Source organism: Bos indicus, chromosome 1, assembly GCF_029378745.1.
Source record: "Bos indicus isolate NIAB-ARS_2022 breed Sahiwal x Tharparkar chromosome 1, NIAB-ARS_B.indTharparkar_mat_pri_1.0, whole genome shotgun sequence".
In the NCBI taxonomy this organism is placed as follows: Eukaryota; Metazoa; Chordata; class Mammalia; order Artiodactyla; family Bovidae; genus Bos; species Bos indicus.
In genome coordinates, this window is record NC_091760.1 from 46440814 (window position 1) to 46955102 (window position 514289).

Here is a 514289-nt window from a genome sequence, read left to right on the forward strand (position 1 = left end):
AAGGCAGTGGCACCAAATTTAATCACTGTATCCTTTACCTGCAACACTCACAGTAAGAAGGGGGAAAATGATACCACAAAGATGTCCTTGACGAAGTAGTAAAAGTTATTCATTTTATTATATCCTATCGGAATACCAGACCACCTGATCTGCCTCTTGAGAAATTTGTATGCAGGTCAGGAAGCAACAGTTAGAACTGGACATGGAACAACAGACTGATTCCAAATAGAAAAAGGAGTATGTCAAGGCTGTATATTGCCACCCTGTTTATTTAACTTATATGCAGAGTCCATCATGAGAAACACTGGACTGGAAGAAACACAAGCTGGAATCAAGATTGCCGGGAGAAATATCAATAACCTCAGATATGCAGATGACACTACCCTTATGGCAGAAAGTGAAGAGGAACTAAAAAACCTCTTGATGAAAGTGAAAGTGGAGAGTGAAAAAGTTGGCTTAAAGCTCAACATTCAGAAAACGAAGATCATGGCATCTGGTCCCATCACTTCATGGGAAATAGATGGGGAAACAGTGGAAACAGTGTCAGACTTTATTTTTCTGGGCTCCAAAATCACTGCAGATGGTGACTGCAGCCATGAAATTAAAAGACACTTACTCCTTGGAAGGAAAGTTATGACCAACCTAGATAGCATATTCAAAAGCAGAGACGTTACTTTGCCAACAAAGGTTCGTCTAGTCAAGGCTATGGTTTTTCCAGTGGTCATGTATGGATGTGAGAGTTGGACTATGAAGAAGGCTGAGCGCTGAAGAATTGATGCTTTTGAACTGTGGTGCTGGAGAAGACTCTTGAGAGTCCCTTGGACTGCAAGGAGATCCAACCAGTCCATTCTGAAGGAGATCAGCCCTGGAATTTCTTTGGAAGGAATGATGCTAAAGCTGAAACTCCAGTACTTTGGCCACCTCATGCGAAGAGTTGACTCATTGGAAAAGACTCTGATGCTGGGAGGGATTGGCGGCAGGAGGAGAAGGGGATGACAGAGGATGAGATGGCTGGATGGCATCACTGACTCGATGGACGTGAGTCTGGGTGAACTCCAGGAGTTGGTGATGGACAGGGAGGCTTGGCGTGCTGCAATTCATGGGGTCGCAAAGAGTCGGACACGACTGAGCAACTGATCTGATCTGATCTGATCACTTGCTACAAGTGTTTTTAATATCCTGTGAGAAAATGAGACACATATAAAGCACTTCAGCTGCATACTGAAGGACCCTGCTGTCATCAGGAAAAGTGTTATGTGAAGTTGTGAGCTGTTGTTTGTTTAGTCGCTCAGTCATGTCCAACTGTTTGATACCCCAAGGACTGTAGCCTGCCAGGCTCCTCTGTCCATGGGATTCTTTAGACAAGAATACTGGAGTGGGTTATTTCCTTCTCCGAGTTATGAGCTGAGGTAGATGTTTTTTTTGTGGAGTACTTTATTAGTTTTCTATTGCTACTATAACAAAATGCTGCAAACTTGGTATCTGAGAACAACACAAAGTTACATTTCTGTAGGTCAGTAGTCTGATGCAGATCTCACTGGGCTCAAAGTATCAGCAGTAAATTCCTCTGGAAGCTCTAGGAAAAAAAAAAATCCCTCCCCCCCCCCCCCCCCCTTTTCCAGTGTGGAGTCTATCTGCATTCTACAGTTCATGGCTTCTAAGTTCAAAACCAACAGGATAACATCTCCCAATCTCCTGCCTCCCTCTTTCACTTATAAAGACTCTTGTGTTACACTGGGTCCAGTCTCGTCATCCAGGACAGTGTCTCTATCTTCAAATCCTTATCTGAATCACATCTCCAATGTCTCTTTGGCCAGCAAAAGTAACATATTCACAGATTCCAGGGATTAATCACAGACATCTTGTAGGGGCGGGGGGGGGGGGGGGGGGTTATTAATCTGCTTTCCACAAACATTATTTTCACTTGAAAGAATGAATAATAGCCAAACTGTGATTATTCAGATTTGGATATTTGGCAGATACTTTCTCAAAATCAACAAAACAAGCCTGTGACTTTTAGGAAAACAGCCTACAGTACTTATTACCAAAAATCAAGTTCTCAAGTGAAAATTGAAATTTAAGAAAACCTGTGTCTACCACAATGAACTTAACAACTTCCCAATACTTAAGGGCTTTTCTAATGAGGTTGGTAGTGTGCTATTTTGGATAATGAATAATGAGATATGTCCACATTTGGAAGACCTGAACCAAATGAACCAACATTTTTCAAAGATTTACTGTATGATATTATGAAATCATGCATGGGTAAACAAATATTCAATGTGTAAGAGGCATCAATGGATTTTAATGTGACAGAATATGAAAAGTTTGTTGATATGGTTTTAAATTCCCCATTGCGACCAACCTCTAAGAAACTATAACTTTCACATTTTGATATAGTATTAAAGAAGGTTACTCACAACTACCGGAAGATGCTATCAAAATACTCCTCCCTTTCCACCTGTGTATCTGTGTCATGCCAGATATTTTTTGTTGTTGTTGTATCTCAATTTTTAAAAGATCACTACATTAAGGACTGAATGCAGAATGAGATAATAGAATCCAGGTATCATCTATTAATCCAGGCATTAAATATTTGCAAAAATGAAAAACAATGCCACTCTTCTTACTGATATTTGTTTGGGAAAATATAGTTGCTTTTTTCATTAAAAATAATTGATTATGTTGATATGTAATGGGTTTATCATTGTTATTTTTCAATGAATTAATAAATATTTTTCAATTTCTCAGTTGTATTTTCTAGTATGGTAAATATTGAGAGCTCTAATTCACATAAACAAAAGACACTCAGAGTCCGCGATAATTTTAAGAGAATAGAGTGGTCTTGACACCACTTGACAACCACTAACCTACCCTAAGCCTACCAGAGTAGGAAATGGAAGTGAAGAGTAGGATACAGTGGTGCCATTCTAATAATGATTTCAAGTGACCCTGAGAAATGCAATTTGCACCGTCTTCTCAATGCCCTGTCCCCAGGGAGAGGGCAGCCAAGCACAAGGGCAGCTGAAAAGGGTTGAGGCGGTAGACACTCTGCAGTAAGCATTCCCCTACCCCCACCAAATTCTGGGAGAATGCAGTAGTGTTCCCTACATGGGTGCCAGCACCTGTGACACTGCCACATAGAAGTCATCAGCCCTGGTCCAGGGTCAGCTAGAAAGGCAAAGGCAACTTACACTGTGTGATATCTGTCCCTTTCCTTCTCTTTCATCAGAGTGTCAACCACCTGAAAGCTAGAGAACCAGAAGGAAAGAGGGAGAATCCCAGAAGAAGACCACACACCATGAAAATGAGAAGGGTGCAGGACTAGAAGAGAAGACCCAGACCCACCCCACTGGCAAGTTCCTCCAGACACAACCCCACCAGTAACAGAAGAGATGGAAACTTTAAAATTAGAGCCTTTCATGTGACAGATTCTCAGTAACCAAACGGTCTGGAGGTTAATGCACCTACCCAACATGTCATGAAGGAATCTGTTAATCAGTGAGTGAGCAGTTAGGAGACAGCCCCCAAGAGCACCCTCACTTCTGACACCAGCAGCAGAGTTCAGGCATCCCCAAGACCACTGTCACTTCAGGAACTAATTACAAGTTCATGGATCTCCAATGTCAACTACAAATGGGCCCTTGCCAAGAGCATTTACCAATACCATGAAATTAAAAGATGCTTACTCCTTGGAAGGAAAGTTATGACCAACCTAGATAGCATATTAAAAAGCAGAGACATTACTTTGCCAACAAAGGTCTGTCTAGTCAAAGCTACGGTTTTTCTAGTGGTCATGTATGGATGTGAGAGTTGGACTGTGAAGAAGGCTGAGTGCCGAAGAATTGATGCTTTTGAACTGTGGTGTTGGAAAAGGCTCTTGAGAATCCCTTGGACTGCAAGGAGATCCAACCAGTCCATCCTAAAGGAGACCAGTGCTGGGTGTTCATTGGAAGGACTTATGCTGAGGCTGAAACTCCAATACGTTGGCCACCTCATGCGAAGAGTTGAGTCATTGGAAAAGACTCTGATGCTGGGAGGGATCGGGGGCAGGAGGAGAAGGGGACGACAGAGGATGAGATGGCTAGATGGCATCACTAACTCAATGCACATGAGTTTGGGTGAACTCCAGGAGTTGGTGATGTACAGGGAGGCCTGGCGTGCTGCGATTCATGGGGTCGAAAAGAGTCAGACACTACTGAGGGACTGAACTGAACTGAAACAACAATAGCAATAAGGGTATTTACCATCTTCTTCTGTGGAGATTGAACCCCGTGCTGCTGAAGCTGTTGACCGTCAATACCCCCTGAGGGAGTTCAGGGCAGAGTGAGGCACTCTGTCCTCCAGAGAATCTGGTGGGACAGATCGTTAGACAGTTGGATATTTTTAGGTGCAGATTATATGATCCCAGTCCCTCAGTTCAGTTCAGTTGATCAGTTGTGTCTGACTCTTTGCGACCCCATGGACTGCAGCACACCAGACCTCCCTGTCCATCACCAACTCCCAGAGCTTACTCAAACTCATGTCCATTGAGTCAGTGATGCCATCCAACCATCTCATCCTCTGTCGTCCCCTTCTCCTCCCACCTTCAATATTTCCCAGCATCAGGGTCTTTTCTAATGAGTCAATTCTTCACATCAGGTAGACAAAGTATTGGAGTTTCAACCTCAGCATCATTCCTTCCAATGAATATTCAGACTTGATTTCCTTTAGGATGGACTGGTTGGATCTCCTTGCAATCCAAGGGACTCTCAAGAGTCTTCCCCAACATCACATTTCAAAAGCATCAATTGTTTGGCCCTCAGCTTTCTTTTTTTATAGTCACATGCATATATGACTACAGGAAAAACCATAGCTTTGACTACCCGGACCTTTGTTGACAAAGTAATATCTCTGCTTTTTAATATGCTGTCTACGTTGGTCACAACTTTTCTTCCAAGGAGCAAGTATCTTTTAATTTCAAGGCTACAGTCACCATGTGCAGTGATTTTGGAGCCCAAGAAAATAAAGTCATTGTTTTCATTGTTTCCCCATCTATTTACCATGAAGTATTGGGACCAGATACCATAATCTTTGTTTTTGAATGTTGAGCTTTAAGCCAGCTTTTTCACTCTCCTCTTTCACTTTCATCAAGGGGCTCTTTAGTTCTTCTTCGCTTTCTGCCACGAGGGTGGTGTCATCTGCATATCTGAGGTTATTGATATTTCTCCCGGCAATCTTGATTCCAGCCTGTGCTCATCCAGTCCAGCGTTTCTCATGATGTACTCTGCTTTTAGTTAAATAAGCAGGCTGACAATTTACAGCATTGACGTACTCCGTTCCCAATTTGGAACCAGTCTGTTGTTCCATGTCTGGTTCTAACTAATGCTTCTTGACGTGCATACAGATTTCTCAGGAGGCAGGTAAGAATGCAGAGTTCCCAAGAACAGCAAGGAAAGAGAAGACCTCAATGATCAATGCAAAGAAATAGAGGAACAGAAAAGAATGGGAAAGACTAGAGATTTCTTCAAGAAAATTAGAGATACCAAGGGAACATTTCATGCAAAGATGGGCTCGATAAAGGACAGAAATAGTATGGACCTAACAGAAGCAGAAGATATTAAGAAGAGGTGGCAAGAATACACAGAAGAACGATACAAAAAAGATCTTTATGACCCACATAACCACAGTAGTGTGATCACTTACCTGGAGCCAGATATCCTGGAGTGCAAAGTCAAGTGGGTCTTTGGAAGCATCACTACGAACAAAGATAGTGGAGGTGGTTGAATTCTAGCAGAGCTAGTTCAAATCCCAAAAGATGATGCTGTTAAAGCGCTGCACTCAATATGCCAGCAAATTTGGAAAACTCAGTAGTGGCCACAGGACTGGCAAAAATCAGTTTTCATTCCAATCCCAAAGAAAGGCAATGCCAAAGAATGTTCAAACTACTCACATTTGGACTCATCTCACATGCTAGCAAAGTCATGCTGAGAATTCTCCAAGAGAGGCTTCAATAGACCTTTCAAATGTTCAAGCTGGATTTGGAAAAGTCAGAGGAACAAGAGATCAAATTGTCAATATCTGTTGGATTACTGAAAAAGCAAGAGAGTTTCAGAAAAACATCTACTTCTGCTTTATTGACTATGTCAAACCTTTGACTGTGTGGGTTACAACAAACTGAAAAATTCTTAAAGAGATGGGAATATCAGACCACCTTACCTGCCTCCCAAACCTTCATCTTCTCATATCTAGAAAAGCACTAAATCCGTTCGCGGAAAAATCAGATCCTTGTGACTAAGAGAAAACCTCTTGTAAAGTAAGTGCTTGATTGCACTGAATTCCCCATTCGCCAAAACCTTATACATTGAACTTTCCCCACTACCTCTATGGAGCGGTCTCTCAGAGCTATCTGAGGTGCTGCCTCCCAGGCTGCAGTCCTCATTTTGCCCCAAATAAAACTTAACTACCAACTGTCAAGTTGTACATCTTTTTTAGTTGACATCAATACTACTTCAGATTCAATAATTCACTAGAAGGATCCATCAAACTCACTGAAAGCTGTTGTACATATGGCTTCATTTCGTCACAGTAAAACAATGCAGATTAAAAAAGCCAAGGGAAGAGATGCGTGGGGCAGAGTCCCGGAAAGTTCCACACACAGAGCTTCCAGTTGTCTCTTTCAGTGCATTCATGGACAGCATTAATTTTCCCATTAATAATGTGTGACAATACGCACAGAGTATTACCAACAGACTGCTGCTGCTGCTGCTAAGTCACTTCAGTCATGTCCGACTCTGTGCGACCCCATAGACGGCAGCCACCAGGCTCCCCCATTCCTGGGATTCTCCAGGCAAGAACACTGGAGTGGGTTGCCATTTCCTTCTCCAATGCATGAAAGTGAAAAGTGAAAGTGAAGTCGCTCAGTCGTGTCTGACTCTTAGCCACCCCATGGACTGGAGCCCACCAGGCTCCTCCATCCATGGGGTTTTCCAGGCAAGAGTACTGGAGTGGGGTGCCATTGCCTTCTCCTACCAACAGGCAAGTTAACCCAAATGTTGGTATCCAGAGTCTTTACTCAGGATCACATGGCTCACCTCCACCTCCAGCCCCTTTTGAGAGTGATTTGACACCACATGACCCAAAGTCCCCACCACAGACCACATGGTTAGACTATCTGGTGTATCCCAAGGTCTCCAGATAAACAAAGACACTTTTATCAGGTAGAATACTTCAAAGGCTTAGAGATTACCTCCCACAGTTCAGTTCAGTTCAGTCACTCAGTGGTGTCCAGCTCTTTGTGACCCCATGAATTGCAGCACGCCAGGCCTCCCTGTCCATCACCAACTCCCGGAGTTCACCCAGACTCACATCCATCAAGTCAGTGATTCTAGCCAGCCATCTCATCCTCTGTCGCCCCCTTCTCCTCCTGCCCCCAATCTCTCCCAGCATCAGAGTCTTTTCCAATGAGTCAACTCTTCGCATGAGGTGGCCAAAGTACTGGAGTTTCAGCTTTAGCATCATTCCTTCCAAAGAAATCCCAGGGCTGATCTCCTTCAGAATGGACTGGTTGGATCTCCGTGCAGTCCAAGGGACTCTCAAGAGTCTTCTCCAACACCACAGTTCAAAAGCATCAATTCTTCGGTGCTCAGCCTTCTTCACAGTCCAACTCTCACATCCATACATGACCACAGGAAAAACCATAGCCTTGACTAGACGAATCTTTGTTGGCAAAGTAACGTCTCTGCTTTTGAATATGCTATCTAGGTTGGTCATAACTTTCCTCCCAAGGAGTAAGTGTCTTTTAATTTCATGGCTGCAGTCACCATCTGCAGTGATTTTGGAGCCCAGAAAAATAAAGTCTGGCACTGTTTCCACTGTTTCCCCATCTATTTCCCATGAAGTGATGGGACCAGATGCCATGATCTTCGTTTTTGAGGGCAAAGGTCAGACCTTTCTCCCAGCAGAGTTAAATTCTTTACTACACAGCAGGGAAGGGAGATTCAATTCAATGAAGCTGGTGAAACAACAGGCAAAAAGCAAAAAGACTTCATATTCATGCTCCACCCACGGACCACAGGGACACGGTCTTATCCTTCTTACCCATGACCTGAACTTTCCTCCCCGAGCCTCTCTTGGCACTGGTGAGAGTGATTGTGCATTGGTGTAGCCTGTACATACCCCTCCCCACCTGAGAACAGAAAATACCAACTAGACAGAATGAAAAACCACATGGGATAGAATTCCAACATAACATCCTCTCATTTTTATTAACCTCTTCTTAAAATGCAAATACAGTGGGAAAGTTAGGACACTGGTATCTATCATTCCAGCTTCCAGATGCATTAGTTTTATCTGACTGATTTTCATCCTGAATTAAAAGAGTTGTTTGGGAGAAAATAGATTAAAATATGGTGAGTTGTGGAAGGCCTCTCATTCAAGCAGTTGAGTCTTTGAAGCCACTACTGTTGTTAACTTTTCTTACTAATAGTGTCCAAAACTCCTAGAACTTTTCAAGAGCTAGGAAAGAAACTTCTCAAGTGATAATCACTTACTGGTATCCACCTGGAGCATCATACTGAGAAGGATTCTAAAGTCATACCTGAGCTCCATTCAAAAAAGTGTGGTAATCCATTAGTAAGGTCTGTAAAGCCACAAGAGAGGAGAGCAGAAGGATCCATGCCTCATATTTCTTATCCTTATCTACTCCTTTGACTTCAGCCCTTCATGCTGTTTTGGAGGGAAGCAGTACCATTTGTAGACCGTCAAAGTAAAGACTCTTGACTCTTCATCCTTGCACCACTCACTGACCAACCCAGCCATCCGGTCCAAGTTTCTGTCTTTGTGATAATGTTTAACTCCCAGTGGTCCAGAGACTGTGTATCATCCATCAAGCACCACTGGCTCTGAATTCAAGGGCAACAATTGTCCCTTCCTAGTTGTGCTGAGGGCTAATTTATCAGGGTGTTCTGAATGCCCAGACCCAAAAAGGAGATGGCAGAGGTGGGCTTAATTTCTCCAGAGCAGTGCTGCATACCTGCCTCTAGTGATTGAGAGGCATCAAGTTTTAGCTCCAAGGCTCTGACCATATCACCACCAGCAGCAGCACAGCTATAATTTCTGTGTTTATTATGTGAAAGACATTAAGCTAAGCACCTTTAACGTTCTACCTACTCTGTAAGTTACATATGACTACTAGCCCCATTTTACAGAGAAGAAAACGGAGATGCAAAGAGGTTAAGTATCTTGCCCCAGGTTTAGCAAGCCTTTGAGTGGTTCACATGAATCCAGAATTTCTACTCTAAATATATCACATTTTATTGCTTATATCTTGAAAAAAGTAGTCAGGCACCATTGTGACCTAGGGTTTTAAGTCATGTAGATTACATATTCTACTCTATAATATACCTGAGTGTTTTAATACAAAAATCCTATTTCCCAAACATCTTAGTACAGTTGATTCTCCAATAGGAGATGATGTATTTATCCTGAGACTCAGTATTCCTCCTGGAGTTCAGGTACAGTGTGAGAGAAACAGCAGCAGGACATTTGATTTTGCTCTTCCTACACCTGATGATGGGGCTTCCCCAGCGCCTCAGCTGGTAAAGAACAGTTGATTCTCCAATAGGAGATGACGTATTTATCCTGAGACTCAGTATTCCTCCTGGAGTTCAGGTACAGTGTGAGAGAAACAGCAGCGGGACATTTGATTTTGCTCTACCTACACCTGATGATGGGGCTTCCCCAGCGCCTCAGCTGGTAAAGAACATTCCTGCCAATGCAGGAGACGCAAGAGACACAGTTCCATCCCTGGGTCAAGAAGTTCCTCTGGAGAAGGAAATGGCAACCTACTCCAGTATTCTTGCCTGGAAAATTCCATGGACAGAGGAGCCTGGTGGGCCACAGTCCATGGGGTTGCAAAGAGTCAAACGTGACTGAGTGTGCATCCACACACACACCTGATGATAAAACCTGTGAACTCAGAAAGCAGATGCTGTTATGGTGTTCTTTTCTGTCCATCCTGCATGTGTCTCTAAGAACAAGGGTGTGGAGGGCTCAAGAAAGAAAGAGGGGCTAGGATACTCTAGGTAAAAAGAAAAAGAGAAATATTTTCACTTGAATAATAAATATACAGATTGAAAGTATTTGAAAATCACTTCCTAATTTCACAGAGAAAATAAAAAGAAATAGTCATTATTAATTACAAGGAACCTACTAAGTGGCTCATGTAAATGGTCATGAAAGTAAAAAAAAAAAAATGTTTAAAGCTCTAGGCCTCACTTCCTATTCCACAGTTCAAGACCCTTGAGCCTTTGTCCTGTCACCTTTCCTAACATTAGTGACATGCTTCACATCTAAGTACTTGGAGATAAAAGTTCCACATCATCTCAAATACCCATAAGCCCAAACTTGTGGAGTTAACAGCAACAAAACATTGTATTGCAAATTACATATAATTACAAGCATGAAATAACACAAAGCATACGTCAGTAATATATTTAATATTGAGTCCAAATTCCATAAAGATTCCCTGGAGATTTCTGGGTCAACTCTCTGTGTCTGCCACACGATACAATACTGCATACTTTCAGTTATGTGTCATCTCCAGTATTTGATGAGTAACCTTCTGAAATGTATATAATTACTCCTAAGTGAGACATGTGGACAATAAAAACTGAAACCTAAAGGCTGACTTTTACTTGGCTTTAGCAGGTGACATCCTATAGACAAAATAATCAAATAAACCAATTAACCAACCAGGACAACATTTTTCTTTTTTTTTTTCTATATTCAAGAGTGCAGGAACATTGTCCCATGAACAGAGAGCAGCAACATATTGTCTACATATGGTTTTGCTCCTCCTTCCAAGTACTGAGCCAAAGCCAGACCTACCTAAATGAGGCCTACAGCAGAAGGGCAAGCTTGCTCACAGAGGAGGAGAGTGAAACGACCTGTGGAATCCCTGCTCTCAGCCTTTGACCAGCTGACTGCAGAGGCCAGGCTTGAACACCATCACAAAGAAAACTGGCTGTTGATTTGGACCTACCACTGGTGCTATCATCAGCAGTGGGCAAAGGCAGGCCTGCCACCAGGGGATACAGAGGAGGAACGGGGAGTGACAAGCTCAATACTGACCAAGTGCTTCCCAGGCAGAAGTGAAAACACGAGAGCAGGTCTTCAGGTCACGTCGTCACTCCTTCCAGCCCCTTCATCACACCACTTTCCACTGCTGGAGACCAGGTAGCACCTGGTCAAACTGAATACCTGACATCCACTTCTAACAGAGTATATTAGTTTGCTAGTGCTGTCACAGCCGAGTAATAGAAACCAAGTGACTTAAGCAACAGAAAGTTATGTCTCACAGTTCTGAAGCCTAGACGTCTAAGACCAAGATGCTGACAGGGTTGGTTCTGCCTGAGGACTGTGAGAGGGACTCTGTTCCAGGTCTCTCCTCTGGACTCTGGTGCTTGCTCTGGTGGTTGGCATTTCTTGGCTTACAGATGCAACATTCTGATCGCTGCCATGGTCTTCACACAGTACCCTTCTTTTATGTCTCTGTGTTGTTATTGTTGTTCGGTCATTCAAACATGTCTGACTCTTAGTGACCCCAAGGACTGCAGCATGACAGGCTTCCCTGTCCTTCACCATCTCTCAGAGTTTGCTCAAACCCATGTCCATTGAGTTGATGATGCCACTCAACCATTTCATCCTCTGTTGCCCCCTTCTCCTCCTGCCCTCAATCTTTCCCAGCATCAGGGTCTTTTCCGATGAGTCGGCTCTTTGCATCAGATGACCAAAGTATTGGAGCTTCAGCATCAGTCCTTCCAGTGAATATTCAGGGTTGGTTCCCTTTAGGATTGACTAGTTTGATCTCCTAGCTGTTCAATAAGGATATAAGGACACCAGTTGTATTAGATTAGGACCCATCCTACTGATACCATTTTAATTTGATCATCTGCAAAGATCCTATTTCTAAATAAAGTCACATATTCAGGTGTTAGGACTTCAACACATTTTAGGAGAGGACACAGTTCAACCAAAAACATGCAAGATCAAACCATCTCTAGTAAAAAGTTGAACTGGACTCTGTGACTCGGCTTAGAGCATGAATACTCCCTTCTCATAAAATAGAGACTGCCTGGACACAGGAAGGGGAGGGTGAATCAGAGCACACATTAAGGTGCAGTTACCTGTCCTCTAGCAGTAACATGCGATCCAATCAATGTCTGGGTTCTAATAGGCAAGGTTTCTTGGAAGCATGTTAAACTTAAGTGGCCACATCAGAGATGATTTTACCCATCTCAAGTCACGAAAACACTTGGAATCTGTTTTGTTCAAATGGCAATTGCCAAGATGCAAGGATGTATATACTTTTGTTCCTGTCCTGGCCCTTTTACCCTTAGTTCCATCCTTATCCTTTTCGTTCCCCTGTGTTCCATCTCAGGGGGCTGGCTGCGCAGGCTTTGTTTCCCAGGATCCTGGGACAGGTGGATTCTGGCCAGGGCAGGCCAATGCAAGATACTGAGAACAGATTCAAGCACAGGAGGAAGGGAGAACCTCTCCTCCTCACATGGCTTGTAGCAGCTGCACCTCCTCCAGACTCAGGATTTCTCTGGACAGTCCAGTGTTTCTCACACTTCTTCCAGATGACCTGACCTCCTAAGCACACTACACCCCCTTCTTGACCCTCCAGCCAACACCCTCCAGGGTGTTGGTGGATTCTCTGGGTTGCCTCAACGACCCTTATTTAGCTCTAGATTTTCCATCACCAGTTTAATCAATTCCCTGAATTAAATCCCCTCTGTTAGAGTCTGAAAGTAGCAATACCCCCAAAGCAATAAGCACATTTGGAGCCAGGTCTGTGTCTCCATGTGTCATTCTCCACTATAAGGAGTCAGAGGTATTTAGAGACATGGCTGGTTTCAGGGCTATGTCAGGGAAAGAATTAGATGAGGAAGCCAGCATGAGGGGCTCCCAACATAGAGACAATTTGAACATCAAAATAATGATAGTAACATTATAATTATTGAACAAATTATGAAACCAAGATTTTGTACTGATATGAATGGATTGATTAATTACTAAATTTTGATGACAAATTGGATATTTACATAGTCTGAAAGTAAACTATCTCTTCATATACTTAGTAGCTATAAAGGTGGAAGGATTAGCTTTATGGTAGAGAAGTCTGATAGACTTACAAGAATGTGATCAAAGGAAACATGATCCAGGATGAATCCATGAACACAACAAATGAAAAATGTGTGCTACCTGACAGGATGCATTGAGAACACAGCATCGCTCCAGTGTAACCTGAATCAAATCAAGAGGAAACATCAAAGTCAAAGATATCCTACAAAATAAATGGCCGACAAAGAACTAAACAGGCATGTCTCCAAAGAAGACATACAGATGGCTAACAAGTACATGAAAAGATGCTCAACATCACTCATTATCAGAGAAATGTAAATCAAAACCACAATGAGGTACCATCTCATGCCGGTCAGAATGGCTGCTATCAAAAAAGTCTATAAGCAATAAATGCTGGAGAGGGTGTGGAGAAAAGAGAACCCTCTTACACTGTTAGTGGGGATGCAAACTAGTACAGCCACTATGGAGAACAGTGTGGAGATTCCTTAAAAAACTGGAAATAGAACTGCCTTAGGACCCAGCAATCCCACTGCTGGGCATACACACCGAGGAAACCAGAATTGAGATACATGTACCCAAATGTTCATCGCAGCACTGTTTACAACAGCCAGGACATGGAAGCAACCTAGATGTCCAGCAGCAGACGAATGGATAAGAAAGCTGTGGTACATATACACAATGGAGTATTACTCAGCCATTAAAAAGAATACATTTGAATCAGTTCTGATGAGGTAGATGAAATTGAAGCCTACTCTACAGAGTGAAGTAAGAAAGAAAAACACCAATACAGTATATTAATGCATATATATGGAATTTAGAAAGATGGTAACGATGACCCTATATGTGAGGCAGCAAAAGAGACAAAGATATAAAGAATAGAGTTGGACTCTGTGAGAAAAGGCGAGGGTGGGATGATTTGAGAAAATAGCACTGAAACATGTATATTACCATATGTTAAACAGATCACCAGTCCAAGTTCGATGCATGAAACAGGGCACTCAAAGCCGGTGCACTGGGACAACCCTGAGAGATGGGATGGGGAGGGAGGTGGGAAGCGGTTCAGGATGGGGGACACGTACACCCATGGCTGATTCATGTCAATGTATGGCAAAAGCCACTACAATATGGTAAAGTAATTAGCCTCCAATTAAAATACATTAATTAAAAAATAATAAATGGCCTAGAATCTTCAAATGTGACAAGATCATGAAAGTTTATGGTTCTTTCAAAGTAAAAAAAATAAACCCCTTTGTTGAAAGCTCAGAATGACTTCTGTTTTCTGTACATTTGATTGATATTCTTGCTTTCTGAACAGTAAGCTCTTACAGGCAGAGAGTGTTTTTATATCTTCCACAACTCAAGCCCAGTGGTGTACACATAGTTAATACCAAACATGTATTTGTTGACTTGACCAATGAAAGAACTCAATAGTCAATTTAGTGAATATGTAAACTTCAACTAGCAAAGTTAATTAGTCCAACTAACTAAATTGGTCTGAGGGCCTGAAGGTCAATTATCCATCCTTATGAGCTACAGTAACATGCTGACTCTTGGGCTTCATTGTAACCCCAGCTTGAGCTTGCACTTGCATTGGATATTAGGATTTAATAGCATGCTTTTATTTAAACCCTCACTTTGTCTTTTTGTCTTCACAGCAACCCTGCAAGATAGGCAGGATAGTTTACTTCTACTCTATAGATGAGGACAAAGGAGAGAGAGTTAAGTGATTCTTTTGATTCAGCCCAAATTACCCCAGTTAGGAAGTAGCAGAGCAGAGATCTGAACTCAGCTAGTTTAACTCCTGGGACTAAATAAGAAGGGAGTGTTCCTGTAAGGTGACTCATCCAGCCAATTGTTCCAACAAGGATCTGAGTGGCCAAGAGTGTCAACAGCTTCATTTCCACATATGAAGAACCACATGATTAGATGATAATGTCTTAAAAAGTAAACTCCTTCCCTCTTTGACAGAGAATCTGACTAGCATCTTAACACAGACTTACAGGCCCTTCAGGTAATATAGGTAATAACAGATTTATAAACAATCACACTGTTGAACGTCCTAGACATCAGAAATGTGGTGCAGAAAAACCTGATCAGTGGTTTTAAGATGTCTAAAAAGGCATCTTGCTAATAAACATTCTAAAGTTTAAAGGTAAATAAATTAGAAAACACAAACATTGGCTTGATATTAAAGCATGTTAGCTACAAGGGGATCTTCCCAACCCAGGGATCAAGTCCGGGTCTCCTGTATTGCAGGCAGATTCTCTACCATCTGAGCCACCAGAGAAGCCCACGTAAATATTTACACTTTGAAAAAAGCATGCATAGGTACCAATACTTAAACTAAATTAGGTTCTGTTTTACATGTTGCTTTGCTTTCCAATTTTTTCACAGTGAGCACGAGCATCTTTTACTTAATTATCTGCTTTATCATTGTTGTATTTACAACACTAGTTAGATCACTAAATCACTTGTTGACTTAATGAATCAATAAATCAAAAATAGAGTAATAAACTAAAATGTGGGGTCAAATTGTCTACAATATTAAATTTTTACTTCACATACTTCTCTTCATGTTTAAATTTTGGAAGTCAATACTAATTCAGATTGCTATACATTCCAACAAGACATTAAAAAGCAAAATTGTGGACACTGTTGAGCTAATATTTAGTACATCTAATAACTCTTCTCTAAAAAAGAAGAGCTTGTCAAAAAAGGCAAATTAAGGAATGTAGTAAAAAATGGAAACTTCAAAAAAAGAAAAATATAGTCCTGCTTAGCTAGAATTAGGAATCTAAGCACTGACCTTACCTTTTCCCTTGTTCTCTTAAGTGAAATTAACATAATTTCTAAGAATCTTTAGGTGTGACACCAGACTTCCCTAATGTGGAGTGCAAGGTGGCCCAGTCATCTGACAAATCCTATGGGATTAAAAGTGGAGCCTGAGAAACATACACCAAGAAAACTTATGCCCCCATAAAACAACTTGTTCACTCTATACTATGTTCATATCAGAACAAAGACAACCACGAAATCATAGAATTTTGGATCTGGAAACGATCTTAATGCTACCAAGTTCAACCTTTCCCCACTCCCACCCCTACTTACAGATGGGGACTTTAGGGCTAGAAATGGTGAGGGACTCACCCAAGTAGCAGAATTAGGAATAGAAAAATAGCTGTTCAATGTCCAGATCCAGGACTCTTTCAGCTTCCCCATACTTCCCATAATTTAATTTAAGATACAAATATGGTGAAGAGTAAGGTCAGCAAACTTTTTCTGTAAAGGGCTAGATAGTAAATTATTTAAGCTTTGTAGACCATATGTTCTACAATGGTCACTCAACTCTGCCACTTTAGCATGAAAGCCACTACAGACAAAATATAAATAAATGTTATGTCTGTGTCCCAATAAAACTTTATTTACAACAACAGGCAGTGGTCTGGATTTAGCCTGTGAGCAGTAGTAGTTTGATGGCCCCTGGTCTAAAGGAACAGCACTGTACTTCCTTAAACTTTGGATTCACTGCCTTCAGATTCATTGTTCAGTCTATGTATGTGTGAGTGCAGAACAAGAGTTGCATTTTGATCTGTATCCTAAAAGCCTCTGCTAAGTCACTTCAGTCGTGTCTGACTCTGTGCGACCCCATAGATGGCAGCCCATCAGGCTCCCCCGTCCCTGGGATTCTCCAGGCAAGAACACTGGAGTGGGAGAAAAGTCAAAAAACTCTCCCCAATCAATGTCATAAATTATTAAAATCACATACTGACAAACACACCTCAAAGAAAGAAAAAGTGAAGCGTGGGAAAACAGGCCAATGAGTGAAAGTTCTGATTATTAATTGGCTGCTTCTTTTTGCTCCTAGTCATTTAATTAATGAGATAAAATCAAGTGGCCAAACTTCCATGTTTTTTGGTATTTAGGGTAGTCATTAATTACCTACAAATCTCTGCTGCTCTCTGGTGGTAACATGAAATTGTTAGAAGACACTCCAGTAAAGTTAGTATAGTTGAATTTAGAAACTGAATTTATAAAATACTTTAGGATAATTAAAAAACTCAATGAGTGAGATGGAGAATTTTCTTATTAGGCAGAATTTTAACCAAATTCCTAAAATACTTTTCATAGAATATAGCATTTTCCTTGGTCTTAAATCCTCGTTTTTTTCTACTGGGACAATCACTAGTTTTTCTGACACCAGAAGGTTCCGTATTTTTTTTTTTCTCTAAAGTAGAAGCATCATAATTGATGAACCATGGCTCAGAAGAAGCTTTAATTCTTTCAGAATTTTTGGAGAGGGCACAAAAAAGTACAGCAGAGAATCAAAGGAGATTAAGTATCTGCCTGGCAGTTGGCTGCCAGCAAAGCAGTTTTCAATGCAAATTACAATTCCAGGTGACATATAGCTAAATGACAGCAGATTCTACTTATCTTTAATGCTGGGGGGTGGGGGGAATCTTATTTCTAATGCCTCAGTCACATCAGAGAAGCAGAGAACCCAACTTCAGTTTTCTCATCACTGAAAACTGTTCTTTGGGGATGGATTCACACTCATAACAGAAAACAAAGTCAGACCTCAATATTCATATCAGTACATTGTGGCTCCTGGTCACTCAAGCCAAACAAGGAGCAGAGGGATTGCAGAAACCAGGTAAGAAAAAGAATAGTAAGGACAGCTTGAAAACTCTGTGAGCACAGGGGTCAGGTGCTCCCAACCCACTGTGGTTAATGCACTCCACTCCAGCACAGAGACTAATATATTGTAGGGATTCAAGATGCTGTTACTGAATCAGTGAAGAAATACATTAATTAACCATTAGTGCTTATGAGAGTGGTTATAAACTACCTCGTACTCTACCTAGTACTTAGTACTCCAGATCCCCTGGAGAAGGAAATGGCAACCCACTCCAGTGTTCTTGCCTGGAGAATCCCAGGGTCGGGCGAGCCTGGTGGGCTGCCGTCAGTGGGGTCACACAGAGTCGGACACGACTGAAGCGACTTAGCAGCAGCAGCAGCAGTACTCTACAAATGATCATTTTATTCATATTAAAAGTAGAGAAGAGGTAAAAGACAAATCAGGAGATAATGGCAGAAAATGGCATGGCTAATATGGAAGGAAGTTCTTTCCAAACTCATAATTCCAGGACTTATTTCTCAGTATAAGAACTTTGGAGTTGCAAAGGATTTTAAGGCTTTTCTTGTGCAAAAATCTATCTGATGGTCTTTATTCACAATATTCCCACCAAGTGATGGTCACCCAGCCACAGTTCAAACACTTCCAGGGACAGGGAACTCTACATCTGCAAAATATGTTTTGTATTTTGGGAGGGAAAAGGAGTTGGAGCAGCCAGCAAAGGGTAGAAAAAGATTCAGAGCTGTGCTGTTTAATACGGTGGCCACCAGCCACAAGTGGCTATTGACCATCTAAAATGTGACCAGTTTGAATTGATTTTGAAAACTTAGTACTCCCAAAAAAGATGTAAAATACTCTATTCATTCTTTATAATGATTACATGGTAAAATCATAGTATTCTGTATAACTTCAGTTAAGTAAAATACATTATTATAAAATTAATGGCCCTGTTTCTTTTTACCTTTCCAATGTGGTTGCTAGAACATCTGCAAGTACGCATATAGCCCACATTATATTTCTACCAGACAGCACTGGTCTAGAGAACACATTATGTCTTTCTCTTGATTTAGCTAAAGAAAAGTGACGTCTTTAGGAGGCACTGATTTGGAAACTTTGGTCCACTTTTAGTATGGAAATCAAAATATTTTCAATGTGAATCTTGTCTGCTCTCTGGTGGTGCTTTTGTCCATGTATATTCCCTTGGCTATGAGATGGAAATAATAGTTTCTTCTCTCTACCTCCACAGAGAGCCATAGACTCATTATAAAACTCTCACAATTACAGACTCCCGTTATCACAGAGATGGTATATAAGAACTGCCTCCATTCAGTAAAAGGAAGAATCTTCTAACAAAGTAAGGACGGTCAGCTTGGCTAAACACTATCCCAGATAGCAGACAGATCCTACATTTTATATTACTGAAAGACTCATAGCAACTAACAATAGGAAAGGGGGAAAACGTTCTTAGGAGTTCCATGATAGGAAAACAAAAACAATAAATCTTAATCAATTATTAATAAAATGTACTATTATTTTACCATATGACTACAGCTTATGTATACACAATCAAAAGTACTAATTCTTCAGTTAAAAGTGCATATGAAGGGATTTCCTTGGTGTACCAGTGGCTAAGACTCCAAGCTCCCAATGCAGGGGGCTTGGGTTTGACCCCTGGTCAAGGCCTCTTGACTGGCACAGTGGTAAGGAGTCTGCCTGCCAATGGAGGAGAGGCAAGAGACACAGTTTCCATCCCTGGGTCAGGAAGATCCCCTGGAGAAGGAAATGGCAACCCATTCCAGTATCTTGCCTGGAAAATTCCACGGGGAGAGGAGCCAGGCAGGCTACAGTCCATGAGGTTGCAGAGTCAGATCTGACTGAGAAGGCACACAAGCAAGTGAGGAACTAGATGCCACATGCCACAACTAAGAATTTGCACATAAAGATCCTGCCTGCTGCAACAAAAAACAGAGCCAGTATGCCACAACTAAGACCCTGTGCAAACAAATAAATTTTATAAAAATACAATAAAATTTACATATCTTGAAAAAGTTCAAACCTTCTTAGGTGGTTTGTTGAATAGTCTGGAGATAGTGGGTAAAATAATAAAATCAGTTCACTTTACTCATTTTACTCCCTGTCACAAATACGTGCAGGCTTTATGAGTGATTCCCACTAGCTTTACGCGCACACACACACACACACATGTACGCACAGGCTAATGACCTAATTCCAAGGAGTTTCTCTTTTCTACCACTCACATTAAAGAGATTTGGGGTGGGATGAGAGGGATCTGTATTGATTTGGACAGGGTCACTTCTCCTTTCTCATAGTCTCTGGAGGGTTATCTGTCCCCAAGCCGATGCTCAGCTATGAGTGTCTGGAACAACAGAATCTGACAACTGATGTGTCAGAACTGTCAACCTGTGAAAAGTGGTTTGAGACAATATTTGAGTTGCCATGTGTTCCTAACATTACTTGCATAGGAAATGTAAAAAATGCATTTTCTGATATTTATGGCTATTAATGTCAAATTTAATAAGAAAATGATTAGAATTGTGATTTTCTTTGTCTTTGAAGGTTTTTAAGATCAGAGAAAAACCTTACCTATTTGAACATAATATTCCTTTTAGGGCAATGAAATACAAGTTCTCCAAGCTCTATCCAGCTACACAGACTTAAGTCACTAGGCTATTTCATGTAGCCCTTTAATGACTAAGAATCTCCTTATCTTGGGAGTCTTTTCTCTGGGTATCTCTCTTTATTTGAGGGCAGTGAGTTTGACAGAAATATTGAGTTAAGGACTGTTTCATCAGTATAAGTTCTAGACATTCCAGGAAATCTAGTTTGATTTTCTGAAGAAAGGGAAAATAATCCAGTCTTTTATGAGGAAGAGGGTTAAAAAAAACCAGCAGTGAGGTTTCTCGTTGCCAGGCACTCATCTCTTCTATGGACCAAGGTCTCTGACCACTTATACTAATTGCAATGGAAGTAGAAACTTCTCTCACTCTGTTCTATTTGGCCACATGGTATACTGAATAATTCTACAAAGCTTAAAACAATCTAGATCAGTGGTTCTCAGGGAGCACCAGAATTAGCTGGAGGAGTTGTTGAAACACACACACAGTGCGTGATCCATTCTCCTAGTTTCCCGGCAGGTCTGCAAGTTGGGGGCGGGATATCTGATGCTCCGCTTCTCTGACATTTGTGTAGGCAGTACCAATGCTGCTGGTCTAGGAACTACATTTTGAGAATCACTGATCTAGAACAGATTATTCCAACAAATAAATGCAAAGATACACATGAGCAAGGGCTGTTCTTTCAGAATTCAGATTGAGATCTCCCCTCTAAAAATACTTTCAAAAAATTTATTGAGGTCATTTTTCAAAATAGTAAACCTAAGCATCAAAGTCTGGTTCATAAAGATGGTTTTCGTATGCTTGATTAAATAACTTGTGAATGCAACATAACATTTGATATGAAATATACTAATTTTCCATTGTGACTTTCTACTGGAAAAATAAACTGTATTGCTTCCATTTTTTTAATTGGAGTATAGTTGTTTTACAATGTTGGGCTAATTTCTACTATACAGCAAAGTGAATCAGCTATACATTCACATATATCTCCTCTTTTTTCGATTTACTTCCCGTTTAGGTCACCACAGAGCATTGAGTAGAGTTCCTTGTGCTACACAGTAGGTTCACTAATTATCTGTCTCACAAATGTTATAAACAGTGTATACATGCCAATCTAAATCTCCCAATTAATCTCACCTACTCTTTTCCACCTTGGTATCTATATGTTTGCTCTCTACATCTGTGTCTCTATTTCCTCTTTGCAGGTAAGATCATTTATACTACTTTTCTAGATTTCACATATATGTATTAATATGATATTTATTTTTCTCTTTCTGACTTCAGTTTGTATGACAGTCTCCAGATACATCCATGTCTCTGCAAATGGCACAATTTCATCCCTTTTTATGGCTATTATTCCATTGTATATATATACCACATCTTCTTTATCCATTCCTGTGCTCTTCTCATCAGGTGGCCAAAGTATTGGAGCTTCAGCTCCAGCATTAGTCCTTCCAATGAATACTCAGGGTTGACTTCATTTAGGATTGACTGGTTTGATCTCCTTGCTGTCTAAGGGATTCTCAAGAGTCTTCTCCAGCACTATAGTTCAAAAGCATTACTCCTTCAGCACCCATGGACTCTAACACACCAGGTTCTCTGTCCATCACCAACTTCCAGAGCTTGCTCAAACTCATGTCCATCGAGTCAGTGATGCCATCCAACCATCTCATCCTCTGCCGTCCCCTTCTCCTCCTGTCTTCAATCTTTCCCAGCATCATGGTCTTTTATAATGAGTCAATTCTTCACATCAGATGGCCAAATTATTGGAGCTTCAGCTTCAGCATCAGTCCTTCCAATGAATCTTCAGGACTGATTTCCTTTAGGATTGCCTGGTTGGATCTCCTTGCAGTCCAAGGGACTCTCAAGAATCTTCTCCAACACCACAATTCAAAAGCATCAATTCTTTGGTGCTCAGCTTTCTTTATGGTCCAACTCTCACATCCACACATGACTACTGGAAAAACCATAGCTTTGACTAGATGTATCTTTGTTGGCAAGTAATGTCACTGCTTTTTAATATGCTATCTAGGCTGGTTTTTCTCTCAAAGAGCAAGCGTCTTTTAATCTCATGGCTGCAGTCACCATCCACAGTGATTTTGAAGTCCAAGAAAATTAAATAAAGTACTCCTTGCAAACTGCTTGGCCACTGCCTCTTTGGAGCACACCTGTCCAACTTCTACCTATGTGAAGATGAACTACTTCTGACTGTATTGCTTTTCAATCATCACACAGACTGAGCACATTAAAAAAAATAAGCTGAGAATGAGGCATGATTATAAATAAATGTAATTAAGGCCAAAAGAGAGAGAGAAAAATAGACCTATGAATTTTATGGACAACAAACTAAGCCTGAGCCACAAAAAGTGATGTAGCTGCTGCTAAAATGAATCCTTCTCAGGTACGGAGATGTAATGCCCATCTTAATAGGAGACAGACTATGTCTGGAATGCTAGAGTAATGCTGTTAACTCCATTTTAGGAAAGTCATCAACACACAGGAGAGCCCACAGAGGTGACCAGGATGGTGGAAGCTCTGAAAAGTTTGTCTTTGGGGGAATATTTGAAAGAATCTAGGGTGCTGGAGAAAAAAAAGAGTTGGATGTGGGGTGGGGGAGGGGCACAGGGGCACATACACAGTCTCTGGAAATACTTGAAGAACTGTCACAAGAAAGAGAATTTACACTTTTTTTTTCTCAGCAGGTGAAAGAATAGGAATCTATGAGAATATCAGGTAGATCAAGAACACACAGCTTTGAAGTCAGATGGTGGTGGATTTAAGACCTTGTTCCAGCCACTGTTGAGTGTATAGACTTAGACAAGTTATTTAACCTCTGTGAGCCTCAGTTGTTCATCTGAAAAGAGGGATGTCAGAAGTAGCTACTCCTGGGTACAAATTAAATGAGATAACCAGCACAATGCTGACAAGTGTTCACATACTCGTCTGCATCAATGAATTAAACAGAGATGTCTGAAAATGCAATGAGCTGCCTTTGGAGGAGGAGCTTGAGGACACGCTAAAAGATCATCTGCCAGGGATGAACCAGTGAGAATCTCACATTGGGTTGAACTAAGTAACCTGTAAGACCAGTGCAACAATTCTTTACCGCTGTTAACCGGCACTTAAATTTCTCTCTTCTGTGTCCCCACCCCCTTAGTGCAAGACTTCTCACAGTTTCTCATCATTAGTTATAAACACATCCATCACCTACCTAGTCTGAGTGCCTCAAGGTCAGACTACGGCTCATCCAAATTTGTTCCCCGTGCACCCTGCCCAGCACTTGGCATAGAGCAGGCTTTCTATAAACACTTGCTGAATGAAGACACCCAGGACTAGGCCCTACCCGGGCTTGCAGCTGCTTTTCTACCTGTGTGGAAATTTCTCCAGAAAGGGTCTAGTTAATATTTAGTCCTGGAAGTTTTAGAATTCTTGCAATTATGCTGGAAACATCACTCAGTAGACCTTAATTTTCTGGGTGAATAAAGTCCTCTAATTGCACAGTATCCAGTTTGGAAAAGTTCCTGATGCCCAGCATGTGACTGCCCCCTCCCCAGGCGTCCAGACCATGGCTCTCTGAGCTCTCCTGAACACACTCCACAGCCGCATTTTCCAGCTGAACTACTTTCCAACAGTTCAGTTCATACCCATGGAAACCCTTATGCACATCTTCCCCCTTTTCTGTTCCAGAAGTTTCTAAAAGTAGCAAGAGGCATAATAATGCAGTCCAGCCATGGTATGTCAAAAATAACAAGACCTGCTTATTTACCAAAAAAGCATGTTTGCGTAAGTATCAACTGATTCCTTTAGTGCCATAGCTCTTCTCTGGATAAAACCAAAGTATCTTTCAGGACCTCAGACTTATTAACCTTTAATATGTTTGTCTAAGTACTTACCAAAATATTAATTTTCTTTTGGTTACTCAACAAAAACTTGATGACCAAGTAAACCGTGTTCTGATGGCACAACAGAAATGAGACAGCTTCCAAATGAGCTTAACTTACAGTCATGGAATAGCACAGGCTATCAGAGAAAGTATTTCAACTTATCATTCATTGCAGGAAAAAAGTTTCACACTTTATACTCCGAATAAAACCTGTTCTGAAAGAACCAAAACTCTCCACACCACCTAAAAACCCAGAATGGGATATAAGTAAGAGCAGTCCATGAACTGCCAGTCCTGTTAACCCACAACACATCACCATGTGATGCTAAACATCCTGCCAGGGGGTCAGTTCCAACACCACACACTCTCTTCTCTGGAATGTGGTAAAGGAAAGTCTGAAAGCAAAGCCAATCTTGGCAAAAGCTCTTGTTCTTTCACATCTTCCAGAGACGTGAGGCTCCAGGAGCACTCAACTCCCCACCCCTGCGCATGACTAAATCAGACTCTTATAAACTTCAGAACAACAATTTCCTTCTGGTTCAAACAGTACGTGCAGCACCCAGAGCACAGACCCTACCCAAACTGCAAAAACAAGAAAGCATATGTTTTCCATCAGCATTGAGTTCCTCAGCAATAATTTCTTATTTCTTTATGATATTCTTGAAGCCCATTTTTTTCTATAAACTGTGTATGAGTTTTTTGGTGAGGAGAATATTTTTTTAAAAAGCTTTTCCTAAGACAGTATCTGTCTAGATCTCCGTATAACTTTCTAATTCTTTATGTCATTTGCTGTGCTTCTGTGTCACATCCTTACTGAGGAATTATCTACTCTGGCAGGAATATCTATATACACTCTGTTACATTTGGACAAGGATAATCAAAAAGACTTCTATATGCTTTTCTCTGTGGGACAGCAAAGAGTCAGACACAACTGAACAACAACAAAATGGCTTTTCTGACTATTATTGAAAGAATAAATCGGGAAATGTGAGACAAATGGTAAGCACCCTGGTACCTACTGACTCTGCTGATGTTTATGACTTATTATTACTGTGATGTATGTGGTAAATCATTAGTAGGCTTTATAGTTTTGTGTTTCTCTTCCTCTGTGCCATGAATTTAGGGTTACATGGGTTCAGAGTAATTTTGCAAAGTGACATGACTTTCTAGACAACACTGTTAAGAGAGGGTCTTGTATGCAGAGTTCATTAGTCAGGGCCACCTGGCAAAACCAATTTGACATTTGTGATGACACAAGGAAAGTCCTTCACAATCATTACACCTCATAGACTGTAATCAGGAAGGACCTAACATAAGTGCTGCCCACAAAAGGCAGCAGGGTGAGCAGAACACAACAATTCCCTGGTGGCTGAGATGATAAGAGTCTGCCTACAATGAGGGAGACCCAGGTTCGATCCCTGGGTCAGGAATATCCCCTGGAGAAGAAAATGGCAACCCACTCCAGTATTCTTGCCTGGAGAATTCCATGGATGGAGGAGCCTGGCGGGCTAAAATCCATGGAGTTGCAAAGAGTCGGAAACGACTGAAGCAACTGAGCACATGAGCAGCATGCATGGAGATCATTTAAGGAACACCAGCCCACAGTCACACCGGGCAAGGGCCTCCAGTGCTCTGCCTCCATATGCAAGGGAGTTTAAAAGAGGAAGGAAAGACCACCCGGACAGAGGTGGGCTCTTTACAGTCACCAACATAACCTCTGATTATACAGTGGAAGTGAGAAATAGATTAAAGGGATTAGATCTGATAGACAGAGTGCCTGAAGAACTATGGATGGAGGTTCCTGACATTGTACAGAAAGCAGGGATCAAGACCATCCTGAAGGAAAAAAAATGCAAAAAGGCAAAATGCTTGTCTGAGGAGGCCTTACAAATAGCTGTGAAAAGAAGAGAAGCAAAAAGAAAAGGAGAAAAGGAAAGATATACCCATTTGAATGCAGAGTTCCAAAGAATAGCAAGGAGAGATAAGAAAGCCTTCCTCAGTGACCAATGCAAAGAAATAGAGGAAAACAAAAGACCAGAAAAGACTAGTGATCTCTTCAAGAAAATTAGAGATACCAAGGGAACATTTCATGCAAAGATGGGCACAATAAAGAACAGAAATGGTATGGACCTAACAGAAGCAGAAGATATTAAGAAGAGGTGGCAAGAATACACAGAAGAATGATACAAAAAAGATCTTCATGACCCAGATAATCACGATGTTATGGTCCCTCAGCTACAGCCACACATCCTGGAATTGAAAGTCAAGTGGGCCTTAGGAAGCATCACTATGAACAAAGCTAGTGGAGGTTATGGAATTCCAGTTGAGCTATTTCAAATCCTGAAAGATGGTGCTGTGAAAGTGCTGCACTCAATATGCCAGCAAATTTGGAAAACTCAGCAGTGACCACAGGACTGGAAAAGGTCAGTTTTCATTCCAATCCCAAAGAAAGGCAATGCTAAAGAATGCTCAAACTACCACACAATTGCACTTCATCTCACACGCTAGTAAAGTAATGCTCAAAATTCTCCAAGCCAGGCTTCAACAGTTCATGAACCATGAACTTCCAGATATTCAAGCTGGATTTAGAAAAGGCAGAGGAACCAGAGATCAAATTGCCAACATCCACTGGATCATCGAAAAATCAAGAGAGTTCCAGAAAAACATCTACCTATGCTTTATTGACTATGCCAAAGCCTTTGACTGTGTGGATCACAAGAAACTGTGGAAAATTCTGAAAGAGATGGGAATACCAGACCACCTGACCAGCCTCTTGAGAAATCTATATGCAGGTCAAGAAGTAACAGTTAGAACTGGACATGGAACAACAGACTGGTTCCAAATAGGGAAAGGAGTACATCAAGGCTGTATATTGTCACCATGCTTATTTAACTTATATGTAGAGTACATCATGAGAAATGCTGGGCTCGATGAAGCACAAGCTGGAATCAAGATTGCCAGGAGATACATCATTATGCAGATATGCATAAAAACGATATGCTTATCTCCTCAGCTATGCAGATGACACCACCCTTATGGCAGAAAGCAAAGAGGAAGTAAAAAGCCTCTTGATGAAACTGAAAGAGGAGAGTGAAAAAGTTGGCTTAAAACTCAACATTCAGAAAACTAAGATCATGGCATCTAGTCCCATCACTTCATGGCAAATAGATGGGGAAACAGTGGAAACAGTGAGAGATTTTAGTTTTTTGGGCTCCAAAATCACTGCAGATGCTGACTGCAGCCATGAAATTAAGACACCTGCTCCTTGGAAGAAAAGTTATGACCAACCTAGACAGCACATTAAAAAACAGAGACATTACTTTGCCAACAAAGGTCCATCTAGTCAAAGCTATGGTTTTTCTAGTAGTCATGTACGGATGTGACAGTTGGACTATAAAGAAAGTTGAGCACTGAAGAATTGATGCTTTTGAACTGTGGTATTGGAGAAGACTCTTGAGAGTCCCTTGGACTGCAAGGAGATCCAACCGGTTCATCCTAAATGGAATCAGTCCTGAATATTCATTGGAAGAACTGATGCTGAAGCTGAAACTCCAATACTTTCATCTGATGCAAAGAGCAGACTCATTAGAAAAGACCCTGATGCTGGGAAAGATTGAAGGCGGGAGGAGAAGGGGATGACAGAGGATGAGATGGTTGGATGGCATCACCGACTCAATTAACATGAGTTTGAGTAAACTCCGGGAGTTGGTGATGGACAGGGAGGCCTCGCATGCTACAGTCCATGGGGTTTCAAAGAGTTGGACACGACTGAGAGACTGAACTGAACTGAACATAATGTCAGGAATCTTCACAGCCCTTCCCCTGGTGTTGAGGGCCCTTGAATGTAGCCAGTCAGACTGCCCAACATAAAGCTGAATTTGAAACCATACTTAGAAATGTCCATAAGTAAAGTGGAAGTCACTCCAGTAGTGATAAAACCTGCTCAATAAAGGTAACTTTTACATTTTTTCACAAGCCTCTACATCAAAGATGTTAAGATCAACAGTCATTCTCTTTGTAAGAGATTACAAAACACTTTGGAGAAGGCAATGGCAACCCACTCCAGTACTCTTGCCTGGAAAATCCCATGGACAGAGGAGCCTGGTGGGCTGCAGTCCATGGGGTCGCCAAGAGTCAGACATGACCGAGCGACTTCCCTTTCAGTTTTCACTTTCATGCACTGGAGAAGGAAATGGCAACCCACTCCAGTGTTCTTGCCTGGAGAATCCCAGAGACAGAGGAGCCTGGTGGACTGCTGTCTATGGTGTCGCATAGAGTCGGACACGACTGAAGTGACTTAGCAGCAGCAGCAGCAGCACAAAGCACTTACAGCTCACATGCCTAAAACTCAAAGTGAGATTATACAGGAGGGCTCCTCCACAAGGAAGATACCCCTTGCAAGAGGTGTTTCCTTGAGAAAAACAGTCTCACAATACTAGTAATTAGTGTGCATACTAGTGCAATAGTCCAGTTACAGAAACTGGTAACAAATCCCCCAACTTATTCTATAAGAATCCCAAACATACAAAAGAAGGAAATGATTAGACAGGGACTTGCCCCCACCTCCTTGAGGACATCACCACCAGATAATATCAGAAAGATCATCTGGATCTACTGAAGTGCATCTAGGATAAGTCATTCCAAGACTCACATGAAATGCCTCATCCCACTGACTTTATGGAGTCTAGCCTTAAAATCCATCTCAGTACACCAGAACACCACTTTCCGTATTGCCTCCATATGTCAGGTACCATGCTACATAATCGGAGCCTTGGGGAGATGATAAGAGGGATGAAATAATATTTTTTAAAGTGGCATCAGAAATCCTTTTAAAGAGGAGACTGTTTCTGTTTAGGAAAATACTTTGCAGAGCTTCCTGGAAGGTTTGATGTCATCCTGAAGATATGGGCTTATAGGAGCCTAGGAAACAAAGAAACAGCTAAACCCATTTCAACAGAAACTATGGGGTGAAGGTAAAAATGGAAAATAAAAAAGACAGGAGGATAGAGAGTAAATGGAATAAAGGGAGACCAAGAAACCTGTGAAGCAGATTAATAGTGACAACAGAAATAACTGGAGGACTTTCCAAAATAGAAGAATTTAAACTCTGTGTGGGTGTATAATAAAAACCCCTTTTAAACATCTGATTCTTATAAAGTCATCTACCCATATTTTTTTTAAAAAGTAAGGAAACTGTGTCAGCTTATCTGGATCAAGCCTTTACTTCAATTCACTTGAAAAAGTAAAAGTGAAAGTCACTCTTTGCAACCCCATGGACTATACACTGCATGGAATTCTCGAGACCAGAATACTGAAGTGGGTAGCTGTTCCCTTCTCCAGGGGATCTTCCCAACCCAGGGATCGAACTTAAGTCTCCCACATTGCAGGCACATTTCTTTACCAGCTGGCTACCAGGGAAACTCAATTCACTTAATCCTCTCTAAAAAGAAAAAAGAAAGGGAGGGAGAGAGGGAGGAAAGGAGTTTGAAACTGAACCTGTAATCAATTGAATGTACCCAGAGGATCACACTGGTTATACCATGTACAAATAATGACGGTAAGTAAGACTGAGGGGAAATGAGCCATGGGAATGAAGCCCTAAAGTATCAACTCCAGATTGTTAACCTCCCTAATGCATCAGCTCTGGATTGTTATTCTTAGCATCCTTGCAAAGTGTGACCATGCCCAAGTAGAGCAACAAATACAAGACACTGTAATAAGCACACAAATATTTCTCAATCTGTGAAGAACATTCCCAGTTAAGGAATTCTTCACTTGGAAATTCTTTTTGCCCCTTAAAAATTCTATTGCTTTATAGAGACCCTGCTAAAATTCCAAATTTGCTAGTCATAAAATCCATATTATTATACAGGTTTTTCAGTTTGTGGTATAACTTTTCATAAAAATTATCTCATTTAATACCTGTGAGGTTGGTGTTATTATGGTTCTCAATTAACAGATAAGGACATTGAGGCCTACAGAGGTAAATTATCTTTCCCAACATCATGTAGCCTATAAAGAAGTCCCTGGTGGCTCAGATGGTAAAGAATCTGCCTGCAATGTGGGAGACATGGATTCGCTCCCTGGGTTGGGAAGATCCCCTGGAGGAGGAAATGGCAACCCACTCCGGTACTCCTGCCTGGAGAATCCCATGGACAGAGGAGCCTGGCAGGGCCCACAGTCCATGGGGTTGCAAAGAGTCAGATGACTGAGCGACTAAGCACAATACATAAAGAAGTCAAGACTTGAACTTGTACCTTCTGAGGATAAATCCTTTGACTTTTTTTCTACATCATGTTCTCTGACCAATAATGAGAAGAACAAAGTTCAAGTTTTAGAAGCAGCCATATAATATTTCAAAACACAGGTGAAAGCAAGAGATATGTAAAGCCATACCTATGCAGCCTGTATTCATCCCTCAAAATAAAAGCAGTTTTCAGGCGTCCTGCTCCCACTCTATTTCTACCATATTCTCCTTTCACAGAAGTCAGGTGCTGCCAAGTCCTCACTGCCTAAAAGGAAAGGCTCTCCTTGGCAGCTCTTTGCTGGAGGACAATTCCCAAAATGTCGAGAGACTTTTAATTTCAAATTCTAGACTAGCTTATTAGTATGAATATAAATTTCTGTTTCTTACTACTGATATTTCATCTAATAGTGCTGGAAAACGAGCTCTGCCACAAAATACCATCTGCCATGAAGCCCTGTTCTTAAATAATGCCCCATACTGAAAAGAACTGCATTCAGATTGACAAAGGGGCTTTTGTGGTTATCAAAGAAAGAAAGAATTTCCAAAATAATCCTAATATCACTACTTGATGGTTTAGTCTATCATCAAGCTGTTGGTAGGTGTTTTCTCTAAAACTAAGCTTTTTCTTTTAGAACTATGCAGGTTACTGTGTGTCTTTTATTCAGTGCCCATGACCTCTTACTTACATATAAATCTCAAAGGATAGAATTTCTAGCTGATGCCACAAACATTACCATATTAAGTGCAGGCCTTTGTTAGAAATTCTTCTGTAAGCAAAACCATCCACTCACCTTTGCAAGTTGATCAAATCATTACTTGATTGACAATGTCTTAAGCTGGATGTAGAAAGAAAAACTGGCAAAGAAATTTGAATTTTCATAAAGACTGAGCATGAAGCACCTTTCCATAGAGGATGTCTTTTATGGGAAATGATGTAGTTATTTACAAGGCCATTGTTTCTAGCCCATGTTGAAAGTTTTCACATAAATATATTACCTTCAAACTACATCTGGAAACCTGACATTGATTTTTATATGAAAAGATGATAAATCACTGTAAAACATGCCAGGCCTCTCAGTAGAGCCCATGAAATACACACACATTTCCATGTAAACTAACCAAGGAAGCCTGATCAAGAATGTAATATTGATTTGGAACAATCATTCCAGGGAAGAAACTTTTGATAGCATAAGACTTATACTCAAAACAGTTTAAAACAATCCTGGCTCCATCTTGCAGTTATACAAAATGAATCACAGAACTTTAGAATAAAAGAGACTTCATCATCTGTTCAACCTCCTCATTTCAGTTGGATGGGAAAGAGGCAGGATGGTGTTTCTATTTGTTTTTTATGTGCATTCCAATTTTTTTTTACTTTTTATTACATTTTTAAACACACCTAAAGGTAGGTAGCCAAGTACAATAAACTCCCTTGTGTGAGTAACAGTCAATCTAGTTGAGTTACCAATCTTTTAACGTCCTTACCTTTTACAATGAGTAATTTAAACCCAGAGAAGTAACGTGACCAAGGTCACTTAGTTATTTTGTGGCCAATCCATGACTTAAACTTCTAACCAGCCCCATTCCTCAACTAGTATCTTTCCCACTCTTTCCTCATAGCTCTTGCCATTTGTAATACATGCGTTGGTCAGATGCTTTCATTTCTATTTTTATCACCACACCCACAAGCAAAGTACCATTATGAATGAATGATGTAGAAGACTAATGCCACCCTAGCCTAGGCTGTAACACCACCCTGACCAACTAAATTATTACAAACACCTCTCCACGTTCAACAACAGGAAGAAGTTCTGCTGCTGCTGCTGCTGCTGCTAAGTCGCTTCAGTCGTGTCTGACTCTATGCGACCCCATAGACGGCAGCCCACCAGGCTCTCCCGTCCCTAGGATTCTCCAGGCAAGAACACTGGAGTGGGTTGCCATTTCCTTCTCCAATGCATGAAAGTGAAAAGTGAAAGGGAAGTTGCTCAGTTGTGTCCAACCCTCAGCGACCCCATGGACTGCAGCCCACCAGGCTCCTCCGTTCATGGGATTTTCCAGGCAAGAGTACTGGAGTGGGGTGCCATGGCCTTCTCCGGGAAGAAGTTCTGCTGACTTACAATGGAACACTTTTCAACAGCTCTAGCAACTATCTTCTCCCAGATCTGCCTGAGAATGTTTCATAGAAACCAAAATACACTGTCTTTGTTTTCTGCTACATCTATTTGCTTCATGGGAAATAGATGGGGAAACAGTGGAAACTGTGGCAGATTTAATTTTGGGGGGCTCCAAAATCACTGCAGATGGTGATTGCAGCCATGAAATTAAAAGACTCTTACTCCTTGGAAGGAAAGTTATGACCAACCTAGATAGCATACTCAAAAGCAGAGACATTACTTTGCCAACAAAGGTCCATCTAGTCAAGGCTATGGTTTTTCCAGTGGTCATGTATGGATGTGAGATTTGGACTGTGAAGAAAGCTGAGCACCGAAGAATTGATGCTTTTGAACTGTGGTGTTGGAGAAGACTCTTGAGAGTCCCTTGACTGCAAGGAGATCCAAGCAGTCCATTCTAAGGGAGATCAGTCCTGGGTGTTCTTTGGAAGGAATGATGCTAAAGCTGAAACTCCAGTACTTTGACCACACCATGCGAAGAGTTGACTCATTGGAAAAGACTCTGATGCTGGGAGGGATTAGGGGCAGGAAGAGAAGGGGACAACAGAGGATGAGATGGCTGGATGGCATCACCGACTCGATGGATGTAAGTTTGAGTGAACTCTGGGAGTTGGTGATGGACAGGGAGGCCTGGCGTGCTGCAATTCATGGGGTTGCAAAGAGTCGGACATGACTGAGCAATTGAACTGAACTGAACTATCTGCTTACATTCAACATAAGAGACCAGATCAAATCAACGTAAAGTTATATCATTACAATTAAGTTTCCAGATCTTGTGCTGTCCACTCCAACCTTTAAATCAAACCGAACTACTTATGCAGCATTCAGTTGGCAGTCTATAAAAACAAGCCAGTCCTAGCTTGTAAACCTGCAATCCTCTTGTTTTGTTCCTTAATCTTGCTCTTGCTTGACTCTATGCCAGTTTGAGCCAGTTTCCAACCCCTATCTTACCATTTGTACTTTATGACTAATTTTGTCTTAACCAACTTGGTATCTTTGTTGTGCTTTCAAAAATCAATTCACTGTTTGATTTCTCTTGGCCTTAAGTGCCTTAATCCACCCATTCTCTTGCCATTCCTTTGGAATCCAAACCCCTACAGAGAGGAATTTAGTGGTATGAAGCCAAGGCTGCTGACAGATGAGTGTGTGGCAATTTCATGTTTATGGGCTGGGAAGTCATTATTCCCTCCCAGGGAAACTTGGCTACCATTAAGGTTTAACAATGCTTTTTCACACAGACCAACTGAGAGGTCATCTCATCCACCAATATGAAGAAAGAAATCATTGTTTTCTGCCTTTTACAATTGGCAAAGGTAATAGAGATACTTCATGTCCCTTTTGTACTCATCTGATAACCTAGGAAAGCCTCAAAAATAGATTCCAACAGACATATTAAAAGGATTAACCTTATTTGTTGATTTTCTTGCCAAGGAGTTCAAATTTCCTTTTCTGCATGGAAGCGTTTGTCATATTTGAGGTAAAATTCCCCAGAGTAATGTAAAAGTAGTACGTAAAAGAAGACCTATTTATCTCTACCCCATGCTCTACAACCCATCACACTCCCTACCTTTCACACATTAAGATATTACTTTATTTTTTTCAGTTTTTTCCTATTCCATCTTTGACATCTATATTTGAAGAGTAAATAAGTCAATAAATAAATATACAGTTAAGGCTCTAAAAAAAACACACTAACCCAGCAGAGGTAAGACATAGATCTGGATTTGTGTGCGTGTTTGTGTATGTACGTGTGGATGTGCACATATGCATGCATGGATGCTCACATACATGTTTTGAAAGCAGAAATTAATTTGTATTTATTCATTCTCTGAAACTTCCAACCTCCCCCATTTCAACAGCATAAGTTTGTAAATTGGTGAGTTCACGACTGGGGGCAAAGTCTGTTGCCAAAAAGCAGACCAAACTAGTCCACCTGGGAACAAAAAAACTCATGATGTTTGTCTTGGTTGCATCTAATGAGCCTGGAACATAAATAATTATTTAATCTTAAAAGAAAATATAATATCCTTCATGACTAAACTGTTAACCTACCATTTATTCTCTTCTCACTTTTAAATCTGCCACCTAGCACTCTAATATAAACAAAACAAAACCTCAAGAGAAGAGCAGGCCAATAAACAAACAGAAACCATTTCTAAAGCTGGATACACATTCCTTTCTGTCATAAAGTAGTACCCAGTCTGGGCTTCTCTGGGGTTCAGATGGTAAAGAATCCTCCTGCAATGCAGGAGACTCAGATTTAATCTCTGGGTCAAGAGAATCCCCTGGAGAAGAAATGGCAACCCACTCCAGTATTCTTGCCTGGAGAATTCCATGAACAGAAGAGCCTGGCAGGCTACAGTCCATGGGGTTGCAAAGAGTTGGACACAACTGAGCTACTAAACAGATAGACATAGTACCCAGACTAAGCATTTCTGTTTCTATTTAAAGACTCCATAATGCTCCCTGTGCCTAGAACTTGAAATTTTAGAGTCATCTGATTATTTTCCTTTTCCTATACTTCATATCCAACTATTCTATAAACATTGTCAACTTTGCCCATATAAAATGTCTTCAATGCATTCATTTTTCTAAAATCTTCCATATCCCTATCCTCATTACATCATGCCGGGACTATGGCAATAGCCATTTAACTGTCCTCCTTTCTCTGTTCTAATACTATACACCACAGTGTCAGGCGAAGGGGAAAAAAAAGCCCCCATGCTGCCATCAGCATGTTTCTTACTTCCAAAGCCCTCCCAGCGTCTATCAGAGTAAGTTCTCAATGCTCCATCTTGTGCTCCTACCCACCAAAATGTGTCCCCACAGCTTCCCAGCCCAGTGCTCTGCCCAGGTAGGCCAGTCTTCTCACCTGCCCTGAACAGCTACTCTTACACTACTCACCCACAATGACTATGAGAATCTAAATTGAAACTGGGGCCATGTTTAGGACTAATCTTCCTGGTTCAGCCTATTAACCCCACAAAGAATTCTTTCTTCTTCTGACTCTCCTGAGCACTAGAGGGAGCTTGCTCCACCCAATCTTGTACTTGATTTTATTCCCTGTGTTTGTGTCCTGTCTTCTCAACTAGATTGCAGAACCTCTAATCCATTTAAGGTGCCTAACATCTACCCTGTTTAACAGTTGCTATGGGAAATGACAGGTCTGAAAAAAGTAATTAAAAAAAAAAAAAGAGTAAAGATTGTGCTTCATACATCTTTGCCTTTCCCACAACAATATGCTGAGTGTGCTGCAAGTATTTAACAAATAGTTGCTTTTAAAAATATTACTGAAGCAATGAGCTAGGAAAATCTCTAAAGAAAGGTCAGTCTTGAGATGTAACTAAAGAAATGGAGATGAACACAGTTTCTACCATAATAAAAGTATCAAGATCAAATGAATGTTACTCATCACTATATCAATATTTTGTATACTGTGGGCTTTTCACTTCACATAGATTATTTATGAAGCCTGTTGTTGTGTGTTAAGTAGCTTCAGTCATGTCTGACTCATTGCAAGCCCATGGACTATAGCCCACCAGGCTCCTCCATGGACTTCTCCGGGCAAGAATATTGGAGTGGGTTGCCATTTCCTTCTCCAGGGGATCTTCCCAACCTAGGGACTGAATCTGGATCTCCTGCACTGTTCAATACAAATTTTTAACAAATACAATATATGTTTTTCTAAACATTAAAATTGGCCATATATTCAACACCCAAAAGTTTATAACTCAGAATAAAAAACTAAGAATATTTTTAAGTAATTGAAGTAAAAATTCATTTTTAACAGCGACCTAGATGACACCACCCTTATGGCAGAAAGTGAAGAGGAACTCAAAAGCCTCTTGATGAAAGTGAAAGTGGAGAGTGAAAAAGTTGGCTTAAAGCTCAACATTCAGAAAACGAACATCATGGCATCCGGTCCCATCACTTCATGGGAAATAGATGGGGAAACAGTGGAAACAGTGTCAGACTTAATTTTTGGGGGCTCCAAAATCACTGCAGATGGTGACTTCAGCCATGAAATTAAAAGACGCTTACTCCTTGGAAGGAAAGCTATGACCAACCTAGATAGCATATTCAAAAGCAGAGACATTACTTTGCCAACAAAGGTTCGTCTAGTCAAGGCTATGGTTTTTCCTGTGGTCGTGTATGGATGTGAGAGTTGGACTATGAAGAAGGCTGAGCACCGAAGAATTGATGCTTTTGAACTGTGGTGTTGGAGAAGACTCTTGAGAGTCCCTTGGACTGCAAGGAGATTCAACCAGTCCATTCTGAAGGAGATCAGCCCTGGGATTTCTTTGGAGGGAATGATGCTAAAGCTGAAACTCCAGTACTTTGGCCACCTCATGTGAAGAGTTGACTCATTGGAAAAGACTCTGATGCTGGGAGGGATTGGGTGCAGGAGGAGAAGGGGACGACAGAGGATGAGATGGCTGGATGGCATCACTGACTCGATGGACGTGAGTCTGGGTGAACTCCGGGAGTTGCTGATGGACAGGCTGCGATTCATGGGGTCGCAAAGAGTCGGACACGACTGAGCAACTGAACTGAATATTCAGGTAAACAGTATGTAAATATCACAAAACTGACTTATACTAACTCACCTTTGATTTAAAAAATAATAATAGATGAAAGGACACTCTGGCCAAATTAATTTGAACAAAGCTTATAACAAAGCAGTGACTAGAAAGTCAGGCCTGGACATGCTCTCATGCTGGCTACAGAGAGCCCCTCCATGCCCGCAGAGGCCCAGTCTAACCAAGGCCCTGTAGTCAGTCTAAGACCCAGCTTACAGACACGAGGAGAAAACTGGCCAATGGAAAGAAGGTTCTGTGGCTTGACTGCCAAGAAAGGGTGATAAGAAAAGTCTTGAAACCTCAATGAAATAAATCTACTTCTAGAAATCTTTCTTAAAGGAACATGCAGAAATACAGAAAATACAATCATTCTGACAATTTTTAAACAATAGGAAATAATCTAAAAGTGACCAAAATATATGAACGAATGGCCAATGTAAGTTTTGGTAAAGCCATCCCAGAACTCTCAAAGCACATGCTGAAAGTGGCCAGAAAGGTCACCGAGACAAGTGAAATAGGCTAGGTGATATGAAATCTCCTGATTTTAAAATATATTGGCAAGTAGTTCAAATACTCGGAGAAGGCAATGGCAACCCACTCCAGTACTCTTGCCTGGAAAATCCTGTGGACAGAGGAGCCCCTTAGGCTGCAGTCCCTGGGGTCGCTGCGAGTCAGACACGACTGAGTAGCTTCGCTTTCACTTTTTACTTTCATGCATTGGAGAAGGAAATGGCAACCCACTCCAGTGTTCTTGCCTGGAGAATCCCAGGGACAGGGGAGCCTGGTGGGCTGCCGTGTATGGGGTTGCACAGAGTCAGACACGACTGAAGTGACTCAGCAGCAGTTCAAATACTCAAGAACATCACAAAAGCCAAACAAAACATATCCATGGGCCACACTTAGCCACACACCACCAACTTGATTTCTGTGGTGAAATCTTTTTGAAAATTATGATTAAAGAATGTTTAATGAAAATGTTCTTTGTATAACATCAGATTAAAAGGGGGAGGGGAGTATGATCCTAATAACGTAAGAGACATATATTGTGGGAAAAAAAGACCAGCAAAAAATCATTATAGCTGTATCTGGAGAGACTGTGGATGATTTGTTTTATTTATACTTTTCTATATTTTCAATATTTTCTTCAAGTGAGTATTTATTACTTTATAATATAATGTTGCATCGCTAACTGGGTGATGTCCCTAAAGGGGGGCAATTCAGAAAGGTTGACATTTTTTTCCCAATTCATCATGTTAAATTTTGTATATAAAAGGCTGTTTGTAAGGCCCTAAAATTTTGAATTGCTGTGAGGCTGAAAAATTTAACATCATTAATGAGATGTAAAGTATTGCTGAAAGAAGTTATGAAAATAATGCAAATACATACTATATATAAAGCACTCAGCCCAAACACACTCAACAATGGTATTCAGAAATACTTCCCTTTGGTATTTGCCAAATACCTTGTCTTGTCTTGTATGCTGACCTCAGGTCACCCTGATTCTGAAACCATTATCACATGGCTTAATTACTAGCTTTCCTGAACCTTCTCCCCAGCTTATTTCTCTGCCCCTATCACCACCCATGTCTCAGATTCTCATCACCATGACTGACAGGAAACCATATCCCTGAGCCCTTCAGAGTCTCCTTGACTAAGCCCCTAACCCCTGGTTATCATAATCCAATAATAAAAATGTGATTCTAACACCTCTAGGGAAGCTTTGTCCAAATATTGGCTAGAAGCTTGTAAAGTATGTGTTTACCATAGCCTGCTTTCCCTTCCCTTTTTGCTCCCCAATTAGCCAAAGTTTACAACTTATCCTAGTCTTTATTTTCCACTCTGCACCTTGCTGGAACTCTTTGGAGAAAAAGTATGTGTAGATTTAGAAGAGCATGTTCTCTTATCCTCAGGAATGAATGAGATGAGACAGTGGATTAATTCTGAGATAATCAGGCAACTTTTCATGAAGCATATTCACATAGATTTGCTTTTATGTTTTGATTAGGCAAATATGGAAGTTATTTTGCATTCTTCAAACTCAGATTGAATAAGAATGGGAGGAAACTTGCCTACCTGTCAGGAAGGTATAAAATTTCATTATGGGTCAGTGAGCATTGCCTGTGGTCTTATTTTTTGGTAATTCCAGAATCACACAGGACCCTCAAACATGTAGCAGACCTTTGAAGACAGGCATATGAAAGAGAACCACAGTATCATTACAAAAAACATATTTCTTTGGAAAAGTAAATTTGATGATAATATTCACATGTAGACCTCCTGATTTTTTTTTTTTTAAGTGTTCATCTAAAGAGTATCTATGGACTTCCTTGGTGGCCCAGTAGTTAAGAACCCACCTTCCAATGTAGGGGACGTGGGTTTGATCCCTGATTGGTGAACTAAGATCCCACAGACCTCAGGGACAACTAAGCACACATACCACAGCTAGAGAGCTTGTGCGCCAACTGCTGAAGCCCACACACTCAGGAGCCTGTGCTCCACAAGAGCAGTCCGCACATGGCGATGAAAATACAGTTCACCAAAAATAATAAATGTCTAAAAAAAAAAAAAAAAAGAAGAGTGTCTAGTTTAGGGGCTAGGAGAAAAGATGTCATCATTTATATGCCACATCTCTACTCGATACTTTTAAACAACAGGCTGTACCCTTTGGCCTCTGTTTGCAGCCACTCAACACTCTCCCATCTACCCAGCACTGGGCTGCACAGCCTCAGGCACAAGCTTTGTGTGGTGATGACTCTGAAGCACAGACACTGAGCTCACATAGTAACCACCAGTACAAACAGGTCACTAGGGCCAAGGCAGAGCAAGATGCCAGAGCTAGAAGCCATCAGCAACTCAAAACATATGGAAGGACAAGAAAGCACATTAGGGAGAAGGGCAAGGTAGAGACTTTCCATGTTCCCTTCAACACAGAAGCACCTCCCTCCCCAGTGGTGGCTGAAATAGGAATTAGATATCCAGGCCTGCCTGCATGGCTTGTGAGTTCTGTACAACACGGTCTAAGTTTTGGCAAGTTGACTAATACTAGAAAATCAAGTCTCATGACCACCTCTGTTGGCTAGAATTACTGTATTTTCCAGTCTCCTAGAAAATAAAAAGGCAACTGGAAGAAGGAAAGTTCCCAAGATACTTTACTTCCTGTTTCTGCTTCTGAGGAATAGTTTTACTAGGGAATAGAATTATCTACCCCTTAAATCAGTATAAAATTTGAGAGGTTAAAAACATGTGCCGACTTACATAATGTAGCAATAAAAGATGGCCTCAACAATGAATATTTTAGGTAATAATTAATTCAACCCGACCTTCCATTCTAAATCAAGCTTTGTACTAGAGACAAAGCTTTCTAAGATAATTAGATGGAAACCCTGGAACAACTGATTTGCAAGGTAATATGTTTATCTCTGTCAGTTGCCACGTAACTCTCATCTATACCCCGTCAGTTCTGGAACAGACAGAAGAGCCTGGCCCTCCCGTGATGCGCTGCTGAGCCCTCCCAAGTGGGGGTCACTGTGAGGTTCTGATGTAAACGTGGATGTGGAGAGCAGCACAGTGTATATATCAGGCCAGGGACAAGAAGAAACGATGAAATGCCATCAGTCAGTGTGACTCCCACCTCAGTGCTGAAAAAATACTGGCAAAGTCAGTGTTTTTATAACATGCTCACTAACATTATCATATACCTGCTCTCTCCATCTCACTGAAAAGAATCACCTGACATTATAGATCTTTCCAAACTATCAATTTTATATTTTAAGTCAAAATTAATTTAAGACTGTCTTTAAAATAGAATAATGTCTAAACCTGCTCATTAATGGAAAGTCCGTTTAAGTTTGCAGCTTTGCAATTCCAAGTTAAATTCTGATTTTGAAACATTGCTGGCAAATATGAAAGTAAAATAAGAAAAAGTGAAGCAATGGAAAAATCTCTCCTGGCTCATAGTGTTGAACAGAAGGTATTTCCAATCCTCAACATGTGTTTTTGAACTTTCTTTTATGAGGAAGAGAGATCATTCCACTACTGTCATGGAGAACACTTCATAAGGAAAATAAATTTCTCTAGAAATAAGTTCTATTTACATCTACATTTTTAAGAGAGATACGCAGCATTTTAAAGTGGTGACTCCAACCCAAAGTCTCCTTACCTGGATACTTTCAGGAGTATCCTGGAAATCCTGCCCTGGAAATGGGCCATTAAATCTATTTTCCCAGTAGTAACTGCAACACAAATTACTAATTGATTATTCATCTAAAATGAAATTGTCACTAAATGGTAGAATGAGATCTAGATGCTCATTTTATCTGCAGCATTTCAAATCCAAATAGTATAAAAAGAAGAAAAGGTCAAGAATTATTTTTTTCTTTAATTCAGATTGACTTTCTCTCATAAGGAACTAAGATACCAGAAACCACAGAATCTTTACAGAAAAAAAAAAGAAAAACTTCACAAAAGCTTTCTGTATAAAAACTTTAAAACAGAAAAGTCATGTCCATTGTAAACTAAAAAAGGCAGGGAGAAGGTCATCTTGACCAATTATTGCTAAAAAGCAATTAGAAATTAAACTAGTATCTGTTTTTGTGCTGTGCTTAGTCTCTTAGTCGTGTCTGACTCTTTGCGATCCCATGGACTGTAGCCCGTCAGGCTTCTCTTTCCATGGGGATTCTCCAGGAATACTGGAGTGGGTTGACATTCCCTTCTCCAGGGATTCTTCCCAACCCTGGGATCAAACCCAGGTCTCCTGCATTGCAGGTGGATTCTTTACTGTCTGAGACACCAGGGAAGCTCAGTATCTGTTTTTAGATCTTTATAATTTAGTTTTTCTTCAAATTGAAATCTGTGTTTTAGTTTTCTGTACTTCCCAAGCAATAGCAATTTTAAAATCTGAATCAAAAATGAGCTTCCCAGGGCCTCCCTGGTGGCTCAGTGGTAAAGAATCTGCCTGCCAATGCAGGAGACACGGGTTCAATCCCTGGTCTAGGAAGATTCCCCATGCCTCAGAGCAACCAAGTCCTTGGACCACAATCACTAAGCCTGTTCTCTAGAGTCTGGGAACCAAAATGACTAAACCCACATGCCACAACTATTGAAGCCCGCACACCTAGAGCCTGTGCTCTACAAGAGATGTCACCACAATGAGAAGGCCCCGCTCACCACAGCTAGAGAAAGCCTGACCACAGCAATGAAGGCCCAGCACAGCCAACACAAATAAATAAGTTTCCTTCATTCACATAGGAAAGAAAACATCTAACATTTGTCTTGTGACCACATAAACTTTTGATGTTTTCATACGAGCAGCAGTATCACCTTCCTTGAGCATGTGACAGTTACCTGACACCAAGCAAAACTAAGATCCATCCCCTTGGAGCACGGAGCCATGTAGATGCTTCCAAGCCCCTACATCCTGGGAGGGAAGGATAGGACCTTCTTCCTGGAGGAGTCTGGCATGACACCTTCTCTTTTCAGGGCCTTTCCCCCGGCGCACAGGGACAGCGGTCACTCTGCTGGGATTAAGTTACTTAAATGGGAAGACAAGCCATCTTTCCCACATGGTAAGCCTTGGGAAACAGAGGAAATACCAACACTGGTCGCTGCTATGTATAGGATGAACGAGATCTACTTTGAAAGTACATCATCTCTAACTTTCACAAAACATAATTACTAGAACCTAAATAAAACTGACAGGTTTATCCAAGTATTCATTCTTCCTCAGGGCAGTGTTTTGTTGTTTTTTTTTTACAAGGGAAGAACTGAGTCACACGTACATCAGTGCCCTGCCCCCTCATGCTCTTATTTTATTCTGCCCTACACAATAAAGAAATAAACAAGTAAAAAAAATAAATTAAAAAAAAGAAATAAACAAGTAATACATTTTTTAATTGTTTTTTAAGATGAAACAATGCCTTTTATATTAAGGCATCATACTACCTGTGCCATCAACAGAAAGTACAGTCAAATTAGTTCCTACAAACCCACCTGTCTGCACAAGCTCCCCGACCTTCGCCCCTCTGCCAGCCATAGCACTTGAAGCTTCCCCTATGATCCGGCACCATTCCCCTTACTATTCCACCTCTTCATCCCGCCTTCCTCCTCAAGTCTGTGGTTAAGAAACACAGACAGGTTATTACATTTCAATACAGCAGTCCAGATGGTCTGATAGGGTTTTGCAAAATGCTTACTGCTTTAGGTTCTGTGAATTACTCAATAAGATTAATATAAACATATGAATCTGAACTCTTGAAACATTTAGGATTGTTTCTAAATCTCTATAAACTATTTCTTTAAAAATGGTTTGTAAATCACTCAAGTTCTACTTAATTTGCTTGCTAGTCATTAAATACATAGGACCCATTATCTCAAGCAAATTGAATGAATACTGTAGACCAACTCTAATCAAGCACTCTTCGGTCTTGTGAATAATAAGTGAGCAAGATGTGGTCCCAACATCAAAGAATTCAGTTTAGTGGGAGGTCCAGAGGATGAGATGGTTGGATGGCCAATGGACACCAACTCAATGGACATGGGTTTGAGCAAATTCCAGGAGACAGTGAAGGGCACCGAAGCCTGGCATGCCGCAGTCCATGGGGTCACAAAGAGTCGGACGTTACTTAGTCACTGAACAACAATATAGGTAAAAATTACAACACAACCTTGGTGAATAGTGGAGTGGAAGCACATACTTGGTACAGAAAAAGGCATAAAAGATAGAGCTTCTTTTTGGAGGCTTTCTCAAAGCCCCACGTGCTAAAAATATGCATTCTTCCCCAAATCTGCCATGGTGTCTGCAATACTGACAGTTGTGGTTGTTCATTTGGAATAATAAATTACTTACAGAAATACCACATACAACATTGGTGTTATTTGGAAAAACATGATTCCTTAACATCTACTATTATATTAGCACAGATCCATTTGTATAAAAAAAGTGGAACACAAGATATGTGTGTGTTTTGGTGAGATACCTTACATGTCATGGGACATAGTCCATCAAGGACTAGCTCAGATGAGACATATATTCAGAAGTACCCAGAAGGTAGACCAGCAGGGTGAACACATGACCAAAGAGTAACTAGGCCTTGTCCTGACCAGACTTTTATTAAAAACAGGTTATGATTATTTCTTCTAAAACTAGGTCATTAATTAATCAATATGTATTTATTGGACACATTTCTCCCAGTTTGAGTTTTTATAATACAGTCTTTGGAGTCAAATCAAGACCACCCTTTTCTTTCCTAAGACTGATTTAGGACATCATCATGCCATCTTGCCAGCAAGACATCATGCAAACAGGGGAAAAAAACATTAAGTTGAGGTTTCTGATGCTTAGGTAAGCGGTAACTGACCTACCCAGGCAGAATTGCTTTACATTGCTCTTATACCATGTTCATGCCTTCTTGTTCTCTTGTAGACAGGTCACCAGTTCCTTCTCTTGTTATAGACCATCTGGTGTTAGCTGCTCACCCTTAATCTTTCTTTAATCAACTCCACCAGTTTTCCTTCCATCCCTGCCTTAAGCAAATGAGGAAAAAATGAAAGTTTCTAAGACTTTAAAGACTGAAGTTCAAGAGAGGCCAAATAATAACTCAGTATCATTAACTATCAACAAATTTCGGGGCAACAATTGGGCTCTGAATCTGTCTTCAATTCTCGGAGACTCTCACTTCACAAAGTTTAATCAAAGACTATCCCTCCCACACCATGCTCACACTGAATGTATTTCTGAGTGGTAATTACAACTGAACTACTGCTACAATCTACAATGTTTTCTTCTAATTGACAAAAAGTGTAGGGAAATTCTTGAAAGAGAAGTTTATTAATAATGAAAATGGCAAACTCTATACATGAGAAAAAAGACCGTTCATATACATAAAGACTGTTAAATTTTTATTTCTAATTAGCTAGTATTAAGACTAGAGCATGTCAAGCAAACAGTACAGTAACATGAGCTTATCTGATCCATACTTTAAATATAGTGTCATCATAAACAAGATGAAACAGAAAAATCTTTCGGTGTCCACACTCCATATTGAACATATATTATGGTATGTACAGTCACTTCATAATCATCACAGTCCACATACATAAATAATTATACCTTATTCTCTGATATTATGGTTACATTTTTCCTATTTATTCCCTTAACCACTAAAAAAAGCAACTAAGTGAAGGAAAAAAGGATAAGGAATCATTTCAACTAGGCTGTAGCTGTAAATTGTGTGTTTTGCTCTGTCTTATTACCCCAAGGGGAGTGATTTAACCTGTGTCTTGTTAAATCAAACAGGTAGTGTAAGGTTTTACAAAATGCATGACTGAAGGAAATTTCTATTTATATTCTTTACACCATCAGTTGCTTTCTGGTACCCTCCCACCTTCTCACCTCCAGCCAGGTTCTTCTGGAGAACACAATGCAACTGATTTGATGATTATGACCGTCACACCATTTTTCTGCATTCACTGCACACTTGGGAATAGAATGAGCTAGGCGGCATGACTCATTGCAGCTGGATTGTAAATTTGAAAGGCTGGCCCCACCCATTCTACTGGGAATTGTTAGAAACATTTTAAGAAAAAAAAATGACCCATATTTTTCTTAGCTAAAATATTTCAACTTAATAAAGGTAAGTTTTCCTCCTAAATCAGCTGTTTCCTCATGGAGCAAATATGTTACCTTGTTTTCCCATTTCAAAATGAAACTTCAATTCACAGGCTGATAGATGTCAAAGTATCCATTATTGAAAACATGGAAATGACACAAAGATGCCCACTGCCTAAAAATTATGAGATGGATGAAGGCAAACTTACCAAAAAAAGAATGCAAATAAATAGATCAGGTACACATTTGAGTCAACATGGCTTTAGAGCCTACAAAGAACATTTGTGCAATTTTCATCTTTTGTCAGAAGTACTAATAAATCAGGGTTGTTCAATTATATTACCATTTACTATGTGATAAAAAAAAGTATGAGAAGAGGAGCAGCCAAGCCATGATGACCAGATACTGAAGAAGAAAAAAAACAAAGAGTGGGATTAAAATCAGGTAAAACTTGCACTTGTGTTATTATGTGAAGTAAATGGGACTTTACAGCACATAACTGTGAACAAATACCCTTAAACCACTGCCATGTGGAAATGGAGTCCTACATACCAAATAAATTTCTCATTATCCAGAACCCAAGAATCCTGTATGTATACTCAACTATGAAGGTTACATCTGCAGGACTCCAAAGCACCTTCTGAACCAAAAAAACAAAAACAAAAAACCACGTTGAATTCTTTACCATGCACTCTCTAGTTGTGGTGCACAGGCTCTGGAGCTCACAGGCTCAGTAGTTTATAACACGCGGGCTTAGTTAATCCGTGGCACGTGGGATCTTTCCAACCCAGGGATCAAACCCTCATCCCCTGCACTGCAAGGTGGATTCTTAACCACTGGACCACCAGGGAAGTCCCAAGGGAAAAGTTCTTTTTAAAAGCTCTTTCAAGATAGTTTGTCCTGTAAGACCAATAGCTCTTTTAGCCCTTACACTGTGAACAGCAGAGGGTCTTCACCATGGAAACTTCATTCTCCAGTGTTTCTCATTGTGGTTCAATGATGACAAAGGTAAGGCCAAAGTCTTTATTCCTGAACTGGGGAGCTCAGGTCTCACCCTGAGAGTTCAGGAGTTCCTTCTATTAACAGATGTGGAGCAGACATTTGCGCAGAGTCAGCAAGAGATTTGCTCTTCAGAAATATGTCAGAATTCTTACTTCACTGATTGGCTTCTGGAAACAACAATCCTCCTTCAGCCCCATTCGTGCTTCTCATAAGTGTTCCACGAGGTGGCCAGTTCTACACCCAAATCATGTCCATCTAGACTCTGCCAGCAAGCAGACATTCATTTAAAATGTTGCTTCCTAGGGTTAACTGGGTTAGGGTTAATAAAAACAAATTTTCTTTTTCATCTACAACAAGCAAATTTAGAATCTTCAACAGAGAAATCTTAGGAAGTTTTACAAATAAAATTAAGCATTAAGTAGTGACAAATGTCATTAATATTTACAATGCTTTAAAGATAAATATCATTTCCCTTTCAAATGAGCGCAGTAGAAAATATCCCAGCAGTGGCTTGTACCTATGCTGAACTTTTAGAGAATCTATTATGTGAGTAGGGAATGAAAGAGAATCCCAGGAAACAGGAAATACCAACCTATATAAACACACACTCCTAAAACCTGTGACCCATACATACTTTGCAAAATACCTAGACATCTTCAAGGCTTTCAGTAGCTTTATTGTGGCATGTACTCATTCCAGCAATTTCGTTTCTGGTGTCTTCATAATGAGTGAAATTGGCAATCATTAAATTGAGAAAAAAAAAAAGGAACCAAGTATTTTAGCTCATGGTCAATCTATCCCTGCTTAATAGTATCTGGTCATAAAGAAACCAAAATATTAAAGATTATCTTTGACTAACATGAAGATACCTAACATGAAACACGCCTGCATCAATAATAGCCTATTTGCATACACAACTCAATATTAGGAGTGATAGGGCACTCTCCATGCCCCCTCCAAGGCTACCATTCACAAAGTGCTAGGAAATAGAGTAAAGCTTCCATTTTCAGTTAAAATTTATATAAGATGTGACTTTTTCCTATGTATAGAGAAAAAAAAAGTTATTTTAATTGCAATGGAAGTCCTGCCCTGTTTTATGTAAGCAGGAGTGAATTTAGATACAAGGTATTCATAAAGAAGCAGCCAACCTATACCATAGGAGGGAGTTAAATACTGTTTTTGAAATTAAAACACCAGGAACTAGAGGAGATACAAGGTTTGCACGGGTCATGGTGAGGTAGCAGCAGCAGAGTCAGGGAACCCATCTGTTCTGACTCAGCATACCCATCAATCAGCAAAGTATACTCTCAGTACTGTGGTCTTGACCCAACACCCTCTCCTTCCCTGTCCACTTGATTGAATTCATCTTTAGTCTATGGAGAACCCTCTAAACTTTATACATGTGTGTTGGCCGAGACAGCTTTAAAAAACAGGATATTAACATAATTAACAAAATAATGTGGTTTTGATTAACAGGCTCCGGAAACTGAAAACTCTGGTAGAAGCACAAAGTACAGGCCTAACTCTATCCTAAAGCAAAAAGGTTGCTTTTTCTTCAACGATTTGATTAAAAAAAGGCTTAATATTTTAGTTAGGTGAATGTCTGACCATAAACTATGTTAAAACTACTTCAAAAGCTTTTCATTTCACCTGAATTAACATGCTGCAAATATTCAGCTATTAAGCTTACTTCGTCTGGTAAGAGTCTCACCTTGTCTTCCTGCTGTGAAACCTGAAGCACAGTTGTTAAGAGATACTCTCAGAGACTCAGAAGCAGATAGCAAATGAATCCCCAATTCCCAGACCCGGCTTCTTCCTTATAGAAAACTTTCCAGAATTCACACAGTTTTGATTCCCTTTAAATATAGCTTACCATCACCTCAAATAGCAAATAGATGGGGAAATAACAGAAACAGTGACAGCCTTTATTTTTGGGGCTCCAAAATCACTGCAGATGGTGATTGCAGCCATGAAATTAAAAGATGCTTGCTTCTTGGAAGAAAAACTATGACCAGCCTAGACAGAATATTAAAAAGCAGAGACATTACTTTGCCTACAAAGGTCTGTCTAGTCAAAGATATGGTTTTTTCAGTAGTCATGTATGGATGTGAGAGTTGGACTACAAACAAAGCTGAGCACCGAAGAATTGAGGCTTTTGAACTGTGGTCTTGGAGAAGAGTCTTGAGAGTCCCTTGGACTGCAAGGAGATCCAACCAGTCCATCCTAAAGGAGATCAGTCCTGAATATTCATTGGAAGGATTGATGCTGAAGCTGAAACTCCAATACTTTGGCCACCTGATGTGAAGAGCTGACTCATTTGAAAAGACCGTGATGCTGGGAAAGATGGAAGGCAGGAGGAGAAGGGAATGACAGAGGATGAGATGGTTGGATGGCTTCACCGACTCAATGGACATGACTTTGAGTAAACTCCAAGAGCTGGTGATGGACAGGGAGGCCTGGTGTGCTGCAGTCCATGGGGCTGCAAAAGAATGTTCAGACACAACTGAGTGACTGAACTGAACTGAAATACAGCTTTTGGTCTTTGTGGATATAAATACCATCACATCTCTGGCCAAATTCTAAAATTTTAAACCAGAAAAAAATTTTGAGTCCCGAATTTAATTTTTTAATAGAAAACTCTTCTTTCAACAGAGTTCCAAATCCAGGTTAATTAATATGATGTAATGAGTGATCTCCATCTTCTCTAGGCTTCTAATCAGTTGCAAATATGAGTTTTGATTAAAGCTCTTCCCTGCTATGAAACAAACAAAGAGCAATTAGTTGAAAAAAGCTAAAAGGTACTGAAATGAACTTTTGTTGAAATGTATTGTCAAACTATCTTCCTAAAATCACCAATCCTTTCTTTGCAGGAAAGTTGTCCTGTGCTTTGCTAAGTTAAAAAAAAAAAATCCAGTCTACAGAGACTATGTAATATTTTTACTGAATCCTAAACCAAGTCCAGTAATATTTTCATGAGCTATTGGTAGATGAAAACTCCAGACTACATGAAAACTGAAAATGTACTGGTCACGTCCCTAACATTTTTTCAATGCTGTCTCCTGACTTTGAACAATCCCCTTAGGGTTATAGTGTCTGTGTGAACATTCTTTTGTTTCACTGGATCTTGTTTAACTCTTCTTTGTTATGTGATTTTTTTTCATATATTTTAATGCCAAACAGTTTACCAGAAGAAAGTGAAGCATGTAGTCAATCTGGCTGTCCCTAACTAGGCTCTCCTGGTTCCTCTCTGGATTTCTTAGCCTAGATGAGATACCTTTTTAATTCAGGAAACACAGATGACTCTGAGGGGCTTATAAAAGGGTCTTAGGAAAGATTAAAAAAAAATCAGTCATCTTCTTTCTATTGGATACCACTGAAGTTGTGCCATAGGTCATCTACTGGCTGGAGATACAGAGATTAGCGGATATCCTGGATTAAAAGGTAGAATCCTATTAATATTGCTTTGACAGCACTCAAGCAAGGTTTGCAGTAACTCCCATTGGCCAAGTCAGATGTTCAGAGAGTTTTCTTCTTAAAGGAGTATCTACCATGCATGTGGAACCAGAAAAGCATCTTCCTTAGTTTCCTTTGGTGTCAATCCATCCGTTCCTATCAAAGGAACCATGAGTGAGGGGCTGCCTGTCAAAGAAAGGGGATTTGGAGCAAAGGGGCAGAGGCTCCAACCAGAACCACATGTGTGGTTGATCCTTTATCAGTTTCTTCTATAAGCAGGCATGAATTGCTCTAGTTTTTTTCTTCTAAAAGCCAGGTGCCATTATCTGGCCTGGGTGAGACCCATCCACAAGGAAGCACCTTTCAAAGGGCAGCTGTAGGACCAAATATCAAAACCAAATAATAATCCCACCCACTACCCTCAGTTAACATCTATAAATGGTCTCTTTACAAGGGTATTGTATTTTTGTAACCTACGTCTTGTTATGGATCGTAAGATGCAAAGAGAAGACAAAAAAACTATGGACACTTGCCCAAAATGTATGCTGAAAAAAGTAATAGAAAAAGACATATTGAAAAGTAAGGTGAAGTTGAAAGAAGCAAGGGACGCACTTTAATGAGATCTGCCTCATTCAAAGTATACCTAAAAGGATCTACAGAGATAGGAAAGGAAGTATATGTTAAAATATGTGAGCATTTGGTTATTCAAACAGGTGACTCTATGCTAATAAGAGAAAATATGACAGAGCGAGGAAGCTCTAGTCCAGAACACAGAGTGTCTTTGTTTTCAATCTTCACTGGCACTTGCTGTCATCTGTGATCCTGAGTAAGACTCTCCATTTCTTTGATGTTTCCTTTCTGCACTCACACAACTTAAATAAGAAACATTCAACTTGTAAAGGCACTAGAAGGAATAACTGCAGAATCAGAGTGGATGTGGATTAACTGTAAAGAACTCAACAACACTGGTTACCAACAAAACCCCTGTCATATGGACAGGAATTATGTATTCACACTCGTGGCCCTACTGTAAGGCGAACTGTTTAGAATCTGGGTGCAGGTACTCTCTTAAATGCTTACATTTGATGTTCTCTGACAAAAGCTGCAAACTCAGGATCCCTGGCATACAGTTCCAAAATTCTCATCCTTTCTTGGATTTCCTTTAAGGGAGGGAGGAAGGAAGGAAGAAGAAGAAGAAGAAGAAGAAAAAAAAAAAAGCCATACATTACATTAAAAAAAAACTTTAATGGCCATTTAAAAAAGAGGTCTAATTTTTATAAGAGACTGTAGCTTTCTGGATGGTACAGGAGAGAGCTACAGAAAACAACAGACTTTTCAAAAAAAGGTGGAAGTTGTGGCTACTACATGAACTGCTCTGAATAAATCAGACGTATATTTCTAAGGAGTATGGAGACATTTGCTAACATTTCTAAGGGAGGAGGAAGACATTTGCTAATAACGATACAGGAATCACTGGGTAGGAAATATGATACAACACAGAACTATATCCTGGCTACATATCACACTGAATGGGAGGTATCATGAGGAAAAAAAACTAATCGTGAAATAATTTCCATTCTTTCTTGAAGCCTAAGTATACACATGAACACACACACACACACCCCCCAGCAGAGCAACAACAGAAAAACCAAGTTTCCTACCTCTCTGGAAAGGTCACTGTTCTCATACATTTGTCTGATCTCTTCCCTGCTCAGACCAGCAATCATCTCTCTGTCTGTGGAGCTGTAGAAGGGCCGCTGAGGATAGGGGCCCTCATACTGCTCGAGGTCGGCCTCGTAACTTTCAAATACGGGGTTGTGCTTCACGGCTCTTTCTACGGATGAGAGGCCATCACGCTGCCTGCTGGAGCCACAAAAAGAAAAGTATAATTGACTCAGGTTCTTTTCTGGATGCTCAGCTATTCAGGAGACTATTTACCTGGAGCAAAATTCCTGTTGAGGAAGAAAAAGAGACTAATTGGATACAAATGGGAGGGGAGTGACTGTGGAAAAGATCCAGATCAATCTCAAATATTATTTACCAACTTGTTATCACTATAATTTCCTCAACTACTTGATAAGTGCCCTGTGGGGCCAGTTCCTTGTCTCTTTATTTTTTATTTGCCCTAAAGTGCCTGGTACCTAATGAATGTTGATGGGGAACTATGTCTGCTGATAGCATTTTATTAATATTAATGGAAATGTTAAATTTTAAGGAATATTAAATATTAAGCATTTCATTAAAATCAGTGGGAATAGCATCATTATTTCCAGCATAGACAAATTAAAAATCAGTGTGTAAATACTATTCAGCCATAAAAAGGAACACATTTGAGTCAGTTCTAATGAGGTGGATGAATACAGTGCCTCTTATACAAGAGTGAAGTAAGTCAGAAAAAGAAAAACAAATGTACACTAATGCATATACGTGGACTCTAGAAAGATGGTACCGATGAACCTATCTGTAGAGCAGCAATGAGACACAGACGTTGAGAAGTGATTTAGGGACATGGGTAGGGGACGGGGGAGGAGAGGGTGGTATATATGGAGAGAGTAACATGGAAACACACATTACCACATGTAAAATAACCAATGGGAATTTGCTGTATGACTCAGGGAATTCAAGCTGGGGCTCGGCGACAAACTACAGGAGTGGGATGGCGGGGAGGTGGGAGGATGTTCAAGTGGAGGGAGACATGGGTAGACCTATGGTGATTGACGTTCATGTTTAGTAGAAACCAACACAATACTGTAAAGCAATTATCCTTTGATTAAAAATAAATATTTTTTTTTAAAAATCAGTGTTTAACCACACAAAGAAAGTAATAGAAATAAAAACTCATGGGGGAATGGGCTTCAATTAAATTCAGTTCAGGTCTACAACTATTTACTGAGCACTGATTGTGTGCCTAGGAATTTTCTTAGATGCTGACAATACAAAGAATTTGTTTGAATCTCTCTAGAACAAGATCATGGTCCAATGAAAAGTCAGAACCAATAAAAAATGTAAGAATGATAACAGAATTATGTTCTGGGTGCTATAGGAAACTAGGAGCAGTGCCTCCTCAGCCAAGCCAGAGGGTGAGTGGAGGTAACCTAGACCGGAAGCAGACCTGGAAGCACAGAAGCAAAGTACAGCCAGTGACTGTGATCACATTACACCAAAAGGTCCCTGGATCGCTAGTCTAGCAAGTAGAATAGGTTCTATCTCCTCTATTAATGAATCTATACTTAACTAAAATGAGAATCAGATTCTATTTCTTGTCAGATTCTTCAGATCAGATCAGTCGCTCAGTCGTGTCAGACTCTTTGCGACCCCATGAATCGCAGCACGCCAGGCCTCCCTGTCCATCACCAACTCTCGGAGTTCACTCAGACTCACGTCCATCGAGTCAGTGATGCCATCCAGCCATCTCATCCTCTGTCATCCCCTTCTCCTCCTGCCCTCAATCCCTCCCAGCATCAGAGTCTTTTCCAATGAGTCAACTCTTTGCATGAGGTGGCCAAAGTACTGGAGTTTCAGCTTTAGCATCAGTCCGTCCAAAGAAATCCCAGGGCTGATCTCCTTCAGAATGGACTGGTTGGATCTCCTTGCAGTCCAAGAGACTCTCAAGAGTCTTCTCCAACACCGCAGTTCAAAAGCATCAATTCTTCGGCGCTCAGCCTTCTTCACAGCCCAACTCTCACATCCATACATGACCACAGGAAAAACCATAGCCTTGACTAGACGAACCTTTGTTGGCCAAGTAATGTCTCTGCTTTTGAATATGCTATCTAGGTTGGTCATAACTTTTCTTCCCAGGAGTAAGTGTCTTTTAATTTCATGGCTGCAGTCACCATCTGTAGTGATTTTGGAGCCCAGAAAAATAAAGTCTGACACTGTTTCCACTGTTTCCCCATCTATTTCCCATGAAGTGGTAGGACCGGATGCCATGATCTTCGTTTTCTGAATGTTGAGCTTTAAGCCAACTTTTTCACTCTCCACTTTCACTTTCATCAAGAGGCTTTTGAGTTCCTCTTCACTTTCTGCCATAAGGGTTGTGTCATCTGCATATCTGAGGTTATTGATATTTCTCCCGGCAATCTTGATTCCAGTTTGTGTTTCTTCCAGTCCAGCGTTTCTCATGATGTACTCTGCACCTAGATGTAAAGTCTGCCTAATTACCACTGGAGTGAGCCAAAGGGGAACAAACTAACAGATCTGGTCCTTACATGGGCCTCACCTTATCTCCATCACCCTTCCAACCCCTCCTGCACCACGCAACAGGCAGTCTGGCCCCACTCAAGGATGCCATTCTTCCATTGTGTAGTGAGATTCATGCATGCCTCTCTGTTTGTTCCTTCAACTGGCTAGAAAGTTTTCCATCTACCTCCTGCAGTGAACATCTATCTACTCTTCTGTCCAGTCAAATATCATAACCATCATTAAAGCATCTAAGCTGCCCTCCCCTAGGGAAAACAAATTACTCATCTAGGCATTCTAGCAGGTTGTTCAAACTGTTGCTTATGTTTGTTTCCAGACTGACACCCTCTGAGGACAGGGACCATGTCTCTTCTGAACTTTATAGCCCTCTCCCCTCCATTCAGACCCCTTCCAGTACTCAGGACACATAAAGTACAAAATGAATGAATAAAAGGAATATTTTATTCCATCAGAGAGCAACTGTTGTTATTTACCTGGAGGGTCTCTCTCTTTCCCTCCTAACATATTGAGCTTGAAGAGCCTTGATGATGAAGAAGACAACAGCAGAAGAAATGAGGACAAGTCCAATCATGGAGGCAATGGTGACGCCAATCACCAAGGGCTCAGACACAAACTCTTCGCAGTGCTCACCACGATACCACCAGTTCTCACCCACCCGGCACCTGAAACAAGAAGTGACCAAGCCCCAAATGAAATCACTCTGTTGAAAGTAACAACAGCAGAACCTTCAGTGGGACTGAGCACAGGTAGAGAGAGAAATGCTGACCACAGGAATCTTCAATAAAGAGGTGAGTAAGATTAAAGGCTGGGCATAATGCCTGGCACAGACTCAAGAGGTCCCCAGTGACTACTTGTAAAGACTGATAAAAGAATAACTAGACTTATAGAAAGTAGTCTAGTCAACTCTGTTGTTTATGGATAATGAAAAACAGGCCCGTTTTCGATAAAGGAAAAAATTGGAGTTAGATCACACAATTTGTCAACAACAGCTGGTCTAGAACCCAGGTCCCCAGACTCCTCACATCCTTCCACCACACTGCAGAGATCCTCCAAACTACAAGGCCACACACTATGTAAAAGCATCCTCAATTCCCAGAGCAGCAATCACTGCTCTATAAAATCAGATTTATTTTTTTGAAAATCAAGAGACTATTTTTCCTCTTAGTTTTATAGCCAAACTTTACATACAGAAAATCTGAATCATTTCCGCCTATTTCCTCTGCTTTTGACATTGATGCCAACACTTTCCCCTTTTGAAATTCACAGACTGTCCTCTTATTGAGGTCCCTCCCTGCTTGTTCTCAGCATCCTCTCCTTCACACCTTGTGACTTTGGTTGGATGTGGTAGGGAGGATGGTTGGTTCTGCTCTGTTTAAGTAGAGTGACCAGGGAAGTCTGCCTGAATCTGCTCATCTGTCTGGTATATTTTCTTTGACCCTACTTTAAAAAATAGAAATTAGATACTTAAACTATCACAACTTTAAATACTTGCTATTCTTTATTTTGGAATACTCATTTTGACCAAAAGCAGCCCAAAGCTGTTAAAAACATAATTCAAATAGAACAATAAAACTCCTCTGTTTCAGATACAGTACAAAGTGTTGATTATATATCAAAACACAATTTGAGCAGAATCGCCTTGTTATCACCACTAAAAACCATTACACAAAGATCTCTAACTATTCTAAGTACTCTCCAGAAGACACTAGGCAATGTTTTTCTTACAGCTTTGTAGAACATAAGATAAAATAACCCATTGAACTGGGTATAATTCAGGCCTAATAACTGATTCAGTCTTCACATGTGAACTAGATGGCACCCATCTGGTAGCTCAGTTGGGAAAAAACCTGCCTGCAGTGCAGAAGACCTGGGTTCGATCCCTGGATCAGGAAGAAGAAGGAAATGGCAACCCACTCCAGTATTCTTGCCTGGAAGAACAAGAATCCCATGAAGAGAGAAGCCTGGAGGGCTACAGTCCATGGGGTCACAGGAATTGGACACGACTTAGCAGCTAAACCACCGCCACATCTATTACCTAGATATAACTTCTCTAATAAAAATTGTTGTGATCATCCTAACATCATAGGCACAGATCTCTTTCTTCAGAGGAAGTATCTCTAACCTTGTGAAGCCAAAATCTCTCCCTACGACATACCTACAAATGGCCCCATGTCCAGGCATGATGTCACACTTCCCATCATTCAAGCAGAAGTTGGGCTGTAGGTCACAGAGACTCTGACAGGGCAGATCTTCCACACTCAGGTACCCAGGGTAGCATCTGCACTCTGCCTCTCCACTCCAGGGATTGACCAAACACTCAGAAAATTCATTGCATGCTTGAAACTTGCAAGGGTTGGCTTGATCACCTAAAATACCAAACAAACCAAAGAATGGTATAAGGAAAGGCAAAACATAGGAATTGGGGTATAAGAAGCCCCTCCAATAAGGGTCTCCCATTCAAAGTACCATGGGACAATCCCCTTCCTGAATCACTGAAATATATCACCACCCACACCACAAAAAGTTTCCGATTCGCCCTTGACTGATGATAGCTTTTGTCAAATTTCTTTGAAATGCAGAGCCAAATTATAGGATCCAGTGACCTGGGCGAGCCTTGACCTGTTTTATATAAGAAGGATGTAGAAGATTTAAAATCTATGTATTATAGGTCTAAATTAAACAGTTTTCACGTACCATTCATTTCCACCAAGCCTATTCTGCTGTCGTGGTCCTCTACTCCGCACATCAGGCTGCATACCCTACTCCTACCCTCACCTCACTGAGAACATGGCATGGAGAGACAGAGTATAGAGAAGAACTGGTGGAAGCCTCAGGGATGAGTACAGCCACAAAAGAGCAGTCTAAGAACATTTGAGATTTGTGAAAGTTAATATCATGAAAACATATCAGCCCCACACCACCTCAACAGTATTTTGGCTTTAGTAATTCCAATTTCAATTCATGGGATGAGAGAAAGTAACATTTAAAAAAATTATTTAGGACAAAAACCAGTCAAAAATGATATAAAAACTGACCATAGATGGGCCTTCCATCCTATCATGGTAAAACTGCATGTTCTTCAGTGGTGAATGGCAATCTCTGAATTACAAAAAGGCAAATGGTAAAGAAGATACCACAAATAGAAGAAATCACTGGAAATGACCCATGAACTCATCTATATGAAAAAGCATAAGGTTTAGCTAGAAGATGAAGGGAAGGTTGAAAAACAGAAAGCATAGTCTCTCAGTTTCCAGGTAAATTAATGTTGCTTTGAGAATCAATAACTTCCTTGCTGCTGTGAAAATTCAAGACATTTTGCATGAATCTGTGACCTTGGAATATGTAGATTCTCTGCAGCTAATCTTTCTTGGCCTTATGTAGGAATGAGAGGGGAGGTATTGGGTAGAATACTGTCCCCTAAAATTCATGCCCACCTAGAACCTCGGAATATGACTTTGCTTGGAAATAGGGTCTTTACAAATGCAATCAAGTTAAGATGAGGTCATACTGGATTAGGTTACCCAAAGTCCAATACCTGGTGTCCTCATAAAAAGAGAGAAATCTGGACACAAGGACACAAACACACAGGAAAGAAGGCCATATAAGGACAGAAGTAGAGACCAGAGTGATGCATCTACAAGTCAAGTAATATCAAGGATTGCTGGCAAACACCAGAAGCTAGGAAGAGGCAAGATAGGCTTCTTTCTTAGAACTTTCAGAGGGGACATGGCTCTACCAACATCTTGATTTGCATTTCTAGCCTCGATAACTATGACAGAATAAAGTTCTGCTGTTAGAAGCCACCCAATTTGTAATCTTCTGTTACAGAAGTCCTAGGAAACTAATACAGAGGACCAAAAATAAAATGCTCATAGAACAAGAAGAGTATACAAATGCGCTAACAGATGGCAGTTTCCACAAGGGAACTACACAGCAGGATTCCACTGTGTATTTCCTAAGTCTTCACATCCTGGTCCTCATATTCACTTTGTGGCTTTGTAATCAGAAAATAATCTAATCCTGGCCTAGGCTGAAATCTGTCCCTGTGAGGGACAGAAGTGTATCTAGGGGGTGGTAAGGATAGTACTGAACATTTCATGCAGGGATGGGAACAATAAAAAACAGAAATGGTAAGGACCTAACAGAAGCAGAAGAGTTTAAGAAGAGGTAGCAAGAATACACAGGAGAACTATACCAAAAAGGTCTTAACCAGATAACCACAATGGTGTGGTCACTCATCTAGAGTCGGACACACTGGAGTGTGAAGTCAAGTGAGCCTTAGGAAGCATTACTACAAAGCTAGTGGAGATGATGTAATTCCAGCTGAGTTTGAGCTATTTCAAATCCTAAAGGATGATGCTATTAAAGTAATGCACTCAATATGCCATCAAATTTGGAAAACTTAGCAGCAGTCACAGGACTGGAAAAGGTCCTTTTTCACTTCAATCCCAAAGAAGGGCAATGTCAAACAATGTTCAAACTACTATACAACTGCTCTCATTTCACAGGCTAGCAATGTTATGCTCAAAATCCTTCAAGCTAGGATTCAGCAGTACATGAAATGAGAACTTCCAGATGTTCAAGCTGGGTTTAGAAAAGGCAGAGGAACCAGAGATCAAATTACCAACATTTGTTGGATCATGCAGAAAGCAAAGGAGTGTCAGAAAAACATCTACTTCTGCTTCATTGATTATGCTAAAGCTTTTGACATTGTGGATCAGAACAAACTGGAAAATTTTTAAAGAAACAGGAGTACTAGACAACCTTACCTGTCTCCTGAGAAACCTGTATAACCTATATGCAGGTCAAGAAGCAACAGTTAGAACTGGACATGGAACAACAGACTGACTCAAAATTGGGAAAGGAGTACAAGGCTGTATATTGTTACCCCGTTTATTTAATTTATACGTAGAGCAATCACATGAAATGCCAGGCTGGATGAATCACAAGTTGGAATCAAGTTTGCCGGGAGAAATACCAACAACCTTAGATAAGCAGATAATACCACTAATGGCAGAAAGTGAAGAAGAACTGAAGAGTCTCTTGATGAGGGTGAAAGATGAGAGTGAAAAAGCTGTCCTAAAACTCAACATTAAAAAACTAAGATCATGGGATCTGATCCCATCACCTCATGGCAAATAGAAGCGGAAAAGTGGAAGCAGTGATAGATTTTATTTTCTTGGGCTCCAAAATCACTGCAGATGGTGACTATGACCATGAAATTAAAAGACACTTGCTCCATGAAAGGAAAGCTATGACAGACCTCGAGAGCATATTAAAAAGCAGACATCACTTAGCCAACAAAGGTCCATATAGTCAAAGCTATGGTTTGTCCAGTTTTCATGTATGAATGTGAGGGTTGGACCATAAAGAAGGCTGAGCACCAAAGAACTGATGCTTTTGAATTGTAATACTGGTGGAGACTCTTGAGAGCCCTTTGGACTACATGATCAAACCAATCAATCCTAAAGAAAATCAACCCTAAATATTCACTGGAAGGACTGTTGCTGAAGCTCCAATACTTTAGCCACCTGATGTGAAGAGTGGACTCACTGGAAAAGACCCTGATCCTAGGAAAGACTGAAGGCTAAAGGAGAAGGGGGTGGCAAAGGATGAGATGGTTAGATATCATCACCGATTCAATGGACATGAATTTGAGCAGACTCTGAGAGACAGTGGAGGACAGAGGAGCCTGATGTCCTGCAGTCCATGGGGCCCAAAGAGTTGGACTCGACTTAGCAACTGAACAACAACAAAGGATGTTATTGCACAGTCCCCCCTTGTTGATGGAAGTTCAAGAATTTCTGAGATATTATATGTGAAAATAAATTAAGCAAGAGACAAGTCAATCTTATCTTTAGCCAATGTTGAGATAAAATAATATTTTAATCTGAAACGTTTTAGCTAAAAATGTATGTGTTAATAGGGAAAATTCTATTTAAAATTTCTAAAACTCTGTGACCACTCTGTGGGTGTAGGTGAGTGCCTAAGGAAAGGAAAAATAGAATCCATAAGGGGAAAAAGATAAATGTTTCCCCCTTTTATTTCCAATCAAGGAGAGAGACTGAGACCAATATTTAAATCATGCAAATAAGAGATTGGCATTTTAAAGTCTCTTTCTAGTCTTTTGTGCAGATATAAGGTAGATGTTCAGAATGGATAGCTCTCCATTTGGAAGAATATTTAATGACTTTATGGGAAAACAGAGGGAGACTTGGAGCTATGCTTGAGATAGGAGACAGCGATCTAAACTGTAGAATGAATTACATTCTGGTTTTCCAGGGACAGGCGAAGAGAAGGATTGATGGGTCCCAGAAAATGGGAGTAGAGGAAATATGAAGAAGGTCTGATAAAATAGCCAGAGGTGCCAGAGTAATGTAGCAGTTGACTCTGTCCTGGAGGAAAAATTGGCTGTTAAAAGACAACTTTGAAAGGGTGGCTGAAAAATTTTGGGATATTTATACCTAACGGTAATATTTTTTTAACCCATTTTCTGTACTATGACAAAAACTCCTCTATCACCCTCATATCATCAGCAAATATCTGATGGAATCAACTGCCCTGTGTTGAGGGTATTTTGGGAAAATAAAATATGGGACTGTGATCTGTGTTGGATTAACATAAAGAACAACCACAAGGGTCAAGACAAATGGTGAGATTGGAAATTCAATAGAAGAAAGTCAAAGCTGGAGAAAATTAAGAGATAGTTAAATTCCCTGATAATTCCTAGAGATGTTAGGGCTTGGAGGGCCTAGGATGCAGGTTTTACACTGCACATGGTGAGGACGAATGCAAATTCATTTGAATATTAAGGGAAAAGGTGGCTCTATAAACCTTGATGACTTGGCATACATCTGACATGTGAGTAACATACAAAATTGAAGTAAATGTACTTATTTATATACTTCTCTTCAAAAAGAAGTGGGTAGACTTTTGCAAAAGGTTTATAAATCATCACTGCTTGCATTTACATGGCTAGTCAAATGCTTTTATATATGCTATTTGTTTAATCCTTAGAATAGCCCCATGAAATACTGGCCAAGTAATACTACCCCGTTTGCTGTGTAAGGGAGTAAGGTTCAGAGATAAAACAGCTCATCTAGGATCACACAAATGATAAATGGCAGAGCAGAGGCAAGAAAGCAGGCCTTCCAAATTATAATTAATTGCTTCTTCCACTACACCACATGACCACATGGCAAAAAATGTGCAAATGTCCTTAAAGAACTCAAGTGGCAAGAGATGCGGATATAGGGGAATTAGCTAAATCATTTTCCTCACTTTCAATGAATAATGGTCCTTCATGGAATTCAAAGGAAAGAATGTTTGCTTCTTTCCTGGTTAAAGAATAGGGCTGACTTCCAAACCAGTTTGAGAGTAAAGGGCACTGGAGAAATTCAAACCCAGACATTCCATCTTACTCCTACTCAAAACCATGCTCCTCTGGTATGCAGAAGGTAAAAAAGAAAAAAGTCTGAGCATCCACCAGTATTCTCTGCATCCAACTCTTTCCAATAAAAATAATGGTTTATTTCATTCATTCACAGTATTTTTGAGTACCTTCTATATGCAGAGGTTTTGGCTACAAAGTGGCTAATTAAACAGACAAAGTCTCAGTCTGTGCGGATAGTTCCACTGGGAAATATAGCTATTAAGCAACTATGTGCATAAATTAGCATGACTACAACAGTTATAAATTTTACAGAGGGAAAAGAACCAGTCTAGATTATGAATCAGTGAAAGTCTTGAGGAAGAGACATTTGAACAGAGGCATAAAGGGTAAGCAGAAGTCAGCCAAGAGGGGAAAGAGATTAAGGCAAAGACAGAGTGTGCAAAGGTTTCAAGACAAGAAAAGTTTTGGGAATCAAAGGAACCCAAAACAAGCTAGTCCGAGTAGAACACAGTGAGTAAAAAAGTTCGCTTCACTGGGCGATACTGGGGAAGAAGATAGGAACCAGGCCCGTGGTTACTGAACCGGGTAGCCACTGAAAGTATTTCAAGCAGGAAAGTGAAATAATCTGATCAATGCTCTAGAAAGAGTGCCCTGGGTGCTGTCTGAAAAACGAATGGAAGGGGATGGGAGAGAGGAAAAAAAGTGAGATAGTGGGGAGACTGGTCCAAATGAAAGATGATGATGGTCTGGCCTAAAGAAGGAGCAGTGAAGGCAGAGAAAAACACACAGATCTGAGATATCTAGAATTCAGAATCAATGTAAGTTTAGTGAGTGACTAAAAGTTAGAGGTGATGGAAACTGAGGTATCAGAGTGACTCTCTAGGTATCTGGCTTCAGTAGTGGAGTGGATATAATTTCCATTTAACAACAGAGACAAGCTGAGAGAAGCAGATTTAGTTGGAAGGTACGAAGAGATGGAAAACAAGGGCTCAGTCTTAGCTTCAGGGCTTAATCTAAGCTTGATATACATAGAATATATCCAAGTTGAGATCATCAACTATGTAGTTAGATACAGATTCTGGAGCTCAGAAAATAAGCATGATCTGCATATAAAAATGTAGAGAGTTACTGACATTTATATTAGACTTACAATAATGGAAATAGATAAAACAACACGGAAGAATAACATAGAAGGCGAGAGAGTTCACATCTAATGGGCTTCACAACATACAGAGGTAGCAAGAACACATTCAATGGATTAGTAAAAGAGAGAAAAAGATGGAGCAGTTAGAAAAGAGAATGGGAGCTAAGTAAAGATAGCATGTGGGACAATCCTTCTGAAAAGAGAATGATACTGACACCCTTGGAAGAGATAATTTACTAATTATCAAAATGCAGCAAATTTGCCTGACTTAGTCCTCTTCTACCTGTAAGTATTGAACTTACCCAATTCAGTGTGGAAGAAAATACACACGGATAATAATTAGATTCCACTAAGAAACCATGATAGTATTCAATATCATTACCTGATTCCACATCAAGGGAGTATTTATCAATAGCCAAGTTCATGGTTTGGTAGGCAGTAGTGCAAAAGTCTTCCAGAATCACGTAGACAGCATTGGTGACGTTAGGAAGGACAGACCTGGTGAACTTCATTCGGCTATTCACCACAATACTGCCATTTCTGAAGTTCAGGATTTCTAAATTCTGGAATCCAGTGAGATTTGATTGGAGATAGGGAACCAGCTACAATACATGTAAAGTGGTCAGTTTATTGACAAAGTTTTACATTTTGTTCAATACACCAAAAACAAAGAAAGACGAACCTCTCCACTTTTCCAAACTGTATTCTGTTTACATTATTTAAATTGTTCATCAACAAAAGTATGAATTGTGAATTATTTGAGTCATGAGGTTATCAGAGTTATTTAGGAAACCCATGGAACTCACAGTTTTAGCCACCAGAGAGTTTATTCTCTGTTTCACTAAAGGATCGTGACAGTGAAAGTATTATAGGTACCTACAAAGCAATCTCACAATAAAATGTGAAAATAAATCTTAAACCTGTTTCAATCCTAGAAATTATGGAATAAAAAATCCAGTATCTAAGTTGTCATATCACTGTTATGCCACATTTGTGTTTTCCTTTTTTTGTATCCACCTGCCTCATTGTTTTCCTACCAACCCTAGGCTATTACACTATTTGGAGATGATAGGAAATGAAAGTCTACAGCAGACCACATTTTCCTTGGCTGAGATCTTATGTTGTGGGGAAAGAGGGGTGGTTCATATATGATTATTCACTAATGCCCGTATTTCACTTCTTATGCTTACCAGTTCTAAGAATCTTTGCTCCAGGGCTTTATACTCCAAAGAGTTTTTATTAAACAGATCTTCTGAAAACATCATGTTAGTCACTCTGAGGCTGAAGAAAACCACCACAGCTCCTACGGCTTGGGTATGACTCAGGTCATCACTTCTTGTGGGTTGAGCCACAACAGCCATCTCTGTGGAGTGGATATTTGTAGACATTTCCACATAACTACCAACCATGCCACTTTCCTCAGGGATTAGCTCAGGCTGATAGTAATCTGTGCCTATCTGGTCCAACTCTAATGAAATATCCTGTACACCCATAATGACTTCATCTTCCAGCAGGGTGGAACTTATGGTTGAAGGCAATTTGGTAGACTGTGTCATGGAAGCTTTCAACCAGAGCTTGTCAGTACTCTGTGGTGTACTTGCCAATGTGTCTCTGGACAGTTTCCCTAAGGGAGAAGTTCTTGCCCAAAAGACATCTGACTCTGGCACTGTGGTCCTCAAAGGCTGCACATCTGACTTTTCTATTGAAATCTTGCTGTCAAACCATTCATGGTTAAATGACTCTGTAGTCTGCTCCATATCCTCCTTTAGAAAGTGTTCTACTTGATCTGCTTTATCAATAGAAGCAGAGACTGCCACAAATGTCAGCAGAGGAGGTGATTTGGTAACTGAGTAATAATCAATGTCGGGTACCTCTGATGTGTGCTTGGGTAGAACTGGAGATGCAGATTGAGTTGTGGTCTCTGCAAAGAGGGACACAGTAGGTCCACCAGGGGGCTCATCTTCTGCAAAGTTTGTAGACCCATCAAAAGGCCCATATTCTGAATGCTCAGCACGCTGATCTGCAGAATCTATTTTGTCATCTATAACTGGTTTCACATCTATACCCTCAGTTAGCAAAAGTGAATCCTCAACTTCAAGCCATGACTTGGACAATGGTTCAGTGCTCTTCTCTAATGAAGTCTCACTCCATGGCCAAGTAATCAGGTCTATCTTTTGCCCAGACCCTGAACCCAAACCACTTTCAAACATGAACTCTTTTTCCATAGTTGTGTCTGGCATCCAAGAGCTCACTTCTAATTGGTCTTTGACTTTGGAGGCCAAAGAGTCCATGCCAAACGGTGTAGTTACTTCTTTAGCAAGAAGATCAAATGTGACAGAGGAGACTGGATATGGTGAGGATGGCAAAGATACCCCAGAGTCTTCCATGGATGGTGGTGTTTCTTTTGGCACAGGATAAGTAAATGGACTTGAAGGCAATGGATTAATAGAAAGAAAATCTTCTGACACTTCAACTTTCATTAATCCTAAAAATAGAGTTTTCCATTAATCAATCTACAAAGATGCCAAAATATATTCCCAGTCCTAATAAATACCTGTTTTTCCCCATTAGATCATGACAGACAGTTGCTGACTTTTACTTTGCCAAATCCAGCAAACAACAAGAAGGGATGATTATATTTTTGTGATGTGGTACAGTCACTCATGATTATAACCCCCTTCCCTGTGGATAACAAAACATCAGGTACTAAAATAACTCATCTTCAAACACTTTGGGTTTTTTTACCCCGTGAAAACAGAGAACTGCTGGTAGCCATATTGACAACAAAGACTGACTCTAGTAAAACCTTAGGAAGAAAATTCCCTAGAAATTGAATTCCCATTTTCTGGCTATGTTTATTGTCTACCATTCTTCAGGTTCACCCAATGTTCAAAAAGCTGGGCTCATTATTTATATCTTTATTCATCTTCCTCTTTCACCTATACTCTAGCCCTGAGTCTCACTGATTTGTCCTCTCCTGCCACATCTAAACCATCTACTTGACTTCATTTCTTAATCTCTGCTACAGCTTCCCCAGTTCAGACTTTCCCCTTCTCAAGCCTAATGCAAGCTAAAAATCTCTATTGGCCCCAAATTAATCCTATTAAAAGATACTGGCATAATCTTTGAGGCTGTTTGTTTACTACTAAAATATTCAAGCAAGTAGAGTAGTTCTTAAATAGTAATATAATTTAATTATATATCCTTTAACAGAAGCTTCAAAATATCTATTAGGTGATCTCACCCAAGATATTCATTTCTTATTATTTACCCATTTGGACTCTCCATTCCAACCCATTAAAGCCAATTGTTCCCTTTCTCACACAACTTTTCCAAGACATTTCCTCTCAGTGAATGTGGCCATGCTTTCTTCTAACCCTAGTCTCTTGCTCTCTTCAAAACCTCTGTCATCTAATGCAATAAATTGTGAAAAGTGATTAAAATTCCTTACCATCTTCTAATGAGTGAGACCCAGAAGTCCTTTCTTCAGAAGCCACAGGCAGGTCAGTCTGAAGCACTGCTGGGGTGACAGAATGAAGAGTCAAGCCGCTAACATCTAAAACCTCTGGGGAAGAACTGAGGCTCACCTTCGAGGGAAAGGCTAATTTGGGTGTAGACACTAAATCACCCAAAGGGCTTTCTGACCAGAGTTCCCTGCCAGTGGCTGAAGGAAGGCCAGAGCTGAAACCAAGTGGTGAAATACTGCTCGTGGTGGATTCATCTGCTGAGGGCCATTCAGCTTGAGGGGTATTATCCTGGAGGGGCAAAAAGAGGCTAAATCATATCATAGATAAAAGAAACACATACAAATAATTTCAAATAATCATCCATCCATCTACATTCCCAGATTTTACAGGGACAAAAGGCAATGTAATATTGTGAAAGGGATGGGGGATGGGCTCTAGAAGCAAACAGATCTATAATTAAATCCCAATTCAACCACTTACTAGTTGGAAAATCTAGAGAAAAATCAATCAAGGTATCACTTTAACCTCACCTAAAAAGTAGGAACAGATGACATATTATCTTTAAAAGATCCCAAACAAAATGAGTTTGTGGGATAAAACATTGTTTCTCTTGCTTTAGATGGTTCCTTTCCCTCTATCTTATTGGTGTGCTTTAAATACACAGAAGTTACTAATATCTTTACTTTGTTGTCAAAAACCTAAGCACGTTGCTCACAGCAGGAAAAACAATCGGTAATTTTATTCATCATTCTGAAAGGTATTAAAAATTAATTATAGGTCTTTTATTTTTATAAGAAATGCCACCAAGTGAAATGTGGTCTCTTACCTTGAATAAGTAGCCATATCTGCAAATTATAGCAATATCTGTGAATTATAGTACCACCTTTACTAACATAGTATTAATCGTATCTTAAAATTTAGCTGGTGGCTCAGGCAGTAACGTATTTGCATGCAATACAGGAGACCTGGGTTTGATCTGCATGCAATACAGGAGACCTGGGTTTGGAAGATCTCCTGGAGAAGGGAATGGCAATCTACTCCACTATTCTTGCTTGGAGAATCCCATGGACAGAGGAGCCTGGCAGACTACAACCCATGGGGTTGTAAAGAGTCAGACATGACTGAGCGACTAAGCACACACTCAGGAATAGAAAAGTGGACAGAAACACAATCCTTGAACACATTAATTATTTAATCTTGTGCAGATCAGTCTATGTAAAAAGGTTTAATGATGATTTTAATAGGTAAAATGGCCATGACATTGGATAAGAGTTTATATATTCTAATCTATATTGAATAACAAAACCCAAGAAGTGTCAAATGCATATAAGGAATTCATAAAATATTTCCTAGGTGAAAACTGAAAAATAGGAAAGATCAATAATTCTCTACTCTAAATAGCATTAAAATCTCATGCAGATTTTTTAAAGACACCAATGCCCAAGCCACACACCCCAGAGATCCTAACTTAACTGGTCTAAGAGTTGGGACCAAGACATGGTATTACACTCTTAAAGGTTCCTCAGTAAAGGATGGAGCCTCATCACATGCCCATTGTATTATACCTGCCTGGGTTTCTAAAATACTTCTTTAGTTGTTGAATCATTATATTTTCTCATTAACTGGAAACTTTAAGAAAATTTCCACAAGCATAAACCTGCCTGAAAACTAGAATTCATGGGATAGCTATGAACAAAATGAAGTCCATGGAAACTAAGAACAAGAAACTCTGAACAGAATCCCTTCCACCTTCCTCCAGGAGATTCCTGCCAGAGGTGGTGAACTTTCACTGGCACATACGCTCAAGCCTAACATGCTTTTTAAACAAAAGCACACAATTTTAAGGTGGCTAACTATAGTTTAGTCTATGGCCATGAACTAACTCAACCTACTAAGCTATGGAGGGACTCAACTCAGTTACATCACCTAATGTCTTTTATGCTTTGTCTACACACTTTCTCTCGTCTCTCCATCAAGGGTCCACATGATGAAGCATTAGATAGCACACTCCCTCAATCACAAAGGAGGAAACAGGAGGCAAGAAATTACTGAGCATGTCCGAATTCATCCCTTCTTCTAGTGACAAATGCACAGTAGATCATTGGGTATACATAGAAATACTCTCAGTTTCATCTACTATTTCTAAACTAAAAGCACTAAGTCAAGTAACTAATTTTCTTTTGTGGAACTCAGTGACACCAACACTTCGTTCCCTGTTCAGACTCTTTTAATTAGGTCCTATTTTAAGTGAGCCATCCTGTTGGTTACTTTTATCTGTCACAACCCTAGCCCCTTCTCTTCCCTGATAACTTCATCACCCCCGCTCCCTTACGAGTGGTCTTCTGTTTGAGTTTGCACGTTTAGAAGCGGAAGATCAAAAAACAGGAAGACTGAGAGGTTAGGGTATTTCTTTCCTCTAAGCCTCCATACTGTGTGTCCTGCAGTAGCTCTGTCCCTCAAAAAACTAAAGCTTCAGCTCTTACTGGGCTCTGGTCACTGCATTTCCTCCCCCTGCCCTAAAACTCAATGGATGGGAATGGCTTCTCATTGCTGTTAGTCTCAGCACACTTTGAGATTTCCTTTTTTCATTCCCTTAACCTCACACTACTATCCAGGGGGTTCTGCTACCACTGAAACCCTAACTGAGCCATGTTCTGTAGTGCAATGTATTTTAAATATCCATAAAAGTTTGCATCATTTTTGTCAAAAGGTGATTACAAGATATGTGATGAAATACAAATGGCCAGAAAAAGAAGAGAATGGATTAAAACAACAACATGAACCAAACATGATATCATTCTGGCAAAATTTAATTAGAAATAAAGAATCTAAAGAGTAAAGAGGGAAGTGATGAAAAGGGGATGGTGCAATATTAGTATATATTTTTGGCAATGTGACTTGGTCAGAAAGAGGAATTAGACAAAGACACATCTGAGCATTAGATTGGAGTCTAGTGATCTGAGTCTGATGAACTGAATATATAGAGAAAAGCAAAATATATATCAAAGGAAGAGGAAGACCATCTTCAAAAGACTAGATGTAACTGCTGCAAATGATATATTAAAAAAAAAAAAAAAAAGAACCATTTAAGGATAAGAAATTACCTTTTGGGAATTCTCTCATCAGAAGTGAAACTGAGGATATCAATCATGAGTAAGGCCAAAAAGATGATTTAAATCATGGGAAAGATTTCTGGCATTTTTCTAGTAAATTTTAGTATTTAAGAGTATGTCATCACCAGGAATGAATTTAACCTTCATAACTTCAAAACTCTATATAGGGAAAGCAGCTTGTGATCACTGACCTATGTACATGGTGCTTCTATATAACCTAGCACCAAACAGATACATAAAGTTGCCTTATATTTCTGACTAGAGAGTCTAAAAGTTTCTGGGTCCTCAAAAATGAGCCAAGAGTGATGTCAGCAAGATGAATGAGTAAGACAACCCCAACTCATACTCCCCTTTCAACAACAGCAATTTTCACCCTTTGTGGACAAAAGTGACTTTGTGGGAGCTGCAGGATTCAGTACTATATACCAAGGGACCCAGAAGGAGTCTGGCCCACCTGGCACATAGGGTAATAAGCATACAGACTTCAGCCCTGACTGTGGACCTGAGGTGGCCCATGAACTAGCTCCAGCCCCTCTTGGACACAATCTGGGAGCCACTGGAGAACAATAACTTGGACAATCACCCGTAAATGAGAGAACCATTGTGGAAGTCCAAGAGTCCAAAAGAGTAGCTCCCAAAATACCACTAAATCCAAGTTCAGACACACTGTTGAAGGTAAGCTAAACAGTTTCACTTTACCCACCTCATCCTTCCCACATGGCAACACAGCCCATGGCCAAGAGAGCACCACTCTGCACAAGATTTCTGCACAGAGGAAAGTGAGAGTGTGTTAGTCTCTGGCCGCCCCAGCTGTGCAGGTCCTTGTATTTCTCTCACTCTGTCCAGAGTACTGAGTTGTAAGATGCACAACTAGGGGATGGGAAGTGGCTGAAAGAAGAGCAGCCAGGACTCTGAACGTATTAAAGGGATACAGATCCTACTAACTGCATGACGGACTCCATCAGGAGGCCTGACCATGAGTTGCCAAAACGCTTTGCCCACTGATCCCCCTTCCATAGCCCACGGGCGCCTCCAGTACTGTGTGTGCCTCACCCCCACACACACCTGCTCCACCCCATGGCTGGTTCCTTGTATGCCCTTCCCATGGCAGAGAGAACGAGCTTTGGCAGACAGCTAGTGAACAGAAAGCCATCCTGAATCTATAGGCCAGGGAGAGATGACAAACTTTAGCTTCTGCACTTCCCTTGGGAAAGCAAAAGGAAAGCTATCATCACTCAGCCCGGTGCACTGCAGGATCAAGAGAGGGCACACAAACTTAAGAAATCTGCCACAAGAGGTAGCAAGAAGCATGCAGAAGGTATATCCATAGGAGGTCTGAGAAAAACAGAAAGAAAATATTCTAATAGTTATATGAAAAGATATTAAAAAATCACCTTTAACAGGGAAATGCAAGTCAAAACCACAACAAAACATCATCTCACACCTGTTGGAATGGCTATTTTCAAAAAAGATAAAAGTGCTAGCAAAGGTGTGTGGAAAAGGGACCCATGTGCACTGTTAGTGGGAATGTAAATAGGTATAGCCATTGTGGAAAACAGTATACAGTTTAAATTAAAAACAGAACTACCATGTGATCCAGCAATCCCACTTCTGGATATATGGCTGAAGAAAACTAAATCAGTGTGTCAAAGAGTTCTCTGTACTCTTATGCTCAGTGCAGCATTATTCAGAATACTAAGACATGGAAACAACCTGAGTGTCCATCAGTGGATAAATGGATAAAGATGCGTTACACACATACCATGGAATATTATCTAGCCATGGAACAGAAAGAAGTCCTGCCATTTATGGCAATATGAATGGACTTGGAGGGCATTATGCTAAGTAAACTAAATCAGAAGAAAAGGTCAAATACTGTATGATACCACTTACACATAGAATCTGAGAAAGCCAAACTCATAAAAACAGTTGTGTTCTCTAAGGGCTGGGGGTGAGGAGATGGAGAGACGTCAGTCAAAGAGTACAAACTTGCAGCTATAAGCCAAATAAGTTCTGGGTATCTAATGTACAACATGGTGGCTATAGTTAACAGTACTGTTATAAACTTGAAATTTGTCTAAAGAGTAACTCTTAAATGTTCTTACCACCAAAAAAAAGATAAATATGTGAAGTAATGGAGCTGTTAACTAACTCTACTGTGATAAGTACTTCAAATCATCATCTTGTACACCTTAAATTTATACAATGTTCTAGGTCAATTATATCTCAAGAAATGGGAAATAAAAAGAATTGCCCAGATGGAGACAGCAATTCCAGAGTTCAATTCCAAATAAATGAAAAGACAACAAATTGAAGTCTAGAATGTAGAAGTAAAACAAATAGAAGCTTTTGTTTTGCCAAAGGTTTAGTACTTTATAAGGCCATCCTTCGGTTTACAAAAATCTTATGTTAGGAAGGGGGGCAGAGCATGCACATATATGTGAACATAATAAAAGTACCATATTTTATAACTAGAAAGACTCTTAAGAATCATTTAGTCAAAACTTGCCTATTAAAAATAAGGAACTGAGGTTCATAGTCAGGAAAGGCCCACAGTCACAAAAAATAGAGAAAAAAAATCTGAACTAGATTCTGAGTTACTAGAGTTCTGTCCTTGGGTTTCACTCACCATATAGGACTTTTTGTTGAAGAATACGTACAAGTGTATATACCCAGAGGGCAAAAGGATTTCCAGAGGAGAAACTAGAGCTAGCAGATTTGGCAGTCAGTTCTCATTCAGGCTGGCATGTGTGCAAAGATCCAAAAGACTCAGGTGAAAAAAGAGCAGAGAAAGGAGGAAAGACCATTTTCTAATATTTAAATGTCTGCTATGTTGAATATAGAAGCTATTTGTATATAAGGGAATTCTTCCTTTCTCATTTTTTTCTATTATCCTAAAATTATGTATGTATTCAATTTTAAGTAAGAAAGCCATTTAGTCAATACTAAGTTCTGTCCCTCAAAAAAGCTGTTATGATGATAAGAATCATACCATACCAGAGAATTCATTTGCTTTCCTCTTAATTATCTAAAACCACTTCTAGAAATGTATTAAAGCCACCTGTGCTTCCAGTTGAGTCAGGTATATTTATATTGTTGTAATTCTAGGTGTGCATTTTTTCAAAATTCTAGGAGAGATGACTAAGCTCCTCAACCTATACCTAAGAATTTGAGTTTTATCATAAAGAGCCTACGACCTGACACATATTAGGAAAGGCAGTTGAATCCTCAATGAAAAAGAAATCCTCAAGCAATATACATGATTTCAATATACCTGTAAACTAAATTCCTTTTCATTTTCTAAAAATTAAAATAATAAACAATTCTGTAATGAAAGTTAAGCCACAGGTAAGCAACATAAAATGTGAAGTAAAACAACTTGATTTTTTTAAAGAAAGAAAGAAGACCAAAAAAAAAAAAGAAAGAAAGAAAGAAAGAAGACCATCTATTCCAAACAAGTACCCCCTTAAGAAAAAAAAAAAAAAATGGCATGGCAATGAAGCTTTCTCATATATTTTGAAAGGTAAACACATACATGCCAGGAATAGCACTTCATTTATTTTTATATGAATAGATGTTCCCATAGTAACAAATTCAACTCCCGAATTCTTCTTTTAACTCAATGTAGTATATCAACAGGTTCAATATTATATTGGCCAGTTTCAGTTCTGCTAATGCCAATTGAAAAGCTTGCTAAGTGCTATAGGAAGCACACTGTGCAACAAGTGATTTTCCAAATCAGAAGGCCAAAAGGCATCAAATTCAATATCCCCAAATTACTACCTTTAAAATAATTTCTAAAAATAAAATCTGGTTAAAAAAAGAAACAACAAAAACCTCACTTCTATTAGAGTAGAGAGGACAGAGAGGAAGAAGGGGGAGGAAGGGGAGAAGCAATAACCAGACACTTCTAGTTAATCATACTTTTCTTTCATGTCTTATTATTACCATTAACATTCCAATGTCTCCTCAAACTGAAAAACCAAGGAGTTGGCTTAAATGCAAATAGACCCACAGAACAAGCAACATAAATGAACAAATGAGTACAGTTAGTCAGTGTCTGCCATAACTAAACGGGCAGCCTCTTTCAACCAAGCTCTAGCCATTTCTTGCAATGGAAAATGTAAACAATGATTTTGGATCTTCCGGTTTTCAAAAGAAATTGAAAAATCTGCATTTTTATCAAAAAATCTCCTAATTTTTAAAAATTGACTTAAAAAAATAGCCCCAAAGCACATGCCTATAGCTGGATATCTAGTCAGATCATCTCAAGTTTGCAAACCCTGGCTTATATAAAATTTGTGTCTTTACATCATTCTAAGTTATCATCACAGATCTGTGGTGACAGAAGCCCTGACCATCAGTATGTCTTCTTTAGTTGGCGGGAATGCATACTTGTACAGCCACTATGGAGAACAGTGTGGAGATGCCTTAAAAAACTGGAAATAGAATTGCCTTATGACCCAGCAATCCCACTGCTGGGCATACACACTGAGGAAACCAGAGTGGAAAGAGACATGTGTACCCCAATGTTCATCTCAGCACTGTTTATAATAGCCAGGACATGGAAGCAACCTAGATGTCTATCAGAAGATGAAAGGATAAGAAAGCTGTGGTACATATACACAATGGAGTATTACTCAGCCATTAAAAAGAATACATTTGAATCAGTTCTAATGAGGTAGATGAAAATTGAAGCCTATTATACAGAGTGAAGTAAGCCAGAAAGAAAAACACCAATACAGTATACTAATGCATATATATGGAATTTAGAAAGATGGTAACAATAACCCTGTATGAGAGACAGCAAAAGAGACACAGATGTATAGAACAGTCTTTTGGACTCTGTGGGAGAGGGAGAGGGTGGGTTGATTTGGGAGAATGGCACTGAAACATGTATAATATCATATAAGAAACGAATCGCCAGTCCAGGTTCGATGCAGGATACAGGATGCTTGGGGCTGGTGCCCTGGGATGACCCAGAGGGATGGTATGGGGAGGAAGGTGGGAGGGGGGTTCAGGATGGGGAACACGTGTACACCTGTGGCAGATTCATGTCGATATATGGCAAAACCAATACAATATTGCAAAGTAAAAAATAAATAAATAAAGTAGCCCAAAACAACTGTTAAAAAAAAAAAGAAAAGAAAAGAAGCCCTGACCAGAATGGGATCAGAAGGAACAGAGGCCAGAGGCATGTGTTTGCAATGGATCACCACTCCCTGCCACCACACCCTGAATGAACGCCTATGACAGCACCACCTTATTTGTGTACAAGTCTGTCTACCACCACCAGACTGGAAACTACCTCTTGTAGGCAAGACCACACCTTATTCATCTTAGTCTCCCCAGCACTTGGCACATGAAAAGGACAAAATAAATACACTTGAATGAGTAAGTGGATGAATAAACAAACACCAAACGAATGTAATCTCTGATGTCAATCTCCCTCTAACCTTTTTTCTCCATTATGGAACTTGGTGAAAAGAGTATTTTCAGTGACTCCACATTTCAAAACTGAGTTGCTCTACACCTGAGCAGAAGGAATGGCTGCTCATATTGATGGTTAAGCCAGTTTGAGGCAGACTTTCTAAATTTCCACTGCTGGATGAAAGCCAAGAAACAGATGTTTGAAATTAATTTAACATTAGTTTCTTTTCTGCCATATGAGACAGAAAAGAAGTATCAAGAGGGTAGAAGGAGTGGGGAATATAGAAGAAGGGAATGTCCAGGGTGCAACCATGTGATAACAGAAGATCCTGGAATCGTTGTAGACAGTTTGGTCTTTAGTGGTATTGTGGTGGTTGTTCTACCGACACTGCAGGAAGCTACTTTCTTTTTGACTGGTTGCTTCTGGGTAGGTGTCATGGCAAGTGGAGGCTAGAAGGGACAGAAGTGTGCCCAGGGGAGTTGAGTGGTAGGAACAACAAAAAAAAGTTCATTCCATGCTGTTTCTGTGCAAATGGGAATATTTTCTGCCCAGGATAAAGGGAGGCTGATTTAGAGTCCCACGCAATATTTCTCATTTGTCAACCAGGCACTATTTTTACTCTTCTTTCTCTCTTTTCCATACGTACACTGTTCTATAGGCTCTGGAATATATAAACATTTTCTTCAATACAGTCCCTGTAACAAAAAGCTATACTCTGTACCTATGTACATCAAATTTACATTTCTGGGTAACTTTTAGAGAACAACTCAGTGGGCACTTACAGTTTAATTATCACCAAACAAGTATGAACCACAAATAACCTTTCTACCATTTGCGGACTTTGGCAATGCTGAACGTATGGACTTCATTTAACCACTGCAGAAGGCTTAAATTATCTGCTCATGGTTGGGTCCATGAGTTGACAACTATGAATAATGTTCCAAGGATGATGTAAGAGAATATTTGAAATAGGAACAGCTTGGGAAATCCATGATGCCAAAGTAAGCAGGCAGGTGTACAAAGAAGAGAAGTTTTAGAGCCTGGTTCTAGGCATAAAACACAGAAACATACTTACCAGAATAGATGGTAGGGCCTGCTGAAGACTTGAACTTTGAGTGTTCCAAACTTGGTCTTCACTTTGGGGAAGTAAAACCCCTCTCACTAAAGAAAGAATAACATTAAAGAAATTTTTAGTTGAGACACTACTGTGTTTAAGGTTCAGAGACAATTAAAAACCAAGTTCTTCCTTTTTATAAGCTTAGATTTGGGTAGAACAAATGGAAGGATCTTGCCTAGAAAACGCTTGATACTTTATTCAAATATTTTACTTATATTAGCACCATCTATCTAAATTATAAGACTCCAACATAAATATTCTTCCCATTGTTACATTTTGAACACTCCTATTTTCTTTCCTTTCTCAAGCATTTTTTACTCTTTTCAGGATTCCCATGAAGTATCTGTTCTAAAATTGACTTTTTTTTCATTTTAATAAGAAAGTTGAACTGAAATTCCAATTCATTTGGCTGATGCCAAAAATGGAGAAAATTATACAAAACTATTTCCTTTTTGGCAGCAAAACTATTTCCTTTTTGGCAGAGAGTACCTTTGAAAAATAGGGTAAGACACCAGAGAGTTTATCACTATACCAATACTAAAGAGTCACAAAGTTAAGAGAGTAGATTATATAATTCAACTCAGTAAGATTTACTGAAACCTCACTAGTTACTATAGACTTTGATTATATTGAGGCTATAAACACTAATAAAGCCAAGTTCCTCTTGTGGAAGTGTTCCCTATGTCAGAGAGATAAATAAAACAATATGAGAGGCATTTATATAATGTATGTGAACACAGACCAAAAAATAGAATGATTTTTCCTGGAGGAGAGAAGGAATCAATAAAAATTAAAAAGAAGGGGTTGCGAGAAAGGTGATCTGGTGTATACACCAAAAATAGAAGCAAAATCTCTGTATTTACCTGTTCCTACTGCACTGACACCTGGGTCGGGAAGATCCCCTGGAGAGGGAAATGGCAACCCACTCCAGTACTCTTGCCTGGAAAATCCCATAGACCAAGGAGCCTGGTAGGTTACAGTCCATGGGGTTGCAAAGAGTCAGACACGACTGAGTGACTTCACTTTCACTTTTCACTGCACTGACATAAAGGGATCAATCAAAAATCAAACTTTATTTTTGGAAAATAAGTACTTTCCAAAACTTTTTCTCGACAGTGTGTTCAGTTAACTTGTCTTCTATGGAAAACCAGTAGCGTGAAATCAAAGATGAATATATATTTTAATGACGATCAAGTTACCTAGGAAGCTGCAGCCATTCAGAACTCTGAAGCTGGCGTAACAACAGAAATGTATTTTAGGAACAAAATTCTGAGCAATTGAAATGTGTATCTACTGAAAGGCAAAGCACCTGAATTAGTTTGTGCTGGATATCCTAAAGCTTTTGTTAAACTTGCTGTGAATTACTGACCTCTTTCTAGGACACCTTCTAGAAGGTAGCTCCACATAAAAATAAGACCTCACTATGCTCTTTATGGATTTAGTATCCTAAACAGCCTCATTTTGCCTATTGCATATCTTAATCCTCATGCCATTGATTCACCAGAAACCCCTGATTAATCTACCTGAATTAGCTGCATGGCTAATAGTCATTAGCTTAATGACTATGAACTAAAACAGGGAAAGGAAAATATGAACTATCTGGAAATAAAGCTAAAGCACCATTCATATCAGGATGTTTTCTGTATGATGCAGCCTAGAGAGTGCTAAGAACCATATATATATTGGGAATTTTGTTTTATGAGAATATACTGGGAAAGAAACTAAAACCATACAAGGACTTAATGGTTATACAACTTACCATTGATAAGCTGAAGGGAGTCAGGATCTGGATTCAAAGAAGAGCTCCCCAGCAAAAAATTCTGGTGCAGTGTCTCAGCAATATAATCTCTGAAGTTACTAATTGTATAAACAGCAGTGGGCTTATCATCCAATTCTACAAGACCATGGTTTTCCACCTTGTTGGAATGTAGGCTAATTAGGTCCCAGGTAGTATTGCTGATAGCCTCCCCATTGAAGGTAACTGCATAGTGAACATCTATGCCACTGTGGATGACAAGAAAAACAGATTAGGTCCTGCCAAGGAAACACAAAGAAAGGAACTCTGAAGCCATGGAGAGCAAACATTAGACCTAGGAAGAGTCTCATAAGGCAAGGATTCCATCACCATTCTCCATAGACTCTGGATGGCAACATTTAGCCATACCCTTCTCCTTCCAGAAAACAGAGAGTTTACAGCTCTAAGAACACGGAGGCCACAGAGCCAGCCTGTATAATACCTGAGCATCTTCTTCCCCCCATGTTCTCACTCCTTCAAAATCAACTGTTCCTTTTCACTCTCAGTCAGCTTCCTTCTTCCCCTATTAGAGTTTCTCCTCCCTGATTTAAAAAAACCAAACCAAACCTTCTAACTCCACCCAACAATGGGAAATCCTCTTATATCTCAGTACTGTTGCTGGACGATTTATGTACTCCACAATGGGGAGTGAAATAGTAAAGCAGCTTAATGACTGTGAACTGAAACAGTTATCTATTGTGAAAGGAAAATATGAACTATTTGGAAATAAAGCTAATTGATGAGTTGTGAGTTTTTAAAAAAAATATCATGCTAGAATATCTTCTAATATGACAGCTATCTAAGTCTCTTCTTTGATAGCCCAGACAATTTACAGTCCCATAAAGTTTAATAGTGCATTGTAAAAAACTTACTAAGAAGTGATGGTTTTTTGGCCCACTAGGAATGATAACTCCAAAGTTTACGACTTTACTTGCCTATAGGACATTTAGCAAATTAGTTAATACAACTAACAAATTAGTCCAATTTGGCGGGGCTTCCCCGGTGGCTCAGTGGTAAAGAATCTTCCTGCCAATGCAAAAGACATGGGTTTGATCCCTGAGTTGAGAAGATCCTCTGGAGAAGGAAATGGCTACCCACTCTAGTATTCTTGTCTGAGAAACACATGGATAGAGGAGCCTGGCAGGCTACAGTCCACGGGGTCAAAAGCAGCTGGATACAACTTAGTGACTAAATAGCAACAACATCTAACTTAGCATTCCTTTCCCAGTTAACTATATATATTTCTTCCAAATGCTCTAGAAACTACCTCTCATTTTTCTGCTGGCTCCCTCATTAATGAGTTGAATAAAATTTTGAAAAGTGTTAATAAATAACTTTGTCTGGGAATGGGGCCTTTTCACTATCTTTCCACAGGCAAACAAAGAGACGATTTCTTGGAAGAAAGGATAAAGTGAAAATAAATAAGTAGGACTTGATATGTCATTTGACATTTTCTTAAATAATCATTTTGAAGAAACATCAGAATATAAGATTTTTAAACCAATAGAACTACACCTTATAGACCAACTCAGACTTATCTAACAGCTAAAAACTAACATTTTTGTAAGTGCTTACAATGACAGGTTATGTCCCAGGCTTTGTCTGATTTAACACTCATAACAAATGTGAAGGTTTTATTATCTTCAGATTATTGTTAAGAAACTAAGCTTTAAAGAAGACTTGCCTAAAATATCACAATATATAAAGGGGTAAAGTCAAGATTCAAACACAGATCTGCCTGACTCTGGCACCAGCATTCTGAATGACTACACTACACTCAGTAACTTTAAACTATTAACAAAAAAAAAGTCATCACGAGAACAGCTTTGCTCTACTCATCACCCTCACTTCCAGCCAGTCTGTGAGACACAGCCATCAGAAACAATACCCTACAAGCACACCAAGATCCTCCATCCTCTCAAAGATGCACCACCCTCTCAAAGATCCTCCACCCTCTCAAAGATGAACCACTGAAGGCAGATGTGCACGGAAATAATCTGCCACCTTCAGACATTCTGTAGGAGCAAAACGATGCCCAAACCAAATCACTCAAAAAAGCATTTCCTCTTCTGATTCACTTATATATTCCTTGATTATAGACTGTGCTGTTTTGTAAAAAGATTTTGTTTATAGTGAATGCCTTGCAGTCTGTCCTTGAGTTTCTATCTCCAATGTCTGACTTGGTACCTGGCATTCAATGCCTATTAAATTAACAGAAATCTATACTTGCCTGACTAGAGAGAGAAAACTCCAGCCTTAATTAAGGTATTCACATGTCTTTAGAATAAAAAAAATGTCAGAATAATGAGAGGGGTCTCATGGAGTCTAGAAAAAGGGCTACCTAACTAATTTATCTTACTATGAGTGAAAAGCCTGTAACAGTGCATTGTAGCTTCCTTGTAACACAGAACCCTAGATTGGAGATAGCTACAATAGGCTAGCATGACTTTGATATTGGCCATTAGGATCACCCAACTTCCCTTCTCTGATCTCAAGCTGGCAAAAGAACTTACGATCATAATTTCCTACAGATTGTCCTATGGGGAAAGAATGCATGAGCTAAGCCAATGCAATAATTAGTCAGCTGGCAGATACATTTCTTGCTTTAAATAGATCAATCAGCATCCTAGAGAATGCACTATATTTTGTAGTTTGGTAAGCATAAATTGGTCTTAGGAGACCTCTTCTTCCTGGGAACTCTGGCAGTTCTGGACTTGCCCTGGGTCTACAGGGGACGCCATGAAGGTGTTACCCCTTGCCTACCACAGAAGCAGTGAGGCACAATGTTCCTGTCCCACTCTGAGTATTATCAATAAGGCTTTCCTCCCCAGTCTGATAAGCTGTCACTTCCAATGGTGTGCTTTAGGGAACCTTACAGTGGTAACTGAGCATCTCAACACTTGGATGCCTTGCTGAGTGATAAGACATCTGCTTGTCATCTCTAAATTCCCTCAATCCCTTAATTTATCATGTCAGAACATGTTGATTCATGAGTAACTCCTGATCTCCTTTTGTAAAGAAATAGATTCAGTAAAATATGGTCTGAAAAAAAAAAACAAAACGATGGCCCCAATGTGAAATTGAACAGTAAGAGGGACACCTACTGGTCAGAACTCACCACACCACGTGTGTCCTAAACATCCCTCACAATGCCTGGCTCCTAGTAGTTCAATAAATATTTTTGAAAATAATGAAAAAACAAATGGTTAGTTTTATTCACTAATGTAGCAGATAGAACCATTGACTTTGTGACACTTAAATGACAATATGTGATATTCTTGACTTAATCGGAAGGGTGCTCAGTCTCTAAATATGCAGGTGGAGCAGTGGCCTGCCGATGCAGGAGATGTAAGTTTGATCCCAGGGTCAGGAAAAGCCACTGGAGTAGGAAATGGCAACCCACTCCAGTATTCTTGCCTGGAAATTTTCATGGACAGAGAAGCCTGGTGGGCTACAGTCCATGGGTTGCAACAAGACAGAAGAAACTGAGTACACACATTTTTCACCCTAAAGAGCATGCATATTAACCTCATACATTTCTGTCTTCTGAGTAATCATTTTAGGGACACCACTTCACAGGCAGAACATAACTCTGTGAGCATGATCTTTCCAAGCTCTGCGGGATGGCACATGCCTGCATCTCCAGAAAGGCAAGCTTCTCCCTGGGATCTATGCCCAACCTAGTAACCTGTTAACATGATTCTAAGACAAGAACCAGGGATAACGGGAAAAAAATGGAGGAGAGGAAATGGCTGTGCCAGTTAGCACTCCAGTTGCTTCCTGGACTCGACAGAAAATCAGACAAGGCGAGTCAAGCTCTTATTGAGAGCCCATCATGTGCTTTGCATGACTTTTAAACATCATAAGGAGAAGATCAAGAGAAATGTTTCTGGATCAAGAAATCTGTGCAAATCAGGCAGTCTGGGTTAGATTAGTGGTCTTACTCTTTACTGGCAAAATATAATTTTTCTCCCAGTGTTTTCCTTGGACATCTAAAAATAACACTTCTAATATCATCTACCTTGTCTGGTAAAGATATATTCATTAAAGAAGATAAAATGCCTCACAGAGATATTTCAATTCATTATCAAGTTTCTGTCCTAGAAAGAGAAATCAAAGAAATGCTTGAGGAATCAGAAAATCATCTATTCTCAGATTCGAGAACTTCACTTCAGCATGACCCAGAACAGACTTAGTTCTGGCATGGTAAATGCAATACAGAGATATCTCAGGATAAAGAGCAGAATAAAAATAAGCCAGAAGAACAAGGAAGTACATAAGATGCAGGATACACACTGGGGACAAATCATTATTTGATTGAAGAAAGCTGGGCTGCCTTTCTGCACTCAGCAACACCAAATTAACCAACCGTCCCTACAGCATCACCTTTCACCTTCTAAACTACACTGAAACAACTGCTATATAGAGGAGAGTCTCTCTGACTGCTATTTCCAAAGACATCAATCATGTGGAGGGGAAATTTATTCACTTCAAATGTCCTCATTGGCTGTCTGACGTGTGCAAGTTTTAAATAGAAAAAATAATATTACATCTCATGACGATCAATCAAACCAGAGGTATTTCAAGAAACTCAGATATTTCTTCTTCTCTCACACTTCTATTAGGAAGAAAGTTCATACAAGGCCTGGAGTTGAATTTTTGAAGTGTGGACACCAGGCAGATATTTTGTTGATTCACTTCAAATGGGTCCTACTAACTTAAAATAATGTGTGCAACTTGAAAGAGGTACAAAGCAAACAGAAAACTTCATGTGTATATAAATACTTACGTATAGAAACAGGTTATATATATATATATTACATAGACTACTTCTGTGCTACACATTCACTCATATGCTACACATTCACTCATATGCTACACATTCACTCATACACAGCTCAAAATAAAAGAATACCAAGAAGTTGTGAATAAATCCCACCAACTGGTTAATATCCGACAATACTGAACAGTTTTTGAAACTGTACTTAGGTTAAGAATTCTATCATAAAATCAAATGGCTTCATATTGAATTGTTCTCTGTGTCCCCATAGAAAACTCAGCACTCAGCAACTGAACACCATTCTTTGACCAGAGGGTTCACATCAGAATTCAGTTATGTTTTAACAGTCTAGTCTTCCCAGTTCAATTCAGTACAGTTGCTCAGTCGTGTCCGACTCTTTGCGACCCCATGGACTGCATACAGCATGCCAGGCCTCTTTGTCTATCACCAACTCCCAGAGTTTACTCAAACTCAGTGATGCCATTCAACCATCTCATCTTCTGTTGTCACCTTCTCCTCCCACCTTCAATCTTTCCCAGCATCAAGGTCTTTTCCAATGAGTCAGTTCTTTGCATCAAGTGGCCAAAGTATTGGAGTTTTAGCTTCAACATCAGTCATTCCAATGAATATTCAGGACTGATTCCCTTCAGGATGGACTGGTTGGATCTCCTTGCTGTCCAAGGGACTCTCAAGAGGCTTCTCCAACACCACAGTTCAAAAGCATCAATTCTTCAGCGCTCAACTTTCTTTATAGCCCAACTCTCACATCCATACATGACTACTGGAAAAACCATAGCTTTCATCAGACCTTTGTTGGCAAAGTAATGTCTCTGCTTTTTAATATGTCTAGGTTGGTCATAACTTTTCTTCCAAGAAACAAGTGTCTTTGAATTTCATGGCTGCAGTCACCATCTGCAGTGATTTTGGAGCCCCCCAAAATAAAGACTGTCACTGTTTCCCCATCTATTTGCCATGAAGTGATGGAACCAGATGCCATGATCTTCGTTTTCTGAATGTTGAGCTTTAAGCCAACTTTTTCTCTCCTCTTTCACTTTCATCAAGAGGCTCTTTAGTTTTCCTTCACTTTCTGCCATAAGGGTGCTGTCATCTGCGTATCTGAGGTTATTGATATTTCTCCCAGCAATCTAGATTCCAGCTTGTGCTTCATCCAGCCCAGTGTTTCTCATGATGCACTCTGCATAGAAGTTAAATAAGCAGGGTGACAATATATAACCTTGACATACTCCTTTCCTGATTTGGAACCACTCTGTTGTTCCATGTCTGGTTCTAACTGTTGCTTCTTGACCTGCACACAGATTTCTCAAGAGGGAGGTCAGGTGGTCTGGTATTCCCATCTCTTGAAGAATTTTCCAAAGTTTGTTGTGATCCACACAGTCAAAGGCTTTGGCATAGTCAATAAAGCAGATGTTTTTCTGGAACTCTCTTGCTTTTTTGATGATCCAGAGGATGTTGGCAATTTGATCTCTGGTTCCTCTGCCTTTTCTAAATCCAGCTTGAGCATCTGGAAGTTCACAGTTCACGTACTGTTGAAGCCTGGCTTGGAGAGTTTTGAGCATTACTTTGCTAGCATGTGAGATGTGTGCAATTGTGCGGTAGCTGGTGCATTCTTTGGCATTGCTTTTCTTTGGGATTGGAATGAAAACTGACCTTTTCCAGTCCTGTGGCCACTGCTGAGTTTTCCAAATTTGCTGGCATATTGAGCGCAGCACTTTCACAGCATAGTCTTTTAGGATACTTAGTAAATACTTGCTAAAATAATATAAACGAAAATGAGGAAGTCAGAAAGCCCTTTGCAAATGTAAGATATTATATTTATATCTTATATGTGGTGGTGGTTTAGTCACTAAGTTGTGTCCAACCCTTTGCAACCATGTGGACTGTAGCCCACCAGGCTCCTCTGTCCATTGGATTTCTCAGGCAAGAATGCTGGAGTGGATTGTCATTTCCTTCTCCAAGGAATCTTCTTGACCCAGGGATGGAATCTGTCTCCTGCAATGCAGGCAGAGCAGATTCTTTACTGACTGAGATACCAGGGAAGCCCCTGATCTTATATAAATGAAGGCAAAATGACATAGATTGATCTGGAGGTATTACACTGAGTGAAATAAATCAGACAGAGAAAGATAAATACTCTATGTTATCACTTATATGTGGAATCTAAAAAATTAAATAAACAAATGAACAAAACAGAAACAGACTCACAGATATATAGAACAAACTATGGTTACTGGTAGGAAGAGGAAGGGGGGAGGAGCAGGATAGGAGTAGAGGATTAAGAGATACAAACTACTATGTATAAAATATGCTACAAGGATATACTGTACAGCACAGAGAATATGGCTAATATTTCATAATAAGTTCAAATGGAATAAAATCTATAAAACCCTGAATCACTGTGTTCCACATCTGAAGCTAATACTATAAATTAACTCTACTTCAATAAAAAAATTAAAATTTTTTAAAAAATTAAATGAAGAAATGTTATTTTATCTCTAAACATCCCTATGCTTAGCCTATGAATTTGCTTCATATATTCTATATTATTATTATTTATCTTTCAAGAGAAAGTAAATTTTAAACAAACTTGAATTCAAAGACAAAAAGACAAGCAACTTTCACAAAGGGGACTGACTATGCTTTTAAGATTGTGCTTCTAAGACACTCCAGAGAGCAACTGTTTTCACAAATGAACTGTGATAGAAATCAGCTTTCTTCTTTTCATTTACCACTTAAAATGACAGTTATATTACTCAATGACAACTGTATACTTGAAAGTGCTTTATGAATGCCAATTTTTATACTAATTTTAAATTAAGCATAACTTAGTATTTTAAAGTATTTGACAAAGGCTAATTATACAGCACAGGGAATATAGGCAATATTTTATAATAACTAAAAATGCAGTTTAAGTGTAACCTTTAAAATCACGATGTAGTACACCTGAAACATATATAGTATTATAAATCAACTATACCTCAAAAAAATAAAAGTTTTAAAATAAAAATTAAGAGATTAAAAAATACAAGTACTTGTTAGTCAGCAGTCTATGATAGAAGTCTGTAAACTACAGCCTATGAGCTAACTCCAGCCCACTGTCCATGAGTTAATGGATTTTATATTTTTAAATGGTTGAAAAAACTCAAAATAACATTTTGTGACATGTGAACACCATATGACAGTGATATTTCAGGATCTATAAATAAGTTTTATTGGAACACAGCCACACTCATTCATTTTCAATGTATCGTTTACACTACTTCCAAGTGAACAGATATGAGAGAGCTTATGTAGTGTGAAAAAGTATAAAATACTTAATATATGACTCTTAACAAATAATGTTTGCCAAATGATCTTTAAAAAGTTGGACAGTGATACTGGAAGTAATAAAAGAACTGAGCCATGTTCCTTTAGACCTAGGGCTACCATATTTTCTAAACTATTTCCTAATTAGGTCAACAGTACAGAAAGTGTCAAAAGGTACTCTACCTGCCATTTTCCTTAGGGGACCTGAAAATAAAAATGGAAAGTGTTAAGCAGAGTTTAAGCAAGTTATAATTGTCATATAATTAATCAAAGTACAAGCTCTTAATGTATTTCCTCTGAAATGTTTCTTCAAATGAAAATGCTTGTATAGTACTGCTGCTGCTGCTGCTGCTGCTAAGTTGCTTCAGTCGTGTCCGACTCTGTGCAACCTCATAGACAGCAGCCCACCAGGCTCCCCCGTCCCTGGGATTCTCCAGGCAAGAACACTGGAGTGGGTTTCCATTTCCTTCTCCAATGCATCAAAGTGAAAAGTGAAAGGGAAGTCGCTCGGTCATGTCCGACTCTTAGAGACCCCATGGACTGCAGCCTTCCAGGCTCCTCCATCCATGGGATTTTCCAGGCAAGAGTACTGGAGTGGGGTGCCAATGCCTTCTCCGTGTATAGTACTGCTGCTAAGTCACTTCAGTCGTGTCCGACTCTGTGCGACCCCATAGAAGGCAGCCCACCAGGCTCCCCTGTCCCTGGGATTCTGCAGGCAAGAACACTGGAGTGGGTTTCCATTTCCTTCTCCAATGCATGAAAGTGAAAAGTGAAAGGGAAGTCGCTCGGTCATGTCCAACTCTTAGCGACCCCATGGACTGCAGCCTTCCTGCATGCATGGGATTTTCCAGGCAAGAGTACTGGAGTGGGGTGCCATTGCCTTCTCTGTGTATAGTACTCCTGCTAAGTCGCTTCAGTTGTGTCCGACTATGTGCAACCCCATAGACGGCAGCCCACCAGGCTCCCCCATCCCTGGGCTTCTCCAGGCAAGAATACTGGAGTGGGTTGCCATTTCCTTCTCCAATGCATTAAAGTGAAAAGTGAAAGTGAAGTCGCTCAGTTGTATCCAACTCCTAGCAACCCCATGGACTGCAGCCTACCAGGCTCCTCTGTCCATGGGATTTTCCAGGCAAGAGTACTGGAGTGGGGTGCCATTGCCTTTTCTGTGTATAGTACTAGATAATGACAAATACCTGTACAATGAAGGAAGAAAGCAAAGGTGGAGAAAGTATTCTATTTTAAAATCTATAGTCTTTACTGTCTTCAAACTTCTTAAAAATACTTTTAAACAATTAATACGTGGTTATCACTTTATAAATAGACTTTTTTCAGTAAATGAGCAGAGAACTCCAGCTGTTAGCATTAACAAAATTGATAACATTTTTGGGGGGATACAATGTTAAATGTTATGTGTTATGTATACAATGTTACAATACTAATGTTAAGTCGTATTAAAATTAATGAAAAGAAAATCAGATAATGTATAGTAGGATTCCAAGGAGTTGGGGAAGGTCCAAATTGACTAACCTATAAGATACTGCATAGTTTTTAATATTTATTTATTGATTTTCTGTATCAGACACTTAAAAGGACTTTCCATATGTCAAGAACTACGCTATACATTTCACAAAAATTAATTCTTTCAATCTTCCTGAAAACTCATTAAGGACCATGAATATCCCCATTTACAGGTAAAGAAACTGAGGAATAAAAACGCTAAATAATTTACCCAAAGCATTTCAAAAGTTATTTTTAAATAAAGCACGATTCATATAAATTGTATATATTACCTTTTTTTATATAAATAAGAAGTTAAAGCTTGTTAATTTACCCAAAACCATCCAAGCAGAAGTGCCAAAGGCAGGATTTAAACCTAGGCAACTTGATCTCAAAGGCCATGTTGCCTTTCATATGCTATCAAATGAGAGAGGACTTCAAAAGCCTCAGTTTCTCATGTGAGCTTTAGTCACAACTGGAGACAGTATTCCTGCAAAGTGCTATGGCTGAACTGGGGAGACAGGTCATGGTATGAGAGGAGATGGAGGGTCAGTTTACCATGCTTGCCCTTGCCTCTGCATCAATAACTAGCTGAGTTCCTAGATAAAGTACATACATTTCCTGTGCTCTGGTTTCCTCACCAGAAAAAAAATGAGGATTACAGTAACTATCTCACAATACGGCTATTGGGATTAAATGAGTTAATAAGGATAGAAAGCCTGGCACACTATAAATGCTATGTAAGTGCTTGCTGTTATTTCTGGAAAACTCAGAAGTTGTGACAAGACTATGCCAAAGTTAAGATGTAGACACTGTCAATTAAGCCCGTGCTCCCCTGCATCTAATAGCTGGGCCACCGTCACCATCCACATGCTCCAAAGCTTCAGAGGACTCCGTCTAGCACTGGGTAACAGCCAGAGATATAAAGATAGCCACTTTGTTTCAAAATCCCTCTTCTGCTCTCTGACCTTGGGCTAATACTTCATCCTTCTAAACCTATTTGTTTTTCTTCAAAATAAGTATTAATAGCAATATTTTTGCTAAAAGAGTTGAAGATTATGTGAACTCAGGAATGTAAAGTGGCCAGTACAAAGTATTCACTCAATAAAATGTGCACGAGTATGATGCTTCAGGTCTTAGACAGGGAAGCAATGTCCTAAAAAGAGGTGTCCGATTTACCTAGAATTGCTATGCTGCTAACACATCCCCTCCAGAATGACTATACATCAAGACGTCAAAGGGACCTCACTGGAGCACTGATGAGCCTTTAGGAGCATACTAGATCACATCTAACCTTATCCAGGTTCCCCTCAGTGCCAAATAAAAACACATAACTTCTCAGCAGCAAGTTGGAGACATGAATTCCTAAGTTCTTACCCTGGCCCAACTACAGATCTAGCATATCTCCTTGAATGTATTATTTTGCCTTTTTTTACCTCGGTTTCCTCATCTGAAAAACCAGAATTAGGAATAAGAATTTAACAAAAGAACACCAAATTAAAGAATCCACGTAATTTTTTCATCACTGTTGTTAAAAGTATATACAATAAACACAAAAGGATAATCCATTTGAAATAAAGACTGCTATAAAACCTATGCATTTTAAAAGTCTATTTACCTAAAGTCAAGTACACGAATGTCCTTGTAGCCTGGTAACCCAGTAAATGCATTTTCCACCTATCAAAAATAAAAAATTTGTAACTACGTAGAAATGTAAAAAAGCACACACAAAATGTTTTTAAGAGTAGAATATAAAGTGCACTGTTTGTAAGTATTAGAAACTTGTACACATACACGGATATACATGGATTAGAAAGCTAAGAAATTTCTAATTGTTACAGTGTTACAAAATAGTTTTTACCACAACCCTGCCACATTTTAAAATTTTTGTTTTTTAAGGTTTTGATTTACTTTAATATTAATTTTTTCCAAATTACAAAAAACATACTTTTATTGGCAAAACACTATTTTTTCCCTTATGTGATGAAATGTGAAAAAAAGGACTAGTTTCAAAAGAAACTGTAATAACATTTTAAAATGTAATTGTATGGATTAGAATCTGGCCACAGCACACACTGACACACAGACAGGTGTTCATTTCCTGTGAGTGTAAACTGTCTGGTGGCATCTGTTTCCTGTTCCTATGACACCAAGGACTGTGAACACAGCCAACATAAGAAAGAAATCTGCACATGTGGGCTTAGGCTTTGTTGACTGGTGGTGACAGAGGAAGTTATAAAGCAGTGACTGGTCAAAATATCAATTTATGAGCATCACAACTGCAGAAACCAGTTTTATCACCAAGTTTCTAAAATCAGACTACATAAACCAGTATGAGCTTAGTGACTAAAGCAGGGGGAAGTGATAGATTGGACTAAATACCAAAAAATATGAGGTTCTGTACAAATACACATTTAACAAAATCAAACATTTTACCCACAACATTTCAGAAGGTGACGGTCTCATTAGGTTAAGTCACTATGGGGCTAACATCAGAACAGGAGAAGTTATTAGTGGACTTTGGGGCTATTTGCCAGCAAATTTGGAAAACTCAGCAGAGGCCACAGGACTGGAAAAGGTCAGCTTTTATTGCAATCCCAAAGAAAGACAATACTAAAGAATGCTCAAACTACTGCACAATTGCACTCATCTCACATGCTAACAAAGTAATGCTCAAAATTCTCCAAGCCAGGCTTCAACAGTATGTGAACTGTGAACTTCCAGATGCTCAAGTTGGATTTAGAAAAGGCAGAGGAACCAGAGATCAAATTGCCAACATCCGCTGGATCATCAAAAAAGCAAGAGCGCTCCAGAAAAACATCTACTTTTGCTTTATTGACTATGTTGCGTGGATCACAACAAATAGGAAAATTCTTAAAGAGGTGGGAATACCAGACCACCTGACCTGCCTCCTGAGAAATCTGTACGCAGGTCAGGAAGCGACAGTTAGAACTGGACATGGAACAACAGACTGGTTCCAAATTGGGAAGGGAGTACGCCAAGGCTATATATTGTCACCCTGCTTATTTAACTTATATGCATGGTACATCATGAGAAATGCTGGGCTGGAAGAAGAAGCACAAGCTGGAATCAAGATTGCTGGGAGAAATATCAATAACCTCAGATATGCAGATGACACCACCCTTACGGCAGAAAGCAAGGAGGAACTAAAGAGCCTCTTGATGAAAGTGAAAGAGAAGAGTGAAAAAGCTGGTTTAAAACTCAACATTCCGAAAACGAAGATCATGGCATCTGGTCCCATCACTTCATGGCAAATAGTTGGGGAAACAATGGAAACAGTGACGGACTTTATTTTCTTGGGCTCTAAAATCAGCCATGAAATTCAAAGACACTTGCTTCTTAGAAGAAAAGTTATGACCAACCTAGACAGCATATTAAAAGGCAGAGACATTACTTTGCCAACAAAGGTCCATCTACTCAAAGCTATGGTTTTTCCAGTAGTCATGTATGGGTGTGAGAGTTGGACTATAAAGAAAGCTGAGCAGAGAAGAATTGATGTTTTTGAACTGTGGTGTTGGAGAAGACTCTTGAGAGTCCCTTGGACAACAAGGAGATCCAACCAGTCCATCCTAAAGGAAATCAGTCCTGAATGTTCATTGGAAGGACTGATGTTGAAGCTGAAACTCCAATACTTTAGCCACCTGAAGTGAAGAACAGACTCACTAGAAAATAACCTGATGCTTGGAAAGACTGAAGGTGGGAGGAGAAGGGGATGACAGAGGATGAGGTGGTCGGATGGCATCACTGACTTGATGGACATGAGTTTGAGTAAACTCTGGGAGTTGGTGATGGACAGGAAAGCCTGGTGTGCTGCAGTCCATGGGGTCACAAAGAGTTGGACACAACTGAGCGACTGAACTGAACTGAACTGGAGCTATCTCTGGGCACCTGCTTTTAAAACCAAGTTCTCATAAAATCAGGAGAATTAGATTTTTTTTTAAATCTTGGTTCACCAAAAATCCCTCTGCCTTGTGGATAAAGAATCCAAACCCATGAAATTTTTTGGCTACAATAATTCGCCTTGTTTTATTCTGAGAGAAAACAGAGAAGTGCTAATTCTTAGAGGATGGGGGTGGGGATAAACTCCACAGGACTAGGAATGCAAAGACTGACAGTTAGTCTCGGCTATTTTTCACTGGCAGAGTGGCCAGGCACAAGTCTTCTTTCATAGTATTAATGCTTCAATGCCCACTAAATATATCAGTTCTTAAGATTAAGATGAGCATAGCTAAAAGTACTTCATTAGCTGCAAAATGCAGTGTTATTGCATGTTGTTATTAATACTAAACCCATCTTGCTCCTTGGAAGGAAAACTATGACAAACCTAGACAGCATATTAAAAAGCAGAGACACCATTTTGCCAATAAAGTCTGTATACTCAAAGCTATGGTTTTTCCAGTAGTCACGTGCAGATGTGAGAATTGGACCACAAAGAAGGCTGAGCACCAAAGAATTGATGCTTTCAAATTGTGGTGCTGAAGAGGACTCTTGAGAGTTCCCTGGGCTGTAAGGAGATCAAACCAGTTGATCCTAAAGGAAATCAGTCCTGAATATTCATTGGAGGGACTGATGCTGAAGCTGAATCTCTAATACTTTGGCCACCTGATGCAAAGAGCTGACTCACTGGAAAAGACCCTGATGCTAAGAAAGACTAAAGGCAAAAGGAGTAGAGGGTGGCAGTGGATGAGATGATGTGATGGCATCAGTGACTCAATGGACATGAATTTGAGCAAATTCTGGGAGATAGTGAAAGGCAGAGGAACTTGGGTCGGACATGACTTAGTGAGTAAACAACAACAAACCCATCTCTTCTGGGGCTTTGCCATTTTTTGACTTTAAACATGTTTTCTAATTCATCACACCCAGTTAGCTACTACATAGGTGCCCAGCTGTAAGAAGTCATTCCAGTTTATTAGCAACAAGATTAATAACAGGTACAATTTACTGAGTGACTGCTATGTGCCTGGTGCTTTGAAATATTACTTCTAATCCTTGCAACAATCGCAAGAGATACACAGTTTCCCCATTATGCAATTGAGGAAACTGAGACTGAGATATCAACTAATTTGCCCAGGATCATCCATTTGGTGAGTGACTGAATCAGAATTCATTCAATCATCAGTCTTTCTAACACTGAAGCTCATACTCTTCTTACTGAATCACATGCCTCATCCTCTTTCCTTTGATAAATATGATTTTATAACTGGGACCAGGAGTGGGAGAACTGTGAGGCTCACCACAGCTTCTCACCTGAATTAAAATGAAGGGGACTTGGGGCTTCCCTAGTGGCTCAGTGGTAAAGACTCCACCTGCCAATAAAGGAGACATGGATTCAATCCCTGATCCGGGAAGATCTCACATGCCATGGAGCAATGAGCCCATGCACCACCACTACCACTGAGCCTGCCTTCTGAAGCCCAGCAGCCGCAACTACTGAGCCCACAGGCTGCAACAAGGGAAGCCTGCAGACTCTAGAGTCCACGCTCTGCAACAAAAGAAGCCACTGCAGTGAGAAGCCCACACACCACAATTAGAGAGTAGCACCTGCTCACCGCAACCAGAGAGGTCTGTGCAGCAACAAAGACCCAGCACAGCCAGAAATAAATAATAAATAAAATTATAAAAAATAATTGAAGGGGACTCTGTATGATATAAAGGAAAGAACAGTTTCAAAGGAAGGAGGAGACCTGATTTTCCCTTCCACTCCTAGAAGCTGAAATGATCACGAACAAGTTACTCACCCAGAAGGGTTTCATCTATAAAATGGAGCTGATTATCCACCTGGCTGCTGTTAGCAAACTGACACACAGCAGCCTGCAGAACACAAAGCACTATGCGAGGACACGGTGTTGATTCTGTGGCTGTCGTCAGGTATCCACACTCCAAAGCCTATCACAATGACCTTTCCCTCTCTGATGTCACTCTTGGTGGCACCCCAAGTTTATCTTTCTCAGCTTATCAAAAAAAAAAAAAAAATGTAACAGCTCCTGAATCTCAATCCTCCCAAGCAGGCTTTCTTTCTCCCTCCAGCATTACCCGAAAAAATAATACTGAAAGAACAACTCCCATGACTGTGTCCTGAAGGGAGAGAGCTTGAGGGTCTCCTTTAGTTTGCAGTATATGTGGAGACAGGACCTTTCAGAGACACAACCCTGACTCTGCAGCTCCACACAGGGAAGTGGCTATCGGTAGACATATCATTCCATGTAAAAGGACCCATATGTAGAAATAGGCCAGAGAAGGAACTGATCCTTCATCACCCTCAAATCACCTTGAGCCAATAGCTATCTACCTCATAAAGTCCCTGCTGGAAATGTTTTTCAGAGTGTTTATTACACCTTCTCTAAATATGCAGTCATTTAGCACAACTGTTTATCCAAACATGGAGGTTTATTAAAGGCTCCTTAATCCAAGAGCAGAGAGAACCAAAGAGCTGATCCAAGACACTGTCTGATGCCAAATGGACACTGGCCTGGCTGACATTTCTTCCACATACCATATAGCCTCACAAATTGGCCACACAGCTAGGAAAATTAATTGTCTAGCCCACACTCCCTGTGTCTGATGGCTGCAATGATGCTGCTTGGCTGAGAGATGTATATTTTTATTTCTCATCTAGACACAATGTCTAGAGAAGGAAATTAGTCCGAGGTAATGGAATCAAAAATCTTGGCCACAGAAAACTCTATCAAGAGGGATGGAAAAGAAATAAACAGGAGGACTAATGTACCCTCTCACTTGACAGAGAGAGAGGAGATGGGCCCTCAGTATCTTGAAAAAAATCTCAACTTCAAGTCCCTAGATAGAATTCTTCCAGAAAGTAAAGTTGTAAGATGGTCTAATGCACAATTCTGTAAAGAAACTCTCTTTTAAAAATACTTCTAACCAAGGAACAGAGATAAAAGGGAAAATTTACTTTTCACTGGATGTCCTTTTGTCCCTTGAGCTTGGGGCTTCATACTACCTATGCATTAACTATTCAAAAATGTTCACCTTTAAAAAAGAATAACAAATACAAAATGAAAAGAAATTAAATTTATTGTTCCCTCAAGGAAAATAACACACTACATATAGTATCTCAAAGATGCTCATTTCTCCAAATATTGTCAAGTAAAAACCATGCCACAGAACACATTCTTCCTTGGCTGTGTGGCCAAAGCTGGAAATAGCATTTATTTGTTGGCATATGGCAAATGGATACAAAACTTTGTTTCAGTGAAATAGTTCATCTTTTGGTGAAATTTTCACAGAGCTTTCTAAAGAAATGGCTAAATCACTACTCACCAAATCAAGTAGCTGGAAAGCTTAAGTCTTAAACCTACCTTTAACCAGTGTTAACATGGGAAATTTACAACTTCAGCAAACTATCTTGTATACAAAAAAGAATAAAAACATATCCTCAAAATCACCCACCTCTGAAATAAAGTCTTCTACAAGGCGCTGGTGATGAAAGCTGGAGGGGTCCTGTAGTTCTTCATTGTACTGTTCCCCCAAAAGGTGGATACTGAATTCTGCAACCTGCTCAGCGGCTGTTTTTGTGGATTCTTCTACCACATTCTCAATTTCATTGCTAATCTGGATTTTTAGCAAAAGAACAATAAATGTCAATGTTCACTCATTCAGTCAACAAATATCTACTGATATGATATGCCAGACACTGTGCCAAAAGCAACTTCTGATGATGACTATATAATATTTGACTTTGAAACTAACTGGTAGATTTTAAGACAGGTTATTATTAAAAGTACTAAAATTACTGTGTATTTGTTCATTCCTTTGAATACACAGTGATTGTGGTCACTGGTTCAGGGAAAGAGAAAATTTTCCACAGATAACCACCAAAGTTCACCACCTGTGAGTTAGTAGAAAAAGCTGAAGTTACACATTGCTAATTATTAGAGAAATGCAAATTAAAACCACAATGATATATCACCTCACACATGTCAGAATGGATATCATCAAGAAGTCTACAAATAAAAATGCTGGAGAGGATGTGGAGAAAAGGGAATCTTGATTCATGGGTAGGAATGTCAATTAGTGCAGCCACTATGGAAAATAGTATAGACATTCCTTTAATAGACCTTTCTGAAAATAGTCCTGAAAACAGCCATTAAAAAAAAGTGAGTCGCTCAGTCATGTCCAGCTCTTTGCAACCCCATGGACTACACAGTCCATGGAAATCTCCAGGCCAGATTACTGGAGTGCATAGCCATTCCCTTCTCTGGGGGATCTTCCCAACCCAGGGATCAAACCCAGGTCTCCCATATTGCAGGAGTATTCTTTACCAGCTGAGCCACCAGGTAAGCCCAAGAATACTGGAGTGGATAGCTTATCCTTTCTCCAGTGGATCTTCCCTACCCAGGAATAGAACCAGGGTCTCCTGCATTGCAGGTGGACTCTTTATTAGCTGAACTACCAAGGAAGCCCAATAAAACTCAAATATATTTCCCTACAAATTCCCACTGATCCCAGTTCTGAAACCTGGATGCATATAAAAACTACAGGCCCCAGAGAACCTTCAAAGAAGGATAGGCACCTATCATCTTCTCTGACTTTTCACTAGTTCCTTTTCTCCAAACACTTCTCGGGCTCTTAATGTCTCCCTTAGAGTATGATACACATAAGTGAGGTCTGATAATTAAAATATGGTACAACTATCACTTTCCTGATAGCAGATTCTAATTTCTGTTAATGTAACCTAAAAGTACTATTACTTTACTAGTTTTTCCTCATACTGCTGAGTCATATTGAAACTAATAAAAACCTTTAGCCTTAAGGAATTTTGTACAAGACTTTGCATTCTTCAATATTAAATTTTCCCTCACTAAATTTAAATAAAAACTTCCATTTTCAGTATTACTATAAAAGAAATATCCTTAGTAACCTTGTTGCAATACAATGCCTAAAATGCTGACTAAATTTTTTAATGATTTTAATGCATATCTGGTTTGCAAGAAAATAAACCAGAAATCAAAAGAGATAGGCTAGAAAAATCCAAAGAGGTGATTCAGTAATCTATGCATACACAGTGTATCTAGCAATCTCTTGTGACCTAGGCTTCAGTTTCAAATACTACAAGGGAAAGGATATAAAGTGCCAGGTGTATACGTGTTGAAAAGTCAGATCAAAGACGCCTATCTAGACAGTTTGAACAACAAATTAGACTAAGTCGAAGGAAGAATAAGTGAACTGGAAGACATTTCTGAATGCAACATAGAGGAACAAAGAAATGAAAGTTAAGAACGAGTGGTTAACAGACAAAAGGTATAAAATGAGGGAGTCAGACATATACCCAATCATATGAGACAACACCTGAGAATTTTCTCTCTCTATATTTTTGTGGATTTGCAGTATCCTCAATACTGTATTATATGCTACTATATTGTACTTGTAGTGATGCTTCCTAAGGCCCACCATCACTGCAAGTGACCTGAAGTGCGAAGTCAAGTGGGCTAGTGGAGGGGATGGAATTTCAGCAGAGCTATTTCAAATCCTAAAAGATGATGCTGTGAAAGTGCTGCACTCAATATGTTAGCAAATTTGGAAAATTCAGCAGTGGCCACAGGACTAGAAAAGATCAGTTTTCACTCCAATCCCAAAGAAGAGCAATGACAAAGAATGTTTAAAATATCACACAATTGTATTCATTTCACATGCTAGCAATGTAATGCTCAAAATTCTCCAAGCTAGGCTTCAATAGACATGAACCAAGAACTTCCAGATGATCAAGCTGGATTTAGAAAAGGCAGAGGAACTAGAGATCAAATTGCCAACATTGGTTGGATGACAGAAAAAGCAAGAGAATTCCAGAAAAACATCGACTTCTGCTTCACTGACTACACCAAAGCCTTTGACTCTGTGGATCACAAAAAACTGTGGAAAATTGTTAAAGAAATGGGAATACCAGACTACCCTACCTGTCTTCTGAGAAACTTGTATGCAGGTCAAGAAGCAACAGTTAGAACTGGACTGGTTCAAATTGGGAAAGGAGTTCATAAAGGCTGTATATTGTCACCCTGCTTATTTAACCTATATGCAGAGTACATCATGAGAAATGCCAGGCTAGATGAAGCACAAGCTGAAGTCAAGATTGCCAGGAGAAATATCAACAACCTCAGATATGCAGATGACACCACCCTTATGGTAGAATGTGAAGAGGAACTAAAGAGCCTCTTAATGCAGGTGAAAGAGGAGAAAAAGCTAGCTTAAAACTCAACATTCGAAAAACAAAGATCATGGCCTCCAGTCCCATCACTTCATGGCAAATAGATGAGGAAACAATGGAAACAGTGAGAGACTTTATTTTCTTGGTCTCCAAAATCACTGCAGATGGTGACTTGCAGCCATGAAAAAGACGCTCCTTAGAAGAAAATCTATGACAAATCTAGACAGTGTATTAAAAAGCAGAGACATTACTCTGCTAACAAAGGTCCATCTAGTCAGAGCTATGGTTTTTCCAGTAGTCATGTATGGACTGTGAGAGTTGGACCATAAAGGAGGCTGAGTACCAAAGAATTGATGCTTTTGAACTGTGGTGTTGGAAAAGACTCTTGAGAGTCCCTTGGACTGCAAGATCCAATCAGTCCATCCTAAAGGATATCAGTCCTAAATATTCACTGGAGGGACAGATGCTGAGGCTGAAGTTCTAATACTCTGGCCACCTGATGCAAAGAGCCGACTCAAGGGAAAATAACCTGATGCTGGGAAAGACTGAAGGCAAGAGGAGAAGGGGATGACAGAGGATGAGGTGGTTGGATAGTATCACTGACTCAATGGACATGAGTTTGAACAAGTTCTGGGAGATGAAAGACAGGGAAGCCTGGCGTGCCACAGTCCATGGGGTCACAAAGAGTCAGACACAACTGAGCGACTGAACTGAACTGATGTACACTGATTTTTTAGACAGAATGCTACTGTACTCTTAACAAACTACAGTAGAGGTAAACATAACTTCTATATGCACAAGGAAACCAAAACGCTCATGTGACTTTATTGCAATACTCACTTTTTTATGGCCATCTGGAACTGAACCCACAGTATCTGAGATATGCCTGCAGTTATACTATGTTATAGTATACTTATAGTAGTACACCATATAGTATTTGGGAGTCTATAGTTTTACAAAAATGGGTATAGGAGTGTGTTTATGCTTATTTACTTTGCTTTGGATTTATTGTACTACCTTAACATGAGGTTTTTAGTCTATTATAAATTTGAGAAATTCAGTCATTATCTTTCATCATTACGTAAATACAGAGAGGGAGAGAGACAGTAGTATCTTAACGGTAGGAGAAAAAATGGATTACCCACAAAAGAATAAGAACCGAACTGTTAGTTGAGTTCTTAATAGTAACTATAAAAGTTAAAAGATAGTGAAATAAAATCTTGACAAAAAAAACCCAAAGACCTTCTATCTAGAAATTTATACAGATTATAAGTATCTTTCTAGAATAAGGGTATAACAAGGAAATCTTCAGGTGACCAAAAACAGATTGAACCAGTGAGAGATTCTTACTAAAGTAATACCAGACGCATATATTTCAGAAGGAAAGTTATTCCAAAAGAGAGTCTAAAATGTAAAAAAGAATTTTAAGAAAATAAAACAGTACACACCTGGGAAAATGTAAAAACGTTTAACTATATAAAATAAAAATGATTCAGTCAAATTTGTAAGATTAAAAAGAGAGAACTAAAGGAGAGAAAGAAAGAACAAAAATACTGAAAATAACATATAAAACAGTAGGGTAATCACTTGAATTACTTTAATGTTCTAATGTTCCTGCAGACTCAGGATAAGGATAAAGATTTTGAAAAACTTAAACTTTGCTAGATTAAAGACACATGATAACATACAGGGTAAATACTAATAAAACAAGAATAAAGTATGTAATTTCTAAAACAGTATCTGAAAAATGTATTCAGGAAAAAACTGAACTGTAAAACTGTACATTAGGCTTCACTCTGAACTAGTCATGTATGCTTGTACTGTTTTGTCTTCCTACTGGTTCTACAAATTACCTTCAAATTACTCTGTTACGAAATGTTCCAACTGATTACACATAATCCCTTCATTTACATTACAGTGAGTTTTATCTCATTCTGTAAAAGTTTCCAGACCTACACCATAACATTCAGCATCAAGTTCAGAACTACAGTATCACTTTTTATTCAAATATTTATCAAATGCCAATATTTTTTGTACCATCTAATTTGGACACAGTTTTACTGAATACTAAAGGTACTGTATTGATACAAGGATCCCAAACTGGCTCCAGCCTTGCTCAGAAACAGGGAAGGTGGTGGACAGAGTGGGATGACATGACTTGACTTCATAGCTGGTAAGAGAAGGTGTAAGGTAACAAATTGTACCTTTCTAGTGAATATGTTCAATCAAAGTTTGCTCTGTATTAAGGAATCTGTGATTTACGAATATTTAATAAAATTTCTAATGAAACATTTTCATCTTCTTAGAAGCATTTACTTTTCAAAAAATTTGGAATGTGACAGCCAACTTAATGCTTCTTAGTGGACAGATTTCTATTAGTAATGATGCATTTAAAAAGTACAATACTTCTTTAAACTACATAAAATCTATATCCTTTCCCTCTGAAGAAGAGAAGACTAAGTCCTGATTTATTAAGAGACAGAGTACATAGGCAAAAACCCTCACAATAAATTATGCACACAGCCCACAGAAGACAGTGGGCTTACCATGATGACAGCTCCCCAGGCTCCACGTCATTTAATTTACAATTCAAATCTATTCTTTGCCAAAAGCAGACTTATTGGGCTCTCCAATGAATCTGATTCTTTTTAATGTACTGGTTTTAGAATCTACATTTCCATAAAGAGAACCACCTGAAGTTTTGTGTTGTCTGGCAATGGACAATAAATCTCTCTAAATCCCTGTTCTCCACGTTAGAAACTAAATAATGAAACGGAACATCACTCACACTGTCTTCTGGCCTCTCCAAGCTGCTCTCTGAGATACCTTCGTAGGAGGTCACCCCTGGATATGGAACACTGAGACCAGCATCTAAAAAGAAAAACAAAAACATGTGTATGAATTCAGTCCGTGACTAAATCATAATGTCTATCAGGAAACAATAAACTGATTTTGATGCCATTCATATTAAGTCATTTGCTTTTTCATCTGCAAAACTGTGTGCATTTTAACCTCAAGACACATGAATTTCCTCAGCACAAGAAATAAATACGACTCATTCAACAAGCATTTACTGATACCTCCTATATGTCAGCCTCTATGCAAGCCTCCAGGGATACAAAGTCTCTATCCTTAAGGAGTAAACTAACTTGTAAAACTCTCAGAGAGGGAAGTAGCTGAAGATTGGAATTGGCCAAAAATTATAATTGTTGATGCTGGGCCTCACCATGCTATTTTTTGTACGTTTGAAATTTTCAACATAGAAGAACTTTTTTAAAAAAAATTAAAAATAAAGAAATCAACTACTAATTTACAGGAAATATAGAGGTCAAAGAAACATACAAACAAAATATACCACAGAATGCAATTAGAAAAATCCTTACTCTGAGAAACTCTAAAAGACAAATGACAAATAGTGGAGCTACAAAGGTTCTACCTTTTGACATAAGCAGTGATTACAAAGTGTTTGCCTTAAACCAATTCTTTAGGTTGTACATTTGTTTTAAGGTTTTCAGATTCTGTATTATGTACTTAATAATTAAAGATTCTTAAGTAACCCAATTATAATGTCATAAAATAAGTGAAAAAACACTGCTTTTTCTTGAGACTTCTTCAACAACAAAAGGAGAGACAAATTGGTATTTTTTAAAATATGAGCTGAAAATTGTGCTTCCTTGCAACTAAACAATAAATTTTAAAAGATAAGTGAATAAAGGCACAAAAGCATACCTCCCAGTGTTGACATGTCACCAACAGGAACTGGAGATGACAATTCAGAGCTAGGAAAAAAAATGTCTGGAGTTAATAAAATGACAGAAATGTAAGGGTTTATTTTGGGGTTTGTTTTCCAGAAAGGAATTCACCTGATCTCCAAATAAGGATTCTCAAACCAAAGTACTAAGTAGCAATCAAAAAAAAAAAACTCATTTATTTTACATTTTTTGATGCCTACTCAACCTGAATCACCCTACATAATATTACATAGTACTACATATTATGTAATATGCATATATATATGTACACACACACATAATATACCCTACATAATACATAATACTACATAACCACTCTACATAGTACTTCCTTACTATTTCATAACCCTGTTTCATTTTTTTCCTCAGTTCTTTTCACTATGTGAAATCATTCTGTTAATTTATTTATCTATTTCTTTGTCTATGTCCATACCCTTCATCTTCTAGAATGGCATTTCCTAATATGGTAGTCAGTCAGGTAATTTAATTTAAAATTAAATGAAGATTCAAAATTCAGAATCTCATCCACACTATCCACATTTCAGTGTTCAACAGTCATACATGTTTAATGGCTATTTTATGGAACAGCCTAGTAAAGAACATGTTCATCATCACAGAAATATCTATTTAACAAGACTGCCTCAAGAATGTAAACTCTAAAAAAAAAAAAAAAAAAGAATCTAATCTAAACTCCATGAGATTAGGGCCCTTATTTGCCATATTTGCACTGTATCTTCATCTTAAAACAGAAACTACCACTTAATAGGCACTGAATAGATATTTTTGGAATAAATAAATACTATTGACCAACCAGTCTAGTGTAGAAGGCACTTGGCATACAGCTGTGAACAAAATACTCATGGTCTATGAACGTTACCACCTAACAGAAAATAGTAACAAACATAAACGCAACAAGCAGTTCAGACACAAAAGTACTGGCAGTCACGGGGAACATATAAGCCCAAATCTCATCTCATTTGAGAGATCACAGAATCATGAAACTTCGTAGAATAAAACAAATCAAGCTTAGAGACATGATTTGCTATAGGCTACATTGCTCCCAGGTTTCAGGTCCCCTGGCTTCAGGTCCTCCTTTTACCATTCAACCCTGCAACTATAGGCAAAGATCAGAAGAGATCAGAGGATAATCTGAGAAAGTCCTTAAAGAAAGGGTGTTTCCACCAGTCTAAATCTCCACACATCCCCAAATATATAAATTACAGTAATTGAAAACTCTCTTCAACTTTCTACAGGCAGGTTTCCAAAGATGATTTAAACACAGTCAAAATGTCTCCCTCTTAGACTCCCTTCTGTCTCAGTGAGCCCCATCTTCACTTCAGAACCACTACTTCAAATTGTCCTGCTGCATTAAACTAGATCATGGGGTCACAGCCACCAGATAAATGTGGCACACATCCTGAAGCAGCAATTTTCACTTTAAAGTAAAAGCACAGTTCAGTTCAGTTCAGTCGCTCAGTTGTGTCCGACTATTTGCAGCCCCATGAATCGCAGCACGCCAGGCCTCCCTGTCCATCACCAACTCCCGGAGTTCACTCAGACTCATGTCCATCGAGTCGGTGATGCCATCCAGCCATCTCATCCTCTGTCATCCCCTTCTCTTCCTGCCCCCAATCCCTCCCAGCATCAGAGTCTTTTCCAATGAGTCAACTCTTCGCATGAGGTGGCCAAAGTACTGGAGTTTCAGCTTTAGCATCATTTCTTCCAAAGAACACCCAGGGCTGATCTCCTTTAGAATGGACTGGTTGGATCTCCTTGCAGTCCAAGGGACTCTCAAGAGTCTTCTCCAACACCACAGTTCAAAAGCATCAATTTTCTGGCACTCAGCTTTCTTCACAGTCCAACTCTCACATCCATACATGACCACTGGAAAAACCACAGCCTTAAAAGCACAGAGAGCTAAGCAAAAACTGATATGAATTTGGACATGTATAAACTGCTGTATTTAAAATGGATAACCAACAAGGACCTACAGTTATAGCACATGGAACTGTGCTCAGTGCTATGTGGCCACCTGGATGGAAGGGGAGTTTGGGGGAGAATGGATCCATGTATAGTTCAGTCCCTTCGCTGTTCACCTGAAACTATCACAACATTGTTCATCAGCTAGATCCCAATACAAAATAAAGTTTAAAAATAAATAAATAAAACATAATATTAAAACATGTGTGGCTGTATTATAGAGTACAATATAAAGTTTAAATGAATATTAAGTTACAATATGATCATTTCAAAGACATTTCATGACTGGAATTGGAGTGGGGGAGCTGAGGCCATGTTCCCTAAACCCCCAAGCTTTGGTAGAAAATTTGAGAAACATAGGCTAAAAAAAAAAAATCTCACCATAAAGATTCTCCTGGTTTTTAAAAATACTATCTAAAAAGAATAACATATTAAACCAAGACACCAAACGTATCACTACTTGTTATTTTTGGTACACTTGCAGGAACCTGCTTACTTAGCTGTCATTCAAAAGAATATAAAGGAATATGACATCTGGATAAGTCATTTTGATGAATGATGAGTAGAGGAAGACCTGGGTGATAAGAAAAGGTCACGGAGCTAGCCAATGAAGGAACTGTGGTGTAAAACAGGCCCATTTGATTCCAGAAACCTCTCTCTTACCCACATTAATTCCACACTACATGGCCTTTATGTGACCCATATTCCCTAGAAGGGCAACCAGGATGGTTTTCCTTGGTCTTAATGATAGTGGTGTTACATCAGCTAAATGACCTAAAAGTCAAAATGTGTAAGGACCCAGAAATAGGAAGGGAAATCTAGTGAAAGCTGGAGAGCAATTAAGTATGAAGAGCAAAGAGGTCAAAGTAAAACAAAGCACAATACAGTAATCAGCATAGGAAGTTGAGATGACATGGCAGAGAAACCAGACTTCACCAGGGATCGGTCAAATTGTCTCCCACATCAAAATCAAATTTAAGCTAATTCTCTAAGTCAGTAAGTAAGCATTCAGAATGGAGAAGTTCACTTACTTCAATAGAATTAGATTTCACTTACTGAATTCAAAATAACTTTTTTTTTTTTTCAAAATAACATTATTTTAATGATGGTAAGGGCTTCCCCAGTGGTTCAAATGGTAAAGAATCCACCTGCAATGCCAAAGACCTGGGTTCGATCCTTGGTTTGGGAAGATCCCTTGCAGGAGGTCATGGCAACCCACTCCTGTATTCTTGCCTGGAGAATCCCCATGGACAGAGGAGTCTGGTGGCCTACAGTCCACAGGGGCACAAAGAGTCGGATATGACTGAGAGATTAAGCACAATGATGGTAAGTGGGCAACTCTCAGTAATTTAAAACACTTGTCCAACACTCCCAACACTTAATCCCTCATCTTCCCACACTTCTTTCAAAAGACAGTAGCATGAATCCTTTCACATTTTCTCATTAGGGATGACTCCTACAGGGATGCCCTAGAATGTCGCTCACAACAGAATTAGAATACAGAGCTGTATTGAGTTTAGAGACAGAAATGCCTCATTTCTAGGCCAAGCCACAAATTTGAAGTTGGTCAGCTAAGATCTTTAGCTTAATGTGAGCAGCAAACAACCGTCTACTGTCTCATCTCCTCAGCTTATCCAGCACATAATTTTTTCCTCACAGCTACTGGCTAATCATGTCAGTGGAATTCAGATGGAACTGTGTCAAAAATACCACAGTCACATGGAACCTATGTTTAAAAACATACTAAGGGGACTTCCCTGGTGGCAGTGGATGAGAATCCACCTGCCAATACAGAGGACACAGGTTCGATCCCTGGTCCGGGAAGACTAAACGTGCCACAACTAAGCCTGTGCACTAACCTGCTCCGGAGTCCATGAGCAACAACTACTGCAGCCCATGTGCCTACAGCCTGTGCTCCACGGCAAGAGGAGCCACAGCAGTGAGAAGCCAGTGCACCACAATGAGAGAGCAGCCCCCACTCACTACAACCAGAGAAAAGCCACGCAGAGCAACGAAGACCCTCCACAGCCAAAAATAAATAAATAAAATTGTTAAAAATAAATAACAAAAATACAGTAAGACAAGCCAACAATCATTTCATACCTAGACTACTATTCCCTTTTACAATTTCCTTTCCTTTGCTTTGCTCTAGAACCTGTTAACTATAATCAGCACTTAACAAGAAAAAACTTAAGGCAAGGAGTTAGGAATCCTGGGTGCTAGTTCCAGATGTATCACTAACCTTGTATATAGCTTGGGAAGATGCCTCAGTTGCTCTAGGCCTCAAGATCTAACCTCTAAAACAAGAATATCTCTTTCTCTACCTACTTCACCAAGGTGTTGGTGAAAACTAAATAAAATATCATTATACAGAAGCATTATGTAAAGGATGAAATGCTAAACGAACATAAAACAGGGGTGGGAGTTGGATCAAGATGGCCGAGGATTAGAACAAAGAGCTCACCCTTTCCCACAAATACATAAAAAATACATCTACATATGTAAGGATTCTCATAGAACATCTACTAAATGCTGGCAGATCTCAGACTTCCACAAGGGCAAGAAAATCTCCATGTAACTGAGTAGGACAAAAGAAAAAGGAGAGAAAGGAGTAGGATGGGACCTGCACTCCTGGGAGCGAGCTGTGAAAGAAGAACAGTTTCAACCAGACAGCAGCAGACAAGTGGAGAGAGGCCTGCTGCACAGAGGGCTGGTGCCCCCCTCCTGGCAGCACTCCCCAGCCTGAGACACTCATCTGCTGGGGGCGGGGCTGGATACTGAGACTCCAGTTTCCATGCTCAGAGACAGGGAGGACTGGGGTTGGCTATATGGTGACACCCTGAGGGAGCCAGGGTGTGGTGCGTCACACAGAGGGAGTCAGGAAGATGCCTGGACCCATCAGAAAACCAAGGTGCCACTGCTGGGGAGCGTAGAAGGAAATGTGTGCAACTGCCATGGGAGCTTCTTTTTCAAGGCAGGACACCACTTACCCTCTTCTACATAAGTTCCAGGTGCAGCTATTGCTGCCATCTTGGACTCCAGAGGTAGCTGGGACTGCTGCCCTGTGTCCCTGGGAGTATGCACAGGGCCAGGCACCTGAACACTGCTATAAAAGTGATCGTGGCCAGCACATGCTGAGAAAAGAGACAGCAAGCTTTCAAATCAAAAACAGCTCTCATGCCAAAAACGTATTAAACCCACAAGCTACACAGGGACGCTCATGCTTATAAACAACTCTCCAAGACAACAGTAGATAATTGTTTCCCCTAAACTCACAGAATGAGAGAAATACAGCAAAATGAAGAAGCAGAGGAACCACTCCCAGTTAAAAGACTAAGAGAATTCTCCTAAAGGAACAATGAAACAGACCTCTTCAGCCTAATAGACACTGAGTTCAAAAAGAAGGTAATGAAAATACTGAAGGAATTAAGAGAGGTTATCACTAGAAATGCAGATCACTATAAAAATGAACTAGCAACTGTAAGGAAGAACCAAGAATATTGAAAATTTATTTGCTGAGATGAAGGCTGAGCTAAAGACAATGAATAGCAGAATAAATGATGCAGAAGAAAGAATAAATGATCTTGAAATTACCCAATCAAAACAGCAGACAGTTTACAGTAGCTAGGACATGGAAGCAACCTAGATGGTCCATTGGCAGATGAATGAATAAGAAAGTTGTGGTACATATATATAATGGAATATTACTCAGCAATTAAAAAGAACACATTTGAGTCAGTTCTAATGAGGTGGATGAAACTGGAGCCTATTATACAGAGTGAAGTAAGTCAGAAAGAAAAATACCAATACAGTATATTAACGCATATATATGGAATTTAGAAAGATGGTTAACGACGACCCTATATGCAAGACATCAAAAGAGACAAATAAAGAACAGATTTTTGGACTCTGTGGGAAAAGGTGAGGGTTGATGAGGGGATGAGGTTGATGAGGGATGATTTGATAGAACAGCACTGAAACATGTATATTACCATACGTGAAATAGATGACCAGTCCAAGTTTGATGCATGAAACAGGGCACTCAAAGCCAGTGCACTGGGACAACCCAGAGGGATGGGGTGGGGAAGGAAGTGGAAGGGGCGTGGGGGAGGGTTGGGACAGCCACACCTGTAGCTGATTCATGTAAATGTATGGCAAAAAGCACCACAATATTGTAAAGTAATTAGCCTCCAATTAAAATAAATTAACTTTTAAAAAATAGCAGACAGAAAACCAAATGAAATTAAAAAATGAAAGCAATATAAGAGACCTATGGGACAATATAAAGTGTGCACTCTATGCATAATAGGGATTACAGAAGGAGAAGAAAGAGAAAAGCGGATTCAAAACATATTGGAATAAATTATGGCTGAAAACCGCCCAAACCTATAAAAGGAAACAGATATTCAGATATAGGAGGCAAACAAGATGGACCCAAACAGACCTACACCAAGACATATTATAATACAACAGGGTTTAATGGAGTTACATGTCAGCCCAAACAAATAATATATATGCTTTTACATTTGAATCAATTCTAACGAGGTGGATGAAACTGGAGCCTATTATACAGAGTGAAGTAAGCCAGAAAGAAAAACACCAATACAGTACAGTAACACATATATATGGAATTTAGAAAGATGGTAATGATAACCCTGTATGCGAGACAGCAAAAGAGACACAGACGTATAGATCAGTCTTTTGGACTCTGTGGGAAAGGGCAAGGGTGGGCTGATTTGGGAGAATGGCATTGAAACATGTATATTATCATATGTGAAACGAATCGCTACTCCAGGTTCGATGCATGATACAGGGTGCTTGGGGCTGGTGCCCTGGGATGACCCAGAGGGATGGGATGGGGAGGGAGGTGGGAGGGGGTTCAGGATGGGGAACACATGTACACCCGTGGCAGACTCATGTTGATGTATGGCAAAACCACTACAATACTGTAAAGTAATTAGCCTCCAATTAAAATAAATAAATTTATATTAAAAATAAATAAATAAAAGTGTATTTGGCTTTGTGATCATGATGGGCATCGTCAAGTACAAATCTAACTTATTGGAGATATCAAGAAAAAAAAATTTCACAGATCAGTCCTTACACTGAGAATAACACCAGGGACCTGATAATAGACTTGGATGATTGAACAGAAACTCAATTACTCATCCAAAAAATACTTAGTAAGCACACGTCCTAGGCTGACTTTGTATTGAAGATAAAACTGTAAGAAGATGGTAGGGAGTTAGGTGACTGGAGCTAAGGGGTGATGTTTTCAAGATGTCTGGCTGGAGACAAGTGGTGGAGGAGGATTTTTTGTAAAATAGGTAACTTGGGAAGATTTGAGCATGTTTAAATATTAATAAGTAGTTGGTAATGGGAGAAGCTGAAGACTCAGGAGAGAGAGAAAAAAACAATTACAGGTTGATGTCTAGGAGGTAAGATGGGATATGAAGTCCTGAATAACGGGTAGGAAATGGTTTTTTTAAAACAGACTTGCTAGATGACAGTAAGGGGAGGTGAAATCAGTACACAGCAGAGTGTCTGGTGTAAGTCATATGTTAGCAGTTGGGTTACAGTTTACATAGAAGAAGTAACTTAAATTACAGAGAAGTAATGTGGTAAGCAGAAGAGTGATATCCCAAAGATGTCCATATCTTAATCCCCAGAACATGTGACTATGTTATTTGCAAAGGAAAGTAAGGTAACAGATAGAATTAAGGGTACTGATCAGCTGGCCTTAATTCTTAAGTAGAGACCATATCCTCTGGTTTTATCAGGTAGACCCAATGTAGTCATGCATGTGTATGTGTGTGCTAAGTTGCTTCAGTCATGTCTGACTCTTTGTGACCCTACAGATTGCAGCCTGCCAGGCTCCTCTGTCCATGCAATTCTGCAGGCAAAAATACTGGAGTGGGTAGCCATTCCCTTCCCTAGGGGATCTTCCCAACTCAGGGATAGAACCCACATCTCTTAAAACTCCTGCACTGGCAAGCAGGTTCTTTACCACTAGTGCTACCTGGGAAGCCCCAGGGTAGTCATAAGGACCCTTAAATGAGGAAGGAGGCAGAAGAATCTCAGAGTGACAGAATGTGAGAAAGTAAGCCACTGCTAGTCATAAGCCAACCAACACGGGCAGCCTCTAGACACTGAAAAGGGCAAGAAAACAGATTTTCCCCTAGAGTCTCCAGATAGGTAACGCAGGTCTGCCAACATGCTGAGAATCATGTCAAGCTTCTGCACTATAGAACTAGAAGATAAATTTGTGTTCTGTTGGGAGAAATATCAATAACCTCAGCTATGCAGATGACACCACCCTTATGGCAGAAAGTGAAGAGGAACTAAAAAACCTCTTGATGAAAGTGAAAGAGGCGAGTGAAAAAGTTGGCTTAAAGCTCAACATTCAGAAAACAAAGATCATGGCATCTGGTCCCATCACTTCATGGGAAATAGATGGGGAAACAGTGGAAACAGTGTCAGACTTTATTTTTTTGGGCTCCAAAATCACTGCAGATGGTGACTGCAGCCATGAAATTAAAAGACGCTTACTCCTTGGAAGGAAAGTTATGACCAACCTAGATAGCATATTGAAAAGCAGAGACATTACTTTGCCAACAAAAGCCCATCTAGTCAAGGCTATGGTTTTTCCAGTGGTCATGTATGGATGCGAGAGTTGGACTGTGAAGAAGGCTGAGCGCCGAAGAATTGATGCTTTTGAACTGTGGTGTTGGAGAAGACTCTTGTGAGTCCCTTGGACTGCAAGGAGGTCCAAGCAGTCCATTCTAAAGGAGATCAGTCCTGGGTGTTCATTGGAAGGATTGATGCTAAAGCTGAAACTCCAATACTTTGGCCGCCTCATGTGAAGAGTTGACTCACTGGAAAAGACCCTGATGCTGGGAGGGATTGGGGGCAGGAGGAGAAGGGGACAAAAGAGGATGAGATGGCTGGATGGATGGCATCACCGACTCGATAGACATGAGTTTGAGTGAACTCTGGGATTTGGTGATGGACAGGGAGGCCTGTTGTGCTGCAATTCATGGGGTCGCAAAGAGTCAGACACAACTGAGCAACTGAACTGAACTGAAGCTACTAAAGTTTGTGATAATTTGCTGCAGCAGCAATAGAAAACTAATACAAAAATCTCAACACAGAATGAGAGCCATCTCAAGAAAATTATAAAAATAAATTTAAATATAGAAAGTGATTAAATTAAGGGTTTTAAGGGATGACTACAATATTCACTAGCTTCCCTGGTAGCTCAGACGGTAAAGCGTCTGCCTACAATGCAGGAGACCCAGGTTCAATCCCTGGGTCGAGAAGATCCCCTGGAGAAGGAAATGGCAACCCACTCCAATATTCTTGCCTGGAAAATCCCATGGACTGAGGATCCTGGTAGGCTACAGTCCATGGCGTCGCAAAGAGTTGGACACTACTGAACGACTTCACTTTTACAATATTCAACTTAAAGAGGGGCTAAATGAATTCCCAGGCCACTCCCAGTATTAGCTAACTCCAGGTCCCCTCATTTCAGCAAGTACCATAGTTGATGCTTTTCATCCCACTCCAACCTGGTCTGCTCTAGTTTCATAGGAAGGATATCAACTTTTAAATTTTCAAATTCAGTTATATGTATTTCAAATTTAGTTCATATGTATTGCTATTTTTATACATGCCCTATTTTCTAAGGATGATAAATAATACTTTGAGTCCCTTCACATCTAGGACATCAACAAAACATATATGACACACTCAGTTCTCTAATTTGTTTATTTATGTATTTGTTTCAATGGGATTAACACATATTTCCAAGAAATAGTAGATGAATGCAGCAAACCGCACCCAACCAAAGTGAGCTATGTAGAAATACACAAACTACACCTCAAACATCTTCCAGCTACTCCATGTGTTATGTGTTATAACATCAGCCCACATATGGTGTTACAACTTACAACTTTTCAATCTATTTCAGATAACCTTCCTTCATCCCTTTGTAACTCATGAGTTACGATCTTCCCAATGTCTGTTTTCACAGGCAAACTCCAAGGCTTCTTCCAGATTACAAGTGATACTTATTATTATAGCTTTTATACACTTCTTAACCATGTAAGATGTGCTATTGTTTTCATTAGGTACAACCATGAAGATTACTGGCAGGACCCACCAGATTGTTAAGTCTACTGCATGTGTATTGGAATGGCAATCATAAGGAACCTCTGAGCTCTGCCTCTTGAAGGTAAAGGACCCACGCCTAAAGCACCACATGGCCCCACATCTAAGCTGGTGCTCAATCCCAGGCCCTAAAACAGACTTGGTGGTACTGTTAGTTATATGAAGTGAGACCACAAGGAGTCCCACTTCCCTCCTGCTTACTCACACTTGATTTGGAACTTACATATACCCCACTACCACCAAGAGATGCAGTCTAATTATGCATTTGCCTGGACTCTGCTGCCCAGGCTACACCTCTGGACACTGACTCACTTTGTTGGTTTTTCAATCTGTTGTTCCATCTAACTTGAGACAAGATTATGGACCTGAACTGCATGCCCTAGTGATTTTTTTTTTCACCCCCAAAAAGTCACCTACATACTGGCATAACCTAGATACTGAATATGGATAGAATTAGAAATCATTAGTCCCTGTACACTCAAAATCCCTCACCTTCCATGATCTGCTTTGTCCTGCCACTGCTCAGGAGCCAGAAACAAGCTTAATCCTAAGCCTAAAGGCCCACAGAGCCATGACTCAAATCACTGGAGGATTCATTAAAGCTGTGCTAGTCTTATGCTTCAAGATCACAAACATCATTAAACCATAAAGTGACCCGCACCACAACCCCATCATTTAATCAACCATCCTCCACTAAGATGTACCATTTTAGATAAACAGTATTAGCCTGTAAGCCTCAACAATAGTAGATCATTTTGTATTCCAGTTCCAAAAATCTATTTCCTCACCAAGAGAAAGGAACAAGTCCACCTCTTAGTAAGGTCAGTCAGTAAACAAGCACAGTGGCTCTGAAGGTGGTTTGGAAAGGGAAGTGGCCTCAAGATGAGGAAAAGACTTTGAGACTTACCCACAGGCCTGGTTATAGGAACAAGAAATAGGAAGGAATCATTAAATTTGGGATGAGCCTTAGAACAGGTATGATAGATCTCTGTTGCCAAACATGAACTTAGTGGGGAAAAAGACACTTACCCACTTACAGTCTCCTTTGCATATGTCAGTTTCTAAGGAAAACAAAGATACAAAAATGATGATGTGAGTGAAAGACAGTTATTAAAGCAGTAAACAAAACTTATTGCACAAAGAACACTAATGCCCTAACACAGAATCTATGTTATTATTCTTACAGTTAAATAGTTAAAGTACGAATGATGCAAAGTTTATTTTGTGACTCAGAACATCCCACCCACCACTCAGTTTCTGTGTATGTTCCCCAAAGTCCCTGTGCTCTCTTAATGGACACAGATTAACAGACTTTACCTGCTAATCATTCCAGAAAGGTCTACGGGTTAGAGATGGGTAGAGTTTTACATTAATCTTCCATGGACTTAGAACCAAAGTGTTTTGTGATCTACTACGTTTATAGAAATTCCTATCATAGAGTAATATCATCATGTGGATAAAATAATTATAAAATCTAATTCTCCAGAATTCAGACAAAAAGATAAACTGTATCCATAGTTGGATTATTCCTTTGGGGCATTCAAAGAAAACTGTGTCCAAGTTATGTCTAAACTAGTGGTTTTATTTTGAGACCAATATGATAATCTGGAATCAAATTCTATTTTCTCTTTCTCAGCTATGGAGGCAAATCCAAAAAATTTCTCTGCTGCTAGGCCTCAACTTCCTTATCTGTAAAATGGAGAGATGATTACTCTAAATAATTCTCAAGATATTTATAAATAACTCACTGTTCTTTTTACTCTTCACACTCTCCTAGAACAATCTCAGCCAGTCTTTTTTTTCCTAAATTTTAATCTAACACCTTCAACTTGGATTTTATTTCCTTTAATTAATCTCTCAATACATATAAACACAGAAAAATCATCAATTAATCAATTTGTACTATTAGCTTTAAAATTTTATAGGCCAGCATGGTAGTTATTTTTAAAATGCTGGAATTCTGAGTTCTAATAATTGTCAACCACATAAATTCACCACCTATGAGTAAACAGTTGTTATATTTAAAATCAAGCTAAAAAAAATAGATGTATATATATGTATAACTGAATCACTATGCTGTAAAGCAGAAATCAACACAGCAATGTAAATCAACCTTATTTCAATTTTTTAAAAAAAGGTAAAATCGAGCTTCCTTCAGTTTTTGGACAGCCAGTGATCACTTAAGTAACATTCTCAATCCCTCTCATGATTTCAAGTACTACCTCAAGGCTGGTGATCCCTATAGCTGTATTTATAACTCAGACCACTCTTCTGGGCTTCATATCTAAATATTAAGCAATTCACATTTCAAAGATGGCTCAAAAGAATGCATTAAAAAGCAAACTCACTCTCCCCGTCAGTGTCTACAAGCTGCTTCTTTGCCTGAGTTCTCAGTGGTAGCCATCAAAGCTAGAAGTTGGGAGGCTTCCAGGGTCATGCTTTTATCATTGCCCACTCCCATCCAATCTGTCACCGAGTCCTACTAATCCTTTTCCTATTTAGATCCCCTATGTACCCTTTCTCTACTTCATGGTTTATGTAGGATTCTCATCCCCTCAGGCCTCAAGTAGCAACTGATCTCTGCTCATCTTGTCCCCTCTAATCTATCATCTGGTGTACAGAAACCACAATAACCATTTTACAGTTCAAAACTGTACAATCAGCCCCTGCGACTTGCCAACTTACACCCCTTCAATGGCTTTCTATCAACTACAAACTTCTTAAGCTATCCACCCCTCTAGTCTGATCTCCTGTCAAATCTAGTCTACTCTTCTGATACACTGGCCAACATATACATGTATTGTTGTTAGTCACTAAGTCGTTTCCAACTCTTTTGTGACTCTATGGACTGTAGCCCACCAGGTTTCTCTGTCCGTGGGATTTCCCAGGCAAGAATACTGGACTGGGTTGCCATTTCCTTCTATAGGAGATCTTCCTGACTCAGGGATTGAACCCATGTCTCCTGCACAGGGAGGCAGATTCTTTACCACTGAGCCACCAGAGAAGCCCACATTTTATTATATACAACTAATAATAATAAAATGTAAGAAGTACAATACTAAAGAATGAATAAAGAATTATGGTGTTCAAAAGATTATGTGAGCTAAATCTGCTAGGATGGGGGTTGGGGGTTGTTTTCTCATGAAGGAGGTTACATCTGAGCTGAGGACATGTAGGACTTGAATAAAAGGAAGAAGGATATAAGAAGCCTCTCACACAGCATGTGCAATCTACCACATAGATCATATAGATCTAAACAGTTTCCTTCTCTTGCCATGAATACATGCAACATGAAAAAGGTAAGATGGGCAGATAATTTGTCTATATGCATGCTTGTTTCTCCTTTGCTAAGAATAAACTAAATCTAAAACAAGGAAACCACGTAAGCAAATTCATGCATTAGAACCACATTTATACTTCACTAAACATTTATCCAATGATCTATACCCTCTATCTTTAATCAGTTGTCAATTTAACTTTGAACTGACAAAATGCAAAACTCTGGCAAGAATGTTTGATTCTCACAGATTAATATTCTTAGCCTAAATCTTTGTAGAGTATTATTTCCAAATACTTACATTTATAAACAATCCTGAGGTTCTTGCTGGCTTCACAATGATTATTAATTATAATGGCCAGATCTAGAGATACAAAGATTGGCCACCCTGTGGTAAGTCATCTGAAGAGCCTAATTCAACAAAAGAGTAGGGATCTGGCATTCACTCTTTCTTCCTTTAGGCCTGAGCTCTGTATATGTGCTTCTATAGTAGTACAGTAGTTTCTTCTTGTTACTACATTTACCTGCATAATTAAGCTTCTGTGTTCCACAGACTGACTAAAATGTGTGCCCATTTCAAATATAGTCGTGATTCCATCCTCACACAAATTCATCCAATAATGATATTCCTCACGCCCAGGAAGTCGATCCCAAAAAGTCCTGAAGGCTTCCCAGACAGCTTCCTGGCATACTGAAAAATAAACAGAGGTATTTTTTTATGGAAAGGACTTTAGGGTTCTCACAATGACCACGGACCTGTTATTTCAGATTCCTGAGACACTCTTGCACACAGTGTCTATTCTGCAGGGACATAGGGATGATTCTCATTCAAAGCCCTTCTGTACACCCCATTTAAACTTTCTAGACCTGAAGAGAATCTGCACTCCCCACTCCTTTCCCTTGCAAAGGAAACTGATTCACCTCCTCATAGGCAGGGGTTTTTACTTCTCTTAAAAAAAAAAAATCGATGTTTATGTTTTAGCAAAGTACAGCTGATACGGAGAATATTTCAAAAGGACAAATAACCTGTGGTATATCCATATGATAGGATTAGAATTCAGTGATAAAAAGAAATGAGGCTTCAAGCCATGAAAAGACGTGGAGAAGATTTAAATGCATTTAAATGGTATGGGGAGGGAGGAGGGAGGAGGGTTCAGGATGGGGAACACGTGTATACCTGTGGCAGATTCATGTTGATATATGGCAAAACCAATACAATATTGTAAAGTTAAAAAATAAAATAAAATAAATAAAAATAAATAAATAAATGCATATTGCTAAGTAAGAGAAGACAATCTGAAAAAGCGACATACTGTATGGGTCCAAAGATAATACCTTCTGGAAAAAGCGAAACTATATAAATTGTAAAAAGATCTACGGTTGTCAGGGATTGGGGGGAGGGAAAGATCCAGGAGGTCGAAACGGATGGATTTAAGGGCAGTGAAACTATCTGTATGACACTGTAACAGTGGACACATGTCACTGTACATTTGTTAAAATCCACAGAAAACACAACAGAATGAGTGCACTCTAATGTAAATTATGAAACTACTGTCTTGAATCCTGTACTAGGGCTCAGACTATGCATCTTATCTAGTATGGAGAAATCCAGAATGGAACAAAGTCTTTTTTTAGGGTAATACAGTTTCCTTTCAGAATTGTGGAGCCCAAAACATGAGGAACAGTCAATTTACTGCATAAGGCAAGAAAAAGAAATCCTGGAGGGATGGGGTGGGGAGAGAGGTGGGAGGACACATGTTTACCTATGGCCAATTCATGTTGATGTACGGCAAAGCCATCACAATATCGTAGAGTAATTATCCTCCAATTAAAATAAATAAATAAATAAATTTTTAAAGAAATAAAAGACATACAAATTGGAAGATAAGAAATAAAACTATGTCTTTATTTGTACATGAAATAATCACCTATGTAGAAAACCCTACAGAATATATGAAAGAGCTACTAGAACCAATACGTGAGTTTACAAAGTTACGGAATAAAAGATCAATACATTAATCAACTCTATGTTTATATACTAGCAAGGAACAATCAAAGACCATTTTAAAAAAATACTGTTAACAACAGCATGAAAAAAGTGAAATAAATCTGACAAAAAGATGTATAAGATCTAAACACTAAAAATTACAAAACACTACTGAGAGAAACTGACAAAGATCAAAATAAATGAGGGGATACATCCATAGAGCAAGAGAGTCAACACTGCTAAGATTGCATCTCTTCCCAAATTGATCAACAGATTTAACACAGACCAAATCAAAATTCCAGTAGCTTTCCATGTACAAATTGGCAAGCTGATTATAATATTTATATGGAAGACAAAGGACCTAGCATAATCAAACAGATTTAAAAAGAACAAAGTTGAAGGACTTGCACTATTTGATTCAAAGACTTATTATAAAGCTTACAGTAATCAAGACAGTAAGGCATTGGCATTAAAACAGACAAATAAATCTGTGTAAGAGAATAAAAAATGAAGAAATAGATCCATCATACACAGAAGACTGATTTTCAACAAATGTACAAAAGCTAGAAAAGATAATCTTTTTAATAAATGATGCTGGAACAACTGGCTATGCAAATACGAAAAAAATTAACTTTGACTCATATACACCAAATACAAATATTAACTCACAGTAGATCAAAGACCTATATGTAAAACCAAAAAATTATAAAACTTCTACAGGAAAAAATAACAGAAAATCTTTGTGACTCTGAGCTAAGCAAACTTAGATCCAATACCAAAAGCAAGTATGAAGCAAAAAAAAACCCATCTGACATATCAAAATCTAAAACTGTTCCTCAAAAGACATTGTTAAGAAAAACAAAACAATAAACCAAACATTGGGATAAAATTTATGCAAAACATATATCTGACAATGAATTTGAATTTGGAATCCATAAAGAACTCTTATAACTCAATTATAGGACAAATAATCCAATTATTTTTTAAATCAGCAAAACATTCGGATAGAAACTTCACCAAAAAAGATATATGAATGGCAAATGAGCACATAAAAAAGTGCTCAATGTCATTAGCCTTCAAGAAAACACAAGTTAAAACCACAATAAGATGTCACTTCATATCTACTAGAATGTGGTGGTTTAGTCATTAAGTCATGTCCGACTCTTGCAACCCCATGGACTATAGCCTGCCAGGCTCCTCTGTCCACAGGATTTTCCAGGCATGGTTACTGGAGTGGGTTGCCATTTCCTTCTCCAGAGGATCTTCCTGACCCAGGAATTGAACCCAGGTCTCCTGCACTGCAGTCAGATTCTTAACCGACTGAGCTATGAGGAAAGCTGCATCTACTAGAATGGTTACAGCTTAAAAAGACCGACTATACCAAGCATTACACAGATGTGGAAAAACAAGAGTCCCAATACACCACTGGTGGTACAACTACACTGGAAAACAGTTTTGGCAACTTCTTAAAAAGTTAAACATAGAACTATCATGTGATCCATCCATTCCATTCCAATTAACCAACAGATATGAAAGCAGATTGTTCATACAAAAAAATTTTTCACAAACATTCATGACCACTTTCTCTATAATCACCAATAACTGAAAACCACCCAAATATCCCCAAATGCAGTATATCCATAAAATGTAATAATACCCCAAAATAAATGGTAATGAAGTATTGCTACATCAAAAAATCACAGATGAGTCTCAAAACAATTAAACTGAGTAAAAGAAGCTAAACAAGAGTACATAGTATGAATACATTCATATATATAAGTGTAGAAAATGCAAACAATACCTGGTAATAGAAAGCAGATTAGTGGTTACCTCAGCTCTTAGGTCAAGGGAGGTGCTCAGGGAGGAAGGGATTATAAAGGCACTTGAGAAAATGTTTGGAGGTAACTGAAAAATTCATTATCTTAATTGCAGTGATAATTTAAGGATCAATACATTTGTCAAAACTAATCAGACTATATACTATAAATATGCACAGTTTATAGGCTATATATTAAAAGGTCCAACTACTAATATAATTTTTTGAAGGGAGGATACTATTAATTACTTCCTACTCCAAGCATCCCTAAATATCTGGTTAATTTCAAAAGTCATTAAGTTGAGTGCAGTTGCTTCTTGCGTAAATGGAGATATTCTTCAAATGTGTTATACCAAACAGCAATTGATATCAAATTATCTATGAAAGGAAAAACTCAGCAAACCATTAGAGTGAATTAGTTCAGTGGAAAGAACTAAAATCCTTGGTTGAACAGTGAGTAGATCTAAACAATGTTTAAACAACTGGTTTTAGCAGCATAATCCAATTATCTCTCCAAATCTACTCAAAATCAAGACCTATGTTGAAATATTCATTTCCCCCTTCCCAGAAAAATATCTACTACTGCTTCACTGACTACACTAAAGCCTTTGTGTGAATCACATCAAACTACCAGACCACCTTACCTGTCTCCTGAGAAACCTATATGCAGGACAAGAAGCAACACTTAAACATTGAACAACTGGACATGATTCAAAATTGAGAGAAAGGAGTACAACAAGGCTGTATACTGTCCCCCTGCTTATTTAACTGCTATGCAGAGTACATCATGCAAAATGCCAGGCTGGATGAAGCACAAGCTGGAGTCAAGACCACCAGGAGAAATATCAGCAACCTCAGATACGTAGATGATACCACTCCAATGGCAGAAAATGAAGAGGAATTAAAGAGCCTTTCATGATGGTGAAAGAGGAGAGGGAAAAAGCTGGCTAAAAACTACTGTTTGAACTAAGTTCAAACAAATTTTGAACTTAGCTCAACACTGAACTAAGTTCAAACAAAATGTTTGAACTAAACATTCAAAAAACTAAGATCATGGCATTCGGTCCCACCACCTCATGGCAAACAGATGGGGAAAAAGTAGAAGCACCAACAGTTTTATTGAAATCATTGCTGCTGGTTTCAGTATTTGGACCCACCAGCCAATAAGAATATTTCTTAGTTCTTGCTTAAAAAAAATAAGACATACTGAACTGTGTAAAATGCACCCATGAAATTGAGACTGTGCTACATAAGTACTACAACACAAAGTAAACCAAGTAGATGTAGAAAATTCATCTTTTCAAAGGATGAAAGTACCAAATGTTGTCAAGATGTAAATCATTCTTTTAACTAGAGTTTCTGAATCAGTATGGAAATGGTTCTAGAAGGGGAAAAGAGACCTCTGAGAACTTCCTCTTAAAGGAGGTTAAATATACCATCAGATAAGATTAAGGAGAGGAAAATGTTGAAGTAGTGATAGATTCTCTTTTCTTGGGCTCCAAAATCACTGTGGATGATGACTGCAAGCCATGAAATTAAAAGACGTTTGTTCCTTGAAAGGAAAGCTATTGCAAACCTGAAGTGAAGTGAAGTGAAAGTCACTCAGTCGTGTACAACTATTTGCGATCCCATGGACTATACAGTCCATGTGATTCTCTAGGCCAGAATACTGGAGTGATTAGCCCTTTCCTTCCCCAGGGGATCTTCCCAACCCAGGGATTGAACCCAGGTCTCCTGCATTGCAGGCAGATTCTTTACCAACTGAGCCACAAGGGAAGCCCAAGAATACTAGAGGTGGGTAGTCTATCCTTTTGCCAGCAGATCTTCCCTACCCATGAATTGAACCAGGGTCTCCTGCATTGCAGGCAAATTCTTTACCAACTGAGCTATCAGGGAAGCCCATGGCAAACCTAGACAGCGTATTAAAAAGCAGAAGCATCACTTTGCCAACAAAGGTCTGTATGGTCAAAACTACAGGTTTTTTTTCAGTAGTCATGTACAGATGTGAGCGTTGGACCAGAAAGAAGGTGGAAGAATTGATGCTTTTGAACAGTGGTGTTGGAGAAGACTCTTGAGAGCCCCTTGGACTGCAAGGAGATCAAACTAGAAATCCTAAAGGAAATCAACCCTGAATATTCATTGGGAGGACTGATGCTGAGGCTGAAGCTCCAGTACTTTGGCCACCTGATGTGAAGAGCCGACTCAGTGGAAAAGACTGATGTTGGGAGAGATTGAAGGCAAAAGGAGAAGGGGCAACAGAGGATGAGATGGTAAGATACCATCACAGATTCAACAAACAAGGAGATAGTGGAGGACAAAGGAGCCTGGCATGCTGCAGTCCACTGAGCTGCAAAGAGTCAGACATGATTTAGTGAATGAACAACAATCTTTCCCCCATGGTAACCATAAGTTTTTTCCTACATCTGTGACTCTATTTCTATTTTGTAAATAAGTTCATTTGTACCATTTTTTTTACACTCTACATACAAGTGATACTTTATGATAAACTGGTACTTTTAAAGTACTTAAATGATTTTAAACCATGTCCATGTCCTCTCTTGAAATAACATAAACTTTTCTCTGAAGCTATATAAATACCAAATTCTTAATAAGTCTGTTTTCCATGGTTAGTAGAAAGATAATATTTGGTTCAGTCTCTACCAAAAGTATGACAAATTTTGAATTGTAAAGAAATACAACAACTGTTTTTGAACTACGTTTGAATTTCACCATGGAGCCCAAGGGTATGAATATTTGCTTACCTCGGACTTTAAAATATTTCACATGGTTTGCCACAGCCTCTGTAACACTTTCATCTGGGCAAGTTTTCACACCATTAGGAAATAAAGTAGATCGCTTTCTTCTGAGCAACCAATGTCTCTCAGTTTCTCTGCTGTCCAGAGGTTGTTTCTTTTTAGCAGATAGAGAAGAATCTGTGGATTCTGAGTCAGTCTGGAGAAAAGAAACTGTACTCTTGGGTTCTTGGATCTCTTCTAAAGACAAGTATGTTTGTGCTACAGAGTGAAAGCATAAACAAAACTGATGATGATGAATGAAGATACAGAATGAGAGGAAATAAACAAAAACTGACATCTGCACTATGTCTGGATTTTTAACTCAATGCTCAAATTACAGGCCTATATGCTTCAAGAGAATGACGTATTCAATTTTTTCTCCATTTAATTCCTCCTCTTTATTTCAAGACTGTTAGTTATTGAAACCAAGTATATATTCAATTTCAACACAAGAAATAAGAAGAGGTAAGGTGTGAATCAAGAAACATTAATGAAGAGGAAAACCAGAATTATTGAAGAAATTATCACACAGTTTAAATGAAGCAATATTAAAGATTGATAGAGTAATATTTGATTCAATTCCTTACAGCAATCATATCAAATAATGTTTTTAGAGAAAATATACTACAGATATAAAGAAAAATTTAAAAAGTAACACAGATTTTTAAATACCTGTTAACGATGGAAGGTTTCCTTCTATCAGGACAAATATCAAAATACACAGAGAAATCTTCCCAAAATGAGGAAACATAATCATTTGAGCCAAAACCAAAAGGAGGAGGAGAGGCCAAACTCTGTAACTGAAAAGCCTTGAAATGTCCAGTAACAAACTGTTACAGAAGAAGTCTAACATTTATAAGTTTATCTTTAAGAACTAACAACCATTCCAACATCATTATAAATTAGCTGAATAAAAATGGTGTCCTTTCAAAGTACCTCTCCCTTCTTTTCTGAAATAACTAACATGCTATGAGAGCAGGAGAGATAAGCTAATTAGGACAGATGGGAAGAGACAATTTCTTTGTTCTAATCTAGTCAGCTAAGCTCTTTATTAACACTATCCTTGCCTTTAATAAGCAGTCCACATAAAAATAATGTTTCCCCAAAAATAATAATGTTACACATACAACTCAGAATTTTACAATTTTTCTCCATCTATTAGATTTACATATTCTCTGATATTCTCTACAACTGATTTAGAAGCATAAAATGCCCAGACCAACTATACTTGTCTACATCAGAAATAGAGAACTACATATAAAATAAAATCAGTTTTCTTGGAGCTGTTTCTGTTTATAATAAATCTACTGTCTTGTAAGCTACTGTCTGTCCCTCCTTGATTAACAAACTTGAAAATCTTCCACTGTAACCACTCTATCTCCTTCCTCATCTATAAAATAGAACAGGAATAGTAAAAATAACTCATGATAGAGATAGTGTAAGCATTACAGAAATATTAAACTTTTTCTAAATCCTAGTTAAGTGACTGGCTTATGACTTTAAAAAGAAAGTCAAGTTTGTTTTTTTATCCCAAGAATTGTGAAATAAAAACAGTATTAGCTTCTTTAAGAAGGCTTTCCCTTTCCACTGACAACGCTCTTGCAACCTCTCTACCAGCTCTCAGTATCACAGTCACACACATACCCTAAGCTGAACACACTCTGGTGATGCCAAAGAAACCATGATTTTTTTAAACAAGCATACTGAAACTGTTCATGTGTTCATTTCTCCTATTAGACTATAAATGACCTAGGAATAAGAGCTGTCATTCATTTTTTTCTACCTTGTACATTTCCTGATAGTAGCAGATGCTCAAAAAATGTTCCCTGAACCGACAATCAAAATTAGCATATGCCTGTTAAAACAGAAGAAAAATTAATCTAAGCATCAACTATATGACATGTACTGAGTATCACACAATTTAAAATTTCTATCTAAAAATCGGTCACCTTTTGTAAGGAAAAAAATTACACCTCAGCCTAATGAATTGGAAATATGTTTAATATAAAATGTTGGTATTCTCAAAGCATTATTTCCATATGAATTTACGAAAATGGATTTTAAACAATCTTCAAAACATATAAGGGACAGTGGTTTCTTTGAAAAACATACAAACAAAAGTTAAGAAGTCACAATAAGATGTATTATATACTTGTTTTCCCAAAATTAGATATACAAAACAATGAATAGTCATCTAAAAAAGTTCCCTCCCCAACAAAGACACTGGGAATGAAACATGTAATTATAACTGTTTTTATAGGAACTCTCCAAAGGACAAATATCTTTAACAATAAAAAGGTGATGACACAAACATAAGGACACTAAGGCTTAACTCAAGTCACATGATTCTGAAATAAAACATCCCAATTGTTAGCTTCATCTTAAATTGCCTTTCCTTCACTGCTATACAATTACAACATAAATCTAAGAGATGCCTAAAAGAGAAGATTAAAATAATATTATTAAAAAAATTTTCTTATCTGAGAAAATACAATATAATTGTCCCCTCAAAATATTCCTGATAACATTAGAAGGTTGTAAAGAGTTGAATCATATGTAATACCATCATTATCACATCAATTCAGGACTGTTACCTGTCAGAACATTTAATAAAAACTTATGCTCCATCTGGTTCTTAAGTCTCTAAAAATTACAATTGAAAAATATAAAAGCAATGAAAGCAATCTGGCTTTTGCAGACAAATACTGGGTAAACAGAGCTATAAAATTATGTATTCAGTCCTAACAATTAGTATATAAGAATTCGAGGATTTTTTTTTTAATTAAAGTTATGAAGACACCAGTTTTATCTTCTATACTTACAGAAACTGTATACATATTCTGGGATGTCAGAGTAGGATAGGAGTCAATATTTACATAGCTATACCTCAAATAAACTAAGTTGAGCTACATATGCAATTTTTTGTGATAGCTAAATTTTTTGCTCCAAATTCACTCTGAATGAACGAACTAAATTCTCAGATCCCCACACATGACAGCAAAAGAAACAAAACAAACAACAGTTAGAGGAACAGTTCCATTTAGCAACTGAGAAAAATAAGCTGCGCTTTGAAAGAGTGAATTCTTATCACCATCCTAACATTGTTTTCTCTTATGCTATACAGAAGGGATGCCGTAAATGGCATTTTCTGAAGCCTTGATACTAAATTCTTTTTTAAAAAAAATACATAGTATTCATACTGCATGCTTGAGCTGCAAAGAATAAAACTACAATACAATGTGACTTGTCAACCAATTTGACAAGCACTGGGGCTGGCACCAGGGAGGACCTAACTCCCTTCCACTCCCAGTTATGTGGAAGTACAGATCACACAGCTGTATTATCTACAAAAACATTCCCACATTACATATACTATTGCATAATCCAATCATATTTAATCAGAAAATATTTATGAAATATTTTGAATCAAATATTTATGAAACTTTAATTCCTATCTAATACATTAATCTATATTACACCCATTTGCACTCCATCTATCAGATCCCAACAATTCTAATCATATGTCTTATATATTTTAAATAATGTACAATGACTTATAAAACTACTGCAAGTTATTTTCTTCTCTGTGAGCTGGCCGACACAAATGCCGGTAAGCGGCTTTCCGGTAATCGTATAGAGCATCTGTGTCATGTTTGTACAGATTAACTAGCTACTGCTGCCCTTCTGCTGCTGTAAATGAAGCTTCAAAATGAGCTCTCGAATATCTTCCCGTTTGGTCTTTATTACATGACGAGGGAACCATTTCTCCAGATGAATTGGAAGTTCAAAGTTAACAATAGGATCCTAATGAGAGAAAAGACAATGTAATCACTTTAGCAGTATAATTCAAATTCGCTCAAAATTCATTTTTATAAGAAATGAGAAATTGCTAACTTTTTAAAATAACAAATCCCACTGCTGGGCATACACACTGAGGAAACCAGAAGGGAAAGAGACATGTGTACCCCAATGTTCATCACAGCATTGTTTATAATAGCCAGGACATGGAAGCAACCTAGATGTCTATCAGCAGATGAATGGATAAGAAAGCTGTGGTACATATACACAATGGAGTATTACTCAGCCATTAAAAAGAATACATTTAAATCAGTTCTAATGAGATGGATGAAACTGGAGCCTATTATACAGAGTGAAGTAAGCCAGAAGGAAAAACACCAATACAATATAATAACGCATATATATGGAATTTAGAAAGATGGTAACAATAACCCTGTGTACGAGACAGCAAAAGAGACACTGATGTATAAAACAGTCTTATGGACTCTGTGAGAGAGGGAGAGGGTGGGATGATTTGGGAGAATGACATTGAAACATGTAAAATATCATGTATGAAATGAGATGCCAGTCCAGGTTCGATGCACCATACTGGATGCTTGGGGCTAGTGCACTGGGACGACCCAGAGGGATGGTATGGGGAGGGAGGAGGGAGGGGGGTTCAGGAAGGGGAACACATGTATACCTGTGGCGGATTCATTTTGATATTTGGCAAAACTAATACAATTATGTAAAGTTTAAAAATAAAATTAAAAAAAATAACAGCTTTAGTGAGACATAATTCACATAACATACAATTCACCTAAAGTATTCAATCGAATGATTTTCAGTATATTCAAAGTTGTGCAACCATCACCACAATCAACTTCAGAGTATTTTCATTAAACTGCTAACTTTCGAACATCAAAATTAAACACCATATGTTCTGCTACAATTCATTTAAGTGAATTAGCGCAAACAGAATTAGTAAACAATGATTCAGTACAACATAGAAGTCAGGTTGGTTTGAACACAATCTTCTCCAACATGTTACTATTTTGTACTATTAAAACAAAGAGAAAAGTCAGCAGTAAATGAAGAATCTCAGATAAAAAACAGAAAATTCTACATTAGTACCTTCTTTTAGTCTAGGAAAACAACCAATTTAGTAGTTTCAAGAATTGCTACATTTTCCATTATGTTAAGCTTAACAAGGAAGTTGCAACTGCAAAGACAATTCTGCCTGTCTTCAAGAAAATAAACAAATAAATGCTGAAGACTACCCTAGATCAAGAACCTGATCTGCCTCTTGAGAAATCTGTATGCAGGTCAGGAAGCAACAGCTAGAACTGGACATGGAACAACAGACTGGTTCCAAATAGGAAAAGGAGTACATCAAGGCTGTATATTGTCACTCTGCTTATTTAACTTATATGCAGAGTACATCATGAGAAACGCTGGACTGGAAGAAGCACAAGCTGGAATCAAGATTGCCGAGAGAAATAGCAATAACCTCAGATATGCAGATGACACCACCCTTATGGCAGAAAGTGAAGAGGAACTAAAAAGCCTCTTGATGAAAGTGAAAGAGGAGAGTGAAAAAGTTGGCTTAAAGCCCAACATTCAGAAAACGAAGATCATGGCATCCGGTCCCATCACTTCACGGGAAATAGATGGGGAAACAGTGGAAACAGTGTCAGACTTAATTTTTGGGGGCTCCAAAATCACTGCAGATGGTGAGTGCAGCCATGAAATGAAACGACGCTTTCTCCTTGGAAGGAAAGTTATGACCAACCTAGACAGCATATTCAAAAGCAGAGACATAACTTTGCCAACAAAGGTCCGTCTAGTCAAGGCTATGGTTTTTCCCGTGGTCATGTATGGATGTGAGTGTTGGACTGTGAAGAAGGCTGAGCGCCGAAGAATTGATGCTTTTGAACGTGGTGTTGGAGAAGACTCTTGAGAGTCCCTTGGACTGCAAGGAGATCCAACCAGTCCATTCTGAAGGAGATCAGCGCTGGGATTTCTTTGGAGGGAATGATGCTAAAGCTGAAACTCCAGTAGTTTGGCCACCTCATGCGAAGAGCTGACTCATTGGAAAAGACTCTGATGCTGGGAGGGATTGAGGGCAGGAGGAGAAGGGGACGACAGAGGATGACATGGCTGGATGGCATCACTGACTCGATGGACTTGAGTCTGAGTGAACTCCGGGAGTTTGTGATGGACAGGGAGGCCTGGCGTGCTGCGATTCATGGGGTCGCAAAGAGTCGGACACGACTGAGCGACTGAACTGACCCTAGATCATGTTTATAAATCTGATGAAACTATTAGAAGCTAGGTGTAAGAAGGACTTACTTAAAAAGGAAATTAAGAATCCCAGGGTTTAAAGCTGAAATGATGGGCTGACTGTGATTCTAGGAGCATATGTCAGTGGAGATTTAACTGTGCAAGTATTTTTATTAGAATTAATGTTGTTTTTCTTAGGCCTAGTTACAAAGTTCCACAGGTTTTGAGTGATCAATCTGAAACCTGTTTTTTTCCACCCACTGTCTGTTATATTACTGCACAAATTTGTGAAACACAAGGTTTAGTTTTTTGAGTTCCCCACCCCCTAGGAATCTTAAGTGGTGCTACAACCTAAATGAGATGTATACTCTACAGACTAGGGCTACATAAAGTAGAATTATATAGCAGATTCAGAATATGTTATGTAATAAGACATTCTGGATAATCTAAAAACAAAATCAAATCTCTTTGGAAAGAGTATTAGAAGATCAGAATTCTCATCCTATAAGGCAGTTCCAGTGTAGAATAAAAAAGGAAAAAGAAAACATAATAACACATTTAGTGGTTTCCATTGTGTATACCATCTTCTACTATAATCAATTCTCCCCAATTATATCAAAAGTTGTAACTGCATACTATAACCTTCATGCTTTGAAAGTACATTTAAGGATTATCTAAACAAGCCTCTGGTCAAAAATACCCTGTTTCTACAGCCATCTTCATAAATAATACTGGTTATGACTGAAGTAATAAGCTAACAGTTAAAAAAAAAAAAGTGATTCCTTACTATTTAAAACTCTTTTTAATGTTGCTACAGTTCGTATAGAATCTCTGACGAGCTAGAAAATAATACCCATTCTTGTCATTGTACTTATGTAGCTCATGGTTTTCTGAGATTCTTCAATACACAAGTCTTTGGTCTTAAAATTTTTCTTCAGCTTTGTCTGTCTTATTCTCTCTCTGCCTCGAATCCATCTGCGACTCCAATTATATATGTAAACTCCAATTAGACTTTTGACTGTACCATACTTGTCTCTTTTGCGCTGCTCTCTTCTTTACATGCTTTTTCCTTTCTTAGCTACAGTGGGATACTTTCTAGTGTCTTTTTTTAAAGTTCCCTAATCCTGTCTTCTGTTGTATTCAGTCTGCTATTAAACCCAGCCAGTAAGTTCTTAATTTTAGATATATCAGTATGCACTTTCAGTTCTAGAATATCCACTCAACACTTTTTTTAAAAGCAGATTCCATTTTCACCCATATTGTTCATCTTTGACTATTTTCTCCAATAAATTAATCAAATTATTTTAAAGTTCTTATCTTTTAACTCCAATATTTGGGTTATATATGGTTCTATGTCTTTTTTTTTTTTTTTTCTTGATTACCTCTAACATTTTCCTGCTTCTTTGCTTGCCCAATAATTTGTGATTATATGTTAGTAACTGTGAATAAAAAACTTATTTATATCTTTACATACCTTAAAGAAGCTTTCCACATATTGCAGTAAATACACACCACAATCACTGCTATTATCCTGTTTAGGAACTTTAGGGCACAGGTCCACCATGTTTGTTTTGCTGAATTCACGATGAGTTTTTCGTTTAACTTCCCATTCTACCTCTAAATACCTTAAATCAACAAAATGTAGAGTGACGTGAATAGAACTTTCTTTACTGTTATGTAAACTTTCACAAGGACTTCCCTGGTGGCTCAGATGGTAAAGTGTCTGTCTACAATGCAGGAGACCTGGGTTAGAGCCCTGGGTTGGGAAGATCCCCTGGAGAAGGAAATGGCAACCCACTCCAGTACAATTGCCTGGAAAATCCCATGGACAGAGGTGCCTGGTAGGCTACAGTCTATGGGGTCGCAAAGAGTCGGACACGACTGAGCGACTTCACTTTCACTTTTCACTTTCAAACTTTCACGAAGATGTAAAAGCATCTGCTGCCAAATATGTTGCCTCCAGCCACATTTCAAAACACTTAAACCTTAACAGCACAAATTATAACTTGTGAGGCTTCAAAAATGCTAATAAAATCATCTGAGTTTCAAACTAAAAACTAGACTTTTTTCAACAACTCAACTTTTACAACTTATATAAGTCACTTATATTTACAAAGTAAACTTCAGTTGTTAGTTTTTTCCAGATCCTATAGCAAATTTTAAAATTACCAACAGACACACAAAATAAGAATGTGAAAGAGTTTTTTCCTAAAGTGTTACTTTTGTTCAATTGTGAATACAAATTTCAAATTTACTTTTGATATAAATCCTTGAGAAATGTTTTATACATAATGGGGTTATTATTAATTAGATTTATAGACCTCACCTAAGTACTTAATAAAATATAACTTCTGATCTAATTTTTTAAGTAATTCTTAAGGCAACTTACCAATTATTGAGATTATAGTAAAATCATCACTACTTACTCTCGTAAATTCTGAACTGTGTTTTGTATAGAAGCAGCTTTCAAGGAATCTAGTATGAGAATGCATGGCCTATGAAAAGCAAAGAAAGAAATCAAGATGTACGTATTTGTATATGAAGTAAACATAAATATCTAAACTATGTGTTACAGCATGTACGCACCTTTTACACATCTTCTTTGGTACTGTCACATTCATCTCAGGACTCTGAAATAACATGAATTTTTATGACTTTGAAATTAAAGCCAGTTTGAATAAATAAATTTTCAGTCATTTTAAAAAATGTTTCAAATAACTTTAAAATTTCAAATGAGAGTTCTTTTCATCATCTCAACTAAGCCAAATTCGTTTTTAAAATTTATTATTTTCTGTCACTGGTGAAAGACTTTATAAACTTTTACATGTGACCTTAAGAAGTTATGGAGCTTTAAAATAGCCTAAAAACAAACTGGAACTTGAATTACTTGTATTCAGAGTTGCCATCTTAAACAAAGATAAACAAGTTAATTGAATCTGTCCTTAATCACATTTTCTTAACTCAGTAAATGAAGTCAGTAGCGACACACTTCTCCCTTTTGAAGCACAAGAAGCAAAGTATTAATGTATATTAAGGGACAAGAGAGGGCTTCCCTTGTGGCTCAGCTGGTAAAGAATCACCTGCAAAGTGGGAGACCTGGGTTCAGTCCCTGGGTTGGGAAGATCCCTCGGAGCAGGGAAAGGCTTCCCACTCCAGTATTCTGGTCTGGAGAATTCCATGAACTGTATAGTCTACGGGGTTGCAAAGAGTTGGACACAACTGAGCAACTTTTCACTTTCACTTTCAAGGACAAGAGATGGGGTATTTTGTTATTTTTGCTGACAAATTTAAGAATCAATAGATCAAACTTTCTTTAATATGCAGAACTTCTCAGTTATCTTTATTATGCTAATATAACAGTAAATCTCAAAGACGGAAATAGAACACAGGATTTACTCAGCTTCAGTTCAGTTAAGTCGCTCAGTCGTGTCCGACTCTTTGCGACCCCATAGACTGCATACAGCACGCCAGGCCTCTTTGTCCCGGCAATCTTGATTCCAGCTTGTGCTTCTTCGAGTCCAGAGTTTCTCATGATGTACTCTGCATATAAGTTAAATAAGCAGGGTGACAATTTACAGCCTTGACGTACTCCTTTTCCTATTTGGAACCGGTCTGTTGTTCCATGTCCAGTTCTAACTGTTGCTTCCTGACCTGCATACAAATTTCTCAAGAGGCAGATCAGGTGGTCTGGTATTCCCATCTCTTTCAGAATTTTCCACAGTTTATTGTGATCCACACAGTCAAAGGCTTTGGCATAGTCAATAAAGCAGAAATAGATGTTTTTCTGGAACTCTCTTGCTTTTTCCATGATCCAGCAGATGTTGGCAATTTGATCTCTGGTTCCTCTGCCTTTTCTAAAACCAGCTTGAACTTCAGGGAGTTCACGGTTCACATATTGCTGAAGCCTGGCTTGGAGAATTTTGAGCATTACTTTACTAGCGTGTGAGATGAGTGCAATTGTGCAGTAGTTTGAGTATTCTTTGGCATTGCCTTTCTTTGGGATTGGAATGAAAACTGATCTTTTCCAGTCCTGTGGCCACTGCTGAGTTTTCCAAATTTGCTGGCATACTGAGTGCAGCACTTTCACAGCATCATCTTTCAGGATTTGAAATAGCTCAACTGGAATTCCATCACCTCCACTAGCTTTGTTCATAGTGATGCTTTGTAAGGCCCACTTGACTTCACATTACAGGATGTCTGGCTCTAGGGGAGTGATCACACCATCATGATTATCTGGGTCATGAAGATCTTTTTTGTGTAGTTCTTCTGTATATTCTTGCCATCTCTTCTTAATATCTTCTGCTTCTGTTAGGTCCATACCATTTCTGTCCTTTATCGAGCCCATCTTTGCATGAAATGTTCCCTTGGTAGCTCTAATTTTCTTGAAGAGATCTCTAGTCTTTCCCATTCTGTTGTTTTCCTCTATTTCTTTGCATTAATCGCTGAGGAAGGCTTTCTTATCTCTTTTTGCTATTCTTTGGAACTCTGCATTCAGATGCTTATATCTTTCCTTTTCTCCTTTGCTTTTGCCTCTCTTCTTTTCACAGCTATTTGTAAGGCCTCCCCAGACAGCCATTTTGCTTTTTTGCATTTCTTTTCCATGGGGATGGTCTTGATCCTTGTCTCCTGTACAATGTCACAAACCTCATTCCATAGTTCATCAGGCACTCTATCTATCAGATCTAGGCCCTTAAATCTATTTCTCACTTCCACTGTATAATCATAAGGGATTTGACTTAGGTCATACCTGAATGGTCTAGTGGTTTTCCCTACTTTCTTCAATTTAAGTCTGAATTTGGCAATAAGGAGTTCATGATCTGAGCCACAGTCAGCTCCTGGTCTTGTTTTTGCTGACCGTATAAGCGTCTCCATCTTTGGCTGCAAATAATATAATCAATCTGATTTTGTTGTTGACCATCTGGTGATGCCCATGTATAGAGTCTTCTCTTGTGTTGTTGGAAGAGGGTGTTTGTTATGACCAGTGCATTTTCTTGGCAAAACTCTATTAGTCTTTGCCCTGCTTCATTCCGTATTCCAAGGCCAAATTTGCCTGTTACTCCAGGTGTTTCTTGACTTCCAACTTTTGCATTCCAGTCCCCTATAATGAAAAGGACATCTTTTTTGGGTGTTAGTTCTAAAAGGTCTTGTAGGTCTTCAATAGTTCAACTTCAGCTTCTTCAGCATTACTGGTTGGGGCATAGACTTGGATTACTGTGGTACTGAATGGTTTGCTTTGGAAACGAACAGAGATCATTCTGTCATTTTTGAGATTGCATCCAAGTACAGCATTTCGGACTCTTTTGTTGACCATGATGTTACTCAGTTACTCGGCTTAACTGACTTTAAAATCTTTTTTATCATAAATGCATCTTAAAACAGAACTCAATTTGGGAAACCTGCCTCTAGAAGCAAGAAAAAAACTCCCCTATTCTGCCACGGTGACATTAAAGAAGAAAACCTTCCTTCTGCCCAGTCTGTTCCAGTGACAATAAAGACATAAGCCTTTGCCAGCGAGGCTACTGCTATCTGTATGTAAGAAAAATAATTAGGTGACTACCTTAATCAATTAAGATACCAAATCTAGACCATAAATATCAGTTTAGAGGTATATTTGAAGAAAAGTTAACAGTAACTATCTTAGCCACAGAAGTCATATGGATTAACCATGAGTCCACTTTGAATGATTTTTACCAACAATTTATAAAAATAGAAAGTGGAATGTAAAATATTGTATAGGAGGTGGTGACCAAAACCATCCCAAAGGAAAAAAAAAATGCAAGAAGGCAAAGTGGTTGTCTGAGGAGGCTGAGAAAAGTAGAGAAGCAAAAGGCAAGAGGAAAAGAGAAAGATATACCCAACTGAATGCAGAGTTAAGGAGAATAGTAAGGAGAGATAAGAAAGCTTTTTTACATAACCAATACAAAGAAATAAAGGGAAACAATAGAAAGGGAAAGACTAGAGATCTCTTCAAGAAAATTGGAGATATCAAGAGAACATTTCATGCAACAATGGGCATGAAAAAAGAAACAGTAAGGACCTAACAGAAGCAGAAGGGATTAAGGAGCAGCAGCAAGAATATATAGAACTATACAAAAAAAGGTGTTAATGACCTGGATTAATGGTCTGTATAACCATGATAGTGTGGTCACTCACCTAGAAATAGAAAACCTGGAGTGTGACATCAAGTGGGCTTTAGGAAGCATTACTATGAACAAAGCTAGTGGAGGTGATGGAGCTATTTCAGTTGAGCTATTTCAAATCCTAAAAGATAATGCTGTTAAAGTGCTCACTCAATATATCAGCAAATTTGGAAAACTCAGCAGTAGCCACAGGACTAGAAAAAGTCAGTTTTCAATCCAGTCCCAAAGAAGGGCAATGCCAAAGAATGTTCAAACTATCACACAATTGCATTCATTTCACATGCTAGGAAAGTAAATGCTAAAAACCCTTCAAGCTAGGCTTCAGCAGTATGTGAACTGAGAATTTCCAGATGTACAAGCTGGATTTAGAAAAGGCAGAGGAAATAGAGATCAAATTGCCAACATTCATTGGATCATAGAGAAAGCAATGGAATTCCAGAAAAACATCCACTTCTGCTTCACTGACTATGCAAAAAGCCTTTGACTATGGAAAATTCTTAAAAGACATGGGAATACCAGACCACCTTACCTGTCTCCTGAGAAACCTATATGTGGGTCAAGAAGCAACAGTCAGAACTGGACATGGAACAACAGAATGGTTCAAAATTGGGAAAGGAGTATGTCAAGGCTGTATACTGTCACCCTGCTTATTTAACTTCTATAAGGAGTACATCATATGAAATGCTGGACTGGATGAATCATAGGCTGGAATCAAGATGGTCAGGAAAAATATCAACAACCTCAGGTATGCAAATGATACTACTCTAGTGGCAGAAAGTGAAGAACTAAAGAGCCTCTTGATGTTGGTGAAAGAGGAGAGTAAAAAAGCTGGCTTTAAACTCAACAGTCAAAAAACTAAGATCATGGCATCTGGTCCCATCACTTCATGGCAAACAGAAGAGGAAAAAGTAGAAAGAGTGACAGATTTAGGTTCCAAAATCACTGTGGATGTTGACTGCAGCCATGAAAAGACACTTGGTCCTTGGAAGGAAAGCTAGACAAACCTACACAGTGTATTAAAACCAGAGACACACTTTGCTGACAAAGGTTTGTATAGTCAAAGCTATGGTTTTTCCAGCAGTCATGTACAGATGTGAGAGCAGGAACTTAAAGAAGGCTGAAAGTGAAAGTCACTCAGTCATGTCAGACTCTTTGCAACTCCATCAACTATACAGTCCATGGAATTCTCTAGGCTAGAATACTGGAGTGGGTAGCCTTTCCCTTCTCCAGGGAATCTTCCCAACCCAGGGATCGAATCCCATCTCCCACATTACAGGCGGATTCTTTACCAGCTGAGCCACAAGGGAAGCCCAAAGAAGGCTGAGCACTGAAAAATTGATGCTTTTGAATTGTGTTGTTGGATAAGACTCTTGAGAGTCTCTGGACTGCAAGGAGATCCAACCAGTCAATCCTAAAAGAAATCAACCCTGAATATTGATTGGAGGACTGATGCTGAAGCTGAAGCTCCAATACTTTGACCACCTGATACAAAGAGCTGTCTCATTGAAAAAGACCCTGATGCTGGGAGAGACTGAGGGCAGGAAGAGAAGGAGGCAACAGAGGATGAGAAGGTTGGATAGCATCACCAACTCCATGGACATGTATTTGAGCTCCCACTAACTCTGGGAGATAGTGAAGGACAGGGAAGCCTGGCATGCTGTAGTCCATGGGATCACAAAGAGTTGGATATGACAGCAAGTGAACAACAATTATTGCAAAAATTGATGAAATGATGAAGAATAAAAGTACATTTTCCCATAGAAATTGGAAAATTAGCTGACCAAGAAAGATGATCAGATAGACTACTAAATAAATGAATCTAGGAAGTTAAAGTAAGATAAACAGATGCAAAAAGAAAGACAATTTCCCTTGATATCTTTCCTATACCAACAAAATAAATCAAAGAATCATGCTGCTGCTGCTGCTGCTAAGTCGCTCTGTGCGACCCCATAGACGGCAGCCCATCAGGCTCCCCCGTCCCTGGGATTCTCCAGGCAAGAATAATGGAGTAGGTTGCCATTTCCTTCTCCAATGCATGAAAATGAAAAGTGAAAGTGAAGCCGCTCAGTCGTGTCAGACTCTTAGTGACCCCATGGACTGCAGCCCACCAGGCTCCTCCATCCATGGGATTCTCCAGGCAAGAGTACTAGAGTGGGCTGCCACTGCCTTCTCATAAATCAGCATAATTTAATCATATGGTCCACCTGTATCTGTCATAGCCTACCTAGCTAAGCCTTATTTGAGAGAGAGAATTGTTATATTCATGAGTTTTCCTCCCTTCACATTTATAAAAACACACTTACTTGAGAATCTTCTGTACCTGAGGACAGTGCGGAAGAAGTATGCAGATCATTATCTAGTTAGAAATAACAAAACAGTTATGTGTGTTTATTTTATGTCTACTACAAAGTAGAGGGATAAAAAATGTAATGTGTATGCACACTAGTAGTTAAAGGAAAAAGAATACCTGGGAACTACTCGATTTTTTTTAATGGTTAATATTACAAAAAAATTCAAGTGATAGATAAAACAGACAATGCTTAATCAGCTGTCATCAGACAATACATAAACCCTACAGCCAAATCTTGAAATACCAGTTAGCTGGGCCAGTTTCCTATAAAAAGACAACCTTCATAGAATGCTCATTTATCAAAATCTCTGCTGTTTTAACGCAGAGGTCCATTAATTCGCCTAGTAATAATTCTTCTAACACATGATCATAGGGTATTGCATAAATAAACTTTTACAGCACAGGAGAATTAGACAAAATTGAAAATAATCAGTTATTTTTTCAGTTTTTCTTTCTCCCACAAAAGATACAGGCTTTGGCTAGTATTAATGTTAATGACTAATATTAATTGTGCTTGCTGCTTAGGCTACAGCTATAAAATATAGTTTGATTTTTTTCTCAAAGAAAGTAGGCTTATTTACCTACTTAAGATCTATCTGGGTTGCAACATAAAAATCATGGAAGAAAGAGACCCCTATATTACCTAATAAAATTACAAGTGTCGACACAACCTGTCTTGATTTATACCAAGAGAAAGAAAAAAAGAGTAGATTTCAAGTTATGCCTGAAGATACATGATATGAATTCTTAGCAAGAATATTTTATAAAAAGTGCTATGATAAACTTAACAGTATAACTTTAAAATTACATTTTGTTTATACATGAGTCTACATGAAAATTTCAGATATTCTAATAAACTAAATGATAAAAAATAATTATACTATTTATACAACCTTGCAACCTCATATTGTTCTCTATAATCATTTTACCTTTGCCATCATTATTAAAAATATGATCCACATTAAGTTTATCACCTATTGTTCTGCTGTCATGGTGGGATTCCTCAGCCTGGGAGTACTGGGGTATAGTTTGTGGAAAATCTTCATATACAACTTCTTCTAACCATGGAAAACAAATGACTGCAAGATACCAGTGAGACCTGTTGAAAAAGAAATATAATCTTAACACAAAATCTAAACAATATAGAAGAATATGTTCTAGAACTATAGCTGAGAAGGTGGGTATGACAAATATTAATTCTGAAGAAGTTCACTGTAATATCTGAACAAACATTTCACAACTAATTTAAAAAGTACTACGACTTCTTAGGGTAAAATCTGAGTAATTCAAACTTACTTTTATATAATTAATATTTCCTGCTGAGGATTTGCTTTAATAAATAAACAGACTTACAGCATCATCTTTTTTTCTTTTAGTGCTTAAAGAGTTTGTTCTCTTAAATATTTGAAGATTCACCCTGAATGCTTTTTCTTTTTTGTTTAGAAAATCTTTTCTTGAGTACCTCTCACCTCCAAAAAAAAAACTATATGCCTCAGTCATTATAGTCTTGTGGGCATTTGTCATTTTATTTTTTTTACTATATACAACATCAGCACTGTCAAACCAAAATCCAAGACAAATAATCTCATTTATTTTAGCTACTTCCTTAGAAAAAATTTAAACGTAACACCTTGATTGATATACCCATACTTTTTTACTGATTACTAATCTAAAAATGCACAAAGTACTTTTCTCCACCCTCCAATTTTTAAAAAAAAATAATCTGAAATACTCACGACTCATTTACAGGCACAAAGATGTAATCTTTGTTAAAGATGTTTATGTGACGAGTCCATGTTCTTACTCTCTTATGTCTTCTCTGAGCCATTCTGGGAATAAAAAGATAGATATATTTGGTAGACAAAAAATTCAAAATTTAAGATAAGAATTTCAAGAGTCATTTTATACACTGAAAAATGCTACTTTTAGTTTATTTAACCATCTTCTTCAAGATACATAATATTTAACAGACTGGAAAATGTGCTTTTATTAACATCTGGCTGTTTTTAAATATGACCACTATTTATAAACATAAAATAATGGATAAGAGAAAGGCAGCAATTCATAAAATGCTCTAGAGATTCTAAAAGTGTCTGGGAACAACTGTATATGAACAGCTATACCTATTTATTCTGATATAAAATACTATCATTAAACCTTAACAGAACTGTCTAAATGTTGTATGTGTGATGAGGGAGTTGTTAAAACTTAACGGAAGAGGAGGGATGAGGTATATATTCTTAAATTTTTAAAGATGAAACTCTTCTCCCTTTATCTCATTTATAGGAATATTATAGAACAAGGAATTCCCTGGCAGTTCAGTGGTTAAGACTTTGCTTTCCAATGCAGAGGATGCAGGTTCGATCCCTGTTCCGGGAGTTAAGACTCCACATGCCTCCTGGACAAAAGACCAAAACGTACAACAGAAGCAATATTGTAACTAATTCAATAAAGACTTTAGAAATGGTCCACATCAAAGAAAAAAAAAAAAAAAAGAACATCATAGGACAACGAGTTAAGCATATGCACCATCCATCTTTTATTTTATTTCTTTAATATTGGATTCGTAATAATGAAAATCACTCACACTGCCTTAAAGGAATTTACAAAATAATGAAGACAGAAAAAAAAACAACAACAAATAACTAAAATGTAAGTTTCATAAGGGATACAAATGAATTATGGTGATGGCATCTAAGAAAACCATCAAGAAAAAGGTTGGCACACACAAATAATAGTTCCTTTTCTTTATGTCATTAGGGAGTTAAAGAAGGAAGATATCAAACCAAGTTTGGATGTCAAAAAAGGTTCTAGGAAAGGGATGGCATTTCACAGTTGCATAAAGGAGGTTATGGTATGATATTTGGCTCAGTCCTAGGAAGGACCTCTTTTTAGTTAGAAAATTAAACAAACAATGGTTTGTTCTTATATATTTATATACCAAGTAACACAGGAAACAGATATCTTTGCTCTATCCCTGTCCATGAGAATATCTAACCAAACTCACGGGAGTAGATGTTGGGAGTAAAATGGAATCCAGAATGGGCTAAAAGATGTGGTAGGAATCAGACACCACGCAAAAGAACAACTTTGTAAAATAATGAGTCATATGTTTACCAATTTTCTTATTTCAAAGTGATCCAACCATTACAATGATTATAAATAATTATTTTTACCTAGTACAGAATCTCTTTGTTTTCCATTTGAAAAATCTTAAGAGACAGCTGGTTTTCTTTTGTTTTATGTTGGTGTTTGATAAATTTCCTGATTATGCTAACCTTACGTCACTGGGAATACATCAGACTTTGGATGGAGCAAGGATGATAAGAGGGAATATAGGGCCACAATATAATCTCTTACACTCTGTTCCTAACTAACTGGAAAATTCTCAATTAACAGTTCCCTCCTTGTTCAATAACATACATTATTATCTTTTGTTTTGAGTTCCGAGTACGTTCTAAGAACTGAGCAAAATGTACCAGGTATAGAGTAGAAAAAAAGACAGATGTAGTCCCCGACCTTATGGAGCTTATATTTTAGAATGAGAAACTGAAAAGAAAAAAAGCAAATATAAAAATTATTGGAAATAGTTTTAAAATAAACTAAGAAGTACCAGGACAGAAAAAAAAAAAAGTGCCAGGAGAAGAAATTTCTGTCAGAAAACAGCAAAGAGCTTAGCATATTCAAAAACTAAAAGAAGGCAGGCTGAGCTGAAGTATAGTAAATGAAGGGAGAGGATGTTGTGAGACGAGTTTAGGGAGATGGACAGAACTGGATCTTGCTGAATCTCATAAACCACAGTGATGACTGTGTCTATCATTTAGTCTGCTATTTCCTAACGTTAATAGCTTGAGCTTCCTGTAGGATTCATTGGCCATAAATTATGGTTTGTATCACTTGCAAGTTTGTTTCTGGATTCTTTTTTTTTTTTAAGCCAATCTGTAGCAGTTCTTTGTGTGAATACTAACTATATACACATTAGCCAAGCATTAGTATGAGTATTGGTGTGTGTATATGTATGTATGTGTTCATATGTATATGGGTACGTGTATATGAAGATATATTATGCATAAGATACATGTAGTATCTCTCTTACCCTGGAAGAAGTCACTCATCTAATTTATTTTTGTCTTATGTTTATATATGATCAGGCAAATAACATTTAAGTTTTTTCTAATTTTTTAACCAAAAACAAATTTTTAATACAGCAGAATCTACATTTTCATTTCCTCAGTTTCTAAGTAGGTATGCCAACTGCATAATCTCCACACTGACTAGTAATCTTAATACAAAATGTGGGATTAAGTGTAGGGTGCCAACCATCAATTTCAATACACATAAAATAAAAGAGGAGGGCATGAGAAATGTTAAATATCTAATTTGTTTACTACATCCTCCCCTTCCATATATCCCCCTCTGTTAACCCTAATTATAAGGAATATTTTCATACTGTGATTTTCTTCTTAGTTGATCCTGGAAGGCCTTGTCTACCAGCACAAATTTCAAACCTATAAAGACACTCAAAATATGGATGACCACACATTCCAGTTTGTCTAGGTATACAACCAATATACACAGGTTGCCCAATGTAGCTATTAATAGAGCCTCCTTTTATTCACTCAAGTGTTCCAATTTAGACCATAAATTATACAGCTGCAATACTATAAATAAGAGAAAGAGCTTGAACTTTGACATCAGAAAGCTATATCCAACTTCTGATAACTTATCTAACTTTTTTAAGCTTCAGTTCACAACAATGGCCATTTAGCTCATAAGACTATTGTAGAATCAAACAATAACCTTATGTTCACTGTCCTGGTTCCAAGCAGGTACTCAATAAATGTTAATACTCTCTCTATTGCTATTCTTTTTCTCCAACAACACAACAAACTCAGTTTCCCCATTTAATCATCTTTTTAGTTGCTTATTGCTCCTATTATTTTAATGGAATGAAACAACTCTCACAGCCATCTTATTGAAGGCCATCAAGTGAAACAAAAACATCTCTGGACCAGCGGTTAAAAGATAAAGATTTAAGTACCATCAGTCTGTCACTTTATCAGAATTCTGACAATCTTCATTGGCCTGCTTCCTCATCTGAAAAATGCCTTACATATCTAAAATCACTGTTTTGGGAAGAAATAATGTACAAAAACGTACCTTGTAAAGTGGTAGAAAGATGTTTACATTAACTTTTAAAAAAAAATAAAAACTCTTACCACACAGATTATTACACAGAGTATTAGGGGTGGGGAGAAAGATGAAATGGCTCTCTGCTCACAACTATTCAAGTTACTGCTAAGATTAAAAAAAAATCACTCCTTATTCTTTTTTGCCTATCCCTAACCACTGCTCAGACCCTGATGCTGGCAAAGACTGAAGGTGGGAGGAGAAGGGGATGACAGAGGATGAGATGGTTGGATGGCATCATCGACTCAATGGACATGAGTTTGGGTGGACTCTGGGAGTTGGAGATGGACAGGGAGGCCTGGCGTGCTGCAGTCCATGGGGTCCAAGGAGTCGGACACAACTGAGTGACTGAACTGAACCACTGCTCTGTAAGTTTTAGAATTAATCAAAAAAATACTTGGACAGAAATTCAGCTAAATTGTGGGCACAAACATAGTATTTTTTATAATGTTGCTGCTGCTGCTGCTAAGTCGCTTCAGTCGTGTCCGACTCTGTGCAACCCATAGACAGCAGCCCACCAGGCTCCGCCGTCCCCGGGATTCTCCAGGCAAGAACACTGGAGTGGGTTGCCATTTCCTTCTCCAATGCATGAAAGTGAAAAGTGAAGGTGAAATCGTTCAGTCGTGTCCGACCCTCAGCGACCCCATGGACTGCAGCCTTCCAGGCTCCTCCATCTATGGGATTTTCCAGGCAAGAGTACTGGAGTGGGGTGCCATTTTTTATAATGTTACCTCAGTTTAATTAAATAGTAGTATGTTAGTGAGAGTCCAACCAGGAAAAAATAAATCACATATATTTAAGACAGATAAAATGTAATGCAAATTATTGGCTACAGTGGTGATAGAAAAAGTGCAAAGCCACAAAAGGCAATCAGTGAGGCAACCAGAGCTGGGCACAGTAGGACAATGCTACACCCAATGCTGAAGGGGAGAGTGAAGAAGTAGTGGCTCCAGATGAAAGTTAGAGCTCTGCCTGTCCAGTGAAAGAAGGGCCCACAAATGAACTAGAATCACTATCAAAATAACTGCCCAAGGCAAAGAGGGTAAGGAAGAAACATCCTGACATCTTCTTTCCTTGCCATCCAACCTCCAATATTCTCAACAGACAATTGGAAATGCAACCTGCAAGAGTCAGCCTCCCTGTGATGAGGAGCAGAACAGTGGAAGGGTGAGAAATGCCTTTCAGAACAGACAGGCCCAGGACACGCACAAGTGGTAATACTGCTCACTCTAGGAAATACAGTAAGAAGGTATTTTGCTAGGAGCATCAAAATAGTAATGCTTTCCTCTTAAAACTTAAGTATATTGGAAGACTGACTTACGAAAGATTTGGATTATCTTCTGTTAAATTATTTTCCTTTCTTGTCAAGCATTTGTAGAAAAAGCTACTAAAAATATGACTTCGTTCAACAAGTTCATCTGATGCCTTCTCCAATATAAGATACCTATAAAGTAACAACACCACAAAAGTCAGTTATTTTTAGATTTTACCTGGTTTTCCTCCAATTATTTTATGAGTTCTGAAAATCTTCATTTGTATGTCCAATTAGAGTCAAAGCAATCTTGCAGTTTGCTCTCATTTCAGATCTTTTTTTTGTTGTTGTTGTTCTTTAACTACCTTACCTTCTATCAAGGTCAATTAAAGCCGAAATTTTCCATTTTCTCATTCATTTACTTAACACGTATTTCTTAAGTTCCTAGTATGTGCTAAGTACCGTATTTATACTAGCAACATTAAATAAGAGGGGGAAAAAACAAGTTCCTGGCCCCAGAAAAGTGAGGGTAAAAAGGAAATATTAATCAAATCATACAATCACATATAAAACTAAAACCATGACATTCCTAAATAAATCTAGAGAAACTTTAATAACTCTTGAGACACTACTAATTGCTAAATCATTAGTCCATTTCCATATAAAACAATTCAACACAAGCTTGTATTTCAATCACTTAGTGATTAAATCTCTCATATTTACAGAACTCTGGTATTTTAATAGTTTAAAAAGGTTCAAAAATGACCTTGCAATTTCTTTTTTTAAAAAAGCATAACAGACAAATTCAGTTTGAATTTTTTTTAATGTGGTCATGCAGAGCATATACTGTGTGAAAGGAGACACAAAGAATGCCTTCGGTGTGCTCCAAGTATTCTTTTATCTTAATCTGAATGATGATGACATGGATACATATATATGTGAACATTCATGAGCTGTACACTTAAAATTTGTGCACTTCCCTACTTGAAAGATATTCCTCAATTTTAAAAATAATTAGGAAGTAGTTTAAAAAATTAACATAGGATCCCCTCTGAAAAGAATTCAAAGAGACAGAGATACAGGCACCTCAGTGAAAAAGAAGTATAGAAAAATACTCTTAGAATCAAATTATAAATAAAGTTTTAGTAATTATTTCCAATAAAATACATCAAAATTAACACCAAAGATGATCTAATATATCTCACAAAATATAAATTTGACACTACTTAGGGCTACAAAACTTAGTAAGATGTAAGATGCTCAACCTTTAGAAGGAAAAATCATAATAACGCCACCAATAACTTTAAAATAAGGCAAAATATTATATGAACCATAAAAGAGATACAAAAAAGATATTATGAGAGTTAATAATACCTGTTTAATCAGGAAAGGTTTTCAAGAAGGTAACACTTGTGAGGAAGGGGAGTAAAATTTCAAAGGGGAATAAAATTTTAACATGTTAAGATAAAGAAGAGAAAATTCCATGAAGCAAGAGTAACAGGGCATTAAGGCAGAAGAGTGACTAAGGAATGGGCTTTGTTTAGTAGACTGTTTATAATTTAATTTTGCTGGAGACCTGGGTTCGATCCCTGGGTTGGGAAGATCCCCTGGAGAAGGAAATGGCAGCCCACTCCAGTATTCTTGCCTGGAAAATCCCATGGACCGTGGAGCCTGGTAGGTTACCATCCATGGGGTCGCAAAGAGTCGGACACAACTGAGCGACTTCACTTTCACTTGCTGGACTATGCAATAGGCACAGGGTTATTAGTAAATGGCAGAAAATACAGATTAGTGTCATATTATCAAAACACTCAAATGCTTGACTGAACTCACTTTGACAGGTAATAAGAAATTAATAAAAGTTTCTAATGAGAATTGCATTCATCAAGTGGTTTATGAATAATAATGGTGATAATAATATACTTAACAGGAAAACAAAGACAAAGGATATAAAAAAATAATTTAGATAAGATAAGTATACTAATGGAGAAGGCGATGGCACCCCACTCCAGCACTCTTGCCTGGAAAATCCCATGGATGGAGGAGCCTGGTAGACTACAGTCCATGGGGTCGCAAAGAATCGGACACGACTGAGCGACTTCACTTTCACTTTTCACTTTCATGCATTGGAGTAGGAAATGGCAACCCATTCCAGTGTTCTTGCCTGGAGAATCCCAGGGATGGGGGAGCCTGATGGGCTGCCATCTATGGGGTCGCACAGAGTCGGACACAAGTGAAGCGACTTAGCAGTAGTAAGCATACTAAAAAGATCGATGACAGAGACAGATAAATGAACTTGAGAGACGAAATCTACTACTCAGGCAACTGAGTATGTAGAAAAGAAAGAGAGGGTGAAGAGTCAATGACAATGGAAACTTCACTTCCAGCCCAGATGGAATAAGAGGGATCAGATTTACACTCCTATTTGAAACAAGCAAAAAATCAAACAAAATACATGGAGCAATAGTTTTTAAAACACAGCACATCAGCAACAAAGAATACTGACCCTTGAGAGATGGTCAACTCCATAACTGCCTCAGCTTACTGCCTTGATACATTTCAGATTACAACACAGAAAGCAATAACCCAGATGAAAGATGTAGACTCCCTGAGTTTAGGAGATGCTGAGAGTCAGAAAATACTCTTGCTGCTACTGCAGCAAGAGTTTGCAGATCAGAATATTGGAAAGGAAAAAGCAGTATAGATAGAAAACTCCAAACATATGCAGAGCATCCTCCTCAAGAATTTAGCAGAATACTGATCACTGCATTATGTAAGAAAGACACTTAAGACTGGAAAAGGAACTACCTGAAAAAAGTAGAGAGAATGGTACCCAGCATTCATTGTAGGAATACTGCCTGTTGCTACCAGCCAGGCTGGAAAACCTCATAATTCATGAGAAACTGAGTACCGTATTCAGAAGGGTCTTTCCTCAGTAGTGGGGATTAATCTGTTGGTCTTACCTAATAAGTCTTAAAAAGCAAGAGTTTAAAACCACTGAACTGTTTCCAAATCAGTTCAGTTCAGTCTCTCAGTCATGTCTGACTCTTTGCAACCCCATGGACTGTAGCACACCAGGATTCCCTGTCCATCACCAACTCCCAGAGCCTACACAAACTCATGTCCATCGCATTGGTGATGCCATCCAACCATCTTTTCCTCTGCCGTTCCCTTCTCCTCCCACCTTCAATCTTTCCCAGCATCAAGGTCTTTTCAAATGAGTCAGTTCTTTGCATCAGGTGGCCAAAGTATTGGAGTTTCAGCTTCAACATCAGTCCTTCCAATGAATATTCAGGACTGATCTCCTTTAGGATGGACTGGTTGGATCTCCTTGCAGTTCAAGGGACTCTCAAGAGGCTTCTACAACACCACAGTTCAAAAGCATCAATTCTTGGGTGCTCAGCTTTCTTCACAGTCCAACTCTCACATCCATACATGACTACTAGAAAAACCATAGCTTTGACTAGACAGACCTTTGATGGTAAAATAATGTCTCTGCTTTTTTTTTTTTTTTTTGTCTCTGCTTTTTAATATGCTGTCTAGGTTGGTCATAGCTTTTCTTCCAAGGAGCAAGCATCTTTTAATTTCATGGCTGCAGTCACCATCTGCAGTGATTTTGGAGCCCAAAAAAACAAAGTCTCTCACTGTTCCCATTGTTTACCCATCTATTTGCCATGAAGTGATGGGACCGGATGCCATGATGTTAGTTTTCTGAATGTTGAGTTTTAGGCCAAATTTTTCACTTTCCTCTTTCACTTGCATCAAGAGGCTCTTTAGTTCTTCCCTTTCTGCCATAAGGGTAGTGTCACGTACATATCTGAGATTATTGATATTTCTCCCAGCAATCTTGATTCCACATTGTGCTTCATCCAGCCCAGCATTTCGCTGATGTACTCTGCATATAAGTTAAATAAGCAGGGTGACAATATACAGCCTTGATGTACTCCTTTCCTTATCTGGAACCAGTCTGTTGTTCCATGTCTAGTTCTAAATGTTGCTTCTTGACCTGCATACAGATTTCTCACAGGTGGGTCTGTGGGGAGTTTTGGAATCTCAGAAGGCAACATAACCAGGAGAGAAAAAAGAAAACCCACAGAATACAAGCCTAACCGCAACTGTGGAAAAGGAACTTTCCCACCAAAGGCTCTAACCTAATAACCTAAGGCACAGCCTGGCTTGCTGACAGAACAAAGGATTGAGTGAATACCCAAGGAGAGATAGCAGGCTGCATACCGGCCCCTCCCCGCCCGGAGGCAGAAAGGCAGGCAGATAGCCAGAGCTGGAAGGCAAGGGGCTGCTGCAATCTAAACCCCAGAGATGGCACCTTCCATCAAACTGTGAGCAGGCTCCCAGCTGCTAACCAAGTTTTTCTGAGATCCTGGATGGTTGACAGCCACCAGGAGGGTTGCAGCCTGAGATCAGCTCTCCAGGAGACATATGGCACAACTGAGACAGTGCTCTCATGGCACACCCAGGAAACCAAGCAGCCGGGACCAAGGAGGTGATTAAGACACATGGCCCACCTAGGACAGTGCACTCTCCAAGATCCTGGTTGCTTGAGCTGCTCAGACCAGGAAAGTGCACAAAATGCATGCCCAACCCACAGAGACTGAGCCAGAACTGTGTCTGAGTGTCTCCTGTGGAGGTATGGGTTAGCAGTGGCCTGCCCCAGGGACAGGGACTCTGCATGCAGCAGACCTGGGTATGGCATAAGCCCTCTTGGAGGAGGTTGCCATTAGCCCCACCATAGAACCACCAGAACTTACACAGGACTGGGGAAACAGGCTCTTGGAAGGCACAAACAAAACCTTGTGTGCACCAGGACCCAGGAGAAAGGAGCAGTGACTCCACTAGAAACTGACCCAGACATGCCCATGAGTGTTCAAGAGTCTCTGGAGGAGGCGAAAGTCAGCAGTGGCCTGCACAGGGTGGGGGGCACTGAGTGCAGCAGTGCGTGCATAGGACCTTTTGAAGGAGGTCACCATTATCTTCATTACCTCCACCATAGTTTGGCCTCAGGTCAAACAACAAGGAAGAACACAGCCTTTCCCATCAACAGAAAACTGGATTAAAGATTTACCCAACATGGCCCCGCCCATCAGAACAAGACCCAGTTTCCCCCTTAGTCAGTCTCTGCCATCAGGAAACTTTCATAACCCTCTTATCCTTATACATCAGAGGGCAGACAGAATGAAAACCACAATCACAGTAAACTAACCAAACTGATCGCATGGACCACAGTTTTGTCTAGCTCAATGAAACCATGAGCCATGGTGTGTAGGGCCACCCAATATGGATGGGTCATGGCGGAGATTTTCCAAATAATCTGTTTCAAAACAAAATTTAAAAATATTTATAGTAATATACCAGCACTCAGTAAAAATATCACCAGACATGCAAAGAAAAAAAGAAAAACAGTATGACTCATAATGAGGGGAAAGATCAGTCAATTGAAACCAACCCAGAACTGACAAGGATGCTAGAATAAGTAGAAAAAGACATTTTTAAAGTTATTATATAATAATTATATTCCATATATTCGAAAAGCTACATACATGAAAGATATTTTTTAAAAGACCCAAATAGAACTTATAGAGATTCATTCTACAAAGTCCAAGAAGAATAGTAGATGGTAACGTGAGACTTTTAAGTCTTATCCTTATTAGAATAAGGATAGCACTACTATTAAAATGATAGGGCTGAAATTATATGATGATAATAAATTGATTTGGGAATGGTCAGTGAAATAATCAGGAGACATCTTGAAAAATAAATGTTAGAAATGTGGGTCTAAGGATATAGTACAAAATGAGGACAAGAGACAAATTATCGCTGCATGAAAGTTTAGAAAACTTTTTTATAAATTCATTCAGCTATAATTTTATAAATTCATTGGCTATATAAAAAATTGAAAACTGTAATAGAATAGTGATATAGATTCTTAAAATGTTGGTTAACTTTTACAGCGCTTAAGGACACATAAAGAACTATACAGTTGTTTCGTCCTGGTTTCCAAAATGATGTGTCATTATGTAAGTACTTTCGTCAATAATATTATAGTCAAAGCATCAAGCATCACTGACTCAATGGACATGAGTTTGAGCAAAATCTAGGAGATGGTGAAGGACAGAGATGCCTGGCGGGCTGCAGTCCATGGGGTCGCAAGGAGTTGGACCTGACTTAGTGACTGAACCACAAAATAGTCAAAGAAGTATCAACCAACAGCAAGCAAATAACAAAAATGAAAACAAATGAAACAAGAATAACTCTTCTGAAGTATACAGTATCTATGGGAAGTAAAGGAATGAAACAACTTGTCAACAGTAGAAAACTTCACTAGACAAAATTTTTCAAATCTGAAATTTGAGTGGGTTATTTTCAGCTAGAGTTAAAATACTTCAGAGGTATTTACTTTAAGATTCACATCAAAACCTGTAAAACAAATGACATAGTGACATGATCATGTTTCACTGTACTTACTTAAGATAGAAATCAATGATTACATCATTAAGAAACTCTCCTTCTTCTAAGCACTCCAGATCTTCATTAGTTACTCCTAAACCCCCTTTAGTAGGTGGTGGAGGATATACAATCAACCTTAAAAAATAAAAATATAAGTAAAATATATTAATAATGAAAACTCTAGTCTCAAAGGGATTTGTTCTTTGGGACAATACAGGGCAGTAGTATTCAATAACTAAAATCTTAGGGTAAAATATCTGACACAACACAATCAACTATATTTTCCTTCCTTTGTTTTCACAAGCTACTAATACTACTGTCACTGAGTATCTTTTCATTTCCAGTCCTTCCCATGTGGGCTAGTCTCAGTTTTTGTCTAATCAACAGGTTATCTCACTATCACTGAGGATGTCTCTCTTCTGTACAATATTTAACTTTCAACAAACTGAAGTAATAAACCATATAAGATTCTCCTATGCTCCAGTTTCCACTGTTAAGTTTGAATACCCAAGACTAAAACAGTCAGCAGTCAAAAACTATGTTCTCCTACTAATAACTAGCCTATACCAGCTGGACAATGAAGAAATACATGGGAACTTAGGAGGCAAGTTTCCCATAACAACATGCTTACAATATAAAACTTAGGAGAACATAAAGGAAATAAACCATCAGATCACAACCAGAAAGAAGTGGAAAACAAAATGACAACTAATTAGGCATTTTTTCCTTTGGTTCTCTCTCTTAAAGTTCAGAAATAAGAGCAGTTGTAAATTCTGGCTATAATCTTGAAACAGACAGGGTGGTACTCACTGTACAAATATAGTCAATAATAAAGGTATAATATGTACTTGTTGAACTAGAAAGATTCAAGAAGGTAAGAATCAACTGCAATTGATTTAATCTTCGTAACCATTGCACCTAAATTAAATAATATGGGAAATTTTTAAGTCATAAAATGATAATAACTATTTAATGACTATTTCCCTATCCTGTGCTGTCCGTTTGTTTTTTAACAGAGAAAAGGAATCATGTAGAGGAATAGAAATTATTCTCAAATGCAAAGACTGCCTTATTCTACTTTATTACCATAAGAAGACACAAGAAAGACCAAATATGAGCAAGAAGTAACTTGTGAAGGGAAGTTCTGATAAACTTCAAAGTACCCGAAATTGAGGCACACTTTAGTAAGCAATTTCTCTTTTCCTACCATATATTCAGATATGGGATATATAATCTTAAAAACCTTATACTTCTATTCAAATATTTTCAATAAAGGCTTTGACACATTTGACATCTTGGCTACCATTTCTGACTTCTTAAAACATAAAACTAAGTGAAGTGGCATTGACTTGTTTTCTTGATTATTTTTATTATTAACTGTCAGCAAGAAAGCAAAACTGAAAACATTTAAAAAGGTAAAATACTTAAAATCAGTAACATGAATAAAAACTACTAATGTGCCCCCCTATTACAAACAGGATATGACACAGTACATACTTCTGAACAGGTCCAGTGTGCCTGACTTCTCGCCATTCCTCATCTGGATTAGAAGTAATAGAAAGCGAGTAGCAACCACTGCTTTGCTTCTGCAGTAAGGTGTAAGTAGGCTTGGCTGTATCTGTATTTGAGGGCTGACCCCCGCCAAAAAAAAAAAAAAAAAGGCAAAGTAAAAGGTCTCCTTATACCCGTACAAATACATATTAACTCTCAAAGGGACAAAGTCAGAAGTTAGACTTGTAGGAGAAAATGGGACAAAAAGAAATACACACCAGTGAGTTATATACATACACATATACTCTTATAATTTCTACAAAGATATAATCAAATCAAAATAATACTCTGGAGCAAAAGATAATGTACTATGGATCAAAGTTTAACCTCAAGTGTTACTTATAGGTCCGGGTTTTACAATTTTAGAATCTGAAATCAGTGCTGTTCAAAATGAACAAAAGAGGTGATAAGTAGTAGGAATGTTTTTAAAAGACTGATAAGGGTTTATAACAACATAAACCGATATTTTATTATTAAATGGAGAACTATGATACAAATTTGTATATACAGTGTAATTATCAAGCAAAATTTTTACAATATTATGCAAAAGCCAGTGGTGAAGTCTTACACCTTATCTTTCACTAATGTGTCTTTCTACAGACCTTTAAAATAACAGATTAAAATAACCAAACCCACATGTGAGTGCATGTGTATGTGTGCACACGCCCCCATCACAGAAAACTTAAACACTTTTCTTTCTGCAGGTATTTGGCAGAGATATATAAGCCATAAGTATATTAACAATCTCCTATAAAAATAAATACAGCATTTTAAAACTTACCATTAATTGTTTCAAGATTATCTTAGATTTATAAGAGTTATAAGCCTCTAAGGTGGTGGTGGTGGTGGTGCTGCTGCTGCTGCTAAGTCGCTTCAGTCGTGTCCGACTCTGTGCGACCCCATAGACGGCAGCCCACCAGGCACCCCCGTCCCTGGGATTCTCAAGGCAAGAACACTGGAGTGGGTTGCCATTTCCTTCTCCAAAGCATGAAAGTGAAAAGTGAAAGTGAAGTCGCTCAGCCGTGTCCAACTCTTAGCGACCCCATGGACTGTAGCCCACCAGGCTCCTCCATCCATGGGATTTTCCAGGCAAGAGTGCTGGAGAGGGGTGCCATTGCCTTCTCCTAAGGTGGTGCTAGTGGTAAAGAACCCACCTGTCAATGCAGGAGACGTGAGTTCAATCCCTAGGTGGGGAAGATCCCCTCGAAGAGCATGGATAGAGGACCTTGGCAGGCTATAGTCCATAGGGTCTCAAAGACATGACTAAAGCGACTTAGCATTTAGCAAGCCTGTCACAGATTCCCCTAATACTAACATCTTTTAAAAAACCACAGTACAATTATCAAAACTAAGAAATTAAAGTTGTATGATACTATAAACTACAGACTTTATTTTGATTTTACTACTTTTTCCAGTAATAAATTTGTTTCAGGATCCTACAATTCCTTCATCTTTCTTTATTTTTCATGACCTTGGTATTTTTTAAGACTGTTGGTCAGTTATTTTATAACTGGGCTTGTTTGATTTTTCTCATGATTAGACTGAGGTTATAAAATATTGAGAAAAACAATATAGAAGTGATATACCCTTCTCCATGCATGATGTGACAGGTACATCAATATATTTTATTACTGGTAATGTTAACTTTGATCATTTGGGCTAAAGTGATATCTGTGACATTTCTCCACTGTAAAGTTACTATAGTGGAGGAAAAAAGTTACTTCTTTTTCGTAATTAGTATTTAAGGTGAGACACTAAGATTATGCACATATCCTGACCTACTTTAAGTTTTCACACATTAAATTTAGCATCTCTCCATGGATCTTACCTGCAACAATCATAACTATGATTTTTCTAGTGGTGGTTTTATATTTCTCTTGTTCCTTTTACATTTTTTAATTGCAATATTTTTCTAAGAAAAAATTATCCCTTGCCCACCTTTTATTATTTGTGTTTTCATTCATCTGTTCAGTTAATCACATGTATCAATACACATTAAAGGGTATATATCTTATTCTCTAGTAATAATTGCACGTATCATTACTGATTTTGTTGATCTGTTTCTAGCTTTGGCACTGGGAATTCCTTTAGGTTGGTTCCTGTGACCTTTGACAAAGCATAGCATTCTAAAATCATGCTAATTTCAATGAAAGAATTTTTATCCAACTGCTTCCCTCCCCCTCACTAATTACATTAATCATATGCTAACCTGAGACACAGATTTCATCTTCATTTCTTCAGTAGTAGCAGCAGGGAAAGAACAAGTTGAAGCACAGTAATAATGAATAAAAGAACTTTCTTTTGAAGACAGGTTCTGAAATAAAGGAAGTGCCTGAACCCAAGACAATGGATAAGAAAGCTCTAATTCTCCATTGGTTGTACTTATTTCTGTCATAATGTCTTTCAATTTCAATTCTTCTCTCTGTGAAATAGAACTGTGTAGCTCAAGGAAAATGAATTCAGTCGATTTTGCTATGAAAGAAAAAAAAATCGGTTTTTATTGGTAGTATTATTTTGCAAGGGGATTAAAATTAAAATAATTTGATTATTAGTAACAATAAGGATGGTATAAGGCTCAACAAACTATTTTGCATCATAGTTAATAACCCAGGCAAATTGAATTCCAAAACAACCATTAGTAGCCTAGAACCAAAACTCACAATTTTAGACTCCTACTGCATTAGAATACAAACTCCACAATGGTACTGTATTTCCAGTACCTGGCATTTATTAGATGTGAGCAAATATTTGTTAATGATTGAAATATATACATTATATACAAAACAGACAGCCAGTAGAAAACTGCTATATAGCATAGGGAGCTCAACCTGCTTGCTCTGTGATGATCTAGAGGGGTGGGATGGTGGGGTGGTAGGGAAGACCAAGAGGAAGGAGATATGCGTATACTTATGGCTGGTTCACATTGTTGTATGGCAGAAAAAAACATTATATTATAAAACAATTATCCTCCAATTAAAATAAACAATTAATTAAAAAAATTTGTTAATGAGTATGTGAATAAGTAAATGATGACTAAACAATTATTTTTCTCTAGCCTTCTCTATATAGCAAATCTGCTCATTAAAATTTTCATTCCAACACTTCCTTCAGAATCATCTTCTTTCATTAGTCATTTCAACAGTGGTTTCAAATGACATTCTCACCTCCCACAATGATTATAAATGGCTTGAGCATCTTCCCAACTCCTCTGCTATTGGATCATAAATTTCCCAAATTAATTTGGAAGCAATCAAGATAACAAAATAAGGAATTTTAAAGATTTAAAATTCAGATCATTACTTAACATCTTTAATATGCAAGGCAGTAGGAGGGGAAAAGGTAGAGAGATTAAAGAGATAAGAAAGAAATTTACTAATCTGATTTAACTAATTCTAAACCAGACTCCTTAGGAGTTGGAAACTAAACAAAGTTGGAAAATATTTCAAGATACATATATACCGATAGGAACATTGGAAAAGTATTCAATCCAGTCTTAGAAAAATGATACATAAGTAAGTATATCAAGTTTTCTTTTTTAGAAACTAAAGAAAATCTTGAAAGACTTCTGTATTTTATTTAACTTTGCCACTGATTAGTTCTGTCATAGGTCATTATGAAATCAGGGCAAGAACTCTTATGATAGGCAGCCAAGGATGTCAACTGACTAAAAGGTAAGGTACTGCTTTTATTTTAGAAGATAATTTTAATTGGTTGAGTAAAATTATAAGGAGAAATTATGAATAAAGTAATTTATCTTAAATAATATCAAGGGATAAATTATTTTTAATTCAGTGAACTTAATTTCAATTCAATGAAATGATTACATTCTACTAAATTATTTTAGAGGAAAATTATTTTATAGGAGTTCTCAGATAATCTTGACATTTAAAAGAAATCTTTTTATACTCACATTGCTGGCTGAATACAGAGTTTTCCAGTTGAGTCTGAATCTCCTGAAGATAATTTGAGGAGACCCAAAGAAAGAGGATAGCATGACTTTTTTTACTGTGATCATCATCTTTATTTTTCCATAATCCAAATCTCTTTAAATGTGTGGTATCCACTAGCAATGAAATCTCATGCACGGACACTGAAAAAAGTAAAAGATAACAAGGTAATAAATTAATCTGTTTAGGAATACAACACATGCACTGTATGACTCCTCTTTAACAATATATTTTTCAAAAAGAATTACATGCAATGTTTTTCAAAAATATTATTTATAGCACATTTCAATAAACTTGGCTGAAATACCTAAACACTATTATTAGAGTAAAAAAGATCATATAAATTAGAAAGGGCTAAATAATTATTAAATGGTAATAAAAAGTAGGAAGTTAGCCTCTCACCATTATATGATCTCAGACTATCTTATCAATGCAGTAAACTAAGCACAGTGTAACTAAGAAAATTATATAATTCTATTTTGGTCAATACTATCAACCAAGATTCCAAATGCTATCATAAGCCACTTAACACCTATTTCCCTTCTAAAACATTTATCCAAAGATTCTCAAGAGTAATATGAGCTTCTGAAGGATCTAGGATAATTTTTTTTTTGGAGGCACCGCAGTTTGCAGGATCTCAATTCCCCACCAAGGATTAAACCTGGACTATGGCAGTAAAATTAAATTATTTTTAATTAAAATTTTAAATTAAGAAATTAAAAGACGCCTACTCCTTGAAGAAAAGCTATAACCAACCTAGACAGCATATTAAAAAGCAGAGACATTACTTTGCCAACAAAGGTCCGTTTAGTCAAAACCATGGTTTTTCCAGGAGTCATGTATGGATGTGAGAGTTGGACCCATAAAGAAAGCTGAGCGCCAAAGAACCATGGTGTTAGAGAAGACTCTTGAGAATCCCTTGGACTACAAGGAGATCAAACCAGTCAATCCTAAAGGAAATCAGCCCTGAATATTCATTGGAAGGGCTGAAGCTGAAGCTCCAATCATTTGGCCACCTGATGCAAAGAACTGACTCACTGGAAAAGACCCTAATGCCAGGAAAGACTGAAGGCAGAAGGAGAAGGGGACGACAGAGGAAGAGATAGTTGGATGGCATCACTGACTCAATGGACATAAGTGAGCAAGCTTCGGGAGTTGGTGATGAACAGGGAAGCCAGGCATGCTGCAGTCCATGGGGTCACAAAGAGTCGAACATGACTGAGCGACTGGACTGAACTGAACTGAATGGCAGTAAAAGCCCAGAATCCTAACCACGAAGCAACCAGGGAATTTCTAGGATGAAATCTCTTAAAATTTTCCGAGGTTTTACTGCTCAAAATTTTGAGGTAATCTGAATTAACACTTTTCCCTTTCATTTAGTGAAAAGAATCTCCTGGAAGGACCTTATTTTGTAACTCAAAGACACATACAAAACTGGTGTAAAGAAGTCCTGAGGTCATCTGGTTCAACTGTGAGAAAACAAGTAGCTGAACTAGGAATATAAATATCAGTTAAGTACAATCCCAAGACTGTTACCTATCTGAAATAAATCTCTTACTACTCCTCCCCCTGTTTTTTCCTGGCACAGTGCTACTCAAAATGCAACATTCTCAGCTTGCAACATTGCCATCAGCCCGGAAGCAATTGGAAATACAGAATTCAGGCCCCACACTGGATATACAGAATCAAAATCAGCACTTAGAGAAAAATAAAAAAATAAACAGGTAATCCAGATGAACGTTAAAGTTTGAAAAGGATTTTACAATGAGCATTCAAATACTCATTAACTTGTCATCTTAATGTTTTCCAAGATAGCTATTCTATTCATTTTTTCTTTATTTCTTTCCCATTTCCTCCTTCCTTCCGCTATTCTTTTCTTCCATTATTTCATTTCTTCAGGTTTTTTCCTTGTTCTCTTTCTGGATTTCTATTTCTCTTCTGTGCCTGTCCATATGCATGCCTGCCTGACTTGCTCTCTTTCTATCCTGTCATGTCTTATTCTAACCTACCTCCCCTCTTCTTTTACTACTTACTGGCTCCTTTTTTTTTTTTTGTATGTCTTTTTTTAATTGAAATATAGTTGACATATAATATTAGTTTCAGGTTACAACATAATGGTTTGATTTTTGCATACATTATGAAATGATGACCATAATAAGTTTAATAACCATCTTTCTCCCTATAAAGTTATTATAATATTACTTACCATATTCCTTATATTGGAGATTATATTTCTGGGGCTTATTTATTTTAAATAAATTTATTTTGCCTTATTCACTTAATTTTGTCCAGCTCCCCATCACCCTCCTCTCTGGCAACTAGCTGCTTGTTCTGTTTATATATGAGTCTGCTTCTCTTTTATTTTTAGATTCCACATACAAGTGTGATCATACAGTATTTGTTTTTGTCTGCCTCATTTTGCTAAGCATAGTACCCACTAGATCCACCCATGTTGCCACAAATGGCAAGATTTCATTTTACAATGGTTGAGTAATATTCCATATATCTCGCATCTTCTTTATCCATTCATCTATCAATAGACACTTAGGTTGCTTCCACATATGTTTGCTTGGCTACTGTGAATAACGAATGCTGCAGTGAATACTGGGGGTGCATGTACTTTTTCAAAATAGTGGTTTGTTTTCTTAGAGTAAATATCCTGAAGTGAAATTTTTGGGTCACACAGTTCTATTTTTAATTTTCTGACCAACCTCCATACTATTTTCCATTGTGGCTGCATCAATTTACATTCTGAATGTATGCCAACAGTGCAAGAGGGTTTCCCTTTTTTCTGCATCCTTTCCAACACTTGGCTTCCCTAGTGGCTCAAACGGTAAAGAATCTGCTTGCAATGCAGGATACCCAGGTCTGATCCCTGGGTCAGGAAGATCCCCTGGAGAAAGGAATGGCAGCCCACTCCAGTATTCTTGCCTAGAGAATCTCATGGACAGAGGAGCTTGGCAAGCTACAGTCCATGGGGATGCAAAAAAAGAATCAAACATGACTGAGCAACTAACACTTTCCAACACTTGTTATTTGCTGTCATTTTGATGATGGCCATTCTGACCGCATGAGGTGGTATCTTGCTGTGGTTTGGATTTGCATTTCACTGACAATCAGTGATGTTGAGTATCTTTTCATGTATCTGTATGTCTTCTTTGGAAAAATGTCTGTTCAGGTCCTCTGCCCATGTTTTAGTTGTTTGTTCCATTGATGTTGAACTGTATGCATTCTTTATATATTTTGGATATGAACTCTTTATCAAATATATGATTTTCAAATATTTTCTCCCATGCTGTACACCTGAAATTAATATGTTGCATGTCATTTATACCTTTATTTTAAAAAAAGAATTTGAGAGGTAGCTCTGTTGCATAGATCTTTATCTACAGATTATAGCACTATCTTTTATGAAATTTTCTTTTGAATCACAGGTCTTTGTTTCTTCTAAATAGCTAATGTTATATTGTTCCATAATAACTTATTAAAATTTCCTAATTAAAAATATCAGGGTGTGTATATACACACACACACATATATACATATTCTAATATATTACATATGCCTTATACATTCTTACTACTTATAGTAGCTTCCTAATCATTAAATTTATTCTAATAATACATAGTTGTAGATTCTGTACATGGTATATGGGAAGAGTCCAACTAAAGTTACTTCAATCTCATCTTCAGTCTGGGGAAGGTTTCTTCTTCCCCAGTTCATTTCTGAAGTGCTATCTGTATATATTTTTCTTGCTCATTCTTTTCATAATTTATTCTCTAAAGAGACTGTTCTCTGTTGCTTATTATTAGTTCTCTTAGTGTTGTTTATTCTGAAAGGTTTTTATTTGGGAAGAGAATGAGAAACCTCAGTCTCCACAAATTACAGGTACATTTTCTAATCCACTTTGTACTTTATCTAATCCATTAGATAAAAGTGTACTTTATCCACTTTTTCTAATCCACAGGTACTTTATCTAATTCATTAGGTAACAAATGGTATAAATGCTCTTTCTTAATCCCTATGCAAAGCCATTTACATGGTTGTGTGCAACACTAAAAATTTTCTTCATTCTTAACTTACAGTTTCTATTTTCATCCATTTTTATATATCAAAACTCTCACTATAAAAACTATTTTTCTTATCCCTTAATATTACTTTAAGTCATTAAAATAATATACCATTTTAAGTGTTACAAAATATTTTAACTCCTTTGGAAGCTACTAAAATAGTGTTAGGTTGAAACACATTATTAATCTTACATTTATGCAAATTCTATAGTGGAAAAAAGTATGAAAAACTAGTTGCAGAAATACTTCAGAATTTTTGCTGACCAGTTTTATACTCAAAATTACAGTGAAAAGAGGTCATAAGACAATGATAGCTTACCTTGAAATGGGATCTTAATATACTTTGTTGTGAACTAAAGAAAAAACAAAAAAGCAAAACAGGAGTTACCACTCAAAATGTGTTACTATTCAAATTTTTCAAAAAATTGTTCTTCTTTAAACCACAAGTAAGTAATCAAAGTCTATGTACTAAAAGTCATAAATCTTTTCCTCTTAAACTAAGAAGATATTTCATTGTAAATACTTTGTCTTACAGAAGTTTAAGAACCCTGTGCAAGGAATTTAATTTTCAATATGCTCATTTATAAAACCAGTAAGACTATACGTAATATATTTTCAAAATGTTTCCAGAATATTTAAGGAAGAAATAAGATAAAGTCCAAAAGAACTGCCAAGAGACCTCAGAGTATCAATGATTTTGGTTAATTAACTACAAAGCAGAATTTGATTCTTATCTCTGTTGACATTCCCAGGATTCATTTTTCTTTGTTTCATGTTATACATTTCCTTCTGACTGAGATTCAGCAAGGTTCCCGCTCATTCCACTACATCTGTGCCAAGACACTAAATTTTCTCTAGGTATCTTTTGTATATATCTGATCTCCTTAATTGTTGATTTTATAATAAACTTTCAAGAGTTATGGAGCACCTAAATCTTACGTGTACCATCTAAAATAGAGGTCCCTTCAAGTCTGTCAAATTAATTCATGCCTATTGATTTGTTACTTGGTTAGGTTTCCCTTTTGATCAATACATTTATGAAACTGTTGACCAAATCAGGGATATAGCCTGTGAGCAGAAAACAAAATTTAAAATGGTGTTGGTACAGGGGTACCTAAATTAACTACCAACAAAGTTCCAAATAAGTAGCAAACAATGTTTGGTGAAACCACAGGTTTACTATGCCTCTTTTTTTTTCTAATTAAAAATTTTTTTCATGCTGTAGTTTCCCAAATATAAAACTCACATTTCATTGTGTTAAGTTAGCCACTAAAGCAAAATTTGAGCAAAAGGACAAATGGGGTTCAAATGTTGCCTCTCTTATCCCTACTACTTTTTATAAACAATAAGTAGGTAAACTTAGGCAACTTACTGAACCTCTCAGCTCTAGGTCAGAACATTAATCAAGAGGAGCTATCATCATTAGACTCTAGCATCTGATTCAGTATGTTATCTAATCTGATTTAGTCAAATACATCTTATTACTATGTCACTTTCATGTAACTGCTGTATATTTCGTGTATATACCCCTTGCTAAATTCTTTCTGACATGTTTCACTGGGTCATTAATCTCATAAAATATATCTTAGCAATTGTAAATAATGAGCTATAGAAAATGAATATAAGAAGTGTTTGCTATTAAGATTTTACAGTCATTACTATGAAATTATGAATTAGAAGTAGTACATCTATATATCTGGCTGCTGCTTTCTACATTATTGTTTCCTTCTCCCACCATAAGCAACCTTGTCCTATCAAAACTTTCAACTTGGCAAGAATTACATACTCATTTTGCCTTTTTCAATGACTAAGCCAACATGCAACCTTCCCAAAGTCAAAGCCCTGAATGCAGCAAAAAACTGAATCCCTAGTTAAGAAATCAGAAAGATGTTCTTGTGGCAATAAGGTAATCCCAAGTTCTCTGAAATCATACCATATCTATTTAAACTTAAAAATAAAGCTGAACATAAGAGATTTTTTGTAACTTCTAACAACAGCCAGTACAGTTTTTTTAATATATACTTAATAAACATTTTTCCTATTATTAACAAAGTTAAGATCTAAAAAATTAAATGTGCAGCATTCTCTACTGCAGCATTCTCAACATTATAAAAAAAAAAGGCAATAATAACTTAAATGTACCACTCTAAAATAATGGCTCTAACTTATATAAGAGTTTCCCACTACAGGTATTTCTCTAGTGCAGCTCAACTGTAACTGTCATGACAGAGAACAATATCTCCAGCATCCATAACAATACACAGCAGATACTCATTAAAGATCTGGAAAATGACTAAGTTTAATTCTCTAATATACTATCCCCTCCCAAAAAATAAGACGTTCTTTACCTTATAAGTTATATAGAATATGATAAACTCTGTCTGAACAAGAATATATATTAAGTTTTTTGAAAAGCTTGAAATTTTTAAGACTTTTACGTTTTTCCTGTTTTATGTTATTCATTATATTTTTCAACCTTAAAACTTCTTAAAATCCCTCCATAGTAACATAACTGTTTTAATTTTTGAAGAATTCCTCTCAACCTTTCTTCACACACATATATTTTACCTGCATATATTTACTTTAATTTACTAAACCACATTCCTATAATCAGACATTTAAGATTTTTTGTTTTTAATTAAAGTCTGCATTCCAATAGACATGAGACAAATGTTTAAGACCTGCTTTATGACATTTATTGAATATCTGCAGTCCTATATTACTTGTAATAGCAAAATACTGGGGACAACTGCAATGTCCAACAGTCAGGAATTCAGAACAATCCAATCATTCCAAAATAGGTAGGTGAATTAATTTAATGTGATTATGGTAAGTTAGAAAACAGTATGCAGAATGGACTGCTCTGGTGGCTCAGTGGTAAAGAATCTGCCTGCCAGTGCAGGAGATGCAAGTTCAGTCCCTGAGTCAGGAAGATCCCCTGGAGAAGGAAATAGCAACCCACTCCAGTATTCTTCCTGCGAAATCCCGTGGCCAGAGAAGTCTGGCAGGCTACAGTCCATGGGGTCACAAAAGAGTCAATTAAACAACAATATATAATGCTACATCCTTTGGTTTTAAAGATATACAGTTAATATGGAGAATACAGAATGATGTAGAGTTACTACTAATTGTCTCTGGATAAGCAAGATTACAGGTATTCTTCAAATTGTTCCTTTATTCATTTGTGGATTTCCCTGGTGGCTCAGCTGGTAAAGAATCTACCTGCAAGGCAAGAGACCTGGGTTTGATCCTTGGATTGGAAAGATTCCCTGAAGAAAGGAAAGGCTGCCCACTACAGTATTCTGGCCTATACAACTTCATGGACTGAACAGTCCATGGGGTGGCAAAGAGTCAGACACGACTGAGCGACTTTCACTTTATTCATTTGTAGTTTTTTGTTTGGTTTTGGTTTTTGCCCATAACAAGTCTACCTGAGTGTATAATAGCATAATTAATACACTAATTAATGAAAACCCACTGAGGAATATTTATGTTAAATTTTTCTCCCTTAACTAATCAGTTACTATAACATATTTAGGTTACCTAATTTTTGGCCATTACAAAGAACTCTACAGAAAAAACTGGTCAAACCTGGGTTTTAAATGAAAAAGCTAAAAAGTAAGGGGAAAAATTAAGAAAAAGTGAACAAAATTTCTTAAAGTAATTTTAAAAATCAACCTAGGCATATCAAAAGCATTAATATCTGAAAATTAGTGATCAGAGAAGATACATTTTAAACAGAATTGCTGTGATGTTTTCAATCAAAGCAATTTTAACTATATCATAAGCTACCACTATGGGTACTTCCCAGAATTTGTACACGGTTACTCTGTTGGGATAATAGAGTGCATGGTACATGGTCACCAAGTAAACATATACTTCACGTCTTAAATCATATACTGTCCTCTCTGTGATGTCTTCCCTGACTGCTCCAGCCAGAGGAAAGGAGAGATCATGTCTTAACATTTTTATATTCCCTACCCTATCTATAAGACAGTGAAATATTGCTAAATCTTCTAGGAAAATACTTGAATTATAATTTGATATAGTCAATTCAACTAATGTTTATAAGTGCCTATTTAAGTGTGAGCCATTTATGTAAAGTATAAGAGGGAGTAAAATATGGTTCCTCATCACAAGATGCTTAAAGTCTAATAGAGAGATCTAGGCAAGAATACAAACAAAAACACAAAGAATCAATCTTACAACAGATGTACAAACAAAGTGCTGTAAGTACACAGTAAAAGGAGAAGTTAATTCTGGCTAGGAAGAAGAAATCAGGAAAGGTTTTCGGGAAGAGGAGGTATTTCAGATAAGCCTTAAAATATTTTAACAGGCAGAAAAAAGTAGTGAGAAAATATAGAGAACTGAGCAAAATCTAGCATGGCTTTCATATATAAAATGTGAGGCATTAATATTGAAAAGAAAGTGGAAAAATAAGAGGAACTATTCCTGGATATCCTTAAAGTAACAAGTTTAGGAATTTGGAGAGCTCTGTTGTTGTTCAGACACTTGGTCGTCTAAGACTCTTTGCGACCCCATAGACCGCAGAGTGCCGCGCTTCCCTCTTCTTCACCATCTCCCAGAGCTTACTCAAACTCATGTCCATTGAGTTGGTGATGCCATCCAACCATCTCTTCCTCTGTCATCCCCTTCTCCTCCTGTCTTCAATCTTTCCCAGCATTAGGGTCTTTTCTAATGAGTCAGTTCTTTACATCAGGGGACCAAAGTACTGAAGCTTCAGCTTCAGCACCAATCCTTCCAATGCATATTCAGGATTGATTTCCTTTAGAATTAACCAGTTTGATCTCCTTGCAGTCCAAGGGACTCTCAAGAGTCTTCTCCAATACCACAGTTCACAAGCATCGATTCTTCAGCACTCAGCCTTCAGCACTCAAATCCACACGTGACTACTGGAAAAACCATAGTTTTGACTATGTGGACCTTTGTTGACAAAGCAATATCTGTTTTTTAATATGCTGTCTAGGTTTGTCATAGCTTTTCTTCCAAGGAGCAAGCATCTTTCTATTTCATGGCTGCAATCACCATCTGCAGTGATTTGGGAGGCCAATAAAATAGTCTCTCACTGTTTCCATTGTTTCCCCATCTATTTACCATGAAGTGATGGGACCAGATGCCATGATCTTAGTTTTTTAAATGCTGAATTTTAAACCAGCTTTTTCACTATCCTCTTTCACCTTCATCAAGAGGCTCTTTAATTCCTCTTCACTTTCTGCCATAAGGGTGGTACCATCTGCATATCTGAGGTTATTGATATTTCTCACAGCAATCTTGATTCCAATTTTGATTTTGGCAGCATGAATCCAGAAGATTCTTGCTTCATCCAGCCGGTATTTTGCTGGAGAGCCTGGAGGGCTGCAGTCCATGGGGTCGCAAAGAGTCAGACACAAGTGAGCAACCAAGCACAGCACTCTGCATATAAGTTAAATGAGCAGGGTGAGAATATACAGCCTTGACATACTCCTTTCCCTATTTGGAACTAGTCTGTTGTTCCATGTCCGGTTCTAACTGTTGCTTCTTGACCTACATACAGATTTCTCAGGAGGCAGGTCAGGTGGTCTGGTATTTCCATCTCCTTAAGAATTTTTCACAGTTTGTTGTGATCCACATAGTCAAAGGCTTTAGCATTGTCAATAAAGCAGAAGTAGATGTTTCTCTGGAATTCTTTTGCTTTTTCTATGATCCAACAGATGTTGGCAATTTGATCTCTGGCTCCTCTGCCTTTTCTAAATCCAGCTTGAACATCTAGAAGTTCTCAGTTCACACACTATTGAAGCCTAGCTTGGAGGATTTTGAGCATTGCTTTGCTAGTATGTAAAATTAAAGCAATTGTACAGTAATTTGAACAATCTTTGGCATTGCCCTTCTTTGGGGTTGGAATGAAAACTGACCTTTTCTAGTCCTGTGGCCACTGCTAAGTTTTCCAAATTTACAATAATTTAAACTCAGTTTATAATAATTTAAATTAATAAAATAAGATTCACTCTTTTTGCTATCAATTATACTCCAAAGAAATATTTACTTTACCATCAAATAAGTGTTAGAACCCAAAGAATATCAGTGTTGCACATGATTCTTTTCATACATAATCTTCATTAGAGTAGTCAGATTAGAGACATGATTTTAGGGCATTCCTCTACAGTTTCAAAATTTCCTATTTAAAGATATGTTTCAAAACAGATATATTAACATATTCAAAATGTCCTATATAAACTAATATCAATTCCATTTTCATTTGCACTAAAGAGGCAATCTGAAAATTGACCTTGCCCAAAAGCAAAACTAAAGAAAAAATATATATACTTACTGTAACACAACCTTTAGAAGCTCCTTTTATTTTACCAATATAAACAGAAGTAAATATAAAATCCAGTTGTAGATCCATCTCATTCTTAGGTATAAGACAGGAAATGTTTTCCATGACAGGATTATATGAACATAATTCAGATGAAGTCTATCAACAAAAAAATTATAAAATGCATGTAATGCTAAGTATTATATAAATGTTGACAATGATTTTTTAAGTCATATACGTCTTTAAATTATCATTAATGAGTTTGTGAAGGATTTTACACTGTTCTTACTGTCAAGAAACAGTTATCTAGATTTTTCCCTTAAAAAGTATGATTTACTTTGATAAAATTACTCTAGTTGAATTCTAAATTAATTCCATAGGGCCTACAATACAGAAATACATCCTTCTCTGTATCAAATTCATGATTTTAAATTCAGTATTCCCTAATGGGCTTTATTTATTTTTAACTCAACAAAAATAAATTAAGATTTATATAATGTTTAGTTTAACATGCGTTTTTAAATATCTCTTCTAGTCACCAGAACAACCCCATAGGGCAAGTTATTTTTTTATTTATGCATTTCATAAGTAGAGCTAATAGATGTTTGGACTGGTTAAGTGACTTGCTTAAAATAACACTGCTACTAAGAAGCAAAACTAAGACAAATCAGCTTTCTATCTGCAGGTCAAGGGATATTTCAAGCATATAAAATTGTTTCTATAAACCAAGATGATGCTGTTAGCTATTGCATTCTTAGTGCACAAGAAGGGATATAACTGCCTAAGAAGCACTGATATATCAAATCTATATGATTTACTATGTGCACTATGTCTCAAAAATCATTCCACTTCTCCTCAAAAAATTCACAACTCTGCTTTTAAGTTATAATAGACGACCAGGCAGTATCAACAGCAGCAATTTTCCATGATCTCTTCTGAGTTCTACAATGCTTTCAGATGACTTTTTCAATTCCATATTTGCATAGCTGTTGCACATTATGCCTCTTTAACCTTGATATTGCTAATGACCAAATAAACCACGAGTAGAGCAATTATTGGAGAAGGCAATGGCACCCCACTCCAGTACTCTTGCCTGGAAAATTCCATGGACAGAGGAGCCTGGTAGGCTGCAGTCTGGGGCTGCAAAGAGTCGGATACGACTGAGCGACTTCACTTTCACTTTTCACTTTCTTGCATTGGAGAAGGAAATGGCAACCCACTCCAGTATTCTTGCCTGGAGAATCCCAGGGACAGGGGAGCCTGGTAGGCTGCCGTCTATCGGGTCGCACAGAGTCGGACACAACTGAAGCGACTTAGCAGCAGAGTAATTATGCATGGGTATTCACTCCCCTACCTCTAGAAAACGCTGATTAATCTTCACCTCAAACATGCGCTCTACTCGTTATTTTTAATCCAGCTCACAATGCCATTTATCTGCTTAACAGAATTTTTTATCATTCTCATCTTTTATTGTTTACTGTACTCTTCTTATCCCTTAAGCAAAAAAGGGGGAATCTAATCAACTACAGATGGTTCTAATTAGTCAAATAACTGTGTGTTTTAAGTGATAAATTGAGAAGAGGAGTTATAAAAAATTCCTTATTGGGTCTCACAATTGGTAAAGACTAACTGCCTTTTAAAAATGGTCAATCCATACTTCTAACAACTTCATTTAAAACTGGAAACAAGGAAGGGTGCAGAGGTATATTCTGCCTAACAGATCTTGGTAGATCTCTATGTTATTTACTGCTTGGCTGTGATCATATGTTGTCAGCTCTACAAGGGATATAATTTTCCTTTAACATGATCATTTCATACTGCACTGTTAATTTACATGCTGCCAAGGGAACTGCAGTTCATTTAGAATTTTGAACGCATTATCAACACTTTTAATTACAAATACAGCTACACTATCAGGTAGGCTGCTGGCCCAGATGGGCAACAATTGCTACATTTTAACAAAAATTCACAACACAACTACTGAGGTGATTTCTGTATGAAGTAACAAATGCAACAGAAACACCCATGAAATAATAATCAACCTATCAGACTGTTTTCATTGAACTGACTAAATTCTTCATCACACTCTACAGAATAACAGTCTTTGCATTATTCAAAAACAATTAACATAAGTTAACCATAATTCTGCACTGGTAGTGACTGACAATCATTTCTTTAAAACAGGAAAATCAGAAGCTGATAATATGAATGAATACCGACAATAAATAACTTGAACCTTACTTTAGAGCTATACTCTTCTAAGACGTATGTCAAAAACACCACTGGCTGACATTAAACCAACACACACTTCCACTTCTGTAAGAAGGAAGAGACAAAGGACTTATCAAACTGATAGGTTTGTGACACTTTTCTAAATGCTTTCATATGTTGTTTCATTTAATACTCAAAATAATCTTGTGAAATAGGTGTTATCACTCTCATTTAGTATATAAGTAAACAGGCTTAAAGTTAAGGGACTTGTCCAAATGGCAGATCCAAGATCTGAACACAGCTCTGTATAGCTCAAGATGTCAGGTTCTTTCCTCTATATCACGCTTTTTTAATAGCATGTGAGGAAAAGGAATAATTCCACGTAGCCCTTGTACTACAAAACTACACAAATACCAGAAACCATTTCATTCTATAAAATATTTTGATAAAGTACTTAAATGTCCAATGAGAAACCAAAAAGAGAATATTTGAGTCAGAATATTTAGACTGAAAAAATAAAACTGACCAAAAGAAAAATGATATTAAGCCTTTCACTTCAAAATAAAGACAATTATATGCTTCCCTCAAACTAATACAAAAGTTATCTTAGAATTCAAACTAAGAAATATGTTATTTTTACATAATATTCTGCTTGATGAAACAAAAAAATAGTCATTAGCCAATAGTGTATATTTCACTGTTAATCTGTGAGAAGACAGAAATAAATTACCTGTACAGACTCACAAGTAATCAATGGTAGTTCTGACACTACTGGTTCAGAAGTACTCTCACTTTCATGAGAAATGGCATCATCCTGCTTAGGCTGTAATTTAAGAATTTCTGAACTTTTCTGTTCAGTGGGTCCTTCTTCATCACTAGAAACAACAACTAAAATGGAAAAATGTACTTTTTTTAATGTGTCACAATAATCACATATAAAAAGAGAATTTTCTAACTCATGCAATGTATCTTTAATAATTCCACTGAACTGAATAATCTAACTTTATTCAGTTTCGATAGTAGCCCATCATTCATTATCTGATTTATGCTGCTACTGCTGCTGCTAAGTCGCTTCAGTCGTGTCCGACTCTGTGCGACCCCATAGATGGTAGCCCACCAGGCTCTGCTGTCCCTGGGATTCTCCAGGCAAGAACACTGGAGTGGGTTGCCATTTCCTTCTCCAATGCTACTTGCATACAATGTTTTCACATCAGTGCTATTATTTGGCAGTTATCTGCAACCTTACTCTCTGGAGGAAGAAGGTATTTTAAAATAGATAAAGCCATTAGGATAACTTAGGAACAGATTCTAGTTCTAATAATATATTATTGCCATCATTCTCGGAGAAGGCAATGGCACCCCACTCCAGCACTCTTGCCTGGAAAATCCCATGGACGGAGGAGCCTGGTAGGCTGCAGTCCGTGGGGTCGCTAAGAGTCAGACATGACTGAGTAGCTTCGCTTTCACTTTTCACTTTCATGCATTGGAAAAGGAAATGGCAACCCACTCTAGTATTCTTGCCTGGAGAATCCCAGGGACGGGGGAGCCTGGTAGGCTACCGTCTATGAGGTCGCACAGAGTCGGACACGACTGAAGCGACTTAGCAGCAGCAGCAGCCATCATTCTAAATTGTACTTTAAGTCCTGTTACATTAGTTTCTTCTAGGAGGAAGAAATGAATGGCAAGGGAAAAATGTGGGAGACTAGTCACTAGATATCCTTTAGAACCTTTTTTGTACCATGTGACTGTATCAAATACTTGAAAATTAAAATCAAAATTAATGACAATAAATAAATAGCACTTAAACTCTCTGTACTTCAGTTCAATCAATCAAAATGACAATAATGGTCCTTACAGATTTGTGCCCAAAAAACCCCAAAAAACTGATGAGATACTGATGAGTACACTAATAAAAAAAAATTACTTCTGCTTCCAAGTACTCCATTCCTTACCTAAATCAATACTACAAAATTAATGACATCCCAAAACTCCAAGTCTTTTTTTTCCTGAAGGTAATATATTCCTGAATATATTTCCTGAAGGTAATATATTCCTGAATATATTTCCTGAAGGTAATATATTCCTGACCTGAAGGTAATATATTCCTGAATATATTTCCTGAAGGTAATATATTCCTGAATATATTTCCTGAAGGTAATATACACGGATGTAATAAATAACACAGTGCCTCAGCAAAATTTCTTTGACAGAAGAAATAAAACAACTAAGCAGAGTAGAGACAATTAATAGCTTTTATTATCCTCATGTTACTTACTTGGTTCAGCAGAGATAAATGATAGGTTCCCTTCACTGTGTTCACTTAAAACAGGTTTTTCTATTGTGTTCAATTCATTCTCATCCTTCACAACTAGAGTAGAATTCCCCACAGTATCAGAGGAAATAGAGCTCTCAAAAGTTTCCATGGCTGAACATCCAGAGGTCATTTGAGGAGAAGCACTCAAAGCCAACTCCTGACCACAATCTGAGGGTAGTTGAGCAAAATCACTTTCTATGGATTCATATGTAACTTCTTCAAACAGTTTTGGATCCTCATGATAGTTTTCACTTGACTTTTCCAACTCAGTGAATACTGCTGGGTCATTTTCTTGCTCTTTCTGAACATAAATAAATGCATATGAAAATCAGCATTTTTCAAATTTAGCTAACATGAAGAATCTTTTTTAAGTTTAAATTCCTATAAAAGTAAAAATACTATATCATTTCTATAATTATAGGAATAGAAAAGTACACAATTACACTATATTACTTGCAAAAGTCTCTCAAGTATTAATATACAGATATAAAGCTTGGTCTATCCAATCAGATGCCTAAATAGTTTTTAAAAGGATGGGAAGGGGAAACACCCATATTTACAAGTGGTTCAGAAGGGTCCCACAATCTAAGTCAACTTTAAATAAGAGAAAAATTTTTTACAGCTTTACTTTGCAAAAGAGGCCATTTGACATTATGTGACTTTAGTTACAAGAGCAAAAAAAATAAAAACTTAGGATAACAATATGAAAAATTAAGAAAATCAATCACTGCCTTCATATCTCTCAGTTCAGTCGCTCAGTCATGTCCAACTCTTTGTAACCCTATGGACTGCAACACATCAGGCCTCCCTGTCCATCACCAACTCCTGGAGTCTACTCAAACACATGTCCATTGAGTCGGTGATGCCATCCAGCCATCTCATCCTCTGTCGTCCCCTTCTCCTCCTGCCTGCAATCCCTCCCATCATCAGGGTCTTTTCCAATGAGTCAACTCTTCGCATGAGGTGGCCAAAGTACTGGAGTTTCAGCTTCAGGATCAGTCCTTCCAATGAACACCCAGGACTGATTTCCTTTAGGATGGACTGGTTGGATCTCCTTACAGTCCAAGGGACTCTCAAGAGTCTTCTCCAACACCACAGTTCAAAAGCATCAATTCTTCGGCACTCAGCTTTCTTCACAGTCCAACTCTCACATCCACACATGACCACTGGAAAAACCATAGCCTTGACTAGACAGACCTTTGTTGGCAAAGTAATGTCTCTGCTTTTGAATATGCTATCTAGGTTGGTCATAACTTTGTTTCAAGGTGTAAGCGTCTTTTAATTTCATGGCTGCACTCACCATCTGCAGTGATTTTGGAGCCCAAAAAAATAAAGTCTGACACTGTTTCCACTGTTTCCCCACCTATTTCCCATGAAGTGATGGGACCGGATGCCATGATCTTCGCTTTCTGAATGTTGAGCTTTAAGCCAACTTTTTCACTCTCCTCTTTCACTTTCATCAAGAGGCTCTTTAGTTCCTCTTCACTTTCTGCCATAAGGGTGGTGTCATCTGCATATGTGAGGTTATTGATGTTTCTCAAGGCAATCTTGATTTCAGCTTGTGCTTCTTCCAGTCCAGCGTTTCTCATGATGTACTCTGCATGTAAGTTAAATAAGCAGGGTGACAATATACAGCCTTGACGTACTCATTTTCCTATTTGGAACCAGTCTGTTGTTCCAAGTCCAGTTCTAACTGTTGCTTCCTGACCTACATATAGGTTTCTCAAGAGGCAGGTCAGGTGGTCTGGTATTCCCATCTCTTTCAGAATTTTCCACAGTTTATTATGATCCACACAGTCAAAGGCTTTGGCATAGTCAATAAAGCAGCAATAGATGTTTTTCTGGAACTCTCTTGCTTTTTCCATGATCCAGCAGATGTTGGCAATTTGATCTCTGGTTCCTCTCCCTTTTCTAAAACCAGCTTGAACATCTGGAAGTTCATGGTTCACATATTGCTAAAGCCACACATCTCCTTTACCATATAAATCTAAATCATGTTTATAATTATAACTCAAAGGCACTGCAAAGTCCTGAAATGCCTTGTGAATCAAAGGACTCAAAAAGCTATCTCCAAAAAACAAAAAGCTATCTCCTTACACTTTTATTGTTAACTATACACTAAGTTTTTGAAACTAAGTAACGTATGCATTAAGTATTATAATTTCTGCAACAGATTTCCTAAACTCTGGAAAAAAAGAAGTCTATAGCAACTGGAAGTAAACTACTACTGATAAAATAGTCTGGTAATAATTTCACAGACCAAGTGAAAAGCAATTGGCTAGATAGTATGACTATTATGTGGTTAAAATAAGACAGAGAGAAGAAATACATCTGTAGGACATATAACAAACCACTAAATATAAAGGCTGGTATCAGAGGAGAAATAGTTTAAACTTTTTTACTTGTTAATAATATAGTTAGCACTCTGTATGTGCCGGTTCCACCAACTGTGGGTTCCACCAACTGCAAATGGAAAATATTTCCAGAAACATAATTCTAGGGATTTACAAAAGGCAAAACTTTAATTTATCATGCACAGGCCACTATTTACATAGCATTTATTTTTCACATCCATTTATGTAACATTTACAATGTATTAGTTGCAAGCAGTCTAGAGATGATTTAAAATGTACAGGAAGATGCAGATTATATGCAAATATTAAACCCTTTAATATAAGAGATTTAATTTAAACGTCTATGGATTTGGTATATCCAAGGTCCTGAAACTAACATACTGTAGATACTCAGTGATGACTGTATTTGAAATTTGTTCCCATAACTATTACTGCAAGAAAAATATTTTAAGTTGCATTTAAAGTATTAAAAAAAAACAGAATCAAAAAATAGGCAAAGAAAAAAGTCTGATGATAAAATCAGAAAGCTAGAAGAACATTATTTGGTCACAGTCAATTCATTTTTATCATAGGACAAATTATTTCATATGACATCTAAATACCTCTACTTACTGTCTGTTCTGCTGACTTATACAGAGAAGCAGGATTATGAGTATCAGGTAAATTACTTCTAAGCCTTTTCTTTCTCTTCCTGGAAATCAGAGTGGGTTCCATTCTTGAAACAGAATTTGTATCATCCTTGTTTCTACTCCCCACTTCAAGATGGTCACAATCTCTACTTCCACTACTGAGGTCTAAAAAACAAGAGAGACATTTTTGGCCAAAAAGTACAGAAAGGATCCTCTTCAGAAGAGCTCAAAGAAAATCATCAAAATTGCTATACTACTCTCAGAGCTAGTTTTTTTAAACTCTACTGTTAAATAAGCACACCAACATGAATAAATATAAAGACACATCCCATCTTAAACTGCATTCACAAAGCAAATGTTCATTGTACAAAAAATATGAGATAAAGGAAATATATTAAAAGGTAGTATTAGTAACCAAAGTAAAGCAATCAAACCATATTTTGCTTTTGCTATAATTGCATTTGACTATGATAAAGAAAAGTCTTAATAAAATTTTGAAAATTAGTGTCTTAAATGCTTTTTAAATTCACTGTCATTTTAGAAATTACAACTAATTTAGACACTGGTTTTCTTTTTTAAATGTAAGGTTTAATACATATATTTAGTAACTGAAAAGGGACAATAATTTGAAACAGTAGAGTACTGATCACTGCTCTCTTAAAAGAAGCCAAAATATTTCTCCTCAGCAGACAATTGTGGTATGTAATCATTCATAAGGCAATCAATTACTTTCAGTTTATTTCTTTTTTGAAAAAAAATCAAGACCTTTAATTTTAAATCTCCAATAAATCTATTACCCTACAGAAAAGGAGGGGCCTCCCTGGTTGGCTTAGATGGTAAAGAATCTGCCTGCAATGCAGGAGACCTGGGTGCAAGCCCTGGGACGGGAAGATCCTTTGGAGAAGGAAATGGCTACCTACTCCAGCCTTCTTGCCTAGAAAATTCCAAGGACAGAGGAGCCTGGCAGAGTCCATGGGGTTGCAAAGAGTCAGACATGACTGAGCGACTAACATGTTATCACAGAAAAGGAAGTGCTACCTTTTTAAAGTCAACAAAGTATTATTATGAAATGCATTTCAAGTATTATCAAACATGCATAGTATTTCAGTTATCAAATATATGTACTATACAAAAATACGTTCCAGAAGGTTCTACCTAAAGTTATCCTAACTAACTGAAGATTATCCTGAATTTTTTTGCTTTCTGAATTATATCATATAAGTACCAACTCAGATATTATACCATTTTATATAAGAGATTTAAGCATTTATGGATTTGGTATGTCCAGGGTGCTGGAATTCACACAAAGCAAGTCCCAAAGCAGCTTCCTTGAATTCATAAACTTAAACCCATGTAACACTGACTGTTCTGACCACTTCATTTACTCAACACTACACACCTTCTATTCAAATTACTCTTGCTCTTACTCTAGCTTTATAAACATCTAACAACTAACATTCATAATACTTCTTTTTCATTGCTTAAAATTAAGGCAGGCATGGGGACAGGACTGAGGCCAAAAACTCAAACCATGAACAGTCTTCCAAATTCCAAAGACAACTCTTAACTCTCTCCCCCAGAAAAATAAACTACCGCCAAATGATCAACACAGTATTTTGAAAAGCACAATAAATTTTATTTGCAATTCTATAAACTGTAATGGTTTCTTTTGTAAACTGTAAGCAGTGAAGGACAGGGAAACCCAGCGTGCTGCAGTCCATGGGGTCACAGAGAGTAGGCCATGACTGAGCAACTGAACAACAAAAACTAAAAAGGTAGTCAAATATAATTTCTACATATAATACTGGATCAAGCTATAATTTTGAAACATAAATACTACAGCAAAAGAAACTGATGCAGGATTAGCTCAAGATGGCAGAGTAGTTGGACAAGAGCTCATCACCTCCTTTTGAAAACATCAAAATCACCACTGAACAACCACCAACAAAAAAATGCTCAAATCCACCAAAAAAGGATACCCAACATCCAAAGACAAAAAGGAGTTCTCAGTGAGATGGTAGGAGGGGCACAATCACAATAAACTCAAGTTTCATACCCACAAGGTGGATGACTCAAAAAGGGGAAAACAATTTAACTACTGAAGTGAAAATTCGGAGCCCCACACCAGGCTTCCAAACCTGGGGGTCCAGCAACAGAAGGAAGAGTCCCCAGAGAATTTAACTATGAAGGCCAGTAGGGTTTGATCACAGGTTTTTCACAGGACTAAGTGAAACGGAGACTCCACTCTTAAAGCGCGCATACAAAGTCTGTGCAAACCAGAACCCACGGTCAAAAGGCAGTAACTTCATAAAGAGACTGGGCAGACTTAACTGCTAGTATTGAAGGGCCTACTGGGGAGGCCTGGACTCAATGAAAGGGAAAAGAACACTGGCAACAGCAGTTCTAAATGACACACTAGACCAGGTGGACTTAACTGCTATCTACAGACCATTCCATCCAAAAGCAGAAGAATACACATTCTTCTCATGTGAAAATGGAATATTCTTTGCATTGAACACATGCTGGGCCACAAAGAGAGCACCAGTAAATTTTAAAACACTAAAATCATATCAAGCATCTTTTCCAACCAAAACACTATGAGATCAGAAATAAACTATGAGAAAAAAAAACTAAAAAAAACAAGCATGTAGACTAAATATGCTATTAAACAGTCAATATAACACTGAAGAAATTAAGTTCAGTTCAGTCACTCAGTCATGTCCCACTCTTTGCAACCCCATGGACTGCAGCATACCAACTGCCCTGTCCATCACCAACTCCTGAACCTTGCTCAAACTCGAATAAATCGAATTAGTGATGCCCTCCAGTCATCTCATCCTCTGTTGTCCCCTTCTCCTCCTGCCTTCAATCTTTCCCAGCATCAGGGCCTTTACCATTGAGTCAGCTCTTCGCATTGGATGGCCAAAGTATTGAAGCTTCAGCTTCAGCATCAGTCTTTCCAATGAATATTCAGGATTGATTTCCTTTAGGATTGACTGGTTGGATCTCCCTGCAGTCCAAGGGACTCTCAAGAGTCTTCTCTAACACCACAGTTCAAAAGCATCAATTCTTCGGTGTTCAGCTATCTTTATGGTCCAACTGTCACATCCATACATGACTACTGGAAAAACCATAGCTTTGACTAGATGGACCTTTGTCAGAAAAGTAATGTCTCTGCTTTTTAATATGTTGTCTGGTAGGTCATAGCTTTTCTTAAATGGAGCAAGCATCTTTGAATTTCATGGCTGCAGTCACCATCTGGTACAGTGATTTTGGAGCCCAAAAAAATAAAGTCTCTCACCGTTTCCATTGTTTACCCATCTATTTGTCACGAAGTAATGGGACCAGACACCATTATCTTAGATTTTGAGTACTGAGTTTTAAGCCAGCTTTTTCACTCTCCTCTTTCACTTTCATCAAGAAGTTCCTCAGTTCCTCTTCATTTTCTGCCATAAGGGTGGTGGCATCTGCATATCTGTGGTTATTGATATTTCTCCCGGCAATCTTGACTCTGGCTTATGCTTCATCCAGCCGGACATTTCACATGATATACTCTGCACATAGGCTAAATAAGCAGGGTAATAATACACACCCTTGACATACTCCTTTCCCAATTTGGAAACAATATATTGTTCCATGCCTGGTTTTAACTTTTGCTTCTTGACCTGCAACAGATTTCTCAGGAGGCAGGAAAGGTGGTCTAGTATTCCCATCTCTTGAGGAATTTTCCACACTTTGATGAGATCCACAAAGTCAAAGGTTTTGGCATAGTCAATAAACAGATGTTTCTCTGGAACTTTCTTCTTTTTCTATAATCCCCTGGATGGTGGCAATCTGATCTCTGGTTCCTCTGCCTTTTCTAAATCCAGCTTCAACATCTGGAATTTCACAGTTCACATACTGCTGAAGATTCACTTGGAGAATTTTGAGCATTACTTTGCTAGCATGTGAGATGAATGCAATTGTGCAGTCATTTGAACATTCTTTGGCATTGCCTTTCTTTGGAATTGGAATGAAAACTGACCTTTTCCAGTTCTGCGGCCACTGCTGACTTTTCCAAATTTGCTGGCATATTGGGTGCAGCACTTTTACAGAATCATCTTTTAGGACTTGAAATAGCTCAGCTGGAATTCCATCACCTCCACTAGCTTTGTTCATAGTGATGCTTTAAGGCCCACTTGACTTTGCACTTCAGGATGTCTGGCTCTAGGTGAGTGATCACACCACCATGGTTATCTGGGTCATGAAGATCTTTTTGGTACAGTTCTTCTGTGTATTCTTGCCATTTTTTCTTAATATCTTCTGCTTCTGTTAGGTCCATACCATTTCTGTCCTTTATTGTGCCCATCTTTGCATGAAATGTTCCCTTGGTATCTCTAATTTTCTTGAAGAGATCTCTGGTCTTTCCCATTCTATTGTTTTCCTCTATTTCTTTGCACTGATCACTGAGGAAGGCTTTCTTATCTCTCCTTGCTAGTCTCTGAAACTCTGCATTCAGATGGGTATAGCTTTCCTTTTCTCCTTTGCCTTCAGCTTCTCTTCTTTTCTCAGCTATTTGTAAGGCCTCCTCAGACAACCACTTTGTCTTTTTGTACTTCTTTTGCTTGGGGATGGTCTTGATCATTGCCTCCTATACAATGTCACAAACCTCCATCCATAGTTCTTCAGGCACTCTATCAGATCTAATCCCTTGAATCTATTTGTCACTTCCACTGTATAATCGTAAGGGATTTGATTTAGGTCATACCTGAATGGTCCAGTGGTTTCCCTACTCTCTTCATTTATGTCCGAATTTTGCAATAAGGACTTTATGATATGAGCCACAGTCAGCTCCCAGTCTTGTTGTTTTTGACTGTATAGAGCTTCTGCATCTTTGGTTGCAAAGAATAAAATCAATCTGATTTCAGTACTGATGATTTGGTGACATCCATGTGTAGAGTCATCTCTTGTGTTGTTGGAAAAGGGTGTTTGCTATGACCAGTGCGTTCTCTTGGCAAAACTCTGTTAGCCTTTTCCCTGCTTCATTTTATACTCCAAGGCCAAATTTGCCTGTTATTCCAGGTATCTCTTGACTTCCTACTTTTGCATCCCAGTCCCTATAATGAAAAGGAAATCTTTTTTTGGTGTTACTTCTAGAAGTTCTTGTAGGTCATCATAGAACCATTCAACTTCAGCTTCTTCATCACTAGCAGTTGAGGCATAAACTTGGATTGTGTGTTAGCTGCTCAGTCATGTTTGACTCTGCAACTCCATGGATTGGGGCTCACCAGGTCCCTCCACCCACAGGATTTTCCAAGCAAGAATACTAGAGTGGTTTGCCATTCCCTTCTCCACAGGATCTTCCCAACCCATGAATCTAACCTGGGTCTCCCAATTTGTAGGCAAACTTTTTACCATCTGAGACACTAGAGAACACTCAAAGTGGAGCATAGACTTTATTACTGTGATATTGAATGGTTTGCCTTGGAAATGAACAGAGATCATTCTGCATTTTTGAGACTGTGCCCAAGTACTGCATTTCAGACTCTTCTGTTGACTATGAGGGCTACTCCATTTCTTCTAAGGGATTCTTGCCCAGGAATAGCATGAAAAGGCAAAAAGATATGACACTGAAAGATGAACTCCCCAAGTTGGTAGGTGTCCAATATGCTACTGGAGAAGAGTGGAGAAATAACTCCAGAAAAAATGAAGAGATGGAGCCAAAGCAAAAACAAATCCCAGTTGTGGACGTGATTGGTGATGAAGTAAATTCTGATGCTATGAAGAACAATATTGCATAGAACCTGAAATGTTAGGCTCATGAATCAAGGTATATTGGAAGTGCTCAAATAGGAGATGGTGAGAGTGAACATTTCAGGAATCAGTGAACTAAAACGATCTGGAATGGGTGAATTTAATTCAGATGATCATTGTATGCATTACTGTGGGCAAAAATCCCTTAGAAAAAATCAAAGAGGATATCAAACAAATACCTAAAGACAAATAAAATGAAAGCACAATGATCCAAAATCTATTGAGATGCAGCAAAAGCAGTTCTAAGAGAGAAGTTTATAGCAATACAATCTTACCTCTGGAAGCAAAAATCTCAAATAAACAACCTAAGCTTATACCTAAAGTGACTAGAGAAAGAACAACAAGCAAAATCTAAAGTTAGTAGACAAAAAGAAATCATACAGACCAGAGTAGATTTAAGTGAAATAGAGCCAAAGAAAACAACAGTAAAGGTCAATGAAACTAAATGCTAGTTCTTTGAAAAATAAACAAAATTAATAAACCTTTAGCCAGAGTTATCGAGATAAAAGACTCAAATCAATATTAGAAATGAAAAAGAAATTGCAACTAATATCACAGAAATACAAAGGATCATAGCTGTATGCCAATAAAACAAGCTGGAAAAATTCTTGAAAGTGAAAGTGAAGTCGCTCAGTCATGTCTGACTCTTTGCAACTCCATGGACTGTAGCCTACCATGCTCCTCAGTCCATGGAATTCTCCAGGCAAGAGTACTGGAGTAGGTTGCCATTTCCTTCTCCAGGAGATCTTCCCAACCCAGGGATCGACCCTGGGTCTCCTGCATTCCAGGCAGACGCTTTAACCTCTGAGCCACCAGGGAAGGTACAATCTTTCAAGACTGAATCAGGAAGACAAAGAAAATACGAACAGACCAATTACAAGCATCAAAATTCAAACTATGACTTAAAAACTCCCAAAAAATAAAAGCCCAAGACCAGATGGCTTCAGAATTGAGTTCTATCAAACACTGAGAAAAAAGCTACACCTAGCCTTCTGAAACTGTTCCCAAAAACTGCAGAGGAAGGAAAACTCCCAAACAAATTCTGTCAAGCCACCATCATCCTGCTGTCAAAACCAGAAAAAGATATCACAAAAAAAAAAAATTACAGGCCAATATCACTAATGAACACAGTCACAGAAATCCTGAACAAAATACTAGCAATCTGAATTCAAGGATACATTAAAGGTGCATACACCATTATCACATTGGATTTATCCTAGGGATGCACGGATTTTTCAAAATCCACAAATCAGTGTGCTACACCACATCAACAAACTGAAGAGTAAAAGCCATATGATCATCCAAAAAGCTTTTCAAAAGAAAAGCTTTTGACAAAATTCAACACCCATTTATAATAAAAACTCTCCAGAAAGTGGGCAACATAATAAAGGCCTACAAACCTACTGTTTGTAGAAACAAACCTACAGTTAATATCATACTCAGTAGTGAAAAGCTAAATGCATTTTCTCTGAGATCGAAACAAGATTAGGATGTCCACTCTCACCACATTTATTCAACATAGTTTTGGAAGTCCTAGCTATAGCAATCAAAGAAAATGAAATAAAAGGAATTCAAATTGGAAAAGAAATTAAATTGTCACTGTTTGCAGATGCATGATACTATACATAGAAAATTCTAAAGACACTACCAGGAAACTACTGCAGCTCATCAATTAATTTGGTAAAGCTGCAGGTTACAAATTAATACACAGAAATCTACTGCATTGCTATACACACACTAAAAATGAAAGATCAGAAAGAGAAATTAAGAAAACAATCCCATTCACCATCACATCAAAAAGAATAAAATACCTAGGAATAAACAAACCAAGACCTGTACTCCATAAACTATTAAGACACTCATGAAAGAAATAAAAAATGACACAAACAGATGGAAATATATATCATGTACTTGGATTCAAAGTATCAATATTGTCAAAATGACTATACTACCAAAGGCAATCTACAGATTCAATACAATCTGTATCAAATTATCAATGGCATTTTTTATAGAACTAGAACAAAAAAATCTTAAAATTTGTATTGAGACACAAAAGACCCTGAATAGCCAAAGCAATCTTGGGAAAGAAAAATGAAGCTAAAGAAAGCATGCTGTTCCCTGACTTCAGACTATACACTTCAAAGCACAGTTATCCACACAGTAGGGTACAGGCACAAAAAGAAAGATAGGTAAATGGAATGGAATAAACAAACCCATGCATCTATGGTCAGTTAATCTATGAAAAAGAAGGCAAACTATAAAAAGGAGGAAAAAACAGTCCCTTCAATAAATGGTGCTAGGAAAACTGGACAGCTACATGTAAAAAAAAAAAATGAAATTAGAAAATTCTTTAAAACCATACACAAAAATAAGCTTAACATAGATTAAAGACCTAAATGTGAGACCACACACTATAAAACTCTTAGAGGAAAACATTGGCAAAACACTCTCTTGACAAAAACTGCAGCAATATATTTATGATCTATCTCCAAGCATAATGGAAATAAAAATAAAAATGAACAAATGAGAACTAAACTAAATGTTTTTGTACAGTTAAGGAATCATAAATAAATGAAAAGAGAATCCAAAACATGGGAGAAAACAATTGAAATGATGTGACCGACAAGGGATTAGTCTCCAAATTTTACAAACAGCTCATGTGACTTAATATCACAAAAAACAAACAATCCAATCAAAAATGGGCAGAAGATCAAACAGATACTTCCCCAAAGAAGATATACAGATGGCCAAGAGGCACATGAAAAGATGTTCAACATTACTAATTATTCAGTTCAGTTCAGTCGCTCAGTCGTATCCGACTATTTGCAATCCCATGAACTGCAGCACACCGGGCCTTCCTGTCCCTCACCAACACTTTGAGTTTGAGCTTACTCAAATTCATGTCCATCGAGTTAGTGATGCCATCAAACCTTTTCATCCTTTGTCATACCCTTCTCCCGCCTTCAATTTTCCCCAGCATTAGGGTCTTTTCCAATGAGCCAGTTCTTCGCATCAGGTAGCCAAAGTACTGGAGTTTCAGCTTCAGCATCAGCCCTTTCAATGAATATTCAGGACTGATTTCCTTTAGGACTGACTGTTTGGATCTCTTTGCAGTCCAAGGGACTCTCAAGAGTCTCCTCCAACACAACAGTTCAAAAGCATCAATTCTTCGGTGCTCAGCTTTCTTTATAGTCCAACTCTCACATCCATACATTATTGCTGAAAAAACCATAGCTTTGACTAGACAGACATTTGTCAGCAAAGTAACGTCTTTGTTTTTTAATATACTGTCTCAGTTCAGTTCAGTTTGGTCGCTCAGTAATGTCCGACTCTTTGTTGGCAAAGTAATGTCTCTGCTTTTTAATATGCTATCTAGGTTGCTCATAACTTTCCTTTCAAGCAGCAAGCGTCTTTTAATTTCATGGCTGCAATCACCATCTACAATGGTTTTGGAGCCCAGAAAAATAACGTCAGCTACAGTTTCCACTGTTTCCCTATCTATTTCCCATGAAGTGATGGGACCAGATGCCATGATCTTATTTTTCTGAATATTGAGCTTTAAGCCAACTTTTTCACTCTCCTCTTTCACTTTCATCAAGAGGCTCTTTAGTTCTTTGCTTTCTGCCATAAGGGTGGTGTCATCTGCGTATCTGAGGTCATCGATATTTCTCCCAGCAATCTTGATTCCAGCTTGTGCTTCATCCAGCCAGGCATTTCACATGATATACTCTGCACACAAGCTGAATAAGCAGGGTCACAATATATAGCCTTGACGTACTCCTTTCCTGATTTGGAACCAGTCTGTTGTTCCATGTCCAGTTCTAACTGTTGCTTCTTGACCTGCATACAGATTTCTCAGGATGCAGGTCAGGTGGTCTGGTATTCCCTTTAAGAATTTTCATGTTGATATATGGCAAAACCAATACAATATTGTAAATTTTAAAAAAAAGGTGTTGCTTAAACCAATAGTTCTGAGAAATAAAACAGTGATTTCTTTAGCTCAAAAAAAAAAAAAAAAATTTTTCCACAGTTTGTTGTGATCCACACAGTCAAAGGCTTTAAAGCAGAAGCAGATATTTTTCTGGAACTCTCTTGCTCTTTGCTGATCCAACGGATGTTGGCAATTTGATCTCTGGTTCCTCTCACTTTTTGTAAATTCAGGTTGAACATCTGGTAGTTGATGGTTCAAAATTGCTAAAGCCTGGCTTGGAGAATTTTGAGCATTACTTTACTAGCGTGTGAGATGAGTGCAATTGTGCAGTAGTTTCAGCATTCTTTGGCATTGCCTTTCTTGGACTGGAATGAAAACCGACCTTTTCCAGTCCTGTGGCCACTGCTGAGTTTTCCAAATTTGCTGACATGTTGAGTGCAGCACTTTAACACCATCATCTTTTACAATATGAGAGAAATGCAAATCAAAAGTATAATGATATCTATCACCTCACCCAGTCAAAATGGCTATCATCAAAAAATATACAAACAATAAATGCTAGAGAGGGTGTGAAGAAAAGGGGACCCTCCTACATGTTTGGTGGGAATGTAAATTGGTGCCGTCACTACAGATAAGAGTATGGAGGTTTGCAAAAATAGAGCTACCATATGATCCTTCAATCCTACTCCTGGCCATATATCCAAAAAAACATAATCTGAGAGGATACATACACCTTAATATTCATTGCAGCACTGTTAACAATAACCACGATATGGAAGCAATCTAATAGCCATCAACATAAGAATGGATAAAGATATGGTACATATATACAATGGAATATTACTCAGCCATTAAAAAGAATAACATAATGCCATTCGCAGGAACATAGATGGACCTGGTGATTACCATACTGAGTGAAGTAAGTCAGACAGACAGAGATAAATATATGATATTTCTTATATGCAGAGTCTTATAAAAATGATACAAATGAACTTATTTACAGAACAGAAACAGACTTATAGACTTAGAGAACTATGGTTACCAGGGGGGAAGGGTAGGAGGAAAGAGTAATAGAATTTGGAGCTGACATGTACACATTTCTGTATTTAAAGTGGATAACCAAGGACTGCTATATAGCACAGGGAACTATGCTCAATATTCTGTAACAACCTAATTGGGAAAATAACTTGAAAAAGACACATGTATATTTAGATACATGTATATTTGTAACTGAATTGCTTTGTTGTACACCTGAAACTAACACAATACGGTTAATCAACTATACTCCAATATAAAATATAAAATTTTTTAAAAACTGATGAAAGAACTAAGGCTTGGAAAACCCCAATATAGCAGTTTTTCTCCAAGAAGTTCACTAACTGCAAATCAGTCAAGACAATCTCATGGGAAACTGGAATAAATGTATTAGATAGCGTCAGACATTATTTTAAAAAAACAGGACTCTACCTGAAATATATATATATATATATATATATATATATTTAACTTGCAAATATCGTTACCATATAAAATTAAACAGCTAACAAATTCCTATAAACAAAAGAATGTTAAATATTTCCAATGTATTATATTCATAAAAGCAAGTTTTACAAGGCAAACTTAAGGCACTACAAAATAAAGGTATACTGAGTGTGAGGAATAGCTCAGTTGGTAAAGAAACTGCCTGCAATGCAGGAGACCTGGGTTTGATTCCTGGGTCAGGAAGAGCCACTGGAGAAAGAAATGGCAACCCATTCCAGTATTCTTGCCTGGAGAATCCCATGGGTAGAGGAACATGGCAGGCTGCAGACCATGGGGTCGCAAGAGTCAGACACAACTTAGTGACTAAACCACAATGTCTGTATATGACAGATCAAAACTAGACTTATCATGGTGATTATTTGAAATGTACAGAAATACTGAATCACTATGCTGTGTAACAGGAACTAATACAGTGTTGTATAATTTGATTATAATTCAAAAACAAAATCAGAAAATGAGACAAGATTTGTGGTTATCAGAGACAGGGGGAGGAAGAATCGAATGAAGGCAGTCAACATGTACAAAATTCCTATTATAAAATAAATAAGTTTTAAGAGACATAATATATAACATGACAAATGAAATTAACACTGCTCTATGTTATATATGAAAGTTGTTAAGAGTAAATCCTGAGTTCTCATCATAAGGAAAATTTTTTTCTAGATAGGTAAATGGAATGGAATAAAAAGCCCAGAAACAAAACCATGCATCTATATGAATAAATGGATGTTGACTAAACTCATTGTGATAATCATTTCATGATATATATAAATGAAATCATTATACTATTCACCTTATACAGTGCTGTCAATTATAAAAAACTGGAAGAAAAAACTTTTTTCAGTGGTATACCTGGGATTTAATTCAGAACACCCATTAATTTATAGGCTTTTGTTAAACAATTGGTATTAGACACAATTATCTATAGGATGAAAATACTGTGAGTTTTAATAATGTTTCAATAGCTAACTTTCTTTAAAACACTTTACCTAAGAGGAGAACCTTCAGGGATACTAAGAAACTATATAGTGCTTTTTTTATCATTCATTTTTCCCTGCTGTAAGTCTAGAATTTGTTACTTTGAAGGAATACTGAAGGACATAAATTAGAAAGCTTTTTATTTAACTATTCCTACTCTACCAAGAAAAGTAATGAAGGTTTAACAGTGTTTTGATGGTATCTGAATTGAGCCCACTTGCACAAATACAAATCCACCTTTATTTTTATACTGTAAGCAAGGATAATTATTTCTAGGAAAAGGACAATTTGTTTAAAAAAAAAAAAAAAGTCCTCCATTACATGCAGATCGTATTTAGTAATCAATTGAAAGATTACATCTACAGTCATAATACTTTCTCTAGAGACTGCCCTCGTAAGAGTTACAGCTGGTTTCCTGTATACGTCAAAGATACTAGTTTCCTTGCAAGTGTTCTCTTCTATGAAAAAGAGTATTTAAAATGTGAAAACAACTGTGTTCCAAATGAAATACAAAAAATTTTTACACAATATCATTAAAGGACCACCTTTTCTTGTGAATAATTTATAAAATCATTCAGAAAACAAAATATTTCAACTAGCTTGAAGCTATCAATAATCGAAGAGACCCTGGAAAGTGTTAGTTTCACACATGACTAGTTTATGAATTGGTTTTGGTGAAAATTTGTATATTAAATTATTTAAAAGTCTTTTTAAAAAGAGACAAAAAGAAGTCAATTCATTAATCCTACAGGCAAGAAAACCTACAATGAATATTTAGAAGTCTGGGATGTATTTACCTTTAAATTTGCTAAAAGTGACTTGTATTGGAATCCTCCTACTAGAGTTGAGAAAAATTCTAATGAATAAAGAATGTACCTGTGGCTGATTCATGTTGATGTATGGCAGAAACCAACACAATGTAAAGCAAATGTCCTCACATTAAAAATAAATAAATTAAAAAAAAAAACAAGAATATATTTCATACTAGGAAGACAGGCAGTGGAAAGCCAATAATAATAATAGAATTAGCAATAATATCAATGACTAGACAGATCCATGGCTCAGACGGTAAAGAATCTGTCTACTAATGCAGGAGACCCAGGTTCGATCCCTGGGTCAGGAAGATCCCTTGGAGAAGGGCATGGCAACCCACTCCAGTATTCTCGCCTTGAGAATTCCATGGACTGAGGAGCCTGGCTGGCTATATAGTCCATGAGGTCTCAAAGAGTCAGACATGACTCAGTGATAAACATTTTCACTTTCATGAAAGTAATATTTAGAAACAGACAAATTAACATTATAACTTTATTGCTATATGCCAGCCAAACAAAAAAATGACAAGAAATAATATTCAAATTTAACTTCCAGATTTAGTAAATAAATCAAGAGATGTACACTGTAGGATACAAATAGTAAATTTAGCAATTTTCTTTGTGTTGCTAAAAAATCTCTCTTTACTTTCATGGATAAATATAGTTATAATTCAAATAGTACTAAAACTACAATAGACAAAAATTCAAATGGCAACAGTTTTCTGAGGTTCACAAACCTTTAGGCTGAGTATCAGACATAAAAGAAATGCCATCATCATCTCTTCGTTTTTCTTTAGTGTAAGAAGTCTGCTTTGCATAATTGTCTGTCTTACTTGATTGTGAACTGCTGCAAAACAAAATATTATTACACTCAATTCTTCTAAGCAAAAATAAATTTAGAAGCCAGTTGGCATATATTCAAGATAAAAATAACAGATCACAAATAAAGTCTTATATAGCAGAGTATGTGGTCTGAACAGTAGAAAGAATATTAAACTATGATTTGAAAAATAAGTTCTCCTTCCTATTCTATCTTTAAATTCTCCATGTTTCTTTGAAAGAAAAAAACAAGAAATGTTTTATTCTTCCAAAATTGTGCACAGGCAAAGTGAACAAAGAAAAATACAAGTGCTAAATATATCAAAGGGATCTAAAAAGTAAACATTCCCTGAACACAAGTAGATGATAATCACACTTATGTGTAATCAAAAAATAAGTCAAAAGTAATCATTAATATGTTTGATGCATAGTTCACGTATCAGAAGTTACATACAAAATAAGACTTAGGGTGTGGTAACAAATTTTACCTACAGAGAAAATAGTTTAAAATATAAGCTACTGGTTAAATATTTCAAATGTATTAAAACCAAATTTTGGATGATTAACATAATACCACTACTATGAAAACATAATACAATAATAGTATGGGACATTAATACCTACCCCACTTTCAGTTATCATTAGATCATCCAGACCCAAAAAAAAAAAAAAAATCAAGAAGGAACATTGGAGTGAACCATAAACTTGATCAAATAGACCTAACATGTTTTTATAAAACAACACAGAACATTCTCCAGGATGTTTTAAGATAGGTCACAAAGCAAATCTTAGCAAACTTAAGACACACACAAAAAAATCTCTCCCAATCACAAGAGCATAAAACAAGAAATCAATAACAGGAAGAAGTCTGAAAAATTCAAAAAAAAATAGGAAGATTAAACAATGTGCTCCTGAAAATCAACTGGCTAAAGAAGAAACCAAAAGGAATATCAAGAAGTATCTTGAAACAAATATATACATAAGCAAAAATTTCAAAATCCATGAAATGTTCTACGAGGGCAGTTAATAGCAATAAAAGTTACATTAAAAAACAAGAAAGAACTCCACTGAAAAACCTCACTTTACACCTCTTGGAACCAGAAAAAAATATAAATTAAGCCCAAAGTTAGCAGAAGGAAAGAAACAATAAAGACCAGAGAAAAAGTAAATAAAAAAGAGATAAGAAAAACAATAGAAAAGATCCAAACTAAGAGCTTATTTTTTAAAACAAAACTGACAAACCTTTAGCTAGACAAACCAAGAAAAAAAAAAGACTCAAAGAAAAACAGATCATCTAAACACTACTATGAATAATTGTATGCCAACAATATGGATAACCTAAGAGCCAGTCCATCGTAAAGGAAATCAGTATTGAATATTCATTGGAAGAATTGATGCTGAAGATGAACTCCAATACTTTAGCCATCTGATGTGAAGAACTGACTGATTTGAAGACCCTGATGCTGGGAAAGACTGAAGGTGGAAGGAAAAGGGGACGACAGAGGATGAGATGGCTGTATGGCATCATTGACTCAATGGACATGAGTTTGAGTAAGTTCTTGGAGTTGGTGAAGAACAGGGAAGTCTGGTGTGCTGCAGTCCATGGGTCACAAAGAGTCGAACACAACTGAGCGACTGAACTGAAGAGCCAGTGTTATGGGGAGGATAAAAAAACCTACTGGCTGGACTAAGGGCAAAAAGACTTGTACTGGGCTGGCCAAAAAATTTTTTCAGGTTTTTTTCAGTACCATCTTATGGAAAAACATGAATTTTCTGGCCCACCCAATAAATAAAATCATTACAACTGGTAGTACAGAAATACAAAGTATTGTAAGTGATGATTATAAAAAGTTATACATCAACAAATCATATAACCTAGAAGAAAGGGACAAATAATTAGAAACATACAACCTACGAAAATATATTATGAAGAAAAAGAAAATCTGAACAGATCAATAACAAATATGGAGACTGAATTAGTAATCAAAAACCTTCCAATACAGAAAAGTTCAGGACCAAATGGTTTCACTGGCAAGTCTATCAAATAAGAATTAATGCCAATCTTTTACAAACTCTTTCAAAAAGTTTACGAGGGAAGAACACTTCTAAACTCAGTTTAGAAGGCCATCACTAATACCAAAGCTAGATAAGGACAGGACGGTAAAAGAAAAATATAAATCAAATACCCCTGATGCATAGGGATGCAAAAACTCTCATCAAATTATTAGGAAACCAAACTCCACAACACATTAAAAGAATCATACACCATGATCAAATGGGACTTATTCAGAGATGCAAGAATGGTACAGCATACACGAATCAATGTGATAAAGCACATAGGTAAAATGAAAGATAAAAATCATTTGATCCCTCAAAAGGTACAGAAAAAGCATTTAACAAAATTCAACATCCTTTCACTATAAAACTCAAAAACCTGGGTATATATGGCTGGTTCGTGTCAATGTTTGGCAAAAACCAACACAATTCTGTAAAGCAATTATCCTTCAATTAAAAAATAAATTAAAAAAAACCTGGGTATAGAAGGAACGTACTTCAACACAATAAAGGCCAGTATCACAAATGACACCTAACATCATATGAAACACTGAAAGATTAAAAGCTTCTCCTCTAAAATGAAGAAGGGTACCCATTCTGATCATTCTTATTCAACACAGTACTGGTAATAGTGGCTATAAAAAATTAAATATGAAAAATAAATAAATAAAATGAATCGATATCAGAAAGGAAGACATAAAATTGTCATCATTTGCAGATGATATGATTTTATAGAAAGAAAACCTTAAAAAATCCAACCAAAAAAAAAAAAAAAACAACTCTAAGAACTAATAAATGAATTCACTAAAGTTTCAGGATACAAAATCACCATACTACAATCAGTTGCATTTGTACACACAAATAATGAACTATCTGAAAGAGAAATTGAGGGAAAATCCCATTTAAAACTACAGCAAAAAAAATAAAATTATACTTAGATATAATCTAGAAGGAAAAAGAGCTGTACACTGAAAACTGTAAGACACTGATGAAAGAAACTGAAGAAAACACAAATAAATGGAATGATATTCTGTACTCATAGATGGGGAAAAGTTACATTGCTAAAATGTTCACCCTATGTAAAGCAACCTGCAGATTCAAAGCAATCTTTATGGACATATCAATGGCCTTATTCACAGAAAGAGAACAATCTTAAAGTTTGCATGCAACCACTAAAGACCCCAAATAGCCAAAGCAATGTTGAGAAGGAAAAACAAAACCAGAGGGACTGATTTCAATCCCTTCATGATTTCAAGCTAAATTACAAAGCCATAGTAATCAAAACAATATGGAAAAATAGACACATAAATGACTGAAACAGAATAGAGAGCCAGAAATAAATCCAGGCATGTGTGGTCAACTCATGTATGACAAAGGAGCCAAGAATACACCATGGGAAAAGGATAGTCTCTTTAATAACTGATGCAGGAAAAACCTGACAGCCACATACAAAAGAATGAAACTGGACCAATATCTTATACCATATACAAAAATCAACACAAAATAGATTAAAGATTTACATATATAACCTGAAAACATAAAATTTCTAGGAAAAAACATGAGCGTAAGCTGGTTTTGGCAGTGATTTTTTGGATTAAACACCAAAACAAAAACAACAAAAGAAAATAAGTGGAACCACAAAGCTGTACAGTAAAGAAAACTATCAACAAAATTAAAAGGCAACTTATGGAGCAGGAGAAATAGTTTTAAGTCATCTATCTCATAAGGAAGTTAATATTCAAAACACATGATATATAAAGAATCCATACAACTCAACCAAAAAAACAGAACAATTTCATTAAAAAATGGGCAGAGAAACTGAACAGAAGTTTCTCCAAAGACTACAAGCAACCAACAGGTACATGAAAAGGAGCTCCACATGCACTGATCATCAAGGAAAGGTATGTAAAAACCGCAATGAAGTATAACTTCACAAATCTGAGAATGGCTATTACCAAAAGAGAGAAACAAGTGTTGGAAAAGATATGGAGTGCTGTGGAAATGTAAATTAGTGCAGTCACTATGGAAAACAGTATGAATATACCTCAAAAAATCAAAAATATAATATACAGTCTAGCAATTCTACTTCTGGGTGTTTATGCTTAGGAAACAAAATCACTACCTCAAAAAGATACATATACCCCCACGTTCACTGAAGCATTATTTGCAATAATGAAGACATGGAAACAACATAAGTGCACATCAATAGATGAATGGATAAAGAAAATGTGACACACACACACAGTGGGATATTTTTCAGTCATAAAAGAAAAAGAAAGAAATCCTGCTATCTGTGACAACATTAATGAGCCTTGAGGGCATTATGCTATGTGAAATGAAACAAAGACAAATAGCATATGACTTCACTTACATGGGGAATCTAAATTTAAAAACAAACCAACACATGCATAGACACAGGCAACAGGTTGGTGGTTACTATAGCCAGGAGCATGAAATGACTGCAGGTGGTAATAAGGTACAAGTTTCCAGTTATTTAAAAAAAAAGTCTTGGGGATGCAAGGTACAGCATGATGACTATAGGTAATAACTAATAACAAGAGTGTACTGTATATTTGAAAGTTGCTAAGATAGTAGATCTTACAAGTTCTAATCACAAGAAAAAAAATATAACTACGTGGTGATAGGTGTTAACTAAACTTATGGTGTTAATCATTTTGCAATATATACGTATATGAGATCATTATGTTGTACATCTAAAATTAATACAATATTCTGTAAGTAACATATCAATTAAATTAATTCAGTTAAAAAAGACAAAATGAAAAACAACTGAGAAAGCAATTTCGTACTAATTAGAGTAGCCATAAAATTAATTAAATCTTTACCAACAATCTTCTCACCCATGATAATTACTAACAAAACAACTCATTATGGTATTATTTAACTGGGTAAAAATTCTGAAAATAAAAAATTTTTAAATAAAAAACTATCAAATTATTAACCTACAGTCTTCCTTTATAGTACAATATATATATCAATTACTACATTTTCAAAAGTATTTAACAACATAGAATTCTAAATTTTATTGAAGTATAGTTGATTTACAATGTGTTAATTTCTAGTGTAAAGCAAAGTGATTCAGTTATACATGTTGTGTATACATTCTTTTTCATACTCTTTTCCATTATGGTTTATCACAGGATACTGAATATAGTTTCCTGGCTATACAGCAGGATACTGTTCTTTATCCATCCTATATGCAATAGTTTGCATCTGCTAATCTCAAACTTCCAATCCTTCCCCATTCCCTTAGAAATTTTTACATTTATAAAAGTACTAAAATAATCAGCAGGAATAAATCAAGGGCCCTTGTACAATAAGATATGAAATATACACTAAGTGACCTCAGGAAAATTGCAGAGTAGGTAACTTCTATGCAGAGTACATCATGAGAAACACTGGACTGGAAGAAGCACAAGCTGAAATCAAGATTGCCAGGAGAAATATCAATAACCTCACATATGCAGATGACACCACCCTTATGGCAGAAAGTGAAGAGGAACTAAAGAGCCTCTTGATGAAAGTGAAAGAGGAGAGTGAAAAAGTTGGCTTAAAGCTCAACATTCAGAAAACGAAGATCATGGCATCTGGTCCCATCACTTCATGGGAAATAGATGGGGAAACAGTGGAAACAGTGTCAGACTTTATTTTAGGGGGCTCCAAATTGACTGCAGATGGTGAGTGCAGCCATGAAATTAAAAGACGCTTACTCCTTGGAAGAAAAGCTATGACCAACCTAGATAGCATATTGAAAAGCAGAGATATTACTTTGCCAACAAAGGTCCGTCTAGTCAAGGCTATGGTTTTTCCAGTAGTCATATATGGATGTGAAAGGAACTGTGAAGAAAGCTGAGCGCTGAAGAATTGATGCTTTTGAACTGTGGTGTTGAAGACCCTTGAGAGTCCCTTGGACTGCAAGGAGATCCAACCAGTCCATTCTGAAGGAGATCAGTCCTGGGATTTCTTTGGAAGGAATGATGCTAAAGCTGAAACTCCAGTACTTTTGGCCACCTCATGCGAAGAGTTGACTCATTGGAAAAGACTCCGATGCTGGGAGGGATTGGGGGCAGGAGGAGAAGGCGACAACAGAGGATGAGATGGCTGGATGGCATCACTGACTCGATGGATGTGAGTCTGAGTGATCTCCGGGAGCTGGTGATGGACAGGGAGGCCTGGCGTGCTGTGATTCATGGGGTCGCAAAGAGTCGGACACGACTGAGCGACTGAACTGAACTGAACTGAACTGAGGAGACACCAACCATGTTCTCACCTAGACAACAGCGCTGGCAGAATCCGATGAAATTTGGAGTTCTGGAGTCTACTGAAGGCTTGTAACTTCTAGTCAAAAGGTTCAACAGTAACTTTGGTCAATTAAGGCAATTTGGATGGTAGCAGTTACCTATACCCAGCTCTGAGACAAGCAGCCAAGTCCAAGTTCTTAGAACAGTTTGCACAGGCTTACAATCACCAAGATGAGCAATAAGGGCCTTGTCTTTCAAATATTGGGAATCTGTATTCTGATCACTGACTGCTGTCTCTGATTATGGATAAGGAGACATAGAGACAGGCAGCCATTGCTGTAACAACCATCACCATGTTGCAACAGTCTCTCCATTCAGCTAAAACAACATGCAGGAGATTAAAAGAGCTAGCACCTATTTTGTTCTATTTCTTCGCTTCATTTTTCCTATTTCCTCCTTATGGGAAATAAATATTTAAGGACTAAGATATTAAAAAGTAATAACATGTACAAGGAAATTTAGAAAGTCACAAACATGACCATGGAAAGACATAGGCTCAGAAAAGACCTGAAAAGACCTTTTATTTACATATTAGACTGATACCTGGAATGGGGACATATTGCAACAATTTTAAAAACTAAGCAAACAAAGGGAAAAAATCCAGCAAATGCTGGGGAAGGAGAAGAACCTGATCTTCAAACTTCGCATCTTATAATATCCAAATGTCAAGTTTTCAAAAACAAAAATAAAAAAATCACATGACATTCAAAGAAACAGGAAAGAATGGCCAATTCAAAAGAAAAAACAAAAACTAATCAACAGAACCCGTCCTTGAAAAAAAAAAATAGCAGATGGCAAACTCAATAAGTAAAGACATTAAAACGACCATCTTCAAGATCCTCAGGGACCTGCCTGGCAGTTCAACAGTTAAGAGTTGCACTTCCAATGCAGGGAACACAGGTTCAACCCCTGGTAAGGAAACTAAGATTCCCACATGCTGCACAGCATGGTGAAAAAGGAAAGAAAGAGACAGACAGACAGAAAGAAAATCTTTAACAAAATCAAGAAAATGATTTGTGTGACAAGATGAAAATATCAATAAAAGACAAATGAACCAAAAGGAAATTCTGGAGCTAAAAATGTACAATAACTGAAATGAAAATTTTATTAGAGATTCAAAAGCTGATTTGAGCAGGCAGAAGAAACAGTGAGTGAACCTGAAAATATGACCATAAAAAGGACCAAATCTGAGGAACAGAAAGAAGAAAAACTTAAGAAAGGTAAACAGAACCTAAGGGACCTATGGGACACCAAGAAAGGGACTAATATACACATTGCTGGTATCTCAGGAGAAGAGACAGAAAAGGGCAAAGATATTATTTAAATAAATAATCACCAAAGAAGTCCAAATTTGATGAAAGACATGAATATAAACATCAAAGAAACCCAAGGAACTACGCGTAGAGTAAACTGAATGAGACCTATATCAAGAAAAGTTATAATTAAATTGTCCAAAGACAAAGGCAAAGAGAGAACTCTTTCTTGAAAGCACAAAGAAAAAAGTGACTCATCACACATAAGAGATCCTCAATAAGATTATGAGAAGATTTCTTATCAAAAACCATGCTGGCCAAAAAACACTGAATTGGTATATTCAAAGGAAAAAATCTATCAACAAGGAATTCTATATCTGACTATACTATCCTTCAAAAATGAGAACAAAATCAAGACATTCTAAGATAAACAAATCTAGATAGCACGTTAAAAAGCAGAGACATCACTTTGCCGACAAAGGTCCACATAGTCAAAGTTACAGTTTTTCCAACAGTCGTGTATGGATGTGAAAGCTGGACCATAAAGAAGGCTGAAAGTGAAAGTGAAGTCGCTCAGTCGTGTCCGACTCTTTGCAACCCCATGGACTGTAGCCTACTAGGCTCCTCTGTCCATGGGATTTTCCAGGCAATAGTACTGGAGTGGATTGCCATTTCCTTTTCCAGAGGATCTTCCCGACCCAGGGATCGAACCTGGGTCTCCCGCACTGTAGACAGACGCTTTATCGTCTGAGCCACCAGGGAAGTCAAAGAAGGCTGAGTGCCAAAGAATTGATGCTTTTGAACTGTGGTGCTGGTGAAGACTCTTGGAGAGTCCCTTGGACTGCAAGGAGGTCAAATCAGTCAATCCTAAAAGAAATCAACCCCAAATACTCATTGGAAGGACTGATGCTGAAGTTCCAGTACTTTGGCCACCGGATGTGAAGAGTCAACTCTTTCGGAAAAGATCCTAAATGAGGAGAAAGACTGAAGGCAAAATGAAAATGAAGCAGTAGAGAATGAGATGGTTAGACAGCATCACCTACTTAAGGGACAGGAATTTGAACAAACTCTGGGAGATAGTGGAGGACACAGGAAAAATTCTCATTAATATACCCCAAATGGTTCATATTGTTATATATCCTAACCACATGGTTCCTGGGATGAAAGGATGGTTCAACATACAAGAATCTATCAATATAATAGCCTGATATGCCACAGTCAATGGGGTCACAAAGAGTTGGACATGACTTGGTGACTGAACAACAATAACTAAGGTAAACAACAGCTGAGGAAAATCATTACCACTATAAGTAAAACCAGCCCTGTAAGAAAAACTAAAAATAACTGGTAAAAGTAAATCCATAGATAATTATAAAATCTACTATTACTGTAATTCTGGTTTATAATATGCCTGTTTGTTTGATACATGATTTAAGAAACTGATACATTCTTTAAATTATTAGACTATGCTTTTGAACAAACAACACATAAAGATATAATTTTATGACATCAATGACTTAAAGTATGTGAGGACAGAGCTATAAAGGAGCACATTTATGAAATTAAGCTGGTATAAATTCAAACATGGTTCCTGGGATGCAAGGATGGTTCAACGTACAAGAATCTATCAAAATAATACACCACATTAACAAAATGAAAGAGGAAAACTACATGGTCATGTCAATTAATACAGAAAAAGTACTTCACAAAATTCAGTACCCTTTCCTGATGACTAAAAAATGAAATTCAACAATCTAAGAAAAGAAACTACCTACATCATCATAGCAAAGATCATATATGAAAAACACACAGTAAACATCAAACTCAATGATGAACGATGGACAGCTCTTCTTCTAGAAAAAGGAGTAAGACAAGGATGACCACTTTTACCACTTCTAGTCAACACAGTACTAGAAGTTCTAGCCAGAGCAATTATACAAGAAAAATAAACATAAAAGCATTGAAACTGGAAAGAAATACTCTGTTTACAGATGATATGATCTTGCAAGTAAGAAACTCTAAAGATTACACACATACACATACATAAACATAAAAAATGATTAGAGGTAATAAACAAAAGAAGAAATTAAGGAAATAATTCTATTTACAATAGCTTCAAGAAGAGAAAAAACTAAGCACTTAACCAAGGAGACAAGACTTGTAAAATGAAAATTATAAAACATGGCTAAAAGAAATTAAAGAAGATATTAATGAATGGAAATACAACTCATGTTCATGGACTAGAAGACTTAACATGTCAATACTACCTAAAGCAATCTACAGATCCAATGCGATCTTATCAAAAACACAGTGACATTTTTCAAAGAAATAAAAAAAAACTTATCCTAAAATGTATAGGAACCAGAGAACAAATTACCAACATTCACTGGATCATCAAAAAAGCAAGAGAGTTCCAGAAAGACATCTATTCTGCTTTATTGACTATACCAAAGCCTTTGACTGTGTGGATCACAATCAACTATGAAAAATTCTGAAAGAGACGGGAATACCAGACCACCTGACCTGCCTCTTGAGAAACCTGTATACAGGTCAGGAAACAACAGTTAGAACTGGACATAGAACAACAGACTGGTTCCAAATAAGAAAAGGAGTACGTCAAGGCTATATATTGTCACCCTGCTTATTTAACTTCTATGCAGAGTACATCATGAGAAATGCTGGGCTGAAGGAAGCACAAACTGAAATCAAGATTCCCGAGAGAAATATCAATAACCTCAGATATGCAGATGATACCACCCTTATGGTAGAAAGTGAAGAACTAAAGAGCCTCTTGATGAAAGTGAAAGAGGAGAGTGAAAAAGTTGGCTTAAAGCTCAACATTCAGAAAACAAAGATCATGGCATCTGGTCCCATCACTTCATGGCAAATAGATGGGGAAACAGTGAAAACAGTAGCTGACTTTATTTTTCTGGGCTCCAAAATCATTGCAGATGGTGACTGCAGCCATGAAATTAAAAGACACTTGCTCCTTGGAAGGAAACTTATGACCAACCTAGACAGCACATTAAAAAGTTGCACATTTGTGCAACTGTGGTGTTGGAGAAGACTCTTGAGAGTTCCCTGGACTGCAAGGAGATCCAACCAGTCCATCCTAAAGGAGATCAATCCTGGGTGTTCATTGGAAGGACTGATGCTGAAGCTGAAACTCCAATACTTTGGCTACCTCATGCGGAGAGCTGACTCATTTGAAAAGACCCTGATGCTGGGAAAGATTGAGGGCAGGAGGACAAGGGGAAGACAGAGGATGAGATGGCTGGATGGCATCACCGACACAATGGACATGGGTTTGGGTGGACTCCGGGAGTTGGTAATGGACAGGGAGGCCTGGCGTGCTGTGATTCATGGGGTCGCAAAGAGTTGGACACGACTGAGTGACAGAACTGAACTGAAAATGTATACGCAACAAGAGTCAAAACAATCTTCAACATATTTGGAGGGATCAAACTCCCTGATATCAAAACTTACTACAAAGCTATAATAATCAACATATATGGTACTATCATAAAGACAAATATGGAGATCAATGGAATAGAATAGCACCCAGAAATAAAGCCACACATATATGGTCAAATGATTTTCAAATGGCTGCTAAGTCCTTTCAATGGGGAAAGCACAGCTTTTTCAACAAATGATGCTGGAAAAACTGAATATCCACACGCAAAAGAATGAAGAAAGACCCTCACCTAATAGTCTTATACAAAAGTTAGCTCAAAATGGATTGAAGGCCTAAAAGCATAAACTGAAACTATAAAACTCTTAGCATAAGGGAAAATGTTCAGGACATGGGATATGAGAGTATTTTCTTGGATATGACATCAAATAGAAACATAGATAAACTGGACTTCATCAAAATTAAAACTTCTGGGGGCTTCCCTGATGGTCCAGTGGTTGAGACTCCATGAATCCACTGCAGTGGACAAGAACGAGTTCAATCCCTGGTCAAGGAACTAAGATCCTGCATGCCATGTGGCATTACCCCCCAAATTTTTTTCAATTAAAAAAAACTAACACTTCTGTACACCAAATAGCAGGAACAATAGAGTAAAAAGGCAACCCACAAAATGGGAGATCTATCTGCAAATTATACTTTATGACAATATTAATATATTTTAATATTCAGAATAGAGAGAACTTCTAAACTCACAGATAAACAACCTGATTCATCAATGGGCAAAGGACTTGAATACACATTTCTCCAAAGAAGATACATGAATGGCCAATAAACACATGAAAAAGATGTTCAATAACCCTAAAACCACATTAAAACCACAATGAGATATCGGTTCACATCCATTGGAATGATTATCATGTAAACACAGAAAATATCAAGTGTTATAAAGGATGTGAAAAAAACCAGGACCCTTGTGTACCACTGTGGCAATGTAAAATGATGTAGTTTTACATTTATAGAAAACAATATGGTGGTTCTCCAAAAAATTAATGATAGAATTATAGGATCCAGAAATTCCACTTTCAGAAATACACCCAAAAGAACTGAAAGTATATAGAAACACAGATACACGTACACTGATGTTCATAACAGTTTAATTATTCACAATCACCTAATGGTGGAAGCAGCCTAAGTACCCATAGACATTTGTAGAACACCCCAGAAAGTCAAAAAGGAATCAACACTTCAATAAGGAAAGTTATCTCCAACCAGTTGTTCTGGGTCTAATACCTCATTTTAAAAAATCATAAACTAAAACAGCAGCTGACTAACCTATTTTTATACTTCGGGTTGAGGAGGTCTTCCCAAGAGCAAACCAGAACCAGGAGTCAAAAACTGACAGATTTTACAAAATAAAACTTTTAAGTCTCAGTGCCATAGAAGTTACTATACACAAAGTAAAATTACAAAAACAAACTTGAAAAATTTTTTTCCAACACGTATAACACAGAGATAATACCTTTCATAAGAGTTCTTACAAATTAGTAAGAAACAAATGAAATACCTCAATACACACAAGACTTAAGAGAAAACTCATGTAAGAAATACAAAACCCAGGGCCATTGTTCAGAGGTAAAGAATCTGTCTGTACACCCGTGGCAGATGCATGTTGATGTATGGCAAAACCAATACAATATTGTAAAGTAAAAAAATAATAATAATAAAATAATAATGATAAGTTAAAAAAAAAAAGAATCTCTCTGCCAATGCAGGAGACGCAGGTTTGATCCCTGATCCAGGAGGATCCCACAGGCCTTGGACAACTAAGTCTGTGCATCACAACTACTGAGCCTGTGCTCCACAGCCCTTGACGCACAACTACTTAGCCCACATGCTACAACTACTGAAGCCTGTGCACCCTAGAGCCTATGCTCCACAACAAGAAGCCACCGCAATGAGAAGCCATGTGCCATAACTGGAGAGTAGCTCCCACTTGCCATAACTAGAGAAAGCCTGCGTGCAGCAAGCAAGCCATCCAGCCACCTCATCCTCTGTTGTCACCTTCTCCCACCTTCAATCCTTCCCAGCATCAGGGTCTTTTCTAATGAGTCAGTTCTTTGCATCAGGTGGCCAAAGTATTGGAGCTGCACCTTCTGCAACAGTCCATCCAATGAACATTTAGGACTGATTTCCTTCAGGACTGACTGGACTGATCTTGCAGTCCACGGGACTCTTAAGAGTCTCCTCCAACACCACAGCTCAAAAGCGTCAATTCTTTGGTGCTCAGCTCTCTTTATGGTCCAACTCACATCCATACATGACTACTGGAAAAACCATAGCTTTGACTAGACGAACTGTGTCAGCAAAGCAATGTCTCTGCTTTTTAATATGCTGTCTAGGTTGGTCATAGCTTTTCTCCCAAGGAGCAAGCATCTTTTAATGGCTGCAATCACCTTCTGCAGTGATTTTGGAGCCCAAGAAAATAAAGTCTAGTCTCTCAGTGTTTCCACTGTTTCACCAACTATTTGCCATGAAGTGATAGGACTGGATGCCATGATCTTAGTGTTCTGGATGCTGAGTTTTAAGTCAGACTTTTCACTCTCCTCTTTCACTTCCAATAAGAGGCTCTTGAGCTCCTTTTTGCTTTCTGCCATAAAGATGGTATCATTTGCATATCTGAGATATTGATATTTCTCCTGGCAATCTTAATTCCAGCTTGTGCTTCATCCAGCCCAGCATTTTGAATGATGTACTCTGTATATAGATTAAATAAGCAGAGTAACAAAATACAGCCTTGATATACTCCTTTCCCAATTTGGAACCAGTCCATTGTCCCACGTCCAGTTCTAAATGTCAATTCTTGACCTGCATACAGATTTCTCAGGAGGCAGGTAAGGTGGTCTGGTATTCCCATCTCTTGAATTTTCCACCGTTGTGATCCACATAATCAAACGCTTTGGCATAGCCAATAAAGCAAAAGTAGATGTTTTTCTGGAACTCTCTTGCTTTTTTGATGATCCAGCGGATGTTGAAAATTTCATCTCTGGTTCCTCTGCCTTTTCTAAAACCAGCTTGAACATCTGGAAGTTTACAGTTCATGTATTATTGAAGCCTGGCCTGGAAAATTTTGAGCATTTCTTTACTAGCATGTGAGATGAGTGCAATTGTGTGGTAGTTTAAGCATTCCTTGGCATTGCCTTTCTTTGGGTTTGGAATGAAAACTGACCTTTTCCAGTCCTGTGGCCACTGCTGAGTTTTCCAAATTTGCTGGCATACTGAGTGCAGCATTTTTCACAGCATCATCTTTTAGAACTTGAAATAGCTCAACTGGAATTCCATCACCTCCACTAATTTGTTCGCAGTGATGCTTTCTAAGGCCCACTTGAGTTTGCACTCCAGAATGTCTGGCTCTAGGTGAGTGATCACACCATCGTGATTGTCTGGGTCATTTAGATCTTTTTTTGTATAGTTCTTCTGTATATTCTTGCCACCTCTTCTTAATACCTTCTGCTTCTGTTAGGTCCATACATTTTCTGTCCATTATTGTACCCATCTTTGCATGAAATGTTCCCTTGGTATCTCAGATTTTCTTGAAGAGATCTCTAGTCTTTCCCATTCTATTGTTTTCCTCTATTTCTTTGCATTGATCACTTAAGAAGGTTTTCTTATCTCTCCTTGCTATTCTTTGGAACTCTGCATTCAGATGGGTATATCTTTCCTTTTCTCCTTTGCCTTTCACTTCTCTTCTTTTCTCAACTATTTATAAGGCCATTTTGCCTTTTCGCATGTCTTTTTCTTGGGGATGGTTTTGATCACCATCTTCTATACAATGTTATGAACCTCCATTCATAGTTCTTCAGAGAGTCAGTCAGTCAGTAAGTCAGTTCAGTCACTCAGTCGTGTCTGACTCTTTGCGACCCCATGAATCACAGCATGCAAGGCCTCCCTGTCCATCACCAACTCCCGGAGTTCATTCAAACTCATGTCCATTGAGTTGGTGATGCCATCCAGCCATCTCATCCTCTGTCGTCCCCTTCTCCTTCTGCCCCCAATCCCTCCCAGCATCAGGGTCTTTTCCAATGAGTCAACTCTTCGCATGAAGTGGCCAAAGTATTGGAGTTTCAGCTTCAACATCAGTCCTTCCAATGAACACCCAGGACTGATCTCCTTTAGAATGACCTGGTTGGATCTCCTTGCAGTCCAAGGGACTCTCAAGAGTCTTCTCTAACACCACAGTTCAAAAGCATCAATTCTTCAGCGCTCAGCCTTCTTCACAGTCCAACTCTCACATCCATACATGACTACTGGAAAAACCATAGCCTTGACTAGACAGACCTTTGTTGGCAAAGTAATGTCTCTGCTTTTGAATATGCTATCTAGGTTGGTCATAACTTTCCTTCCAAGGAGTAAGCATCTTTTCATTTCATAGCTGCAGTCACCATCTGCAGTGATTTTGGAGCCCCAAAAAATAAAGTCTGACACTGTTTCCACTGTTTCCCCATCTATTTCCCATGAAGTGATGGGACCAGATGCCATGATCTTTGTTTTCTGAATGTTGAGCTTTAAGCCAACTTTTTCACTCTCCTCTTTCACTTTCATCAAGAGGCTTTTTAGTTCCTCTTCACTTTCTTCCATAAGGGTGGTGTCATCTGCATATCTGAGGTTATTGATATTTCTCCTGGCAATCTTGATTCCAGCTTGTGCTTCTTCCAGTCCAGTGTTTCTCAGGATGTACTCTGCATATAAGTTAAATAAGCAGGGTGACAATATACAGCCTTGACGTACTCCTTTTTCTATTTGGAACCAGTTTGTTGTTCCATGTCCAGTTCTAACTGTTGCTTCCTGATCTGCATATAGGTTTCTCAAGAGACAGGTCAAGTGGTCTGATATTCCCATCTCTTTCAGAATTTTCCACACAGTCAAAGGCTTTGGCATAGTCAATAAAGCAGAAATAGATGTTTTTCTGGAATTCTCTTGCTTTTTCTATGATCCAGCGGATGTTGGCAATTTGATCTCTGGTTCCTCTGCCTTTTCTAAAACCAGCTTGAACATATGGAAGTTCACGGTTCACGTACTGCTGAAGCCTGGCTTGGAGAATTTTGAGCATTACTTTACCAGTGTGTGAGATGAGTGCAATTTTGTGGTAGTTTGAGCATTCTTTGGCATTGCCTTTCTTTGGGATTGGAATGAAAACTGACCTTTTCCTGTCCCGTGGCCACTGCTGAATTTTCCAAATTTCAGACACTCTATCAGATCGAATCCCTTGAATCTAATGTCAGTTCCATTGTATGTTACCACATAGTACTATGTAAGGGATTTGGTCTTAGTCACATAAGGCATTTTTCCTTAAACTCTGAGTTGTTATGGCAACAATCTTTAAGACTAGCTTTAAACCCAGAGCTGATGATTACACAACAAAACAACTCATCCTACTCCAGGGTATGATCTTCCTTAAGTTCTATACTAATGATAATACAACAAAAATGTACCTTGCTTAAGAACATGTTTCTCCTTAACAAAACCTTATGACTAATCTTGTTATCTTGTGGGAGTGGGTCTGGTAAGACCTTTACAACCCTGAGACATTTTTTTGATTTACTGTTAATAACCAGCTCAAAAAGTATACAGCTCCCTTGCTAAGACTAGTGATGGGGCACTCTCTGTCCCCCTTCCGATGTCTACATCAGAAGCTTTCTCTGTCCTTTTTCACTGTAATAAATCTTCTGCCACACAAAAGCTCTAAGTGATCAAGCCTGGTCTCTGATCCCAAAACTAAATCTTCTTCAGAGATCATGAATTCATGAATCTGGTATCATTCACTGTAAGCTACCAGTATCTCTCCTTAAGGAGCTCACTGTCTAGTATAGGATGAAGATATAAACACTTCTAGTGCAAAATGATAAAATACATTTCTACTACCTCTGATCATATATTAAATTTATTAGTAACTGGATAATGCCACTGAAACACTCTTTTTTATTTTCAGCAAATTCAGAAAAAGGATAAAGTTAACATTGTCACTGAGAATTCGCTAAGTAGAATCTAAGTGAAACAGAAAATATTCTCCAAAAGAAGAAAAATTCATAAAATTTATGTTAATAAGAAATAAACAGAATTTATAAAAACAGAATGTTATAAAGTAAGAAATTTATTATAGATACTTTAAAAGGTAACTATGAATACTCTTTAATGTAATTAGCCTTAAAAGAGAAATACAAACCAGAAGTTACCTTTGGATGATTAGGGGTAGAAAGGCAATTAAGATTGGATCAACAATTATTCACTCAGATCACAACTATTTATTGTAGTGTTAGAAAGCGGAAAATAAAATAGAGTTTCACGGTAAATGAAAGTTAAAAGATCTAGTATTATGTACTAACTGACATCCCCAAGCTTTTTAACCACAATTTTTTTTTTTTAATTTACAACCACCATATGAGCCTCTCCTAGTACTTTGCTACAAAGTCGTTCAGTCATGCCCAGCTCTTTGTGACTGTATGCACTCTAGCCCACCAGGCTCCTCTGTCCATCGGATTCTCTAGGCAAGAATACTGGAGTGATTGCCATGCCCTCCTCCAAAGGATCTTCCCAACCCAGAGACTGAACCCTTGTCTCAGGCATCTCCTGCACTGGCAGGTGGGTTCTTTACCACCAGTGCTACCTGGCACTGCTGATTTCCATATTTCTTATTAATACAGTTAAGCTATGTACCAATTCAGCTACCTCATATCATTTTTTTGGTGAGGAATGCATACAATCACTCATTCAGCAGATGCTTAGTGACTAGGCAGTGTTCTAGAATCTGAGTATAAAAACAGTAAAAAAGAAAAGAAGGGATGGATGGATCGATGGAGAAACAGATGGGTGGATAGGACAAAGAAAGATGAGGAACAGACATATGTCAGGGGAATGAATTTCAATTACACCAGAAAAGATGCAGTAGGTAACTAAATTTTCATTACAAGCCTACATCCATTTTCCCAAACACAAGTAGAATGATCAGTACTTTCTGAAACTGACTCTTAACTATGGGCTGCTGGTTCCCATAGCAACTCCAGTCACCAGGGGAGAAAAGTTAACACTAGTTATTTAGCAGTAACACATTTCTCAGGGGAGAACAGAAGAAGGCTCATGAGAATAAGTGCACAATTTATTTTATTTTGAGTAGAGTTATCACTAAACATACCTTTCAGATAAAAAGAAGTTCTTGTGAGGATTTAGATTTTGACAAGATTCTAGGCTGCCATCAGATGATGAAGAAAGCTGCTCTGATTGCAAGTTGTCTGTATCACCCAAATTGGCCTCAGTTACAGATGAGGTCTTTATGTATTTTCTTCCTAACTTCGTTCCCAGGACATTCGTCAATATAACTCTGGGTATCCTGTCATATAAAATAACAAACACTGTACTATACTGAAATTTGCAGTAAAAAAAATTCTAGGAAGTTGAAGTTTCAAACATTTTCAACTTAGCATAAGTAATCTATTAGAATTATACCATCCTGGGAGGAGGGAGGAGGGTTCAGGATGGGGAACACATGTATACCTGTGGTGGATTCATTTTGATGTTTGGCAAAACTAATACAATTATGTAAAGTTTAAAAATAAAATAAAATTAAAACCAAAAAAAAAAAAAAAAGAATTATACCATCCTGGAAATCAACCCATAAATACTCAGTATTTTGGATGAACACTCTTTTTTTGTTTCTGGAAGTACTTACATCTTATAAACTGGCATAGATTGGCCTGCCACTATATGGCTTTAAGTATACTAGTGGATGCTATTGGAACTGCTTAAAATTTTAACCAATTTTTCTCAAAAAAAAAAAAAAAAAGGTTTTTCCTTTCCAGTAGTTATTAAAAATACAGAGACTACAAACCAATTCAAAAAAATCTTTATTCTCTTTCAACAGAACGGTCTTTGGTAAATAACAACATATTCATAATTGGCAAATGATAAATGCTAAATCCAACAAGAAAGACATCATTCAGACTGCATCTATAGTAATGACAGATTCCTTAAGAAAAACAGCACATATATTGATGGTAATAAATATGTTTTACATAATAGCATCAGGAAAAAGGGTCAACAAAATTAATGTTTAGAAAACTAAAGCATAGTTTTTAAATTGGTGGGATTCATATAAAAACTAGTAATGCAAGCCTGGTATCTTCTTAAACAGAAGAGGATGGCCTAACCTTCCGTTTAGCCAGCTGTTATTATGAACAACTGATACTCGTTGCCATACCACAATGACGTCTTTAAAGCAAATACCTGACCCTGAACTAACAGGCCTAGATCAAATTATTGTGATTTTTAAAATTTGTGTTAGCATTTTCTTTAAGTTTTCCTATCTCCTGTTTATGAGATGTTCCCCCTGACTGTCACTTGCAGCACTTCACTGACATTTTGTGAGAAATAACAGATAACACCTAGAAAGGACCAAAGTACTTTTGTTTAAGTAAACAATGTGAGCTTCCCTGTACTCTGCTACATTTGCTATACCACTCAGAAGGAAGGGAAGGGAAGTCGCTCAGTCGTGTCCGACTCTTAGCGACCCCATGGACTGCAGCCTACCAGGCTCCTCCATCCATGGGATTCTCCAGGCAAGAACACTGGAGTGGGTTGCCATTTCCTTCTCCAATGCATGAAAGTGAAAAGTGAAAGGGAAATCACTCAGTCGTGTCCGACTCTTAGCGACCCCATGGACTATAGCCTACCAGGCTCCTCCGTCCGTGGGATTTTCCAGGCAAGAGAGGTACCCTTCAATTTTCACTACAGAATAGAAGCACTGTGTTCTTTTCACTATGTTCCAGACAATGCAGAATTTCAGATCCTAGGAGAAGTGTAAAATAATTCAGTCTCCCCTTTATTTTAAACATGAAGAACTCAAAGCTCATAAAAGGTAAATGGTTGCCCAAGTATAAGCAACTCTAGCTCCTAGAAGAACCTAGGCTTTTGGGTTTTTTAAATTTTATTCCATTACACTGCATTTTCAATACTAACTTGCCACAGCATCCAGATAACTGAGTTTATCTGTAGATACTTTGCTGCTGCTGCTGCTAAGTCGCTTCAGTCGTGTCTGACTCTGTGTGACCCCAGAGACGGCAGCCCATGAGGCTCCCCAGTCCCTGAGATTCTCCAGGCAAGAACACTGGAGTGGGCTGCCATTTCCTTCTCCAATGCATGAAAGTGAAAGTGAAGTCGCTCAGTCGTGTCTGACCCTCAGCGACCCCATGGACTGCAGCCTACCAGGCTCCTCCGTCCATGGGATTTTCCAGGCAAGAGTACTGGAGTGGGGTGCCATTGCCTTCTCCGGTAGATACTTTAGGAATCCTTAAATATATCCATTTCCAGAACAACCTCCACAAAAAAGTACTGGGTTGATTAAGCAGTATATGATCTTCAACAAGGCTATGGTAAATACAACTCTCTGAACTCAAAAGTTTAAGTGAAGGAAGAAAGGAAATAAAGTAAGCCATTTAGTACAATCACGAATTGTGGAGAGTGAAGAACAAAGATATTTGTCTTTCTCCTCTCATGATTTAAGCCTCTAAGATTCCTATTTATTACTGTCTACTTTGTATATTTGATGCCTGACAGAACCCTCCTTAAAATCCTGCATTTGAAGTAGGAATGAAGACAACAAAAGACCAGTAAGGAGTCTCAATATTTCTTCTGACCTCACACTAGGAATTGCAGGTAAATGAATAAAGAAAACTCAACTGCAGTTCTCAATCTTTAGGGAGAATGTAGGATTATTAGAAGAGAGAATTTTATTCAAGTAAGAACTATTTTTCTTCAAATCAATCAGTTCAGTCGCTCAGTCGTGTCCAACTCTTTGTGACCCCACGGAATGCAGAATGCCAGGCAACTCCTGGAGCTTACTCAAACTCATGTCTATCAAGTCAGTGATGCCATCCAACCATCTCATTCTCTGTCGTCCCCTTAAATTTTACTTACTTTTAAGAGATGAGAGAATTTGATACACTAGTTGATAGCTCATTTTAAGAATTGATGATATACTCTTCATGTTCCCCTATCATTACTGAATTCTAAAATGTAGTTCATAACAAAATAATTCAAGAACTGTAGTATTTAAAATGTGGAGGATAGAAGAAGAAATATCCTCCCAAGAAAAAAATCAGCTATAATTCACTTGTTTAAATGCCTGACTATAGTAAGTTTAAGTACGTTTTTAAATGTTGAGTCCCTAAAGAAAGCTCCAAATAGGAGAGAAAAAGTCCATAGAAGGGTAGTTCTCTACAAAGTACTGAAGAGAATAATCAGCAAAAATAAGCAAACAAAAAAATGTACAAATATCAGCAAGGAAAAGAATAATTATAAAGATTAGAATTCTCTTTTGAATAACAAATGATCATTCTATTCTATTACGGTTTGTTTTGCTGCTAGATTGTTGAAGAAAGAAAAACCAGAGCTATGAAAAAAGAACCTTAGAAGGTAAATGAGAATTTTTAAGCTAAACAAATAGTTTAAAACTCTTTCCAAGAAGAGAAAAATTTGAAAATTCCCCCAAAACCCATTTGAAAAGATTATACACGAATCTACAATAGAAGCCACAGCTCTAAAGTACAAAATCCCTAAAGGGCTCTGAAGCCACCAGAAGGCTCAAGGAGCTAACTTAGTATGTCTACCATGGCAAGTAAGCCAGAAAGAAAAACACCAGTACAGTATACTAACGCATATATATGGAATTTAGAAAGATGGTAACGATAACCCTGTATGTGAGACAGCAAAAGAGACACAGATGTATAGAACAGTCTTTTGGACTCTGTGGGAGAGGGAGAGGGTGGGATGATTTGGGAGAATGGCATTGAAACATGTATAATATCATATATGAAATGAATCACCAGTCCAGGTTCGATGCATGATACAGGATGCTCGGGGCTGGTGCACTGGGATGACCCAGAGGGATGGTATGGGGAGGGAGGGGGTTCAGGATGGGAAACACGTGTGCACCCATGGTGGATTCATGTTGATGTATGGCAAAACCAATACAATACTGTAAAGTAATTAGCCTCGAATTAAATAAATTTAAATTAAAAAAAATAAATAAATAAAACACTTTGGCCATTTAAAAAAAAGGAAAGCATTCTACTACTGTGAACAAATGCCACAAGAAAAAAATTAAAAATAAGAATATTTAAAGGTTAATGAATTCAATATCATGTAAAATATGTAATAAAGTCCAGTCCCTACTTTACTTATGAAAAAAAATTAAAGGTCAGAAAAATGAAAAGCAGTATGGGCACAGAGTTAGTTAAGAGCAAGGACTTTGGAGTGAAACACAGGTTGAAGTGTTTCAACTTCAACTAGTAATTATATAACCTTAGGTTGGGTACTTACCATAATTTATGCCTATTATCACTGATCTCCTCATCTCTAAGATGTGGAGAATAGTAATATCTACCTTAAAAATGATTAAGATTAAATGAAATAAAAGATGTAAAGCAATTAGCACAAGTCCTGGCACACAGTCAATTTATAATAAATGGAAGCTCACTTTAATCTGCCTATTATTGAAGTCTTCCCCAAACTTATAAATTATCTTTTCAATTAGCATTTAATTGTCATAATTTATCATGCTCTGCTCTGCGATCTTAATGAAAACATCTTCTTAGAAAAGCATATAATTAAATAGTTAGCAATATCTATAGTACTCCTAGCTCTTCATAACACACACCATAGCCCAAACATCTTTCTTTAATTATTTACAACTTAATGTAATTTGGGTACCTTGAAGAAACAGAGTTTTGTGTGACAACCTTACAGAATACAAATGTATAAAGTGATAACTAAGTTCATAATATCTAAAATGCCTTTTGGTATACAATTTATAAATTAGCACTACCATGGAAATTCTAGGGCTAGCCAGCAGTACAAAAGATTCTGAATGTTAACAAGAAATATGTAAAAGTGTATACTTCATCTCTTATACTATCTCAACACAGCAGGAAGGACTGAAAGTTGCCATTTCACACAGTCCATCCAATTTTTTTCTCAAGTATGCAAACAGTATCAGTAAGTAAAACAGATTCAATTTTACTTACTAATATTATGAAAGTGAAAGTTTTAAGTCACTCAGTTGTGTCCGACTCTTTGTAACCCTATGGACAGTAGCCTGCCAGGCTCCTCGGTCCATGGAATTCTCCAGGCAAGAATACTGGAGTGGGTAGTCATTCCCTTCTCCAGGTGATTGTCCCGACCCAGGGATTGAACGTAGGTCTCCTACATTGCAGGCAGATTCTTTACCGTTCGAGCCACCAGGAAAGCCATGTTGAAAGCACATTTCAAAACATAATATGCTAAACCAAAGAACCAAATTTTGTAACAGTGAAATGAAGCAGAAAGTATACTGGCCTGAGAAATAATATCATTTATTGAATGTGTCTCTATACACATTCTGGTCCTTAACTGTTTCAATTACAAATTGTGAGTTCCACCCCACAGATAAGTAGCAAGGTAAATATAAGACTGAAATAAAAAATGGGAGAAAACTGAAAATCTGATAGGAGCTATTAAGATATCCTTGATGTTAAGAGCAAATTTTTAAAGAAATGGAACCCTTGTTGATAGATAACATAATTGCATCTGGCATTAAAGCTATAAATAACAAGTAAAAAAATAACAATACTAATTTAGTTTTTATTTTGCTACAATTTAGATGAACATTTTGCTAAAATTGTGCTGTGGCATTTAATAGGGTTTCTATAAATCTATTCTTATCCCAGATGGTATCATTCAAAGTATTACTTTCTAAATCAGTTTAAGCTACATAAATTTTTTTTAATTTTTCAATTACCTTCTTAAAATAATATACAAATTTTCTAAATTTACCCTTTTCTTTTACTAAGCAATATTGTAAGTGAATAAAGTATCACTCAACTATACCATTGCTGGCTTAAATAAGTCTTAAGGTTACAGGAATACCAGGGTGTCCAAAAAGTCATACCATCACAATATCTGGAATATGTAATTTTTTTAAACTCCAAACATATATAAACTTAAGAAAAACACGGGTAAATATAATTACACCATTTAGGGAAATCCCAAGAACCAGGAGTTAACTTTTTTTAACAGAATATTGTACACTGTCCTAGTATTTCTCTAATAATCTCTGGTGTTAATCAATGAAGACAAGATAAAGATGGTTTACCTCCTCAAAAGTTTTGCACGTATCTCCCACTAGGTTCTTTCTTGCCTACTGACCAAGGCTTATAAAGATCTGGAAATATTCTCCCAGGAAAACAGATATGAACCACATATGGAGATAAAACCTAAACTAAAATATGGTTTATTTATTTTAAAAGATATGTGTGTATCCCACATACTGCTAGCTTGACATTTCTAAAACTCTTGACTTGTTCCTTCATTATTTAATAAGACTGATTGGGATCACATATTTTCTGTTTTTCTTCTCAACTTTATCCAGAAATTAAAAGGCTAAACTGTCTTCATTAAAGGGCAACATACTTAGATCACTACCTTTAGATCCCAGAATGTGCTTTTCTGTACATCTGAAACTATTACAACGTTGTAAATCAACTATATGCCAATATAAAATTTTAAAATTACTTAAAAATAAGTAGACAAAACTTTTAAAAAGTAAAAAAAAAAAAAAAAAAAGAAGCCATTGCTGGGAATGAATAAGTAATTTTGGTTTACTTGGTAGTTAAATTTTAAGTTAAAATTAAGAACCAAACATAAGTTTTTCTTCCTTTCATCTTTCTGAAATAATGACATCTTAGCCAAGTAAAATGAAAATAAGACAAACAGTATCATGTCAAAGTTAAGCAAAGTCTGAAGAAAGTCTAAGTCTCCTATTCTAGATAGCAAGTTCCACACAGAAAACATCTATCCAAACCTATACCCTAAACAGCTCTCCAATTTTCTTATTTGAAGCTTATAATACCTCTTTTCCTGTCTGAGACCAAAATTACAGAGCAGATCGTTGGTTTGGGTGGAGGAAAAGACATTTCAATCAAAGAGACTGGAACTGCTAAGTAATCTCAGCAAACGTTTATTGAGAATTCAGTATGTGCCCAGTAATGTGTAAGGAAAAAATAAAACGTAGTCTCTGCCCTTATGAAGCTTATAGTAAGGGAGGCAGAGAAATCACATTAAATGTTATGGGTGCTATGATACAGAAAAGGCAGCTTTCCCAAAGGGATCAAAGAAAGATGTGGCAGCTGGAATCGAAGAAGGCTTCCCAAGAAGATGGAAATGAGTTCAGTGTTAAAGACCAATATCAGTCAATAAATGGGAAAAGGAAATTTTTCCCAAGATAAGAGGACAAAAAGCTCAGAGGTATAAAACAACATTATACATTCAGTGAGCTACCAGCAGTTCCTTAATTCTAAAGCACAGTACTGAATGTGGAAGAGTAGACAGACACAAGGCTAGAGACAATCAAGGTGCAATCATTATGGACGTTGTAATGCCAAGGTAAAGAGTTCGAACTTTAACCTAAAGATTATCTGGAGCCACAGAAAGATGTTAAATAGCAGAGTGACACATAACATCTTCATACTTCAGCAAAAATATGGTGAAATAATGAAGACGAAAAAAAAGACTATGCACAGGAAGCCCAATAAAATTACTATCAGAGTAATAAAGGCACAAAGTTATCAGGGTTTGAACTGGGGCAGTGATGAGAAAGAGGAAGAAAAGATCATTTGAAGACAGATTTAGGAGGCAAAAATAACTAGACTTGATAAATGATTAGATACAAAGAGTAAGGGAAAAACAGGAGCCAGGACAATTTCTAAGTTCTAATGCAAAGAACTAAGTGTAAAAAGGAGTCATATATTCAGACAGGGAGAAGACAGGAAAAAAGGAACAAGTCTGAAAACAAAGATGATTTACTCACTTTGAAACAAGCTAAACCTAAGACACCTGGAGCTGAGGGGAAGGTCTGGACTAAGTGGCAGCTCATCTGAGTAAGGGAACAGAAACACACATACACAGTAAAAAAACGAATTAGAATCTTATTGGGACTCTATTTCACATTATATTTAAGTTTCCTGAACACATAATCTAGCTGCTAACAATTTCTGGTAAGAAAAACTATTCTGGGGGATGACGCATTACACTGTTCTCCTCACACTGTTCTAATTCAAAAAGATCAGACATGGGATGAGGGGATGGATGTCATCTGGAGGAGAGCTGGAGCTTCTTCTCAAAAGAACCAAAGGGATTGGAAGGCCCATCCCTTTAAGTAGCCCCCTTTATTTAGATCTATCAGCACAGTAAAGGAATAGCTCACCTGTACTAAGAAAGAAAACCGATGTACTTCAGGACAATGAGAGTAAATTGCTTCTTCATAAATTACTAAAGCTAAGTGTGTAAGATTTTGTGTGCTTTAGAAAATTTAATTTACATCAGGTATGATATAGTACGGGAATTCTTGTTATATAGCTTTTTATGTTATTGCATTTTTTAAAAGAAGTGTCCTTTAAAAAAAAAAAGTACTGCACAACACTATGTTCAAATGTTGTGACAGAGTTCTACTTTAGTTTTTAAAGTAATTGTGCTGAAAGTCACCAAGTTTCAGCTGGATCTTGGCTTAAAGCACTTATAAATTGTTATCCAGGGACTTCCTTGGTGTTCCAGTGGCTAAGACTACGCTCCCAGTGCAAGGAGCCTGATTAAATTCTTGATCAGGGAACTATATCCCACATGCCATAACTAAGACCCAGCACAGCCAAATAAATGGATAAAAAATAAATATTAAAAATACTGCTAAAAAAAAAATTGCCATTAAGGTTACAGACCAAATAATCAAAGCACCATCTAGCTAATGGCATGCTATTCTAATTGAAACTAAATACTTCCCCTAAAAAAATAATTCACTTAAGGGTTAAAACTGTAAATGGAAATACATTTAAAACATTATGTTATAGGTCAAAAATTCCCAAAGCTAATTTCTAATTTTTAGTCCCAAACTTCACATACAATTTAAAAAATATATATATAGAACAAAACAGGTCTTGTTAGCTTTCAAAATTAAACTGCATATTTATTATTAAAAATCTGGGAGTAATAATTCAAAATCATCTCCTGTTTTTTAAATGCATGTAAAATATAAGAAAGCTCACAAAATAAAAAGTGGTAAGGACCTAGATTAAATAATATTTAAAAGTTATGTTAAAGATACTTGGCATGCTGCAGTCCAGGGAGTCACAAAGAGTCAGATGCAACTAAGCAACTAAACACCAACAAATGATAAGAAGCAGAAAATTTAAAAGATCCATAGATAGACAGACATTTTTTTTTTCTTTTCATCTTTAACATACCTTTGAGATAATATTTAGGTCCTTACTTAACAAAATCTAGGTCCTCATCTACCTGTCTATATCTAGTTCTTCATTTTATATACGTGAATCTCTAAAAATATGTATATGTGAATCAAATTATTAAGTTAAATGTACTAAGAATATTATTTGTTTTTAAAAATAATTCTAACCCAATTGATTTAACAAAATGTAGAGTCATTAACTTTGTAAATTAAGATTGTCAGCTTTAAGATTTGAGGGAGTTACACGTGTATATGCCGATTTTCTTAAGGATCATTTCCAACAATCTTATTTTTAAGATCATTGGACTTAAAGTACTTCCAGTGCAGTAAGCTGAACAAAATCAATACTGAACAACATACCTTTCAGACAAATTAAGGCTTTGGTGAAGAGGTTCTAATTTTTGACATGTCTCTAGGCTGTCAACAGATGTCGAAGGCAATGAGTCAGACTGCACCTTGTTGGCATCACATAAATTAGCATCGTTTCTAGGTAGGGTCTTTCTGAATTTTCGTCCTAAATCCGTCCATAGGACATTCGTCAACATAACTTTGAGTTGCCTGTTATACACATAAATAATTAATACATACAGTACTAAATATTATATAATACATGTATTCATCACAAATTATAACAAATGAAAACCTTCAGGAATTCTAATTCAGTTCTTCAAGCAATTAACCAGAATAGTAAATACCATAACAAAAAAAAATCTGCCTAACCATTCTCAAATATACATGAAAAACTAAAGCATATTTCACTTAAATTGGGATTTCCTTCAGAATTCTGTCTGAAATACTACAACTGTGGTCACACACATGCACAGCTGTTGGGATTCCTGGTAACTAATCTGTGCTTACCCACACTATCCGTGGAACAATATTCATTTGCACATCACCTCACAAAGGCAACCACTTCCTGCATTACAAATGTGTTCTTAGTTTAGTATTTGTTGATTTGGAAACATAATTAAACCTAAAGATAACAGTACATCATCTACAGTCTTAACTCTATATAGTCTTAAGATACATTTAGGTTTACCTTATTTCTAAAAATAGGTCAACTTAAAACACTGTATGTATACCAATTTCAAAAGTAAAACTGATAAATCCAAGCACTGTCAGCTTTTTGCCTCATTATATTTTGCCCATTACTCATTTAACAAATCTTTGTACCAATGATACTTGGAGAACTGTGTTCAGTTCTTGAACCATGAAACACAGTACTGTGAACAGGCTACCAAGTTGATGTAAAACAATGTCAAATGAGGAATTGTGGGAAGAATTGAAAATGTTTAATTAGAAGAGTGTCTATTCTACTCCCTAGTATCAGTTTTAGACCCTTTTTGTTTAACAAAAGTAAGAATATTAAGAAACAGAAAGCAGTGTTTGTGTATGTTTAAGATAAAACATGTCAAAGAAATGACTTGTTTGCACCTGCCCCTTGGGGCTGTATCTTCAGATCATCTAGTAGAAGAAGTGGGAGCTGCTGCTTCTTCCAAGGAGCCACTACAGAAAGCACTTACAGATTTTAGGATTATCATTAAACAATAAAAAGATGAGAGACATTGCTATGAATGAATAAAAGTTCATTCTTCATCCAACAAATACTTACCAAATACCTTCTAGCAAAACAATTGGCAACAAACAAAACAATTACAGTTCCTGCCTTTGTGGAGGTTACATTTCAAGGAAGAATTATCCAATTAGCTATTTAATTACAACTGTAATGAGCAATATGAACAAAAAGTACAGATGCTGCATTTCTACTGAACCAGATAAGGGAAGTTTTACTAAGAATATGACTTTTACTGAAGTTGAAACTATCCAAAGGAAACAAGTGGAAAATGAAGAGCGGTTCAAAAAGGAGTATAAAATGTAAATGCTCAGACATGAGGAAAGTTTGTTCAAGAAAATTAAAGGACTTACCTGGCTCAAGTGCTTAGAATGAAGAGGAAATTTGTATAAAGATGGGCAGTTAGGCAGAACTGTGTGGATTATATTGAGGATTTGAAACTTTAATGTCAACAACAGTATCTATCCCCTAGTTTTAATAAAAGAATGATGATATCATAGCTGTATTTTTAAAAAGATGACTTTGATCTTTTGTGAAGAATAAAGAAAACATGAAGAGAAAAAATAATGAATTTACAGAGGTGATGGTGACTTAGGGATAATTTAATGGAATGGTGGGAGCAGAAACAGGAAAGAAGAAAAGGGACATGGATACAGCAAATGTAGGCAGTTGACACAGAGCTATGAAAGGGGGATACAGGACAAGCTGCTGCTGCTGCTAAGTCGCTTCAGTCATGTCTGACTCTGTGCAACCCCATAGACAACAGCCTACCAGGCTCCCCCGTCCCTGGGATTCTCCAGGCAAGAACACAGGAGTGGGTTGCCATTTCCTTCTCCAATGCATGAATGTGAAAAGTGAAAGTGAAGTCACCCAGTCATGTCCGACTCTTTGCGATCCCATGGACTGCAGCCCACCAGACTCATCCGTCCATGGTATTTTCCAGGCAAGAGTACTGGAGTGGGGTGCCATTGCCTTCTCCGATATAGGACAAGGACTGAGGATAAATGTAAGATTCAAGATAGGTCTTCTGAGTTAATTATTGGTTACTTAGCTTAAGATTGAAAATATTTGTGTAAGTTTAAGTGCTTACGGGAAAGAGTTCAACAAAGTAGGAGACGTTGATGATACAGGAGACAGAATAATTAACATTATAATTAAGTTTCTTAAGAAGTGGCATAAAAAGAGCTAGTATTTATTGAACATGCACAATATACCAGAAACTACGCTAAGCCCTTTATAATGCTTTACTTCATTTAATCCTCACAACTAATCCATGAGGTCAAAGCTATGGTTTTTCCAGTAGTCATGTATGGATTTGAGACTTGGACCATAAAGAAGACTGAGTGCTGAAGAATTGATGCTTTTGAATTGTGGTGTTGGAGAAGACTCTTGACAGTATCTTGGATTGCAAAGAGATCAAACCAGTCAATCCTAAAGGAAATCAATCCTGAATATTCATTGGAAAGACTGATGCTGAAGCTCAGTCCTTTGGCCTGAGCTCCAGTACTTTGGCCACCTGATGTAAAGAGCCAACTCATTAGAAATGACCCTGATGCTGGGAAAGACTAAAGGCAGGAGGAGAAGGGGATGACAGAGAATGAGATGGCTGGATGGCACCACCAACTCAATGGACATGAGTTTGACCAAGCTTCAGGAGATGGTGAACGACAGGGAAGCCTGGCGTGCTGCAGTCCATGGGGTCACAAAGAGTCAGACACAACTGAGCAACTGAACACCAACAACTCCATGAGGTACAAAGGTAACTATTCTTCTGTAACTGAGAAGACCAAGACAGAATGATTAATAACTTGGCCCACAGTAAAATGGGTTGAATAGTGAGAGTGGGATCCAGAGCCACACACTCTCAACTCTGTTGACAGCACTCTTAACTGCTCCACTGTGCTGATTTATGATGGCCTTCTTCCAGAAACCAAGATCATTTTTTCAGAGTGATATGAAAGGTAAAGGAATACAGGGTTGAGGAGAGAAAAGGCTTCAAATCTTCATTGTGTAGAGGGGGAACACAAGACGACTAGCAAAACACAGTAGGATTATCTTGGGATTGAGAAATCCAGTAAGATTAATAATTATGAATTTATAATGCCACAAACATACTCTGTTTTGTCATTTTTTTCCCATTAGTGCTCAGCCACCTTGATGTCAGCACAATGCAAACAGATAATCAGGTTCACAAACAATTATTAATTATGAAGGAAAAAGGCATCTTTGTAACTAAACATCTGTCAGCTAGCACCTTAACCAAGTGGTCAAAGATAAGGCTACCAACAGTGGGACAAGGAGATATTATGTATCCTCTGATATGACGCAATAAGCAAATGACATCAGCTAGGAAGCATTCTTGCCAAAAATGTAACATGGACCTAATCATAAGGCCAAACCTAGACAAATTTTTAAAATCTAGTATATAAGACATCTTACGAGACAACTGGCCTGAGCTCTTCAAAAAAGTCAGTGTCATGGTTTAAGAGGGTGAAGAGATGGTGGGATTATTCTAAGATTAAGAGACTAATGAGACATAAAAACCAAAAAATATAATGCATGAACCTCAATTTGATCCTAGATTTTAAAAAAAAAGACATCTTGGAGACATTTAGAGAATTCTGATTCTAGATTTTACATGAGATGATAATATGAAATTATTATAGGGATTTCTCTGGTGGTCCAGAGATTAAGAGTCCACCATGCAGTACAGGGGATGAGGGTTGGATCCCTGGTCAGAGAACTAAGGTCCCACATGCCATGGAGCAAATAAGCCCACATGTCGCCCTAGTCAGGTTTCTGTGTACCATAACTACTGAAGGCCACACAGAGCAACTATTGAGCCCGTGTGCAGCAACTGGAGAGTCTGTGCACTATAACCAAAGATCCCACATGATGCAATGAAGACCAGGTGTGCCACAACTAAGACTCGACATAGCCAAATAAATAAAGTAAATATTTTTAATGTAATTAAAAGCCAAAAATGATATTAAAAAAGAAATTAGTATAAATCTTCTTCATGATGTATTGTGGTTATCATGTAAAAGAATTCCTTGTTTTTAAGAAGTACAGGCTAAAGTATTCAAAGGTAAAGTGCCTGATGTCTGTGACTTATTCTCAAATAGTTCTGGAAAAAGTGTATGTGAATGTGCATATGTGATATGCACTTAAATATATGAATGAAAGACTGAGAAAGCATAAATGTGGGAAAATGTTAACAATATTTCGCATGTTTGTTATTCTTAACAAAATAATTCCACACCTGGAATCCTGTACCAAAAAAATACAAAACGTATGGGGAAAAGTCATGCATGAAGATGTTCATCACAGTATTATTTATAACAGCAAAAAAATACAAGCAACTTTAAAATCCCAGCAATAGCAGAATGGTTAAGTATATACCATGATAAAACCGCTTAACAGAATGTTACTTATTGATCTCTTAAAATCTTCTACTTTAAATTTTAAGGATGGCTGGCTGTGTTGTTTCCTGCTTTCTATTTGTCTTTATTTCTATTTTTTATGCTAAGCAAACACTATTTATGTAGAGAAATATCAACCAATTTATTCTGTAAAGAACAGTAAACATGCTTACCTAGCCAAAAAACTATTAATTAGTGAAAAGAAACTATTTTTTACATTCAGGATTACTCTTTTATAAGGTTTTACAACTGTATAACTTAAAATTCTAAATGATCAAATGAAAACACTTGTAAAATCCTAAGGATATATAAGTTCTACTTTTCAGTCTGATTAGAAAACTATTAGTAATCTGCTAAATTATTTGAAAAAATATCCTAACGGTAATTTAAAAATTGTTAAATATGAAAATCTCCAATGTTGGAAAATGTCATTTTTCTATTCACCCAAATCAAGTAAGAATCACGATTGGTACATGTTATGCATGGCTGAGTCCCTTCAACGTTCACCTGAAACTACCACATTACTAACTGGCTATACTCCAACACAAAAAGTTAAAAAAAAAAAAGAATTACCATTGGTGATTTTACTGGTAATTCTAATTATTGGTTCTAAGTGAAAAAGACAATTGGGTTCTCTGTGAAAATACTTATTTCACGTTCATAAATTTGCTTTATTGTAATCTGACTAATAATATTCTAATTAAAGGTAAATTTTTAAAACTTCTATATTTAAATGCCCTAGCATTCTTTTTAAAAATCCCTTTAATATTTATTTAAGAATATAAAAATCATCTATAAAACACATTCCAGTTTGAAAAGAATAATCCAAATAAATATACCTCACACTATTAGCCAGGGTTTGTTACTCTATTTAGTTAAGTATCTAGAGACCACATAGGAATCAACTCTATATTATTGATTCAGAACACTTTTTTAGGATCTCATTTTTATTTATGTTTTATTGGAGGATAATTGCTTTACAATGCTGCAGTGATCTCTGACATACATCAATGTGAATCAGTCATATTTATATACATTTCCCTCCCCTCCTGAGCCTCCCTCCCCTCTCATTTCACCCCTCTAGGTCGTTACAGAGTGCCAGGCTGGGCTCCCTGTGTTATATAGCAGCTTCCCACTAGTTACCTGTTTTATACATGATAGTTTATATATGTCAATGCTACTTTCTCAATTTGTCTAACCTTCTCCTTCCCCTGCTGTTTCAACCAGACCATTCTCTATATTTGCATCTCCATTTCTTCTCTGTAAACAGGTTCATCAGTACTATTTTTTCTAGATTCCATATATGTGTATTAATAGACAATATTTGTTTTTCTCTTTCTGACTTACTTCACTCTGTATAACAGGCTCTAGGTTCATTCACCTTGCTACAACTGACTCAAATTTGTTCCTTTTTATGGCTGAGTAATATTCCATTGTATATATGTATCACAACTTCTTTATCATTCACCTGTTGAGGGACAGCTAGGTTGCGTCCACGTCCTGGCTATTGTAAACAGTGCTACAATGAACACTGGGATGTATGTGTCTTTTAGAATTGTGGTTTTCTCAGGGTATATGCCCAGTAGTGGGATTGCTGGATCATATGGTAGGTTTATTCCTAGTTTGTTGAAGAATCTCCATACTGTTCTCCACTGTGGCTGTATCAATTTACAATTCCACCTAGCCCTATTATTTCTACAGATATTCAAATAGAAACTTAAATTCAGAATAAAGAAAAACATTCAAAACCTAAACTTAGTATTTAGGGAGACACACTTAGGTGGCAATACTATCCCAAAAAAGTAAGATTAGGAGACAGGTTAGTTTTAAAGGAGAGGAAAGGGAGTTGTAACTACAAAGGTACATGGAATTTCTGGGCTAATTTTCTATTTTATACCTGAATGGTGGTTATATAAAAACATATTAAATTATAATAAATAATTTATTAAACAGTTTACCCTTTATTCATTTTTTGGTAGATGCATTATATTTCACAATAAAAATAAAGAGTAGAGGACAGCTAAATGAAGATCTCCACCTAACCCAACATTCTATTGATGATATATATACCATCCCTGCTAAAATACATGCATAAGCTTTTTTTTTTTTTTTTTTTTTGTGGCCACACCTTAAGGGATCTTAGTGGGATCTTAGTTTTCTGACCAGGGATCAAACTGGTGCCCCTTGCAGTGGAAGCGAGGAGTCTTAACCTCTGGACTACCAGGGAAGTCTCATCTAAGCTTTTCTTTTTTACTATGATTTATTTACTTGTCTACAATAGGTCCTAGCTGCAGCATGTAGGATCTTCAATCTTCATTGCAGCATGCAAACTCTTGGTTGCAGCAAATGGGATCTAATTCCCTGACTGGGACTCCAACCAGGGCCCTCTGCATTGGGAAAGCAGAGTCTTAGTCAATTGGACCATCAGGGAAGTTCTCACCTAAGCTTTTTAGAATCATCCAACAGTCTATTTACAAAATGTCCCCTTCTAAGCTATGAATTATTACTCTACTATTCATTTAATGTACAAGGGAAAATAGTTGCTGATTGATGTACTCAAAGTTTAAAAATTATCACTCCCAGAAAATAAAAATTATATCACATTTCTTCTGTAGTACTTATCATACACGTAAAAATCTGTAATTATGAAAAAAAAAAAAATCAGCAAAACCACAATAGAAAAAAAATTTTTTTTCAAATTTTGTTCGATTTAAATTTTTCAACAAAAGCAGTTTTTCAATGAATGCATAAATATTAAACTTGGCTAAATTCAAAACTCAGGAAAAAAAAAAAATCACTTCTCAAAACATGGTGTCCTATTTTTAGATTCTAGAAACTGACAGCTGGAATGAAGGCAATGTTTTAGTTTCTTTTTTCATAATTTAATTTTAGTATTTCTTGTCCTTCAAAAAAAAAGGGGGGGGTGCAGGAAATAAAAATATGCTACCACAAAACATGCCTCTTTGGCACAAGGATTATTTTGAACTGAAAGCAACTGAGAGTAGATGCCAAAAAGGCTCCCTGTCCACTCATTGCTTGCCTAAAAGCAGGTTTACACTATTTATCACCAGAGACTCTTTATCAGCCCAGGAATATAATTCACATAACAAGCCTTACTAATCAAACATTATCTCCTATTAGTTTCCCCCATATACGTTCTATTCCACAGTTCGCCATCCTTGGAATAGCAAATCTTTTTCCTCTGTCTTATCACTTCTCTAGAAATTTATTGTCCTTTGTTAATACATTATATAAGCCTAAGCTGTAACTACTCCTTTGAGTTACTCTTTATAGGATTTCTCCCATGTATATGCACACTGCATGTGTTGAATAGATTCTGTTTGTTTTTCTTTTATTTATCTGTATTTTGTCTGTCCAATTATGGCCCCAGTCAGAGAACCACTGCGGGGTAGAGGTTTGTGTCCTTCCTCCTCAAGGACAAAATAAATGAACACATCACAGAAAAGACACACGAATAGCCAATATGTATGTGAAAAGATGCTCAATATCATTAATCTCATTTTTCTGGTCTTTTAAAAACAGTTTGTCTTTTCAAAAAATGGGAAAGGGAGCAAAATATTTCAACAGATACTTTAGAAAATATACAAAATAACAACAGACACATGAAAAGATGCTCAATATCATCATTCATCAACAAAATGCAATTATTACCACAATTAGATATCACCACATGGGACTTCCCTAGTGATCCAGTGGCTAAGATTCTGCACTCAAATGCAGAGAGCATGGGTTTGATCTCTGACCAGGGAACCAGACCCCACACGCAGCAACTAAGCCTATGTGCTGCAACCACTGAACCCACACAAATAGCCCACATGCTGCAACCAAGACTCAGTAGAGCCAAAACAAACAAATAAAAAAAATTTTTAACATAGTTCTTAAAAAAAAAAAGATATCACTACACATATATTATAAGGGATGATGACAGAGACTGACCATACAAGTCCTGACAGGAAGATTGAGGAAGTAAAACTCTACTGCATTGCTTGTGCAAATGTAAATTGACACAATTACTTCTGGAAAACACTTGGCGGTTTCTTAACAAAGTTGAAAATGTACTTTCAATGACTCAACAACCCATCTCCTAGGTATTTACCCAAAAGAAATAAAAATGTGTCCATATAGGCACTTGTACATGAGTGTGCACACAGCAGTTTTATTCATTGTAGTATTCATTTTACACAGAACTAGAACAAAAATATTTTATATTTGTATGGAAACACAAAAGACCCCAAATAGGCAAGGCAATCTTGAGAAAGAAAAACAGAGCTAGAGGAATCAGGCTCCCTGACTTCAGACTATACCACAAAGCTACAGTAATTAGAAGAGTAGATATTCCTACAAAAACAGAAATACAGATTAATGGAATAGAACAGAAAGCCCAGAAATAAATTCACACACTTATAGTCAATTAGTCCATGACAAAGGAGGCAATAAATACACAATGGAGAAACACAGTCTCTTCAATAAGTGGGGCTGGGAAAACTGGATGGCTATATGTAAAGTATAAAATTAGAACATTCTTTAACACCATATACAAAAAGAAACTCAAAATGGACTAAAGCTCTAAATGTACGACTGGACACTATAAAACTCTTAGAGGAAAACATAGGCAAAACACTCTTTGACATAAATCACAGCAGTATCTTTTTGGATTCACCTCCTAGAGTAATTGAAATAAAAACAAAAATAAACAAATAGGACCTAATTAAATTTAAAAGCTTTTGCATAGCAAAGGAAATCATAAACAAAATAAAAAGACAACCCACAGAATGGGAGAAAATATTTGCAAGTGATGAGACAGACAAGGGATTAATCTCCAAAATATACAAACAGCTCATGCAGCTCTATATTAAAAAAAAAATAATCAAACAACCCAATCAAAAAATGAGTATAAGACCAAATTAGACATTTATCCAAACAATACATATAGATGGCCAAGGAGCATATGAAAAGATGGTCAACATCACTAATTATTACAGATATGCAAATCAAAGCTACAATGAGGTATCATCTCACACTGGTCAAAATGGCTATCATCAAAAAATCTACAAACAATAAATGCTGGAGAGTGTGTAGAGAAAAGGAAACTCTCCTAAACTTTTGGTTGGAACATAAACTGGTACAACCACTACAAAGGACAGTATGAAGATTCATTAAAACAAATACAAAAATAAAAACAGAACTGCCGTATGATACACCACTGCCACTCCTGAACATAAATCAAAAAAAAAATCATAATTTGAAAAGATACACGCACCCCAATGTTCACTAAAGGTCTATTTAACAATAGCCAAGATATGGAGGCAACTTATATGTCCACTGACAGAGGGATAGATAAAGAAAATGTGGTACAAATATACAATAGAATATTACTCAGTCCTAAAGAAGAAAGATCCATCTGCAAAGGCATGGATTGACATAGAAAATACTGTACTTAGTGATACAATTCAGACTGAGAATAACAAGTACTATGTGAATATAAAAAATGATACAAATGAATCTATACACAAAATAGAAAAGACTCACAGAAACAGAAAACAAATTTATGGTCACCAAACAGGAGAAGAAGGAAAAGAGGGACAAATAAGGATTATGAGATTAACAAATACAAACTACCATACATAAAACAGATAAGCAACAAGGATTTATTGTATAGCACAGGGAATTATATTCAATGTCTTCTAATAATCTACAATAAAATATAATCTGAAAACATATACAACTGAATCACTTGGCTATACACACAAAATTAATTCAATATTATAAGTCAATTATATTTCAACTTTTAAAGTTACTGATCACAGATCACCATAACAAATATTATAATAGTGAAAAGGTTCTGAAATATTGCAAGAATTACCAAAATGTGACACAGAGACACAAAGTGAGTAAATGTTTTTTTGAGAAACGGTGCCGATAGATTTGCTCAATGTAGGGTTGCCTGCAACATTCAGTTTGTGAAAAACAGAGATCAGTTCAAGATGGCAGGGTAGAAGACGCGCTCTCACCATTTCTTATGAGAGCATCAAAATCACAACTGCTGAACAACCATCAACAGGAAGACACTGGAACCCACCAAAAAAGATAACCCATATCCAAAGACAAAGGAGAAGTCCCAATGAGACAGTAGGAGGGACACAACTACTATAAAATCAATTTGTAAAAAATGCAGTATCTGCAAAGTGCCAATAAAGTGAAGCACAATAAAACAGAGTATGCTTGTATCTTATGAGTAGTGTCCTTATAAAAATGGCAGAAACAGATATACACAAAAGGAAGACAATATGAAGACATACAGGGAAAATGTGTAAATATGGAGGACTGAATGCCTGAAGAAAAGAGGAGGGAGACATGGAACAGATCATTCCCTACTGCCTTCAAAGGAAGCATAGCCTTGCTGACACCTTGACTCACATGAAATGTAAATAGATTAAGTAACCTAATCAAAGGTAGAGACTGTGAAAGCAGCTTATGATAAAATAAAAAACAAGATCTTCTATGTTCTGAATGTATGTGTGTATGTGTGCCAAGTCGCTTCAGTTGTGTCAAGCTCTGTGCAACCTTATGGACTGTAGCCCACCAGGCTCCTTTGTCCATGGGATTCTCCAGGCCAGAATACTGGAGTGGGTTGTCATGCCCTTCTCCAGGGGACTTTCCCGCCCCAGGGATCAAACCCGAGTCTCTTAACGTCTTCTGCATCGGCAGGCTGGTTCTTTACCAGTAGCTCCACCTAGGAAGCACTCTGAATGTATGTCCCCACTCAAAATTCATATTTTTAAATTCTAACCCCCAAAAGTGATGGTATTAGGAGGTGGGGACTTTGGGAGGAGCATGAGGATAAAGCCCTCATATATGGGATTAGTGCTCATAAAAAAAAAGTTCAAGAGAAGGCTCCTTCCACTCTTTGAGGACACAGCAAAAAGATGTCCATCCGTGAACCAGGAAGCCTTCATCAGATACTGAATCTGGAGGTACTATGATCCTGGGCTTCTCAGGCTCCAGAATCATGAGAAATAAATGTTTTTGTTTATAAGCCACCTACTCTTATAGTATTTTGTTACGGTAGTCGAAAAAGACTAAGATAAGATCCAACTGTATGCCTCGAATAGAGACACACTTTGGACTCAAAGAAATAAATAGGTTCAAAGTAACATGATGGAAAAAGTATACCATGCAAACAGCAACCTTATGACAGGTAGAGTGGCTATACCAGTATTAGACAAAATAAACTTTAAAGAAAAAAATAACATCAAGTGTGTGTAGAAACAATGAGGACTAATTCATTGACAAAAGGGTTAATTCATCAGTGGGATACACTGACTATAAACATGCGTGCGTGCTCAGTCACTCTAGTGGTGTCCGACTCTTTGCAACCCTAAGGACTGCAGCCCACCAGGCTTCTCTGTCCACAGGGATTCTCCAGGCCAGAAAACTGGAGTGGGTTGCCATGCCCTCCTCCAGGGGATGTTCCTCACCCAGGGATCAAACCTATGTCTCCTGTCTCCTGCATTTGCAAGTAGGTTCTTTACCACTAGTGCCACCTGGGAAGCCCGACTATAAAATACATATATAATAATAAGACGACAAACTCATTAAGCAAAAACTAACAGAAAGGAGAAATTAACAATTCAATAATAATAGCTCAACATTTAAAACCCCTGTCTTGATAGAACAATGGGACAAAAAAATTCACAGAGGCTTGAATAACACTATCAACCAACTCAATCTAAAAGGCATCTAGAGGCACTCTAATAAATAGAAACAAAATGCACATTCTTCTCAAACACATGGAACATTCTCCAAGAAAGACCATATGCCAGGCCACAAACAAACCTCAGTAGATTTACAGGAAGTGAAATCATATAAAACATTCTCAGATCACAATGGAATTCAATTAACAACAACAGAAAAGTCATCAGAATGTAATGTACAGCATTGTGACTATGGTTAATAATACTATAATGTATATTTGAAAGCTGCTAAAATATAAAACTTAAAACTTGTCATCACAAAAAAATTGTGACTGTCAGTGATAGACGTCAACTATACTTATTGTGGTGATCACCTCACAATATATACAAGTGTAGAATCATTATGTTGCATACCTGAAACTAATATAATGTTATATGTCAATTATATCAATAAAAGAATATCTTTGAAATTTAAAAATACATAGAAATTAAACAATACACACTTTCAAAGCAAGTGAATTAATCATACCAGAAACTAGAAAATACTTTTGCTTAAAAAAAGAAAATCACAAAACACCAAAATTTATGAGGTGCACCTAATAGAGTGCTCAGAATAAAATTTAAAACTAAACACCTATATTAGAAAAGAAGACAGATAGATCTCAAATCAATAACCTAACTATATATCTTAAGAAATTATAAAAAAAAGCACAAACTATGTCCAAATCAAGAAGAAAATAAGATTATAGTGGAAATAAATGAAATTAAATATAGAAAACCTGCAGAGAAAACTGATAAGACCAAAACTTGGTACTTCGAAAAGATCAAGAAAATCTACAATTATCCAGGTAGACTGAACCAAAAAACAAAAAACACTCAAATTATTAAAATCAGGAATGAAAGAACAGTCATCACCAGCAATATTGCAGAAATTTTAAACAGTGATAGAATACTATGAACAAATGTATGCCAACAAATTAGATAACTTAAAATACACAAATTCCTAGAAAAACAGAAGCTGCCAAAACTGACTCATTTTTAAAAAGTAGAAAATTTCAAAAGACTTATAACAAGCAAAAATCTGTATTTGTGTAATTTGAAAGCTTCACAGATACACACACATATGCATGCAAGCACATTCACCACCAATAACCAAATGGCTTCACTGATGAATTTTATCAAACACTTAAGAATTAATCACAATCCTTCAGAAACTCTTCTGGAAAACAAAGTAAGACAGAATACTTTTCAGCTCATCTTAAAGGCCATTATTAGTCTCACTCCAAGGCCAGACAGAGACAACATTAGAAAACAGCAGATTATTTTCCCTTCTGAATACATACATAGATATCCTCAATAAAAATCCTAGCAAACTGAAACCAGTAACAAATAAATGGGATCATAAATCAAGATAAAGTGGGATTTATCCCAGGAATAGAAAGTTGGTTTAAGATCTAAAAATCAATTTATGTAATATATTATATTAATAAAGGATACAAATTATATGATATAAATGCAGGAAAAACATTTGACAAAATCAACACACATTCATCACAAAAAGCCTCCAACAAATTAAGAACACAAAGGAACTTCCTCAACACAAAAAAGGGCATGTCTGAGTCTATTTAAGCTACAACAATACATCACAGACTCAGCAGCTTACAAATAGCAAACATTTATTTCTCACAGTTCTGGAGGCTGTGAAGTCCAAGATTAGGGTGCCAGTCAACACGGTCAGCTCTCGGGTGAAAGCCCTCCTCTGGGCTGTAGACTGCAGACTCCTCAAAGTGTCCTCATGTGGTAGAGGGCACCAGGAAACTCTGAGAAGTCTCTTTTATAAAAAGAGCACTAATCCCATTCATGAGGGCTCTACCCTCATATCTGAAGCACTCCCTCAAAGACCCCACCTCCAAATATCATCACATTGGGTATTAGGATATCAGTATACGGATTGCTGGAATATACAGACATTTAAACCATAGCAGGGAATCTATAAAAAACCTATAGCTAACATCATACTTAATGGTGAAATACTAAACGATTTCCCTCTGAGACTGGGAACAAAGCAAAAATTTCTACTCTCACCACTTCCATTCAGTTCAGTTGCTCAGTCGTGTCTGACTCTTCCATTATACGTTGTATATTCTAACTAGGACAGTCAGGCAAGGGGGAAAAAATTAAAGGCCTACAGCTGAAAAGGAAGAAGTAAAGTCAAATTTATCTGCAAGTGACATGATCTTGTATATATATCCCAAGCAATCTACTAAAAACTTCTAGAACTACTAAGACAAACAGGGTCACAGTATATAAATCTGGGCTAATATATATAAATCAATGGGATTTCTATACACTAGTAATGAAACATCTGAAAATAAATTTAAGAAAACATTTCCATTCATAAGAGCATCAAAAGAAGAAAATACTTGGGAATAAGTTCAACAATAAATGTCCAAGACACACTGAAAGTTATAAAATATTGTTGAAAGAAATTGAATAAGATCTAAATAGATGGAAAAATATATTCATGAACCACAAGACTTAATTTGTTAAGATGGCAATACTTTCCAAGTTGGTCTGCAGATTTTCAACATGTCCTCCATCAAAATTGTTGGCTGTTTTGCTAAAAATGACAACTTGATTGTAAAATTCAGCTCCTTAGCTCCTCCCCTGGTGGTCCAGTGGTTAAGAATCCATCTTGCGATGCAAAGGACATTGGTTTGATCCCTGGTCTGGGAAGATCCCACATGCCGAGGAGCAGCTAAGCCTAGGCATCACAACTTCTGAGCCAGGGCTCTAGAGCCCACAAGCTGCAACTATTGAGCCCATGTGTCTAGAGCCTGTGCTCTACAACAAGAGAAGCCACTGCGATGAGAAATCCATGCACAGCAATGAAGAGTAGTCCCACTTTCCACAACTAGAGATAGCCCAAAGACGCATCACAGCAACAAAGACCCATCACAGCCCCAAAATAAAATAAATAAATATTTAAAAAAAATAAAATTCAGCTAAAAATGCAAAAAGCCCAGAACAACCAAAACAATTTTGAAAAGGGACTTCACTGGCAATGGTTAAGTCTTCATACGTCCTCTGCAGGGAGCATAGGTTTGATCCCTGGTCAGGGAACCAAGATCCCACATGTCACGTGGTAAAGCCAAAAAAAGGTTTTTTTAAAAAATTGTTTTAAATCTTGAAACTACTATAAAGTTGGAAGACTCACATTTTCCGATTTCAAAACTTACCACAAAGTTACAATACAGTGTGCAGTACACAGTGGTACTGAGGTAAAAACAGACATATAGATCAATGGACTAGAATCTCAAATCCAGAAATAAACCCATATATTAACGTTAACTGATTTTCAACAAAGGTAGCCAAGAAAAACTGGTACCTCTTCAGCAACTATTGCTGGGAAAACTGCATATTCACAAACCAAGATATAAATTTGGATGCCTATCTCATGCCATACCTAAAATTAAATCAAAATCGATAAAAGACCTAAATCTAAGAGCTAGAACTATAAAAATTCTCAGAAGAAAACCCAAGAGTAAATCACCATGACCTCAGATTAAGCAACAGTTTCTTAGATATGACAACAAAAGCACAGAAACACAAGAAAAATAGATAAATGGGATTTCATCAAAGTGAAAAAAACTTTTGTGCTTCAAAGGACACCATCAATAAAGTGAAAAGCTGAGTGACAGAAAATACTTGCAAGCCATATATCTAATAAGGACTTGTCTCCAGAAGATGAAAAAAAAAAAAACACCTCTTAAACTCAACAATAAAAAGATAACACAATTTTTAAACAGGAAAAGGATCTAAACAAACATTTCTCCACAGATATACAAATGACCAACAGGCACGTAAAAAGACACTCGATGTCATTAGGAAACATTTATTAAGACCACAATGAAACATCATTTCATACCCACTAGGACAACTATAGAAAAAAAGGAAGGAAGGAAGGGAAGGAGCGAGGGAAAGCAAATATTGGTAAGGACAGAGAGTCCCTGATACATTTATTTACTGAGGGCAGTTCACTTGAAAGGTGAGAATTCAGACTAAATAGCTTACAAAGAGCTCTGATATAAGTTCAAGAATTCCAATTAGTCATCTAACTTGTGCCAACTCCCAATAATTTTAATTTTTACTTTGTTACCATCATTTTTTATTCATTTACTGTTCTTAAAAAATATACTCTTTTGCAAAATAACAACTTTTTAAGCATTTACTGTTATCTAATACTAAAAATTTAGCTCTGAATTCCTTCTAGTAAAAATTGTAATTTGAATCCCACAGCTATCTAATTTCAGCATATCCATTACTCATTAATACTATGACTATAGGACTGCAGTTGCTAACTGGAGCAGTTTTTTTCACTACAGACCACAAATGATGAACCCAGCATTTTAAGGAGTTTATATATAACCCTTGCTTTATTAGATAAATCTTGCCAGATGTTCCAAACACACAAACAAGGAGTTAAGATGACAGAATCACAGAAAGTCAGAGCTTAGATGCAACCATAAAGGCCACTGAAGTCAATCACTGTATTTTAGAAGTTGTGGTAACTGAGACCCAAAAAGGTTAAATGAATCATTCATGGTCACACTCTACATAGCTTAAAGACCATCCTGTGTCACACACATACATGTATCTTACCTTTCTGGTGATATCTTAGAAGTGACAGGATGACCACGTACACCTTTTTTACTTTTATGGTCTAGAGAGAGGACCTTATTTCTTAGGCTCCTTTTCCACTAAGGAAAAAAAAAATGGAATTTGTAATTCAATAATAGAGAACACAACAATTATAAGGCACTTAAATTTTCTTTTTATTTAGAAATTAAAGATAAACAGCCAAACTCATAAAGGTTCACAGAGGGGTAAAAATGCAATCTACAAAAAAACCTGGCATCTTTTGCTGGTGGAGAAACAAAAGCCCACTAAATAATAGAAGAAAGACATTTAAAAATATAAAGGTAACTTTAGTCAGGAAATTGACATTTTAAAATTCAAAAGCTTACATAACCAAAAGATGGTAAATGTGTTTAAGGAAATATAAAAATAATTACATGTCAAATTAAATAGAATCTGCAACTCTGAAGTAACTGCATTTATAAACAACTAGAAGGGATTACACGGAGAAGGCAATGGCACCCCACTCCAGTACTCTTGCCTGGAAAATCCCATGGATGGAAGAGTCTGGTAGGCTGCAGTCCATGGGGTCGCTAAGAGTCGGACACGACTGAGCGACTTCACTTTCACTTTTCACTTTCATGCATTGGAGAAGGAAATGGCAGTGTTCTTGCCTGGAGAATCCCAGGGATGGGGGAGCCTGTTGGGCTGCCGTCTATGGGGTTGCACAGAGTCAGACATGACTGAAGTGACTTAGCAGCAGCAGAAGGGATTACAACTAATTCCCTATGAACTGTTACATGGAGAAACTTTATGAAAGAGTCAGATATCTTATTAACACTGCTTAAATTTAATCTAACTAGAAACAACAGTTAAAACTGATTTAGTTAATATGCAACAGTGTGAGTCTAGACAAAAAATTATTTATCTTCTCTTTACATTAGTTTCCTTATGTGGTAAGAGTTGTGTGTGTGTGCTCAGTCACGTCCAACTATTTGCAACTCCACGGACTATAGCCCACCAGGCTCATCTGTCCATGGGATTTCCCAGGCAAGAATACTAGAGTAGGTTGCCATTTCTTCCCAGGGGATTTTCGCAACCCAAGGATGGAAACTGCATCTCTTGCGTCTCCTGCATTGGTAGGCAGATTCTTATACACACACACACACATACACACACACACAATGGAACATTACTTGGCCATAAAAAATGAAATAATAACATCTGCAGCAACATGGATGCACCCAGTGATTATCGTACTAGGTGAAATAAGGCAGAAAGAGAAAGACAAATACTTTGTGATATCACTTACATGTGAAATCTAAAATATGACACAAATGAACTTATTTATGGAACAGAAACAGACTCAGGGACATGGAAAACACTTATGGTTACTAAAGGAGAAAGGGGGTAGAGGAGGGAAAAAGCAGGAGTTTGGGATCAGCAGTACAAACTACTACATATAAAATAAACAACAAAGTCCTACTGTATAGCACAGGGAATATACTCATATCCTGTAACAAGCCATAATGGAAAAGAATATCAAAAAGAATACGTATACATCTGTACAACTGAATCACTTTGCTGTCCACTTGAAACTAACACAACAATGTAAATCAACTACAATTCAATTTTTAAAAATACTGTCTTCCTCAAAGAGGTATCTATATATCCATGTTCAAAGCAGCACTGTTCACCACAGCCACAAGGTGGAAAAACTCAAGTGTCCCATCAATAATAATATCAATAATAACAAAATGTGGCATATACGTAAGTAAGGAAATATTACTTACCCTTAAAAAAAAATGAAATTCTGATATACATTACAACATGGATGAACTCTGTGAGATAATAAAAAATACTCATATTGGTCTCTGCCCACAGTTCCTGACACAGAACTCCTAAAATCCTTATAATTTTCTTGGTAATAAGAGCATCTTTTGCTATAATATTGGTTTTAACCCCAATTCTTGTCACAAGGCTTCTAAAACCCTGGTTAATTTCCTAGGTGACAGGAGTGTCTTTTGTACTAATGAAGTGACTCTAGGTGAGCTTCTGGATAAGGGCTAGTCACCAGAAAGACCAAGTCAGTATTATGAGCTTAGAATTCTCATCTTTGCCTCCCATTCCCTGGAGATGGGAGAGAAGCTGGAAACAGAGTTAATTATCGGTCATGCCTATGTGAGGAAGTCTCCATTACAATCCCAACAGTATGAGGTTTGAAGAGCTTTCAGGCTGGTGAAACCCATCCACATACCAGGAAGGCGACAATCCCGCCTCCACAGAGAAGAAACTCCTGCAACTCGGGACCCACCAGACCTTGCCCTATGCATCTCTTCATTTGGCTGCTCATCTATATTATTTATCATGTCCTTTAATAAGCTGGAATATGTACACATGTGTTTCCTTGAGTTCTGTAAACTGTTCTAGCATAAATTAATCCAACCTGAGGAGGAAGTCATGGGAACCTCAGATGTATATCCAGCTGGTCAGAAGCACAGATGACAACCTGGACTTGTGACTGGCATCTGAAGTGGAGTGGAAGCAGTGTTGAGACTGAGCCCATAACCTGTGGGATCTAAAACTATCTCCAGGTAGTGTCAGAATTGAGATAAACTGCAGGACTCCCAGCTCATGTCCCAGAGGACTGTTTGGTGGGGGAAAACCCACACACACGTGGTGGGAGAAGTGTTGTGAAAATGGTAGTAATCTGAGAATAAAGGAGAAACACAGGAGGAAGAGGGCTTTTCCCAAAGCGATGACATTAGGCTAAGTGAAATAAGCCAGTAACAAAAAGACAAATACTCTATGATTCTAGTTATACGAAGTATCTAGAGTACATAAAGATAGAAAATAGCTTGTACACAGAAATAGAAAACAGACTACATCAAACTAAAAAAATGTCTGCACAGGAAAGAAAACCATCAACAACATGAAAAAGTAACCTATAGAACTGGAAAAATTATCTGTGAAACACATATCTGATAAGAGGTTAATATCTAAAATATACAAAGAACTCATACAATTCTATAGCAAAAACATATAATTTTACAATGAGCAGAGGATTTGAACAGACATTTTCCCAAAAGAGACACACATATGGCCAACAGGTATGTGAAAAGGTGCTTAATATCACTAAACATCAAGGAAATGCAAATCAAAACCACAGTGAGCCATCACCTCACACCTGGTAGAATGGCTCTTATCAAAAAGACAAGACATAAAGAGTTGGCAAGGATAAGCAGAAAAGGAAACTCTTGTGTACTGCTGGTAGGAATGTAAATTGGCAGAGACACTATGGAAAACAGTACAGAGGTTCCTCAAAAAAAATTATAAAAATCACCATATGATCTAGCAATTCCACTTCAACTTCTGAGTATTTATCCTTAGGAAACAAATCACTAACTGAAAAAATTATCGACAACCCTTGTTCACTGCATTAATTATTTACAATAGCCAAGAGGTGTAAACAATCTAAGTGTCCATCAGTGGATGAATGGATAAACAAAACATGTTATATACATAAACACACAGACACATGGAATATTATTCAACCATAAAAAAGAAGGAAATCTTGCCATTTGCAATAGCATGGGTGCACTTTCAGGGCATTATATTAAGTGAAATAAGTCAGAGAAAAAATACCGTATGATCTCACTTAGATGCAGAATTTTTTTTTAACTCATCAGTACAGAGAACAGATTTGTGGTTGCCAGATGCAGAGGTTGACAGTTGGGGAAAATGGGTGAAGATGGTCAAAAAGTACAAATTTCCAGTTATAAGTAAGTCCTGGGGATATAATGTACAGCATGTTGACTTAGTGAACAAAGCTGTACTGTATATTTGAAAGTTGCTAAAAGAGTTATGAGATGGTTGGATGGCATCACCAACTCAATGGACATGAGTTTGAGGAAGCTCTGGGAATTGGTGATGGACAGGGAAGCCTGGTGTGCTGCAGTCCATGGGTATAGCAAAGAGTTGGACAAGACTGAGTGACTGAACTGAATTGAACTGAACAGAGTAGATCTTAAAAGTATCATCATGGGGAAAAAAAAATTGTAACTATTAATATGTATGGTGATGAATGTTAACTAAATTTACTGTGGCAATAATTTTGCAATTTAAATATGTATCAATCATTACAGCTTTCAGCGACAGTGAAGCTGGGGAGATTCCAGCCAGGAAAAGAATGTCAGATCTCATGGTCCTCCTAGGTTGTTTTTTTTTTTCAGCTGCACTAGGTCTTCATTACTGCATGCAGGCTTTCTCTACTTGCAGAGAGTGGGGGGCCACTCTCTAGCTGCAGTACATGGGCTTTTCATTGTGGTGGATCCTCTTGTGGAGCTTGGGTTTTAGGTGAGTGGCCTTCAGTAGCTGCTGCACATGAGCTTAGTGATTGTGGCGCATGGGCTTCGCTGCCCTGAGCCATGCGGGATCTTCCTGGACCAAGGATCAAACTGGTGTTCCCTGCATTGCAAGCCGGATTCTTAACCACAAGACCAACAGGGAAGCCCCTTCCTAGATTTTTGACGCTCTCCTGAAGCCCTTGGATAGAATGGCTTGATCCCAAAAACAAATAAATCACAAGTTGTGGTACATACATACAATGAAATATTACTCAGCTATAAAAAGGAACAAAATTTGAGTCAGTTGAACTGAGATAAATGAACCTAGAGCCTGTTATACAGAATGAAATAAGTCAGCAAAACAAGTACATATATTAACATATGTAAGGAATAGAGAAAAATGGTACTGATGAACCTACCTGCAAGGCAGGAATAGAGATGCAGACATAGAAAACGGACTTCCAGACACAAAGGAGTGAGGAGAGGGTGGTCGAACTGAGAGAGTACATTGAAAGGTATACGTTACCATATGTAAAACAGAAAGCTGGTGGGAAGAAGCTGCATAACACAGAATGCTCAACCCAGTACTCTATAACAACCAAGAGGGGTAGAATGGGCTTGGGGGTAGGAGGGAGGTTCAAGAGGGGAGGGACATACATACTTATGGCTGATCCATGATGTTGTATGGCAGAAACCAATACAATGTTGTAAAGCAATTATCCTCCAATTAAAAATAAACTAAGAAAAAAGAAATGTAGTTAAATTCACCAGCTGTGAAAGCCATACAGCAAACTTTTCTTCAAGATTTTTTCTTAAAATAAAGTATGTATATGAAAAAAATTTTTTTTAATTTTAATTAAAATTGAAAAGTATTTTTAATTGTGGATACTTGATCAGTCATGTCTGACTTTTTGTGACTCTATGACGGTAGACTACCAGACCCCTCTGTCGCTGGAATTCCCTAGATAAGAATATTGGGGTGGGTTGCTATTTCCTTCCCAAATTATGTTATATACCTAAAACTAACACAATGTTACATGGTAATTATATCTCAATATCAAAAAATATATCATATTTGGCTCACCAAATATGTGTGGATACTTGATCAGTCATGTCTGACTTTTTGTGACTCTATGACTGTAGACTACCAGACCCCTCTGTCCCTGGAATTCCCTAGATAAGAATATTGGGGTGGGTTGCTATTTCCTTCCCAAATTATGTTATATACCTAAAACTAACACAATGTTACATGGTAATTATATCTCAATATCAAAAAATATATCATATTTGGCTCACCAAATGTACCACATTAATGCAAGATGTTAATGATAAGGAAACTATGTGTGAGGGTAGGGGAGAGTAGTGTAAGTACACAAGTACTGTTTGTACTATCCCTTCAATTTTTTGGTAAACCTAAGACTACTCTAAAAAATAAACTCTGTTAATTAAAAAAAATTAAGTAAACTGACAGTAGCAAGTGCTGGTACCAGAAGTTGCCACACATTACTGGTGGAAATGTAAAATGGTATTCTGGAAATCAGTTTGGCAGTTAGGTATATACTTACCACATGACTCAGGAATCCCACTTCAAGGTATTTATCCTAGAGAGATTAAAACTTCTGCTCACAAAAAACCTGTGTTCTTAATTGCCAAAAACTGGAAACAACCCTTATGTCCTTCAATGGTTCATTTGGGAATGGATAAACAAAATCACTGCAGATGGTGACTGCAGCCATGAAATTAAAAGACGCTTATTCCTTGGAAGGAAAGTTATGACCAACCTAGACACCATATTCGGAGAAGGCAATGGCAACCACTCCAGTACTCTTGCCTGGAAAATCCCATGGGTGGAGGAGCCTGGTAGGCTGCAGTCCATGGGGTCACTGAGGGTCGGACACGACTGAGCGACTTCACGTGCACTTTTCACTTTCATGCATTGGAGAAGGAAATGGCAAGCCACTCCAGTGTTCTTGCCTGGAGAATCCCAGGGACAGGGGAGCCTGGTGGGCTGCCGTTTATGGGGTCGCATAGAGTCAGACATGACTGAAGCGACTTAGCAGCAACAGCAGCAGCAGACAGCATATTAAAAAGCAGAGACATTACTTTGCCAACAAAAGTCTGTCTAGTCAAGGCTATGGTTTTTCCAGTGGTCATGTATGGATGTGAGAGTTGGACTGTGAAGAAAGTTGAGCGCCGAAGAATTGATGCTTTTGAACTGTGGTGGTGAAGACTCTTGAGAATCCCTTGGACTGCAAGGAGATACAGCCAGTCCATTGTAAAGGAGATCAGTCCTGGGTGTTCATTGTAAGGACTGATGCTAAAGCTGAAACTCCAATACTCTGGCCACCTCATGCAAAGAGTTGACTCACTGGAAAAGACCCTGATGCTGGGAGGGATTGGGGGCAGGGGGAGAAGGGGACGACAGAGGATGAGATGGCTGGATGGCATCACCGACTCAATGGACATGAGTTTGAGTGAACTCTGGGAGTTGGTGATAGACAGGGAGGCCTGGCGTGCTGCAATTCATGGGGTTGCAAAGAGTCGGACATGAACTGAACTGAACTGAACTGAACTGAAACAAGCTATTGATATAGTTTGTTATTCATCAACAACAAGGATGAATCTCACTGGCACTAAACTGAGTGAAAAAAACACTCTCAAAACATTAAAACATTACATGCTCCATGATTACACTCATGTGACACTCTGGAAAATGTAGAAGTACAAGGAGAGAAAACAATGTTAGCATAGATTATGGATGAGGATAAGAAGAATCTACAAAGAGGATAGCACCAGGGAATTTTTTGGAGTGATGGAACCATACAGTATCTTCACTGTGATGACAGTCCTATGAGTCCATAAAGATCCTGTGGCTCATAGAACTTTACATCATGAAAAAACTGATAAATAAATACAAACACACATACACTTTTATTACATTGGTGGTTGCAAAAATGTATACATTTGTCAAAATTCAGAGATCACTTAAAATGGATTAATTTAATTATATATAAATTCACTGTCAAATATATTTGAGAATAAATATAAAATATATATTTAAAGGGGCAAAATATTTGGACACATAACAAAAAAGAAGATACACAACAGCTTATCAACATATGAAAATATTTTCACTACTATATATAAATTAGATAATTAATGAGAAACAACTGTAGACCACAGAGAACTCTACTCAGTGTTCCATGGTGACCTAAATGGGAAGGAAATCCAAAAAACAGGAGATGTATGTATAAATACGGGCTTCCCTGCTGACTCAGTGGTAAAGAATCTGCCTCCCAATGCAGGAGATTCGAGTTCAATCCCTGGGTCAGGAAGATCCCCTGGAGAAAGAAATGGCCACCCCCTCCAGTATTCTGCCTGGGAAATCCCAGGGACAGAGGAGCCTAGTGGGCTATATATACAGTTCATGGAGTTGCAAAAAAGTAGGACGTGACTTAGCACCTGTTCAAGTCACATAAAAAAAAAAATGACTTAGCGACTGAACAACAAATGTACACATAGAGCTGATTCACTTTTCTGTACAGGAGAAACTAACACAACATTGTAAAGCAAGTACACTCTAATAAAAAAAAATATGAAAATATTTTACCACCATTGTTCATCAGGGCAAAACAAATTAAAAGTCCCAAAGTTCACCAACAGAAGAATTAGATAAATGAATTGCATTATACTCATATAATAGAATATTGCTCAGCAATAAAAAGGAACAAACTACTAATAGGTAAAAAACAAAAATGAGCTTCAACAACATTTTACTAAGCAAAAGAAGGCAACACAAAAGAGTATACACTGAAAAAAATAGGCAAAAGTATCTTACAAATATAGAAATTAAAAAATTGGTTGTCCAGAACAGGGTGGGAATAGAGACAACAGGCAAAGAAAAGATACAAGGGTAAGGGCAAACTGAACTTTCAAGGCTCATGACAATGCTCTATTTCACTGAGATATTGGCTGCATATGTTACATTAGTCAAAGCTCATCCAATTATATACCTAAGATCTGTTTTATATATCTCAGTAAAAAAAAACCACACAATTAAACAAGTTAAAATTCTGCTAAAGATTATGGAAACTGGCATTTATCCCTTTTTCTTTCATTGAAAGCTACGGTGATGTGTGGGAGAAAACATGAAGCAAGATTTTGGTACCACCTCAAAGTCTACAAACTATGAAGCACATTTAACAAATACTGTTACATCTAAAGCAACAAGGGACCAAGGTAGTGCTGACACATTTGCCACTTCAAATCTCAAATAGGATGTAGATTTCCCAGAAGTTAAGTATCACTATCCTAAAGAAGACATCCAACTAGTGTAGGAAACTAGTCATAAGAAAAGAAAATTTGTCTCTGAGGAGGCTGAGGAGGTCCTGTTTCACTTAGTGGGTCAGAGAGAACAAGAGAAAATACGTTGTTACTTCTAAGGAAAAGAAACCTGCTGAAACAAAGAGGAGTTAAGGAAGAGAAGAGAGCAGATTGTATAACATAGAGACCTAATATCTAAAGAGCTCTCTGGTGATCCATGTCTGCCTCTTGAAGGCCAAAAACTAAAGACAGATTATATGACCCAAGGGTAGAGGAAGACACGCATTTAGTAAGACACTTCTTAGGAAAACAAATTCAAATCATATCCATTTACTTAGACTGTGTGTATTTAAAATGATATATTTTTACTCCATCCAGTATTCCAAAGCATAAAATAAAATATGCAAATATAGATAAAATATTCCTAAAATAATGTATTTTTTTCTTCTGTTAGCAACAATTTCACTACATGATAACATTCAGTACTAACTAGTAAATTGGTAGAAATATGGGATCTCTCATGGTGGCAATACATATTGGTACAAATTTTCTAAGATAATTTTTCAGTATTTATAAAAATTTAATATACAAACTTCCTTACACCTAGTAATCCCACTCAAAAATGGTTCCCTGCTTATGAAAAATAAAGGTTGCTGCAATACTATTTCTATTAGTAAAACTCTAGAAACAACCAAACTGTCTAACATCAGTGCACTAAGTGACTAAATTATCGGATATAGTATATTTGGGGAGTATTGTAAAGCCAATAAAAAATAAGTAAAAGAGGTACATCTAAATGTGTTAAAATAGAAAAAAATATTAAAATATTACTAACTAAAAATGGCAGAACACAGAACAAAATGTATTTCATGATCCCTCTTCAGCAATGATCAAAAAATATACAGTCATACATGGGCAGCATGCTTTTTTCTTCTTGAAAGGAATGGAAAAAAAAAAAAAAAACTGTCAGTAGTGACTGCATTCAGGAAATAGTCCCATTTATTATTTTCCTTGTCTATACCCTGTATAAAAAACAAATGTTATTATTTAATAACTAAATTTTTAAATAACATTAGGGAATTTCTTGGTGGTCCAGTGGCTAGAAAACTGTACTTTTCAATGGGTTCAACTCCTGGTCAGGGAACCAAGATCCCACAAGCCATGAAGCACAGTCAAAATAAACAAAAAAATAAATAAATAATGTTAAAGCAACTAATACTAACAGCTAATCTTTCCTCTGAGAACAAGTTTTAATAAATGGTTAATTTTTCCTGTCTATAACATAAAAATACATATATTCAAGGTGACTTAAAGTCTGTTATCCTAAAATACTACCATTATGAGCTGAACTGTCCCCTTCAAAATTCGCATGTTGACGTCCTAACCTTTAACATGTATGTACGTGAAGATAGGGCCTTTACACAGGGAGTTTATGTTTAAATGGGGTCAAAAGGGTGGGAACATAATTTATAAGACTAGTGTCCTTATAGGAAGAGGAAGAAACTCCAGGGATGTGTGTGCACAGAAAAGAGGCCATATGAGAACACAGCAAGAAGGTGGCCATCTGTAAGCCAAGGAAAGAGGCCTTAGAGAAAACAACCCTGCCCGCACCTTGTCCTTGGACTTCCAGCCTCCAGATCCTGAGAAAATAACTTTCTGTTGTTTAAGCCACCAACCTGTGGTATTTCATTATGTTAGAAATGTAAACCAATAAAACTAGCAGACCAATATGTATATTCTCAAACAGAGAACTGGAAAATCTGAGAAAAAATTCCATTTTTAAAACACCGACCATGAGTAGTGCCAGTCAAGAAAAGAAAAAACATATAAAGTGCTATCTTAAGCCTTACTTATGAGAACTCTATAGTATTACTTAAAAGTGATAAAATTGGTGCAGATTTATAATTAGGCTGTCTTTTAAAATAACTGTGTCACTTTTTACAATATATCCTCTTTAAATTTACAAAACAAAAAAAGCAAGGGATTTTATTAGCGTTAGCGTTAGTTGCTCAGTCATGTCTGACTCTTTGCAACCCAGTGGACTGTACCCTCCAGAAGCTCCTCTGTGCATGGTATTCTCCAGGCAAAAATACTGGAGTGGGTTGCCATTTCCTTCTCCTTTAATAAGCTTAATATTATCATAAATTTAAAATACAATATATAATAATGAGATTTAAATTCCATGAAAAAAACAACCATTCACAATACACTATTCTTAGATTTAAACTGAAAAATGACCCTAACCTAAAAGCATGATATTTCAACATATGCCAGAAATAAATTAAAACCTGCAATTATGTAATACAAGAAAATAAAAAAAAAATATATGAAAATTAAAATTAAGCTTTATTAAAATATTTTAAAACCCAAGAAGAGAGTTTTTATTTACCCCCTGCAAAGAAACATCCCAGTGTTCTGAGCTTCTGAGTTTGGACAGTGGTGACTGAACATGAACATCCTCTGGTTTTGCATTTAATATCTTCGTTATCTGAAACCAAAATGACAAAATAATTAGTTTAATTGAAATATAAGTAAGAGCTGAATGAGCTAACAGAACCACTACATTACTTGCATTAATATTTTGCTATTACTTTCAAGGAGTTTTAAGTTCAGTGCTTAATTTAGAGGTAGTTAAATATATGGAGAAGGCAATGGCAACCCACTCCAGTGTTCTTGCCTGGAGAATCCCACGGACAGGGGACCCTGGTGGGCTGCCGTCTATGGGGTCGCAGAGAGTCGGACACGACTGAAGAGACTTAACAGCAGCGGCAGCACTTAAATATGATTTTATAAAAAGCCTCTTTCACTCAGTATAAAAGTAGATAAATGAGGTATCACAATAACTACTTAACTACTCTTACTTGCAGTTTCTTCCTCTTCTAATCTCTCAAACACTACCCCCTGAGTTCTCTACTACACAAATCTAATTATGGCTACAATCTTAAACTACAATGGTGCCCATTACTTACAGATGTAACTCTTAACAATCTGGCTCTTTGATGTCACTCACACATCACAAACTCTACACCTTAACCACACTGAGTTTACTCAACCTTCTTCAGGCATACATCTCTAGATCTCTGTATGTACTGCTCCTTTAACCTAGAATGCTCTTCTCTCTATTTCTCCCCTATTAAACACCTCAGATTCTGCAAAAAATTATTCTTATCCACACAATCGTCACTCCCATACCGGGGCTTTCCTTTCTCTGGGTATTAGTACTTGGTAGTTTATAAGATAGCATGATATGTGTAATACAATTATTTATCTACATGTTTGTCTTCTTCACCAGACTGTGAAGGGACTAAGAGAGTGTACTCTGACTTAGTCACCTTTATATTCCAAAGTGAATGGTTTACAATACACCGAATAAACAAATGAATGGATGGATTGTAGCCACAAGCTTGAAATCATCTGTTTAGAACTTAAATAATTTTACTTTCACATTATAAATGATGGTTAAGCATCAAGTTCAGCTTATTATATAACATAAAATAAGCACTGGGCTTCCAATATAATAAGCATCGGGCTTCCCAGGTGGTGCGAGTGGTAAAGAACCGGCCTGTCAATGCAGGAGACATAAGAGACGTGGGCTCAACCCCTGGGTCTGGAAGATCCCCTAAAGGAGGGCATGGCAACCCACTCCAGTATTCCTGCCCAGAAAATCCCACAGACAGAGGAGCCTGGTGGGCTATAATCCATAGGGTTGCAAAGAGTCAGACATGACTGAAGTGACTCAGCATGCATAATAAGCACTGTATCAACTACAATCAGTAACACCATAAAATGGTTTCAGTACGAGTAAAGCAAAAGGGCTTCCCTGGTGGTCCAGTGATTAAGAATTCACCTTGCAATGCAGGGGACACCACTTTGATCCCTGCTCTGGGAAGATCCTACATGCCGTGGGGAAACTAAGCCGATGTGCCAGAACCACTGAGCCTTAGCTCTGGAGCCTGCAAGCCACAACGACTGAAGCCCACACATCCTAGAACCTACGCTCCCCAACAAGAGAAGCCACCACAATGAGAAGCCTGCGCACTGCAACTACAGACTAGCCCTTGCTCAGAGCATCCAGAGAAAGCCTGAATGCAGCAAAAAAGACTCACTGAAGCCAAAAATAAATAGATAAAATTATTTTTAAAAATCTACAAATGGTAAATGCTGAAGACGGTGTGAAGAGAAAGGAACCCTCCTACACTGCTGGTGGGAATGCAAACTGATATAGCCCACTAGGAAGAACAGTATGGAGGTTCCTTAAAAAACTAAAACTAGAGCTACCGTATGATCCAGCAATCCCACTCCTGGGCATACAACTGAAGAAAACCATACTTTGAAAAGATACATGCATCCCAATGTTCACTGCAACACTATTTACAAAAGCTAGTAGGTAGAAGTAACTTAAACGTCCACCAACAGAGGAATCAATAAAGAAGATGTGGTCATATATACAATGGAATATTACTCAGCCATAAAAAAGAATGAAATAATAGCATTTGCAACAACATGGCAAGAATACACAGAAGAACTGTACAAAAAAGTTCTTCATGACCCAGATAATCACGATGGTGTGATCACTCACCTAGAGCCAGACATCCTGGAATGTGAAGTCAAGTGGGCCTTACAAAGCATCACTATGAACAAAGCTAGTGGAGGTGATGGAATTCCAGTGGAGCTATTTCAAATCCTCAAAGATGATGCTGTGAAAGTGCTGCACTCAATATGCCAGCAAATTTGGAAACCTCAGCAGTCGCCACAGGACTGGAAAAGGTCCGTTTTCATTCCAAACCCAAAAAAGGGCAATGCCAAAGAATGCTCAAACTACCACACAATTGCACTCATCTCACATGCTAGTAAAGTAATGCTCAAAATTCTCCAAGCCAGGCTTCAGCAATACGTGAACCATGAACTTCCAGATGTTCAAGCTGGTTTTAGAAAAGGCAGAAGAACCAGAGATCAAATTGCAAACATCCACTGGATCACGGAAAAAAACAAGAGAGTTCCAGAAAAACATCTATTTCTGCTTTATTGACTGTGCCAAAGCCTTTGACTGTGTGGATCACAATAAACTGTGGAAAATTCTGCAAGAGATGGGAATACCAGACCACCTGACCTGCCTCTTGAGAAACCTATATGTAGGTCAGGAAGCAACAGTTAGAACTGGACATGGAACAACAGACTGGTTTCAGATAGGAAAAGGAGTATGTCAAGGCCGTATATTGTCACCCTGCTTATTTAACTTCTATGCAGAGTACATCATGAGAAAGGCTGGGCTGGATGAAGCACAAGCTGGAATCAAGATTGCCAGGAGAAATATCAATAACCTCAGACAGGCAGATGACACCACCCTTATGGCAGAAAGTAAAGAGGAACTAAAAAGCCTCTTGATGAAAATGAAAGAGGAGAGTGAAAAAGTTGGCCTAAAGCTCAACATTCAGAAAACGAGGATCATGGCATCTGGTCCCATCACTTCATGGGAAATAGATGGGGAAACAGTGGAAACAGTGTCAGACTTTATTTTTTTGGGCTCCAAAATCACTGCAGATGGTGACTGCAGCCATGAAATTAAAAGACGCTTACTCCTTGGAAGGAAAGTTATGACCAACCTAGATAGCATATTCAAAAGCAGAGACATTACTTTGCCAACAAAGGTCTGTCTAGTCAAGGCTATGGTTTTTCCAGTGGTCATGTATGGATGTGAGAGTTGGACTGTGAAGAAAGATGAGCACCAAAGAATTGATGCTTTTGAACTCTAGTGCTGGAGAAAACTCCTGCAAGGAGATCCAACCAGTCCATCCTAAAGGAGACCAGTCCTGGGTATTCATTGGAAGGACTGATGTTGAGGCTTAAACTCCAATACTTTGGCCACCTCATGTGAAGAGTTGACTCACTGGAAAAGACTCTGATGCTGGGTGGGATTGGGGGCAGGAGGAGAAGGGGACGACAGAGGATGAGATGGCTGGATGGCATCACCAACTTGATGCACATGAGCTTGGGTGAACTCCGTGAGTTGGTGATGGACAGGGAGGCCTGGCGTGCTAGACAGGTGATGGACAGGCGTGCTGCGATTCATGGGGTCACAAAGAGTCGGACACAAATGAGCGACTGAACTGAACTGAACTGGATGGACCTACAGATTGTTATACTGAGTAAAGTAAGTCAGACAGAGAAAGACAGATATATGACATTGCTTATTTGTGGAATTTAAAAAATGGTACAAATGAACCTATTTACAAAACAGGAATAGAGTCAAAGACATAGAAAAGAACCTTACAGTTACCAGAGGAGAAAGGGGGTAGGGAGGAAGGATAAACTGTGAGATTGAGATTGACACATACACACTGTTGTTGTTTGGTTGCTAAGTCGTGTCCAACGCTTTGCGACCCCATGGACTGTAACCCACCAGGCTCCTCTGCCCATGGGATTTCCCAGGCAAGAATACTGGAGTGTGTTGCCATTTCTTTCTCCACATACACACACTATTACATATAAAATAGATAACTAATAAAGATCTACTGTATAGCACAGGAAACTCTACTCAATACTCTGTAATGACCTATATGGGAAAAGAATGTTGAAGAGTGGATATATGTACATTATAATTGATTTACTTTGCTGTATACCTAAAACTAACACAACACTGTAAATCAACTACACTCCAATAAAGATTTTTTAATTAAATAAATAAATAAAACTGGGCATAGTAGCAAGATAATGGGCTTCCCAGGTGGCACAGTGGTAAAGAATCTTCCTGCAAATGCAAGAGACGTGGGCTCAATCCCTGGGTCAAGAAGATACCTTGGAGTAGCAAATTGCAAACTGCTCCAGTATCCTTGCCCAGAAAATTCCATGGACAGGGGAGCCTGATGGGCTACAATCTATGGGACTGCAAAGACTTGGACACACATACACACATAGAAGCAATGTAAAATCTCTTTTTTTAACTCCTTTATTAATCTCACTTAAGCTAAATCCAGAATTTTTCCTTTTATTTTTTGCTGCCTGGCATGGCTTGCAGGATCTTAGTTTCCAACCAGGAATCGAACCCAGGCCCACAGCAGTGAAATCACCGAGTCCCAACCACTGGACCACCAGGGAATTTACTAAATCCAGAAAATTAAATGAAGAAACCACACCCCACAAATTTGAAGTAAGCAAAGGCAGAGTAAGAGTACCCAAAGCTACACTCTCTGTGTGGTCTTGCAAGGTACTGTTGATTTCACAGCCCTCCTTTATGATATCTTCTTCTCACTCTTTTTTTCCAAAAACTGTGCCAAATTAAAGTTCTTTGTGTATAATTAGAATGCTTCAGAGTAAAGTGGCTACTAAATTATTATAATGCAAATCAAGGTACTGCTGCTGCTGCTGCTGCTAAGTCACTTCAGTGGTGTCCAACTCTGTGAGACCCCTATGGCATTTAAATCACAAAATTCTATAGGAAAAAAGATTATCTTTCTAAAAACAGATCAAATCTTTTTCAACACCTTCTAGGTAGGTAGAAACCTCATTTTGCTTGTTTTGCTATTCCTGGCTTATATGAAAGAAATAAATGAAAAAATGTTTAAAAAGATATATACCAAATAGTAACTTTCAGCGCATAACTTGAATACAACACTTCAACATCTACAGTATCATAAATGAATGCACATGAGGTACTCTAATATATTCGATCATCAAATAAATGAGTTATGTTTTACATAAATTTAAAATAATATTTGAAAAGTATACTGGTACATTTTATAATGATTTAAACAAGCCTGGTCCCAGAAAGGACTTCCTATGTTCTAGTTAACCCTTGATTAATTAGGATATACCACTGGTGGCTCAGATGGTAAAAAAGACCTAAGTTCAATCCCTGAGTCAGGAAGATCCCCTGGAGAAAGAAATGGCTACCCAATCCAGTTATTGTTACCTGGAGAATTCCTTGGACTGAGAAGCCCGGAGGCCTTGGGGTCGCAGAGAGTTGGACATGACTGAATGACTAACACATCCCCCAAAAAACACTGATTAGTTATAGATTTACAGTATTTTCTTTAAAATTTTATTGAAAAGACAAATACCAAAACACTTTCAATATTATTAACTCTAAAGATAATCCAAAAGTTAAGAGCAAAACTAATACATACCTTATGTAACTCTGAAGACGAAGGCTTTTTCCTTTTCCCTTCTGTGACAATTTCTACAAAGACATGATAAAAATTAGCATTTAAGAAACAACAGAACAGAATTAATCCTTTCATAGCTGTCTTCTGTCTTAAAGTAACTTTTCTTGTTAGATTTACAATTTATAATGATATACTTCACAGAACCTGAAGGACTTACATAAAGGTTAAAAATAAACAGAAGAGTAACAGATTCTCATAAAATTTCTTGATTAAACAATGTATGTACAATGACAACTGAAATACGATAGGTAGCTGACTCTAAGAACTAAGTAAGAAATTCCCTGGCAAAAATCCTAGTATCCGAGAGGTCTTTGATATATTTTGGTTGAACTGTAAGACCAGATAAATTCTTATAATGGGGAACAAGGGGGCTACGGGAGAGGAGAGCAGAGGGTAAGGGCTACATATCTAAGCTTCTATGCAAAAGAGAACAGCTTAGATCTTTCTTCACCATTTTTCAGACTTCCTAACGGATGTTCTTTGTTTCGTTTTCTTTCCTTTTTTTTTAATTTTAAATTTATTTTTCTAACTGAAGGATAATGGCTTGACAGATTTTTGTTGGCTTCTGTCAAACATCAACATGAATGATTCTTTTCTTCAGTCAGCAAATACGTACTTCATGTTTATCATGTGCATGGCACTGTGCCAGCCAGTGGTATTGGGTAGTGAGCAAATTTAACACAGTTAAGTCTTCCTGGAACTTACAATTCACTGGAATTTCTCAATTTTCATAATAAAAATCAATCATAGAGACCCACACATATGTGGTCACTTATTTAAGACAAACACACCCCCCGCAATTCAGTGAGGAAGGGATGATCTTTTCCATGAGTAATGCTAAAGCAATTTTACAACCAAATGATGTAAACAAATAAGTAATAAACATATGATACACAAAAATTATTTATAAATTGATCAAAGATTTAAATATCAAAGGCAAAGCTTCTAGAATAAAAATGAAGAGAATATTGTCATGATCTTGGGGTTGGTAAGGATTTTTCAAACAAGATTCAAGTAGTACTAACCATAATGGAAAAGATTAATAAACTCAACTTCATTAAAATTAAAAACTTTTGTTCACCAAACCTCATCACTGAATGAGAAAGCAAACTGCAGACTGGAAGAAGATGATTTATAACACAGTTATCTATGTACAGCACGCTGACTATAGTTAATACTGTGTAATACATGTATCTGTCAAAGGACTCATAACCAGAATACATAAAGAACTCCTATAAAGCAAAGGCAAGACAACCCAGTGTTCACAATGGGCAAAACCCTTGAATAGGTACTTCATAAAAATTAAAAAAAAGTCCAAATGGCCAATAAATGTATGAAGTGTCTACTCATTATTAAAGTAGCCCAATTTCATTATTACTAGGGAAGTGCAAGCTAAAATGTCAATAGAATATCATTTACCCTTAGGGTAAAATTAAAAAGACAAGCAATATCAAGTTTTTTTGTTTTTTTTTTTTTACAATATCAAGTATTGGTAATTGGTCATATTCTATACGACTAGAAGTCTCATCTACTGCTTGTGGGAGGGTAAATGAATACATCTACTTTGTCAGTCAGTATCTTCTAAAGTTAGACACCTGCTTACTTAATGTCCAACAATAACATTAATAGATATTTAACCAAAAGAAATGAGTGACTATGCTTCTAAAAGGCATAAGAATGCTATCCTATAAAATGCTATCCTATAAAACAGGCATGTATAAAAATGCTATCTTTGTTCTTAATGACGAAACCTAAAAACAATCCAAATATCCATCATAGGAGCAAGAATAGACCTTTTTAGACAATAGAAAACTACATGAATAAAATTTTTTATACAATAGAAAACTACATAGTAATAAAAAGAATGAATACCTGCTATGCACAATATGAATACATCTCACAGACATTATGTTCAAAGAAAATTAGATGCAGAAAAATGTACGATTCTATTTATGTGGAATTCAAGAATGGGTAAAACAAATCTATGATGCTATTAGTTAGGATGGTGCAAGTACCCAAACAGGGAAAGACTACTAACTCACTGGGACAGGATACAAGTTGGTCTTCTGAGATGCTCAAAATGTTCCAATCTTCAACTAGGTTATAGTTATACAGGTGTATGTATACAAGTATAAAAAGTCATCAAACATCAAAGACATGGTACTGTGTCATATGTAATTGTTGTTTGCTCACTAAGTTGTGTCTGACTCTTTGCGACCTTGTAGACTGCAGCAAGCCAGGCTCCTGTCACCTTGAATATCTCCCAGAGTTTGCTCAAATTTATGTCCATTGTGTCAGTGATGCTATCTAACCATCTAATCTTCTGCTATCCCCTTCTCTACCCCCTTCTCCTTTTGCCTTCAATCTTTCCCAGCATTAGGGTCTCTTCCTATAAGTGGGTTCTTCACATCAGGTGGACAAAGTATTGGAGCTTCAGCTTTGGCAACAGTCCTTCCAATGACTATTCAGGGTTGATTTTCTTAAGTATTGACTGGTTTTATCTCCTTGCTATAGAAGGGACTCTCAAGTCTTCTCCAGCACCACAATTCAAAAGCATCAATTCTTCAGGACTCAGTCTTTTTGAATGGTCCAACTCTCACAAACATACATGACTACTGGAAAAACCATAGCTTTGACTAATCAGAACTTTTATCAGCAAAGTGATGTCTCTGCTTCTTAATACACCGTCTAGGTCTGTCAAAGCTTTCCTTCTATGGATCAAGTTTCTTTTAATTTCATGACTGTAGTTACCGACCTCAGTGATTCTGGAGCCCAAGAAAAGAAAATCTGTCATTGCTTCCACTTTTCCCCTTTCTATTTGCCATGAAGTTATGGGAGTGGATGCCATGATCTTAATTTTTTAATGTTGAGTTTTAAGTTGGCTTTTTCACTCTCTTTCACTTTCACCAAGAGGCTCTTTACTTCCTCTTCACTCTCTGCCATTAGAGTGGTAGCATCTGCATATCTGACATTGTTGATATTTCTCCTGGCAATCTTGATTCCAGCTTGTGATTCATCCAGCCCAGCATTTCACATGATGTACTCTCCATATAAGTTAAATAAACAAAGTATCAATATACAGCCTTGTTGTATTCCTTTCCCAATTTTGAACCAATCCATTGTTTCATGTCCAGTTCTAACTGTTGCTTCTTGACCCACTTACAGGTTTCTCAGGAGGCAGGTAAGGTTGTCTGCTATTCCCATTTCTTTAACAATTTTCCACAGTTTGTTGTGATCCACACAGTCAAAGGCTTTAACGTAGTCAATGAAGGAGAAATAGATGTTTTTTCTGGACTTCCCTTGCTTTCTCCATGATCCAATGAATTTGATCTCTGTTTCCTCTGACTCTCCAAACCTAGCTGGCATATCTGGAAGTTCTCAGTACACATACTGCTGAAGCCTAGCTTGAACAATTGAGGATAACCTTGCCAGCATGTGAAATGAGAGCAACTGTACCACAGTTTGAACATTTTTTGGCATCACCCTTCTTTGTAATTGGAATGAAAACTGACCTTTTCCAGTCCTGTGGTCACTGCTGAGTTTTCCAAATTTGCTGATATATATTGAGTGCAGTACTTTAACAGCATCATCTTTTAGGATTTTAAATAGATCAGCTGGAATTTCATCGTATCCACTCACTTTGTTCGTAGTAATGCTTCCTAAGACCCACTTGACCTCACATACCAGGATGTCTGGCTCTCAGTGAGTGACCATACCATCATGGTTATCTGGGTCATTAAGACATTTTATGTATAGTTCTTCTGTATATTCTTGCCACCTCTTCTTAAGATCTTCTGCTTCTGTTAGGTCTCACCATTTCTGTCCTTTATCATGCCCATCCTTGCAAGAAATGTTGCCTTGGTATCTTCAACTTTCTTGAAGAGATCTCCAATAGTCTCCATTTTACTGTGTTCCTCTATATCTTTGCACTGGTCATTTAAGAAGGGCTTCTTATCTCTCCTTGCTATTCTCTGGAACTCTGAATTCAGTTGGGTTTATCTTTCCCTTTCTCCCTTGCTTTTCACTTATCTTCTTTTCTCAGCTATTTGTAAAGCCTCCTAAAGCAACCACCTTGCCATCCTACATTTCTTTTTCTTTAGGATGGTTTTGGTCACTGCCTATTGTACAATGTTATAAACCTCTGTCCACAGTTCTTCAAGCATTCTCTCTACCAGATCTAATCCCTTGAATCTTTTCATCACTTTCAAGGATTTGATTTAGGTCATACTTGAATGGCCTATTGTTTTTTCCTACTTTCTTCTTTTAAGCCTGAATTTTGCAATAAGGAACTCATGATCTGAGCCACAGCCAGCTCCAGGTCTTGTTTTTACTGACTGTATAGACCCTCTCATCTTTGGCTGCAAAGAACATCATCAATCGGATTCCAGTACTGACCATCTGGTGATGTCCATGTGTAGAGTCATCTCTTAGGTTGCTGGAAATGGGTGTTTGCTATGATCATGTTTTCTTGACAAAACTCTGTTAGCCTTTACCCTGCTTCATTCTGTACTGCAAGGCCAAACTTGCTTGTTATTCCGAGTATCTCTTAACTTCCTACTTTTGCATTCCAGTCCCCTATGATGAAAAGGACATCTTTTGTGTTTTTTTTGGTGTTAGTTCTACAAGGACTTGTAGGTCTTCAAAGAACTGTTAAACTTCAACTTCTTTGGCATCAGTGCTTAGGGGGCAGACTTCTGTCATTTTTGAGGTTGCACCAAAGTACTGCATTTTGAACTCTTCTGTTGACTATGAAGGCTACTCCATTCCTTCCAAGGAATTCTTGCCTACAATGGTTGTCTAATTAAATTCACCCATTACCATCCATTTTAATTCGCTGATTTCTAAGATGTCGATGTTCTCTCTTGCTATCACCTGCTACCATGTCCAGTTTACCTTGATTCATGGACCTAATATTCCAGGTTCCTATGCAATATTGTTCTGTACAGCATAGGACTTAACTTTCACCACCAGACACATCCACAACTGAGCATCATTACCACTTTGGTCCAGCTGCTTCATTCTTTCAGAAGCTATTCATAATTCCCCTCTGCTCTTTCCCAGTAGCATACTGGACGCATTCTGACCTTGGGGGCTTATCTTCCAGAGACATATCTTTTTGCCTTTTCATACAGTCCATGGGGTTCTCCAAGCAAGAATACTATTGTGGACTTTGATTTCTTACTCCAGTCAACCACCTTCTGTAAGAACTCTTCAGTACGACCTGGCCATCCTGGGTAGCTCTGCACCCATGGCTCATAGCTTCCTTGAGTTTGTTGCAACCATGAAGAAACTATATGTGGTACCTCAACTTAATAATTAAAAAACATTTAAAGTAACAGTTATAACAAATGGGCTAAAACTTATCCAGAAATCTACAGACCTGAAACAATTTATCTCATTTCATAAAAATAGTGTGAGTTTCACCAAATGCATTTCCTCGAGTAATCACTGACATAAAAATCATTTTAACTTCTATACTTAAGCTTTTGATAGTTTTAAACAATTGTCAATAAAGTAGTACTTCTTTTTTTTATTTTTTTTTATAAAGTAGCACTTCTTGAACTACCAAAAACAAGTAACACTTAAGTAAATGTTAAGAACCTCTTAAAAAAAATAGAAAGCCTTTCTTATGTAAATTCAATTTCTAGTCAATTTTCAACTTAATATATAGGGTTTCCATGATCCAGTGGATGTTGGCAATTTGATCTCTGGTTCCTCTTCCTTTTCTAAAACCAGCTTGAACATCTGGAAGTTCACGGTTCACGTATTGCTGAAGCACGGCTTGGAGAATTCTGAGCATTACTTTACTAGCGTGTGAGATGACTGCAATTGTGTGGTAGTTTGAGCATTCTTTGGCATTGCCCTTTTTTGGGTTTGGAATGAAAACGGACCTTTTCCAGTCCTGTGGCCACTGCTGAGTTTTCCAAATTTGCTGGCATATTGAGTGCAGCACTTTCACAGCATCATCTTTCAGGATTTGAAATAGCTCAACTGGAATTCCATCACCTCCACTAGCTTTGTTCGTAGTAATGCTTTCCAAGGCCCACTTGACTTCACATTCCAGGATGTCTGGCTCTAGGTCAGTGATCACACCATTGTGATTATCTTGGTCGTGAAGAACTTTTTTGTACAGTTTTTCTGTGTATTCTTGCCACCTCTTCTTAATATGTTCTGCTTCTGTTAGGTCCATACCATTTCTGTCCTTTATCGAGCCCATCTTTGCATGAAATGTCCCCTTGGTATCTCAAATTTTCTTGAAGAGATCTCTAGTCTTTCCCATTCTGTTGTTGTCCTCTATTTCTTTGCATTGATTGCTGAGGAAGGCTATCTTATCTCTTCTTGCTATTCTTTGGAACTCTGCATTCAGATGCTCATAACTTTCCTTTTCTCCTTTGCTTTTCCCTTCTCTTCTTTTCACAGCTATTTGTAAGGCCTCCTCAGACAGCCATTTTGCTTTTTTGTATTTCTTTTCTATGGGGATGGTCTTGATCCCTGTCTCTTGTACAAGGTCACGAACCTCCATCCATAGTTCATCAGGCACTCTATCTATCAGATCTAGAAAGTTCTAGATCTATCAGATGGTCTATCAGATCTAGAGAGTTCCAGAAAAACATCTATTTCTGCTTTATTGACTATGCCAAAGCCTTTGACTGTGTGGATCACAATAAACTGCGGAAAATTCTGCAAGAGATGGGAATACCAGACCACCTGACCTGCCTCTTGAGAAACCTATATGCAGGTCAGGAAGCAACAGTTAGAACTGGACATGGAACAACAGACTGGTTCCAAATAGGAAAACAAATACGTCAAGGCTGTATATTGTCACCCTGCTTATTTAACTTCTATGCAGAGTACATCATGAGAAAGCCTGGGCTGGATGAAGCACAAGCTGGAATCAAGATTGCCGGGAAAAATATCAATAACCTCAGATATGCAGATGACACCACCCTTATGGCAGAAAGTGGAGAAGAACTAAAAACCTCTTGATGAAAGTAAAAGTGGAGAGTGAAAAAGTTGGCTTAAAGCTCAACATTCAAAAAACGAAGATCATGGCATCTGGTCCCATCACTTCATGGCAAATAGACAGGGAAACAGGGGAAACAGTGTCAGACTTTGTTTTTTGGGGGCTCCAAAATCACTGCAGATGGTGACTGCAGCCATGAAATTAAAAGACGCTTACTCCTTGGAAGGAAAGTTATGACCAACCTAGATAGCATATTCAAAAGCAGAGACATTACTTTGCTAACAAAGGTCCGTCTAGTCAAGGCTATGGTTTTTCCAGTGCTCATGTATGGATGTGAGAGTCCGACTGTGGAGGAAGCTGAGGGCCGAAGAAGTGATGCTTTTGAACTGTGGTGTTGGAGAAGACTCTTGAGAGTCCCTTGGACTGCAAGGAGATCCAACCAGTCCATTCTGAAGATCAGCCCTGGGACTTCTTTGGAGGGAATGATGCTGAAGCTGAAACTCCAGTACTTTGACCACCTCATGCGAAGAGTTGACTCATTGGAAAAGACTGATGCTGGGAAAGACTGGGGGCAGGAGGAGAAGGGGATTACAGAGGATGAGATGGCTGGATTGCATCACCGACTCGATGGATGTGAATCTGAGTGAACTCCAGGAGTTGATGGACAGGGAGGCCTGGCGTGCTGCGATTCACAGGGCAGCAAAGAGTCGGATACAACTGAGTGACTGAACTGAACTGGACTGATATAGGGCTTCCCTGGTGGCTCAGTGGTAAAGAATCTGCCTGCCACTGCAGGAGACATGGGTTTAATCCCTGATTCAGGAAGATGCCGCAGGGCAAATTAAGCCTAGCGCCAAAAATACTGAGACGAGACTACAGACCTCAGAAGCCACAACTACTGAGGCCAAGTGCTGCAATTGCTGAAGCCTGAGCACCAGAGCCTGTGCTCCACAAGAAGAGAAGCCAATGCTGAGAAGTTCATGCTCTCCAGCAAGAGTAGCCCCTATTTGCCACAACTAGAGAAAAGCCTGTGCAGCAACGAAGACCCAACACACCCAAAAATAAATAAATAAACATTTTTAATAAATAAATACACTTTTAAAGTAATACAAGTTGTCTAAATTGAAGTTTATAGATTTTTTGCATATTTCTTTTAATTAATACTATTGTGATTTCCCAAAATTTTAGAGGTTTTTATAACTGAGTTGTTCCAACCTATATAAGATTGGTTGGAGTATTTTAATAAACATACGATGTACCTCTGCTTGTGACTGTCTAGTATAACACAGTGCTCAAGGATAAAATTATTAAAGCCAGAAAACCTAAATTTATATCTTGGCTTACTAGCTGTGACTTCCCTGAGACTCAATTGCATCCATGCATGCTTTGTAGTATCCAACTCTTTGGGACCTCATAGACTGTAGCCCACCAGGTTCCTCTGTCCATGGAATTTTCCAGGCAAGAATATTGGAACAGGTCGTCATTTCCTAATCCAGAGACTTAGTTTCTCATCTCTAAAAAGGGGAGTATATCCAGCTTTTCGATTGCTAAGATTAAAGTGAGATAGGCTAATCTCCCTTAAAAAAAAAAGCAAAAATAAACAAATGGGACCTAATAAAACTTAAAAGCTTTTGCACAGCAAAGGAAACCATCAACAAAATGAAAAGATACGTATGGAATGGGAGAAAATATTTGCAAACAACGTGACTGATAAGAGCTTAATTTCCAAAATATACAAACAGCTCATATAATTCAATATTAAAAAAAAAAAAAAAAAAAAACTATGGGCAGATGATCTAAGTAGACATTTCACCAAAGAAGACATACAGACGGCCAGAATCACTTAATAAACAATCACTTAATTGCTAATTAATAGAGAAATGCAATTCAAAACCTCAATGACATATCGCCTCACACCAGTAAGAATAAATATCATCAAAAAGTCTACAAATAATAAATGCTCGAGAGGGTGTAGAGAAAAGGAAACCCTCCTACATTGTTGGTGGGAACTTAAATTGGTACAGCCACTATGAAATACAGTATGCGGGTTCCTTACAAAACTAAAAATAGAGCTACCATGATTCAGTAAACCCACTCCTGGGCATATATCCAAAAAAGATGGAAATTCTAATCCAAAAGATACAAGCAATCCCAATGTTCACAGCAGCACTATTTATAAGAGTCAAAACATGGAAGCAAACTACATGTCTGTCAACAAGTAAATGGATAAAGATAAAATGGATAAATGGATAAATATTCCACACACATAATGGAATATTACCATAAAAATGAAATACTACCATTTGCAGCAACATGAAAGGACCTAGAGAATGTCATCCTAAGTGAAACAAGTTAGAAAAAGATAAATATGACATGATATCACTTGAATGTGGAATCTAAAAGGTAATACAAATGAATCTATATACAAAACAGAAATAAGACTTATAGACATGGAAAACAAAGTTATGGTTATTAAAGGGGAAAGGAGGGGCAGGAGAGAATAAATTTTGACTATGGGATTAGCAGGGCAAAGCCAAGAGAATGCACTGGTCATAGCAAACACTCTCTTCCAACAACACAAGAGAAGACTCTACACATGGACATCACCAGATGGGGTCAACAACGAAATTAGACTGATTATATTCCTTGCCGACAAAGATGGAGAAGCTGTATATAGTTAGCAAAAACAAGCCCAGGTGCTGACTGTGGCTAAGATCATGAACTCCTTTCTGCAAATTCAGACTGAAATTGAAGAAAGTAGGGAAAACCACTAGACCATTCAGGTATGACCTAAATCAAATCCCTTAAGATTATACAGTGGAAGTGAGAAATAGATTTAAGGGACTAGATCTGATAGACAGAGTGCCTGATGAACTATGGACAGAGGTTCATGATACTGTACAGGAGACAGGGATCAAGACCATGCCCAAGAAAAGGAAATGAAAAAAAGCAAAATGGCTGTCTGAGGAGGCCTTACAAATAGCTGTGAAAAGAAGAGAAGCGAAAAGCAAAGGAGAAAAGGAAAGATATACCCATTTGAATGCAGCGTTCCAAAGAAAAGCGAGGAGATATAAGAAAGCCTTCCTCAGTGATCAGTGCAAAGAATTAGAGGAAAACAATAGAATGGGAAAGACTAGAGATCTCTTCAAGAAAATCTGAGATACCAAGGGAACATTTCATGCAAAGATGGGCACAATAAAGGACAGAAACGGTATGGACATAACAGAAGCAGAGGATACTAAGAAGAGGTATCAAGAATACACAGAAGAACTATACAAAATAGATCTTCATGACCCAGATAACCATGGTGGTGTGATCACTCACCTAGAGCCAGACATCCTGGAATGGGAAGTCAAGGAGCCCAAGGAAGCATCACTATGAACAAAGCTAGTGGAGGTGATGGAATTCCAGTTGAGCTATTTCAAATCCTCAAAGATGATGCTGTGAAAGTGCTGCAAATCTCTCAACATGCCAGGAAATCTGGAAAATTCAGCAGTGGCCACAGGACTGGAAAAAGTCAGTTTTCATTCCAATCCCAAAGAAAGGCAATGCCAAAGAATGCTCAGACTACTACACAATTGCACTCATCTCACATGCTAGTAAAGTAATGCTCAAAATTCTCCAAGCCAGGCTTCAACTGTACATGAACCATGAACTTCCAGATGTTCAAGCTGGATTTAGAAAAGGCAGAGGAACCAGAGATCAAATTGCCAACACGCGCTGGATCATCGAAAAAGCAAGAAGAGTTTCAGAAAAACATTTATTTCTGCTTTATTGACTATGTCAAAGCCTTTGACTGTGTGAATCACAACTAACGGTGGAAAATTCTTCAAGAGATGGGAATACCAGACCACCTGACCTGCCTCTTCAAAAATCTTTACACAGGCCAGGAAGCAACTGTTAGAAATAGATATGGAACAACAGACTGGTTCGAAATAGGGAAAGGAATACGTCAAGGCTGTATACTGTCACCCTGCTTATTTAACTTATGTGCAGGGTACATCCTGAGAAACGCTGGGATGGGTGAAGCACAAACTGCAATCAAGATTGCCGGGAGAAATATCAATAACCTCAGATACGCAGATGAAACCACCTTTATGGCAAAAAGCAAAGAACTAAACAGCCTCTTGATAAAAGTTAAAGAGGAGAGTGAAAAAGTTGGCTTAAAGCTCAAAATTCAGAAAACTAAGATCATGGCATCCAGTCCCATTACTTCATGGCAAATAGATGGGGAAACAATGGAAAAAGTGAGAGACTATTTTGGGGGGCTGCAAAATCACTGCAGATGGTGACTGCAGCCATGAAATTCAAAGACACTTGCTTCTTAGAAGAAAAGTTATGACCAACCTAGACAGCATATTAAAAAGGAGAGACATTACTTTGCCAACAAAGGTCCATCTAGTCAAGGCTATGGTTTTTCCAGTAGTTGTGTATGGATGTGAGAGTTGGGCTATAAAGAAAGCTGAGTGCTGAAGAATCAATGCTTTTGAACTGTGATGTTGGAGAAGACTCTTTGGGAGTCCCTTGGACTTCAAGGAGATCCAACCAGTCCATCCTAAAGGAAATCAGTCCTGAATATTCACTGGAAGGACTGATGCTGAAGCTGAAACTTCAATACTTTGGCCACCTGATGGGAAGAACTGATACATTGGAAAAGACCCTGATGCTGGGAAAGATTGAAGGGAGGAAAGGGGGAGGAAAAGGGGACGACAGAGGATGAGATGGTTGGATGGCATCACTGACTCAATGGACATGAGTTTGAGTAAACTCCTGGAGTTGGCGATGGACTGGGAGGCCTGGCATGCTGCAGTCCGTGGGGTTGCAGAGTTGGACACGACTGAGCAACTGAACTGAACTGATGTGATTAATGGACACAAAGTACTACACATAAAATAATTAAGCAATAAGGATTTACTGTATAACACAAGGAGAAATATTCACAAGCATTTAGTATGACACAGGAAATAACATTCAATATCTTATAATAACATAATGGAAAATAATCTAAAACATATATATATATATATATATATATACACACACACACACACACATACACACTATATATATAGCTGAATCACTGTGCTGGACACATGAAACTTACACAATATTGTAAATCAACTATACTTCAAAATAAAGTGAGATTGTCTATATTAAAATATTTAGATTATATCTGGCAAATAGTATAAAATATGTAAAAGAAATAACTTATTATTTTATACTAAAATATCCCTCTTTAAGAAACATTAATGCATTTGTATTAGCATATAGAAAAATTCTAGTTATTCCCATTCTAAATATATATATATATATTCTTTACATATTCAAGTTAAATAATTAGAAAGCATGACTTTTTCCCAAGTAGTTTGTGGAGCCATTCATCACTTATTTATTCCATAAACATTTACTTTAAATAACAATAATTTCCATTGCCAGGCACTATGCTAAATACTTTACTCACATTATTTTACTTAATCCTAACAAAGGCCTTGTGAATTCAGTAATGGCATTATCACTATTTTATAGATGAAGATGTTAGGTTTGAATAATCTAAATAACTTGCCCAAGGTCGCCATGTTAATCCATCCCTGGTCTGAGTCCAGAGTTCGTATTGTTAACCAGCACACTCTAGGTATGCTAGATGTTATGGGGATAAAAAATAAGACAGTCCCTGTCACAGGGTTAACAGGATAACAGCAGAGGTTAAACAATGCAGCAGCTAGAATAGATGATGGAATCTGGTAAGCCTACATAAGAGGTACAGAGACCTTTGAAGTTTAAAATTAGGAATACTTTTTCTAACTTTGAATTATTTTTTGAAATATTTTTGAGTTAATTAGGAGATAGTTCTTAAAAGGCACAGTTGAACTGGATTTTGAAGTAAGTTTTGGATAATAAGTTTTAGATAGGCAGAAATAGGTGGGAGCACAGTGCAATGCTAAGTGCAGCCAAACAGTGAATTACCCAACATAGGGGACAGTAGGTCCCCTACATATGAACCTTCAAGTTATGAACTTTCAAAGATGCAAATATGCACTTGCATGTCCAAACACCTAAGTTACTTCACATGTCTCGTGCATACTGTCAAATGCCTGCATCCTCTACAGTGGCTGTGTTTTTGTGTGCTTTACAGTATACAGTAGTACAGTATCTTTAATTCAAGTCCAGGATGTCCAGAAGCAAGAGGGTAGATAGAACTGAATCCAGCAAGGAACCAGATCCTGTGCCATCAACATCAGGTGTGAGTGAAACTGCAGCTTGCCCTCCATCTCTTATTGCTGACGATCCTTCAGCTCTACCATCTCCCACCCTCTTCCTCTTCCGGTCCGTAACTCTTCTTGCCTGTTCACTCGATGCCACCCCCTGTATACCAGCTGTTGTACTGTACTACTGTATTTTTCAAGGTACTGTAAGATTAAAAATGTTTTTAGTGTGTTTGTTTCTTTGTGTATTATTTATATGCAAAGTATTATAAACCTATTACAGTACAGACAATTCTGTTAGTTCAGTACCTAGGCTAACTTTATTAGACTTACAAACACACTCACAGAATGGAACTTGTTCATATGTTACATATCAATAAGCAGCAGCAGCTCACATTAGCCTGTCTCCTAAATTATTTAAGACTCATATTAGAGGTAGCCATCTGAGAGACAAGTTTGAGACAGCATCATTATAGCAACGTTCCAGTCGGCATCTTTACAGCTACTCAATCCTATCTATAAACCACTCCTTGTGTTACTACATTCCTCTAATATACTTTCCAATCCTTTCCCTTCTATCACCAGGCCTGGGAATCACATTTCAATGCCCTATATTTCAATCCCTACAGCTTATTACAGTGCTATTCTCTCATCTCAGACAATGCCTCATTACTCTTTCCACTACATTTTTTTTTAACTTGACCCTTGAGTACATGTCTTTTTAATATTCTTTTCGCTTTGTTTTTTTTAATTGAGGTATAGTCGTCATCTATACTCTTCTCTATCTCCTCCCTAGCCCACCAAATTCCTTTCCCAAGTCAATACATTTTCCTTATAGCCTTCTCACTGAACATTTCCTCCACCTTAGTTTAACCGACTCCTTTTTATTACTTATGCTTTTATTACATAATTATATAATTAAATTATACAGATTTTTATTGACTACACTATTTTTAAAGACACTCTCAAGATTCTTCTCACATTTATAAAAATAGGGGAAGAGATTAACAACCTCCTTCCCCACCACCACTTTCAACTAATATTCAATCCTTATTGCAACAATTCCCATAACTTGTATTATTACCTAATCCATATTATAATTGCCCTGAACTGACCCAAGATCCTCTCCAACATTCCTAAATACTCTGATTCTTGATTCATAGTTTTCCTATCATTAAAAATCTACCATCATACTGGAGCTCTAAAACTTTCAAAAATCAACTCACGAAATACAATGGACTCATCTTAATTTACTTGAGTCCAACAAACTACTTCACATCACATTCCCATTTCCACAACATGCATTAATGAATGGATGGATTTAAGAAATAGCATTACACTTTGCGGGCTTCCCTGGTGGCTCAGACAGTAAAGAATCTGCCTGCAATGCAGGAGTTCACAAATGTGAATTTCTATTCTACAATACACTGTCCTTTGACTCTTTTGTTTTCTCACTCACACTAAACACATGTTACCCCCACATCTTATAACACCCTTTAGTCCTAAGTAAAACTAAATTATTTTCGGCCCCAATTCTTGCTCCTGGACTGCTTAGCACCGTTAAAGAAAATCACATAATTTTAATAACCACAACCACTACTATCTATGGAGTCACATTTATTTTAACAAAGACTTTTTCAAAACTAGTTAACAGTTTCATTCATTCATAATTGACCTCCTACTGTATTTTGAGCTCTAAATACCACCTGAAAGTCTTTCTCAAAAGATGATGTTGACTCCTGTTTCACTTGTAAGTCATGACTGCAATAGCCTTAACTTCTCAAAATTTATCTGTATCTTTATCCATCTTCCCTCCTTTCTGCAAGTCTTAACAAGCTGTCCTTTGAGTCTCCCCATTTCTCCTAGGACCTCACCCTATCAGTTATCTTTCATCTGGTATCTTTCCCTCTCCACTGACCCCTTACCTAGGCCACACAAATCTATCCTTTCTACCTAATTCTGTACTCCTTGTTCCAGAGAACTCCTTTCCTTCATAACTCATTTTCTGCTTCCTCACACCACTCATTCATTTAGCCTCTTGAAATGTCTTTTCTCCTACTGCTGTACTAAAATCAGTGGTTTAAAAAAAAAAAAAAAAAAAATGACCTAATTGCCAAATCCAGCATCCTCATACTACTTTAACTCTCTGACTTACACTGTTTTTCACTCTCCTTTCCTTCTCAAACCTATCATACTCCTTCTAATCTGCCTATCTAACTGCTTACCAGTGTTTCTTCCTCCTTACTTTGAAATTAAATACATGTGATTCAACACTTTTCTCACTCCGTAGTTTTCCTGTGGGTAATTCTATCTACTCCAATGGCTTCAGCTAACATCACGACAAATAACGTAATATTACAATGATTACTTGTATCTTCTGGTTTTGAACTTCAATTATGGTTCACTGGATGATACATAATATACAGATATCATCTGGACCTATTTTTAAAAGTGTACCATCCTGTGACACTAGATTCTCAAGATGAAACTGAGGGTTGAGGGAAAAGTTTCAAAATCAATCAAATTTGAAAAACACTGCATGTGCAGTCACTCTCTTGGAGAGGCAAAATGTATATCAGCATAGCAAAAGCTCCAAAAAATCCTGCAGTATGTAACATTTTCTTATAACTACAGTTGTCACACTTATTTGTCCATGAAACCTTTTTTCCAAGTAAGGTCCATTAACATCCTATGAGAGTTAAAAAGATTAAAATTATATTTTCTAATCAGAAAAACCACATTTTAAATCCTGGCTCTGCTTCTTTTATTGCTAACAGTTACTTACCCTCCCTAAATTCCAGGCTCCTCATCTGTAAATCAGATATAATAACCAGCTCAGGAAGCTTTTGAAGGAACTACAACATTTGTAAAATTCTCAGCACACTGTTTAGAACCTAAGTACTCAAAAAACATTATCTATCCTTAAGTGCAAATGAGAATCAACAAAGATTTCCAAGATGTTGCCTTAACAGTTGACAACCTGAAAGGGAAAGGGAGAAGGATGTCACTCAGTCGTGTCCGACTCTTAGCGACCCCATGGACTGCAGCCTACCAGGCTCCTCCGTCCATAGGATTTTCCAGGCAAGAGTACCGGAGTGGGTTGCCATTGCCTTCTCCATGACAACCTGAAATTTCCTTCGACTTTCCTGTTATAATTCAAAAATTCATTTGAACATTGTGATCTATGACTCTATAATATCTGTCATATTGTTGCTGTTGCTAAGCATTTCCAATGGTCATTCTCCCTTGAATGAATGACCCATGCACTTTATTATTTCATTCAACTGTCAGTAACCTGTCTCTGGTGCCAATAATTTTTAATCTGTGTCCCCATGTAATTCACTGCTTTGATATGCTGTGAACTTGGAAATAATATATTTATCTTTATTGGGGTTATAAATAATTTAAACACATAGATACAATATAATACAAAGAAAGCCTGCAGAAGCTTCTCATGAGTGAGATTTAGTATATAAAAATACCCTCTCCTCTCATGCTCAGAGGTGTTTCATATTTAATTCCTGATTCATAGCCATATTCCAGAAAAGTAGGTAATCAGATTTTGTGGTACTTCTATTTATGGACTGTTTATTATTAATAATTCATTTAAAAACAATAAGCACATTGCATGTTAACATTTTTTATTTTTTAAGCAACTTTATTTCCCCAAAATTAAGAAGAGTGGCCTTATTTTACTTTTCCCAGCTCTTTAACATCTGACTTACTGAAAGACAGATGCCTTCCTCTATACGCTTCTGCATTCACTCTGTTGTGATACAAGTCATGTAACCTCTGGAAAACTGTTCTGTACACATGTGGGAGATTAAGAGGAAAAGGCAAACCATGCCTTAAAATTATGAAAGTCTGACCACAGACCCAAAAGGAACTCAGGGAACCTAGAGATTCCCAGACCATACCTTGAGAACCAGCACCCAAAACAAATAAGCCAGAAGCTATTCAGCTCCTACAGTTGCCAATTATGTGAGTCCATAAATACTTGTTTTGCGTTTAGCTTAAACCCACTGGAATTGGGTTTCTGCTACTTGTAACTAAAAGAGGTCTGAGCAGTACACTATGCAAGGCTTAATTCTTCCATGTTCAGCAGGAAGTTTAGGAAAACCTAGTACAGACTCACAGAAGAAACTTTGTCTTATTTTCTCTTTCTATGCTATCCACCTTCCTTATACCTCTAACTTAAAATTTGTTTTATTAATCAAATTTCTATCTTTGGTTACTTATGAAAGTCTCATGACTACAAATGTCATTCCAGTCATTCAAGTTCCAGTTATTCCTAGAATGCACGCGTGCATCCAGTTATCAGTCGTACCTGACTCTTGGTAACTCTTTAGACTATACTCCTCCAGTCTTTTCTGTCTATGGAAATTTCCAGGCAAGAATACTGGAGTGGGTTGCCATTTTCTTCTCCAAGGGATCTTTTCAACCCAGGATTGAACCCAGGTTGCCCACACTGCAGGCAAATCCTTTGCCGCAGAGCCACTGGGGAAGCCCAATTAGCAACCATCCTAATGAAATAGCAACTGCATGCATACAAATGTCACACAGAATTCAGGATCCTTTTAAGCCAACAGACTGTTCTGAGAATTCGTATGAGAAAATTAAAAACACACTATTAGGAAAAAGGGCTTCCCAGGTGGCGCTAGTGGTAAAGAACCTGCCTGCCAGTGCAGGAGATATGAGAGACATGGGTTTGATCGCTGGCTTAGGAAGATCCCCTGGAGAGCATGGCAATCCATTCCTGTATTCTTGTCTAGAGAAGCCCTATGGACAGAGAAGCCCGATGGACTACAATCCACGGGGTCGCAAAAAGACAGAAGTGAAGCAATTTAGCACAATTAAGAAAAAATTAATTCTTAAAAAAATTCATATTCATCTGTTAAAACCAGATGAATACTGGAGAACAGCTAGTTAATATAAGATCTGAAAATGGTTTTTATTCTACATTAACAATTACTTTTCAGAAAGGGCAGCTCCAAAAGGGAAGTCAGCAAGAAAAAAAAAAAAAACCTCTCCAGAGGGATAACTCCCATAACTATCAATGTCTTTTAAGAATTAACAATTTTACTCTCAAATTTTACTTTCTACAACTACTGGCATCAAATTAACTGTAATAAAAAAATAAATAAATCTAAGTGTAACCAGGTAAAGATGATGGGATCTGCTGAAGAGTAATGCTAATATCTTGCCCTTCCCCCTGAAACAATGTACTAAGCCAAGGAGAAATGCATTTATTGAAAGAAGGCTGTGTTTGTTAAAGTGAGGTATGACTACTCCCAAAGTTCTGTGTGAGGAAGCACACAAATGACACCAGACAAACATTCTGCCTTTTCCTTATGTGTCAATTTTACTTAAAGGTTTTAGGGGAGAAAAAAAAGTGTAATAAAATAAACATGATCTACTGGCAGCATACATATACATACACATGTGTGTATATATGTATATGGCTTTTCAGGTGGCACTAGTGGTAAAAAAAATCCACCTGCCAATGCAGCAGACACAAGGGACATGGGTTTGAGCCCTGGGGTGGGAGGATCCCATGGAGTAGGAAAGGGCAACCCTTCATGTATTACTGCTTGGAAAATTCTATGGACAGAGAAGCCTAACTGGCTACAGTCCACAGGGTCAAACAAAGTATATATGTATATATACGTAAGTGTGTATATATATATATATATATATATATATACACACACATATATATGTGTGTATATATATGTCAGGTCAGTTTATTTCTCTTCCTTGGTTGTTATACAACAAAAATTTGAAAGGTTTAAAACAATAGACAAGTTACAGCTCAGTTCAGCTCAAGCAGACAGATCTTTTATTAGACAGACACTCTCAACACACAGCAGCAGGCTCACCCCAAAGGAGTCATCCTCCCTATTCCTTTTGGCTTTCCCCTCTGTATACTTCCTGTCTTCTTTTTTTGGTTGTGCCCTGTGCAAATATAGGGCTTGTACCCACTACCAATCAATGAATCAATGAAAGGGAATACAAATGAGCATTCGTTCAAGGCCAACTGACAAATGCAACTTATATAACAGCAGACTCTGCTGTGTATGTCTTCCCATAATTCAGTGTTATAATCAGATGTATATATGTGTAGAATGTTTACAAACCCTTAATGGGTTCCTAGCTGCCTAAGGGTACTTGAGGAAGCCCCTGTGATTAGTTTGTATCCAGTGTATCCTAGGGTGCATGTGCTAGAGTTGGAGAAGTTACCCCCTGGTTATTTTGTAGCAAATGTGTGAGCTCCTGGGTGTGTCTGGGATGGGGTTTAGAGATCAGCTTGCATCCTTTTTGGCTAGGCCATCCCTCCTTGCTCATGTCTAACACACACACGAATCTGAATGTGTGTGTACTCAATCATGTCCCACTCTTTAAGACCCCATGAACTGTAGTGGGTTGCCATTTCCTATTCCAGGGTATCCTCCCCACCCAAGGATCTAACCTGCGTCTCCTGCAACTCCTGCATTAGCAGGAGGATTCTTCACCAATGCACCACCTGGGAAGCCCTATATATATACATATATATTAATATAATACATACATATACTTTCAAAGGCAAAGAATATAGACTACACACACATACACACACACACAAATGGTAACACTGGTTGCTTATGAAAAGGAATTTCAGGTTTTCCGCTGCTTCAAGCAATGTCCCAGAGATCCTTGCTCACGCTTCTTTGCAGCCAGAAAAAGACTGAGATGCACTGCCACAAGGGAACTCAAATAAATTTAGAATTGTTAAGACTATCTATTCAACAACAGACGGCACATTAAGAAATAAGAAAATGAAATGATTCGTTGTGTGTTAGTGTACTAGACTGTAAACTTATCAAAGAGCCCCTACTCCCTCCTCCTCTGGTAGGTCCACGGGACTTAAAACAGGAACTTAGGTACCCTTAAAGGACGAGATCTTTAAGGAAAACTTGCTGACTGGGAGGAGCTCCACCTGACTTCTTACAACACCCTCTTTTGTGTTTCTAAAATCCAGTACCCAAAACTAAAGATAATCATTTAACTGCCAAAGCATTTTCAAAAAGAAAAATATGCTGAGAATAAAAACACAACGAAACAGGGCTTCAAGTCCTTTGTTAGACTTTTTAATCACTTTTGGAAGAAGGGGGTGTCTAGAAAAGAAAAGGGTTATTAAGCGGGCTGGCTCCTAAGTCCACGCAAGGCACGACGTTTGCAGCAATTTAGACGAGAAATGTCTGGACAAGGAAATGGCAACCCACTCCAGTGTTCTTGCCTGGAGAATCCCAGGGACTGGGGAGCCTGGTGGGCTGCCGTCTATGGGGTCGCACCGAGTCGGACACGACTGAAGCGACTTAGCAGCACAGCAGACGAGACATGAAGTGTCAATTAACAAACCCCGCCTCTCCTTCGCAGCTGCTTTTACCTGCCTGGGGTGGGGGCGGGGGCGGGGGCGGAATGAGAAAGAGGCAAACTCAAGAATCAAAGGAAGAGGGGAAAGTGGGGTCAGGCGCCGAGAAGCTGGAAATGAAACAGCAACATTGGTGGAATTACGAAGAAGGCGTGGCAGGAGAGCGACAAACCAACCGGGAAGACCCGTGGTTCGACGAGACCCAAGCAAGGTGCTAGCAGGAAAACAAAAATGAAAGGGGTGACGGGGTGAAAAGCGACTGAGGCTTTGATGACAGCTCGGACTGGGTCTTCAACCCGCAGGGGCCGGGGAGACCAGGGGACCTTCCATTGTGCGGGGCCCCACCGCTCCCTCCCCTCCGCTCCCCGCACAGCCGAGCCAAAGCCGGAGCCCGAGCCGGAGCCGGAGCCCTCACAGCTCCGGGCCGCAGCTCCCGTCGCCGCCTGTGTCTCCCCTTTGCCCGAGGTAGGAGATAATATGCTCAGTCCTCCTCCGACCCTTTCTCACCAGCAGAAGATCGTCGTCTCCCGGCCTTCCCCTTGTCCATCTTCTCCTCCTGCTGGAATCGCAGTCGCTGTCACCTCAAGCCCCCTCTGAGTAGGGGAGGGAGGGGGAGGGGAGAGGGGGGAAAAAAAGCCAAGAACGTGAGAATTGCGCTTGCGCAAGAGCAGTCGCCGGCCTCAGACCGGAAATTACTGCCCCTCCCACCTCCATCCGGAAATCACTTCCTGGGACTTGTTTGCTCTGTGGGTTAGCCGCTCAAGTGTTTGTTTAAGTGGCGTTTTGTGCCTATAGGACACTGAGACTGGGTGTGAGGTTTTAGCCCATAAAGGTTTTGTTGACTTGAAGATGCGGTTGACTAAAAATTAAAGCAAGGAAGCTAGGAATTCCCCCACTTCGCTACCCCATAAATCGTCCTTTGATGGTATTACTTTACTCGTGGCGTCTGCTATGTGTCTGTTCTCAAGGCGCTTCCTCAAATTTAGAAGCAAAAAGACTTTAACAAGACAAAAATCAATAGCCTGTTAGTTTAGCAGTTGGAGTGGAAATCAATTAAGTCAGCTGAGGGAAAAAAAGTAATAGGATCTCTTCAAAATCCAAATCCATAATTTTTAAAGGACAGGGAAAAAGCTGGACCCCAATTTTTTAACGTAAAATAATGAAATGCTATAAAGTGGGTGGCTGTATATTAATTTGTTCAACTAATTTTTATTACAGTACTTAAGGGAATAACCCTGACTTCAACGAACTCAACGATTAGTACTTTGGGGCTGATTACTTTTTTAGTCCTTTCATAGGACCCATCAGTTTATAAAATTGTTCTATTTGATTAGCCATAAAGTACATATTTGAATACTTTTTTTAAGTGGGTAAACTTTAATCATAGTAAGTTTAACAAAATAACACAGAGCACTCTGGTTAGAGGCAAATGATACTGGAATGTTCCAGCAGTTTAACATCCGCTCCCCTCTCCCCCATCTTGCCAAGGCTGGTAATGGGACTTAACTTGTTCAATTCACTGCCAGAGCCTGGCTTTTGCTTTTTTAGCCTTACTTTTTAATTACTGTGTCGTCTGTGTTGGAGCTAGGGGTAAGTCTCCAGGTGATAATGCCTATTGGGCTCGGGGGAGTGTCTTGCAAGGTCAGAATGGCTGAAAAGCAGAAATACGTCAGGACTAGCTGCGAATGAAATTCACTACAAGGATTTCATTTAGAGGCTCAGTTTATTTCTTTTTAGCAAATAAAAACACTGCCTAATGAAAATATCTGAATTTTATTATATAAGTCAACTTTTTTAATTGAATTTTACTCCAGAATCACGCTGGCTTGATTCATCAGCGGATATTATACGAAACAGAGCTGGGAAAAGATGGAAATAGAGGTAAGAGATGGAAACATAAAAAAGGAAATTCTAAGTAAGCCTAATCCATTTCTGTGCAAAGCTTCCTTAAAAGTAAATGGTTTTAAAGTTTAGCAGTAAGTCAACCTATTAGAAATGACATTATAAGAAATAATATTAGTCAACTTGCAAACATATCATTTAAACTTATCATTCAACCAAATATAGCATTTCTGTTAATACAGAGAGTGAGTCAGATTGTTTCTTTGAATGGAGCTGGTTTTGAATAACATATTTGAAGATAAATGACCTTTAAGCTCAAAAACTTGAAATTTGCTTTTTAAACCAGTATTTTTATTGTTTTTACAGTATCTACTGCATAGTTGTATTGCAAACAACTTAAAGGACTAAAAAGTTCCATCTTTTGAGGGAGTCATTTAACAATCTCACTCTGCAGTTTATGAAAGACTAATTACATGATCTTTTGTTTTATAGTGTTTTATGATGTTGAGGTGAAAGCTTCCTTATTTTAAAATAAGTGAATTGTGAACTTTTAAAATAAATGAATCATTCAAAAAAAGTGAATGATTCCCTTAGTATGTTTGTAGATAAGGTCATTTCTTTTATGTATGTTTAGCTCACCATGTATAGAGCCTTTTAAATTAAGATTGTTTGAGATTAGAAATTCATCAGCCCAGTATTTTATAGGAGGAGAGGATGGACAGGTTTGATCTTAATGAGTATGGTTCTTTATTGGGTGTTAAAAGTGTATATAAAGTGTTTAAATTAGATATTCTATTTTTGTTTTGACTATAGGATTAAAAGCAGTGGCTATGATTTTTTTAATAGTTACAGGACATGATGGCAGTGTTAAATTGATCAACTCTTTATTTTACCCATTAAGTAACAATGTCTTTGAGGAGAGCTTAAACTAAAAATGACACTTCTCTTCCCAAGTGAATTAACTTTTAAGTACAATCTGAATATAAATAGGTTTGGTTGGTGACTAAATATATCAAGGAACAGCTATATATGAATTCAGGGGAGAGTTACATGTTGAAGTGTATTAGCCAAGCAATGTAAACTACAATAAATTGTAAAGTACTGTCTGCCTTTTCATTCTACAGGATACTCTGCACCTTGCTCCTTTTCTCTCCACTTAAATACTTGTCCTTTATTTATCGGTGTGCCATATTGGTTATCCAGTTTGCAAACTCCCATTCTTTTCCCCTGAGAATTGTTTCTCAAACAACTAGGTACAAACGCACTTAACAAAGGTGAAAAAGAGGAATTGAATGCCATATATTACATGCTATTAGAAAATACCGATTTTGTTTTACTCTGATTGAAAGAAAAGTTAGCTAACAACATTCTTTAGCTCTTTGGTTTAGTTTAGTTGATTTAGGTTTAGTTCATTGAGTTTTACATACTAGGTTATCTTTCTATTTCAGTAGAGAAAAGGGCAGTTTGTTTGAATAAACAAAGTATTTTTAGATATAAGAGATAACTGCTTTTCTGTACAAACCTCATCCATGCCAGACTATCAAATAGACCCTCCTTTTGGAGAGCAATTTAGCAGTATCCGGTAGAATGGAAGATGTCAACATGACTTAGAAATTCCACTTGTAGGCATATTGCCTAGAGAAACTCTTGATATGTGCACAAAAAAATATATAAGAATGTTCATTGTAGCTTTATGTGCTTAGTCACTTAGTTGTGTCTGACTTTTTGTGACCCCATGAACTGTAGCCCACCAGGCTCCTCTGTCCATGGGGATTCTCCAGGCAAGAATACTGGAGTGGGTTGCCATGCCCTCCTCCAGGGTATCTTCCCAATACAGGAATTGAACCCAAGTCTCACTCATTGCAGGCGGATTCTTTACCAGCTGAGCTACCAGGGAACCCCACTTTGTTTATAATCGTGGAAAACTGGAGCAGCCTTAAAGTTATTCAACAGAATAATGGTTAAACCATGGCATATTCAAGCAATGGAACACTATAAATTAGTAAAATGAATGATCTCGGACTGTGCTTATTAATGTGGGAAAAAATCACAATGTTGAGTGAATAAGAAAGGCTGGGCAAGAGAGAGATTTTTTTTAATTTCATATTTCTCAAAAAGAAGATCATCCTGTCTTATTTTACAGAAACTTCCATGTGTGAGACACTGCATAAAATGGCTTTTATCTATATTAATTCTCACAACAGCCTTGTGAAATGTTATCCTATTTTGCATTTATGCATTGAAAAAATATTTGTATATCCCAGACACTGTTCCAAGTACTATAGATAGAGCAGTTAATTAAACAAAGTTCCTGTTCTCACAGAGCTTTCATTCTAGTGAGGAGAGACAATTTTTAAATATACAATTATATATCAGGTGGTAATGTAGGCTATGAAGAAAAATAGAGTAGAGTGGCAGGATAGAGGGTAATATCATTTGCTGTTTCAGATAGTATAAACTAAAACTCAGAAGTTGAAGAAACTGAAACTGATAGAGGTTAAGAAACCAGCTAAAAGTCATTCAACTTAACATTTGGAGCTAGAATTTAAACCCAAATCAAGTAATCTACTTCCAGAGGCTCCTCCTATCTGTCACTTGCACTCTAGGAAAAGATATTAATTACATAACAGCACCTGAGATCAGCAACACTGAAGGAAAAGTTTTTAAAGGAACAGAAAATAGCAGTCTATATAGGTTGGATAATTTGGATAACCAAATACCTTCATAAAGTACTGGTTGGGTATGGGAGTCAGATTCAGAAAGTGAGAAAAGAGTTAAGAAATCAAAGCAAGCTGGCACTGTTTTGATTTTACCTTAAGCCTTGAGTGGCACTGAAAATCATTTTAAGTGCTATTTATTGGAAGTGGGTTGTGGTTGCTAGTGCGAGTGTTCAGAAATTCAGGAGCAAGAGTATTAATGTATTTGTTAAGAACATGAATTTGAGTCACATAGCCTCAGTACCTAATCATTTAACAGTTGTTTGATTTTAGCACAAACCACTTAACCTTTTTTTTTCTCCCCAAAATAAAGTCTATTGAGGTTTTTTTCCTCCCGGGACTTAACCTTTCAAGGACTTTTCTTTCCCTTTGGGCTATGACTACAATAACTAAGTTAACTTCTCAGTCACTTTTAGTTTCAAACATCAGAATAACCATATCTTCTATTATTAGATAACTTGATCATAATCTCCAGTGCCTGGTTCACATTTCACATCTACTGCCATCCCCTGTCGTTTATTTAATAGCAAAAATATTTAAATGCTTACTGTGGAGATAAAGACTAACCAAATGAGAAAAACAAAATCTATTCATTCTGAGCTCACTATAGCAAGGGAGTCAGCCACCATCACTTGCATTCTGGCAGTGACTCAAAAGCCAGCAGACGAGCAGGAAAGCTTTGTAGTGGAAAAAAAGGGAAGGCTGCTGGCATGTCCTGATTGGACCATATCGGCATGAGGAAGCTGTCTACAAGCTAACTAAAAGGGAGCCATCCTGTGTCACTGGTTAGGGGTGCCTATGTGGCTTTCTCTGGTGGGTCCTAAGTTGGAAGCAGGTATAAAAATTACGGAAGCTATAAGTTATTAACCAAGTCTTGGGACTTGCCTGGTGGTCCAGTGGCTGAGACTCCACATTGCCAGTGCAGGGGACCCCAGGGTTCGACCCTTGGTCAGGGAACTAGATGCCACATGCTGCAACTAAAGATCCTGCATGCCACAGCTAAGACTGGGCACAGCCAAATAAGTAAATAAATACAAATCAAGTCTTGGCCATTTGGGGCCAACTGTGACAGAAGTTATTGTTTGACTTCTCAGATTGTCACTAGAAGTAAGCAGTCTCACTTCCTGAGATTCTGCCTTTTAAGACTGGCTTCCAGGGCTGTTTATTGTAGATGAGAGATTTACTTCCTGGGCAAGTTGCTGCAGATTGTGGGTCAGAGTTCTGTTTTTATATATGGTCTATCCATTGTCCCTTAGTGTATTCAACTTCTCACTACTGTGCATTTTTCACAATTATTTTGAGTTAAAATCTCTACCATAGGTTAATATATTAATGTCTTCATGTTTGCTGTTTGGTCACTAAGTTGTGCCTGACTCTCTTTGCAACCCTATGGACTGTAGCCCTCCAAGATCCCCCATCTATGGGATTTCCCAGGCAAGAATACTGGAGTGGGTTCCCATTTCCTCTTCTAAGGGATCTTCCCATCCCAGGGTTCAAAACCACATCTCTTGTGTCTCCTGCATTGGCAGGCAGATTCTTTACCATGGGGCCACCAGGGAAGCCCTAATATCTTCATAAAGTGCTTAACTTAACATGATTTCCCACAGGAAGACTTAAGCAAGATGAAATTTGTATTTTATTTTTTTCTAGTACTGACATAATACTGCTTTTTACTTTCAGTGGTTACCAGTGACTCAGAAACTGAGCTTCCGAAAATTTATTGAACAATCTGACTTACTAGAAGAACTTAAATATGACTTCAATGAAAAAGCTGAATTGAGACACACTGAGACACATGGGCCTTTTGCCTTTAACTATTATAAAAATGTCCTGGAGAGGAATAGCAAGCGCTACTGGGCCCTTGGCCATTTGCTTGAACAATACATTTATGAACTTTTGGAGAAAGTGTGCAAATTACAAAAAGTATATATCCCACCAGAGGCTGATAAGGAACCAAGAAGCTTCTTTTTCATGAGTGAGAGAGCGTTATCAAATCATCATTCTGCTCTTCTTGTCCTCCTTCAAGACCATGGGGTCTTTAGAGCTGGTCAGTGGAGTCAGCAAGCAATAATACATCATGGTCTCCAGCATGGAAGTCAGATACCATGTATTCAAATGGCATTGCAGGCACATTATGATGTAATTGTGCTAAACCCCAATGACAATTTTGTGGACCAGCAGACAGGAGAAGAGTGGAAAGGCCTTTTAACACAAAATGGTGAGTTCGCTTCCAAAAAAATGGTTCAGACAAAGAGCTTTTTCTCTCTCCAGGAGTCTCTCCAATGTATTCCAAAAAGATGCAGCAACACCCCTGAAGAACACATGGCTTATATTTGGGATTACTTCATTTCAAAGACTGAAGGCAAGGATGTTGCTTTCATTGTACATGGTTATGGAGGCTTGGTTTTTATGGACTTGCTTGTTCGTAAAAAGTGGGATGTGATGAGCAAAGTATACGCTGTTGCACTTATTGACTCTGAACATCATGTAGGACACCAGTTGGGACGCGATGTCCAGTTATTAGAATGGATAAAGCAGCACTGCCGTGAATGGGTGACAAGTCCAAAGCCTTTGGATAAACCTGCAACAACCGTTTTGAAAAAGGAGTTTCCTATAGTTTCTGCTGGTACAGAAAAACACAACTTAGCCCCTTCCTCTAGCCTTCAGTCAATTTTTAAATACTTTAGAAAAGCTTTGAAAGCCAAAGCAGCTAATTTCTCTCGAGTGTCCATAGTGACTAGAAGCTCCACAAAAAGAAAGCAAAGTGCTTAAGTTACTTTTTTTTGTCATCTAAGATTGTTTTGTCCCACTGAAACTTTGCAAATGTAGATGCTAGAAGAGAAGAACACTTCCAACTCACATGCAGTATTATGTTCTGACTTCAAGTCTGATTTGCTGAATTTGTTTAAAAGCAAATATGTTTTGCAAATATGTTCTGTAGCCTACTGATGAACCAGGAAGTCAGTACCATCATTAATATTTTACAATATTAGTCAAAGTAGTCTTGTTAGAGGATCTTCTTAGGAAAAGATTTCATATGGTTTAATGACACCAAAACTGTAATTGATAGAAATTAAATATTAAGTCAATATTTGACTTCTGTATTATTAGCACTATATTAAAATTATAAATGAAAATAAAATTAAGTATCATAAGGAAACTCCATTCTTGGTATATTTGTGAGTTTTTTATTTTTCTTATGTGTGTGTTTACTCATACCTTTGCTAATATCTGACTGTCTACTATGTACTAGTAAATATTAATGTTGGGCACATTAACAAGGCCAACAGTGCCTTTATCTTTCTTTGAGGTTCACAAGGAAAAACAAATTACAAGTGTGAAGAGTGTTAAGAAATAAAGGGCATCATGGAACATCTAATATGAGAGCTAATAATAGCTTTGGGGTTCAGGGAATACTCCTTTGACAAAATGATGCCTAGTTTGAAGAACAGTAGTAGTTACCTGGGAAAACAAAGTCACAGTCAAAGGAATCACATGTGCAGAAGTCCTGAGGCAGAAGAAAGAAGTCCAGTTCAGCAAGAGCTAAAAGATTATAGAATAGTAGTAAAGGAAACATTCATTAAACATTCATGACATTCATTAAAGACAGGAAAATTCAAAAGTGATTGGTGCAATGGGGATTTTGTAGTGGGGGAAAGATAGGACTCAACTGCAAATACAATGATGGGAGTGGGGGAGGAGTTATAGCCAAGTAGCAATGAATACCAAAGGCAGTGGCACCCCACGCCAGTACTCTTGCCTGGAAAATCCCATGGACGGAGGAGCCTGGTAGGCTGCGGTCCTGTGGGGTCTCGAAGAGTCGGACACGACTGAGCAACTTCACTTTGACTTTCCACTTTCATGCACTGGAGAAGGAAATGGCAACCCACTCCAGTATTCTTGCCTGGAGAATCCCAGGGACGGGGGAGCCTGGTGGGCTGCCATCTATGGGGTCACACAGAGTCAGACACAACTGAAGAGACAGCAGCAGGATTCTTACTGCAGGCAGGGCAGGGCTGGGAAGATATTGACAGTGGAGTATGAGGAATTTTATCAAATATAATAGAGAATGTTCAGACACCAAAGGTGAGATTTTCACTAACTGACTCAGCAGAATTTTTGCTACACCTGGACTAAACAGACCAAGGGCAGAGCCCAATGTCAGAGCCTACTCAAGAGAAGGGCTCCGAGCAGCCAAAATCAGATTTGATGGACAGAAGTTTTGTCAGTAGCTGCTAAGTTAAGTTGGAGAAATAAACAGGCAGCTTACTTAAGGCTGCAATGTCGAAAAAAAAAACTTTATTCTAATAACAGTGGAAACCATTGGATGGTTTTAGACAGAATACTAGCAGATTTACACTTTATAAAGAATATCCTAATTGTAGTTTAGAGAATAGTTTAGAAGCAGAACACGCTTGGAAGCTAAGAGATCAAATAATTTTGGCAGTAGTTTGAGAAATGTTCAATGCTTTTTTTTTTATATAAGTGTAAATGTCTTACAGTATTTAAGTGTACAGCAAAATGATTCATTTTTTTGTGGATTATATTCCATCATAGATTATTATAAGATATTGAATATAATTCCCTGTGCTATACAATAAGGGGCTTCCCTGGTAGCTCAGCTGGTAAAGAATCCACCTGCAATGCAGAAGACTTGTGTTTGATCCCTGAATTAGGAAGATCCCCTAGAGAAAGGGACAGCTACCCACTCCAGTATTCTGGCTCAGAGAATTTCATGGACTGTATAATCCACGGAGTCACAAAGGGTCAGACACAACTGAGCAACTTTCACTTTTTCATACAATAAATCCTTGTTGCTTCTCTATTTTATAATAGTTTGCATCTGTTACTCCCATACCTATAATTTATTCCTTCCTTTGCTTTGGTAACCATAAACTTGTTTTCTATATCTATGAATGTTTCTTTTGTATGTACATTCATTTGTATTATTTTTTTAGATTCAACATATGAGTGATACCATGTATAATTTGTCTTTGACATTTCACTAAGCATAATATTCTCCAGATCCATCCACATTGCTGCAAATGGCAATATTCCATTCTTTTTATGGCTGAGTGATATTCCATTTCATTTGCATATGACATCTTAATCTAATCATCTATCAATGGGCATTGGGTTGCTTCAACATCTTGCCTATTGTAAATAGTGCTGCTATGAATACTGGGGTGCATGCATCTTTTCAAATTAGTGTTTTCATTTTTCTCCAGATGTACACCCAGGAGTGAATTGCTGGCTCATATGATAACTCTATTTTTGGCTTTTCAAGGAACTCCCATACTGTTTTCCACAGTGGCTGCACCAATTTGCATTCCCACCAACAGTATACAAGGGTTCTCTTTTCTCCACATCCTCTCCAATATTTGTTATTTGTAGACTCTTTGATGAGGGCCATTCTGACAGGGGTGAAGTGATATTTCATTGTGATTATAATTTGCAGAGAAATGCTTAATACATGTAATGAACAAAATTTTGTGATTGGAGGTCAGGAATAAGGAGAAGGAAATAACAAGGAGTGTTCCCAGATGTTTTGTCTTCAGCAACTAGTTGGACAGAAATACAATACTATTTACTAAAAAGAAAAAAGAGAAGTATCATTTACTGAAATAGGACTACCGGTGAAAACTTTATTTTGGTGGTTCCAGAAAGTTTTAAAGAAAGATAAAGGAATAGGTTACAAGTTTTTTTTTTTTTTAGCTCTGCCCCTACATGAGTACTAGAGGAAAACAGATGTTACATTTGAAAATTTGACTCTGCCATATCTAATGGGTCATATGAATTTTTTTGTACATAGCTCTTTCTAGTTCTTCTAGTGTTCTAATTCCTAATGGTTTTGTTTTGTTTTTGGTTTTGGGCCACATCACACACCATGTGGGATTTTAGTTCCTCAACCAGGGGTTGAACCCATCCCCTGCACTGGAAGTGAAACCATTTACCTCAGATTGGGACTTGACCCCACATGGCTGAGACTTGAAACCAGTCAAAACCCAGTTTGGGACTCAAACTCAGCCAAAACTCACAGTCTTCCCACTGAGGTCACAGACCTGGTTTAGGACCTAATGAAGCTCAGGTTCTTGATGTTCTCATCACAGAAAGAATTCAGTAAGAGACAAAACGATAGGTAAGAAGTGGAGTTATTCAGAGAGAAACACACTCTACAGACAGTGTGGGTCAACACAAAGGGCCAGTGCAGTGGCCTTGAAATGTGGTGTGGTTGGCTTTTATGCGCTGGGTAATTTCACAGGCTAATGAGTGGGAGGATTATTCCAACTAGTTTGGGGAAGGGGGTGGGGATTTCCAGGGGTTAGGCTACCACCCACTTTTGGTGTTTGATGGTCAACCTTGGAACTGTCATGGCACCTCTGGGTGTGTCATTTAGCCTGCTGATGTGTTACAGTGAGCCCATACAGAGGATCAAGGTCTAGTCAAGTTGACTTGTCTGCCATTTTGGACCCATTTTGTTCTAATCAGTTTATGTTGTGCCCTCCAGCTATATCATTCTTTCAAAGGTGGTGCCCTGCCCTCTTCCCTCCTGTTTCAAAAGCAGACTCCTAATCACTGAACCATCAGGGAAGTTCCTCTTAGTTCTTTGTTTTTTCTAAACCTAGTTTAAGGCCACAGGACTGGAAAAGGTCAGTTTTCATTCCAATCCCAAAGAAAGGTAATGCCAAAGAATGCTCAAACTACTGCACAATTGCACCCATCTCACACGCTAGTAAAGTAATGCTCAAAATTCTCCAAGCCAGGCTTCAGCAATACGTGAACCTTGAACTTCCAAAGGCAGAGGAACCAGAGATCAAATTGCCAACATCTGCTGGATCATGGAAAAAGCAAGAGAGTTCCAGAAAAACATCTATTTCTGCTTTATTGACTATGCCAAAGCCTTTAACTGTGTGGATCACAATAAACTGTGGACAATTCTGAAAGAGATGGGAATACCAGACCACCTGACCTGCCTCTTGAGAAACCTGTATGCAGGTCAGGAAGCAACAGTTAGAACCGGACTTGGAACAACAGACTGGTTCCAAATAGGAAAACGAATACGTCAAGGCTGTATATTGTCACCCTGCTTATTTAACTTACACGCAGGGTACATCATGAGAAATGCTGGGCTGGAAAAAGCACAAGCTGCAATCAAGATTGCCAGGAGAAATATCAATAACCTCAGACAGGCAGATGACACCACCCTTATGGCAGAAAGTGAAGAGGAACTAAAAAGCCTCTTGATGAAAGTGAATGTGGAGAGTGAAAAAGTTGGCTTAAAGCTCAACATTCAGAAAACGAAGATCATGGCATCCGGTCCCATCACTTCATGGGAAATAGATGGGGAAACAGTGGAAACAGTGTCAGACTTTTATTTTGGGGGGCTCCAAAATCACTGCAGATGGTGACTGCAGCCATGAAATTAAAAGACACTTACTACTTGTAAGAAAAGCTATGACCAACCTAGACAGCATATTGAAAAGCAGAGACATTACTTTGCCAACAAAGGTCCGTCTAGTCAAGGCTATGGTTTTTCCAGTAGTCATGTATGGATGTGAGAGTTGGACTGTGAAGAAGGCTGAGCGCCAAAGAATTGATGCTTTTGAACTGTGGTACTGGAGAAGACTCTTGAGTCCCTTGGACTGCAAGGAGATCCAACTAGTCCATTCTGAAGGAGATCAGCCCTGGGATTTCTTTGGAAGGAATGATGCTAAAGCTGAAACTCCAGTACTTTGGCCACCTCATGTGAATAGCCGACTCTGATGCTGGGAGGGATTGGGGGTAGGAAGAGAAGGGGACGACAGAGGATAAAATGGCTGGATGGCATCACTGACTCAATGGCTCTGAGTCTGAGTGAACTCCGGGAGTTGGTGATGGACAGGGAGGCCTGGCGTGCTGCAATTCATGGGGTCGCAAATAGACTGAGCGACTGAACTGAACTGACACTATAATTTCTGTTATGTACTGAATGTTTGTGTCCCCCACCAAAATTCATGGTGAAATTTTAATCTCCAATGTGATGCTATTAGGAGGTGGGATATTTGGGAGGTGATTACACCATGAGAGTAGAGCCCTTATTACCAGGATTAATGCTATTATGGAAGAAACTCAGAAAGCTCCCTTCTGCAATGTGAGACAACAACATCAACAACCTCAAATATGCAGATGATATCATGCTAATGGCAGACAGCGGAAGAGTAACTAAAGAGCCTCTTGATAAGGGTGAAAGAAGAGAGTGAAAAAGCTGACTTAAAACTCAACATTCAAGAAACTAAAATCATGGCATCTGGTACCATCATTTCATGGCAAACAGGAGAAAAATAGAAACAGTGAAAAATGAAAAACCAGTTTTCTTTCTTTGGGCTCCAAAGTTTACTGCAGATTATAACTGCAGCCATGAAATTAAAAACCACTTGCTCCTTGGAAGAAAAGCTATGACAAACCTAGACAGCATATTACAAAGCATAGACATCACTTTGCCAACAAAGGTCCATATAGTCAAAGCTATGGTTTTTCCAGTAGTCATGTATGGATGTGAAAGTTGGACCATAAAGAAGGCTGAGCATCAAAATATTGATCCTTTTGAACTGTGGTACTGGAGAACACTCTTGAGAGTCCCTTGGATAGAAAGGAGATCAAACCAGTCAGTCCTAAATGAAATCATTCCTGAATATTCATTGGAAAGATGGATCTGAAGCTCAAATTCTTTGGCTACCTGATGTGAAGAACTGAGTCACTGAAAAAACACTGATACTGGCTGGGGAAGAATGAAGGCCGGAGAAGGGGACAACAGAGAATGAAATGGTTGGATGGCATCACCAACTCAATGGACATAAATTTAAGCAAACTCCAGGAGATAATGAAGGACAGGGTGGCCTGGCATGCTACAGTCCATGGGGTTACAACGAGTTGGACACAATTTAGTAATTGAACAACAACAGCAACGTGAGACACAGTGAGAAGACAGCCATCTATGAAGCAGGTCTTCACTGGACACTGAATCTACTGATACCCTGATCATGGACTTCCCAGATCTAGAACTGTGAGGAATACTTTCTGTTTAAGGCTCCCAGCCTATAATACTCTGTTGCTACATATTAGATTACCCCAAAACTTAGTGACTTAACACAGTATTTATTATCTCACAGCTTCTGTTCAGGAGCAGCTTAGTTGAGTGATTCTGGTTCAGGATCCCTCAGAAGAGCACACACCAGATGATCTGAAGCATTTAACTCAGAAATATGTATTTCCATAATCCAGACATTGTAAGACCACTAATATTTTAGTGGTTAGGGCAACATTTAACATTAAAATAGCAACTAAAAGTTAGGATTGATGGAGATAGGGTCCAGTATATTTATTCTGTAAAGTTTAGGCTTAAAATGTTAAGATTTTATGACCATGAAAAAAAAAAAGACAAGCCATGGTGATCTACAGTTGAGCCTTAGTAACTCACTGTATGGACTTGTTACACAGGCTGCTTCTATTAAAAAATTAACCTAACACTTGTTAAAATAGTAAAGAAGACTTTATTCAAGACTATTGCAATTAGGGTTACTGCCAACAGAGAAGAAAGATCAGGCTCAAGTCTAAACACAACAAAGACAGGTAGGAATTAACACTCAAGAATTAGAGTAGGGGTATTAAAACTGTTTACCTCAGATTGGGACTTGAACCCACATGTCTGGGACTCCAGCCAAAACCCAGTTTCAAACTTGAACCCACATGACTGGAACTCGAACCAGGCCAAAACCCATGGTACCTGGTTTCAGGGCCTAAAAAAGCTCAGGTTCTTGATGTCTCACTGCAGAAAGACTTCGTGAGAGACAAACTGATATGTAAGAAATGGATTTATTCGGATTCAGAGAGAAACACAGTCCACAAACAAGAGTGTGGGCCATCACAGAGGGCAAGTGTACTGCAAAATGCAGCACAGTTAGTTTTTATAGGCTAGGTAATTTCATATACTAATGAGTGGGAGAATTATTCCAACTATTTTTGGGAAGGAGTGGAGGTCTCCAGGACTTGGGCTATCACCCACTCCTTGGTCTTTTGCCCTGCAACTGTCATGGCACCTCTGGGTGTGTCATTTTGCTTGCTGATTGAGGATCAAGGTCTAGTCTTGTCTGCCATCTTGGTCCCATGTGATTCTAATTGGTTTAAGTTGTGACCTTGGGTCATGTCATTCTTTCAAAAGTTGTGCCCTGCCCCTTCCTCTCCTGTTCAGTTCAGTTCAGTTCACCAACTCTTTGTGAAAGTACATTAACAGGGAGGGAACACGCACCACCCATCAACAGAAAATTGGATTAAAGATTTACTGAGCATGGCCCCACCCATCAGAACAAGACCCATTCTCCCCCTCTGTCAGTCTCTCCCATCAGGAAGCTTCCATAAGCCTCTTATCCTTCTCCGTCAGAGGGCAGACAGAATGAAAACCACAATCACAGAAATCTAACCAATCTGATCACATGGACCACAGCCTTGTCTAACTCAATGAAACTATGAGCCACCCAAGACAGACAGGTCTGGCAAACCACTTCAGCATTCTTGCCTTGAAAACCCCATGAACAGTATGAAAAGGCAAAAAGACAGGGCACTGAAAGATGAACTCCCCAGGTCAGTAGATGCCCAATATGCCACTGGAGATAGGTGGAGAAATAACTCCAGAAAGAATGAAGAGACAGGCAAAGCAAAAACACCACCCAGTTGTGGATGTGACTGGTGATGGAAGTAAATACTGCATAGAAACCTGGAATGTTAGGTCCATGAATCAAGGCGAAATTGGAAGTGCTCAAACAGGAGATGGCAAGAGTGAATGTCGAAATTTTAGGAATCAGCCAACTAAAATGGACTGGAATGGGTGAATTTAACTCAGATAACCATTTTATCTATTACTGTGGGCAAGAATCCCTTAGAAGATATGGAGTAGTCATCATACTCAACAAGAGTCTGAAATGCAGTATGTGGATGCAATCTCAAAAATGATAGAATGATCTCTGTTCATTTCCAAGGCAAACCATTCAATATCACAGTAATCCAAGTCCGTGCCCCAACCAGTAATGCTGAACAGTTGAAATGAATGTTGAATGGGTCTATGAAGACCTACAAGACCTTCTAGAACTAACACCCAAAAGAGATGTCCTTTTTGTTATAGGGGACTGGAATGCAAAAGCAGGAAGTCAAGAAATACTTGGAATAACAGGCAAATTTGGCATTGGAGTACAGAATGAAGCAGGGCAAAGGCTAATAGAGTTCTGCCAAGAGAATGCACTGGTCATAGCAAACACCCTCTTCTAACAACACAAGAGAAGACTATACACATGGACATCACCAGATGGTCAACACTGAAATCAGATTGATTATATTCTTTGCAGCCAAACATGGAGAGGCTCTATACAGTCAGCAAAAACAAGACTGGGAGCTGACTGTGGCTCAGATCATGAACTCCTTATTGCCAAATTCAGACTGAAATTGAAGAAAGTAGGGAAAACCACTAGACCATTCAGGTATGACCTAAATCAAATCCCTTATGATTATACAGTGGAGGTGAGAAATAGATTTAAGGGACTAGATCTGATAGACAGAGTGCCTGATGAACTATGGACAGAGGTTCATGACATTGTACAGGAGACAGGGATCAAGACTATCCCCAAGAAAAAGAAATGCAAAAAGGTTGTCTGAGGAGGCCTTACAAATAGCTGTGAAAAGAAGAGAAGCGAAAAGCAAAAGAGAAAAGGAAAGATATACCCATTTGAATACAACGTTCCAAAGAATAGCAAGAAGAGATAAGAAAGCCTTCCTCAGTGATCAAAGAAATAGAGGGAAACAATAGACTGGGAAAGACTAGAGATCTCTTCAAGAAAATTAGAGATACCAAGGGAACATTTCATGCAAAGATGGGCTCGATAAAGGACAGAAATGGTATGGACCTGACAGAAGCAAAGATATTAAGAAGAGGTGGCAAGAATATAGAGAACTATACAAAAAAAGATGTTCATGATCCAAATAATCATCATGGTGTGATCACTCACCTAGAGCCAGACGTCCTGGAATGTGACGTCAAGGAGTCTTAGGAAGCATCACTATGAATAAAGCTAGTGGAGGTAATAGAATTCCAGTTGAGCTATTTCAAATCCTAAAAGATGATGTTGTGAAAATGCTGCACTCAACATGCCCACAAATTTGGAAAAGTCAGCAGTGGCCAAGGACTGGAAAAGGTCAGTTTTCATTCCAATCCCAAAGAAAGGCAATGCCAAAGAATGCTCAAACTACCACACAATTGCACTCATCTCACACACCAGTCGGAGAAAACAATGGCACCCCACTCCAGTACTCTTGCCTGGAAAAGTCCATGGACGGAGGAGCCTGGAAGGCTGCAGTCCCTGGGGTCGCTGAGAGTCAGACACGACTGAGCGACTTCACTTTTACTTTTTACTTTCATGCGCTGGAAAAGGAAATGGCAACCCACTCCAGTGCTCTTGCCTGGAGAACCCCAAGGACGGCGGAGCCTGGTGGGCTGCCGTCTATGGGGTCACACAGAGTCGGACATAAGTGAAGCGACTTAGCAGCAGCAGCAGCAGCACACACCAGTAAAGCAATGTTCAAAATTCTCCAAGCCAGGCTTCAACAATACATGCACCGTGAACTTCCAGATGTTCGGCTGGATTTAGAAAAGGCAGAGGAACCAGAGATCAAATTGCCAACATCCACTGGATCATTGAAAAAGTGAGAGAGTTCCAGAAAAACATTTATTTCTGCTTTATTGACTATGTCAAAGCCTTTGACTGTGTGGATCACAATAAATGTGGAAAATTCTGAAAGAGATGGGAATACCAGACCATCTGACCTGCCTCCTGAGAAATCTTTATGCAGGTCAGGATGCAACAGTTAGAACTGGACATGGAACAACAGACTGGTTGCAAATCAGGAAAGGAGTACGTCAAGGCTGTATACTGTCACCCTGCTTATTTAAATTATGTGCAGAGTACATCATGAGAAATGCCAGACTGGATAAACCATAAGCTGGAATCAAGATTGCCAGGAGAAATATCAGTAACCTCAGATATGCAGATGACACCACACTTATGGCAGAAATCAAAGAAGAACTAAAGAGCCTCTTGATGAAAGTGAAAGAGGAGAGTGAAAAAGTTGGCTTAAAGCTCAACATTCAGAAAACAAAGATCATGGCATCTGGTCCTATCACTTCATGGCAAATAGATGGGGAAACAATGGAAGCAGTGACAGACTTTATTTTTCTGGGCTCCAAAATCACTGCAGATGGTGACTGCAGCCATGAAATTAAAAGATGCTTGCTTCTTGTAAGAAAAGTTTTGACCAACCTGGACAGCATATTCAAAAGCAGAGACATTATTTTGCCAACAAAGGTCCATCTAGTCAAAGCTATGGTTTTCCTGTAGTCATGTATGGATATGAAAGTTGTATTATAAAGAAAGCTGAATGCTGAAGAATTGATGCTTTTGAACTGTGCTGTTGGAGAAGACTCTCTGGGAGTCCCTTGAACATCAAGGAGATCCAACCAGTCCATCCTGAAGGAAATCAGTCCTGAATATTCATTGGAAGGACTGATGCTGAAGTTGCAACTGCAATACTTTGGCCACCTGAGGTGAAGAATGACTCATTTGAAAAAACCCCGATGCTGGGAAGGACTGAAGGTGGGAGGAAGAGGGGAAGACAGAGGATGAGACGGTTTGATGGCATCACTAACTCAATGGACATGAGTTTGAGTAAGCTCCAGGAGTTGGTGACGGACAGGGAAGCCTGGCATGCTGCAGTCCATGGGGTTGCAAAGAGTCAGACAGGACTGAGTGACTGAACTGAACTGAACAGTATCAGTGGATCCAAAACTAAGAGGAAATCTCAGGAGTAGAGAGAGTCTTGCTAAAGGCCACCCAAGGGCTTAGACATGAGGAATGAGGAATGATAAACTTGATTAGATATCAAGGTTCGGGATGACTTAGCAGGAATCTTACTAACAGTGACCTATGCACTCTCACCAGAGAAGGCAATGGCACCTCACTCCAGTACTCTTGCCTGGAAAATCCCATGGATGGAGGAGCCTGGTAGGCTGAAGTCCATGGGGTCGCTAAGAGTCGGATACAACTGAGCGACTTCACTTTCACTTTTCACTTTCATGCATTGGAGAAGGAAATGGTAACCCACTCCAGTGTTCTTGCCTGGAGTATCCCAAGAATGGGGGAGCCTGATGGGCTGCCATCTATGGGGTTGCACAGAGTCGGACATGAATGAAGTGACTTAGCAGCAGCACTCTCACAGGTCAAGGTCAAGGACTAGTCCCAGGAGAGGACTCAGAGGAGCTTAACTAAAATGTGGCCAAGGAGAGTTTTTGTCACTTGAGTGTCCTCACAACAGGGCAGCTAGCTTCCCCTGGGATCAATCACCCAGGTGAATGGGCAAGCAGGAAACTACACTATCTTTTATGACCTATGCTCTGAAGTGGCATACTGGTCTACTCTTTTCCTATTTGTTAGACACAGGTCACTAAGTCCAAGGGAAGAGGAATTAGACTCCACCTCTTGCTGCTGCTGCTAAGTCACTTCAGTCGTGTCCGACTCTGTGCAACCCCATAGATGGCAGCCCACCAGGCTCCCCCGTCCCTGGGATTCTCCAGGCAAGAATACTGGAGTGGGTTGCCATTTCCTTCTCCAATGTGTGACAGTGAAAAATGAAAGGGAAGTTGCTCAGTCATGTCCGACTCCCAGCGACCCCATGGACTGCAGCCTACCAGGCTCCTCCACCCATGGGATTTTCCAGGCAAGAGTACTGGAGTGGGGTGCCATTGCCTTCTCCCCACCTCTTGAGAGAATGCCAAACAATTTAAAGACATATTTTAGACAACCACATCAGAAATAATGCCAACTGAAACTAATGGTATAGCAGCTCAATGCAGTTGTTGCTTATAAAATCATCTTGGCTCTGGGAACATGTTTATCTTGAAACAGCTGTGTACTTAGCTACTGCTTTCCTTTTTCTCTGCAAAACATCAAAATTTTTGCCACAAATTGAAAAGAAAGCTTATTTTCATTTTCCTTCCTAGGGTCACCCTAAATAATCCCTTTCTCTGCCTTCTGATGTAGGTCTATTTTAGCAGCTTGAAGTCAAAAAAAGGACAGCTCCAGATTTCTGGCTATAAGCTGTAGACCAGAGACGTGCCCTGATAGAGGAAAGACTGATATGGGAGTCTGATATGCCACTTCAGGAAAATCCTAAGGTTTTTGGACACCAGTGTGTGATCATTTTTTCCCCTTTTTGTGGAAGATACCAACAGTTACAAGTAACAGGTTATGATCATTGTAAGGAAAGTATAAGATTTGTGTGTCGCCTCCCAATACTAAACATGGACTGTAGCCTGCTAGGTTCTTCTGTCCATGGGATTCTCCAGGCAAGAATACGGGAGTGGGTTGCCATTTCCTTCTCCAGGGGATCTTCCCCACCCAGGGATCGAACCCAGGTCTCCTGCACTGCAGGCAGACTCTTGACCCTCTGAGCCACCAGGGGCTTACCTAATACTAAACATATTTTTAACAAAAAAAGAAAACATGTTGTTTGTGAATTTGCTATGGGAAGTCTCTGTTAAAGAAGATGGCAAGAATTTCTCTTACTTCCTTTTCAAGGTTTCTTCAAAGGCAGTGGTTCTCTGTCTTCAAAGTACATAAGAATAACTTGGAAGTCTTAAAACACCAACTGCTAGGTGTCACTGCCAGAGTTTCTAATTCAGTAGGATTGCTAGGTGGGGCCACAAAATTTGCCTTTTAACAGTTCCCAGGTGATGCTAATGTTGTCAGTCTGAGGATCACACTTTGGGAACGACTGTTTGAAAGATTAGGAGTTACCAGAGAGGTAATAAAGTTAAATCTATCTCATGTGAGGTGAAAGTTATCAGGGATGATCATCTGGACCAAAGTTCCTCCCCTGAAGAAAGCAACAAAAGAGGTTTATTGGCTGAACCCATGTTTTATGGTCCCAATGATCCAACTGACACATTTGTCTCTCTCCCCACAGGAAAGGAAGTGGTGTGTCTCACTTGTCTTTCACGACCATTACCTCCAGTTGTCTACCATATAATTTAAGGGCAAATACAAATTAAAAATAAGAGATGTAATCCTCATTGTTGAAAACAAAGGGATTTCTTCCCCTCACACTTTCAGAATTTCTTTCTCCTTTTCAAATAGATGTAAATATTCATAATGGCTAAATAAGCTTCTTGCCCATCTCACAACTCAGGAATGTTTCCTCTAGAACCTGAAAGCCATCTTTTTAAAATATAAAGATCAAGGAAGGTAGTTCCCCTATCTCATAGTTCTCATGCCAGGGCAAGAACTTAAGTTTGATGGATGCCTTACTCCAACTGGCAAAACCATGTCCTGTCAAAAAGATTGGATAAAGCTAATTAACAAATAAAAGTAACCTCAATTATCATGGTAAAGTTAGGATGAACTTCACATGACAAAGTATGCTGTTAGGTTCTCTTGAGGACTGTTTATTGTTTATTTTGAAAATATGTTTGCAGTGGGGGTTATCTACTTGGCTAGTTAAGGGGGTGAGATTCCTTTCTGTCTTCACAATCTCTTCACAGATTGCCTATGATGCCCACCACAACCTGGTTTAGTGCTTATTCAAAACTAAATGTTTTCTTTCTTTACTATCTTTGTGGAGAGGATTTGTGGCTTGGGGGAAATCCTGTTTTTAGCAGTATTTCCTAAATAGTTCAGTTAGTAAAGAATCCGCCTGCAATGCAGTAGACCTCAGTTCGATTCCTGGGTCAGGAAGATCCACTGGAGAAGGGATAGGCTTCCCACTCCAGTATTCTTGGGCTTCCCTGGTAGCTCAGCTGGTAAAGAATCCATCTGCAATGTGGGAGACCTGGGTTCAATCCCTGGACTGGGAAGATCCCCTGGAGAAGGGAAAGGCTACCCACTCCAGTATTCTGGCCCAGAGAATTCCATGGACAGAGGAGCCTGGCAGCCTACAGTCCATGGGGTCCCAAAGAATCAGACACGACTGAGTGACTTTCATTTGTGTGGTTTCTGTAGCGTAGTCGTTATCACGTTTGCCTAACATGCAAAAGGTCCCCGGTTCAAAACCGCATGGAAACAGCTTCATAGGGGCTTCCCTGGTGGCTCAGGTGGTAAAGCGTCTGCCTGCAATTAGAGAGACCCGGGTTCGATCCCTGGGTCGGGAAGATCCCCTGGAGAAGGAAATGGCAACCCACTCCAGTATTCTTGCCTGGAAAATTCTGTGGACTGAGGAGCCTGGTTGGCAACAGCCCTTAGGGTTGCAAAGAGTCAGACATGACTGAGCAACTTCACTTTTCCTAAATAATACATCCCAGTTCCCAAATCCTAGAACAATTAGGTAACAGAAGACACTACCTACCCTCGGGCTGAGAGAGGAATGGTCAAGGTATTGCATAGCAATAAACTTTGCAAGGCATGAAAGGACAAGAAAATCCTTTTGTTTGGCCTCTGACTCTTAAGTATCCTAAAACTTTCATCTCACTTTTTAAAAATCAAAATAATATCTGCCCCAGAAAGCAGAGACCTCCCTAATTTTAGTAAACTGTAAGACAGGCCCACACCAAAAGAGAAACTTCAAATGCTACTAAATACAGAGTACAAAGTTGAGTTTTGAATCAAAAACTGTACCATACTTATACCCTGACTTGGATTTCTAGATCATCTCTCATGACCCAACCCACTGTAATCCTGCCACTGACTCTTGTGGTCATGGCCTGAATCTTGGCTGTACCAAATATATATTGCTCCACCAAAACATTCACAAAAGTAGATGATACCTGGCTCTTTTCAGTGTCATATTGTTCAGTTTGCTTACTCAATTACATCTATTCACCTGTTTCTGATCTCCTACTCAATTCCATCTACTAACCTGTTTATCATCTCCTTTGTTGGCAAAATGGGGGGGGGGGCGGAGATCACATAACAAGATAGAGTGATATCACTACAAATACTCACAATCCTTTAAGCTAGGCTTCAGCAATATGTGAACCAAGAACTTCAAGATGTACAAGCTGAGTTTAGAAAAGGGAGGGGAAGCAGAGATCAAATTGGCAACATTCCCTGGATCACAGAGAAAGCAAGGGAATTCCAGGAAAACATCTGCTTCATTAAAATTCTTAAAGATGTGGGAATACCAGACCACCTTACCTGCCTCCTGAGAAACCTGTATGAGGTCAAAAAGCAACAATTATATCCGGACATGGAACAATGAACCGGTTCAAAATTGGGAAAGGAATATGATAAGGCTATATATTGTCACACTGTTTATTTAATTTAAATGCAAGGTACATCTTGCAAAATGCCAGGCTTGATGAATCACAAGCTGGAATCAAGATTTGCTGGGAGAAATATCAACAATCTCAGATATGCAGATACCACTCTAATGACAGAAATCGAGGAGTTACTAAAGAGCCTCTTGATAAGGGTGAAAGAGTGAAAAAGCTGGCTTAAAACTCAACATACAAAAAAAGATTAGAGCATGTAGTCTCATCACTTCATAGCAAATAAGAGAAAAAGTGGGAAGAGTGACAGATTTTCTTCTCTTGGGCTTCAAACTCACCATGGATGGTGACTGCAGCCATGAAATTAAAAACTTGCTCCTTGGAAGAAAAGCTATGACAAACCTAGACAGTGTATTAAAAAGCAGAGACATCACTCTGCCAACAAAGGTCTGTATAGTAAAAGCTATGGTTTTTCCTGCAGTCATGTATGGATGTGAGAGTTGGACCATCAAGAAGGCTAAGTGCCAAAGAATTGAGCTTTCAAACTGTGGTGCTGGAGAAGACTCTTGAGAGCTCCCTGGACTGCAAGGAGATCAAATGAATCAATCCTAAAGGAAACCAACCCTGAATATTCATTGGAAGGACTGATGCTGAAACTGAAGCTCCAATACTTTGGCCACGTGATACAAAGAGCTGACTCAATGGAAAAGACTGATCCTGGCAAAGATTAAAGGCAGGAGGAGAAGGGGGCAATAGAGGATGAGATGATTGGATAGCATCACTGACTTAATGAACATGAGTTTGAGCAAAGTCCAGGAGATAGCAAAGGACAGGGAAGCCTGGCATGCTGCAGTCCATGCAGTTGCAAAGATTTAGACATGACTTAGAGACTGAACAAAAACAAACAAACTGAATTAGATTGTGTGTTAGTAGCTCAGTCATGTCTGACTCTTTTCAATCCCATAGACCACAGCACACCAGGCTCCTCTGTCCATGGAATTCTCCAGACAAGAATACTGGAATGGGTTGCCATTCCCTTCTCCAGGGAATCTTTCCAAAACAGGGATCAAACCCAGGTCTGCTGCATTGTAGAAGATTCCTGACTGTCTGAGCCACCAGGGAAACCCAAATTAAATCATAAATAGAGCCCAACAACATGACTGTCATTCCCTAGTCAGCTGACACTTCTTTTCCTTTTTTATTTCTAATTGTGATTTTAGGGAAAACATAAGTTTACCATATTAACAATTTTTAACTTCGGTAGTGTTGTTGTGCAACAGATCTCTAGAACTTTTTCACCTTAGAAAACTGAAACTTTATACCACTAAACACTTCATTTTCAGCACCATCCTCTTAGCCCCTGTAAATGCCACTCTACTTTCTATTTCTATTGCTGACACAAATAATCAATACTTAAACTATTCTAAGAAATAGAAAAGAGTTTTACTTGAGCCAAAATGGGGAATATAGCCTAGGAGGAAGCTTCTTAGTGGTTCCAAGGATCTGTTCCAATGAAGCATGGTTTTCAACACAGTTTTAAACCTTATTATTAAAACAAAGAACACACATCAAACACAACAGGGGTGCAATCATTCAATGTTTCAAAACAGACAGATTAGTATGAATTCAATGAGATAGCAGGATCCTGGTGTCTGGGAAGGAAACATCATCATCAAGAAACTATTAAACAATGCCATAGGTAGGGAGCTATTTATCTTTGTCTTAATTGAGGGCATTCTTTACCTTAATAGTTAAAGCAGATATGCTGTATAAGCATTCAACAGGTCATAATTCAGGCTGTTTTAGTTCACACAAAGTTCAGGCAGAACCATAGATAAAAGCCAGAAGGACTTCCCTATACCAAAATATGTGAAAAACTTCTCCATCACTCTTAGTATGTCACATTAATTATTCATGACAGTATCAAACCTTCTCCCTTTCTTCACTCTCCACAGATTCTTAGCAGACTACTTCCTTCAGAAATGGGAACTCTTAGCGAAAATCTTACTTCCCTGGTGGCTCAGCCAGTAAAGCATCTGCCCACAATGCACGAAACCCAGGTTCGATCCCTGGGTTGGGAAGATCCCCTGGAGAAGAAAATGGCAACCCACTCTAGTATTCTTGCCTGGAGAATTCCATGAACAGAAGAGCCTGGCGGACCACAGTCCATGGGGTCGCAAAGAGTCGGACACGACTGAAGCGACTAACATTTAGCAAGAATAGAGACGAAGATGTAGAGAATGTACTTATGGACACAGTGAGTGAAGTCGAGGGTGGGACAAATTGAAAGAGTGGCATTGAGATATATATACTACCATATGTAAAACAGACAGCTAGTGGGAAGCAGGTGTATAACACAGGGAGCTCAACCCAGAGTTCTGTGATGATCTAGAGGGGTGGGGTGGGGTCGGGGGGAGGGAGTTCCAAGAGGAAGGTGATCTTATGTAAAACAGACAGCTAGGGGGAATCTGGTGTATAACACAGGAAGCTCAACCCAGGATTCTATGATGACCTAGAAGGGTGAGGTGGGGCGAGGGGAGGGAGGACCAAGACGGAGGTGATCTGTGTATTATTATGGATGATTCACATTGTTGTATGTCAGAAACCAACACAACATTGTAAAGAAACTATCTTCCAGTCAAAAATAAATTAAAAAAAAAGAAACTGGAACTCTCAAATTACAACTGCCATATCTACAAACTGATTTCCATCCCTACCTAAGTTTCTTCCCTTTTTGTTACAAAGGAAGTACTCCTCCTGTACAAGAGCGATCCTCTCCAACTGTCCTCTGAATCCTTTCTTTCCTTATTCCCATGTTAACAATCCGATCAGTTGGTCAAATCTCTCCCAATAAGAGTAAAAATAACGGAAACTTCCTGGACACCACACCGGATGCTGAGTTCACCGAACTGCCAACTTTCATAAAAATGTTTGAACTCGACTTCATTTTCTCATATTCCATTCATCCGTTACCCACTCTCACCTGGCTTCAGCCCCCAAATCTCACAATGTGGTTCCAATCGTCTTTGTACTGCTAAGGTCAGTGTGTGTTTTTCAGCCTGTGTTGCACCACAGAGCTACTTTCCAGGCCGCAGACGCACCCCTAATGGTGTGACGTCATATAGCAGCGCCTGGAGGAAAGGGCGGGATTTCCGGCTTCTAGTCTTTCGTCCACGACGGGAACTGTGTCGAGTGATAGGCAAGCTGTGAGTCACGTACGGCGCTCATCCCTTGGCAGAAGTTCACGGTAGAATCTTGGGTGCTCTTGGGTTCCTTGCGGTTTGCACCCGCGGGAGTTATTGTCTCTGCACTGCGGGTATGGGCGGCTTTCTTGTCTCCCAGCGTGTGTGGCGAGGTGGGAGGAAGCGGGAGGCCTAAGGTACTGGAGCCTGTGCGCAAGGCCGGCCCATAGATAAAAGGAAGCCCAGTGATTCATAAACTGTAAGTAGAACGATACCCGGAGGGCTTCCCTATTGGCTACGCAGCTAAGAATCTGCTTGGCAATGCCGGAGACCCGGTTAGATACATGGGTTGAGAAATGGCAGCCCACTCCACTATTCTTGCCTGGGAAATCCCATGGACAGAGTAATCTGGTGGGTTACAGTCCATGGCGTCTAAAAGAATGAGACACGAGGTAGCAACTAAACAACATCAACAAGGTACAATACATGAAACGAAAGGGTGTTGCCTAAAATGATATTCTTGTTCACTGTTTAAATTGGGGGGAGGCGAGTATTTCTATGATATCCTAAAAATAGTTATCAGTTACAAAGACAAAACTCAAGACTTTTTCTGAAATACATACCTCTCATATTGAAGCTGAGAACTCTCGCTTAAATATTTAGAAGAGTCTAAAGTAAAATGCTTTCTTCTTTAAAAGCTGTCTGAACTTGTTTTAAATAAGAGAAGCATTGACCGGGAGTATTTAATCGAAAAATACTTGAATGATAAATGTGAGCTATATACCGCGAAGCATTGGGTTCAGTGTCAAAATATAAACACAGGCCTTGTCCAGATTACCATGGTGGTGGTTTAGTTCCTAAATCGTGCCTGACTCTTGAGACCCCATGGACTGTAGCCCACCAGGTTCCTCTGCCCATGGGATTTCCCAGGCTAGAAATATTGTAGTGGGTTACCATTTTCTTCTCTAGGGGATCTTCCCAACCTAGGAATGGAACCCAGGTCTCCTGCATTGCAGGTGAACTCCTTCACTGCAGGCGGACTCTTTACCAGCTGAACTAAGAGGGAAGTCAATAGGAGGAATAGTTAATCTAAAGTTTGAGGTGACAAATAGCTAGAGATGTAGCTGGAGATAAGCAAAAGGTGATTTTGTGGGGGGAAAAAAAATTATATGCCACATATATTAAGTTTAGAGTTTGACCTGGTAACAGTGAGTTTAGAAGTACACATTGAGGAGGATGAGTGTATTGATCTGCACTAGCTCTAAATTGTTTAGAGAAGAGGGAGAGCAAATTTTGAAGCTAGGAGACACAATTAAGGAAGTTGAAGAGAAGTGAATGGATTCAAGAAGTACTTAGAAAGTAAATGATTATAACTCAAATTAGGAATGGAAGGTGTGAGAGAGGACAGTAATGAAATGACTCCCAGTTTCTGACATCAGCAAATGGATGGATATTATTGTCCCTTCCTGAAACAACAGAAGGAAAAGCAGATTGGGAAGGAAAGGGAGACAGATTTCAGTTTGTTGCATTTGAAGTGTCATCTCATACATGGTGATCAAAGTCAGGGAGGTAGATCAGAGTTCATAGAGAAAATATTTAGATTGAAAAGAGGTCTAAGGACAGAACTCAGAAGCATATCCACCTTGTGTGTGTTTGGGGGAGGGATGGGGGATGGAGCTGAACATCAGTGCACAGGTCAGACACCTAGGAATATGCAGTGTCAGTAAATGAAGCCAAGGGAAGAAGGAATTTTTCAAGTATTTTAGTTGCATTTTGTGAAAAATCGAATTCCTTTTTTTTTTTTTGCTTCAAGTCAAGCATTAGTTTCACATCTTTAAGCATCTTCATTGTTTTGTGGACTTCCAGACCTATAGGATAAAATTGTAGAGCTTATATATATATATATATATATATATATTTGCCCTAATTCTGGATATTTTGTTTGGCAATAACATTATTTGCTGCAGAGTAAAGTCTATATTGGAGAAGGGAGATTTTATTTTGTTTTTAAATCAGAAGATCTCTCTAGGGACTTCTTGGTACTCCAGTGGCTAAGACTTGGCGCTCCCAACATAGGGGTCCCAGGTTTGATCCTTGATCAAGGAACCAGATCCCTTATGCTGCAACTAAGACCTGGTACAGCCAAATAAATAAATATTTTTTTACAAAACTTTAAAAAAATCTCTCTTTTGAAAACATGAGGGCATTGGCACAGTGGCTGCCAAATGGTTTTTACTAGTTGCCATTTTCTGTAATGTTTCTGCCCTTTGTCTTTACATATTGCTCATTGAGGATCTTTTGTTTGGGTCTGTATCTAGGCTTAATAGAAAATGGAGAGTATAGTGCTATCTCAGCCATATAGTACATAACTTTGTTTTTCAGTAACATTGATCTTCTGGGTCCCCAGATACAAACCTAAGTAGGATCTTCAAGGTATCCTTTGTCTAAAACAAGAGTGAAATTCGTATGTCAAATAAGAACCCAAAAGAGTTTTCTCCACTTTTTTCCTAATGAATGATCACAGGCTGTAGGCCACAGGAATCAAGAAAAACTAATGGCGCAACAATTAAGTTGGACTAAGATTCCACTTTGTGTTTCAGAATCAATTGTATTTTGATATCTCAAATTTATACAATCTTTAACTTTTCATTACATTTTTCTTTTTTTATAGGGCTTTTCTTACATGCCTGTTCTCCTCAAAATGAGTGTCAGTATCACCTTCTTAAGACCTTTTGCCAGAGTTTTAGTGCCATTTACCCTTCATAGGAAGAGAAGGGTTTTGTATTCAACAATTATGCAGAGATACATGTCTTCCAAAATACCAGCTGCATCCTATCCTAATAAGGAGAGTACACCACCTTCTGAAGAGCTGGAGTTGGACAGGTGGAAAATTACAATGAAATCTAGTGTGCAAGAAGAGGATGTTTCAACAGCCACAAGTAGCGAGGATGAAGATCCTCTAGCTGCCACCAGGGAGTTAGTTGAGATGTGGAGGTTGCTTGGCAAAGAAGTACCAGAACACTTCAGTGAAGAAGAGCTCAAAACCCTTATGGAATGTGTTTCTAAGTCATCAAAAAGGAAATATTTAAAATACTTATATATTAAGGAAAAAATGAAAAAAGCCAGACAAATAAAAAAGGAAATGAAAAAAGCAGAAAAAGAAGAACCTAAAAAAGATCAGCTACCAGAAACCATTAAGGAAGATAAACAGCAAAACTTTCTATTTCTACGACTTTGGGACAGGAATATGGACATTGCAATGGGCTGGAAAGGTGCCCAGGCCATGCAGTTTGGACAGCCTTTGGTTTTTGACATGGCTTATGATGACCATATGAAACCAAAAGAATTACAGAATGCTGTTTCCCAACTTTTAGAAAGTGAAGGATGTAACAGAAGAAATGTTGATCCTTTCCATATTTATTTCTGTAATCTTAAAACAGGTGGTGCCTACTATAAAGAGTTAGTTAAACGTTATGGAGAAAAATGGAACAAATTGCTTTTAACAGCAACAGAAAAGTCTCATGTAGATTTATTTCCAAAAGATAGTATTATATATTTAACTGCAGATTCTCCCAATGTTATGACTACTTTCAAGCATGACAAAATTTATATAGTGGGGTCTTTTGTTGATAAGAATATGCAGCCAGGCACATCCCTAGCCAAAGCAAAACGGCTGAAGCTGGCAACAGAATGCCTTCCATTAGATAAATATTTGCAGTGGGACACTGGTACCAAAAATCTCACTTTAGATCAAATGATGCGTATTTTGTTATGTCTGAAAAATACTGGTAGCTGGGAAGAGGCTCTGAAGTTTGTTCCTAGCAGAAAACATGCTGGTTATCTGGAGATATCTCAGCATTCTCAAGAGTTTCTCAACAGAATGAAGAAGTCAAAGACTTTTAATTCATTTCCAAGAGGCTCTATAAATAGACACAGGAAAAGCAGCTTGAAGGAGAACATTTGATAGCTTAAAAATAAAGTGGTTTAGGAATACAGTTCTATTAGTCCATTTCATCATGAAGGAAATTCACTTCTTTTTCTTTTAAAGGTTGTCTTTCCAAACTGAAGTATTGTCTTTCTCCAATTAATCAAATGTGTAAAACTTCAGAAATATATTTTGTTTACTATAGAAACAAACAAAATCTTAGAAAGTAAAAAGTTGTCCATGTTTGTTTGAGCCCAGTAAAAGAATTGTACCATTTGTGTGACTTTTTTATGACTAATTTGAGTCTCAGACTCCATTTTCCTTAAATGTTCTTTCAGCCATGTCAACAACCTTTCATCAAAATTGATGAAACCCCAGGTGGTGGTTTATTTAAGGTAACATTTGGTACAGTGGTGGGCATGTCATAGACACTAAGGTATATCGTTTAACTGAGGCTTTGTTAAGATGTCCCTTGGAATGTCATGAGATTGAGCTATATAATGAAAAATGTGTTTGTAGAGATAAAATTTATCTCTTGTCCTCTTAGGAAAAAAGATTTTATTTGAAGAGTGTCATTACAGCACTTCCCTGTTGTAGATAAAAGTATTTTCTTTTCAAGGAGATACTTCCTTTTTCCCAGTCCTGTGATTTGAATGGAAGCTGCCATATTTTTACAGGCCTTGCTCCCCTGGCCACAGCTGATTATCCCAAGAAAGACACCTCACTCACACTTTGAGATGAACATCTGACTTTTAAGTGAGGCCAGTCAGAAAATTCTTTTCCAGGATTTTTGGACTTCTCAAGATAGCCTGTGTTAATTCCTTTTTAGTGGTGAACTTTGAGAGGAAGCTATCGTGCCCATTGCTTTTTCTATGAAGGGGATACTGAAAGGAACTTTAGGAACCACATTCATTGTAGACTTGCACCATTGAAAAGTTGGAAAACATGGGAATAGAAATGGCCAAATATTTCTACTTGGTTTCTGAATTGGATGTTAGCCTGAGGCATGCTATCCAGTACATTTATTAAAGCAGAACTCAGTCTTTTACTAAATATTAAGTACTTATTCTGTGCCAAATTGTTACTGTGCAGTTTGTTGTTGTTTACTCAGTCATGTCCAACTCTCTTGTGACCCCATGGACTGTAGCCCACCAGGCTCCTCTGTGCATGGGATTTCCCAGACAACACTGTAACAGGTTGCCATTTCCTTCTGCAAGGGATCTTCCTGACCCAGGGGTCAAACCTGCATCTCCTACATTGAAGACACATTCTTTACTGCTCAATCACCAGGGAAGCCCTACTATGCAGAATTTAAACAACTAAATTTAGGTATTATCATTAATACTTTTTTATAGATAAGGAAAATGTACTCAAAATAACTGCCTTTTGGGCTTCGCTGGTGGCTCAGTTGGTAAAGAATCTGCCTGCAACGTGGGAGACCTGGGTTCAATCCCTGGGTTGGGAAGATTTGGAGGACGGCATGGCAACCCACTCCAGCATTCTTGCCTAGAGAATCCCCATAGACAGAGGAGCCTGGTGGGCTACAATCCATGGGGTCACAAAGAGTAGGACAGGACCAAGCAACTAAGCACAGCACAATTCTGCCTTTAAGTATTATCACAATTCAAAAGGTCTGTCTTGACTTTTAACCTACAAATTATGGCCACTATAATAAGGCAAGAATGAAATGCAATGGAAAAACGAGACACCTAACCTAAATTCATGGCATCTGGAAAGGCCTTGAAAAAGTCATGCGTAAACTTAGAATTGAAACAACTGCATTATGAATGAATTTCAACTCTTAGACCCTACTAAGTAGCAAGGTGCTAATACTTAAACTGCTTGAGATACAACCAGAAAGTAAAATAACGTAAATAAGTGATTAACATCACCTGACAGGATTGGCACTGGGGGAAAGCAAAGAGGGTTCCTGGACCACCCCATGAGTATCCAGTGTTCCAGCCCTGCTCCCTGGGTACCAGCTCCACTTCATAGGTTCTAACGTTGCTTTTTTAGATTGATCAGTTTCTCAAACTTTGTTTTTCTCATCTTATAAAACATTAGAAATAGTTCTTGACTCACATAAAACATTCAATATGGTGCCTGGCACCTAAGTGCAAAATAAATATAAACTAATTCAGACTATACATTCAAAATGTATAGCGTTTCTAATACAATATGTGCAAGTTATGTCCCTTTGGGGACACATACTTCTGTGTAACAATATGCTAAGATGTTTCAGTGATGCAACACTGGACTTTTTTGTGAATTTTTTTTCCTTCCCAATAGCCAAGCAGTAACTGACTTCTAAGATTGCTTCTAAATCACAGTGGCAAGCTTCCACAGTTTGAGCTCATACTGATGTTAGTTTTATAGATTTTTTTAGAATTTGGAATTTAGCAGAACCTCAAATACTGCTTCAGTTTCTTATAACTAGATAGTCTGATCTCCTGAGCGTGAAGTAGGAAGGAACAGCTTTTCCCTTTATCTCAACCACCCAATAATTTATTCTATAGTATTCTTTCCCTTTGAAGGTAACTTGTTTCCTAAGGTCTTCCCTTTATTACCTATTAGTGACATTTTCAAATAATAACGTTTCTAGTTCCCTCCTGCTCTTCAAACATACTACCAAATTCCCAGATTTTAATAATTAAACAATTTTAAAAATCCTCTATTTGCTACTATTACCCCTACTATATTACAGTTTAATTTCTAAGCCAGATCCTTCAAGTCAGTGTTCAGAACACAGCTTCCATTTCCTTTACACCACTGCTATTCAATAGAGATTCAATGCAATCCATATATGTACTTGACCCAGTAGCCATGTTAAAAATAAAAACTGAAATGAGTTTTAACATATTTAATCCATATGCCTACATTATTACTTCAATTTGTATTAGTTATTGAAAACTAATGTGATTTTATATTCATATTGTTTTTCAAACTAAACATTCAAAATCTGATACGTATTTTAATGGTTACAGAACATCTTAATATGAATACTAGGCTGCTCTCACCTTCTGAAATGGCTCACACTCTGGAGTGAGTTTCTCGCAGCACAACTCTCACTTTCCTAGGTGACCCCACCCCCTGGGGCCACCTCTGGCCTTTTGAGATAGCTCACACTCTTCTATGGGGTGTGTCTCTCATTAAATAAACCTGCTGTTCACTTTAATAAATAAATATATGAATACTAAATTTTCAATTGTTAAAATGCAGTCAAACCAAAACAATAGATGTGTTTAACAAAAGCTAACTGCTTCAGTTTTTTAACTTAAATGAGTTCAGTCCTTCAGTTGCACAAACCATGCTTTAAGGGCTTAGAGGCTGCCAAGTTGAAAAGTGCAGCTCAATAAACCTTGATAAACCTATGATCTATTCTGTGCTTATATCAGTTCCATTGTTTCCAGACAGATTCAGTAGCCACTTCTTACTAATTAATGGACCATGAAGATCTCACTCAACTCTTTCCTCTTTGAAATCCTCTTCCTTGTTTCTATATCACCACAATGGTCTTCCTTTTTCCCAGTCTAGCAGCTTATCTGCCTCATTCATTCATTTAGCAAGTATTTACTGAGTACCTACTATGTGCCCAGAAGCACTTTAGGAGCCTGGCAGGCTATGGTCCATAGAGGTGCAAAGTTGGACATGACTCAATTGACTTAACAGACACACACACACACACACAAAAGCACACACACACAGTCACAGAGAGTCGTATACAACTGAGTGACCGAGTACACAGTTGAAAAGTATAGCTGATTTACAATGTTCCATTTTTCCTTTTTGGAAAGATCTCATTTTGCTGACTAGGGATTGCACCCAGGTCATGCAGGTGAAAGCCTGGAATCCTAACCACTAGGCCACTAGGGAACTCCCTTTTATGTCTTATTTACTGCTGTATCCCCAGGACCTGGTACAGTGCCTGGCACATAAAGTGAAAAAAGAAAGTGTTGGTCACTCAGTCATGTTTCACTCTTTGTGACCCCATGGACTGTAGCCCACTGGGCTCCTCTGTCCATGGAATTCTCCAGGCAAGAATACTGGAGTGGGTTGCCATTTCCTTTTCCAGGGGATCTTCCTGACCCAGGGATCAAACGCAGGTCTCCCACATTGCAGGCAGATTCTTTACTGACTGGGCCACCATGGAAGATGCAGCTTGATATATGTTGAATGAATCAACCTGATTCATTTAAAAAGGATAACTTTAGATGCTCTATTGACACCAGATTAAATGAGAGGGACCAGTTAGGAGGCTACTGCAGAAACAAAAGCAAAAAAATAACAGTGAGTTGGATCAGAGTGGTAGCAGTTCAGTTCAGTTGCTCAGTCGTGTCCAACTCTGGGACCCATGGACTGCACCACACAAAACTTCCCTGTCCATCACCAACTCCCAGAGCTTACTCAAACTCACGTCCATCGCATTGGTGATGCCATCCAACCATCTTATCCTCTGTCGTCCCCTTCTCCTCCCACCTTCAATCTTTCCCAGCATCAGGGTCTTTTCCAATGAGTCGGTTCTTCACATCAGGTGGCCAAAGTATTCAAGTTTCAGCTTCAGCATCAGTTCTTCCAATGAATATTCAGGACTGATTTCGTTTAGGAAGGACGGTTGGATCTCCTTGCAGTTCAAGGGACTCTACAGTGTCTTTTCCAACACCACAGTTCAAAAGCATCAATTCTTTGGCCCTCAGCTCCCTTTATAGTCCAACTCTCACATCCATACATGACTGCTAGAAAAACCATAGCTTTGACTAGACGGACCTTTGTTGGCAAAGTAATGTCTCTGCTTTTTAATAGGCTGTCTAGATTGGTCATAGCTTTTCTTCCAAGGAGCAAGCATCTTTTAATTTCATGGCTGCAGTTACTATCTACAGTAATTTTGGAGACCAAGAAAATAAATTCTGTCACTGTTTCCATTGTTTCCCCATCTTTTTGCCATGAAGTGATGGGACTGGATGCCATGATCTTCGTTTTATGAATGTTGAGTTTTAAGCCAACTTTTTCACTCTCCTCCTTCACTTTCATCAAGAGGCTCTTTAGTTCTTCTTCACTTTCTGCCATAAAGGTGGAGTCATCTGAGTATCTGAGGTTATTGCTATTTCTCCAAGCAATCTTGATTCCAGCTTGTGCTTCATCCAGCCCAGCATCTCGCATGATGTACTCTGCAATAAGTTGAATAAGCAAGGTGACAATATACAGCCTTGATGTACTCCTTTCCCAATTTGGAACCAGTCTGTTGTTCCATGTCCAGTTCTAACTGTTGATTCTTGACCCGCATACAGATTTCTCAGGAGGCAGGTCAGGTGGTCTGGTATTCCCATATCTTGAAGAATTTTCCACAGTTTGTTGTGATCCACACAGTCAAAGGCTTTGGCATAGTCAATAAAGCAGAAATAAATTTTTTTCTGGAACTCTCTTGCTTTTTTGATGATCCAGCAGGTGTTGGCAATTTGATCTCTGGTTCCTCTGCCTTTTCTAGAACCAGCTTGAACATCTGGAAGTTCACAGTTCACATACTGTTGAAGCCTAGATTGGAGAATTTTGAGCATTACTTTGCTAGTGTTGACATGAGTGCAATTATGCAGTAGTTTGAAATTCTTTGGCATTGCTTTTCTTTGGGATTGGAATGAAAACTGACCTTTTCCAGTCCTGTGGTCACTGCTGAGTTTTCCAAATTTGCTGGCATATTGAATGCAGCACTTTCACAGAAAATACCAAAGAGACACTGGAGACTATGAGTATAAACAATCCTTTCAAAGAGTTTCTATATGAAGGGGAATAGTAATGAGGAGGTAGAGGGAGTTATGAGATCCCAAGAGTTTTTTGTTTTGTTATGGTTGCTTTGTACATATGGAAGATAACGTTAGAGGGAGGGATGGGATTTATTGCACCAGTAACAGAAAAGAAGACAGAAAATAAAAGTACAAATTTAGATACCACATCACAGATACAATGAGAATATACAAAAGTTCTGTTTTGTTTCTATTATTACTGAAAATAAGAATCAGATTCATCAGTTGAGGAGAGAACAGAGAAACTGTGAAATAGTCTAAACAAGTGAATGAATTAGGGCCAGGGTTCTCAATGTGTGGTCTCCAGACTAGCAGCCTCACTATTTGGGAACTAGTTAGAAATGTATGTTTGGGGGGGCCCACCCACTGAATCTACTGAATCAAAAATTTAGTGGTACCAGAATTGTAACTGTTTTAAGAAGTTTTCAGATGATTCTAATGTATAAAAACTTGACAATGATATAGGGAAATATAATGGGATTATAGCCTGGATTAAGAACCTACTAGGAGAAGGCAATGGCACCCCACTCCAGTACTCTTGATGTACTTGCCTGGAAAATCCCATGGATGGAGGAGACTGGTAGGCTGCGGTCCATGGTGTCACACAGAGTCGGACACAACTGAAGTGACTTAGCAGTAACAGCAGTGGTAAAAGAACCCTCCTGCCAATGCAGGTTAGAAACAGGTTCAATCCCTGGTTCAGGAAGATTCCCTGGAAGAGGGCAAGGCAACCCACTCTAGTATTCTTGCCTGGAGAATCCCATGGACAGAGGAGGCTGGCAAGCTGCAGTCCACAGGGTCATACAGAGTCAGACACTAGTAAAGCGACTTAACACGCAGACACTCAAGGTTAGTGAAACCAAGATTAGCCACGTTTCTTCTCTGATTTTTTGTATTTCTCTGCCTGAATTCCAGGTTCACCTCCACCTCTTACTTTTCAGTGCCCCTGTTTCCTCTTCCATAAAAGCAAGAGTAACTTTAACAGTTGATTTCATGTTAAAAAATTGCAGATTGTGCTTGGCATATAGTAAGCATGAATTTACACTGCATAGTATAGCTATCACCTCACACATTACACATTTAAATTATAGTAATTGTTGTTTCTATTAATCTTCATTTTCAGCTTATTAAGTCACTATTTGAGTAGCTCTTAGAGACTGCAAAAAAAATATCTACTGTTAAGCAAGTACCCACCATGAGCCAGGCAATGTATTACAAAACTTTACCTGTATTATCACACTTACTCCTCTCAGGAACCCTATAAGTATTGGTACATTTTTATAGTTAAAATGTATTAAGATTACCTTATCAGTTCAAGCTCACAGAATTAGCAAATATCACGGTTATAATCTAAATTAAGTTTTGTGTGATTCTATCAATGTTGCTGCTCTTTGCCCTGCACCCAACTGCCTTTTCACCCCTTAATCCATTTATTGGGGTGATTCCTGCAAGTTGGCATTCACTTCTTCAATGGGTATTTATTGAAAACTGGTGTAATCTAGGTCTGAGGGAAACAGTGGTGAGCAATTTAGGTACAATATGACCTCAAGGAATTGACAGGCGAATGGGTTAGTATCTTCCATCTTTAACTTCTACAGTGTGGTACATGGAACTGGATAGCTTTATGTGACCTCTCTAAAATTCATTTTTGTCATTTAAAGACAGAAGCATCTATGAGTAAATACATTTGTAACTATAAATGAATAGCTCATGTTTATGTCTCCATTTAAAAAATGATTAAAGTGAGTGTCTCAGAAATTCCTTGGCCATCCCATGGTTAGGACTCCATGCTTTCAGTGCTGAGGGCCCTAGTTCAATCCCTGGTTGGGGAACTAAGGTCCCAAAAGCCACTTGGTGTGGCCCCAAAACAAAACAAGAGAGTATCATCCATTAAGTAACTTTTGAAGAGCACATCTAAGAAAAAGAAACAAACATGAATTAATTACATGCTCCCTGGTAGCTCAGCAGTAAAGAATCCGCCTGCAATGCAGGAGATGTAAGAGATGCAGGCTAGATCCCTGGTTGGGGAAGATCCTCTGGAGAAGGGCATGGCAAATACTCCAGTATTCTTGCGTGGAGAATCCCATGAACAGAGAAGCCTGGTAGGCTACGGTCCACAGGGTCGCAAAGTTGGACACGAATGAAGCAACTTAGCACACTATGTAAAATATTTTGCTGGGCACTTTTACATATTGTCATAGATGATGAACCCAAGACTTCAAATCACCGTATCAGCAAACCACCCTGTTTCTGTCATGGTGACAGAACACACTTTCATTCTTTCTGCTTTCCCTAAGACTTGGACCCTGACAAGTCATCCACTCACAGATACAGAGCACATTTCACATATGAAATGAGCCATATAATGTGCTGTAAAGAAAATAAACTATTTAAATGGTTTCTGTGGGCAAAGAAATTTTGAACCATCTAGGAAGACCTTTAAATACATATATATATTGAGGGAAGTACAAAGTGACCAAAGCAAGGCATTGTATTATCACACTTGATCCCCAAGACTACTCTCTGAGGATGTACAAATTATTATCTCTGTTTTATAGAGAAGGAAACACAGGTCTGTAGAAATGCTGAAGGTTTACTCAGTCAGTAAAGGGATTCAAACCGATGTTCTGACTCCTTAAGACCAATTTCTGTAACACTGACAGCAAACCCAGTAACTACAGTTCTACAGGCAAGGAATAGCAAGAGAGCAGTATAAATATAGACAAAAAGGGAAGATGAAGCTGAAAAGTTAGGATGGGGCCCAATATGATGCTTGGATTTCATTCTGCAAACCCGGAGAATCAACTAAAGTTTTCTAAGAAAGGCAGAAACTACTGCGATCTTTAGGTAATCAAGTGTCTTGACACAGAAATCCCTTGCAGAAAAAAATCAGTTTTACCACTTGCCTCTATAACCTTAGACAAATTTTTCTTTAGCCTCAACCCTCACAGCTAATTGTGTGCTGCGTGTGTGCTCAGTCGCTCATTTGTGTCGAACTCGGCGACCCTATGGACTGTAGGCCCTAGAGCTCCTCTGTCCATGAGCTTTTCCAGGCAAAAACACTGAACTGGGCTGCTGCTTACTACTTCAGGGGATCTTCCCGACCCAGGGATCGAACACGCGTCTCCTGCGTTTAAGGCAGACTCCACCACATTAAGATTACCACATTAATTAAGAGAACAATTCGCATTGGATTACCGTTCCAATTAAACAGTAGTGATGATTAAACGCCCACTCCAGTACTCTTGCCTGGAAAATCCCATGGACAGAGGAGCCTGGTAGGCTGCAGTCCCTGGGGTCGCCAAGAGTCGGACATGACTAAGCGACTTCACTTTCACTTTTCACTTTCCTGCATTGGAGAAGGAAATGGCAACCCACTCCAGTGCTCTTGCCTGGAGAATCCCAGGGACGGGGGAGCCCCGTGGGCTGCCGTCTTTGGGGTCGCACAGAGTCGGACACGACTGAAGCGACTTAGCAGCAGCAGCAGATGATGATGATTAAACGATATAGGGTATGACACAAGGGGGCGCTCGATAAACGTGGATTTCCCTTTTAAGTAGGAAAAAGAATTTGGTTTGTGTTTTTTTTTTTTTTTTAATAGGTACACATGATCCAGCAAAACCAGAATGAGAGATCCTGCTAGCTTCAGCTGCAACCACACCTCAGTTGGCAAAAACATCACATAAGCTCACCGTTTCCAGGGTTACGCTCTCACCTCTCACTTTTCTCAATCCGCCACTGGACCAAGAAAATCTAACCGACCCCTAGCAAAGCCCCCGTAAACTCTCTACAGTACCACCCAACTTACCCCGCCCTTCCCTCATAGGCGGCTCGCTGATGATATCATATCCACTTCCGTTTCTGAAAGGTCCTCTCCTCATTCGCTATGGTCGCTCTAGGCTGACGCGTCCACGGCTGGCTCTGAAGCTCAATGGTTGCTGGGCGGGGCCGTGACGTCCTTGGCGTGGCTGCAGGGGAGGCCGCGGCGGGGAAAATGGCGGACGGGAAGGCGGGAGAGGAGAAGCCTGAGAAGCCGCAGCGAGCTGGAGCCGCCGGAGGTGAACACAACCCCAGCGTCGCGGGCTATGTGGGATGCTCTGAGCCTTTCTTTGAGCCTCCCGGGGTGGGGGGAGTAGACTGGGGAGAGAATGGGCGGATCTGGCTCTCACCCGGCCAGGTGCTGGGCCCAGACGAGCCCCGGGCACGCCCGGTGCGGCCCACTGGGATCCGGGCCCACATCGCCTCCTTACCAGGGAAGAGCCGGTCACTGTTCGTCACCTCCTGGCCCCAGCAGAGACCCTGCTTCCGAAGAGAAGGGAGATGGGCATCAGAAAGGGGGACCGAACTCGGGGTGGGACTCGGAGTGGCGGTGCCCGAGCCGCTACCGCCACACCGGAGATGCACATCACACAAAACGCACACGCGCGCTAACTCAGTGCGAGTCACCGAGCAGTGACCGCAGGAACTGGCCGCAGGCCGAGTTTCCGACGGTGCCGGCCTCTCAGTTACACCTAGGAGTTAGTTTGCTGCTCTCTTTTCACTGAGGAAGTGGACTGTCCTGGCCTTTTTCATTCCTTCATTTTTAAGCCTAATACTAATCCTCTAAGGGCTGGGTCGAGGCGATGGAGGGAAAGAGGAATACCTTTGCCTGTCTCCTGGTTTAATCTTTGGGGTCTAGGATTAGGGTTTGATTGCCTTTCTTTGAACTGTCTGCCTTTTATGTCCTAGGCTGTTGCCAGCCAGCTGCCTGCCAGATATTTAGGTGGCTAAATAAGCTAGTGTGACTCTTCCCTATTTGTTACGATGTCAACTCAGGTTGCAGCTATCTTTATTCTGTCACCTCCAACCCTCTAAATTTGGGTCTTGTGCATTAAGGAAAAGAAACATCATGTAATCTCTCAAGCTTTCCCGTCCCTTTGTCCTAACAAGGCTAATTTAACACGTGCGAACTGATACTGTCTTTAGAACGTTTTAAGTACCACACTGTCCTAATTCTTCAAGTCTTATCCCTGAAAGTATTTAATATGAGATAATACATAAAATTAGTAGTATATGAAGGTAACTGTTAGGACCTCCTAACAAGTTTGATGTGAATTAACTTGGGAACGAAATTGAAAAAAGTGTAGTATTTGGTTACTTTGGACCCAGAATTTCCTTTTTTAAAAATACATAAGGTGCTATTAGTTGAGCCTAAACTCCTTTCACCGTTTCCACTCCCCTCCCTTCTTTTTTGTTGTTGTTTTACTAGTAAAACAGCTTATGAAACAACAGTTTAAACCGTTTAGTACTACCTCTTTAGCGGCTTTTTGTGGCCAAAATTGGAACTTAGCAAGTAAAATTACAATTAAAATTAGTTTGAGGAAAAACCAAGATCTGTAGCCTAAAAAGCCTTATCTGACTTTTAGACTACCGTTTAAGAATGGTTTTTTGTCTTGAATGAGAGTATCTGTGTTTAATGTGAGCGAAAATGTAGTTTGAGGGAATTCCCTGAGGGCTTAGCGGTTAGGCTTCCCAGGGTTTCACTGCCTGGCCTGGGTTCAGTCTCTGCCGGGGGAACTGAGATTTCACACCTCACTTGGCTGAAGTTGCCGAAACAAAACAGAAAAATGTACCATAAGTGTCAGAATAATTCCACTGTGTAATTTATCCACCACCCTTTCAGTTAGGGATAATTTATTCAGTAGTATGAATATTGGTGTTTCTGTGTTAGCATATTTTTGTCATGAGCGTGATACAAAATTACCTTTTTTACTAAATTGCTATCAGAAGTTGTCTCCTTGTTAGTGACTTAGGCTGATACTCTTTAATAACGTCTACATAATTGCCTTGAGTGTGCTTTCCTTTATAAAATAGTAGTTACATGTTAACCATTTTTGAATGACATGTTTTTAATGAAGTTGTGCCAAAAAACATAGTTAAAACATTCACGCCATCCATGGATATTGCTAAATTGATAAAATTTTATGGCAAGTAGGCAGTATTTAACACTTAGCCAGTTTGTATTGGGGGGGCGTATCTAGGGATTTTTCTGATTTTTAACTCCTACTGAACAGTCCCTTAAATTGGAAATATAAGTATTTTTTTTAAGAAGTTAACATGAATTTATATTAATAAGAGAAGCTACTTACTTGAACTAACTGCTCTCACCTTTAAGGGGAGGGATAATGTTAAGGGTTAGGCTTTGGATAGCTTTTCTCTTTTTTCTTCCCTTTGGCTAAATTTTTGTAGCTCCTTGAAATAAGTAGAAATTTTAGAGCTATTCATGTTGTAATCATACTCACCTCAAGCTATTTTATGTTTCTAATAACTATGTTAATGAAATTGATGTTTCTTCTGTCAAGAGGGTCTTGAATATATTCTCATTTAAACTGCACACCAGTCCTATTAGAGATGTGGATATACTCTTTTTTTCAGACAAAGAAGCTACCAGAATGCAAATGGGTCAGGAAGGGTATCCTTATGGACTTAAAACTTACTAGGTAATTTTTTCAAAGTAAGGTACCTTTTTTACTCCCAAGGCCCACCTCTCCTCCTCAACTAGTCAATGAAAGACGAGAAAAAAAGAAATGCTAGTACTGTGTGTAGTTTGATTTCACATTAACTAATCTACACATTTTATTTGCTCAGAATACAAACTAGATAAAATCTCTTATTTAGATACTCCTTGATAAAAAATCTAATAATTTAATAACTGTCCATGTTTAGTATAAAGTGATTTATTTTTTTAAAACTGCATATTTTTTCACTCTTTAAAATGTAAGTCACATTGTTAAGATTTTTCACATTACTAATCTGTGACCATTCAAAATTTTGTTTTCCACAGTGCCAGAACAGAAAACATCTCAGTAAATAAATTGAAAACAGCAGTTCATGAATACAAGCCCCACCCACCCCACCAACTGCTAGAGTAGTACATGTTTATTTAAGGGAAAACACTTAATGGACTTTAAAACACTTTATAATGGTCTTGATAGTTTGCCTCTTCAGATGACAGGAACACAGATGTGAATAAAATTTGAGTTGCTAGCAGTTGATTAGTTAATAGTAGTTTTCCCAACTCCTCTGTTCATGTTACCTTTTTCTAGAGCAGTAATTATAGAAATCTTCCCCAGACATCATAGGAGTGGACAGATAGTATTACGTTCTATGTATTAGCACAGATTAGTTCAGTTAGTTTTCACACTTAATGTTGTTATTAATATTATAGTAATAACTATCCTTTTCACTTTTCCTCATATTTATGCTTTGATTTTTCTAGATTCTTTGTTCCCGAACTATTTTTTGGGTAAAAGGATTCCTAGAATTCAGAATAGATAGGTTTTAAAAGAACCAGAAATTTTGACTAATGATAGCCCTTGAATCACAGTTCAAAGAGCAGAGTTACACTAGAATCAAGACTAAATGTTCTTTTTGTGCTATTTGTTTTGATGTTTTTCAGAGTTTGTGATTGCACAAACTTGTGCCTTTAGTGGTGTATAGATTACTTCTATATGTGAATTCACTGTTTTTTTTTAATGTGTTTCAATACATAGAGCCAATAAGTTTTCAGTTTTAGCTGTGCCCGTCGCAGAGAAGTAGTAGTTATCACTGTTTGGGTTTTACTGTAAAATTCATACTTGATTAAAACTATAAGGATACAGAATAAAATTTGGCATAAATGATTTTAGTGATAGACTGAAAAATAATGTTTGCATAATACTGTCTTTTTAAGAAATTCTAAATTGAATTCTATATTTCAAATATTGAGTAGCAATCTTACATTCTTTGGGTGCTTTTGTAATTTTATATCTAAATAAGTCAATTCAGACAGCCATTGCAATGCTCTTTCTTTCCTAAGGAAATCCCAAAACCTAATACTGCTTAATTTCTCCCCTACATTGTTGTTACAACTTTCACCCCTTGTCTAAAGGTAATAAAGAGTTTCTTTTATTTTCCTGTAAACAAAATCAAATGTTCTGTTCAAAGTGCTTATTAATTTACCTATCCCATCATTCCAAAATTATATAGATTGATAACCTCTTGTCCTTTATTACTCGTCAGTCTGTTTGATTTCCCCTTTTCCACCCATTCTTGCTGTTTGTCATGTTTTCCAAACTGTTGTCAGGGTCATTCCTTAGAGAATCTTCTCTTTCTCCATAAATATTCATCTGGTGTACATTGTACAGGGTAAATTGGTAAACTTGGGAAAGAAAATATTTAATAATCAGCCAATTTTCTTCTGTCTTGCTTCCCAGTATGTTCTTAAATAGCTTTCATGTGTAACGTTCAAGATGTTTACTCATTTCATTTGTTAATATAAACAAGCAAAATTACTGAAAGACATCTTGCATTCCATGTCTACATGTGTGTGCCTTCTGTTAGAAATTATCATTTTTAGCTCATCTGTTTTTATGATGAAAAAATAATGTGTGAACCTAAGTATAATTGTTGATCACTCTTTAAGAATAGGCTAAACAGATGATAATCAAGCTTTGAGAGTAGAATTAAGTTACTAAAGAGGGGATGACCTTGATGTCTTCCTTGAAGTTCCTTTCTAAAGATTGTGTGAAATGTTCATGAAGAACACGTCACTCAAAGTTACTGCAGGCTGTACTATGTAGTTTGGGACATAATGGGCTGGTCATAAAAAGGTACTTTGTATAACTAGTAGTATACTATTGAAGAATATTAGGTGTTTTATTAGTCAAATGTATTATTCTATGATGTGACTAATTGCCAACAAACCAGTTCATGTAGAAGAGTTTATAGTTCTTAATTTATGAAAAGCAAAATTCCACAGGTAATTAGATTATTATGCAACGTAGAGTGTTTAGTTGAAGGGTCTTTTGTGAACTCTATTTTTATAATTTTAAATTGCTCTGTATTTTATGCTAGTTAATTCATGGGAGCCTCTTCTACTGCCACACAATCTCAGTTCCTGCTGTATACTCTAACAAACAGTGGAAGAGACTGTTGGGTCAGTAGGTGACAACTGCAGAGGTATCTTCCTTATAACGATGCTTTTTGAGGTTGCTGCTCCCATCAATCTGCTCAGTAAAAATAGCTCATCTTGGTAAGTTGTTTCGACTTCACCAGGACCTGAAGAAGAAGCAGAAAAACCTGTGAAAACTAAGACTGTTTCTTCCAGTAATGGAGGGGAAAATTCCAGTCGCAGCGCTGAGAAGCGATCAGCTGAAGATGAAACTGCAGACCTCCCAACAAAGCCTACAAAGATCTCCAAGTTTGGATTTGCCATAGGTAGTCAGACGACAAAGAAAGCCTCAGCCATATCCATCAAACTTGGCTCAAGTGTGAGTTATTTTATATATTATATTTGTAATGGGTTTTAAGGATGTGTTTTGGAAACCTTTTATTGGATTATGATAAATTAAGTATAAAATGATACATTGGTGCATGAACTTATAACATGTAAGTATTTAAGAAATTATTAGTATATTCAAGAAAAGTCTGGATGAATTATAACTCAAGCTGTTTTTTAAAAAGGTTTGGAATATGAGAAGGAACAAATATTGTAGGCAATATATGACTTGTAATAGCTTACAATTTCCTAACTTGTGCAAAACCTCTGAAAAATAAAAATATAATATACTGATGTTAAAAAATAGTATCTCTAGAAATCATTTGTGTCGTAAAAGATTAATGTTAGTGAGGTACTGCTTAAAAAGAGCTTCCTGATTAACTTACTTTGGAGCTACAAATGGATGTTGAGTATCAAAACCTATGATAATAGTCCTTTGTAAATCAACTTTTGATTTCTTGTTTTTAGATGTAAACCTTGAATTAGTACTTATTAACTGTTGAGTGTCTGGAAAATAACTGAAATATTAGATTGAAGCATTAGACATTTGACTATTTCTGATCTACAGAAGAGATAATTTCCTGTAATTCAACTAAATAGGTCTTCTCTTTAAGAAAAAGGAAGTTACTTTAATAGCATATTGCTGTTGACTTTAGAATATGGTTATACATTCTTGTACAAGGAGTATAATCCTAAAATTAAAATTGCTTTGGTTTATTCATGTCCTGTGAAAATTAATGCTCAGTTGCTAAGTACATACAGCTTGATATCTTCATTAGGTATTCAAAGATTTTTAAATGGATCAGGAGAAAAAATATGGATCAGATTGCTACTAGAGTGCGTGTGTTTGAACGACATGTCTAGTTTTTATAAAGCTAGTATTCCTTAGAACCCCCGCTCCTGCCATATGCTGTTTTGCCTTCTCTTTTTGTAAAAAATTTAGTCTGAACAAAAGGCATTCAGCATATAACTTCATTATTTCATGATTCTTTTTCCTACTTGAGCTGATTCTTTTGGTTTAATCTGTTTTTTATAACATTGCATATACCCACCTGCATAAATATTTACTCTTTTTGATTGTCATTAAAGATGTGGTTCTCATGTACACTTCTCATATAGGTGTTCCCCTTGGTAATAGATTTTACTGTGGTTGAACATACCACATAAGTCAGATACTTATGTACTTTTTCTAAGTAATTGAAATGACTTAGTAATTGCTGATCATTTTAGTTAGGAGGGTTATGCTTAAAAAGGCCTATTCACTAAAACTTAAACTTTTAGAAAACAACCTTTTTTTTCATAAAATAAACAAAAGTGTAAACATAATCTTGGTGAAGTGAGATGTAGGATGTGAAAATAGTTGAAACTGTTGCTTTTGATTATATGATATGAAAAGATAGTCAAACAACCAGCGAATACTCGAGTTGTGTGTAAAACATCAAATACATGACATGTTTTAAGAGTAAAGGGTGTTTTCTAGAGTCACTATGTATAATTTCCAAATGAACATTTTCATTTCTTCAAAAGTACACACTTTATAAAGGTGTTTGTGTTATATAAGAGAGATGGTTAATTTTGTTTCAGCAGCTCAGAGATGATTTTATTGGGGAGGTGATGCTAGAGCTGACTTTAAATACAAGAAAGAGGCAAAAGGACTCAGATAAAAAAGAGAGTTTAATGCAGGGAATTCCCTAGCAGTCCAGTGATTAAGATTCAGTCCTTTGGCTGCTGTGGGCTTGTGTTCCTTAGTTGCAGAAGAGCGCACAGAATGCGCAAGGTACCTTATGCAAAGGCAATTTAAATGTGAAGCCACATGATGCATTCAGGAAATTGCTCATTGTTAGGAAGTAGTAGTCAAATGGAGGGATAGAAAGCCCCCCAAATAAGACCATAGGACCAAATCATAAAGGTCCCTAATAAAATTTGGTTTTAGTTTAGGTTCTAGAGGAGTCATGGAACTATTGTAGACCCTATAAACAGATTTGCGTTTTAGAAGCAGTACCCTGGTACTAGTATAGAGAATTAGAGGGATAAAAACAACAGAAGGCAGGAAAATGGTAAATCTAACATAGTTCAGGCAAGAAATGCTAAGGGGCCTTAGGTGTTGGTAACGTGGTAACCAGTAAGCTGAGAAGGCAGGGGGAGATTAAAGTCTGTTTAATAGAGATCTAGTTAACAGGACCTCACAATAGAATGTGCAAGTTGAAGTAAAGGTTTTCTGGCTTGGGTACTTCATGAGCACTTCAGTACCCCTCGGATCTCTAAGTGGCACTGTCCAGTGGCAGCCAGCTGATAGAGAAAGATGAATCTTGGTGTCTTTCTCAAGGTAATCTGTGCTTAATTTTAATGTTACTATGGGCAAGTGTTGATATTCATTTTCTCTTAACCTGTACTAAGTACCTTTATGTAAATGATATTAAATTATAGATCCTAACTAGAAAATCTTTGACAGGAGGAAAACAAATGGCCATATGATTAATAAAAGTAAAATCTACTGTTGATAACCCACATTTTCAAAAAAGAAAATGGATTTCTCCAAAGTTTGTTCTTAGTTCCTTACTATATGTTTCTATGCAAATGTAACGTTGCACCTTTGATGTTATTCCTGTCGTTAAATAAGCCTGTGTAAACATTGTGTGATGATATTCTTTTTTTAATGTTTCTTCTTCAGAAGCCTAAAGAACCGGTTCCAACTCTTGCTCCAAAAACCCTTTCAGTAGCAGCAGCTTTTAATGAAGATGAAGATGTAAGTTGATAGCTAGTTTTCTGTGTTTTACTTTAACCTGTTCTTTAAGGACAACATTAGTGGCAAATTGTCAAGTTGTATTAATGGTACCAGTGAACTTTTTTTTTGGCAACTCTTAACAGTTTGGGTTTGTGTGTGTTTTTTCTTTTTCTTTTTTAATGACATCTGCACAATCTGGATATTTCTATCAATTTGGTTGTGGGATTATTTAAAATAGACTTTGGGGGGCAAGGAACTTAAATCAACAAATGCTCATTATGAGTAATAATACGTATGTGTGCTCTGAATACCTGAGTAATAGCTCCCAAGAACAATATGGATAAGAATTATACCTTCAGAGGAGCACAAAACGTGGGGCTGGAGTGATTGGCAAGAATATTTAAGAGGAGAAATGTGCTGCTGCTGCTGCTAAGTTGCTTCAGTCGTGTCTGACTCTGTGTGACCCCATAGACAGCAGCCCACCAGGCTCCTCTGTCCCAAACATTAGGCAGGGTTTTGACAAACCAAGGAATACTTTTGTAAATTAAGATATCAGCTTTCAAATCACAAATGGTAATGCTAAGCAGCTGTGTTTGACACCTGGAGGTTTTGTAGAAATTTTAGGCAAGGATGAATATGGAATGATTGGATAGGTAAATTCAGTGGTTATCACTGTATTCTCCCTTGGACATTTACTCATTCTACACATTTGATTGGTTTCTGTATGCTAGGTAGAGTGAGATTAGAAAGATAAATCAGACATGTTCCTCTAGGAATTCAGCCTAGCAGTACAGGGACTTACACATAAAATGGTCCAAGATAAAATCAAAAGTACCTGAAAAGATAAAATGATATAAGAGAGTTAGGTGAGGAAGAGAGGCCAGGTAACTCGATGCATGCGGTGTTATGGAAAGACCACTGGACTGGCAGTTGGAAGACCTAGGTTCTTTTCCTGTCCTGTTCAGTTATTAACCAACAGAGAGCCTTCAACTAAATCAGTTTACCTTTTGGAGCCTTAGTTTTCCAACTTGTAAAGTGAAGTGATCTAAATATAGATGACAGGTTTTTAAACCATTTCTTAAGAGTTCTGGGGTTCTGTGGAAATGTCTCAGGAGCTACTGTGGTATTGCATACTTGGTCGCTCAGTTGTGTCCATCTCTTTGTGACCCCATGGACTGCAGCCCACTCAGGCTGCTCTGCCCCCCTCCAGGCAAGAATACCAGAGTGGGTTGCATCCCTCCTCCAGGGGATCTTGCCAGCCCAGGAATCAAACTTAGATCTCCCACACTGCAGGCAGATTCTTTACCCACTGAGCTACCCAGGGAATCCAAGGAATACTGGAATGGGTAGCCAAACCCTTCTTCAGGGGATCTTCCCGACCCAGGAATCAAATCCGCTAACAAGCATGACTCTAGTCTCCTGCTGCTATTTCATTTATGTCTGCTCTCTTATCTATTTGGTATTTGGAAATCCAAGTAGTATTCTGTTGAGGAAAAACCTTTTTATGTCCCTCTCCCTCAAAAACATTTTTGAAAAGCATCGACTTAAATTTAATGTTTTCTTTCATGTCTAACCAGAATTCTTAAGAGATTATGTAGCATTTTGACCTCTACAGATTATGTCAGGGAAGGACAGTATAGGAAGAAGGGAATACCATGTGCAGAAGTAGAAAGGCTGAAAATTGTAAGCACTTACATAATGCTTATTTTGAATATCTAACAAATTGAGTCTTTGCACATATCTTTATTTTACCTTCCATATATCCCTGTGAGTTGTATGATATGGTTATTCTTATTTTCCAAATGGAGAAATTAAGTTATGAGTGCATGAGTATGTGCTGATGCACACAAGTGTCATCTATAACTTAGAACTAGAACTTGGCTTTCTGGTTTCTCGTCCTGTATTCTCTTCCCTTTTTTTAAAGAAATTTTAGACAGCTTCAGACAGCACTCTTTCTGCTATAAAATGGTAATGATAGTTAAGGATAAACTTGTCTCTTAGTTAAAAGAACAAATGCATCTGAAATCTTCATCTGAGGACCTCCCTGGCAGTCCAGTGGTTAAGTCTTCGCATTTCCACAGCAGGGGGCGTGAGTTTGATCTCTGGTCAGGGAATTAAGATCCTGCATGCCTTACAGTGCGGCCAAAAAAAGGAAATAAAGTCTTTATTTGGTTTTTATTTTTCTGTGGAACATAGTTAGCCTTGGATATATATCTTAGTCTGAAGTATAGTGGACAGAGAACATGTTCATTTGTTTAATTTTGAAATTTAAAAATACTTTTTCAGTTCTCTTTAGTTTAATTTGTAGAATGTTCCCCAGTTTGGATTTGTCTGATGTTCCTTTATTATTAGATTCATGTGCCTCTTGGCAGGTGTACCACAGTAATGATGCCAAGTTGTCAGTGCATATTATATCAGGAGCACATGTGTCAATATGTAGTTACTGGCAATGCTACCTTTGATCATTGGGTTAAGTGGTGTCTGCCAGATCTCTCTACTGTCAAAGTACTGTTTTGCCTTTTATAATTAAAATTTATCTTGTGGGGTTATGTTTTAAGAATACATGAAAAAACCTAACTACTTAAGCATTCATTCATGAATGTTAACATTCATTGATGATTCTTACCAGAATCAGTTCTATTATGTTTGCCAAATGGTGATTTTTTTTTTCAATCTTTCCTCCTGTCTATGTTTATTAATTGTCTCACTTAAGGAAGAGCTTTTCCTTATTTATACAAGTGTAGCCTATTCAATAGGCTATAATGCTCAAATTGTCCCAGATTTGACCAGTAGAAACCTTTTTAAGGTGTATCTTGAGATGACTGCTTAAAAAAATAATATTTATCTCAGCAGTAATATTTACACATAAAAACATCTAAAAGACACTTGTCACATTCTTTTTCACCAGCTGTAACTGTGGAAAAGCAGTAAGGAATGAGCTTTCAAGATGTCTTTACAGTAAAGAAGACATTTTTGAGAAGAAGCAATACAGTGAAGTGGTTTAGAGTGTTTTTTTGGTGTCCAGCTGTTTTGTGACTTTGGACATGTTAACCATGCGTACTTCAGCTACAAAATTTGAATGATGATACTCATCCCATTTGGTAGGATTGTTAGAGTTTTCAGAGTAGTGCATATTAAAGCATTTAACACAACATGTAGATTCTAGTAAACAACTAGTTTTAGTTCTAAAGTATCAGGTTTTTACCAGAATTTGTTCTTTTTGCAGATTCAGCACTTGAAGCATAGGTTTCTTTAATGTAGTTAAAATGTTACTTTTTTAACCAAAATTTACAGTTGATATAAAATGTAGCATTATTAGTATCAAGTGATTTTAATATAGTTGACCCTTGGCCAACACAGGTTTGAACTGCATGGGCCTATTTATACGCAGATTTTTTTTTCACAAAACATGTGCTACAGTACTACACTATCCCAAGTTGATTGACTCCTTGGATGTGGAACCATGGATATGGAGGGCTCACTGTAAAGTTATACACAGGTTTTTGACTTGAGGAGGTTTGGGTCAGGGGTGGTACCCCTAACCACCCCCTGCATTGTTCAGGAGTCTGCTGTATCTATATGCAGTCATTTCTGTGTGTCTCTTTTTTTCCCAGAGTGAACCAGAGGAAATGCCTCCAGAAGCAAAGATGAGGATGAAGAATATTGGAAGGTATAATTTTTATATAATATTGTAGAAAATTATAGTGAATGTAAAGCAAGAATAAATTGCACATAGTCCATTAGTGTTCAAGCTTTTCTTACATATTTGGGCAAACAGTTTTGTTTTCTAATATACCAGTATATCGCTCCTGATAAGAGAAAATTAGTATTTTAAGAAAAAATAGCAACAATATAATGCTATTTCTTTTCAGATACGTGTAATCTATATTTCTTCAAGTAAACAGAAATGTTTCCGATTTAAAATTTTTTTCAGGTATAAGGAAATGGCTTTCACTCATCTCACTTATAGTATCATTCCCACCACTTAATCTTGATTGTATGTGCTCCTTTTTCCTTGGTAATATAGATGCTAAATATCAAAACAAGATAAAAACCATCTTTAAATTTTCCTCTGTTTGTTATTATGGAAATAACATTAATTTCAGATCAACATGATATTCAGTTTCTTGTCTTTGTGCATAAATGGATAACTCAGAGGTTAGTAAGGAAGCTGCGCTTCAAAACAGCCTCTACCATGCCCCCATTTCTAGCAAATGTATATTCTACCAAGAACTAAATGTTAAGTCTTTCAGCATCAGTCTTAAGACTCTGCCTTTGGTTCCAATGGGAACAGTCCCAGTGGCTGTCTGCCGGCCTCCCTTTCATACAAGACTCTAAAGTAAAAAATACATCTGACATTATAACCAAAATATAAACCAAATCTATACCTGCATATATCTAAACATTTAGAATCAAAACATGTTCATAATATGACAACCATTTTACATGTGATACATCTTCATTTTTTTTTCTATTTCATTTTTTGTAAATACTGTTGGCAAGTCACCAAATTCATTTAATGACCCTGTTAACGGGTCACATGGAGAAGGAAATGGCAGCCCACTCCAGTATTCTTACCTGGAGAATCCCATGGACAGAGGAGCCTGGCGGGCTCCATGGGGTTGCAAGAGTCAGACATAACTTAGCAAATAAACCACAGTGGGTTACAATCAACTGTTTTTAAAACTATAGTGGTTGCCACCTTTAGCTGTTTATCAGAATCACCTTAAATGTTTGTTAAATCTACAAATTTACCTGGCTCCTCCTCAGGCCCACTGAATCTGAAATTTTAGGACTGGGTCTGTGGAAAGGGTATTTTTAAAAACATCTGTTGCAGCTTCTGATGTTTGGCCTCCATTTATAATGGGTGCCAAACAGACATTTTGAAAGAGTTAAAAACATGGCCCAAAAGTCATTATATAACGTTTTAAATAAATTTCTTTCTTTTAACACAGGGATACACCAACATCAGCAGGACCAAATTCCTTCAATAAAGGAAAGCATGGGTTTTCTGATAACCAGAAGCTATGGGAGCGAAATATAAAATCTCATCTTGGAAATGTCCATGACCAAGACAATTAAATGATGTGTTTTGAAATTGGGGTGTGGGGTGGGTGTAAAGTTAAAAGGAACAGTTTCCTTTTTTAAGGAATGGTATAAGACTATCTTTGGAGCCGCCTTTTTTTTCGTTTTCTTTTTTTTAAATATTGAGTGATACACTAATAAATGAGAATTTGAAATTAGAGGTAATTTATGTTTTATATACAGATTTCAAGACATTTACTAATTTTGTAGTTTCATGTGATTAGTTTCCAAAGGTTACAGATACTAAAAAATTCAGAAATGGTACCTTTCTAAGAATTGCATATTTTTTTAGATACAACTATTAGCACATTAGGAGGGAAGCAAAAAGTTGTCTATTTAAACTGTAGGCAGTTACTCTCTAACTTAACTCCCTTATTAACCTAAACTTGTCTGGCTCCCAGGAACAGCCTTATAGAGAAGGGAGTATTGTATTGGGAGGAAAATGTTACTGGACTATTGACTGAGAAAGTAAATTAGATAAAATACAGCTTTTTTTTTTTTTTTTTTTTCCCCTAATGGGCATTTGTTTAGTTTCACATCATCATTAACTAGTTATTGCATTGCTATCAGTGGATACAGATGCTTAAGCTCTTTAGAAAGAACATTTTAAAATTTTATGTAAACTGTTGAGTATTTAAAATAGCCCACTTCATTTTAAGGGTCTTGTCTACCTTCATTAGTCTTCAAAGAACAGACATTTGCTACCAAAGTAAATCCGTATTTTGAATGTGCTTCTCTTGATTTTTGTTATTAGCCAGTTCCTGTAAGCATTTCCACCAGATCTTGAGGCAAATCATAAGGAAGCTGTTTCTTTTAAAATAACAAACCACCACCAAAAATTTAAATGTACATAATAGTTAAATGTTTGGCTGTTCTTATTTTTTAAAGGGTATAAACACCAAAAAAAAAAAAGGTGGGAGGGAGCAACATTGTATGACGATGGAAGATAAGAAAGATGCACTTTCTGTAATTTTATCAAAGCATTTATGTTACTAACTTGTGAAATCCAATTTGATTTGAACTTATTAACAGGAATTCTTATTTAGCACAAAAATATGGTTTACTTTAACTGTATACTTGCTAACCAGTGGCCTCTCAAAAGCACATTTTAGATACTGAAAATGAAAGAAAATGCATCTTTAAACATATTTTATGGAATCTTCGACCACATATACTTTGTTAATCTATGTGTTGTAGGATTGTGTTTATTTTGTATTTTTGTATTGTATATGAATTCTTTTTTAATGTGACAGTTAAACACATCTTTTAAAGCATAGACACACATAGAAAAAACATACGGTATAATGATTTCCTTGAAGACTACAATGTTAGATTTGGAGGCAGCTTCAGACTGATTGGTGGTAACTACTTGCTGAGCTCTTTAAATAAGTAATAACTCCAGAGAAGCAGCCTGTATATATTCCTAATCCTTTGTTCACTTGCATTTGAGTTTAGAATAAGCCCCAAGTAAAACAATGGAAGTGTATATAGAACTATTAGTTCTTACTTACATGATTTAATTATATCAAGATAAATGAATTTAACTTGCTTTAATGTAGGCAGACTTTCCATTTTTGTTCATTCTCATGTTTATGTTGAAATAACATCCCTCTCCTACATTTCATTTTCTTGACTCAAATATCAACCTACGGTCAAGATGGGAGAGAAACAACTAAGATGATTGTCTTTACTAAAATACCAATAAATTTGTCAAACTCTATTAGTGTTCTTATTTTCTGTTCCAGTTAATTGTTGCTGGGTTTGTTTGTTTTAAGCAAAGAGACATGTTGTTATTACTATTGCCCAGATTGTTGGCTGAAGTAATGGGAGATTTAAAATTGTTTTTTGGAATCTACATAACTGAGCACATAGTTTGAGAGCATTATGATATCTCGGGTTTGAAGAGACTTAATCCAAATTCTCCCCTCCCTCTACTGCCAAAATGTCATCTAGTGTGTGCTGTAGGAAGTCCTTGCCAAAGCATATCTTCGAAAATTCCTAAGTGTTAGAAGGTATTCTGTTACTAGTGGCTGCCATTGAGTATCTCTGAATATTTTCTTAATGTTTACAATGCTCTTGTCCAATAGGTCAAGTCTTAGTAAATGAAAAGATTGAACTACATTTTAGAATTAAGATTCATTTCTAGTTTAATTACAAATTAAGGCTATTAATTTGTTTTCTTATAACTAATTATCAAGGTTAGTTTGATACACTGTGGAGCAATTTTTCAAGTTACTTTCTTGCTGAGATGATACTTTTTAATTTTTTTCAACTTCATTTTGAGAAGATTTCAAACTTAGAAAACATTGCAAAAATATATGAAGTATTTCCCATGTTCTTCTAGTGACAACATATAACCACAGGACAATTGTCAAAATCAGGGAATTAACATTATTAAAACACTGTCACCTTTTACTACTATTCTACAGACCTTACTAAGATTTCACCATTTGCTCCACTTTTACAAACTGGCCTATACTTTTCAAAAAGTCTAAGGTCGTAAAAGACAAACTCCGAAGAGTCCCAGATTAAAGGAGTTTAAGAGAGATGACAGTTAAACAAAGTGTGATAATGAAGTGAATCTTCAACTACGGTCTTTTATGACCTTAGACTTGTTGAAAAGTACAGGCCAATTTGTAAAAGATCTCCCAGTTTAGGGTTTCCCTAATGTTTAAATTGTTTAATGCACTTTTGGCAAAAGACACCTGATGGATACTCAGTGCATCTGCAAGCACATGATGTCAGTTTGTCCTCTTACTGCTGCTGCTAAGTCCCTTCAGTCGTGTCCGACTCTGTGCGACCCCATAGACAGCAGCCCACCAGGCTCCCCTGTGCCTGGGATTCTTCAGGCAAGAACACTGGAGTGGGTTGCCATTTCCTCCTCCATGTCCTCTTAATAGTAATGTTAATTTTGACCACTTGGTTAGGGTGGTATTTGCCAGATGTATCCAGTGTCAAATTTGTAATTTTTCCATTTGTAATTAGTATCTTATGGGGAAATTATTGTCTCATATTGCTCATATTTTTGCCCACTAATTGGCAGACATTCATAGTTTTTGTTTCTGGGGGTTTTTTCCTTAGGCTTTTTATTGAAACAGTTATTAATGTAGGATTTGCCAAATGATGAGTTTTCTATTTTCATCTTTGCTTCTACTTTTAGTAGTTCAAATTCTGTTCGGAAATTTCCATCTGCATTCTTTATTCAAATACTATGTTGATAATGGGCTCATGTGTTTTTAATGTTATTCCATAGGTTAGAGTGCATTACTATCATATATTTTATTACTCAAACTCCCACATTTGCCCATGCAAACCCCTTTGCATTGACCCCTGTGCCTTTTTGACATGTCACCATTCTTAATATTTTCTGGCACCAGAAGATGTTCTGGACTCATCTCGTATTTTCTCTTCTCTCACCTTAGAATCAATGATTTCTGTAAGCATCCATGGTTCCTTTCAGAACCTATTTAGAAGCCAAAATCTGCACTAAGTGTACACTTTGGTACTGAAGTGTCATTGCTTCCAGCCTGCTTAACAGAGCTAGAAAAATATGTATGTATATATACATCTGTATCAATTTCTAGATCTGTTAGGTGTTATGTATTTGTGTGTGTGAATTGTATGTGTATATGTATGTATATACTATGTATGTATCTCCTTGAGTTCATATAGATACTTCCATTACAACACCAACACCAGATTCATTCTAGTCTTTCTCCTTTCTTATTTATTACTCGTCCAACAGTAAGAAATCTGACTTTGACTATTTATAATCTTTTCACTTATGTGCTTAATTTCTAGAATACACAAGGTAGTTCCAGAGTTATTCGTAATTTCCCAATAAAAAACTACTAACTATATACAAATATAGTTCCTTTATAGTATTAAAAGTACATAAAATACTGGTTTACAAAGGTTAGTTATTTGCTCCCCCTTTTAGGGTGGTTGTATTACTCACTTGTAATGCATTTGTGTTTCATAATTCCTGCTCACTCCTTGTTAATGTTATTTGAAATATTAGCATAGGTCTAAAAGTTAAAACTGTACAAACATGTCACTCCCTATTCTTTCTCATTCTCTTCCTCCTGTCCTTTCTATCTTGTTTGCACCTATCCCCTATAAGTAATCCATCTTTGGTTTATCCTTGTTTCCTTTTGAATAAATAAATAAATTGGTGTTTATTATATCTGATTTCTTACATGAAATGTAATATAGTTAATCCTATCCTCTCCACCCCGCCCCACCCTTTATAGTATATCCTGGAAACTATGCCAGTTCATGGAGATCTTTCTCAAAAAAAATTTTTAAAGGCTGCATAATACTCTACTGTGGGAATATACCATAGTCAGTGCAATTATTCTTATTTGTATGGGCATTTAGGTCATTCCCAATGTTTTGCCATTACAGTGCTGTAATTGAATAACCTGTACACGTGTATTTTTTTATTGGGATGTATCTTCCTTCAGGTAAACTCCCAGAAGTAGGATGCTGGGCCAAAAAATATATATGCATATACATATGCATATCTATTCTTATTAGATATTGTCAAATTCTCCTTAAGGATTGTACCAGTTGGTTTCCCCACCAGAAATGTATGAGTGCCTCTTCCCACAGCCTTGCCAGCACAATGTGTTTGCCATGCTTTTTTAATTTTTGCCATCTCTGATAGGTTTTTTAAAATGGGATGTTAGAGTAATTTTAATTTGCATCTCTCTAGCTATGAGTGAGATTGAATATCTTTTCATAGGTTTAGGGGAAGTTTGAGATTCTTTTTATGAATAGCCTATTTCATTCCATTTTATTATTGGGTTTTTGGTCTTTCTCAAATTTTAAGAATCTGTCATTTTTTAACTTTATATATTCTGTAAATATTCTATCCCAATTATTAGTTGCCTCTGGCTTTAATTATGGAGTTCTTTGTAATACAGAAAGCTTCCTTTTATATATAGTGAACTTTGCTTATTGATTTTCAATTTTGTTAGTAGTTATAAAGACTTTCTCTATACTGAAGTCAAAGATGCGTTCATGTTGTTTTTGTAGTGCTTCATTTTAAAATGTATTGTTTCATTTTAAAATTTAAAGATTCCTCATCCACTTGGAGTATATTCTTGTGCATTTTTGAGGTCAAGATCTACTTTTAGTTAAATCTTTATGATATTAAGCCATCCTAATCAGAAGTAGTGTGCTTTTGTATTTTTGGGGTGTTAAATTTTTTCTCATAGGTTTTGCATATTTCTTGTTAAACTTCTTCCTAAATAGTCAGTCATCTTTGTTGCTATTAAAATGAGGTTTTCTCTATCATGTGCTGGTTATTTCAGGATATGAAGGCAGTTTCTATATGTTAATTCTGTCTCCTGCTATCTTACTAAATTCTTCAGAGTTTTATCATTGATTCTCAAGAATTTCCTAGGTGTACCATAATATCATTTGCAAAGAGATGACTTTTATCAATTTTTGTGGTTATTTTTCTTGTCTAATTGTATTCCTTAATACCTCTAATACAATATTGTACAGTAGTAGAATAAATGGATATCCTTGCTTTATTCTCAGAGCAATGTCTCCAGGGTTTTAAATAAGCCCCTGACTTTAGGACCAAGGTAAACATGTTAAAAACAAAACATAAATTCCTAATTTTTAAAAAATAAAAGATTTGGCTGTGCCAGGCCTTAGTTACAACATGCTGGATGTTCAGTCTTTAGTTGCAGCATGTGAACTCTTAGTTGCAGCGTTTGTGATCTAGTTCCCTGACCAGGGATAGAACCTAGACTCCCTGCATTGGGAGCATGGAATTTTAGCAACTTGACCACCAAGGAAGTCCCCATAAATTCCCAGCTCTCCTAAGAGCTTTTATCAGAAGTAGGTGTTGAATTTTTTTGAAAGATTCTTCAGCATTTTATCAGTGAGGGCAAACTAATACAAAGAATTGTTAACATCAGAACTCTCAGGTGTAGAAGTAGCAACTGCAGGTAGAAACTGACTACCCACAAGGCTGAGAGAATAAGTGAATAAGGGAAAGACATCTCAGAGGAGGGGCCCAGAGGCAGAAATCAGATCTTTGAGGAGATAACAGCTGCTAGTTTCAGGGAAGAGCAACATACCAAGCTTCCCATCGCCACAGTGAAGACAAATTTTGGAAACTCATGATTGAACTTCTGCATGAAAAGTCCCTTGGTGATATGTAGCCCTTTACCCCCACAAGAATCCACTGTTAGTAATAATTGGTTTTAGTTATTTACATTTTACTTCATTTCCCTATAGTTTCCAAATTTTCTATGTTTATCCCACGTTACTTTGATAACTGGAGAACTGAGTGGGGAATAGAGGTATCTCTAAATAAGGTAAATTAGCTGTCATGCTTGGGCCTCACGGATGTGAGAACTTTTCAGACCAAAAGCCTTGGGCTACATCACAATAAACACCTACTAAATTATTGCACGTGGACATAGAACTCTTATTCACATCTTGTGTTTTTTTAATGTAGATGTTCTGTTCTAAACTTTGTTTTCTTGTAAGTATAAGTCCTCTTTGGGAGTGTCTTATTTTTCTTATCAGCTGAATTCACATTGCTTAATATTTAGAAAAAAAAGTTGTATACTATGTAGAATATCAAGGATGACAAGTATAACTGATTGATGTCATCCAAATACACCAAAAATGAATTTCACTCAGAATCCAGCAGTATTTTCCTGATCTCATGATAGTTATATAGCTGAAGTTATTTTATTCCTGCTTTTATTTTATATATATATATTAATATATATCTAAATTATATTTAGATATAAAGATTTATATTATCTATTATATATATAACTGCTTTTAGAATTCCATGACTAATCTTAGTTAATGTGAACTGGTTAGATCAGTAGCAACTATGAATTTACCCATGTAACCATGACTGAAAATAAAGTTCCTAAATAATACTTGAAGAATATATAATTATTATGCCGTGATTTTAATAAAAAGAAATATTGTATCAACATTCACACAACTAAGATCATGGCATCTGTTCCCATCACTTCATGGCAATTAGATGGGAAAACAATGGAAACAGATTTTATTTTCTTGGGTTCCAAAATCATTGCAGATGGTGACTGCAGCCATAAAATTAAAAGATGCTCATTGGGAGAAAAGCTATGACAAACCTAGACAGCATATTAAAAAGCAGAGGATTACTTCGCTGACAAAGGCCCATATAGTCAAAGCTATAGTTTTCCAGTAGTCATGTATGGATGTGACAGTTGGGCCATAAAGGCTGAGCATCTAAGAACTGATGCTTTTGAACTGTGGTGTTGGAGAAGACGATTCTTGAGAGTCCCTTGGACTGCAAGGAGATCAAACCAATCAATTCTAAAGGAAATCAGTCCCGAATATTCACTGGAAGGACTGATGCTGAAGCTCAAATACTTTGGCTACCTGATGCAAAGAGCTGACTCACTAGAAAAAACACTGATGCTGGCTGGCAAAGATTGAAGGCAGGAGAAGGGGACAACAGAGGATAAGTTGGTAGCATCACTGACAATGGACATGAGTTTTGACATCGGGAACTGGTGGACATCCACAAGATGGTGAAGGACAGGGAAGCCTGGTGTGCTGCAGTACATGGGGTCGCAGAGTCGGACACGACTGAGCGAATGAACACCACCACCTTTGTATCAAGTACTGCAAAGAAAATAATATGGAAAGAATGCAAGTATTGATACTAATTAGGTAAAGTATTTGCAAACGGTTAAAGCAGATCTAACTGAAGATGCAACTGAGAATGAAAAGGTGTGTATGTGGGAATACGGTTATATAAGGAATGTCTACTTTTCCACTTAGTTTTGCTATGAACCTAAAACTGCTCTTTAAAAGAAAGTTAAAAAAAAAACCTAAAATGTGGACAGTGGTTTGACTTAATAGATTGACAAGGTATGTCTCTTAACCATGAATCTAATAATACTAAGTTTGATATAAGACCCCCCCAAATATATTTGCTGTGAGAGAATATTAATCTGTGTATGAACAGTTATATGCATTACCATACCAGTAAATTTCCCAAAACATCATTTAAATATAGTTACATTCTCAAAGGGTCACTCTGAGAAGATAATGTCACTTTCCCAGTTGATTTTAAACAGGTTTGTTCTCATTCTATCTTATTTGAATGCTACAGTAGGCATCGACTATGAGATGCTCCAAGGAAGACAACTGGGAATCTTAAGTATACATTTTACTACAGGCCTTGCTTTCTCCAATAGGAGGAACTGAAGAAGCAGGCATGGGACTTCCCTGGTGGTTCAGTGGTTAAGATTCTGCACTTACAACGCAGGATGTGTGAGTTTGATCCCTCTTGGGGGAACTTAAGATACCACGTGCCACACTGCCAAGAACACAAAAAGAGCTGCCGTTCTGTGCCATCTCTTAAGGGGTGCTGGTAGTGCCATCATACTGAAATGGAGAAAGATCCTGACAACAGCCATCTCTTGTCACATTACACACTTTCATTACTAACTTATGACTTCCCTGCTGTGGACATAGAGCCACTAGAAAACTAGGAAGGTTCAAGATTAAGAGCAATTTCAGATATTAATCTGAAGTAATGTAAGAAAAAAACAGGGCAAGCATGAAAACTGGAAAGCCAAGATATTGGTAATATACTGCATTTGTGAGTTTATTAAGTCTTAAAAGAGTACTATGTTAACAGGGTTTCCCAGGTGGTGAAGTGGTAAAGAATCCACTTGCCAATGCAGGAGATCAAAGAGATGTGGGTTTGATCCCTGGGTCAGGAAGATCCCCTGGAGTAGAAAATGGCAACCCACTCCAGTATTCTTCCTTGAGAGACCCTATGGAGAGAGTAGCCTGATGAGCTAATAGTCCTTGAGGTTGCAGAGTCAGACATGACTGAGCATACATAGAAGCAACAGATCAGAGACATTGCTAAGGAATTCATTGGCTGAATCACTGACGGAAGCATCCCATGACTAGGGGGTCTGGATCTAGGTACCTGGAGAATAGTAGATGCTAAAGAGAAAACTAGCACACACACACACACATATATATACAGGATAACTTTTAAAGTTTAAGAAAAACCTTCAGTCAAGATTTAGGAAAATCCACAGAGGGTTTTCTAGGGGAAATGGGGTCAACATAAGGCCTAATTGTATAACAGTAATTACCACTGGTGTGGGAGTTAATGAACTATATGCCTCTTACGTGTTTTCACATCTGTTGTAAAGTGTTGATATGTATCTGAATTTACACTGCCTACAACTCATGAAATGGATGCCCGTGTGCCAAGAACTTAACAGCAAGGAATGAAAAACTCAAGTGGTAGATTTATATGCAAATATGTCAGTAATTTTTTTTTGTTTAAATTTTGAGAAATCTTTATTTGCTTTACACAGCAGTAAAATTTGTATATTATACATTGCCTTTGTGTGGGTTCAGTCACTAAGTCATGTCTGGTGTTTTTGCCACCCCCTTGACTAGCCCACCAGGCTCGTCCATCCATGTAATTTTCCAGGCAAGAATACTGGAGAGGGTTACCATTTCCTACTCCATGTCATGTTTTCTAGTTGGCTTTCCTGGTGGCTCAGATGGCAAAGCGGAGAAGGCAATGGCACCCCACTCCAGTACTTTTGCCTAGAAAATCCCATGGACAGAGGAGCCTGGTAGGCTGCAGTCCATGGGGTCGCTAGTCGGACACGACTGAGCGACTTCACTTTCACTTTTCACTTTCATGCATTGGAGAAGGAAATGGCAACCCACTCCAGTGTTCTTGCCTGGAGAACCCCAGGGATGGGAAGCCTGGTTGGCTGCCGTCTATGGGGTCGCACAGAGTCGGGCACTACTGAAGCGACGCAGCAGCAGCAGATGGCAAAGAATCTGCCTGCAATGCAGGAGACCAGGGTTTGATCCCTGGGTTGGGAAGATTTCCCTGCAGACAGGAATGGCTACCCACTCTAGTATTTTTGGAGAATTCCACGGACAGACGCAGGCTACAGTCCACGGGTTACAAAGAGTCAGACACGATTGAATGACTGAGCACTTTCTAACTGAACTAATATTCCTATGAAAAGACAAAGATTGGCAGCCTGGACTTTTTTTTTTTTTCAAAACCACCATAGGAAATTTTCTGGTGGTCCAGTGGCTCAGCCTCCATGTTTCCACTGGAGGGAGCATACGTTCAATCCCTGGTCAGGGAGTTAAGATATTACAGGCTGCACAGCCAAAAAAGCCAATCATATACTATGTATAAGAGACATACCTTAAATATGAGGTTATGAGCAGGCTGACAGCAATAAGCATGGTAAAATGTACCACGTGAATACCACCCCCCCAAAAAATCCTGATGTAGATATTTTACTATTTTAAAAATATTCATTTGGTTGTGTCAGGTCTTGGTTGTGGCATGCAGGATCTCCTGCTGCAGTATGTGAGCTTAGTATCTGCTGCACCGGGGCTTATTTGCCCTGCAGCATATGTGATCTTACTTCCCCAAAGATGGAACCCAAGTCCCCTGAACTGTAAGGTGGACTCTTAACCCCTGGATCACCAGGAAGCCCCTGTAGCTATTTTAATTTCAAAGTAGACGTAAAGCCAGGAGCATTACCAAAGGCTCTTCATTTTACCCTTTCATAATGATACGAGGTTTAACTCACCAGGAAAACAATTCTGTATTAGACAACTAGTAACAGCTTCAAGATATATGAAGCAAAAACTGCCAGGATTATTAAAAGGAGGAGAAATAGGCAAATCTACATTCATACAGGTAGAGGTATTTTTCTAACTGATAGAACCAACAAGCAGGAAAAAAAGAATAGGGGTACAGGATATTTGAACAAAAATAATCATTTAATTGACACATATTAAAACAATGCCTCCACACTGCATAAAATTAAGTTCTCATGAAACATTTACAAAAATTGACCACTGCTTATCCATAAAAAATAACCCTCATCAAATGTTAAAGAATAAAAAATACACAATATATTTTTAATCACAGTAAAATAATTTTAGAGATCACTAACAAAAAAGATAACCCCAAAACCCTCTATGTTTAGAAGTAAAATATATGTGAAAGAATAAATTATAATGAAAATTAAAAAATATTTCAAATCAAGTAACAGTGAAGGAGTACCATATCCCAATGTGTGGAATGCTGTGAAAGCTGAGTTTAGAAGAAACTCACAGCATTAAGTATATACATTAGAAAAGATAAAAGTCAGCAGGCCTTACCTGAATGGTGGTAAACTGGAAAGAGGCAGCAAATTAAGCCCAAAGTCAAGATGGCTCAGTGGTAAAGAATCCGCCTGCCAATGCAGGAGATGTGGGTTCAGTTTCTGGGTTAGGAAGATCCCCCGGAGAAGGAAATGACAACCCACTCCAGTATTCTTGCCTGGGAAAATCCCATGGACAGAGGAGCCTCGGGGGCTATAGACCATGGGGTCACAAAGAGTCTCAGCGACTAAGCAACAACCTGTACTCTTAACATTTATAACATTCTGGAGAAATCCAATAAACAGCAGTATTCACTTCAAAACTTCAGATAACAGACTATAAAATAAGCCTGATATATTTATCCAAACAGTACATGTAAAACCCCTGTTTAGGAACCTCCATGGTTCCTTAAGGTTTAAACTGCCATTATAGGTTGAATCCTCTAATTCAGTTATGAGTGGGAAGCATCATGTACAGTTACACCACAGCTATTAAAAAAGATAAAAAGACACTGAAGGTCTAGACTAAATCCAGCAGTTAAAGTAACTGTGAAATTACGTAAAAAGCCACTGAAATTTAATAAAACAGCACTAACAAGCAGATTTAATCAGGAGATACCTGATCTGACAACAACAAATCAATGTGTGCTTTTAGAAAGGAATTATTATAAACGGTTTCTCCATGGAAATATAAAACTGAATTTTTGGAATCTTTATACTTACTTCTGCATGAAATTTATGTAATTCTCTAAACACACTTAAATTATCCAAACATGGCAGTTAATTGTACTACTTTTGATTTTGTTGTTAAGATTATGTTTAATAATAAGTCTTAATAGTATTATATGTTCCCTCAGTGGTTATTTTTTATGTGTTCAATTCCCCTCCTCTTTAAAAATGGATTAACTTAATAATAAATAACAGCAACTGACTTATGAGCTGAAAATAGTGACAAGCTTAACTTCAAAGCTTATGCTTTAAACAAGATTCAACATCTTTTATTTACATATTTATGACATACATTAATGGTCTTACCCAATTAACTAAATCTAATAACAGTGGTGACAATGGAACATAAAGACAATTCCAAATTTTAGATTGAAATACATTTTCACTAACTGAAACATACGATTAAACAAGCAGCCATTATAAAGCTGTAGACTGTTATGTCAATCCACTTAAAATTGAAAGTCAGCCACACAGCTACCGAAACAATGGGAAATGTGCAAATGCAAATATTACATATGCAGGTATAGCACATGCATGGCATCACATTTATTTTTCTTTTAAGCCACTTAAAGTAAACCGGAATAAGCATTTTAATAATATATACACATCAAGGCACATTCTTTTCTTGTGCTTTAGGAATGATTTACATGTGATTTGCTTATATCTTAATTTTACACCTTATATTAGCTTATTCTAATACTTAGAAGTTTAATTTTAACAATTATAACTTGAGTGGTAGTATCCCAGGAGAGAAATGTGATATCTCCCCATGGTTATTTTGAAAAATGAGAAAATTAGATAGCTTACAGAGGTGGGAATTTAAAAATCAAACACACAAATTAATTTTTCAGGCAACTTTTAAAAAGAATTTACTTTTAACAATTTGGTGGGCCATAATCAATTCCTTTAAGTAGTATACTATAATGAGGGTTGAACTGAAGAATTTTCAATATTCTGAAATTACTTGACAATCATATGGTATCCACAGGACTGCTGTAGATACCTATATTGCTATCCTATTTCTAAACTGCAGTTTTTTTAACAAAATTAAACAATTAAACATGATACAAAAGCTGCAAACAACCAAACCTAGTTTTAACCTTTTCCCCCACCCCCATTTATTTTCTTGTTATCAAGGAGAAACTTCCCATCAACAGAGATTATTAACAGTGTTCTTTGCTCATGGTCAATTTACTTGCCTTGAAGGTTAGCATAGTAAGGCTTAATAGGCATTTCATGCATTTGAATTGCATTTGAAAAATTAGCTATTCATTTAAGGGTTCCCCATACAGATTAAGTACACTGTGCAAACTTGATTACAACATGTAACTCATTAAGTGCTTTACAACAGAATAAAGAATCCCTGACTTTATAAAGGGATAAAATAAATAGTAAGTCAAGAATCACAGATGTGAAGCATTTAAAAAAATGTAACATACCTATGCATCCTACTAAAATGTTTTATATTAGAATTTTTAACCCATAAACAGGGCAAATGAAATCACAGAACCTCTATATTTTGAGAATAAACAAGAAAGCCAATTAGTACAGCCTTTTAAATTAAAAGTATATATAATCAAGTCAAAATGCAAATAAAACTGTACGGTTTTTAATTTAGTACAGTTCTTTTTAAACATTAATTCGTAAGAAGTATACCATGATAATCCACTGCCACCAAATAGATTTGTTTTCAATTTGTTTACAGTAAATGGACTTTTCTACAGAACCATTAGCTAGACAAATCGTTGTATGTTAAAACACCACCAAATAGCCCAGAGCCTGTACATACAAACTCCAGGCAGATAGTCATACAGTATTGTAAACAAATGTTCTGTGAGTTCAATATACATGAGATGTCGCTTCTTTTTATCTCTATTACTACATTCATTCTGTTTCTGAAATATGTGCCACCTCTACTTCAACAGTTTGAATAGCTTCTGCGACTTCAGAGAGCTTCTGTCCTTGCTGCTGTGCCAACACATAATTAACCACTTGCATAATACTTTGGTCAGAGAGTGTAGATACTGACGGACATTCTTCAGTCGCTGCAACAGCTTCAAGAGCTTCCATAGTTTCTCCCGTCACTACCACAGTTTCAAGTTCTTGAGGACCATTGTTTTCTTGTTCCTGCATATCTGCTGTTAAGATGCTAACAGCATGCTCCACTTGAGTTCCCTGGTTATGAAACTGAAGGGTATCTTTTTCCAGCATGATCTTGCAAGGCACATAATCTCTGTGGAATTTAGTCATATGTTTACGGAGTGTTCTAGCATCTATGTAGGCTTCACTACACACAGGACAGACATAAGGCCGTTCACCTGTATGTGTTCTGACATGGCGTTTCAGAGATCGGGCATCAGCCCAAGCAACTCCACATGTTAAGCACTCAAATGGCTTAACTCCTAGTAAAAGGAAAAAAAAAAAAAAAAAAGGAAAAGAGAGGTGGGTGTGTGTGTGTGTGTGTGGCAAGGTCCAAGTACCAAAATTTATTACAGCTGCCTGATAAATAATGCTTTAAAGTACAGTAGCCCATAAACGTTACTATCTTGACTATGGCCATCTTTTAGTTAGGGCCAAATGGTTTCCCTTAGAATAAAGCAGATTCTGGATATAACCTCTCTAAAGATGTTCCTATGGATAGAAGTTACTCTGAGACAATTTTGAGTTTCTGTGAAAGTCCCTTTACACCTTCCCAGCAATCCTATAATCCTAGGATAAAAAAACAGAAGCTCAAGTAATCCATTCCAGAATAAAAATATTAATACAGAATATTAAGCTCACTAAGAAAGGAATCTACCTATCTACACAACAATTAGGTAGTCAGATTCACAATCACTGCTATTATTTGAATACACCTTCCATAATATGGGATTAATCTCTCATTAAGGAAGATAAGATAACAGACAAGAGGAATGGAAAATGAAGAACCACTACTGGACTGGTCTGTATTCTATTTAAAGGTCTATCTATTAACCTCCATGAAGTGCAGTTACCTCCATGGTTGTTCATGTGTCTTCTATACTCTCTCAGCTGAGTGAATTTTCTTCCACATTGTTCACACACCCGTTCCAGGTTCTGCTTTGCTCGTCCTTTTTTTCCATGGGTAGCTTTCTTTACATGCCTTCTGAACAATGCTTTTTCGTAAAATTCTTTGCCACATATATTACATCTAAAATAGACGAAAAACTCAAATTACCTTTTCCTAAACACCAAAACCATACTAATGGACTAACAATTAATCCAAGTACATACATATCTCAATTAAGCTCAGATTCACCCCAGATTTACCCACCTGTACGGCTCAGTGACAGAATGAGATTTCACATGGGAATACCAGTCTTTCTTCCAACTATAGCACTTATCACAAAATTGGCACTGGAATGGCTTCACACCAAGATGTTTGTTCATGTGCTGGCGAAGGTCTCTAGCTTCAAAGAAACTTTTCTCACATCTGCAATAACAAAGTCCATTCACCCAAATGGATCATCTTATTCTTTTAAAAGAAGTTTCCAAGAACTCAGTATATTCCTGGGTTTCTAGAACTCTACAAGATGATCCCAATTTAAAACAAAACAAAACAAAACCTTAGTATTGCAATCTTGCATCAAGGCTGGAGTGTGTTAAGTTCCTTCAGTTCCAGAGTACTAGAAACATTTTAGAAAGAATCCTGCAAAGCTCCCAAAGGTTATCATAAAGGTGATTATCTTCTATCTTCTCCTCAACTCCTTGGGATGTGCCCTTTTTACATCCCTTTTCACCCTCTCCCATTCTGTCCATCTGCTGGGGGTAGGATTTACTCCTGCCCATAAGGATGGAGCAACTGACTTAGGTGTAGGTCAATCAGAGCACAGCATTCTCTCAGCCACTGTGATTGATCCACACAAGACCAAATGCCTTAGCCAGATTCAATAGGAGTGACCTCAGGGCTTTTACAGGAACATGAGAAATGCAGCTTGACAATTTGGGAGTTGAGGGGATGTGAGGCTGAAACCATTGCCACTGTCTTATCCACATTGAGTCTCACAGACATCAAGTGCTAATGAATCTGAAATCAATTTACATTAAACCATTCAGACTCCTAGTTCATTCAAGCCAGTTTAAACTGGGTTTTCTTACATTTGCAGCTATAAAGGTATGCATAATAAACTACTTTTCTTTTAAAATAAGACTGAGTAAGGGGACTCCCTGCGGTCCAGTGTTAAGACCTCCCCTTCAAATGCAGGGGGTTGTGGGTTTGATTCCTGGTCAGGGAGCTAAGATCCCACATGCCTCATGGCCAAAAAACCAAAATATAAAACAGAAGCAATACTGAAACAAATTCAAAAAAGGCTTTAAAAATGGTACACATCAAAAAATCTGTAAAAAATAAAAATAAGACTGATCAGAGTGACATCAGCAAATATGGGCAGAGTTGGTAACTCCAAAAGCCCAACCTTCCACAAAATCAGTAGACAAAGTGGCAAAAACAGTCAGAATCAATTTTACTAGTGCTCTGGAAACTGATTAAAAGTTTACAGCAACCAGGTAATTATTTAATTAAGAAAAAAATTGTTGAATCCTGGTAAAAGAGCTTTGTGGCATTTCAACTCACCCTGACCCCATCCCCTGGCTCCTCAGCTCAGTAGACAGAATTCATTCTCTCTATGGGTTCACAGTATTAGAGGGACTTAAACCGAACTGTAGTTGTTTTGAACTACCTGGTACCTCTCAAAGTGCTTGCTTTTATGTAGCCAAATTCCCCCAGGGCTGAGGACTTGGGAGTGGTGGGAAGAGTAGACAGGAGGGATTGGTTGGAAACATTTAAAGGTAAAGGTATTAGCCACAGCTGCTGGGGCAAGGAATGGCAGTTGGGAGGAAAGGCTGGAGAATGAGATACTTCAGGAAATAAGACCTTTGAAAAACTCTCACATATTCCCAGGCAAATTATTTGCCCAGGGCTGGCACATGCTCGGAAAAGAGCTGAAAATGCTCCATGCTCTCACTGATAGCTGACTCTGCACAAACAGAAAGAGAAGACCATGGCAGGATTGTAAACTGCCTGGCTGAGTGTTAAAGGCATTCTGGATCAGTGGTGATGCTTGCACAACACTGAATGTACCGAGAGCCACTGAACTGAACACTTTAACATGATAAATGCTATGTTATATGAACTTTATAAAAGGGATCTCAGGAGGTTCTGGGAAAAGAGGGAGAGGAAAGGAGTCTGAAGAAAAAGAGAAATGAGCAACAAGTCCAGTACTTCAGAAGAATTGCCTATTAAGAATCTCTGCCTGGCACCAAGGGACCGTTCATTCCTATAGTCCCTACCCCTAGGCCGCACATTTGAAGAATTTCTTTAAGGCATTTAAAATGAATGATTCATATGGTATGAGATTTATAATGCAAATAAAACTGCTAAATAAATAGGAACACCTAGACAAAGGCAAACTGATTAAAATCAAGAGTAAACAAATAGTATTTTTTTTTAAAGTAAAATAATAGTTTACTATTAGATTCAACTATTTTCTTTTTTCAGTTTTACTGAGGTGTAACTGACAAAACTGTAAGGTATTTAATGTGTAAAACATGATGATTCAATATGTATGTATACACACACACATGCACATTGTGAAAGGATTCCTATCGTTAATTAACACATCCATCACCTCAGATATGTATGTGTGTATGTTTATATAATTACATATGAATATTCAAGTTCCATTTCCTTAGCAGAGTTCAATTACAGTTGAACTTTGAAAGAGACACATTATCAAGTGATACTGTATCAAACTATATCTAATCAACTTCAGCCACCTCAAATATTTTCCTTTGAAACAACTTTCAAATGAACTAAGAACATCAATTAATTGAATGGTTCACATACTAAATACTTACTGAGTACAATGATAGCCTCGAACCTCAGGCTTTGGTTGGTGTTTCTTTAGGTGCTTGCTAAGCCCAGAGCCTCTATGAAAAGACTTTCCACAAACTGAGCAAAGGTACTTGGACTCTCCTATAAGAATTAAAAAGCATGTCACAAATCCAGTGATCGGGTGCTCTTCTAACAATGCTTTATGTCATACTTCAGAAGCTACTTTATCAAGTGAACACAGAAGCTATGACTTTTGGCACCCACCTTCTAAGAATAACAAACTATGTCAAATATCCTATTTCCTCTCAGTATAGTACTAGTGAGGCCACTACTGCCCAAAGAATTTGGGAGGTTTGCATGGTCATCTGGATTATAACAGTGTAGAGTTGTATACAAGTTCTACAGCAGATTATCTACCCTTCATCAGCCACTTCTACGTAACTGCTTTAAACATGTGCAAATTAGTATATGTGGACTAAAAATTCTAATAAAATTATAAACCACATACTTGTTGACAGCTACATCTGCTTATTGCTTAACTTTTTTAAAAATTAATTTCTTTTAATTGGAAGATAATTACTTTATAATATTGTGGTGGATTTAGCCATACATTGACATGAAGCAGACATGTGCACTAATTAAAAAACTTTTATACAAATAAGATAGCTCTAAAACTAGATGTAAGAACAATTTTTAAGCTTTACTCTCATTAATTAAAAAAACTGCACATATACAGTCTTATAGCATAATCAATACACTAGGTAAGCTAACAGTATATAACATGTAACTATGTCAATGTAAATTTCTCATTACCTGTGTGAATACTCATATGTTCTTGAAGACTCCTTTTGGTAACAAATGACTTCACACATAGTTCACACTGGAACTGCTTCTGTGATTGATGGAGACTCTGGTGTAATTTTAGACCGTGTTTGTAGATGAAAGTCTTTCCACAGACCTAAAGCAGCATGGGTATTTAAACAAGTAAAACAGAAAAAGAGTTAAGGGCTGTTTCTGAAGAATGAAGACAGAGAAGCTAGTATGCTATTTTAAATTAAAACCTTAAATTATAAACAAAATGACAACGTTTAAGTTGAAACAAGGGCCTAAGATTTTAAGCTCGTTGATTATCTCCTCATTCCGTACATAACAAATATTTCTATTTTTCTTACAACCATGTAATCTGTGGAAGAACTTAAAACAGTACCAAAAAACCCTCACACTGTCTTTTCTGAAACTGGTAAACAATATACATTAAAAGAGACATGGAAGCTTAGTCAAGAACAATATACTCATTCACATCTATACCAACTAAAACAGTGCTTCTCAAACTCTCTGATGAGGTACCAGTTTTTTTTCCTTTCCTCAATCTATTAGGGATTTTTGTTAAACACAATAGAGATGTCAAACAGCGTCAAATTGCCATTACAGTTTCTACATGCTTACTCTCCATTTTTTTTACTTATCTTCCATGGCCCACGCATCTTGAGTAGGGCTACAGTTGAAGACCAGAGGTCCAATTAACACTTAATTTTTAAATATATGAATACAATGATGCTTAGGACTTGGCTTCAAAATAACTGAAGGGAAGGGGTAGGAAGGGAGTGAGTGACAGTACATATAAAACACAACTAAGCATAGATAACCAACAAGGACCTACTACACAGCACAGGGAACTACACTCAGTATCTTCTAATAACCTATAATAGAAAACAATCTAAAAAAGAATGAATAAATAGCTAAATAACTTTGCTGTATATCTAAAACACAAAATTATAAATCAACTGTATTTCAATAAAATTTTTTTAATTTAAAAAACTCACAAATGACCATGTGTTGATAACTACTAAAGCTGGATAAAGGGTACATAAGGGTTTATTCTATTCTTTGACATTCTTTTTTCACATAATACAATGCTTAAAAAAACAAGAGAGAAAAACATTAAAAATGTTACTGGTTCCAAAACTATCAATAAAAATAGTGGGTCATCCTTATATGCAAAGCTACAGGTGCTGCTAGAAATTTTTCACTGTTTCAAATAGCCCAAATCTGGCTTATCACAGGATTCTGAACCAGCAATCAGATTTTGACATTTAGTCTCCAGCTCTGGAGAAGGACACAGACTTTAGGCAGAATTTCTGCTAAGATTTAAGTCACAGGTTCCTTACCAAGCCAGGCTGGCCCTGCCGAACATGAAGGTATGATTTAGAAGCTGGTTATTCTCACCAGTACCACTCTGAATTCCATCAAGTCTCCTGAACACTCTAAACAGATTTATTTCAAACTACAACTTCAGACAACAAATTAAAGAGCAAAAATGGGAATCATCCTTGACCTAGGCAACAAACTGAAAAAGTTATGGACTTTATGGGATATTTTACTAAAGTGATGTGGCTCCAGATTCAACCAGTCTTACTGTCAGTTATATTCCAGTCTTCTTTAAATAACAAAATAAATATAATGACTTTACCTGGCATGCATGTGGTTTTACACCTGTGTGCTTTAACATATGTATTCGAAGAGAATATAATTTAGGCAATGTCCTTCCACATATGGAACATATAAATTCTCGTTTGGTTCTGCCCTTCTCAGACGATGACCCTGATGCCTCATTCGATGCGGAACTGGAAGAGGACGAAGTAGGTGCATCTTTCCTGGTATGTCGAATAAGGTGGGCTCGCAAGGAGGCACTGTACTGAAACTGTTTCTTACACAACTAAAAGAAAAAGTAAGTTCTGCCTCAATGTATTTTCATTACAAATATTAAGTGAAATGCAACTCATATTTCAACTTGCCATTTGTCTGTTACAATTACATAAACACATACACTCTATAAAAGACACAGTGTACCAGGTACCAGATTATACAGATAAAAGGGACAGACCCAGTCTCTACTCTGCAGGGGTTTATAATCTAACCACAGAAAAAGGATTTACATGTAAACAGGTGAAATATTTAAGAAGGGGGAGTAATCAGAGTAAAGAAAAGCCTCAGCACTGAGGCTGGGCCTTGAAGGAATAGTAAGACAGACAAAAGGAAGCACACTATCATTACACGAATACTAACAGTTGTTAGGTGGAGCAACACAGGGGCTTGAAAAAGTGGGAGGATAAAACTGTGATAGTCCTTGGGACTTGTTTGCTTTTAATTTTTACATTGTGTTTGTTTTTTATGTTTCATTTATTTGGCTGAGCTGTCTTAGCTGTGACAGACAGGATTTTTGGTCTTTGCTGCGGCATGTGAGATCTAGTTCCCCCACCAGGGGTTGCACCCGGCCCCGTGCACTGGGCGTGCGGAGTCTTCGCCACTGGACAGCAAGGAAGGTCCAGTCCTTGAGCTTTATCCTGTACTTGCTAAGTACTGCTGAAAGCCTCTGCTCTTTATTTTAAAATCAAAGTTATACACAGTCATGATCCATAAGACTTTTTTTAAAATAAATAAAACTGGCCTGTTGGTCCACTACTTCTACTTTTTTGACACTTTCTTAATGATCATCTCTGCAATTCTGAGTAATATGAATAATAGGAGGTGAGTATCTCCACCTTTCACTCTCTACACACACAGTTCCTTTCATTACCATACTTGCTCAAGACAGCTTTATCATCATTTTGGTGAGATCAATTTCAGTGCTTACATTATTTGATGACGCACATGTTATTACAGCTGGACAATATAGTACAGTATGATTTTCTTCCCTTTCCTTTTGCTTTCCCTTTTACTTCTCTTCATATTTAGTGCTAATTTGTTGTCAAACATTCCCTCAATTGTTGGCTGAGAGAAGGTTTAAACACATCACCTTGTGGGATATCTCCGTCAAAGCACTATGCTGTGTTCCAAACTGGGGCAACTGTTTCACAGATTGGACCCCATGTTTTCCATTTCTCATGTTTTGATCATTTTGGCGGAATACCTCTACCAACAGCTTCCCGAGAAAAGGAATTTAGGGGGTAAAACTCTGCAGACCTTGCAAGTCTTGAAACTGTTCTTACTGTACCATCGCAAATATAGTCTGACTATTGACTTCAAGTTAGAAATCATTTCCTTTTATAATATTAAAAATACTGTGCCTTTATCTTCTAGCTTCCACTGTTGCTGCTGAAATGTCTGAAACTATTCTAACCCTTTTCCTTTCTCTCTTCCAATTTGTAAGATTGTCTTTGTCTCCTGATTCAGAAATTTCATAATGCATTTGGTAAAGAATTATTTTAAACCATGATTCTGAACATGTGACATGCCCTTTTAACAAGGAAACGTCTATGTTCAAGTTCTAAAATGTTTTTTTCATTGCATTAATGATTTCTTTCTCTTCATGCTGTTTAGAATTACTTGGACATTAGAATACAACTAGACCAATCCTCAGTTTCTTTCACTCCCATTCTTACCTTGTGTTTTCTTTATCTTCTGAGTGATTTAGTCAATTATGTTTCCTAACTTTTCAGAGACTTTTTTATATGTTATACATTTTATTCCTAAAAAACTATTCTGTTTTCTTAAAGTTTCCTTTTAAAAACATAGTACATGATTATTGTTTCACTGACATAATCTTTTCCTTTATCTCTAATATAAATCATACTTGTGGTTTGGGTTTTATGTGCATTTTTTTTTTTTTTTTTTTTAGTTTTCTTCTAACTGCATAGTCTTGAATTCCTCAAAGTTGTTTTTCACTTGAAATATTTGTCATGAATCTGTATACCTGATGTTTATTCACATTTCAGAGTAAGATATTTAAAAACTGGCTGGAACTTGTGTGTAAGTAGGGAAGTAAAATGGTCAACCCCTGGCTTTAGTGAGTGGTATCTTTAGGTCTTTTTTTTTACTGGGCTTCAGATTTCTCATCTCTAAGAAATCTTTCTATTTTAAGGTTAAGGGTTTGGCTGTTAACATTCCAGGACTTGAGTAGAGAAAGAGCACTTTCAATATTCAGTATAGAAGCTTCTACTTTCCCTTGTTGGGTATACCACACTGATACATTCACCCTCATTATCCACAGTGTTCTCTAGAGCAGTGGTTTTCTTTTTTAGAGAGTAGAAGATGGATCTTTGACTGAAGGCACGGTGGTAGTGATTCACTTGCTCTTTCTAACCATCAGCCTTACCTCTACTTTCAAGGTCACTAGTACCATTAATTCCTGAGCCTCCTGGTAGTTCTGTAATACAATTTGGATTGATTCTTAGCTTTCCATGCTGAAAGCCTGGGAATGAGCCCTTTCAAATCTAATGAATCAGCGACTCCATCTAGGGACTTCCATGGCAGTCCAGTGGTTAAGACCCCACACTTCCATTGAAGGGAGCATAGGTCTGATCCCTGGTCGGGGAACTAGGATTCCAGTGCTATGTGGTACAGTCAAAAAAAAAAAAGACTACATTTATGTATCCGAGGCCAGAATTTAGTTGCTATGGTCTCCTGTTCTTTTTGCCTCTCTATGAACTTTCTAAAAAGATCATTTTACTGTCATCTTTCTACAGTAGAAGCAGAAGTAAGTCACTGAACATTTTTTGACAAGAACATGACATGTATGAATCAGCAGATAACTATGATAGCAATATAAGGGAGAAGGAGAATACAAATGGTAGCATAATAACAAAGCAGTAAACTAGATTCTATTTATAAAGAAGTTAGAGCCATTTATAATTAGCTTTCCAGATACTTACTGGACACTTGTAATCTCTAGCTCTTTCATGTTTCAGTATGTGCTTTATAAGGGCATATCGTCTCTGAAAAAACATTCCACATTCCCCACATTTATGGGATGCTTCTTCTTCTGTATTCTCTTTAGCATCCCTTTTCGGCTGTTTCATCTTTTTTCCTCTTTGAACTAATTTCTGAGCCACCTGATTAAAGAACAGAAAACACAATCCAAATTTAACTATCTCAAATTCACATTACCTTATTAATAACATTGGTATTTAAAACATTAAATTGCTTTCCTGCACCCATTCCCCTCCCCCTCAAAATATTTTTCACCATAAGTTTATCAATAGAATGCTTTCAACTTAAAGCTAAAACTACAAAGGTGAACTCTTTCTTCTTCATACCTGTTGAACTGCTGACTTGGGAATAGCTTTCCGTTTCTGCAGCTTCTTCTCCATTCCTTTGTGTAGTCGGATATATCCCCCTTCATTAACAGAACGCTGCCGAAGTCTGCTTCTATAAGTATCATCATCGGGGCTCTGGTCCATCAGTGCTGTCGGTTCAGCTAGATTTTCCTCATCTTTCGAGGACGGGTCAAGGTCCTGCCTATGCTCTGAAATGTCTTCAGCACAGATATCCTCAGCTGCTGTATCATTTCCCGTATCAGTGTTTCCTGGAGAGCTACTGATTACATTCTCTTGTGAAGGCTTAGGATGAGTACTAGAAACTGTGCTATCTTCTCTGCTGTTTAAAGTTTCCAGTTCTGTCTGGTTGTTTTTTGTTACTAAATCAACAGACTCCATTTCAGGATGGGAATCAGTTACACAGCCCACAGGTGACGCGGTGGCTTCAGCCTGTGAAGAAACCTGGGGCTCAGGTTGTTGTCCCAGCTCTCCATTCTGCTCTGGCAATTCTCCATTCATCAGTAGTACGATCTCACAATCCCCAAGTTCAGTGGATAAAGTTGTTGTGGTTCCCGTGTTGTTAGCCACGGGAGGTGCTGTACCTCCACTTTGTTCTTGTAAGTCCTGTGTAGATGCAACTGTTTGTACTTCACCCTTCTTATACACAGTTAGCTGCTTCTCTTCCATTAGTTTATGCACACTTTCACAGATTTCTAAAACTTCTGACATAAAAAGATGACGAGCCAAGATGGCTACATCAGCCATGCTACAGAAGTCAAAACTTAGCACAGAAGTATAGGCAAATTCCAGTAAAGGAAGGAAACTAGCCTTACAAAAACCTATGCGAAACAAGGAAGATGAAAGACAAAAAAGTCAAATCACCACTAAAACACCTTGTAAAAACAACTATTGTATCATTATGACAATATAAAATACAATATAAAGGCAAATATAACCATTTATTCTGCAATTAAAACACTCTGGAATTGTTTTGAGCTCTGGCTGCTTATTAAGCCTTGACTAACTCACTTCCATGAGTCGTGTCTCTCAATACCTAAAATAGAAAATAATATCACACTTACTACCTCAAAGAGTTGTTGTAAGGCAGTCATTTTCAAACTGTACTCCTTAGAACCCCGGGGGTTCCTCAAATTTCCCTCAAGAAACAGCTGCTGGAGAATGGAGGGTACAAAAAGAGAGGGAGGCAGGTGAGAAGGCAGGGTCCAACCAACCCGTCCCCTAACCTCACTGCAGTAAACACAGCTGTGCATTTCAAAACAGAAGCTCATATAAAAATTTGATTGTGAACAAAGTATTCTATCACTAAAAATTTTAAAACAAGGTCTATAGCAGAGGGTCAGGAAAGTTTTTCTGTCAAGAATCAGATAATAAATACTGCAGGCAATAAGGCATCTGTTTCAACTACTTAATTCTGCCACTGTAGCTGGAAAGAGAAACCAAGTATTGTAACATGTATGTAAAGGAGTGTGGCTATGTCACAATATAACTTTATGGAGGAAAAAAAGGGAGGACTGCCCTTCGGGCTATGGTTTGCTCATCTTTGGTCTAAGGAATAAGACAAATTACTACACACCAGGCATTAGGTTCCCATTTTATGTGAGAAAATAAGATCAGTTCCATTCTAAGTTCTCAGTACTTCACATTCAAAAACCATTGTTAATATTCCCATGATTCAGAAATTAGAAGATTACATGGTCGTAAGTCCAATTCCATCTCCATAACCAGACCGAATTAACAATTTGTACAGCTTTTTAAGAGTCTCTTTATACAGCCCAATAAATACTCTTCTGTCTCCTTCTTACAACAGGTATTGTATTACACACACTTTACTGTGCCTTGCTTTTCTCATATGTAATAATTTATCTTAAGAGATCTTTTATTAAAAATGACAGAGGGCCAAAGCAAAGTTTAAAGCAAAGCAAAGTTTAAAAACTCATGTTTGCAGTATTTTTCAGTGTTGACTGAAGATACATAAAATCTGGTCCTTTTACATAGGCAAATAAGGGATAAACAAGTAACAGGCATACAAGGAAGCCTTAACCTATGAGATGTACTAGGAGTCCGGTTGAAAACTGGGGAGACTACACATCAACATGACTAACATCACTAATTCAGTCATTCCTAGGAAAGCTGATAATTAAGTTGCCTGAAGCCATATTAATACTGCTACAAATTATGAAATTAAGTTAATAAGCTTGAGGTAAGAAAGAGTATTTCTTAAAAAAAAAATGCACTTTGGTCTTTTACCTAGTACCTTTTTAATTTCTAAGTTGAAGTCAATCCAGAAGCATGGAAGAATACTGTTAAAATGATCATATTACCAAAAGAAATCTACAGATTAAATGCAATCCCTATTAAATTACTCATGACATTTTTCACAGTAGTAGAACAAATAAACCTACAATTTATAGGGAACCATAGAAGATCCAGAGTTGCCAAAGCAATCCTGAGTAAAAAAAACAAAGCAGGAGGGAGGCTTTAGACAATAAATACAATGCTACAGTAATTAAAATAGTTTGGTACTCACACAGAAACAAACATATGGATCAATGGAACAGAACAGAGAGCCCAAAATAAACCCAAAAACCTAGAGTTGATTAACCTTCAACAAAGGATCCAAGAATATGCAATAGGAAGAAGTCTCTTCAACAAAGGGTGTTGGGCATGTTGGAAAGCTACACGTAAATCAATGAAATCTGAATGCTCCTTCACATGATACACAAAAATAAACTCAAAATAGCTTAAAGACTTAAATATAAGACATGACACCATAAAAATCCTAAAAGAGACCATTGGCAAAACATTTCTTGACATAAATCATACCAACGTCTTCTTAGGTCAATCTCTCCAGGCAATAGACATAAAAGCAAAAATAAACAAATGGGACCTAATCAAACTTACAAACTTTGCACAGCAAAGGAAACCACAAACAAAAAGGAAAGGTAATCTATGGAATGGGAGAAAATATTAGCAAACGATGTGACCAACAACAGTTTAATCTTCAAAAAACACACAGCTCATACAACTTAACAGCATCAAGAAAACAAACAACCCAATCAAAAAATGGACAGAAGAACTAAATAAGACATTTCTCCAAAGAAGACACATAGATGGCCAATAGGCAGAAGAAAAGACAGTCAACACTGCCACTGTGGAAAACAATATGGAGGGTCCCCCCAAAATTAATAACACAGTTGTCACATGATCCATCAATCTCACTCCTGGGCATATCTCCAGACAAAACTATAATTCAAAAAGATACATGCACCTCTATATTCACAGCAGCATTATTTACAATAGCTAAGACATGGAAACAATCTAACTGTCCACTGACAGACTAATGGATAAAGAAGATGTGGTACACTCAGCCATTAATTGCAGCAACATGGATGGACCTAGCAATTATCATACCAAGTGAAATCAGAGAGATAAAGACAAATACTATATGGTATCACTTATACCTGGAATCTAAAATATGACACAAATGAACTTACCTACAAAACACAAATAGACACACAGAGAACAGACTTGTTGCCAATGGTAAGGGTAGTGGAGGAGGACCAGGGTGGGAGTTTGGGGTTAGCATATGAAAGCTATTATATAATAGGATGGGTAACAGCAAGGTCCTACTGTATAGCACAAGAAACTCACTATGCAGTGATAAACCATGAAGAAAAAGAATATTTTAAAAATATATATATAAAACAGAATCACTTTGCTGTACAGCAGAAATTAACACAACATTGTAATCAACCATACTTCAATTTAAAAAATTTGGTTCATAGGTAAGAAGGATTACTGGGCTTTTGTTTACTGAAGTACAGCAGACATACAGTATTACATGTTTCAGGGGTACAACAGTGTCCCACAATTTTTAAAGGTTATACTCCCACTTGTAGTTATTCCTTGTACTGTATAATATATCTTTGGAGTCAAGTATTCTTTAAGAGCAGTGCTGAGCAAACACCATTGATTGCTACTGACTAGACTCTCTGTAAAAATTAACTTACAGAAAAGTAATAGCAAGTGCAAATGAATTGTAAAAGAATAAGAAGTTATTTCTGTCAGGGTTGGAAAGGTAACTCCAAAACTTTATTGGTTTATTTCTCTATAGAGTATTAACCAATTTTTCATCCATCAGCAAATTCATTTTGAGCAAAGTCATTTCTCTGGTTGAAAGACAATATATACAATTCTTAGGAATTCTATACGAAGCAGTTTTAACATCGTACTGGTTTCTGCAATTAATTATATAAGACCTTGGACTATAGTATTTGCATAAGTTAAGTTTTTAACATTTAAAAATTATGTTTTGGCCAAAGGGTAAAGAAAGTTTTCCTGTAAACAGTGAGATAAGCAAATATTTTAGGTTCTGTGGACCACTGGTTTTTCTAGCAACTATTCAATTCCACCTTTGTAAATTCAAAAGCAGCCACAGACAATAAGCAAATGAATAGGTGTGGTTGTCTCAATAAAACTTTATTCACAAAAGTGGTCAGTGGGCCAAGATTTGGCATACAAGTTGTAGTTTGCCAGCTTCTTTTTCTTTTAAAGCCAGTAAAACTTTAGTAAAAAAAAAAAATTTTGAAATGAGAGAAAATGCACAAGGAATGAAAGAGAGATCTATAGTCACTGGAAGCATTTATAAAAGGATATAAAAAAATTCTACGCTGGGGCAGAGCTTCCTTGCCTGATAGCTGGCATCTCTTACAAACATCCTACACTAATAAATCTATTTCTTGCCTATCACTTTGCCTCTTGCTGAATTTCTTCTGCACTAAAAAATTGTTTTTTGTGCCAGAATTCCTTGGGAGTCCAGCGGTTGGGACTCTGAGCTTTCACTGTGGAGGGCCTGAGTTTTATCCCTGGTCCCAGAACTAAGATCCTGCAGGCTGCACAGCATGGCCAAAGTAAAAAAAATTGTGCCAATAAATCTGAAAATTTAGATGAAAGAGACATATTACAGCAAATACACAACCTTCTATAAATTACTCAAGATGAAACAGAAAATCTATAGAATAATTTCGTAACTATTAAATGTGTCAAAATTAGTAGCTAGAAATCTTGCCCCAAAGTCTACTACAGGCCAGTTAATTTTAGCCATCATTCTACCAAATATTGAAGAGATAAATCTAATTTCATAGTAACTACTTCAGTGAATGTAAAAATTGGAAGGAACACACAATTTGTAAGATTAAGCTGACACGACAAACTGTGAAAAAGAAAAATTACTCCTAAGTACAGATGCAAACAGTCTAACGTTAGTACTCTAAACCAGTTTGTACAAACCATTCTAAGCAGTTTGTACAAAATATGGTATGTTGTGACTAAAGTGGATTTATTTCAGGAATGAAAAACTGGGTTAACATTAGTAAACCCATGTAAAATTTCCCACATTAACAGAATGAAAAAGATGGTCTCAACAGACACAGAAAAAGTACAGTGGTAAGTCCACATTCATTTCAAAGGGAATTTCGTTAATGTTAAAGAGGGTAAAGGATTATCTATTTAAAACATTTACCAAACAATATATTTCACAGTAAAAAAACAAAAACACCTTTTCTTTAGAATGGGAATAAGTGAACTCTTTATCACTACCTCTATTCAACTGCTATTTTTTTTTTTTGAGGTTCTAAATGGCACTGTAAAGTAACAGGAAAAAGTTAAAAATATAAGGACTGGAAGGATAGAAACAAAACCATTACTATTAGCACATAATATATTTGTTTTATATGGAAAATCTCAAAGAATCTACAGGTAGATGTCTGAATGACTAAGGTAATTAAGCAGTACTACTGTATTTAATAATCAACAATTAATAAAAATAAATCAGAGATTATATAATTTTAAAAAATTATAATAGTATCAAAAAGTATAAACTACCTTAAAATAATCTAACAAAAGATGTGCAAGGGAGTTCTCTGGTGGTCCAGTGGCTGAGACTCCATGCCCTCAATGCAGGGGGCATGGGTTCGATACCATGGGTCAGGAAACTAGACCCCACATGTTCCAACTAAGTGTTCACATGACATAACTAACAGTCCCACAGGCCACAGCTAAGACCCAGAATAGCCAAATAAAGAAACAATTTTTTTTTAATGTGCAAGACTTTTATGGAAAAATATAAAACTTTATTAATTCAATATAATCCCTATCAAAATACATTTTTCTTCCTTTTGTGGAAGTAGATAGCCTGCTTTAAGTTTATGTGAAAGAGCAAAGGGCTATGAATAAGACTCACCAGAATAACAAAGGTGAAGATTTCCATTATTATTATAAAGATAAGGTAGACCAAGCAATAATAGGGGGGGAAGAGACAACCAACAGACTACAAAAAAATGTAGAATCAGTACCAAGCATGTGAACATTTGTTTTTTAAGAGAATTTGCATGGTGGATGGGTAGGAAGAGGAAGTTTTCAATAAATTCTGAGACAAGTTATCAAAATGGAAAAAAATGAAATCAAATATTTATCTCACACCATTAAAAAAATTCCAAACAGATTAAAAGTTAAATATGAATGAGAAACTATAAGACAATACATGAAAGTACCTTTATGACTGAGTAGGGAAGAAATTTTTGAAAGCATAAACAATGAATTCAACAATATTAAAGTAGGTAACAAGAAAACAGATGTACATTTTATCATTTTTAAATATTTACATATAATTAGTCTATTTAAAAATCAAAGATTTTAATAATGTCTGCTTCACTTGCTATTGCTATTTGCTGAACAAAATATAAAAATAAGCATATGGAATGAAGAATAACCGAGGTATTTTCCTGAAATAATAATAGGATGCTGTGCTGCAGTTATCTGGGAAGCAGAGATTTCATTTGCTATAAGCTGCTGAGAAACAAAAGAGCAGCATTCTTCTTTCTGCTTCAGATGCAAGGAAGATAAGGAAAAAATTTCAAAGCTAATATATCAAGACTACACTTGTGATAAGTTTTATTATTCAGATGGCCCAGAATAAGATGTATTTTCTCCTCTGAATCACCAAAGTAAATATCAAATCTAGAATGTAATGCTCCTCTATGCTTCATAAAAGCTCTTGTTCATCACTGTATCCCTAGAGCCTGGCCAGTTCCCTGCACAAAGTGGATACCTGAGAAATCTTTTTTAGTAATTAAACATACAGCTACTATTAAGAAAAAATATATGAATTTAACTCGCCAGAGTAAGATAGAAAAGGTTCAGTGGCTAACTAGGTGAATATTATATACCCGAATAAAGTCACTTTTTTGCTTTAGAAAGGGGAAATGACAGTTCACCCAGTGGCGTCACTTATTTAAGAGTTATAGCAAAGTAACAGTATAAGAAAATGTATAAATAAGGTTACCTATTTTAATGCTTCCTAAATTTTCATTTGTTGACTCCTAAGCCAATATATAAATTCTAGTGAGGCCAAAGGAAAGTCAAATTACTCATTTACAATAATAATGATAATTAAAAAAAAAAAAAGACACCTAGAATTCTGAGTATTCTATACTGACGTTATTATCAAATCTACATGAATGATGATTATTAACCTTAAAAAATGAAAAACAATAGACATATAGAAGTGTTTTATATGTCCAAAACATAAGATTCAGTCAGTCAATTTTAAAATAATATATTTATTTAGTGTAATAACTTTGGTGTAGTTACAGATTTCTCTCAAACTGTTTTAACAATGTAAATCACAGAAATTCTACTAGTGCTACCACTCTCTTGCCTAACAGGCAGTGGTAGGAAATGACAGGCTTTTCATATATCTACCTTGGAAACCTTTCTAAAAGGAAGGAGCTTACAGTTAAGCTTAGTCTGATGCTATAAATGGGCTTCTTCCACTTGAGCACAGATCCTAAGTTTGTAAGATACACACACCCTTTTTCCAGTATGTACTTATTAACAACGAGTATCAGAAAATTCTTACCAAAAAAGAAAAAAAAAGAAAATTCTTACCAGAAAGATCCACCACTGCCTCGTGACTGGAAACAGCTCCTTTCTCAATAAAAAGATCTCGAAAATATTCACTGTTAGCTGACAGAACAGATTTATGAGCTTTATACTCTTCTCCTTCAATTAACAAAGTAACGTCACAGAACTGGTTAGAGAGCCTCTGTTCATTCAGCTGTTTTAAGACAGCCTGACAATGTTTTGGAGAAGAACGTTTCACTACTCCTCTGGTGTCAACCTATCAAAATAAGTTGGAGACCAAGAGTTGCATTATATATCATTTGTATTCTCACCCTTAACAAAATTTAAAACAAGACACATTATTCATTTGTAAAAATTCCACTAATATGAATAGTCCAATATTCTTTATTACCTATGTATTTAAATAAAAAGATAAGTCGTACTCACCATCTTCCGCTATGTTCACTTTACTTGATCCAATGAAAACCTACATCTCATTTCCTACTGCCTCCTTTTATTGGTCAGAAATTTATCTGATAATGTAAGACATTAATGCAGGCAAAAAAACAAAGACCTAGCCAGTTTAAGTTTACCTTGCTGCATGACCCACAGACTGCTTCCAGAAATGTATTCTGTCTACCTGTACCAATACACCAATTAAAAAGACGAGGGGAGGAATAATTTAACAGCAAATCAACAAGTTACATTATAAGGAGAAACAACATGAAAATTTATGATTAAGGAAGAGGCAGTATTAGCGAACATTTAGCACCTGTACCTGGTGGCTCAGATAGTAAAAGAATCTGCCTGCAATGCAGGAGGGAGACCAGCGTTCCAGTCTGGAAGCTCCTCTGGAGAAGGAAATGGCAAGCCATTCCAGTACTCTTGTTTGGAGAATTCCATGGACAGAGGAGTGTGGTGGGCTACAGCCCATGGGGTGGCAAAGAGTCTGACAGAAGTGAGGACTAACACTTCAGCACATTTAACAGTGACAGTACCAACAGGGAAGCAGTTTTAGAGGTTCAAGAAAAAATACTATAAATACTAACACACTAGTTACAGATGTAAAAGCTGAATGGAAAGCTCCACTTACAAACACAAGTTCATGTTTGGATACTGGCTTCTTTTTCACAGGCTTGGATGCTGTAGTTGGAGGCGAAGTAAAGTTGCTCAGGTCATCCTCTGATTCATTACTTTCTTCCCCAGATTCAAGATCTAGTCCCAATTCTTCCAGCATTTCTGAAGCATCCGATATAGGACGCGAGCGATCTAGTTTCTCCTGGCATTTGCTACATTGTTTAATGTAATCTTTGACTTGCTTTAATATACCTACAATGAAATAAAAATTAACTAGTCAAATTCGATACTGCTGTCATTTGAAAACTAACGATTACACTAATTATTTAATCTTTGTACACTAATGCATATTCAAGTGCATGTGTACAGACACACACATACCCATAAAGTATGTAGAGTGAACATTTTAAGATACATTTTTTTCTTCAAAGATATGTTATAAATGACAATCTGTTTCCATGCTGACAGACTGCTTTGTTGTTTACTCTTACCACGCATTTACTCATCATAAAAGGATTATGCAGCACCGCCCATTTCCACTTCAGATTCAACTCACTTATGCAATAGGAACTATATGAAATTGTCAATATTCAACTGCTTTGACTGAGCAACTTCACTTTCACTTTTCACTTTCATGCACTGGAGAAGGAAATGGCAACCCACTCCAGTGTTCTTGCCTGGAGAATCCCAGGGACGGGGGAGCCTGGTGGGCTGCCATCTATAGGGTCGCACAGAGTCGGACATGACTAACTCGACTTAGCAGCTGCAGCCCTTTATAAACAGTAATACTGTGGCTCATACTAATGACACCCCACTCTATGAACATGAGCCCTGACCATGCCTTGGTCAGTGGAATATGAACGGACATGATGAATGTCATGTGTTATCAGAAGCTTTAATTCCCTGTCCCCTCAAAGGACATTCAAGTGCATGTGTACTTGAATGTGTCCTGGAACATGCTATATGCCAGGGGGATAATGTCCTTTACCCTGAACTGCAGATGAAAAAAAACAGGTGGAGCCAATCTGCAACCTGTACAGGATCACAACCAAAACTTGTAATGGGTGTAAAATCTCATCTTTGAAAGCAGAGATCTTAGGGTTTTATTAAATAACAGTATACACAATCTTTGAACTGTGGTGTTGGAGAAGACTCTTGAGAGTTCCTTGGACTGCAAGGAAATCAAACTGGCCAATCCTCAAGGAAATCAATCCTGAATACTCATTGGAAGGACTGATGCTAAAGCTTCAATATGTTGGCCACCTGATGCAAAGAGCCGACTCATAGGAAAAGACACTGATGCTGGAAAAGATTGAAGGCAGGAGGAGAAGGAGATGACAGAGGATGAGATGGTTGGATGGCATCACTGACTCGACGGACGTGAGTTTGAGCAGGCTCCAGGAGATTGTGAAGGACAGGGAAGCCTGCGTGCTGCAGTCCATGGGGTTGCAAAGAGAGGGACATGACTGAGCAACTGAACAACAATACACAATCTAACAAAAGTTGATTATACACAAACCATTCACAAAACCCTATTTTACATTTCAATTTCCAACTCAGCATGCTGGGGGGTTCAGGGAAGAGTAGGAAGCAGGGAGGAATACTTTACATGCATACATACCCTCTCCATCATACTTGTTAAGGGAGGACCACCAATTACTTGTCATTCTACATACAAGGAAAATGAAGCCCTAAAAGTTAAGTCACCTCTAGTAAACTACGTAAGTCTGCCCCGAGAAGCCATGTGGTTTTCAGGACATGCTATGTACCCTGAAACATTGAGCCAGGATGCTATTTATCCATCCCTATGGCAGAAACTTCTCCCATAAACCCCAAGTAAAACGCAAATGAAAAGATTTGTTACCTAAAATGATACAGAAAGTGAAAAGTGGAAGTCACTCAGTTGTGTCTGATTCTTTGTGACCCCATGGACTATACAGTCCATGGAATTCTCCAGGCCAGAATACTGGAGTGGATAGCCTTTCCCTTCTCCAGGGGATCTTCCTAAACCAGGGATCAAACCCAGGTCTCCTGCATTGCACACAGATTCTTTACCAGCTGAGCCACCAGGGAAGCCTTATATTGTAAATTCCTGAAAAGAGTTTCAAAATGACAAATTATACTAAGTTCCTTGAATTTCAACTTTCACATAGTAGTTGAGTAAATTTCTCAAACTGTATTTGAGAAATTTAGTAAATATGTTTCCCACACTTACTAAAAAAAAGAAAAGTATACACTGGAAGAATAAATTCAGAAAATTATACTGATTTTATAGCTATACAAATGAATTTCATCATATTAGAAGCTGAGTTCTACAGTAACCTGTTAACATAGAAATCTGCCCAATTTATTTGTTCACCACCCCCCCACTCAGAATATATCAAGAAATATTAGTTAAATCAACTTTTATAAGAAAGGTATTTATATGTGCACAAATAAGAGAAGAACAGAGTTCTTATAGTCTAGTTTCTGAAAATATTAAAGTCAATAATAAATCTACACCTGTATTAGCTATAGCAAGCAAGTTTTAACAGATTGATAATAAATGGGTTGAAATGAAACATTTCTGAGGATGAGTGGCTATGATGGCTGCACAACAATGTGAACAGTGTGCATTTAATGTCACTGAACTGTACACTTACAAAAGCTTAGAGTGGTAAAAGAACCCATGGGTATGTGAGTGGGAGAAGAAACAGGTAAGAGAATATATATATATATTTCTAAGTAAGAACCATACTAGTAAATAAAGAGCTGCTCTGGAAATCTCCAAGTCCAAAATAAAGATGACAAGAAGAAACAGCTTTCTTCTAATTAACTTTGGTTGTATTTCTAAAAAATTTTACAATGCTACACAGTTCAGCATATTCTGCATACAGCAGACATTAATCAAACTAAAACCAGTTGAGTTCAAACCACTGGAGAAATTACACAGAAAGCATATGAACAAAAAGAAAACTACTGGGGCTTCCCTGGTGGTCCAGTGGTTGAGAATCTGTCTTCCAAAGAAGGGGAATCAGGTTAGATCCCTGGCTGTGGAACTGAGATTCCACAGGTGCCAGGGAATGAAGGCGGCGCTCCACAATTAGAGAGCCCACACACCACAAGAAGACCCAGTGCAGCCAAGATAAAAATTAAAGAAGAATGAAAAATACAAGGAGAAGTTCCACACACACAAAAAATGATTAATTACTATATTAGAGTGGGTCAGTTGTCCAAATAAATAATCCTGTTTCACAGGTCCTTTAACTCAAGTGTTGGTGTTCTGATGGGATCATTTCAAATCCAGCCTTACAGATTCAGGAACTTGATCTCTGGAGCTTGCCTAGAGCTGATTAAGCTGAAAGAATCTGACTCAAATTAATCACTGAAGAGACATTAACATATTTGAGTATTTTCATTTTGAGACTGGGTAATTACAAGGGGCAGAAAACTACTTAATGCAGGAAAATTAGAATCCACTGACCAGCTTTTTGACCATGTTCCAAGTTACTAACCTCTCTGTGCCTGTGTGTTAATCACCATATGCAAAATGGGGATAAGAGCACTTACCTCACAGAATGTCACAGTGATAAAATACTAATATTTCTAAGTCACTTTGAACAGTGTCTGATATAAGTTAACTACTACTACTACTACATAAGTGTTAGAAAGTGCTCAAAGGTCAACTTTTCTGGTACCTTGAAAATCTCTACATAAAATACCAGATGAGCATTAAGAGGTTCTTTACTGAGCCCAGTGGGTAAATGACCTCTGATAAAAACAACCTGAAGAACAGTTTCTCACTCAATCTCAGTTGTTCTCAGTCTCAACAGTGTAGACATTTTGGGCCAGATGCTTCTTGATGGGGGGCAGGGAGAAGTTGCAGGGAGAAGTTAAGTAGGCTGTCCTGTCCTGCATACTGTGAAATGTTTAGGAGCATCCCTGCCTCTACCCAACCAGAGGTCAGTCAATAGCCACCCCACAAACACCACCACCAGTTACCACAACCCAAATTCTCTGGACATAGATGTTCTTTAGGAGGCAAAATTGTGCAGGGTTGAGGACCACTGCTCTAGAAATCTACCAGAATGAACAATCTGCTCCTGTCAACTGTTCAAGAACCTCTCCCCTCCCCATCAGTGGTGAGGCCCAGAGTATTGGCTCCTATTTCTAGCTCCTTCCTGTATTAGTCACTCAGGTTTGTTTGTTTTTTTCTTCAAAGTTACAAAATAGTTACAGCTGTATTTACCTAGACCCAGTTCTTGATGGGTTTTCAAGGATTACACCCTCTTTTTCTAGATTAGATAATGGCAGCATTGATTTATCCTCATAGAACAAGTCAGTTCTTTGGGTAGGAAGCTCTGCCTATAGCTAATTTAACCTATTACATGATTTTGCTAGCTTAATCTTTTTTTCTATTAATTCAATTTTTTTCTTAACATTCTGCATTAACTGTAGATCCCCATGAGTCAGCATTTGACAGAGTCAGGGGAGTCATTTATTTTGAAACTCCAGCATACGATTACAATACAGAATAAAATAAAGGGGTGAGAAGACAATTATATCTATTAACATTTTACATTCTTAAATAAATTTGCTATATGTCAACATTAGACATTCAGTCAGAGTTTTTCACTGTGCTAAACAACTGAAGTTGCTACAAACTGGCCCAAGTACCAGGTTATAATGGCAGTGTTTATGAGGGCAGCATTCTGGAAAAAGCAGCATAATTAATGAATTCCAGTAAACTATCCTTGACTGTGAAATAGTTTTCTTCTTGGCATCTACACTGATCAAATCTTACTCAGTTCAGTTCAGTTCAGTCGCTCAGTCATGTCCGACTATTTGCGACCACATGAATTGCAGCGCGCCAGGCCTCCCTGTCCATCACCAACTCCCAGAGTTCACTCAGACTCACATCCATCGAGTCAGTGATGCCATCCAGCCATCTCATCCTCTGTCGTCCCCTTCTCCTGCCCCCAATCCCTCCCAGCATCAGAGTCTTTTCCAATGAGTCAACTCTTCGAATGAGGTGGCCAAAGTACTGGAGTTTCAGCTTTAGCATCATTCCTTCCAAAGAAATCCCAGGGCTGATCTCCTTCAGAATGGACTGGTTGGATCTCCTTGCAGTCCAAGGGACTCTCAAGAGTCTTCTCCAACACCACAGTTCAAGAGCAATAATCCTTCGGCGCTCAGCCTTCTTCACAGTCCAACTCCCACATCCATACATGACCACTGGAAAAACCATAGCCTTGACTAGACGAACCTTTGTTGGCAAAGTAATGTCTCTGCTTTTCAATATACTATCTAGGTTGGTCATAACTTTTCTTTCAAGGAGTAAGCGTCTTTTAATTTCATGGCTGCAATCACCATCTGTAGTGATTCTGGAGCTCAAAAAAATAAAGTCTGACACTGTTTCCCCATCTATTTCCCATGAAGTGATGGGACCAGATGCCATGATCTTTGCTTTCTGAATGTTGAGCTTTAGGCCAACTTTTTCACTCTACACTTTCATTCATCAAGAGGCTTTTTAGTTCCTCTTCACTTTCTGCCATAAGGGTGGTGTCATCTGCATATCTGAGGTTATTGATATTTCTCCCAGCAATCTTGATTCTAGCTTGCGCTTCATCCAGCCCAGCATTTCTCATGATATACTCTGCATATAAGTTAAATAGCAGGGTGACAATATACAGCCTTGACGTACTCCTTTTCCTATTTTGAACAAGTCTGTTGTTCTATGTCCAGTTCTAACTGTTGCTTCCTGACCTGCATACAAATTTCTCAAGAGGCAGGTCAGGTGGTCTGGTATTCCCATCTCTTTCAGAATTTTCCACAGTTTATTGTGATCCACACAGTCAAAGGCTTTGACATAGTCAATAAAGCACAAATAGATGTTTTTCTGAACTCTCTTGCTTTTTCCGTGATCCAGTGGATGTTGGCAATTTGGTCTCTGGCTCCTTTGCCTTTTCTAAAACCAGCTTGAACATCTGGAAGTTCACGGTTCACGTATTGCTGAAGCCTGGCTTGGAGAATTTTGAGCATTACTTTACTAGCATGTGAGATGAGTGCAACTGTGCGGTAGTTTGAGCATTCTTAGGCATTGCCTTTCTTTGGGACAGAGATTGGAATGAAAACTGACCTTTACCAGTCCTGTGGCCACTGCTGAGTTTTCCAAATTTGCTGGCATATTGAGTGCAGCACTTTCACAGCATCATCTTTTAGGATTGGAAATAGCTCAACTGCAATTCCATTACCTCTACTAGCTTTGTTCGTAGTGATGCTTTCTAAGGCCCACTTGACTTCACATTCCAGGATGTCTGGCTCTAGGTGAGTGATCACACCATCGTGATTATCTGGGTCATGAGGATCTTTTTTGTACAGTTCTTCTGTGTACTCTTGCCACCTCTTCTTAATATCTTCTGCTTCTGTTAGGTCCATACCATTTCTGTTCTTTATCTAGCCCATCTTTGCCTGAAATGTTCCCTTGGTAGCTCTAATTTTCTTGAAGAGATCTCTAGTCTTTCCCATTCCTTTGTTTTCCTCTATTTCTTTGCATTGATCGCTGAGGAAGGCTTTCTTATCTCGTCTTGCTATTCTTTGGAACTCTGCATTCAGATGCTCATATCTTTCCTTTTCTCCTTTGCTTTTTGCTTCTCTTCTTTTCACAGCTACTTGTAAGGCCTCCCCAGACAGCCATTTTGCTTTTTTGCATTTCTTTTCCATGGGGATGGTCTTGATCCCTGTCTCCTGTACAATGTCACGAACCTCTGTCCACAGTTCATCAGGCACTCTATCAGATCTAGACCCTAAAATCTATTTCTCACTTCCACTGTATAATCTTAAGGGATTTGATTTAGGTCATACCTGAATGGTCTAGTGGTTTTCCCTACTTTCTTCAATTTCAGTCTGAATTTGGCAATAAGGAGTTCATGATCTGAGCCACAGTCAGCTCCTGGTCTTGTTTTTGTTGACTGTATAGAGCTTCTCCATCTTTGGCTGCAAAGAATATAATCAATCTGATTTCGGTGTTGACCATCTGGTGATGTCCATGTGTAGAGTCTTCTCTAGTTTTGTTGGAAGAGGGTGTTTGCTATGACCAGTGCATTTTCTTGGCAAACCTTGGCAAAATTAGTCTTTGCCCTGCTTCATTCCGTATTCCAAGGCCAAATTTGCCTGTGACTCCAGGTGTTTCTTGACTTCCTACTTTTGCATTCCAGCCCCCTATAATGAAAAGGATATCTTTTTTGGGGTGTTAGTTCTAAAATGTCTTGTAGGTCTTCATAGAACTGTTCAACTTCAGCTTCTTCAGCATTACTGGTTGGGGTATAGACTTGGATTACTGTAATATTCAATGGTTCGCCTTGGAAACAAACAGAGATCATTCTGTCGTCTCTGTCATTCATTCCAAATCTTATTAGCCCAGATAGTCTACAGGACTTAGAATATAAATCTGAGAGTCCATTTGCAGTGTATGACACATTAAAAACTAATAATTAAAAATATCTGTTTTAACAATATTAGTTCCAGGTCTAAGGATGTTGATTTTTCTCTATATATAGTTTTGTTAATTTCTTTTTTCTTTTTAGCTGCCCTGAGGGGCATGCTGGATCTTAGTTCCCTAAGCAGAGAACCGCTGGACTATCATGGAAGTCCCTAGTGTTGTTAATTTTAATAGACTTATAGTAAACAAATAAACAAGCAAAGTGTTCATGTAAGAAACATCAAAATGAATAGCTAATAATCAAAAGCAAACTCTTCTGATACTTATTGACTATGAATTCTCATATTAATAAGAAAAAAAAATGAGATAAAATAGTATGATAAACTCATTACATGTTAACAAAAATAGCATTTATATGAAAAATACTATTTACCAAAACATAAAAAAATTAGTGAGAAAAGCAGTGCTACTTTATAGTTTTGCCTTTTTAAAGTGTCGTTTAACAAAAGACACGATCATATATGCATTCAATATAATGCCATAAAGCACATGTGATATAGTCTTCGGAGAACTCCACTGTATACTCCTGAGAGAATGAGTGAAAAGGAAAATGATACCTTAGTATTATGAACATAATTTTGACTTTGGGGATTCTCTTAAAGGATCTCAGAGCCTCTGAGTTCTGCAGTTTAGTACAAAACTTAAGAGAACAGCTGTCTGGACATTCAAGGACTTCAAAATTCTACACAACCGTCAATGTATTTCTTATTTTAAAAAAACGAACATAAACACAGTCTCAGGAGTTTTTGTCTTTTAAGACACTGCATACTAAAAAAACCAAAATACTGGATTAGCTATCACTCACAGATAATCAATTTAGGGAAGAAAATTCTGAACATTAAACTCCATTTAGCATCATATAATAGTAAAGTCTGAAATCCCAAAGGTCAGCTCCTAGTGCTTTTGATTTTCCCATCTGCAATACAGAGACATAAATGTTTCCAATTTACATGGTCTGATGAAGCTTAATAGGTGACAGGGCTTCCCAGGTGGCGCAAAAGTAAAGAATCCGCCTGCCAATGCAGGGGAGGCAAGAGAAACCGGCTGGATCTCTGGGTTGGGAGGATACCCTGGAATAGAGAATGACAACACACTCCAGAAATCTTGCCTGAAAAATTGCATGGACAGAGCAGCCTAGCGGGTACAGTCCATGGGGTCACAACGAGTCGGACACAACTGAACACATATACACAAATATGTGAAGATAAGTGCTCAGCACTATACTTGCATGTAAAAACTTGACCTGTCTTTTCTTCAGCTGTAATTATGTTAACATGCCATAAAAATATTAAACCTGAGACCTTTGTTCTATCTCTAAACAAATCAATCTTAACAAACTGCAGCATTTACTTATTATTCCTTCACAGTTGTGTCTCTTTACAGGAACTCAATTTAGATATTGGTTTAAAATGTAATATAAATTAAGGGAAAGCATTTTAGAACATACAGCTGGACTGTTCTTGAAAACACGAAAGCAGCAAAACGAAATATTTAACAAATTTCATAAACTGAAAAGAACTTCGAGAAACTATTCAGTAGTCGAACTTCCTAACTCACAGGTAAGTTACGGTAAATTCATTTCTGTAGAGCCATACGGAATCCTTCCTAACAAAACCTCTTCTATAGGCCTGCAAACTTTTATTAATGATAACCAAACAGTCTGAATACTCATCAACTTTTTGGAGAGGGCGGTAAAAAACAACCAACCAACGGTCCTTTCTCTCCTTTCCTAACCTGGCTCCCAAGGAATTAAACTTAAAGCCACACTCCCCCGGACCAGAACAATCACAGAAACCGCATCTTTTCTGGGTTGACGTAGTGCCTCAGTTTCCAAAGCGCTCTTCCCAATATCAGAGAGAAGGACATTAAAATATCCAGAATTGAGAGCATCTATTACATTCCTATCCTAAAAACTAGGCTCAAATGATTGGTTCAACAGTCACTCGAAATCACTGCTGCACACAATTGCATGATTCCTTATTCACGCCGCGGTATAGCACAATCATGAACCCTGGTAAGTAGGTCCGCAAAACCTCAAGTTCACTGGCCGACAAGCTAGGGGAAGGCATCGCAGAAAGCGGCTGGGCTGGGGGCAGACCGTGCTACCCCCAAACCACCAGCGTAAACAAGAGCTTAAAGCGCAGCATCCGCAACCGCCGCCCAGAAGCTTCTGCTAAGAAGGACCCGCCCCATCCCGCGCGGCCGAAGGAGGCGGGCCCAAGGCAGCCCGCGCGTCCCGGCCCCTCCCCGCTGCTGGTCCGGCCCCCGGGGAAGCCCCCTTCGCCCCACCCAGGCCAGGGCCCGCCCCCAGCTTCCCCGGCCTCCTTCCTGTGGGAAGTGCGGCTCCTTTCGCGTCCCCCACCCTCTGGGCTATGCCTGGCGGGCGCTTAGCCGCCGGGCACAGGTTAGGCTAGATAGGTTAGTGGAGTCCGCGGGGAGGCTGCGGGGAACCTCACACTCGCGGATGCAAGACGGGCCTGCCGTCGCCTGCGGGCCTTGCCTGGAACCGAGCCGCCAGCCCGCCCTCCCTCTCGCCGCGGGCGAGGTCGTACCTCGCCACCAATACGTCTTGGACAAGTCGTGCCAGGTCTGATGCTGGGTGTGGTGAGTGCCGCCTGGGCCCAGGTGCGCAGCCTCGATGAGCCCCCGGCGCCGCTCGGGCTGCAGCACCACCTCCAGCTCGGCGAACGTCTTGCGGTGCCGTTGCCGCCGCTGGTAGTACAAGGTCCCGTCCCGCACCACGTAGCAAGCGGCCGCCTTGCGAATTTTACGCTTGACATTGCCCTCGGTGCCTGGCGCGTACGGCTCGCACTCGTTCGTCAGGTAGCGCAGGATGGCCTGGTAGCTCTCTTCGCTTGACATCGCTGACGGCGGCTCCCTGAAGGCGCCTGTCAGTGGCAGGGAAGGAAGACAGAGCACTAGCTCCGGGCGGATGCAACAGCAGCGGCGGTACTATGGGAAGGACCGGTTGTATCTACAGTGAGTGCTCTTCGACGGCGCCCGCAGCGCAGAGTGAGAACGGACGAGTTGGTAACCAGGAGGAACTGCACTTCTCCAGCGCGCGGTATCCGCTGGCGACTGACAAAATGGCTGCTGCACCACCGGAAGTGACGCAAATCAAGGGCAGTGGGTGAGGGAGCTGAACCCTGATTGGAGCGCCATGGCTTTCTGGCTTGATCTAGCCGACTGAGTGACGTCAGGACTGCGGGCGGACATTTTGGAAGCGGGTAGGCCCTGCCTGGAAGAGCCAAGAGAGTTTGAGCAGACATATTAAGTCCTGGCAGTTTCCCTTTTTTTATTTCCCCCTTCTTTCCCTTGCTCTGAGCACGTGTAGGAGCTGCTGGGCAGTTAACCCTGTCTGATACCCCAAGGTGCAATGGAATCTTCTCCGTCTGCGTTTTGAGACAACCAAAAACATAAAACACAAAATACTGAGGTCTACAGCCCCTGAATATAAGACCAAAGAAAGTCCTTTCACGTGGAAATGTAGTTTTCCTGTCAAGTGTTACAAAACTTAAATCCATCCGTGGTAGGAGTTACTATAGTTTCTAAGATACTGCTGGTTCCAAACTACCCGTGGATAATTCTGCAGTGATCAGCTTACGCAGTGACAATTTACCCATTAAGTCAATCATGTTGGCAAGGAGCGGTGAAGATGAGCTAGCACTGTTTTTTTTTTAGTTTGGGGAAGAAAAACACTCGGTTTTACACCCAACATATACTGAATGCACCAAAGGCCACGGCGATTCGAACTGCACTTTCCAAGGTGAGATGTAGGTCCTATGTCAGATTTTTCACTGGTAGACGGGAGGGGTCGCCCTGGTCATCTCTCCGTAGACTGAGTCTGCCTAGCAGTTAGGAGACTCAGGCCTACGACATTCCAAACCATCCGGGGTCTGGCACTTAGGTGCTTTACTGGAGCCTGAAAGCCAACTCTCTCCTGACCCTGCCTAGGTCTGCAGTCGCTGATTGAGGCGCTGAGCCCTGCGGAGACAGGTGAGGGCCGACTGCAGATGAAAGCAGTGGGCTCAGAAAGCGGGGTATACTAGGTCTCCAAGGCACTTGCCAGTGGGGACTGCAGCAATTAACAAACGGCATACTTAAGGCACTTCAATATTCTGGCTGTAGCTAAGTGAGCTCCCAGTCCGAGGAAAAATACAACTACCAGGCCTGGGGTTTACTTAGGGCCACTCATTTCAGACCACAGCTAGGGGAGGGAGGTGTGAGAAGGTGGAGATACATCCGTCCCCAAAACTGATGTCCAAATCCACTCTCCATGGGATGTGTATGTTTCAATGCTTCAGTGTGAAATATACGTCTTTTAAAACTGATGTAAATAGATTAAAATGTTAAGTAAACAATTTCTGGACGGCCAAGAGAAGCTAAGTTAGAAATAGAAATTACCTCTCATGCCAAACACAACCGGAGATTCTCTTGTGCCTTTGAGCCAATAGAGAAAGGTTTTAATAAAATGTTATACAACTGGTCCAGTGGTCTTACTGAGAAAAGCTAAAACTTCCTGTCCTATGAGAACAGGTGTTTAGTATTTTGGGTTTCCCTGGTGGCTCAGATGGTAGAGAACTTGCCTGCAATACCAGAAAGACCCATGTTGGATCTCTGGGTCGGGAAGAGCCTCTGGAGAAGGAAATGGTAACCCACTCCAGTATTCTTGCCTGGAGAATTCCATAGACAGAGGACCCTGGCAAGCCATAGTCGATGGGGTTCCCACGACTGAGTGACAGTTTCATTTAGTGTTTATATCTTCCTAAACTTCAAGCTATTCATGACTGAAAGATAATCAGAATAGGGCAGTTCCATTTTAGACATTTAAGACGGGAAAAGCAGTGCTTTAAGGGGACATTTTATTGTGTTCAAAAGAACATGTACCTCTGTATTCATGTTGAGTATTTTGATTGACCTTTTTTCTTAAAATTTCATTAAAAAAAAAATTACAGTAGGGACTTCCTCAGGAGTCAAGTGGTTAAGACTCAGCCTTCCAATGCTGGGAGTGTGGGTTCCATTCCTGGTCAGGAAGCTAAGATCCCACATGCCACAGGGTGCAGCCAAAAAAAAAAAAATTTAACTATTCCTATATATAAAATCACATTTCTCAAGAGGATATAGCTTATTTCTTGTTGTATCCTTGCAACTTGGTGGTGTGGAGTGCTGGTACATTGGATGATCTAATTTTCATAGATGTGCAAGCCTCTTAACACCAATTATGATTACTATTTTTTTCATATAACAATTACATAATATAGTGACTTGTAACCTGAACATCGAGACATTTTTGCAATTTTAAGGACAGCTCTGTCAGACTCCCAGCTCAAGAACTATTTTTTCTAATACTCAAGAGGTTGCATCCTTAGGGAATTCCATGGCAGTCCAGGAGCAAATTCAATGCTATGGGCCTGGGATTTGATCCCTCGTTGGGAACTAAGGTGCCACAAGCATCACACCACAGACCCTTCCTCCCTCCAAAAGTGTAGTCTTCATTTAAGCTTATTTTCTGGAAGCGAGAGCAGATAATACAGGTGAGTTTTAAGTAGTTTTAGCTCAGCTATAAGCTAATGGTTAAAAGGTGAGATACTAGAGAACCAAAGGCATCCCCAATAATGAAATGTGTCTATCATGGAAAAGGGTAGTTTAACAAGAAAACAGCCCATTAAAAACGCTTACTTTTTGCAAACAGAAGTGACAGGAAAAAAAAAAAAAACCAAACCCACATCTTTTAGCAATCAACCTGGACTACAATCTATACAACAAAAGGCAGTCTAAAATCTACATAATGCAACATAACGTGTCCTTACAGCCTCAGGTGAGTAAGAACTGCATTTAACCATACAGATCTTATTTAAAGATGAATATTTAACATCTCTCCATTTAAGAGACTTGTATTAGGAGTAGTAGGAGGCATTATTCCTGAGAAATGAACTCTTTAAAGAATACTTAGCTCTTAAATTCTTAACTACTATTACTGTGTAGGCCAAACATGCCTGCTTTAAGAGTAAAAATTCCACCACAATCTAAGTTATAGTCAGATCTTTATTCAAAAATCCAATCTGCCGACTTAGCGTTTTCCACCAACTCGAGGAGCAGAAACCTTCACAGGCTTCACAATCTTTTGCTTAGGTGCTGCCTTTGTGGGAGCCTGTAAAAAGAGAACATGTTATGTGGCATTATTCCATTTGAGTTTTTCTTTTCTTTCAGTCACTGCTCTTATGCCCATATTGTTTGTATCCTAGATTGCGTTCCTAATTATTTGTGTTCCTAATATAAAGAACTCCGCTCAAGTTAAAATTCTACCTTTATATGAAATATAAATGTAAGCCAAAGAGGAAGACTGAAGTAACTGAGATACAACTAGATGCAGTGGGGGATCCTCAATTATATCCTAAGAACAGAAAAAGATCCAATGCTAATTTCCTGGTTTTGAAATTTTTACTATGGTTATCTAAATGGTTTAACACTGATAAAAACTGACTAAATTCTAAAAAATTACAGAAAATTTTTACTGAAAACTTGGAAGTATTTCAAAATAAACTCTGCCTTTCTCTCATTTCTATATAACACTTACAGACACATTTAAGGCTCTAGCAAAGGACCTCTTTGGAGTCCTGAATCACTCACCTAAAAACCAATCATGGACATCATTTTCATTAAAGCCTTACACTAAATTCCTTAAAAAATTTTTAATTTACCACAATTTGGGTTAAAAATAAATCCTCCTGTTGCTCTAAATGAGAAATCTTAGACAATCTGACAATTACCTTTGCAGCAGCCATTGCTGTCTTTTTAGATGCTTGCTTAGCCTTTTTTGCTTCCTTGGCAGCCCTGCGGAGTTAAAAACAACAAGCAAAAAGCACTTTACTCCTTAAGGGTACAGCTTATTAACAAAAGGCTATAACAAGCAAAAAGCACTTTTTTTGACTGCAAGTAGATCCAACCAGTCCATTCTAAAGGAGTGATGCTAAAGCTGAAACTCCAGTACTTTGGCCACCTCATGCGAAGAGTTGACTCATTGGAAAAGACTCTGATGCTGGGAGGGATTGGGGGCAGGAGGAAAAGGGGACAACAGAGGATGAGATGGCTGGATGGCATCACCGACTTGAAGGACGTGAGTTTGAGTGAACTCCGGGAGTTGGTGATGGACAGGGAGGCCCGGCGTGCTGCAATTCATGGGGTCACAGAGTTGGACGAGACTGAACTGAACTGAACTGATAACAAGCAAAAAGCACTTTACCCCTTAAGGGTACAGCTTATTAACAAAAGGCTAGTGTTTGGGGACAGAGAAGGCAATGGCACCCCACTCCAGTACTCTTGCCTGGAAATCCCATGGACGGAGGAGCCTGGTAGGCTGCAGTCCATGGGGTCGCTAGGAGTCGGACACGACTGAGCGACTTCACTTTCACTTTCCTGCATTGGAGAAGGAAATGGCAACCCACTCCAGTGTTCTTGCCTGGAGAATCCCAGGGACGGGGGAGCCTGGTGGGCTGCTGTCTATGGGGTCGCACAGAGTCGGACACGACTGAAGCGACTTAGCAGCAGCAGTGTTTGCGGAAAGTAGAAATAACATATTCCTTCACCATCTGCAGTTATTTGTACGATAAATCCAAAGGATTTAATAACAAATGTAATTAACCACATCAGCTTAACATTAGAAACTGTATAGTACCTTTATAACTGCATACAGAATTTCAACAAATCATTTAGACTTATAGTATAAACTTCTGTATTATTAAACACAAACATTTACAACTGACAATCCTTATAAAGATTCAAGTATCACAACACAAAATAACATCAGATTAAGATTCTGTTCTGTAAACCCATACATACCCTAAATTCCATATAACTGAAATGGCCCATAGTGACATTTATTACCTGATAGCTTGTTCTCGTTGAGCCTTCCTAACTTCAGGTTTCTGATTCCTCTTGGCCATTATATCAGCAAGAGAAGCACCAGTTATGGCCCTTTGGAATTTGACTGCACGGCGAGTTCTTTTCTTTTGAATTTCTTCCTATAGAACAAAAAGATGGTAAGCATGCTTAGAAGCCTTGCTTCATGAATATGGGAGAGAAATGAAATGTCAGAAGGCGACAAAGGAGCTCTTCCTTGGACCTTTTGCACTAATCCCATTCATGGTGGCTCTGCCCTCATGACTGTTTCATCTCCCAAAGGTCCCACCTCCTGACCTTGGAGGTCAAGGAATTTTGGGGAGAAACACAATTCAGACCACAGGAATATTCAACCAGGGAGTTCCCTGGTGGTCTAGTGGTTAGGACTTTGAGCTTTCACTGCCAGGGGCTCAGGTTTAATCCCTGGTTGGGAAACTGACATTCCACATGTTGCAAAGCACTGCCAAAAATAAAAAAACCTCCCAAAACAATTCATGCAATTATTTGAAATGAGATATACAAATATATTTTTAAAGCATCTATATATAAAATACTGCAATATTCAGGTAAGTTTTCCAATTATAAATTGGTTAATCCTGATTATTTACTACTTTATTTAAAAAGACAAAGTTAAACTCTTAAGAAAATTAACTGAACAGTACTTTAAAAGCAATTTTAGTATGATTGCTCATGATAAAGAATGTGCTTTTGGAAAAAAAATTAACCTCAAACTCTGATTTGTTTTTACTCAAAATACTGACATTAGGAGAAACAGTCAAGTTAGAAAACTGATTAAGACAGGAAAGCCACCAAATGTTAAGGAATGTTGGAGTATCAACATAATTCAAACATTTGCTGCAGATTCTATACCAGAAATCTATAATACAGTACTTATGAGAAGAAAGATCTTGCCTTTAAGTCCAAGGAAAAATAAAATATACTTGAACTGTTTATTAAGGCAGGGATATGCAAAATATCTTAAAATTTTTAATGGGACATATGGAGAAAAGAGGACACATTTGTGGTTAGTCAAATGCTCATTTTAAACTTTATAAAGATGAAATCTTACTGGATAAAATGCTAGTATTTACCTATTTATAATTTCTCAAATCCACTTAAAAATATATTTTCTTATTGTGGTAAAATATATACAACTTTAAGTTGATCATTCTAAAGTATTTTTAAGTGTATAATTCAGTGGCATTAGGTACCTTTGCAGTGTTGTGCAAACACCATTTCTGTCTCAAATATTTTTTCACAATACAACAAACTGCACCCATTAAATAAGGGCTTCCCAGGTGGCTAGTAGAAAACAACCCGCCTGCCAATGCAGGAGATGTTAAGAGACACACAGGTTCGATGCCTGAGTGGGAAAGTCCCCTGGAGGTGGGTCACGAAAACCCATTCCAGTATCCATGCCTGGAGAATCCCATGGACAGAGGAGCCTGGTGGGCTACTGCCTACAGAGTTGCAAAGAGTCAGACATGACTGAAGCAACAGACACAAATGAAGTGACTTAGTACCCACACATCACATTTTATTATCCATTCATCCACTGATGGGACATATGATTGTTTCCATTATAATAGTTACAAATATCACCATACATGTTTATCTGTTCAAATCCCTGCCTATAATCCTCTCGAATATATACAGCCCTAGAACTGGAACTGCTGGATCATATGATGGTAATTCTCTAACTTTTTGAGAAACTGCCAATCACTTTCCACAGTGCCTGCACCATCTTCATTCAGCAATGCAGGGTTACAATTTCTCCACACCACCACCAACATTTGTAATTCCTCCCACCACCCCTCCCCCTGTTTGGATAAGGGCCATCCTAATCCTAATGTCACATTCACGAGTTTTTTAAAAATACTGTGTTAAACTTTGTTGACTGACTGTGTCTGCCTCTGCGACCCCATGGACTATAACCCGCCATGCTCCTTTATGGAATTTTCCAGCCTTTTTTCCTTCTTCACATTTTTCCCCCCACATTCACTTTTAATTTAGAATTCTCCTTTCCTCTGAATTCCCATAATAATTTTCTTGCCATGTCACTCAAACTTTTTCTCAAAAATCTCTTTCATCAACCTAAAAGACCACTCCAAAAAACACATACAGAACTTCCCTGGTGGTAAAGTGGTTAAGAATCCACTGCCAATGCAGGGGACACAGGTTCCCTTCTAGGCCCATGAAGATTCCACCTGCCTGGAGCAACTAAGCCAGTGAGACACAATTACTGAGCCCCCAGAACTAGAGCCTGCGTTTTCCAAGGAGAAGCCCACCCCAACTACACAAAAACAAAGAGCAGCAACAAAGAGGCTGTGTGGCTATAAATTAAAAACACATCCAGTCTTAAGAACAAACTAACATGCTGGAAGACTTAGCGATATGATACCTACATTAGGAATAATTCTATAAGCATTATAACCAATAACAAGTTTCCGTAAGAACTATTTAGTTTCCACTCAAACATCTTAAACATGTCCATAGTGCCCTATAACTCACGTGAGCTTTATGTAATTTACTCACTCTGGAAAGGGGATGCTGTCAAATTTCAACTCAATTTTTACTGTGAGCTGAAGATACAAGGAGGCAATCCTTTTATCAATCATTCTCACTTTACTGTTTGATGCTCAATAGTTATAGAGTATTTTCACATACAGTCTCATTTAATTAGTTTTATAAAGCAGCAACTGACGCTCAAGAGGTTTAGCAACTTTAGAACAACATTAACAAAGTGCGTTTCACTTACCGACTGTCCCTTTTTGTGTTTTCTTCTGTAGAGGACAGTCCAGTTGATCTGACGAGGATTCCTCTTGGAAAGGAATGCCGACTCACATTTTGCGTTAAGAAACTGGAAAACCTGTCATGACAAGTTCAAAGTAGGAGCCTGAGCTTGAAATTATTAGTAAGTCAATATTCTAGTGATATCCTCTCATTTTACAAAATTGAGATCCACGCAGACCAAAAGGCTTGTGTCACAGAACTGGCAAGAAACCGTCTCTGCGTTTGGGCCTGTCTTTTCCCGAGAGGAGCAAACCTACGTTCATACTGAGGGGTGGGGTGTCAAATTGTGGGAGGGATCCTGCCCCTCCTGAGATGGACCTGATTTCCATAAAATAGCCAGATACCTCTCTGGGCCACTGCTGTTACACCGGAACATTAAAATTATACAAGCCCCTAACTTCCGACCTGATCTACCCTTGATCAAGCTCAAGACTGATTCACTTAGAGGCTTCTGACAAATACTGCACACAGGGTCCCGGTTCAAGCTTTTCAGGGACCAACAATGACGTGGTAAAGGACCCGGCTTAGACCGAATGAGACCGGTCTTTCCTTAGAAGTACACGGTACGTTTAGCCCACGCGGCCGTTCACCTTCCCGTCGGTCCGGGCGTAGCGCCTCCCATGTCCTGGGTAGATCTTGTACCCGCTGAAACTGCACAGCTCGACCCTGTAACGAAAAGTGAAAGCCCATTAGCTGGGATGGCGGGTATCTTCGGCTAGGAGAGGCCATGCCTGGGATGCCGGAGAGGCGCTCAGAGCGAAGATGGAAGAGGATTGGGATGCAGGGTTCCCGCTTACTTCATGGCTGCTACTGCCGGGGAGAAAGAAAGATGGCGAAGAGAAGGAAAGGATTATGGGAAGAGGCCTTATAAGGTCCTGGGAAGGCACTCTCCTCCCACAATTCTTTTCCCTAACCCCGGCTCTCTGTGATGACGTCACGTCGCCTGGGCCACAAGTCTAGACTTCCCCAGCTGCTGCCCGCTTCTCCTGGAGTAATTGCGCTAGAGGCTATCGAGCCTTTGCAGGCAAAGTGGGAAGGACAGTCAAGCAGGTAGGCAGGCAGGCAATTGGTTTGAGTAATTCGAAGAGCCACGTCCTACTGCAAGAAATGTGAACTGCAGGGGGGCGGGGGGGGCTCCTTTCTCCTCTACTTATCATAGTTTAATGATGCACAGATGAATACCCTGCAGGTAAAATCTAAAATCTCATTTTGCCAGCACTCGTGCTAAAGCACTTGCATACATCGATTTCTTCAGTTTACTAAATCTCTATTAAGTAAGCGTCGAAGTATTGCGAAATGATGACTGCCAGGAGTGGAGGAGTTCTTTGCTCAGCTGCCACCTATTGGGGGTGGAGAGGTGGATTGGCCGCCGGTGGTTGCTAAGAAAACCTTGTCTGGAGAAGGCACCTCTCTGCCCAGGCCCACCAGGAGGGCCAATGCCTGGATCGCTTAAACACTTTGTGATGCTAGATAATTTCAGCATTTGATTTGTTGTTCAGTCGCTCAGTGATATCCAACTCTTTACAACGCCATTGAATACAGCATGCTAGGCTTCCCTGCCCTTCACTATCCCCCAGAGCTTGCTCAAACTCATGTCCATAGAGTCGGTCGTGCCATCCAACCATCTCGTCCTCTGTCGTCCCCTTCTCCTCCTGCCATCAATCTGTCCCAGCATCTGGGTCTTTTCCGTTGAGTCAGCCCTTTCCATAAGGTGGCCAAAGTATTGGAGCTTCAGTTCCAGCATGAGTCCTTCCAATGAATATTCTGGACTGATTTTCTTTTGGATTGACTGGTGTGATCTCCTTACAGTCCAAGGGACTGTAAAGAGTATTCCCCAGCACCACAGTACTAAAGCATCAATACTTCGGTGCTCAGCCCTCACATCCATACATGACTACTGGAAAAACTATAGCTTTGTATATACAGACCTTTGTCAGCAAAGTGATCTCTCTGCTTTTTAAAATGCTGTCTAAGTTGCTTATAGATTTTCTTCCAAGAAGCATGTGTCTTAATTTCATGGTTGCAGTCACCATCTGCAGTGATTTTGGAGCCCAGTAAAAGAAAATCACTGTTTCCATTGTTTCCCCATCTATTTGCCATGAAGTAATAGGACTGGATGCCATGATCTTAGTTTTTTGAATGTTGAGTTTTAAGCCAGCTTTTTTACTCTCCTTTCACCTTCAACAAGAGGCTCTTTAGTTCCTCTTCTCTTCTTGCCATAAGGGCAAGATTGATTCCAGCTTGTGCTTCATCCAGTCTGTTATTTCATATGATGTACTCTGCATGTAAGTTAAATAAGCAGTGAAATGAGTGCAACTGTGTGGTAGTTTGGACATTCTTTCGCATTGCCTTTCTTTGGGACTGGAATGAAAATTGACCTTTTGCAGTCCTGTGACCACTGCTCATTTTTCCAAATTTGCTGACACATTGAGTGCAGCACCGTGACAGTGTCGTCTTTTAGGATTTGAAACAGCTCAGCTGGAATTCCATCACCTCCACTAGCTTTGTTGGTAGTGATGCTTCCAAAGGCCCACTTGATTTCACACTCCAAGATGTCTAACTCTAGGTGAGTGATCACACCGTCATGGTTATCTGGGTCATTAAATCTTTTTGTATAGTTCGTCTGTGTATTCTTGCCACCTCTTCTTAATATCTTCTGCTTCTGTTAGGTCCATACCATTTCTGTCCTTTATCGAGCCCATCTTTGCATGAAATGTTCCCTTGGTATCTCTAATTTTCTTGAGATCTGTCTTTCCCATTCTATTGTTTTCTTGAGATCTGTCTTTCCCATTCTATTGTTTTCCTCTATGTCTTTGCATTGTTTCTTAGGAAGGTTTTCTTATCTCTCCTTGCAATTCTTTGGAACTCTGCATTCAGATGGGAATATCGTTCCTTTTTTCCTTTGTCTTTTGCTTCTTTTCTTTTCTCAGCTATTTGAAGGGCCTCCTCAGACAACTATTTTGCCTTTTTGCATTTCTTTTTCTGGTGGATGGTTTTCATCACCACCTCCTGTACAATGTTATGAACCTCCATCCATAGTTCTTCAGGCACTCTGACTATCATATCTAATCCTTTGAATCTATTTGTCACTTCCACTGTATAATTTAGGTCATACTTGAATGGCCTAGTGGTTTTCCCTACTTTCTTCAATTTAAGTCTGAATTTTGCAATAAGGAGTTCATGATCTGATCCACAGTCAGCTCCCAGTCTTGTTTTTGCTGAGTGTATAGAGCTTCTCCATCTTTGGCTGCAACGAATATAACCAATCTGATTTCAATATTGACCATCCGGTGATGTCCATGTGTAGAGTCTTCTCTTGTGTTGTTGGAAGAGGTCATTTGGTATGACCAGTGCATTCTCTTGACAAAACTCTGTCAGCCTTTGCCCTGCTTCATTTTGTACTCCAAGGCTATAGTTCAGCATTTGATGGAGAGTGGCAAAAGGCAATCCATGAATTGTGTAGGAGACGATACTTGACTAGAAAACAAATACAATGATTGATTTACGCTGCTAGTTGGAGCTCAGGGCAGGTTGCTCCAAATTATGCCTCAATAACATACGGATTAGTTTGAATTCAGTTTACTTGAAAACTGGTAGGTGCAAGAAGGTTACTTTGAGCTTCCTGTCTGTCCCCCTGAAAGCAGGAAATAAAAGGAAATAAATACTTTATTGCTGTACAGTAGCAAAGGTAGGAAGACATCATTATTACCAGAGACAGGGAATTCATGGCAGAGAATTTTGTATAAGCAGACTTTGATATTTCTTTACTAATTTACTACTCAAAGCCCAAGCTTTGCTTAAATTCCTTACTAATTTTTATTGTTCCTTTGTCTAAAAAATATAAAAGCTGTCTGCTTTGGCCACTTCTTACTTAGGACTTAACTCTATGTGAGAACTCTGTGCACATGAATTAAATTTGTTTTTCTCCTGTTTATCTGTTGTGTGTTAATTTTATTATTAGTTCAACCACAAGAAGTCAGGATGGGTAAAGTAGGAAATTTGCCTCTCCTGGACACTCTGTATAAGCAACTCACCCTAAAAATGTGGTAGAAGAGATATGGAAAGTCCAGCAAGGTTGCTGACTAATATTAAGAAAGTGGCACATCTGTTGGAAACTTTCTCAGGAATGAATTAACAGATCTGAATAGAATTAAAGAACTAAAGGAAAGAGAAGGACTGTGACAGCCTGACCAATTCTGACCAGCTGTTGAGAATACCTGGTGTACTTAGATGAATTTTTCTAAATAGACTGAGGGTAGAACTTCAATGCGGAGAAGGCAATCGCACCCCACTCCAGTACTCTTACCTGGAAAATCCCATGGACGGAGGAGCCTGGTAGGCTGCAGTCCATGGGGTCGCTAAGAGTTGGACACGACTGAGTGACTTCACTTTCACTTTTTACTTTCATGCATTGGAGAGGGAAATGGTAACACACTCCAGTGCTCCTGCCTGGAGAATCCCAGGGATGGGGAGCCTGGCGGGCTGCCATCTATGGGGTCGCACTGAGTCGGACATGACTGAAGTGACTTAGCAGCAGCAGCAGCAGAACTTGAGTGCAGCATCCTAAAAGATGATGTTGTTAAAGTGCTACACTCAATATGTCAGCAAATCTGGAAAACTCAGCAGTGGCCACAGGACTGGAAAAGGTCAGTTTCCATTCCAATCCCAAAGAAAGGTAATGCCAAAGAATGTTCAAACTACCACACAATTGTACTCGTCTCCCACGCTAGCAAAGTAATGCTCAAACTTGTCCAAGCTGGGCTTCAACAGTATGTGAACCATGAACTTCCAGATGTTCAAGCTGGATTTAGAAAAGGTAGAGGAACCAGAGATCAAATTCCCCACATCCACTGAATCATCGAAAAAACAAGAGAGTTCCAGAAAAATATCTGTTTTATTGACTGTGCCAAAGCCTTTGACTGTGTGGATCACAACACACTGGAAAATTCTGAAAGAGATGGGAATACCAGACCACCTGACATGCCTCCTGAGAAATCTGTATGCAGGTCAAGAAGCAACAGTTAGAACTGAATGTGGAACAACAGACTGGTTCCAAATAGGGAAAGGAATACGTCAAGGCTGTATATTGTCACCCTGCTTATTTACCTTATATGCAGAGTACATCATGAGAAATGCTGGGCTGGATGAAGCCCAAGCTGGAATCAAGATTGCTGGGAGAAATATCAATAACCTCAGATATGCAGATGACACCACCCTTATGGCAGAAAGCAAAGAGGAACTAAAGAGCCTTTTATTGAAAGTGAAAGAGGAGAGTGAAAAAGTTGGTTTAAAACTCAACATTCATAAAACTAAGATCATGGCATCTGGTCCTATCACTTCATGGGAAATAGATGGGGAAACAATGGAAACAGTGACAGACTTTATTTTGAGGGGCTCCAAAATCACTGTAGATGGTGACTGCAGCCATGAAATTCAAAGACACTTGCTCCTTGGAGGAAAAGTTATGACCAACCTAGACAGAATATTCAAAAGCAGAGACATTACTTTGCCAACAAAGGTCCGTCTAGTCAAAGCTATGGTTTTTCCAGTAGTCATGTATGGATGTGAGAGTTGGACTATAAAGAAAACTGAGGGCCAAAGTATTGATGCTTTTGAATTGTGGTGCTGGAGAAGACACTTGAGAGTCCCTTGAACTGCAAGGACATCCAAGCAGTCCATCCTAAAGGAAATCAGTCATGAATATTCATTGGAAGGACTGATCCTGAAGCTGAAACGCCAATACTTTGGCCACCTCATGCGAAGAACTGACTCATTGGAAAAGACCCTGATGTTGGGGAAGATTGAAAGCAGGAGGAGAAGGGGATGACAGAGGATGAGATGGTTGGATGGCATCACATGTCCATCACTCAGTGGACATGTATTTGAATAAACTCCGGGAGTTGGTGATAGACAGGGAAGGCCTGGCGTGCTGCAGTCCATGGGGTCGCAAGGAGTCGAACACAACTGAGCAACTTAACTGAACTGAAGTCACAGGGAAATTTATAAAACATGTTACATGAAAATACCAGTCCCAAATCCATGTACAGTATATATCCATTTTTGTTAAAATACAGAGGCAGGGAGTCCAGTGGATAAAAATAGTTTAAAAGGAAACACACTAACATGTTACCAGTGATTATCTCTGAGTAGGGGAATTATGGAAGATTTTTATATTTACTTTTTGCTTGACTGTATTTTCTAAGATTTTTACAGTAACTTTTTTTTTCTTTAAAGCTGATACATGCTGCATTGTTTTAAAATAGAAAATATATCCTGAAGGACAAAGAGAACAACTAAAGATATATTTAGACTCCTTTGGAGGTTATTTTTTGCGAACTCTTGAAAACTTTTGTAACATTCTGAGCTCAAATAACTATGTAGGAAAGCTATTCCGATAATTACTATAGTTAGATCACTTGTATCAGCAACACTGGCATATGCCCTATATGAGAGACACATAATTTACTGTTACTCTGAATTTTCTTTCTCTTCAGAGAAATTTTTCTCTGAATTGGCCAAATTTGTCCTATCTCTGGCTGATGTCAATGGAACCCCAAATGAGGCGGACAATCATATATAATTACCGAATGAAGACTTCAGTATTTGATATCTAATTGGAAGTTGAATACTTCTCTCCCCCCTTTATTAGTCAGGGTTCTCCATGTGCACAAATATAAGAAGAGGTTTCTTTTAAGGAACTGGCTCGCATGATTATGAAGCCTAGGGTTTAAAAAATCGGCAGGGTTTGCAGGCAGGTTGGAGACCGTGCAAGGAACCAGTGTTGTAGTTCAAGTCCAGAGCCTGTCTGCCTGAGAATTCCTTGCTGTTCCTGGAGGTCAGTCTTTTGTTCTAAATATTTAGATCTGCAGCTGATTGGATGAGGCTGACCCACATTATGGAGGACAGTCTGCCAGTTTAAATGTAAATCTTATCCCAAAACACTCACAGAAGGCATCCAAAATAATGTTTGATCATGTATCTGGGTACTATGGCCCAGCCAAGTTGACACATAAAATTAACAGTTACACCATTTTTTTTTTAAAAAAATGAATTAAGTTGGGAGGGAGGATAGAAAGTAAAACTACCACTTTTATAGAAATGAACTTTTTGAGCTTTTAAGACCTTAGTCTTCCAAGTATAAATTAAAATTACATTTTATTTAAACATTTGCTTAATTTTCAACTGGAAATATGATAAATCATTTACATAGGTTTCACTGACTTTTGGAAGCACTCTAAATAAAACTGTCAAGGATTCCTTTATTATTCTTTAAAAAAAAATTTTTTTAAGTTTATTATTCTTTTAAATAAAAGTCAGCTTCTTCCCAGTTTGATAAAGACATCTGAAAAGTATATCACAGTAACTTTATTTTTGAAATTTATTTATACTTTCACCTCTTCTCTTTCTCAGATTTTAGCTGATATTTAGGAGGAACACAAGTGATTAGTATCTCATCTTCAGATGGCGAACTCTTCTACATTATTTTGGCCCTGATATTTCATGCTATTTAGGACTGATGCTTTAAGACTGTTCTGATAGCCTTCCTGTAATCTCACTGCTTTGGAGAATGGTGGGCTGGCAATCATTCACTGGTTCTGAAATCGTGTAAATCAGATTGGGACTTGAACCCATGGTCTTTTAACTAAGATCACACCTGGTCTCAGGACATAATGAACCTCAGGTTCTTGATGTGTCATCGTATAAAGAATTCAGTGAGAGACAAAGTGATAAGTAAAACTTTATTTTCCTGGGCTCCTAAATCACTGCAGATGGTGACTGAAGCCATGAAATTAAAAGGCACTTGCTCCTTGGAAGAAAAACTGTGACAAACCTAGATAGTGTATTAAAAAGCAGAGGCATTACTTTCCTGACAAAGGTCTGTATAGTCAAAGCTATGGTTTTTCCAGTGGTCATGTACGGTTGTGAGAGTTGGACCATAACGAAGGCTGAGCAGTAAAGAATTGATGCTTTTGAACTGTGGTGTTGGAGAAGACTCTTGAGAGTCCCTTGAGCTGCCAGGAGATTAAACCAGTCAATCCTAAAGGAAATCAACCGTGAATACTCTTTGGAAGGACTGATGCTGAAGCTGAAGCTCCAACACTTTGGCCACCTGATGCAAAGAGCCGACTCTTGGAAAAGACCCTGATGCTGGGAAACATTGAAGGCAGGAAGAGAGGGGACAACAGAGGATGAGATGGTTGGATGGCATCACCGACTCAATGGACATGAGATTGAGCAAGCTCCGGAACATGGTAAAGGACAGGGAAATGTGGCGTGCTGCAGTCCGTGGGGTCACTAAGTCAGACACAACTGAGCGACTGAACTACAAATCTTCACATAAACACAAAAAGTCACATAAAAAAACATAAATCAGATAAAAAGCTTTTATTGTAAAAAGGCACATTTGCAAAATGTTTACAGTGTCAAAATTCTTTATATTAATAACATGGTAAAGGACAGGGAAATGTGGCGTGCAGCAGTCCATGGGGTCACTAAGTCAGACACAACTGAGCGACTGAACTACAAATCTTCACATAAACACAAAAAGTCACATAAAAAAACATAAATCAGATAAAAAGCTTTTATTGTAAAAAGGCACATTTGCAAAATGTTTACAGTGTCAAAATTCTTTAGATTAATAACATCTTAGTTTTAAAACTTTGAAGTTATTATACTTCTTTCAAATATAAATTCTCACCCTAATTAGAAAAATCTCTTTTGTTTGTCAAGAGAATGGCACTATCCAAAATGTTGTTCCAGTTTTCTGTCTACCTAGTCTCTTAACTTCATGTTATTTTAACTTGTACATAGTACTCTCCTGAAACTACTCTGTAAAAGGTTACCATCTCCTATTCCAACAGTCTCCTTCCTACCACTATTCTACCTTTCAATTCATTCTTGTCATATGAGCAATTTAACCTTTCTGAAACACAAGTTTCATTTTGTCAGTCCCTCAATCAAAAGCACCAAGTGAAAACTAGTGGAATGAATAGTGGGAAGTAGGGTGAGGCCAGGTTATGGTTGACCTAGAAAGTTAAATTTCAAGAGAGAAGTTTTTGAGGAGGGAATTAATATGATAAAATGTGTTGTTTTACTTAAATCATGCTAGTAGCAATGGGCAGATGAATTAGAGATGGGGAAGATGAGTCAAGGCGATCAGCTGTTGCAGAAATCAAGTATACTGGGCTGATAGGAGGGAAAGTCTTTCTTGTGGGTTTCTGGGCCAGCCAAGAAATGCTGCCTTGTTGAGAAGTTCATGGCCTTGTTCAGTAGAATTCTCCAAATTGCCTGGAGAGTGCATTGCAGGGTTTAAGGAATATACAAAATGAAGCAATTTAGTTAAAGTGTAGCAATTTGATTTTGGATGCAAAGGCTGAAGTACAAAAATGTCTGTGGTATGATTATAAAGTGTTGCTGGTTCACTTGGGCATGTGAGACTCTGCCCAGGGACTATGGCTGCTCTCTTTAGGAGCTATGACTATACTCAGTTAACCCCATAAAGTGAGTTCTTTGGCCCTTTTCTCAAGAAACCAGGTCAGACAAACCAAACCAAACTCTGGTTGTGCTATTGCTGTAAACTAGCAGAAACCTGTGCTCCTCAAATACCTTCTGGGCTTCCAGGAGCCCCCTCCCAAGTCACTACCCTGCAAAGTTGGAGAAAACTGTGAACCCTTTCTTGTTCCATGAGCTAGAAATTCACCTCAGACTTCACCGACTGTTCCAGGGAACAAAGGTTAGTAGGAGAAAGAATTCAGGCTTACATTTTTCTTATACCTGTATAGTAAGACTGTGCTTTCTACATAAGGGGGTTCTTGGTTAGAAGGAAAAAAATTCCTAGTCTTAATTCCCTCTTGAGAGCTAGGAAATTTGTCTTCAGACTAACACAGTGGGAAACAGGGTTTGTTTATTTATTTATTTTAAATTAAAGCAGCTGTAGTCAGAGAGAAGGAGGATCCAGGAAGGAGGGAATGCTCACAGAATCAATTGCCTGGAAACCTAGAAGCATGAGTTACAGGGATTTTTTTCAAACAAATTATCAGAGATGTTGGACATGGCTGTCTCAGAAAGACGGAAATTCAGAATAAAGATTGCAAGAGGGAGTGAAGGAGTAGGTAGTGGAAATTGGAAGCTCCACATTGTCGGGTGCCATCAGATTAGTTTCATTACCACCTGCCTCCACGTGCAGTCTGTGCTGTCTTTTCATCTTGTACTTCTGAACTGTTTAGAGTCCACCCATCTTTTAAGCCTTAGCTCCATTTCACTTCCTCCTTCAAGTCTTCTCTGAAGATTATAGTTTCTATTTCTTTCTCCATTCCCTGAAAGCTTATTGAGTTCATAGTTACAATCACACTAGTTAGCATGTTAATAGTCATATCAAAAGTCCCCTACAGTAAGGCAGTGTAATTTTTTAGTTTGGAGACTTTACTGTAAACTTCTTTTGTATACTGCTTGGAAAAATTCTGAGTTTTATACTTATTATAACGGGCTTCCATGGTAAAGCATCTGCCTACAATGCGGGAGACCCAGGTTCAATCCCTGGGTTGGGAAGATCCCCTGGAGAAGGAAATGGCAACCCACTCCAGTACTCTTGCCTAAAAAATTCCATGGACAGAGGAGCCTGGTGGGCTAAGTACCATGGGGTCACAAAGAGTCGGACACGACTGAGTGACTTCACACTCACTCACTCAATACTTATTAAATACACCTCTAGGTCTAAAGTTCTGTTAACTATTCAAGAACAACTACTTAAATATTTGATACTGTATAAAAGCTTCTATCCCAACATGCTTTAACTAAATTTTAAATAAGACGTATCGATTTTGACTAAACAAAATCCTCTATAGCAGAGTTGAACACTTTGAACTTATTCAGAAATGTCAATAAAGGGGGCAGCACCTCTCCTACCCTACCCCGCACCGCCCGCCCCCGCCCATTGCTAAACTTTTAGCAGTAAGTCCTCAAATTCGGTCTGCATAGAGTAGAGACCTTATAGTCATTCCGATGATAAAAGTGTCAAATTTCTAAAACATCTAGAAAAGAGAGCGAAATGATCATTTAATAATAGTTTGCTTCTCTGCCAAATTAGGGAGTTGACCAGGTTTCCCAAACTCATTGCTGCTTAGATTCTAACCTGGGTTTCGCATCATTAATTTCAGGCAGCCAATTGGGCCGTTTGGGTGCCGTGCATCCTGGGAGCTGTAGTTTCAAGCTCGCTCCTCCCGACCACTAGCTCCACCGAGCAGTCGGAGGACGGTTGCCTGGTATTAACAGCAAGCGGGAAGTATGGCGGCGGCGTGTGCCGCCGCGGCTTTGCCTCCTGGAGAAGGTAAGGCGATCCCCACCCTTGGGTGCCAAGGTTTACTCCATAGAACTGAATTAAATAGTTGCGAGGTGGAGAGAAGAAGACTAGGTTTAATGGGTGCCGTTCTGGACCAGTTCTTTTGATGCAGAGTTGTGGGCTTCGCGGAGGCGCGCTGCCCTCTGGGAGTTGTAGTCCCTTGGGCGCTGCCTCGCTCTGCGGCGTCGCGGCGAGGTCCAAGCAAGGGACTACAAGCCCCCGAAGACCTTAGCGCTACCCGGCGCCGCGGATCCCGCGCTCTTAAGGATACCTGGTCTGCGGGTTTCTGGCTCCGGTGACCGTTCTTGGATGTCTACGTTGAGTTCTGGGTACCCAGGTGAAAACTACAGGATCTCCCTCTTTCTCTCAGTTCCTAGAACATTCAAGAAACTTATCTAACACAGTTCCCTAGATTGACGTTGGGCCCTTTCTTGGAAGTGTCCCAGTGGCCAAGATAAAATCTGAGGATTATTCAGAGCCCACAGTTCACCACCCCTTGTTATGCAGACGGTATTCTGGGATCTCGTTTGGTCGCTGCCAAGCGGAGCGCGGGGCGTGGGTGCTTCCGTGGGTGCTGTGGGAGCGGAGCTCCTTTGTTTTGGTTACAGCTCGGAAGCTCTGGGTCACAGGCAGGGCGGAGGGTCGAGGCCCTTTTCCACCACTTAGTTCTGGCTCATTATGTGAGAGAGAGGGTCGAAGAGGTGTTTCGATCCCTTTGAATTGTGTGCAGAGGCTCCGCATTTTCCTGGGTCGGTATATAGCTTTCATCAAACTCTTAAATCCAATAACCACCTGTCCTCCCAAATGCTAGAAGCCATTCGACAATGGAAAAACGTTGATATCCTTCAGGAGAGCTATCTTGCATAATTATTTCCCGCAGTTATCTTAATCTGGGTAGAAATTTGAAATTGTCAGTTTCTCTAGCCCCTCCCCCCTCAGATATCTACTACTCTTAAACTCCACCTCCCCAGCCCACCGCGGCTATGAATGTACTGATAATAATAGCAGTTAACATTTATAGAGCACTTTTTATATGAGCCAGATAATGTTCTGAGTGTCTTTTTTTAAAAAACATTATCTCATTTTCTCTGTAACAACATTATAAGGCAGGTATTATTATAAGTATTCCTATCTTAGTAGAAAAGTGAGCCTCAAAGAGATCAATAACTTGCCCAATAAACCACCGTGTTTAGTGGAGCCAGAATTTGAACATCTTTTAAGTATACCAAATCATATTATTGAATGCTGTGTGCCAGGAATGGGATTAAGTGCTGTTCATACGGTTTCGATTTTCATCTCCATATAAATGTAATGAAGTAGGTATATTATTCCCATCTTGTAGATAAGTCAACATAACTAATACTTTGATTTTCAAAATAGTTTGGGCACGTTATGGTATACTGGTAGTTAGATTGTAAGCAGGTTGATCTCTATCAAAAGATTAGTTACATCTAAAAAAATACTGTCATTACTTAGGCATAAAATATGGAATAATAGTTCACATTTAAATGTGAAGAATTCCAGAGTATTTAATATCACAGAAACTTGAGTTGTTGTTCTTCAGTCACTCAGTCATGTCCCTCTCTTTGTGACCCCATGGACTGCAGCGTGCCAGGCTTCCCTGTCCTTCACCATTTCCCAGAGCTTGCTCAAACTCATGTCCATTGAGTAGATGATAGCATCCAACCATCTCCTCCTCTGTCCTCCCCTTCACCTGCCTTCAGACTTTCGCAGCATCAGGGTCTTTTCCAAGAGTCAGTTCTTCTCATCAAGTGGCCAAAGTATTGGAGTTTCAGCTTCAGCATCAGTCCTTCCAATGAATATTCAGGACTGATCTCCTTTAGAATGGACTGGTTGGATCTCCTTGCAGTCCAAGGGACTCTCAAGAGTCTTCTCCAATACCACAGTTCAAAAGCATCAATTCTTTGGCACTCAGCCTTCTTTATGGTCCAACTCTCACATCCATATGTGAATATTGAAATCTAGATATAATGTGATACTTCTAAGGGAAAGTGAATAATTTCATTCTGTAGTCACTTAAAAATCGATTGCTTTAGTTTTAAACTCTTGATATTTATTTTACTTTAGTGTTTTCTAACTCTAAATGTATAAGATTTTATGAATATAATTTTATCCCTGTGCTCAGCTTTGTATTTGTGTTTTCTAACAATTTCCCTTCTCTTTTCAAGGATCAGTGGTCAATTGGTCAGGGCAAGGGCTACAGAAATTAAGCCCAAACTTACCCTGTGAAGCTGATATTCATACTTTGATTCTGGATAAAAATCAGATTATTAAATTGGAAAATCTTGAGAAATGCAAACGATTAGTACAGGTAGGTATTGCTATGTAGGGGAAATAGTTATATAAGACCAGTTTGTTATTATACAAAATAAAGCAGTAAGATAACAAATGTAACTCTGTAAACCTAGAAAGTAGTAGGTATTACCTTAAATTAAAAAGAATTAATAGCTAAAATAAATTTTAAAATAGAATAGTAAAAAATTTAAAAATTAATTTTCGCATGATGACTATTAAGTGATAATTTTAAAATTTCTCCTGAAAATTAACACTTTTTGTTAATTTTAAAGTCACTTTAAAGTAGACTATACAAAGAGCATTTGTTAAAACAGAAAACATTTTATGTTGGCTAAATAACATAACATTTTATGTTACCTCATGGTGGAGGTAAAGAGTTGATTCATTCGTTCATTCAACATTTATTGGACCGTTCTTATGTGTCTGACATTGTTCTAGATTTTGATGGAGACAAAGTAAGGACTCCATTATTGTGGAGTTCACATTCTCAAGTAGTTGCTGTGTTGAAAATATTTTCTTTTAGTACTTGGAGGAGGTGTGGGATTGTTCAACTTTATCTCTATTTTCTGTTGCTTAGGAGTGACTGCAATAATAAATAGTTACACTGCAGAATATTTAGACAATATATGTGAAAAGTATAAACTTAGTTTATATATTTGGGAATGTTTGACCATATAAACAAATCTTTTTAACCACCCTAATGTGAAAGTAATATTTATATTTTAGCCTAAGAATAATGATATGTTTTCTTTCCTCAGTTGTCAGTGGCTAATAATAGGCTGGTGCGGATGATGGGTGTAGCCAAACTGACCCAACTCAGGGTGTTAAATTTGCCTCATAATAGCATTGGCTATGTGGAAGGCCTAAAGGAACTAGTTCATTTGGAATGGCTGAATTTGGCAGGAAATAATCTCAAGGTGAATTCTTTCTTTCTTTTTTTTTTTAGTAGTGTTTTTTAACTTTACAAAAGTATTTGCTATGAAAAAGGAATTTAAGCAGTAGAGAATTAAGTAGAATAAAAAATGAAAGTATCCACTCCCATTCCCCAGAGATAATTTCAGTTACCATAAACTCAAAAAAAAAAAATTTTGAAAATTCATGCAGAATTAAGCTCTTAATTCATGCAGAATTAAGCATGTTTAATGGTACAGTGGAGAATATACTGTTTTAAAAGTCAGGAGCTCTCAATTCTGGTCCTGCTTCCACCACTTAGTAACTCTATCATTTTGGGTAAGTTAATCAGTATTTCTGTGTCTTTTTTTTTTTTTTTTTCATTGTATTTTTTGTTTTCTGTGTCTTATTTTTTGATATTGTAGACAAGGGAACTGTATTAAATGAAGAGAACTGACTTATCAAGCATGTAAGGTTTGCTCTTCTAACCACCTTAACTGTTTTAAGTCATTCAGTCTCATGACAGCCTATAAAGCAGGTACAATCTTTATGTGTATTATATAGATGAAGAAACTGAAGTACAGAGAAGTTAAGTAACTTGCCTAAGCTCACATAGTCAAGAAGTTGCTGAGCCAGGATTTGAATCCAGGCAGTTTAGCTCCAATGTTAACTTGTAAACTCTATGCTATATCAACTGTCATGTGTCATCATTGTCCTTCAAGCTGTAAGTATCTGGCATGATATGATCCTCTGATTTAGAGGGATAATGAAGGTAGAAACTTGCTATATAACAATATGCCAAATTCTGTTGGCACTGCCTTGTCTTTCTCTTGCGAAGCACTGTTCCTCTGCTTCTGACAATAAGAAAGAGGGAAGAGGGTCAGCTACAAGAAAGTAGGGAAGACTTGAATTTTTTGATATTGTGTGCATGAAATACATTTCCTTTTCTTGTAATAGGCCATGGAACAAATCAACACCTGCACCTCTCTACAACATCTCGATTTATCAGACAATAACATACCCCAGATAGGTGATCTATCTAAATTGGTATCACTGAAGGTAAGTGTGTTTTCTATGTCATTTCTGAAATTTTATACTAAAATACCACGAGAAAGTGACCTAATTGATCCATATATATATAGGTCTGCAAGAATAAATTGTGTTCATTATGATAAAAATTCTATTAAGTTCAGTTCAATTCAGTCGCTCAGTCATGTCGGACTCTTTGCAACCCCATGAATCACAGCACGTCAGGCCTCCCTGTCCATCACCAACTCCCGGAGTTCACTCAAACTCATGTCCATCGAGTTGGTAATGCCATCCAGCCATCTCATCCTCTGTCATCCCCTTCTCCTCCTGCCCCCAATCCCTCCCAGCATCAGAGTCTTTTCCAATGAGTCAGCTCTTGCATGAGGTGGCCAAAGTACTGGAGTTCCAGCTTTAGCATCAGTCCCTCCAAAGAACACCCAGGGCTGATCTCCTTTAGAGTGGACTGGTTGGCTCTCCTTACTATACCAGAAATTAAGTATGAAACTTTTTGTTGTTAATTTCTATTACTGATTTACTTTAACTGAAACTGGTCATTGTAGTTAAAGTTAATGCTTATTTACTGTTCAACAAACATGATGAAATTCCCTTCATGCCTAATCCGTCAACATTAGCAACTTTAGTTGTGTAGCATCACTAGTGCATAATGTGTTGGTGGGGTTAAGAATAATCATTCCTGTTTGACACTGAAGATTGCTATTTCCTTTTAGTGGTAGATATTATTAAATTATCAAAATTAACCTCACTTTAGAAAGTCTGTGGCCTATAGCACTTTTTATGGAGGGGAATGCAATAAAATAAATATGTAATAGTTGGAATCAACAGCTTCATAAAACATGAGTAGGCTTTTTCCATATTTTAACTCCGTTGGATATCATTAGCATAGATGAATTCATTAAGCCTCAGAAATAGTATTATTAGCTCAACTTTTGCCATTTTTTTAGCAGAAATCATTTTTAGCAACAATTACTTTAAACAATTTGATGTAGTCAGATACTGAGATAATTCAAATGAACTAAAGATGATTGCAAGTTTTTTTTTTTCTTTCTAGAGTGGAGGCATAATTACTTTTTCAGAATCCTGGTGTTGAGAGTCTTCAGTTTATTTTTCATTGTTGCTGTCTTAATTTGAATTTGAGTCAGGTTTATCAAGTTCATTCTACCTTCCTCAGGTTTTAAGTTACCAAGAGAATATAGTTGCAAATCGTAGTTTGTGGATTCTCTCTCTCTTTTGGAAAATTTGCTTTCTACCTGATTGTTTCTCTTTTTTGTTGTTGTTGTTGTTTGGGTGGCACGCAGGATATCTTATTTCCCTAACCAGGGATGGAACCCATACCCTCTGCAGTGGAAGCTCAGAGTCCTAACCACAGGTCCACCAGGGAATTCCCTGTAGCTTTGTTTCAATGAATGTTTTCTTTCACTTTTCTCACCCTCTATTTTGATGTTTTAAAAGGAAATGAACAAGTATGTTGAAAGGTGCTCAAGTTTAAATAACTTGCAACATGCCTTTTGCTAAACTAAGCATATGTTCTTTGGCAAGTCTTTAAACTTTCTTGAGCTTAGAATATGGATGTGAAAAAAGAGTTGGACCAAATGACCACCTAGGACCCTTCTAGCATTAACAGTCTTTGATTTATGTGTGATGAGAGGTTATATTAAAATAGATCACTTCCTTTTGTATACCTTATTTTGGTTTTATTAAAATAGACCAGTTTGTCGATTTCCATTTGTAATTCATTGCATTTTTACTTTCAAGACCCTGCTGTTACATGGAAATATCATCACCTCTCTTAGAATGGCACCTGCTTATCTACCCAGATGTCTTGCTATACTTTCTTTGGCGGAAAATGAAATCCGGGACTTAAATGAGGTAAAATTTGAGGGTATCTTATGGGATCATGGGAGCTGGAAACTCAGGAGAGATGCAGGAAAAGGTGGTGAGCTTGCTTTAGATGAGCATCTTGGAAGAAACTGCTATCAGGGTGAAACACTTGGCTCCAAAAGACTATTATTTTTCTTTCCACTTTTATTTAATGTCAGTAGGTTATTAAGGCTTAATTTCATTTGTAATGCTGCATTCTTTACTCCATTGAGAAGTGATCATTGGTGGAGGGACATCTACATTAAAGGGGTTAATAAGGCATACTCTGTACCTTTTTCTGGCTTCTATTAATGTTTTCAAAATAGGGTTCTCTTTGCTAGGAAGCAGTACTTTCTAAAGGACTTTGTGCAGCAAGAACAGATGGCCATATTGTTGGAATTTTTGGAATCAGTGGATAATATAAGAGTGTTACTTGTCACTTTTCAAAACAAGAGGGAAATTGTTGCATTCTCAAACTTCCAGAGATGTGTAATCAGCGGAAGCCCTGTGCTTGCCACTGAGTAGTCCATTTCATTCAACAAAGATGTCCTTTGTTCCAGGTCTCTTTTCTGGCATCCTTAACTGAACTGGAACAGTTGTCAATCATGAACAATCCATGTGTGATGGCAACACCTTCCATCCCAGGGTTCGACTATCGGCCATACATCGTCAGCTGGTGCCTAAGCCTCCGAGTCCTAGATGGATACATGATTTCTCAGAAGGAAAGGTGAACGTAACCCCTTTAATGTCACATTTATCATGGAAATTAACTGACAAGCTCATTTCTAGCTTACTACAAATTAAGAAGCTGAATATTGCTTGAAATATGAATTTAGAAATTAGTCATTAGTACAGTTATATAGTAGGCTTCCCTGTTGACTCAGACGGTAAAGCATCTGCCTGCAGCGTGGGAGACCCGGGTTAGTAGACACTGTGCTGTTCATTTAGGATTTTCTATCTTTTCTAAAAAAGAATAATAAATAAGTATCAGTCTTAGAGGTTGGGGGTAGTGAGTTTAATTTCATGCCCAACATACAACAAATTGAATTCTAAAGATTCTTTTGTTATTCAGTTGTTTGGGGCTTGGAGCATTTTTGTATAGAGACCATGTTATGGGTGCTGTGTGGGATTTTAGATCAGTCCCACAAAAACTTGCATCCATCATATTGTAAAGGCAATATTAACAACACCTTTGGACCCAACTACTCTTTATGAAAGTGACTGTGGGAAAATGCATGCAGAGTTCCAATTTGGAGCTGGTAGCAGTCATACTGACTGATCATCACCTTCTAGCTATGAAGCAGTGGAAGTGGGAATCCCCTTTCTCTAGATCATTGATGATTTCTTCAGCTCAGAACTAGGACCCCTGCATGATGGGGTCTTCTGGAAGCTGGCACATGATCAGTGGGATCAGAACTATAGGGGAGGTAAGGATCAAGGTTGTAGACAAGAAGGGGTGGAGTTAGAGAGGATAGTGAGAATTGAGATGACTTTATCCTCATCACTGCCTCCTTCCACCTCCTCTTTTCACTGCATACATATGTGCATTCATGGGCTCAACTCACATCATGTTCTTCCTCACCGTTTTTGTCCTTCTGTTGCAGAGACTGATGGTCACTTGGGGTGGCAGGGGGGAGGTTTCCAGTGGAAGGAGGAGTGGTAGATACTGACAGGGTTTTCCTTGTCTTTCTCCCTTCTGTTTTCATCTCGTGAACAGGGTGGGGGCAGTGAGGAATGGCAGCCAGGAGCTACACAGTGGTGGTGCTGGGGAAGGCTGATGTATGTCAGCTCTAGTTTGCCTGCAGACAAGTGTGGCTTTTCTTTTTTCCTGCAGTGAGTGCTGCTTTGTACTCAAACACCTTGTTGGTGTTTCAAACTTGGTTAATTCTAAAGCTGGAATATGGATTTACTTGGATTTTCTTTTAAGAGAAAGACATTACCAGATTTTTCTAGGGGAGTAGGACTGATAACATTTTCACATGTGGAAGGTATCATGGTGAGATGGGCCGAGAGAGGAGGACTGGTATCATTTTCATATGTGGGAAGTACCATGGTGAGATGGGCCGAGATAAGGGTTTGGCATAAAAAGAGACCTGGGAGGAGAAATGAGACCTGGTCAGGAGAGACAAGAGAAAGCTTCACATCTTTCCCTACCACCCATTAGCTGTGTGGCCTGGGCAAGTTCCTTAACTTCTTTGATCTTTAGTTTTCTCATCTGTAAAATCTGGTACCTAACTTTGAAGTATGCTCTGAGGATTAAAGATTGAGGATTAAGAATAATGGGTATAGCATACTGATCATGTGGTAGGGGCTTAATAAATAATAATTGGCATTATTACTTAGGAATGTGTGTGTGTTCAGTCGCTCAGTCATGTCCAGCTCTGAATCTTTGGACTGTAGCCTGTCAGGCTCCTCTGTCCATGGGATTTTCCAGGTAGTAATACTGGAGTGGATTCCTATTTCCGCCTCCAAGTGATGTTCCTAACCCAGGGATCGAACCCACATCTCTTGCATTGCAGGTGGATGCTTTGCTACTGAGCCATTGGGGAAGCCCATTACTTAGGGATAAGGACTAGGAATTGAAGAGGTTTTTGTTTGTTTGTTTTTGGCTGCACCACTCAACTTATGGAATCTTAGTTTCCCAACTAGGGATTGAACCTGGACCCTCAGCAGTGAGAGCTTGGAGTCCTAACCAATGAAATGCCAGGCAATGCCTCACAAGCTATGTCTCTATACTGTGGAAATGGTTTTAATCAAAGTGACTTAAAGGTGAATTTGCATCTTTTTAAAAAACTTTCTCCCTAAAGTTTTGCAAATATCTAATTTCAGAGACTTCAGGAGGTTGGGAAGAGTAGACTTTTTTTGAGGGGGTAGCTTCTGTCTCTGATTCTCTCTCTGTGGGGTTCAGTTCAGTTCAGTTCAGTCACTTAGTAGTGTCCAACTCTTTGTGACCCCATGGACTGCAGCACGCCAGGCTTCCCTGTCTATCACCAACTCCCGGAGCTTATTCAAACTCATGTCCATTGGGTCAGTGATACCATCCAACCATCTCATCCTCTGTCATACCTTCTGCCTGCTTTCAGTCTTTCTCAGCATCAGGATCTTTTCACATAAGTCAATTCTTCCCATCAGGTGGCCAAAGTATTGGAGCTTCACCTTCAGCATCTGTCCTTCCAATAAATATTCAGAACTGATTTTCTTTAGGATTGACTGGTTTGTTCTCCTTGCTGTCCAAGAGACTCCCAAGAGTCTTCTCCAACACCAGAATTCAAAAGCATCAATTCTTTGGCACTCAGCTTTCTTGATACTCTCTCATACTTATACTTTTATACTTATATTCATCCAGCCCAGCGTTTATCATGATGTACTCTGCATATAAGTTAAATAAGCAGGGTGACAATATACAGCCTTGACATACTCCTTTCCCTATTTGGAACCAGTCTGTTGTTCCATGTCCAGTTCTAACTGTTGCTTCCTGACCTGCATACAGATTTCTCAGGAGGCAGGTCAGGTGGTCTGGTATTCCCGTCTCTTTAAGAATTTTCCAGTTTGTTGTGATAGCATATAATTTAGAAATAGTTTAAATAGTTTAAACTCTCACATCCATACATGACTACTGGAAAAGCCATAGCCTTGACTAGATGGACCTTTATTGGCAAAGTAATGTATCTTTTTAATATGCTGTCTAGGTTGGTCATAACTTTTCTTCCAAGGAGCAAACGTCTTTTAATTTCATGGCTGCAGTCACCATCTGCAGTGATTTTGGAACCCCAAAAAATAAAGCCTCTCACTGTTTCCATTGCTTCCCCATCTATTTCCCATGAAGTGATGGGACCAGATGCCATGATCTTAGTTTTCTGAATATTGAGTTTTAAGCCAACTTTTTCACTCTCCTCTTTCACTTTCATCAAGAGGCTCTTTAGTTCCTCTTCACTTTCTGCCGTGAAGTTGGTGTCATCTGCCTGTCTGAGGTTATTGATATTTCTCCTGGCAATCTTGATTCCAGCTTGTGCTTCATCCAGCCCAGCGTTTCTCATGATGTACTCTGCATATAAGTTAAATAAGCAGGGTGACAATATACAACCTTGACGTACTCCTTTTCCTATTTGGAACCAGTCTGTTGTTCCATGTCCAGTTCTAACTGTTGCTTCCTGACCTGCATATAGATTTCTCAGGAGGCATGTCAGGTGGTCTGGTATTCCCGTCTCTTTAAGAATTTTCCAGTTTGTTGTGATAGCATATAATTTAGAAATAGTTTAAATGTAATACTTTAGAATATCTATATAATCAACCATTGAAAAGAAGACTAAATGTAACCAGCATTGCGGAGTTCCTTGTCCCACTCATCATAACTCCCCTCCCCACTATACTGACTTTTTGATAATTTAGAAAGATTATTTTTTTTCCTTGTTGTTATGGAGCTCCCACCAGAGTAGCAAAAATTAGAAGTATGAGCAATATGTTTAGTTTTGATGGCTATGTAGAGCACTCTCATTAACTGTTCTAGGAGTATAAATCATGCAGTCACTTTGAAAAACTAACAGTATTTACTGAATTTAAACATATAAATACCCTATGACTCAACAGTTTGACTCTGCTATATACCCTAGAGAAACAGGAGCTTATGTATGCCAGAAAAAATGCGTAAGCATGTTCATAGCAGCCTTATTCATAATCACTCCAAACATAATCACTCCAGCCTTATTCATAATCACTCCAATTTGGGAGGTATGTGGGACGTTTGGGAAATGTCAGTCTGTAAAGAAATAACTACAAAACTGTTATCACATCTCAAAAAATTTAACAAGAATTCCTTAATAACACCAAATATTAAGTGCTTACGTTTAGTCCTCATAAATGCTGTTTTTAAATAGAATTTTGGAAACTGGTTCCAAATAAGGCCATACATTGTAATTGCCTGATGTATTTAAAATATATCTTTCTTGCTCACTTTTTCAGTATCTTAAAAGTTTACTGTTTATTGCATGCTGCATGGGTTGGCTGTGCTGATTTGGTCATTCTCACTTGGGATCTTGTGATGTGATCACAGTCAGGGCTGGAGTCATTTGAAAGGTCAGCTTGGCTAGAGGTCCAAGATGATGCTTTCAGATCTCTCTATGGGCCCCCTGTCTCTTCGCTTTGCTTTCTCTTCTCTTTTTGGTTATTGAAGAAATCAGATTATTTGTCCTACAGAGTTTCCTACTGTATTTATTTTGCCAATTGCTGCATCCCCATGTGCTTTGACATATTTTCCCCTTTTGTGTTTTCTGTAAATGGGTAGTTGGAGGTGGAGGTTTGATCAGATTTTTGTGGGTCAAGGACAGCTTTTTGGGTCCTGTTGAGAAGCACATGGTATCTGGTTGTCTCTTATGAGAGGCTATTAATGATCAATGCCTAAATCATTAATTCATTGAGAGTTGCAAAATGGTGAAATTTTAATTCTATAATTCATTTTTAAATAAGCTGGAATACTTCTGTGAAGTAACTATTTGGTTACTCATTGGTATAGTTTGTATAGGAAAGATGGAATTAATAATATTTAATTCTCCCCCTTTATCAGGTTTTAAAAATAATGAGATGGTAGCTCACTAGCATCCTTCAACTGTGACCAGTTGGCTTTAAAAAAACTATCATTATGAGCTAATGGATTTAAACACAATTTATGTATTTAGGTAGTTCAGTTTGACAGTGAATGGAGAGAATACTTATTGCTTTTTTGAAGGTAATTTTAAAAAATTTGTAACCATTTAGTACAAATCATTGGAAGTGCTGCTAAGCAAAAAAAACAAAAAACGTTTAAACCATTACAAGAGTAAGGAGAGTAAAGCAGAGGATAATTTTTCTTTTTAACTTAAATGTTACTCATGAAAAACATCTAGTGATGCTGGAAAGGCAAATTAAGAAGGAAAATCATTATTGCTGGAAAATGTATCTCGTCTACCCCAGTGCCAGCCTTTCTTTCTGTCCCCCAATTCCAGTTTAAAAGCTGAATGGCTGTATAGTCAAGGCAAGGGGAGAGCGTATCGGCCTGGCCAGCACATCCAGCTTGTCCAGTATCTGGCTACAGTCTGTCCTCTCACTTCTACGCTGGGCCTTCAAACTGCAGAGGATGCCAAGCTAGAGAAGATTCTGAGCAAGCAGAGGTGAGCGCATTTATCTGTAGCGGCTGATGAGACTTTCCTGCAGAGTTAGTAGGATTGGAGAGAGTGCTGAAGCCATGTTTCTGGATCCCTGGGGCCCTGGTCACCGCAGCAGTCTTGCAGAGGAGCCAAACCATGCAGTGCAGTCTGGTTTCCTCCCCAGCAGCTGCATTGCTTGCTAGTCATTTCCTGAGTGGGGAGAGCCTCGCAGCCTGGCAGCCTGGGATTTAAAATAACTTCATTTGTTCTTTTAATGTGGGTGTTTTACATGGGCTTTAAAATACTAACCTTATAGAGACTTCCCTGGTGGTCCAGTGGTTAAGTATCCGCCTGGCAATGCAGGAGACACAGGTTTGATTCCTGGTCTGGGAAGATGGCACATGCTGTGGAGCAGCTAATCCTGTGCACCACAGCTACTGAGCCCGAGCTCTGCAACAAGAGAGGCCACTTGGAGTGAGAAGCCTGTGCACCAGAACGAAGAGTAGCTCCTGCTCACCACAACTAGAGAAAGCCCATGCACAGCAACAAAGACCCAACACAGCCAAAAATAAATAATAAATAAAACTTTTAGAAAAAACTTAAAAAAAAATACTAATGTTATATAGCTAGAAGCATTTTTAGTAGTCACTTCTTTCATCAGAGATCCTGTCTTTGAAGGTTTGTGTGTATGTGTATATTTATGATGGTGTCTGACTATGTGATTTAAAAATAAATTTCTTAACATTTTCTACCCATTAGACTTTGTAATTCAAAGTCATTAAATGTATGTACTTTGAAAATTTGTAAACTTCTCCCTTCTTGACATTGTTACCTGTCGAATTGTTGAAGGAAGCAGAGAAGCTTGCTTTTTTTGATTTGTGTTGAATCACATGAGGTATTCTGATTTTAGATTTCACCAGAGGCAGTTAATGAACCAGAGCCACAATGAAGAGTCGTCTCCTGTTGAATCAAGGGCATCCCTTGTGCCAGAGCATTCCAGCCCCATTCAAGATGGCCAGGTAGTCCCAGAAAGCGGTAAGAAGTTAACTGATCTCCAGTCCCTTTTTGTTTGATCTATTTGGTATCATAAAACAGGAAATAGTACATATTTTCAGAATGTTTTATTTGTTAGCTCAGGTGAACATTTGGATCTTTGATTGTGTGTATATATATATATATATATATGTATATTACACAAATGGCAGCTTCCCTTTTCTCTTAGTGATAAAGAATCCACCTGCCAATGCAGGAGATGTGGGTTCAACCCCTGTGTCAGGAAGATCCCCTAAAGAAGGAAATGGCAACCCACTCCAGTATTCTTCCCTGGAAAATTTCACGGACAGAGGAGCCTGGCAGGCTATACAGTCCATGGGGTCATGTTGCAAAAGAGTCAAACACGACTTAGTGGCTAAACAACAGCAATATACACAGACATATATAACTGTTAATTTTTAGTCTTAATTTTTGAAAACATTCAGAGGACTGCAACCTTTTGACTTGACCTAGTACTTTGATTATTTTTATGATTATTGCAAGAATTAAGTTTCTTAAAAATATTTGGTTTGATATTTTAAGGCATTTTGGAGGAAATTACTGAAATGATTTCATTGCCTTTTACTATATTTGAGGGATTAGATTTCATTAAAGGGATACAACTGAAAAAAAAAATCCCTCCTTAAATATTTACTGTTTCCAGTGATACTCTGTTGATTCTTTTAGAACCCGTCATCCAAGTCAATTCTTGGGTTGGGATAAGCAGTCATGATGACCAATCACATGCTGTTAAGAATAACTTTCAAACCCCTGTACACACTGCAAGATATTCTCGAAATGACCTGCATCTGGAAGACATCCAGACCGATGAGGACAAGTTAAATTGCAGTCTCCTCTCTTCAGAGTCTACTTTTATGCCAGTTGCGTCAGGACTGTCTCCAGTATCACCTACAGTGGAGCTGAGGCTGCAAGGCATTAACTTAAGCCTAGAAGATGATGCTGCTGCAGATGAATCTGTGAAAGGGCCTGAAAACCAGGACTTATCAAACAAGGAAGAGGAAAAGGCTTTGGGGGCTGCAAATGAGAATTCTGTTCAGATGACAAAAAGTGCAGTTGGTACAGAGATAAATGAGAAAGATGGACTGTTACCTTGTCCTGAGCCAACAGTCACCAGTGCTGGCTTGAAGGATCACACCCACAGTCTTACGTCTTTTCCTGAGTCGGTTGGACGCAATGTCTTCCATACGCAGCCAGACAGTGAAGAAGCCAGGTCTCAAACAGCTTCAGAGAAAGTTCCCTGCAGGCTGTTAACCCAGAAATCTGTTCCTTTGGGACAAGATAAAGTTGCCCTCCAGAAACTGAATGAAGCAGCCACCAAGCTTCAGGCCTGTTGGCGGGGCTTTTATGCCAGGAACTACAACCCACAAGCTAGAGATGTGCGCTATGAAATCCGTCTTCGCAGGATGCAAGAACACATTGTCTGCCTAACTGGGGAAATAAGGAGGTGGGTGAGAAGTCCGTTTTAAGGCTTTTACTGTGAAGATGCTGTTTTGTTGGTTTGGGGGTGTCAGATTCTTAACTTTCATTCAGAACACTGAATCAAACGCTTGTGGCTGGGACACTTTGCATACCATGTTGCCACTCTAGGTTTATCTCTGACACCGTACTGAAAGCAGCTTGAGAGCAAGGACTGCGATATGTGCCTCCGTATCTAGTGCTGAAATTGGAATATAGATGCAGCATAGCAGTAAATGTTGAATGAAATGCATGCCTTATGGACATCTATGTACCTAAACACAGAAGATAAGAAAATGTAGAAAAGCTGAATGAGCATAAAAATGAGAAGATGAGGAAGTCTACATAGAACCCAGTAGATGACATAAGAATTAAGGAAAATAGTAGGGACTTAGAAGGGGTTAAAATTTGGGGGCTATGGTGGAAGTTATGTGTTCATTCTATGACTCACAGTTTTCATGACTGTCACCCAGGGAAATTAGGATTTCATAGATTTATTCTGAGTATCAGTACTGCACCTGGCAGTATTTACTGAGATTATCAAGTGGGAGAGGAGGAAGAGTAAGAGAGACTGAGAAGGGACAGCCAGAGTGGGAGGAGAACTGGGAGAGAGTGTGTCCCAGCTCCAGCAGGGCCATGTTTCAAGAGAGAAGAGAGGAGCTGTAATGGGACCGAGAATTGTATACTCGATTCAGCAACTGGTGGTGACTGTGTCTTGAGGGTCCCCAAAACTATCCCCAGGTTTGATTTGCAAAAAGGACTCTTGACTCAAAAAAGCTATTCCTTATGATCATGTTTATTATGGTTTATTAGAGTGAAAGGATATAGATACAGTCATCAAAGGAGAAGACACACAGGGCAAAGTTCAGGAGAGACCAAGTACAGGCTTCTAGTTGTCTTCTTCCAGTGCACTTTTACAGGTGGGGCTCAATTCTTGAAGCAACAATGAGTGAAAACACATGAAGTATTGCCAACCAGGGAGCTTGCTCAAGCCTTGGCATCTGGGGTTTTTATTGGCAGACAGTCACCTAGGTCAGTCCATATGACTGACCTTAACTACTCAGACCTCAGCTCCCACCCAAGGTCAAACCGATAACATTGTAGCCCAGGGCCTCAGGTGAACCAAACTGGTATTCACCATAAAGCACATTGTTAGCATAAAGCAAGGTCTCAGAGGTACAAAGGTGCTCTAATCGGGCAGGATATTCCAAAGGCTTAGATGTTATCTCTCAGAAGCTGGTCAAGGCCAGTCCTGTCTTTCGGATGTTCCAGTTTGAACATTTCAGTCCTGCTAAATTAACCCTTTCCTGCCCAGTGAGCTTCCTAAGAGTAGCTTCAGGGGGTAGTGGGATGAAGTCAGTTTGGAAAGGACAGAATAGTGAAAGAGAGGTGAAGAGTGAGCACAACCAGCTTTGGACGAGTGTTGCTGTGAGGAGGAGAAGGGAGCAGGTGGTTGCCAGAGGAGAATCTGGAATTAAGAAGCTTCTTTTTTAAAGATGGGAGATATAGAGGAGGTTTATGTGTTGGTGGAAATGATTCAATAAGGAAGGAAAAACTGATGGTGCAGAGCAATGAAAGAAGTGCAGGGCGGAAGTTCTTGAGAAGGTGAGAGAAGAGGTTCGGTGCACAAGCAGAGGGAGTGAGGTAGGAGCAGGGGCAGGTAAGGTGGTAGGTATTGATGGTAGGGGATGCGGAAGTCCTGTCTGATGGGTGCTTCTCTTTTTCCAGTAATATACAAGATGTGGTCAGCACTTGGAAATGAGGGGGTGAGGTGTGAGATGAGAGGCTGAAGGAGAGAGGTGTGAAGTATGGAGTATTTATCTTAAAAGTGAACTTACAAAGGGAATGGAGAATTCTTGGAAAGTATGAGGAAAAACTTAAAAGTGCGAAACAACAAGTCAAACTGTGATTTTTATCAGCAACTCTCAGCTGTTGTATTCTGATTTTGGACCCGGTTCAGCCAGGAGTGGGTTTTTCCCAGGTGAATATGGTAGGGGAGAGAGGGAAGGAAGATCAAGGGAGCTGAAGACATTTTGAAGGGAGATGATTATAGTGATAGATCTTGGAATTTAAATGAGGTAAAAGGAAAGACAGGAGAAAGACATCATTTGTATGGTGGTCATAGATGAGGATTGGATGTCCAGGTTGTTGCAGATTGGGGCAAGAACAAGTGAACTGAGAGGTTTGTGTTGGTGCTTGAAATCGTTGTTTTAAATGGTATAGTCAAAATACTTGAGTCTGGAGTGGGGACTGACATGACTTAGCAACTACACTGCCACCACTACCAGAGTGGGACTGAAGATGATTGTTAGAGCATCCATGTGAGTGTCAAGGGCTCCAGAAATGACCAGGGGAACAGGACAGAGAAGAATACTAGTGCTGAGGCTTCAGTGAATGGGGGCCAATAGTGGGAGCTCAGAATTTGAAAAAGAGTTGGAGGAAGTTTAGCAAGATGGCTGGAGTTCTTGCAGGAGGAAAGTTAAGAATCATTTGTAAACAGCAGTGGGAAGCAGTGTTCTGACCCTGATGTATAAGTGAAAAAAATAGCTGCTACTTGAGAGGGCTACAGTGCCCTTGGACGTGCGTCTGATTTGGTCAAGGAAAAGTTCAGCGAAGAAGCTGAGTGTATATATGGGGGTTTGCTGATTATAATTCAGGAGTCCCACATGGTGCAGTAAGAAGGCTTGAGGGGCTGGAGAAAGTAGGTCAGAGTTTCAGAACAAAATGGGGTGACAGTTTGAGAGATTGGACAGCTAAGGGAATCCTAGGTTTGTGATAAGTTTTAAGTATGGAGGGGAGACAGTGAGCCCACAGTGAAACTTTAATGAATGAGGGCAAGTTATGCACAGGGAAGTCTGTTGATGATAGCAAGGAGCATGTCAGGACCTGGAGCAAACAGGGATGTGAAATTTGATGGGATTAATCCTGCTGGTCTCTTTAAAGAGAAGACCAGTTCTCTTCTTCTCTTTGAAGCTATGATCCTGATCCTTTCTGCTGCTCTTGCTCCTTCTGTGTGTTTGGCTGCAAAATTGAGGCCAGATAAAAAAGAGCCATTTAATATTTTATTTTTCAGTACTGGCAATACTTTGTAGAATCAGTATAATCTGAATTGCAGTCACATCTAATTTGGCTTCTATGTTGAGTCATAGTTTAAAACTAAAGTTTCACTTAGATATTCTAAAAATGGAAAGCACTTATTAGATTATTAATCTCTTTCCAATGTATATGTTTATTTGTCATAATAAGAAGTACAATTCAAAGCACCCTTTCTTGTGTCAGTAATGGACTTTGAATTATTGTAGATTAAAAAAAGAAAGAGATGAAGAGCGGATTCAAAAATTTGTTCAAGAAGAGGCTGTCAGATTCCTTTGGAACCAGGTAAGCCCGTTCCTGCTGACTTACCTACTGTGTAAATGAAGAAAAATTCTAGATTTACTGAGATAATCATAGAATAGTTACAGGTAAGGTAGCACCCTTCCTCAAGGTTAAGGATGTGGTTTGTGTTCACTGCCACTAACTCTGAACTAGGACAGTGAATTTTGTTACATTTTATTCTGAACAAAAATATTTTCATAATTTTGACCAGAAAGATAAAGAACTATAGCACTGACCGAAGAAGGATATTGGACAAACTGTCCAATAGATATAAAAGGACCAATTTAAGTTTCAAGTAGCTGTTTTGTTTTATCTTTTAAGACTATTTGAATGAAAGATGACTGAAACTGTGTGTGATGGCTACAATATGTGTGTCCTAAAAAGTCCACATGACTTCCAGGTAGAGAGTTTGAATCCTGAAATAGCATGCTATGGGGACAGTTCAGACATCAGTTTTACTACTATTGTATCCCCACAAATAGTTCTCGGTGATTATTCCTTGGAAGTATTTTTAGAAAAGAATTGGTTATAATAGGATTTTATCTATACTGTTATTTTTGAAAATACATAGTAAAAGGTCTGGAAAGATAAATATCAAAACTACTATCAAGGATTATCTTGAAGGATGGTCTAAGGAAACTAAAAAAATCTCTATATTGCTTTCCTGTTGCAGATGTTACAGTCAAATTCTGAGGTTCTAAGTATACTTTAAAAATGTAAAGGTCCAGGAATCCCCTGGCAGTCCAGTGGTTAGAACTGCACCCTTCCCCTGCAGGCCGCGTGTGTTTGATCCCTAGTCAGGGAACTAAGATCCCACAAGCTGTGTGGCGCGGCCAAAAGAAAGAAAAAGAAGTAAAGGTCATACTATCAAGAACTCCAGGAATTTTTAGGTATTTTAGAGTTGTGTATACTTCATTGTTAGGTTTTTTCCCCTCTCTTTTTAAAATAATTAATTTTTGGTTGCGCTGGGTCTTCACTGCTGCAAGAGGGCTTTCTGTGGTTACAGGAAATGGGGGCTGCTCTTCACTGTGGTGCTCAGGCTTCTCGTTGAGGCAGCTTCTCTTGCAGAGCACAGGCTCTAGGCACACCAGTTTCAGTAGTTGTGGCACATGGCCTCTGCGGTGTGTAGAATCTTCCCAGACCAAGGATTGAACCTGTGTTGCCTGCATGGGCCGGGGGATTCTTATCCACTGTACCACCAGGGGAAATCCTACATTGTTAGTTTTTAAAAACTCTTATCTGAAATGGGTATCTAGCATGAGACTTCCATTTTAGAGAATCTACTCATATTAATAGGTTCTATTGTGTCTTGTTAAATAGACTTCAGTGTATTGAGAACCTTATTGACCCCTTAGTGAGCTGTATGTGCGTTATTGTGCTTCTGATTATCTTTATAGTAGAAGCAAATGAATTGCTTTGACCCATCCCTGCTTTCCTGCTTTCCAACAACGTGAACCACTTTTGCCAACCAGGTCTAAGCTGGGGGGCTGTGGAAAGGATCAGGGGAGTCAGGACATTTCTAACTCCAGTTTTGCCATCCGCCATTTACTGACTTCCTGAGTGTAGGGGAAAAAAAACCTCAAAGGACAGTTGTAAAATGGGCATGATTTATATTTTGTAGTGAAACTATATCCTTTGGTTTGCAGGTAAGGTCTCTACAAGCTTGGCAACAGACTGTGGACCAGCATCTAAGTTCCTGCCATATTGATGTTCCCCCTATATCAAGTACTCTGGTGCCATCTAAACCTCCATTATTCACCCAAAGTCAGCAGCCATCTTCTGATCAAAATTCTGATTGGTTCATTGCTCCTGATGAAGCTCCTCAAGAGAAATCCTTACCAGAATTTCCAGACTCTGGTTTTCATTCCTCCTTAACCGAACAAGTTCACAGTTTACAGGATTCTTTGGATTTTGAAAAAAGTTCCACAGAAGGTAGTGAAAGTTCCACAATGGGGAATTCCATTGACACTGTCAAGTATGGCAAAGAGTCAGACGTAGGGGATGTTAGTGAAGAACATGGTGAATGGGGTAAGGAAGGCTCAAACAATGAGCAGGATAATAGTCTGCTTGAACAGTATCTAACTTCAGTTCAGCAGCTAGATGATGCTGATGAGAGGAGACACTTTGATGAAGGGATGGGAGATAGTAAGCTTCACCTACCTCGTTCCCCTGAAAGGTTAGACGTCTTATCTGATAGCGCTTCTATAGATGTTGCTCAAGGTGTATCTCCTGCTTTGCAATATGAAGTCAGCCAGACACCAGAGAATTGTGAATTAAATGCAGAAGTACAAGGGCAGCAGTCAGAACGTGATTCTACATTTCAGGTATTGCATGTTGGTATTATTGTTTAGCGTGTCTGGTTGCTTGAAAAGCAGAAGTCTATTTAATTTAAGAATATTTTCAGTTGGCTTTTTTTGGGGAGAAGAAGAATATTTCTCCCAATTTTGTTACTATTTTTTTTCCCCCATAATCTAGGTACTGAGCTAAATCTTCCTTTTTGTTTTGTTAGTTTTTTATTCAGCTATAATGTATCAAACAATATTTATATTGAAAGCCACATGCACTTTATTAACAACTAAATTGCATCAACAGTATTCCTATGTTTTGATGTATTCATTTCCTTTCAGAAATAAACTAGAATACCTTAAAGGAGATAGGGATTTTACCTTAAAGATACAAATAAGAGAATTTTGATTCTTCTGTATGTGAGAAAGTTAATTATATAGTGAGGAATGCAATTTGCTACAGTAAATATAAATGACAGATAGGAGGATTGTGAACTATTGAAATTTGCCAGCTTCTTTGGAGTAAGAACGTGTGTTTTTAAGCCTTTTTCCTCCCTATGAATCCACAAAAGACTTCTTGTAAGCATAAGAAGAAAAGGTAAGATGATAGGATTTTTCAGTGGGGATAATTAAATTGTTTCATGGAAAACTTGAATGTTATGTATCAATTTCAACATATGAAGCAAAGTTTTCTGTCCAGAATTAAAGTGAAGCTTGTTTAAAGGGCAACACAAGAATATTTCTGTTAGGTATAGACTCCATTCACTTGAGATAATAACCCAGCAAACATTTATTATCTTTTCATTTAGTGATTTTTCACCCCATAGATAAGTATTCCCTGGTGGCTCAGTTGGTAAAGAATCCATCTGCAACGTGGGAGACCAAGGTTCTATCCCTGGGTTGGGATGATCCCCTGGAGAAGGGCATGGCAACCCACTCCAGTATTCTTGCATGGAGAATCCCCATGGACAGAGGAACCTGGCAGGCCACAGTCCATGAGGTCACAGAGTCAGACACGAGTGAGTGACTAAGCCCATGCACAGATAAGCATTTATGTGCCAATATATTGCCAGAAATTAATGTACACTTTCTTTGTTCCTGCTTTATATTTGCTTATATATTTCCGCAGAGGCCCATGGTCATTTACTTCACTCTTGACCTCATAGAAAAGAACATCTAAAATAATACCAGAGGTAGAATAGGAATGACATTTTTTATAAGGACTATTTTCCATCTAAATCTGAAAAAGTGCCACATTTGGAAGACAACTTAATGGTGGTAAAGAAAAAATAAACCTCATTTATTTCTTTACTCATTAAAAAGAGTATATATCTGTAACTCCAGGAAGAAATGATAATATTGTATTCGAATGTTAATAAATGCATTCGCAAACCAAGGATAATTTTTGGAAGCTTGAGATTCTAATCTTTGAGAATGTTCTAATATCATTGAACACACATATCTGACTTCCCCCCAGTCTGTGTGTAATGATTTAAAACTATGGCAATAATTAAGTCTTCTCTAAATTTAGGTGCTAAATATGTATTCATTAGTCACTAGGTCCCCTTCTTTGAAGTTACATAAAATAAAAGCTGATCCTTCCAAGAATAAAGTCAGGGATCACATGTTATACTATGTTGAGAGTTAGAAACATTTCTTCACTGTGGGTAAGATGTACTTTTCTTGGTTTTTAAATATATAGCACTCAGGTTGAGAAGACTTGGGTTTCATTCTCAGAAATCCAGAATCTCTTGCAAAGGAAAGATTTTCTGTCTCTTATAAACAAACGGCAGTCTTACATTCAGAAGATTTTCCCTAGTGAAGCATGTGTAACATTGATGTGTGTTAAATAAAAATAGAATTTTTAACTTTTTGAATAATGCTGAATATCTTTCCTGAATGATTTTGAATTTCTTAAATCTACCCTATTTTTCTATTTTATAGTTAAGTGCCTCATTTGCTGCCCGTAGTTCGACAAAGGAAAACCAACTTGCACTGCACTAGTACCAAAGTGCTGCTTCATGGTGCATTAATTACTTGTTAATTTCTCATAAAAGCTCCTGAAATGTTGTGGTTCAGTATTACCTAGTAGGTTTCTTCCGATGTCTGCTCCCTGTTCTTTTTTTTTGAGAAAGGGCAAAACACAACTGAATTCATTTGAGTATTAGCATTTACAAGCAACATTTCCTTTTTTTACCTTTGCCTTGATTTTCTATCCCATAAATGGTATTCAGCATACTTTTAATTTGAAATTGGCAGAATATGATAATGACTAATATCCTACTCTTCATTCTATTTAACTTTACTAGTGTTTTGAAGTGCAAGAATATTAAGTAGCCCCCAACCTTGACTGTACAGATTATCTTGAATGTAAATAGGATGAAAATAATGTATATTAGAATGCAGGAAAACTGTGGCATAGATAATATATTTTAATAGGTTTACAGTGTAATTTAAAATTATTTAACCAAAATATTTGGTTTTAACTCTGTGGGCTCTTCATTGGTCTGGCTGACGAGGGAATGGGCCTCGTATGGTTTGGGAAGTTGAGCTTTACCACAGTATTTGTGTTTTTCTAATAGATGTTTAGTTCAGCTGTGGTATTTTAATTCAACTCTCTTGATTTATGGCCAATTCAGCATATCAATTAGATATTTCTTCAGAAGCACAGAATCATACCATGTGAGAATTTTAAGGACCTTAGAGATTGTCTATTCTAATCTCTTTGTTTTAAAGATAAAACTAAAGCACAGAGAACTTAGATGACTTTTCTGAGGTTATAGCTAGTTTATTGGAGAAGGCAATGACACCCCAGTACTCTTGCCTGGAAACTCCCATGGACAGAGAAGCCTGGTAGGCTGCCGTCTGTGGGGTCGCACAGAGTCGGACACGACTGAAGCGACTTAGCAGCAGCAGCTAGTTTATAGGAAAAGAAACTGTGGAAACTTAAAAGTTACTTTATTCCAGAATTTTATTATACACATTCTATTATTCTTTACTTTTAGTAAGTCAGTAGAAAGTCTGTACTTATTTTTCATTTTCTTTGAAAGCGGAAAACTACTTCTAAAAGAGCTAGAGCTCTGCCACTCAAGGCAGAGTTGCTTGTAGAAAACAACTGATTTGTTCAGAACCCTGAGTGAATTTTCTCCAAGAAATGTGATTTGATTAAAATGGGTTTTAAAGAGTAATACAGTAGAAACTAACATTTAGAAAGAATAATTACATCTTGGAGTCTATTTCATTGATGACAAGAAGTATAACAGATTGCTGAGATATATAAAATTTTCTAGTGAAAAGCTAGTTTGATTATATTTCATCTTCAAGTTCCTCAGAACAACAGATGTTAAAGTTTAACTCTCCTGATAATGCAGAAAGCTTCAATCATGACAGTTGATACATAAATACCGTAGTTTGGTTTTATAAATTCAATTACAAAAGGCCTTATAATATGCATGTTTTTAGGAAAATATTTAACCACACAGTTGTTAGTATATATGGAGAATACTTTATTCTTCAATATAAGGGTGCCATTCTTGAGAGTGGATTTGTCCTTTGTTTTGGATTATTTTAAATATATAAACACCATAATAGTGTATTTTCCTGTTAATCCTTAAGATAGGTCTAGCTCTACTTTTAATAAGTATTTTCAGAAACAACATGGACTTAAGATGTACTGTCTCCCTTTAGTTAGATAGTTTTTTTGGCACCAATTCTTAGACTTGGATTTATAACAATAATATAAAATATAAAAAAATTTTTTCTCTGAAGAATTAAGACATAATAAAAAGGGAAAATATAAAAATGAGTCTGGTCAGTTTCCCACTTGCAAGTGAAAAGTAAAAGACTTGTTTATTTATTTTGCCACATATTTATTGTAATATTTTAACTTTTAAATATATGACCTCCTTATTTATGAAATAAAACAAAAATGGTCTGTAAAGGACATTCTAAGCATTTTTAGTGATATTGTTTTCATTGATCAAACCTATTGTGCCATATTAAATTTAAAAGTCAAGTAAACTGAGTAGTCCTCATAGCCCCGAAAGAAACAGATAATTCATTGTCTTTTAAAAATGAGGTGCTTTTTATTTGTGAATGAGTAGAAATCATACTATAATTTAATTTCTTAATTGATTTTAGTGGATCACAGGAATCAGTCTGTAGAGGCTTTGTTCATTTTCTGATTAAGTTTCTTTGAGTGTTTTGTAACCATTTTACTGTTAATAATACGAGTTTAAAAATAATTTGACTTTTTACTATTTTTAGGTTTCTCTTTTATTGTAGAAATAGTAAATGATTTAAAGTGGTTGTGGATTGTTTTAAGAAGGTTTAATTTATATTGTACTTAATTTGTATTTGAGTCTCTAATTCTAAATAAAAATTTGTATATGTGTTTGAGTGATTCATTTGTTTTTTATAATGAATAGTTGTGTGGTTGTAAGAAGAGGACGACTTGAGATTTTTTTCTTTTGGGCATGTCCAGAAGAAAGGCCATTTGAAGACACAGCAAAAGGGCAGCCATCTGCAAGCCAGAAAGAGAGGTTTCATCAAACACCAAACCTGCTGGCATCCTGATCTTGGACTTCTAGCCTCCAGAAATATGAGAAAACAAATTTAAGTCACTCAAACAGTGGAATTTTGTTTAAGTCACTCTATCAGTGGAATTTTCTTATGGCATCTTAAGCACAATAATATAGTTGGTTAATTAAGAATTGATTTGAGCAAGAAATAGTAAAAAATGATATATATTCCTTAACATTAAAAAAGTTCTTTATTGAAATATAATCGATATAAAATGAACTGCATATATTTAAAGAAACAATTTGATGCACTTTGACATATGCCCATAAAACCATCACAACAGTCAAGAAAATGAACATACTCATCACCCCTGAAAAATTCCTCATATTCTTCATAACTCATCCTTCTGCTTTGGTTTCTTTTACTCAGCATAATTATCTAGAGATTCACCTGATAGTTCATTCCTTTTTATTGCTGAGTTGTAGTCCATTGTATGTATTTGCTATGATTTATTTTTGAGTTCTTCCAACCTTAAAAGTTTTCCTCCAGCTTTATTGAGAAATAGTTGACAGAACATTGTGTGAGTTTAAGGTATACAACATTTTCACAATAAGGTTAGTTAACATATCCATAACTTCACAGTTATAATTGTGTGTGTGTGTATATGTGTTGAGAACTTTTGAGATTTATTCTCTTGGACTTTACTGGTGGTGCATTGGTTAAGAATCTGCCTGCCAATGCAGGGGACATGGGTGTGATCCTTGGTCCAGGAAGATTGCACATGCTGCAGGGCAAGTAAACTGGTGTGCCACAACTACTGAGCCCATGCCCCCTGGAGCCTATACTCTGCAACAAAATAAGCCACCACAATGAGAACCCCAAACACTGGAGGGTAGCCCCTGTTTGCTGAAACTAGAGAAGGTCCCGATGCAGCAATGAAGTCCTAGCATAGCCGTGAAAGTGAAAGTCGCTCACTTGTGTCCGACTCTGCAGCCCCATGGACTACACAATCCACAGAATTCTCCAGGCCAGAATTCTAGAGTGGGTAAGCCTTTCACTTCTCCAGGGGATCTTCCCAACCCAGGGATTGAACCCAGATCTCCCACATAGCAGGCGGTTTTTTAACCAGGTGAGCCACATGGGAAGCCCAGCATCGCCATAAGTAAGATCTGTTAGCAAATTTCAAAGAGTTTTATGGTATCATGTTTTAATGTTTGAGTCTCATTTCGAGTTAATTTTTGTGAGTGGTGTAAGATAGGGCTTTGATTTCATTCTTTGGCATGTGAGTATCAGTTTCCCAACATCATTTATAGAAGAGACTGACATTTCCCTATTGAGTATTCTTGGTTCTCATCAAATATTAGTTGACTGTGTATGCATAGGTTTATTTCTGGCCTCTCAATTCTGTTCCATTGTTCTATATGTCTTTTTATGCGGGTGACATGCTGTTCTGACTACTATTGCTTTGTAATCAGGAAGCATGATGCCTCCTACTTGGTCTTTTTTTCCCTCAGTTTTGGCTTTTGGGGTTCTTTTGTCAGTCCATATGACTTTTGGGATTTTTTTCCCTATTTTTGTAAAATAACATCATTGGAATCTCATTAGGGATTGCAATCTAGGTGGCATTGGGTAATTTATTATTTTTAATATTTATTTTTATTTATTTGTTCGGCTCTGCCAGGTCTTAGTAGCAGCATGCAGCATTTTCGATCTTTGTTATGGCATTCGGCGTCTTTAGCTGTGGCGTGTGAACTCTTAGTTGCGGCATGTGAAATCTAGTTCCCCAACCAGAGATCAAACCCAGGTCCCCAGCATTGACAGCGTGGAATCTTAACCACTGGAACACCAGGGAAATCCTGGGGATACATTTTTAATATTGTGTATCCAATGACAAATTTTCGTAGTTATGGTCTTTATTTTTTTGTTACAAAGCATTTAGTTTCTGGCATATTATAAGAATTGACATTTCAAAATTAAATTACTCCATGGAACTTTTCTGGTGGTTCACTGGTTAAGAATCTGCCTGCCAATACAGAGGAAAAGGGTTTGGGGCAACTAGGCCCATGCACCACAACTACTGAACCTGAGCTGTAGGGCCCCAGAACCACACCTACTGATGCCCGCACGCCCTGGAGCTCATGCTGCACAACGAGAAGCCTGCCCACAGCAACTAGAGGGCAGCCCCCGCTCACCACAAGTAGAGAACGCCTTCACACAGTGGTGAAAACCCGGAGCAGCTATAAATAGGGAAACCCAAACCTATAATGCACCGTTGGAATTTTTATTTCCCAAAAATGGAGACCCTAAAAAGCTCTTATAAAACCATTCAAATACAGAATACCTCTGAATAATTTCTCCCTCTAATCTTTGATAATTTTCTTCTCCATACCTAACTCAATAGCGGTTTTTTGTTTTACTCTTTTAAGTAATTCCATTTTGAGTCTTTCTAAAGCACTCAACTATTTGTTTTCCAAAGATATTTTCTTTTTACACTTGATTTCAAAAGTTCATAGACAACTATATCATATCATTATAACAACATTTTAAGTGTTATAAACTGAGAAACCGAACTCAAGTTGGTGAGAACGGAAGCACGTGCTCTGGAGAGAGTACTGAAAGCAAACCAGCAGAATAAGATTCTTTCAGATTTCGATTAACTAACATAGGGCTGAGAGGATATCCTTTCAAAATGTAGTAATTGAAACTGACTCTCAATTTGGTGATTAGATGGATATCGGTAATTGTTTTAGACATATCTGAATCAATAGGAGTGTTAGTTGTTCAGTTGCTAAGTCATATCTGACTGTGACCCCGTGAACTGCAGCAGTTTCCAAACTTTTTGATAATTAAAATATTGGGGGGGGGGTTTCATATTGCATGGTCCTACATATATGACATTCTGGAAGAGGCAGCATTATAGGAAAAGAAAAAAGGATTTGTGATAGCCAAGAATTGAGGGAGGGTGAGGCTGCACGTGGGAATTTTTAGATGATGAAAGTATTCTGTACAGTACTGTGGTTGTGGATACATGATTCTAGATATTTGTCAAGACCTCTACGGTAGTACACAAAGACTGAAGTTTCACTATGTGCATATTTTACTCCCCAAATCTCAACTAGGATATCGGGGAGGGGGGTGTCTCAGGATGGAGTGAGGACTAGGATATATAAATCTAACTGTATTATAGATGAATGACATAAACTCCCAGAGAGAGAGAGGAAAAAGGGAAATGATGTAAGTAACTTCGGAAAATTGTTTTGTGTAGTGTAAATATCTTAGTCTGTTTTGGCTGCTATAACAGAATACCATAGACTGGGGGGCTAATAAACAACAGAAATTTATTTTTCACAGTTCTGCAGGCTGGAAATCCAAAAACAAGGCATTCAGTGTCTGGTGGGGGCTAGCTTCCTGTTTCACAGATGGCTATTTTTTCACTGTATCATCACACGGTGGAAGGGGTAAAGGAACTCTTTGGAAAGAGTGGAATAAAGGAATAGATGTTGGGTCTGAAAAAGGGAAAAAATATTCCCAAACAAGGCAACAAATTCAGCTGAAGCTGTGAACTTTTATTTCTTGGAAAGGAAGTATTCCAAGCCAAAGCTTCATGTGTGAAAGACTGCCCTTCCCAACAAGAAGTAATTAAGGTTAAATGAAGTCATAAGAGTGGGGCCCTAACCTGAACAGAATGGTGTCTTTATAAGAGGCTGCTGCTGCTGCTAAGTCGCTTCAGTCGTGTCCGACTCTGCAACCCCATAGACAGCAGCCCACTAGGCTCCTCTGCCCCTGGGATTCTCCAGGCAAGAACACTGGAGCGGGTTGCCATTTCCTTCTCCAATGCATGAAAGTGAAAAGTGAAAGTGAAGTCGCTCAGTCGTGTCCGACTCTAGCGACCCCATGGACTGCAGCCTACCAGGCTCCTCTGTCCATGGGATTTTCCAGGCAAGAGTACTGGAGTGGGGTGCCATTGCCTTCTCTGCTTTATAAGAGGAGACAGCAAAGAGTTCTCATTCTCTCCGCCATGTAAGGACACAGAAGGTGTTTATCGTGTTTATCTACAAGCCAGGAAGGGAACTCACCAGGAACTGAATCAGCTGCATCTTGAACTGGGGCTTCTAGCCTCCAGAACTGTGAGAAAATAAAATTCTGTTGTTTAGGCCACTCAGCCCATGGTATTTTATTAAGGCAGCCTTAGCAGATTAATACAGGTACCAAATACCTCTTCTAGTCTCCTACCCTTGGCAGCATCTTCTCACTGTTCATGGTGTTTTGGAATAGGGTGGATGGTATCCAACGTGACAGCAGTCACTTATTTTGAACAATGGCTTGGTGGCTCTTGATGCCCAAATTTCATGCACTTGTTCAAAAGGAGGAAGCACAGGAACTGAATCAGGAGCTGACATGGGCTCAGGAGGGCTTATGCTGCAAGTTTCTGACATTGCATTTCCGACTCTTTGTGACCCTGTGGGCTGTAGCCTGCCAGGATCCTCTTTCCATGGGGTTTTCCAGGCAGGAACACTGGAGTGGGTTGGCATGCCCTCCTCCAAGGGATCTCCCCTACCCAGGGATCGAATCTGCATCTCTTACATCTACCTGCACCGGCAGGCTAGTTCTTTACCACTAACACCATCTGGGAAGCCCCAGATTTGCTGGTGAATATCCCTCAAGTTAGCTGCATCAGAAACAGGCTTAATTTGCTTTTGTTTACCTAAATTTAGGCTCCACTCTTTGTTTTACTTAGAGAAATAAAGTTTAGTAACTTTAGCATCTAAACTGTTTCTGCAGGTAGGTCAGAAATGACTAGGTCCTTTGGTTTCGTATCAAAAACACAAACCTATGTTCTCTTTTTTTTCACAGCTCAAAGTTAGATTATCATAAATTCAACATTTTGAAATTCCTTATGCTAGGTCATAACCTGAGATTAGGGAATTCAAGAGGAAGAGATTTGGGATACTCTCCTAGGTACTTTTCATTTGTTTTCTCACTTATTTCTAAGAGCAGATAGTGTTATACCTAATTTACAGTTGAGGAAACAAACTCAGAGAAGTTAAGTAATTTGTCTGGCATGGCAATGCTAGTAAGAGACAAAGCTGTGAATTAGACTCATTCAGGCTAGGATCCAAAGTGCATGTTTTTTTTTGTACAGTGGGATTCTGCCTTACACCCAACTAAACGCAGAGTTCCAAAGAAGAGCAAAAAGAGACAAGAAGGCCTTCTTCAATGAACAATGTATAAAAATAGAGGGAAACAACAGAAGGGGAAAGACTAGAGATCTCTTCAGGAAAATTGGAAATATCAAGGGAAACTTTTGCCTAAAGATGGGCATAATGAAAGCCAGAAACGGTAGAGACCTTGTAGAAGCAGAAGAGATCAAAAAGAGATGGAAAGAAAACATGGAAGAATGGTACAGAAAAGATCTTAATGAACTGGATAACCACGATGATATAGTCAGTCACCCAGAGCCAGACATTCTAGAGTGTGAAGTCAAGTGGACCTTAGGAAGCATTGCTGTCAATAAAGCTAGTGGATGCAATGGAATTCCAGTAGAGTTATTCAAAACCCTAAAAGATGATGCTATCAGAGTGCTGCATTCAGTATGTCAGAAATTCTGGAAGACCCAGCAGTAGCCATAAGACTGGAAAACATCAATCCTCATCCCAATTCCCAAGAAGGGAAGCACTAAAGAATGTTCAAGCCAGCAGACAATTGCACTCATCTCCCATGCTAGTAAGGTCATGCTTAAAATCGTGCATGCTAGGCTTCAGCATTATGCGAACCAAGAACTTCCAGATATCCAAGCTGGGTTTAGAAAAGGCAGAGGAACCATAGATCAAATTGCCAACATTTGCTGGATCATAGAGCAAGGGAATTCCATAAAAAACATCTACCTATGTTTCATCGACTTCGCTAAAGCCTTTGACTGTGTGGATCATAACAAACTATGGAAAGCTCTTAAAAGAGATGGGAACACCAGACCATCTTACCTGTCTCCTGAAAAACCTGTGTGCTGGCCAAGAAGCAACAGTTAGAACCCTGTATGGAACAATTGATTGATTCGAGATTGAGAAAGGAGTGCAACAGGGCAACTGAACAACAACAGTTCAACAATTCTGCATTGGGAGTATGGTGACTTTCCGTCAGAGATCTTTTAAGAATCTAGAGGTGATGGACAGGCATCTCTGGTCCTTCCCACTCTTTTTTGTGTCTGTAATAACTGTAAAAAAAAACGTTGTTTTTAGTTGCTCAGTCGTGTCTCTTTGCGACCTCATGGACAGCAGCACTCCAGGCTTCCCTGCCCATTATCTCCTGGAATTGCTCAAACTCGTGTTCATTGAGTTGGTGATGCCATCCAACCATCTCATCCTCTGTCACCCCCTTCTCTTCCTGCCCTCAATCTTTCCCAGCATCCGGGTCTTCTTTTTTCAACAAGTTGGCTCTTTGTGTCAGGTGGCCAAAGTATTGGAGCTTCAGTTTCAGTACCAGTCCTTCCAATGGCTATTCAGGGTTGATTTCCTTTAGGATTGACTGGTTTTATCTCCTTGCTGTCCAAGGGACTCTCAAGAGTCTTCTCTAGCACCACAGTTTGAAAGCATCAATTCTGTGGTGCTCAGCCTTCTTTATGATTCAACTCTCACATCGGTACATGACTAGTGGAAAAACCAGAACTTTGACTATACAGACCTTTGTTGGCAAAGTGATGTTTCTGCTTTTTAATACGCTGTCTAGGTTTGTCATAGCTTTTCTTCCAAGGAGCAAGTGTCTTAATTTCATGGCTGTAGTCACTGTCCACAGTGATTTTGGAGCCCAAGAAAATAAAATCTGCCACTGTTTCCACATTTCCCCCATCTATTGGCCATGAAATGATGGGACTGGATGCCATGAACTTAGTTTTCTGACTGTTGAGGTTTAAGTCATCTTTTTCACTCTCCTCTTTCCCCTTCATCAAGAAGCTCTTTAGTGCCTCTTCGCTTTCTGCCATTAGGGTGGTGTCATCTGCATAGCTGAGGTTGTTAGCATTTCTCCCTACAATCTTGATTCCAGCTTGTGATTCATACAGCCTGGTATTTTGCATGATGTACCCTGCATTTAAGTTAAATAAGCAGGGTGACAATATATAGCTTTGAGGTACTCCTTTCCCTATTTTGACACAGTCCGTTTTTCCATGTCTGGTTCTCAGACTGTAAAATATAAGATAACTCAAACGCCTTGGGGTTATGAGTGCCTGTGTGATTGGGGGTTAATAAAGATCACTAAGGTGGTCCGAAACCATCTAGAAGTCAGTATGTCCTGTTTAAGTATTAATATTTGCCACTTGCCAGACAGCCAGACTGGGAAACATAGGTGTCAGGGAGTCCAAGTATGGAACACAGGACTTAATCAGAGCAGAAGTCTATCACATTGGGCTGCGGATCCTTAGGCACAGAGGAAACAGAAATCACCTTTTATGAGTAGGAAAGGCTGATCCTCGAGAAAGAAGAATGAAATGGTTACTCCAGAAGAGGTTACCTCATGTAGAACCTCCTTTTATTTCAGTCATATGGGTCACTCATGCATACAGGCCTGCTTTGAAAACTTCTGAATCAGCACATAGAGTCCATTGTGGTCAGTAAATATCAAATATTTTGACCTTGAGACCACAGTCTGGGCAGTCTGCTTTTGGAGCCTGCCTTTTGCTGGGATGAACTGGGTTAACACCACAGCCCTGTGCTTCTAGCCCTGAGGAATACAGCGCAGCCCCGCCATCCCTTCAGCTTTCTTGAGCAATTGCTTCTGTCTTCGAAGTACTCCTTTCAGTTCCTGAATTTCACATAGTTGCTGCGGACGTTTTATGGCTTAGAAGAAAGTCCAAAATAGGATTAAGTGGTTTTTCGGTGGTGGTGGTGGTGGTGGTTAGTATTCAGGCCTTTTTGCTAGGTCACGTACAAGGAGAATAAAAGCAACGGGGTTGTTTTCAAGGATAAGAAAATACGTCCAAGTAAGGAAAGATTCAAGGACCAGCCTGTTCTGTGCTCGAGCTTGGCAGACCCATACAGGGAACAAAACATTGCGCCACTGAGAGGAAAGACGGCCCAAGTAGGGGCATCTCCAGTTGTTCCCTGGGACACTCTGATGTCCGAAGGCGACAGGAGCCGGGTCCCGATAGTGGGCAGAGCTCAGATCAAAGGCGACAGCAGCAGGACGCCCTCGCGAGGGAGAAAAGTTGCACGGAGCTCCGCGGGGGTCAACTCTGCGTCCCGGCTCTGGGCAAAGCTTAGCGCTCCAAGGCCGCGGCTGTCAGTCTGCACTCTCGGCCCCGCCCCTCCCAGAGCTGGACCAATCGCAGCCGGGGGTCGGGGGTGAGGCGACGCAGCGGAGCCAGGAAGCCAGGGCCGGGCGGCCTGGTGCTGCGGCTATTGTGCAGGTTGTCCCGGTCCCGGGCAGCTGGAGAGCGCACGGCGGGAGGCCAGACCTGGATGGAGGTGAGTGCGGGCCTGCGGCTTGTGCTCCAGCGCCGGGATGGGCCCCTGTCGCCCGAGCGAACCACTGCCTGGCTCCTCCCGGACGCCTCTCGGCTGCTAAGACCCTTTTCTCCGCGCTTTGGCTCCGGAGTTCCCGGCCCGATGCAGACGAGCTGCCGCCTCTGAGGTCATGGCTGGGGTACCTGAGCCTGGAACGCGAGCCTCCGGCTGAGTTGGAGCTGGTCCGGAGTAGCTCGAGCAGCAGCCGGTCCCGGGGCGGGGCAGGGCGCGAGCATCTCCATCCTCGGCTTTCTAGACTTGTCGCAATACCCGCGGGAGCAGCCGCAGCGCGGCGGAGCCCAGAGTTGGGGGCAGCTGAAGACCCTTCCCCCTGACACCTTTTCTGAGGGAGTACCGAACACTTGGAGACGGCTCCCTCCTCAGCCCCTAACTCCAGTCTCATCGCTGCTTTGAGCCCACCCTTTTGGCTGGGTGTCCTCTCAGGCGTTGGATTGTTCTGGTTTTACTGTCGTTTTGGGACATCAGATTTAGGTCGCTTGGGTAGAGTGTGACTTTTACAAGGTGAGATGTGGAGACTCAGCCTGGCCTGTCGCTCGTCTCCACTTGATCAAAGACCACTAGGGTGGTGGTAAGAGGGATTCTCAGGCACGATTTATACAAAATTTATCATTGTAAAATTTCCCTTGTTTTCATTATTTACCCTAGGGGAGGATTGTTGCCGCATTTTCTAAAAATAGAGGCGATGGGTGCCGCTCCTTACTGTGGTTAATTATCTGTTGGAACATCAGCGTGTGTTTGAAGCTGGCGGCACTCCCAGACCGTGATAATCAATTGTCTCACAGAGTAAAACACCACAATGTTCCTCCATAGCGTTTGGGCTCCGCTTTCCTTTGACTGTGTTTAATACGTTCTTTGTGCCTGTTATCCTCACAGTCTCTCTGGGCCTGATACAGTGCTATTAATTTGTTTCTGAGAAAGGAAACGAAGGGACATATCACTGAAGTAGGGTTGGCTCTCCCCATTGCCCCAGAATCGAATTGTCCTGGAGGGACGATGTAAGTTACAATGGAAACATCATTTCAGAAAGGCCATCCCTGACCAATTTGTACAAATGGCACCCTCTGGCCACTCTGTACCAGTGGTTCCCCTACTTGGCTGTGTATTATAATTATCTGCAGACCCTAAATAAAAAGCTGTTTCTCTGGCTCTACTCCCATGGATTCTGATCCAGTTGATGGGGTGTTGTGCAGGCATTGGTATTTGTATAAGCTTCCAGATGATATTAATGGGCATGCGAGATTAAGGACTACCATGTTTTAATAGCGCATTAAAAACATGCCCTATTTTCTTCTTACAGCATATATAGCTTTGTGACTTATTTGATTTGTGTACTTCTCTGTCCTGTGTTTACCCCCATCGCGGCCACCCTACCATCGGAGGCGGTGGGGGAGGGGGGGATTATGAAAGCATTAGTGCTGCTTTAAAAGGAGAAGAGAAGGCCTAGGTGAATCAGCATCTTGGGCATGTGAGGTGGGGGTACATGAAAGAGAAGGGGGTCTGTGGAATTAAATCAGGAAGCAAGTCCTGCAGATGTCTGTCCTTGTGCAGACTTCTGTCCCTGCTTCATTTTTGTTCAAGGATGATCTCATGTGGTCTTGGATGAGTCTCCAGTTTTTTCTCTAGATGGTGCCCTGTTAACTTTCAAAGTCTTACTCAGTACCCTATGAAATACAGCTGTTCTTTGGAGAGTTTGAGCTAGGAGAATTCAATTATAGGTATATTCTGTGTAAATTGTCTTTTGTATGGGTGTCCTTGCATTCCAAATTCTAATTCCAGATACTTGCTCTGATAAATACATTTATGTGACTAGCGGGTCAGAGTATTTAGGATGAGGACTGTCCCAGAAACTAGATGTGTGGTTGTTCAATAATATACTGTTTTTGTGAAATGGTTGTCTAAGAACATTCGCCCAGTGTGGAGTTGCTGCCTCATTTTCTTTTTAGTACCAAACTCAGGTATTTCATTTGTGTGACTGACGATTGCAATTCCAAGTAAGATGGGAGTAGAAAGTCAGATGTCATTGTTGTTCAGTTGCCAAGTCATGTCTGACTCTGGGACCCATGAACTGCTGCATGCCAGGCTTCCCTGTCCTTCACCATTTCTTGGAGCTTGCTCAGACCCATGTCCTTTGAGTCGGTGATGCCATCCAACCATCTCCTCCTCTGTCATTCCCTTCTCCTCCTGCCTTCATTTTTTCCCAGCATCAAGGTCTTTTCTAATGAGTCAGCTTTTCCCATCAGGTGGCCAGATTACTGGAGCTTCAGCTTCAGCATCAGTCCTTTCAATGACTATTCAGGGTTGATTTCCTTCAAACCTGATCAAAACTGGTTTGATCTCCTTGCAGTCCAAGGGACTCTCAAGAATCTTTTCCAGCACCACAGTTTGAAAGCATCAATTCTTTGGTGCTCTGCCTTCTTTATGGTCTAACTCTCACATACATAAATGACTACTGCAAAGACCATGCTGCTGCTACTGCTGCTGCTGCTGCTAAATCACTTCAGTCGTGTCCTACTCTGTGCGATCCTATAGACAGCAGCCCACCAGGCTCCTCTGTCCCTGGGATTCTCCAGGCAAGAATACTGGAGTGGATTGCCATTTCCTTCTCCAATGCATGCATACATGCAAAGTCGCTTCAGTCGTGTCCGACTCTGGCGACACCATGGGCAGTAGCCCACCAGGTTCCTCTGTCCACGGGATTGTCTAGGCAAGAATACTGAAGTGGGTTGCCATTTCCTTCTCCCGGAAAGACATAGCCATGACTGTATGGACCTTTGTTGGTAAAGTAATGTCTCTGATTTTTAATACACTGTCTAGGTTTGTCATAGCTTTCCTTGCAAGAAGCAATCGTCTTCTAAATTCTTGGCTGTAGTCACCATCTGCAACAATTTTAGAGCCCAAGGAGAGGAAATCTGTTACTGCTTCCACCTTTTCTCCTTCTACTTGCCATGAAGTGATGGGGCCAGATACTGTGACCTTGATTTTTTTAATATTGAGTTTTAAGCCAGCTTTTCATTACGTTGGGCTTCCTTTGTGACTCAGCTGGTAAAGAATCTGCCTGCAGTGCAGGAGACCTGGGTTTGATCTCTGGGTTGGGAAGATCCCCTGGAGAAGGGAAAGGCTACCCACTCCAGTATTCTGGCCTGGAGAATTCCATGGACAGTCCATGCGGTTGCAAAGAGTCAGACACGACTGAGCGACTTTGACTTTCACTTGTTAGGTATCTGACTTCCTAAAGCAGAAGTGGAAGGAAGTCCAATACCTTGGACTAATGGCAGTCGGTATAGGTTTGCCACAGGTCATAAGGAATTTAGTTTGGCACGTAAACAGTCTTAATCAAAATTTGACAAAACAGACCCAGCAGATCATGGATTTTACTTTTTGCTTGTTCTTTGAACATAAATATGAAGCATGAGTAAGTGTGTTCTAACCAAAGTGCTGACGTTGAGAGTCCTCATGGAGTGATCACAACTTTTAGATGTGTCCAGTACCTCTAGCTTTCTCTAGTGGTAGGATGGAGCATTGAAGTGCATGATTATTCTAATCTTTAAGAAAAATAAGGACCTGCTGTATAGCACAGGGAACTCAGTACTCTGTAATGAGTAAAGCCTATATGGGAATGTAAAGCCTATATGTAATGTAAAGCCTTTATGGGAAAAGAATCTTAAAAGGGGTGGGGGTATGTATATGTATAACTGATTCACTTTGCTGTATACCCAAAACTAACATCACATGGTAGATCAACTATACTTCAATAAAATTAAAAAAAACACAAAAACATATGAAGGTTTTATCTGTGGTTTATATTTTTTCCAATTATATTGCTATTTATAAGGTTTTGACCTTCAGCTCAGATCTGAGAGTAATTTTCTCTGTGTAAGTTTGTGATTATAAATAGCCAGGTCTTTTTTTTTTTTTTTTTTAGTGCTAGGAAAGGAAATGTTCCTATCCTTATTCTACCCACTACTTTGTCCTGAAATCTTTGTACATCTCTTGCTTTAAAATTGTATTCTTGATTTCAAATATATTTTCCTTTACTTCATTTTCAGTATCTTTAACGTGTGTTTCATGTACTTGTCTCTGTTGCAGCAGGAAGAATGGTATACAAATGAAAAACCTCAATATGTGCTTCAAATGTGACAAGAAAAGAATAAGGGCTATCATGATTGAGTTCAGACTTTATACTGAAGGTGAGTAAACCCTAGTTTCTTAGTTTCAAAAAGTAGCTCTTCTTGGGAACTGGAAATTTCCAGAAAAAGAAAAAAGGTAAATTAAACTCAATTATATATTTTTATTTTGGATTTGATCTTGGAAACTTTTTAGAGTCATTCCTATGTAACACTTTTTCTTACTCAATTCTAAGGCAATTTGAGATACCAAATAATATTTTCCTGCTCTCTTTGCAAATAGATTTCTTGTTATAATGCCTAGGTTTTATATTTGTAGGAAAACCCCAAAAATCTGTTAGAGATTTCTTTTTTCACTTTGGAATCTTTCATTTTAAATTTGTTTTCTTGTATCTGATTTAATGCCTTATTTCTCCTATGGCTCCTTTTTAATTATTACTTTTAGAAACCAGCTTAATTCTTTATATTTGTGACTTATATTTCCTGGTGGAGATGAAGGAGAAAAACAAAACCTGCCCAAAGATGACAACTATCAACATTTTAGTATATGTCTTTTTAAAGAGAGGTCTGGCTAGTACACCTCAGGCTATAGGTGTACAAATGGATCTTTCAGTCTCAGCATTCCACCTACTTGTAGCAGGAAGTAGGTCTTTTCCAGGCGTGACCCTCCATGAGGATTTTCATCAGAAGTCCCTGCCTGTGAGGGGCTTCTTGCATATTTGCATTGCTGCCTATAAGGCCTTTTGTTCCTTTAGCTCCGAGGTCTCCAGGCCTCACCGTCCTTCTGCACCATTGCTGTGCTGCTTCTGACCAGCTTGAGCCATACTGACATCCTCTGGACTCCTGGCCTTCGTGCAGTACATAGACCACAGCTGCAGTGGTACAGCTGAGCTTCTGTGCAGTATCATGTTTGGTCTTCTCCCTCTGGCCATCAGGGAAACCTATGGTTCTTAAGGCCAACTCCTTGAGAAGGGTTTCTGCAGAGGAGCAGTTGGGGCCCTGGTGACAGAGTTATTTCCTTTATTTCACAGTCATTTCCTTCCTAGAATTTGCAGGCATTTCAGGGTGGGTAGGTAGCTGAGTCTTGGAGAGGGGCCGGTGTTTTGGGGCCATGAAATGGTTAAGTGCAGTCTTTCATATTACCTGGCGTCTCTGTGGAGGTGGCCAGGTACCGGGGTCCAGCCCCAGTGGATCCAGGAAACTCGAAGCGGGGACGGCGTCAGCAACCAGGATACAATAGAATTAAAGATATAAAGAGTGGTTAAATAAGGATAGCTCAGTAGGAAAATTCAGTGGAGAAAAGAGGCTGAATAACTTGGTTTACGTGGAAAGCCAGTAAAATTCCAAGACAAGGAATTTGCGTCACCTATGTAGGCCACAGGCGTCCTCCCGTTCTCCCGAAGGAGAGGAGACACTAAGGCCTCCCCAGTCAGATCTTAGAAGCCCAGGCATAATTAGTAGGCTTGACGAGCCTCCACACTACAGATGGGAATTCAGCCAGAAGGTGAGAGAAAGAACAACATGGGGAGACCAAGCTTCAGTGAACAAGGCCCGCACTTTATTTTCCAAAGTAGTTTTTATACCTTAAGTTGTGCATAGAGGATAATGGGGGAAGGTCAGCAGTCCTTGATCCTTATCGAAGCCAGGCTTTCAAACTTATCATATGCAAAAGTTTAGATGATCTACATCATCTTCTGGCCAGGGGGCCTGTTAACATTTTATGACCCTTTCTTCAGAAAACTTATTTTTCTCTAAAGGTGATTATTCTAAAGTCAAGCGCCACCCTCCAAAAGCATTAGATAAAGTTGCATTCCTATAGGGCAAAGGTGTGGTGGGCTATAACAAGAAAAGAATTAACTCAAGGGTCCAAGGTTACAAACAGTAAAGCTACTACTTATATTCCTATACACCGATTATATTAATCAATACACTCCCAGAGACACAGTAGGTAAGGGATATGGAAACTTAGCAGCAAACATTGGCCCAAGAAGTGAAAAACCCTTCATCAATACAATTTCTAATCAATCTTTAACTGCTCAAAGGAATCTGTATTTAGACAGTTTAGAACTTCTCATGCCTCTCATGGTTGGGAGGCTGTGAACAATCACATGTGGCCAGAAGAACCTGTTCAGGCAGGCTAGAGGACTTCCAAAGGAGTTTGTAGGTTGAAACACTCTTGTCACGCCCAAGAACTTTATTAACTGGAGCTGTAAGTTAACTCTTTTTCAGAGAGAGGTGGTGGGGGACAGCCCCCCATAAAGTCAGAGGTGTAGGTGAGAGCACAAAGCAGTAAAGTAGGCAGACTCTGGTTTTGGGGGTAGGTGCTCGAGAATTTCCAGGGGGACTCCTGAGGCTCGATCCCGCCTTTGCGTATGCCGAGCCTCCTTCCTCATGACCTTTGCCACTGTCTGAGTTCCTCACGCTGGCTCCCGGCAGCCAGGAGTGCGAGATTTCTTTCTCTTTAATATAGGAGGGAAATACCTTTTACCTACTATGAGTGTAAGCTTTGCCAGGAGGATTTCTGGCACTTAGTACAGTGTGCAATACAGAGTTGTTGTTTAGTTGCTCAGTTGTGTCTGACTCTTTGTGACCTCATGGCCTGTAGCCACCAGGTTCCTCTGTCCATGGGATTTCCCAGGCAAGAAAACTGGAGTGGGTTGCCATTTCCTTCTCTAGGTGATCTTCCTGACCCATGGATCAAACCCGTGACTCCTGCATTGGCAGGTGGATTCTTTACCACTGAGCTACCAGGGAAGCCCCAGGCCTCCGTAATTATTCATTGTGTGGATTGTTGAATCAACATATATCATGCAAAGAGCTGAGTACTGGGAAGGAATCCAAAAGTATGGTACATTGTTATCTTTAAGTTGCTTTTTTTTTTGATATATAGTTTGTTTTTTTTTTTTCAATATAATCTTTATTGGTATAGTTGGGGAGACTAGAAATACATACAAATATAGAGATCAGCTGAGAAGTGGAAAAAGTAAGTGCTGTGGGAATTCTCAGGATGGAAAGCATATTGGAATAGCTTAGCCTCATTTCCTTTATGACGCTGGGGTGAGGAAGGGTTGTTGTCTGTCCTTGTGGTGTGGGAATGGGAACAGATTAGATCAAAGGAGTAGGGGAGTGAGGGAAGAGGGGGCTTGCCAGGTCCAACACAAAAGGGGGGAGTGTTGGTGCAGCTGAGGTATCCTGAGGCCCTCTGCACTGAGATTATGCACCCTCTTCACCTTGACCTCTCTACCCCGCTTTCCATGGAAATCGTCACTAGGAACAAAATACTACCATCTTCACTGCTTACCTATATCATAATAGCAACTGGGGAGAGTATTTTAAAAATGATTACATGGAAGAATAGTAAGGAGCAGCCTACTCTCAAGTCCTCTGCCTTCAGCAGGTGTGATGAAGGATTAGGGTGACCTGTTACTCCTCAGGCTTAGCTTTCATCTCCTGCATCTTTAGGGCAGGTGTCTTTCCTCTTGTGCCTTGTTACTCAACTGAGGGGGCATCAGGGCTGCCTGTGGGGTAGGAGAGCCAGAAATCCAAAGGGTGTTTGCTGTCTCTTGACATACAGAGGGATGGCATTCCTGTTTTCCAGAGGTTATCAGAATGGTTTGCACCTAATCCCAAAACTCCTTATAAAATCACAGGTTTTCCTCTTGTTGTTGTTGATTCATTAAGTTATGTCCAACTCTTTGCAACCTCATGAACTATAGCCTACCAGGCTCCTCTGTCTATGGAATTTCCCAGACAAAGAACACTGGAGTGGGTTGCTATTTCCTTCTCCAGGGTATCTTCCCAACCCAGGGATTGAACCCAGGTCTCCTGCATTAGCAGACATATTCTTTACCACTGAGCCACGAGGGAAGCCCATAATTACCCTAGTAATCTTGAGAGTCCCTTGGCCTGCAAAAAGATCCAACAAGTCCATCTTAAAAGAGATCAGTCCTGGGTGTTCATTGGTAGGACTGATGTTGAAGCTGAAACTCCAATACTTTGGCCACCTGATGTGAAGAGCTGACCCATTAGAAAAGACCCTAATGCTGGGAAAGATTGAGGGCAGGAGGAGAAGGGGATGACAGAGGATGAGATGGTTGGATGGCATCACCGACTCAATGGATGTGGGTTTGGGTGGACTCCAGGAGTTGGTGATGGACAGGGAGGCCTGGCGAGCTGCAGTTCATGAGGTAGCAAAGAGTCAGACACGACTGAGCGACTGAACTGAACTGAATGTAATAAAATTTAAACTGTAAAGGAAGGGAAGTTATTTATTTAGACCTCTTTAGAAAATTAACACGTGAATTTTGTAATTTCTAAGAATCTGAAGATGTTCTTCTTTGCTCTCTTAAAAGTTAAAACATAAATAGGAAGCAGGAGAGGTGTCTCTATTTACATGAAAACCTGGAGCTGGGTTTGAGTAAATTGTCCAAATGTGGAGTAGTTCCTACTGTGCTCTGGCTGTTTGCTTTCTCTTATGACTCTGGGCCTTGGATAAGGTTAAGGAAGAGGAAATACAGTGTTTTTCGTTTTACTCCACCCTAAGCTGTCATAATTGGTGATCTGTTTGCTCATCTCTCCTCTTTGAAGGAATCCTTTGGAGAAAAATGTGCTTTTTAAATCCATACCAGTTGCTCTTCTATACAAAGAACTCTTAATGAAACTAAACAGAATAGAAGAAGATCAAACTGAAAGCTCATCTGCATCTCAGAAAAGCATAGACATGGAGTTTTTAAAATTTTTTATTGAAGGATAATTGCTTTACAGAATTTTGTTGTTTTCTGTCAAACCTCAACATGAATCAGCCATAGGTATACATATATGCCCTCTCTTTTGAACCTCCCTCCCATCTCTCTCCCCATCCCACCCCTCTAGGTTGATACAGAGGCCCTGTTTGAGTTTCCTGAGCAATACAGCAAATTCCTGTTGGCTATCTCATTTACATATGGTAATGTAAGTTTCCATGTTACTTTTTCCATACATCTCACCCTCCCCTCTCCCCATGTCCATAAGTCTATTCTCCATGTCTGTTTCTCCTTTGTTGCCCTGTAAATAAATTGTTCAGTACCATTTTTCTAGATTCCATATATATGCATTAGAATACGATATTTCTCTTTCTCTTTCTGACTGACTTCACTCTGTATAATAGGTTCTAGGTTCATCTACCTCATTAGAACTGACTCAAAGCTGTTCCTTTTTATGGCTGAGTAATATTCCATTGGCTGTGTATATGTACCATGACTACTTCATCCATTCATCTGTCAGTGGACATCTAGGTTGCTTCCATGTTCTAGCTATTGTAAATAGTGCTGCAGTGAACAATGGGATACATGTGTCTTTTTCAATTTTGGTTTCCTCAGGGTATAAGCCTAGGAGTGAAGTTGCTGGGTCATATGGTGGTTTTACTCCTAGTTTTTTAAGGAATCTCCATACCGTCTTCCATAGGGGCTGTACCAATTTACATTCCCACCATCAGTGCAAGAGGGTCCCCTTTTCTCCACACCCTCTCGAGCATTTATTGTTTGTAGACTTTTTGATGAGGGCCATTCTGACTGGTGTGAGGTGATATCTCATTGTAGTTTTGATTTGCATTTCTCTAATAACGAGCAATGTTGAGCATCTTTTCATGTGTTTGTTAGCCATCTGTAAAGACATGGAGTTTTGAGCAGTGAAAGGAGCCATGGGTCGGCCATGGGTGATCAAGACACAGCCAGACAATGTGGATCAACTTCGTCAAACTACGGCTGTTCTGCTGTCTGCTTGCAGTGTTGATGGTGGTGGTGCTGGTCGTCAACGTTACTCAGGTAGAGGTGAGTCCTCAGCATGCTTCTTCATAACTAAGGGAACCACATCAGGGGATTTGGGGCTAATGAGTCTGGAAAATATTGATCATCAGGAAACTAATCCTGGTCACAGTTCTTGTTTTCATTTATTCAGTAAGTATTTGAGTGCCTTCAATGGTTGTATACTGTGCTAGTCACCAAGGGTGCAGTGATTTCTTCACTCTGGAGCTCATATTCTAAATGTGCATGGGAGAAAATATGAGTTATAAGTAAGCATAAAATATAATAGTAAATGATAATTAGAAATTGTGAGAAGTATTGTAGAGAAAAGAAAGTGGGTTACTGTGTTGCTGTTCAGTTGCTCAGTCACGCCCCACTCTTTGTGACCCCACGGACTGCAGCATGCCAGGCTTCTCTGTCCTTCAGCATCTCCCAGAGCTTGCTTAAACTCATCTCCATTGTGTCATTGATGCCATCCAACCATCTCATCCTCTGTCATCCCCTTCTCCTCCTGCCTTCAATCTTTCCCAGCATCAAGGTCTTTTCTAATGAGTCGGTTCTTCACATCAGGTGGCCAAAGTATTGGAGCTTCAGCTTCAGCATCAGTCCTTGCAATGAATATTCAGGATTGATTTCCTTTAGGATTGACTGGTTTGATCTCCTTGCATCCAAGGGACTCTCAGTAGTCTTTTCCAACACTACAGTTCAGTAGCTTTAGAATGATGAAAGAAAGCCTTTCAAGGAGGGGACCTTTCATCTGACTCCTGGCAAAAAACTGAAGGAGATTTTCAGGGGATGGAGTTCATGGTGAGTGTTATAAAGACTGTGTGTGGCTCTCAAGGCAGGGACCACATATTATGGAACCCTTACAGTGCCTGGTGCCAAGAAGGTATTTAGTAATAGTCCCCTTTCCCCTTCTCTTCTAAAAATTCCCTTCATGAACTCACATACACTGAAATTTATGGAGTATTTCCTATCTAAAATCATGCTGTTCTTTTAATTTTGTTGGCTTGTGGTGCTTCTCAGGTGACAGGTCCAAGTTAATTCTGGTATCTCTTTGCTCTTTGCTGTGCACTGACCGACTGTCCAGCATCCCGGCCCTGCAGGAGTTCAGGTTATACTGTTCTCTTTTATCCTTTCAGATGTTTCTTTCCCCAGTCTCCAGGAGTTTGCTTACGCACATATGCTCTTTAGTACCCTGCTGAATACTTATTTAGGACTCTCTGCAGATCTCCTGAGTTCCTTTGTGTGTAGCTCTCTTCTCCTGTTACTGTCCTATGGGTTCTAATCGGCTGTAAGACTCTCAGCTCCATCTCCTCAATTTAGGGGGTTCACCAGGCTCCTGCTGGGTTCTGTCTCATACTGCTGCAGCCTGGAGATGCTCTCAGGGCTGTCAGCAGAGGGCAAACACTCACAGGAATCATTTTCTATATTTCCCATCTTTCAGGTTGTCAGCAAAGGGCAATCAATCATGGGAATCATTTCCTTTATTTCCCATCTTTCAGGCATCATTTCTTTTGTTGTATAACGTGCTATGTCTGGAGAACCACTGTTTCAGGTGGAAGAGTAAATCTCACCATTTCTCTGTCTTGGTTGCAAGCAGAAGTCTAGGAGACTTGAAACTGAAGGGAAAGACTTAATAGAGAAGCTGGAGAGAAGAAGGTTCAGTGGACAAAGAGGAGCTGGAGAGGATGGGACCTAGAGCACAGACAGAGCACATAATGATATAGGATGAGGGACACGTTTCATAGTATGTGTTCTTGTTATCATTTTATTATTAGTTATGTAGGGGGAGGTGTGCTTCTTCCTCTGATGTAAGAGGGAAAATTGTCATAATGGGTGGTAATGTGGATATGTCTACTGCTGGAAGGTGAAACATTGAGGGAGTTCTTGTCTAGACGGGAGGTGGAAGGTGGGAGGAAGGTGGTGCCCAGAAGACTGGTACAGATGGGCTTGAAAGAATGGGAGTGGGGGATGGAGCTTGATCCTGCAGGATGATAGAGGGACAGTGACTTTCCGGATCACATGTGTGCGTGGTGCTTATCTGCACTGATTTTGTGAGGGTGTATATTTTACTGCATTCAACAGTCTGGGTGTAAGAATAGAGAAGATGGTTGTGTGTTATGAGGTCTAGGATGGCTGGGAGGTAGGAAAAGGGAGAAGGAGACACTTGAGAGGGTAAGCCATTCATTTGTGGGTGCTCAGGCCTGTCCAACTCTCTGTGACCCCATGGAGTGCAGCCCTCCAGGCTTCTCTGTCTATGGAATTTTCCAGGCAAGAATACTGGAATGGGTTGCCATTTCCTACTCCATGGGTAAGCCATAGTTCACATCATTAATGCTATTGCAGTCAGGAAGGAATATTAGGAATTATTGTTAGAAACCCTCTTAATAGTCCTGCTGTGGTTCTTAGAAACTTTTGGAAAATGTCCACTAACAGCTCCAACTGTCTGCATGAACACAAACCAAACAATAATGGAGAAGGGAGGTGGCAAGTAAGAAATGATATAGGACAGTTTTGATATTAAAAATTATATAAACAGATCTTTTTGTGGAGTGTGGTAAAACACTTTGCCTTGTCTAAAGATGTCATCTTGTCCAGGCTGAGAATATTGTCATGACTTTTAAACCATTCAGTTTATTTCTGTGACATTAATAGTTAAAGAAGCCTGGGGTGTGGGGTGGGGAGTGGGAAAGGCTTGAACCTTGGCCATCTGCCATCCCTTAATCCCTGGTCCATCCTAGGCTTCTGATTGTGACTGTACTTTGCTTGCAATTAGAGTATCTGAGCATTTTCTAAAAAGTACAGACTCAATTTTAATTAAAAATATCACATAAGAAAATTAGCCATTACAGTGATGAGGGGAGAAAAAGCATTTTATCTCACTCTCAAGTTAGTCTTCTTTATATTGTATATATGGAGTATTTTGCAGTTTAAGAATGAAATATTTCCTTTGTCACAACTATTACATTTTTATTTATTTTTCCAACATAAAATGTGATTAGATACTTTAAACTCTTCAACTTCTGAAACATTAATAAATATTTATTGAATGAAAGTTGAATACATTAAAAATAATTCATGGGGCTTTTGAAAAATGCAAATCCTAAGACTTCTTGTCTGCTCCATCTCAGGTGTATCACAACACAATCCCCACATTTCCTAAGATATGGTCAAATTCAGTTATATAAGTAAAGGAACAAATGAAATCCACAAACAAGCAAAACCCCTCTAGTTAGGTGATTTTGAATAGAACAACTACTATAGTAAATTCACAGATTTCTGAATTTCTAAAAGTCTCTGAATGTCACATTGGTATAAATGGTAGGCTGAATAAGGCCCCCAAAGACGTCAGTGTTTGAATTTCCAGAACCTATGAATATGTTGTCTAATAAAAGGAACTTTGCAGACAAGTTGCAGTTAAGATTCTTGAGGCAGGGATATTATTCAGGATTATTTGGGTGGGCCCAATATAATCATGTGGGTCTTTATAAGAGAGTGGCAGAAAGGTAGATATGGTATGATACATAGATATAATAATCTACCTGGATATTAGATATAAGAGTGATGTAGGTAGAAACCATGCTCTCCTGGCAGAAAGATAGATTTGATATGATAGGTAGATATGAGAATCTACCTGAATATTAGATATTAGAGTGGATATTAGAGTGATGTAGGTAGAAACCATCCTCTCATGTCATATATGAGAAGGAAGTATATGTTTTGATATCTAGCAAAAGGTTGTAGGGAGAATTCCGTGTCATTTTTCTGATAAACTCTTATTGAGCATTGGCTATATTTGTTTGTTTTTTCCTTATTTATTGATATTTTAAACATATATGTTTTCTGATTATGAAAACAGTACCAGTGTTTTAGGGCTTTTGGCTGCAAGTAAAGAAAGCTGGTTCAATCTGGTTTTAAGGAATAATATTCATTTAGAATAGAAGTCGGGAGGTAGGTTGGGCATAGTTTAGGCTCCATTTCTCTGTAAGTCTCTCTGCTGTGTCCTCCTTCATGCATTATCTATGGCATCCACTTTCACGGTTGGATTTTACGTTTTTACACAGCAGCAGGTAGTTGCTTTCTTACACATGTCCAGCTTGAGATACGGTTTTTTTTATTGGCAGGTAAAATCAGAGAGCTGTTCCCAGAGTACTGGTGATGTCTGGATTTGGATGCGTGCATCCCTCAGAATCCTCCAGCAGCTTTTCATAGAATACAACTGGGTCACAGGCCCAATCCTGAATCAGTCGCTTGGGATTATCCTTTGAACAGTCAGGCCCTGAACTGACAAGTCAGTAAATCGCAGTGCAATGAATGAGGGATGGGCAAGCATAGGGTTCACTCTGGTCCACACCTTACAGCGGCTCCAGGAATGACTGCTGGTGTTTCCTCTGGGCTCTGAATTTTAAAATTTGGCAGACCTTGAAGTTGTCCTTGGCACTGACCTAAAACAGAGTTATCATTTAGGAAAGTTAAGCAAATTGACCTTTTCGCAGTCTTTTGTATTCATCCGTTTTGGCTGCACTGGGTCGTAGCTGAGGCTTGAGGCATCGTCAGTCTTCGTTGTGGCATGTGGTATCTTTAGTTGTAGTTTGTGGGATCTAGTTCCCCGACAAGGGACTGAATCTGCTCTCCCCTGCATTGGGAGCTTGGAGTCTTAGCCCCTGGACCACTATAGAAGTCTCTCTTTTTAAGTAAAATCCAGGTGACTTGGGCTTCCCTGGTGGCTCAGACAGTAAGGAGTCTACCTGCAATGCAGGAGACCCACGTGTGATCCCTGGGTCAGGGGAGAAGGAAATGGCAACCCACTCCAGTATTCTTGCCTCGAGAATCCTATGGACAGAGGAACCTGGCAGGCTACAGTCCATGAGGTCACAAGAGTTGGACATGACTGAGTGACTAGGACTTTCACATTTCAGGTGAGTAGCACCAAGTGTATGGTGATTCTTGGATTGGGCTGCATGGGTCATTTTTCTGGTCTTGAATTAGTAGCTTATGGCTACCCAAGGAACAAGAGTGACTGTGGGAGAGGAAAAGAGGAAAAACAAAGGAGAAGGGGGCATGTTGTGAGCACATAGCACATGGTTTGGTCCTTAGTGTTTTGTCATGGCCTCACAAGAACTAAAAAGGAAAGGGAGGTGGGAATATTTCCTAAAAGATAATCAAAAGATAAGGGAACTTCTCCTGTTTTTAAGAAGTTGAGATATAATTGGCAGACGAATGGATAAGAAAGCTGTGGTACATATACACAATGGAATATTACTCAGCTATTAAAAAGAATGCATTTGAATCAGTTCTAATGAGGTGGATGAAACTGGAGCCTATTATACAGAGTGAAGTAAGTCAGAAGGAAAAACACCAATACAGTATATTAAAGCATATATCTGGAATTTAGAAAGATGGTAATGATGACCCTATATGCGAGACAGCAAAAGAGACATAGATGTAAAGAACAGACTTTTGGACTCTGTGGAAGAAGGCAAGGGTGGGATGGTTTGAGACAATAGCACTGAAACATGTTTATTATCACATGTGAAATAGATCGCCAGTCCAGGTTCGATGCATGAGACAGGGTACTCAAGGCTGGTGCACTGGGATGACCCAGAGGGATGGGATGGGGAGGGAGGTGGGAGGGGGGTTTGGATGGGGAACACATATATACCCATGGCTGATTCATGTCAATGTATGGCAAAAACCGCTACAGTATTGTAATTAGCCTCCAATTAAAATAAATTAATTAATTAAAAAAGAATAAAAGACCTGCAATTTTAAAAATTGAGATATAATTTACATATAATGTGTAAGTTTAAGGTGTACAATGTGTTGATTTGATACATTTGTTTATTGCAATATGATTATCAATACAGTGTTAGCTAGCACTTCTTTCATGTCACTTAATTACCATTTCTTTTAGGTTGAGAACAGTTAAGATCTTGTCTCTTAGCAGCTTTGAAGTTTATTACGTACACTTACTTACAGTAATACAGTAATACAGTTTTGTTGCCTATTGTCACTATGCTATGCCTTCCATCTCCAGGATTTATTTATATACCTGTTGCAAGTTTGTACCCTTAAACAATGTCTACCCAATTCCCCCATTCCCTAGCTTCTGGTAGTCACCATTCTATGTTTTTATGAGTTCAGTTTTTATTAAAAACCCTTGATTCCATTCACACACACTGCACTCCCCCACCGCCCCCCACCACACTGCCTTACAGGATCTTAGTTCCCCAAGCAGGAATCAAACCCAAGTTTCTGTTTAGAAATTCACTGAGAGCCGAATGGGCATTCTTTTATAGTTTACAATATTTTTTCCTTTGGCTGCTTTTTTAGGATTTTCTTTTTATACTTGTTTTTTGACAGTTTCACTATAATGTGTCTTGGAGAAGATCTTTTTGCATAGAGATAATAGGGTGATCTATTAGATTTTTGAGTTTGGTTGTCAAAGTATATCCCTAGGTTTGGGAAGTTCTCAACTATTGTTTCTTTAAATAATCTCTCTGCCCTCCCTTTTCCCTCTCTCAAACCATGATTATTCTAATATTTGTACACATGGTGGCATCACATAGAACATGTAGGCTTTCTATGCTCTTTTTCATTCTTTTTTCTCTTGTGTTCTCTTCTGATTGGGCTGTTTCAGAGTTCCTGCTCCCTTATTCAGTCTTCCATTTGATCTTTCTGTTATAGATGCTCTTTATTGCATTTTTCATTTTATTCATTGAATTTTTCAGCTCCAGAATTTCCATTTGCTTCTTTATGATTTCTTTCTCTGTAAATTTCTGATTTTATTCATGTATTTTTTTTATTTGTCTTTGTTGTAATATAGCCCATTGAGTTTCCCTGAAGAGCTATTTTGAATTCTTTTTTTTTTTTTAATTTTATCTATTTATTCTTGGCTGTGCTGGTCTTTGTTGCTGCTTTTCTCTAGTCGGGGAGAATGGGGCCACTCTTTAGTTGTGGTGCGTGAGCTTCTCACTGCAGGGACTTCTCCTGTTGCAGAGCACTGGCTCTTGGCATGCAGATTTCAGTAGTTGTAGCTCCTGGGCTCTATAGAGCGCAGGCTCAGAAGTTGTAGTGCACGGGCTTAGTTGCCCTGTGGCATGTGGGATCTTCCTGGATCAGGGATCAAACCTGCATCTCCTGCATTGGCAGGCAGACTCTTCTGAGCCACCAGGGAAGCCCAGCTATTTTGAATTCTTTATCAAAGGCTGAATTCTGTGCCTTTGAGCATGGTTATTGGAGGATGATTGTTAGTTTTCTGTGATGACATGTTTCCGTGATTCCTTATGTTCCTTGTACATTTGCATTGCTGCTTTCATGCTTGAAGTAGCAGACATCTGCTGCTGTCTTACTGGTTCCCTTCAGGTGGGGTAAGATGTTCATCAGTCCTGTTTTAGCTGTCTATTTTGCTTGCCCTCACATGGGTACACTTGCTTTCCACATCTTGCTTCTTGTGACACAATTCTTAAGCTTTTCTTAAGACCCACCAGGCTAGCCGCTGTTAACCTTTTGTTTTCCAGAAAGAGGAAGTATAGCTTAAATTTGTGTTTCTCTCTTGCCCAGAAAAACTGATCTGTTTTTCTGATAGTGTTCTGTTTAGCAGAGTCTCACTTGCTGCCTCATTTGGCAGCATACACAAGGAGCTGCTGGCTCCAGAGTGTGCGGAGGTGTGGGTTTAGCACACAGGGCACTGGGGGTGCCTGTGGGCTCTGTTGCAAGACTGTTGGGTGAGGCATTAGGCTTGTGGGCGGACTTCCTGCCAAACTCCTGAGCACACTTAGCAGGAACTGTGTCCCTTCAGTGACCTTTGATGTTCTTACCTGCCTCTTTCCTGAACCCCTCCCTCCCTGGGGTCATGGAGGTCCCCCTTTAGTACTCGGAGAGCTGCAGAATTAAATGGGTTTCTCTCACAGCGGGGGTCAGTGGGCACTAACTGGTCACTCTCCTCATCTCTCTTGGATGAGGACGCTGCTGGGTGCTACAGCCTTGGGCTTGTTATGCTGGGGGAGGGGCAGTGCTGGCGAAGTTCCTCTTACCCTCTCAGTTTCATCCAAACTTGTATTTTTTCTTTCTTTCTGGAATTTCTCTTTGGGAAGGCTGAATCCATTGGTATTTTCCTGGGTCACCACTCTCCAGGTTGTCCCTGACTGTGGCCAAGCAGGACTGGGACAGGTTCACTGGCTGTGCTGACAGCACCGAGGTTTATCTGCCTGTTACTAGATACGCACATGGGCGAGACTGCACCTAGGCCCTGCGCATGTGGAGCTGGATCCCACGATTCCCACAGAGGCAATTTTGTTTTTGGGTGGGTCCTACATTTGTTGTTAAAAAGGGGGACAAAAATGGAGGAATGTCTTATGCCATGTCATGATGCTGATGTCAACTCTGCTAGGGAAACATTTTCAAAGTCATTATTATCCTTTTTAATAAACAAATAATACTGTGTATTCTTTTAAAATGAAGGAGCCTAATGAAATTCTTCCAATTGAGAGTTTCTGCATGTACATGTAGAATGAAACAGAAAAAGTACAGAATCCAAGAATATCATTAAAAACCCTTCTATATTTGGGGATTATTTTTACCTTGTTTGAGATTATGTTGACCTTGCATAGCATTTTGAAGTGGTTTGGCATGGATGGGGAGCCTGAGGGCTTGTTTGAGTGGTTTGTAATGGGTAATAGGTTGAGAGTAATTCTTGATTTTGTTTTCCTGTTGTTGTTTTCTCTTGCAGTTTAACTTATTGCATAATGTAAGAAGCAGTTTCCTGGGTTAGGTACTAAAAAGGTTCTGCATCTAGTTTCCAATGTGTGTAGGGTACACCAGGCAACTCTTGGACACCAGCAGCATGACCTATAGTTCTAATCGGTTCTGACACTATAACTGAGCAGGACCCTGTGGAGCCTTCCTGGACAGACCCCTCCACCTCATGTCCTCTGCCTACTTCGTGTTTGCAGAAAAGTTGTAGTCTTCCAGGCCTTCCCTGACTCACAAAAGTCTGGCCTAAGAATTAATGATTGAAAGGATGTGAACACATAGTGATAGAAGTAAACTGCTGGGCCAGGAGAACTGGTAACAGTTTAAACAGTAAATCAGCCACATGGCAGTCAAAGAGTTTTTAGTTCCTCCCTGAAATACATGGATAACATGTATAACAATCCAATAAGCATTCCTGAGTTGTTTTACAGATTGCTTAAAACCCCCACCAAATGGAAGAAGTTAACTATTTGATGACCATGGGCTTACTGGAGCCTGAAGATTGATTATGTTAGCCGCTGTGACACCACCCTGCTATCTCACCATCAACCAAGCAGAGAATTTTGTATGAGCTGATAACATCCCCTGTGACTCCCTTCCCCCACTTTGCCTTTAAAAATTCTTCCCTGAAATCCATCTGGGAGTTGGGGTGTTTTTGAATATTAGCTGCCCTGGACTCCTAGTCTGGCACCTTACAATAAACACTGCATTTTCCTTCTCCACATTCTATGGCAGTAGATTGGCTTTACTATGAGCAGGCGAGCAGGCCCACGTTTGGTTTGGTATCAACACTATCTGAAGATAGCATCAAATCCCACATGTTAAGGTCTTAGTCCTACAAGACTCCCCCCCAACCCCCTACTTAAGATGCCAGTCACCAATCTAGGTAGTCACCTGTGCTTCTAAATGACTAGCTGTAGATTAGAAATTCCAATGACTCCTGCCTTGGCTTCAGTTAATTTTGCTAGAGCAGGTCACAGAAATCTGAGTAACATTTTTTAAATTAATTAATTTATTTTAATTGGAGGATAGTTTCATTATAGTACTATGGTGGTTTTGCCACTCATCAACATGAGTCACCCACAGGTGCACATGTGTTTCCCCATCCTGAACCCCCCTCCCACCTTCTTCCCCACTCTCCACCCCTCTGGGTTGTCCTAGAGCACCAGCTTTGAGTGCCCTGCTTCATGCATCGCTTCATTGTACTGGTCATCTATTTTACATATGGTAATACATATGTTTCAGTGCTAGTCTCTCAAATCATCCCACCATCCCCTTCTCCCACATAGTCCAAAAGTCTGTTCTTTACATCTGTGTCTCTTTTGCTGTCTCACATATAGGATCATTGTTACCATCTTTCTAAATTCCTTATATATGCATTAATATACTTTATTGGTGTTTCTCTTTCTGACTTACTTCACTCTGTATAATAGGCTCCAGTTTCATCCACCTCATTAGAACTGACTCAAATCCATTCTTTTTTTTATAGCTGAGTAATATTCCACTGGGTATATGTACCAAAACATGCTTATCCATTCATTTGCCAATGAACATCTAGGTTGCTTCCATGTCCTGGCTATTGTAAACAGTGCTGCAATGAACACTGGGGTACATGTGTCTCTTTCAATTCTGGTTTCCTCAGTGTGTATGCCCAGCAGTGGGATTGCTGGGTCAAATGGCAGTTCTATTTCCAGTTTTTTAAGGAATCTCCACACTGTTGTCTGTAATGTCTGTACCAGCTTATATTTCCACCAGAAGTGTAAGGGGGTTCCCTTTACTCCACTTCTGCATTTATTGTTTGTGCATTTATTGTTTGTAGACTTTTTGATGGTGTCCATTCTGACTGGCATGAGATGATACCTGTTTGTGGTTTTGATTTGCATTTCTCTAATAATCAGTGATGTTGAGTATCTTTTCATGTGTTTCTTAGCTATCTGTATATCTTCTTCAGAGAAGGCAATGGCACCCCACTCCAGTACTCTTGCCTGGAAAATCCCATGGACGGAGGAGCCTGGTGGGCTACAGTCCATGGGGTCGCTAAGAGTCGGACACGACTGAACGACTTCACTTTCACTTTTCACTTTCATGCATTGGAGAAGGAAATGGCAACCCACTCCAGTATTCTTGCTTGGAGAATCCCAGGGCCAGAGGAGCCTGGTGGGCTGCCGTCTATGGGGTCGCACAGGGTCGGACACGACTGATGCGACTTAGCAGCAGCATATCGTCTTTGGAGAAATGTCTGTTTAGTTCTTTGGCCCACTTTTTGATTGGGTTGTTTGTTTTTCTGGTACTAAGCTACATGAGCTGCTTGTATATTTTGAAAATTAATTCTTTGCCAGTTGTTTTGTTTGCTATTATTTTCTCCCATTCTGAAGGCCGCCTTTTCACCTTGCTTATAGTTTCCTTCATTGTGCAGAAACTTTTAAGTTTAATAAGGTCCTATTTATTTATTTTTGTCTTTTATTTCCATTACTCTGGGAGATGGGTCATAGAGGATCTTGCTGTGATTTGTGTCAGAGAGTGTTCTGCCTGTATTTTCCTCTAAGAGTTTTATAGTTTCTGGTCTTACATTTAGGTCTTTAATCCATTTTGAGTTTATTTTTGTGTATGGTGCTAGAAGTGTTCTAGTTTCATTCTTTAACATGTGGTTGACCAGTTTCCGAGAAACATTTTACTTATTTTACTTACAGGATTACTGGTCTATTAAAGTAGATGAGTAGTTACCTAGGACTAGGGTGGGAGTATAGGTTTGTGAAAATGTGGATTGACTGCTAATGTGAACAGAGTTTCTTTTGGGGGTATGAAAATGCTATAACTGTGGAGATGGCTATCCAAATTATGAATATACAAAAATCTCATGAACTGTTCACTTAAATAGGTGAATTGTATGGTATGTGAATTATACCTCAATTAAACTTAAAAATAGAAGAGAAAAAGATTTCTGGTCTGTTATAAAAAACTAATTCAGAAATAGCCAGAGGAAGAGATATACAGGGCAAGGTGTATGAGAAGGGCATAAAGGTGCCGTCTTGGTCTGAATGTGCCATTCTCCTTGAATCTCCAAGTGTTCACCAACCTGGAAGCTCTCCAAACCCCATCCTTTTGGGGTTTTATGAAGCTTCATTCCATAGGCATGTTTGATTCATTTGTGACTGATTTCAGCCTCCAGCCACACTCCCTTTACTGGAGGTCCAGGGTGGAACTGAAAGTTCCAACCCTCTTATCACGGTCAGGTCTGACAACCAGCTCCCATCGTGAGGTATTTTCCAAAAGCCACCTCAGTAACACGAGCCCAGTTGTGGTGGAAAGGGGCTCGTTAGAAGTAACAAGACACACATTTCCCTTTTATGACTCTAAAGTGTTTTTAGGAACTGAGGACACAAAACCAAATATTATAGCAAAAGATGTTCCTATTTCTCTTATCATTAAAATTCTAAGGATTTTGGGAGCTGTGAGCCAGGAACTGTGGATGAAGACCAAATGTATATTGCTTATAAATCACAATACTGGAGGTACATAATTATTTTTCCTGTCCATTTGTTCAACCACCTTCTATTTATTAGGAAAATAATTAATGAAAAGTATAAAACACTCGAAAGAATAGAGAGTACATAAGTACTTAAGTATGTATTTGAAATTCCTCCCCAGTCTTCAGAGTCACTGTAATTTCTTGGATATAACTGCTTGTTTGTAATTATGTGGGTGGTTAGCACTGCTTACACATTGCATAGTTATATCTTGATTTGTCAGCTTTACACTGTACCTGCTGACCTTTCCACATCAGGCAGAGCAGCGTGGGTGGTTAAATAAAAACACAGACTGAAGTCAGATTGCTTGGGTTCTAGTCCAGGTTTGCTGTTTATAATCTGTGTGACCTTGGGCAAATTATCAAATTACCATTCTTTGCTTCAGTTTCCTTGTCTATCAGATGGCCTAATAATAAGACTTACCTCATGGGATAATTTAAACATTGTATTAAAAGATTTATATAAAGTCTTTAGAAAAGAGTGTCTGGCACTTAGGTGTTTAGTAGATGTTGGTTGATGTTGCTGTCCCTGTTAAAGATAATGAAAGATGAGATCTTCTGCTGACTCATAATTTCTGTCACTCTCTTTCTAAAATTTGTAAAATATTTTTTTTCTGTGTATTAAATAATGTACTTAGGCCTTTTCTTTCCCTTAATAGGGTTAGATAGTACATCTTAACTGCCTCCTTTAAGTGAAGAAGAAGAGCACTTCTATATTATGTTACATTTGATTTCTGTTAGCTATCATATTACTTTTGCATCATCAGGCTTTATAATCTTTAGTTTTATTGCTCTAACTATAATTAAGGATAACATACACTCTTTATGGATTGATTCTTATTCTTAAAAAAATACGGTATTATTGTGATCATGTAAATGTTACCCAGTATAGAACATGATCCTTTGAAACCAAACCTTTATCTCTTGATGGAGAATGTCCCAAGCATCAAGGTCAAATGGATCCTTTTTACACAGTACATCAATTGCTTAATCATGCTGCATTTTAATTTGCTTTATATTTTAACCATGACTTTCTTATACCTCTTCTTGCTTTTTCTGGAGTGCTAACTGCCCTTTTTTTTTCTCCTGATGAGAGAAAATAACATCTTCTATAGCATATTATGAGGATCTTCCTTCATATAATTTGTTAAATCCATTTGCTTCTTCAAGGCACTTTTTTCCCCCCTCTGAGCACTCTATCTTCCTATTTCAATGTTCACTGATTATTATCTTGACCTGTTGCCCAGCTGTTGTTCTGAGTTTGCTTTTCATTAAATTCCTGGCTCATGTCTTTCACTTCCTTGGATTTTTCTTTCCGATTTACTGGATTAAATCTTCAAATAATGTTTTCCTGAAAGGGCACATGGGAACTAAGCTTACATGTCTGAAATGGCCTTTATTTTGCCCTCTTCTTTGATTTTTATTTGGGTTTAGAATGCTGTATTCAAAGTCCTTTTCCCTTAGAACCTTACAACTTTGCTCCACTGTCTTCACATTTCCTGTGGGGTAAAAGACAAGGCTAATGTCAATCTAATTTTTTTTTTTTTAATTTAAAAGTATCTTTTATTGGTAATGTTGTTCTTCTTTCTGGAAGACAGAAGAACTTTTTTCTCTACCTCTGAAATTTTACAAAGCTCTAATGTGAGGTCTTTTTTTGGGTATAAAACTTTATTGTTAAACAGGCAGATCTGTTCACTGATAAGAAAACAGTTTAAACATCTGAATTTTAGAGACAGTATACAATTTTGAGATACAAAATATTAGAAAGCCATTATATTATACAGTATGTAGAGCAAAATATCACAATATAAATAACAATTAATGTCCAAGCTAGAAAAGACTGAAGTGCTTTTAAGGTCTTGTCTTCTAAGCAGGAAGGCCAAAGTGAAGATTAAGAACCATTTCTAAGAGAGTGTAAGTCATGGTCTTCAGGAAGCACTGGAGTTCTATTAAGGTACTTTCATGTATACTTGGGATGAATCCTATTTGGTCATGGTGTATAATTCATTGTACATATTGTTGGATTCAGATGTGAAGATGACACCACCCTTATGGCAGAAAGTGAAGAGGAACTAAAAAGCCTCTTGATGAAAGTGAAAGAGGAAAGTGAAAAAGTTGGCTTAAAACTCAACATTCAGAAAACGAAGATCATGGCATCCGATCCCATCACTTAATGGGAAATAGATGGGGAAACAGTGGAAAGAGTGTCAGACTTTATTTTTCTGGGCTCCAAAATCACTGCAGATCGGTGACTGCAGCCATGAAATTAAAAGACGCTTACTCCTTGGAAGGAAAGTTATGACCAACCTAGACAGCATATTCAAAAGCAGAGACATTACTTTGCCAACAAAGGTCCATCTAGTCAAGGCTATGGTTTTTCCTGTGGTCATTTATGGATGTGAGAGTTGGACTGTGTAGAAGGCTGAGCACCGAAGAATTGATGCTTTTGAACTGTGGTGTTGGAGAAGATTCTTGAGAGTCCCTTGGACTGCAAGGAGATCCAACCAGTCCATTCTGAAGGAGATCAGCTCTGGGATTCCTTTGGAAGGAATGATGCTAAAGCTGAAACTCCAGTACTTTGGCCACTTCATGCGAAGAGTTGACTCATTGGAAAAGAGTCTGATGCTGGGAGGAATTGGGGGCAGGAGGAGAAGGGGACGACAGAAGATGAGATGGCTGGATGGCATCACCGACTTGATGGATGTGAGTTTGAGTGAACTCCGGGAGTTGGTGATGGACAGTGTGGCCTGGCGTGCTGCGATTCAGGGGGTCACAAAGAGTCAGACACGACTGAGCTACTGAACTGAACTGAACTGAGAGTTGTTTATAGTATTACTTGATTATCCTTCTAATGTGTATGGGATCTTTAGTGATGTGTCTTCTTTCATGTCTGATAATTATGATTTGTGTCCTGTCTTTTTTCCTTAGCCTTACTTCAGGCTTAATCAATTTTATTGATCTTTTCAAGAAAACTGGGTTTTGGTCTCATTGTCTTTTCTCTATTGATTACCTGTTTTCAGTTTCATTGATTTCTACCCTAATTCGTAATTTCTTTTCTTCTGCTTACTTTGGAGTTGATTTGCTTTTCTAGCTTCCTAAGGTAGATGTTTAAGTGATTTTAGATCTTCATTTATAATAATGTGTATTCAGTGCTGTAAATTTTCGTCTAAGGTCTGCTTTCACTGCATCCACAAATATTGAAAAGTTGTTTTTTCATTTTATTTGAGTTAAAAAGATTTTAATTTTTTATTGATGTTTCTTCTTTGACCCTTGTGTTACTTAGAAATGTGTTGTTTAATCTCCGGGTATTTTGGAATTTTCCAGCTATCTTTCTGTTATCAATTCCATCTTTCTTGTTTAATCCCATTGTAGTCTGAAGGCAGACATTGTATGATTTCTATTCTTTTCAGTTTTTTATAGTATATTTTATAGGCCTATTTTGGTGAATGTTTCATGTGAGCTTGAAAAGAATGTGTCTTCTTTTGTTGGATAAGTGGTTTATAGATGTCCATCATATCTAGTTGATGGTGATGCTGTTGAGTTCAACTAAGTCTTTACTGACTTTCCGCTTATTGGCTCTATCCATTTCTATTTTTTGTTTGTTTTTTCGGTCATGCTCTGTGGCATGTGGGTTCTTAGTTCTGCAACCAGGGAATGGAACCCATGTTCCCTGCAGTGGAAGTACAGAGTCTTAACCACTGAACCACCAGGGAAGTCCCTGATCCATACATTTCTGATAGTGCGGTATTGAAATCTTTCATTACAACTCTGAATTCATCAATTTTTTCTTTCAGTTCTATTAGTGTTTACCCTACATATTTTGGCTTTCTCTTGTTAGGTACATGCATGTTAAAGATTGTTATGTCTTCTTGGAGAATTGACCCTTGTATTATGTAAAATACCCTTCTTGTTTTTAGTTTTTGGTTGCACTGGGGCTTTGTTGCTGTGTGTGAGCTGTCTCTAGTTGTGGTGAGCAGGGCCTACTCTTCATTTCTGTGTGCAGGCTTCTCACTGGTGGCTTCTTTTGTGGAGCACAGGCTCTAGGCATATGACCTTCAAGTAGTAGTGGTGCACAGGCTTCAGTTGCTCTGTGGCATGTGGAATCTTCCTGGATCAGGGATTGATCCGCTGCATTAGCAGGCAGATTCTTACCCACTGTATCACCAAGGAAGGCTCTGTAATACCCTTGTTTATCTCTGACTTTCCTTGTTCTGAACTCTACTCTGAGGTTAATATAATTATTCTGATCTCTTTCAATTAGTGCTAGCATGGTATATCTTTATCCATCCACTTTCTTTTAATCTATATATGTCTTTATATTTAAAGTAGATTTCTTGTAGGGCAACATATAGTTAAGTCTGACAATCTCTGTCTCCTAATTGATGCATTTAGATAGTTTATGTTTAAGGTGATTATTGATATAGTTGGATTAATAGCTGTCATATTTGTTACTGTTTTCTCTTCATTGTCCTTGTTATTTGTTCCTGTTTTTATCTTCAGCTCTTTTTCTGACTTTTGTGGTTTTAATTTAGCGTTCAATAGATGCCATTCTGTCTCCTTTCTTAGTGTGTCAATAACGCTTCGCATTTTACTTTAAGTGGTTGCATTAGAGTTTGCAATATGCACTTATAACTAGTCCAAGTCCACTATCAAATAATACTGTACTGCTTCATGGGTAGGACAGGTACCTTATTAATAATAAAATATTATTAATTGCTCCTTCCTGTCCCTTGTATAATTGCTGTCATTCATTTCACTTGTAAATAAGCACACACCTGCACACACAGGTATAAGTGTACATGGTCAAATACACTGTTGCTGTTATTATTTTTGAACAAAATTGTTATGTTACAGTTAAAAATAAGAAAATAGAAGTTTTTTATTTTACCTTCAGTTATTCCTTCTCTGATGCTCTTCCCCTCTTTGTGTAGATCTGAGTTTCTGACCTATATGATTTCCTTATCTCTGAAGCCCTTCTTTTAACATTTCTTGCTAGACAAGTCTACTGGCAACAGATTCTCTTAATTTTTGTTTGTCTGAGAAAGACTTTCTCTTTCACTTTTGAAGGATAATTTTTCTGGGTACAAAATTCTAGGTTGATGACTTTTTTCTTTCAATGTGTCAAGTATTTTACTGTATCTTCTTCTTGCTTGCATGGTTTCTGAGAAGTTAGATTTAATTCTTATATTTGCTTTGCTAAAAGTAAGGTGTTTTTTTTTTTTCCCTTTTGGTTTCTTTCAAGATATTTTATCTTTGGTTTTCTACAGTTTAAATGCAATATGCCTGGATATAGTTATATTTTGTATTTATCCCACTTTATGTTCTCTGAGCTTCCTGGATTGTTGGTTTGGTATCTCACTTTTTTTTTTTTTTAACGTTAGCTCATGTCCTTATTAACCAGTATACAATTACTTGTCTTCTGGTTTGTTGAAACAGTAGGTCAGACAACATTTGCCACAATAATGTCTGTCAAAATGACTGGCCATAAAAACTCCAGCACCACATTCATCTGAGGTTCACTCCCGGCGAAGGTGACTGATTTTGCCGTTCTCATCCACCTTATAGTATTTCAGAACAGCCAACTTAACCTTCTTTCTTTTATGCTTGTTCTTCTTGTGAGTGGTATAAGACTTCTTCCTTTTCTTAGCGCCACCACAAAGTCTCAACACAAGATGAAGAGTGGGCTCCTTTTGAATGTTGTAGTCAGACAAAGTTGGAAAAGGCAATGGCACCCCACTCCAGCACTCTTGCCTGGAAAATCCCATGGACAGAGGAGCCTGGTAGGCTGCAGTCCATGGGGTCACGAAAAGTCAGACAGGACTGAGCGACTTCACTTTCACTTTTCACTTTTATGCATTGGAGAAGGAAATGGCAACCCACTCAGTGTTCTTGCCTTGAGAATCCCAGGGATGGGGGAACCTGGTGGGCTGCCGTCTATGGGGTCACACAGAGTCAGACACGACTGAAGCGACTTAGCAGCAGCAGCAGTCAGACAAAGTACATCCATCTTCCAGTTGCTTGCCAGCAAAGATCAGTCTTTGCTGGTCAGGAGGAATTCCTTCCTTATCCTGGATCTTGGCCTTTACATTTTCTGTTGTATCCGAGGGCTCCACCTTGACAGTGATGGTCTTCACTGTCAGGGTCTTCATGAAAATCTGCATCTTGGCAGCAGTTCCACTGCAGATAGCAGATCCAGAAAGGTGTCTGACTTTAATTTGGGGAAACTTTCAGTCATTATTATTGCAAATGTTTCTTCTGTTATGTTTTTCTGATCCTTTTGATATTCCTATTTGGTGTATCCCACAGCTCTAGAATATTCTGTTCTCATTTTAAATTATTTTTTTTCTCTTTGCTTTTTAGTTTTGGAAGTTCCTATGTACATTTCCTCAAACTCAGAGATTCTGCTTAGCTGTGTCCATTCTGCTAGTGAGCCTTTCAAAGACTTCTTTCATTTCTGTTACGGTGGTTTTACTATCTTGATTTCTTTCTTTTCTTTTTTTTTTCAATATGTCCTTTTCTTTCTTTCTTTTTCTTTTTTTTTTATTGAGGGGAGGGCCTTGCTGTGTGTCTTCTTGAATTTTAGTTCCCCAACTAGGGATTGAACCAGGGCCTTCAGCAGTGAAAGTGTGGAGTCATGATCATTGGACATCCAGGTAATTCCCTTGAATTTCTTTCAATTTCTATTTTTCAAAGAAAAGTTTTATATTTACAACAAAGTTGAGAGGAAGTGTTTTATATCTGGATAATATCAATAACCAGTGTTGTGACTGAACTGGCCCTTGTGGCTCTTACGATTACAGGATGCCCTCAGCATTAACCATCTGGAAACTGTGGGGCAAAAAGGAGGAAGGTGTATTACTCTTAGGTCCTGGAGGATACATGGCATGCCTGGGGCCTCACACCTAGGTCATGGTAGACAAAAAGAGAGAGAGCGTGGGCCTGAGGTTGTTTTTATTGGGCTCAAGGTCGGTGCCTGGAGTTTCATGGGTTTATTCTTTATTGGTGAACTTAAAACATGAATAGGAATTTAAAGCATGGGAAGAGAAAAACAAGTGGCCCAAAGGGTCATTTGTCTCAGTCAACCAAGATCCCTAAAACAAAGAAGCCGTAAGGGCACGGGAAGACCGTGGCTCTTTATATCTCATCATGTGAATGTCTTGACAGTCAAAATTGAAGTCAGACACTTGCATTACAAAAAAGAAAATACAACTCTTGGGGCTTACACTGCAGGAAGATTATAGGTACTTCCCATACACCTTGTCTTTATGTATGCATGGCCTCCCCTGTTATTATCATCACTCACTGGAATGGTACTTCTTTTTTAATTTTAACCAAGGGTGAACCTGCACTGACACATCGTGATCACCCAAGGTCCATAAGTTTACTTTAGGATTCATTCTTCAGTTCAGTTCAGCCACTCAGTCATGTCTGACTCTTCGACCCCATGGACTGCAGCTCACCAGGTCTCCCTGTCCATCACCAACTCCTGGAGCTTACTAAAACTCATGTCCACTGAGTCGGTGATACCATCCAACCATCTCATCTCTGTCATCCCCTTCTCCTCCTGCCTTCAATCTTTCCCAGCATCAGGGTCTTTTCAAATGAGTCAGTTCTTCACATCAGGTGGCCAGAGTATTGGAGTTTCAGCTTCAGCATCAGTCCTTCCAATGAATATTCAGGACTGATTTCCTTTAGGATAAACTGGTTGGATCTCCTTGCAGTCCAAGGGACTCTCAAGAGTCTTCTCCAACACTACACTTCAAAAGCATCAATTCTTCGGCACTTAGCTTTCTTTATAGTCCAACTCTCACATCCATACATGACCAGTGGAAAAACCATAGTTTTGACAAGGTGGACCTTTGTTGGCAAAGTAATGTCTCTGCTTTTTAGTATGCTGTCTAGGTTGGTCATAACTTTTCTTCTAAGGAGCAAGTGTCTTTGAATTTCATGGCTACACTCACCATCTGCAGTGATGTTGAACCCCCCAAAATAAAGTCTGACACTGTTTCCACTGTTTCCCCATCTATTTGCCATGAAGTGATGGGACCAGATGCCATGATCTTAGTTTTCTGAATGTTGAGGTTTAAGCCAAATTTTCACTCTCCTGTTTGACTTTCATCAAGAGGCTCTTTAGTTCTTTCTCATTTTCGGCCATAAGGGTGGTGTCATCTGCATATCTGAGGTTATTGATATTTGTCCCGGCAATCTTGATTCCAGCTTGTGCTTCATCCAGCCCAGCATTTCTCGTGATGTACTCTGCATATAAGTTAAATAAGAAGGGTGACAATATACAGCCTTGACATACTCCTTTCCCAATTTGGAACCAGTCTGTTCCATGTCCAGTTCTAACTGTTGCTTCCTGACCTGCATACAGATTTCTCAGGAGGCAGGTAAGGTGGTCTGGTATTCCCATCTCCTTCAGAATTTTCCACAGTTTGTTGTGATCCTCACAGTCAAAGGCCTTGGTGTAGTCAATAAAGCAGAAGTAGATGTTTTTCTGGAAGTCTCTTGCTTTATCGATGATCCAGCAGATGTTGGCAATTTGATCTCTGATTCCTCTGCCTTTTCTAAATCCAGCTTGAACATCTGGAATTTCACAGTTCACATACTGTTGAAGCCTGGCTTGGAGAATTTTGAGCATTACTTTACTGGTGTGTGAGATGAGTGCAATTGTGCGGTAGTTTGAGCATTCTTTGGCATTGCCTTTCTTTGGAATTGGAATGAAAACTGACCTTTTCCAGTCCTGTGGCCACTGCTGAATTTTCCAAATTTGCTGGCATATTGAGTGCAGCACTTTCACAGCATCGTCTTTCAGGATTTAAAATAGCTCAACTGGAATTCCATCACCTCCACTAGCTTTGTTCATAGTGATGCTTCCTAAGGCCCACTTGACTTTTGCATTTCAGGATGTCTGGCTCTAGGTGAGTGATCACACCATCATGATTATCTGGGTCATGAAGATCTTTTTTGTACAGTTCTTCTTTGTATTCTTTCCACCTCTTAATATCTTTTGGGTTCACTCTTCGTATTATACATTCTATCAGCTTGGACAAATGTATAAGAATGTCTGCCAGTCATTATAATTTCAGCTAGAGTATTTTTCCTTACTTAAAAATCCTCACTGGTCTGTCTGGTTTTTTTTTTCTTTTGATTCCTTCTTGGAATTTTCACCTCTTTCTTTACATTGCCCATTATTTCTTGCACGTTGTTTGCTTTTTCTATTAGAGCCCCTTAGTGTATTAATCATAGTTGTTTCAAATTCATGGTCTGATTATTCCAACATTCTTGCCATTTCTTAGTCTGGTTCTGATGCTTGATCTGTGTTTTCAAAGTGTGTTTTTTTCCTTTTAGTATGTCTCATAATTTTTTGCTGAAAGCTGGACATGAGGTACTGCCTAAAAGGAACTCCAGTAAATAGACTTTTCATGATGTGGAGATGAAATGTAGGGGAGGTGAAGCATCTTATAATCCTGTGATCTTCCTGTGTTAATGAGTCTGTGAACTTCAGAGCTGCTTCTTAGTCTCACCCCCTCAACTCTTAAATTGTATGGAATGTTTAGAATGGACTGGTGTTGGGTATGTCATTTACCTCAGTTTGGTTGGGCTCTGATAAAACCACAGTAGGTTAGGCTCTGGTAAAATAGTTTTTCTTGAGGGCAGGCCTTGTTTTAAAAAAAAGAACAGAATACTCTTGACATCCAGTAGTCCCCCGTCCACAGTGTCACTTTCTGTGGTTTCAGTTACTCCTGGTTAACTGTAATCTGAAAATATTAAATGGGAAAATTCCAGAAATAAACAACTTCAGTTCAGTTCAGTTCAGTTGCTCAGTCGTGTCTGACTCTGCAACCCCATGAATTGCAGCACGCCAGGCCTACCTGTCCATCACCAACTCCTGGAGCTTACTCAGACTCACGTCCATCGAGTCAGTGATGCCATCTAGCCATCTCATCCTCTGTCGTCCCCTTCTCCTCCTGTCCCCCCCTTCTCCTCCTGTCCCCAATCCCTCCCAGCATCAGAGTCTTTTCCAATGAGTCAACTCTTCGCATGAGGTGGCCAAAGTACTGGAGTTTCAGCTTTAGCATCAGTCCTTCCAATGAACACCTAGGACTGATCTCCTTTAGGATGGACTGGTTGGATCTCCTTGCAGTCCAAGGGACTCTCAAGAGTCTTCTCAAGCAATAAACAACTTACCCATATGAAATTGTGCATTGTCCTGAGTTGCATGATCAGCTGTTGTGACATCCTGCTCTCTCCCACCCAGGATCCTCAACCACTGACATCATCGTGGCTCAATACAGGGTCACCTGAAGCAGATGATCCTCCTTCTGACATTATTATCGTCAGAAGGTCAGTAGTAGCCTGACGCTGCATCACAGTGCTTTTGTCCTTCACCTCACCTCATCTCATCATGTAGGCATTTTAACCTTTTACCTCATCAAGTACACCACGATCAGATGTTTTGAGAGAGAGAGAGATCACATTCATATAACTTTTATTACAGCAAATTATTATTAGTTTTATAAGTTAGTTTTATTATTATTGTTGTTGTTTAGAGCTTCCCTAGGGGCTTAGATGGTAAAGAATGTGCCTGCAACATGAGAGACCCAGGTTCAATCCCTGGGTTGGGAAGATCTACTGGAGAAGGGAATAGCTACCCACTCTTACTGTGCCTAATTTATAAATTAAACTTTATCATAGGTATATATGTATAGGAAAAAGCAGTATATACGGAGTTTGGTATTACCCACAGTTTCAGGCATCCACTGGAAGTCTTGGACATATCCCCTGAGGATACAGGAGAACTACTGTACTTCAAAATGATTCCTTTCCCCCTTGTCCTTCTGGAAGCACAAAAGGGATTTTTCTCTGATATTTGCTGTGAGACCCTTATAACACTGGTGAGCTGTGGTTTTTTGAAACAATGTCATCCCAGTAAAGTTTTTTTTTCTTTTTCCAAGTAAGTTTTATTAACATTTAAACTGAAGCAGGGATTTATTTGGTTGACGTAAGGAGGTTTGTCATAGCTATGGTTTCTGTTTGTGTTTTTCTCTTCAGTACTTGGACCGTGAGACCGCTTCGGCCACATTCATAGACAGTGGCGGCCAGTTTGTTTCCTCCCAGGTGATAAGGATCAGCCGGAACCCTTACTGCGGCTATGAGCGCCAGATTCTGTCCAGCCGGGAGCGCCTGGAAGAGGACTCCTTGTTGGCTGCCCTACAGTGGCAGGAGCCTGACGTGGGCCCAGTCCCCTTTTTGAAGAGCACCGACCCTTCTTCCAGCTATTTTGTCATCTTGAACTCTGCAGCCTTCTTCAGGGTGGGAAGCCAGCTAGAGGTGCTGGTTCATGTGCAGGATTTTCAAAGAAAGCCCAAGAAATATGGTGGAGACTACCTGCAGGCCAGAATCCACTCCCCTAAGCTACAGGCGGGGGCCGTGGGCAGAGTGGTGGACTACCAGAACGGATTTTACAAGGTCTTTTTTACTCTGCTCTGGCCAGGTCAAGTCAAAGTGTCCATATCTCTGGTCCACCCCAGTGAAGGGATCCGAGTTCTTCAGTACCTGCAGGAAAAGAAACCAGACAGAGTCTATTTCAAGAGCCTCTTCCGGTCAGGGAGGATTTCTGAAACTACAGAGTGTAACGTGTGTCTTCCAGGGAGTCTTCCCCTGTGCAACTTCACAGACCTCTACACTGGAGAACCCTGGTTCTGCTTCAAACCAAAGAAGCTCCCTTGTAGTAGCAGAATTAACCATTTCAAAGGTGGATACCTGAAGGGCCTCCTAACTGCTACAGAGAATGCTTTCTTCCAGAGGTATGTGCCCCTTGTCCTAGGTGGGGATTGAAGAGTCCCTTTCCGTTGTCTTTGTCCTACTTAGGAGACTTTCTTATTTTGGTTATGTGCTTCTTACATCTCTCCAAACTTGGCCCAGTTCAGGAGAGGTGGTAAGAAAATAAACAAAGATTTATATTTTGTGATTAGTATGTTTATTTCAGGGACTTCCCTGGTGCCTCAGATGGTAAGGAATCTGCCTGCAATGCAGGAGACCTGGGTTCAATCCCTGGTTTGGGAAGACCCCTTGGAGAAGAGAATGGCTACCCCCTCCAGTATTCTTGCCTGGAGAATCACATGGACAGAGGAGCCTGGTGGGCTACAGTCCATGGGATTGCAAAGAGTTGGACATGACTGGGTGATTAATATGCACGCGTGCACGCGCGCGCACACACACACACACACACACACACACACATGCTTATTTCAGTTCAAATTAAATACCTTAAATTTTTGTTCTTTTACCTTAACATCTTTTACTTCAGAACTACATAGCATGTTTATAGCTGTATAAGCAAAATCACTTATTCACAGCACAGATAAAAAAATTATCTAAGAACAGGGCTACTAGAGGTCTTACAGTCAAGCTAATGTTTTAGCTTCATGTCTCAGAAACTGAAAAAAGTCTTAAGTGTCACATTATTATATAAAATTATAAAAATCATATAAACATTTATTGATAGGAAAAGGTAGGAATATGGTAACATTGCTAGATTGATTTAATGATAAGCATGAAGAATAACTACCTGGTGGTAAGCGTCTGCCTGCAATGCAGGAGACCTGGGTTTGATCCCTGGGTCGGGAAGATCCCCTGGAGAAGGAAATGGCAACCCACTGCAGTATTCTTGCTTGGAAAATCCCATGGACGGAGGAGCCTAGTGGGCTACAGTCCACAGGGTCGCAAAGAGTCAGACACGACTGAGTGACTTCACTTTCACTTTCCTTCTATGAAGATTGAAGGCAGGAGGAGAAAGGGATGACTGAGGATGAGGCGTTTGGATGGTATCACCAACTCAATGGACATGAGTTTGAGCAAGTTCCAGGAGTTGGTGATGAACAGGGAAGCCTGGTGTGCTGCAGTCCATGGGGTCAAAAAGAGCTGGACATGACTGAACTACTGAACTGAACTGAACTGATGGGAAACCAGGAATATCACAACGAATTATATTTTTCAAGTTAATAGCTATTCAAATTTTTGCATTATTGAGCACATATTCCTATTTTTGAACATAGGTATGAAACTTTTTCAGTATAATGATCAATATATGGCATAATATGCAGAAGGAAATATATAGAACCAGTATGAGGTAAAATTTCCATTTTCTTCAACATTATATGTGTGCGTGTGTGCATGCTCTGTCACTTCAGTTGTGTCCGACTTTTTGCGACCCTATAGACAGGACTGTAGCCCCCCAGGCTCCTCTGTCCATGGGATTCTCCAGGCAAGAATACTGGAGTGGGTTGCCATGCCCTCCTCCAGGAAATCTTCCCGACCCAGGGATCAAACTCGAGTCTCTTACGTCTCCTGCATTGACGGGCTGGTTCTTTATCACTAGTGCCTAAAATAAAATAACATTCCTAAGAAATAAAAAAGGTAGAAAAATTACATAGTCAGAAAGTATAATTATTTGAGAGAATGTAAAATGCTTTTTATTTTTAAATGATATATATATACTTTAAAAATATTCCCTTGTAGAGATGGTTCTTGTTGTTTTAGTTGCTAAGTTGTATCCGACTATTTTGTGACCCCATGAACTCTAGCCTGCCAGGCTCCTCTGTCCATGGGACTCTCTAGGTAAGAATAGTGGAGTTGATTGCCATGCCCTCCAGGGAATCTTCCCGACCAGGAATCGAACCCACATCTTCTGTTATCTCCTGCATTGGCAGGCAGACTCTTTACCACTGAGCCACCTAGGAAGTCCATGTAGTCTGTAGCAGCTTCTAAAATAAAGCTCTGGTTTTTTGTTTTTCTCGTAGTCAGCTTTTGGTGGCAAAAGTTTAAATACATTATTTGCTAGAATCATGCCATGCTTTCAGAAGCCCAGCAGAGGGCGCACTGCTCCCAGTATATTTATTGTACTAGTTTTCCAAGAAGGCAATGGCACCCCGCTCCAGTACTCTTGCCTGGAAAATCCCATGGACCGAGGAGCCTGGTGGGCTGCAGTCCATGGGGTCGCTAAGAGTCAGACACGACTGAGCGACTTCACTTTACTTTTCACTTTTATGCATTGGAGAAGGAAATGGCAACCCACTCCAGTGTTCTTGCCTGGAGAATCTCAGGGATGAGGGAGCCTGGTGGGCTGCCGTCTATGGGGTCGCACAGAAGTTGGACACGACCGAAGTGACTTAGCAGCTTAGCAGCGGTCTTCCGAGGGGTTTGTGTGTGTGTGTGCGGCTCAATACAAAAGGTCTTTAGTCTTATTCTTTAATTAGGCACATTATTTATCAATAGGACTTCCCAGGTGGCGCTAGTGATAAAGAACCCACCTACCAATGCAGGAGACGTAAGAGATGTAGGTTTGATTCCTGGGTTGGGAACATCTCCTGAAGGGAGGGCATGACAACCCACTCCAGTATTTTTGCCTGGAGAGTCCATAGACAGAGGAGCCTGGTGAGCTATAGTTTATAGGATCACACAGAGTCAGACTTAGCATTTACACACACCATGAACAGATTATTTTATTTCTGTGTACTTTTTGCCTCTGTATGAGGAGTGTTCAGTTACGCTCTTTTAGGAGTGTGTTGTCAGTCTACCTAGGGGTTTAGCAGAACCCTTCTGCTAAATGGAAGAAACATAACTTGTAATTTACTGAAATGCCACGTGGAAAAAAAGTGGGGAAAAGGTCAGAGAACTAAGTTAGTGTAAAAATTTTAAATGTTCCTAACACCAAATCCTACCGTTAAAACCAGAAAACACCTGTGAATCCAGAAGGATAAAATAATGTCTGTCCTTGCCTTTACTTGCATATCCTGGATGAGGCTGGCTGATGTAGTAGAATCTGCCAGATCTGTAGTAGAATCATTTAAAAAATTCTACTTACTTAGAAGTTTGCTGGGAAAGTATTTGAGGTGGCATAGGTTTTTGAAAACAAAACATTTGACAGAATCCTGATAATAGATTTTAATTTTTGCATTTTTACTCTGTTAAAAATCTGAAATTTTGCATTAGGCTAACTAAAAAGAGAAAGAGAAAGATGGACATTGATCATCTGAGGGATGGATGAGTCCCCAGTTAGGATTCTGCTCTAGGCAAGGCTTAAGGAATCTGACTTAATGCTCCCCGTAGTCTTGCAGCCTGAAAACCAAGTAGTGACAAAGTAGACATTGTCATCAGTGTGAGCCATTCTCTGCGTCCAAGGGATTAAGCGATTCAAACAAAATTTGTCATTTTGGAGTTTGCAACCTAAGGGTGAAGCAGTGAAAAACTAAGAACCTGTTTAATTCTTATTCAGTTTATGTGTCCGTATAACCTGCTTATTATAAGATACCTAATTTATTAAGTATCAATTGTATGAATTAACATTTATAAGGATATTTCATCTTTAGACAGCTCTTTGAAATCCCATCTATTTAAAAATTTGCAAATAAAGATACATATTGAAAAATAAATGTTCCTAAATTTAAATAAATAAATTAATTCTTTAAATTAAAAATATTTGAGCTTGTACTCTTTTTATTCCTCTTTCAAGTGGTGTCAATATCAAAATGCCAATTAACTCCAGTGGACCTGATTGGGTGACTGTGATTCCCAGGAATATAAAAGGTAAAAGGAGCAAATGTGATGATTTGTTGTTTTTCCTGCTCAGTGTATTGAGTCTCTGTAGTTTCACTGAAGATATAAAGCCCCCTTTTAATTTGCCCTGGTTACTACTGGGCATAGTTTGCGTTTTAACAAAACTTCCAGGTGATTCTGATCCATTGGTACAGGATATTATTAAGAGTAAAAGAATTAAATTTAGAAGATGAAATATATGTGTTTTGTTTTTTGCAGAATAGTTATAATGAGCTATAGTCACTGGTATAAAAGAAGGATAAACATTATTATTTTTTAAAAATTTATTTATTTGGCTTTGTCGGGTCTTAATTGAGGCATGTGAACTCTTAGTTGTGGCCTGTGGGATCTAGTTCTCTGACCAGGGATCGATCCTGGGCCCCTTGCATTGGGAGCACAGAGTCTTAGCCACTGGACCACCAGGGAAGTCCCAAGGATGAACATTATTAAGTGGCTTATGTATTGGAAGGTGGTCACTTCTTGGCCTTTTGGCTAAGATCAAGTGCAGAGGGAAGATGAGGTCCTTTTAGCTGTTGAAAACATGTATGTGGTATCCCACAAAGCAGAGGGTGCAAACACTAATGCCCCAGGGATGAGGTGTAGAATACGCGTGAACCTAGCCGTGTGAGTATCGGCCATACGCACACCTTGTGTAAGTGGTGGGAAGGAACTGCAGAGCGGGGACCGTCTGAAGGTGGCAGCCCCTTGGTTCCTACACGTGGTTGATATGCAACAATGTGGACCCAACACAGCCAGGTCGAAAGATTTTTTTTTTTTCCATCAAAAACCTGAAGTCTTAATTTTTGAATGTGCATCTCCAGATTTCAAAACATTGGCATCCTGTTAAAAACCTAAAAAAAAATTATATTGTGTGGGCTAAATAAAACTTGTGGTCTTGATGCAGGCAGGACCCTGCCAGTCTGTATTTCTGATGTTCACTGTCAGTTGCCACAAGAAATCCCCATCTTTTCCTGTTTGATTTACTTGAACCCAGTGAGTTCCTAATCTTAGAGGATGCAAATGTGAAACATCATGAATGGAAATTGCTTGCCTTTTATCGGCCAGGCCCTCGATCCCACAGTCGAGATGTCAGTAAACATGGTACCCCCAGTATACTGTATCCCTTACACGCTCCCATCTGTCACTTCTGGAGGCTCGGACTCACCAACACTTCTGACCCTCTGTTCCACAGCCCTGGTTGTCTAGCTCACTAGATTCAGTCTGATGGGTTTTTAGAAGACGAAAGAAACCATGAATCAGTAGGAGCAGGGTACCCGGGCTTGGATGGGTACCCTGTGACCCCGTGATGTCCCCAGTTGTCCAGTGGGATGGTCAGAGGGAGGAGCTGTAGATGGTTTGCTTGCACCTGACAGGTCTTAGAGTTCAGCCAGGAAGTGGCTGTGGCTTCACACAAGGAGCAATAGGAAGGTCCTCTTAAACGAACAGGGTGAAGAAGTAGAGGAAAACAATAGGATGGGAAAAACTAGAGATCTCTTCAAGAAAATTGGAGAGATCAAGGGAATATTCCATGTAAGGATGGGCAAAATAAAGGACAGAAATGGTAAGTGCCTAACAGAAGCAGAAGAGATTAGGAAGAGATGGCAAGAATATACAAAAGAACTATACAAAAAAGATCTTAATGACCTGAATAACTGGAATGGTGTGGTCACTCACCTAGTGAAGTGAGTGTGAAGTCAAGTGGGCCTTTGGAAGTATTACTACAGACAGAGCTAGCAGAGGTGATGGAATTCCAGCTGAGCTATTTCAAATCCTAAAAGATAATGCTGTTAAAGTGCCATACTCAATATGTCAGCAAATTTTGAAAACTCAGCAGTGGCCACAGGACTGGAAAAGTTCAGTTTTCATTCCAGTCCCAAAGAAAGCCAATGCCAAAGAATGATCAAACTACCATACAGTTGTCCTCAGTCTGCTTGCTAGTAAGGTTATACTCAAAATCCTTCAAGCTAGGCTTCTAATAGTACGTGAACCGAGGACTTCCACATGTACATCTTGATTTAGAAAAGGCAGAAGAACCAGAGATCAAATTGCCAACATTTCTTGGATCATAGAGAAAGCAAGGGAATTCCAGAAAAACATCTACTTCTGCTTCATTGACTATGCTAAAGCCTTTGACTGTGTGGATCACAACAAATTGGAAAATTCTTAAGAGATGGGAGTACCAGACCACCTTCTCTGTTTCCTGAGAAACCTGTGTGTAGGTCAAGAAGCAACAGAACTGGACCTGGAACAATGGACTGGTTCAAAGTTGAGAAGGAATAAGAGAAGGCTTTGTATTGTTACTCTGTTTATTTAACTTATATGCAGAGTACATCATGTGAAATGCAGGGCTGGGTGAACCACAAGCTGGAATCAAGATTGTGGGCAGAAATATCAACAACCTCACATATGCAGGTGGTACTGCCCTAATGACAGAGTAAAGAGGAACTAAAGAGCATCTTTATGAAGGTGAAAAAGGAGAGTGAACAAGCTGGCTTAAAACTCAACATTAAAAAAACTAAGATCATGGCATCTGGTCCCATCACTTCATGGCAAATAGAAGGGGAAAAAGTGGAAGCAGTGACAGGTTTTCTTTTCTTGTGCTCTGAAATCACTGCGGATGGTGACTACAGCCATGAAATTAAAAGACACTTTTAATTTCATATTAAAAAGCAGAGGCATCACTTTGCCAACAAAGGTGTATATAGTCAAAGCTATGGTTTTTCCAGTAGTCATGTATAGATATGAACTTGGACCATAAAGAAGGCTGAAGAATTCATGCTTTTGAATTGTGGTGCTGGAGAAGACTTGAGAATCAAACCAGTCAATCCTAAAGGAAATCAACCCTGAATATTCATTGGAAGGACTGATGCTGAAACTGAAGCTCCAATCCTTTGGCCACCTGATGTGAAGAGCCAATTCATTGGAAAAGACCCTGACGCTGAGAAAGATTGAAGGCAGGAGGAGAGGGAATGACAGAGGATGAGATGATTGGATAGCATCACTGATTCAATGAAGATGAATTTGAGCCAACTCTGGGAGATAGTGAAGGACAAGGAAGGCTGGCATGCTGCAGTCTGTAGGGTTGCAAAGAGTCTGACACGACTGAGCCACTGAACAACTATAATTTTGTTTAGAGAAAAGAAGTATTCAGTAACTAATGAGGCTTTGATGGGTTTTTAGAGGAAGAAAGAAACGATAAATCAGTGGGAGCAGGGTACCCTGGGTTTGAGAAAACTGTTTTAGAGCAGGTAAACAATTGGAAAGAAAAGAGAAGGACAATTACTTTGTGTAATAACAAAAAGTCCAGCATGGGGGAATGTCATCGATGTTCAGCTTAGTGACCAGCAGAGGGCACTCAAAGATCCTAAATGAAGGGCTCCCATTATTAGTTTCATTCCTTTTCCGTCCCTCCTTGCCTTCCTCCCTAATTCTGTCATTCCCTTTGTCTTCTTTTTAAAATGTCTTGTTTTCTGTTTATTTGAGACTTAAATAAGGGTTGTGGAAATAGTACGAAGTTCCTGTATAGACATTACCCAGTTTCCCCTTACACTAACTTCTTAAGAAATCACAGCTGTGCTTAGTCGCTTAGTCATGTCTGACTTTGCGATCCCATGGACTGTAGCCCTCCAGGCTTCTCTGTCCATGAGGATTCTCCAGGCAAGAATACTGGAGTAGGTTGCCATTTCCTTTTCCAGGGGATCTTCCTGACCCAGGGATCGAACCCAGGTCTCCTGCATTGCAGGTGGATTCTTTAGCGTCTGAGCCACCAGGTACGCCCAAGAATACTGGAATGGGTATCCTATCCCTTCTCCAAGGGATCTTCCTGACCAAGGAATCGAACTTCGGCCTCCTGCATTGCAGGCAAATTCTTTACCAGCTGAGCTACCAGGGAAGCCCAAGAAATCATACAACACTTAACAAAAATAAGAATGGAACATCCATGTAACATTATTAAGTAAACTATTGGGTTTTATTTGGATTCCATCAGTTTTCTGACAGATGTCCATTTTTTGGTTCCAGAATGCAGTGCAGACCCCACATTGCATTTGGTTGTACATTTCCTTAGTCTTCCCACTGTGACAGATCCTCAGACTCTTGTCTTCTATGACCTTGACACTTCAGAGGAGCACTGGTCAGATATTTCTTAGAATCTCTCTGAACTTGAGTTTGTTTAATGTTTTCTTATGAGTGGGATGAGGTTATGCATTTTTGGGAGGAATAGGACAGGAATGATGCTGTATCCTTTTGCGGAGGTACATGATGTCCAGATGTATTACTAATGATACCTTGATCACCTGGTTTAAGTGGTGTCTGCCAGGTTTTCCATTGTATCTATTTTCATTGTAATTATTTTCATCTTTGTATCTACATGATATTCTGGGGAGATACTTTGAGGCTGTGATAGGCTAAATAATGGCCCCTAAAGATGTTGTTGTTGTTGTTAAGTTGCTCAGTCATATCTGACTCTTTGTGACCCTATGTCCATCGAATCAGTGATGCCATCCAACCCTCTCATCTCCTTGGTCATCCCCTTCTCCTCTGCCCTCAGTCTTTCCCAGCATCAGGATCTTTTCCAGTGAGTCGACTCTTTACATTAGGTGGCCAGAGTATTGGAGCTTCAGCTTCAGCATCAGTCCTTCCAATGAATATTCAGGGTTGATTTCCTTTAGGATTGACTGGTTTGATCTCCTTGTAGCCCAAGGGACTCTCAAAATATCCAGATCTTAAACACTCAAAAATATCCAGATCCTAATCCCTCAAATTTGTGGATGTTATATGTTATATGGCTAAAGAATATGTTATATGGCTAAAGAAACTTTGCCAGTGTGACTAAGTGAAGGTTTTTGAGCTGGGGAGAGAGTATCTGGATTATCTGAGTGGGCCCTAAATGCAGTCGCAAGTGTCACTTTAAGAGGGAGGCAGAGGGAGGCTTCCTACAGAAGAGAAAAGGCCATGTGAAGATGGAAGCAGAGAGAGATTTGAAGATGTCATGACCTTGGCTTTAGTAACAGAGAAATGGACCATGAGCCACAGAATGCAGCTCTAGAAAAGGCAAGGAAACAGATTCTTCCCTAGAGCCTCCAAAGAGAGTGTGGCTCTTCCCACAGCTTAGTTTTGGCCTGGTGATAGTGAATTTGGAGTTTTGGCCGTCAGATCTGTAAGAGAATAAATTTGTGTTGTTCTCAGCCACTAAATTTGTGGTAATTTGTTACAGCAGCCACAGGAAATTAATAATACAGAAACTATGTAAAACATTCTGTTTTTGTTCAAACTTTCATCTACTAACTTTAGCATTCATCACCCGATCTTCCCAGTAGCAGTTACTTCTGTGGTGTTCTAATGGTGATCTGCTCTATCTCTCCTTCTAAAGACATTTAGTAATTGGAATTTTTTTGTAAGGAAGAGTTGTCTCTTCTTTATCATTTGTTAATTTCATCAGTATAGGCTCATGACTATTTCAACTATTTCTTTGAATTATAATCCAATTCAATTGTTCAGATTGTTCCCGTTTTGGTAATTGGGAACTTCTTTCGCTTGGCTCTGTGCCCTTTTGACAATGCTTTCATTCTTTTCATTAATTATTTCTTTTCTTTCTTTCTTTTTTTTTTTTTTTTAGCTCTTCCTTACTTTCTGAAGGCACCACAAGATATTTCAGGCCCATTTTGTATTTTCTTTGCTGAGGCCATAGAAGGGCTCATAGTCTTTCCACTTTTATTATTTCCACCTATGAATCCTATACTTTGAAGATTTTATTTTCCCTTTGACATGTTGATATTCATTTATTTATTATTATTTTGACTGTGCTACAAGGCTTGTGGGATCTTTGTTTTCTTTTTTTCCTCTTTTGGTCTCACTGCTCTGTGTGCAGAATCTTAGTTCCTGCTGCTGCTGCTAAGTTGCTTCAGTCGTGTCCGACTCTGTGCGACCCCATAGATGGCAGCCCACCAGGCTCCCCCGTCCCTGGGATTCTTTAGGCTCCAACACTGGAGTGGGTTGCCATTTCCTTCTCCAATGCATGAAAGTGAAAAGTGAAAGTGAAGTCGCTCAGTCGTGTCTGACTCTTAGCGACCCCATGGACTGCAGCCTACCAGGCTCCTCCATCCATGGGATTTTCCAGGCAGGAGTACTGGATTGGGGTACCATTGCCTTCTCCGCTTAGTTCCTGTACCAGAGTTCAAACCCTGGTCACAGAGTGAAAGCATCCTAACCACTGGACTGCCAGGGAATTTCCTTATCTATGTGTGGAATTAACAATTCCTTAGTTAATTGATTTTCCTCCTCAAGCAGTCTTGTGGATTGCTTGAGATTGCCAGTGCCACCCCCATGCACGGACACAATTCGAGCACAGAAACATAACTTTAAGTTAGACTAGACTACCTTATTGGAGAAGGCAATGGCACCCCACTCCAGTACTCCTGCCTGGAAAATCCCATGGACGGAGGAGCCTGGTAGGCTGCAGTCTGTGAGGTCGCTAAGAGTCGGACACAACTGAGCGACTTCACTTTCACTTTTCACTTTCATGCATTGGAGAAGGAAATGGCAACCCACTCCAGTGTTGTTGCCTGGAGAATCCCAGGGACGGGGGAGCCTGGTGGGCTGCCATCTATGGGGTCGCACAGAGTCGGACACGACTGAAGTGACTTAGCAGTAGCAGCAGACTACCTTATTAAAGCCAAGCATCTGACAGGCTTTTCCAGGGTCTGAATTATTGCTGGATTTTTATAAGCACCAGCATTGTGGTCCTCAGACCACTAGCCTAATGTCTCAGGCACTTTGATGGCTTCTAATGTCATCAGCAACTAAACTAGAGCTCATGTGTTGGGGGGAGCTTAATCAAAGTTTAGAATATAACTAGATCTAATAACAATAGAATAAATATCAACATCTTTATAGCTTTCTATTGTTTTTCTCTATTGAAATTTGTCTTATAGGCAATAGAGCACACAGATATGAGGCATATAGCACAATGGAGTTTTACGTCTGTACATATCTTTGTAGGGTGACTCCCCAGTGATCCATGCCCTTCAGTTGTATGACAAAGTTGACTTAAAAAGAGAGAGAGAGATTATCCTGGGTCGATCTGACCTAACCATATAGGTCCTTAACAGTGACCTGGTGCTTCTAGAAGAAAGAGATTGAAAGTGTGAGAAGGATTTCAGGTGACGGAGATTCTTCATTGCTGGTTTTAAAGATGAAGGAGGCCACTGGGCCAGGACTGTAGGCAGCTTCTAGGAGCTGAAGGCCCTTCCCTGGTTAACAACTAGCAAGGAAATGAGAAACTCAGTCTGACAACTGAAAGGAACTGAATTTAGCTAACAATTTGAATGAACTTGGTAGCAGATTCTTCTCCAGAGCCTTCAGAAAGGAACACAGCCCTGCTGACATCCTGATTTCCACCTGTGAGATCCTGAGCAGAGAACCCTGCCACACCGCAGCCCAGACTCCTGACCTGCAGAACTGTGGGAAAATAAATAATCCTTGTTGTAAAATGTAGTTATTATATTTTTATGTATTTATTGTTTGGCTGTGCTGGGTCTTCGTTGCTGTGCACGGGCTTTCTCTGGTTGTGAGCAGGGGCTTCTCTGTTGCAGTGCACGGGCGTCGGGCGTCTCACTGTGGTAGCTTCTCTTGTTGCAGAGCACTGGCTGTAGGCGTGCAGGCTCAGGAGTTGTGACACATGGGCTTAGTTGCTCCATGGCACGTGGAATCTTCCCGAGAGAACCTATGTCCCCTGCACTGGCAGGAGTCTCACCCACTGTACCACCAGGGAAGTCTGCCCCTTGTTTTTAAGCTATTAAGTTTGTGTTGATTTCTTGCATAGCAATAGAAAATGAATTAACCAACTACTACCCAGATCAAGATATAGAGTGTTTATAGACTATCCAGCGTATTTCTAGCACTCTAGTTTAGCCCCTTGCAGTGAAAAATGCACTTTCGCATATCATAGTATTGAATTTTCACAACAACCCAGTAAACCAAGGTCCTCAGACATGCAGATGACACCACCCTTATGGCAGAAAGCAAAGAGGAACCAAAGAGCCTCTTGAAAATGAAAGAAGAGAGTGAAAAAGCTGGCTTAAACCTCAACATTCAAAAAATGAAGTTCATGGCATCTGGGCCCATCACTTCATGGCAAATAGATGGGGAAACAATGGGAACAGTGACAGACTTTATTTTCTTGGGCTCAAATTCACTGTCGATGGTGACTGCAGCCATGAAATTAAAAGATGCTCCACTTGCTCCTTGGGAGAAAAGCTATGGCCAACCTAGACAGCATATTAAAAAGCAGAGACACTACTTTGCCGGCAAAGGTCTGTCTAGGCAAGGCTATGGTTTTTCCAGTAGTCATGTATGGATGTGAGAGTTGGACCATAAAGAAAGTTGAGCGATGAAGAATTGATACTTTTGACTGTGGTGCTGGAGAACTCTTGAGTGTCCCTTGGACTGCAAGGAGATCAAACCAGTCCATCCTAAAGGAAATCAGTCCTGAATATTCATTGGAAGGACTGATGCTGAAGCTGAAGCTCCAATATTTTGGCCACTTGATGTGAAGAACTGACTCATTTGAAAAGACCCTGATGCTGGGAAAGATTGAAGGCAGGAAGAGAAGGGGGCAACAGAGAATGAGATGGTTGGATGGCATCACCGACTTGATAGATGTGAGTTTGAGCAAGCTCCAGGAATTGGTGAAGGACAGGGAAGCCTGGCGTGCTGCAGTCCATGGGGTCACAAAGAGTTGGACACGACTGAGCGACTGAACTGAACTGAAGCCAAGGTCCACGTCCAGTTAACTTAGGAAATCAGAGGATTGGTATCCTACACGTTTTTGTTTAGTCTTAACTTTGTGTCTGACTATTTTGCAACCGCATGGACTCTATCCCGCCAGGCTCCTCTGCCTATGGGATTTCCCAGGCAAGACATAACAGCCAGCAAGCCTAGTATCATTTGGGGAAAGGAAGCCCCCTCCTACCACCATTTCAGTAACAAAATGCGGTCTCTATGAATGGTGCCCCCTCTGCCATCACCCATCTCCTCAGCTCCCTAAGAAACCTTGGCAAGTCACTCTGACTTGCTTTCTTTACCTTTAAGAGATATTTGGACTAGCTTTCTCTGAGGTCCCTTTCAACATTCTCTGAATCTACAGGTATTTCTACCTCAGATAGCATGTGTAAGATGCTTAGCTTTTAGAGAAAAGAAAGAAAAAAAAATTCTTAAAGTTTTGTAGGGGGAATTCAAGGTTCAGTAAAAACTCAAACCACTGTGATCTCTAAGGAGCTAGGCACTCCTCGAGTTCCCAACACTGGACGGGGTGTGGCCGGACAGCTCAGCACAGTGTCCTCATTCCTTACCTCCCGGAGGTGGCACTCCTGTGCTCGAGTTCCTAGATAGGGAATTGATTGCCTCCATTTCTTCTTGGTCTTGTCCTTCTTTCCCCTCCTGAGTTCTAATTCCCTGCCGGAAAAATAAAAGGACCCATGTTGGTACGTACACATCCCTACCCTTATTTCACAAGTGTCCCTCTCATACTGCTCTTTCTAAATGGTTTAGGGAAATTTATCTCTGCCCATTTTTCTCATTTAGTCCCATTCGTGGCCCAGATAGCCCTTATTATGGCTAATGAATGATATGGAATGATGCTCTTTGGAGGAAAATTTAAGCTATGGGCTTTTAAAGAGAAGCCAAGACATTTTAGAGAAGTAGGGACCTTACTTGCAAATAATCAAAACTATCCCTTCTGATTTTGCATAAAGATCTTTATGTCTGCTCTTACAACCACCTCCGTATAAATTTCCTTCACCATCAATGTTCAAGATAAACATAAAGTTGAATAATGACTCGGTTATGTTTTTAAATTATTTTTATTCCATTTATACAGTACAGCTTAAGTGAAAATTCTTTCTGAGCTCCGAGAAACACTGACCTTTTAAACAGTTCAGACTGCTTGAAATTTAGTCGGGAAATGTCTTTGTCCCAGTTGACCATAAGAGGGCGATGTAGGTACACATATTCCTCTTTAAAAATACCTTTTGTTATCTAATGCTGCATGTTTAAAGAATTAATGTGAGGTTCAGTAATTGATTTGCTTTGCTTGACTTAACTCTGATAGTAAATATAATTAACATTTGAATGGAAATGGTAATTGTTTCCGGTGTGATATACATGTTTCTTTGTAACACTTACTTGACACAGAATAGCTGAGTATACTAACTTAACCTAGCAAAAATTGTGACTTTAAAATCACTTTTGATCCCCATTCCAGTAGATATTTTCTTTGGGCCCCAGGTGTGTTCTCTGGCCTGTGCAACCTTGATGTGTTGATATAATAAGGAACTTTGGGCAAGATGAGATGACATGGTAATGCCTCATTTAGTAGCATGTTGAGAAATTGCTTTTGAATAAGCCAAACATTTACCCTACCCCCCAGTTTTCTTTGATAGTCACGTTTGCCAAAAAAGCATTTATAATGCTGTTTGCTTTTCAATTGAGACCTTGAACCTGCAAAGAATTTGCAGATGCCTAAGAAAAAGGATTAAATATGCCCCTGTCAAATAGGGCATCTTCTTTGAAGGGAATAAAACCAAAATAACTTTGAGTAATATAGATAATATCAAGAAGTCAAAGAAGGGGCCTCCCTGGTGGCTCACTATGAAAGAGCCCACCTGCCAGTGCGGGAGACATGGGTTCAGTCCCTGTTGTGGGAAGACCCCACATGCCACAGGGGCAGCTGAGCCTGTATGCACCAGAACTGTGGAGCCTGTGCTCCAGAGTCCAGGAGCCACAACTAGAGAAAGGCCCCTGCAGCAGCGAAGACCCAGCACTGCCATAAATAGATAAAGAAAAGAAAAAATGAACTGGAGCGAGCAGATAGGCATTGGAAGGAGGTAGAATTTTTTTTTTTTTTTTTGATAAAAAAATCAAAGAAGCTGAAAATAGTCATGAGTAGGAAACTTACTTAAATTTCAATTTCTAAGTCATATGAGCACTTGGATTTTGAATTGTGGTTAAACAGGTGAGACTATAGAATTGCTGGATTATGATCAAGATTTGAACCTTGGGGTGTATAAGGGAGTGATACAAAATGATTGGTGGTTTTTGGAAGATTATAAACTTGAATAATAAGCGTTAGAAATGAATAAATGTACACTTTTCCAGAAAAAAGCCTAAAAGAAAATGGCTGGTATCCACAGACATCTTGTTTTGGGAAGTGATATAACACAGTGGTTAAGAGCATGGACTTGGGGGCTCACCTGCTTGGATTAGATCCTGACTTTGCTACTTCCTGGCTCTGGAACTGAGGTCAAGTTACTTAACTGTTTTGAAAGGTAGGACCTATCTTGAAGGGTGATCGTGAGCGTCCGATGAGAGAATACATTTAATTGCTCAGAACAGTGTCTGGTGCAGAGTAAACGTGCAGGAAATATTAGGCATCCCTGTTGAAGCATGTAAAGTGCTCTGTTTCCACTGAAAAATTCCAGTGGCATTTTCTGAGGGAGGTGTTTGGTAAGAAGGGTGTTGACTGTCACTGTGAAAGGTGTCCTGATGCTTGTGTGATCATGTGTAACTACGCTACAAGCATGAGTACACACTGCTGATGCAATTTTTTTTTTTTTTAATTTGGCCACACTGGATCTTAGTTGAGGCATGTGAGATCTAGATCTAGTTCCCTGACCAGGGATGGAACCCCAGCCCCCTGCATTGGGAGTCTTAGCCACTGGACCCCCAGAGAAGTCCCTGATGCAATTTTACTATTTTTCATTGTGTATAAGGACTTTTGAACCTTTTGTATTGTGGAGAGTAATTCTTTAGACTTTGTGTCAGTGGTTTGTTTTCTGTGTTCAGTGATGGTTTTCTGAGTTAATATTTGATTGTGGGACCCATTGATCGAAACTTTTGAATGAGCTGAGAAACATTAAGGACTAATACTGCCATGCATATATAAATGTGAATTTAAGTTGTTACTTGCCTCGCAGGCATTTGGGTGAGCCGTAACCCCAGATAGTGCTTAGATCTACACGTTTCCTTGGTTTTTGCCTGCTTTTATCTTGAGAAAAACATGCTTCATCAGAGGGAATGGTCAACGTCCCCTTTCCCCTTCTGTCCACAAACATCCTCACACCCATTTTAGATCTTCCTATTTTTGTGCAAAGCAGAACTTTTTGTAGGAGAGGGAAAGTCTGGGATTTCTTTGAGATGTGACAGCCGGAGGTTGTCAGCAGGCTAACAAACATAGGAGCATAATTGTGTTTTAACTTGAAACATTTTTTATGTATGACTTGTTGGAAGAGAATTTCAGAATATCTTTTTTTCTTTCAGAAACCAACAGCCTAGAACTATCTCAAGGCTTAGGAACTTTTCCTTCTGGTTATTATTACAAAGATCAGTGGAGGCCCAGGAGATTTAAGATGCGCCAGTTTAATGACCCTGACAACATTACAGAATGCTTACAGAGAAAAGTGGTGTACTTGTTTGGTGACTCGACAATCAGGCAATGGTTTGAATACCTCACTACGTTTGTTCCAGGTTGGTACTTTGCTTTTTGTTTCATAACTCCCATACACACAAGATCCAGCTCTGAAATAAGCAGACCCAGTCTGGTGCCTGCAGAAAGGCATCAGATGAGGGAAAACTGACTTCTCCGAAGGACTAAAGGCAAGTCCTGATGCTGGAGAGATGAGTGATAGTTTCTGACCAGTGGTGGGGCTGGCATGCATCAACGAAAGCTCTGGCTGCCTGTTGCAGTTCAAAGCACTGACAAGCCGTGTGACCCTGGACGAGTCATCTGCTTCTCAGGGCTTCGTTTCTCCAAGTGTGCGATAAGGTGCTGGACACTCACCTCACAGGTGTGAGGTGACACCCTTCTGACAGTCTAGGCTGTGAAATGGAAGTGAACATTTCCTGTTGTTTCTCTTCTAGTTCTGTTTGGTCCTACTCCAAGTTTATAACAGATTTAAGTGGAAGGAGTCAGACAAACTGTAGTCCAATTTACTGCATCCAGGCAACAGAGTGTCCCCGTGTCACCCATTGGGTGGTCGCTGTGTGACTCTGAGATGAGCTGCCTCTCACCAAGGGAGTCTGGCCAGTCCAGCCTTCTTAGCTTCCTGGTCTCACGGCTGGGCTCTGGGCAGCTCTTCAGACTTGGAATAAAACCCTGCTTATTGGAGGGCCGTCCCTTATTCTCAGGAGGCCTTTTCCTCTTCCCAGAAAGGGTGTGGATAGAGCGAGGAGGGGCGGATCCAGGGCAGCAGGACTGAAAACCCTGCTTAGAGTTTACAGAGCTGACGAACAGCTTTGTGGGAAATGTGTTGTTTTTTTTTTTTTTTCATTTTAAATTAATTTTTATTAGAATATAGTTGATTTACAATGTTGTGTTAGTTTCTACTGTACAACAAAGTGAATCAGCTATACATGTACACATATCCCCTCTTTTTTTAGATTTCATTCCCATTTAGGTCACCACAGAGCACTGAGCAGAGTTCCCTGTGTTATACAGTAGTTATCTATTTTATTATCTATTAAGTTTACTATCTATTTTATTACCTATTATCACTAATTATCTATTTTACACAGGTAGTGTATATATGTCAATCCCAGTTTCCCAGTTCATTCCACTCCCCCATCCCTCCTTAATATCTGTAAGTTTGTTCTCTAACATCTGTGTTTCTATTTCTACTTTGCAAATAAGTTCATCTGTACCATTTTGTGAGAACTATTTTTGATGGCTGTTTATGGACAGGACTTTTCACAAAACAAAATTCCACAGTTGTGAGTGGTTGTGTGTGGTGTTTTTCATTTTTCTCTTCTGTTTATTATATCAACTTAGTTTCAAGTTTCATTTGAAGGAAAGGAGGAAGTAGATATGACCCCCATAAGTAGAAAATTAATTATGATTTTGATTTGCTTATTTAAAAAAAAATTGAAACAGACATAGCAGAGTTCTAGTTGATAAAAGACAAGTTAAGCAGGAGAAGGGAAACCATTTGTATGGCATGATGCTAGGCACAGTTTGGTGCTGACCAGGCAGAGCCTTCCAGCAGTCGGTATTTGCTTGGTTCTTAAGTTCTAATGAGCTTGGTATTTCCTTTAATAGCAGTGATCGCATTGAGTGTCTTGTTCATTTTCCACTGTAGCCTTTGCAGACAGATTTTTGCCTGATAAAGCCTTGTGTCAGTGCTTGATCTTAATCTGAAGAAAGAATGGTAAATTGAGCTTTTATGCAATTTAATTGAGGCCAAATGCTAAGTAGTAAGGAGAATGAGGTATGAGATTCTAGAAGAGCCTGGGTGGGACCTCATGGAAAAAAAAGTGAAACCTTAACTTTAACCCTTAAAAGTAAATAATATGGGACAATTATAGTTTGATGTTACTTCTTCAGAATTGACTGTAAACTCCTTGAGGGCAAGGACTGTGACTTATCCATCTGAGCATTGCTGACTTTTTTTTTTTTTAAGCTAGGAAACTAATTTATTATTTACTTTCTTTTTTTTTTTCTTTTTGGCCATGCCATGCAACATGTGGGATCTTAGTTCTGCCACCAGGGATACAACTCCTGTCTCCTTCGGTGGAAGGGTAGAATCTTAACCCCTGGACCACCAGGGAAGTCCTGCCTTGCTGGCTTATAACACATTGGTGCTGGCACAGAATAGATGCCTGCTGCTGTTGCTGCTAAGTCACTTCAGTCGTGTCCAACTCTGTGCGACCCCATAGACGGAAGCCCACCAGGCTCCCCCGTCCCTGGGATTCTCCAGGCAAGAACACGGGAGTGGGGTGCCATTGCCTTCTCTGGAATAGATGCTTAGGCGATGTTAATTCAGTTGGGTTGCCAATGGCTATTTAATCTGGTCTGTATAAGGCACTTGTAGGACTCTTTAGGGATATGAGACAAATCCTTTTTCCCCATGGGGTCAATGTTCAGCTGTGAATTATACAGCTTCTTTTAGGGGTAATGAGGGAGGATCATCACTGATTCCTGGAATCATCAGAGGAGCTGGACTTGGAAACCCAACTTAGATAAAGGGGAGGGAGTGAAGGGAATTCTAATTTGTGCTGCTGTCTTTGTTACGACACAGAGAGAAGTTTTCTAAGACATTAACAGAGTTTTCCATGCATAGGGTGAAATTGAAAGTCAGAAGAAGCAAGGTTGCTTCTTTTCTTTTGCTTATTATAAAAAGAGGTATTTGGTTACTGTTATGTGTTTGTTAAAAAGTGGAAGTTATAGTTCTTGACCTGGAAGAAATATTTATCTGTTAGAACAATAATGTGTAAATGTCAAATTGATGTTTAGATATCAACAGTCAGTCAATACAAACAGGAAGATTTCTTGGCCTAACAGTTAGAGGTAAACAGGTTATTTTACTTCTGAGGTCTAGAATCTATTGCTGATGATATTACTTGTAATTTCTTGCTTATGGAGTGACTTAATAAATATGTTAGAATAAAGGTCCATTGAAGCTGGGGAGAGGTGCCAAGGTGAAGTGAAGTAAGTGTTTACATTTGTACCTTTTTGTTGTTTTACTTTAAAAAAAATTCTTTTTTATTTGAAGGATAATTGCTTTGTAGAATTCTGTTGGTTTCTGCCAGACAGCAACATGAATGAGCCATAGGTATACAGATGTTCCCTCCCACCTCTCTCCCCATTGTTGTTATACTTTTATTAAAAAAAGTTGTTCTTTGAAGCCACTAACTAAAGAATAATAAAAGTATATGGCTTTGTTTAACCATTCTTATGAGTCTGACTTTTCCTTGTTTCAGATTTAGTGGAGTTTAACTTGGGTAGCCCCAAGAATGTGGGTCCATTCCTGGCAGTGGACCAGAAGCACAACATCCTGCTCAAATACCGCTGCCATGGTCCACCCATCCGCTTCACGACCGTCTTTAGCAGTGACCTCCGTTATGTGGCTAATGAGCTGAATGGCATCGTGGGAGGGAAGAACACAGTGGTTGCCATAGCTGTGTGGTCTCATTTCAGCACCTTCCCCTTGGAAGTGTATATTCGGCGGCTCAGAAACATCCGTCGGGCTGTGGTCCAGCTCCTGGACCGAAGCCCTAAGACTGTGGTAGTCATCCGGACAGCCAATGTCCAAGAGCTGGGACCTGAGATTAGCCTTTTCAACAGCGACTGGTATAACTTTCAGCTGGACACCATCCTTCGGAAGATGTTCTCAGGGGTTGGAGTATATCTTGTTGATGCCTGGGAGATGACCCTGGCCCATTATCTACCCCACAAGTTACATCCAGATGAAGTTATTGTGAAGAACCAAGTGGACATGTTCTTGTCCTTTGTGTGCCCCTTGGAGACCTAGCCTGCCAGAGGGGACTGGAGGAATCGCTTTCAGTGACCTTCTCTTTCACCTGCACTACAAAAAGATAAACTTTTTTACATAGGTGGCCCCATGGAGAGATGGCTTCTATATGTACTGAAAATTTAGAAAGGAGCTGGACTTTATATAATCATTGTAAGGAGCTTGGAAAATACAGATTACACTTATATCTACCTATAGGATTTTTTTCCTATCTTGACTTAGCCACGGGTGAACCATTATTAACAGCATATACACATTATACTGCCCTTGTAACCAAAGATACTAATGAATGTGTCTGAACTAGCTTCTCTTGGCAGGGGATATTACTGTGCTATAAAGTGTGAAAAATGTTCTGACCTAAGTAAGGGGCAAGTTTGGTTGGCAGTGGAGTGTTTGTAGTTTATCTGGTAAAGGAGCATATTTGCATGAATAGCATAATTGGTCCATCTTCAGTGGAGGTGAATTTAACCCAAGGCTTGCAGTCACTGGCTCCTGTAACACACTGAAGACAGCTGTGTCTCAAGAGTTTCTTTTGATGATCCAGTTTTTTTCTGAATTACTTGAAAAGGCCGGGTATCCTTGGTCAGAACTTTCTAATGAGAATATTTACAGTGTCCTACTTTAATCTGGAAAAGAAGCAAAAGGGAAAGATGAAAGCAGTATATATATAATTGATATTTGTATTGGGTGATTGTTACTTGATTCAGCTAAGGATGAATACTTATTCTAAAATAGCCACTTTTGGAACTGAAAGGGAAAATATACAAAGGCAGCTTTATTTTTGTGTTCTGAAGTTCAAGGGTTTTAAGAATTGACTTTTATGTAAAGATTGCTATTGTTTGTTATAAAGTTGTGCAAATTATTTCCAGCAATACCGAGTGTTTCTTTTTTGGTTGTTATTTTGAATTGCATACCCAAATTAGAAATTAAAATCTAATTAAAGATTAAATTTATATATTGAAACCTGTGAAGGGTTGATTTGGGCATAAGGTAATACTTATGTTTGGAAGTAAAAGGTGCTATTCTTACTGGCTACCTTAAAATAATTGAATTATCAATTTTACCTGACTGTCTTTATCTTATTAATTTTAAATAAGTTTAAGTTGATTTGTGACCACTTAGTCCTCTTTTCTTTTTAAGCCACATAGAGCCTAGTTTTATTTATCCCTAAAGGAACATGTGATGGACATGACTTTGGGTAAACTCCGGGAGATGGTGAGGGACAAGGAAGCCTGGTGTGCTGCAGACCATGGGGTTGTGAAGAGTTAAATACGACTTGGCAACTGAACAATAACAAAGGAACATGTGAAGAAACAGGAGGCTTCAGAAATGAAGAAAAATGCCTAATGCATTAAAAAATACACTCAGAAGAATGGGTCAAAGAATCTGAGTTTTTAACTTAAAACAGAGATACTGAGATCTTCCTTTCCTAGCCTTGAGGGCCAGCTTCAAGTTTGTAAAATAAATAAATATAATTTTAAATTATTTTCCGAGTCTGAAGTAGACCAGGTAGTTAAATATATTAATATAGTTGAATTTTAATGGTCTTTAAGCTTTAGAGTGTTTAATGATCATTTATTTGAGCGAAATGCAGAAAATTGTGGAGTCAGCCTTAGTGGCAGACATCCGAGGATTTTGATGCAATGGTGGTAGTCTACATTTTGAGAAACACCAAGGGAAGAGGGAAGATAGAACTAAGAAAATAATATTTTTTTGTCTTATTTTAGGGGCTTTCCCCATAACATTTAATTCTGACTAGGATCTAATAATGTAGGCAATATTAGCTCCATTTTATAGATGAAGAACTTGAGTTTGGATTTGAACTAAGGTGCATGACAGTCCGTAGCCCTTTTCAACAGGAACTTTTTGGACTTCGTAAAGTTTTATTTTTCATGAAAGAACTTTGGAGCATTTTCTCAAGTGTCACTGGGGAAGTCTGAGTCATGTCTTCCTAGGAGAATTTCAATTTTCACTGCCCCTCCGGAGCTTTGGAGTGATGCTACTTGTTTGTATAAATGATTTCATGTGACCTCATCTAGTTATTTTTTGATTTAGTGACATTATGTCCTAAAGATTTGATGATACAGTTTCTTAAAGTATGCTCATTCATTCTGTCCTCCTTCTAATTTGTCTTTCTACACTCATGTGGAAATTTAAAAAAAAGCCTAAGTGCAGAGTTTGGAATATTACCTAGGCCATTTCTAGATACAATATTTTAATTTCTTCTAAAAAGTTTAACTTAAGCCAATACCACAGAGTTGTGACTGTTAGCATGCCAATCAAATAATATTTTAATACTTTAAATATATATTTTCCATTGTAAGTATAAAGGATGTTAAATATTGAGTTGGCCATGGAAAAACCTGAATGAACTTTTTAGCTAACCCAATATAAAAAATTATGAAATCTAGAAGAAAACTTATGGATAGGGTCCATAATTCTACCATCTGAATGCAATGAGCATTAGCAATTTGGTTTGATTTCTTCTAGTTTTTTTAAATCATATAGCTGTAATCACAGAGAACATGTGATTTGTATCTTTTTAAATTTAACATATAAATATTTTCCATGTTTTCATGACTTAATTATAAAAGTCTATAACAGTTTAGCTGAGTAATATCATTATATACATAGCTTGGCCATTCAGGTTTATAATAAAATATTAAAACAGTGGTTTATATATAGTTTATGTATGTGTGTGTTCTTAGTCGCTCAGTTGTTTCTGACTCTTTGTGACCCCGAGGACAGTAGCCCACCAGGCTCCTCTGTCCATGAGGATTCTCCAGGCAGGAATACTGGAGTGGGTTGCCATGCCATATATGTGTATATATATATAAATGGGGCTTATATATAAACAGTGGGTTAAAATACTGATTTTTATTTTGGAAAGACAGTGTGAACTTCATTTAGTGGGTCTTCTAATATTCTAGAACTCAAATGATTGATTCCATGCTACTTGTGAAAGGGAGACTCCATAATAAAGCCTTTCTATGCAAATTATATCCTATGAAAGTTAAGAGTAACTTTTCACCAAGCAAATATGTTTGGTGTTTCAATATGATCCTTTTTTTTTTTTTTTTTTTTTTACCATTCTGAACAACCATCATTTTATTAAATACCAGTTGACTGATACTTCCCAGCTTCAGGTATTAAGTGATACATCAGGGTGCTTGACAAGCACGTAGAAGGTAAGCCTCTATATCTGTGTGTTAGATGCCAGAGGTGAGTCTGTTTCCTGGCTATATTAAAGGAAATAGCAGTTACTCAGAAAGAATTCGGAAATAAATACCCAAGGGAAACAGCAGAAATAAGACCTGCCCCTTCTGAGCCTTCGGTCCTCCCTGCCCCCCAAAAAGCTGCTCAGCATTAGCATTATCTTCGCAGATTTAGCTTGTTGCTCATGCCATAAATCCACTTTTAAGTGTATTCTTTCTTTTATGTTAGCAGTATTCTCTCCAGGGTTTATGCCTACAGTGGAGTGCTTTTGTCTGACTGCTCAGTGTGCAATAAATGACTAAGATATGTGCTTTTTTTCTCTTTGAAAGTGAAACTGCAGTCCCAGAGTGCAAGGGGTGCGTAGGAACCCTGGGAGAGGTGGGGGGTGGTAGAAAACAAGAGGATGGTCCAGGGCAGCGGTTTGGGGGATACAGAAGGTACAAGGGCACAAAATACACTTCACTTTCACTTTGTCTCAAAAGTGCACTTACAGTTTAACTTTTTAAAGAAAGTGTGAACTTAAGTGTGTTATATTTTGCTTTTTATTCTCAGTGGTAAAGAATCCCCCTTGCTGATGCAGGAGACAGTTGGATCCTTGAGGGGGAAAGATCGCCTGGAGGAGGAAATGGCAACCCACACCAGTATTCTTGCCTGGGAAATCGCATGGACAGAGGAACCTGGAGAGCTAAAGTCCATGGGGTCACAAAAGAGTCTGACACGGCTGAGCAACTGAGTGTGCTCGTGTCCACACACTCACTCACACACACACACACTCACACATTCTTCCTGAGATGAGAGGAAGTCAGTTCTTTCAAGCTCTGCTGTCTTAAAGCTTTGAAGACCTTCTGGAGTTTAGGTCTAGATATCGGCCCATTCCTGTTGGAGAACCAGACATTTCCTGTCTGATTCTAAAGCTGGATTGTAACACTGCGGGGTGGGTGTGGGGTGGCAATACAGAGATGACAGTAGAAAGTATCCCTAAAGAAAAAAAGCCACAGTGAAACCAAACGTCCTAGAAGAAATCCTTTCAGAGTTGCCTAATAGTTCATTGTTTAAATTCATTCCACATGAAAATTTTTGTGTTAGAGGAACTCTGTTTTACTTACATCTGATTCCTTGTCCTTTAGTTTGTCAATTAAGGCACACAATAGGGACACTGCTTTCTGACTGCTGTGTTTGAAGGGCTCGGTTGTAGAAAGCACCCCGTTTCCCCCCTCCCTGCCCCGACCCATTTAGGGGGCTGTTCAGAAAAAACCAAAGAAAAAGAGAAGGTGGATTTAAGGAGGTAACTCTAATGCCCGGCTGTAACTTCACTGAGACATTTTCAAAAGGCATCCCCAAGAAAAACGTTTTATTCATAAATCTGTTTCTGATTCCTCTGCGCAGTTCCAGTCCAGGTCTTGGAGCCTGCCCTTGAGGGGAATGTCCGTGACTTGGGTCAGTACCTTTCTGGCCTGGGAATTTCCAGGGTGCAGAAAAAAAGTCCACGAACTGAGTCCTTGCTGCTCCCTTCCTGCCTCCTCTGCCCCTCCTCTGTGCCCACGCAGCCCCTTTCGAATGAGAGTTTGACCGTGTTCTGTATTTTAGAAAACTGTTCCTTAGCTTCCCCCGCCCCCATCCCTTTCTAGAGCAGTGAGCAGCAAGCCAACGCTATAAAGGGGGCCAGGAGAGGGGCTGGCCTCCTCCAGCCAAGAGGTCAGACACCGAGTTCTTAGAGAAAAAGGCTGCTTAACTGCTGCTGCTGCTGCTTATCATATAACCTCAAAAGGAAACTGATCATCTTTCTCATGCTCTCACGTACTTGGGTTATTATCGCTGATTACAGCTGGAAACAGTTGATTTGCCTTTACGTATTTGTATGACTTGACTCTTCAAACACAAAGGTATATTTTTATTATTTGATATTTAGTATGAAAAAGTCTCTTAAATGATGATTTTTTTTTTTCTTTTTCCCATATCCAGATTCTTTACTTTGGAGTCACTTTCTGATACTTGTTTGGGGGCAAAATATTAGGGGGCAGGTATTTTGGGGAAGGACAATCTGGGATGTCTTTTTAGTTTGGTGATGACTATGAATTATGTCTGTTCTTTTTGAAGCCAGGAAAGACTAAGATGCTGATGGAGGAGGTGGATAGAATGGGTGATGAAAGTATCATAAAACTAATGTACAAACATTTAGTTAGCCAGTGAAGTACAACTATGATACTCCTGGGTAGCAGTCTCCCAGGAGGTTTGAGTGTGGGTTTAGTGGTATATTTCTCACCAAGGGTAGGCATAGAGCTATATCTTTATGGAAAATTTTTTCTGAATAGGTCAAAATGTTGTATAGTTTGTAATTCTTAAGTTACCTTTGTAAAATGAAAGACACGCATTACCAATTTTATGAATGAAGGAACCCTTGAAGTTTGATAACTTGGCGGTTCCTTCAAATCTATTACACTCTGGGATTTTGTATGAATAAAAATGCATTTCTAGGTAGGATGGATTGAAAGTCTCTCCATGAGTATTAGTGAACTGGCTGGCCATCATGAGGTGGGGTGTCTCAGAGGACGACATTTATTACATAAATTTTAAGCACTTGGTAATATATATTCCCTCACTTTAAATCTGGCATCTAAAGAAATACATTAGTGATCAGGTGGGATAAATTTTTGTTTTGGGGTGTTTTTTTTTTTTTTTTTTTTGCCTCTCTTGTCAGTAAGTTGTTTAGACAGTAGAAGGAGAGAAAAATTTCCGAGGCTTATTCACCACCCTCCACAATCCTTGCGGAGAAGGCAATGGCACCCCACTCCAGTACTCTTGCCTGGAAAATCCCATGGACGGAGGAGCCTGGTAGGCTGCAGTCCATGAGGTCGCTAAGAGTCAGATACAACTGAGTGACTTCACTTTCACTTTTCACTTTCATGCATTGGAGAAGGAAATGGCAACCTGCTCCAGTGTTCTTGCCTGGAGAATCCCAGGGACGGTGGAGCCTGATGGGCTCCTGTCTATGGGGTCGCAGAGTCTGACACAACTGAAGCGACTTAGCAGCAGCAGCAGCCACAATCCTTGATAGAGGAGATCAGCCACACAGATCATCTAAATGTTCAGATGACCCTAAAGTCTTTTTATTTGGCTTCAGAGCACAGTGTCTGGTCCACACCTCCCCACCCCCTCATTATAATATCATTTGCTTTGGCTAAAGACACAGTTGGTTAGGGTACAGGGTACAGATGCTATAGAAGAGACAGTCTGGGAAGAGTTAGCACAAGAAGTGGGCCCACAGGGGTTCCCTGGTGGCCTAGTGGTTAGGATTCCAGGCTTTTAATGCCGGGGGGGTGGCGGGGGGGGAGCCTCAATTAAATTCCTGGTGGAGGAACTGAGATTCCCTCAAGGTGCGCAACACAGCGGAAAAAGGGAAAAAAAGTCGTGGGTGCACAGCAAAACATCATGGTCAGCGATCAGCACTATCCGTCCTTGTAGGGAGGTGATGATCATGATCAGCACAAGTTAGTGGTCCAACTTCTACCTTTCCTTATTGAGGCAAGCCTCTATCATTCTGTTTTGTACTGAAAGGAGTCCAGAAACAAAAAAAAAAGTCCTCTCAGATGTTAAAGACCTGCGGAGAGCCCTGCTGAGAGGGAAGATTTTCTAATGATTCTGGGATCCAGGGTGAACTGCTCCTGAGAAAGCCATTTCCCTTTGGCTCTAAGCTGACACTGATCTGGTGGCCTCTTGATTTTCTCCCCAGGTTAACAGGAAGATCAGGAGGCTGGCTTCACCTTTTGGCTTTCTTGGCCTGATGCTGAACTCCTGATGGTGAGAAAGGTGGATAATCCTCATTCCAGATGTTACCTGGGTCTTGACTGATGTAGTCAAAGTGGGCAGTGGGATGTTTTCTAAAGTTTCTGTGATTCTTGGATTTTTGAACTTGCCTCAAAGTTATTATGAACTTTTTAGGCGTTTTACTGTGATTTCTTGTGAACTAAGAATTTTTTTTTTTTTTTTTGGTGGTTCAGCATCTTTTTAACCAATTTGAATTTCCACTATTTTCCACAAGAGGAGGACTCATGCATATATCTAAGAGGGGAATTCAGCTCTCTGATGACTGGCAGTTTCGGGGTTATGTAATCTCACAGACTCAGAGAGTACCATGCTCCATACAGTTTTGGTGAAGCCCGTCATTAGAGCTAGCATACGTGGTTTCTGATTAAAGCACTTCCTGTTCCTTTAATTTGAGACAGACTATGAGGTAAAACACTTTCCTTCCAAACTAAGTGAATGGAAGTATTTTACTGCTTCTTGGGGAAAGTTCATGGATAGGGAATTAACATTTATTAAACACTCATTTAGGGAGATGACCAACAAGGTCTCATTCAGCTATCACAATGGCATCTGAAGTAGCATCAGTAGCCTTATTTTATAGGCAAGAAAGTGAGGCTCAGAGGGATGGATCATGGATTCAGGGTCACCCAGATCCTAAATGGCAGAGCTTGAGTTAAATCTGAGAGACCTTGTCCCCACAGCCAATGCACCAGGCCACTGGGATATTAGCGGAGGAACAATGGAAAGACATCAATCTCTTTCCAGAGTCCTGACTTCCAAGGGTCCCTCCTTTTCCTTCACTCATACCTGGCTGCCATCCACTCCCTGTTCAGATCTAACTGCTCATTAGTTATGGTAGTTGATAACCGCCATGACCCTTTATGTTTTAAGAAGACCACAGGAAAATCTTTCAGACCTCAAAGAGCAAAGCAAAAGGGTGGAACTGATGGAAGTGGTTGGACTACACTTTGGAGAGAGGCAGCATCTTACTTATTGAGCCGTTTTTGGACACAACAGCTGGAACTGTAAAGGAAGTGGAATCCAGCTGCTTGTTCACGTTGCTCCTCTCAGGATGCTTCCTGCCCTGCTGGAAAGCTAAGGCTTGGATACTAGTCATACTAGTCAAGCTAGTCATACTTCTGGTGAAGGGCCCTCTGCTGCTGCTTCTGAAGACAGAAGCTGCAGGCACCTGGCAGAACCATTCACCTGCTCTCTACCATCCCTGCTATCACAGAGTGAGTTAACTACCTGAACTGACTTCTTTGTATGTGGGGGTAGCCCCCAGGATGGAAAATTCCATGCTTTGTATCTATTTTTTCTTTTTTAATTTTTTTGCCTGATTCTTTTCGAGTTTGCTTTTTCTATAGGGTCCACAGTATAGGATGCTTGGTTGCATGCTGAGTTGCTTCAGTTGTGTCCTATTCTTTGCAACTCTTTGGACTGTAGCCCACCAGGACTGTAGCCCTCCTCTGTCCATGGGATTTCCCAGGCAAGAATACTGTTGTGGGTTGCCATGCCCTCCTCCAAGGGATCTTCCTGAACCAGGGATCAAACCTGCATCTCTTATGTCTCCTGCATTGGCAGGGGGGTTCTTTACCACTAGTGCTACCTGGGAAGCTATAAGTATAGGATGAGTGGAGTAATAAATGAATATACTTGGATGGTTAAAAAATAAAATGCTGTGATTAATGGAGGAAGAATTTCAATACCTGTCTTTTAAGGCAGTGTTTCTTAAATTTTAATGGTGTGTAAGAATTACCTGGCAATCTCACTGAACTATAGATTCTGTTTCAGGAGGTCTGGAGTGAAGCTTGTAATTCTGCATTTTTTAAAAGTGTGGAGTACAATTGTTTTACAATGTGTGTTAGTTTCTATTGTACAGAAAAGTGAATCAGTCACATGGACATATATATCGCCTCTTCCTTGTATTTCCTTCCCATTTAGGTCATCATAATCTGTTTTTAGTCTGTGCTTTCAATTATTTTGGGTGCATACCCAGAAGTGGGATTACTGGATCATATGCTAATTCTGTTTAATATGACCATTTTCTATAGCAGCAGTACCAGGATGCTTTTTAACTCATGTTGTGCAGTGTTTGGCCAAGTGCAGTGAATATGACAGAAAGGGATATGAAGTTCAGAGTAAATAATCTTCAGAATAATTCAGCACCATGACTATTACATCAACCTGTCCAACACACTCACCCTTGCATGTTCACACATTACAGTGTGTGTGCTTACAAGCAAGTGCATGGCTGGGGAGTTAATACACATGGATCAGATCTTTTTGCAAATGTGGACCACTTGAGTGGAATCCTATGTTTAAAAGAAACCTCGGGAGGCTTGTGGGAGATTTAAAAGGATCAGAGCTACAAAGGCAATCTACAGACGTGAATGGAGACTAACCCAACTGAGGGTAGGAATTACAGGAGTTTGGATTTTCATTCTCCTTTCCTTTCTTCTATCTCCTTCTCTCACCTCTGCAGCATATGTGTGCAGGCACTCCATGAATTTTGGTTGAACAAATAAACCAGAATGGAAAGAAAAATGAAATAATTATTTGTTTTCTAACCTGTGAAAAACTATTTTGAAGGCTGTAAGAACTTGCTATTTTATACCTCTGTCCAGGGTAAAGGAGGTGGATTTAATTAGGGGTGGAAGACAAGGGTTGGAGATATGGAAAATGAGCCCTAGGCAAGGCTGCTGAATTTACCCTTGGCATCTCTAGTGGCAGGACAGAGGAACTAGAACTATCTGAAGGATGGCAGATGCTGATATACCTAATGTCAAAGTCTAGGGATGGCCCCAGATTGCAGCCAAAATGTTTGTAGCAGAAGGAGGTAGAATGTGTGACAATATTTGCTAAAGAACATGCGGTCTTCATCCCGTTCCTCACTTATATGTTTGTCAATTATCTGGGTTTCATGTCATTCATCTTGTGGGAGAGCTTTCTTAAAATGAAAGATAGCCTTTTTAAGAAAGCCTTTTAACAAAGGTTACTGTTTATATCTTAGTGTAAATTAATTTTGAAACCCCTTCTTGACATTTTACTGGAAGGGGAGGGCTCCGAGACTGCCCTGATCAGATTGCAGATACGGGGTGACATGCAGCGGCAGGAGAACATTCACTCCGATGTTCTCAGGTGGCATCCTGTCCTCTAGGCTAGGGCTCCAAGTTTGACTCCATGAGTCTCCTCCTCCATATTCTCTTCAAGTTGTGCCAGTGGTACAAACAGGCCACCAGCCTATCATTGATTGAATGATAACCAATCAGTGGAGCCTTGGAGCTTTGAAAAATGGGTATCAACTACAACTATCACAATTGAATGTATGCTATGTGCCAAGAGTTGTGCTAGGCATGTCGTGTATACTACCTCATTTAACCTACCTGCTGGCTGAATTCAGGGATGTACCCATTTTATGGATGAGAAAACAGAGTCATAGAGAAGTTAATTAAAGCTTCGTGGCTATTAGGTAAATGAAGCTGGGATTTGACTTGAAGCAGGTTTGTTTGACTTGTGCTTTTAAGCAAGGGGTGAAGAATATCACAGGCAAGAATTCTAGCTTGGATAAAAGTCTGGGATGAATTAGTGTGCTGTTTTCCAGCATCATTTGTAAGGACTGCATGTTGAGTAGTAGACAGATATGTGAACAGATAGTGTACATTAGTCTGCTCGGGCTGCCGTAACAATACTACATCCTGGGCAGCTTAAATAACAGAAGTTCATTTGCTCACAGTTTTGGAAGCTAGAAGTCCAAGATCAACATGCCAGTGGGTTTCTCCTGAAGCCTCTCCCCTTGGATGGCAGATGGCTGCCTTCTCATGTGTGCATGTATGGCCTTTCCTCTGCACACACGTCCGTGGTGTCTCTTTCTCTTTTAACAAGGACTTCAGTCAAATTGGATTAAGGCACATCCTAATGGCTTCATTTTAACTTAATTATCCCTTTAAAGGCCCTTATCTCCAAATACAATCACACTCTGAGGTCCTGGGGTGGGGCCTTCAGCATAAGAATTTGGGGAGTACATAATTCAGCCCATAACAGATCTGATGCAGCTGGATTTTGAAGGGGATGAAAACCAGGCCTAAGGATTTGGTTTTGATGTGTGAGGTCATGGGGTCCAATTGTGGTTGAACAGGGCTTTCCCAGACAAATTTCCAGCTGCTGTTCAATGTGATACTTGTGAGAATGAGGACTATAGGACATGTGGGGAATATTTGGAGAATGAACTTTTGGTACTTTTTTTTTTTTACAGTGGAATGAAGGAGCAGAAAGAGTTGAAATATTAAGTCCTCTAGATGTTTCCAGAAAACTGTTGAGAGTCTTGGTGAGGGCTGAAGGAGCCAGGGGGGAGCTAGGTTGGTTTTAGTTTTGTTGATTTAACTCTTGGCATCATGGATTTAGAACTCAGAGATGAAGTTGGAGCTGGAGTTAGGAATCCAGAGTTTTTAATACAGGTCAGTGTTGACCTGTGGAGTGGGGAAGCTTGCTCAGAGTTCAAAACAGACAGGAGACAAGAACTCTCAGATCTCAAACTGCTGTGTTGTCACGTAGATTTGGAGCATAATACAGAAGTTTTCCAGGACCTCTTTGGCTAAAATAGCATCTCTCTCTCCCTTTGCCTTGCTGTGTTTTTCTTCATAGCACATTATCACAGTCTGGCTTATTTTTCAATTTTTTCTTTTTTGGTTATGCTACATGGCTTGTGGGACCTTAGTTCCCTGACCAGGATAGAACCCTGGCCCCCAGCAATGGAAGTTTGGAGTCCTAACCACTGGACAGCCAGGGAATTCCCCTTTATATTTATATAGCTGTTTTATTACTGTCTGTCTTTTCCAGTAGAATGTAAGCTCCATGAGACCATAGGCTATTTTTGTCCAGGACTGAATTCTTAGTACCTGGAAGAGGGTTCAGAACATTGTAGGTGCCCAATAAATATTTGCTGAAAGAAGCTATAACTAAGTTAAATTTCATGTCTAATAGAATTTAAATTGATGACAGATTGCTAAATATTGTCTTTTTATCTTTCCTTAAAATATTTTTCCTTAACAAGTATCTTTAGATAAATAAACACACTGGCACATATATTTGAGAATCTTAATTTTAAACTGTATAGTTTAAATTTTTGTTTTGTTTCTGTTTGTGTTTATCCTTAAATTCTACTTTCCCCAAATCATGATCATGTAGTCCCTTCTCTGCAGTGGCATCCCTTTATGAGAAAGTAGGTGTGACTTTTTAAAAAAAAATCCAAGTGTTTCAGCAATCTGGTTACTCTTATCAGATTATCTGTTTGCATCTACTCTCTCTGCTGTAATTTTTATAGAAGGTTACTTGTGGAGTCTTCTGTCATCATGTCTTTTCCTTTTACTCATCGCACCTGTATTTAAAGATTCATCTCTCCATGTACCTATGTAGGTGCCAACAGTCTGTTCAAACTTAAGTCTATTGCCTTTCTCTACAATTTTCTCCAGAAGGCCTGCTGTTTTACGGTATTCTGTCTCATAAAATATAGGTCAGCTAGGCATTTAAACCAAGTCCAGCTTACTTCTTTTTTCTAAGAAATCATAAATCAAAGGTACCTGAATCTTCTTGTATTTTATACAGATGTGAAGTCGCTCAGTCATGTCCTTTGTGACCCCATGGACTGTAGCCTACCAGGCTCCTCCATCCATGGGATTTTCCAGGCAAGAGAACTGGAGTGGGTTGCCACTTCCTTCTCCCGGGGATCTTCCTGACCCAGGGATTGAACCCAGGTCTCTTGCATTGTGGGCAGACGCTTTACCATCTGAGACACCAGGGAAGTCTTATTAAATCTAGTTCCTCTTTTTTAGGTAGTCTGAGTGGTATAAACGGCACTAGAATTATTGGGTAAAGTAATTTAGAGCGATAGTTCTCCAACAAATCAGGAATTCTTCCTTAATGGTCTATCAAAATCACTGGGGAGGTGTTTTCAAGGGCCATGCAACCCCATTTTGGGGGTTGCATACCAGAGGGGTGGTATGGGGAGGGAGGAGGGAGGAGGGTTCAGGATAGGGAACACATGTATACCTGTGGTGGATTCATTTCAATATTTGGCAAAACTAATACAATTATGTAAAGTTTAAAAGTAAAATAAAATTAAAAAAAAAAGAATCCGCCTCCAAAAAAAAAAAGAAATTCAAAATAAATCCCTATAAATGTATGTGAAAAAACCAAGCCCCCAACTCTTTCCCTCCCCAAAGCCCCCAAACTTTAAGTTTTAAATTCTGAATCAAGAGTTCTAGAAGTATAATTCTTCTTGATAAAATTCTTCCTCATAGAAGACCCTAATCTAATTTGACAGATATGTGTCACCTGTGTTTAAAAGGGAAGAGAAGATTATGGCCATGAAAATTTTTAAAAAGATAAGTCAACGTATAAATCAATCCAGTCAACATGTTTATTAAACAGCTGTGTACTGAGCGCTTAGAAGTATGGTATCCTATTTCTCTATTAACAAGGCATTATTAAGCTCAAATTATCTCACCTTTCAAATTTAGCCTTTTCTTCTAGGAAAAGAGAAGGTTTAAATCATTACCTAAAAGAAAGTGGAATAATGTTTGGGGGTTTCCTAGCTTCACATCTTTGCAGATGCACATGGGCCAATACCTTACACAAAGGAAGAGTGAAGGGTCTTCTCTCAAAAGCCTTCTTTGCTTAATGACTTCCGATTCCAAAATTCAACTGTGAAACATTCAGTTATTTGGGCTGAATTATCTTCAGATCTTTTTTTCTCTTGAAAAAGTAATTATTCCCATGAAAGGAAACAAAGTTATTTATTTATATTACAATGTGAATCAGTTTATCAGGGTATATTTTTTTTAATTTTTACTTTACATTGAAGTACCATTGGTGGCTCAGATGGTAAAGAATTGGCTTGCAATGTGGGAGACCTGGGTTCAATCCCTGGGTTGGGAAGATCCCCTGAAGAAGGGAATGGCTACCCACTCCAGTATTATTGCTTGGAGAATTCCATGGACAGAGGAGCTTGGCAGGCTACAGTCCATGGGGTCGCAAAGAGTCAGACATGACTGAGCGAATTTCACTTCACTTCATCACTGATGAACAATGTTGTAGTTTCAGGTGTACAGCAAGGTGATTCAGTTATCAGCATTTTCTTTTTAAAAAAGTATTTATTTTTGGGTGTCATGAGTCCTTGTTGCCTCGTGGGCTTTTCTTTAGCTGCAGAAAGTGGAGGGCCACTCTGTAGCTGCAGTGTGGGCTTCCCATTGTGGTTGCCTCCCCTGTCGTGCAGCATGGGCTCTGGGGCACATGAGCCTCTGTAGTTGCCGCATGTGGGCTCAGCAGCTGCAGGCTCCAGAGCACAGGCTCAGTAGGAGTTGCACAAGGGCTCAGCTACTCCTGGGCATGCGGGATCCTCCCGGACCAGGGACTGAAACCACGTGCCCTGCATTGGCAGGCCAATTCTTTTCTACTGAGCCACCAGGGAAGTCCAGTATTTTGCTCTTAAAAGCTGAGCTAACTTCCCAGAGGATGGAAGGGTTTTGTTTTTTTTTTTTAATAGTAGGAGGATGTATAGGGAAGGATAATTCTGGACTATGTGTTACTGTCTGGAGTCTATAGATTTGTGCAGGAAAAGAGTAGCAAAAAGGAAAATGGAGAGGAAAAAGGGGAGTTTGGTGAAGACTTCTTTCTTCATCATTCTGTTTCAGGCAGTTCAGATTTTAGTAACTTTACAGCAGGCAAGAATGGACAATAGTCCTACATCCACTATATATGATGGTGGTTTCTTTCATATATGTGGAAATGAAATATCTGAGTTGTCGACAAGGCAGAGAAAGCAGAAGCAACCACAGAACTGGTAATTCTCTGTCCTTTTAGACAAGGCATACCTTATATTTCTATTTTGGATAAAGTTCTATTTTCTGTGTCTGTTTTGGATAAAGTTCATTATTATAAATAGAAACCAGGAAACACCCTCATGAACTGAGAACAATTTACTCTACAGGTGAATTTTAGGAGAGTGCACTTGTATTATGTGAGTCTGGATCATTACTTATTAGATACTATAGTATATCAGGTGAGCCCTTCAGACCAACACTGAACGTTACTCCATCGTACACAGCAGATAATTTTGCACAAATCATACACACATTTACAGCATGTGAATATCTCCTCAAATTCAATGGAAAAACATTTCATTTCTCTGGAAATAAAGTGTTAAAGGGGAATACAAATTTGTTTCATCTTCCAGTTTACATACTGGAATTTCACTCTGTTGCTGGACTGGAAGGCATCTCAGGGTGTTGTAGCACTGCTGTGATTCAGCCTCTGTTACAGGTGTCTACATTTACTGAGATGTTTAGCTGTGTGGCCTGGCTTTGCACAAGTAGCCTGTTTTTCCCGTCTATCAGAGACCAGGCCTTGGGTACTCACTGGAAAGCAGTAGAGTTACTTTATATCATGGACTTCGTAAGTGCTCAGAAAATATTTGTGAGACAAAGTGGAACATGGCACCTTTTATATATACTTTATGTAAGAGAAAGCCCCAGAGAGATGTCTCCAGAGACACTCCAGCATTAATTTTTCCTTGACACAATCAGTGCATAATATGCAAAGTTGTGTGTACTGCACATACGGTACTTAGAGGTGTTCCAAATTCATTCTGTCAGCACTGAGGAGTGTTCCAAGATGTGCAAATGTTTCATTAATTCATCCTCATGATGATTAGGTTACTAGACAGGTAGATTTGCCTGCTTTGAGAAGTTTCCTCAAAGGAAATATAAAGGTGTACTATGCTTTGCTATCAGATGTTAATAATTTGCTTCAAACAGGATCCAGGAAACTATCTTCAGAGCCAATTTTTTCATCTTCCCAGGCCAAAAGACACAAAATAGTGTTACGTCATTTGTAAGGAAGCAGCTTGTGGCTCTCCATAACTCTAGCTCTCTGGGCCATAGCCAGGTATGTCAGATGCTATGGGTGATCTATTGGGAAGTATTATGAGTCTCAGTAGAACTGAGTATATGTATCTCAGTAATAGTATCTGAGTATATGATACTACCAGATAGAATGTTCATGTTTCTGGATGTAAGCTCCATCAAGACAGGACTTTTTGTTTGATGCACCCAGTGCCTAGAAAAGTACCTTCCATTTAGAAGGCAGTATCATATTGAAGAATAAATGAAAATATAAAATATATGGTCTAATTTATTCCTCTGCATTAAAAAATCTATTGAATACCCAGAAATTTAGATGTTTCTTGAGATGTTCAAAAGTGTTTTACATTGATACAGAGATAATACATTGCTATTTTCAGAGAAATCATTAAAAAAATCACTGTATTAGATAATATGATATCTGGTGTGAAAACTCCTGAAAACATTTTATGTTCTTTACAAAGTTGATATGAACCAAAGAATCCTGGGCTAAGACAACTGAGTTTTTTAAATTTGGAAGATACCTGAAATAGTTTTATAGTAATCCAGGTGCTGAGAATGAAGGGGTCAAAGCATCTATTTTGATGTCTGTGATGTTGCACAAAAGTAATTTTGGAAGCACTTACATTTGTTTCTACCAATCAATTAATGTACTGTGTAACAGGTTGTTGGCTGCTCACAAGGGATACATGTCCTGGGAATTTATAGTGGAACAGAAGGGACAGACTCACCCAAATGGATGACTTCAGCACAGCTTAAGAGCTGTGTTGTAGCTCTGCGTGGGGGTGCAGAATAGGGGTCTTTATGCCAGTCTGGGAGTGAGAGTGAGGGTGGGAAGGAGGGAAGGTCAAGGAAGGCTCCAGGGGTGTTGGATATTGATCTGAGTGTTGGCAAAGATGAGTATGAGTTGGCCAGGTGAGGAAGAGTAGAGCATTTGTGCAGAAGGGACAGAGGAAGCAAAGTCCCAGATCTGTGAGCGACTATATTCAGTTTGGGGCTTCCCAGGTTGGCTCAGTGGTCAAGAATCTGCCTGCCAATGCAAGAGCGTAAGACACTCAGTTGTGTCTGACTCTTTGTGACTCCATGGACTGTAGCCCGCCAAGCTCCTCTGTCCATGGGATTCTCCAGGCAAGAATACTGGAGTGGCCAATGCAGGAGACACAGGTTCAATCCTTGGGTTGAGAAGATCTCCTGGGGTAGGAAATGGCAACCCACTCCAGTATTTTTGCCTGGGAAATCCCATGAGGAAATCCCAGACAGAGGAGCCTGGTGGGTTACAGTCCATGGGGGTCACAAAAGAGTTGGACACAACTTTACAACTAAACAACAACAAATATTCAGTTTGGGAATGCTACAAGTAAAGAGGAAGAGGAGACTTGTGATCAGGGCAGGGCTTGGACAGCTGCCATCCTAAGAAGACTCAACTCAATGCTAAAGATGACTGGGAGCCATTTGAAGCATCCTTAAGTGGAATAAAGAAATGTTTAGATTTGGGTGTTATATGGCATGCTGATGGCAGTCTGGAGGATGGATTTTAGGTGGACAAGGCTAGATGGGTAATCATTTGGCTCAGGTGAGAGACAAAGTCCTGTCTTGGCCAGTTTAAATAGCGATGAAGAAGAGAGGAATGTTCCAGAGTCAGGTGTTCAACAATTATTTGTTCAATATAGAACTGTTATTTTGAATGATATATTGCCTACGTCCTACTAATAAAACAAAAAACCTTTACTTACTAATTTATGTTAAAAACTATAATTTCTATACTAGAAAAAATAGTATTTTTAAAAATTATTTATTTATTTATTTTACTTTTGGTTGTACTGGGTCTTCACTGCAGTACACAGGCTTCTCATTATGGTGGCTTCTCGTTGCAGAGCATGGGCTCAGTAGTTGTAGCTGGTGGGCTCTAGAGCACCAGCTCAATAGTGGTGGCACAGGGGCTTAGTTGCCCCATGGCATGTGGGATCTTCCTGGACCGGGGATCGAACCCATGTCTCCCGCATTGGCAGGTGGATTCTTAACTACTGGACCACCAGGAAATTCCCAGAAGAGCAGTATTGTTTTCCAGTTTTGTAAATCTCTTAAGGTCTGACTTTACAGCAGACAGAGTCTCATAGCTTTCTGCAGTTATAGAAAGGAAATTTTTCCTCATACAGCTATGTAGTTGGAAAAGGAAGAAATGTTTTAATAGTCATTTCAGGTAATTGTAGATATTCTTTTTTAATATTATACCAAAATAAGTGGTAACTCCTTAAAGGATAAATGCAATGTGGAATCTGAAACCATATTATGTACCTTTTGTTCTCTGATACAATTAATATCCATTGGTCTTTCTTTCACCTTGAATGGATCTTTTACCCATGTGTGATTTTGTAAGTTTTGTAATGACAACTTCCATTGTTCATTTGGAAAATATTAGTGTATTGAGTTATGCAAATTTTGTAATGTTGTCACCTTTCATTATGTAATACAGAAAAAATTGTATTTGTTAATAACATATCACTATTGACCTCATCAAAAATGTCTTCAAATATTGGGAAGTTCTCAAGCTCAGGTTGTTAGAAGTTTCCCAAGTTCTAATTTTCATTTGAAGGCTTGAATTTTATCACTGGGAAAAAATACTGTCAGTTGTTTCTTGACAGTCTTGCTTTGTTCATAAAGAAAAAATCTGACAAATACCCGAATCTCAATAACCTGTTTGTCAGTCAAGAAAAATTGGTGTTCCATGTAAAACAGTGACTAATTAGCTCTCAACTCAAACAGTATTTGATTAGAATCAATGGCAATGTCGTATCATTTCATTCAACTTAACAGACCAAATGCCTTTCCGGACAACTGTCATAATATATTAAGGATACATGTATTTCAAGGGTCACGGTTTTTTTTTCATGATCTTTTTTTAATTTAACATACATAGTACATGATGTAAACGACTAGCATAAAATTCATAAAAATCCAGTTACCCTATGCATTATCAGTTTACTCCTGATACATTCTTTCATTTTCTCCTTAGTATCATTGTCCTATTTTAACACTACACTGTTTCTGCTAAGCACTTTAAGAGGCTTATCTTTTTTTAGGAATACTGCCCCAGTCTTTTTTTTTCTTTCCTAATGTCATAGCAATAGCTATTTTTATCACGGTCTTGCCCATCCTAACCTTCCTCACACTAAAGCAAAAATATTTTTAAATGCTAAAAATGCATAAAATACTGAGCTCTAATACTGTTCGTCATGTATATCGAACCTACTACTACTCTGTGTTGCCATAAAAGATATTTATAACCTACTGCACCAGAAGGAAATGGCAACCCACTCCAGTGTTCTTGCCTGGAGAATCCCAGGGATGGAGGAGCCTGGTGGGCTGCCATCTATGGGGTCGCACAGAGTCGGACACGACTGAAGCGACTTAGCAGCAGCAGCAGCAGCACCAGCTGCTACAAATGTGACCAAGGCCAAGTGTGCAGTGTAGCCCAGGGCATCTGTTCTAAACTGACTGGCCTAAAACATAATCATAGCTTGCTGGTGGAGCTACATAAATAAATACTGCTATGAAAGGAGTCTTCTGAAAACAAAAACAAAAGCAAACTAATTTGACTAGTTTTATCTTTTCCCAGCATATAAAAGTTATAACACTATTTTTAATGTTTTTCCTATGTGAAATTTCAAATAATTACATGTAAACTTACTGGGAAGGGAATTATTTAAAGGTGGGAAAAATAGAGGATAAGTTTAAAAGTAAAATTTAAAAAATGTAGTAACTGCTGGATGTACAAAACACATTTATGGGAGAAACAGTGGGAAATAAAGCAGAGCACACACTTCTCATCTTCCCGCCCAAGTTTTAATGAAGTTAGTATTTATTATTGTTTCATCTATGACTCCTTAAGTGAAACCGGCTTCTCCCCACTCCTTTTTTTTTTTTCTTTTTCTTTGCAAATGGGTAGTGGTGAAGAATATGATGTTGACTAGTTCATTTTGTTGTAAGGCACCATTAATTTTACCCACCATTGCTTTTGTACTATCAGTCCAAATGTCAACACAAATGTTCCAGGATAAATGATGAAATTAAAAAAATTATTGTATACTTCAAATGACTCAGCACCTCATGTTTGTTGTCATCATGTGTTTATATGAAAGATCTTTGATGATTAACTGGTGCTGATTCCTGATGAATACATTCAAGAGAGCAAGTCCAGACAGTTGGCAGATCTGTCCAATTCTAAGACAAAAATGCAGTTCTACAGAAAAGGATCAGTCTACAGCTAGATCTTTAATTTGATGTTACTGTAACATTGGAAAGTGGCTGTGCCATGGTTTCTTTTGCTGACTTCTCATCTAGAAGGCACTCAGAAAGCTAAACTCCACCAGGCTTTATTGTTCTCTCATTTATTCAGCCAGTGCAGTTACAATAACTTACTCTATAAGATACTTCACTGGCTTTTTCTTTTCAGGTTTGAAGAGCTGCACCAAATAATTTTTGGCTTTTCAAAAGTTTATTACATCCACATTTAAAAAGTCAGTGCCTCTTTTTAAAACCCTGAATGTCTGCTCTAAAAATAGTAGTACAACTTAACTGGCACCACATTACTATGCAGAATGCTCTATCATATAAGACACAATAAGGTAAATTATTAACATCTATAAAGTCAAAGAAAAGGACAGCACCATCAAGTTTTTTTTTTTTTTTTTTAAACTTACAGTTCCTTCCAATTGCTTTGGAATAGATTTCTCCTTCCATGAGAAAGGGAACTCTGATCTGTCATTTTCATCCTTTTCTATATCTTCAGATGTAGACAGTGCATCTGAGCCTTGAGGAAATGTCTTCTGATATCTCTTTCTAAAGCAAAAGATTGGGCTCCAGACTCAGACAGATAAAGATTTTGATCTCTTCTCCACCTATGATGAGTGGTATAAACTAGGCAAATTCTCAAGGGCTCATTTTTCAAATACTGTTTCTGTGGTCAGGAATCTAGGAGTGGCTTTAAAAGAGGGGTTTCTAACTCGAGGTTACTCATACGACTACCTTCGAGATGTTGGTCAGTGCTGTGGTCATCTGAAGGCCAGACATGGAGCTGGAGGATCTGCTTTTAGAATGGCTCACTCACATAGCTAGCAAGTTAGTTCTGTCTCTTGGCCTCAGTGGACTTTCCCAGAAAGTCCTTGTATGTATCATGGTTGGCCGTCTTCACAGAGTGCATGTTCCACTGTATTTGATCAGAACAGTGGCAGTGTCATATAACTCAACCTAATAGACTAAACTTGAGTTTATAGTTCAACATTTAAATAAGCATTTAATTTTTGTAGTGATGTTAACAAATAACCATTCTTGATTGTGTATTGGAGGTTGTGGTCTTTTTTAAAAATTTATTTTATTATTTATTATTAATATTTATTTGGCTGCACTGGGTCTTCGTTGCTGTGTCTGTGCTCTCTCTAGTTGTGGTGAGCGGGGGCTACTCTTTGTTGCCCGGCGTGGGCTTCTCTTTGTTGCCCGGCGTGGGCTTCTCTTGTTGTGGAACATAGGCTCTAGGGGAGCGGGCTTCATTGGTTGCAGCATGTGGGCTCAGCAGTTGTGGTGCAGGGGCTTAGTTGTACTGAAGTGTGTGGAATCCTCCTGAACCAGGCATCGAACCTGGATGGTGGTCTCTTTAAGCAGTATGATTGCTTTGGTATTTCATAGAAAACTTTGAACATTTATTTTGAAACATTAGTCTACTGACCATATGTATCTATATTAATTTCCCCAGAGGCCATGATTTTGAAGCTTGAATTTTTATATACCAAGTGAAATGGGAAATAATTTCAAGGGGAGAAACAACTTTGTAGAAAAAAAATTGCCATGAATTTATTTGGATGGCCATTTATGGCCTTTATCATACATAAAATTTTAGTTGGAAGGAAAAAAAAAGGAAACATTTTATTGAGAAAGTCTAATATCTCATTTGGAACATCTTTTAAGTAATTTTGGTTTCTGAGGAACTGCAGTTACTGGACCCTTGTATTTTCTGCAGCTACATCAAGGGAGTTGTTTCCTTTTGATTTTTTAAAAAATTTACCAAAACCCCAAAATTGGCAGGAGAGAAAGGCAGCAAGAAGTTCCTCATCCATTAAAAAGTATACATGTGAATCAGTTCTAATGAGGTGGATGAAACTGGAGCCTATTATACAGAGTGAAGAAAGCCAGAAAGAAAAACCCCAATACATTATAATAACACATATATATGGAATTTAGAAAGATGGTAACGACAACCCTGTATGCGAGACAGCAAAAGAGACACAGATGTATAGAACAGTCTTTCTGTGGGAGAGGGAGAGGGGGGGATGATTTGGGAGAATGGCATTGAAACTTGTATAATATATGTGAAACAAATCGCCAGTCCAGGTTTGATGCATGATACAGGATGCTCAGGGCTGGTGCACTAGAATGACCCAGAGGGATGAGATGGGGAGGGAGGTGGGAGGGGGGTTCAGGATGGGGAACACGTTTGCACCCGTGGCGGATTCATGTCGATGTATGGCAAAACCAATACAAAATTGTAAAGTAATTAGCCTCCAATTAAAATAAATTTATATTAAAAAAAAGGAATACTGAGAGAATGCCAAACAATATTAATGTACTCCATTATGACTTTGACTATATTTAACAACTTGAAAAATTTTCGTTTTTTTATGGTGCCATCAGCCTGCTACTTAATAGAAAATGTTTTATTGACATTTATGTTCTTTACCTAATGATATGTATTTAAATGATGGCTGCCATCTTTATTAGCAGTGACTGTTGAAAGAGTAGTAAGAGAATAGAGAAAACTGGTTTCATTCTAATTGTGCAAACTGAGAATATAACCCTGGGCTGAACAGTTTACCAATTTGGCTACAGAGTATAGTTAAAAATACCATCATGCTCCAACACTGTATGATTGTTTTAATTGTGAATTATTATTTTTTTAAAAAGTCCATATTGTCTATTTGTTCTTAAAAATAAACATACTAATTATTTAAAGAAAAAAAAAAAAAAGAAGTTCCTGGGACAATGCAACATCCCTGAGAAACAAGGAAATGTTTACTTTGGAGCCCCCACCAGGTCTTACAACAATTCAACAATTGAGCTCAACAATTCAAGCTCAACGTCTCCCTCCTCCCCTGCCTCACTCACTTCTTCCTCCTGGGACCCTAACATCCTACTTTCCCTGATTTCCCTGTGATCTGAAGCTGGCATCCCTATTCACATGGTCATCTGGCCCCAAACCATAGCCTGACTGGGGACCCCTTCATTGCTGCCCATCTCCAAATAGGTCCAACCTGTGCCTTCTGCCCTAGTAATGCTGCCTTGCTCTGTTTTCTTTCCATCTACTTTCTTCTTTCTCACTGCTTCTGCTCCAGGGTCAGGCCGGTTCTCTCTTGGGCCATTACAGCGATTTCTAATAGCCTCTGGGCCCCTGAATCTCACCTCCTCTGACCTGCTTCTGGATTAATTTTTGCCCGCCCCAAATTCTTTCATGTTCTCTCAATGTTTGTTCAATAAAGACCAAGTGTCACTGAAGGTGCACCACCCAAAGGCACCAAGTTACCTTTTACATTGTGTTATGATCTTCCCTTGACTATCCTAAAAGGGACCCTTCTCTTCATCTGACTACTTTTCTTAATTCTTTGCTCATGTTGTTCCCTCTTCCAAGAAATGCTGTGAGTTGAAACCTCACTCATTTTGGGGGGTCTATCTCAGATGTTACCTTCTTTGCAAAGATTTTCCTGATGACCTCACTTTTCCCTTCACTAGATATTGTCTTTCTTTTTAGGATACTCACTGAACTGAACTTTGTATCCCTCATGATATTTAATCATAATCGGTTTCTTTTAATATAGTGTGTACTTACCTTATCATTCTTTCAGGATTATAATGTACTTGAAAGGACAGACACAATCATTAATCTTTTGTTCCCACTAACGCCTAGCCAAGGTTTTAGCAAGTAATTGGGACTTCAATTAAAAAAAAAATTGGGCTTCCCTGGTGGCTCAGTCGGTACAGAATCTGCCTACAATGCGGGAGACCTGGGTTCAGTTCCTGGGTTGGGTAGATTCCCCTGGAGGAGGAATAGGTTACCCACTCCAGTATTCTTGGGCTTCCTGGGTGGCTCAGTTGGTAAAGAATCCACCTGTAATGAGGGAGACCTGGGTTTGATCCCTGGGTTGGGAAGAGCCACTAGAGAAGGGAACGGCTACCCACTCCAGCATTCTTGCCTGGGGAATCCCCATGGACAGAGGAGCATGGTGGGCTGCAGTCCATAGAGTCCCAGAGTCAGCCACGACTGAGTGACTAAGCACGGCACACAAACCGCTGTGTGACTCCATTGATATTTTAAGACAGGAAAGAGCAAAGTTCCTGTATTTATCCGACACGGTGGACACTTACGCAGCATAAACGTAAATACAGACATAAACGTAAATACAGACACATACATGCATGTATAGTTATCACTCTGCTAAGACGTCTTTGTTTCAATGTTCAAGGATTCAGGGGTGTAGGCCAATGCTTTTTATTTCCAGTCGGCACCAAAAATGTTGCCCAGATTATAATTTGACGACAGAAAAATGGCTTCAACATCTCTTTCAGTTTAGGATTTGAGACCCGGCCAAAAGCCATGTTGGCAAACTCTTACTAAGTTGAGCAGAGACTGGCCCGTATGAACCTCCCGGAGACGCCGGGGTTGGGGTTGGCGAGGAGTCGGGCACTGGGCGGCGGGAGGGCTGCGTGGCGCGGATCTTCCAGCACTTCCTACTCCGCGGAACCGGGCCGACCAGTTCCCACCGCCGCCTCCTGCCTCTTGGCCCCACTTTGCGGGCCAAGCCCACGCCGCGCGCCCTCTTCCCCGCGCCGAGGCCGGGCTGGGGGCGCGCCGAGGCAGAGCCGATTCGGGCATCTTTCGGCGGGAGGCCGGAGCGGGGGTCCCAGGGCAGGGGACGAGGGCCGAAAGCCAGGAGGCCGCCCTCCCTCTGGGTTTCTAGGTGAAGGGCAGGAAAACAACCGGCCGGTCTGGGCGGGGCGGGGCGGGCGGGGCGAGGGCGGAGGGCACACATTGCTTCATCCTGTACATTTTACTGGAAACCGGGCGCATCCGGAGGAGGGGCCGGGAGGCGGTCCCGACGCCGCCAATGGCCCAAGCAGGGCGCGGGGGAGGCCGGCGAGGCGGTGGCCCCTTCTCTCCGCCCCTGGTCTCGAACGCCGGTTAAAAAGTCGGGCACTCCGGGTCCGCGCTCGTGCCCGCGCCGTCCTCCCGCCAATACCCTGAGCCCGTCAGAGCTAGTACCATAGCCACAACCGGGAGGCAGCCGCGCGCAGCGAGCCGGGGGCACAGCTGTCTGGGGTCCCCGAGCGCCGAGCCTGGGAGCATGATCGTGGACAAGCTGCTGGACGACAGCCGCGGCGGAGAGGGGCTGCTGGACGCGGCCGGCGACTGCGGCCTCATGACCAGCCCGCTCAACCTGGCCTACTTCTATGGCGCGTCGCCGCCCGCCGCCGCCCCCGGCGCCTGCGACGGGGGCTGCTCGGCGTCTGGGCCCTCGGCGCCAGGCTCGCCCGGCTCCGACTCCTCCGACTTCTCCTCCGCCTCGTCCGTGTCCTCCTGCGGGGCGGTCGAGTCCCGGCCGAGAGGCGGCGCCCGTGCTGAGCGGCTGCAAGGTACCCACCGGCCCCAGCGGGGCGACCCTCGGACCCCCGGACTCCCGTCGGCCCACGCTCAGGGAGGGGGGTGGTCTGGGCTGCCCAGATGTGAAGTACTTCGGCCAGATTTTAGGGGGATTCTGCTCCTGCCTTAGTGGCGGTACATAATCACACTGGTAGTCATTTTTAGGCCACGACGGATGCCTTGCCCTGTGCTGGGCGTTTAATATCACTCGATGCCCTTTGACCGTCTGTGAAATCCGGGTGCCATCGGCTGGCCTGTTAGCTGGAAACACACTGCTCTGATATGGGGGTGGAGGGGGGAGAAATGGACCACGCTGGCTTTTCTCTTCGTTTTCTTCTTTTAAAAAACGCCTTTATTAAGCTATAATCCACATACTATGGCGAGGTTTTGGAGCCGATGCAGGTGTACCTTTTTCTCGTGTCTGTTTTAGTGAAAGGCTGTAGCGGGCGATAAAGGTTTGAGTACAAGGTTGAAGGTCATGATTTATTTCTTCCTAAGTACGTATTTGTGAAAATTTTTACGTAGAAGGACTTTATAAAGAAAAGAAACGGATATTATCAAGATGTGAGATGAAGCTGGACTGAAAACCAACGTATACCTTGAGTTTGATTTTCCGAAGTCTGCCCCGAATTTCTGCGGTCTTGTTTTTGTTTTCTGTGCTTTAGAGTGGTTTGGGCTGTATGTAGCAGAGAAAGGCGTAATGTTTCCGGTCTACCGCTGTGAATTGTTAGTTTCTTTTCTTAATGAACGGAGTTGCATAATTTGGGGGAAAACAGGATGCCACTGTGGGTAAACCAGAGAACGTCTAGATAATCTCACATTTTGGAAAATGTAATCAACATGATTTTAAAGAACGTTCTCTTTCAGGTGTTCCCCACTGCTAGCCATTCCTGTTTTGGTTGTGTTTTAAAGTGTGATTTGTCATTTTCATTTAAAAAAGTGATTCAAACCGCTGGACTCTATAAACGCTTTCTGTATTTTGAGTGTGCAGTAAATGCCAAAATGTTGTGTTTATCTAAACCTTTTTTACTCCCTCCTCATTTGGCCTTCATCTGGCTGAAACTATTTTACTAGTTCTTTGGTTTACCATAGGGGATTTCTGAAACTGAATTTTTCTCCTTGTGACGTTGAATTATTAACTGCTGTCATTCCAGAGAGATGCCGTGTTAGATTCCGGCAAGATATGTCTAGACTTAAACGTAAAACTAGCTGTTTAATTTGCCCTATCATTGAGCTGTTTCTCATATGTTTGATTATATATATATATATATATATATTTAAATTATGCCTTGGTTTTTGTCCCATCTTATTTTTTCCTACTCTCAATGGAATTGCTGAATTATTCATTTCCTGACTGTGTGTTTACTCTGTGTTCAACTCATCCCAAGAGGTTGTGACATGGTAGTGGTCAGAGGGGAATGCTGTACTCATGTACTAGGTTTTAAAGTGTATTTTAAAGCTTAAATATGAAATGAGATTATTTCCTTTTTACTTAGAAGGCCTATGTGAGCAATTCCGTAAACAGTCAGTGAGGGGAAATCCTGTGTGTGTAGTGTGGAAATGTGTTTAAGCTTAGTGAATTTAAAGCAGCTTTCTCGGCATAGCTTGACTGGGGGAAATAATAAACTAAGACATTATTAATTGTTAGGCTTTGGTACGTTGTTTTGTGCCTTCTTCGGTGAGTGGAATTGATAGACTTTACAATTTCTGTGTGGACAGAAACCCTTTGGTTTAGAAAGCTAAAAATTCATCATTTAGCCATTGCTCTCCCAGGTTTTTAAAAAATCTAGAATAATTACAGATTTATGAGAGTCAGGATTGCAAAATCTGCAGTCCTCTCTCATGCCGTATTTAGGGCTGAGAGAGAACTAATGTGGGTTTGTCGCTTGTTTCTGGTGCTCCCTGAAATGACATTTTTATGAGCTTTACTTCCTTAGGGTTCCTGGTGGGGAAAGGTATCAGGCAAGGTAGACTCCTTAAGCAGGGCTGGGGACTGACGTGCAAGGTCATCGGCCTGGGTGAGCTGAAGAGACTTTGTGGTCTGTCAGTTGCGAACTTTATCATGTTGGACAGCTGTGCTTTTGAAGTTAGTAATATTCATGTCTTTGAAGACACTCACTTGGGATATGTTTTTGTTTTTTGTTTTTGAACAGTTGAGCCCCATATGGGAGTTGTAAGGCAGCAGAGAGGACCCTTTCAAGGTGTTCGTGTGAAGAACTCGGTGAAGGAACTCCTATTGCACATCCGAAGTCATAAACAGAAGGCTTCCGGACAAGCTGTCGATGATTTTAAGGTGGCACTTAACTTATTTGTTTTGGGTTGGGTGGCAGGGAGGTTAGTCTGTTAGGGTTATTACTTTCATAGACCACAGAGTACAAAGGACAGCATATTTGTCCTGCTGTGTGCTAGATTCCTGTTGCTGGGCCCAGTGCTGGGCACTTGGCAGCTGTGCAAGAGAAATTTAATGAATGAGTAAACGAAGGCAAGTTGGGGGCAAGGAAATTAATGTGGTTCAGTTAAATGGAACATTTTGATTAGAATGGAAAAACTCAAGTTGCCTTATTAATTTTACCTTGACCCAAGTTGAACTAGGTGAAAATGCAAATGGGGGAAGTTGTAAGGTAGGATGGAAACTAACATAGAAAATAAATACTGTTAGAATGGTATATCATATGTTCATGCAAACTACAAAGAATGGTAGAGATATGTTTATTGATATATGTTAATCAGGAAACCATTTATCACACACTAAATTGGAAACTTTTTTTTCCTTATAGACACAAAGTGTGAACAGAGAGCAATTCACAGGTAAGGGTTACCTCTATTTATAATATTATGGGGGCTCTAGGGTAAAATAGTGCACTGTAATTAGGGGTAAAATTTTGTGAAGTAAAATGATCTCAGATTCCATTTTCCTTTCTCGGGTATAGAATTGAAGAACACAGTATCATATAGTGGGAAAAGGAAAGGCTCTGATTCACTGTCTGATGGACCAGCTTGCAAAAGATCAGCTTTATTACATACCCAGTTTTTGGTATGTATCTCACTATTTTCCTCTGAATACCCTTCAGAAATTACTTTTAGAATAATTTTGGAAGAGAATGTGCAACTTCCTTTTTCTTCCTTTCCAGACACCGCCTCAAACACCCACACCCGCGGAGAGCATGGAAGATGTCCATCACAATGAATCCAAACAGGACAGCTGTGCCGATCTGCTTCAGAACATTATCAACATTAAGAATGAATGCAGCCCGGTTTCCCTGAACACTGTGCAAGTTAGCTGGATGAGCCCTGGGGAGGTCCCTCAGGGCTCCCCCCACGAGCAGTGTCAGGACCTCCACAGAGGGCAGGTCTTCTCTCCACCTCAGAAATACCAGCCCTTCCAAGTCAGCAGCTCCCCACACATGATGGATCAGGCTTCCATGTACCAGTATTCACCACAGAATCAGAGCGTGCAGCCACCGCCACAGCACTACACCCACAATCCAGCCCTGGAATACAGCCCTTATTCCAGAACTTCCCAGTCCCCCAGCTATGAGCCACACTTGTTTGGTCGAGAACCACAGTTCTGCCCGGACCAGAGTTTTGCACCCCTTTTAAGTGATCCCCGGCAATCTGAGAATATTGCTGTTCCCCCTCAGACTGCTCCCAGTGTTCAGCAGCAAATTGACACCCACCTACAGAACTTCAGCCTGATGCCACCAGATACCTGTGAGGCCCTGGCAAGGCCAGATGCAAGCTCTACCCCTTTAAGCACACCGCTGCCCTTCCCGAACCTTGGCGGAAATCCAATGAGCACCACACAGTTAGGGAAATCATTTTTTCAGTGGCAAGTAGAGCAGGAAGAAAACAAATTGGCGAATATCTCCCAAGACCAGTTTCTTTCAAAGGATGCAGATGGTGACACGTAAGTATATCTTTTTATGTTGTTAACCTAATTTGGTAAGCCATGGTTGTTGGCCACGGTGGGCACAGGGTATGCCAATTTAGATCTGAGTAAGTGATTGGCTAATCTAGATAACTAGTGGAGGCAGAACGATAGCTCATATTTCAAGGAAGAGTTTTCTTTGTTTTTTTTTTTCTGGGTGAACAAATTACCTGTTCCAAATTAATAAAAATGTATTTGGCCTCTTTGAATAATTGGTTTTGAAAGATTAGCACAGATTATGTCTGTAGAGCAAAATCAGTTAGATCATCGTTGGTTGGTCATGATCAACCAGGAGTTGATTTGTAGATTGATTACAGATGTGTCCTCACATCTTTGTGAACCTGAGCAAATTGTTTAACCTCTCTGTACTTTAGTTTCTGGGCATGTAAAATGGTACTATCTCCCTCATTGGGTTTTTATGAATATTAGAAACATTGGATTTAATGCAATCAACATGGTACTTGGCGTACTTCTTTCTGGTAACCTACTTCATCTTGTAACACAGATGGGTATTGTCAGCATAGCAGAAAAGACAGATTATGCTCTGTGCTGTTTCATTTTTCATACTGTTTATGGGGTTCAGGAGATAGTGAAGGATAGACAGGCCTGGTAGGCTGCTGTCCATGGGGTCACAAAGAGTCGGACACAACTTAGCAACTGAACAGCAATAGCAGCAGCTGTTTCATTTGGGTATACCAGCACATCAAGAAATGGGCTAAAGGAAGAATTTTTTTTAAAAGATGAACTTAGTGAAATCAGAAATAATTTACCTCTTTTCCTTTTCTCTCCCCCAGGTTCCTGCATATTGCTGTTGCCCAAGGGAGAAGGGCACTTTCCTATGTCCTTGCAAGAAAGATGAATGCGCTTCACATGCTAGATATTAAAGAACATAATGGACAGGTGAGGATTTTTTTAATTTTAATTAATTTTTTAATTGGAGGAAAATGGCTTTCAATGTACTGAAGTCTTTACAGGAGGCTTCGGTAGTCTTGAGCCTTCCTCCCCTCCCCCAGGTAAGGATCTCGACAGAGGGAAATGGCAAAGGTGTGGTCAAGACGATAGCTGGTCTCATATTTGAGTGTCGATTATTTCAGAGTTCCAGACCAAAAGAGTTCAGTTAATATTAACTTTGGGATGCTGACTCTGTCACTGCCCACCTTGAAGTTATTAACGTTAACTTTGTAGTCATTTGACCAAAGACTAATGGGGTGTAATAAAGCCTCACCCTAAGTTTATTTTAGTTTCCTTGTATCTTACAACTTATTAATAGGATTCATTTTTTCTATGTGGGTTTTTCCCACCTCAGTCCTAGTTTAGGTTCATATTCCTTGTTATGATAGTTTTATAGTTTTTACAATATATATATTTTTTTTCCTCTGCATGTCCACAGAGTGCCTTCCAGGTGGCCGTGGCTGCCAATCAGCACCTCATCGTGCAGGATCTAGTGACCCTCGGGGCCCAGGTGAACACCACTGACTGCTGGGGAAGAACGCCCCTTCATGTGTGTGCGGAGAAGGGCCACTCCCAGGTGCTTCAGGTAAGAGGCAGCAAGCCAGGCTTCCGTTACCACGGGGATAGGGCTGAGAAATTAGAAGTTGGGTGCAGGTTGCCTGTTGCAATACTCTCTTCTGAGTTGACTTATTCCTTTCTTGGGACACTTGTAGATAAGTATTTGGCAGAGCTTGTCTTATGCTGAGTAAATGTCTACTTTCAAATCCTGCAGGCAATTCAGAAGGGAGCAGCGGGGAGCAACCAGTTTGTGGACTTGGAGGCAACTAACTATGATGGTAAGCAGTGGACATGTTATTGGGTGAAGAAGCATTCAGAGAGAAGGGGCCCTTTAGTTCCAAGGGCATTAAGTTCAAAACCAAGAAGAAAGGGAGTTAATTAAAGCTAAAATATTCTATAAATAAAGTTAGCGCTAAGACCCAATGGAGGAAATCCTCAGATTTCCTTAGTGGTTCTTGGAGAGTTGATGGGAGGCTTGATCTCTGCTTTCTTATACTTTTTTCTAGGCCTGACCCCTCTACACTGTGCAGTCTTGGCCCATAATGCTGTGGTGCATGAACTCCAGAGAAATCAACAGCCCCATTCACCTGAAGTTCAGGAGCTTTTGCTGAAGAATAAAAGTCTAGTTGATACAATTAAGTGTCTGATTCAAATGGGAGCAGCAGTGGAAGCTAAGGTAAATTCACAGAAGAGTTTAGACACGGAATGTGGGAGAGAAGTGGTTATAGCAGAAGAGCTTGTTCTCAAGTAGAGATTAAAACTTTCTCCTCTTTTTATTTTATCCCCCCCCTCCTTTTTTAAAAATTAATGGAGTTAGTAGCAATGTATGGATAGTTGAGGAGCTTAGATTTAAAAAGATCATCTCATTTGCTTTCTTGATTTGTGTTTAATCTATGGCTTATTATTCAGAAGATCATTCAGTTGTGACATGAATTAGTCTTTATTTGAAAGGAAAAGAATATGCTTGAAACTGATATTTTCATCTTGGTTTCAGTTGTCATACACAGATAATAAAGGCACTGCATTTCGTAAGGGTTTCTTCATTGTTGTGGAATCTGGACTTAATCTTCTGTTTTTTTAAGCTGGAAAATATTTTGTTATCTTTAAATCTGAAGTTTCTTTACTGAATATCTGCTGTGTGCAAGGCACTGAGTTAGGGGCTCTACGGGAAGATGCCTAAATCATAAGCCCCTTGGGTCCTTGGGGAGCTTACGGTCTAATAGAAATGGTGAGAGAGATAGCTAACTGTCAGTCTACAGGATGGCCACCAAGTCTGGAAACACAGGCGGATACACAATAAATGGTTTCTTGTGCTATATCACAGCCCTTGATAAAACAGTGTAGTCTATTTCTACATTTTATGGCCACCTGGTGTATAAGGGTAGATGTGATAAGAGGCATGCAGGCAAATGAAAAGGGAATTTCAAAGGAGAAATGAGATTTCATGGAGCTTGGGATGAAAGAAGGGTTTGTGAAGAAGTGAGTACTTCAAGTGAGTCTCCACGGGTGAGTCAGACATAGGCGAGACTGGGTGAGAAGCGTATGTCTAGGGCGTGGTGTCAGATATTCACTGTCTTCTACCTCTTCCCTTTGACAAGGATCGTAAAAGTGGCCGTACAGCCCTGCATCTGGCAGCTGAAGAAGCAAACCTGGAACTCATCCGCCTCTTTTTGGAACTGCCCAGTTGCCTGTCTTTTGTGAACGCAAAGGTACTTTTAGGAATACTCGAGAACTGCCCGAGAGTTGGAATGATCTTCTTTATACCTTCTTCAAGCTTTTGAGCTGCTTTTGTGAAAGTCTCCTGTCCTCACGGGTGTCATTTTCTCTTGGTCTTCAGGCTTACAATGGAAACACCGCCCTCCATGTTGCTGCCAGCCTGCAATATCGGGTGACGCAGTTGGATGCAGTCCGCCTGTTGATGAGGAAGGGAGCAGACCCAAGTACTCGGAACTTGGAGAACGAACAGCCAGTGCATTTGGTTCCTGATGGCCCTGTGGGAGAGCAGGTGAGGGCCACAGAAGGGAAAGACATACTTTTAGCATTGTCCTGAAACATAAGAGCAGTGGGCCAGCTGGCACCCTTCGGGTGGGCTCTGTCAGTTCAGATGGGCTCTGTCAGCATACGTGTCTCAGCGGTTGTCACTGTTGCCCTTTGGAGTCAATTGTTTTGTTTCCAAAGGAGGAGTAAGACATTTAAGGCTGTGTCCGTAGACCCCAAATGGTTAGAAGTCAGGCAGTCTTTGCTTTTCTTCCAAGATGACAAACTTAGGTTTGAACTAAGTCAGAATGGTTTGACATTTGGCAGTTGATGAAAGAGGAGGAAGCAAGGTTCCTGTAGACATTAAGAAAATAGAATCTAGTTTTGTGAGTAAGTGAGGAACCTTCAAATAGTGTGGGTATTAGATGAGTCAGAGTGTTCAGAATACTTCCAGATGCCTGAGTGCTCCATAAACGTTAGCTGTTAACAATGATTTCTGTCTGCTAACTGATCCTAAGTAAAAAGTGGGAAAGTTATTTATGTAAGTTTGAACCTAGAAATAGTTTATACTTTAAATAAAATTATGCTTTACTTGTCATATGATTCTGTATTACATTTGGAGATTGAACAGTTTCATATGACTAAACTTTTCCTGATAATAAGACCTGACTCTTTAAGAACTTAACAGATTTTTGATGAAACTTTTCCCCTGGAGGAAATGAGGTGATTGTGGCTGTAGGTCATTGTATACTGTAATAATCACAAAATAAAATATATGGAATGCAATTTAGCCTTTTCTTTGATATACAGCCCTCATTGTGGCCACAATGTTATAGTAACTCATATTTGTAGATTTCTTGATAGCTGAAAACGAATCTCTTGATAACTTGTAGTGGTATTTTATACTGCTTAATACTTAGGAAAACTTTGCAGGATGAAGGTTAAACTGGAAAGACTGAGATTCAGAGTGGTTCCAGGCACAGGAACCATCGTTAAATAGTAAATGACAGAGCCCTAAGTGTTACCTTCCGCTTCACTGTTTGTGGTGTGAATTCATAGAATGAGGTTCTCAGGGAGTATCGAGCACGGAGAGTTGCTTAACTCTTTGTTAAATACATGTTCTCAGATTATTCTTCTTTCTGCTTTTGTATTTCTGTTTCTCTCTGTTTGAAGGGAGGATCTTTTCCTTTGCTTTTATTATCAGACTATAGTCATTGTGTCTCCTTTTGGTAGCTATCAATTGCATCCCTGACTCCAATCTTCTTTCTTTTAATTTGTTGCTTCTAATCTGCTGTGGGCTGAGAGACATGATAAAATTTGTCAGGCTGGGGTATAAAATCAATGACTCAGCTCTCAGTGAGCCTGGGGGCTTTCCCGTGATCCATATAGTCATGCACAGAGGCTTTCATTCTTGGATATCTTGATAGCTATCTTGACTCGAAGGGCATTATAATTTACTTATATCTATAAGAAAGACTCTGGGTTCTTAGTTGAGGCTGACATCAAGGTAGGTGAGATATGTATAATCATGATTACTGCCTTGTTTTACATGTTCTCATAAATAACAGAAGATTAGGAAAGGAATATAGGTCTTTGTTAAACAGTTGGAGATGTTCAGCTTCAAATAATTTTTTTCATGGAGATGCTTTACTTTCTTGTTCTCAAAGATCGCTATAGGAGAGCTGTAGTAAATAAACCTTAAAAGAAGTTGTAGTTTTTTTTTTTTTTCAAGTCCCCTTAAAATCTTGACACATACTGTTGTGTATTTCTTCATATACTTACTTATAAGTAGGCAGGAATTATATATAGAAGAAAGGAAAGAAGCTCTGAAGAGGTGGTACTTTGATTGTAAAAAAGAAATCTCACAAATCCTATTGGTTTCCTTTCCAGATCCGACGTATCCTGAAGGGAAAGTCCATTCAGCAGAGAGCTCCACCGTATTAGCTCCATGGGTTTGGAGCCTGGTCGGCAATACTCACTGTCAGTTAGGCAGTCCTATTGTATCTGTACATAGACCATTTGCTTTGTATTGGCAAATGTAAGTTGTTTCTATGAAACAAACATTTTTAGTTCACTATTATATAGTGGGTTACGTTAAAAGAAAAGGAGAAAAATACCTAATTCCTCTTGGCAGATTTTAATATTTCATGCCCAGGTATCTGGGATCTAGACATCTGAATTTAATCTGAGTGGTAAAATCGACTTCAATTAACAGTAGCTTTTTGGCTTTGATTTATGGTATCAGGTACTGCTCACGTAGCTATCGCCAGTTTAAAAGGAGGTGAATCGTTAACTTTTTTTTTTGAAGAAAAATGAAAGCATTTGAAAGTTAAAAAATAAATCTGGACATAGCCTTGAGACTTCATTTGGCCTGATACATACAGTACCTGGTAGTTACCTGTTGAAAAGTCTCTGTAGTAACTGAACTGAATGAAAGGTACCATGGTTAAAGTTTGATCTTTGCAAACTGTGTATAATTGTTATTTTTGTCTTTTAAAATATTTTTACATATATGGTCATTAACATGACCACATTTGAAATGTGTAAATCAATAAAATAGAAGATAACAAGTGGATATTCACTGTTTTTTAAAATTATATGCCTTCAAAGGAACTGTGTAAGCACCACCTCTGTAGATAAAACAGATGGAGAGCTGTTCCCTTAGTGGCTGGCAGAGCTCTGACTTGTAAATATGCTTTCAGATGAGATATATTTTGCATGCTATTAAAGAGAATACCTCTTTAAGACGCACTTTCTAGAATTTTGATTTCCTGTTCTGTTGGAATTTTTGTTTTGACTTTATAAGAACAACAGAAAGTCAATATTGAAATGTGTTTTACTGGTTTTCTGTTGTTCAGATAATGATAATGCACCAAGATGTTCTATATTACTATTAAGAAAAAACATATTTTTTAGTAACTTGAATTATATTAATATTATTTTGCTTATCTCTTGCATACTCTGAGGAACATATTTGACTTTGATTGCACATTAATTCTTTGTAATAAATTTGATTTATGAAAAACCTCTTATCTTTTTTTCTTTTAAATGAGAAGTGTCATAAGCAATTGACTGACTAATCATCTTTGTAGTTAAGTACTTAAATCCTTTTAAAATAGATAACCTTTGGATCGATCACATTGTTTGACCCAGTATGTCTTGTGGACAAAAGTTAGTTATGGTTATTTGGTATCTAAAAGTATGGCTGTTATGTGAATCTGTCCATTCACAATGGAAAAACTCATGCATTGCTTTAAATAAACATTAATTGAATAATACTGTTCTTAAGGATGTGAATTTTCTTTTCCTAGACCTTATATATATTTCTCAAGGTTGAAAAGAGCTGTTAATCACTAATCTAAAACCTTTAAATTAGCCAATATATATTAATTTGGTTTTTTTTTCAGAGTGTGTTTCCTAGTTATATGATCTTTAACATGAAAAAGCTCTTTGTCAAGTTCATTAGTAGAGATTTACTAGGTTCTGAAAATATCATGGATGTTTACTAGATACTGTTGATCATTTAGAAGTTTATGTGCTAAAAAATATAAGTCTTTATGACTTTTTAATACTTTATTTTGTGGGAACATAGGAAAAATGATTTGGAGATTACCAGGATCATTCTGAGAGATGTAAACGTGGGGACGATAGTAAATGGGGTCCCTCCCTTTTCCAACATGTCATTTTGATATGTGAGAACAAACACATAAGTGTCTGTCAACATCAGTCAATCACTGCACATACATTCTAGATCTAGTAACCTCCTTTGAGAATATGATGTGCATATACACACAAATTAACTGAAACAGTACTTAGCAAGCATGTGATTGTGTATCTGTGCATACAAAGCTGTCTGATAGATAATATGAGGTATTCAAAGATATTTATTAATTAAGATACATATGTAGGAGACATGGCATGTACTTGATTAACAAAAAGAGGAAGAAATATAAAGATTACAAAGAGAAAAACTTTATATCTGAATGGGGAGAACTAGGGAGACTTCAAGGTAGAATATTTGAGCTGTATTTTCAGAAGAGCTGAATTTGAATGTTCACGCAAGTGGAGAGGGAGGAGAATGAAACAGAAAACTACATGAACCAAGGCAGTCATGTTTGGGGGAACCACGAGTGATTCAGTGTAGCTTGACTAGCCAAGCTATTTGGATGGCCAGTAAGTTTCATCTTGTGTTCTACCTCTAACTAGTAATATGAATAGCATATTGAGAAAGATCTTCAGGCAGTCTAGGGGCTTTGGCAGGAGAGGGTGCTGTAATTGATTATCATATATCAGCTGTATGGGTATAGAGGGTGGTTCTTGATGGAATGTTCCTTAAAGAGTGACCCCCATGGAAGCCAAGACTACGAGCTCATTGCTGCAACCTCAGTGCCTAGCAAAGTGCCTGGCATAGAGTAGGAACTTAACACTGGTTAAATGAGTGAATGAAGGTATGTCAATCCTGCTTGGGATCATGGGTTTTTTGGGGGAACTGGTGTTTCAAGCCAGACATAAAGTACTAACATAAAATATTAATGAGTTAATGACTATCACAGTTCTAACTTAGATCAGATCAGATCAGATCAGTCGCTCAGTCATGTCCGACTCTTTGCGACCCCATGAATCACAGCACGCCAGGCCTCCCTGTCCATTACCAACTCCCGGAATTCACTGGGACTCAGGTCCATCGAGTCAGTGATGCCATCCAGCCATCTCATCCTCTGTCGTCCCCTTAATGATATCGATAAGTTAATGAAAAATGGCATAGCTGGCACTCAAAAAAAAATCAGGCAGTCCTATGCAAAGAACTAATTCTAATACTGTAGTTCGGTGTTTCACTAAGGAATTCCCTGAAGTATCAAAGACCAAACCTTCCAGCTCTATTTGTTAATCAAATCAGTCACATTTAATATCCTTTCTATATTTTTACTTAATCAGGAGTGGAGAATTTTCTCAAATTCCTCTAACCTTTAGTAAATGTCAACTTCTTGAACTCAGTACCACTGACTCGTTTTCTGATAACATCAGCTCTGTATTGAACATGACTCAAGGGAGAAACCAACTTCAGTGACTAAGTTCTTGTTGGTCTCTCTGAGATATGGCCCAGGTACAAGGTTTTATACATTAGTTAGAGCCAGATGACTGGGTTTTTGGTTTTCCTGCTAATGCCCAGGATTTGTCCTTGACAGGAGGGGAGTGACCATCTTACTCCTTATCAGAGGCTCCACACCTAGCACAACATCTGACACTTTGGACACGTTCAATAAATACTTCTTAAATCGAATTTAATTTCATGGCTTCCTTTTTAGTTTATATTTTCTCTATATTTTATACCTCAGTGTATAGACATTTTTTCATATGGAATTTATGATTTAATTCTGAAAGATGTTTTTCTTCAGCTGTGCACCAAGTCTGGTTTAGCTTTATCTTCTCAGTCCCCTCATTCCACCTTTGGTGTCTGTGTAGACTCAGAAACATTGCATGGATGACACGTTTCCAGGTGGACTAAGTGGAGATCGTTCTCAAAGTGTGTCTAGCTTTCTTATATGTGTCCTTTGTCCTCCAACCCCTTGTCCCCTGGTCCCTCCATCACGCTATTCTCCTTGTCTATAAGCCCAAGATTTGGGGATAAGAGTACCAGATAGCTAGTCCAGCTGCTCAATACCCTAGGTTCAGGGTTTCAATCTTTTTTGTTTTTAAACTTTTAGTTTTGTATTGGGGTATAGCTGGTTAATGAACAACGTGATAGTTTCAGGGGAACAGCAAAGGGACTCAGCCATACATGCATATATGTATCCATTCTCCCCCAAACTCCCCTCCCATCCAGACTGCCACATAACACAGCAGAATTCCCTGTGCTTTGCAGTAAGTCCTTGTTGATTATCCATTTTAAATACAGCAGTGTTTACATGTCCATCCCAAACTCCCTGTCCTGTACCCACATCCTTCCCCCTAGCAACCATAAGTTTGTTTTCTGTGAGTCTCTGTTTTGTAAGTAATTTTATTTGTATCATTTCTTTTTAGATTCCGTAAGTAAGGGATGCATACAATATTTCTCCTCTGACTTACTTCACTCAGTATGACTATCTCTAGGTCCATCCAAGTTGCTGCAAATGGCATTATTTCATTCTTTTTAATGGATGAGTGATAATCCATTGTGTCTGCCAATGCAGGATATGCAAGAAACGTGGGTTTGATCCCTGCATCAGTAAGATCCCCTGGAGGAGGAAATAGCAACTCACTCCAGTATTCTTGCCTGGAAAATTCCATAGATGAGCCTGGCAAGTTACAGTCCTTGGGTTTGCAAAGAGTCAGACATGACTGAGTACACACACAGTATTCCACTACATATATGTACTGCATTTTCTTTATCCATTTCTCTGTCGATGGGCATTTAGGTTGTCATTTAGGTTTCAGTCTTTGCCACCAAAGACATCAGCATCTTTTATGAAGCTTGTTAATCATGCAAATACCTTAGCCCCACTCCAGACACACTTAAACAGAATCTCCAGGGTTTTTAAGGCTTCCAGCAGGTACAAGTGAAGATGATTCTAGTGCACAGTTTAGTCTAAATTAATTAGGAAATGCAGATTTTGGAGAGTAGCTGTGACTGGGCGGTAGCTCTGTGGTGGTAACAGAATGGGTTGCTGAAATGCCTATGGGGATGAGGTGGCAAACTGATGAGGGCTTGCTGTGTGCCAGACGTGTTGGGTCCTGTGTTGTAGAAACTAGCTTTGAAGGAGAGGTCGGGAGTCAGCTAAACTGGTTTTTTTGCTCCCAGAAAACACTTTCCTAAGGTCATCTGGCTTTTAATTCTTAGGTGTATTAGTTTCCTAGGATTGTGTAACAAATTACAAACTTGGTGACTTAAGCCACCAGAACAATTTATTCTCTTACAATTCTGGAGGCCAGGCATCTGAAATCAAGGTTTCTAAGAACCATGCTCTTTCCAAAGGCTATAGAGAAGAGTCCTTCCTCACCTCTTTCAGTTTCTGGCAGCCCCGTGCGTTCCTTGGCGTGTGGCAGTGTGACTCCAATCCCTGCCTCCGTCTTCACATGGACTTCTCCCCTCCCTGTGTTCTCCACTGGGTGTCTCTTATAAGGACACTTGTCATTGGATTTAAGGCCCAGATAGATAATCCGTGATGACCTCATTTTGAGATTCTTTAATTACATGTGCTAAGACTTTTTCCAGTTGAGATCATAGTCATAGTTCTGAGGTTTATGATGTTTATATCTTTTTTGGGGGTGGGGCACTAAATTTAACCTAGCAAAAGAAGCTTTATATTCTTTTCTGTTACTATTATTTCTCTCAAAGTGATTAAGTTGAATACCTATTTTTGAGCAATTCTGTAGTTTGTCTTCAGAATCTATGTGGATCTCTTCCATATAATTATTGATTTAATGGATGTTACATCATCTCCATTTTATTTATTAACTATAATGCTTGGCATTGACCAGGAACCTCATTGACCATTGATAAACTTTAATAGAAACCATAAAATAATTATTGAGATAAAATTCTAAAAATTATTGTAATGATTTAAAGAACTTCCATTGTTTGAAACTTACAACAAATCTTCTCTGACAATCATTAGTCATTCTACCCTCTGGCACATGTATGAATAAACCTGCTCCTCTCCACCTTGGATCACACTACCTAGAGTTGCCCATGTGAGAAGCAACATGATCACAAATTAAATGCCTGTATTTTAGACCAACTGACCTTATAATGATAATACCAGAATAGGCACTCATTGGAAACTGCAGACTTGAAAGTGAAAACTCAACTCAAGGAAAGCCATGGTTTCAGAAAGGAAATATCGATCTATTTTGCCAAGTTCCACTGAAATGTACGTTTTTAGGCCTAAATATTATTTTTTTTTAAGTGGAAAGGATTCTGCCTGTTAATCTGAATAAAGATTTCAGTAGTTCTGTGGACTTGGTAATTAGATCCAGCATGCATTTCTTGTTGGAACAGCTTAGTATCTTTGGGCTTGACAATAGGGACAAATTTCAGATTGTGAAATGCTACTAGGTTTCTTAGCTTAATTGATTTGGGGCTTAAGTTTGAAATTGCTGTTTATTTTCTTAATTCATGGTATCCTAATTCACATGGCCTTCTCTCTGTGAGTGCAGCCAGTGTCTCTTCTCAGGCAGGATTTTAGTTTTAAGTACTTGCATGAAAGTGTGGAATCCCTCTTGACTGGCTCTCCTGAAAGCCTCAGGCACCTCACTGCCCTGCAGGTGAGCTGCTCCTCTCTCTGCACTTAAGTTTCTTGTTTAGGCCATTATCCCAGTGGGAGCCTGCCCACTGAGATCCGTCTTTTCGGATTGGCTCCAAATGTTTTTTACATTGGATATCACTTTCATTCATTTTTTTTAAAAAGCCTATCTCTCCACTATTCCCAAGAAGGGTTCCTTCCAGAGTTACTTTAAAATTGTCAAAAAATTATCCTTTTTAAAAGGCTCTTGCACATATGGAAGTGAGAATTATTAATCTTAAGGACAGCAATTTTGTCTGGTGTGACTTCTTATGTCTTTCTGAAGAAAATTTTAAATATATCACTTGGGAAAACAAGCAAACGTTTGAATCTTTTGGGTTCTATGCAAATCTTTCCAGACTCCTGGAAAACTTTTTAAAAAGGTAAATTTCTGGACTCAACTTGTAGAGAGTTGAAAAATAATATACTATATTACTTTAAGTATAAAAATAAATGAATGAGACTCGTCTAGGGTCTCACAAAATGATTTTTTGTATAGAGCAAATAGGGCTACATTAGACAGGTAGATTTTTCCAAACAAACCCTCTAAATTTGGTGAAAATATGTCCAGTTTTTTCATGTGATGCAGAAGACAGAGAAAGAGATCTATAGACAGAAATTTAACTTACATTGTTTATTATACTGTTTATTAATTTCCATACATACTCCAATCATACAGGCCAGGCCATACATTGTTTAAAGCTCAGGAATTTATAGACAGTTAACAGGTTCTCTATTATGCCATTATACTATTTCCAAAGCTATAGAATGAGTCAGTTTTGTTTCTTCCCGCAATTGTTAAATCTGTTATCAAGGACAAATGTATATTGAATTAGTCAATTTTTTTCTATCTTTCCTGCCACCACCCATGTTTAGGTTTTCCCGGATTACTACAATAGACTTAAAAAAATAATTTTACTATGAAAAATTCAAATATACTCAAAAGTAAAGAGAATATTATATTGAACACTCATATCTGGCATAAAGCTTCATCAATTGTAAATATTTTGCCATTCTTCCCCCTTATTTTTTTCTGGAGTTAAAGCCTACTACACTCATCATAGAAAGTCAGTGTGTATCTCTAATGGATCAGCAATTTTTGTCCCTGATAGCTTTGTAATTATTCTTTCTCTGATCTCATTTTTCTCACCAATCCCCAGATTTCCAACCATTTAGCATGCTGCTAAGTCACTTCAGTCGTGTCCGACTCTGTGCGACCCCATAGACGGCAGCCCACCAGGCTCCCCTGTCCCTGGGATTCTCCAGGCAAGAACACTGGAGTGGGTTGCCATTTCCTTCTCCAATGCATGAAAGTGAAAAGTGAAAGTGAAGTCGCTCAGTCGTGTCCGACCCTTAGCATGGACTGCAGCCTACCAGGCTCCTCCGTCCATGGGATTTTCCAGGCAAGAGTACTGGAGTGGGGTGCCATTGCCTTTTCCACCATTTAGCATACTCTTACAGAAACTTAAAAAGTTTTCAAAGGCTCAGTGTTGCTCACTAAATCAAGTGCAAATTCTTGTCCTGGTTCACAAAGCCATCTTTAACTTCCCTCAACTGTTTAACCTTATCTTCTGTTGTTCTCCAAAAGCTATCAGGTAGGTCTCCTTGCTGCTCATCAGAGGCTTTGTTTATTTCTGTCTGTAGTCATGCTCTTGCCTACCCAAATTCTGTGGATCCTTGAAAGCTCTGCTTGACTGCCACTTCCTTTATGAACCTTTCCCCAGGTCATACTGACTTCTCTCATGTCTGAACTCTTGGAATTTAAACTGAGTTCCTATAACCTTAAATCTGATATTTTTAATGTTATCCCAGTCTTAATCATTGTAACCTGGAAAGTGGATTCTTAATCACTTACTAGCAGCATTTGTTTTTAAAAACATCTTTAAAATGTTTGAAT

The 514289-nt window shown here is 38.8% G+C and overlaps 10 protein-coding genes, 1 non-coding gene and 1 pseudogene across 39 annotated transcripts; 6 read left to right on the forward strand and 6 right to left on the reverse strand.

Moving 5' to 3' along the window:
- Window positions 1-45084: 45084 nt before the first annotated feature.
- On the reverse strand, window positions 45085-123395 carry IMPG2 (interphotoreceptor matrix proteoglycan 2). Of its 7 annotated transcripts, none has more exons than XM_070790608.1 (19): window positions 122237-123395; window positions 121532-121783; window positions 115491-115657; window positions 112719-112750; window positions 101518-101567; window positions 100577-100659; window positions 95037-95198; window positions 89221-89279; window positions 86289-86309; window positions 77966-78210; window positions 76165-76250; window positions 66530-66833; window positions 64269-65563; window positions 63461-63680; window positions 56697-56907; window positions 55015-55203; window positions 52000-52198; window positions 51419-51498; window positions 45085-49640 (listed from the first exon to the last, which is right to left on the reverse strand). In XM_070790608.1, exons 1-19 carry the CDS (start codon window positions 122415-122417, stop codon window positions 49625-49627), a joined length of 3852 nt encoding a protein of 1283 aa, XP_070646709.1. In that variant the 5' UTR covers window positions 122418-123395; the 3' UTR covers window positions 45085-49624. The 7 variants fall into 7 exon arrangements, with proteins under 7 accessions (XP_070646709.1, XP_070646668.1, XP_070646617.1 ...); XM_070790567.1 differs by having other exon boundaries at window positions 45085-49637; window positions 52000-52201; XM_070790516.1 differs by having other exon boundaries at window positions 52000-52201.
- Window positions 123396-123547: 152 nt separating this feature from the next.
- On the reverse strand, window positions 123548-294355 carry SENP7 (SUMO specific peptidase 7). 9 transcript variants are annotated; one of them, XM_070791064.1, is made up of 25 exons: window positions 294222-294355; window positions 268910-268995; window positions 247786-247838; window positions 242052-242150; window positions 231018-231115; window positions 214006-214203; window positions 204514-204708; window positions 186204-186310; window positions 172394-172575; window positions 169389-169728; window positions 167844-168001; window positions 164915-165061; window positions 158906-158939; window positions 154480-154659; window positions 152779-153041; window positions 150516-150649; window positions 149037-149153; window positions 142626-142748; window positions 137851-137943; window positions 137089-137213; window positions 136068-136120; window positions 130211-130254; window positions 130051-130119; window positions 129099-129249; window positions 123548-125368 (listed from the first exon to the last, which is right to left on the reverse strand). In XM_070791064.1, exons 2-25 carry the CDS (start codon window positions 268947-268949, stop codon window positions 125231-125233), a joined length of 3141 nt encoding a protein of 1046 aa, XP_070647165.1. In that variant the 5' UTR covers window positions 268950-268995; window positions 294222-294355; the 3' UTR covers window positions 123548-125230. The 9 variants fall into 9 exon arrangements, with proteins under 9 accessions (XP_070647165.1, XP_070647214.1, XP_070647082.1 ...); XM_070791113.1 differs by having other exon boundaries at window positions 136068-136084; window positions 186204-186313; XM_070790981.1 differs by having other exon boundaries at window positions 186204-186313.
- Window positions 178951-179022, reverse strand: TRNAS-GGA (transfer RNA serine (anticodon GGA)). Its single transcript has one exon. It is a non-coding gene; the product is annotated as a tRNA-Ser (tRNA).
- Window positions 268453-293614, forward strand: LOC109567806 (putative protein ARB2BP). Of its 5 annotated transcripts, none has more exons than XM_070792202.1 (3): window positions 268453-268867; window positions 270217-270283; window positions 293194-293614. In XM_070792202.1, exons 1-3 carry the CDS (start codon window positions 268673-268675, stop codon window positions 293199-293201), a joined length of 270 nt encoding a protein of 89 aa, XP_070648303.1. In that variant the 5' UTR covers window positions 268453-268672; the 3' UTR covers window positions 293202-293614. The 5 variants fall into 5 exon arrangements, with proteins under 5 accessions (XP_070648303.1, XP_019828412.2, XP_019828486.2 ...); XM_019972853.2 differs by lacking the exon at window positions 293194-293614 and adding an exon at window positions 274642-276126; XM_019972927.2 differs by lacking the exon at window positions 293194-293614 and adding an exon at window positions 274642-276126 and having other exon boundaries at window positions 268453-268613.
- Window positions 294356-294363: 8 nt separating the features above from the next.
- On the forward strand, window positions 294364-298621 carry TRMT10C (tRNA methyltransferase 10C, mitochondrial RNase P subunit). 4 transcript variants are annotated; one of them, XM_019972216.2, is made up of 2 exons: window positions 294364-294485; window positions 297092-298621. In XM_019972216.2, the coding sequence occupies exon 2, from the start codon at window positions 297104-297106 to the stop codon at window positions 298382-298384; it is 1281 nt and encodes a 426-aa protein (XP_019827775.1). In that variant the 5' UTR covers window positions 294364-294485; window positions 297092-297103; the 3' UTR covers window positions 298385-298621. The 4 variants fall into 4 exon arrangements, with proteins under 4 accessions (XP_019827775.1, XP_019827947.1, XP_019828013.1 ...); XM_019972388.2 differs by having other exon boundaries at window positions 294386-294444; XM_019972454.2 differs by having other exon boundaries at window positions 294405-294554.
- Window positions 298622-308047: 9426 nt separating this feature from the next.
- Window positions 308048-322968, forward strand: PCNP (PEST proteolytic signal containing nuclear protein). 2 transcript variants are annotated; one of them, XM_070792263.1, is made up of 6 exons: window positions 308109-308198; window positions 313015-313192; window positions 313268-313430; window positions 316110-316184; window positions 319778-319833; window positions 321119-322968. In XM_070792263.1, exons 2-6 carry the CDS (start codon window positions 313137-313139, stop codon window positions 321243-321245), a joined length of 477 nt encoding a protein of 158 aa, XP_070648364.1. In that variant the 5' UTR covers window positions 308109-308198; window positions 313015-313136; the 3' UTR covers window positions 321246-322968. The 2 variants fall into 2 exon arrangements, with proteins under 2 accessions (XP_019828687.1, XP_070648364.1); XM_019973128.2 differs by lacking the exon at window positions 313015-313192 and having other exon boundaries at window positions 308048-308198; window positions 313216-313430.
- A 9094-nt stretch (window positions 322969-332062) lies between these two features.
- On the reverse strand, window positions 332063-366024 carry ZBTB11 (zinc finger and BTB domain containing 11). Of its 2 annotated transcripts, none has more exons than XM_070790938.1 (11): window positions 364094-366024; window positions 354078-354313; window positions 353030-353261; window positions 345062-345900; window positions 344678-344857; window positions 341497-341742; window positions 339840-339984; window positions 339050-339167; window positions 336468-336626; window positions 336169-336344; window positions 332063-332539 (listed from the first exon to the last, which is right to left on the reverse strand). In XM_070790938.1, exons 1-11 carry the CDS (start codon window positions 364401-364403, stop codon window positions 332511-332513), a joined length of 2670 nt encoding a protein of 889 aa, XP_070647039.1. In that variant the 5' UTR covers window positions 364404-366024; the 3' UTR covers window positions 332063-332510. The 2 variants fall into 2 exon arrangements, with proteins under 2 accessions (XP_070647039.1, XP_019828922.2); XM_019973363.2 differs by lacking the exon at window positions 332063-332539 and adding an exon at window positions 333417-335577 and having other exon boundaries at window positions 364094-366016.
- Window positions 366025-367568: 1544 nt separating this feature from the next.
- RPL24 (ribosomal protein L24) lies at window positions 367569-415276 on the reverse strand. Of its 2 annotated transcripts, none has more exons than XM_070792291.1 (6): window positions 415257-415276; window positions 372824-372899; window positions 372199-372309; window positions 369426-369562; window positions 368312-368375; window positions 367569-367692 (listed from the first exon to the last, which is right to left on the reverse strand). In XM_070792291.1, the coding sequence occupies exons 1-6, from the start codon at window positions 415259-415261 to the stop codon at window positions 367612-367614; spliced, it is 474 nt and encodes a 157-aa protein (XP_070648392.1). In that variant the 5' UTR covers window positions 415262-415276; the 3' UTR covers window positions 367569-367611. The 2 variants fall into 2 exon arrangements, with proteins under 2 accessions (XP_070648392.1, XP_019829070.1); XM_019973511.2 differs by lacking the exon at window positions 415257-415276 and adding an exon at window positions 373031-373164.
- On the forward strand, window positions 383416-408370 carry CEP97 (centrosomal protein 97). Its single transcript, XM_019973440.2, has 11 exons — window positions 383416-383559; window positions 385761-385903; window positions 386646-386804; window positions 387736-387837; window positions 389581-389694; window positions 390246-390412; window positions 395664-395828; window positions 396715-396839; window positions 397524-398301; window positions 401615-401690; window positions 403334-408370. Exons 1-11 carry the CDS (start codon window positions 383517-383519, stop codon window positions 404036-404038), a joined length of 2577 nt encoding a protein of 858 aa, XP_019828999.2. The 5' UTR covers window positions 383416-383516; the 3' UTR covers window positions 404039-408370.
- Window positions 415277-416557: 1281 nt separating the features above from the next.
- Window positions 416558-471969, forward strand: NXPE3 (neurexophilin and PC-esterase domain family member 3). Of its 4 annotated transcripts, none has more exons than XM_019973720.2 (8): window positions 416558-416949; window positions 421096-421196; window positions 426006-426083; window positions 426770-426940; window positions 450252-451006; window positions 454714-454787; window positions 467112-467318; window positions 470547-471969. In XM_019973720.2, exons 4-8 carry the CDS (start codon window positions 426848-426850, stop codon window positions 471095-471097), a joined length of 1680 nt encoding a protein of 559 aa, XP_019829279.1. In that variant the 5' UTR covers window positions 416558-416949; window positions 421096-421196; window positions 426006-426083; window positions 426770-426847; the 3' UTR covers window positions 471098-471969. The 4 variants fall into 4 exon arrangements, with proteins under 4 accessions (XP_019829279.1, XP_019829361.1, XP_019829201.1 ...); XM_019973802.2 differs by having other exon boundaries at window positions 426006-426078; XM_019973642.2 differs by lacking the exon at window positions 426006-426083.
- On the reverse strand, window positions 444555-445357 carry LOC109568585 (ubiquitin-ribosomal protein eS31 fusion protein-like; annotated as a pseudogene).
- Window positions 471970-476034: 4065 nt separating the features above from the next.
- On the forward strand, window positions 476035-507414 carry NFKBIZ (NFKB inhibitor zeta). 2 transcript variants are annotated; one of them, XM_070791549.1, is made up of 12 exons: window positions 476035-476196; window positions 498871-499010; window positions 499495-499525; window positions 499648-499751; window positions 499849-500624; window positions 501440-501545; window positions 502036-502182; window positions 502369-502432; window positions 502661-502830; window positions 503753-503863; window positions 503992-504159; window positions 506022-507414. In XM_070791549.1, the coding sequence occupies exons 2-12, from the start codon at window positions 498882-498884 to the stop codon at window positions 506073-506075; spliced, it is 1860 nt and encodes a 619-aa protein (XP_070647650.1). In that variant the 5' UTR covers window positions 476035-476196; window positions 498871-498881; the 3' UTR covers window positions 506076-507414. The 2 variants fall into 2 exon arrangements, with proteins under 2 accessions (XP_070647650.1, XP_019829661.2); XM_019974102.2 differs by lacking the exon at window positions 476035-476196 and adding an exon at window positions 496246-496710.
- Window positions 507415-514289: the final 6875 nt, after the last annotated feature.

What these genes read in the sequence shown, in the direction of transcription:
- IMPG2 (XM_070790516.1), bottom strand. Translation starts at nt 122,417, where the DNA reads ATGTTAGACTTCTTCTGTAACAGTTTGTTACTGGACATTTCAAGGCTT. An exon ending in GAAATATTTTAAAGTCCGAG is followed by an intron (nt 115,658 to 121,531) that starts GTAAGCAAATAT and finishes TTTATTTTTCAG; the next exon opens with TATGCCAGGAAGCTGTCTGG. An exon ending in GTCTCACTCATTAGAAGATG is followed by an intron (nt 65,564 to 66,529) that starts GTAAGGAATTTT and finishes CTCTATTTTTAG; the next exon opens with GATTAATGAAAGTTGAAGTG.
- SENP7 (XM_070790981.1), bottom strand. Translation starts at nt 268,949, where the DNA reads ATGGACAAGGGGAAGGCCGGGAGACGACGATCTTCTGCTG. An exon ending in TATTAAGATCCCATTTCAAG is followed by an intron (nt 154,660 to 158,905) that starts GTAAGCTATCAT and finishes TACTTTTTTCAG; the next exon opens with TGTCCGTGCATGAGATTTCA. An exon ending in CACACTGGACCTGTTCAGAA is followed by an intron (nt 149,154 to 150,515) that starts GTATGTACTGTG and finishes TTATTTTTTAAG; the next exon opens with GTTGATTGTATATCCTCCAC.
- TRMT10C (XM_019972216.2), top strand. Translation starts at nt 297,104, where the DNA reads ATGCCTGTTCTCCTCAAAATGAGTGTCAGTATCACCTTCTTAAGACCT.
- PCNP (XM_019973128.2), top strand. Translation starts at nt 308,072, where the DNA reads ATGGTTGCTGGGCGGGGCCGTGACGTCCTTGGCGTGGCTGCAGGGGAG. An exon ending in GCGAGCTGGAGCCGCCGGAG is followed by an intron (nt 308,199 to 313,215) that starts GTGAACACAACC and finishes CGACTTCACCAG; the next exon opens with GACCTGAAGAAGAAGCAGAA. An exon ending in AGGATGAAGAATATTGGAAG is followed by an intron (nt 319,834 to 321,118) that starts GTATAATTTTTA and finishes CTTTTAACACAG; the next exon opens with GGATACACCAACATCAGCAG.
- ZBTB11 (XM_019973363.2), bottom strand. Translation starts at nt 364,403, where the DNA reads ATGTCAAGCGAAGAGAGCTACCAGGCCATCCTGCGCTACCTGACGAAC. An exon ending in CGAGGCTATCATTGTACTCA is followed by an intron (nt 336,627 to 339,049) that starts GTAAGTATTTAG and finishes TTGTTATTGCAG; the next exon opens with ATGTGAGAAAAGTTTCTTTG. An exon ending in TCTGTCACTGAGCCGTACAG is followed by an intron (nt 336,345 to 336,467) that starts GTGGGTAAATCT and finishes CGTCTATTTTAG; the next exon opens with ATGTAATATATGTGGCAAAG.
- CEP97 (XM_019973440.2), top strand. Translation starts at nt 383,517, where the DNA reads ATGGCGGCGGCGTGTGCCGCCGCGGCTTTGCCTCCTGGAGAAG. An exon ending in CTAAATTGGTATCACTGAAG is followed by an intron (nt 387,838 to 389,580) that starts GTAAGTGTGTTT and finishes TTTACTTTCAAG; the next exon opens with ACCCTGCTGTTACATGGAAA. An exon ending in TCAGATTCCTTTGGAACCAG is followed by an intron (nt 401,691 to 403,333) that starts GTAAGCCCGTTC and finishes TTTGGTTTGCAG; the next exon opens with GTAAGGTCTCTACAAGCTTG.
- RPL24 (XM_070792291.1), bottom strand. An exon ending in AACACAAAAAGGGACAGTCG is followed by an intron (nt 369,563 to 372,198) that starts GTAAGTGAAACG and finishes TTTGTTCTATAG; the next exon opens with GAAGAAATTCAAAAGAAAAG. An exon ending in CAACGAGAACAAGCTATCAG is followed by an intron (nt 368,376 to 369,425) that starts GTAATAAATGTC and finishes TTAACTCCGCAG; the next exon opens with GGCTGCCAAGGAAGCAAAAA.
- NXPE3 (XM_070791609.1), top strand. Translation starts at nt 441,747, where the DNA reads ATGATGCTAAAGCTGAAACTCCAGTACTTTGGCCACTTCATGCGAAGA. An exon ending in GCATCACCGACTTGATGGAT is followed by an intron (nt 441,900 to 450,251) that starts GTGAGTTTGAGT and finishes TTTTCTCTTCAG; the next exon opens with TACTTGGACCGTGAGACCGC. An exon ending in CCTCACTACGTTTGTTCCAG is followed by an intron (nt 467,319 to 470,546) that starts GTTGGTACTTTG and finishes TCCTTGTTTCAG; the next exon opens with ATTTAGTGGAGTTTAACTTG.
- NFKBIZ (XM_019974102.2), top strand. Translation starts at nt 496,422, where the DNA reads ATGATCGTGGACAAGCTGCTGGACGACAGCCGCGGCGGAGAGGGGCTG. An exon ending in AAGGATGCAGATGGTGACAC is followed by an intron (nt 500,625 to 501,439) that starts GTAAGTATATCT and finishes TCTCTCCCCCAG; the next exon opens with GTTCCTGCATATTGCTGTTG. An exon ending in TGTCTTTTGTGAACGCAAAG is followed by an intron (nt 503,864 to 503,991) that starts GTACTTTTAGGA and finishes CTTGGTCTTCAG; the next exon opens with GCTTACAATGGAAACACCGC.